Below are 576,716 nucleotides of genomic sequence, written 5' to 3' on the forward strand. Positions count from 1 at the left end.
CTGTGGTCAATGACAGTATGCACAATGACCATCTTCTCTCCAGTATGCCATGGGCCACAACTTAAAGGTGACATATCACGCTTTTTTCATCAATATATATTGGTCTAAGAGGTCCCCAAAACATGTCTTTAAAGTTTATGCTAAAAAAAACCACTTTGAAATCAGATTTTGGCATGCCTGAAAAGCCCTCTTCTTCAGTCCTCCTCAGAACACTCTGTTTTCTCTCTGACCACGCCCCCTCAGGGAGTGGATGTGCCTCGGCTGTCCAGCACGTTGATCTAATGGTGCGTTCACACCAAACGCGAACGATCGCGCTAGACGCGCGAATATGGACGCGCGAATATGGACGCGCGGATGATTCGTGTTTACTCGCGCTACTCGCGCTACTGACTCGCTCCATTCGCACGTCGAAATCGCGTGGAAACGAGTGCCAAGACGCGAATACACTCGAGAGGGAGGGGGGTGCCCACGCCACAGCTGTCTTTTGTCAACAAACAGAATACAGTGGAGGCTGGCTTGACCGCAGTAACAAGGTTGAGCTCGCGGACATTGAATGGGGAAGCCGGTTATACTAAATGGGGCAGAGATAACTTCCTACTACAACAACTGATAGCTGACAGACAAAGTTTTTCACAATTCACCACATAATCCTCCTCCCTCTCGCGAACGTTTCGCGTGTCTACACGCGTCTACACACGCCTCTGCATTGACTTTACATGTAATTCATTCGCGCGTATGAATTCGCGTGAAACCCATGCAAAAGTCAAATGCATGCATAAAGTTGGAAGAAATCGCTTCTTCTGGCCAAACCGTGAGGATACTTTGTGGTATCTCTTTGATGATGTCCTTAGAATCATCCCACAACCAATCTCAGTGACAGGACGTCATGTAGAAATAAACAAAGAAATATGGGCTGAAATCACCAATGACTGATTCACGCCTGCCTGATTCATCAGACAGACAGACAGACAGGCAGGCAGAAATATCTATAATTCAAAAGTATTTGTTTAGATTAAATGATTGTTTTTAAATTTTAAATGTGTTTTAAAAGTGTCATGGTCAGGCAGAAAATGTTGTTTTATTGGTTTTCAAACAATGTCTGGTCAACTCTGTTATTAAAGTCAACTCTGTTACCATCAATGTCAACTCTGTTTATTAACTGTTTTGCTTTTAAACTGATCGTTAAATGTTTTGTTGTTGCAAAAGTGATTAGAATTTGTGTCTTAACCAATATCTTCACTGTACATGAAATTTCAAAACATTCCATTAATTTTTAAAACGATAATCGGAGAAAATGTACTCCATCTTGGCAACTTCTTAGTTAAATGCGTTGATAATACTCAACAAAACAAAAAGTTTCATTCTTACTAGACTTAAAGTTGAATTAATTAATGCAGAGACAATAATTCTCTTAGGAAAGATTGTATTTTAAATTATATTAGATTTGTTTATTATGTAAATATGACCCAATTTGTTCCTAACAGAGTTGACAGATTTTTCTGTTACTGCAGTGATTTCGGCATTGAAAATTTTAAATCTTACAGGTTTAAGCTCAGCAAATACTGAAAATGTTAAATTTAAAGTGTGTTCTATGAGAATGAAAAAAAAAAATTGGAAAAAAACGATACCATTTCTCATTTTCTTTCTATACTCAAAATGTACCCGCAATTCTGGAATGACTCGTATGCATAAGAACTAACAGTAAAGCCAGCAAGTCTGAATCACCATTTGAGTTTTCCCCCTTTGGCATATTGTCTGAGGAAGGTGGTGACTGTCTAATAACAATGAGTATTACAGGTCAAAGTGCAGAAGACTAAACTCCCAGGGTGACTTGTTGGACTTACAATCTTAGATCACCGTAATGTGATATGTGAACAGTTTCTCTCCAAGGGTTGAATATTAATAGAAGCCAGATTTTCAGCGTCACAGACAAAATGAAAAAGTTGTACCATGTCCTGTGGAATTTTCCAGACCTGCCTGCCATGTCTCATGTGCCCTCTAATTTCCCTCTGTGAGTTTACCCTCTAAGAGACCATCTGGTCCAATCACCTGCTCACCCAGCTGTATCTCATCAGCAATCAGCCCCAGCATACAGCCCTGTACTATACATAGTGACCAGCGGAGCCATTTACAGACACACTGTCTGTGCTGCCAAGTGTCTGTGGGGTACAATCACTTCTGTGACCTGCGCCACCAAGTGACAAACGAAACCAGGAACCATTTCAAGCTGGTGTGCTGGTGTTAGTTAATTGTTCAGAAGGACCAAGTGTTTTTCTCCCCTCTTAGTGAGAGGCTATTCAAACTGAGCTAACAGTTCTCTCTCCAGCTACAGAACTTCATTATAAGGCCTGTGAGTTGTCATTTTAACACAAAGCTACATTCATTTGTTGGAAGAGGACAATATAAGCACACTTTAACCCTTTCTTTTCACACCTATCCAATTCAGCATGAAACGATAATGATGAGCATTGGTCTGGAGTTTAAGAGATTGCTACCATAGACTGTATAATAAATGGACGTAGTATCCGTGACGTCACCCATCTGTTCCTGAGTGCTGCTTTGAAGCCTATCATCGGCAGGAGCCATATTGGAAATGCTGAACTCAACCTAACTGCTAAGGTTAAGAGGTGGGCTTTTAGCCTCCTCGCTAACAGCTGCAGTGTTCCCGCCTCGTAACCTTAATGTGGCAGGCTGGGTACAGGGAGAGCATCCTGCCGGCACCCAGGGGAATTTCACCCCCAGGAATATACTTGGGTTTTTATCAATTGTTAACCTTGTTTTTAGGACACACAGGTATGACAGTGTGTGCTGATCGAGAAATGAGCTATTCAGACTTAACTCATTTTTTGAACCAGGCTGTAAACATTTTTATTTCTGCTGTAAAGATCATCTTTTTTGAATGGGTGTGTATGTGGTTTCCGGTTCTTCTGCAGCCAGCCTCAAGTGGACAATCGAGGAAGTACAGTTTTTAACACTTCCGCGTTGGCTTCAATTCCCTTAACTGGAGGTTGCCTCTTGGTTGCTACACTTTTTTTCACTGCTTAACATAAACTTGCTTTTTAGGGAGGCAAAAAAAAGATTAATAAAGAAGAAACCTTTTCAAGCTCTTGCAAAACATTTATAATATCTTGCAGAAGCTTTTAATCTTGCACTTTGATTGTGTCTTCACATTCTGTCAAAGCAGAGATCAGCTGATGAGCTATTGACCTGGGAATGCCGAATACATAAATCTCTCCAACTTTATCAAGGAGAGCTTTCCTTTGCACTCAGCATTCTCTCCAAATGTCTCAGAGCTTGCCGGCCAGCATATCTTTAATTATCTTAATGTTTGTTCTTTATATTTAAGGCCCAGTCTAAAATTAAATCCAACAAAACTCTCTATAGGGTCATTGTCCTTAATTGTTTTTGGTCTTATGTCCTTATGTTAAAAAGTAGGAACAAAATTGTTTTGAGGTCCATAAATACTTTCTGAGATAAACCTTACATTTATTTCCTCCATGCCTCCTTAGAGGCTCAGTAGCTTTTATCCAAAAAAGGCAAACCCAGGGTATTTTTGTGTTAGCCTGAAAACATGTACAAATGCAGCAATCTTACAAAGACAGGATAACATCTAATGGAAAAATATAAAACATTAAACTGCCAAAAAAGCAGAAAACAGAGTGACTTTTGGTCTTACATATACCCATCTGCTTTTATGATATCTTGCTTGACAATGAAAGGTAACTCTAGGATGATTTCTTGTCACCAAATGCAAACGCCAACTCCAACATGGTGACAGCCAGCAGACTGGCATGAACAACAAATCCAAGTGAATGCTTTCCCTGCTAATCCTGTAATTTTTCCACCAATTACCATTTTAGCCATTACAACTACTGAGTTGAATGTATGATGGTTTGCAGTTGCAGGAAGAAAACTAATTTCAGCTCAGGCACAACCATCTGTGACCCGTTAAGGACTTCAGCTGACAATAAGGAGGCACATGTTAAACCCACCTCTGATCTAATAATGTAGGCCATGAGATCTGTTGGTTTGAAGCCTGGGGGGGGGGGCTGAGATTATCCTTTACTTTGATTTTTCACTCACATCACACTCATGTGTGAAATTAAAGTTGATGTATGCGGTGCGTTAATATATACAGTATATGGTGAGGTGCTTTCATGTCTTGCTGTAGGTTCAGATATCGAGCTGCATGGTGGAGCCACGGACTGCTTTGGTTGTGTTTGGCTGTTTCGCTCTAACAGGATGTCATGGAGTGCCGACCAGAAAACAGCTGCTAAAGTAATGTCGTTCCATTCCTCCATCCATCCATCCAGTCTATGTCGCCGGGGATCAGCACGCCAAGGTCCAAAACATACAATACATAGATTGCCACCAGGCCTCCTATGCACCCGACCCCCATGCGAGTGGTTGGCCCACAGGGTGGGGGCTCAATGTTGATTTATCAGGCTGAGCCCAATCGGGCCCCATGGAGGAAAGCCCGGCCACCAGATGCACGCAACCCAAGCCATTTTTGGAACCAGGCTGTAAACATGTTTATTTATGCTAGAAAGATCGTCTTCTTTAAATTGGTGTGTATGTGGTTTCCGGTGTTTCTGCAGCTTTTGAGACCGGAGGTTGCCGCTTGATACCAAAACAGGAGAATATTGCAGGAGGTTTTGGCATATTTTTGGGGGGCGGTACACCGTACACAAGTTTAGCTGTGTTGCTCATTCCACAAATGCACAATTCTTACAAGTTATACCCATAGACTGTAAATAAAAATGGACAGCGTTGCTCCGCCTCTTCCCGTTGTACAGTTCTGAAGCCAAAAAATCCCTCTCCTGGGCGCAGCCATTGTGCAGCCAGAGCCTGTGAAGCCTTTGTAATAAGCTCCGCCCTACAGCGTAACGTCACAAGACGCTGTGTACCCTTTGAAGTTTCGTTCTACGGCGGCTGTGAATCAAAGGAAACCCGGAAGTAAAACCCCGTTTTTTAAACTCTAATAACTAACGAAAAAGAAACTTTTCAGAAAAAAGAGGCCTTGAACACAAAACACTCAGATACTATCTACATATCACCACAGCATACGGATGTGAGAGACATTCGTAAGACATGTATTTATTTTTTAAAGTTTGACTGCTCCCCCATTCAAATGAATGGGGGAGACGGATTTTTTGACCTATACTGCAGCCAGCCACCAGGGGGCAGTCACACTGCTGAAAGCCTCACCACCAGGGCCGTATCCGGCACGCTTGGTTATACCTCGCTGTAAAGGTGACTTATCAGGCTTTCCAACAACATATGAAACCATACCAATTGGTATTACTCAAGGGGCGAAATTATTGACCAAAATAACAGTTTATTTAATCTAGGTATTGCAATTTTTAAAAATTCTAATCTGAATGTATTTTCTTTAATCAGGCGTCATCTTTCTTTTGCATAACTACAACTTCTTAACTGCATTTACCTCTGTGTACACTACTTGAAACCTTGTTTGTTTTTTCCCCCTGTCTCTTACATTTAGAAAAGACTGTCTTACTTCCTGAGGTGTTCTGATCTTGATCTTACAGGAAGTAATCACTTCTACCCAGCACAATATTCTGATATGTCTCAAAGAAAGACACCTCTCTTAGTGTTGATGGATTTTTGAATACTTTTCAGAGATGTAATGTGATTTGAGCCATTTGGCTGCATGCATGAGCAAGAAAAAGGATTCTATTACTGCAACCTAACTGAAGAATACTTCTACATACTCTGCAACCTCTGTAATCATGATTTGAAGACATTATTGTATCTCAACTGGCAACAGAAGAGAGCTAAAGAGCTCTGAATGGTTGTAATCCACCCGTCCATTTCCTCCATCACTGCTTGTCAAGCAGGCTGATAAAATGTTGAGTTTCTGTGAGAAGAAAACTGACAAAAATCTGACTGGCGGGTGGCGGAACAATTTGACAAGCTGACAATCTTCATCCTCAGTCTGAATATCAGATAAAAATACAGTGTCAGAGTCCTGAGTACGAGAGTCTGACTCTGATACCTGACACTGAGCAGAATGAGACGTGAAGAGACTTCTTCTCCTGTCCATCTACCTTTTTAAGCACACATTATAAAGTCCTAGAAATATGAATCTGTGCTGTGGAAGGACAAATGTCAAAGTGAAAACACACAGGAAATCTTAAAGTAGCATGTATGAACCTTTGGAGAGACAAAGGAACTGAGCTGACCTGTAATCTCTGAGTCAATAAGCAGATACTGAAGTAAAGGATGTGCAGGGGGGCAGTGAAGTCATGGTTCACTGATCTGATTGGTTCAGAGATGGATGCTGTCCACTCTCATCTGACAATACCACGCTCACTGGTCTGAGCACAAATTACGGCTGATTGAGCCCAGACCTTTCCCTCTCCCATGGTTCCCTTCTTTCTCCTTCTCTTTCTTCCTTACTATTCACCATCTGGTTTGGGTTCTTTGAAAACTCGATGCATATTCACTAACGCTGCGTCCGATATTGGCTTGATCATATTTGCACAAACAGGTTGCAAAAGAGATGAAAATTTGTTGTGCAAGTTTTTATCCAAATCTGCCTTTCAGCAGGACAAGAATATGGATTTTCTGCAGGTTGCTTATCAAGGTTTTTGGTTTGATTCTCACTGCGGTAAATCTTAGCAGGTTGTCAGACAAACATCAAAATATCAAAACAGGTAAGAAGATGAAAGCACAGTCCGTGAAGGCTTCTTAAAAACCTGAACACTGCATGTAGTTTTACACCTCTGTTGTGCATGATTTGGGAACACTAATGCAGAACGTTTCTCCTCCACATCATCTTATTTCAGCATGCTCGGCCCTGCAGTGCACACCAGATGATAAAACATGGTATGACCTCAAATCAGTGTATACTCGTGCAATGGTTGGTATGAAATCTACTACACTTTATGGTCACATTTGCTGTGTAACATTTTCCAATAACTTCTCATTCCAAGTGGTCCCAGACTGAGACCACCTTTGGCTTGCTTTAGGCCTCAAGTCACAATAACAGGCATTGATGATAACCGTCTTTTAAAACCTAAAGAAATGTTGGCATCGTGAAAAAAATGAGCATACTATAATACTGTGTAACTAATGGGATCAAAATAGGAGGCACTGGTGGTCCCTGAGCTCCCTTTTCCTCTAGATCTCTGCCCGAGACGGCATGCTGCTGTGACTGTGACTGTGACTCCAGCTGCTACAACTACTACTATCTGCCTCATCACTATCTTCTCCCATCTCTCTCTTCATCTCCCTCTATCCCTCTCTCCAACACGGTCTCAGCAGATGTGTGTCTAACATGAGTCTGGTCCTGCTGGAGGTTTCTGCCTGTTAAAGGAAGTTTGTCCTTGCCACTGTAACTTGCTAAATGCTGCAAAGTGCTCTGCTCATGGTGGATTAAGATGAGATCAGACTGAATCCTGTCTATAAGATGGGACTGGATCTTATCCTGTCTTGATGTTGGGTCTTTGTAGAGTAGACAGAGTATGGTCTGGACCTGCTCTGTTTGGAAAAGCGCCTTATGATAAAGTTTGTTGTGATATGGCGCTATATAAATAAAGATTGATTGATTGAGAAGAAGCAGCAGGTGCAAAGGTAGAAGACTCAGTTGTTTGCAGGCTGTTAGCTAGCCATTACTGCAGTGTGTTGCCTCTGCTGCAGTGCTACTCATGTCGGAAGAGATGACAGATGAGAGCGAGGTACTCTACCCGACCTTTGGTAGTTTTTGGATTGTGTAAAAAACAACAACAGGGTGTTTGAGGACACTCCAGTCTGCAGGCAATGCAGAACAACAGGGAATGCACAGGGAGAAAATAAACGATAAAAATCATATAAAGAGCTGAAAGCATGATCAATGGGCATTATGATAAAAATGTCAAATATCAAAGCGGTCACAAACTCTGTCCCTGCAGCAGCTACTGATTTTGATTTAGTTGGCTTATTGTTGTCAGATGATTGTCCTTGTGGTTGTACTTTGTAACCAGTTTATCTGGTTGTTTTTGCACTAAAATGTTTCACTTTTCCCTATTATCATAAACATTCATTGTTGGGGTACTTGTTCTTTCGTGTAAGTTTTAAGTGAAACTATGGTAACAGAGTCTCTCCTCACCTCCCTATGCTTGTGCTCTGTATTCTGCCAAAGAAGAGATGAAGTTGAAGATTCATGCGACTGAAAACGCTCAAGCAATATTGTGATAACCTCTTTTAAATCCAAGATTAAGACTTTTTTATTTGCCACTGCCTTCCTATGTTAGATTATTTTAACCCACTTTAAATTAAAATTTTAATGTAATTTTTTATATATTTCTAATTTTCTTTTCTGTTTTATCATATTTGTCATTTTAATTGTGTTCTTTTATGCCTGTCTGAATGTCTCCAATGCTTTTAATGTTTTAATGTAAAGCACATTGAGTTGCCCTCGTGTATGAAATGAGCTATACAAATAAAGCTGCCTTGCCTTGCCTTGCCTCATATCGTCAGAGTGAATTTTTTCAGGTCAGATATCGTGACAGCCCTCGCAAACAGAGCATATTGGAACACTACCATCTTTTCTGTTTCCTTCAGCTCTAACATGTTAACGTGAAACAGTCTGTGGTTGGGTTAAAGCATGACATATATTTGCTCAATCATGAAAAAAACATCATGACATTGGTAAAAGTAAAATAATGGATGCAGACTTTTCAGTTCTCTGATTGACTGTATCACTCTTTCAGCTGTGTTACCCGTCTTCCCTCATGCTGGTTGATCTGAGCTGTTGATTTCAGCATCTTGAAATCCCTCTGATGGATCCAAAGTGGCTCAGGATCACTCAGGTTGCACACAAATTGCAGTGCATTACTTGTTGTGGGTGCAGGTACAAACTGTGGTTGAAAACAGCCTGATCAAAACTTGGAGCAGTTGCATTTTTTTGTGCTACATGTTGGCGCACTTGAGCTGTGCTGTATATGTTTTTGTCGCTATTTCACTTCAATGTCAAACTAAAGCCTCCAATCTAGTCTTATTATTTAAAATAAGTCATTCAACAGAAATATAAGACTCATAATCTGTCAATAACTCTCTTAAAATACATATTCGAGGCGGATTTCTTTCTCAAGTCAAAATCCATACATCAGTATCTATCCCTCCCTCCTGTCTCTCCTCTCATTAGGGTTTTTATTCTGCAGTTTTAAGGGCAGGACTCTCCATAGATCCGTGTGTCTGCAGGGGTTCAGCTCTGTGGGTTAATTCCCTCGCTCTGAGTCTCTCTCCTCTGCAGATTCACACTCTCCGCTCCGCTCCTCTCCTCCGCAGCCAGCAGATGTTTGCTGTTAATTAACAGGCCGATGTGGCAGATGTAGAGGTCGAGAGCTTGATGCCGTACTCCTTTGCCATCTCACTGGGCAGCGAGAGGAAAAAAATAAAGTTAGAGGGGCCTGAGGGGTTAGCACCACAGGCAGGGCATCTGTGGGTCTGCTGTCTGTACTGAAGGGGTCAGGGCAAAGCACTGCGTCCAATTAACGGCTCAGCCAGAGATGAATCTATTTGTTGGCCTTTCTGAATTCTACCTGTGGTGTGTCACTCAGTCGACTACAGAACAACATGGAGATGAGGATGGCCAACAAGTGCAGGAGAACAAGAACAAGGCGGACAAGATTCACTTCAAAAGAGCGGAGATCTGTCCAGAAATTCAGGCCACTTATTGTTCATGCTCTGTTTTAGATGAAAATGCATTAGGGGCAAATATGTCTTACATGCATTTGATATCTAGCATCACAATCCATCCATCCATCCATCTTCCACTACTTATCCGAGTCTGGATCACAGGGGCAACCATCTCAGCGTGGAAGTGCAGACCCTCCTCTCCCCGGCAACTTCCACCAGCTCCTCCAGGAGGATACTGAGGCATTCCAAGGCCAGCTGAGAGATATAATCTTGCTAGCATGTCCTGGGTCTGCCTGTGGTCTCCTTCCAGACAGACATGCCCAAGGGGAAATATCCAGGAGGAGTCCTTACTAGATGTTCAAACCACCACATCTGGTTACCGGTACAGCATCCACATCACTGCCAACGCCGCCCCGATCCACCTTTCAATCTGTGGACGTAGTATCCGTGACGTCTCCCATCTGTTTCTGAAGCGCTGTTTTGAGGCCAATCGTCGGCGGGAGCCATATTGCTGCTGTCGAGCGATTGTGACGTAAAGAGGCGGGCTTTGAGCCTCCTAGCCAACAGCTACAGTGTTCCTACCTGTCACTCAAGTCAGCTGTGCCTCTCATTGGAAGACTCATAATCTCAATATCTTTGAAATGTGTGCCGATGGAGAAATGAGCTAACCAGACTACACTTGTATTTTGTACCAGGCTGTAAACATGTTTATTTCTGCTGTAAAGATCAGCTTTTTTGAACTGGTGTGTATGTGGTTTCTGGTACTTCCAGAGCCAGCCTCAAGCGGATCCTCGATGAACTGCAGTTTTTAGCACTTCCGCATTGGCTTCATATTTTTAGACCGGAGGCTGCCGCTTGATATTTACATATTGGATCCTGTCCAGCTCCATCATGGCACCATATCTGATAGGTTTCTATTCTAGTCAATGTATTAACTTCCACTGGATCCTCTCCATTGCGTTCCGGCTGCGTCTCTGCTCCGGCAGGTAGGAGCCCTCCGGATCAGGTATGCAAGACTTCTATTTTTGCTGGATGCCGGATTACGATGCTTCAATCTCAACAGAGCAGATGGAGCGGGACAGGAAGTCAGGTTTCACCAAAACAAAATGAAAACATCCGGTTAATTTTCAGAATAAAACACTCTGTGTTATCACCAGATCGTATTTCACTTAACTACAACAACAAACCGTCATGATGAGCGGAGCCAGGCCTGGAGTCAACAGGTCAGAGGTTTTCAGAGGACCAGAAAGACAACATGGATGTGATTTTATTCATTTAAAAAATACTGGAAACTACAGTCTCTGCTCTGTTGCAGGAGAGCCTGGGTTTGAGTGGGCTTGTCTCTTTAAATGTTTTTAAATGCGGACTGAAGGCTCTTGAGGAAGATGCTTCAGTTTGTAGATGCTTTGACTGAGGACTTTTGTTCTGAAACCCATGATATGTTGAGAGGAGGATAAACCTTGATTCAGTAATTACTGCGGGAAAACCTCGGTCACATGACTCCAGCTGTCCGGCGGTCCTGCTCTGTGCTGCATACTGAAAATGCAACCGGGGGGTGTTGACGGATGAGAGAGCATGGAGCCGGACTGGACTGGACACAGATCTGGTTGAATTCCTGTGTACTTATGATATTGTTGCATGGTGTTGTGTGGTATTTTCCTCCCAAGAGAATTTCCATTATTATTGTTTGCCTTCAAGCAAATCATCCCAACCAACAGAATATCATACATAATGTGTAACTGACCTCCAACATTGGAAAATAAGACCTTACAAATACCATATCATGGACTGAATGTGTATTTATATGTGTACACGTATGAAGCGTCTTAACTAGTTTTCCCTTATATGGGCGTTTAAAACACATCAAGCTCCCAAGGGTTATTTTTCTGATTGCAACATTTCCACTCAATTGAATTCCTTTAATATGGTTTGAAAGTGTATTGTCAAATGCTAAACACATGCATGTATTAAGTGCAAGTGAGCCTGTGTTTAAACGCTTACGTAGGTGTTTGCAGACTGCAGAGGGGAAGACGCAGATTGAAAATGAAGCATGTTATTACTGCAGTGACTTTGTAGCCTCTCAAGTGGATTCACTGGACGTGTCGGTGTGTATTAGTGTGTGCCTCTTTGCATGCCTGCCTGTGCACATCAGTATGATTGAGAGCTGAGGTTATCTCTGTGTAAATCCCATCACGTAGTTTGTAATTCCAGCTAAACGGTAATTCCCAGGCCAAACGGCTCGACAGGGGAAAAAGAGGAGGACAGTTCTGGTTGGTCAGTGTCACAACATCCGAGCTGCTTTCTAATCGACAAGGAGAGGAACCCAGAGGGGCTACAGATGAGAAAAGAGGTCCCTGGGTTCGCCTTTTCTTTGGCCTCACCTCAGATTTACATGGTAATCACTCTCATAGAACGACATGATAACATTTTGCCATGCATTTCACTTCTTCCTCCAAGGACAAATGGCATGTGTGAGTTTGTGTATGCAATGTAACGCCTTGACATGCATTACACTGTTAAGATAATTTTTCAATCTAACATGCAAGCAACATCAGTGTTTGTGAACACAACAGCTCCTCTTATCTTTAGACTAGTCATTCAGTCGGAAATTACATTTCTGTGTAAACAAATAGGAAATAAGTGGCTTAGTAACATCCCTTGTTTTGGTGGTTACACCTGGAGTCTAGCTCTGACCCTACTTGGACAATAGTTCTATCAGGAGAGACACAGTTTGAAGATTAAAGATTATTTATTACAACTTAATGAATAATGAAACTTGACAGAAATCTTTGGCGTAAGGACTCTATGGGGATAATTTTGTGAGCGTAAGATGTGTGAATTTGGCAGCAGAAGAAATCCCCAAGAGTCCAGACACTTGTTGTTGTGGTGGTTGATGAATTCCAGGAATTGAAGACTTTGCAGAGACCAGGTGGAGATGGGGAGGTGGAGGGGTGCGCACCATCAATGCAAGAAGGAACTAAGTGGAAAGAGAGACACATTTAAAAAGACAGAAGAAAGTTGATAGGCTGACTTTAAGGGCGTGCCACTGAGCTATTGGATGACAGCCGCTGCGGATTAACCAATGACAGCTCTGGAGCATACAGCTGGAGCGGGTGAGCTATTCGCTAGAGCTACATTTTTTAGTTTATGATGGTAAGGGTATGTAGACCCAAGCGGCAACCTCCTGTCTTAAAATATGAGTCCAAGTGCTAAAAACTGCAGTTCCTTGAGTGTCCACTAGAGGCTGGCTCCAGAAGTACCAGAAACCACATACACACCAATTCAAAAAAGACGATCTTTACAGCAGAAATAAACATGTTTACAGCCTGTTATAAAAACGAGTGTAGTCTGGATAGCTCATTTCTCAATCGGCACACACTGTACGGGGATGAATTTTTTCATAATGCAGTAATTTCAAAGATATTGAGATTACGAGTCCTCCAATGAGAGGCACAGCTGACATGATTGACAGGCGGGAACTCTGTAGCTGTTGGCTAGGAGGCTCAAAGCCCGCCTCTTTATGTCACAATCACTCAACAGCAACAATATTGCTCCCGCCAACGATTGGCCTCAAAACAGCGCTTCAGAAACAGATGGGTGACATCACGGATACTACGTCCATTACTTATACAGTCTATGGTAAATATCCATGGCCTTTCGAATTAGCATGCTAACCAAAACTAATGTTTTAGCCACATCGTTTTGATGCTAACGGAAGCTAAAGGTTTCACCTCACCATACGGTCTATGGCAGAGGCCCTCAATAGGCGGCCTGCCAGTCGTCTATTTGTGGCCCCCGAACTGTTATTCCTTCACTCTCTGTTTTGGTCGGGTCACCGCGTGTTTAAAGGTGACATATCATGCAAAATAGAATTTTTAATGGTTCTCTACCTGAAATATCCCTGTGTACAAACCCCCCGAGAATGAAAAAAATCCATTCTGCCCCTGTTCTGATTTCTCCACCTTTCTGTAAATGTGTGCTGAAACGAGCCGTTTCAATTTTCCGTGTTTTTGTTACGTAACAACAATATCCGGTCTGTCACGGAGTCAGAGCTCGGAGCTTGTTCAGCCCATAGACTGTATGAAATACATCTCAACCCCTCCTCCGTTTTTCATTACCTGCACAAATGTGTGCTAACAAGGAGCTTAGGAGGGAGGCATACTAGTTGTAGGCTGTCTTAATAAACACAAAGGTCGGTTTTACTCCCCACGTCTGCAGATTTGAAGATCTAGTGGATGATTTTTATTTGTCATGGATAAGTGCTAGCGCTAATTAGCATAGCCACATAGCTACATGTTCGTAGCTGTGTACCAAGACACACGTCGACATACTGACAAATAAAACAACAAGAAACACAGAATCTGTGACCAATCCTTCAGAAAGGTCCTGCTACAGGCGCCTCTCCGTTAGGATCAGATTGTGGATCAGATTCAGAGGGTTGAAGTAACGCGGGTCTGTGAGCAGCCGTGTATATTCAGCCAACATGTAAACATTAGATCAACGTGCTGGACAGCCGAGGGCACATCCACTTCCTGAGGGGGCGTGGTCAGAGAGAAAACAGAGTGTTCTGAGGAGGACTGAAGTAGAGGGTTCTTCAGGCATGCCAAAATCTGATTTCAAAGTGTTTTTTTGAGCATAAACTTTAAAGACATGTTTTGGGGACCTCTTAGACCAATATATTGATGAAAAAAGCGTGATATGTCACCTTTAATAAGTGCTGTCAAGGGGTTTTGACCAATCAGTATCAAGCATCTTACACAGCTGGAAGATCAGTAAGGAAGCCAGGTGATAAATGACACCACTCAGGACCCTGACCATTTCTGGCTACATGTGAACCAGTGGAGTGGCTGAAATATGCTCTGTGGACACAATAACACATCCACCTCAGGAATAATCATCTGGCAGAATTCCTCTGTGACACTTCATGGTGTATCTGGTCCCTTATATACTGTAGGGCTGAATGCATCTGCCCACATACTGTTGGCATATGTGGTGACAAGCTGAGAACCAGATGGGAGAGGTGGAAATTATAGCCTGCATCACTCGCATCCTTTCATTCAGCTCAGGGTTAACTTGAGCAAGTTCTTATATCCTCACAACTCTGCAAGACTAAAAACAAACTCTGCTTGTTTGTGTGATCGCCCCTATATGAGCACGCATGACACATACCATATGTGCACGATGAGTCAGGGCATCTGCCTCTGCCAGCTCTGCAGCAGAGACCATAGCTCTTCCATTGTCCCCCACCCCCCCAGTCTGCTTCGGCTGCTGCTGCTGCTGCGCCAGGACCCTGCACATGCCTGGCACCTCCACACGACTCGTTTTTAAACACCTTCTCCCATTGTCTCCTTCTTGAATGTGGCATCGGTGCCTGAGCTTTAAGTGAAGCCCCGAGCCAAAGATAGGAGAATCGGGGATGGTAATTGCATGTCGTGATGTGCGGCTTCCTCTTTTTTTTTCTGCCCCTTGATGGCCTCTTATTGTGCAGCACAGAAAGGAAACACACGTGTAGCCGCTCTGTTGATTAATTGGCTATCCACAGCCCGGCAGTTCACTCTCAGTAGCCTAATTATGTTTTTAATGGGAATCAGAATTAAATTGAGAGAGCTCTTATCTTGTTATTGCACTGTAAATTCTATAAAGTGGTCACACATGGTCGGTCAAGGGTGTGTGGCGGTACGTGTTCAGTTCAATTCCACCAATAACCTAACAGTTTTAAACCTTTGCCAAAGAAACCAGAGGAGCGTCTCCATCCCTGAACCTTTTTAAATTGCCTCTTTGAAATATCAGGTGAGAAATATGACAGCACATTACATTTCTGATTACTTCCTTAGTGCTGAACTGTAAGATCAGCACGTCTCCTTTTCCAAATTGGCTGAATTTCTGGTTTTCACATTACGTTCTAATCCTCTGTTGGAGCAACAAAGTCACAGATGGTTGCATTGGAGCCGGTTTGGAGAATGAGCTTGAGGGTTGGATGCTGTATTTTTAATTATTCTTTAGAGGGAAATAATTTCAGGAGGCATCCAAGGAAATTAATTCTCATCCTGTAGCAGAAGTATTTTAACGGCTAAGCCGCGTGCTCAAGTGACCAGCTAGACTCGAGTGAATTAGACTCCAGAGGGGAGTCAGTGAAGAGTGACATTTATGTTCCTGTCTGATCACTCTCTGATATTAACATTTCGTGTCTCCATGACCTGATCGAGAATTTCGTTGCCATTTTCCCAATTAGGAGGCATTAGAAGCTCACTGCATGTGGGCGCTCTTGAAGTGACAGGTACAAAGGCTAACACAGGAACACAGAGGCACAGAGGCACAGATGCTCGGCAGTGAGGAGCAGATGTGGAGCAACAGGGACAACAAGATGAAGCTCTAAAGCAGGGAAGTACAAACTTTTTCACAAAGAGCTCCCTACTGACATTTTTTAACCATGAAAGAGTGCCCTATTTTAGAACTAATTATTTCAATGATTTCTAGAACTAATCAGTAGTTCTGATATATATGTGTCATTGCAGGCTTACAAAATAAAACTTGTCTCTTGATATCTGATGATCAATCCATCAATCTTTATTTGTATAGCACCAAATCACAACAAACGTTATCTCAAGACGCTTTTAAAAACAGAGCAGGTCTAGACCACTCTATGTTAAACTATGAACAGAGACCCAACACCAAGACTCAGTCTTACCCCACCTTAATCCACCATGAGCATTGTACCTCACAGTATTTAGCTATTTACAGCGGTGAGGGAAAACTTCCTTTAACAGGCAGAAACCTCGAGCAGAACCAGACTCATGTTTGACAGCCATCTGCCTCGACCGTGTTGGGTCTGGAAAGAGGGATAGAGGAGAATAAGAGATAGAGGGAGCGGTGATAGTGATGAGACGAGTGGTAGAAGCTGTTGCCGCTGGTGTCCAGCACGTCCGTATCAGCTGGAGTCTGGAACGTCTAAGGCAGCTCAGAGGAACCTACGAGACAAGGGAGCTCAGGGACTCCAGAAAGGTCTGTGGTTAGGAACTTTCAATGAGACAGGTAGAGTTAAAATGAGTGATACACCTGCTAATGTTTACGTGGCTCATAACACTGTAGTGCAAACTCTTGTTTCTTCTCAACTCATGTATTCACCATTAAGGCTGGGTGACATAGGGAAAAAAATGCATCACATTTTTTTAATGGCAGGATCACGATCAAAATTGTATCTAAATTATTTTTCATGTTGTTTTTACAACTATCTTGATCAGTAAATAACATGTTTCAGTACCTAATATTTATTTTCCTTCACTTTGAACACTTTTTATGCATCAATTTTTGCATTTCCTGCACCTTTTTTTTCCAGTCTTGATCTGGTCTTGTGTCCTATTGTGTGACTTTTAGTGTTCACTAAGCACATTCTCACATCATGATAAATATGCTAATTTAAAAACATGTCAACTGTGAGACTTCTTGTGTTTCTGCTCTGTAGTATTCCTAATATAAACCAGATTATCAATTCATTTCCTAGAAACAAATGTCTACTGCCCTTCTCGCCCGCTACGCTCAGCCTCTGAAAAGCGCCTAGTGCTTCCAACACATAAGGCCTCAAAATCACTAGCTCGACTCTTCTCTTCTGTTGTCCCTAAACGGTGGAATGAATTGGCCAACTCCATTCGATCTGCAGAGTCCCTCTCTATTTTCAAAAGACAGCTAAAGACCCAGCTCTTTAGGAAGCACTATGCACTTAGCTAGACTGTTCTCCTTATTTAAAAATAAATAAATAAAATCCTTATTTACTTTTGTGCATTGCCTTTACACTGCTTGGCAGTACCTGCACCCAAATTGACTTGAAGCACTTTGTTACTCTTACTGATCTTGTTTTCACTTGTCTAGATCTTTGCTTGTTGTTCTTGTTCTTGTATGTACGTCACTTTGGATAAAAGTGTCTGCTAAATGACATTGTAACATTGTAACATTGTAACATTGTATCTGTATTTGAGACAAAAAAAAAAGGTTGCATATGGTATCATGACACTATCAGAACACTATTTGGATTGTTAGTTTTTTTCCTTTCAGACTTGATATTGACCCTCTGATACCTCCGTAGTAGCTTTACATGATTTACAGCCTAAATATCTCTACTTATCTCAGATTGGCGTCTTTGAAAAGCCTACTTTTAGCCTCTGTTTGAAACGCTTAATTTTAGCTACTGTCTCACCTTCACTCCAGAAGCCTCCTCCACTGTTGCCAAGTTTTCAAAAGTGTCCTCATATGCTGACCAGTGTTTCTCTATTGGGAATGACAAATTATAAAACATGGCTGTATGTTTTCGATCCCAAATTGGACTCAGGAAGGGACAAAAAAAATCCTCAGTAACACATATCAGAGCAGTGGGTCTCTGGTCAGTTTTACACTTATCACGCTCTTTTGAGGAAATTGATCAATTGATCAAAGTGCTGTCACCATTTTAGCCAATCTCATGTTCCTTTTTGAACAAGGCGTTCAGAGCACCCTGCTTTCGATCACTCGGACACACGTTTACATCACAATCTGAAACTTTGCCCAAGTTGACCACTCTGCCTGCAGGTTTTCCTCCAATTCCTTGTCACTTTTAATGGATCAGGTTGTCGTCATAGTCGGCTAAATGAGTTAGGACACCCTTATCTGTGACTCTGCTGTTTGTTTACGTGCTGCCTTTGATTAGAGTGTGGATGTACCAGGAGGTGCCCAGGTAAGTAGGCACTGGGAGGTCTCAGGTGTGAAGGTAGTTTTATGCTAATTCAGAGCTGGAGTCATTCTGAGCTGTAAGATGACTTGGCATGGACTCATGCAATTTCCCAAAGTGTGTATGTGTGTGTGCATGTGTGTCAGAGAGAGTGTGCAGGTGTCTGCTTTTCATGCATAACAGGATTAGCGTTGCGAGCAGAATTTCTTGAGTGACCTCACTGATCCAGAGCTTTCATGTTCAACCACCAGAGAAATGTTCAGACCTCTTGCTCGTGCACGTGGTGTTTACTCTGGAGCAGGACGAATGGTACTTTTTTCAACTCCAAACACCACCACTTATGATCCACATCAAAATTATACACTACACAGCACGGATACAACTCCAATTCAGAATCATCAGCTTAAAAGAAGTCTTGGAGGAACGTCTTCCAAAATCCAATTTAATGATTAAAGCTCAGTTGAGCAATTTTTATTGTGGCTCAGAATCAAAGCTGTGCAGAGGAAGAGCAGAGGGTTAAAATGCTTCCACCATTCAGAGCTTTTGAAAGTTTTACAGAGCTTGTGCATGGATTGGTAGATTCACCATTTGTTGCCAAGTCAAGCCTCATCCGTCGAGTCAAACCAAAGTCATTGCAGATCTTATGATTGTCTCAAAATGTCTGAAGTCTCTTATAAATGTCCCTCTGTCAGCTCAAGTTCAAAACTAATTACGGTCATTTCATTCTTCAAGCATTACCAAGTACTTCTAAACTTGAGGTCACACGTGTCCCCTTTTGTTAGCAGACTAAAACCACTTGACTAGGGGAATGAAAAGATCATGTCTTAGGCTACAATATCAAATTAACATTGGGCAGCTATTTGTTGGTAAAAGAGCTCTGCAGCAGAGGTCATGAAGGTTTCACGCTACCTATAATTCATGCCACTTTCACTTGAAGTACAGTCTTACACAAAAAGCTCTCACTTTGCAGGCTGGAAATGTATTTCTTAATTTAAAACTCAGCATTCCTGCTGACCTACTGGATAAAGACACATTTGTGTTCATGTACTTAAATTAAGCCTGAAACCATAGACCGTATAATAAATAGAAGTAGTATTTGTGATGTCATCTTTTGTTTCTGAAGTGCTGTTTGAAGCCAATCGTTGGCGTGTGTCATATAAGTAATGCTGAACTTGGGGTGGTGGTGGCCTAGCGGTCTAGGCGCCCCACATATAGAGGCTACAGTCCTCGTTGCAGAGGTCGCTGGTTCAACTGGCCACGATCGTTTGCTGCATGTCTTCCCCCACTCTCTACTCCCCATGTTTCCTGTCTCTCTTCAGCTGTCCTATCCATTCAGGCAAAAAGCCCCAAAAAATATATCTTAAAAAAAAAAAATGCTGAACTCAACCTAACTTCGTCCGAGCTAGTTTGAGGTAAAGAGACAGGCCTTTAGCCTTTTTCGCTAACAGCTACAGGGTGCTTGCCTGTCAATCAAGTCAGCGACGCCCATATTTGGGCAAAACAGTCAGTCCAATGTCTTCAATAATAATGACTTATAAAAACATTCACCCCCGTACAGTGCGTGCTGATAGAGAAATGAGCTATTCAGACCTAAAACGTCTTTTGAATCAGGCTATAAACATGTTTATTTCGGCTTCAAATATCGTCTTTTTGAATGGGTGTGTATGTGGTTTCCTGTGTTTCTGCAGCCAGCCTCAAGTAGCAGCATGCTAACAGAGCTAACAACGGACACGAACGCCACCTTGGAAGGATTTCACCTGCTGTGGGCGGACAGGATGCAGGAGAGCCAGACTGAACACACTGGTGAAGAAGGCCAGCTCAGTCCTGGACCCTGTGGAGGTGGTGGCTGACAGGAGAATTATGGCCAAGCTGTCGTCTCTGAAGGACATTTTCTTTCTATATATATTCTTGTACTGTACACCTTCTTGTTTGCTGCTGTAACTCCATGAATTTCCTCGTTGTGGGACAAATAAAGGAGTATCTTATCTTAAGTGGACACGCAAAGAAATGCAGTTTTAGCACTTCTGCATGGGCTTCATATTTTATGACAGGAGGTTGCTGCTTGCATGAAACGTAATCTTTTCATGAATTGCCCTGAGACTGGGTTGTTGAAGTTAAATTAATTAAAGCAGTGCAGGAGTCAAGATCTTCGAGGCCTCAAAAAATCCCAGTGATTGATTAGATTTGCTTTAACACAGGCCACCTTTATCAGACATCTTAATTACCTACACCACACCAAGGTCACACAGGTCAGCTGAACTGTCTCTGATGATCAGATAATCATGAGCTGTATCAGTGGTAGGCAAACTTCCTCCCCTCTAGATCAGATCTGAACCAGTCAAGGGTCACCTTTTCATTTTGGCTTTAGATATCTGCCTTTTCCATCATGTGCAAGCTGTTGAATGTATTCTGGTCCAGGCTGAGATTTCTAAACAAGTGCTGGTCTGGATCAAGCAGCAAAACCTGGTGCAGGGAGTCTTCAGAGAGACAACAGATTGGTTTCTTGTCTTTGATGATAAAAGTCGTCAAACAGCCTCGTATAGACTTCTTTGAACTCGACGGAGTACATGCACAATGTATGTAGAGCTCAGAGGGAGGGGGACCAGAGCTTATTTTTACAGCATGGACTCCAACTGTTTCAATCCAGCTGCGCTTACAAATGTAAATGTGTTCCTATTCAGACCAAAGACAGAAACCGTACATGTGAGTCTGCCTCATTTACTGTTCTGATGTGGTTTTAAAGTCATCTCCATACATGTGACACATGTCTGCTGGAGGATTTATGAGAAAAAGTTTCACTGCTTTGTTATCGAGCAGCAGGAAATGAGCAGAAAATAGAGTTGTGATTAATTTCTATGGGGGGTTTATGTGATAGCAAAGCTGTGTCAAATATATTTCGCTAATGACGTTTCTCTCTTTCGCTGGCAGCTCCTCGCTGTAATGGCCCGAGCCCGGGTGAGATCAGAGAGGGATATAAGAGATGAAAGGGAGCGTGTGGCATCAGAGGGAAGAGGAGGTGCTTCATGTGGATTGGAGTGTAACCGAGGATGGAAGGAAGGATGGAGGGGTTAAATAGGAAGAGAGAAGAAGAAAGTGAAAGCGCACATTGAAGTAACACAGGAGGGAGAGCAGATGTACGGTTTTCTATAAGGCCAAGTGAGCTCTAACTCTCAGAAACATCCATCAGACAGCTCTAATATTTATATACCAGCTTCATTTACTTACTCTAAAGAAAGTTGTACCAAAAACAAAGAAATATTCCATCGGGTGTAGCATAGCTCTTTATGAATATACCTTATATTTTAAAATTTGCAGCCAAATTCTCCTGTAAAAGACATTAAAGTTGTGCTCCACAAAACACACATCAGTCTACTCAGTAAAGGACTCTCATTTAGAGTCAAGTAGTTGGAACAATGATCAGTTGTGTTAAAGGTACCAGGAGAACTCAAAGTGCTGGTAGCAGAGCTAGTAAATGGACATAGTATCCGTGACGTCACCCATCTGTTTCTGAAGCGCTGTTTTGAAACTGATCATCGGCGAGTGCCATGTTGGAAATGCTGAACTTAACCAAACTTGGTCTAAGCTAGTGTGAGGTAAAGAGGCGGGCCTTTAGCCTTTTCGCTAACAACTACAGTGTTCCTGCCTATCAATCAAGTCAGCTGTGCACTTTGTAACAAGGCTGGTGTAGGCGGACAGAGCTAGCGGCCCCAACAGGTAGCAATTGACCGAAGACAGCAAGTAGCATCAGACGAAAGAGTTGGGATCTCCGTGCGGCAGTTTATTACATAGAAAATAAACAGTCCACCTTACCACGCCAGGTCTCCGGGGCGCTAAATTCTCATATCATACATGACCCATTGAAAATAGGCAGAGGCTACACCAACTTGTCACTGTAAGAAAGACTGAGAGTCCTCTCTCGGTCTGAATGTAATAAAACACTGCTGTCTCAGAGGGTAACAACTTCTGTGTAAAATCAGATCAACAACAAGAAAGGTAGCATTACCTTGTGGCGCTACCAGATATTGCAGCAGTATTACCACACTTGGATTCTGACTGTTACAACTTATTTGGGCAAAACTCCTACGTTAAATCTCTTAAAAAATAACAAGTTAAAAAAAAATGTCGTCGTAAACTGTTTTTTTTAACCAGGCATATTTACAATATGTTTAATTCTGCTGTAAAGAACGTCTTTTTTGAATGGTTTCCTGTGTTTCTGCAGCCAGCCTCAAGTGGACGCTCAAAGAACTGCAGTTTTTAGCACTTCTGCATGGGCTTCATATGCTAAGACCAGAGGTTTCCACTTGCTAGTTGTCAGTATAGGCCTATGAATCAAGTCATCAGCCACGCAAGCTCCTCTTAAGATGCATCATAGCCCCACAGGATTTTGGGGGAACGCAAACGTCCGCATGCTAACATCCTAACATGCTGATGTTTTGCAGATATAATGTTTCTGTTTGATGTCCAGGCTGTGATTTGAAACAGAAGCTGAACTGAGTTTGAATTAACATAAAGAAATCTGCGGAGTGATGAGATACTATCTTAAACCCCCTGGTCAAGGCCTGCAGGTGGATGCTTGGGTTGAGAGTTTGAGTCCAGTACTGGTGCAGTGCAGAGGAAGGGACTGGAAATCTCATGGCTTAGATAGAAGACCATGAAATTTGGAGGACTACAGATTTGTCAGGCGATTGTGAGAATGAGTCATGTGAGGCCGCTTGCAGGTTTTGCTCCAGTTTTGAATGTCAGCATGCTACAGTTTGCTGATTAGTTGCTCATTAACCTCAAAGTGGAGCTGAGGCTGAGGAGAATTTTAGTCTTTCACATCATGCATTTATCATTTCATTGTAACCAAACAAAGCAGCTTAACACATTTAATTTAAACCAGATATATTAAACTTTCAAAAACAAACAACCTCTCCATCCTCATTGACAACTCCTCAGTCTCCCCCTCCCCCATGTTAAGAGTCTCGGTGTCATCCTCAACAGTACACTGTCATTCCAGTCCCACATCAATAATGTCACTCGGTCAGCATACTTCCATCTCCGTAACATCTCTCGCCTGCGTCCGTCTCTCTCCCCCAAACAGTCCTGCCATTCTGGTTCACATCCTGGTCGACTCCCGCCTAGACTACTGCAACTCCCTTCTTTCTGGTTTACCAGACTAATCCATCCATAAACTTCAACTGGTTCAAAATTCCACTGCCCGCATCATCACCAGAACCCCCTCCACCAGCCACATCACACATGTCTGGCAGCAACTCCATTGGCTTCCCATTAAATACCGCATCATCTTTAAGATTCTGTTTCTCACTTTCAAGGCCATCATCAACCTAGCTCCTCAGGTCCTCATTGAGCTCCTCCATAGTAAAATACCCACCCTAACGTAGTCTCAGGTCCTCCTCTTCCACCTAACTAACCCTCCCACCTGCCCGCTTGATCACCATGGGGTCGAGAGCCTTCAGCCGCTTGGCCCCCCGCCTCTGGAACTCTCTCCCCCAGGACTTAAAAATTTCCACCTCTCCCACCACCTTCAAATCCCGCCTCAAAACTCACCTTTTCCGCCAAGCCTACTCGCTTTAATTTGTCTGTATGGGACTGGAATAACTTCCCTTTCACTTTTATCATGACTTCACTTTCATTTTTTTCTGGTATTGCATTGTTATTCTGTTATATGTATGTATTTATTGACTGATGAGTGTTGTTGTTTTTTTACTGTTGGTTATGTTGTACGCTGACCTTGAGTGTCCAGAAAGGCGCCTATAAATAAAATGTATTATTATTATTATTATTATTATTATTATTAAACTCCTGGTGGTTTTGGAAGGAAAGTAGTGGTTTAACATAGATCATTGGGGTTCATCCCATAGGTAGCGTGAACATGTGCTCTTATTGCTCCAAGACCCGAAACAGAGTAAACAAATGAACACAATGCATGAACTAAAAAGACTGAATGTCTGTGATTGACACTACGGTAAACTCTGAGAGGATTCAATCCAATGAGTACTTGATAGCCGCTGCCCGACAGCCTCCTTCGTGATTAACTTTTTGCAGGGTCGGAGCTTCTCTCTGAAATGAAATGATTTCTAACATTTGTCAAAAACAGTCTTCTGTCTTTCGTCTTACAGCGCCAGCAACCAAAACAAGCTGCAGGGTTTCTTTTTTTCCAAATCTGTCTCAACCAGAGCTTTCAGGGAGCGGGGTGTATGGGCTATGGATCAAATAAAGCAGTAATAGCACAGCCCAAATGTATTGTTCACAACGTTCAAATATTTGTGTCGGAGATTATTTCACAGAATCCCCTCAGAGTACGACAGAAAAGAATCTATTTGCTGCACCGACTCACGCTGGAGGTAGACTAGAGATCTGTATTCAGAGTGAAATGTCACATCACACACTCAGAGCATGTTTATTTCAGACTGTAGCTGCACTCCCTCCTCAGACACCTCAAACATTACATTTGCATGTTAACAAGACGGCGTTTCTCTTTTGATTTAACCCCAAAATGAAATGAGCAAACATTATGAGTGTTTGAGAGCAGAGAAGGAAACAAACAGAGGAGAAGTAGTTGATCCTTTTCTGTAAAACACAGACGAGGGAAGAGATGCCAAACAGCCGGTGACTCCTGGCTGCAGTTAGCATGTCTGTGGATAAGAGAGAGGCAGAGGGGCAGAGGGAGGGCTTTTAAAGGTCCACAACAGCTGCTGCGCATTGGGGTAATTGGCTGCACAGGTGTATCTCATTCTTTAAATCAAGCCTGGAAGTATAAACCGGTCTGTTGAGGCTTGTTTTGAGCAGTTACATAACATTTATGCAAAATTTAGACTTCAAGTCATAAAAGATGTAGGCTTCTTAACACCAAATGATCACTCTGAAAGACTACAGCTTGCAGTTTCCTCTAAGTTTGAATCATCTCACTCTCATACTGATGCCTCTTCATGATCTACACAGTACATTCAGATTATTAGCTACAATTGGTTATTTCTTTATACTGAATTTTAGTGCGGGGTCGCACAAAACAGCAGAGTAGACATTAAGCGCTTAACTGGAAGTGTCTTTGTGAAGCGCTCTGCTGGTAAAGTATGGCAGGGAAAATAAGTTATCAAGCATCAGGAGAAGTTTTTCCTCTTTTGATAATTTTCTTTAAACATCATGATTAGTCCAACTGGCGCAGGATTAGCAAACAGACATTTTCTGTTGAAGAATTGTTTTTAGACGGAGAAACTCTACAACCAGGGCTTTGCTAGCTAAAGGAGCTTAAGGAGCTAAATGGCTATGAACAGGATTTAATGTTTACACTGGTGTGGAAATTGTCTGCTGTTATTTGAGGACATAAGAGTTAAACCGTGTGCATATGTACGTACGTTATTCAGACATTTATTGGGACAGCAGACCTCACATCATGACACTGAGGCTGTGACGAGTAATGTTAAACCGGTACGTCTGCTCACCCTTTGTAAGCTAGCTAATGGTTAGCTTATTGAATCAGAGGTTATACATTTTAGTTGTAACGTAACAGTGAATGATTTGACGAAGCTTCAAATCAACACATGACCTGATCACTCTGCATCCTGCTAAATGTTGACTTTAACAATTAAAAGAAGTGTTTAAAAAAAGATCTGTATTCATTCATGTGTCCACAACAAATGCACGCTTTGGCTTGAGACATATCTTAATGACAGAGGGAGATGGTGCTCATGGGAAATGCAGTCTTCATCCAGAAAGAACACAACTAATTTCGTCTAAGGGGGTCAACAGAACCTGAACATTTCCTCACAGTGCCTTTAAGACATGTTGGTCGTAAAACAGGCCAAAGAAAAACCCCTCTATGGCCATGGTATTATTACCAGCCAACTTAAAGGTCAAATTAAAATGAAACTGAACATTTTAAATCACAGTAAAGTCTAGACATTAGCGTTTTTACGTTGGCATTCCTCAAAGATGCAGCAAATATCAGTGTAACTGCAGCACTTGGGTAAGGTCCTCTTCCATAACTTTCCTGTGGCCATTTTTTGGGGGGCCGTTTTCTTCAATTTGCTTGATGTTATTTTGACTCAGTTTCTTGTGTGTTCAAACATCCCTCGCTGTGTCTTACCGTCTCTCGTCCTCTTTTCTATGTGGTGACTCAGCCATTAATTATCCACCATTCTAAAGTTTGTGCCCTACAAATAACTTGCTCACAAGTTATTCAAGAAAGTCCAGCTGCAGACCTCCACTCTCAGCCGGCTTAGCGGCTCCTCCCCTGTGAAGCGGAAGTTCACTGACACCTCCACTATTGAGGAATCAAGTTAACAAAAGTAATCAAAACGCAGAAAAACCTAGAGGGGTCCCGCTGCAGACCTCCACTCTCTTAATCCTGACGTCACTTCCTTCTGACAATGGAGGTGAGCTCAGAGTGGAGGTCTGCAAGAGAGTCAGCTGAGAGTGGAGGTCTGCAGCTGGACTGTCTTGAATAACTTGTGAGCAATTATAAAAAATATCCTCCTATATGTTTAGAAGATGCTATCAGAAAGTTATAATCATGTCTCATTGTAAACAAGAAGATGTTACATCATAAACAGTACATTTAACATTGTGTAACTCCTTCCTGTGGATTGATTTGATATGAGTGCCAAGTGATCAAGTAATCTTTAGTGCTTTTCAGAATTAATAACTGCTGTTGGGAGGTTTTAACCAATCAGAATCAAGTATTTAACACAGCTGGGTGTTGAGTAGGAAAACCTGGTTTAATAAATAGTGTTTCAAAAAATGTGACTCTAGGGTAAGTTTATTTCTTGATAAAAGGCTTGTTGTGTCCTTTCAGCTGCTTTGTTAGTTGTGTGGGTGAAGGTTTATTGAAGGTTGAACTCTGTGCTGTTTGAAGATAGACAACCAATCAGGATGGGTTAAAGATCAATCATTGAAACTTTGTCAACTGAGGAAAAACACTTACCTGCCTTTATGCAAAAACATGTTCCTTCCAACATGTTTCACAACACAAAGTTCAGATAAATTGTTCAGGTAAATCTCTTGTGCACTGAATAAAGAACAGAGTATCAACACAACCCTGCAGGGAGCAAAAGGAAAACAACAGGAGCCAGTGTTTGAAAAGCTATCTCACTTTTTATATGACACTAGAATGACATTTAAGAAAACGGGGGAGAAAAAAATAACCACATGCATTTTTTGGAGAACTGAAACGGTGTCGGGGAAGATGGAGAAAAAACAGACTCTCCAACACTCTGGAATACATGAATACATCATCATCCTTTCAGTGACCTTTGAATCTCGGTGACATTTTATTCTAATACATGAATTCATAAATATAATCTTCTCTCACCATATAGTCTATCTATACGAGTTCTCATACATCTAACTGTACATCTACTGTAGCATATTGCATATCTCAAATAGAAGGGGGGGGGTCGTCAATAGTTATGTGCTCCGGCTTCCCTGTGGAAGGGAGAGAATATAATTGAATGAGAATAAGGAAGAAATGAAGATGAAGTAGAGGAAGAGATGAAGAGAGGTTTCTTCTGTCTCATCGCAAACAGCTGCAGAAACATCCTGCAGAGTTCAGACGTTGACATCTTTGTGTGTATGACTTTGTGTTTGAATCTTTGTGCGCTAGTGTGTCGTATATGCATGTGTGTGTGTGTCTCTGTGTGTGTGTGTGCATATGGGTCCACCTGAGGTCTACCTGCTCTAGATGTCAAATATGACACAAGCATATTACACAATGGGTCATGACAAAATTGTCAAAATGTCTAACAAGTGCTCAAAGTTACAAGTTACATCAAGTTGGACCACATTGCTTTCCATACTATGGGGTCATCTCTAATATCTTGCTACACTCAAGCAGACCTGAGTCAAAGAATCGTTTGGGGTTTTAATGCAGCAAACAAAAAATGGTGGATCCCACGCTCTCTTACGTTTACGTCTAACCTTCACACTTCTAACGAATCACACCGAGGGGACCTGAAGGATACGATCAGCTGCTGAAGTTCTGGGACATCTTATGAGAGTTTAACGTCACTCAGTTCCCCCCCTGGATCTCCAGACTCACGCCACAGAGCAGCACAGGTGTAATGAACGAAGAAGCTAGCCTTCTTTGGAAGTGAGCAAGACTGTTGTACCAAATCACATATACTCACATTAAACGTATCTGATATCTGCCTCAATTTGATCTGACGTTTGATTCAAATATACGTCGACTGTGACGGCAACAAGGTGAGAGAAGAGAACAAGACGGATTCAACAGGCATGCCAGTAGGCGGCTCTTTGAGGCTGTGTTTGTGCACGTAGCTAGCATAACAACATGTTTACATTAGCAGAATACAACTCCTAACTCTCCTCGACTTTGTTTTGGGTGAAGGTGTCTCAATGTCACTTTATGCTAGCCATGCTGCTTTGCGTTAGGATGCACTATAAATGTGGTAGGGAACATAGAGCTAAGCATGCCAGCGGCTCTTTGAGGCTGAGTTTGTGCACGTAGCTAGCATAGCAACATGTTGCTATACAGGCAGGACATGCAATGATTACAGTTACTGGTGGACGTGGACGACAGACGATGATGCGTTGTGGTATGTCTGCATGATTGTTAAGTGATTATAAAGTTTGCTATCTTAAATTTTAAGTCCTGTAAATTAGCATGCAGAACTTAGAATTAAGAAAGAGTAATTGTAATACTAATTTGCTAATTAGCATGTAAACTGATGGGTATGTCACCTATTTGGTACGTTTTTAGTTATCAACAAGTTCGGTCTTATTGCAGGGTGTTCATGCTGTTGAGTTAGCTCCACCTACTGATTGACAGAATATTGCAGCAGAGAGCTAGGGAACAAGATCAGTGGATCTCAGCATTGCTGGACAATCAGTTGCAATCCTTTGAGTTAGCCCATCGCAAGCATTGCCTGTAAGTATTTTTCAGTTGTTTGAATGTGTATCTTACAGAATCGATTAATATTTGTTAAAGATGGGATGTTTTTATGTTCGTTTTAGAATCAATGGTAGTTTATGGCTGACAGGTGGTTTTATATTTAAATGGTAAATGCATCATGTCTTAGCAGCGTATATTGTGTGATTTTGGATACTGTATAGTGTTTAAGAAAAGACATTTGTGTACTTTACTGGTCTTAACTTGTAACCCAGTGTCCTCTTTTATTGTTTACAGTTTTACTCCTTTTGTTTGCCAACATGCTCATCAAGAGTCCAAATTAAAACTGGAGCTAGAACGCTGACGTCCTGACTCTCGTGTTGTATATTCAGGGAGTTTGGCTGGCTGTCTAATTTTGGTTAGGCTACACCATTAGGAGGACAGTACACAGGGCATAACAATCTTCTTGGCCCGGGACCTTCAAAATAAAAGTGCTAAACACTGGTCCCCCCCTGGTGTCTCTCAAGGTGGTTAAATGTCACCCATAACACTAAGAGGCCAATCCAAAAACAGATATTTGAACAACTCAATAGCCAAATAGCTATAAAATGATTTTATATTAACTTCAAAAAAGGTTAGCAGCAGGATAAAAGTACTCTCCATGTTTAGGCTGTTGCAGTGATAAGCAGACATATAGGTAAGTCTGTGAGCATCTGTGAGTTTCTTACTGTCATAAGCCTGAGGTACTTCATCATACTGGTCTTCAGGAAACTTGTGTGCACAAGTTACTGTGTTTCCTCTGCAGCTGTGGACTAACCTGCTGTGTCGTGATCACCTCAGGGGTCATGAGGCAACAGCAGACAACGGATGAAGCATTTTTGTTTTTTTATGCATTCATTTTAAAATGCAACTACTTTTTAATTTATATTTTTACAATAATGGATCAAATATTCAAAATGTAAATAATTTGTTCTTTATTTTTGAAGGCATAATCCAGCAGCCTGTTGCACCAGCTGTGCGTAAATTCAAACGTAGCCTAGTTTGAACGTCATTTTTTACACTCTACTAACGTTTTGGGCGTTGCACCAGCTGAGATAGTTCCAACGTAAACCTAAGTTGCAACTTAATTATTACACTTAGCTCCTAGTAGGTGTAAAGTCCTCCGTACAGTATATCGGCTGCCATGGCGCATCGTTTTGAAAAGTGGGATGATGAGGAGATACAGAGGGTCCTCCCAGCTATATGACGTCTGCAACCATAGAATGTATATACGCGATATCCGCGAGAAATTAAATCCTTTGGAAAAATATGAAGACCAAGATTTGTTCTCCTATGATTAACATATGTTGTAGTTGATAATTGTACCACTCGATGTCACTGTTATTATACACACACCGTAGATTAAGGATTTAGACTGTAGTTATCACCTTACTTCAGTTTGTTTCAGCCGTTGGTCAGTTCTGAGACGATTAGGCACGAAAGATAACGATGCATCAAAAGTGGTGCTTTCCTCTGATTGGCTGCTGGAAGTGTATACGTCATATCTGCGACAATGTTTTGGTTAGTTTGGACGTTACTGTCTACTAGTTAAGATGAACCTTACGTCTCCGTGGTGCAACCAAACTATGTCACAACTTAAGTTACAAACTAACTAGTTTCAACGTACGGTTTAGGGAGGACTTTACACCCTCACTTAGGACTCAACTTATGCACAGCTTGTGCAACAGGCTGCTGATCTCCACCTCGGGGAACCACTGTATTATTGGACAAATTTGTACACTTAACAATATTTTTAAAAAATGGTGGAGGGATAAATGAATGGGCCACAAATGAAGCTGCAATGTGAAGTGAGGGGAGCATTGATTTGTCTTTTGTTGATGCACGACACTGTGCATCACTGTGGGATATCTCAGGGGATTGATGAGGTGAAAAGGACTGGACATAAAGAATGTCTGTACAGAGTCACATGCTCCTAATGTTCGGCTGACAGAGCAACGGTAACATCTCTACACCCGCGCTGTTAGCATGTTGCTACCATGGCATGTCTGGGTTGCTTATCTGTAGACAGTAGTAACATGCTGAAATACTGAATCAAACCTGTTTTAATTTGCATCGCCGGATCACTAAGCACTCATATTTAACTCTTAGTTGCATGTTAAATGTCGCTGTCTTTGTTTCAGAGCAGAGCCGGGAGAACTCAGGGGAAGCTGGACGACATGAAACCTTCTTCTTAATTTTTTACGCCCCTTATGTACATATTAAGTTGGACTTTTATTATTTTTTATTTACCCCCTGGCAAACTTTATATTAGACCTTTAAACACTACTACTCCTGTAAAACCTGAGGAGGGGGTACGATTGCTGAGAAAGTCCTTTTTAGTGGGTTTAATTTGAAATCAAGTTATTCTCTAAATCCTCTGAAATAAAGATTCTTCCAGGGACAGTTTGTACAAGTCAGAGTTCATCTCAGTGACACATCTCTCACATATTATTAGTTTTAGGAAATTATTTGATATATTTAGAGACAGTTTGATCATCACGTTTGGTAGCGAAATCATTATTTGCTGTTCATTTTGGCCCAGGTCTGCACTCAATACATTTTAGCCCTTTCATGGGTTTCTTAGAAAGCACACAGAGTCCACTTTGAAAGTGTCCAATGCTCCCACTAAACAACCCGCATGTATTCTCAGCAGCGGAAAACCATTCTTCTATTTCAAAAGTCTCTTTGTCACTTTTTCAGACGAAGCCAGGCTCCCTTTCGCTGTCTTGGTCTACCATCTTTCTCACAAACAGAGACGGACGGATGGACGCGTCTACATTCACACAACTTCAATACGCTGAAGTTGAAAAAAGAACACAGAAAATATACATCCTTTCAATTTTCTGTTACCCAACGAATCTGCTAAACAGGCAAGGAGGTTGGGAAATGCTACTGTTAGCGATGTGTTATTACAAAAATCTGTACAAAGTTCAGCTCCTCTTCAAAAGAAGAGTCAGAGTCGGTCATCTGTCCTGTTCAGATGTTTCTTTTAGCACAAAGGTTGAGGGCACGTCGGGTCAAGCAAGCTCTGAAATAGATTTGTATCCCCTGTAAATATCATCCCCTGGATAATGTTCATCAACGTGTCATCTTCAGGTCTGTCTCTGATGGCTTCCAAAGCAGTCTTTTCTTTCAGCATGGCTCAAATGGAAAAGCCTGCGTCTGTCAAAGCTGAATCCTGGTCCACGCTAAAAGCCTTAAGCCCCTGGTATCATCGTTCAGTCCTTTCAGAAAAAAGCAGCCACATATCCTGCGGAGAAAAACAGGATGTCTGAACTCAGAAGCAGCTGTAATCTTTTGAGAAGCGACTGATCCCGAGCAGCCACATCCAAGAGAAAAAGACGACTCAAAGACGAAAGATTTTCAGAATCAGGTTCACTGGACGTGTATGAAAAGTCTCCCTGTACTGATCAAGGTCCACAGATGGAAAGTGTTACGGAGTTTAACTACAGAGAGGCAACAAGTGTTTCATCTATTCTTCCTGGAGCTTGTGTCTGTCGGCTGGCTGCTGCTTTTTATGCTAAAGGCTGTGAGATCACTGTCCTCTTTGTCCCCCCTCGCCCCGCCCTCCGTCCATGGGTTGGACAAGTACCCATGGGAGTCAATGCCGTAAAAGTTGCGTCCATCTTTACTCCGTGTGGCTAGATTCGTTGTGTCCAGTGAGCCTGTGCTGTTACACTTCTTCACCAGAGGGGGCGCCAGAGAGCCCGGGCTGAGCAGCGACGTCAACGAGAGGCTGTTCAGAGTTTCCGACAAGTGTTCACTGTTCTGCCGAAACGCGTCCCCGCCCGTCCCTGTGCCCACGTCCTCGTCTGAAGGGTCCATGGAGTCCTGTCGGGGGCAACCGGGACTGGTGCTGCCGCCACCGCAGCTGCTCTGGCTCCTCTGGTGCCCCCTGGTGGCCTGGAGGGTGAAAGTAGTGCTGCGTCTCTTGAGTAAATGGTGGCCTTGATCTCCTGTGGCTTTTCCCTGTGAGGAGGAGTGGCTGGGGAGGGGGCAGTGGAGAGGCACGGGGAGATCATGATCTCCAGGTGGAGAGACGCTAAAGCTGAGCCCTTCCTCCAGAGTGGTCTGCAGGCTGCCTTCTGAACTGCCCGTGGCCAGGGAGGAGTCACTGTGGGACGGGTGCTGCACAGAGAGGAGAAAGGTGGTGTAAGAGGGTGACAGAAAGCAGTACTGCACCAGCAGACAGTTTAACTAAAGACATATTCACATGGGACCAGTATTACCTGGGGACATTTAATAGTTTGAAACAATTATGAAGGATGTCTGTGTTTTTAATTCACTGCGAATCGACCAGGCCTGTAATTTGTAAAGTACAGACTCACTAAAGGGCAATTCATCTAACATATTTCAGCACACACAGAGGTCCTCCCATAATATTAATCCAGCCTGAATTGGAATCTCAGATATTTGAGGCTGTGTTGGACATGAACACGTGTGTTTTGACATTTTTGGGTGCAAATTCAGCTGATTCATGATGAACTCTTCATAGAAATGAAAAGAAAGTAAAATCCATAAAAAAAAAAAGAAGTTGTGTAAGAGTGATCAGATGGAAGACGTGCTTTGCAGCGTGCAGTAAGAAACATTTCCTATCTTTCAAACAGGTTCAGTGCCCTTCATATAGTAAAAGTATGTGTACATTAAGGTAAAGTTGCCTGCAAAATACAAGGTGCACCTTGTTGCCTTTTTGTATAGAGTTTTAAAAAAAGGTGCAGCGCTGTAAATCACCCACACACACACTTTCAAATACATTTATCTTACTTTAGAAAATATAGGGGGAAATGCTGAGGGTTAGGCTCAATACAAACTACCTACAAACTACCGGCAGCGCCTCGGTAGTAAAGTCAAGTGAATTACAGACTCTGCTTATCCAGTGTGAATGCACCAAACACTGACATCAGGGGAAATTCATAAATTCTCAGAGGTCCCCAGGTAACACATATCTCCTGCAAATAATGTTAAGACCAAGTGTGTCCACTTGAGGCTGGCTCCAAAAGAACCAGAAACACTGCAGTTTTGAAGATATTAAGATTATGAGTTTTCCTTAATTCAATAATTAGAGGCACAGCTGACTTGACTGACAGGCGGGAACACTGTAGCTGTTGGCTTGGAGGCTCAATGTCCGCCTCTTTACCTCACACTAGATCGACAGAAGTTAGGTAGAGTTCAACATTTCCAAGATGGCTCCCACCAATGATTGGCTTCAAAATAGGGCTACAAAAACAGATGGGTGACGTCACGTATACTACATCCACTAATTATACAGTCCATTGTGGAGACTTGATTATTTTGTTTTGTCCTACTTACTTTGAAATGACTGAACCTGTTTTAAAGTAAACCTATTTAAGGTGCATGATTTGAATTCAAGCCTTGATTTGTAACATCCAGTTAAAGCTGGGGTTGGTAGTCACCGTAAACTAGCATGAATTTGAGCGCCGCTGATTCACGACCATATGATGGTGACTGATTCAAAACCGGTCCTCAGCACATCGTTTGTGTTTTGGACTACGTGAACTCATGTCTCACTCAGCGGTAAGAAAACACCAAAACATTCTCACAGTGAAAGTTAAAAACACAAACAAACATGAAATGTACGTTCTGCAGGAGGCGGGCTGAACGGCAGGACAGGATTTGATTGGTTTCATATTTTGGCTCCTCATGGCAGGGATTGGTTGGTGTTTTCCCAGGTTTACTCCGGCTGTACTGTAGATAGCGGCTTTTTTTTCACTCTTTTTTAAGAACACATTATGTATTGATTGCCATCGGGACCTACAGATCATTTTAACCAGTATAACAAAAAGTGTATCTAAATCTGACTACCAACCCCAGCTTTAACTCTGAGATAAAGTCAGGTACTGTTCACAGCTGTGTCACAAAAGTGATCCCTCAGAGGTGGGCCTTTTTTTGTGATGGTAAGATCCCTGTTAGTCACATAAAGATGTTTTATTTCTCTCTTTAAAAGCACCAAAATGCTTTAATAAAAGCAGTAATTTTACTTCACTAAACCTGGAAGCTGCTGTTTTTTTAAGTGTTTCAGAACCATGGAGCAAAATTACTGCTGATTGTTAATTCCTGCTTGTTAAACCACCAGATGTATCTTCTACTACCTGTTTTATGGAAAACGCCACATGGACAGTTGGGTGTAAGTCATTTTTCATGCAAAGTTAATACCCTGATATCGCTGTACAAGACCTCTGGGGAAAGTCAGATATTTTGACAAAGGAGAAATGGAGGATCCACAGAAAAATGACTAAAATAAAGAGGACAAAGGCATAAAGAGAAAGACCACCAGAGAACGGCGTGCAGAGATGAAGGAAACACAAGTGACAAGAGAGACTCTGAAGAAGGAGAGCCAAGAAACACAGCGTGCACGGAGTCTGTATCAGACTCAGGGGCTGGCCGGGCTAATTAGCTGAGTGCCGCAGAGCATTACTGTAGCAGCTGAGGATCACAGAGGCTCTCAGGCACGAGCTAAACAAACCAACCAGGTAGAGGAAGAGAGAGAAAAGGAACATCCGTCTCCATGGTTACACCAGAACTAAAATAGGAACTTTTTCATTTGTGCTCGTTTCGTGCAGAAGCCAAGAGGCAGGAGGTAAGATGGAGTACAGAGGAAACCCGAGCTTAAAGTACGACCGGATCTTCTCTCAGGAGTTTTCACACCACATCAAGAGAGAGGGTGTGTGTTTACAGTTTGTGTGAGCTCAGGTCTGCATGGCTTATGAGGACAATATTAAGTCCTACCGAGGTTCCTGGTGGAACTATGCCAGCACCTTCGTATCTTAAAGAGCTCATAGTGCCCTGTTACCCCTCTAGAACACTAGCTTCAGTTATCAGGCACCTCTCCTTTGGAATCATCTACCAGTCAGGGTCCGGGAGGTAGACACCCTCTCTACTTTTAAGAGTAGGCTTCAAACTTTCCTTTTTGATAAAGCTTATAGTTAGAGCTGGATCAGGCTTGGGCCAGCTCTTAGTTATGCTGCTATAGACTTAGACTGCTGGGGGAACTGACACACTTGGATCCCCCCTGTCTGTCTGTCTGTCTCTTCATTTAACTCTTCCTGTCCTATTAAAGTTACTAACCATAGACCTTTCTGGAGTCCCTGAACTCCCTTGTCTCATATGACCCTATTACCCCTCTAGATCCGTACGATCCAAGCATGCAGGTCTGCTCGTGGTACCTAAAAGTAGAATGGGAGGTCGAGCCATAAGTTATCAGGCACCTCTCCTTTGGAATCATCTACCAGTCAGGGTCCGGGAGGAAAACCCCCTCTCTACTTTTAAGAGTAGGCTTCAAACTTTCCTTTTTGATAAAGCTTATAGTTAGAGCTGGATCAGGCTTGGACCAGCTCTTAATTATGCTGCTACAGACTTAGACTGCCAGGGGGAACTGACACACTGGGACCCCATCTCTCTCCTCTGTCTGCAAATCACTTACTTTAACTCTCTCTGTCCTTTTAAAGTCACTAACCATAGACCTTTCTGGAGTCCCTCAGCTCCCTTGTCTCGTAGGTTCCTGCTGCATCTCTGCTGTAGACGGCCTGCTGCTATCCGTCTCACGACTTTCATCTCTCTCTCTCTTCATCTCCCTCTATCCCTCTCTCCAACTCGGTCTCAGCAGATGTGTGTCTAACATGAGTCTGGTCCTGCTGGAGGTTTCTGCCTGTTAAAGGAAGTTTGTCCTTGCCACTGTAACTTGCTAAATGCTGCAAAGTTCTCTGCTCATGGTGGATTAAGATGAGATCAGACTGAGTCCTGTCTGTAAGATGGTACTGGATCTGATCCTGTCTTGATGTTGGGTCTTTGTTAATAATAGAACACAGAGTACGGTCTAGACCTGCTCTGTTTGGAAAGCGTCTTCAGATAACGTTCGTTGTGATTTGGTGCTATATAAATAAAGATTGATTGATCCCAGTATGTCACTATGATGCAGCAGGTTTTAATCTAAATAACTGCATACTTATTACCAAGCCATTTTAGGCTCAGTAACAGCAGACAGGCTGATTAGACTTGTTTAAATCTTCATTTTTGGCTCATAAATAAGCATGTTTTTACTCTGTGTTGCCACAAATCAGGATGCAGGATTATACCAGGCATCAGGATCACCGTATTCAGCCTCACAAGCTTATTTTTATACTTCATTAAGTAAATCCCATCTGACTGCCTGAAGTGTTTCTGATGCATGACAACTCTGGTTCACTGAACAAACCTACGAAATATCTATTTACACTCTTCCATCAAGTCTCTGATGTGTTGCACAGAGACGTCAGGTCCTCATTCGTCTAACCGACCACTCATCCATCTCTCCATCAAGACACACAGCGGCGATCCATTCAGCTGTCCATAATACCTGAGAGCTCAGGGGCCTGCTGTTGGCTCCGGGCGAGCGGAGGGAGGCCCACGAGGCCGGGGAGGCCAGCCTGGATGGCCCTCTGTGTCCCGGGCTGACCCCGTTCTCCGGACTGCCTGGGTGAGCCGCTGCAGCCGGGTGGAAGAAGTCTGCAGGTAGGTGGAAGACAGGTGAAGATCCGCCGACGCCACCGCTGCAACCTTTTCCTTCTCCATCTGAAAAGAGAAGTTTACAGTTAAGTGGAGCTCTGACGAAGCCATGGTTCAGGGAGCACCTCATTTCAAGATGATCATACACGAAACAATACAGGCAGATATGGACCAAGTCATGGCTCTCTAATGCATAGCAAGGAATTGCTAAGTCCAGGTAGTGAGTGTGTGTCCTACTCAAGTGTAGGAGTTCTCAGGATCTTGTTCAAAGGTGGGGGTTGACAGGTGTGTTGGTGCAGCATCAGCAGTAATGCAGGCATAGTACCAGACCGGTGCGTTCAAGAGGGAGCTGAGTCTTAAGCCAAAGGTTTCAATTTATCAGCTGATCCCCGCTCCAACCTTCATTATGAGCTGTGTGTAGTGAGCGAAAGGATGAGATTGTAGATACAAGGAGCTGAAATGAGTTTCCTCTGAAGGGTGGCAGGGCTCAAACTTAAGAGATAGGGTGGGGAGCTCAGGCATCACGAGGGAGTGAGGAGTTCGGCTGATTCTCCTTTTGAATTGAAAGGAGCCAGTTGAGGTGGTTAGGGCATGAGATCAGGCTGCCTCTTGAACCCTTCCAACAGGGAGGACACCCCCACCCACGGACCTAGAGCTCGTAAGGGAAAGGGACACCTGGGTTGACTCGCTTAGCCTACTGCCACCATGACCCGACCCAAGATATGTGGGCAATAAATCAGAGTCTGAAAAATGCAACTATTCTTGTCTTTCCTTTTCTCCCCTCTCTCTGCCTGTGACTTACTTTAACTTTTCCTGTCCCTTTAAAATCACTAACCATAGACCTTTCTGGAGTCCCTGAGCTCCCTTGTCCCGTAGGTTCCTGCTGCTGTGGACATGCCAGACTCCAGCTGCTACAACTACTACTATCCGTCTTACCACTATCATCTCTCTCTCTTCATCTCCCTCTATCCCTCTCTCCAACACGGTCTCAGCAGATGTGTGTCTAACATGAGTCTGGTCCTGCTGTTAAAGGAAGTTTGTCCTTGCCACTGTAACTTGCTAAATGCTGCAAAGTGCTCTGCTCATGGTGGATTAAGATAAGATCAGACTGAGTCCTGGCTGTAAGATGGGACTGGATCTTATCCTGTCTTGATGTTGGGTCTTTGTTAATAATATAGAACATAGAGTACGATCTAGACCTTGATTTCACCTGAGTTCAGATTTTCTCAGTTGCATCTATGCATTAGAAACCAAGTCATCCTTAGCAAGAGGTTATATATTGAAACACACATTTCCTGCCAGAGCATAAAAGCATGAGACTCTGAAACAGCCTGTCACGTGATAAAACGGAGGGAGAACCCAGGTGTAGAAGTGAAGAATGAAAAAGTTTAATAGCAAAAGCTTGAAAAGACAGAAAAAGAAACAAAATATACAAACAAAACCCCAAAACATGGAAAAGAAAACACAAGAGAACCACCGGGAATATAGGATCCAACGCAGGAGAGAAACTACTTACACACAGGCTAACGAGCAACAGGTGTGAACACAGGACACAGGTGAAACTAATCAGGGTGATCAAGAAGGAGGGAAACACAGACAGGAAGTAAAAGTGAAACGGACATAGAGGGATTGAGAACTACAAAATAAAACAGGAAACACACACACATGAATACAACACAAAATATGGATCACTAATAACAAGAGGAAGATATAATGTCAACTTATAACTAACAGAATGCACACAGGGAGGAAACAAGAGTGAAACACAAAGTAAATCTAGAGAATAAAACAGGAAATCAAAGACAGGAAAACACGATGACATGACACAGCCTCCGTGGTCATTTGAGATATTTTTCTCCACCTCAACTTGTAAAAGAAAACTTTAGACTTGTCTTTTTAAAATGCTTTCTTCTGTATTTCTTTTCAAAACTCAAGGCCACAATTTGTCTAAGACTGTTGTGTCTATTTGTCACCTTAATGTTGGGAATTTGAGTCATTTCCAACCTCTTCTTTCAATAAAATGTGAGTAAAAATGTTCTTTTTCTCATTTTTTTTCTCTGTCATTTACCTTGAATGTACTAATGGTTCGTATAATATGTGAAAAATAAAAAAAAAAACAGTGATATATCATCCCTCTAATCCCTCTTCACATCTGTCAGATAGAACATGCCATCTACATGTCTCCACCATGCCTGCAGTGCCATGTTCTGAAGTGACATTGTCTTGTCTCGCTCCATCTGTTGCAGTCATGACGGTCAAATGAGCAGAGAGACGGCAGCATACAGTAACATGTCATTCATCAACATCTCGGCGTCCTCTCTTCCCTCATCTATCACGGCTGCTAATTGCAGAGGAACTCCACAGACTGTGTGCGATGTATGTCCTTGTGTGTCTGTGTGTGATCCAGAAAAAGCCTCCTCATATTTAAATGATACGATCAATGTTACGTCAAAGTCACGGCTTAATGAAACCCTGGAGGGTAAATACCAGCGAGGGTCAGGAGGAACGCCGATAAGGATAATAAGCGCTGATGAAAGGAACCCAGAGAGGGATTATTTTAATATGATCAGATGATGTCGAGGATTCAATCCGACCTTTTTACTCTTCTTGGATTAAAACTAACCCTTGAAGAGGTTTAACTTCAAGGAGGGAACTCAGACTTTCAGCAACATTTTATCATTGATGTTATAAAAGATTAAAAAGACTGAAGGACTAAAGCTGGACTGTAAGTCAACAACAACAATTTAAAGATCCAGTCCAATCAAAATTATTTATACAGCAGAGTTTAAAAAACTATAAAGTTTACCAAAGTGCTGCACAGTGAAATAAAATATGTTAAAACTTACAGAACATAAAAAAACGCAAAATATATATCTAAAAGTATAACACACCTAAGACACTTTAAAAACAATAAAAAGCACTGTAAAAAAATACTAATAATAAAACACATAAGAGACTTTAAAAATAATTAAAAACACAAATAATTTTGAAATAATAAAACATACTTAAAATAATATGAAATAGAAACACTAAGAAATACCAAAATAATTAAACACATAAGAAACTTGAAAAAAGATTGAAAACATAAAAACACTTTTAAATTAATAAAATATTAAAACATATAATGTTCTATATAAACAATTAAAAATAAATTAAACACTGTAAAAAATATTAATACACACAAGACAATTTAAAAAATATTAAAAACACATAAAAACACCATAAAAATAATAAAATAATAATAAAACACAAGAAATTTAAAAAATCCTGAAAAACATGAAAACACTGTAAAAAATAATAATAATAAAACAAATAAAAAACTTTAAAATTAACCCCAAAGCACATAAAACACTAAAAACTATTAAAACACACAAGACAATTAAAAAAATATTAAAAACACATAAAACACCATAAAAAATAATATAACACATAAGAAACTTTAAAAATATTGAAAACATAAAAACACTAAAAATAATAAAACGAATAAGAAACTTAAAAAAATAACTCAAAACACATAAAATACTGTACAAAATAATAAAACACACAAGACAGTTTAAAAATGTTAAAAACACATAAAAACAGTGTAAAAATCATTAAATAATAAGACACTTAAAAGTAAATAATGAATAAAACATAAAAACTGTGTAAAAATAATGAAAATAAAAGCAAATAAAATAACAGACAGAGGCAGAGATCACACAACTGTCATGCTGGGTTAAAAGCCAAGGAATGAAAATATGTTTTAAGACATGAAGGATTTAAAGATTACTACAGTATCTGTTTTTGTAAATGTTATTGTGTTCATCATGGCATGTGCTGCTGCCTCTCTTGGCCAGGACACTCTTGAGAAATAGATCTTTAATCTCAATGAGTTATTTTTGTCTCCAGATTAAACAAAAATGAAAGAAAAATACAAATATATAAGAAATTTAACAGCTTTCTTTTTAAAATGTATTTGCAAGATGAATTCTACTTAAAATAGTTTCTCATACAGTGAACTTCTAATGTGTGATTCTGTACCTGTGCAATCTTCTGCACTCTCCAGCGAAGGGGTGTCCAGGCGAGGGTGGACGCCCACCTCAAACAGCTCCTGGACCCCCAGCTCGCTCCCTGAGCTGGAGGGACGGAGCCCTCTGTAGCCCCCCTGGATGGGCAACTCCTCTGAGCTGTGGGAGTCACTGCTGCCCCTCTGAGAGCATGATGGGAAAACGGTGATAAAAGAAGGAGGATAGGGGAGTGAATAGAAGAGGAGAGAGAGAATGAGCGTGTAATCCAGGTGCTCTGATGTTCACCAGAGCAGGACAGATATCAGACCGAAGCCTTTCATTCCCTCTTGTCATAATGGAAATCTGAGCACAATTTGTTACCAATTTCAAAAAGCTCCCTTTTCATGTCCTCTCTTTTATCCGCCCATACACCTCTGATTAAAACTGAGTGTGATAAAGAAGAGAATAATGGCGAGCTTTAAAGCTTCAAATCGCTCCGCTGCTGTTGTTGCTTGTAAACTGGATCGAATTAAAACGGCCTCCAATAACGCAGCAGCCATGAATCAGACCAGGTGGAGCCGCTGTGAGCTGAGAATGAAGTGTTCACGGGAAGATAGAGATATGAAAGACTCAGTCACACACTCACACACACACTGAAAAGATCCCAGCATGCTGTATCAGGAGCACATGGGAAAGCAGGTGTTTTAATCAGCCAGTAAAGCATGTAAACAGTAATTAATGATGATTAACGGGATGGAAGCGGTGAGATGACATGAGCTGTGACTCCCCAAAGCCCTAAAGACATGTACCTGTGTGAATGCTGGAGGTAATGTGGATTTTTTATTACATACATCAAAGTTTAATCTCACAAAAGTGCCTTTAATGTGCAGGAGGTTTAATTAAAACTGTGGAAAGATAGTGAATTATAATCTTTGGGTATTCTAAAGGGTACTTGAGTTTCAGGGCGGACACGTTTTACCTTTGCTACTCTGACTGTGAGGATGGACAATAAAGCTGTTACTGCTGAGTACGAAGATATACTCACACTAATAGTGCTGTTTATTTGGATTTTTTTAACTGTTTAATTTGATTTTTCACAGCTAGACACACAATTTCTACATTACTTACTATCTATATAATGAAGAAAGATAAAATATATAATAACAAAGAAATAAAGAAATAATAATAATATTTAAAAACAAATATAAATAAAATATATATACAAAAAATCTGAGAAGTTAATAATAATAATGATCATAACAAATAATAATGATTATAATAATAAATAACAATAATAAATGATAATAACAAATATAGATCAAAAATAATAATACATATACTAAAAATAATACAAAATAATAACAAACAATAATAAATAGGGATAATAATACTAATTATAATAATAGTAGCAATAATAATACTAGTAATATAATAACAAATAATAATAATACATATTAATAATTATAATAATGATAAAAGTGATAACAACGACATTATTATTATTAATAATAATGACAATAATACACAAAAAAATAAATAATAATAATAATAATAATAATAATAATAATAATAATAATAATAATAATAATAATAATAATAATAATAATACATCAAACTCTTAGAGCTTTGCTTCTATATTGTCAAACTTTAATGGACACCTGAATCCTCCAGGGACTCAGTTATTCATCTTTGTCCTCTGTGGTGGATATGAGTCTCCAATAAATATTTCCAAAACCTTGTAAACTATCCTGCTTAAACTCTTGTGCCATGAAGAGGACATCCTGGCTCTGCCAATAAGCTCACATTTGTCAGTGTGTGTCATTCACAATCAGAGTTCTGTGCATACAGTATCCTGCATATGATTATGTTCCACTGCTTGTGCATTGCAGGAGATTCTCATTGCAGTTTGTTAAGTGAAACCAGAGGAGTTTTGTCAAACAGCAACACATTACACTCACCTTTTTAGGAATGAATTCTGATTTAAGTAGGTGGTGATAGGAGTTTTTTAAATCCTTACCAGCAGTGTTAACTTAACTTATTCACACACTCATGTCACTCTATGGGAGCCATGTTGGGGTCAGTATCTTGCAGAACGATACTTCATAAGCTGGGATCAAACAACCAACACTACAACTGAGAGACGACCAACTGGACCATAGAGCCACAGTTACCCAAAAACAACATGATGCATGTCCTCACTTGGCATCAGTATATGTGTAAGATCCAGACATGTCATGTCCAGGTGTGTTTTAGTGTCTCTGTGTGTCAGTGTGTACCTGGCTGTCTCTGACCAGCAGCTGGTAGCTGCTGTGTTCGTCTAGGCTGAGGTCATCGGGCAGCGCCAGAGAAGAAGACTTGTCTGACAGCTGCTCTGACATCAGAGACGCCTGCTCCACCTCTGCCAGCTGGATCTGTGCAACAAACACACAAATAAACAGACAGGTTTCAAACCTCAGACTCAAGAAATCAAAAACACAATTCCAAAAAAGAAAAGAGGAAAAACACAAGACAATCAAAAGACAAGGAGCGATAAACAACACAGCAATATCTGAGCTAATCAATCAAATAAGTGATGATATATTGACTTCTTAAAAACCCAATAAAAGTTGATAAATGGACAGAGATGTAAACATACAAAAAAAATTAATTGCAATTAAATCAGTAAGAGGAGAGAAGGTTTCTGATATGTGTCAAAAAAAAAAAAAAGCCCTGCATCAGTGTAAGTAAATGAGGTATCCGTCAAAGTCCAATAAATTTAGAAATTGAAATGCACAACTGTACCTCTACAGAACATAAGGTCAACTCTTCATATCTCAGTGTTTGTTATTTGTCTTTGTTTATTTCTTGCCTTTACTGGTAGGACAGCTGAAGAGAGCCAGGAAACATGGGGAGTAGAGAGCGGGGGGAAGGACATGCCGCAAATGGTCGAGCAACTGGGAGTTGAACCAGTGACCGCTGCAATAAGGACTAAAGCCTCTCTATATTAGGGATGGGCAATGATTTTTGATAGTAGAATATTCTTTCATGGAAGAGTTACTTATATATAATATATGAATATTTTCTCATGTTAAAAATACAAATTTTCATCGCTTTTACCGGTGCTTGATTGTAATACAGTATTCCCGTCAGACGGTGGCGATAGAGCGTCTTAAAGCTGTTTGTTAACTGCATTAGCAAACAGAAGAAGAAGAAGAATGCTGACTGCATTAAATAGCAAAAGAAGAAGAAAACATTTGCGACAGTTTGCAGCATTGTTTTATTAAAGCTCCTGTAGGGACTTTCTGTTTGCGTTGACTTTGGCGCCCCCTGTGGACAAAGTGATACCTCTATTGTTGCTTCCATGTGCTGTTGATCACCTCGTCTGACACCTACCCCCTCACAGCTGTTTCAAGCTTCAGAAATTATAAAACTTAAACTGTTAAAATGTTTTCTAATGGTTTTGTTTGATTTTGAAGGTCATAGAGAGGCATGGTTGTTCATTTCAGCCTGTTTCATAACCACTCAAAAACTCCTCACAGGAGCTTTAATGTAGAATTGATATTAATCAATTTAGAGAACATGTTACATTTAAAGCAAAGTTAAAAGGTAAAGATTTATCATTCCTCAAAGCATCTCAGATGCAAAGCTGTTCGAAGATACATTTCTGCACATTTTCTAAATGCATGAGAAGACAATCAGATAAATATGAGATATAGCTTCAATACCGAGGTTTGAGGAGAGAGAGCAACCAAGGAGTAAATATGAGCAGGACGAGGTAATTGTGATGACTGAGCTGTATAAATATGAAGGCGTTATTACATTGCTGCATATTTGAATTCAAAGCAACCTCCATACATGTCAGTACCTTTCATGTGCACACTTACAGAGCAGTAAATATCCCACTGTAGAGATCTTCAGTGAAGCAATCATAATGTAATGTCAGAGGCTAAGAGCCGCGCTGTCACAGTCCTTCAGTAAACACATGAAAGGTATACTCTGCAGTGAATCACACACAGCTACAGACTCAGATATACAATCAGCACGCTCGTTAGGTTGAATTCACGGCATCACTGTCGCTCTGAGATGAAACTGCATTACGTTCTATTGTGTGTGACTGATGTTTTCACACATCTGCGTGCGTCATGAGCGAATGCACGTGATGAGCAGCCAGGTTCAGGGTGTTAATCATTCAGCAGTGAGGTGCAGGGTTGGACTTTTGAGAGGAGCGGTTCACAAATGCAGGGAAACATCTGAACGTTCTCACAGCTAAGCTCTCTGGTATTGGATACACCTCATTCTAGCTTTAAAAGAAATTAAATTCAGGCATTAAGTGTAACTGATTTTGTTTTGAATGAATGGAAATGTGGAAAACAGGATAATAAGATTAGAAATACTGCTGATGTGCATGTATCAGGGACTCTTTTCTTTTGTGAAAGCTTTGAGGGATAAAAACTTGATTGCATCAGTGCGACCTGAGCATCCTTCTGTCATCACGGTCATGATGGAGACATCGGTTAATAATGATCCCATCACACAGCGTCACACCGCTTTATGCTTTGGACTTTATTTCTAATGGAGTACGCATATGTTCACCTTCATTAAAAAAATGAAGAACAGCAAAAAATGTGAAGTTACACTGAGTTTGTGAACCTTCATCCTTCCATCCATGGTACCCACAGAGCCCAGAGGCTTTCAATCATCCCACTTTCTTATGACTTATACAACTATAAGTTTCTAATGCACATCATTTTAACATTTTTGAAAGCAAACTCAAGACCAACACTTTTAGTAACTTTCATTAAGTTTATATTTGAGTGTGTTTGAACTCCTCACACTTTGTCTTACTTTAATTTGTTACTTAAGTCTTTGAAATATTTTTCTATTTTTATTTAAATAGTTAATTATTTATATTTATCTTATTCTAGAAGATTTTTAGGGATTATCTCTTTGTGTTGTATAATCTTTATACCTCCATTTTTTTTGTCTTACTCTTCTATTTTAATCTTTAACATTTTATGGTACCTCCAGTGTTTCTTATAAGACCTTATGATAGGGTTTCCTCACCAACATGAGTCTGGTCCTGCTGGAGGTTTCTGCCTGTTAAAGGAAATTAGTCCTTGCCACTGTAACTTGCTAAATGCTGCAAAGCGCTCTGCTCATGGTGGATAACTCTTCCTGTCACATTAAAGTTACTAACCATATTCCTTTCTGGAGTCCCTGAGCTCCCTTGTCTCGTAGGTTCCTCTGGATCTCTGCCGTGGACGGCCTGCTGCTGTGGACGTGCCAGACTCCAGCTTCTACAACTACTACTATCCATCTCACCACTATCCTCTCTCTCTCTCTCTCTTCATCTCCTCTCTCCCTCTCTCCAACACGGTCTCAGCAGTTGGAGACTGTGGTAATGTCTAACATGAGTCTGGTCCTGCTGGAGGTTTCTGCCTGTTAAAGGAAGTTTGTCCTTGCCACTGTAAATTGCTAAATGCTGCAAAGCGCTCTGCTCATGGTGGATTAAGATGAGATTACATCCGTTGTGATTTGGCGCTATATAAATAAAGATTGATTGATTGATTAATTGATTGAACTTAGCTCTTGTTTTTAATTGAGTCTCTTCTCGTTCAAAATGTTTTTCTGTATATGCATTAGGGGGTGGGGGTGGGAGGGGATTGGGTCTTGTTTGCCTATTTTATTTGTATTATATTTTATTTTATTTCATTACTATACATTTCTTTTTATGTACAGAACTCTGACACCATGCTGTATGAAATCACTTTACAAATAAAGTCTGATTTATTTATAATGAATACTTATCATTGATTTTTACATTGTTTAATAAGTGCTTTTCAAAAACAGTAAACATGTTGCTGTGGAAAGCATCCGGTCTCATCTGTTCAGGTTCAATAGACTGTTCTATTTACTGACATCATGTTTGCCCTGGGCCACACTGACAGCAACAGGTTTCCTCCAATGTGCAAATGAACTTAAACTTTCCTTGAATAGCACACCTTTTGCTTTTATCTGACTTTAAAGGTGACATATCACGCTTTTTTCATCAATATATATTGGTCTAAGAGGTCCCCAAAACATGTCTTTAAAGTTTATGCTCAAAAAAACACTTTGAAATCAGATTTTGGCATGCCTGAAAAACCCTCTTCTTCAGTCCTCTTCAGAACACTCTGTTTTCTCTCTGACCACGCCCCCTCAGGAAGTGGATGTGCCTCGGCTGTCCAGCACGTTGATCTAATGTTTACATGTTGGCTGAATATACTCGGCTGCTCACAGATCGCGTTACTTCAACCCTCTGAATCTGATCCAGAATCTGATCCTGACGGAGAGGCGCCTGTAGCAGGACCTTTCTGAAGGATTGGTCACAGATTTAGTGTTTCTTGTTGTTTTATTTATCAGTATGTCGACGTGTGTCTTGGTACACAGCTACGAACATGTAGCTATGTGGCTATGCTAACTAGCGCTAGCACTTATCCATGATGAATAAAAATCATCCACTAGATCTTCAAATCTGCAGATGTGGGGAGTAAAACCGACCTCTACCAGAAAGGCAGCAGAAGCTTTCTGAAGGATTGGTCACAGATTTAGTGTTTCTTGTTGTTTTATTTGTCAGTATGTCGACGTGTATCTTGGTACACAGTTACAGCTACAGCTATGAACATGTAGCTATGTGGCTATGCTAATTAGCGCTAGCACTTATCCATGACAAATAAAAATCATCGACTAGATCTTCAAATCTGCAGACGTAGGGAGTAAAACCGACCTCTGCCAGAAAGGCAGCAGGACCTTTTCTGAAGGATTGGTCACAGATTCTTTGTTTCTTGTTGTTTTATTTGTCAGTATGTCGACGTGTGTCTTGCTACACAGCTACAGCTACGACATGTAGCTATGTAGCTATGCTAACTAGCGCTAGCACTTATCCATGATAAATAAAAATCATCCACTAGATCTTCAAATCTGCAGACATGGGGAGTAAAACCGACCTTTGTGTTTATTAAGACAGCCTACAACTAGCATGCCTCCATCTCCCTCCTAAGCTCCTTGTTAGCACACGTGTGCAGGTAATGAAAAACGGAGGGGGGGATTCAGTATTATTTTATACAGTCTATGGGCTGAACAAGCTCCGAGCTCTGACTCCGTGACAGACCGGATATTGTTGTTACGTAACAAAAACACGGAAGTCTGAAACGACTCGTTTCACACACATTTACAGAAAGGTGGAGAAATCAAAACAGGGGCAGAATGGATTTTTTCAATCTCGCTGGGTTTGTAGACATGCCAGGGACACATATTTCAGGTAAAGAACCATTAAAAAGTCAATTTTGCATGATATGTCACCTTTAATATATTCGTTGTTAGTAAGCCTCACATGTTGAAGAAGATGGTAGGATGAAGATTTACAAGCTACATTATTTCAGACAAACACATATTGTTTGTATGTGCATCGGCTTCAGTCAACATTGATGTGACAGTAAAGGACACAGTAGCGTTGCTTTTGTTGTAAGCTGCTCCAGCGTCAAGCTAACGTTAACATTAGCAAAGCCTTAAAAGGTGAGCCACATCCCTCCCTCTCATCAACCCTCTTTCTATTAGTTTGTATTACACTAAAAATAAAAACTAATGGACTTCAGGATGTCTGGGTGTGAAATAATGTGTCCCTTACTTCTTTAAAACGTGCTGAATTGTGAAAGAAATTGCAGTTGCTGCTTGTGAAACGTAGGACTCACATTACTTGAATGATTTGAAGAAGGGTGTAAACGTTTTGTACGGTAGGCTGTATTTTTTTTTTTTATCTCTTTCTGTTTAACAAACATCTATTTTTAGTCACGAATGGCTGAAAGAAACTCACTCTGTAAAGCTTCTCCATTGAAAAAAAACAAGGACGTTGCACACAGCTGGTGCACATTTTTCTAATTTACTTGAAAGACTCAGCAATGTCAAATATATGATAAAAGTACTATTACACTGTACACTGTCTCCATTGTAATACGTTTCTCATCTGCATATCCATTACACAGATATCAACATGACCTTCCTCTCACATTGCTGGGATTTAACTGGTGAAACTGGTTCTAATGGGTATCTCCCATACATTACAGCAGCTTATATCTTAACCTTCAGTTTTTAAACTGCACCAGAAAAACATCTTGGTAATTGTGATATATGATGAAATGATAACTGAATAACTTAAGGGTTTTTTCTCACAATCAACCTTCTCAGGGATATAGATTTTTTACATTTAGAAACATATATATATATTTTTAAATAATAATAATAATAATAACGCTTTTAATGATTCCAATCTATAGAGCACTCCTCAAAACAAGGTTAAAACTTGCTTTAAAAAATATAAATACACTTATAATAATAATAATAATAATAATAATAATAATAATAATAATAATAATAACAACAATACCAGTAATAATAATAATAATTGTATAACAATAATGTAATAATATATTTTATAATATTATTGCTCTAATAATTTTTATAATTTTAATTTCTACAGCACTTTTCAAAACAGAGTAACAAAGTGCTTCAAAAATTTGAAAGACATTTCAGAGAATAATAATAATAATAAAAATAATAAAAACACTACTACTACTACTACGAATATTATTATTATTATTATTATTATTATTATTATTATTAATAATAATAATAATAATAATAATAATAATAATAATTACAATTTTATGATAATACTTTTATAATACTTTGTACAATAATATTGTTATAATATATTTTATAATTTTAATGTATATAGCACTTTTCAAAACAGGGTTACAAAGTGTTTTTAAAATAGGATAGAAACTAAAAGACAATAAAAGAGAAATGGGAGGAAGACAAATAAAAGGACAATGAAACAAGGACAATAACATCGTGGACGAATAAAAACAACAAAAGATAATAGATTAAAAATATAAATATTAATATATATAACACTACTAAATGCTGTGCTGGCATTCCAACCCTAAAATACATGAAAATGATATTATACAACATGTTTAATAAATATAGGAAATCATTAGTAGAAGGAAAAGTATGGATATAAATGTGTTGAATCTTTTGAGCACACTGGCTTTGTACAGTGGCTCTCTCTATCTGTAGACATACAAACAAACACATAAATACATATCAGTGAACTGTAAACAAACAGCCCGTGGAGGATGATGTGGATTCAGTGAGACGTTTGATCTTATATTGATCAGAGGATACAGATGTGTACAGATGTGGGACTGACACACACACACACACACACACACACACACACACACACACACACACACACACACACACACACACACACACACACACACACACACACACACACACACACAGTCTCCTCCTCTGAATGATATTTGATGCTCAGTGTTGCTGTTTGGTTTGGCAGACATCCACACATTCAGGAGATTTAGTCATGTGAGACTTTACCTTCCATCACATACAGCGTGACTAATGTGATGTGTTAAAGCCACATACATTATGGGATAGACAGATTCTCAGTCTGTTTTTCACACATAGGGTTTGTTTGTTATGCAGACAGGGTTTCTGTGAAGGATCTGACTGCTTTGAAGCTGAACAGCAGAGCTCTGGTGTTTATCTTGGAGTCTGAAAGTTGCTTCTTTTGGAGTACAAAAGCTTGTAACTGGGGCAACGTACAGAACATCACTAGAGTACCTGTCGTCTTTCATACTACTCATCCTACCTGTTCCACAAAACACCAAGGAGGGGATCCATTAAGAATGGGTTGCAGAGGCTAATTGCACCAAGAATTGCACAAAATTGCCCCCACTATCTGCTCCATCCTAAGGTCCAATTCACAAAGTACGTTACCCAAAAATATCAAGGCACAAAGTCGCTCAGAAAGTTGTGTAGCTGCATTCAGTTTGCTCTGGTTTCGTGTCCAACCTGGTTAGATAAAGGTTACATTAAGAAAAAGAAATGAAGACCTTGTGCTGCAACTTCTGAACATATGGGAAATATGACGTTTTTATTTTGCCATAAGTTGAATTTATATTTGTATTTAAAGCTGGGGTTGGTAGTCTCGGAAAACTAGCATGAATTTGAATGTAGCATTTCCTCAGGACTCCGTCTAACCCCTCCCCTCCTCCCTCAGAGCTCCTCCAAAACGACGCCGCTGACTTGCGACCATATGATCGTGACCGATTCAAAACCGGTCCTCACCAAAACATTATCAAAGTGAAAGTTCAAAACAAAAACAAACATGGCTGCTGTTAGTACTCACAACTATCATGCTAGCATTATCCAGTTGTACTGGTGACACGATATCAGGAGAAAAGTTATAATACATATAATACTGTAACAGCTCTACTGTTAAATGTTAAACGTGTTCAGTGTAGATGTTCTTAATTCCTACAGTGTTGACGGTCAGTGAAGGCATCAGAAGAGGTGTAGAGTGTGTGAGCTGGAGAGAGGAGAGACAAGAGGAGAAGTTCTTCATTCATTCAAACATTGATTGTTGTTTTGTTGGTTGGCGTGATCACGGCCGACAGTGACCGGTTATTAAAGATCAACGTGTTCACGAATCGGCTCGTCATCCCTACAGCATCCGGACAGACGCTACAGTACATGTACATTTTCTGTAGGACTTACTAAATGTCATTCATTCTTCTGCTTGTCAGAGCCCCCGTGGTGAGAGCTTTTTAGACTCTGATCCGGACAACAGTCCTGAGCAAAGCACCTCATCGGGTCAGAGGGGACAGGCCCGAGGTCGAGCGAGAGGGGCAGTGAGTAGAGTCAGGGGAAGCAGAGGCAGGAGACGGGAACTCAGAGTGCACGCCAGGGAAATGTACGCGCAGGAGGCGGGCAGAATGGCAGGACGGGATTTGAATGGTTTAAAATTTTGGCACCCAAAAAACAGTGATTGCTTGGTGTTTTCCCAGGTTTACTCCGGCTGTAGATAGTGTCTTTTTTTCACTCTTTTTTAGGAACACATTATGTATTGATTACCATCAGGACATAAAGATCATTTTAACCAGTATAACAAAAAGTGTATCTAAATCTGATTACCAACCCCAGCTTTAAGAGCAATAGATTATGTGAAAGTTCAAATGTGGGCTTTAAACATGCTTTACCTTTGTATGTGAATGTGTGTATTAGCAAACACCAAAGAGTTACACTTGTTCTGGATATTACAGAAATCTGCAGGATTGACGACTTCACGCCTCTGCAGTTGAACTTCACTCATCATTATTTGTGAGTTACAAAGTATAGGAAGACATTTAGTACATGTAGATAAAAGCAATGACAGTTTACATGATACATATCATTCTAAACTCTTAACCACACATGTGAGTTGTTAGAAAAAAAATTCTGATGAAAGTCTTAATTATAAAGACTACATGATTAAAATCAAGAGCTGCACAGAGAGGAGGGACGTTTGCATGTAAGTGTAGATTCGACCCCACTCACCTCTTGTGGGTGGCTCTTGCAGTCCTTGCAGACGGGAGGAGAGCAGTAATGATGGAAAACTGATCCAGAGAGGTTGTCAATCATGTCCCCTTCCATGGAGTCCTTGATCAGTAGAGACACACTGTCAAGCCACTGGCTCTCCTGCATCAAACACACACACAAACACTTTGCTTTGACCTTTTGTATTCTCACATTGAACAGAATCTTTTATTAGAAAAAAGAGAGGAGGAGGGTGTGTTGATTGAGCTTCAATGCAGGCAAAGCAGTAAAGTCACACACTCTGAAACAAACTCAATAACTTATTTTTTTTTCTGTTATAAGTATTGGATGATGTCACATGCATACACACATTACATCTGGAAATTTTTCAATGAAGAGCAAAACTAAACATCGCAATTTTTCAAATCCATTGAGTCCATGGTGATACCTCAAAGGTTTTTATTGACACAATGTGTCACTGCTTCAAGTCTCTCTGCAAAAACAGGCTAACACTTTGATGCTAACACTGATGCTATTAGCAAAAGGGCCAAAAAATTGACTTTTCTTTTTGAGGAAGCTGACAGGTTTCAATGCTGAGAGTTTCCTTTGCATGATTCATATTCTATATTTACTCCATTTTAACTTTTGTTAATGATCTGTTGTTGTGGTAAACTTTAAAAAAGCACTTTAAAAAAACAGGGTTATATCATCAAACTTTGCCAAGACATTGCTTGCATGAACCTTTAAGATCTTGGCCGTGTCCATCAAGTCAGAGCTACTAAGAAGGCAAAGTCCATCCTTGAAGGCTTACAAGTCTGTTTGGAACAAAACAACTTCACAAAGATTTAGTGTATTTGAGAAAAATTGCAAAAGATAGAGATTTCATACCAGGTATGACAGACCATTTATTTAAAATATGGGCTGCAAAAGGGCTGACCAGATTTAGCCAGGTTATTACAATTAAAAGGGAGGATTCTTTTGGGCACTGGTGGCCTAGTGGTCTAAGCGCCCCACATACAGAGGCTACAGTCCTCATCACAGGGGTCGCCGGTTCAATTCCCAGCCTGCAGACCCTTTCCTACATGACTTCCCCCGCTCACTACTCCCCACATTTCCTGCCTCTCTTCAGCTGTCCTGTCAAATAAAGGCAAAAAGGAAGAAGAAAATTAGCCATTAATGAGATCTCTCATTTAAGTCTCAAATAAGACTCATGTCATGGTCTCAACTATTTCTCCAAGTGAATTTTAGGAGAAACTAATGAGGACAATTTAAAACTTGAATGAGGCTGAAATGAGAATCTCAATTTTGTCTCCAGAGACTTAGAAGAAAAAGCCTTGAGCAGTAAAATTTTCCTCTGGGACCTTCTTCATGTAGAGTTTACAGGGACGAGGTTCATTTATGCTAGGAGGCCCAGATCAAACCCATATCTGAGATCATTTATGCAATCAGCTGTTGGGTTCTTAAACAATCTGTTGGGTTGTTGCCATTGCACAAATACGAAAGGACTGTGGGACCTTGTGTCTCACATCTCACTGCACAAATCAGGATCATATCCATGGGATTTGTGTGTTAAAATGATATGCATGAAATTAACTTTGATTATTAGCTGTATTGCCTGTGTTGTGATATGATGCCTGTGGGGACTTCTGTTGCATACCAAATTGCCCCTTGGGCACAGTAAAGATTTTCCAATCCAATCCAATCCAAATATCCCAGAACCAAAAGAAACCCACTTGAATGGAATCAAATGAGAAACGACCCTACTTCTCAGTTGATTTGTTACCTCATTAAACATTTACCTGATAACTTGATCAGAAGATGTTCGTTCAGAAATTACGGTAGAAAAATTGGTACTGTAATGATCTGCAAACAGGATAGAGATCTAGCACTGAGGGATTACCCAATGCCCATATATGGTCACGTTTCCTCCTACATAAAATACAACATCACCTGTCCTACTCCTCACCCTCTATCTTACCCTTTGTTCCTTAACTACGACACCTGTAATGACAGCATCTTGTGTTGTAATTATTCACAATCTGTCGGAGCTGGTGCTCTTTAAGAGATGCTGCTGGTAAGTTGATGACTTCTGCCTGCTTAAAGTCATGCCAGAGGCAGATGAATGTCAAGGATGTGTGATTAATTGCATGATCACTTTAAATCCACCACAGGTCCACTCTTAGCGAGGTGTTAAAGACCTGATATTCCCACTGTGTGACACCGCTGAGCCTGAAGTAATTGTCTGAATCCTGTGTGAAGACTTGTTGAGGAAATGTGTTAGGGCTGATTATATATGATACATAAAGGGCAATTATTATTTTTTCTATGTGTGTATCTTTATTCATCCCAAGTTTCACCTCTGTGCTTGACCATCAGCCATCCGGGCACTCACTCTCTTTCCCTTGTATCTTGCCATTTGTGTTTGCCTGGCTTGACTCCACTGCTCTTACTTCTCTTACTCTGTCCAATATTGCATGCCCAACCATTCTTGATAGGGGACCTGCCTTCTTCTGCTTTACCAGATGTTTCTTTGGTGGAATCTTCCATCATTTTTAGAAACTTAACACAATAAATCTTGTATAAACAGAATCTGTCTGAAGTGAGCTTCAAAAGGAAACTATTACTTTTGCATCTTCTCTGTGAGCGGTTGAGAATAACCAGGCTAAGAGATCAGAAAGATTGCAATATTTTTCTCCAGCAGAAGAAATTCATGAATACTAAAGTTACAAAAATCTATTCTATTTGCAAGTGCACCAAAGTATCTGACCAATATTTCACTTTAAGTCATCCAATGGGGCGTTCACACCAAACTCAATGTATGAATTACATATATACTCAATGTAAAGACATGAACAGACAAGAGTTCTGGTCTGGCGCCGCGATACGTGCAGAAGAGGCAAATTATATGCCCAAATAATTTGCAAGTGTTGAAAAATCTGAACTCCTGCAAATAATTTGCACCACAATAGCCAATCAGCATCTAGGGATGTATGATATGACTTACAGAGCAGCAGAGATTAATTCATCTGGAATATACAGTATATGACAAATTGATTCTATCTCTGTGCAGCTTCCCCAAACTTTGTGACACTATCTACTTTTTATTGGGTCAGGAATAAACAGGAGCTCACTGTGAGGAAAGTGAGTGAGGAGGTCTGATTATCTGGTAAGTTGTGATAACCTTTGTCTGTCACTTGCATCCAGCTATCGATTGTGCAAGTTGGCATCGCCCCCTTTAGCATCAACAGCTTCCCCCTTCAATGTACGCAAGCTTCACCTTGTTTGATAACAACAGACTGGCGTCGCAACCCCCCCCCCTTGCAAAAAATTGCATCCTGGGCACTCGCATACACGTGATTTTAAAAATGCACTTTAAAAAGCACTTTAAAAATGAATGCACTGGTTTCTTTTAATCATTTTAAATCATTAGTTTTAAAACATTTAACCTCTGATTGTACCTGTTTTAACTAAGCGTGCCGGATACGGCCCTGGTGGTGAGGCTTTCAGCAGAGTGTCTGCCCCCTGGTGGCTGGCTGCAGTATAGGTAAAAAAATCCGTCTCCTCCATTCATTTGAATGGGGGAGCAGTCAAACTTTAAAAAATAAATACACGTCGTACGAATGTTTCTCACATCCGTATGCTGTGGAGATATGTAGTTAGTATTTGATTGTTTTGTGTCCAAGGCCTCTTTTTTCTGAAAAGTTTCTTTTTCATTAGTTATTAGAGGTTAAAAAACGGGGTTTTACTTCCGGGTTTCCTTTGATTCACAGCCGCCGTAGAACGAAACTTCAAAGGGCACACAGCGTCTCGTGACGTTACGCTGTAGGGAGGAGCTTATTTACAGTCTATGGTTTTAACTGACTTTGTGTAACATTATTTTTCAATGATTTTAACATTACTTTTAATTGTTGTCTGTTTTTAATTGATCATCATTCTTTTAGGGTTATATCTTTTATTTGCTTGTCATGCATTTTAATGTTTCTTTTATATGCTTGTCGTCATTGTAAATGAGGGCTTGCTCTCAATGATTTTCGAGTTTAAATAAAAATAATAATATTAATTTTGATGTGCCAATTGAGCGATAAACACAAAACATTCTCACGCTTGTATTCGTGTGAAAAGCACGATTGTTCACGTCTGGTGTGAACGCGACACAAGGTTGTGGCACCAGGTTACTGTCCTGCATGTGATGTTACTTTATTTGAGGTTGGGTTGCAAAAAATTGTGTTGCGCTGCATTGCATTGTGATGCTTTACAGTGCATTGGGTTGCACTGTGTGTTGCATTGCAAGGCTGCATAGCATTGTGCCAGTGTAGTAGTTGAGTACCCAAATCCGAGTTCGAGTCGAGTCCTCAGTCCTCTGTGTTCGAGTCCGAGTCCGAGTCCAAGTCACCAGAGAAAAATACGAGTCCGAGTCCGAGTCGAGTCCTCATGACTTGAGTCCGAGTCCGAGTCGAGTCCTCACCGATAATATTATATATTACAAGGAGGGCAGCCGTTTGAATCCAAACTATTGACTGTTAGACTGGCTGTGTGGGACCTTTTGGATGTGTAGGAAACACATTTATTTAATTAACATTAGTGTTGGAGCTATTTCCATCATTTTATGCCATAAATATAAATTATTCTAATACATTCATAATCATTTTACTTTATGTCATTTATATGTTGTTGTTTGTATTAAGGGCAATGTCATGTGCATTATCATTATTTTATTTTAGTAAGCATTTTGATAGTTTGATTGTTTTCACCTAGATGGGCAGATAAGATAGGAGGGGCGGACACAGGGAGAGGTGAATGTTGTTGGGTTTTTTTTTTACCAGAAGACGTTAGAGCACGAGGACGCTACAGACTGTTTAATGAGAATCTATCTTGTTTAATAAGACTTCAGAGAATCTGAAGTTTTTACTGGACATTTGAAATGTGTCTGATCCTGTTCGATCCGCTCTCCCCCAGCGCTGTGGCCGGTTTGATTTTTCAGTTTCGAGTTTAGTAAATTGACGAGGTCTAACTGCCACTGCAGTGAGATTCTAATGAAATCCGGCCGGTGTGTGTGGAGATTAATTTATGAATGAAGTCACAGCGTTGTGTGACGTGCGTAAATGCGCTTCAGCTGCGCTTCAGTTGATGAGGGGACACGCTCAGAGATTCTGCTGCACTGGGATCACTGCCGGTGTCCAATAAACTAACAATAAATCAAACAACTTAATAACTTTGGTTTAGTTATTTTAGTCGCTAATATTACCGTTATACTAACACAGTAAAGTGATGAACGGTCTCAAGAAACTTTAGCATCTCTCTCACTTTTCGGTTCATCCTGTACAGATGTCTGTTAAAGTTTGAGCTGGTCTCTTTCCTTGATGGGTCTCTTAAATCTCCAACATGTCGCTCTGCTCTCGCTGCATTTACTGTGAAATCTTTGAAAGAAAAATGAACGGCTGGTAGCGTCTTTTAATCCTGGCAGACGTCACGTGCACGTGCATGCAGGCGAACACTCATGCCAGCCCTCGCTCTGACCGGAATACATTTTATGAAACATAGAAAATCTAACATGAACATTAAAACAGTCTGTATCAATATATAAGCCAGAGTCCTCCTCTCTATCATCCGGGTCCTTTTGCAGTCAATGCTCGAGTCCGACCCCAAGTCCGAGTCATCAGCGCTCGAGTCCAAATCAAGTCACGAGTCCTGCAAAACGTGACTCGACTCCTGGACTCGAGTACTACAACACTGCATTGTGCTTTGTTGGCATATACAAAATTGGAATATTCTATGTTGGGAAATGTTGCTATACCTTATACAATTACACTTTTTGCAGTGATAAGCTGGTTAGGATTTGTTCTGTTGCAATACATCCTTTTGTGTTAAATTTGGTAACTTTAAGCTTGTGTTAAAACCAGAACTGGGTAAGCTATAGGGCTGTCAAAATTGCTCCAAAATGACGTTCGAATATTCGCTCTAAAAAAATCCCATAGGTTCGAACCATTCGAATATCTACATTTGCGCATTATGTCAATAACAGGTGGACAAACTAATACAAGGAGACATAACTACCATAACTAACATACCTACACATTACAAAACAAGTAAATGACCTAATGGTCTATATCTTAACACTTTTAAGACCGTAGACCTCTCACTCGCCCGCCCCCCTCCCCTCTCTGTGCGTAATGCGCTGAGTGAGTGCTGAACAAGACTTGTGCGAGCAATTAAAGGTCCCGACTCTTGTCCCTAATATAGGCAGGCTTCATTCAGTGATTGAAGCAAATATTATTAACATTAATTGAAGGTAAAAACGAAAAAGTAGTCCACTAACATTCTTGGTGCTTGTATAAAAAAAGAGGAAAAGCTGCATTTTATCCCAGTGTCACTGATGGCCGGGCTCTTTTAGTCCACTGTCAATGTAGGGTCTTAGGCCTGACAGGTTATTTGCCAAAAACACAAGACAGTCAGTGTGAAGAGGCCAGATCTCTTTTTATTCACTATGTTCCCAACGGAGGAAAAGACGCGTTCAGAGCGCACTGAGGATCCGGGGACGGAAAGATTTCTCTATGCCGTCTGCTTCACGCTGTGCATGTGTGACTCCTGTGACCTGTCCCTGACCCGTCATGCAGTGCGCCCACTCGCCGCTGATGTGTTTTTTTTCCACAGTCGAATATTAATTTTCACAATCGAATCTCCGTTTTTTTTTAATATTCGAATATATATTCAAATTTAGAATATTCGTTGACAGCCCTAGTAAGCTAAGAGCAAAAGGCTGCTGTCGTACTTAATACTTAAGTTAGATAATGTATGCATGCACATTATGTTATTAAGATAAACTCTTAACTTACTAACTTAAGGTTTCTATTGTGATACAAAGTAAAAGGTCAAAATGGATTTGTGGTCCCACGTGGTAGTTTGAACTCTCCTCTCTTTGGTCAAAGTCCAGTGGTTCTCTACCATACATTGCCCCAGTTGCCACGTAAAGACCAGACTCATACTGCACCACATCCTCAGACTTTCAAGGAACAGTGTTCCACCACAAAAAATAATCTCAAAGACTTTCTAGCATTATCTTCCTTCACACACACTGCAGGCTTTCAAGCTGTCAAAGATCATTTTCATGCATTGACATGCTATCTGGTTTCTCCAGTAGCTAATTTATCTCTTTAACTTCTCACTTAAATGTTACATCTTTCCACGTTAGCTCAGCCTTCCCATCCAAACTTTTTAACCACTGTCCCCTCCAGCTGTTCTTTCCCACCTCCCTCCCTCCCTCCCTCCCTCTGTACGAGACTTACTGCTGACGGCTGCGAGGTGAAGAGGGCAGTCACAGTCGATAGCCAGACCTTGCCGGCTCCCACTGATGTACTACACACGCACACACTCACACACATTGTTTCAAGTGTGGAGAGACGCACAGCCAGGGGTGAGGCAGCCTGATTGATTAGCTTAGCCGGGGGCCATGGTTTGCGGTAAATGGTGCCCATGACCCTGTTTGATTCACTGCACTGCTATCTGATTTTTACCCAGCTAGAGATGCTTTCATCGACTCTGAAACCTCAAGCTATGGATCGTCTCTATCTTACAAAAATCTCATCATGCTAATGACATTTGTCATGCTATGCATGAAATCTGTCCAAGAAATGTGTTTATACTGTATTTGTTCATTAAGATAATTAGCATTAAGTATTTTATTTCTTATCTCTTCACAATAATAATAGATAATAATAACAATAACTGGGATTTATATAGAGCCTTTCAAGAAACCCAAGGTCGCTTCACAGGGTCAGGTAGGGGGTCAGGGGGGTAGGTGGGGACAACACTAGCTAACGGGGAAAGGCCTTGATGAAAAGGTGTGTTTTGACTGCTCTCTTAAAACTGTCCAGGGTCAGGGCGCTGCGGATGTCAGGAGGGAGAGAGTTCCACAGAGCAGGGGCTGCCACACTGAAGGCTCTGCCTCCAAAAGTCTGCAGCTTAGTCCGGGGGATGGAGAGGAGACCCAGGTCCGAAGACCATAGACAACGGCACCTGTCAGTGGGTGGGACATTTTAAGCAGCAAGTAAACATTTTGTCTTTGTTGGTTTGTTGAAAGCTGATGATATGGGTGTTTAAGGATGTGAGAGAGTTTGATAAGGACCAAACTGCAGCTCTTGTGGGGTGTTCCCGGTCTGAAAAGGTTGGTGGCTACCAAAAGTGGTCCAAGGAAGGAGAATCTGTGAACTAGGGACAGGGTCATGGGCAGCCAAGGTTCATTGTTGCTTGTGGGGAGAGAAGGTGAGCCAGTGTGGTCTGATCCAACACAAGAGCTGCTGGAGCTGAAAGTGCTGAACAAGTTTATGCTGATTCTGAACACACAATACATCATGGATTGTTGTGCATCATGTAGCAGCGTGGCTACAGACCGGTCAGGGCGTCCATGCTGACCCCTGTCCACTGCACAAGAGAGCCTACAATGGACATGTGAGTATCAGAACTGGATCACAGAGCCATAGAAATAGAAGAAGGAGAAACATGGAGGAACAGGATGAGTTCAAGGTGTTGACTTGTTCTCCAAATTCACCAGATCACAATCCAAGTAAGTGTCCATGGGATATGCTGGACAGCCAAGTCCAATCCATGGAGGCTCCACCTCAAGACTTCCAGGAATTGAAGGATCTGCCGCCAACATCTTGATGTGAGATGTGAGACCTTTGGAGGTCTAGTGGAGTCCATGACACTTCAGGTTTGGGCTGTTTTGGCTCTGTTTTTTCTTGTGTACCATTATAACCTTTGTTTTGTTGTTGGAACAGGAAGTCAAGTTAAGTGTTTGCAGTTCCATAATTTGACGGTCACTTTTTAAATTTTTAATTTAGAATTGAAAGAGTTCTGGTGATAATTTTTATATTTTCCAACCATGTTTGAATGGGGCTTTGATTACATTTAGGGGGAAACAGTCTGAGGCAGAACACATGGGACAAAGAGCAATCCTGGAACACATCATTGTTGTTGCCCTTTGCAGAGCGGCACAGCTGACTAAACACACACTTCAGTCCGCCAGCTCACATGAAATGGATTATTATGTGGAGCGCTAGAATTGAAGGGCGGATATTTGGCTTCCAAACACTGACTTTCTCACTCGCCACAAAGAGACACCAATCCTGGCACAACAGTGTATGAAGAGAAGACAATAACATGCAAACAAATGCATTGCAATGCTCAGAGCCAGGTGTACATTCATGAGGACCAAAAGGTTGAAGAAGATCACATATATGATTCAAAATATGGGCTGAAATGTGTCCTGCAAAAAAAAAGTCTGGCTCAATCTCTGTGTTTTGAGTCTGTTACTGTGTGCCAAGTATGTTTTTTGCCATGGATGTGTCTAAGGAACCAATTTGTTGTAAGTAATCTGTCTCTTTTGGTCCAATCAAGTCCAGCACAGTCAAAAATATCAGATTGGATATTCTGAAAAGTGTTATTTTTTCCCTTTGGTGTGTTGAACTGTCATTCTTTGATGCCCTGCAGGCTTCATTCAATCTAATTTAACCACTTAGTGTCCCTTTAGAGATACTTGGTTGCCTTTTCCCACTCATGCTCTGTTCATAAATCAACATGATCATCTCCAAATGGAGTCATTAGATGAGTCTAGAGTTTCCAAGAGCATGAAAGTGCATTCTTGGTAACACAGGTCTCCCCTTTGGTAAAGACATGTGGGGAGTAAACTGGAATGATTCACTACACCTGATGATCTACAGCTGTTATCTTCAATGTGACATTGTCAGAGTGAAGACCAAAGTGAGACAAGTTTCTCTCCTTATAGTGCAGCCTAAAGGGAATCATCTGTTAACATGTATCTCTGTGTTTGTTACGGTAAAATGTGTTTTGAGGTTGACCCTTGAACTGGGTGGCGCATGCGCGGTGTGTGGTTCTAGCGCGGGGAGACAGCCGATGTGTTACGTTGTGTGTTTTTACCTGAGCGGTAATAAATGATCCGGTAACAAGAAATAAACGTCGTGTTTATTGGCATTAACATTGGTAGCAGAGGATGGCTGCTAATTATAAAATCCCGCCGAGGTTTGATGAAGCCAGGCCATATGAATGTTGGAAAAATGAAGTCAGTATATGGACGCGAGTCACGGAACTCGACAAAAAGAAACAAGCCCTCGCTGTAGCATTGGGGCTTGAAGGGAGAGCCAGAGAAACGGCAATGGAGATACCCGTAGAAGATCTGGACAGTGATAACGGTATGACTACGCTGCTAGCCAAATTGGATGGTGTGTTTCTAAAGGAGGAAAAAGACCGCGCGTACGAAGCTTATTCTCATTTTGACGGGATCAAGAAAGACGGCCCTGTTTCAATGGCGGACTACATTATTGACTTTGAACAGCGGTATAACCGGATGAAAAAGTATAATATGACTCTTCCAGATGCGGTGTTAGCATTTAAGCTGTTGGACACGGCCTGTTTAGACGAAAAAAACAGGCAACTGGCGCTGACAGCATGCACAGATTTGACGTTCTCATCAATGAAGTCAGGGTTGAAGAGAATCTTTGGAGGAAAGACGACAGGCTCTTCAAACGGCATACAAGTAAACCAGGACGTAGCCTTCTTTACAGAGCAAAGGCAGCAAGGAAGAGGTAAACGGATCGCAGCATCACAGAGTGGACAACAAAAGCAGCCATTGCAGGGTACAAATCCACTGGATAAATTCGGTAAGAGATCAAAATGCGCCATTTGTCAGAGTACTTTTCACTGGGCCAAAGACTGTCCACACAAGAGTGAACAAGTAAGACTAACTGAAAATGTGGAAGAATGCAACATCACATTGTTTACAGAAGCTTCCCCATCTCACTCAGAGATTTTCTTGACGGAATCTTTGGGATCAGCTATTATTGACACTGCTTGTACTCGAACAGTTTGTGGAGAGAAATGGTTGGAAAGCTACATTAATGACCTCAGCAAAGACCAAGTCAATCGCCTTTTGAAAACGGAAGCCCCCAGTTGTAGGCCTTTTCGTTTTGGAGATGGAAATGTTGTTCACTCAAACAGAAGAGTAAAGCTACCTGCCAAGATAGGACAGACAAAATGTCACATTGAAACTGAAGTAGTCCAAGCTGACATCCCACTGCTGCTGAGTAAAGAGTCTTTGAAAAAGGCAGGAACTGTTTTGGACATGGAGAAAGACAGGGCTGTAATGTTTAAGAAACCTGTTCCTCTTGAATTCACCAGTTCCGGGCACTACTGTGTGGACATAAGGGATAAAGAGACAGAGAGTGACGAAAGATCAAAAAAGGATCGGACAGAAGATGAGGTCCTTGCAGTGACAGAGAATCTCTCTCCAGGGGAAAAACAGAAAGCACTCCTGAAGCTCCACAAACAGTTTGGCCACGCATCTGCAGACAGACTACAAAGACTCCTCCTGAGCTCTGGGAATAAAGACAAAGAATGCAGTATTATCTTGCAAAACATAGTACAAAACTGTGACATATGTTTGAGACACAGGAAGACAAAGCCAAAACCTGCTGTAGGTTTGCCTTTAGCTTCAGAGTACAATGAAACTGTAGCAGTAGATCTGCATCAGCTGGAACCCAGTGTATGGTATCTTCATATCATCGATCATTTCACACGTTTCAGTGCAGGAAACATTGTGAAAACAAAGAAGGCCTCTGAAATCGTCAACTCCTTCATCCATTCTTGGATAAGTGTCCACGGTCCACCCAAGAGGCTATACAGCGACAATGGTGGAGAATTTAATAATGAAGAAATGAGAGACATGGCAGAAAACTTCAACATCGAGGTCAAAACAACAGCTGGATACAGCCCATGGAGCAACGGATTACTAGAAAGACACAACCACACCCTGACAGAGATCATCCAGAAGGTGAAACAAGAAAATGGTTGTGACTGGAACACTGCACTTGACTGGGCCCTTATGGCTAAGAACAGCATGCTGAATGTCAATGGCTACAGCCCACATCAACTGGTGTTTGGACAGAATCCCAACCTTCCCTCTGTACTCATTGATAGACCACCTGCTTTAGAGGGTACTACTGTAAGTACTAGGGTAGGAGAACACATATCAGCCCTGCATGCTTCTAGGAAAGCATTCACAGAAGCTGAGTGCTCAGAGAGGATAAGAAGAGCACTCCGCAAACAGCTTAGACCTACAGATGACAAGTATGAGACAGGAGAAAAAGTTTATTACAAAAGAGCAGACTGTACTGAGTGGAAGGGACCAGGGGTAGTCATTGGTCAGGATGGAGCTGTGGTATTTGTACGTCATGGTGGAATTCTTGTGAGAGTACATCATTCTCGACTTTCTAAGATTAACACACATGATGACGAAAAGCAAACTACACAAGATGATGCAAATAGAGAGACAGGTAGTGAGAAAGGCATTGTAAACAATGCAGCAGATATTGACCTGAATATAGAAGATGAACAGGGCAACACCAGTGAAGGTGAAGTTAACACAAGTGATATGACAACACCCATGATAACACAAACTGACAACACAAGTGGAGAGGAAAACAATACAGAAGTAATGTATCCTTCCACAACACAAACTGAAAGAAAACTCAAAACAGGACAGACTTTAACATTTCAGAACAGAGATGATGGGATCCTTCGAAAAGCCAAAGTTTTAGGCAGAGCTGGCAAAGCCACAGGGAAGCACAAACACTGGTATAACCTGCAATATATTGAACCTGATGGTTGTTATGGTCAGACAGAACCAGTTGACATTTCATGCGTTGACAGTCTTAGTATTGAACCAGAAGACAGAGAGGCTGATGTACTTATAACCAAAGACATCTCTTTTGACACAGCTAAACAAGAGGAAATAAATAACTGGCACAAAAATTGTGTTTTTGAAGAAGTAACAGATGCAGGTCAGAAGTGTATTTCCACTAGATGGGTCTGTAGTCTCAAAGAAACTGCTAAGGGTATTGTACCTAAAGCTCGCCTTGTTGCCAGAGGTTTTGAAGAGCTTCATATTCAAGACTTGCAGAAAGATTCCCCAACCTGTGCGTCAGAATCTCTAAGGTTGTTGTTAGCAGTAATCTGTCAAAACCACTGGCAAATACATTCAATGGACATCAAATCTGCATTCTTACAGGGGATGGAACTGTCCAGAGATATCCATATCCGCCCCCCTCCTGAGGCAAACAGTGAAGGTGTCCTATGGAAACTGAAGAAATGTGTATATGGTCTTGCTGATGCATCACTATATTGGTACAACAAAGTAAAAGACATCATGTTAAAGACAGGTGGTAGAATCTCACAGGTGGATCCAGCAGTCTTCTATTGGTTAGATGAGCAGTGTAAGGTTACTGGGGTACTTGCATGCCATGTAGATGATTTTCTTTGGGCAGGCTCGCAAGACTTCACATCTGAAGTGATTCCTCAGCTGAAGTCTGCATTTCTTGTTGGGCGTGAGGAGCATGAAAACTTCTGCTATGTGGGAATAGACTTTAATACTGCTGATGGTGTTGTACAGTTACATCAACACACCTACATTGAGAATCTTCAACAGCTCCACATGCAAGCAACTCGTGCCACACAGAGGGATGACCCCCTTAATGAAATAGAGAAAGAGCAGCTTAGATCAAAAATAGGACAGATCCTGTGGGTTGCTAGACAGACCAGACCAGATGTTATGTTTGATGCCTGTGCTCTAGCATCAAATACCAAAAATGCCACAGTGCAGTCTATTCATGAAGCGAACAAAGTAATCCGTAAACTTAAGTCTGAAAAGGTGACTCTTAAGTTTCAACATCTGGGGAACAATGATGCTCTAAACTTGGTTGTTTTCAGTGATGCTTCCCTTGGAAACCTTCCAGATGGTGGGACACAAGGAGGGGCTCTCCTTGCTCTAATGGGGGAAGGAGGGAAGTTTTCTCCCCTCTATTGGCAATCCAAAAGAATCAGACGTGTAGTACGGAGCACCCTTGCAGGTGAAACTCTTGCTATGTCAGACGGAATTGACAATGCTGTTTTCTTAGCAACTCTCTTTTCTGAGCTCACCACTGGAAATGCTGAACTGAATGCTCCTTCGTTGGTCTGTGTGACAGACAATCACTCCTTGTTCGATGCTCTCAAGTCAACGAAACAGGTCACAGAGAAAAGACTACGACTGGACATAAGCAGCATCAAAGAGCTCATGGAAAGCAAGAAAATCAAGAAAGTACTCTGGTCAGATACAAAGGCCCAACTTGCTGATTGTCTCACAAAAAAGGGAGCATCAGCCCTGGTGCTTTTGAAGGCACTAAGCGCAGGACTATGGACTCTGAGCTAAATACTGTATTTACTGAGTATCAGGGATCTACCCTTCAAAAAAAAAAAACAAACAAACAAATAACTAATATGAAAGGAAGGGATTGTTTTGTTTACAACTACTGTGTAATTGTCTGTCAGAAAACAGACATGTTAAAAAGCATATATATATATTATTTTTCTTTGTTTAAAGTACAGTGAGATTGTTAACATGTATCTCTGTGTTTGTTACGGTAAAATGTGTTTTGAGGTTGACCCTTGAACTGGGTGGCGCATGCGCGGTGTGTGGTTCTAGCGCGGGGAGACAGCCGATGTGTTACGTTGTGTGTTTTTACCTGAGCGGTAATAAATGATCCGGTAACAAGAAATAAACGTCGTGTTTATTGGCATTAACACATCTGGTTGTGTTATCTAGCTCACTTCATAAGGTGTCACTGGTGTCTGAATGGGCCAGGCTTTGAATCTGCATCAGCATGTAAAAGGTTCAATCTGCTCTCATTTTATCACTTGAGAATCACTGCAAAGCTCAGGCCAGACGTGTCAAGAGTCAAGCTTGAGATGACTGTTCATGCTTCTGCTTCCTCTGGGTTAGATTACTTCAAATCTCTAGTCACCTATCTCTGCAACTCCTCTTTCAACCACCAACTACAAGTGGTTCAAACTGCTGCAGCTACACTCAAGACGGTCTCATGTCACACCCATCCTCATATCTCTGCAGTGGCTTCCCATTAAATTCAGAATCCAGAGAGCTGCATGGTCAAGCACCTGCTTATATTCAAGAGCTGCTGAAGCGGTAGAACCCCAGCAGGACTCTGAGGTCCTCTGATCAGGGAGACTGTGTATTTGAGGTTGTCGCTCACAGACTTTGGAATCGTCTTCCACAGAAACTGAGAGCGATGGACACTGTAGACCTTTTTAAAAAGGAGTTAAAGACCCAAGACCATATTTCTCCTGTTTTAGCATCTTTACACTGGCTCTCTGTATGTTTTAGAATTGATTTTATTGATTACTTTTAAAGCTCTCCATTTATTTTCTCCCAGCTACATAGCAGACATTTTAATAGAATAGGTTTCGAACCCCTTGAAACTCTAGAACGACCCGCCAAAGGAGATCACGTCCCCTGAGTCAGTGATCTCTTAAATCACTTCTTAAAACATACTTTTATCACAATAGAACTTTATCTTATTTGAGTTGAACAGTTTAAAAATAAATATATTTTATAATAATTGTATTCCTTTAGGGCTCTTTTAGAGGAATTTCACGTCTTTTATTTCTTGATCTTGACTTGTGTGATTTTATGATCTGCCTGTTTTATTTTGCTGCCCATGCAAAGCACTTTGTAACCTGTTTATTGAAAAAAATCTATAAATACAATTATTATTATTATTATTATAAGTTAAGACTACCATTTGTTTGATTTGTCTATATCTGCTTTCAAGGTGACATATCATGCAAAATGGAATTTTTTAATGGTTCTCTACCTGAATTATGTTTCCCTGGCATGTCTACAAACCCCCCGAGAATGAAAAAAATCCATTCTGCCCCTGTTTTGATTTCTACACCTTTCTGTAAATGTGTGTGAAACGAGCCGTTTCAGACTTCCGTGTTTTTGTTACGTAACAACAATATCCAGACTGTCACGGAGTAAGAGCTCGGAGCTTGTTCAGCCCATAGACTGTATAAAATAATACTGAATCCCTCCTCCGTTTTTCATTACCTGCACAAATGTGTGGTAACAAGGAGCTTAGGAGGGAGGCATTCTAGTTGTAGGCTGTCTTAATAAACACAAAGGTCGGTTTATGCCCCACGTCTGCAGATTTGAAGATCTAGTGGATGATTTTTATTTATCATGGATAAGTGCTAGCCCTAGTTAGCATAGCTACATAGCTACATGTCGTAGCTGTAGCCCTGTACCAAGACACACGTCGACATACTGACAAATAAAACAACAAGAAACACAGAATCTGTGACCAATCCTTCAGAAAGGTCCCGCTGCCTTTCTGGTAGAGGTCGGTTTTACTCCCCAAGCCTGCAGATTTGAAGATCTAGTGGATGATTTTTATTTATCATGGATAAGTGCTAGCGCTAGTTAGCATAGCCACATAGCTGTGTACCAAGACACACGTCTACATACTGATAAATAAAACAACAAGAAACACTAAATCTGTGACCAATCCTTCAGAAAGGTCCTGCTACAGGCGCCTCCCCGTCAGGATCAGATTCTGGATCAGATTCAGAGGGTTGAAGTAACGCGATCTCTGAGCAGCCGTGTATATTCAGCCAACATGTAAACATTAGATCAACGTGCTGGAGAGCCGAGGCACATCCACTTCCTGAGGGGGCGTGGTCAGAGAGAAAACAGAGTGTTCTGAGGAGGACTGAAGAAGAGGGTTTTTCAGGCATGCCAAAACCGGATTTCAAAGTGTTTTTTTGAGCATAAACTTTAAATACATGTTTTGGGGACCTCTTAGACCAATATATATTGATGAAAAAAGCGTGATATGTCACCTTTAATGTAATAGTTTGTTACAAATGTCTGTTGCAGTCGTGCTGATTCACCTCTTAACCTTCAACTGTAAGGCACTTTGTGATGTTGGTTCTTGAAAGGCGCCTTAAAAATAAACTTTACCTACCTACCTACCTAATGATGTCTGTCATTGCTCTGTTTTGTGCTCTTGGTTGGTTGGCTCTTAACATATTTTGTACATAGACTGTATAATAAACGGACGTAGTCTCCATGACGTCACCCATCTGTTTCTGAAGCACTACTTTTAAGCCAATCGCCGGCAGAAGCCATATTGGAATTGCTGAACCCAACCTAACTCTGTCAAGCTAGTGTGAGGTAAAGAGGCTGGGTTTGAATGGGTGTGTATGTGGTTTCTGTTGTTTCTGCATCCAGCCTCAAGCGGACGCTCAATGAACTGCATTTTACAACAGTTCTGCATGGGCTTCATATTTATCAGACCAGAGGTTGCCACTTGGTTTTGTATCACGTCTCTAAAGGGAAGAGTTAAATAGGTCTGAGGTGCTCTCCTTCCTCTCACTACATCACAGCTTGGTTGTAAACTGGATCATCGTTGGTGACTACAATCCACAGTCTGTTCTGTCTACAAAGTAAAAAGCTGCTTCAGATGCAGTTCAAACTCTGGAGTACTACGTCCACTCGTATCGAGCAAAGAGTTGTGCTGCGACTTCAAAGTCAGACGGTTTTCTGTGGCAAAAAAAAGAAACGGCAAATAAAAAAGAAGAAGAAAAGAGGCATTGACGACAACTGGAAAAACGACACAGTGGGAACACTACAGGGGTCATGTTATGGGCTGTGGTGACTGGGAGTACTGGGAATACTTAGTTAAAGGTGAAATATAACAGCTCTGAAGGCTTTTTAAAGAAGGTTATATATTTAATTATTGCATACAGGTATATGCATATTGATATAGTGGAAATAAACCAGTGCAAATTAAATCAGACATGACATGCCTGACATTTATTATTTATTTAACTTTTTGACCTTTAATGAAGAACTTTGTGATATTATTCAAAATCTGTAATTACCCTTTTAACTTATCAAATCTGACTAATGAGGTCAAGTATTTTGACATTTGTTGCTCACATGCTTGATTAAAAAGTTAAACATCACTCTTAGGTGTGGAGTTAATATCAGGCTACTGTATAATCATTTTCAAAAGGCAGCATTTTTATTAATATTTAGTTTTTGTTGGATGATTTTATCCACTGAAAAAGAAACTACAGCTGGATATGAAAGCATATTACTCTGACAGTGTGCCCACATTTTGACAAAGCAATTTGCTTTTGAATCAGAGCAGAGATTAACAATACAGCTCATATAGAAAAAACACTCAGAAAGAGTTCACTCTCTTTTTTACTTCTTTGGTTAAAAATACCAAGAGGCTGACAGACAATGAGCTCCACGCACAATGAGAATGTGGCAGAGTCCGCCACCCACTCACAATCTCACTGAGTCTTCTAACCCAGAACGTCTCTCTCTCTCTCTCTCTCTCTCTCTCTCCCTCTCTCCCTCTCTCATCCATTGATTCAGTCTCATCTTTTAAGATGGATGACCGTTTTAATTTCCGTTGGTTGGAACCAAAGTACAAGAGGTTATTTGGGTTCATCAGTTTTACATCTGCAGTTATAATCCACAGCTAATTGGTACAAAGAAATCTCAAAGAAATGGGACTGAGTTCAGCTAACTCCAGCCAAAGTGAGTGCTCATCCTGAACGCTGAGGCAATTATAGTTATGACAAGTGATCAGGGTTTTTTAGTGATTGTATTTTAGCCCCAGCAAACTGTAGCTTTGGAGCTGACCCTTAGATGGATGTGTGATAAAACAACACTGCCTACATGTAGACATTAACGGGATGGACAGTCCAAAAGGCAGAAATGAAAGCAGTTTTAAATTCCTGTTAGTACCACTACCACAACCTTCATTGTTCATGTCTCTTTGGCTTCATGCATTCGTGAACACAATGTCCCGTATGTAAATACCTGTTTGGACTGAAAAACAATAGAAACACAGGAACAATTGAATAACTGTTTTTTTTAGGCTGGCCACAAAGTCAAGCTCGGCCAACAGAACATCAGCTGCTCTTATCACCAGCCTCTATCTGCTTCAGGCTGCCTCCTCTTCCCGCTTCCTCTGCAAACCCCCTTGCAACCCACATCCACCACAGCTCCTCCTTTCTGCTGTGTCTGATTTTACCAGTGTCATATGTATCATAACTGATGCTCACTCTGTTCTATACATGGGTCTTTGCTAATGCTCTCCCTGCCTTGGCTTTTCATGTAAGCACATGAAAGAGAGGGAAGGTGTGCTCTCCCAGCCTCAGGCTTTGGTATTGTTAGCACATGGAAAGGCAGGGAGCTCCCAGAACAGAGCCATACCCCCAAATATAACGTATTGCATGCAAATGATTAATTATTTTTGGGATGAGAGCGGTCCTCACTGAATTATTATTATTAAATCTTCTTGATTCAAACTCCAATTGTAATACTTAAGTCCAGATTTTCTTAGTTATTCATGTGATTTTATAGTTGTTATTGGTTGATTAGTTTCTGATATGCCTTTTAAATGGAACCTTTAGCACTTTTAGAATCTATTGATTTGATTATTTTTATTGTTATATTAGTTTAAGGATATTTTAGTATGTTTAGCACATAAAGTTAAAGTTAGTAAAACTTATTCTTATGCCTTGTACAAAGAGAGCACACTTTACCAAGTCAAATTCCTTGTGTGTTCAAGCATACCTGGCCAATAAAGCTGATTCTGATTCTGATTTTAAAGTAGTTTGTTCTGGGGCGCTGGTGGCCTAGCGGTCTAAGTGCCCCACATACAGAGGCTATCCAGTCCTCGTCGCACAGGTTGCCAGTTAGATTCCCAGCCGCGACCATATCTTGTATGTCCTCCCCCACTCTCCACTCCCCAAATTTCCTGTCTCTCTTCAGCTGTCCTATCAAATAAAGGCAAAAAAGCCCAAAAATATAACTTTAAAAAAAGTAGTTTGTTCTGTCTGACATCTGTCTTGTAATTCTGTAATGACCTAACATGTCACTTACTGCAAAACAAGTTTACCTACGGGTACAAATAAAGTAACCTGAACATGATTCTTTCACAAAAGGCTGTTTCTGACACCACATCTAAAAAAAAATCAGATATTTTAAACTTGTTGAAATTGAACATCCCAGAAGAAGAAATCAAACGCACCCTTTTGCAGGCTGTGTGTTTAGGAAGTTACGATGGATGGGCTTGCGCTCAATTGAAATTAGTTACAAAGCCATCCCCTGATTGCCACCTCACACACAGCTTGTCTGAGAATGAAACAGAACATCATAAAACCTCACAACTTATTCTGCTACACATTTGACTTGGGAGATTTTGCAACACATGTATGCCTGCCAAAACCCCACAGTACTGTTTTTCTATTTACATAAAGCTCATCAATAAGTCCTCAACCTCCTGTGAGTAAGACTTTAGGTTACTTCCCTCTATATGTTTCTATAATAGAGCTCTGTGTTCCCAGCTCCAACTACAAAGACAGAGAAATAAAACCACATTAACACCAGTGCAAATTGCTTCTTTCTTATCAAGTCTCCATACGGCTTGCCAGCCAATCAGTTGAAAGCACTCAGCCTTTTCTTCTTCTACTAATCAGTTTTTGTGTTTACGGGGTCAGTTCTAACGAGCCACCTCGCGGTTTGCTTTGCACTGCTGTCACCTGCCAAAAACACAGTCCAATACTGAGGTAAACACTCAACTCTACCCGCCACACTCCACGCAAACACAGCTTTTGTCACGGCTCACAATTAACCAGACGGACATGTAGTTCAAACGCAGTCAGTATCTCATCCACTCAGTCACTTCCTTATTCTGTGACTGTTTATATCCGTGCTCCTTTCCCCTCTCTACACTCCCTGGTTTCTGCATATCCCCACCTCTTCTTTGTTTCCGCCTTGTGTTTGTTTATTTACATGCTTCCTTTTCCTTTTTGCCTCAGCAGGAGTACCTCTAAAAATACTTGTTTCCATGTGCAGGTGCTATAATTTTATGTGAGCGTGATTATAAATGCAGCTTGCACTGACTTGCTGTTTAAGATGCAGCAATCAGGGAGCTGAAGAATGAGAGCCACTACCGTCACTGCCCCCCACTCACGGTATTTTTAGAATGCCGGAGACAGCGGCCATTTCATATCTTTCCTCGTGTGTGTGTGTGTGAGCACGTGGATCCTCTGCAGGAGTTTTTTTTCTCGTGGTGTGAGAGTGTTTTTATGCCTACGAGTAAAAATCATCGTCACCTTGTATTTGCACAAGTAGGGCAGCAGTATTTCATGAATAAAAACAACTCCAGATGCTGTTCAGAGCCACAGAGCCTGGCACCATGTGCAGAACCAACTGTTGCTGCGCATGAAGTTAATGAAGTCTTAAAATATCCCAGAAAAACATGTCAGTCATGTTTTCTTAGCAAGACAGTGAATGCAACATGTTTGTACTCTTTTCTGAGACTTGTCTGTCTGAATCCGGAGATGCTTTTGTTCCAAGTCAGAGTCAACAAACTGTCTGTAAGAGACGTTCTGAAGCCATTGAGGTTCCTGAGGTTACCTAGGTTGGAATATCTGCCAATACTCTGAGCCTGATTCACTAAAGTTTGTGCTGCTTTGCGCCTGCTTAACCTGTGCAAATGGAGACAAGACATCATCTAATTTACCAAGCATGCGCAAAAGGTTTAAGCACAATCTGCACTGCAGAGCAAATAGCATCTCTGTGCACCAGTGTTCCATCCATCCATTATCTTGACCGCTTATCCCATTAGGGGTCACGGGGGGCTAGAGCCTATCCCAGCTGGCTTCAGGCGGAAGGCAGGGTACACCCTGGACAGGTCGCCAACCCATCACAGGGCTAACACAGAGAGACAGACAACCATTCACACACACACTCACACCTACGGGCAATTTAGAGTGACCAATCAACCTGGAAAGTATGTTTTTGGACTGTGGGAGGAAGCCGGAGTACCCGGAGAGAACCCACGCATGCACAGGGATAACATGCAAACTCCACACAGAAAGGCACCTGCCCGAACCAGGAACCTTCTAGCTGTGAGGCAACAGCGCTACCCACTGCACCACCCTGCAGGCCCTAGCATACAGTATATTCAAATGAGCTATTATGCATTCATCTGTTGTAAAGTATGCCCCTTGCTATGCAACTAAGCCTTGTTGCAAAACTAACACAAGCACAAACAGTCACATACAGGGACACAGGACTTCCACCAGATCCATGTCTGGCCCGTCTCCGATCCGCTGCGGTCCGTCTCCGTGCTCTCTCGTCCATCAACACCCCCTGGATGCGTTTTCAGAATGCAGCATAGAGCAGGACCACCGGACGGCTGGAGTCATGTGACAAGGACAAACTTCCTTTAACAGGCAGACACCTCCAGCAGGACCAGACTTATGTTAGACAGATATCTGCTGAGACCGAGTTGGGATTGGAGAGAGGGATAGAGGAGACGAATATAGAGAAAGAGTGAGAGGGATAGTTGTAGTAAAGTATGGTAGGGCCTGGCCACTCCTGACATGCTGACTCAGCTTAAAACGTTTGAGTACCCTTCATTTTTAACATTAAAACTTCATGTTGGGTATTAAAATAGCATTGATTGATACATTTTTTTACTCTACATTCAAGTTAAATCTTTACTTCATCCAAAAATGTTTACTAAACAGTAAAAAAAAAAAGGAACTTTATTTGTAGCTTCAAATCCTACTTCGCCTCTCAGCGCCAAGTCTATTTTCGATGGAACCCCGCGCCAGGCACGCGTCAATCTGCACAGAAAAGACCGACCTGGACAGGAAGTCATGTCATGATCCTCATCATGGCAGCCCTCTCCCTCTTTGTGTGTGTGTTTTGTCATTTCCCTGTCTGTTACTCCTCCTCCTGTGTCTCTTCCCCTTGTTTGTTTCTTGTGGGTGAATGTGGACAGGGTTTTCAATCTACAGGCAACACCAGGTGAAGCCCATTCACTAATCAACCCTCTACTATAAAGCCTCAGTATCAGTGGTATTCTGAGTCCGTGGCTCCTCAGCATTTAACTTTTGCTTGTCTTTGTGTGTGTTTAGCTGACGTCCTTGTGTGTTTGCGTCTTGCTGCAGAGATTGCCGTGCATGCTTCCCGCTCTCGTGCTGATCGCTTCTCTGTCTGCTGCTGAACCTGCCTGCCTTTGTCTGAGCTCCTGTTTCCCTCTGTGTGAGTACGCTGGAGAGAGGGACTGCTCCGCTCTGTACCCACGGCGCCATTACATCAGGGTGGATGTCACTCCTACCTCACGCAGCGCCGTCATTGTCACGTGGCTGACTCCAAATAAAAGACTTGTATATTCCCAGTTGATCTATGCCTGATTTCTGCTTTTGGGTCCAGTTCTGGTTACAATCCATAACAAGTCAAAGAGAAGAGATGGGTCTTCAACAAAGATTTAAAACATTCAACAGTTGGGGACGATCTTAATTGGAGTGGCAAGCCATTCCAGAGCTTGGGGGCCGCTGCTGCAAAGGCTCGGTCTCCCTGGGTTTTAAGGCGACTTTTAGGCACATCCAGGAGTAGCTGGTTTGTTAACCTCAGTGCTCGGGTTGGGTTGTGAACATGGAGAAGATCAGCCAAGTAGGATGGTGCCAATCCATTTAGGGCCTTGCACATTAAAAGCAACTTTAAAATCAATCCTGTGACGGACTGGGAGCCAGTGGAGAGCACGCAGCACAGGTGTGATGTGCTCCCTCTGTTTCCTGCCAGTCAGGAGGCGAGCAGCCGCATTTTGTACAAGCTGCAGGCGCTGAATAGACGCCATGTCTAAGCCCACATACAAAGAATTACAATAATCAAGCCTAGCCGTAATAAAGGCATGTACAACTCTCTCTAGATCCTTAGGAGGGAGATATGCCTTCACCTTCGCTATGAGTCTCAGCTGGAAGAAGCTGGACTGAACCACAGAAGAGATTTGTTTTCCAAATTTGAAGGCACTGTCAAAATGAACTCCAAGGCTCTTTACAGAGGAGTGAACATTTGCTGCGAGAGGGCCAAGAGTGCTCCCATCGAACTGTTGGGGCTGTCCAAATACAATGACTTCAGTCTTTTCCTCATTAAGGTGCAGAACATTTAGGCTCAGCCATAACTTTACATCTTTCAAACAGTTGAATAAGGACTGCAGGGATCAGAAATACTCATGGATTATGGATGTAAGATACAAACAGCCACATATCTGTGGTCCAGGTCGACTACAACAGGACTTTAAGATGACAACTGTGTCAGAAGGTAACAGGACAACAGAGTAGAGCCGAATGATTCATATTAAACTCATCTAAACCTGCAATATCGAAACTCTATAGTTATGCAGCAAACTCAGTGATGATTAAAGCACAAAAGTAATGGAATACTATCCAAATGGGCAGAAATTCAACCACAGAAAGGCTCTGTAACCTGTTGTTTGTATGTTGTTCTCTCTATGCTGGACCCAGCTGATCCTGGCTGCTCTGAGCTGACGCTACTCTTCAAACACACGTCCTGTGCAAGCCGTCGGACTGAGCAAACTCGTGGTGCAGCCATATGCCAACACGGCGCATCCTGTATAAATTGGGGGTCACACTTCGAAGTAGTTTTAGAAATTAAAACGATTATAGAAAACAGAAGGTTAATTCTGAAATGAGTGTTTCATATGTGCTTCTGTTTTATCTGCTTTCTTTACTCAGGCTTTTCAAACTGCAGAGTCTTTCTGATTGAAGGTTTATAATTCATGAGTCACACAATCAGAGACAGACAGTCTGTTCGTGACTCATCCCACAGGTCCCGGTCACATCTGCAAATTGCTTGTTTTGTCCGACCAGCTGGTGAAAAATAAGGCTCGAAACAACAAATCCTTCCTTTTGAATAACACTGAATATTTGGCATTTGGCATGGTGATAAAAAAAAAAGGTGATTAATATTCTGCTGATGGCTGATCAGCCCTTCACATGCTCTGTGAGACTGCAGCGTCTGTCATTACCTTGAGAGACAAAATAACACCTCTCAGGCTGTGACTATCGCTGAAGTGGCACTACACTGTTACTCCTGACATGCATCACAGCCGTGGTGATTAGATTGGTGATCCAGTGATTATATTATTGTATGACTGAGTCATCTTCCTGCCACTGCTCTTTGAATTCAGAGGGGACTGCGGGGACTTTGTGGTCAGGACATTAGCCGTATCAGATCATCGGTCGTGATCCCACATGATCAGCTCCGACTGAGAACTGACTGTGGCAGGAAATGTGAGCGCACGTTACACTTAAGCACAAAGAGGACTAACCCTATCCTCACTATTTCATTCAAATGTTTTCTTTTTGGTCAAAGCAAAGTGTTATCAAAGCCTGAGTATTGTAACCTGTGTACAGAGGCATGTATTGAAACAAATGCAGACTCTTTGATGATTCCCAGACTAGAACACAACAACTTGGTCAGTGGCTATATGGTCGAATATGTGACAGTGTAGGTCCCTCTGACATCATGCTTATGCTAAAGTCTTTGTAACCCACAAAACTGCAAGCTAGCTGGTAGTCTTGGCTTACACATGTCATCCTGATGTATCCACTGCAGTCATCCACTCCAATGCTGTTGTAGAGTGTTAAAGAACAAACAACTGTATTCCCAATGTGTCACAAATCAAATATTGATGATGCCAGAATCCCCCCCCCAAAAAATATGACAGAACATGACACGGCAAGTCGAGCCTCCACTAACTCCACCCATTCACTGCATACAACCAAGTTGCAACCTCCTGTCTTAAAATATGAAGCCCATGCTGAGGTACTAAAAACTGCAGTTCCTTGAGTGTCCATTTGAGTCTGGCTGCAGAAACACCAGAAACCACATACACACCCATTCAAAAAAGACGATCTTTGCAGCAGAAATAAACATGTTTACAGCCTGGTACAAAAAACAGTTTAGGCTGATTAGCTCATTTCTCTCTCGGCACACACTGTGTGGTGGTGAATTTTTTTGTAACGCAGCAGTTCAGAAGATATTAAGATTACAAGTTTTGCCCAAATAAGGACTTGACTGACTTGATTGACAGGCAGGCACCCTGTAGCTGTCACTGAAAAGGAAAAAGGCCTGCCTCTTTACCTCACACTAGCTGCTGATGTTTGGTTGTGTTCAGCGTTTCCATTTATGGCACCCGCTGACGATTGGCTTCAAAACAGGGCTTCAGAAACAGATGGGTGACATCACGGATACAATGTCCATTTATCATACAGTTTATGTGTACAACACACAGCTCTATCTTAAAGTGACAGTGACTCAAAACCTCTGTCAAAAATGGAACGAAAAAGCCTATAAAACACCCGAAGCCCCAAATTCAATAACAATTTCCCTATGCTTTACAATTAGCGTTTCTTAATTAACACTAACATTTAATAAATCAATAAACAGACATAAATAAACAATAACACAACTTTGCCTCATACAGTCTTGGTAAAACTCATAGACTGTGGAAATATCTGCAGAGATGTCACCCAGTGATTTCTGAAGAGGCATTTTGCAGCCCAGTGAGGGCGGTCACCCTAATGGAAAAGTTGACTCAAGCTAACATTCAATCAGTCAAGAAACAGGCAAAGAGGTGGAGCTGATAAGCATGTCCATATGACCGGGTCACAGTCAGTCTGGCAGCAAACAAACACACACTCAGGAGGCACTGATGCTGCTGGTTTGCCAGCTTGGCTAGACTGGGAAATCTCCCTGCATTGACTTTCCAGCAGTCAGTCGGCTTTGTATCCAAAGGTTTGGGTAATGTCCCGTAAAATGCTCCCAACCTCTGTGTCCGTGTTGTTACTGGCGAGTGTTGTGTTTTGCTTCCCCCCAAAAAAGAGCTCTTGAGGAGACCTGGCGCAGGTCTGCAGCCTCCAGCTGAACATCCAAGCCAGGTGCTACACCTTTAGCCATTTGGCCACCACCCTGATAGCTGAATGTGAGAGCACACCTAGAAATTATAAACATCTCTAGCACTGACGATGCACAAATCTGACTTCAGTGGTAGACTGACTATGCTATAATAATAAAACCTTTGTCTCATGTTATGAGTGGTGTAGTTTGAACTAGGTCAGACTCACTGTTGTTGTGTGTCTTTGTCAGAAGGTGCAGTGGGGCTGTTTAAAGATGAGTGAAGTCAGGTTTTATTTCCCTTTATTAGCAGCTCTTGTTTTATCAGCCTGTTATACCTCTTTCAGGAGCATTTATTTATTGAAGGGAGCAGCACCCACAGGCCCTTTCATTCTGCAGTTTGTCTCACTCTTTTTTTTTTTGTGTCAAACATCTATTTTACTCGCTAATGATGATAAAAAAAAAAACACACACACACAGGCCTGGTTTATGTTGTTTCCCTTCCCTTAAGGAGCTTGGTCATAACAAGGGTTGCAGAGGGGTGGAAAATTTCCAGTAAATTTCCATGGGAAGTTAAGCTGGGGAATTTTGGAAATATTCCATATTGGAAACTTCCCATGGGAATTTAATGGAAATTTTTTCGGTATGAAACTTCTTCTACTTGGCTTAAAGCTGGGGTTGGTAATCAGATTTAGATACACTTTTTGTCATACTGGTTAAAATGATCTTTATGTCCTGATGGCAATCAATACATGATGTGTTCCTAAAAAAGAGTGAAAAAAAACTGCTACAGCTGGAGTAAACCTGGGAAAACACCAACCAATCACCGGTTTTTGGCTCCCCAAATTTTAAACCAATCAAATTCCGTCCAGCCGTTCTGCCCTCCTCCTGCACGTACATTTCCCCGGCGTGCACTCCTCCGAGTCCCCGTCTCCTGTCTCTACTTCCCCTGACTCTATTTACTGCCCCTCTCGCTCGTCCTCGGGCCTGTCCCCTCTGACCTGATGAGGTGCTTTGCTCAGGACTGTAGTCCGGATCAGAGTCTAAAAAGCTCTCACAAACAAGCAGAATAATTAATGACGTTCAGTAAGTCCTACAGAAAATATATATTTATTGTAGTGTCCGTCCGGACGCTGTAGGGATGACGAGTCGATTCGTGAACACGTTGATCTTTAATAACCGCTCACTGTCGGCCGTGATCACGCCAACCAACAAAACAACAATCAATGTTTGAATGAATGAAAAACTTCTCCTCTTGTCTCTCCTCTCTCCCACTCGCACACTCTACACCTCTCCTGATGCCTTCACTGACTGTCAACACTGTAGGAATTAAGAACATCTACACTGAACAGGTTTAACAAACAGTAGAGTTGTTACAGTTTTATGTGTTATAACAATGCTAGCATGATAGTTGTGAGTACTAACAGCAGCCATGTTTGTTTGTGTTTTTAACTTTCACTATGATAATGTTTTGGTGAGGACCGGTTTTGAATCAGTCACCATCATATGGTCGCAAGTCAGCGGCGATCGTGCATGTGAGCGGGGGGCGTCGTTTTGGAGGAGCTCCGAGGGAGGAGGGGAGGGGTTAGACGGAGTCATGAGGAAATGCTACATTCAAATTCATGCAGGTTTTCCGAGACTACCAACCCTAGCTTTAATTAGCGTAAACAACATATAAAATGAAAATGGCTCATTCCACACATTTGCAACCCCCCCTGCTTGTTTATATTACATAGATACTGGTGAAGGGTCAATTTGACCCTGCAGTCAAAGTGGAGGCTAAAAGGGGTCAGAGGTGTCAAATACTAAATGTTTCTTTGCAACTGTATTCATAAAAAACGAGTAAATTATCTTCATTGAACCATGATCTGTGCAAATTAAAGAACACCACTGCACTAAATATTGATTTAAATGGTTAGTAATGGAGTTAATAATGAGATTAAAAATATATTTATTGGTATTTTTTCTGGGTTCTGACACTTTTGGATCATCAAATATGACCCAGGAATATTATTGCTGTCGCTGAGAAACAACTGAGGGTTAAACATTAGTACCTTACTTCAAATTTGTTAGATATATTACCACATAATATTATCATACCTTACTTCACTTTGTGTAGTGCACAGGCTCAAAAGTGTGGTCCAGGATTCTAGAAATCATCTGTGCATGTGATGGAGGAATGCACAGTGCATGTAGGGGGCGTGGTCTCAATAGCCCTGCAGTAAGCAGTGTGCTATGTGCATGTGATTGAGGAATAGCAAAGATATTCAACTGTAATAGCATGAAATCTGTTTGTTTTGGTAAGGATAATGCTAAAACATATTTTCCCCAACTAGGGGTGGGAATTGATAAGATTTTATCAATGTCAATGTTGTCGATTCTGCTTATCAATCCAATTCCTTATCAATTCTCCTAACGATTCCTGAGTATTTTTTTGAGGGGAACAAAAGCAGTTCTACACAGTCTTCCGCACCAAAAGGAACCATCTTATTTTTTCCAAAATTATGTCTGCACAAGACTGAACATGAACATATTCAACTTGAACATACTGAACCATAGGTTGACCTCATTCTCGGCCTCGTGAGTCCGGATGTGGTCCCTGGAGCCTGGAGGAAAAGACTTTGAATTTGGAGAGGAAAAACGCTTTTCCTCCAGGGGTCATCGCAGAGGTATTTTACCCACTCTCGGTGCCTTATTTTCGTCCGTGTGAGTCAGAATGTGGCCCCTGGAGCCTGGAGGACAATACTTTTTATTTGGAGAGGAAAAACGCTTTTCCTCCAGGGGTCATCGCGGAGGTATTTTACCCGCTCTCTGTGCCTCAATTTCGGCCGCTTGAGTCCGGATGTGGCCCCTGGAGCCTGGCGGAAAACACTTTGAATTTCCTTGTGGTTGAAGGAGTTGTGCGTCGCAAAGTGTGTGATGTAATGCAACATACCGCGATGTGAAGTGACGTCGTGCTGGGAATTGAATCATTAAGAAGAACTGATAACATTTGAGGTGTATAATTCCGATGGAATCGATTAATTGGAACCGGTTCTAAGTCGGATCCGGTTTCCGATTCCCACCCCTATCCCCAACTATATTTAAGTTCCCTATTAAGAGACAACCTTCAATTTAGTAATTTCCTGGTTTATTCCCATTTATTGAATTCCCATTATTCCCATGGAAAGTTTCCAACTTTGAAAATTCCCAGAATTTTGCAACCCTAGTCATACCAGGCTAAAACTGTGTACGTCAGGTATTACAGTGACACTAGAATGCATGTTATTTCCCTGTGATCAGCAACATGTTGCTAACATGCTACAACAAACCCAAAGGTAGCTTTTATTTCTGAGTTATTATCAGCAACAGTGTGACTACATCAGCAGTAATCTTGTCTCTGACGGTCGTCTTACCTCAGCAGGAGAGAAGAGCCGACACCTCCTGTGTGCGTGTCCCTCGTGAGCTGCACTTCCTCCTCCGTCTCGTAAAGACGCCATCACCCCTCCACCTGCACCCCCGACCGTCCCCGCTGCAATGGCACCAGACGCTCCCCCGCCCACGCCGGCCCCGCTCGCAGCGCCACCTGTCGCCCCAGCGATGGCTCCTATGCCACCCATGCAGCAGAGGCCTCCCTGAGCCAGCTCCATCTCGATCTCGGCGTCCATCTCGGCGTCCTCCTGCGCCTCTTTGTTGGAGTCGTCCAGGTGCTTCATGAGCACGGCCACCACCACGTTTATCAGGACGAACTGGGCCGTGAGCACGAAGGACACGAAGTACATCGGGGAGATGAACTGCAGGCCGGCGTGGCAGCCGTAGTCGCTGCCCGGACCGTCTGGTGGGCACTCCCTCAGCGTGTCCTGGTGGGTGGATAAAATGTCATCATTGCAAGATTTCAGTGGGTAGAAAAGATGGAAGAAAGAGGAAGAAGATCTTAAAGTGGAAGAAGAGTTTATAATAAGTAAACAGCAGCGTTTCAATCATAGATTAGAGCTTCCCCGCGGATTCCTCTTGTAAATAAACAAAGTTATAGTTCCAGAAATCACTCGGGGCCCAATTTAAATCAGCAAGCAATTAAAGATCAGAGTGGTGGGTCCTGTGTGTGTATGTGTGTGTGTGTGTGTGTGTGTCAGGTAAATACTGAGTAAAAGCCTAACAGTGTGATGGAGGGGTGTGCTTGGAACAGTCTGCAGCGATGTGGACTGATTTGCATACAATTCAATTAAGGTAAACACAGTGCATGGCTGTCCTTAATGAATATATGCACTCTGGTGCTTCTCAAATAAGAGGCTGAACATTTATCAACTTCTCTCTGGAGCAGCAGAGTTTCGTTTACAGAGAGTCTAAAGAAGCTGGAGGGAACAGATAGTTGAAGAATGACCGGATGAAAAAAATAGAAGATGTTTTTTATTGATCTTGACTTTTGTTTGTTGCTGTCTTTGCTGGCTTTGGTTCGGTCTGGATCCTCTTGTGCTTTCATACAACTGATTGTAAGGTATATCTATTTCCTTTATTTCTTTGTTTTTTTTGTGTTTTTAAAAGTTCTACAGGACTAAAGCTCTCCTAGCTCACTTTATTTACTTTAAGTGAACTCACTTCCAAGAGACTGTTTGAGTAAATCAGTTCAGCATATCCTGCACATTTACTTAAGTTTGTTCTTTTCATGATAAAAAACATCAGGCAGGGAGCTGGAGCAGACTCAGTTCTGAGCCCAAAGTTTTGGACAAACTTTCCAGCCAGACACAAACAGCATATTTTTGTCAGACTTCTACTTCCTCAAGCATGACGTTTAAGTTCATTCATTCATGTTTACCAATTCCAAAATAGCAGCCTTCTAGCTTTTGAATTTGGTACAAGAGTTCTTCATAATTCACAAACTTTTCTCTCATCTTTCTCAAGATTTATCAGCAGAGCTCTGTTTCTTTGCATATTACTGCCAAGACTGGGTATTCAATCACAAGCTTGCTCACAAGCTAGCACCAGAATCATTATGTAAGTGCACTGAACGAACCAGGAGGCCATCATTAAAAAGAGTTGACTATAAAGCTGAGCGCTTAGTGGAGAAAGCCACCCCACTCTGCCCTCTACTGATAAGCTTAGTAGCCTACCCCATGGATCCTGATGTCCCCAAAAGCCTGAGGTAGAAAGGACAGATGGGCAGCGAGAGCAACTGACTAGTTTTAACTGCTTCGTCAGACATTTCCTTTACTGCCTTTCAGAATGTACTGTCCACACACTCCCAATTCTTGCAGTAATGAGAGTTGATTGTGCTACAAACCTTAAAAAAAGCTACCATCTATGTTTGTAAAGTTGTGTAGACCGAAAATAACTGCAACATTTTATAATTCCACATTTAGCTCCAAAATGTCATAAAAATGTAGAGTTAATTTCTTAAGCCACTTTTTTTTATCACATTAAGAAGAATATTTGTGATCTTCTTCACATTAAATTTTTTTGAAAAATAAATTAAGTTAAAATCACTGTTACATGCAAATGCTAAATCTAAATGTTAAATATGAATCTAAATGCTAAATCTAAATGTTAAATCTAAATCTAAATGTTTAGTATGAATCTAAATGCTAAATCTAAATGTTAAATATGAATCTAAATCTAAATCTAAATCTAAATGTTAAATATAAATCTAAATGTTAAATATGGATCTAAATCTAAATCTAAATCTAAATGTTAAATCTAAATCTAAATGTTAAATATGAATCTAAATCTAAATATAAATGTTAAGCTTGAATCTAAATGCTAAATCTAAATGTTAAATCTAAATCTAAATGTTAAATATGAATCTAAATGCTAAATCTAAATCTAAATGTTAAATCTAAATCTATATGTTAAATATGAATCTAAATCTAAATGTTAAATATGAATCTAAATGCTAAATCTAAATCTAAATGTTAAATATAAATCTAAATGTTAAATATGAATCTAAATCTAAATCTAAATCTAAATGTGAAATCTAAATCTAAATGTTAAATATGAATCTAAATCTAAATCTAAATCTAAATGTTAAATCTAAATCTAAATGTTAAATATGAATCTAAATATAAATATAAATGTTAAGCTTGAATCTAAATGCTAAATCTAAATGCTAAATCTAAATCTAAATGTTAAATCTAAATCTAAATTTTAAATATGAATCTAAATCTAAATCTAAATGTTAAGTATGAATCTAAATGCTAAATATGAATCTAAATGTTAAATATAAATCTAAATGTTAAGTATGAATCTAAATCTAAACATAAATCTAAATGTTAAATATAAATATAAATGTTAAATATAAATATAAATGTTTAATCTAAATGTTAAATGTTGCTCTGTGATCCTAAATATTTAACTGATATGCAAATTCACAATGCCGCCTAGCGGAAATACCAAAGTATTTTTAATAAAATACTATATTTTTAATAAAAATACTTAATATTTAGGATTGCAGAGCAACATTTAACATTTATATTTATATTTAATATTTATATTTATATTTAACATTTATATTTTTATCTAACATTTAAATTTATACTAAACACTTACATTCATATTTAACATTTATATTTAACATTTATATTTAACATTTAGATTTATATTTAACATTTAGATTTATATTTAACATTTGGATTTAACAATGATTTTAACTTTATATATTTTTCACAACAAAATGAAATGTGAAGAAGATCACAAATATTCCTTTACATGTGTTGAAAAGCGACATTACAAATTTCACTCTACATTTTTATGGCGTTTTGGAGCTGAATGTGGAGAAATGTTGTTGTTATTTTCAGTGTGCACAACTTTACAAACGGCCCCCCATGACCATCCTCTCTGGGGAGAAGAACTGTACCTAAGTATTTCTGGGCATGTGCAAAAAAAACACTGGTAGACAACCAGAAGCATTGTTTACATGGGACAGTTTTTATTTCCATCTGTTTTTGAAAAGGTCCAAACTAACCCTCTGAAACTAAATGATGTGGAGATGTGTAATCCCTTCTTCATTCATAGAGTTATTGCAGCAGTATGCAGCCTAAGTGTCAGGCAGTCAAACCTTCACACTCCTGCTTGTTGAAAGCTTCAGGCCAGACTCATTTCTCTGTCTGTCTCTTCCTTTCTGTCTCTTTTTGGAGAGCGTAATCAGCCATGATTAACTTCCTCTGGTTACTGGCTGAGATCATTTTAAGAGCTCAGGTACTTGGTTGTGATTAGAGAGCGAGACTTGATTGAGGTGATAGACGAGTGATTGAAGAGTGGAATCAAACATTTGGATTCGGTGAGAGTCATTCCAAACTCTGCTGAAGGTTCACGCTCATTTTTTCAACACCGAGAGACGTGTGAATACACTCCGCTTGACCAGCGTTTATATTGTCTGCTCTTTTGATCTGAACTGAAGACCTTCAATTACAAGTCTGCATCTCGGAGTCTGTCTGCGCCGAGATTGCTCCCAAATCGGTTCGGCTGACTCAAAAATAGAAAATTACATGCTTGTACATATCTCTGGACTCTCCTGCCCACTTTCTTATTGACCCCTCGTCTCAGCAAATATGTGCTGTCTCTGCTGTCGGAGATGAGGTGGCCGTCTGGAAAGTGAAAATGATCAGCTTACATTGCCCGGTCCAAATGACAAATGTCAGGTGATAAGTGAGATAAGTACTCCGCCGGTGAACTTTTAGTACCTTCATGATGCCGTTCCAGTTGTCGCCGGTGGACACCTGGAAGAGGGTGAGGAAGGCCATCCCGAAGTTTTCAAAGGTGGCGTGTCGACTCATTCCTTCGCAGGGGTAGTCGGCGTTACACACTGAGACGAGAGACAGAGGAGAGAGAGGGATAAGACACAGAACTTCCTGATGATCCACAACATGCTGTGACAGATAAGCTTCAAGAGTCTGATCATGCTTTCAAGAGATCATTCCACATCTTGTGTGCAGGGAGCAGAGATTCAAATGTTTCATCACTTGCATAGCAACAAGTTGACTCACCCAGCTCTCCAAACAGCTCCACTCCCAGAGCAGCGTAGATGAAAAACAGCAACATGAAGAGGAGGCCAAGGTTTCCCACCTGTCACACAGAATGAACATTCACATTAAATAACAACAGAAGTAACTGATGTGGTTGTTTCTGATTTTTGAAACTAGGTGTGCTGTTCAGGTGCTCAGATTCATGGACAGTTAAGGTGCATTTCAACCATGAGTTCTGGGGTCTTTTAGCCCCTAGAACTACTTCACCCTGAACTAAAAGCTTCCTGTGCCCACCGCGGGCTGAAGTCCGGGGTAGATTGTGCAAATCAGGCCAGTGACGTATGGAGAAAAAAAAGTAAATGCACTACACCACCAGACCAGTAGAGGGCAGTAAAACAAAGACGAATGCCATTCATCACAGATGACACCATGGAAGCAGACTGACAGGCAGGTATCATTATGAGCAACACAACACAACACAGTTAGCCTGTTAGCATGAAGAGACTCAGCTGGCGCTGTTTTAGATGGTGCTATATTTCATCACAGATGGATTCACTGAATCAACACGTGAGAGGAGATAAGCGCGAGTAGCAAAGACGTTTCAACACGGCTTTAAAATCCTTTTGAACTCAAAAAGCCGTGGCAGAGATCGGCCTGTGTTTTGGTTTAAACAGCGACCCTGTTAACTGGAGACTCTCAGCCGGATGCATCCCTCATAAACGTCTTTATACGATCATTAAACATCTGATGAGGATATTTTGAAATCTTAATAAAAAACTAAACTAGTTTGCATTCCCAGGAACTCCCTCTGTGTTTCAACAGCTGTGTAAACTCCACAAACACTGACACGTTCAGCTGAAGGTCTCCAGTTTACAGGGTCACTTTTAAAACCGGAACACCGCGAGAGACGCATTCACGGTGGGCTGAGAGAAGACTACTGTTACAAGCTGCTAAATCAAGAGAATCACAGCTTCTTCTTTTGAAAAGTACACACACATACAAAAAAGATAGAACAAATAAAAACTAATGAAAGAAAGAGAAATCAAGTGTATCACAGATGTGTGTGATGTTATTGTGGACGGCGGGCGGAATAAAAACACTACGGTTAATCTACCAATCAGACACGTTCAGCATTGCAGGCCCTGCCCCCCTGAAAGCCCCGGGACCCTTGACCCTAGCATGCCGATTTAGCATGCTAATCCTTGTAACCTACAAAGAAGCCTATGTAAGTGTGAGTAGTCTAATGGGCTTGCATCAAAGCAACAGCCCTGTGATTGGCCCACTGGGTAGCATTGTATTTCCTGCATTTACAACACTTCCAGTTTTGCCGCCTACACTGATTCCATACATTACATCTCCTTTCTATTCTTTGCAATAATTGCAGCATGATCACCTGCTGCAACATTCATCAGCTCCAACTTCCAACAGGATACACTCAGATTCAGTAGCCATGGTTTCCTATGCACTCCCACGCACAAGTATGTGGTGCTCACGACGGCGTAGGCCTCTACAGCGTAGACTCAGTGTTCAGAAGTGTAAACCAGGCTTTAGGCTAAGAACAGATACTCATGGAACCGTGCCTGGGCTTGATAAATGAGTATGAATAGCCTGCTCCTCCAAACAGCAGATTAAGGTGCTGAGGAACTCCTTTAGACTGTTTAAGGTATACTATTGGAGTATACCTTAAACAGTCTAAACCAGAACCTGCAGCTTAAAAACTGCCCCTCAGAGTCTTTGGGTTTCAACTGGACGAAACACTGCTGGGGAGACCGCATCCCTCTTGATGGCTGCCTGAGAAAGGACAGCCATCAAGACCGACACCCCGTGGTTTCTGAGTTTTCTGGATCAGAAGCGTAGCCAGCTACAACAGAGACACGCTGAGGAAAGGATATCATTTGGCGGAGGTTGAAAGTTATTATTTCTTCTCCAGCATGACAAGAAAGAAGAAGAAGAAGGAAACAGAATCTGACTCATCGCATGACTTCTGACATCTTCTGAATGAAACTTTGCCAATTTTAAAAAATCCCATTTCTGACACAAACAAAAACATCTCCCTCAGACTCTAATCCCTGCCTCTCCCTCCCTAATGTTTTGTTCTCTCTTCGACATGTGATGAGCATTTACTGACATTTACTGAAGCAAGAGGATGTTTTCATTAACGATGTCAAATCACAAGCGGTGAAGCTGCAAAATAATTAATGTTGTGGCGTCTGCGAAAGAAGAGGAGTCTCGCTGCCTCGCTGCATGGACTGAAAACTTTAGAGAACGTCTGAGACACTCGTCTTTTACATTTCTGAAAAGCTGCATGAGGCTTTCAGTATTTACTTTTTGGAGCTCAAAGGTCTTAAAACTGAATATTTACACCACACTGCAAAAACTCAAAATCTTACCAAGTGAAATTGTCTCATTTTTAGTCAAAATGTTTTCTCCCACTTGATTTAAGATAAATTTACTTAACAAGTTACATTTGAGTGAGATAGAGGGACATGTTTTAATACATCTTAAATATCTTGTTAAGTCAAACAATCTTGAAATGATCTTGTTTTGAGCTTTAATTTAGAAGAAAAATGGTTTATTTAACATTTCAGACATTTTTCAAGCTGAGATCTAATTTGTAGAAGATGGATAATCTTGATTTAAGACAAACCCTTTACGGGATTTAAGTAAATGACTTTTATTGGAGAATCAGAAAACAGCTCCATTGATGAAAGAAAGAAAGGAAGAACGAAATTCATACAGAAAGAAAGAAATAGAGAGAGAAAGGAGAATGAAAGAAAGAAGAAAGAAAGATTGAAAAGAATACAGAAAGAAAGAACGAAAGAAAGAAATACAGAAAGAATAAAAGGAAGAAAGAAAGAAAAAGAAAAAAGAATGAAAGAAATAAAGAATGAAAGAAATACCGAAAGAAAGAAATATCGAAAGAAATACAGAAAGAAAGAAAGAAAGAAAGAAGAAAGAATAAAAGGAAGAAGAAAGAAAGAATGAAAGGAATACCGAAAGAAAGAAAGAAAGAAAGAAAGAAAAAGACAGAAAGAAAGATTGAAAATAATACAGAAAGAAAGAAATACAGAAAGAATAAAAGGAAGAAGAAAGATAGAATGATAGAAAGAAAGAAAAAAGAATGAAAGAAATACCGAAAGAAAGAAATACCGAAAGAAATACAGAAAGAAAGATTGAAAGACAGAAAGAAAGAAGGAAGAAGAAAGAAAGAATGAAAGGAATACAGAAAGAAAGAAAGAACGAAAGAAAGAAAAAAGAATGAAAGAAATAAAGAATGAAAGAAAGAAGAAAGAAAGAAAGAAAGAAAGAAAGAAGAAAGAATGAAATAAAGAAAGAAAGAAAGAAAGAAAGAAAAAGACAGAATGAAAGGAATACAGAAAGAAAGAAAGAAAGAAAGAAAGAAAAAAGAATGAAAGAAATAAAGAATGAAAGAAGAAGAAAGAAAGAAAGAAAGAAAGAAAGAAAGAAAGAAAAAAGAATGAAAGAAATAAAGAATGAAAGAAAGAAAAAAGAATGAAAGAAATAAAGAATGAAAGAAAGAAGAAAGAAAGAAAGAAAGAAAGAAAGAAAGAAAGAAAGAAAGAAAGAAAGAAAGAAGAAAGAAAGAAAGAAAGAAAGAAAGAAAAGTTGTTGTTAAGGGTGGGTTTCAGTTTTCAGACACTGTTTCTTCTAAATCAAATACAAATAAACATCCTCAAACTACATGCACACAATGAAACATCTACTTTTGAGCATAGCTGGCTTATCCTAAAAAACAACATGACTGAATATTAGTATATCCAGCTCACTATGAGAAGACATTATATCTCAACATGAGACAATTAAACTTTGTCATCTTATTTCAAGTACAAGATGGTCTTAAACCTAGAGAAGTGCCACTATGATACAACTCAAATTAAGGTGAATATATCTCAAATGAAGAAGTTGACATGAAATTTATTAGTGCAGAAATATTTTTTGGAGTGAAAAAATACTAATTGTCAGCATTCCTGTCTTATTCTGAGACACTAAGCTTTAAAATACTGGTAAAATATTGATTAAAATAAGTTTACCCTGCTAATTGTAAGACTACAGTTTTCTAAATATTACATCTTATTTTAAGAAATGTTACCAAGCAAATTTTCACTTGTTCTATTGGCAGATTTTTTTTGTTTATTTCAAGGTAAAAGCACCTTGAAGTAAGTTTTTTTCTCCTTGTTTTTGGAGGGGAATTTTTTTTCATGTGCAAGGATGCTGCAAACATTGAATCTGACCGCAAAGGGCTACTTCTAGGGTGAAAGTTTTACATGCTGACATCTTAAAGGGATATTTCAGTTTTTTTGAAGTGTGGTCATATGAGTTACAGTACACTATTGCTTGTGTAAACTGTGAGCCCATGCCAACGAACCCAAAAAGCTTCTGCTGTCAGGAGAGGGACTTTTAGTGACAACAATACTTCAGGACCTTTCTGAATCAGAGGATACCAGCGGCTCACATACGGCTCCAGTCTGCATCACTCATCATCCAGAGTTCCCTGCCTTACAGGAGGTTTGCTTGTTTGAACAGCCGGGATAAAGACAGGTACGTCCCATCTTTTAAATATGCAGAAAAGTGACTTTTATTCACTCTAAAGCTCACCGGCACTCATTGTGGCTAGCAGGGGCAATAGTGTACTGTAACTCATATGACCCTGCTTCAAAAAAAACTGAAATATCCCTTTAATGCACATGAATCCATCCACGTAGTCCCCACAGATAGAGATATTCAATGCAAATGGGTGAAGGACCCCCTGGGGTGCAATTGCAGGCACTAAGCAGAATGCTATCAGCTAACTCACCACACGGGGAAGGCAACGAGGTGCTTTGGATGCATGACTGCAGAATAGATTACATAGGCAAATAAAGTGACAGAGAGAGTGGATCAGGAGACGTATGGTTTTATTGGAGGGAAGGAGACAGAGGAGCAAGAGAGAGGGGAAATAATGAGGAAGGCAGGAATGGGGAAAGCCTGAGGAGAGCTTTCTTTCTCTTTCTCTTTGTTGATGTTTCCTGGTGGATATTAAAAGCTTGGCCTGAGGCGGTTTGCAGCTTGTAACTTAAGCCCATCTGATGTCTTCAGATCCCGCAAGCAGAGAACCAAAGCACACCACAGGGAAGGTATAAGAAACAGATTGTGGGATACTATGGAAGCATATTACAGCTGGCAACAGAGCCGTGTGAGAACGCACACTTTCATATTTTTATACGTTTGGTTTCCATAGAGAAGCGACCTGCGCCGAGCTGCAAACTTTAAACACTGTTTACTGAGTGTGTTCTTTTCTGCACACAGAGTAATGAAAGCATGACTCACTCTGTGATCTGAGTCATGGGGGGGGGGTCCTGTTTTTTGTTACCGTTGTGTGTGTAATTTGGTACATAATGTGACACAAGTCATGCTGACACATTAGAGGGTGTTACACCCACCTCAAACTCCAGAGAAAGAACAGACTCATAGACTGAGAGGAGGAAATGTTCCTCTGGGGAAAGTGCTAGTGTGACTTTTTTTTCCATGTGAAGGACAACAGGGACACAGACGCCTTCAACAGCTTATTATGTGTGTTATTTATGAATATGATCTTGAACTTTTTAAAGACAATGAGGAAAGCTTCTCTATCCTCAGCTCAGTGGGGTAATACCATAGACTGTATAAATAATGGACGTAGTATCTGTGACGTCACCCATCTGTTCCTGAAGCGCTGTTTTGAGGCTATTCAGCAGTGGCAGCCATATTGGAAATGTTGAACTCAACATAACTGCTGTCCAGCTAGTGTGACGTAAAGAGGCGGTCTTTGAGCCTCCTCGCCAACGCCTACAGTGTTCCCGCCTGTCAATCAAGTCAGCTGAGCCTCTCATAATGGAAAACTCGTAATCTAAATATCTTCAAAATTGCCCCGATATGAAATGATTCACCCCTCGTACAGTGAGTTATCCAGACTACACTTGTTTTTAGTACCAGGCTGTAAACATGTTTATTTCTGCTGTAAAGATCGTCTTTTTTGAATTGGTGTGTATGTGGTTTCCGATAATTCAGGAGCCAGCCTCAAGTGGACACTCAATGAACTGCAGTTTCTAACACTTCTGCACTGCCTTCAATTCTTGCGGCCCGAGGTTGCTGCTTGGGTAGTACTTAAAGCTGGGGTTGGTAATCAGATTTAGATACACTTTTTGTTATACTGGTTAAAATTATCTTTATGTCCTGATGGTAATCAATACATGATGTGTTCCTAAAAAAGAGGTAAAAAAAGCTGCTATCTACAGCCGGAGTCAACCTGGGAAAATACCAACCAATCACAGTTTTTTGGGTGTCAAAATTTTAAACCATTCAAATCCCGTCCTGCCGTTCTGCCTGCCTCCTGCGCGTGCTTCCCCTGACTCTACTGACTGCCCCCTCTGGGCCTGTCCCCTCTGGGCCTGTCCCCTCTGACCCGATGAGGTGCTTTGCTCATGACTGTAGTCCGGATCAGAGTCTAAAAAGCTCTCACCATGGGGGCTCTGACAAGCAAAAGAATGAATGACATTAATCCTACAGAAAATGTAGATGTACTGTAGCGTCCTCCGTCATTTTGGAGGAGCACCGAGGGAGGAGGGGAGGGGTTAGACGGAGTCATGAGGAAATGCTACATTCAAATTCATGCTAGTTTTCCGAGACTACCAACCCTAGCTTTAACAGCTTAATAATAAATCTACTATCTGGAAACAGGAAGCTATAGGGCTGTCAGGATAACATCACTGATCACACACAACCTTAAACAGCAGCCTTGTAAACATAATACAAAAGTACCTGCTATACCTTTAATCAGCTTTTAACTCATATTATTTGATCCCTCTGAAAGAACACATTTATCTGTAATCAATTAAAAGGTCTGATCTCAGCCTCAGTCCCTCATCTAACTGTAAAGTCTGATTTATACTTCTGCGTTGAATCAACGGCGTAGCCTACGCCGGAGGTCCGTGTAGCTCCTGTGCCTACGCAGAGGCCTACGCACGTAGCTGACATGCACCTCCTCCAAAATGTAACTACCCATCGATCCAACGTGGACCGCAAGCCCCATGATTGGTCCGCTGAGCACTTCTGGGATCCCGCTAATCGTCCGTGTATTTCATCTCCTCCTCTCTATTCTTCATGTAATCATGTCTGTATGATAAACAGCAACATGTATCAGCTGTAGATTAACATAACTCGCTCTGAATCGCTGTGGAAAAGTAAACAGAGATCGTAGCGGGGCCGGAAACAGGCAACCGGACTATCAGAGAGACCGCACTGCCCTCAGGCGTTTCGGTGGAGAATTGCTGCAAGACACGGACACATCGACGCACAAGTATGTGATGCTCATGTCCGCATCAGCCCCTGCTGCGTAGGGTCAACGCTGAAGTATAAATCAGCCTTAAGGCATGCACACACTCTTCCGAGAAACGCACACATATACACATACACACACACACATATATATGAGGCCGTTTAAAATAACACTACTCTCACTGTTTCAGAAGAATAAAAAAACCACACACCTGAGTGCATTTACAGACTAACATCTGCTCTTTGTAATTTAATCAGTGAACATAAAATAACAGCTTCCAGGGCGGAACAATGTCACCATATTAACATATACAGTATAAAGCTACACCTAGCACTGATTAATGTTCTTTTCTCACACTGTTTTTTATGGCTAGTAATTTAAAGTCTGCAGTGATGTCAGAAACAAAACCATATAAAGAATCTGAATCTCTATCTGTGCTCATTGTGTCTCTATAATTGGATAAAGTCATATGTTTTGTCTCATCGATGCCTTGTGTGTGTTCACTACTGTTCACCACACAACCCTCAGTGACCTCGATCAGGTGTGTGTTTCTGCTGCAGTCCAAACTTTCACCACAGAAAACAAGCTCAACAAAACCGATGAGGTCTGTCCAAACGGGAGAGCAGGGACTGCAAAGAAAACAAGTTAAAGTGGATGAAAAGAGAGACTATTGATTGGAGGCAGCACTGAAGCGAGGGACATTTCTGCGACTGTAATTTTAACTCAGTGTGAGCCTGTGTTTATTTGAGCTAATGTGTATATCTGTGTGTCTGTGTGTGTTGATTCTCTGGACCAGGGTGAGAAATCCTCTCAGAGGGCTCCAGTCGGAGCATCGATGAGGTAGAAGAACTGAAAAATCAACTTCTGGCTGCACACTGACTCACTCTTTTTACAAATGTCTTTAATAAAGAGCAATTCTGAGGAGAGGAGCCGCTCCACATTCATATGTGTATTTTTCTCTGCTTTCTAAAGCAATAAAGAAATCTCACTTTTATATGGTAAGAAAACACAAACAGAGGGAGGACTTCTGCTGCTTCTTTTTTCAGAAGGTAAGATATATCACACACCAGAGAGGATATAGAAGATGAGTAGCGGTATGTCAGTACACTGAGTGTGTAATCAAAGCAATGTGATAGTTTTTACACATTTACGTCCTGTAATTTAGAAAATTAGTCCAGTTTATCTCCACAGGATCCTTCTTAAACATCGTCCATTAACTCTGTTTGAGGTCGCCGGTTTGGCCCAGTGGTTAAAGAGCGTGCTCCGGGTACAGAGGGTTCAGTCTATAGTCTCAGGTGTGATCTCCCTATCCACCACCCTGCTGCAGGTCATCCCCTTCTCTCTACTCCCCACGTTTCCTGTCTCTCCAGCTGTCCTCTCTAATGAAGGCAAATAACACAGAAATATCTAAACAAAAAAACAACCTGTCCATATCCCAACTTAAAGCTGGGGTTGGTAATCAGATTTAGATACACTTTTTGTCATACTGGTTAAAATGATCTTTATGTCCTGATGGTAATCATTACATGATGTGTTCTTAAAAAAGAGTGAAAAAAAGCTGCTATCTACAGCCGGAGTAAACCTGAGAAAACACCAACCAATCACCGTTTTTTGGCTCCCCAAATTTTAAACCAATCAAATCCCATCCAGCCGTTCTGCCCTCCTCCTGCGCGTACATTTCCCCGGCGTGCACTCCTCCGAGTCCCCGTCTCCTGCCTCTACTTCCCCTGACTCTACTGACTGCCCCTCTCGCTCGTCCTCGGGCCTGTCCCCTCTGACCTGATGAGGTGCTTTGCTCAGGACTGTAGTCCGGATCAGAGTCTAAAAAGCTCTCACCAACAAGCAGAATAATTAATGACGTTCAGTAAGTCCTACAGAAAATATATATTTATTGTAGCGTCCGTCCGGACGCTGTAGGGATGACGAGCCGATTCGTGAACACGTTGATCTTTAATAACCGGTCACTGTTGGCCGTGATCACGCCAACCAACAAAACAACAATCAATGTTTGAATGAATGAAGAACTTCTCCTCTTGTCTCTCCTCTCTCCCACTCGCACACTCTACACCTCTCCTGATGCCTTCACTGACCGTCAACACTGTAGGAATTAAGAACATCTACACTGAACACGTTTAACAAACAGTAGAGCTGTTACAGTGTTATATATGTGTTATAACTTTTCTCCTGATATCGTGTCACCGGTACAACTGGATAATGCTAGCATGATAGTTGTGAGTACTAACAGCAGCCATGTTTGTTTGTGTTTTTAACTTTCACTATGATAATGTTTTGGTGAGGACCGGTTTTGAATCAGTCACCATCATATGGTCGAGAATCAGCGGCGCTCGTGCATGTGAGCGGGGGGGCATCGTTTTGGAGGAGCTCCGAGGGGAGGAGGGGAGGGGTTAGACGGAGTCATGAGAAAAAGCTACATTCAAATTCATGCTGGTTTTCCGAGACTACCAACCCTAGCTTTAATGTATATAGCATCAGAACAGAGAGAAGGAAGATGGGTAAAATAATGAAATACGCTGAAAATGGTGATCATAAAAAATACATTAAAATAATATAAAATAAAATCAAAACAGCAAAAAAGCAATAAAATAAGTAAGGGTAGAAAGCAACATTTGAAATCTGTTAAAGTTAATAACACCAGATAAATGCAAGAAAATAAATAGATTACTAAATAAATAGAATAAATAAATAGACAGAAAAAAACAGAAATGGGTAAAATAATAAAAGATGAAGATGGTGATCAAACAAAATATTTAAAAATAAAATAAAATAAAAACAGTGAAATCAATAAAAAAGGAAGGGTAGAAAGCAAAATTAATAATCAGTTGAAGTTAAAAGTATCAGATAAATACAAAAAATAAATACATAAGTAAATACTAAATAATAAATAATATAAATATTATTATTAATAGTAATAGTAATCATAACCATCAGCATCATCATAACCATAATAATAATCATAATTATGATTTGAATTATAATTAAATAGACAGAAAATAACAGAAATTGATTAAATGATAAAAGATGATGAATATGGTGATCATACTAATTATTTAAAAATGAAATAAGATCCAAACTGTAAAATCAAGAAAATAAGTAAGGTTAGAAAGAAACATTAAAAACATGTTAAATTAAAAAAACATCAGGTAAATACAAGAAAAAAATAGATAACTAAATAAATACAAATAATAAATAAATTAAAAAAATTAAAAATAATAGTAATAATTGATATGACATAAAGCACTTTTCCAAGTACTTAAAGTAGCTTTATATGAAGTGCAAAAAAATAAAATAGAATACGTTAAATGCAAAAAAAACAGGTGGAGAGGGAGTAGAGGTCATGTGCTGTATAGGCTTTTTTGAACAGGTTAGTTTTGAGTTGATTTTTAAATGAGAGAATTGAGTCAGTGTTGCGGATGTTTGGAGGGAGTAAGATATAGAAATGTTGATGCAGTCCAGGGCTACAAAGAAATTACTCCAAATTAAACGTCAGATTTAAAAGAGGGTATGTCTTTAGCTTACTTTTACTTTTAACACTGAAAGAGACGAGTTGAATAAATGTTTGAAAGCATCAGCAGCTTGAGTGTTATTTGAAGCTTAAAGCTCCTGTGAGGAGTTCTTAGCAGGTCATGAAAACAGGGCACCTGGTAGTAGATAAAGTTGGTCCTGAATCATCCAATCTCAATATACAGTCATGGCCAAAAGTTTTGAGAATGACAGAAATATTACATTTTCACAAAGTCTGCTGCTTCAGGGTTTTTAGGTGGGTTTTTTTGGTCAGATGTTTCTATGGTATAATGAAATACAATTAGAAGCATTTCATAAGTTTAAAAAGCTTTTATTGAGAATTACACAGAATTCATGCAATAAGTCAATATTTGCAGTGTTGACCCTTCTTTTTCAAGACCTCTGCAATTCTCCCAGGCATGCTGTCAATCAACTTCTGGACCAAATCCTGACTGATGGCAGTCCATTATTGCATAATCAATGCTTGGAGTTTGTCAGAATTTGTGGGTTTTTGATTGTCCACCCGCCTCTTGAGGATTGACCACAAGTTCTCAATGGGATTAAGATCTGGGGAGTTTCCTGGCCAAGGGCCCAAAATCTTAATGTTTTGTTCCCCGAGCCATTTTGTTATGACTTTTGCTTTATGGCAAGGTGCTCCATCATGCTGGAAAAGGCATTCTTCATCACCAAACTGCCCTTGGATAGTTGGGAGAAGTTGCTCTCGGAGGACGTGACTGAGGTGCAATCTTACTCGCTGCTATAAACTTCCCTGTTAGGCCCTTTTTGTGCAATGCAATGATGGCTGCACGTGTTTCCTTGCAGGTAACCATGGCTAACGGATGAGGAACAATGGTGTCATGCACCATCTTCCTTTTAAAGTGTCCAGTCACTCAATCATGACAGATTGATCGCTAGCCTTGTCCTCATCAACACCCACACCTGTGTTAATGTGTGTGACACCTGTGTGTCATTGAAATTATGTTAGCTGGTCCTTTTTGTGGCAGGGCTGAAATGCAGTGGAAATGTGTTTTAGGTGATAAAGTTCATTTTCAAGGCAAAGAGGGACTTTGCATTTAATTGCAGTTGAGCTGATCACTCCTCATAACATTCTGGAGTATATGCGAATTGCCATTATAAAAACTGAAACAGCAGACTTTGTGAAAATTAATAGTTGTGTCATTCTCAAAACTTTTGGCCATGACTGTACATTCTATATGTCGTTGTGAGGGACAACAACAACAACATTTGTATGTATTGACGGAGAGAAGATGTCATCTCTTGTAGACATACCTAATGAGATGTTGTTGGTAATGATTACAGAACATTCTGATTCATGATTTCATGATTAGACGCACAGTTTGTCAAAGATACATCCACCACTAAGTGACACATGCATAATCTGTCTTTGTTATGCAATATAGCTTCTGCTTCAGCCTCTGAAAATATAAACTAATCAAGTATTAAACCTAATAATGTGACGGTATGACGTCCGGCTGCAGAGAGGAAGACTTTAAAGAATAGAAGAGAAGATAGAGGGGGAAGGAGCCTCTTGTTTATCCATGATTCCCCTGGACAGCAAGGAGTTATCTAACTCTCAGTCTGCTGCTTTGTTTTCATTTCACACAAACTCAAACAGAATAAGAAATTTATTTTCCAAACCAAGGAGGCATTTAAGTCTTCAACTTCGCTTTCTTTATAAGGAAACTGATTTGCTAAACTCTGCAATATTCACCCTGTTCACAAAACTTTTGCAATTCTATACAAATCAGTTGCATGTATTGGACTATATGTAATTTCCTAGTCTTTATATTTTGCAGTGTTCCAGAAACTTAAGAACAAGCTCAAACTTTGAGATTTATGACTCTTGGGAAAAGGCCAAAGAACAAAAAGTCTCTTTGCGTGCCAAGGGAGCAGCACTTCTTATCTGCTCTTTTCTCCTAAACAGCAGTGGGAATAAGGAACCTATATAGTGAATTAAAGCCACAAAGGTCTGTCTGTTTCCAGGATGAATGGGAGGATCAGTGGAGAGGTAATAAAGGGTCACAACATGAGGGGCAAGAAATGTAGTCACAGCTCGGATACCTGAGAGTCATAACTCTCAGGGAGCTTTCCACCAACGCTGATCGTTTATCATTCCACAAATGTTAATTAACTCTTCTGTGTCCTTGTGATAAGTGAGGAGAGTGTGTGTGTGTGTGTGCATGCATGTGTGTGTGTGTCATGGCACGTACCTGAGGCAGAGCCTGGACCACTGTGTCTAGCAGAGCTCTCATCCCGGTCGCCATTTTCAACAACTTCAACACTGGGGAGAGATCACAGGGAGAGACAGCGTTAGCATCAAGAGAATGTTTGTCTGTGTGATACTTTTGACTCGAGTGTTTGGATGATAAGAAAGTGGTAACACCTGAAGAGAGTAAGGGAGTGAAACAGCAGACAGGGAGAGACAAAAGACCGCACAGAGAGAGAGAGAGGGGAACGATCAGGAGAGATAAGAGGTAAGCGGAGAAAGAGGAGGAGAGAGATAACAGGCGATCGATAGATGGAGTGAGTTCCCGACACTCCATTAGAGACCCCACACCATTCCCAGAGGTCCAATTTCAGGAGGAACATGTCTGACGACGAGGCTGGTAGAAGAAAGAAAGGAGTGGTGTGATGGGGAACTGCTTCTTAGACAATAAAGCCTCCTGAGAGGTGGACTGGCTGATGGTGGATGTGTGTGTGTGAGAGTGAAAGATGGTTAAAGCGACTCTACATCATAATGAATCTGTGAAAAGCATCTCTAAGAAACTTCTCACCAAATTTCAAGATTAGGCTTCACTCTTTGGGGACATCTTTAGGTGCATTTCAATCAAGAGTTCCAGGGTCTTTTAGCCCCCAGAACTACTTTACCCTGAACTAAAAGGTTCCTGTGCCCCCATCGTTGTCTGAGTTTCGACCACAGTCTGAAGTCCCGGGTAGATTGTGCAAATCTGGACAGTGACGTATGGAGAAAATAAAAAGTAAATGCACTACACCACCAGACCAGTAGAGGGCAGTAAAACAAAGACGAATGCCATTCATCACAGATGACACCATAGAAGCAGATGGACAGGCAGGTATCATTATGAGCATGGATTCACTGAATCAACACGTGAGAGGAGATAAGCGCGAGTAGCAAAGACGTTTCAACACGGCTTTAAAATCCTTTTGAACTCAAAAGGCCGTGGCAGAGATCGGCCGGTGTTTTGGTTTAAACCGCGACCCTGTTAACTGGAGACTCTCAGCCGGATGCATCCCTCATAAACGTCTTTAGACGGTCATTAAACATCTGATGAGGATATTTTGAAATCTTAATAAAAACTAAACTAGTTTGCATTCCCAGGAACTCCCTCTGTGTTTCAACAGCTGTGTAAACGCCACAAACACTGACACGTTCAGCTGAAGGTCTCCAGTTTACAGGGTCACTTTTAAAACCGGAACACTGGGAGAGACGCATTCATAGTGGGCTGAGAGAAGACTACTGTTACAAGCTGCTAAATCAAGAGAATCACAGCTTCTTCTTTTGAAAAGTACACACACATACAAAAAAGATAGAACAAATAAAAACTAATGAAAGAAAGAGAAATCAAGTGAATCACAGATGTGTGTGATGTTATTGTGGACGGCGGGCCAAATAAAAACAATGCTGTTCATCTACCAATCAGACATGTTCAGCATTGCAGGCCCCGCCCCCGAAAGTCCCGGGACCTTTGAAAGTACTTCCCCCCCTAGCAGGGGCTTTTTAGGGGGGAGATTATCTACCCCTGAACTAAATTTAGACCCTGGGTCCACCGGTCGAAATGTACGTAGTTCCAGGGTAAAGTTCCTCCTGTCGAAAAACGCCTTTTGGTGCCAAGTTTGTGTCTACCAGGAACTTTGCACACCAGTTTAAATGGAGGATGTTTCTCTGCATTTGTTTTGACACGCTGAAGCTGAGGCCTTATCAGGAGTCGAGGCTTTTTCTGGAGCTTTTTCAGGGACATTTTGACCACCGAGGATGTTGTTCCATTTTTTTGTCCCTGGGCAGCCTGTTCTCATTTACTGTTCATCTCTACACCTACAAAAAGTGAGGCGCTGTATCTTATATATATAACCCATGTACTTTTCAGTCAATTCCCATCCATCTGCAGTTATATCAGACATTTGGAAAGTGAGGTGACGAAGCAGGAGGACAGATAAAGTCTGCTCTGGGAGGCAGAAAGGGGGGAAGAAAAGAGTTAAGACTTTAAAACGGAAGCTAAAGAGTACCTCAAGAAGACAAGGCACAGATGCTACCTTGTGCGCCCGTATGATGCATCTGTTTGTAATGACCAATGTGGTCAACAACTGGTTTGGACACATAAATCGTGCCTCACTTTGAAATACCATGGTGAGAGTCCTGTGTTTTATGGTCCATCCATCATGCTCCAACCTCCACCACAAGCAGATGTTCATGGACTTCCTGTCACTAGGAGTAGTAACTGTGAGTGTGTAATCTCACTGCAAATGGATCTAAATGGGAGTAAGTTGAATCCCTTTATTACCCCATGATTCTCCTGCAGACTCTACGAGGTACCTTGAAGCTCCTGAAGTCAAAAAGTCAGCATCCACTCCGGCTGATCATCCATTTAGAAGACGTAGAAATTAAGCAGCTGGATAGAGTTTTGTGTATTGTGTAGTAGATTAAGGAAGGTTTTGTATTATGGAACATGATGTGGTGTCTTTAAGAGACTGATCAGCCGTTTATGATGTCTCTAACTCCCAGGGACAGGTATCACTATGCTTCTCTTCAGCACCATGGACAGCGACATGCGTACCCATTTTATCATTCAGTCGTCAAAAAGGAAGGAACAGTGTTTTCTGAACACAACATGAAGCGTGAGCATTCTGGCCCTGCATCCCAAAGCACTTCAATAATATAACCTCTGTCCTCCATCAAACGTCTGTTCAGAAGGAAGAGGATCGCAAAGAGTGGAGGAGAATTGGAGGAGCAGGATGCAAGGAAACATTGGAGAACTTCACAACATCACCACGTCACAAAGGTGTGCTCTGAAACAGATCAAAATCATATGTTGGTTTCTAAATATTAAGTATGTGATGAAGCCCTTCCATGTGTCTACGTGGAGAGAAGGAAATGTGGGGAGCAAAGAGTGGGGGAAGACATGCAGTGGATGGTCGACCGGCCGGGAGTCGAACTGGCGACCTCTGCAACGAGGACTATAGCCTCTATATGTCGGGCGCTTAGACCGCTAGGCTACCAGCGCCCATACCCTCTCTTTTTAATGCATGAAAAGCCAAGGCAGGGAGAGCAGCAGCAAAGACCCCCAAGGTACAGAACAGAGCGGGCATCAGTGACAAGTCATACGACACTGGTAAAATCAGATACAGCAGAAAAGGAGGAGCTGGGGTGGAGGTGGAGGTGGGTTGCAGAGGGGTTTGCAGGGGAAGTTTAGAGTAGCTGATGCTCTGATGGCCTTGCTTGGCAAACACTGTGCTCAATTTGTGTTGGCATTAACTTTGCTGACTACTCAGAGGTTAGACTTATGCCAGACCAAAAAACTGTCTAACAACACTTTAAAGATGTCCTTACCTTAAAAAGTAACATCAGGTTACTGTCATGGATGCATTACGTGCATAAGTATTTATATGGATTTTTAATTTAAGCAATAACTCACTGTATTTAAATTCAAGATGATGTTTTTATTGCAGAACAAACACAAAAGTTGTTTAAAAAGTGAATAAAAATGAACCTCGTGTAGCTCATTGCTCTCCGATTATTCACTCAGTGCAGCTGAATCTCCTCTTTTGTTCAGTGTAACTTATAAATTCAGCTGTGAGAACGAGGCAGACTATTCTGAGACATTTTAATATTCAATTGCACAGCCAGAAAAGTTAGTTAAAATTCAGACAGGGCGTTCGAAATGCGAGGAGAGAAGAGTAAAGATTACAAGTCACGTAGTAGCCCCCTCGCACTCTTCATCAAATACCCCACTTGCTTGTAAATGACCACCGGCTGCTGGTAAATTAGTGCATTACCCAGGGGTCCACTCAGTACTCCCGGGGCAGTAATATGGAGGGCAGGGGGGGCGATGGTAAGAGGGTGAGGATTAAGTGAGATTGATGTAATTTGCTTTTATCCTCCTAAAGTGTGAAGTTAAGAGGAAGTGGTGCAGCCCAGAGAGCAAGTCCCACAATTTCCTCTGAATAATAAGAAGAGAGGAGACGAAGGAGAGGCAAATTAAAAAGAGAGAGACGGAGAGATAAACCGGCGCTACCTTTGATCAGGGAGAACAAAGACAAATACAGGGATGTAAGTGATACATTAGGCATGAAACTGTTCCTCTTTGTGTCTTAAGTGCAATTTAAAAAAATTATAACAGTGCCAGTGTGTTTGTGTCGTCACCTCGAGCTATCCTGAGCACCCTCATGATCCGGATGATGGTGGGGTTGATGGGAAGGGAGGCGTTGATCTCGATCTCCTCCAGGGTGATGCCCATCACTGACAGCAGCACAATGGCGAGGTCCAACTGGTTCCACCTACACACACACACCACAAACACACACTCATGAGTTTTTATTCTATCAACACAATGCTGTCAGTGAAGTGAAATAAAGCCATGACCAGGCCAGTGAGCATCCATTTGGACTCTGGGCTTCATGGCTGCACACATCAGACTCTGTGTTATGTTAATCTTCACATGAATATTAATACCCTGCATCAACTTTATGTATAATTTGCATGATTCTCCCAATTCTGACTCGGGTGAAAGAATCCGTAACAGCAATAATCATTACCTGAAGGCGCGCTCCTGTTATGAATATTCAGGTTAATACTAGAAGAACACTGTGTAATAAAATATGCAGGGTTTTTGTCAGTGATTTGTGAGCCCCACAGCACACCGGGTCCAAGCATCTGGAGTTTGAATTAAAAAAAAAAGCAGGGCTCAAAGATGATTTTTATAACCACAGGACTGATGACACAATTTAAAAACATACATGTGATGGTTGGGGAGCTCACCAGCAGCAGCAGCAGCAGCTTTTGGTTCATACATCAGGAAATTAAAAGACAGAGCTGCAGTGAATTGTTGTAGTCGAGTCACCAAACCTCAAGTCTGAGTCAAGTCAGTGTTCAAGTCTGAGTCCCAAGAGAGAAAATATAACATGTTATATGTGCTTGATATGTATGTGATGAATATACTATGTAATGAATATGGTGTGGGATTAATGTATATGAGTGTAGTGTAGTGTGTTGTGGTTATATATGTAATGTATGTGTATGAATTGATGTGCTTTGGCAATAACATGTCTTTGTTCATGCCAATAAAGCAAAATTGAATTGAATTGAGAAATCTGAGTCGAGTCCCTATCATCTCAGTCCAAGTACAAGTCGAGTCCTCATTGTTAATATTACTGATTTCAAGGAGGGCGGCTGCTTTAGTCCAAACTAATGACAGTCTGAACCTGGACTGACTGTGTGGGACTTTTCTTCCATTAATATGAATGTTGGAGCTCTTTCCAGTGGGATCACTGCCAGTGTCCAATAAACTCAGCCCAAACTCTGTTAATCACAATTTTAACCAACCAATCAACTTAGACCCAACGGGTTAGTTACTTTATACCGCTAGTATTACCCATAGACTGTAAAAATAATGGACGTAGTATCCTAGACATCACCCATCTGTTTCTGAAGCCCTGTTTTGATGCCAATCCTCGGTGGCAGCCATATTGGAAATGTTTAACTCAACATAACTTCTGTCCAGCTAGTGTGACATAAAGAGGCGGGCTTTGAGCCTCCTAGCCAACAGCTACAGAGTTCCCACCTGTCAATCAAGTCAGCTGTGCCTCTCATAATGGAAAACTCGTAATCTAAATGTAACCGGGTGAACTAAAGACTGTTACGTGGTGTTTTGATCATAGACTGTATAAAATATGGACGTAGTATCCGTGACTTCACCCATCTGTTCCTGAGAGCTGTTTTGAAGCAAATCGACGGCAGCAGCCATATTGGTAATGCGGAACTCAACTAGGCAGAGTGTGACGTAGTGTGAGTCTCTTAGCCAATGGCTGTGTGTTCCCGACCAGGAGTCACGTCAGTCATGTCCTTATTTGGGCAAAACTCATGATCTTAATATCTTCTTAACCATCACGTTAGAAAAAAATTCACCCCCGTACAGTGTGTGCCATTAGAGAGATTAGCGTTGTAGGGCCAAGCCGTTTTTTGAACCAGGCTGTAAACATGTTTATTAATGCTGCAAAGATCGCCTTTTTCCCATTCATATCTATGTGGTTTCCGGTGTTTCTGCAGCCAGCCTCAAGTGGATTTTCGATGTATTGCAGTTTATAACACTTCCACATTGGCTTCATTGTTTGAGACCGGAGTTTGCCGCTTGGTTTTGATAGCCTGATATGTTAACCTATGGCCATAATTATTATGAGAGCTGTTCCACTGTACTGAGGTAACGCTGTCCCTTTAAAAGCGGCGCAGGGTTAGACCCGCGAGAGCACGAGATCTCACGAGACTGTAGCCTCCGGGGAGAAAAAGTAAACAAAAAGACCCCGAAACGTTAGACCGCGAAGGTGTCTATCTTTCTCCATAAAGATGGAGAAAGACCTATAAACGTTAATGTAATCCAAAGAGGATCGAGAGAACGTGCTGAGTGTGTGTTTGATTTCTGCCACGCTGAGGAAAAGCTGAACAGCAGTGCAGCAGGGGAGATAGCAGAGTTGGGATCCAGGTGTGTGTCTGTATGTGTGCAGACTCAGAGTATACACATGAGTGGAAAGCCACTACTGTTGTCTTTAGTGTTTAATACATTTGTCAAACAAGCAATTTACGGATGTAGGTTTAGTTATCTGGAGTGTATGGTTTTGAACATTCTCCTGAAACAGAAGTGAGATAGGACAGCCATTAATTATTATTAAAACTTGGACTTTCTACACTTCTCATCCAAAAAGGATTAATGCTGTTCTTATGTTTTCTATAAGTCCAGTCTGGGAATAAAGACCCACATAAAACGTGTTCTGTGTCTGTTCCTGTCATTTTATGACCAGGCCACATAAATATCTTCAAAATTGCTGTGTTATGAAAAAATTCAACCCCCCGTACAGTGTGTGCCGATCGAGAAATGAGCTATCCAGACAACACTTGTTTTTTGAACCAGGCTGTAAACATGTTTATTTCTGCTGTGAAGATCGGCTTTTTTGAATTTGTGTGTATGTGGTTTCTGGTGCTTCCGGAGCCAGCCTCAAGTGGACACTCAAGGAACTGCAGTTTTTAACACTTGTGCATTGGCTTCAATTCTTGCGGCCGGAGGTTGACGCTTGGTATTGCAGTTAGCATACTAACACAGTAAAGTAATAAACATTCTCAGTTACTTTAGCATCTCTCTTACTTTTCTGGGTTCATCCTGGACAGATGTCTGTTAAAATTTGAGCTTGACTCTTTCCTTTACTTGAAGGGTCTTTTACATATCCAACATTTTGCTCTGCTCTTGATGCATTTATTGCGAAATCTTTGAAAGCAAATTGCACGGCTGGAAGAATCTCTTTATCCTGGCAGTGACCGAAGCTGGACAAGACATCACGTGAACGCACGAGGCCTTGCTATGAACGGAATAAATTATATGAAAAGAAAAAAATCTAACATAAACATTAAAACAGTATATCAATGCAAAAGCCTGAGTCCTCCTCCCAATCTTCCAAGTCCTAATGCAGTCAATGCTCGAGTCCAAGTCCAAGTCCGAGTCATCAGTGCTTGAGTACAAGTCGAGTCATGAGTCTAGAAAATTGGGACTCAAGTCCGAGTCCTAGACTCGAGTATTACAACACTTGTTGATGCAACATTAAAGTTCATGCCAAAAGGAGATTTAAGTGACGAGGTGGCTGTTAACATTATCAAGCAAATCAACAAGCAAAGGCGATTGGGATCACGCACTCATAGCAGTCAAGGGTTTGCTTTTGGTCCCATGTTTTTGGCTGTTCCCCGCTCTGATTCGATGAATCTTTCACACTCTGGATTGCTCACTAACTTGAAGGGCTCACTGGCTAAGTTAGGTAAACAGCACCCTTTGGTACAGTCAAGTGATTCCCCAATGTTGCTGCTTCACAAATTCAAACTTAACTAATTGGTGTTCCTGAAAGTCAAGAGGATGATTCACCAAGTACGCCAAGAGACACCGCGAGGACTCTAAAAGTTTAAGATTGGCAGATGTAAGTGAGCACAGCTGCAGCTAGAATATTTATGAATATTCTGCAAGTAACAGTGTTAGCTGAGGTTTTAATCAGGTTTTCAAAATGAAGTTGGATACTCAGAGGCACGCATTTATAAAAATGTGCAAAAAACATTCAACTTTAATGAATACTTTAACATTTCAGACCAATGCTTTCTTATTCGTGGCACAGAAAGGCATCCACACTCATTTAAGAAACTCTTTCAGGGATGCAGTTTGGTTTGGAGTATGTTTCTACATTTTGCACACTCTGTATGTAAGATGGTCTTCATTCAATAAAGTATCAACTACATTATTATCAACTTTCAGTATACAAAAACAGCTGATTGAGCATTGGATAACTGTTGAGCCGTCTATGTCGCTTCTGAATGACGTTAATTCAGCTGAGTAAGAACTACATTTAAAGAGAGACCCTTTAGATGCAGACAAACTGGCATGCTGCAGCTCCTGCACAGTCTGTACAACATATCCTCTTCGTCAATGCTCTATTAGAGCTTTCCAAGCATCTTTAAATTCTAGGCAGCGCAGTTCCTTAGAAAGAAAATATTCTGAAGGGCAACAAGTTGGATTCCACCTTGGCTTAAGGCTGTACTACCAGAAAAAACTAACTGAGAAAAACTTGTCTGACTGTCAAAACTACCTTTGATCAAACCTTAATATAAGATCTACTGTAGTATCCGCTCTTACAGGGGTCAAAAAACATTCTTGACCTCTGGGTTCATTTAAGTTTTCTCCCTAAAATGCTGCCCGGGGGGATGTTTCTTCACAATCACTGTGTCTTGTCCTAGATTACATCTCAGTTCCAGGGAAACAGAAGTGGCACAAACCAGACTCAAAGGTTGTAAACACACACACAGAAAAACTGGGTTGTCTAATAAAGTCAGAGCTTTCCGAAAAGCTTACAAGAGTGTGACCGCAGAGAAAGCAAAGAACAAGAGAGAGGGAAAAAAGAAAAGAGACAGGGACAGTAGTGATAACATGCTGCAAAGAGCATTAAGATACCTCTTTATACTCCTACAAAGAATGGAAACAGCATTAACTAACAGCATGCTCTGAAAACAACAACAACAACAACAACAACAACAAGGATCTGAAAGATAAAATCTACAAAGTCAGTCATCTAAAAAAAAATCCTCCAACACCATCACAGTTGCTCCACCAGCCTGCACACATGGTGGAGAGAGACAGAGAGACAGAGAGACCTCTCTCTGGATTAACTAGACGTTGGAGGGAGAGACGAATCTCCTCTATCTATTAAAATATAAACTTTCTGCTCCGTTGCAGCTCAATATTAACATGCAAGATAATCTTAAAGAACTTTTCTCTCCAGAAGCTCTACAAAAAGATCACCCATGTCACTGTTCATGATTTCCAGGTAATACAGTTACGGCCAACTTCCACCAGATCCGTTTCCGGTCCATCTCCGATCCGTCACGGCACTGAATATGATAGGTTTCTATTCTAGTCAATGTGTTAACTTCCACTGGATCCGCTCCGTTGCGTTCCGGCTGCGTCTCTGATCCGGCAGGTCGTAACGCAACGGATCCAATACACAAGACTTCTATTTTTGCCATTTAGAGCTGAGTCAGGCCTGTAGTCAACAGGTCAGAGGTTTTCAGAGGACCATAAAGACAACATGGATGAGGAGAGGAGGATCCTTGATTCAGTGATTGCTGCAGGAAAACCTTGGTCCAGCTGCCCGGCGGTCCTGCTCTGTGCTGCATTACGAGATCGCAACCGGTGGGTGTTGGTGGACGAGAGAGCACGGAGCAGGACTGCAGGGAATCAGAGAAGGACCTGACACGAATCTGGTGGAAGTCCCATGTTAAAGTGTAACCCTCAATGCTTACTGGAGCTGCCAGTATAAGACGTTGCATTGTGAAGAGTTAGACTATACCAAACTGAACCATAGTGAACTGGGTTATGCAAGAAAAACAAGAACAGTTGTGCTGAAAAGTTTACATACCCTGGCAGATTTTGTGATTTTTTCTGGCCATTTTTCAGAGAATATGAAAGATAAGAGAAAAACTTTTTTTTTCCACTCATGGTTAGTGGTTGGGTGAAGCAAATTATTATCAAACCACTGTGTGTACTCTTTTTATATCATAATGACAACAGAAACTACCCAAGAAATCATAAATTCTGCCAGGGTATGTAAACTTAGGAGTCCAAATGTATATGTTCCTTTTCTGACATGTTAAACTGAGGGACATTTTGCAGAGACGTCCTGATGTTTGTGCAAGTAGAGAAGATACTAAACTTGATAGTAACAGCCTCCTGTACCTCAAACAAACATCAACAGTATTTATACTTTAAAATCTGTGCACATCAGTGTCTGTAAAGGAAGTGTTCCCTCTGTACCTGTCCTTGAAGAAGCGCCGAAAGCCAAACGCCACCAGCTTCAGAGTCGCCTCGATCACAAAGGTGGAGGTGAAGAAGTAGTTGCAGTACTTCAGTCCGGTCTCCAGGGACTAAGACAAGAGAGGGACAAAGGTTAAAGAACAATGGAGGTAAAATAAAAAAACAATAAAAAAACAGAGAGCAAGAGTTGTTCATTCCCTCTGCTGTGTTGCACCATGGGTCAAAGTGGAACCACTTTTGGGTCTGTAGTGAGATTTATGTGACAGATTTTTTCTTTGTTTTGAAATGTCAATACAATTATTATTTGATGAACAGGGAGAGGAAGAGAGAAAAACATCAGTAGTTGTTCTTTAACCTGATCCGTCAATGTGAGAAAAGCTGCCAATATATCTCTTTGAACAGAAGACTCTTTAATGACTCAGACAACAACTGAGTTATGACAGACTCTGGGGAGGAACAGAGGACACGCAGCCATTAATGAGTCAGGCTGAAAATTATATAATGAAGTTTGGAATGATGTTATGATTGAACCCACAACTCCAACCTTGATAGGGCATCCTTGTACAGGGGTAATTATCTTTAGATAAGTCCCAGGGGAACAATATCATGCATGATGTGCATCATAAATCTTACTATATAATCAAATGGAAATTTGCACTATTATACTTCTATAGGATCCAATCAAAGCCATGCTTTTAATTTGAAAAAAAGTCAAATCTGATGAAAAAAACCAAACATTCTGCTGCGGTTCTGTCCCAATACAGTTTGTTTGATCATTTGAAAAACACATTATTTGATTTACTAGTTGAAAACAATATAGTAAGAGTATAATGAGAAGACAAAATTGACACTTTCTATGTTTGTACAATGTTAATGAAGTGATATTGTTTTTTTTAAGTTTGACTTTTGACTTGTTTTGTTTTTAAATGTAAATTGTGAGTGGATTGTACAAATTTGCATGAGTGGGCCCCAGGAAGAGTATTTGCTACCTTGGTAGTAACTAATGGGTATCCAAATAAATAAACAAATAAATAAATAAATAAAAAATAACCAATAGCAGCTGGTTTGCTTATTTCAGCTAACTGTTAGTGCACTGAGCGGTACAAGCCATTGAGACTACAACCACCTATCCTAACCAAAAATAATCCAGTACATATAGCCCCTCATGAACCATAAAAATGTGTTTGTATGATCTTTGATGCAGATTTTACCTTTAAAAAACACCAGGCTAGCTGTTTACAGTCCTTAAGATAAGATAAGATAAGATACTCCTTTATTCGTCCCACAATGGAGAAATTCGTGGAGTTACAGTTGGAGTTACTTACATAGACTAGGCTAGCTGAATACTTGAAGTTATCAATATTGTTTAATAACCAAGCGGCAACCTCCGGTCTAAAAATATGAGTCAATGCGGAAGTGTTAAAAGCTGCAGTTCATCGAGGATCCGCTTGAGGCTGGCTCCGGAAGTACCGGAAGTCACATACACATGAATGGGGAAAAGACGATCTTTACAGCAGAAATAAACATGTTTACAGCCTGGTACAAAAGATGAGTGTAGTCTGAATAGCTAATTTCTCGATGTCCTCTCACTGTGAGGGGGGTGATTTTTTTTCTAATTCGGCAATTTCGAAGATATTGAGATTACTAGTCTTCCAATGAGAGGCACAGCTGCCTGTGGGAACACTGCAGCTGTTGGCTAGGAGGCTCAAAGCCCGCCTCTTTACGTCACACTGGCTCGACAGAAGCAATATGGCTGCCGCAGCCGATTGGTCTCAAAACAGCTCTTCAGAAACAGATGGGTGACGTCACGGATACTACGTCCATATTTTATACAGTCTATGTTAATAACTCTGGAGACAATTATCATACCCTCCTACAATATAAAAAAAAAAATCAAAATTAAAAAAGTAAAGAGCAACTGAAGTCCCCAAATCATTTTTTTTCATATAGTGAACACAAAATAATTATCTTGAGGGAAAAACGTATTATTTTGTGCTCAGAAGCTGAACAAAAATGTACTTTTCGGACTTCAGCAGCTCTGTATTAAAAAAATTAAGTTAGCTTAACAAAATAGTCTGCTACTTTACTCTCCCTGTTAACCTTAAAGTAGTGCTAACCTCCTTTATACTTTTTTTTAACCAGGCAGCAACATCTGGTCTTGAAATATGAAGTAAATGAAGAAGGGCTAAAAACTGCAGTTCCTTGAGTGTCCACTTGAGGCTGGCTCAAAGAGCTCTGGAAGCCACATACACATCCATTAAAAAAAAAGACAACCTTTACAGCAGAAATAAACATGTTTACAGCCTGGTTCAAAAAACAATTCTGGTCTGAATAGCTCATTTCTCTATTCATACACACTGTAGGGATGAATATTTTTTAAATAATCATTAGTTTTGAAGATATTAAGGTTACAAGCTTTGTGTGATTAATGGCACGGCTGTCTTGACTGTAGCTGTTAGCGAGGACGCTAAGGGCCCGCCTCATCCCGCTCTCTCACAGAGACCACATCCCTTTTTAAGTCTATGATTCTAACCAGTATCCCACTCTTCAGCTCCCTCTGTGTTCCTTTAACTTAAGTCTTCTGTTATTATGTTTTTAAAACCTGCAGCGCTCCGACTGCAGCCTGTCATGTGTGGGCAGTCGCTTTGGACACCAGCGCTGCTCCGATAGCTGTTGACTTGGAGTGTCTGTGTTTGTAAGAGCTGGCGTAAACAGACCTAAAAGATAAACTGGAAATAATGAGTTGTGTAGGCTTCATATGTGCAGCCTGCTACAAAAGCTGCAAACATGCACTATCTTTAACTCGGGCATATTGCTGTTTTAGATGTTGAAGTGCAACACGGAAAGCCGGCAGCTTCAAGACAACACAAGTCTCACTTAGCAGAAACAATGAGTTCATTGTCATGTTGATAATAAGCTAATATTTCTCCTGCACCTTAATACTGGCTCATTTACAGCTTGTTTTTCCTGTAGCTGCTTATTCAAGCTATTCCATTTTCCCCCTGCAAGGAAAATACGGCGATAATAATTATGCTTGAAATACGTTATAGATTATTCCATTTCAGTCTGTGGAGACTTGGCAGATAATGTTGTCTGTAATTCAGCAGGAGGACTCTGCAGCTCTTTTGTAAAACTATCATTGCTTTGCAGGTTATTAATATGGATGTAAAGATAAAAATAAATAAATCTTTAAGACAACTTTTTATCTGCAGATCTGCAAATCCCAAGACACATTTCTCCCGCAGCACAATGAGGTAACAGAGTCAGGATAAAGTAATGTGGTTTACCACTGTCAGACTTCACACGTCTTTAAATTCACACTGACTCTTTTTCATGTCCACCTCTGAAAACATTTTAAACTCCACAATCTGCCAGACGGTTTGTATCCCAGCATGTGGATGAATGTTTGGGTTTTGGCTGTTTTTTTTGCTGCTGATTCAGAGCAGCAGGTTGGCAGCCTGCCTTCAGGAGTGCCCACTTCTAAAAAAACTCAGCCCAGATGGTGTATCACCGCCCACTCAGGAGCCCTTAAACAAGTCCGCTGGGTCCGTCTGACTCTGCAAACGCCCACACCCCTCCATCGCCATTGAGAAACACGCTCACCTGTGGCTGACTGTAGTGCTCCAGAGACATGGTGATCACATTAATGCAGATGATGAAGGTGATGACCAGGTCCAGGTAGTGGCTGGTGCACAGAGTGTGGATGGCCAGGCGGGCCGGACTGTAGGACGCGTAGTACGGCATCTTCTGGGCCTCTGGAGAGAGAGGAGGAGGGGAGAAGAAAGAGGAAGATAGATCTTTAAAACCTCTGGGAACCCAAATCAACAAAAACATTCTACCTATGATATTTCAGACCATATGTAAATACTAAAAACTATGTAAAAATATTAGAACTCAACTTTGATCCATTTTTCAAGTATATTCAAATACGTTTTTCAACACATTTTCACACTGGGTTTTAAGGGGGCTGGTTTAACCTGATATTTATTACGTAATAAATATCCAACCAATCAGAAATTAAACACTGAGTCACGTGCACACATGTTCAACAAAACTACTCCGCTCCTGCTCAAACTGTCTCCTGACGTCTCAGCCAGCTCCCCTCAGTGTTGTCTGAGCTGTTAGCTTGTTTGCTAATCACGTACTGCCTGTAATCTGTCTGTATAGCTGTCTCTCTGCTCTTTGCACCACTGTGCTCGTGTGTCCCTGTCTGCATATCAACCAGTGAAGATGACAGCTTGTTGTCATTCTTTATTTCCCTAACTGTGGTGGATTTGGGGAAACTTTGGGACATGGTTGAGTTGAATAGCGGCCGAGTGCCTAAAACAGTCCCGCATATGCTCGGCTGATTTCCCTCAGGACCGGTTCAGTTATTTTCCCCCAGGACCGGTTCACTTATTTTCCCCAGGACCGATTCACTAACTTTTACCAGGACCGGTTCACTAACTTTCCCCAGGACTGGTTCACTAACTTTCCCCAGGACAGTCTCACTAACTCTCCCCAGGACCTGTTCACTAACTTGCCCCAGGACCAGTTCACTAACTTTAACCAGGACCGGTTCACTAACTTTCCCCAGGACCGGGCCCACTAACTTTCCCCAGGACCGGTCCACTAACTTTAACCAGGACCGGTTCACTTACTTTCCCCAGGACTGGTTCACTAACTTACCCCAGGACAGTCTCACTAACTCTCCCCAGGACCAGTTCACTAACTTTAACCAGGACCGGTTCTCTAACTTTCCCCAGGACCGGTTCACTAACTTTCCCCAGGACCAGTTCACTAACTTTAACCAGGACCAGTTCACTAACTTTCCCCCGGACCGGGCCCACTAACTTTCCCCAGGACCAGTCCACTAACTTTAACCAGGACCGGTTCACTAACTTTCCCCAGGACCAGTTCAATAACTTTAACCAGGACCGGTTCACTAACTTTCCCCAGGACCGGTTCACTTACTTTCCCCAGGACTGGTTCACTAACTTTCCCCAGGACAGTCTCACTAACTCTCCCCAGGACCTGTTCACTAACTTGCCCCAGGACCAGTTCACTAACTTAAACCAGGACCGGTTCTCTAACTTTCCCCAGGACCGGTTCTCTAACTTTCCCCAGGACCGGTTCAGCAGTACACTAACTTTAACCAGGACCGGTTCACTAACTTTCCCCAGGACCGGGCCCACTAACTTTCCCCAGGACCGGTTCACTTACTTTCCCCAGGACTGGTTCACTAACTTACCCCAGGACAGTCTCACTAACTCTCCCCAGGACCTGTTCACTAACTTGCCCCAGGACCAGTTCACTAACTTAAACCAGGACCGGTTCTCTAACTTTCCCCAGGACCGATTCACTAACTTTCCCCAGGACCAGTTCACTAACTTTCCCCAGGGACCGCTTCACTAACATCCCCCAGGACCGGTCCACTAACTTTCCCCAAACAGCTCCGTCTGACACCCGGAGCCGAGCTCCTCTGCGTGCACATACTACACTTCAGCCTCCTCTGCTCTGGGCGTCCCATGGTCCTGATTCCCCGGAGACTTCAGAGTGATAAAACTAATAAATGATAGAAGTCCTGATCCTTAAGTATTTTATGACTCAGCTCTCAGAGACCATTTGAAATGAATAATTTTCAGATTCTGGAGTTTTGATGTCTTTAGATTCAGAGTAAGACGGCTCAAACATGCAGGATGTGAACTCTCTCTTGACCTTTCAATCAGAGAGTTAGGCCACGCCCACACAGTCCTGAGAAATGCTCTGACCTGTAAAATAAGCTGTTTTTGAACAAAGTTTGTTCATAGTTGTGGATGTTTATTTTCACTCAGATTTTTGCTGAAGCTTGATAACACATTACATTTTGATATTCTATCTGAATTCGAAATATTCCATTTACGTTTCCAGAGGCTTTAATGGTTGGTGCAGGAAAAGAAAAGCTGATGGATGGAATACATCTGTGAGGAAAGGAAGGAAGTGGGAGAAAATGAAAGCACCAAATGTGAAAAAAAAGGTGAGAAAACACAAAAAGATGGGAATAAATGGGAAAAATGAATCCAGCGGGGGTGAAATGAAGTACACAAGAAAAAGGTGTTCAAAGGAATATGAGATATGGAAAATAAAGAGGTGTGGGTATTCGGTGAAAGCAATGCGGGATGGAAACAGAAATGACTTCTTTTATGATTTATTTTTCTCCAGGAGGGAGGAAAACCACGAAGAAAATGCAGAATGAGATTACTGTGCATGATAATGTGAAGAGAAAAGGTTGATAAATGTGACAGAGAGGTTAAGTGGTTTTATATGAGCTGGAGAAGTGGCTTCCCTGACATCATACCGGTGAGGCTGGATAACTTCTATTAATAGGAAATTAAAGGTCTTGGCACTGAAATGGTTAAAGGGAAGTGCTTCGTCTGTCCAAAGCTCCAGATACTATCAGTCCACTTATTTATACTTCTGCTGACTAAGTTTGCAGTCTCCCCTTTCTGCTGGGAATTAATACAACCTGCTTTTGTACTTTAATCTGTTTCCTTCCATCCTTCATTTCACCTCCTCTTTGCTTCCTTACCTCCTAACTTTGAATTTTCTTCTCATTTGAACCCAATTCTCCTCCCTAATCCCTCTCCCTTTCCTCATCTATCATCCTTCCTCAGAGCCTCTGTCCCTTCCTCGACCAATTTTCTCCAAGCATCATTTCTCCATTTCTCCATTCCTCCCTCCCCTCTTACTTCTCCTCTTCTTCTCCATGCGTCGCTGCCGTTTCTCCTCTCTCCGCTTGGCCTCCTCCACCTCCTGATGCTGGCGACACTTGTGGAAGTTCTCCACCACCACGCCCACGAACATGTTGAGGACGAAGAAGCTGACGATGAGGAGGAAGGAGATGAAGTAGAGCAGCATCCAGGGGTTGTTGTTGGTTTGTGGCTGGAGGAGAAGAAGAAGAAGAAGAAGAAGAAACAGGATGAAAAGGAAGGAGAGGAGCTCAGAGAGTGAGGGATGGGCATGTCAGAAGTCATAGAAGTGAGATCAAACCATTACCATATACATTTGAAAGTGCAAATATGCTGAGCTTTTCAAATCAAAAAACACATGGTCAAAATTTCTTACACAACATTTTGTATGACATCATATGAAGAGCGATACTCAGATGCTACAAATGCCCGGTGTTCTGTCAATCCCACTCATGGTCATGTCAAGGCTTTTTAAGGTTCATAAAGAGACTCAAAGATTGTTACTCTTTAGCTTCCCTTTAAGGTAACCTTGAGTTGTTGAGTGTGTGTGTGTGTTGGCTTAATGAAGCAGAGAGTGCACTGAGTGCAGTGTAGGGGTGTTCTGGTGTGTGGGTTTATGTGCATATCTTTGTCTGTCAGCACTATCTCAAGGGGCACCAACATACAGCAAAGCAGCATGATAGAAAGGATGCATCTACACTAAAAACACTAAAAATTCAACATAGTTTTTTATTAATAACGTGACTATTTTGGTACAGATATTTACTTGTTCTGTACCTACAACACTGAAAATCTTGCATTCAATGCTTGGAGGGAGTTCTGCAGGATTCTATGTTTTAATGTATTATTCTTTTTAGTTCTTTAAGTGCCTAATAAAGGAAATTAATCTTATTTTATTGTTGCTTTTTTCTCCTCTTACTGTACCAAAAATGTACCAAACCAAACCAAAATTTGTGTGTACCATTACACTCCTAGTTTCTACATGTGATCAATGAATCGTTCTGATTGGATGGCAAAAACACAACAATTATATACTAAAGTTTAAGAAATAAAACATAGTGTGGCTTTATATAAAAACACTTTGCTGGATTTGAACAGGACATGGCCCTCTTGTATTCTCCGTCAAAGTCTAAGCTTGAAAACACGTTCATTTAAAAGTGAAAACCTCTCCAAAATTCAAGAAGAGAATCTGACAATGTAAAGAAAACAGCCAATGTCAAGTTTATTGCCCTATAAGTTTCAAACAAGGAAGTTTAACTTTGCAGAATATAAAAACATGTATTTCATTTTGAATCCCACGGTCAACAGAAATAAAAAGATTAACTGAGTTTGAAACTGCCTGCGTTAGTATATATTATGAGAGTTGATGTTTGCCCACTCATATGTTTGCCCTGTGATGACCTGTGGAGCTGGGATTGGCTCCAGCCTCCTATACCATTAAACAGGAAGAGAACATTTAAGTATGCAGACACATCGTTTTTTTTAGATTATCAGAAGTCTAATGCCAGAAGCAAAGTGTGTTTTCAAATCTGATTTGAAATCAGGCCTAGAGGTATAAGCGCCCATCCCCTATACAGAGGCTATTAGTTCTCACTAGGGCGGTCACAGGTACTCCCGGCGTCGGCCATGCATGCTCCCAACATTTCCTGTCTCTATTAAGCTGTCCTCTCGAATAAAGGCCAAAAAAAAAAGCCCAATAAAATATAGAAAAAAAAGGAAGTGTGGAGGACAGCTGAACATGTGAAGGCAGGGCGTTACACTGCTTTGGAGCTGAAAAGGCTGAGCCGCCCCTGAGCTTCAACCTGAACAAAGAGGCGGACAGAAGGAACTGCTCTGTGGATCTGATAAGGGGTTTTAAATGGTCTGCGACACCAACTGGAGCTACTTCATTTATTGATTTATATCTTAATAATGAAAAACTCAAAATCAATCTTTAAATGAGCTGGGAACCAAGAAAGGGAAGCCAGTGTAGGTGAGACATGCAATTTAAAAGACAAGCTCAAGTGTTCTGAACTGACTGCAGGTGAGATGGAGAGGTTTGGTGAACACTAATGAAGAGGGCATTGTCATGATCAAGAAAGTCAGTGATAAAAAGCATGCAGATTCTTGGGAAAATCATTAGAAGATTGGTCCTGCAAAGTATTGTTCATATGACTCCAAATGTCCTGAAATACGCTCCTAAGGACTCGCCATGTGACAGATTTTGGCCTCCACACTTGGTCTAATCTTGGGCCCTGATCGTTCTATTGCTTGGGGGTCATTTCAGCTCATATTTTGAGAACCAAAGTTCATAGAGACTTGGGAGAGTGGATGGCATCCCCACTAATTCAAGGCCGCTGAACATGCTGGTCTTGGTACCATGTCTCTACAACCATCCATTGCAGAGATCCAACCAAAAACTGGAACTGGATTTGTGGTCACTAACTTCCTAATGACCCACACAGAGGGTTCTTATATCACCTAAACCAGCTCTGGGAGACACTTTTGAACCATCTCTTCTAAGAGATTGCCTTGAATAATTATTCCAAAAAAGGACCTGAGCTATCATAACCCTCAGATTTCAACAGAGGGTTTCAGAAAATGTTCAGTAACTGGGAACAGGTCCAGGTTTGAGTCATTGCTGCCTCCGCTGGCTCTAAAAATAAGAACTTCTGTCTTACCCCCAATGAGCTTGAGAAAATGAAGCCATCCTAGCTGGGGTGTCTTTGAGACAGAAGTACAAGTTAATTCATTCCAAAAAATTTGGGTGAAGTCATAAATCTAAGAAACAGAAGTTAAGGGGACTAATTGTTCATGTTTTTGGAAACACCTGTAATATAAAGTCAAGCCTCTTGTAATATTCTAATGAACTAAGCCGCTCCAGAATCAGAGCAGTCTGAAACTCAATTTCCACAGGATGACAGGGGACCAGATGAAGATGCAGGAAGAGGAGACAATGTGAGGAAAGGCTGAGGATGATTGGATGTGCGGGTAGTTATTTCAGAGAGTCATTACAAAACAAAAATGAAGTTCAGGTGCCGTTAAGCCGAGATGAGAGTCAGATTTTTGATTTGGAGGAGAGCTGAGTGTTGAAAGCACGGGGTGGAGTGCAAATGAGATTAGTCATTCTGAGCCAAGTTGGACTGCAGCGAGGTCTCTCCCTGAGGCAGGAGACTGAATCATCCAGAATGATGCCCTCTCTCTTTAATAGATATCTTAATAGATGTTCAAATAAAAGCAATTCTAAAGGGAATCAGTTCATTTTGTCGCCACGGTGGAAGAATAATTTGCACCGCGTCATCAGGCTTTGACGTCAGGCGTGTGAATGTGTGCAGGATTTGTCCCGTTAATTGGAACTTTGCTGACATTGGAAACTTCTCTGAGTCGTTGCACCGAACATAAAGGAGGCCAGACTTAAGTAGAAGCACCAAGAAAACTCCTCCTAATCTTAAATAAATTGGTAGATCAAAAGGGACGGGTAAAAATAAACTAAGCTTCAGTCCGGCAAAGCCTTTGTCTTAACTTCTGTGCAGGGGGTGAGTGAGCCCACACACACACACACACACACACACACACACACACACACACACACACACACACACACACACTTATACACACGCAGAGGAAGCAAGTTTTCCCATTCTGTGCAGGGGAGCTCTGTCTTTTTAAGCCTCTTATATCGGTCTTCTGTGCAGATATCAAATGAGCTTAAACCCTGAAATAAAAGAGTGCATTGCATTGTTCAATAGTAATGAAGAGGCCATCAGGCAGGTTGTTGCAGCATCTTTAAGGGTTTGAAAGTTGCACAGTCAATCTCAATTCGTTCTCTATTCTTTGACGTGGAAAACTTGGAACCGTTTCTTTTGAGCTCATTTTTATCTTCGACCTCATCTGATGGATGAAACTGAGAAAAGAAGGGGCAATAATTGGATTCCTGCAACTCATACGACCACAAAACTTGTTCCTTCCTTCTTATTTAACTCAACACAGACAAATCTGAAATCATGCTCATAGGTCCACACTCATTACAGATTCTCTCCTCACTTCAGCTTGGTTCTCCTGTCACCCCCCCACTGCAAGAATCTTGGCATCACATTTGATAAAGACCTTAACTTCAACCAACATATCAAAACCACAGTCCAGTCTTGTTTCTATCAGCTACGCAAAATCTCTGCGATCAGCAATAAATGGACTGGCCCCTGAGTACCTAAGTGAATGCCTTAAAATGTATGCCCCCAACTGCTGCCTGAGATCTTCCCGCAGGTCCCTCTTGGAACTCCCAAGGGCGAAGATAAAAAAAACAGAGGCGATCGGGCCTTTGCGGTCAGGGCCCCCGTCACTCTGGAATGACCTACCGGAGGAGATCAGGCAAGCCACATCTTTGTCCTCTTTTAAATCTCTTTTAAAAACACACTTTTTTAAATGTGCTTTTACTTCTTAAAGCTAGGGTTGGTAGTCTCGGAAAACCAGCATGAATTTGAATGTAGCATTTCCTCAGGACTCCGTCTAACCCCTCCCCTCCTCCCCTCAGAGCTCCTCCAAAACGACGCCCCCCCGCTCACATGCACGAGCGCCGCTGACTTGTGACCATATGATGGTGACTGATTCAAAACCTGCCCTCATCAAAACATTATCATAGTGAAAGTTAAAAACACAAACAAACATGGCTGCTGTTAGCACTCACAACTGTCATTCTAGCATTATCCAGTTGTACTGGTGACACGATATCAGGAGGAAAGTTTTAACACATATATAATACTGTAACAGCTCTACTGTTTGTTAAACCTGTTCAGTGTAGATACTCTTAATTCCTACAGTGTTGACGGTCAGTGAAGGCATCAGGAGAGGTGTAGAGAGTGTGAGCCGGAGAGAGGAGAGACAAGAGGAGAAGTTCTTCATTCATTCAAACATTGATTGTTGTTTTGTTGGTTGGCGTGCTCAAGGCCGACAGTGACCGGTTATTAAAGCTGAACGTGTTCACGACTCGGCTCGTCATCCCTACAGCGTCCGGACGGACGCTACAATACAGATACATTTCTGTAGGACTTACTAAATGTCATTCATTCTTCTGCTTGTCAAAGCCCCGTGGTGAGAGCTTTTTAGACTCTGATCTGGACTACAGTCCTGAGCAAAGCAGTTCATCGGGTCAGAGGGGACAGGCCCGAGGTCGAGCGAGAGGGGCAGCCAGTAGAGTCAGGGGAAGTAGAGGCAGGAGACAGGGACTCGGAGTGCATGCTGGGGAAATGTACGCGCAGGAGGTGGGCAGAACGGCAGGACGGGATTTGAATGGTTTAAAATTTTGGCACCCAAAAACAGTGATTGGTTGGTGTTTTCCCAGGTTTACTCCGGCTGTAGATAGCAGCTTTTCTTCGCTCTTTTTTAAGAACACATTATGTATTGATTGCCATCAGGACATAAAGATCATTTTAACCAGAAGGACAAAAAGTGTATCTAAATCTGATTACCAACCCCAGCTTTAACTCATCACTGACTTTTAAATTTCTGCATGTTTTTTATTATTGTTTTTACTTCACTCATTTTAGCTCTCCTTACCTTTGTCATGTACTTTATTGTTTATGTCACTCTGTAAAGCACTTTGTAAACATGTTTTTAAAAGGTGCTGTATAAATAAAATGTATTATTATTATTATTATTATTATTATTTGGTTCCCTCAAGTGTTTCTTGAAATAAGCACTGTGGCAGCCAACATGTCGTTATACCTACAAGTTTCTGATGGATACAAAATTGCAAACAGGGTGCAATGGTCTTAGTTTGGCTAGGTTTAAGCACCACAACTACTAGGTATTTTTTTATAGCCTTATTTTTATTTCTTGTATTTTAAATTGCTCATTTTGTGTGTATAGAATTAATGAACTACTATTTAGTGGAATGATGCCGAGGGTTTTAGAGCCCCCCCTGGTGACTGTCAAATATACATTCAATAGTTGGGATTTAGGCATCATATTTTTCATCAGACATTTTAATATTACATCCATACAGGATCACACTAAAGCCTATGCAGCATTTATATCATTGCACTTTTTGTGTTTGTGTATTTGCCATTAGTACTTCCTAGAACGTTTATGTTCGCTTTAACAGACGTGGATAAGGGCATCATTGGTATAAAATACAGAGGGGTGTTGAGGAATAAAGGTAAGTGTTGAGGGTGTTGTAACAGCACTAATGAATACTGTTGACTGTAAGCAACCGATCAAAAACCATCAACACAATGACAATTCTTATCATGCTGGTGTATGCCCAAGTGTTCATTTCTCTGAGAAGTTTAGTTATTTGACGACAAAGGATGACTGATTGACAGCTCTGTGGACAAATGAGGCACTTCAAATGTTCTTTACTGGATCATCAGACTAGAGGAGGAACGGTGAGAGAAAACAAACACCAACACGAGAGTCATTGAACTTTCCATAACCATGAGTGTCTGCTTCAAACCAACAGAATAATCCGTGACGCTGTGGACTGTACCCACCTCTTTGATCTTTGATGTTTTATCAGTTAAGTATTACAATTAGGAGATGGAGGTGCGCTGTCCATGTTAATTTCCAGTCAATGCTTTATAACTGTAGTTTATATGGCTTCATGTCACTAAAATCGGTCATTTGGGGTAGCAGCTAAATAAAAACATGAACATGTGTGTCACGTTGCCTCACAGACAACCTATGTAGCTAAAATGATGCTGAATCCAATGAGTTCTTCATACTTGTCAGATTTTTCTCAGTTTGTTTAAGTTGTGACCTCTTCTGTCTCGCTGTTGGTTGACTTGTGGACTATTTTTCACTGTGGAATCGCCAACTTCAACTTTTAATCGCATTTCTGTTGCCCACCAACCCTGCTTTGCAGCACAACCGTGCTCAGCTGGTTGCGCTGAAGCCTGCAGGCTCATCGGCCAAACTGCTGCATATTCCTGCAGAACTTTGGAGATTTAGGACGCAAAGGAGGCTGCAGAGGAGGCATAGAGCAACAAGGTAAGAGAGCTGGTATAAGGAGACGGAGGTTTATGGAGAGGAGATAGAAGCCGTGTCTCTCCTCTCTCATCATGGGCAATGTGAGATCTCTGGCTACTAAGATGGACGGGCTAACAGCACTAACCAGGAGTCAGATGGAGTTTCTGGAATGCAGCATGCTTTATGGAAACGTTGCTGCATCAGGACATTCCTGACCACAACGTCTCCTTTACTGTGCTTTACTGTGTATAAGAGCAACTGTAGTCGAATGACACAATTTCCCTCAGGATGAATAAGGTATTTCTGATTCTGATTCTGAATCAAAGTCACAGTGTAAAGTTTTTAATAATGCAGCTTGTTTTCAGATAGTCTTTCTCTGATGGAATCTTGATCTTACATTAAGTTGTTCACTGTAAAAGAGTGGCATTGGTGTTTTTTTGTGTATTGGTTTTGTAAAGGTATCAAGTACCTCAGTCAGGTGTACAACCAGACTGATTTTAAAGGGACTGACTTGATGCAAAGGTCCTCCAGCTGGAATCTAATCCCACTTTGTCTTAGTGTTGTAGCTCAACTCTTAGATAAAGGTGATCAGTGGATACTCTTGTGCAGCTGGTTTAATTGTTTGGTGATGTGTCTACGATGTCTCCCTGTGGAGGAGTTGAGGGAACATCCAGCTGGGTGGAGATCCCAAGTGAACAGAAGGATGGATTTCTTATCCCATCTGGCCTCGCGTGGGATTCCCTAGAAAGATCTGGAGGATGCTGCTGGAGATCCAGGCATGAAGCCCACATGACTCATTGTGCAACTACGAGCCGGAACCAAACAAGTGGTGGAAAAGTGATGACTACGTGGTAACTAAGCAGCATGAGACGTTCGGTGAGTCAGCAATGTGACTGAGTGGGAAAACATGAGTGTGCACGAGTGTTTGATGGAGCATCAGTTTCAGTCTGTTGTGTTACCTGCTGGTCTATCCCCACTGCGTCCAGTCCGTGGTACATGATGTTGACCCAACCGTCTTTGGAGGCCAGCACAAACAGGGACATGAGAGCCTGGAGGACACACACAGAAACAAATCAAAGTACAAACAGCTGACTCTTATGAGTGTGAGGAAGTGTTTGCCAACCAACCAACATGACATTTTATAAAGAAATTCAACTAACTTTCACACAAAACATAATCACTTCCTTTACTCTCATGTGAAAAAACCTCCTGCTGCCATTGAGACTATCTCTGTTTTTACTTCAAGGCAATGACTAATTGCCAATCGCAGCACAACAGAGCAGAATTAAGAAGTACTCTGGAGAGATCTGGAAAGAATAGCTTTGGAATATTCTCAGATTTGACAAAACTGTCTACGACAACACAAGTCAGTGCATGTGGAATCAAATTGAGCTCTGCTGACTGTCATAATGAAACTTTAAAAAAGGAAAGTCAGGAATGTCCGCTGGGAGTTTTCAGAAATAGTCTTGAAACAGGACTAAACTGACCAATGACTGTTTCAATGTGAGGAAAAATACAGTTTAAATCAAATGTAAATTATTACATATATTGAACATAAACAAGCACCATAAAATTGGGTGCATAAGTCTGACTTTCAATACCCTCTTTTTCATCTAAGTGGGCTGCATCCTACATACTAGTGCAACCAGTATACCATGTTTATAAAATGCACAGAGAGGTATGTTATTATGGCACAGTTTTTCACCCAGAAGACAGTGTTATACTTTTTTAACTAAACCTTAAAGGGGACATATCACGCTTTTTTCATCAATATATATTGGTCTAAGAGGTCCCCAAAACATGTCTTTAAAGTTTATGCTCAAAAAAACACTTTGAAATCAGATTTTGGCATGCCTGAAAAGTCCTCTTCTTCATTCCTCATCAGAACACTCTGTTTTCTCTCTGACCACGCCCCCTCCGGAAGTGGATGTGCCTCGGCTCTCCAGCACGTTGATCTAATGTTTACATGTTGGCTGAATATACACGGCTGCTCAGAGATCGCGTTACTTCAACCCTCTGAATCTGATCCTGACGGAGAGGCGCCTGTAGCAGGACCTTTCTGAAGGATTGGTCATAGATTTAGTGTTTCTTGTTGTTTTATTTATCAGTATGTAGACGTGTGTCTTGGTACACAGCTACGAACATGTAGCTATATGGCTATGCTAACTAGCGCTAGCACTTATCCATGATAAATAAAAATCATCCACTAGATCTTCAAATCTGCAGACGTGGGGAGTAAAACCGACCTCTGCCAGAAAGGCAGCAGGACCTTTTATGAAGGATTGGTCCCAGATTCTGTGTTTCTTGTTGTTTTATTTGTCAGTATGTCGACGTGTGTCTTGGTACACAGCTACAGCTACAGCTACAGCTACAGCTATGAACATATAGCTATGTGGCTATGCTAATTAGCGCTAGCACTTATCCATGACAAATAAAAATCATCCACTAGATCTTCAAATCTGCAGACGTGGGGAGTAAAACCGACCTTTGTGTTTATTAAGACAGCCTACAACTAGCATGCCTCCCTCCTAAGCTCCTTGTTAGCACACATTTGTGCAGGTAATGAAAAACAGAGGGGGGATTCAGTATTATTTTATACAGTCTATGGGCTGAACAAGCTCCGAGCTCTGACTCCGTGACAGACCGGATATTGTTGTGACGTAACAAAAACACGGAAGTCTGAAACGGCTCGTTTCACACACATTTACAGAAAGGTGGAGAAATCAAAACAGGGGCAGAATGGATTTTTTTCATTCTCGGGGGGTTTGTAGACATGCCAGGGACACATATTTCAGGTAAAGAACCATTAAAAAGTCATTTTTGCATGATATGTCACCTTTAATTTAACCAGGAAGTCCCATCAAGATTAAAAACCTCTGTTAGAAGATTAAGGTAAAAGCCTTTCAGAGTCACAAAAATAAATTATAACACAAACAACACAACATGAGGAAATCACAACAGCCATCAGTGCTAAAAGACACTCAAATACATGCTAGCTAAAGCTTTGTAATTAATGTGTGGTGCTATGACTACAAGCACGGCTGATGCCATCATCCACTGCACTCAACCTGCAGCGACTGACGGCCAAATTCCACTAGATCCATTTCCAGTCCGTTTCTGATCCATCACGGCACCAGATCTGATAGTTTTCTATTCTAGTCAATGTGTTAACTTCCACTGGATCCACTCCGTTGCATTCTGGCTGTGTCTCTGATCCGGCAGGTCGGAGCCCTCCGGATCAGAGACACAAGACTTCTATTTTTGCCAGATGCCGGAGCACGACGCATCAATCTCAACAGAGCAGATGGAGCGGGACAGGAAGTCAGGTTTCACCAAAACAAAATGAAAACATCTGGTTAATTTTCAGAATAAAACACTCTGTGTTATCATCAGATCGTATTTCACTTAACTACAACTACAACAAACCGTCATGATGAGCGGAGCCAGGCCTGGAGTCAACAGGTCAGAGGTTTTCAGAGGACCAGAAAGACAACATGGATGAGGAGAGGAGGAGGAGGAGAATTCTTGATTCAGTAATTAATGCGGGAAAACCTGCGGGAGTCACATGACTCCAGCTGTCCGGAGTCCTGCTCTGTGCTGCGTTCTGAAAACACAACCGTGGGTGTTGACGGATGAGACAGCATGGAGCAGGACCGCAGCGTATCGGAGACGACTGGACACGGATCTAGTGGAAGTCTGATGTAAGAATTCGCCCCAATTCTCTGTACAGTAAGGAACTGCTTTGTTGCACCATACATGCTGGATTTATATAGCAATGCAGAAAAGACTGGCAGTGCAGTATATCAACCTTCAACATTGTGGGTTGCTGGTTTTCTTCCAGAAGACTCCTCAGTCTAAGACAACGAATGGCCAGCAGAGATGGGTGGCACAGTCCAGGCAGACTGGTCGCATGGACTTAGTCTGTACCTCACAACTGTCAAAGTTACAGCAGGCTGAACTCAACTCTCGTATCAGAAGCCAGGAGGTCTTTGAACTGCACATGGCAAGAACAGATGGGACCAGAGAGAACTACACTATCATGCAGGACCCCAAAGACCCCCAGAAACCTACAGTCCTACAAACCATTGCCACTTATATTCTGGATTTTAAGGGCGTAGGTTTTAAAAACAACATTTTCTTTTGAATATTTCTATTTCTTTGTTACAGCCAGCTGTTGCTCACTATCCGTCAAACCACTTATTATTCCAGTCTTCTTCACGGTATAGCAGAAACTGTGTCATATAGAGTCGGCTGAGCATTAACATTATAATCATGCCTTTGTGCAACATTGTTTGTGTTTTTAATTCAGAGTGAATATGTTCAAAGAAATCCTAGCAGGATGTGTTTTTCTTTCTCGTACCTGTCCAAGGTTGTCAAAGTTGTATTTGTGGTGAACCCAGCGATAGTTGGCAGCCACACAGTCGGATTTGTTTGTAATGTTCTTCACGTCGAAGCCCACACAGTAGAAGAACTTCCCTTTGAAGAGCTGGTGAAGACAGACACACACAGAGAGGGAAATGAGAAACGGAGCCACACAAAGATACGTTTTGATGGAGTCATGACAAGCCTTGTTTGGTGCCTCTACTTTCATGCAGCTTTTGATGGAATTTCATAATTAGCTTCTGAAACTTGTGTTTGGGTGAAGTCTGACTGAAAACTGGGAAAGCACTTGATATCAACAGTGTGGTTATTTCCTCCTGAGTGGAGATGCTTTTAATTCCCAATCGAACCGAAGACATCAAAGAGGGGGGAGATTAGAATAATGCATACGAGTGGATGCAGAGAGAATAATAACCTGAAGTGATGCTGGGACTGATGACTAGATACCAAAGAACATACAGGACTGTGGTGATGGAATAAAAAAGCATCAGGTTAGCTGTGTGTTAGCCAGTCCTTTAAACTTACCTGTATATAGGAGGACATGTATATTATAGAGGGGACTAATTGGGGGGAAATTTGAAGTTGAAAAGTTTATGTGTACATGCATTATGATAACCAAAATGTAGAAAATAACCAGCTGTTTGTACAGATATTTGCATATGGCTTCTCAAGAAACCTTTCATGTTAGAAAATAAATCAACTTCTGGGATTCAAATCCACTTTGGTCTGCAATATCAAGCTCTAAAACCCAAGTTACACCAACATGTGCCGTACATTGTTACTGTATGCTACCAGTAAGGATGTGGATCATTATATTAATAGCTGCAGAGATAATTGAACACCAAACTTCTTTTCTTTTTGGCTGAATTTTTGCACGCTGATGTGATACGTCGTTTTTGTGCTGGGAGTGCCCACGGCCTCAATTGCAGAGCGCTTCTCACCAGTGTTTACTGTTGCTAGATTATGGAAGTTGTGCCAAAGCACTCCCACTTCCCTAAGAAGTGACCATTAAGTCTGTTTTAAAATTATCTGTACACTTCATTCTTGCTTTCATTCAATTGCATTTCATCAAGAAACTGTAAAAACGATTGTTGAAATCGTGTCATTGCATTAGCAGCAGCTCTAAACTTGGAAATTGTACCATGAAAAAACAAGTGTGACTTCCGCCATTGTTGTTGACAAAATTGATATCAGAAGTCCCGCCCCTTCTTGATTCTGATTGGTTGGTGATCAAGAAGTGATATTGATGAGAGTGGTGATGTTCCAGAAGTTGAACTGAACACTCAAATTTGGTTTGGATGAGAAATCTAAGATGCCAGCTTGAAAAGCGTTATTGGACACAACACCTTACTTCTATTTTTGTTGGATTTAGCTCTTTTAGCTAACTTAGCCCTACTGTGTGAAAATAATCTAACAGTAGGAGCAAACAGGGGTGCAGCTAGAGATTTAGGCCCCATGGAAGAACATCACATTGGGTCCCACCACTTCACTACTGCAAGCGTTCCAATATTTTTAGAGCCCTGAGAATTGTCCCAACTTTTCTCCCCCATATGACGCCCCTGGGTAAGAGCAAGGCCTCAGCTCCTGTTCTCTTCAGCAATATCTTAGTTTTTTTGTTTGCAATTTTTGATCAACAGATAATGTATGAGTATAACTCTGGGTCAGGGAAAACTTTTGATCCGCTTTTATTCTCATAAGCATTAAAACATGGAGAACATGAAGAATGTATCATGGTTTTAGGACAGAGGTGATGCTGGCTTCAAATTTAAAATGAGCACACTTTTCAAAAAGTATAACATGTGTCAGTTTCAACACTTGTTGCACTGTTTTCACTTGAATATCCAACCATCCATTTTCATCCACTTTTCCAAAATCGGGTTTGGAAACTTAAATATGGGATTTAAAAGTTTTGCAAGGCATTAAATTCTGATTTTTACACAGCATCAAACTTTTATGGAATTGGAGCTGCATTTTCACAGACCTCATTGAAGGATTGATTTCCATAATTAATGCAGGAAAAAAATCAAAGACTCAGCATATCAATCAACTCTGACAGTTTACCTGAACACCAAGAATGCCAAAGATGATGAAGAAGGCACAGCAGATGAGGACGATGTTGCCGATGGGCTTGAGAGACGTGATGAGAGTCTCGACTACCAACTTCAGTCCGGGAGCCCTGCTGATCACCCTGCAGGAGAGAGAGAGGAGACATACGGAGAGAGAGAGAGAAGGGGGGCAAAGAATGGAGAGAATGAGATACAAAGACAGAGAAACAAACAGACATGATCAAGCCTTGAGTGTAACACCGGCTGTATTAAGATGTTTGAGTCAGTATGAAAAGCAACTATGAAAAAGCAGCTGTGTGGAGGATTTGTAGCAGCAGGCGGGATCAGATTCAACGACATTTCCTTTATAATAAGATGTTTCAAATGTTCTTAATATTTAGGAAACAACACAAGAAGATACATTAGTCTCTACCTGAGGAAGATTGTAGGTTCCCATGATGCATTCGTGATAACAGCTCTGTAAGTTTGTATTCATGCCTAACACCACTTCAGTTGAATCCAGCGTGAGCTCCCTGAACCAAACTTAGCCAGCTGCCACCGTCTCAGCTATGTCCCTAACTTCCCTGTCAGCTCATGTCAGGCACTGAATGGTTAGAAATAATACCTTTAAGAAGCAGTTCTCAACCTGGGGCTCAGGGGCCCCTGAGGAGGTCACCAGACAGTTCTAAAGTGTCATGAAATGATTAATGGAAAGGGAAGTGATTTTATGTGATGAATAGGGTTCAGCTTGTCATTCGACTGACTTAATGGACAATTTAACCTCCTGATGTTTTTACAAGTTATTCACATGAAACAGAAAAGATTCACTCCTTCAATGGAATTATAATGTCTTATAAATAACATGTTTGAAACCAGTCTTGATGGGTCGGGAGCCAAAATGTGACCTCTGTCTTAATGCTACATCACCTAGTCTCAGCAGATGTGTGTCTAACATGAGCCTGGTCCTGCTCGAGGTTTCTACCTGTTAAAGGAAGTTTGTCCTTGCCACTGTAACTTGCTAAATGCTGCAAAGTGCTCTGCTCATGGTGGATTAAGATGAGATCAGACTGAGTCCTGTCTGTAGGATGGGACTGGATCTTATCCTGTCTTGATGTCGGGTCTTTGTTAATAATGGAACATAGAGAACGGTCTAGACCTGCTCTGTTTGGAAAGAGTCTGAGGATGAGATTTGTTGTGATTTGGTGCTGTATAAATAAAGATTGTTCTCCTATCAAATCCAGTTACAGTGTGTGTCTCTAACGTACCTGCATTTAATGCATTCCAGTCTTATATTGCCTTCAGTAGCTGCCTGAGATTGTCAAGGAGCACTTTATTTATCTTCAAGACATATATAGCCACTTAAAGTTTCTAATTAGCTTAGCTTCAAGTCTGGAAAACAAAGAACACCTCTGGCCTAGTATCATGTGACCAACCAAAACAAGCACCTGGCTCTATTTCGTCTCTATCTGATAAGCTCAGCTACAGAGTGATGCCTGTAGCTTCACATTTAACAGTCAGCTATGAGTGTTACATCAAGAATCTATATCTAACCTGAAGTAAGGAAGCATATATCCTACAACAAGTCATCTTCATTGACTGATATGAACAAATCCCACTCGACATCACCCCTCTGGTTTTATGGATTGATGTTTGACAGTTCAGTCAATGCTGTGTTGGGTTCTTTGGAGTGAGAGATCACCACAGTTTAAAGGCTGCGTACACACTGCAACACGTCTGCTCAATCACAAGGTTGCCATGTCTGAACGCATATCCTGCTCTGACAGGTGTTTTGCTCGATATGGGAGCACGGTTTGCAGAGAAAGCATGAAGCAGTATTAGAGAGGATGTGACACTAGTGATTGAGGTGATAACATGTCAGGGAAATCTTTACCAAGGCAGCATATCAGATCCGAGTTATTTTTCTCGTTAGCTTTCATATGATCACAATTTTTGATTTTTGCAACCACTGTAGACTCCCTTCAGGCCGCCAAAGGGAATGCAGGTTCAAGACCATGAGGATCATGTACCAAAAGCTAGAACAAAGACCCACAGTGAGGCAGCTTTTTATCATCATGGCCCACGCCTGTGGCACACCCTACCTGAAGATTTGAGGGCTGCACAGAGCATCAACATTTTTAAAGCAAACTCAAGACCGACCTTTTTAGTCTCGCTTTTAACTAAGTTTTACAACAGTTTTATTTTACCTTACTTTATTTATTTATTTATTTATTTATTTATTATCTAGTTCAAATTTTAGTCACTTTTTATATATTGACTTATTTATTTATTTACTTATTTATTTATTTATTTATTGTCTTGATCAAATTTGTGTCACTTTTTTATTTATTTATTTATTTATTTATTTATTTATTTATTTATTATCTAGTTCAAATTGTAGTCACTTTTTATTTATTGTATTTTATTTTATTCATGTATTATCTTGTTCAAAGTTTAGTCACTTTTTATTTATTTTATTTATGTTTTTATTTATGTATGTATGTATTTATTTATCTATTTATTTATTATCTAGTTAGAATTTTAGTAACTTTTTATTCATTTTATTGTATCTATTTATTTATTCTAAGTATAGCATCTTATTGTCTTTTAATGGTTTAATATTTTAGTGTTTTATTATTTTAGATATGTATTTTATTTTGGTGAGTTTAATTTCCTGTGTTGAGTTTTAACATCTTATGTTACCTCCAGTGTTTCCTTATTAGGATATCATGAGAGCGTTAATTAAGTTCGTTCAGCAACTTCTTTTTTATTTTTCATTTATTTTATTTTTTTTGTTATTATTATTGTTGTTGCATATATTGTGTTCTTAACCTTAGGATTGTGGGGTGGGTTTGGAGTTGGGCTGGGGTTGGGATCAGGATAGGGTTTTTTATTTTTATATATATGTCTCTTCTTTGAATGTATTCTATTTTAAGTTGTTTTTATGTACAGCATTTTGTGTTACAATGTCATTGTATGAAAAGCGCTTTATAAATAAAGTCTGATTAATAGAAGACACTTTTCACCTGAGGGGGCGTAGCGTCCTGAGCAGCCTGAGGACCCGGAGGACCCCGAGGATCTTAGCCCCGCCCGCCATCGACACCACGATGTCGATCAGGGAGACGAACACGAGGAAACCGTCCAGGATATTCCAGCTGCTCCTCAGATAGGCTTTCTCCCCCAGGTACAGACCCATGGACACCACCTGGAGAGATGAATGGAGAGAGAGAGGAAGGATCACACACAGGTACAGCACAAGAGGCTAGATGACACATACACATACACACACACACACACACACACACACACACACACACACACACACACACACACACACACACACACACACTCTTTGATATTCAGATTCCTTATTTAGCCGCTCAAACAGCTATTTCATTTCATGTCAGCTGCTTCCAGGAGTGGAGGACAGGAGAGCAGACATTTGAAAATCACAAAGATGAAAGTGTCAAATAAATACAGGAGGAGAGAGAGAGAGGTGTGTGATTGAGCGAGAGCACGGGGAAATCCATAAGAGTTAAATTTCCTGGGATTATAATGGAAAGAAGGAGGAGAAGACAAGAAACAGCTCCTAAACCCCTGATGAGAAAGTGAATGTTCAAAGGGGAAGAGGAATAACAGACAAGGAGAGGAATAAAGGGAAGACGACAGGAGGGGGAAAGGAAAGGCGATTAAACTGAGAAGCGAGTCTTCTCCATTTTTCAGGGAGCAAGGGAAAATCTTCACGCTAAATTAAACTTCATGCTCTTTTGGAATGATGAATCCACAGTGAAATTTAAGTCCTGTGGATTTGTTTTAGCTGTTAACCAGCTTTTATTTTGGCGGTGCGTTTCGCTGACTGTGCAGGAATTGAGGGAAAAGTAGATGATTAGAATTTAAGACGAATTATTCTCAGGGAAAGCTTTACTCTGTTTAAAGGGTACAGTATTTTGGACTGCTGACTTTGCAGATTGACCTAAATCCTCTTAAATCACAAACTTCTACTGTATGCACTAAACTCACAAGCTGCTCCACCATGCATGAGAAAAGAGCGTGATGTAAGCTGCAAACAACAACCAGCTACAGCTCGATGAGAGGTCTCGCCTTCTACTGGAGCCCGAATGGGGACTGCACCAGTATCAGGGAAGGGGGAGGAGGAGATTCTGGCAAGAAAATGGTTGAATGAGGGTGAGAGAGATCAACAATTTTGTGGAAACAGAGAGACAGCTATCAGGGAGAGGAGCGAGAAATGGAAGTAAGGGGCGGAGAGGAGAGGCAGAAAAGCTAACCAAAGTGAAGACGAGAAAGTTTCAGGGAATCAAAAAGAGCCGAAAGGTTGGAGGGAAAGTGGCATGGCAGATGTTTCGATGTCATTTGTCATCTGCTGAGTGCTTTCATGGCAATAACAACCTGGTGTGGCTGTCATGTCTTGTGGAAACAGAGCTGTCAGAGCTGCAGCGTGTGCCACTAAAGAGAGGGAGAAGTCGGTGGAACAATGGAAAAAATCTGGGGATGTTGGAGAAGCGTTGGTGGTGTTGATGCATCTGTTTGGGAACATCCCACAAACATAAAGACGCCATGATGCTGCAGAACAAGCCACTTGAAATGTATCCTTTGTGTTTACTAGTAGGAATCTGCAGGCTCCAAAACATGCTCACAGTATGACTGATTTAAATTTCAAATATGTCAAATTGTACGAAACACAGATTCTGGATTTCAGTGCAATGCAATCCACTTCTGCCATTGCAATGCCACTGAAAAAATCCCTCATAAAGCTTCAACCAGAGGAGCTCCCAAAGGTTCTGATACTGTTAAAAAATGTGCTCCCATTCATAGTGTAGAGGAAGCAGCCACTCTGTGTGCAAAGCATGCTGGGATAGCTACAAGGACCAGGCTGGCAGCATCACTTTTTAACATATTCAGTAGATACACCTTGTGGAGTGCTTGTTCAATTGAAAATACTGAAATGACAAGTGGGCAGCAAAGGTAGGTGGCTTGACTCTAGGTGATTGGTTGAGGGTAGTGGTTCTGTACCTCACAACTAGAAAAGTTAATATAGGCTGAGCTTTATTACTGTACTAGGAGCTTACAAGTTTGCAAACTCCAAATGGTGAAAACCAATAGCACTAGAGAGAGCTACAACACTGAACTGAAACATGCAGGAAGACAGTTTAAACCAAGCAGCAAACTCCGGTCTTAAAATATGAAGCCGATGCCAAAGTGCCAAAAACTGCAGTTCAATGAGTGTCCACTTGAGGCTGGCTGCAGAAACGCTGGAAACCACATACACACTAATTAAAAAAAAAAAAAATCTTTACAGCAGAAATAAACATGTTTACAGCCTGGCTTAAAAAACAGTTAAGGTCTGAAGAGCTCTTTTCACATCGACACACACTGTACGGCAGGGGTTCCCAAACTTTTCAGCCCGTGAAACCCAAAACATAGGTACCAAAGACTTGCGACCCCCACTGTCCCTTGAAGTTATTTAATGTGGCTTCATTTAGCTGGTCTGTAAAAAATCAGCCTACCTATAGCATGTGTCTGTGTTTCCTGTGCCATTATGAATGAACCTGCTGCTACTGATGCTTTTGATGATTAACTGTTCACTAACCCTAAACTTAGTCATCAGGCAACAAAGAAAGGCGCATTAAATTTTCTATTTTCAAGGTTTTATTTAAAATTTTGCTAATATTTTTGTCTATATTTTTTACTATAATGGGCAAATTGTACTATTTTTAGATAACTTAAAAAAAACAAAAAACTTGGAAGACATCTCATGACCCCCTATTTGTGTCTCGCGACCCCCCAGGTAGTCCCAACCCACACTTTGGGAACCCCTGCTGTACGTGATGAATTTTTTTATAACTTGTTATTTTTTAAGATATTAAACTTAGAAGTTTTGCCCAAATAAGGGCGTGGCTCACATGATTGACAGGTGGGCACCCTGTAGCTGTTAGCAAAAAGGCTAAAGGCCCGCCTCTTTACCTCACACTAGCTCGACAGAAGTTAGTAGGTTGAGTTCAGAATTCCCAATATGGCTCCTGCCAATGGTGGGCTTCAGAAACAGGTGGTCGACATCATGGATAGCCTACTACATCCATTTATTACACAGTCTGTGGTTCAAACCTATTTCCCCTTTAGAGACCCCCCCAAAAAAGACTGCTTCTTGCGTAAAGGTGCATCTTTTATCATCAGTTATTTTTCCATGTAATTAAATTGGTTTGTTTCATGTCCATACTGCTGTAGAAAGATTTGAATTTGACTTTCAACTCAATGTAAACATTGAGAACCCACATGTAGTTGGTTTCCATCTACTGAACCCTGATGTGTTCAAGGCTTGATTTTCCTAACAGGTCACCAAACTGGGCTTTAGTCTGCATTATGTAGAAATGACAGTAAAGTGAACTCAAGACTTTGCCTCTGAGGAGGGATGTGAAAACTCTTCTTAATGGCTTTACTACTTCCTCCGTCTTCTTCTAAGATATCCTCTTTGGAAAGTGTTCACTTCCTGTGTTTGACGGTGTGATGTTGAAATGAAATATCTGCATCCAAATGGGGACCTGTACCTTTTGTTCCCTCTGTGCAAACACTAAGTGAAGGCAGCATTAAGAGCTCAGTCTGTTTTAGGAATTCTCATTTGATATTTTTATTAGATTTACTGAGTGCACCCTGTTACTTTGCACTCTCTTACTTCACCCTCTCCACTTTCACCAAAATGCCTCCATGAAACTGCTGGAAGCCCTGAACAGCCTTATCAACCTGCGAAGACGACCACGACCGTCAGCAGTTACTCAGAGTGAGTGAGTGACATTATCAGCATCAGTGGAGAGAGCGTGATTAGTGCTATGCTAACTGTTGTCAGGATATCCCAACTCTATAGAAGTAATGTAAAGTCTGGGAGTGAATCAGAGACATGAAAGGAAGAGGAATGGGGTGAAATGTGTGGAAGAAAACTAAGACTCGCGATAACGGGAGTGAATGATGAGGAAAGAGAAAGACAGCCATGCATCAGAAAACTAACAAAGTAGAAGTCTGCAGAACTCCAGATAGCTTTGTTTGGGGAACACAGTCACTCCATGTCGTTTGAGGGTTAACAAGATAAAGAACTTCATCTGTCTTCTGTGAGATCTGCACAGCAACAAGTCCCTGTCACATTCTTTAGGATTGGTCTTTTGTCATACTTCGACAGCCCGTATAGCGAATTATAATACATCTGCTCTGTTATTAATAGCAGCCAGCTATATTGAAGCACCGTCGGGACCATTGGGATGCCATGGAGCCCCCATTAGGCAGATCAAATATGGCCATGATACAACATGATGCATGGGAAATCAATAGCAGGTTGATGCCAGCGCTATCATCAAAGCCTGCTCCTCTCCACTCACACTACAAGCTGTCCTCTGGCTGACGGTGCCAGTGTGTCACATTAAATTCCAGTTTAGATTACATTCAAACCCCATTTGCAAAATCACGGTGCAAGGATATGTGGCAATTATTGTACTTGTCGCTTTAGTGGTATTTTTGCACTCTGATGTCAAAGATGGGATTTAGAGAGCTTACATTGCCAATGAAGGATTTCAAATTGTTGTCCTTTGAACCCTTTACGCCAACTGTGTTGACTTTGGAACTACCTCCCTGAGGAGATAAGGCTCGCAGAGTCAGTGACATCTTTAAAATCTCTTCTTGAAACCCATTTTTACAGACTTGCACTTTGGGTCCTCCACTTTTTGTCTTTTGCGCGCCATGACAAAGCTGAGACTGAATTTGTGCATTATACCTCGTCAAGGTGTTTTCAGGGGGAAGTAAAAGCTGGTTGTTTGGCCACAGGCAAACTGTGAGGATGTGAATAATGCAGGACCTCATCAGCTGCATTTTGGGTTTTTGCATCCTAAGATTTGAGTATATTATTTTAATTTTATTCTACCTCTATGTTACCAGGAATATTTCCATTGAGATACAAAGTACCTTTTACAAAAGAGTCCTGGCCAAGACAGCAGCATCAAAAGTTTCACAAAGAGAACAAGACAATAAAAATAACAAGTAACTATTATTTATTTTCCGTTGCTTAGCGCCGCTCAAGTGGCTGCTTGTTGCAGCAGCTCTCTCTTTGTTGTTATTTTTTCGATTTTTTTTCATATCTGTTTAGTTCCCTTTGTATTTGGAGCCTATCATGAATTTTAATGACTCATTTGTTGGCCATGGACACCAAACTGGCTACGTTTGCAGTGGTGTTTTTGCTGTTTTTGTTCCTGTGTGTGTCCGGAGATCCTGTTTAACCATGGTCGCATTGTTTACATATGAGATCAGCTGTTAGCAGCCCGTAGCTTGTCGATGCTAAACGATGCTAGGTTCAATGTTACCTGCGAGCTTAGGAGATGGAGGCAAGGACGACGTGCTGGTACTGAGGTGCAAACTAAGAAAGACGACATCGACCTGTCCTTCCACCCACCGTTATGGGGAATGTAAGATCTATCTACGATAAGGTGGACGAGCTAACCCAGCACCAGAGGGAATACTGGCAGAGTAGCATCATGCTAACAGAGCTAACACCAAACATGAACGCCACATTGGAAGGATTTCACCTGCTGTGGGCGGACAGGATACAGGAGAGCAAGACTGAACTAACTGGGGAAGAAGGCCAGTTCAGTCCTGGACCCTGTGGAGGTGGTGGCTGACAGGAGAATTATGGCCAAGCTGTCACCTCTGATGGACTTTTTTTTTTTTCCTATATATATTCTTGCTGCTGTAACTCCATGAATGTCCCAGTTGTGGGACGAATAAAGGAGTATCTTAACTTATCTTATAAAAAACTGCACATTTGTAGGCTTATGTTGTCATTTTGTTCACTTGTGCATTGTCATCTTTACAATGACATGGTTGTACGAATTGTACTAACAGAATATATTGGACAATGTACACCTGCAAAATCAGTCAAAAATGAATATAAAGTTAAAAGGAAAAAGAAGACACGGTGATGTGCAGAATCCTAAACCAGAAACAAACTGCATTGCAGCATGGTAGTCAATTACAGATATCTGGGCTGTATAAAACATTGGTTTCCTAGTTTTTAAAAGAAAAGTATATTTAAATTCTGACTAACAGACTAGTCATCAGGTAAGAGGACACTCGGAAAACAGTGCAAATTGAGTCTGTGGGTAAATGATGCCAAACTGGTTGCAGAGTGGGGCTAATGTTAGCAGAGCTAGCACCCCCAGTCTTCTGTCCTCCTTGCATGTTAACGTCCACATGCTTTATTATTCATTGCCCAGGCTGAGTGGCTGTATGCCAGTTTAACCAGACACAGCCTACACAAAACTTTAATATCATGATCTTGATCAAAATACTGCTAACCTGTGCCATGTTATGAGATCTGTCATCTGTGTTTGTTTACATATCGGTAGTAGAGCATAACAACATTATGACAGTTAACTGGAGCCCTTGGTAGTGGTTCATGTCTGTGCTACAGCTTAGACATTACATATGACTGGCATTATGGGCCTTCAGTTATAAAAAAAAAACTAATGATCTGTTTACCTTATTAACAAGTCTGGTGCCTTCTAACAAGGGCATCTATAAGTAGACTAAACATGCAAATCTCTACATCTTTTCCCAACCTCGACAAAGAGCAACGAGTGCTAAAAGTGAGACATTAAAACATGCTGAGATGATTAAAAAAAGCTTAGTCATGGCTAAAGGAGGATTCACAAATGAGCCAAGAGAGAGGGAGCGAGAGGGAGGGGGTGGAAGAATAGCCAGATCTACATTCTTCTCTTTGTTTCTAATTAGAAACTTTTGTTCAAGGTCAGACTCCCAGGTGCAGGTTACACTGTTTACACCGACCACCACCGCTCATGTTCAAGTGCATTGGTGTTTACGTGTGTGAGTTAGTGTGAGTGTGTGTGTGTGTGTTTGTGTGTGTGGGTGATGGCAGGAAATAAGGTGGAGGCCTCAGTGATTGAGTGCGTCTGGGGGAGGAAACTCTGTTTAATTAGTGCCTCCTCAGAGAGTGATCAGACTGACCAGCAGATTAAGTGCAGCAGGTGGAGGAAGAGGAGAGGGAGGGGGTGAAGAGGGACAGAGGGTGCACTAAAGTGTAAGTGATGTGGTTTAGTCATGTGTTGACAAAAATGTAAAAACAAAAAGCACTGCAGAAAATCATCACGACGAATTCAAGAATTCATGTTTTTTTGTTTGTTTTTTTACAATTACTGGCGCCACATGGTGAGATTAAAGAACAGCACATTACTTTACCCCGTAGAGCTAGGAAGGGAATATGTGCAGCTTTAAGTAAACAAGTGGTATTATGAAAATAATGTGTCAGTTATGCATTCACAAAATAATCAAATTATTCATTATTAAACTTATATTTTCTACAATAATAACCAAATCTAAAGAATATATTTTAAATAATAAAATAGATACAATAATAATAATACTAATACTAATAATTATATTAAATACATTATATATAAAAATTATATATTATATATAATATTATGCATATATAAAATAATCAAATTATTTATTATTAAATGTATTTTTTTTCAATAACCAAATCTTTCAAATAATAAAATAAATACAATGATAATATTAATACTGACCACTATAATAATAATAATAATAATAATAATGATAACACTGATACTAATGTTATTATTATTATTATTAGTAGTAGTAGTAGTAGTAGTAGTAGTAGTAGTAGTAGAAGTAGTAGTAGTAGACATATTCTAATTAGTATAATTAGAATTATATATACATAACCAACAACAACAACAACCAACACCACCTCCTTCACCACCACCACCACCACCACCACCACCATCATCATCATCATCATCATCATTTTTATAAGCTGAAAATGCAGCTAGAGACGGGCTAAGGATTATTGAAAGCTTGCACAATAGCATACATTAAACAAAGACAGCAATGAGATTACTATAGTGCCAATATTAGAGCTGGATGATTTGCAGTTTTACTTGAATGCTAAAGCACAGTGAATAAATGTAATAAAAGCAAGTGATTAATTATGAAAGTCAGGGTGCAAGCAATGAATCAAAAGAGCATTTCTCCATCATCACAGAAGTGCAATGGCTCAGCCTTGACTGGGGTTGACCATCTTCTTGATTATTGTACCTCCACTGCAAGGTTACTATAGGTCAGTCTTTACAAAGTGCACACATTCCCATGTTAGGCGCTAACAAGTGCCTTTTGAAGGTAGAATCAAGTATGTAGTCAACTTTAAATCATTAACTGTATGAGTATATGTGTGCACAACTCTTCTGAGAGTTTAGACTTGTGCTTTGTTTAGAAGTATTCATGTTCAGGGCCTGTTGGAAGTCTTAATTCCAGTTTTTCCATACACAAAAAATGTTTCTCGACTTCATATGAAAGTATCTTTTTAAATGTACCATCTATGTCAGTCGTAGTCTGTCCTCCTGAAGAACAAACATGGTCTCTCCAAGCATCATTGTAAAGTTAACATCTATGTCGTGAGTTAGGAAATAAAAACTGTCACAAGTCTATTGAGACAAATGAGAGTGTAAGTGTGTTTGTACAACCACAGCTGAGATAAATCTCCTGTCCAAACACAAGTGGGAAGATGAGTACCCTGATTTTGTGACGGTTCAGTGACAGGACAAACACTTCATTATTGAGTAATTGCCACAGTCACAGTTTTCATTCAGCAGTGTAGAGTGGAAGTTGGAGCTACAGTGGAGCGATGGAAACACTTTCTCAGATAAGAAAAGTGAGCGGAGGGAGAGAGCCGGGACCACATCTGAAGCAGGGCACTGATAACGACGGAGCTTGGCTGATTAAATTACAAATGGGGGGAACAAAAGAGCAGCGAAAAATGATAAGAGGGGGATGAATATGAATTTAATCAAATGAGCGGGACGGAGGAGATAACGCAAATGAAAATGTGAGTGATCGGAAGACTGATGGAAGGAGAGGGAGTAAATAAAGATGAGAGGGTGAGGAAGCTCCAGAGGAGAAGGAAATATCAAACTGAGGGAGGTTCAACTCAGGGCCGGATGTGTGTATATGTGCACATTGGAACGCTGGATCTACATATCCCTGTGTTACGTGTGTCTTCATTATCCCCGGTCATAAATAAATCATTATAGGATTTCCACAAACGTGGAAAAGGCCCCAAGACACACAACGCTCATGATAATAAATGATGCCCTGTTTTCTGGACATCAGATTAATGGAATAAGAGGAGTATGTCCATGTGTGTGTTTGTGTGTGTTTGTGTGTGTGTGTGTGTTTGTCAATGGGAAGTCCAGGAGTAGCTAAAGGCCAGCTGAAGAGAGGGAGCCTTCTAATTAACTGCATTATCTAGCTGCCCATCACTAATGGGACCACAGCAAGCTGATTAAACCACGAGTTAAAGAGCAGTCAGGAGCCGAGGAGGGCTGAAGACAAGGGGGGAATGATGAAGAGTATAAAGCTGAGGAAAGAAGAAGGGCAGCAAATGGGAAATGAGGGTAAATGGGAAAATGATTGGAGTAAGAGAATAAGGTAATGTAGGAGAAATAAGTAGGACTGAGCAATTAAAATCCTTATTCTGACCTACAAAGCTCTTAATGGTCAATGGTACCCTAGAGCTCATAGTGCCTTATTACCTCTCTAGAACACTACGCTCCCAACAGTCATACCTAAAGTCTCTAAAAGTAGTATGGGAGGTAGAGCCTACAGTTATTAGGCACCTCTCCTTTGGAATCATCTACCAGTCAGGGTCCGGGAGGCAGACACCCTCTCTACTTTTAAGAGTAGGCTTCAAACTTTCCTTTTTGATAAAGCTTATAGTTAGAGCTGGATCAGGCTTGGACCAGCTCTTAGTTATGCTGCTATAGGCTTAGACTGCCGGGGGAACTGACACACTTGGATCCCATCTCTCAAATCATGTCATCCTCACATTTACAATGTTACAATGTTACAATGTCATTTAGCAGACGCTTTTATCCAAAGCGACGTACATACGAGAACATTTAAAATCCAGGTCTGTAGCAGAGCATCTAAATTAAGGGTAGATCATGTTCTGTTGTTCTGGGTGCAGTTGTAGGTTTATTCTGTTTGTTTGTTTTTGTTTTGTTACTATTTTTACCTTTCGTATTAATTAATTAATTTAATCTATGTATTTATTTAATTATTTATTCATTCATATATTTATTTAAATATTAACCAATTTATTTTATTGTATTTTCATAATTATTATTTCTTTTTTTTCATCTATATTTATTTATTTAATTACATTTTTTTAATTATTATAATTATTTGTTATTATTATTATTATTATTATTCGGTTTTTTTTCATTAACTAATTTATTGACTTAACTACTTATTTTTGTTTTCTTTTATAATAAATAAATTGCTTAAGTTGATCTTCTGTATATAATGTGAACAAATTCAAATAAACAGATCTTTGAAAAAAATAAATAAAAATGAATAACCTGAAAATGTGTGATTGACAGCTTTAGCACATATTCATGGAGTATGTATTCAAGAATATCACAATGAACCTTGATTAGGGCTTCAAGAAGCTCTTCAAACTAGTCGTCAAATCATGCACACACAGACATGCAGTTAATCATCAAATTTTTTTTGCACTAGTGTCAAGGGAAGAGGAAGATGAAGAAGTGTATGTGGGACAACAACAGAAGAAGAAAGAGAGAAAGTTAAGAGTAAAAAAGGACTGGTAGAGAGAGGACAAGATATTTTACCTTCACAGTCATCTCAGCAACAAAGATGGCAGTGAAGATGTAGTTGGAAATTGTTAGAAACACCCGTTCCTGCAACAAAAGGAAAGAGAACAAAAAAGTGAGAGACACAAAAGAGCAAGAGTTCAAGAGGAACAATTAGAGAGACAAAAGAAGTTTTGGAAACACAGCTTGGGGAAAGTAAAATAATCTGCTGCACTTGGCACTTTAAAGCAGGATGTAAGAATCACTGTCAGTTCTGCTCCTTAGCTTCAGACTCCAAAAAGTTTAGTGGCATCGCTTTTCAGTGGATTTAATTAAATTTAAATCTTGTTGCCAAATTAAATGCCAAATCTGAAAGAGCTGTGGTGCTTTAATGCGAACGCTTCAGAGCTTTTGATTTAAAAAGTGCTTACAACTCAATATTTGCTCCTGCTTGACGAGAGGAAAGTTGTTTGATGCCAGGACGCAGCGAGTGCTTAAAGCAATGAAAGCGAATTAGCATTTTGAAGTAGATTAATTAATTTGAAGTAATTGCCTCCTAATAAATCATTTGGAGAAGTACGTTTTCTCAGACAAGAAACAACTTGTTTACAAGGAATTCAATATATTACTGCAACCACATTATTAACTGAGAATGTTCTCCTGTCAAATGACGGTTTCACTCTGAACATATTAAACATATTCAGAATCAAGATTAGCTTCAAAGATCACAATTTGTCACCCTTTTTTTTTATGGACAAACCATCTTAGAAGTGCTTTGTAAGAGGGGATATAAAACTGTAGCTCTCACCAGACTTCCCTGCAGTATCCTGGGCCTCTCCAGAGCCACTGTGATGCAGTTGAGGAAGATGAATGCCAGGACCACGTAGTCAAAGAGCTTATGGGCTATAATGGACTGGCAGAGCTGTCTGAACCTGTAAAGAAGAAGAAGCAGGGCTCAGGTTATAAAAGAAGATTGGATAAAATGCATGATGTGCTCAGAAATCTTTGAAGATTGTCTTTCATATAACAGGTATTTCGGATCTCATGCTGGGAGAACCTGTAATATATTCTGTGTGGTGATCTGAATATAACTGAAGACACTTAAAGCTCCTCTGAGGAATTTTTGGAGCACTTTGGCACTCCCGGTGGACAAAGTAGTACCTCTTATCACTTTGCTTATTTTGTACTGTGAATGTGTAAATAGTGTTTGTAACAAAAATCTCCACCTGTGTTTAAATGGTCTGGCACCGTCTTATTTATCAGGCCTTGTACAGCCTCACAGTACTTCCAGAGCACTTAGGTCATCAAACCAGCTGCTCCTGGCAGTACCTCGGTCCAGACTCTCTACTCGTGTGGACAGAGCCTTCTCAGTGGTGGCCCCAAAGCTGTGGAACAGCCTACCTTCCCAGGTTAGAGCTGCACAGTCTGTGGATCACTTTAAAACACTGCTGAAAACCTATCTTATCTCCTCGGCGATCAGTCTCAGCTGAACAAGAATCCTTGGCTTTTTACTTCTTTACTCTTTTTCTTTCCTAAATTGAGCTCTTACTATTCTTTTATTGTTTTTATTTGTTGTTATATTTGTGTATGATTATATTGTATTTTAATAACTGTACAGCACTTTGGTCAACTGAGGTTGTTTTAAATGTGCTTTATAAATAAAGCTTGACTTGAATTGACTTGACTATTTAAAGACATACATACATTCATTGTATAAAGTCACTTTAATGACCTAATGTTTTTATGGAAGAGAGAACCGTTGACGTATAAAAGTCCACATTAATTTAAGTGTTGATGCCTTGCATGGACTGTGAGCACAAATTAAGGACAATAACATAACTTTCTTCATGCTTTTTTTCTGTTTGTGGTGACTCTCATGAAAGTCTGCTGAAACACTACAGAACCGAAAAATGTACATTGCTTGAAAACATGGGCTTTTTTTTTACATCATTAAAGCCACGGGGGACACTTTCATTGTGTTTGGTTGTATGGAAATCTAATGTTTGAACCGCACCCATTCAAAGGTGGACATCAAAACAATGTTTTTTTTTACTCTTTTTGGCTAATACATGAATTTGACACTAAAGAAAAACTAAATACAAAGGATGCATGTTTGTTTTAGACGGGGAGTTTAAAACGTGATGGTATGAAGGAGGGACTCATGGTCCATTTGCCATATGTGATGGTGGATGGCTTCATCAATCTGCTCAACCTTAGCGGCCGCCAATGTCTTCAAATCCACAGCATGAGAATATAAAACTCTGTCATCAGTTTTCTGTTTACAAGCTGTGAAATTGTCTGCCAACATTTACTGAGAAGGTTAAATATCTCCTGACCTCTCCATCATCCAAAGAGCTTAAAAGTTTAGAGGAACAAATTACTTCACCGCACTGCTGATCAGGTGAAGATATGCTGCTTCTATCGATTAATTAAACCCACTAATGTAAGGGCTGTCTTTGAATACACCCTACATCCTCACACACCTGCAGCTGTGTTGTCAAATCATCACTTCTAGAGACGGTAAAGACTGTAAGCAGCTCCTCAGTGACTCCCACACATCTCCTCTGCCAGCTACAGCAGGAACTGGAGACACCTTCTGCTGCACCTGCTCTCTAGGTGAGAAAATCAATCACCTCATCTAGCTGCTTTTCTTCCAGACCTGGCAACCCTGTCCCTTTATCTATCGATTCAAATCTGGCAACCCTGTCCCCTCCTATCGATCTTGACCAGCGGCTTTGCTGGCGTCTGCACTTATCCTCCCAGAGACACACCTCCAGTTGTAGGCTTGTTTTTCCTTCTCATGTTTATTTGTCTTCCTCTCTCACTTTAAAGCTGCTTGAATGCACTTGTTGAAGCAAGCACACACACATGCACACACATATGCTCCCACAACCTTCAGCATGTACAGCACGCCTAGACATAAACAAGGCCTAACGATGCATATGCTCACACTTTCCCTTCGACACATATGCGAAATCATCCACAAACACATGCAGGAACATGCGATGCAACACTAGCAGAGATAAGTCCTGACGTTAGTTCACACACACCCGCCAACACACACACACACACAGCCCCCTGCTTGACAGATGGCACCTGCCAGAATGCCAAAACACAGCCCTGGGGCCCGGCTTCCCTTAAGTGGCTATCAGCACGCGGGGAATCGGGTGAGTGAGCGAGTGGATGACTGAGTGATTTTTCTTTCATGTTGCTTTCAGGGGTGTCCCTGACAGCAAAGCATCCAAGGCTGGGAGAAAACATAATAACACAGACAAACACACACACACACATACACACACACACAACTCAGAGCTCAGAGTCAATAATGCTGTCTAGAGAAGAAAAAATGGTTTGAAGGAAACACACAGTGATATCACTTTAACAAGCCCTTTGTGAAACCAGCAGACAGCAGCTTTCTCTCTGTGAACAAATGGTTTGAATGTGCGGCTCCCTGTTCGTCCACATTAACAGGAGAGAGCTGGAAATGTTAGCTAACAGTTGTTTTCAGAGATTCTGGTCTTTTGTGTCCACTCATCTCTACACACTTGTTGCATCTTCTTTTCAATGGTGAACAAAGCGGCCTGGATAAAATAAACAACTTCCATCTACTGACACAGCAAAAAAAAAAGAGCTTCTCACTTTGTTGACTTTGTTTCAGAGTTTTGTTTCAGATTAGTATTTACTGAAAATTGTAAAATCAACCAACATAGGTTAAACATGTTCCTTATTTACTTGAATTACTTTCCATTAAGCATTAACCTCCACCCGTGAGAACTGAAGCCTGTGTTGAAGTGTTAAAAACTGCAGTTCCTTGAGTGTCCACTAGAGGCTGGCTTCAGAAACCACGAAAAACCACATACACACCCATTCAAAAAAGATCTGACTTGATTGACAGGTGGGAACACTGTTGCTGTTGGCTAGGAGGCTCAAAGCCCGCCTCTTTACCTCACGCTAGCTTGACAGAAGTTAAGTTGAGTTCAACATTTCCAATATGGCAACCACTGATAATTGGCTTCAAAACAGCTCTTCAGAAACACATGGGTGACGTCACGGGTAATACGTCCATTTATTATGCAGTCTGTGGTTTCCATAAGGTTGGAGATTCACAACAAGAATGAAATAAGGACTGAGGTGTGATTCAAGAGGAGGATTTGTGAAGGTACCAAGTCAAGAGACAGCACTATGAGATTATTGCACAATAAAAGACTTTATACAATAAATGTTTTCCTGGATTTCTGCCTTCAGAGGAGAACATGGAACTCCTAAACCAAGCTTATGTTGAACCTATTTCCCTTCATAACAAACACCACCAATAACAGTCCATCTCCAAGGCCGGACATGCCTTTGTATTTCTAATATTCAGTATCGTATTTGATCTGCAGAGCTGAAGTCGTCCACTCACCTGTTCTGAGGGGAGAACATGTAGATAGACCACTGCTCTCTGGTCTCACACCAGTCTGGCTTGTAAACCTCCATCATCTTCTGGACACGGAAGCACAAACTCTGGAAGAGTCGGAGAGAGATGAAGAAACAGGAAGTGTGTTAAAACAGGGGGTCCCAAACTTTTAGGCCAACGACCTTCAAAATAAAAGTGCTGAAGACTCGTGACCAACACTGTCCCTGAAGTGATTAAATGTTGCTTCATACTTCATTTAGCTGGTCTGCAGAAAATTAAAGTTATATTTTTGGGGCCTTTTTGCCTCATTGACAGGACAGCTGTAGATAGACAGGAAATGGGGGGAGTAGAGTGGGGGAAGACATGCAGCAAATGGCCGCGGCCGGGAATGGAACTGGCGGCCTCCTCTATGAAGACTATAGCCACTGTATGTGGGGCGCTTAGACCGTTAAGCCACCAGCGCCCCTGCAGAAAATTAACCACCTACATGCACATGTGGCTGTTTCATGTTATGAATAAACCGGCTGCTATTGATGCTGTTGTTATTCCTCTGTTGAGTCCTCTGGCAACAAAGAGAGGTAGAAAATGAATGAAAAACGTGTATTTGCAAGTTTTTATTTAAAATATTATTACTATTTTATTCAAATGTTTAAGATAATGGGTAAAATATGAAATTTTAGATTACTTAAAAAAACTTTCAATAACTTATCTTCCATTAAAAAATCTTTTAAAAGTCTTGATTTAAAGCTCCTTTGAGGAACTTGTAGTTTATGTTGTTTTGGCGTCCCCTGTGGACAAAAGGGGTACGTGCATGTGTGGTGTATTCTAATAAAGAATCTCCCCCTGCTTTATTTCAACACTCTTTGAAAATGCAATGCCATGCAAAATGTAAAAATGGCTGTTTCAGCAGTTAACAGTTAGTTAATTAGTCCGATACCTACCCCCCGCCATAGGTTTTAGACATCAGAAATAACACTATAGAATAATCAATATTGTTGCAACTGGTCTGGTTTGCTTTTGTAGGTCACATAGACTCGTCAATATTAATTTCCATCATTTTTGTAACTGGCTGAAAAGTTCTCAAAGTAGCTTTAAGGTAGCTGTCCTATAGCTTGTTAGTGCTTAGCATCATCTGAGATATTGCTAAAATCGTCACATGGTTGCACATATTTGTATATTTTTCAGAGAACTCTCCAGCTTTTGTCTATGTTTCATAAAAGATAAAACTATAAATATTAATTTCACATGTTGACTCAAATAAAACAACAAGATCCCTTCCTAATAAGACTAAAGGGTGCTAGATAAATCTACGCTGTTGTCTCAAAATGACTCTGAATATGTGTTTTTCACATTTACTCAGTATTATGAAATAACAAATGGAGAATTTCCAATTTTCTACATTGCACCTGAATGCAGCCCTGAAGCTCCTCTCTCATAAAGGACGACAATAAAAAGAAGCAAACTGCCAGTTTATAAAACTAAAGTATCTACTTTACACCTTGTCCCGGCATAAACAGAGCTAAGGGGGTATTTTTATTATTTCAGAAGTGATGCTGATGTATTTCTGAAGAATTCACTCTTTATGGAGTACTCCAAGAGACTCACATAATCCACCTCTTCATCCAGGTCTGTTCTGTCCTTGCGAGGATTCACTTGAGGGTACACCTCAGCTATCAGGTGAGTGTTTGGACCTGGTGTTTTGCCGTTACAATCCCTGTGGTCGACTCCAAATCCACTACCAGCCACGGACCCCCCTGTGATGGACCCCCCTGCCCCTGATCCGCTCCTCCTCCCATGGTGTGGGTCAATGGGGGGCAGGCTGGGGGGCAGGCTGGGAGGCTGTCCTCCAGCTCGGAGCAGCTCAGGGAGCTCCAGAGAGAGAGCACGTCGATCTCTCCTCCCAGAGAAGTGCCTGGAGAGGAAGAGCGGAGGTGGAGGTGGATGATGAGGAGGGAGAGGGTGATGGGAGTGGGGAGGGTGGGAGAGAAGGGACTCCTGCTCGGCAGCGTAGGTGTAGGAGTAGGAGTGAGGGGAGCGGGTGCTTTGAACACGGAGGCTGCCTCCCACCAGAGGAGCCCCACCAAACCCATAGCTCCTCCGACCCAGGCTGTTTGAGCTGGACCTGCAGAGACCAGAAGGCCAATTACACGATATGAAATATTCATGAAAACTAATAAATTATCAATATGAAGGCAATCAATACAATATTGAGTATGAGGAGTTTAATCATGAAGCTAATAAGAGCAGAGAACAACAGCACAGGTTTGATGCTCCATGTTTGTTAATAATTCATGCTTTATGAAGGTATTAAAAATGTATAAATCTAATAAAGGTTGATGTAATAGTCTACCTGCGGCTCCACGCAGACTGTGGCTGGAAAGGGCGCCCCCAGTTGTGGTAATTGGAACTGCGGCCATGACGCTGGAACATACATTAAACAGTTATTATCATCAGTTTGAAAACATCTTAATCAAACTAAGAACCAAAGAGATGAGCAAAGCAGTGGAAATACATTACTGTTATTATTTATCTTTTATATTCTATATATTTATATATCAATCAATCAATCAAGCTTTATTTATATAGCACCTTTCATACAAATCAAATGCAATTCAAAGTGCTTTACAGCGACTGAAAACAAGAAAGAAGCAGAAATAAAATAATGGCAAGACATTAAAAACAAAAATGGATTTTAAAATAGAGACTAATGCACACCAACAACAATAAAATATGTGTAATTAAAATAAGTTAAAGCATAAAATTGATATTAAGAATATAAATAGTTACAATAAATAAATTAAAAAGGGGTAAGGATAAGAGTTGAAAATAAAATTGAGGCTAAAAATATAAATACAACTGAGTAGATACATTAAAATAGATAAATAAATGAGTAAATAAAATACAAAATATAAGCAGTAAAAATTAATAAAAAAATAAAGCAACATTTAAATTAATATAATAGTAGAGGCTGAAACCAGCGTCACCAAATGTTCTTGTTTTCCTCTGAGGAACAGCTAAAAGAGAGGAGCTGGAGGATCTGAGAGGCCTTCGTGGTTCATACACTAAAAGCATCTCTGATATGTAGTCTGGTGCGAGGTCATGCAGCGCCTTAAATACTAGTAAAATAATCTTTAAAGGCAGCCAGTGTAAAGATTTTAATATAGGCGTAATGTGTACTCTACTTCTGGTCATGTTAAAACTCTTGCTGCAGCATTTTGTATATTGTCAGTGTTACAGATATGAAGCAAATCCCACCTCTCCCAAAGAGGGGACCAGCCAACCTTTCTGTACAGAATGCAGTGGCCAATATTGAAATGATCCCCAGTAATAAACCAAAGTTTGGAATCAAAAACTGCATCGAGGGATTTAAAGGTTGCAGCTGAAGCATGCCTGCACAAAATGTCTCCATAACCTAGCACTGATTGAAAAATGGGTGCAGAGGAAAGCAGGATTTGGAACGATGATAGAATTAGATGAAGTCATTTTTAAATAATATGACCCATGTGTTTTGGTGGATAATCCTTGAGATGTGGCTATGATGCTTGAAGTTCAATAAGACACAAGGAATCATGGGCAGGTTGCAAGGAAGATGCAGAATGAACAAATTCATGTGAATAAGCAAACAAAGGCCAACAATAAAAAACAAATACCTGAACCACTGGAAACGGTTTCTGAACACATTTCTGGCTTTAACTTTTGGCCACCAGAGTTGCTGTAGTTTTCCAAACACTCTTTTATAGTACAGTCAAAAAGACTATGGCAGAATTCTCCTGCAAACAAAGTGATACTACTGTATGCTATAAGGTGCATTGAGGTGTTTCTTGCACATTCAGAATTCACTGTAGCGATGTCACAAAAGTCCCAGATCTCAGTAACTAACCAACACATACAAGGTTTTCATAACCAACAGAAATGGTGGCCATATTAGTAAACAGTACGATTAGAGCACTACCCTGCAAAAGCTGCTGTCAGTGCTCAAATGTTGAAAGCCTTTGGTTATACAAAGGGGTTGAATTAAATGACCTACTCTTGTCCTGTGCATGTGAAGATAGTGTCCTTAAAAATATGTGTCCTACTTTTTATTTAATTTTAATATTTTTTGGGACTTTTACACCTTTTATTTTATAGAGGAGAGGACAGTGTAGGAAACTTGGAGAGAGTGGGGGAATGGCATACAGGAAAGAGGCCGCAGGATGGATTCAAAGCCGGACCTACCGCTACATGGGCGCAACTTAACCATTAGGCCAAGTCTGCGCCTGTGTCCTGCTTTCTCTACAGTAAAGTAAAAGCGTATCATACAGTCTGGCTTTTATATAGGGTTTCTTATTTTGTAATTGTATTACTTAATTTTTTGGGGGGATTTTAATGTTGCTTTATTATTTCATTTATTTTTAACTATTTGCATTTTACTCAGTTTTATTCATATTTTGAATGCATTTATTTTATCTTCAACATTTGTTCTTACCATTTTTATGTATTTATTTTAACCATGTATATTCTTATTGTTATTTTGATGCTTTAACTTATTTTAACTCAATGTATTTTACTGTTATTGGTGTGCACTGGTGTCTATTTCAAAATAAATGTTTCGGTCTAAAAATATGAGGCTGGCTCCGGAAGTACCAGAAACCACATACACACCAATTCAAAAAAGCTGATCTTTACAGCATGTTTACAACCTGGTACAAAAAAACAAGTTTAGTCTGGATTGCTCATTTCTCCATCGGCACACACTGTACAGGGGGATGAATTTTTTCATATTAAAATACGAGTTTTCCATTACGAGAGGCACAGCTGACTTGATTGACAGGCGGGAACACTGTAGCTGTTAGCTAGGAGGCTCAAAGCCCGCCTCTTTACCTCACACTCACTCTACAGCAGTTATGTTGAGTTCAACATTTCCAATATGGCTGCCGCCGCCGATTGGCCTCATAACAGTGCTTCAGAAGCAGATGGGTGACGTCACGGATACTACGTCCATTATTCATACAGTCTATGACAAAAACTGCTTCAGTGACCTGCAGTTGATCGCCTCATCTGACACCAACCCCACTGTGGCGGTTTCAGGTATTTATAACCTCTGTGTGGAAAGAATCAGTCGTGTTGCTGATGGTCTTGTTAGCTTATTAAGTCATATTGAAGCTTCAGTATTCATTTCAGTCTGTTTCATAACCAACCAAGAACTTCTCACGGACGCTTTGAAGAGTTTATTCTAATAAATTTAGGATTGGGTGTACTTCAGTGCTTGTGTAAAACAAACAAAGAAGTGTGTGCAGGACATTCGCCTTATTGAAACTCATGGGAAGAAAGAACAGCATCTCCTGCTACATGCATGTTCTCAGCAGGACTCCTGTGTTAATATGAAACTGTAATGACACATGCAAAAGAGTGCCTTCGAAGCTGCAGGTCAATAATATATCTGTAGACGTGTTAAATAAGTAAATGCCTCTTCAAATGGAATATAAATTGTGCTTTAGAGATAAGACCGCCGAGCACTCAGCAAGCTGTCATCAAGTTTAATAAGCAAACCCCAGAGTGCCTGTAACACTCAGAGGAACATAACCAGTTCTGTTTGTTTCCGCATGTCTAATCCTCTCAGCATGACAGACCTAATTATATGTTTTACCCTCAGAAACGTACATGTCAGCGGGCTCAAATATACCATGCATCCGTCTCTATAGAAACTGAAATGAAGCGTGGACGCTGGCTGTTAAATAACACCTCAGTCCTCGCAGACACTGCACTGCGGATCACTCAGGAGGAACATTAAGTGTGTGTGTGTGTGTGTGTGTGTTTGTATGTGAGTGTTTTACACAGCCGATATTACTGTCAGGAGAATTTGTTCCACACTGTACAGCATAAACCACAAACAGCAGCTGGTGTTAATGGACTGTATGCCATGTAGTCAGTCTCCAAACACAATGTAACTACAGCAACTTTCCTCCCGTATGAAGTGTCACTTAAAGGGGAAGAATCAAATCAGACAATCCATGCTTTCTCCCCACGTTCCCCTGGATGTGTGTTGCTGAGCAGACAGCTTTTCTTCCAGACACTGAACGCTGCTTATTGTGTTTTAAAGTGCTATTGATTTCTGTCTGGGTGCAATTTTGCTGACACTAAACAGAGGATAACTAGAACACTGAAAACACATCTCACTGATCCTGGTAGTGTGATCAAAAGAGAAGGTGAAGAGGAGGGACTTTAGGTAGCATCAAACATAAATGTATGTAGGTATGAAGCTGTTTTCTAAAGTAGAGATTAGAAAAATGATCCATTGTTGCAGTTTTTGTGTTCACGCTGCAGGATCGCAAACACATCATCTCAGGGTTTTCCTTACATCATTACATCACAGCCTCCTTTTCCCTTTGGGGAGGTAAACAAATGCCATACAATGGTCGTGTTTATTATTGTGGGAAATTTAAAATGTTACCCTGTTAACTGGCAACTTTTTTTTAAAGTATATTTTGGGGCATTTTTGCCTTCCTCAGTCCAAAGGGACTTGGCTTGGGAATCGGAGTGTCACCAGTTCAAGTCCCATAGTGGACAAAGTTTGGCAAGTGGACTGGTGGCTGGAAAGGTGCTGGTCCACTTGCCTGGGCACTGCAGAGGGGCCCTTGAGCAAGGCACCGAACCCCCAAACTGCTCGGGTGGCGCTGGTTGATGGCAGCCTTCACACTCTAACATATGTCCATAGCATGTTTCTGCATGATTGTATGTATAACAAACTATGTGTGTGTGAAGCATGATCAAAAAAAAAAAAGAACACGAATGAAAATTTGAATTTCCCCCATGGAGATTAAGAAAGTACGTTTACCTTTACCTTTACCTTTATTAGATGGGACAGCTGAAGAGAGACAGGAAATGGGTAATGTATGTGTATGAATTGTATGTGCTATGGCAATAACATTTCTTTGTTCATGCCAATAAAGCAAATTGAATTGAACTGAAATTGACAGGAAATGTGGGGAGTAGAGAGAGGGGGAAGACATGCAGCAAATGGTAGAGAGGCCGGGAGTCAAGCCCACGACCACTGCGACGAGGACTCTGTATATAAGCTGCACGCTTAAACCGCTAGGCCAATAGACCAACGGTGCTCCATCTGGTGACTTTTAACTAAATGCATGTAAATGGTAAATGGACTTGTATATGGTCTTTCTGACCACTGAATGTGCTTGCACACTACTCGGCACATTCCCACCACATTCACTCACTGATGCTAGACGCTGCTATAGTAAGGGACCATCAGTATTAGCTAACAGCTAAGGACACTTTGCATGTGACTGCAGGAGCTGGGATCGAACCGCCAACCTTCCAATTGAGAGATTGGAAGGTTGAGAGATGAGCGACTCTACCCACTGAGCCACAGTCACCCCACAATGTGTGGTTGTATTGGACTGCCTCTTTGTTTGGTTTTCATTGGAGACGTGATGAGTACATTTTGGTATCACTAAGGACTCTTTTCTTGTTGTGAGTTAACAGTGTCACACTTTAAACCGGGACACCGGCTCCAAAATGCTTACCCTCAATTAGCCAACTCAAATAGTGATGAGTGGTGGGTTGACTTGGAGCAGAGAGGAGGTCAAATGCCTCATCCATATTTGGGGCTGATTAGCATTTTTGCCAAAGTTGGACACCATTCATAAAAATATAAAAGTTTACAAACTTGAGAGTCAGCACATGAACGAGAGGGGCTTTCACCACTCTGCAGAGCAGCGTCGTGCAAAGGCCAAGAAACAAGATAACATGTAAAGGTATGAGACTACACAGGCTAAATGAGAAGGAAAAAATTCCCCTGGTAAGACCAGCTGGACAAAATTGTCAGAATTAAACCAGCTGTTGAACCAGTAGATGTTGTGGAGTCCTGTGATGATGCTACACCTAGTACCAGCTCTTCTTCTGGTGTTGAATGGATGGAGACGAAGAGTTACATTAACAGTGATAGCTGAGATTGCCCAGCAGCTGTATTACTGCATCTATTGCTAATAGGCTAGTAGCTATTAGTAATAGTGTGATTAGTCAAGCAGCTGTTTGTTCTGTTAGTTGGGTTGATTACATTCTCACTGCAAACAAACTGCTCCAGGGTTCAATTGAAAGCGAGCAGAGATTAACTCTTCTGTAGAAGATCTTTGCTTCCTTGTTTTGTTCTATGTTAGAGAGCGATTGCTGTGTTCACAAATGTTCATCTCCCCATCCCATAGCCTTCACAGAAACATCAGACATCCTATCATCACCCAAGCTGGTCACTACCACCACCAGTGTCCAGTCTCCACGGGGGGATTCACACTGCGGCTGCTCAGGAAAGAGCTCTGTGATCACAAAGAATCTCACCGCAGGGTCCAAGCGCTGAAGGACTTCTGTCAAGTCATCATTTCAGCTTCAATAACTCTGATTTTCTTGCTTTACTTGTCTCTCTTGCATGAAATTCAACCTGCTGGTCATTTTGGAAACATTTGGAAGGAAATGGGCCACGGAGCAGGAGATGCTTTAGAGCGTGCAAGCTTTGTAAAGTGGAAATCACAGCAATGTATCAAATGAAAAAAAGGGGTGCAGCAATGTCAAACCCATTCTTTCGTTCAGATCTGGTCGCTTCTGGCTTTGCAAAAAGAACAGGACAGAGATGGAAAGGATGCAAACCTCCAGACTTTAAAATGATGCACCACTCAACAGGACTATCAATTGGACTTTTTAATAAACTTGATTCCTGATTGATAAACCCTCCCACTTCCACCTTAACTTTTCAAAATGTTAAATGAATTGTAGTTCCTAAGTTTATTCATTTCACAAGTTAAAAAATAAGAGATCTCAACTCCACACCCACTTGATTCCATTCCCAACACAGCAAGACATCCATAAAACTGATAAGGAACGTGTCATTGTGCTGCAGCACCACAGAGCGATGCATCAGTCCCCCTGACTCTTATCTGAGCCTGATCGGCAGCGCCTGATGAACTGTATAAGACAGCAGAACAAACAAACCACCCACCAGCCAGATGAAGAGATTCAGGGTTCAAGTGTGACTTCATCAAAGAGGAGGAAAAAGAAACACGAGCTGCTGATAAAACTTCAGAAAACTTCAACTTCAAATCATGAAATGTATCACGAGCTACTCGCCTGCTGCTGATTAATGTGCTGCTTTTTGCTCTGAGTGATGTAAACGCTGCCTTCTTGTACCAATTAGCTGGAAGCACTCAGAGAGCAGAGGAGGAGACTTCACAGTGAAGTGGATCTCCCACACCCACTGTGTTTAACATCATAACCTCTGAAGTGAAAGCACCGCTAGGCTAAAAGTTGATCATCTCTCCTCTTTAGTTTACATCTGTTTTCCTCTCCCTGCTGTTCTGTGATTTGATGAGAAAGGTTTCAGGCTTTAGAGGAAACCTTAAATACTTGTTTTATTTCCTCTCCCTTAAAAGTCTTCACAGATACTATCATGAGCCAAGGAGGGACCCATTAGTCCCTTGTCTAGTAACATTGGTAAGATCCTGTAACTTGATGTTGGCTGATATTTCCACATATGTTCATGTCAGAGGTTAGAACTACGTACCAGAGAGAGGGATCGTCTCTCCAGGCTGCTCTTGCCCACGCTCATCACGCTGCTCTTTCTGGACTCGAAGGTCAAGCTCCGCCTCTCTGATGAGTAGGACCCTCTGGGCCCTGTGAGAGCACCCAGCTCCAGGTGGCCATTGGGTGTCAGGGTGCAGATCCTCGGGTCTAGAGGAAAGGGAAAAAGAATAAGCTGTTTCAAAAAATGTATGCTTTGTTTATGTTTATGTTTAGCTCACACAGTTTGACATCATCAGTCAACAGGTTGAGTTCTGTCTCTATTTCACTCTGTGATTTTTATATTTTAGACACTGACATTTGACAGCATTGATGGAGCATGTCTCTGTCTGCTGTGGGGTATGTAGGCAGGTGCAGGTAGACATCCTAGCAATTCATAGTGATGGTTTTCACACTAATATCGGACCTTCCACCAGATCTGTGTCCAGTCTCTCTCTGACCAGTTGTGTTTTAAAGCTACAGCACAGAGCAGGACCGCTGAACAGCTGGAGTCATGTGACCAAGGTTTCTCCGCTGTAATCACTGAATCAAGGACTCTCCTCCTCCTCCTCTCCTCATCCATGTTGTCTTTCTGGTCCTCTGAAAACCTCTGACCTGTTGACTCCAGGCCTGGCTCCACTCATCATGATGGTTTGTTCTTGTAGTTAAGTGAAATACGATCTGGTGATAACACAGAGTGTTTTATTCTGAAAATTAACCGGATGTTTTCATTTTGTTTTGGTGAAACCTGACTTCCTGTCCCGCTCCATCTGCTCTGTTGAGATTGATGCGTCGTGCTCTTGCATCCAGCAAAAATAGAAGTCTTGTGTATCTGATCCGGAGGGCTGTCCGACCTGCCGAATCAGAGACGGAGCCGGGATGCAACAGAGCAGATCCAGTGGAAGTTAACACATTGACTAGAATAGAAACCTATCAACTCCTGTGCCTTGACAGATGGCTCCGGTGGAATTAGGCCATAAGATAGGGGTGGAATGTCAAGCTAAATGCAGATCAAATTAATTGAATCATGGTGAAAAAAAAATATGGATCAAATGCCTTTTCTTGTTGTAAAGCAGGGGTTCCCAAAGTGTGGGTCGGGACCCCATGGGGGGTCGCGAGGGGGTTGTGAGATATCTGGCAGAATAAAACCTTGAAAATAGAAAATGTAATGAGTTTTTCTGCCTTTCTTTTTGCCAGATGACTCCTAAGTTTAGGGTTAGTGAACAGTTAATTATCTAAAGCATCAGTAGCAGTACGTTAATTCATAACAGCTCAGGAAACACAGACACATGCTCATAAAGGTTGGCTAATTTTCTGCAGACCAGCTAAATGAAGCCACATTAGATCACTTTGAGGGACAGTGGGGGTCACGAGTCTTTGGCATCTATATTTTGGGGGTCGTGGGCTGAAAAGTTTGGGAACCCCTGTGGTAAAGGATGACAAATTAGGCAGTAATAAGGAGGATAAATCACAAGATTCCTCCATGCACTTTGTGATTGGGAAGTAGTTTATAGGTGTTGCATCATGCAAAAAAATAGTCCCCAAAAACCATGAGGTAATATTTATTATTGAACTGCTCTCTAGTTTATTAGAATAAACTTTACACCTTGTAATACTTATTCTCTTCTTGAGGGAAGCTGACGAAGCTAAATGACACTCAACACTCAAGCTCTTGTAATGTCACGCATTGACTACTGCAACTCTCTACTGGCAGGCCTCCCTGCATTCACAGTTAAACCTCTGCAAATGATCCAGAACGCAGCAGCAGCACGTCTGGTCTTCAACCAGCCTAAGACAGCTCATGTCACTCCCCTGCTCATCTCACTACACTGGCTTCCAGTTGCAGCTCGCATCAGATACAAAACTCTAATCATGACTTGCATAGCAGGAACCAAAACTGCTCCAGTTTACCTGGAACCCCTCATCCAGGTCTACTGCCCTTCTCGCCCGCTACGCTCAGCCTCTGAAAAGCGCCTAGTGCTTCCAGCACACAAGGCCACAAAATCACTAGCTCGACTCTTCTCTTCTGTTGCCCCTAAATGGTGGAATGAATTGGCCAACTCCATTCGATCTGCAGAGTCCCTCTCTACTTTCAAAAGACAGCTAAAGACCCAGCTCTTTAGGAAGCACTATGCACTTAGCTAGACTGTTCTCCACTGTTGTCCCCCAGTGGCAGATCATGTCTTCCAGCTACGATTGACTCGCACTGTCCTGCTCTACTCTGGGAATCTGTGTTCAGGTCTTGAGTGACCCAGCACTTGGTACTTTGGTCATTATTGTGGTGATGTTAATTGTTGATGATGATAATGGAAGGTCTTAAATTGGTTAGTTGCTTCATTGTAGATGTTCCTTATTTCAAAAAAAAAAAAAAAAAAATTCCTTACTTCTTTTTGTGCATTGCCTTTACACTGCATGGCAGTACCTGCACCCAAATTGACTTGAAGCACTTTGTTACTCTTACTGATCTTGTTTCCTCTTGTCTAGATCTTTGCTTATGTTGTTCTTGTTCTCATATGTATGTCGCTTTGGATAAAAGCGTCTGCTAAATGACATTGTAACATTGTAACATTGTAACATTGTAGTTGCGGCTACATTAAAGGTCAGCTAATATTAGCATGAGCAAGCAAATGAGCTAGTAGTAGAAGCTCAGTCTTGGATCAAGAGACCGCTGATCTCTGCCTGGCACAAACACAATGCAACACAAACTACCACATCCTCCTAACCTTTGCTGTGATGTGTTTTCTGGCTGAACTACTCCCAGACAAACCCAGAGGAGAATATTTTACCCTCGGTTCACATCTTAAGCTTCTTGAGACAAAAAGAACGATAAAGGTCAAAAATCCAGAGCGAGGTGGAGAATCAAAGCTCACTTCCCACACAAACAAGAGGTAAAGGGAAAGAAGCAAAGGCACCTCCTGTGTGCTTGTAAGTGAACAGACAAATAAAACCTTGTGTTATTTCCATGCATGAAGAAACAGACTGCAGGGTTTCATCTTTTGCTTACTCCGCACGGCAGAGATCACATCTCCTCTGCAGCAGAAGCCCACTCACACTGTATACAAGCGTCTGAACTCCTGTTTAATCCTCTCTGAACCACGCTGTGAGAGGAAGGCTGTATGGCTGGAACGGGTTCATTGTGAGCACTGGATAAAGATAGAGCTCATTCAGATTGCTTTACTGCCGTCTATTCTGTGAGTTTTAGCAAGTTTGTGAGCGTCTGGCACACGGCGCTGTCTTACTTTTGTTTTCTCAGGGCTGAGCACGCTGAATACACTCTTACACAAACAAAGACTGCTGGCTGAAATTTGAGATGCAAGCAGATTGTTGGGCATGTTGTTCCGGTTTGACATGAATGGGAAATTCTGGGATTTGAATGGAGGTTTTTAATGGAGATTCAAATGTAAGAAGGGGATTTAGCTTAAAATCTTAAAAACACTGTTTTTAAAAACGTCCAAACTGCCAGCGGCCTAAACATTATACTTCTCCATCTGTGAGTTAATGTTTCTAATGTTTGGTTGATGGATTAAACTAAAAAATATACATATATTTTTAAAACATAGATAAACAGATTTCCATTTTATTTGCATATTCATATTTAATTTTTTTCAAGTTCTTTATTATTAGCTGTATTTTAGCCTGGTTGAACTATTTTACAGTGTTACACATCAGAAGTATTACATAATAATAATAATAATAATAATAATAATAATAATGATAATAATAATAATAATAATAATAATAATAATAATAATAATAATAATAACAACAACAACAACAACAACAACAACAACAACAATAATAATAATAATAATAATAACAACAACAATAATGATAATAATAATAATAATTAAATTAATGATAATAATACTACTAATAATAATAATACTACTAATAATAATAATAACAATACTACTACTACTAATAATAATAATAATAATAATAATTAAAATAATAATAATAATAATAATAATAATTATTAAAATAATAATAATAATAATAATAATAATAATAATAATAATAATAATAATAACAATAAAAAAAGCTCTTGTAATGTCACGCATTGACTACTGCAACTCACTACTGGCAGGCCTCCCTGCATTCACAGTTAAACCTCTGCAAATGATCCAGAACGCAGCAGCAGCACGTCTGGTCTTCAACCAGCCTAAGACAGCTCATGTCACTCCCCTGCTCATCTCGCTACACTGGCTTCCAGTTGCAGCTCGCATCAGATACAAAACTCTAATCATGACTTACAAAGCAGTAACCAAAACTGCTCCAGTTTACCTGGAACCCCTCATCCAGGTCTACTGCCCTTCTCGCCCGCTACGCTCAGCCTCTGAAAAGCGCCTAGTGCTTCCAGCACACAAGGCCTCAAAATCACTAGCTCGATCTTCTCTTCTGTTGCCCCTAAATGGTGGAATGAATTGGCCAACTCCATTCGATCTGCAGAGTCCCTCTCTACTTTCAAAAGACAGCTAAAGACCCAGCTCTTTGGGAAGCACTATGCACTTAGCTAGACTGTTCTCCACTGTAGAAAAAAAAAAAAATTCCCTACTTCTTTTTGTGCATTGCCTTTACACTGCTTGGCAGTACCTGCACCCAAATTGACTTGAAGCACTTTGTTACTCTTACTGATCTTGTTTCCTCTTGTCTAGATCTTTGCTTGTGTTGTTCTTGTTCTCGTATGTACGTCGCTTTGGATAAAAGCGTCTGCTAAATGACATTGTAACATTGTAAAACTGCTCTACTGGTTTAAATCAATGGAATAAACTATTTGGGAAGAAAATACCTTTTCAAACATTTGGCCTCTCTTAAAACTTAATGATGAACACTGTTTCCAGTTTTTTCCTTAAAACCATGCGAGCATCTGGAAACAAGTTGGTGACAGATTGGCATAAAACTCCTGACATCCTGTGCCTTCAAAAGACTACTATAGGAACAATGATTTTAGGAAACTGCTGAATTCAACAGCTTTATTTAACAGCTTGAGTTAACCCGGCCTGTTTCCTCTGAAGACGGTCTGACCTCTAAGGCAGGGGTGTCCAAAGTACGGCCCGGGGGCCAATTGCGGCCCCAGGTCCATTTATTTATGGCCCCAAGTTTCCATCTTAAATTGTGTTATTTATAGCAAAGAAATTAATCACAGTTTCTTTCTACAAACAAAACTAAAGTCAATCCAGAAACATCTCAAAAAGCTTCATATGGACTACCTGTCTAAAGCCAAAGCTCTGGGAATTCTGCAAGGCGGCAATAAAGAAGAAACACAAGGACTCTTAAAGTTGACAAGTTTTCAAATTAATGTTTTTATCATGATGTGAAAATGTTCTTGATGAACACTAAAACTTCAGAAGACCCAAAAGAGGACATAAGACAAGATCAAATTATGAAATTGTGCAGAAAAGGCCAAATTTGGTGCATCAAAATTGTTCAGAACTCAGGAAAATAATTATTTTGTTCTTAAAATGTTACCTGCTTGTCAGAAAGGTCTTAAAAAACACATAAAAAAGAAGTGTGATGAAATCTAGATCATGATCCTGCCATAGGAGAATAATGAGACAATACTTTTCCCACATTGCCCGACCCTAATGAGAAACATTTTCCTCCAGAAGAAGATAACGTTTGCTCATGTGTACATGGCTTGTGGAGAACTGAGGACTACCTAGTTACTGATTTATTGAGACAAAATTTAAAATGATTGTTATTAAATGAATATTTCATATATAACTTTTGGAATTCCTAAGTCTCAGTAGGAGCCACTGGCCCTGAGGTATTCTGACAACATCATATGTGGCCCTCTTTGAAAAAAGTTTGGACACCACTGCTCTAAGGATTATGAGGCTCTCAGTAGAAAACCTAACGAAGGATGAACACTGAGGGGTCGTTCTGAGAATCGGTTTGTTAAGTTTACAGCCTGCTTCCTCCTGACTGAATCTCCTGAATCGTTGACTTTTAGAGGCACAACTGGCTTTAAATGGGTCACTTATTTCAGATAAACTCAGACTGATGGATAAACTCTGCTGAAAATAAAGCTGGATAAAAAACAAGCCATCAGCTCACCAGACAACTTTATGGAGTCGTGTTTCTCACTTTCTTCATAGTTGGAGGATGAGCGGTCGTCATCTGAACAAGAGCGATTGGCGTCACCCTGAAGGAAAAGAGAGAAATAAAGCGAGTAAGACACAGGGGATAAAACAGGACCTGTGCTATGGAGGACACACAACAGATTTAGACTTAAGGCTGAGTGTATTCTCCTGTGAGACTTTAGTCACGAAGCTTTCTCCCAACAACTACCAAACACATGTGAGGTTACCCAGATGGCTCATGTCTGCTTGTATATGGAGATTCAATCTGGGGAAAAAAAAACACTCCAAAAGTTCTGACACACTACTCTAGTAACCCCACAGGAACCGGATTCCCTCAGTCTTCACTGGAGTAAATTGGGTCAAAAATCCCAGGTGTGTAGTTGTAGTAGTGGATACAGTGTGGATGAGCGGAAGGAGGCGAGGGAGGAAAAAAGACGACAGGATGAATAAATGATGGAGATATTAAGAGAAAAGCTGATAGGTGTGTTCTGTACTACCATTTAAAAACGATCAATCACAATCCCTGTGATTTGTGTCACTGTTTCCCCTCCAACACACACATCACAGCTACATGCTACATGAATATGTTAATGCTCTGATCCGTGGATGAAATCTCAGCTGATTTACTCAACCGCTCCACGATATCCCCAACGATCCATCTGGGAGTTTGACAGCTGATGGCGGATTGACAGCTTCATTTTCCAGTGTTTTCCACTGAGATGGACGGCTTCGTGAAATGACACTGTGGTGTTTAATACACCGTCATTATCTGCTGATACAGCCTCTCATAGATATCATAGCTGTCATCCATGTTCTAATTATTATTTTAGTTGGATACGCAGAATTTTATATCCTTCAAACCTTATTTCTGTCAATCACTGGATTCCACTCCACTCACTGGATTCATGGCTTACTGCACACTTAATATTGGACATATGATACATATATAAGCTTGGCACTCTTCTATCCTCAGAGGTAGATCAAGTTCAATAAAAATGAAATAAAAATAGATAAATAACATAAGAATAAAAGTAAAGGTATACAAATGTTACTGTAACACTTTATATTAACTACACACTTTTAAGCATTAGTTAAGCATTAATTAAGCATTAATTAATACTTAACTCATCATCTGTAAAGCATTGTTCATACATTAATACTCATTTATATATCATGTACAAACACAGTTATAAATGTTTTATTATTCATGAATATGACTCTCTATAATGTGTTAACTAACTCTTTGTTCATACTTTTTAAATGATGGATTCACCAAATACAAATGAGCTATTATGGTCATTATAAACCAGTTATAAACTCATTTACAGGTTATGATTCTAACATTTGTGCTGCTGGTCTTAAATCTCATTAATGAATTATTTGTAAAGCATATAAAGTCCTCACTTTAGATCAGCTCACAAAACCATGAACAAGCATCTTATAAGTCCTTTGTGACTACCTTGATTAATCATAATTTGCTATGTAATAAGGTGTTCACTAACCCTTACTAAATGTTAGAATCATAACCTGTAAATGTGTTTATAACTGCTTTATAATGACCATAATAGTTCATTTGTATTTGGTGAATCCATCATTTGTAAAGTATGAACAAAGAGTTAGTTAACACATTATAGAGAGTCATATTCATGAATAATAAAACATTTATAACTGTGTTTGTACATGATATATAAATGAGTATTAATGTATGAACAATGCTTTACAGATGATGAGTTAAGTATTAATTAATGCTTAATTAATGCTTAAAAGTGTGTAGTTAATATAAAGTGTTACCAATGTTACACATGGTATAAATAGCTGTAAATACAGGCAGTGTGAAAATGTTATTCAGATGAGACAGGTTGACATGGTGTGGTTATGACAGATTGTATGCAATATAAATGAATAAATATATAGAGCTAGAGAATAGTAAAACTGAAATTATGGCTCTCGGAAAAACAATTATCTGATCATCTGAATGCATCAAATTAGAGACAATGAAATGTAATTTTAAATGTGTTCTTATTAGTGATGGACTGTGTTGAGTAGCCTATGTATTGTTTTAAATGCTAGTATGTTTTTTTTATCATTTGTATTGTACATTTGTTTACATCTTCCTGCCCAGGGACCACAGATGAAAATTAGCTTATAGCTAACTCTGGCTTGACAGTTTTTGTTTTGCATGGCTCCTGTCAAATAAACTAATAAATAAATAAATAAATAAATAAATAAATAAATAAATAAATAAAATAAAGTACTATATAATAGTAACATGCTCAGTTGTAATAAATACTAATATTACGTTAAATGATATTATATAATGAGTATTATAATTATTATTTATATGTATATTATATAATTATTATTTTAATAAATAACCATGTTATTTTATATATTTTACTATTATTAATTATAACATTTTATAACTAGTTATTATTCGTATTATAATATATCATATTTGGCTATACTTAATCATATTTTATTTCATTATTCATTATTATTTTTATACTTATTATTATTTACAAATTATTATGGCTTATTACGTTACTATAATATAGTACTTTTTAATATTCTCCATCCCTGTAAACAGACATATCTACATACCCATGTATATTTAATATTTATCTGTATTGCATATAATCTGTCATAACCACACCATGTCAACCTCTCACTTCTGCATAACATTTCATTCTGGATTTGATTGTAATGAGCCTTTAGCTGAAGTTATGAGAAACAGTGATAAATGGTTTCCTTAGTGTTTTCACGGTCGTTCACACAATGTAAAAGTAAGTCAGCTCATCCCAGTACAGTGTGTTCGATGTCTGACCTTTCTGTTCTGAGTCAGGTGATATTTTGAGAACAACGGGAGTGCATTTTTAAGCAAATTGCTTCGGTTGGGTTCAAAAGGTTGGCACATCCCATGGCTGTGAAACAAATCTGAGTGTGAGACTATCTGGGAATCTCATCGGTGCTAACAAATATTCCTTTGGAGCTCAAAAACTGAGGCTAAGTTTTCAAATCAGGTGGCCTGGTTCCAACCTCAACGTCATTCCCCACTCTTTCTTTCCCAGTGTTCTTCTCTATCCACTGTCCTATCCTCTCTTTAAAGCACAACAAGCCAATAAATAAACTCCTGATATCAAGATGTTTAACGATCTTGAGTTCTTTATAAGTCTCCAATAAAGAATTTGCTTTCCATCAACTCCAGCATTAACTAAAGTGGTAACTCATGGAGTCATGTGGATGTGGAGTTAGTGTAGTTGTACTCCAATCAGGGAGACACAATCAGATCAAGTGTTTACATGTCGAACATAAACCCCCCCCCCCCTCTCACTATGACATTTATTTCTGAAAAGGCCTGATCAGACCACTGTTTGCATGAAGCGTTGTTGTTCTTATCAGGCTCTTATTCTGATTATATGAGCTCCATGTAAACATAATGAATGCTAATGAACGTCATTGTTAGAAAAGTATGTACACCTCTTTAATACTGTGTACATATTACAGGGTTATTTGACACAAGCGTTTCAATCAGTGAGATTACACACTGCTGTGATATTAGCGGTCACCACCTGCTGGAGGACAGCTAACCAGGAACCCTAAAATCAAGGTCTATAGCACACAGGGGTGTGTAATTATTTGATTTGTTTACTTGTTTGTTTGACTAGTAACAATTCCGTGACACATTCCTTCATAAAGTAGATGCTAGGTGTCTAACCATGGCTACTTTGCAACCCCTATGCCTGGTTCAGGGTGATCAGGGTTGGATTAGAAGACGTGGAAGTTTAAGAACTGGAAACTGTTAGACATACAGTTACTATGCTAACTATATATATATATATAAATATGTCATATATGTGGATGTGGATGCATTTTTCTATGTATGCATGAATGTACTTGTGTACGTTTGCATGTGTATGTGTATGCACATATTGATGTGTGTGTGTATGTATATCTCTATACATATTTTCTTGGTTGATGAATCCCTCAGTGATTGTTTTGTTTTTGTTTTTATTTGTCAGTTTTACATGCCTCCTATGTTGTGGGGGGAAGTTTTGGTTGCTGATGCAGACCAAAATAAACCTAACCTATATTCCTAAAACTAGCATTACTATGATAATCTCCACAGGAGAGTTGCTGTCCAACAAAATCACTACATAATCAGATGTGTAATAATGAACGGAAGAGGATTAGGATCACAGGAATAAAAAAATAAGACACAATATTTTTTCTTTATTCTGAGATTAAAGTCAGAATTCTGTCTTTTTTCTCCCTGAATTTCAGAAAATAAATGCAGAAAAAAGAGACATAATTCTGACTTTAATTCCAGTATTAATTAAAAATATATATCTATTGCACCTTCATAATATTTTCCAGTGGCTCTGATCATCTTCCGTAGTAATGACAGAAGGTTACAAAGTACCTAAAAGGAGGAAAGAAGCCTAAAATGACCCATCATTAGCTTAAAGACACACACACACACACACACACACACACACACACACACACACACACACACACACACACACACACACACAGTTGGAAACGCTAATCTGTGGACAACAGAAGGACAACTGGTGTGTTAAAAAAACAAAACACTTAATTGTGTCATTAAGAGCATCTGAGGCCCCAAAGTGGCAGTATCATGGTTTGGGGCCTCTTTTCTGCCCTTACAAAAAAACATCAGAGTCCAATTCCCCGCCTAAACCCAAGAGATAAGGTCTTAAAAGAGTTACAGAGACCAAGAAGGCAAGGTACACTACCAACATCCCTGAGCTAGTAGTTAGTAGAGTTTTGTTGGTTTTTGGAGGGCATCCTCTAAGCAGATGTGTGTGACTGATCAGCTGTTACCGAGCATGATCAGCACACTATATATTTCTGCACACAGAGTTCGCCTCAGGTACTGGAGGCAAAGGGTTACATAACTCTGTGCTTGCCCTGTATTGAGTCCTTAGTTAACACTCAACAAGCATACAAGACCTTTTCATTTTCCTTTCATCTGTGAAGGATAATGGTCAACACTCGACTGCAAGAAATAATAAATAGCCATTCTAAAAAAACATCTGGTTATGGATGGAAAGAATTTGCTCTATCTGAGTATTTGAAGGTGGTTCCTTATTAGTACCTCAGAGCACGTCTGCGTACTAAGTTCTGTCAGCGTGAAAATCAGCAGAACACAAGTGCAGGGTTTATTTAAGCCGTGAAGGTCACTGTCAAAGGTTAAAGTCTTTAGTCTTTAGAAACACAGACAGATGGATGTCAGCTGTCCACTGAAGAGGACGTTTTGCACATAATATAAAGATGGATGGATGGACACATGCCAAACAAAGAAGAACAGTTTGAAAGAGTCCACAGTGAAAGTTGTTTGGCATCAATTTATAGGCTATGTTTAGTTGGAAAAATAATCCTCCCAGCACTTTATTAGAAGTTCATTTTTCTGTGAGCTAAGAGCTTTTCAATTTGTACTTTCTTGATTTCTAACTATGCCAGAGATGATTTGAAATGCATCATCTCTTTCAATGCAATGCAATGGAAACAACCGTTTAGCAATTCCTCTCTTACCTCTGCCTGGAATCCTTCAACCAAGATGGCCACCAGCAGGTTGAAGAGGACGTAGTTCCCAAAGGTCATGAGGGCGACAAAGTAAAGAGCGGCAACTGGGGAGGTGGCTGCCATACCGTTGTACAAAACCGCATTCCAGTCCTCCTGGGTCAAAATCTGAGGGAATAACAAAGAGAGGATAAATATTCAGACATAAGGAGTACATATACCAGATAGTTAAACTTTTGAATAACTCAAAGTTTAGATTATTACAGTTATGTGTCTCCAGAAGTTTTGTATCCTTTACAAATCTGTTAGGGATATTTGCAAGTCATCTGCATAAAAAGAAACCTATACTGTGAGAATGTCTTGGTGTGCATCAAAGATGTTTAAACATGCTCAACATGAAATCATCACAGTTAAAGTTACAATTGCAGCATACTTGTAAAAAATATCTGAAAGTCATCTGCATAAAAAGAGATCTGCATTGTAAGTTTCCTAGTGTGCTTTATCAAATCATTAATTTGCTCCAGTTTACATCCGTGCAGTTTAGGGTCAATACATTTACAAGCTTAGAAACATGCAAGTCATCTGCATAGAAATAAATCTGCACAGTAAGTAGAAGTGATATGGAGGGATGTGTGCACATGCTTATCAAACAGCCGCTTGTTGGTTACCTGGAAAACAGTGACAATGGCCCACAGCAGAGAGTCAAAGTTCTTCCTGTCTGGTACCGTGTCACCAGTCTCTGTCTTGAGACTGAACTTACAGCCGAAGATGTGCATCCCCAAAATACTGCAACACAACAACAGAGCCTCGGATTAACTAAACACATTGTACACCCTAAAGGTGTTTAAAATATGATGAATGTAAAGCAATATGATCAAGTGAACTTTGGAGAAGCCTTGATGATTCAGAGGTGGCACGTCCAGTGCCTGCGTTTTTTTTTTTCGCTGGGAGCGCCCATAACCTCAATTTCAGAGCACTTCCCAACAGCGTTTACTGTTGCTGGGTGAGGAAAAGTTGTCCCGTGACACTTCTGTGTCCTGTTAGGACTGTTTTAAAATGCTCCGTATGCTTTCATTCAATGGCATTTTAACATTGAACTGTACAAAACATTGGTAGAAATCATGTCAGAGCATCAGCAGCAGCTTTTAAACCAGGAAATTATATCTCCAAAAAATGAGTGTGATGATTGCAGAAGTCCCGCCCCTTCTTGACTCTGATTGGTCGATGGTAAAGAAGTGACATTGAGGAGTGCGGCGGTGTTCTAAAAGTTGAACTGCTTTCAACTGAGAGCGCTGCGACTAAAATCAGCTGACGCTGAGGGCGCCGGAAACACTGAATCACATTGAGTCTGCATAGAAAAAAGGTGCTGCCAGCATAAAAAACGGTGGCAGTGGACACACCCCTAATAGTCTGAATTGCTTTGGATTTTAGAGATGCTTTCTTTTGTTTATTAAGACTTGTTTTGTGGGGCACTGGTGGCTTGGCAGTCTGGGTGCCCCACGTACAGAGGCTACAGTCTTTGTCGCAGGGGTCGCCAGTTCGATTCCCAGCCACAACCGTTTCCTGCATGTCTTCCCCCACTCTCTGCTCCCCACATTTTCTGTCTCTCTTCAGCTGTCCTATCAAATAAAGGCGAAGAAGCCCCCACTTTTTTTCCTGCAGTAATACATACACAGTGAATGTCAATGGTTGGATGAGACTGAACTCTAAAGCCTGGTTACATAGGATTTACTCCAACCTTGAGGCCTTCTTGTCGCCATAACATACAGTAACCATTGGAATAAAAGTTTGAAAGGATGTCTACTCTTTTTACATCCAGTTAGTTGCACATGATTGTTGAAGGTTCAGATAAAATGTCCTTGCAGGATATCTCATAGCTGTTGTGCAGTGATTGAACTGCAAGCAATATCTAGCATCCAAAGAAGGACTGCTATGGTATCAACCTGACAATTATTATGAAGTTTTATGATACAAGTGCATTCATATCAAAATAAGGGTGTACTTGAAAGTTGATACAATATGAACATGACCTTAAAAGCAATCTGGGGCTCTCTGGAAAGAAAGGGAAGCTGAAATTGGGGAAAACATGGTGGTTGAATTGAAGTTGGTTGTTGCTGGACACATTCAAGGCCGTCAGAGTGCTCCAGCTTCAGTCCTTGAGCATCTATAAATGCCTGCTTGTTATGCTTCCCCTGTTCTTTAAGTGTGTGCTTGTTAAACTCTAACAAGATCTTCAAGTGTCTCCTCATTATTCGGCACTCAGGGTTAATAGCTGCTGCCACACACTGTGACCCTCTGGGCTTCAATGGCAGCTATAAAACAGGTGCAAAGGACTTTAAAAGAGATGAAAGGCTGAGCATACAAAGAGACATATAAGGAGAAGATAAAACAATGATACTCTTGACCTTCCTGTTAATCACCCTGAAACAAACTGTAGGAAAATATACAAAGACACGTTCCTTGGAGGAGTTGTGGGATGATGATGGGAAGACGGCCTCCAAATTTGTGAGGTATTGAACACAGTCCTGGTACTGTCCATCATCTTACCTAAAGATGAAGATGAAGAGCATGAGCAGCATGCAGAAGGTGGCCACGTTGTCCATAGTCTTCATGAGGACCACCAGCTGTCTCCTCAAAGCAGGCATGAACCTGACCAGCTTCAGCACCCTGAGCAGTCTGAAGGTCCTCAGCACAGAGAGACCCCCGTCCGACTGTCCGACGATCTCACAAACACTGAGGAGAGACAGACAGACCAGAGACACAACGAGGCACATTAACAGATAGAATGATGGATCATCACACATTCTGCAGAAGTCAAACAGAGAAAATCATCTGAATGCAAACCTTGGATTATTTAAATTACCTTTTGTTCTACATCTATTGCTAATGTTATTTTTTATTTTCACTTCACACTCAAACTGCAAACTCACATCTGCACAAGGAAAGCAGTAATCACTTTTCTCCTTCAGTGTTTGTTTTTATACTCAGAAAAAGAATAAAGTCTTACCAACCAACTAATGAGAACACTTAGAACCAGAGGACACTCTTTCAGACACTTAAAGAAGCTTCTTTGGCATTGACTGAGTGTCTTGTGGATTACAAATGTAAATTGGCTTTTTCTTTTAACTAACTCTGGCTCAGCAGTCCCTGTCAAATAAACTAAAACAAAAGTCAAAGATATTATTTTAAGCAACATCATGATGTGCTGTTCAAATTTAGCCTCAACCTAAACAAAGTCACAGCTTCCTTTAATGTACACTACCAGTCAAAAGTCTGGACACACCTTCTCATTCAATGATTTCATTTATTTTAATTATTTTCAACATTGTAGATTAATACTGAAGACATCAAAACTATGAAATAATCTGGTTTTGCCATAATCTGGATTACAGCAGTAGTCAATTGTGTGCTAACCCTACCTCTGAACAACACAACTGATGGTCTCAAACACATTAAGAAGGCGAGTCATTCTACAAATGAACTCTTGACAAGGCTCATGTTAATTAGAAACCATTCCAGGAGACCACTTCATGAAGCAGACTGAGAGAACACCAAGAGTGTGCAAAGCTGTCATGAAGGAAAAAGGGGGCTACTTTACAGAATCTAAAATATAAAACATATTCTGCTTTGTTTAACACTTTTTTGTTCATTAAAAATTCCATATGAGTTCTTTCATAGTTTTGATGTCTTCAGTATTAATCTACAGTGTTTACAATAATTAAAATAAATACAAACCCTTGAATAAGAAGGTGTTTCCAAACTTTTGACTGGTAGTGTATCTCTAAAAATGTACCTTAATACAGATACAGATCAAGTGCAATAACCTCCCCTTATCTATTTATTAATGTCCAATTCAAACTTAACCCAATCTCACTCAAAAACATGTGCAATACATCTTTACCCATCTTAAACATGTTACTCATCTGTGCACATTTCTTAATAATATAGTGTACAATTCATTTATTAGTACTGTACATATTTTTCTTAAGATACACTTACCCTTTTAGTATATTTTTTCTTTTGTATGTGTTCTTTTTTCTTTTGTAAAATGTCTTAACTGTCCATATGTTTTTTGTTGTGTACTTATGCAAGGAAAGCAGTGTAAGAAGGGAAAAAACAGAATAGAAACTATACCGACTTTGATCTCCCCCTTTCTGTATGCTATCTCCCAATAAAAAATACACTTACTTACTTTTTAATTTCTAAGAATTTTAATACTTAATATGTTTTATGCTCTTTTTTGTAATGTTTGCATTATCAAATTGGCTGCTGTAACACTTTGAATGTCCCCGTTGTGGGACTTTGAGTATTAAGAAAACCCCCACACTGCTGCCATCCTTGTCCACAGCCTTGTCACTTCCCGTCTGGACTACTGCAACTCTCTCCTCTTCGGCCTCCCTCACAAATCCCTCCATAAACTCCAACTGGTCCAGAATTCAGCTGCCCGTATCATTGCCCGAACCCCCCTCCATCCACCACATCACTCCTGTCCTCCAACAGCTCCACTGGCTCCCTGTTCAGTTCCGTTTTCAATTCAAAGTCCTTCTGTTGACATTCAAGACCATCCACAACCTCGCCCCCCCATATCTGTCTGACCTCCTCCATGTTCCCACCCCCTCCCGCTCCCTCAGATCCTCTTTCTCCATACACCTGTCTGTCCCCTCCGCCCGTCTCACCACTATGGGGAGCCGAGCATTCAGCCGCTCTGCTCCCCGTCTCTGGAACTCATTGCCACCTCAACTCAGAAACACAGATTCTTTCCCCCATTTCAAATCACAACTCAAAACATATCTGTTCAAAACCGCTTACTCCGTCTGACTCCAATTGCTCTGTCATTTTGTTATTGTTTCTATTTTTTTCTTACCCCTTGTTAGTTTATATTGTTTTCATTTCTGACTCTGATTTTGTTTCCTTTAATGTAAATTCGTGTATATATATATTTCTATCTGTGCGGTGTCCTTGAGTGCCGAGAAAGGCGCCTTTAAATAAAATGTATTATTATTATTATTATTAAAAGCGCTATATAAATTATAATCATAATAATAATAATAATTATTATTATTATTGTTATTGTTATTATTATTATTAAATAAAGAATAAATCTTATCTTATACTCAAGGATACCTTGATACAAGCTAATGTTTATACATGCAGTTCCTCCTCATCCTAACTAAAATCATCCTGATTACAGATTCAAATTTCAGTGTTTCATGGACACCAATTTAAGAGTTTTGATCGAGACCTTTGTGTACATGCATCAAGCATTTAATTGGAATAAAACATCTTGCAATAGAGAGCTGTTCTGCTGCTCTAACATGTCAAAAAACACAGACTGTTTTAAACATTATAAATCAAACTCTTGCTTAATATTAGCATGTTTCATTGTATTGCACTCATAAGAGGATAACAGAAAATGTTACTGCTCAATAACAAGAGCCAAGATATAACAGGTAAATTCAACAGTATGACTAAACACTAAAGTTAGTGACAAGAAAGGTGCAGGAGGAGCCAAAACAACCCTAACAGGCTTGTCAAGTGCCACTCCAAATTAGAACATTTAACAATTTTTATATTAGTTTTAAAAAAGATGAAATATTAGAACATGAATTGATACAGAACAATCAGAGACGCTTTGTCTTTCAGTTAGTTTGATCATGAGTGGAGAACCACTGGCTCTAAAGAAATGTGTCCTCTGATGGAGATACTTATGAAAGGCTCCACTCTGCTCATCAAACTAGCATGGAAATAGCATCAAAATAGACACGGCCCTGCACTGGCAAAGATTGAATGGGGGCACTCTTACAGAGCTGAATAGCTGAGGACATTCGGATAGATGAAGAGAGGGAAATTGGCTGCGGAGCGAGGGGGATAAGAAGACAGATGTAGATATGTTCAATCAACATGCATCTTCTGTGACGGGCTGCACATTTGATCTTGTTCAGCTATAGTTGCTTTGATGTGTATTTGATCTCAGGGTTATAATGGGGATCATAGACAAAGGCGCTCAGACACATGAATTGGGAAAAGCGCTTGCTGATCAAAGGCACGGGCACTTACCTGAAGCTCCAGGCACACACAACAAAAGACAATATCTGTTCACTGCTGTCTGACGCTCTGGCATCCAAATACATACAGGTGCTACATTTCAACCAGGTAGAACAGAGGTGACAATTTGACAAAGCATGACATGAATAATTCAACCTCTGGATGCTTTCAGAACAGTCTGGCAACCAAAAAATATCTACATATTTTTTTACTCTAAAAGCCACACCCCTTTCTGCAACAATATGGTGCGTTAAATATAATTTTAACATGCATTTACCTTATGATGACGATGACTCCATCGAAGACGTTGTAAGGGTTTCTCAGGTAGCTGAAGGAGCCGAATGCTGTGAGCTTCAGGATCATCTCCAAGGAGAACATGCTGGTGAAGACGATGTTGCAGATCTCCAGGACATTGGTGAGCTCGTCTGGCTGATGGAGCGCAGTGATAAATACAAAGAGAAGGGACAACAAAAAGAAAAGAGATAAGTGGAGGAAGACATGAGAGACATAGAGAGTTAGTTAAACAAAAGTGCATCAAAGCAAACACCCACAGGACCCTCCTGTCGCTGTGAGGCTCTTAACACAATCCAAAATGTTATTGATGGGGACTTTGCTTCTTCTGCATCCTTGCAGTATTTTAGGTCAAATACGAATCATAGAAAAAGATTCAGCTCATATTTTGGCTTCTGATCATTGACATAAAAAAATGAATCATCAATAGGATACTTTTGGTGATATTTGACTACATTTTGGCTAAATTAGCATGACACTTATCATGCTAACTTTCATGTTAACAGGCCAACATGGTGTAATGTTTTGTTAGCAGTGTTTCATGTATATCACGTTCAGCTTTTATTGCTATAGTCTACGCATTTGTTAGCTAACATTTAAAGAAAAGCTATGCCTTCTTGAGACATTGACATGTTTTGAATATTAGCAACATTACATCTTCACATAACGATCCAATATATTGTCCTTGATGAAGGCTGATTTGTACAGTTAAACACTCATACTAACAACAAATATGCTAGCTAAAGTAGATAATGCTGCTATATTAAAATGCTAATATTTTCAATGTCAAAAGTGCCAAGTAAGCTACTTTCATTTGACACAAAGTCACTCAAACATGTGTTTCTGTTGTTGGGGTTACATTTTGGAATGATGCAAGAATAAATTTAGAAAACTTGTGATTCACTTTTAATTTAAAAAAAAAATTGTTTTGCATAGAAGATTTTGAAGGCTATAAGTGTTCGTGATTTAACTGTTTTGTATAGTTTAGCTTAGTTTAGCTTAGTTGAGTTTAGCTTAGTTAAGCTTAGCTTAGCTTAGCTTAGTTTAGTTTAGTTTAGTTTCTTTAAACTTGGGAAGCTGCAAGCTTTATTTGAGAAAAAGTAGGCTAGGCTTAAATGAGCATTATGCTTCTGCCCAAGCCTTTTCAGTCATCACTAGATGCACTACTGGTGCTTTATTGAAAGTGTCTGTACTGTAAAAATATTTTGTTATTCATGATGACTGAATAAAACACTATTACTACTATTACTACATTAAACTCATAACTGATTCTTGCCTTTGGCTAATTGCTACAGTTTCCCATGTATGTTGATATAAGTATGCTAGCTTATCAGTAAAAGGCTGTTATGCTAACAGTTATAGAAGCCTACAAGTTTCCCTGCATTGAGTTCATTATTGCAACGCCATAACTTGATTAAGTATCTCTTCGGAATTGTTAAACTTCAACAGCTTTAACTAGAAACTTAATTTAATCATACTTGAGGGCTGTGAGGAAGAAAGAGCGCGGGACAACTTCTGCTGCGCGTCGTGATGCCTTCAATGACCCCTCATCAACATAGGACAACAGCACATCGAATTCATGTGACACCTTTACTTCAGCTCAAAACCATGTCACCCTGAGCAACCTTAAAGAGGCAGTGCAATATATGAAATAGAAGTCTTTTGAACTTCATTAAAGAACTCAATAATAAAAACAAAATTTGAATTAAAGTAGGACTATTTGGTGACTCTTAAAATAAATTAGACAAAAATAAATCTCATCTTACATATGTTAACTTGCTAATGCTAATCCAATAGTAGTCATAAGTTAGCATGTCAGTTTACTTACACATGAAGCATGCTGAAAGGGACTTGGTTAATATCAATGACTCATGACAAAACGAACAAATGGACGAGTAAAACAGACCGACCTGCTAACTGTTGTTGTGTTGTTGTTGACTGTTTTTGAGCACTAGTATATAGTATCTACAATTTTAGCTTTAAGCCATATCAAAAAAATAAGACAAAATAGTGAAGGAAGTTTACAGTAGAAGAAGAATTGAAAACAGATGAGAGATGGAAAGAGTTAGCTTCTAATGGGGAGGGAATAAGAAGAAATGATGTAGTGGTGGGAGGCTTTAGGAGCATCGTGTTCATGTTCATATACAAATAACCAGCAGTCAAGGTCGATCGAAAATGCCACTGCCCCTCACTCACTCGCTTAAAGTACTCATATTGTACACAAAAGCCACTTGTGATTTTTTGAGTGTATTCTTTACGTATTTTATTGTATATCCTTTCAAGAAAACCAAGGACAGTACAGAGGCTGTGTCCTCGCTTTTCCATTCATCTATTGATCTGTTTTTTTTCCCTCAGTTTACTTGTCTCTTCGTCTGGATATCAACCCTTTGACTTTTCATGGATCAAATCATCGAGAGGGTGAAGATATTACAAGACAAGAGCTTTTACTCACAGCTGCACTCTCACAGGAATGTATTGATGCCATAAAAGAGTACAGGAGAGTGAAGTGGTTAGCTTTACTTCGAGAAGATTACAGATAAATAGATAAGCAGTTACACAGCAGGTATATGTTGTTCAAATGTTGTCAGCTCTGCGTGCGCACATCCTCTACAACACAGCAGCAGGTAACAGGCAAAGGCAACATCACACGGTGTGTCATCAATTCTGGATGTTGGAAATGGTGCCAGTGAACAGGTCCAACATTTCACTCATTGTATTAGAGACAGATTGAAAGAATCAAGGTCTGCTGCCAGGAGTTGTGTATACGTATTTGGTTCTGGAAGATACTCCAGCAACTGTTACACGTGAGAGTGAAAAAACTATCCCTTTAGCACACTGCCAATATTTGAATAAAAGCACTCAGTCTTGTTAACACCTCAACGTTGGCAAGAACATTTTTAAGTATTTATTCTTAGCCTCCTAGCGTATGCTGTTTCAGATATTTCAGTTCCTTTTACTTGCTGTCAGTCTCACGTCGTTAATGTGCATCAGTGTCTTTCTTTTCGGCTTTCTCTGACACTGTTTGACTTCTTCTCCCTCTTTCTTCTTCCTTTCTGCTTCTACTTGGCTTTGCTCGATAAAAAGGGAAACACACACACACACACACACACACACACACACATGCACAAACACACACAGACATAGAGAGCTAAATTTGGCGCAATCATGATTTCCAGCACGTCACTATTCCACAGAGCTCTCCTCTGTAACTCCAGCGATGATGCTTCTGACATTTACCACCCTGGAATCAATGAGCGCCGTGTGTGTGTGTGTGTGTCTCTTGCATTTACATGTCTATGTTTGTGCGTCTGTTTGTACCACTCTATGTATTCATATGTGTGTGTGTGTGTTTGTCGGTGCTAATGAGTGTTTAGCTGTGTGAAAACACAGGCTAATGATGCGTGCCCACCAGTGTTGATAACGATGTGACGGCTGACCGCTGTTTGCAGACCAGCCAAACTGCGCTGGCAGCCCCTGGAGATCCATTACTGCCGTCTCATTACCGCAGACCTGAGAACAGATCTAAAGTGTTTCCCGTTCGGCTGATGTATGTGGAATAAGATAAGAGGAGCGGGGAATTGATATCACACTGAGGACTCAGTTGTTTTAAGAAAAGGAGTGGTATGCACTTGTGGAGTGATCCAAATTCTTCTGACAACCAACCACAACTCAAAAACAAAAGTAATGCTCAACGTGAAAAGGGTTATGTCGCACAAAATCTGCTGTCTGTATGGTTCAAGAATCTGGGAAAATCAATGTTCCCTTAAATGTTTGCATACATCAATGACACTTAATGACTATCAGGTATAATTTACAGTAGCTTGCACAAAATTGGCATCTGCACTGTTCTTAAAATGCAGAAAATTGTGCTTACTTTGAGCTTTTACAGTCTGAACAGCACATTTGATAACATTCCTTAATCAGCAGCTCTTCAAGGACAAGAGGTGGAGCGTACTTCTGCCTCTTTCAATTAATTTGGCAGCATTACAAACATGACAATCAGCTGCATTAGCCAAATAACGTTTGACCCGGAGTGTAGAGTTCAGCAGAAAAACAGCAGAGGGTTGTATTTGTTTCTTCAACTAGGAGTGTAAGTCCTTTTTTTCGTCCTCTGGATTCCTCTGATGTTGGGCGCAATGACTCACTCGCTCTACTTCTTACTGAACGCTCATCGAGCCAGAGGTCATTCTGCACAACTTGTGTGATGCATAATTGGGTGGTTGCACATCGTTTGACTTTGACCCCAGAACCCACAGTTTGCATTTATGTCCTTCCAACAGTTGACACAGATTTTCTTACACCCTGACTGTGATCTTTTCTCAGCAGTAACGAGAGCTTTGAGTGGGGAAAAAATGCTGGTTCTCCCATTATTCACTTGGTGGCATGTGTGTAGAATTGTTGGTATAACGTTCTTAAATTCTACTTAATGAAAGATACCAGAGGATAATGATGTGCCTGTGCACACAACCAAAAAACCTCTGCATTTCTGCATCACCATGCTGCTGTCTAATGTTCCACCCCACAATATAACCTATACAGTAGCTTTGGTTACTTCTGGCTGCAGTGGCTTACCCTCTCGCAGACAAGTGAGAGTCATGTGACACCTGCAAAAAGACATGAGCATCATGTAGTGTGCTATGGGTAACGTATTTTAGGTTCTATTATGAGCTGTCAAGAGGTAGAAGGAGAGGGTAAGAAGTCCTGGTATACCAAAGAAGTCACGGACAGAGGGGAAGCCAGGATGTGGATTGGTGACCCCAGTGGCCACCCTGAAACCCTATAATGGCTACTGGCTGTTAGCCTTGTCAGAGGCGGCACTTAAATTGAAATCAACTATTTGGGTTATGGCTGTGGTAGCGCTGTTGCCTCACAGCTAGAAGGTTCTTGGTTCAAAGCTCCGGCCAGACAGGTGCCTTTCTGTGTGGAGTTTGCATGTTCTCCCCGTGCATGCGTGGGTTCTCTCCGGGTACTCCGGCTTTCTCCCACAGTCCAAAAACATGCTCACCAGGTTAATTGATCACTCTAAATTACTAGGTGTGAGTGTGTGCGTGAATGGTTGTCTGTCTCTCTGTGTTAGCCCTGTGATAGGTTGGCGACCTGTCCAGGGTGTACCCTGCCTTCCGCCCAAAGCCAGCTGGGATAGGCTCCAGCCCCCTGTGACCCCTAACAAGATGAGCGGTCAAGATAACGGATGGATATTTGGGTTATGTTTCAACAGGCAGCTCATGTCTGCTTTGCATTTCAATGTGGAACATTTTATTTTGTTGGTACTTTAAATGGGGACTTTGAACGAACTTCTTATTTCTGGGTTTTTAGAGAGTTAAATTCAGCAAATTGAAATGTTGCCACTCTATTGAGTTACCCTTCAAAGTTAATAAATTATGAACATGCTACTTTTTTCTTGGCTGCATAAACATTACACAGAAATGACAGCGTGGACAAAGGAGACACCAGACAGAGTGGTGAAGCAGCAGAGGAACTTATAGCAAGTTGAAGACATGTGAATATGTTGGTAACATTTCCCTGTAATACATGCAATGAAAGCATCTAGACCTGTTAACTGCTCACAGAGATACAGTGGACGGAAAGAAGAGTGTATGAAAGATATGATTACTGTGGAGCTGTGGGAGGAGGTTACACTACCATAGTCTAAAACTGCAGCTAATCACATTATGAACAACAAATGTTTTGGATTATTTTATATTAGAAGTCAAAGTTGATAAGATTCATGGAGATAATCCCCCTTAGGTTTGGGGTAAGCCCCTCACGTTCACCCCCACAGATATCAGTGCCGCCCCAGTCAAAAAAGTCTGGCTCCACCGCTAGTCCTGGTGCACCAAAGGGTGAAACTGAGACGGGGTGTACCAGTCCACTTAACCCTCAAAGACCTAGACAGCCGGTGGCGACTACTTGTTCTTAAATGTTTGATAACTTTTGAACCACTAAAACTCAGTTACAACAGACATTCTCAGCTTTCCATTGATACCACATTTGTCTCATTCAACATATTCAAAATAAATTCAGGAGAGTCTGGCGTCCCCAAACATGGTCTAGGTCTTCAGGGGTTAAAGCACTGGAAGTTAAGTTTCCAAAACAAAAAACTCAAGACTATAGTGGCCTAGTGTGTGTTCATGCAGGCAAAACCACATCCCCACACTGCTCTGCTCCCAATAAGTCGTTCATTTATCTGATTTTCAGGGAACATTTCCATTTGCAGGTTCTCCCTTCAGGCTAAACTTTGAACCATTAACCATATTCACAACACAGCCTGTTTTTCTGTCTTTGACACACTCTGGATGAGACTCTCAAATGTTGCTGCTCATGATGTACGATTGTGTTTCACATAATAAGTCATACAAAAATAAGCGCACCTAATAAGTCTTTATTATTGACATTTACTAAGAGAAGACAGTGTGACTAAAACATTCTTAGGGGCTTCATGCCTTTTTAATGTTAACACGACATTTTGATGACCATTAACCCTTACCTAGCTGGCATTATGACACTGTTAGAATGTAATAATGTCAGCTAGGACATGGTTCAATGTTAGCTGTTGTCTACCTTCAGATAATGGGTTATGAAGTCTGTTGTTTCTCCTTGAAATATGGTCAGAATATCTCTCTCTGTTTTTACTCAGCTTGCAGCCTGAACACAGCATCATCCTTCTGATAGCAGCATTTGAGCGTCCAAAGGGAGATGGCCCCATTTGACTCTGGTCAATAGAGTTGAAATGCTCACTTTGTTATGGTCTAATGAGTTATGAGGGTAGTGACAAGTTTTAGAACTTTTTGCAACAAGTTCATTTTTCTAGCCTTTCAGCACTCCAATGCTTTTAACATCAGTCACACAGTGAGTCTGACCCCTGTTAGTGAAACACCTTTCACCTGACAGTCCTGACAGTAAACAACTCAAAGCCACTGTTATGGTGATTCGAATGAAAAGCAGTAATGTGATAATGGAAGGCATACCAAAAATCTACATTTTGCCTTTCTCTCAGTCTCATTTCTGGAGTAAACAATATGCATGGATATTTGTTTTCCTGTGCAGAGTGTATTTTATGTGAAATCATTTTCATGTTTCAACAGCAGCTTTGGTTCGCCAACTTATTAAGGATTTTCCTGCTGGCTGTTCATTCTTCAATTATCGTCTGGTGGGGTTAGAAGGTTTCAGTAACTGATTAATTCAAATCCTTGTCCCCTCTCAATTTTCCATCTCAAGGCGCACCACTGTTTTCTTAGAATTTGTTTATTGTCCTCAAAAACCCAGAAATGATTCTGTTTTAAAATCCTCTGGCCCATATTTGCTTGTGATTACAAAATATACTTGCTCTCTGCTGTGATCCCTCTTTGAATGTGACCACCATCACTTAAAAAAAACTGTAATTAAGTGCGTGGGAGTTGTTGAATATCTCAACAGCAACCATGGCTGCCCATGCAACAGAAGTCCCAAAATTTCCTTCTGTTTTAATCTTGTCTTTTTTGGCAGAGAGACACATTCATTCAACAGTGTTGTTTGATCTCTATCCATCCTTGTCAAATGTCCAAAGTACCCATCACGCTGCTGCATTATTAATCCCCCAAACAGCTGTTGAATTCTCAGAGGTGTCTTCTCACTCGGGCAATCCGTCCTGTTCAATATGGGTAGTGCCTTGTTTTTCAGACATGTAAATTATGCCATCATAGTATCTAAAGTCTCTTCTACCAGAATGACTAACATCTGATGCAACTTCATCGCTGAGTTATGATCATGTTTGTGATGTTGTAAGCTCTTAGATGTTCATAAAAACTTGGAACTTATGGTCATCCTTTGAGAGAATTTAAAACATATGCACCATTTCACACAGTCAATATGAAAATAAGGAGTCTACATTTTGAAATTAGATCATATTCTACCCATGCAATATATTCAAGCATCATTAGAGCACCTAAATGGGATGAATACAAGAACCAAGACTCAAATAATGATGTGAATGAAGACTGATTTGTCATCTGCACGCTGTTCTTCAGTTGCAGCTTTGCACTGAATCCTAAGTACTGCATGTTCTGTAACAATAACTAGATTAAGATTGAAAGGGAAAAACAGTGAAATAAATGCTAAATAAGTGAGTTGTATACAGAAAGGCTCCGCATTTGGGTCTAAAACCCCTTGATTTTGTTTCTCAAATGACAGCTTGCCAGGCATTTCCCTAGCTAAAGGTAACTGGCTAATTTAGCTAACATTAGCCTTATTATTTCTTCAGCAAAGTTCTCTGACTCACTTATTAATGTTCATAGGTCACTAATTTTCAAATTTGAATCTTTTACAAAGCTTCTGAAAAAAATATATGTACTTGATGGTTAAACCTGTGATATTTTATGTGAAGAAGAGAAATTGGAAAGCTAGCCAGCAGAACCACTAATGAGCATACATGGCTGTCCCATTTGTAATTAAAGCTCCTGTGAGAACTTTCTGTTTGTGTTGACTTTGGCGCCCCCTCTGGACAAAGTGATACCTTTTATAAGGTAACACTTTATATTAAATACACACTTTTAAGCATTAGTTAAGCATTAATCAAGCATTAATTAATACTTACCTCATCATCTGTAAAGCATTGTTCATGCATTAATACTCATTTATATATCATGCAAAAACACAGTTATAAATGTTTTATTATTCATGAATATAACTCTCTATAATGTGTTAACTAACTCTTTGTTAAAGTTAAAATGCAGCTGCAAAACTGAACAATAACTTGGATTCTGTGTTTTAAGGTGCTGCTGGTCTTAAATCTCATTAATTAATTATTTGTAAAGCGTATAAAGTCCTCACTTTAGATCTGCTCACAAAACCATGAACAAGTAGCTTATAAGTCCTTTGTGACTACCTTAATTAATCATAATTTGCTATGTAATAAGGTGTTCACTAACCCTTATTAAACGTTAGAATCATAACCTGTAAATGTGTTTATAACTGGTTTATAATGACCACAATAGTTCATTTGTATTTGGTGAATCCATCATTTATAAAGTATGAACAAAGAGTTAGTTAACACATTATAGAGAGTCATATTCACGAATAATAAAACATTTATAACTGTGTTTGTACATGATATATAAATGAGTATTATTATATGAACAATGCTTTACAGATGATGAGTTAAGTATTAATGCTTAATTAATGCTTAAAAGTGTGTAGTTAATATAAAGTGTTACCTTTTATAATTTTACTCATCTTGTTGACTCTGCTCTGTTCATGCATAAATATTATTTCCTGGGATAAAAAATATAATTCTGCTGTCTTTAAATAGTAAAAAGTATCACTCACAGTGAATAATTGTGCAGAAAAGGTAGAAAAAGGCGTTTCCTAATCGAATAGTCAAATATTCAAGTTTTTACTCTTGATGATGATGGTTTGATTTTCTCAAGGAGGCATCACTGTCAGTCTGTTTTGGAGTTGCCTATAACTCCTCACAGGACCTTTAAAATTGCATGATATCACATAAAATGTTGAGGAAAGCTGTACAGTGCTCATAAGGATACAGATGAGAGCTACACAGTGTGTTCAAATACTAATTGTACAACTTTTCTACTGACTGTAACCTTTCCAGCTTTTGTAAGAAAATGAGAGAGATACTAAATTGATCAGTAGCTCCACAGCATCCAAAACTAGCTTCCACTTAAAGAGGACATATGACACTGCATTTCCAGTGTTATTGTTGATAGCATGCTAGTTTGTAGGACATGCTAACAATGTCAATAAAGATATAAACAGACTAGAACACATAACTTGTTCTTAGAATTTAGCTTTTGTTTCTTAAAAACAAATAAAACCCACACTTTCATTGATGGTTTAAGCAAAAACCAACAATATTTTTTCATGATTTGAGGTTTTAAAAAAGTGATTCAATATGTTGTGATGATAAGATGCCTTTGAAGGTTGTCTTTAAAATCCTTTATTTTAGTGAATGAGTCTGTCTCAGGTAGTTTGATTAAAGTAAATGTGTCCTTGCTCTCATAAAAAAGCCCTCAACACTCTTTCACCAACCGCACCCACAGTGTTTTCTCATAATAAACTCTCATTATATTATGGGATATTGCCTGTAGCAGAGTCTGGATGCCTACATTATACCTGCAGCGTCACAGAAGCTTCCAGAACAACAACATTTGGCAAACAGGTGATCTACTGTTACCATACCAACAGAACCTGAACCAACAGGTGTAGTGGGACAGGTGGAAGCCCCCCTCTGCAGGATGAGGATCAGAGCCATGTGATGGATGAAGCCCCTGGTAGCACTGTTCAAACAGAGGGAGGCAGGACTCCGGTTTGCCAAACAGGTGCTGGGACCCCAGACATCCCAGCTCACTATTTCCTCCCCATTAAAGGAGCAAAGTCTCTGTCTGCCTCCCTCGCTCTGTCTCTCTCTATTTTTAGCCGCCCCCGAGATGAGAGACGACCCACCACTGCGGCGGTGGCAGGCGTGAGTGGGCGATGGTATAGCAAGAGCGAGAAATATTGATAGAAAGACTAAGAGTGAAGGCTGAGCGGCTGAGAGCGCAGAAACAGAAGATACGCTCATATTTAAAGACAGCATCCGGATCTAGTTTTTAAAAGCTTGGATGTACTGATTTGTTTTGTCTGACCCGTAAAGTGTGATCATGTTCTAGTAGCCCGACTCATATCCTGCTGCCTAATCTTAACAGAGACATGTCTCAGCTGTGGTTTTGGGATTTATATTACTTTGCTTTAAAAAGACAGAAGGAAGCAAAGTCAAGGTAGACAGTGATTTGGATGTGGAGGAGAGAGAACAGGGAGAGCTTAGCATTGCGGAGGAGTGTGGACATTGACTGACAGGAGGAACACCAAGAGACTGAACTCATGCTGATGGTAACTGGTTGTTTGTTCTCCCTGAAACAACTGTTGTAAGATTGAGAGTGTGCAGCTCAGCTTCTATGAGGAAGCATTTAGCTAACATGCACTCAGTGTGACAACTGCATACATAAAGCTAAATACAACTAATAACTAAAGGATAACAAACACATTTATTCAAATGATTCACAAACCCCAAAAGAATTCTTTAAATTCTGCATATTTTGTATTTTTACTTAACCCTCCTGTTATGTTTGTTTCTCAGGAACAGCAATAATGTTCTTGGGTAAGTTTGACCCGGGGCATATTTAATTATCCAAAAGTGTCAGAACCCCAAAAAATCCTAATAAACATTTTTTCATTATTAACTCCATTACTAACCATTTAAATCAATATTTGGTGCAATAGTGTTTTTTAATCCTCACAGGTCATGGTTTAATGAGGATAACTCACTCATTTTTAATTAAAAATCTTGTTAAAACTTTTTTTTAAAACCACATTGAAAATACCTAAATATACCAGATTTTTAAGGCTTTTTTCAGCTGATTTGGAAGGCAAATGTTGCCTAAAATGTGTAATGAACCATTTGTTTTTATATGTTGATTTCACCTATTTAGCCAAGCAAAGACGTTTCATACCGAAAATTTTTTTTTTTAAATTATTCTTTTTCTTACCTTAAAAGGGGTCAATTTGACCCACAACATAACAGGAGGGTTAAAAGTCTCAAAAGTGATCGTGAAAGCTTTTTCTTTGTTTTGAACTCTGCAGCTGGAGGTGTTGATGATGGAATGAAGACTTGCAATAGGGCTGGGCGATAATTCAATAACGATAATTAGTGTCATATAATTTTTCTCAATATAAATGTAACAAATGTTCAATTAAAATGTGATATGAGTTTGGGTTATTTTATTATTATGTCATATTTCATTTAAAAAATATGAGAAAAAAATGCAACATATTTGAAAGTGCAGTGGTCTGGAAAGTTGAAATTGTTTTCCATGTAATAAAGTAATAATAAAAAAAGAGCCATTAAAATTTGTTGCCACCAAACATTAGGCAGAAGAAGAAGACTGCATTGAACAGCCAATCATGTCGCAGGGTGAGAGGTAGGCGGGGCTTAAAGACGTTTGGAGGGGAATGTAAACACAGCTGAAATGAGCGACGGCGACACTGAAGAAAATTCAAAACCTAGGAGCTCAAACAGAGTCGTTAGTCTGACACTGTGTCAACTCTGCATTCACTATTACCTTAATGCACTTCATTAAATAAACTTTCAGGATGTGGTTAAAGGATGAGGACAGAGATAAGTTCTGCTATGCATTTCCAACACGTTCAATGTCCACCGTGATGTGTTCACTGCACTGTTGGAAACAACATCACTTTGCCTGTAACCCTTAGTAACCTTACAGGGGAGAGCACAACTCAAAACAATACTCTATAAACTGATACGCAGTACACAATTTGATTTATCTTTGTTGTGAATTTAAATCAAATCATGCAAATTACTTGAGAAAAATAATAGTCTACTAACAAAAATTTCACAAAAATCTCATCTTACAGAAAAAACCTGCTTCCTGTTAGCAGCGTCAAAAATGAAGGATTCAAGAAGTTTATCAAAGAATGAAATCGGTTTTCTTCAGCTCTTTTAGTTCTTCAACTTTCACTTGGGGGCAAAAATCAACCTTGTATAACATATTTTGCAATATCGCCCCGGTTCTACTTGCAACTACATGTTTCATAGCTACAAGCAAACAAGTCTTTAAAAAAATGTTTTCCAAAGGTAGTTTGTCCTCTTGTGTTTTAAGGGAAGTTGCAGAGACGTGATCAAACTGAAATCACTCAAAAATTGTGTCAGAATCAGCCTCTGTTTGCAGAGTGCATGCCCAGCCTAAGAGGTGTTAGATATTTGAACCAAGGCTTTCTTTTCAGCACTGTGATGTTTACAGTCCAGTCAGATAAATGAGACATTGGAATGAAGTTAGAATTGAGGGAAACATCCACAACCAATTGCTTTTCAATCTCTTTTAGTCGAGATAAATTCAAAGCTGGACGGTAGCTGATGGATTCTGTGATCCCTCTTTTTCTCTGTACAGACAATTTCAAACATAATTTATGTTCTTCTCAAAACAAACTTCAATGAGAAAGCTTCTGACTCCAAAAATCTTATCCTTGAGAACAGATTTTGCACTTTGTGTGCAGACATCTGTTTATAAAGGTTTGGGCAAAATTGACTACAGATGTGTTTTTTAAAATTGGATACTTGAGTTTGCAGTAAAGGGTTTGGGGTTAGGTGCTCCCATTGGTGCTAGCCCTGGTGAGAGCACATGTAAATGGGAGCGAAATTGGACAAATCACTCACTGGCTGCTGTGTAGTCTTGGGAACACAGGCTCTTATGATGTGTTTTGAGTACATGCCTCATACACCAGCCTGCTGCAGTCTTGTGCTTCAGCTTAAATCCAAGTCCCCAACGGATAACAACCGGCCTGTTTGACTTCAATTTTCAAAAAATGGCAGCACCCATCTGTTTGATAAGACATTATTAAGGCATTTTAAAGACTAAAAGTACCAGTTACCTGTTTATCAGGATAAAGAGCCCATCTTTACTCATGGACTCAAGGCCACAGAGGACTTGAGACATTTTATTTAACATTAATAAAGTGCAAATGTCAGAACATTCACTAAAGAGCTGCTTCATGAAAGCAGGTATTAAAATCACAACTCATGACTTTTGGATCACAAAGCTGAACTCAAGTCTAACCTCTCTCTTCTCTGTGTGTTGTTGAGGTGTATTTAAAAAGTGGCTTTTGATCTGTGTGTGATTTCATTGAGTCTGCTGAGGGAAGCCTGTGGTGTCTCACACATCTGTGATAGTGACAACTTTTAATTCAAGTGATGACTAGGCAGCTGTGGAAGAAAGACAAACTGACAGACACTGCAGAAACAAGAGAATATTAAAGTAAGAGTCCATACCTGCTCGTGGTGCTCAATGCCCATGCTGATGGTGTTGATGAGGATGGCGATCATGATGCCTCGATTGAAGTACTTGCTCTCCACGATCCCCCACAGTTTCAGCCTGGTGTCATGCCACAGCTCTCTGCAGCTCTTCTTGGGCGGACAACAGCTTCCATGTTTTCCTGCACCCGCCTGGCCATTCTTCTCTGTACTACCAGGCTGTGCACCCTCCCTGTCCGTCTCCTCCACCGCGCCCTCCTCTGCTTCCTCATTCAGCACGCTGCGAACCGGTCCCACCCCGTCAGTGAGCGACAGGGCTGCGGCGCACAGGGGGCAGCCTTCGGTGGCAGAGGTGGTGGTGAGGGCCATGGGCGAGGCGTGGTCGGGTTTGCTGTGGTGGGGACAGGGTGTACCTGCAAACAGAAGGGAGGGCATCTCTTAAAAATCAGAAGCAGTGAAGGGATTTCCCAACAGATGTGGTTCTAACCATCATGAGATCAAGATAAAACCGAGTCATGATGTAGTGGGGTCCGAGACAAGGCTGAGACCTCCATAAAGTGGACCAGTCTTAAGATACAGATTGGGACTCAAGGACAACTAATCCCACCTGTCAGTGCATATTTCTGCAAATACATACCGTGCCTCTTCACTGCTCTCCTCTCACGTCCTCCTCTTCCATTGGCCTTCCTCTCCCTCTTTTCCCCACCTCCCCTGCCTCTTCCGACGCCCCTGAAGCCACGAGGTTTCCCTCTCAGGGCATTGAACAGAGCCACGGTTTGTCTCTTGGCCTTGCGGATGACATGGCAGACTAGCTGGAAGAGCTCCTCGTAGCAGTCCCCGGGCTGGCTGTTCAGGGTGGAGGAGGAGGAACACCGTGCTCGCTGCTCCTGCATCAGCTGGTGCTCCCTCTGCTTGGTCTCTGAGAACTGGGTGGCGATGACCACGAGGCACAGGTTGATCATGAAGAAGGAGCCCACCTGGGAGGAGAAGAGTCATACATGGGACATTTTTTTTAATGAATAAACTCTTGCAAAATCTTGTGGTGTTGTGTTGCTGTAGCAAGTTAGCACACATGGCCGGTCCAAACATAACTCCCTGTGCAATGTAGCTGCAAACAAAGCTGTTGTGTTTGCAGTGAAAACATTAAAGCTACACTTTTCTTTGGTGAACATAATCGTATTTTGCTCCTACAACCAGTTAACATAACAGGGGATCCTATCTCACCCCCTTCCCCCCAACCCCCTCATCACTTTCTTTAACTCTACCTGTCCCATTAAAGTTACTAACCATAGACCTTTCTGGAGTCCCTGAGCTCCCTTGTCTTGTAGGTTCCTCTGAGCTGCCGTAGACATCCTCCTGCTGTGGACGTTCCAGACTCCAGCTGACACAGACATGCTGGACTCCAGCGGCAACAGCTACTACTACTCGTCTCATCACTATCACCACTCCCTCTATCTCTTATTCTCCTCTATCCCTCCTTCCAGACCCAACTCGGTCGAGGCAGATGGCTGTCTAACATGAGTCTGGTTCTGCTCGAGGTTTCTGCTTGTTAAAAGGAAGTTTTTCCTCGCTGCTGTAACTAGCTAAATACTGCGAGGTGCAATGCTCATTGTGGATTAACGTGGGTTGAAACTGAGTCTTACCCTACCTTGGTGTTTGGTCTTTGTTCATAATTAGACAGAGTGGTCTAGACCTGCTCTGTTTGTAAAGGCGTCTTGAGATAACGTTTGTTGTGATATGACGCTGTACAAATAAAGATTGATTTATTGATTGATAACAGCCATCATTAAATTATTAGAAAAAGAAGCTAGGTGCAGATTTAGCCTAATGGTAAAGTTGCCCGCCTTGGTTCGATTCTAGCCTGGGGCCCCTTTCCCACGTCATTCTCCTACTATCTTCTGGTTTCCTCCCCTATCCACTGTCCTCTCCGAATAAAAGTGTAAAAGCCCCAAAATGTGACTGAAAAGAAAGCTATCACAATGTTCTGATTCATCTTCATCTTCATCCTCCAACATGTTTTATCCCTTTTTTTCCAACATTAATGGTGAGGCTTCTGCAGCATAATACTATATGACCTAAGGTTGCAGACAATCTCCACTGCCAAGATGAATTAGAGGTAATTCTGCTGCCGTGCTATATCATCTCTATTGTCAGGTGTTATTAAGCTCAATCAAAGCTCTCCCAAGTGACTCCTTTTCTCATCTCTTATATGTTCTATTGTGTTGGATATCATTTTGAGGTTCAAAATCAGAGAACAGCACAAAAAGGAATGGGCTTTCTGACTGCAAATTACTACTATCTGACTCACCACTATCATCTCTCTCTCTCTCTCTCTCTTCATCTCTTCTATCCCTCTTTTCAACCCCGACACGGTCTCAGCAGATGTCTGTCTAACATAAGTCTGGTCCTGCTGGAGGTTTCTGCCTGTTAAAGGAAGTTTGTCCTTGCCACTGTAACTTGCTAAATGCTGCAAAGTGCTACAGACACCCTCTCTACTTTGAAGAGTAGACTTTAAACTTTCCTTTTTGATAAAGCTTATAGATAGGGCTGGCTCAGGCTTGGACCAGCTCTTAGTTATGCTGCTATAGGGGGAACAGAGACACTGACAGACTGGGATCCTGTCTCTCTCTCCTCTGTCTGCCTGTCTCTTACTTTAACTCTCCCTGTCCCATTAAAGTTACTAACCATAGACCTTTCTGGAGTCCCTGAGCTCCCTTGTCCCGTAAGTTCCTCTGTGGACGTCAGACTCCAGCTGCTACAACGACTGTTATACATCTCACCACTATCATCTCTCTCTCTCTTCATCTCCCTCTATCCCTCTCTCCAACACGGTCTCAGCTGATGTGTGTCTAACATGAGTCTGGTCCTGCTGCAGGTTTCTGCCTGTTAAAGGAAGTTTGTCCTTGCCACTGTAACTTGCTAAATGCTGCAAAGTGCTCTGCTCATGGTGGATTAAGATGAGATCAGACTGAGTCCTGTCTGTAAGATGGCACTGGATCTTATCCTGTCTTGATGTTGGGTCTTTGTTAGTAATAGAATATAGAGTACGGTCTAGACCTGGTTTGGTTTGCTGTGATTTGGCACTATGTGTTTGGGTTGGACTTTCTTCAGATGAGCTAAATGGCATGTTAGAGCTGGTCCAGTTGAATGCCTGGATTCTATTCCAGTTCTCCAGACGGTTTCTCAACAAAGGCGCCAAGCCGACCTGGATCCCCTGTGGCTAATACATTTATACTGACAAGAACCTCATTCAACCCCACTTCAAAAAACCTGAACTATCCCTTTAATTCCATGTTTAAAGCTGCTTCATAACTTAGATGAAGCTTGATGTCCCTTTGCAGTCTGAAGAGTTCATTGTGTAGGGAATCGGACCATCTCACACCCTTTGCAACGGTCCAGAACTGTGCTGCCAGATCCATGACATCTATATTTGTCCATCAGACTGTGTGTGCATCTGATGCCTGGCCTTGAGCCTGGTTTGTCCTTGATGAATAATGGAATGGTTGTTGGCAAGAGAACACCTTGTGAGATTCAGGAATACAAGAGAAATATTGAAACATGATCAAATTCGGATGAAATATTTAAAACGTTCAGTGGAACCTGCTTCAGTCCACATGGAAAATCAGGCCTTGTTATTTAATATCTGGCTCATCCATGTTAGCTTAATGGTTACTTTTGTTCTGCCTCACTCCTACTCATCATGTCTTTGTGTAACTTTTGGATCCAGACGAGGATCTCTTTGACAAAACCTACTTCTGTTCTCGCTTCAATCTGAATCATCTCTATTGCAACACTTTTTAAACACCTTGTAAAATTCAAATATAACATATAACTAGTGCTTTGTTGTGGTCTGTTTGAAGCTCACTTTTTTTTGCAAGAGACTGCAGGTGAAACATACAAAAGCAGAGAGAATGAAAGTTTAAGGTCAAGGTAAAAGAGAGAAAGAGAGAGGGGCCAGAGACAGAGATGAAGAATACTATCTGGGCTGTGATCAATAGTGATTGTGAAGCTTGATAACCCCCTTCTGCTCTCCATCTGAACCTCTGCATGTTACAAAGACCGAGGAAGAGCTGTGTGTAAAGTCTGTGTGAGTGGATGTGTGTGTGTGTTTTCAGTTTGAAGCTGCTCTTCATTGATCCAAGGCAGAATTTGTGGTCAGGCTGCCTGGTTTTTCATGACATCTCTCAGGACCCACAGCCTGAAAGGAAGGCGGCGGGTCCCAACACCCGTTCAGCACCCTGGCTGATCCCATAAAATATTTATGCTCACACTCTGCTGGAGCTACTGAAATACAATTAGATTAGTGTGAGGCTCTGGATGTGTGTGCATGTGTGTGTGTGTGGTTTTAGTGTTTGCAATAGATCCCAGTGAAAGGATGCTGGTGACGTGCGAGGGAGGGGAAGAGAAACCAGCCCACTATTTTCTATTGAGAGTTAATTTGACAAATATTCAAGCTACACTAATCCATCTGAGGTGTGATTTATAAGTCCTAGAGGGGGTTACAGCAGATCTACAGAGCTTTACAGCCACCATGTTTCAGGTTTTAGAGCACATTTCACTTACTTAGGCACACATCAACCCAGTCTCCTTCTCCAACAGGTAGTCAAATCAAATCAACCAAAATAATCCAACTTAATCTGAACCAAGTGTCAAAACTAAGCATTCGACATCTATTATTCAGATGAACATAAACGCACCCCATTGGCGTTAATGTTGCAGCTCTTTTCTTTAAACACACACACATAAACCAACGTTAGCAGGAGGTATGTCCTCATGAGGAATACTAACGTCAATAAAGTAACTATTAAGCTGCTCAAGGAGTTTTGTATGCACAGTGAGAATACTTTTCAAACAGGGGAACAACTAATGTGATCATTTGCTGTCAAATTAGATTGAGTAAAACCTTTTTCAATGCAACAGCTGCACACGAAGAATACCCGTCATAGAGAACAGTGACAGTAGACTGCATCAGTGCATATTTAGATTCAGAGACTTTGACACAAAGAGGACATAAATAAAAACACAATTAATCTTAACACAGTGACTAAAAAGTCAGTTGCATACACTACCAGTCAAAGTTTTGGAAACACCTTCTCATTCAAGGGTTTGTATTTATTTTAATTATTTGAAACACTGTAGATTAATACTGAAGGCATCACAACTATGAAAGAACATATATGGAATTATTTAATTAAGAAACAACAAAGCAGAATATGTTTTATATTTTAGATTCTGTTAAGTAGCCCCCTTTTTCCTTCATGACAGCTTTGCACGCTCTTGGTATTCTCTCAGTCTGCTTCATGAAGTGGTCTCCTGGACTGGTTTCTAATGAACATGAGCCTTGTCAAGAGTTCATTTGCACAATGACTTGCCTTCTTAATGTGTTTGAGACCATCAGTTGTGTTGTTCAGAGGTAGGGTTAGTACACAATGGATAGCCCTATTTGACTACTGTTGTAATCAAGATTATGGTGAAACCAGATTATTTCATAGTTTTGATGTCTTCAGTATTAAACTACAATGTTGAAAATAGTTAAGATAATTAAAAACCATTGAGTGAGAAGTGTATTTGTGAAAGTTGAGTTTTTATTTAATTTATGGCCTTTTTGCATCAAATTGATGTGTGCATCCTAAACTTCACCATACTTTATGTCTGCAAACATCACAACACTGCCAAAAAGCTGCTGTGTGCTGTGATCATGGACTGTATATTCAAATGGATGCCAGTCACTGACTGTAAAGCCAAAAGATTTAGAGCTCCCCCTACTGACTAGCTGCAGTGCAGGTCATAAGCCCCGCTTTCTTTATGTCAACAGATGGAACAAGAGTCGAACTATAAAATTTAAATACACACTAGCGATGTAAATTTTTCAAAATCTAAACAAAATATGTGTTTGAGTAAATTCTTAATCAATTAATGGATACTCGTTTAATTGTTGTCATCCCTAGTCTACACGTTATTAAAGCAAGTGGTGAATGCTAACTAGAAGTCTGTAAACTATATTACTCAGATATTAAAGGGATATTTCAAAGTGTTGTGTATCCAGTAGAAAAGGTTTACATTTAATCCTATTATTATATTTGTAGCTGAAGTCCCTTTCACACCTGCACTGCACTCCTGAAAGCCCCCGGGGGGTTGCACTTTGAATAGAAGTTGTACTGTTTTCAAGAAGTCTTTGTCTTGGACGTAACACTGACTTCCATTCCCAGCCCTCCGGTGAGAGGTTCACACTATAGGGTTAGCCGATGTGTAAAAACAGCAGGTCTTAGTCTGGAAAATTCTATGTGAGGAAGTGGCTTAAAAAGAACAGAGTATTTCAATTTGTGAGAGTGTGATGAGCACTGAAAATATCCTGCTGTGAGGTACATATGTGAAAGGAAAAACTGGTGGGGCCTCAAATTGGCTGGACTTCGTGTTTCAAAGGGAGTAATCCATACAGACTAAACTGGGTCCCCCAGTTTCCCAGTTCTTACTGCCACATTCCTAGCATTGTCACCTGTTTCTCCATTTCTGGCTTCTTAGTGTCTCAGCAGATGTGTGTCTAACATGAGTCTGGTCCTGCTGGAGGTTTCTGCCTGTTAAAGGAAGTTTGTCCTTACCACTGTAACTTGCTAAATGCTGCAAAGTGCTCTGCTCATGGTGGATTAAACTCAGACTGAGTCCTGTCTTTTCAATTGTTTGTTTGTTGTGTGCATTGAGCAGCGTTTAAAAGGTGACAGAGTTCACAGATGTACCCTATTAAACCCTATTAGTGGTTTTACCATCTAATACATGGACACAGCAACAGGTGGAGGACTGAAATGAGATCGATGATCAGCTGTCTGCATCCTCCTTGACATATCGGCTGCATGCTAATTCCAGGTCTAAATGAGGACAGGGACTGTTGTTGGGAGGCTTACACTGAGTCAGATCAGAAGGCTCATTACATTGTTTACCTTCGCATCAACACGGGTTGAGTTTGGCATTTCCGCATGACAATGTTAATTCCACAGGGCTGCGATATTTTCCACGGAAAGCCTTTAATTCCTCCGAGTCCTTTCCTCTAAACTGATCTACATGATGCTAATCAGTATACAACATCTCTCAAACTCCCTCCATCCTTATCTCCCTTTTATCATCTGTCTCTCCATCTGTCACACTCTCTCCGTCTCTCTCATCATCATCCACTCCTCTTCCATGCACTCTCTTCATCCCACTCCACCTCAATCTCTCTCAATTCAATTCAACACACTTAATGTGTGTGAGTGTTATGTGTGAGAAATTGCCAAAGCATCTAACCTAAACCTCTCCTTTTCCCTCCCTCTCTCCTTCCTTCCTTCTCTCTCTCTCTCTCTCTGTCTGTCTCTGTCACTCGCTCTCTTCTGTGTCTCTCCATGCTCAGTGTCGTGCGGTATTAAAGCAAACATAATTAAAAGTCTACTCATCCGTCTGCTGTTGAGACGCTGACAAGCATGGGGTTTGAACAGAACTTCCACATGTGAATAAAAATCACTTTGCTCTTCTAAGTCTGTTTGTGAGACAAGCCTTGAAACGTGTCGTAACAAAGCCGACAAGAGCCTGGCTGTCAAATCTCGTCTCTGTGGGGAGAGACGACAGATATGCAACGACTGCAGGGGAAGGAAATCCTGCTATGATACTTTAAGCTTGATGAAAAACACATTCATCTTGAGATTCATTATGAGGGAGAGATTCGCTCCCTCATTTAGATAATGTTTCACAAATTCCTGCTTTAGTAGAGAGACATAAGAGGGCATCGCTGTTTAAATTCTAGCAATTTAATTAATTTGAATCCAAATCTGAGAGTTAGTTCAAGCTGATGGTTTGATTAGGGGAAGATTTATACCATGAAGGCAAGCATTAGCAAACAGATGTAGTATATCAACCCTTAAGTCTTATAACACCAGTGGTAATGAGAGACTTCACCAAGCACGGTGCACACTTTCTTCTCCTGCAAAACCGACCCGCCTCAGGCTAATCTGGGGTTTCAGATTAATGCTAACACAACATTCCGACATCAACATCTCACAAAGCCAAATGTTCAACTCTAAGGAAGCGTACGGAGGATTTGTCAGTTGCTGTTTGTAGAATTGGCGTTCAAAGTAAGGCCCTCCTCCTGTCTTCAATGAGTGTGAGAGAACTCTGAAGGAGAGAGAGCGGTGGTAACTCAGCAAAGTAGGAGGAAATGAAGGGAGGAGGGGAAGCAGAAAGAAAGCTATTTTAAAGTTTTTGTCTAATACTCTATATTATTATTATAAATTGTAGTTGCAGTAGTAGCAGTATAACTTAGTAGTATTTATTACCAGTACTACTACTACTACTACTACTACTACTAATAATAATACTCTTCTTCTTCTTCTTCTTCTTCTTCTTCTTCTTCTTCTTCTTCTTCTTCTTCTTCTTCTTCTTCTTCTTCTTCTTCTTCTTCTTCTTCTTCTTCTTCTTCTTCTTCTTCTAAGTAGTAGGAGTAGTGGTAGATTAATATTATTAATAATAAAAAAAAAATTAATAATAATAAAAAATAATAATAACAATAATAATAATAATAATAATAATAATAATCATAATAATAATAATAATTATTATTATTATTATCATTATTAGTAGTATTAGTGGTAGTAGTAGTAGTTATATTATTATTATTATTATTATAATATTTTTTTGTTCAGTGTAGATACCTGTACTGTGTTAAATACTTGATTCTGATTGGTCAAAACATCATAACAATGGTTATTAATTCTAAACTCAAGAGCAACACTGAGGACAACCATATTTGACCCCTCATATCAAATCAACCTGCAGAAAGAAGTCCAGTACATTTATTGAGTTCATGATTTCACCTTGTCCTGTTGGCTATGTGACATAAAGTTCAGTGTGTTTCTGAGATGTGAATGTACAGTATGTATAAAGTAGCATGTAACTGTAGGAGATGTATAACTCTACTGGTTAACCTGCTGCTGTGTCACTGACTGCTCCTTTCATGTGAGCCTGCAGGGCCTGCTGGGATTCACCCTAATTAATAATATTTCATTTAGGATCAAAGAGAGGGAGCGACATGTGGTCATGTTCCTTTCCCCCCATCCTCCTCCAATCCGCTCTCTGATTTCATGCCCGCGCTCCAGTCCATCATCATCACTTTCTGAATCTTCTCCTCATCGATGCATCCTACCATTCCTTCCTCTACTTCTTCCCTTTCCTCCACCCTCACTCTGAAGCTCACACACCATCCTTCCCTAAAATTTCTCTCCCTCACATTTTCCCTCTCATTTCATCATCCTTACTCCATCTCTTACTGTCCACCATGCAGCAGTAATTTCCTCCCTCCCTGTCCTTCTCTCTCCACCTCTCCTCAGTGATGTCTCACATCAAAGGAATCCATTATATCCCAGAGCATCTGTAGTGGGGGCAATATTATAAACTTTATGCAGGGGATAATGTGTTTGAATGCACAAGATGTTGTCACATAAACAAGAAAGTTTTACAACGACTGGAGGATAAGTAGAATGGCAGCTATGATTTTGAGGCACTGCTGCTCAGTCTAGTCAGAAATAGATTCAAAGTCTTTGTTCTCTTCCTGGGTAAAATTGGAAGTAAAAGAGGGCTTATATATGAGTTCAGTCAGGGATAAGGAATGATTTCACCTGTCATTAGACTCTGTAGATTATGACGGCGTAGCCTGATATCGCTGCAGCTCCATTATGTGTCAAAGTATTATTTAAAAGGGAAAGCTTCAGACGTTCTTTAAAAGCCTGGCTCAGAAAGTAAAATGTCATGTAAGGATAAACGTTAACAGCCTCATGAAGCATCTGGAACATCTGACTAAAAATAAACAGACACGGAAACCCTGGATTGAAAAATACTGAACATTCTTCTTGTGGACATTTTTCTAAGACTGGACAGGAGTTTATGATCTCATGTGGATTGACACCTCCCAGTGATTGCACAAACATGCAAATGTAGCCTAGCCCTACATTAGCATCCAGACTTTTTCAACTGGGGTACTGACTACTGTAGGGTAGCATTTAGTGTGTGTGCAAACAGACAAACCATTACCAATTATTTATTATTTCAGTCTCCACTTGTCATACGTAACACCTCTTTGCATCGGCTTTCAATACCTGTTGAGAGACACATCTCAACATTTTATTTTGCTTTTATTTCTTGTGGCTATTTTGTTGTGTTATCTATTGTGTTTTTAAAATGTATTCTTTATAACTAGTATTTGTTTTTATTGATATTGTGTTTTAAGCTTGTACGGCACAGCAGTTAGTTTAAAATGTGCTAAATAAACTTTGACCTTGACTTGCACAACATGCTCATGTAAAACATTGCATAATCCTGTGTTTGTTTTTAATTTAACTAAGTAACATTACAGAATATCAACAAGTCAAACCTTAGCTTAACTCTTTAAGGACTCAAAATGAAGTGTATGTAACCAGTCACAGTAGTCTGAGCACAAACAAACAAAATGTGCTCCATTTAAATGCAGAGAAAGTCACTAAAACACCTCCATCACTGTCTAGTTTTGATCTGCAACCAAACTAGACAAACACAGACTGCAACGGACTATAAGGACTGCAGAAAAAATCATCGGTGTCGACCTGCCCCCCATCCAGGACTTGTACTGGTCCCGGGCCAGGAAACGGGCAGGTAGCATCACCGTTGACCCCTCACACCCTGGACACAAATTCTTCAAACTCCTCCCCTCTGGCAGGCGCTACAGATCACTGTGCGCCAAAACTACCCGCCATAAGAACAGTTTCTTCCCCCAGGCTGTCACTCTGATGAACACTAAACCATAACAGTGTCATACCTGTTGGACCAATACTCTCTGTAAATATACATGTAGATATACAATGCAACAATTCTACAAGCAGAATTCCATATTTCTATTTTTTGTATTATTTAACTACTATTTTCATAATGTAAAAACTACCTCTGCAACTCACCACTGCACTTTATCATATTATTTTAGCCTGTACATATTAGTCATGCCTACTTGTTGTTGTTGTTCTTTTGTATTTATAGCTAATGTTATTGTTATTATATTTTTATTTTATTTTTTATTGTAGGTCTTATTCTTATTCTTATGCCTTGCCACAAAGAGAGCACAGTTTACTAAAGTCAAATTCCTTGTGTGTTCAAGCATACCTGGCCAATAAAGCTGATTCTGATTCTGATTCTAAAACTAAGTAATAGGGATGGGCATTTCAAGCCAAAATACTATTCCATAATCACTGGTATCTACTCAGCAATTATTCATAACCGAGCCCCCCCCCCAAAATAAAAATCAACACCAAATACCGGGAACTTATGTGGTGTGATTTTATGTATATCAAATGAGAATTCAATCATAGAATCATAATGTTATTGATGTGGGTCTTTGACTCTGTTTTTGTTGGGTCCAGCCCTCTGACAGTAGGTTTGAAAAGTTAAACTGATGCAACGGCAACTCGCACAACAATAATTATTATTGTCCTGTTAACGTTGCACCTGTCTCGACCTTCATGCTGTCGTTTCTGATGCAGCACCATGCCGTGTACGTTTACATTTTTACAATGATCTCTGTTTCTGATTCTCGCACCATGGTGAGCATTTCCAGTGACTGTCACGAATGTTTTCTTCTTCTTTTGCTATTTAATGCAGTCAGCATTCGTCTTCTCTTGTCACTTAACGCGGTTAGCAAACAGCTTTAAGACGCTCTTTAGTCACCCTCTGGTGTGAATACCATATTACAACCAGGCACTTGTGAATGGGGTTGGAAATTGTACTCTTAAAATGAGATAATATTCAAATTAACTCTTTGATTTTTAAGAAATGAATGAATATTTGAGCATTTGAAAATCATGACCCAACCCTCCTACTGTAAATAAGTATTTTTAAAACAAGTCCCGCCTCTGACATGGCAGATAGCCAATCACAGGTGGGCAATCACATTTCAAGGCGGACCCTGGCCACCTCTCTGGGTCCGCGCCTGACAACATGTTAGCAAAATTATTCAGAATCAGAAGAAGAGGCTGAAGCTCTGCTCTGGTTAGAACTGGTTGCATATTATTCAAAGTGAATATTTGAGCATAAAACTACCCAAACAGGCCTCACACTTTCAGATGTGTTAGCAATAACTTCACTGAGAGTAGTTTGAGTTCTGATAGAAACCACCCTCTGATAATTAAGACCCTTATTACTGTCAGTCTGTAAGTTTATGAGAGACTGAGAATAATGAATAGAGTGACAGATGCATGAGTGATGCTCAGTATAGAGCTCAGCACGAGATAGAGAGAGATGAATGAACGCATGGAGAGAAGGGATGAAGGGAGATAGGAGGAGGTGGAGATTATAGGATAGAGAGAGAGGAAGAAAGGAAGGAGACACAGAGGGTTTGAAGGAGGGATGAGGGAGGGAAGCATTATCCGGGTCAAGGATTGATAGAGGGCAGATTGACAGATTTAAGGAAATGGACAGATGTCATGGAAGAAAAGAAGAAAAGAAGGGAGGAATAGAGAGGGAGAGCTGGTGTCTGGACCTGAAGGCGGGCAATTACAAGTGTCATAAAAGCACAAGCAGCCTCTGGGTTGAGGTTGGAACTGGCACCGCATCATGATAAAACTTTCACTCTCACACGCATGCTCTCAAGGGGCAGAAAATAAACTGAGGGGAACGTGTGTGTGTGTGTGTGTGTGTGTGTGTGTGTGTGTGTGTGTGTGTGTGTGTGTGTGTGTGTGTCAATACTCATAAGAGCCTACACACACATTTATGATTCCAAGCATGTTTGAAATCTTAAAGGTGCAGTGTGCAAAAAAGGGAACATTTAGAGATATGTAGTGGTCAGATTCTACATTGAAACGCTCCCCTGCTCACCCCTCCTGTTTGTAAAACTACGGTGGCCTTCAAGGACAAAAATGCATGATCAGTACAATCTATGGTTTGTCAATTTTCTACCATCAAAACATCTGTCAACATATAGTATTTAGCCCACAATAACAACCACTCTCATAACATATACTCTCGTGTATGTCACTAGTTTGTCCATCCTGTGCCACTGTACAAACATTACGGTGCAAGATGGCAGCATCTGTAGCAGGGGACCTGCTCCTATGTAGATATCAAAGTCTCATTCTTAGCTTACAAAAACAACATGATTGTTATATTCAGGTGATTTTACACTAATTTAAACATCTTTATAATTATTATATTCCATTTTTACCAAGTCAGTTCTGCTAAATGTCACTAAACATCACACACTGCACCTTTAAGAGACCAAAAGAGGTTTTTCTTGCAGGTCAACGTACATGTATTCTTATAAACACTGCATTAGGGTGATACTGACATGCATTTGGACTTACAATAATAAGCAGAATGAAGTAGATGAAGTTGTAGAAGGAATGAGCATCCATCACATAGTACATGATCTCCACCCAGCCCTCCAGAGTGATCACCTGCAGGCAGAGAGAGAAGGTTACAGGAGTCTTTTCTGAGCATTGAAACAGTCCTGGTGAAGGAATGCATGCAACATTTCAGTAAATATGAGTGTATGCATCCTGGCAGGAAATATAGATGAGAAGAAAGAGATGGTTCACAGCTTCAGCCTGCAATCATTAAACCTAACTGAGCATAAAGATGAGCGACAAAGGGAAACATTGAGTCCTTTCTGTCTGAGTGCAGTAAAGTGCCTCAAAAGCTGTGATGTAATATTACACTTCAGACTTTTAAAATATGTATACAAAAAACCTGGAGTGGATATATCTTTCTAGTCTGCTCCTTTGTTCCTGAGTTTATCGCTGTGCCCACCTGGAAGATGACGATCCAGGCGTAAGCGATGTTGTCAAAGTTGATGGCTCCTTTGTGTGGGTTGCGTAGTCCCGTGTGACACCTGGTGTAGTACCGGTTCCAGTTGACACACAGTCCTGTGACGCTCACGCTGCCGTTGGCCAGAGGCTCGGGGCTCAGGCCCAAAGACTGGCGGTACAGCACGTCGTCTTTGTCCAGGCAGCATGTCCTGCCTCCCTCACGGCGGGCGGGGACGTCGGTGCAGGACATGATACCATTGTCCACTGGAAGGGAGCAGATGAAGGGTCGTTCATCGTCCTCGTCAGCCATGTAGTACGGCCGAGGCAGACTGATGCCCGTGGTGCTGTGAGAGAAAGAGAAGATAGTGAGTCCAGACCAAAGACTCATTTTACAGCCCTGTTAAAAGTCCTTTATGTCCACACTTTGATCACAACACACACACCAGCTTTAAGAACAGCCATCAAAAACAGGAGTGTAAGTCATGCTTGTCTTGCTGGTTTATCATTGATATTTTAGATAGAGCACAGCCCTTTCTCCTTCACCTTCATGGCTGTTTCCAACACTTGTGTGGTGTGACATCAGGATTGAAAGTATATCGCCAAAGACAGAGAGGTGAAAGGATGAAAGGATAGAGAGAAAGAGAGAGCATGAGACTGTCAGAGAGAGATAACTGATTGTGTTAGTAATGGTAAAGTTAAGAGAAAATGGCACTGGGGACGCACAGGTAAGGCAGCGATGGAGACAAGGTAACCTCAAAGGTTTGGCCTTGTGAATAAAGGATTTCAAACATTTCTGTGGCATTTACTTATTTTTCTAATATTCTTATTTCACAGAAAGAGACACTCAGATTGTTTTCACACTTCTTCTTAAATTGGATTTACAAATAAAGAAGATAAACTGGTTGCTTAGTTTGTCCTCTTTGTCTATCTTCAATAGGTGTTTTTCCCAGGGCTGAGACATGCCAAGCAGCAACCTCTGGTCTAAAAGTTTAAGTCCAATGTGGAAGTGTTAAAAACTGCAGTTCAACGAGGATCCGCTTGAGGCTGGCTCAGGAAGTACCGGAAACCACATACACACCAATTCAAAGAAGACGATCTTTACAGCAGAAATAAACATGTTTACATCCTGGTACAAAAAACTAGTGTAGTCTGGATAGCTCATTTCTCTATCTGCACACACTGTACGGGGAGGGAATTTTTTTCCTAACGTGGATGAAGATATTTACTTCATTACGAGTTTTCCATTATGAGAGGCACAGCTGACTTGATTGTGAGGCGGGGCTAGGAGGCTCAAAGTCCGCCTCTTTACTTCACACTCACTCGACAGCAGTTAGGTTGATGGCCGATGATTGGCCTCAAAACAGCGCTTCAGAAATGGTTACTACATCCATTATTTATTCAATCTATGGGCGAAACCAGTTAGGTCACTGGACTTGAAGCATACCTTGAATTTATAGAGACCTGGATGACCAGCAAAGACAAGACCAGACACAGCTGAAGTCCAAAACACCTAAGAGACATGATTTTGATATTTATACTTCACTGATTGATTCATATATTAATTGATCGAAGGCGGATGTGCTGTGGTATCCCTCTCTCTCTCATGCACAAAAAGGCTGCTCATTCCAGAAAACTCTAGATAAAAAACCAAGGAACTACCACCACTGTAAAATCATTACAAAATATAACTTAACGACCCTTGATAGTTTTCTTTGTTATGCAGATATGTGTCTGATGTATATATTAATTCATGATCAGGCCCCACCACCACTTAAACAATGTGTGTTACTCTGCAGGAACAATCTTAGGGAGACCAAGGCATCAGCAAGAGGAGACTGTTCAGCTAAACTTAGGAAGACTGCATTTGGACAGTCTGCAGCAGGAATATGGAACTCAATCCCGACTCATATTAGAGACTGTACAAGCCTCAGTGTTTTTAAAAATACACTGAAATTATGGCTCAAGGAAAAACAATTATGTGATCACTGAGTTAATCCTCTGAATGCATCAAACTAGAGACAATAAAATGCAATTTTAAATGTGTTGTTATTAGTGATGGACTGTGTTGAGTAGCCTATGTATTGTTTTAAATGCTAGTATGTTTTTTTTTTAATCATTTTTATTGTACATTTGTTTACATCTTCCTGCCCAGGGACCACAGATGAAAATTAGCTTAAAGCTAACTCTGGCTTGACAGTTTTTGCTTTGCATGGCCCCTGTCAAATAAACTAATAAATACAAATACATTTCTCTCCTCAAAGTCAACAAGTGATGCTGTGTCAATGACTAGAAGTCATTGGCATGAAGTTCAGTGATTTAATTCAGGGAGTATTAAGATGTTGGTGGAGTTTTTGAGAGAGACACTAACTGTGGGGTTATTGCTCCTCTTGGGTGCAAAGACACGCTAAAATCCTCTGCCCTACGAGGCAGTAGCAGCTATTCAAATCGGGTGATGCAACTGAGGACATTTTGGCCAAGAAAAAACAGGTATAATGGACATGAGAAAGGGCATGAGAAAAAAAAAAACTGGTCGGAAATATCTACAGCAAACCTGCTAACTTAAAAGGTCCTGGTTTTTCTCAGGTAATAGCTTCTTTTCAGTTCCGCACAATGCAGAGAGTCAGAGTCAGCGAGAGAGCTGCAAAGAGCAGGCAGCGAGGACTAAAAGTGGAGTGAGAATCAGGGGAAGTACTCACAATGCTGCCTCTATAGTGCCTTCTCAAATATCAGGTCACATGTAATTGCAAACCAGCGTCTGTGCTCATCTGTATCTTCTCCTCCAGACTGCCCTTTAAATAGCAACCTGTCCTCAGATTAAACTTAGATCACACACAGCTCTGCTGCTCCCTGTCCTCACTGACTACCTCGCTCTCCCTGTAATGACAAGACAAACACCACCTCCAATCCCTCTTTTTCTCTCTGTCTTCTTTTGTCTCACACTTTTTTCTTGCTGACTTTTCTTCCCGTCATCCGTCTCACCGTTATTGATTCAGCTCTTAAGTGTCTACCTCGTCCTCCTCCCCCTTTTTTTGTTTCTTTTCTTTCTTCTAACTCATCCATGGATTTATTTTTTACCTCCTTTGTTTGTTTTTTAAAGTATTATCTCATTTTTCTTACAATCAGGTCACTCTCTCCTCCCACGGCTTGTATTTTACTGTCTTCCTCTACTCACCCCCCTTTGTCTGCCCTTTTGTTTAGATCTCTGCTCTTAAACTTTGATGGATCCAAAACACCTCTAACTTGACTTTTTATGAAGACAAGCCCTTTATCTCTGAGCTTGTATCCCTGTATGAGCCAGGACGCAGTCTAAGACTCTCTGGCAGTGCTCTACTGGCTGTTCCCAGGTCCCGACCAGACCTGCAGAGTCAGTTGTTTTAGTTCATTACTCAAGACGCATTTTTGCAGAAGAGCTTTTATTCTGTGAATACAAAGTCCGCCTACTATCACATTAAGAATATATCAAGGATTAAAGGACTTATGTCTCAGCAGGATGCAGAAAAACTCGTCCATGCATTTATCTTTAGCAGACTAGACTACTGTAACGGGGTCTTTACAGGACTCTTTAAAAATATCCATCAGACGGCTGCAGCTCATACAGAATGCTGCTGCTCGAGTCCTAACAAGGACCAAAAAGTAGACCACATCACTCCAGTTCTTAGATCTCTACACTGGCTTCCTGTCTGTCAGAGAATAGACTTTAAAATCCTGCTGATGGTTTATAAAGCACTGAATGGTTTAGGCCCAAAATACATTGCTGATCTGCTACTACTGTATGAACCACCTCAACCTCTGAGGTCATCAGGTACTGGTCTGCTTTCAGTCCCTAGAGTCAGAATGAAACATGGTGAAGCAGCGTTTAGTCATTATGCACCACATATCTGGAACACACTCCCTGAAAGCTGCAGGTCTGCTCCAACTCTCACCTCTTTTAAATCAAAGACTAAGACTTTTTTTATTTGCCACTGCCTTCCTATCTTAGCTCATTTTAACTCACTTTAAATTAAAATTTCAATGTAATTTTTAACATATTTCTAATTTTCCTTTTCTTTTCTGTTTAATTATATTTTTCATTTTTATTATGTTCTTTTATGCCTGTCTGAATGTTTCCAATGTTTTAATGTTTTAATGTAAAGCACATTGAGTTGCCCTTGTGTATGAAATGCGCTATACAAATAAAGCTGCCTTGCCTTGCCTTGAATTTATTTAATTTTGATTTTATTGGTCACTGCACCATTTTATATACAATAAATCTGAACCTGTTGGTGCCAAGCATGCCGGATACGGCCCTGGTGGTGAGGCTTTCAGCAGTGTGACTGCCCCCTGGTGGCTGGCTGCAGCATAGGTAAAAAAATCCGTCTCCCCCATTCATTTGAATGGGGGAGCAGTCAAACTTTAAAAAATAAATACACGTTGTACGAATGTTTCTCACATCCGTATGCTGTGGTTATATGTAGATAGTATTTGACTGTTTTGTGTCCAAGGCCTCTTTTTTCTGAAAAGTTTCTTTTTCGTTAGTTATTAGAGTTTAAAAAACGGGGTTCTACTTCCTGGTTTCCTTTGATTCACAGTCGCCGTAGAACGAAACTTCAAAGGGCCCACAGCGTCTTGTGACGTTACGCTGTAGGGCGGAGCTTATTACAAAGGCTTCACAGGCTCTGGCTGCACAATGGCGGCACCCAGGAGCGGGATTTTTTGGCTTCAGAACTGTACAACGGGAAGAGGCGGAGCAACGCTGTCCATTTTTATTTACAGCCTATGGTTGGTGCATTGGCTTGTGCCTCTCAAAGTCTTCTTCATGTTTGCTGTATTTCCCCTTTGTTGCTCCTTGTTTGGTGCTGGAGAGCTCCCCTGTCGGTAGCTGACAATGTTCATGTGCACGACTCATAGATTGTATAAATAATGAACCTAGTATCTGTGGCGTCACCCATCTGTTTCTGAAGCGCTATTTCAGGAGCCATATTGCTGCTGTCGAGCGATTGTGATGTAAAGAGGCGGGCTTTGAGCCTCCTAGCCAACAGCTACAGTGTTCCCGCCTGTCAATCAAGTCAGCTGTGCCTCTCATTGGAAGACTCTTATTTTAGTATCTTTCAAATTACAGCGGCTACGCTGTCGATTCGACACAGAAGTATAAATCAGGCTGAGGAGAAAAGATTTGGTTCCAGCACTAAACCTTGAGGAACTTAGAGTAGGATTTAAACCAACATGCAGCTCTTTTAATGTGAGAGTTGTGTTGTTCTAGTCTCTGTAGTAGGATGGTCTCCTGTCGTTAGGGGTCACTGAACTCATCATAGCTTGTTTCCACTAGAATAGATTCCCAGAAAACAGCCATCCCTGTGCAGCAGTTACAGAAACACAGTGACATCTGTTCTGACTATAAATGTCAGATATCTATGTTTTAAATGAGAACACCAGAGACAGATACAATAAACCTGTCCCTTTGTCTTGTCCATGATGCTGTTCTCTTCCTGGAACTGATGTCCTGTTTTTCCCTCTCATTAACTCTGTGAAATGTGTGAACAGAGCTGAAGTCTGATCCTTGTGTCTCATTAGTTGAGTCCTTAATTAAACAAAGCTGTCTTTGGCTGGATCACTTTAGTTTTTCGGTTCTACCTCGCGGAGGGTGCAATTAGGTGACAAACACTTTTTGTTCTGGCCAGGCACAGCTTGCTACCTCAACCAAATTAGATACAGCAGCATCAAGAGATTTTGGGTGGCTTTATTCAAAAACTAAATTGGCATTGTACCACTAATTAAAAATTGACTTTGGTGGAAGATGGCACCTGAGCAAGAGGTGCACATCAACTGCTAGAAGCTTTTGAGTTTCCTGTTGTGTCGAGTGAATCTCTGATAGCTGATTTGTTGCATTTTCCCAACAATTAAAATGTGTTGATCATTAGACTTTGATGATGTCTGCAAACAAGGTACCTTATCTCATTTATGTTGAATTCTCTACACTCTCTCCAATCGATAACCAACAAGGGATAACATAAGAATGTGGATTATCAAATCAGGGGTGGCAGTGACTCAGTTCATAGGGACTTTGCTTGGGTACCAGAGGGTCGCCGGTTCAAATCCCGGCATGGACAGAGTTTGGCAATTTGACCAGTGGATGGAGAGGTGCTGGTTCATTTGCCTGGACCCTGAGCAAGGCACTGCACCCCAAATTGCTCTGTTGGCGCTGGTTGATGGCAGCCTCCTCACTCTGACATCTCTCCATAATTGTGCATGAGTGTATCTATAAAAAATCTATGTGTGGAGCATGATCATGTAACCCCAGAGTGTAAAACTTGAATTTCTCTCATGGGGATTAATAAAGTTCTTCTTCTTCTTCTTCTTCTTCTTCTTCTTCTTCTTCTTCTTCTTCTTCTTCTTCTTCTTCTTCTTCTTCTTCTTCTTCTTCTTCTTCTTCTTCTTCTTCTTCTTCTTCTTCTTCTTCTTCTTCTTCTTCTAAATGTCCAACAAATTCTCAGCTCCCATGGAGCCAAAGCTTTGTCCTGGCCCCTATCTGACCAATGCATAAACAACAGTCTGTTATAAGGTTTCAGTTTCATATTTTTTCTGTCTCACATGGACTGCTTGGTTACGTTGATGCCCGATAAGTACACATTTAGAAAACATGCCATAGTGTGAGCTAAGATAGTTCCTCTACCTCTAGCTCTGTCTCTCTATCTGTTCCTCATAACTCTCAAATCAAGGCTGCCAGGCAAAAAAAAAAAGTAGTCCTGTGTTGTGTGACCCATCCATCGCCCCCTAACCAACATATCAAGCAGAAGTTATTGCTCTTTCTTCCACATCACTGGACTCCCAACATGTCTGAAGGAGGAAAAAGATGCTTTGGATGTCTTAACAGTGGACAATGTAAGCCTGATACTTGGAAGTTTATAGTGGGTCATACAAATGATATTGATTTACTTTTGTTGGACAGAAAAGGGAGTGTATGAATAGGGATGTAAGGCTATATCACAAGACTGTAAAAAATGGATACAAATAAGGGTAGATTAAAATCGATTCAACAACATTTGTATTGCAATATTATTTTTAAACAGTAGAAGGCCCTATCTGCATTTCACTTGATGCTTGTTGAACATCATTGAGTCTCTTGCGCTGCTCTCTCGTCACTCGCTGAGTTGAGCGTAACAGACATGGCGGCAGAAGGTGAAGACTTAAGGCTGATTTATACTTCTGCGTCGAATCGACGGCGTAGCCTACGCCGTAGGTCCGCGTAGCTCCCGTACCTACGCAGATGCCTACGCACGTAGCTGACGTGCACCTCCTCCAAAATGTAACTACGCATAGAGCCGACGCGGACCGCAAGCTCTGTGATTGGTCCCCTTGACGGCTTTGTCTTTCCCGCATTCACAGCACTTTCGGGATCCCGGACATCGGCCACACATCGGCCACACATCGGCCACACATCGGCCACACATCGGCCACACATCGGCCACACATCGGCCACACATCGGCCACACATCGGCCACACATCGGCCACACATCGGCCACACATCGGCCACACATCGGCCGTGTATTTCATCTCCTCCTCTCTATTCTTCATGTAATCATGTCTGTATGATAAACAGCAACATGTATCAGCTGTAGATTAACATAACACGCTCTGAATCTCTGTGGAAAAGTAAACAGAGATCGTAGCGGGACCGGAAGCAGGCGACCGGCTATCAGAGAGACCGCACTGCCCTCAGGCGTATCGGAGGAGAATTGCTGCGCGACACGGACACATCGACGCACAAGTATGTGGGGCTCATGTCCGTGTCAGCCCCTGCTGCGTAGGGGCGACGCAGAAGTATAAATCAGCCTTTAGAAGTTCAGGACGCACCTTTGTGTTTCAAGATCATTATTCAAAAACTTGCCTCTTAGGTGTTTTGGACTTCAGCTTTGTCTGGTCTTGTCTGTGCTGGTCATCCAGGTCTCTATAAACTCAAGGTATGCTTCAAGTTGAGTGACCTAACTGGTTTCATCATTCTTCATTGAGAAGTATAACTGCATATCGTCTGCATAATGAAGAAAGAGCTAAAGGAAACACTTAAGGCTATGTTTCCATTATTTTATAACTGTTCTGAAATTTTCCAACAAGGTATTTTTGTACGGTCATTTTTGTTTTTTTTTGCAAGGTGCTGAAAAACAGTGTGTGGTGGTTTTATTTGAGTTACAACACACCTTAAAAATGAAAAAGGATTACTTTGTTTAAAAAGAAATATAAGAGAAAAATATATATATTGCAACTGTCCATATTTGAGAATTTAAATAAAATAATAGTTATTGAAATTTTGAGTTCAATCCAATTTTCTTGAAAAACGTTAGAGAATTGTGAGTGAATCGTATCGTGAACCAAAAGTTGGGATTCGAATCGTGGGTTGAGTGTATCCTTACATCCTTATGTGTAAACTGGGTTTTAACCTGCTGTTGGTTTGCAGCCAGTACTTGTGTTTGGTATCTCTACCTTTGCTCAGTGCATTTGTGAAGGTTTGGGCCTTTTTTTTTGGTAGACGGAGTGCATTTGTATCAGCTTTGAAGAGTTTTGTGTATTGTTTTTGTTCATTGAATGAGCAAAGGATAGTTTTGGGAGGCCTCGTATAGTCCGTATGGTGTCTTTTGGTTGTAAGTTAGATTCCTTTGGCTGTGTTTTCACAGGTTTGGTAGGTTTTGAGTGAATTTTACTTATTTGCTTTTGTTTGGTCAGTTTTGCATGCAGGGATTGAGCATTAGTGCTGTGTGATGAGGGACTGAAGACAGTTTGGGTTAACTTGAACCATTTGGACAGTGTTGGTTGTTGAATGTGCACACGCTTGAGTCAAAGCTGTCCCTGGTGGGCTGAAGGAGTGTTTCCCCTTTGGGATTTGTTCATGATTCTTGGTAGTGTTGCAATGAAAGCGTTTGAGCAGTTGTCTCGGGGGCACCTCCTTTGAATTGAAGGGATCAATGTTTTACAGTTGCCTTTTTGGTTCTAGTGGTTTTGAGTACCCACTGTTTGAGTTTGAGTTGTTTCAATATTATTCATTTGAATTAATAAAACACTGTTTCTTCCTTATAGAGTATGCATGGTCTCCCTTTTGTCACACTCCTTTGAGCCAGGTTGTGACAGTGAACAGCAAAAATCCCTGATTCAGTGTGGTGACGTTGTTGTATTTATGAGGCTTATTGGTTCTGGTGAGTGAACTTCATAAAAAACCTGACAGTCCACCCACTTCTTCTCCTCTTCCCACATCCCACAGCCGGCCCACTAATCTCCACCTCTGCTCGGGGCTGGAGCCAACATCAAGTGACAGCGGATCTCACAGCTGAGCTCATTATCAGATTGGACGTCGGCTCTGTGCCTCTGTATGCTGAGGTGATTACGTTCGCCAGCAGACGGTGTCAGACAGACAGCATTCATTTCACACCTGAGGAGACGTTGGACTCCTGACAGCGGAGGCACCAGCCAAAGGTTCATGTTTGATACCTCATGCTTCTGTTCCTGGAAACACTCTGCACTCTGCTTTACAACTGTTGCACACGGCTTGTAACAGCGTCGTGTTAGAATCACACACAAATCTGCCCGGTTTACCAACATTGGATGACATTACTCAAATTAACTCAGGTGGGTCAGGACATCTCATAATTGCATCCCTTTTCCATTTCATCTTGTGTATGGTTACCATGGAGATGATCGACCACAAAGCCTGTCATCAGATCATTATTTTCTCCCTGGGCTTGGCAGAATGAACCGCCACCCAGCCCACTCCTCTGTGCAGCCAAACTGGCCTAATCAAACGCTTGGCTGCAGATCTGGTCTCCCCAGGCTTACCACCACTGAGTCCCAGCCATTGTCTGAGCTCTGGGCTCTCACAGTGGTATTAGCTGTACTCTTAATCATAAAGATATTATGGGACAAACAGCACCTGTTAAGCTTCTGGTTCCTGATTTGGACTGACCATTTATTTTGGCTTTTCCAAAGGGGACATGAAGAGAGCCTTCATGATTCATCACTGACTGGTGATCTATGTTTAGAAAAGTGTATATATGTACACATGAATTAAATAGAACTGAAAAAAACAAGTCCTGCAAAATAAATGTATTCCTAGGCAAACTTAAATGGGGTTAAAGCCTGCGAGGGGGGTAGTACTTTTCAAAGGTCCCAGGACTTCCAGGGGGCAGGGCCTGCAATGCTGAATGTGTCTGATTGGTAGATTAACCGCAGTGTTTTTATTCCGCCTGCCGTCCACAATAACATCACACACATCTGTGATTCACTTAATTTCTCTTTCTTTCAATAGTATTTATTTGTTCTATCTTTTTTGTATGTGTGTGTACTTTTCAAAAGAAGAAGCTGTGATTCTCTTGATTTAGCAGCTTGTAACAGTAGTCTTCTCTCAGCCCACCACAAATGCATCTCTCTAGGTGTTACAGTTTTAAAAGTGACCCTGTAAACTGGAGACCTTCAGCTGAACGTGTCAGTCTTTGTGGAGTTTACACAGCTGTTGAAACACAAAGGGAGTTCCTGGGAATGCATACTAAGGTGCATTTCAACCAAGAGTTCCAGGGTCTTTTAGCCCCCAGAACTACTTAGGACTAAAAGGTTCCTGTGCCCCCATTTTTGTCTGCGTTTCGACCGCGGGCTGAAGTCACGGGTAGATTGTGCAAATCAGGCCAGTGACTATAGAGAAAAAAAATTATATTCAATAATGTTTTGAAATCTTAATAAAAAACTAAACTAGTATGCATTCCCAGGAACTCCCTCTGTGTTTCAACAACTGTGTTAACTCCACAAACACCGTAACGGTTAACCGAAAGTCCCAGGACCTCTGAAAAGTACTACCCCCCGAGCAGGGGCTTTTCATTGGGGAGATTATCTACCCCTGAACTAAATTTAGACCCTGGTTCCTCCAGTCGAAATGCACGTAGTTCAGGGATAAAGTCCCTAGTTCCGGGGTAAAGTTCCTGCGGTGGAAAAACGCCTCTAGTTTAGTTTTTTAGAACGATTGCTTCGGAGACTAGAGAAAGCGCTGAATAAACACTGATCATTTACCATTTACTTCACAAAGTTTATTTACTTAATACTTAATAGTGTACCAGCATTAACTTTAAATGCATGATTGCATGATGCAAGAGGAAAGCTGTCAAAAAACTGCATCCCTAGTCTAGTCCGGCTTGCTTTGTATCAAGCATGGTTTGCACAGTGAAGCAAAGGCTCAATTCTTCAAACCCCATCTCCATAACACATTAAAATACTTCTCTCTGCATTATACCTATACTGGTGTATTGGTTGCATCTGAAACTGCCCAATTTTAGACAACAGAAAAGGTATTAAATCTGCACTTTTTATAGTTTGACTTTAATTTACAGCAAATTACAAATCTGTTACCAGGGTGTTTAATCAAATGTTAGGGTGCAATCCCCCAAGAATACATAAACATGGTGGACATTACAACAAGGATAACTGGTATTGCACTGCAGTGCATTGTGTAAAGCTGAACAATTAGAATACAATATCTTATTTCAATTTATCAAACCAGTTGAAGCTTTCCCATTACGTTTAACTCCACTATGTTTATTTAGGCACTGCTCAGGTCAGGATTCCTGGATTCTGTAGTTATCTGCTCACTATTTCATTAATCATGACATTTAAACAGCCATTTATTTACTGACAGCAGCTAAATCTACCAATTATGGTGCTCACAAACTGCTGGTGCAGAAAGTCACCTCTGACTATTTAATTGATTATTTATATTCTAACCATTCTTTGGCTAAGACACAGAGGAAAGATCAATCATTTGCACCACTGTAAAATTGAGCAGTTAGGGCGATGGTGTTGCAGTCAGCGTACTGTTATAGATGTGAAAAAGCTGAAGAAAAATGGAATCAATAGGTGATAACAGCCAAGTGCACATTCATTACACTATCATTGATAAGTTCCATTGTACAGAGGTTGTACTTTTAAAGGTCGAAGGGAGGAATGGATAAAACCCACTTCAGCTTATAGAAAAAGGCACAGGAATAGTGAACGATCCATCTCAATCCTTTACTTTATGAGCCTTAGGCCTCACCCTGAGGTGGCTCTATATGCATCCAACAACAATCCATAGCATGACTCGCTGAAATACAGAGAAACACGCCAACACACAAAACCATGGGACTTATCATTAACACACAAACACATAAACAAAACACTAAACAAACAACAGCTTATGACTGGATTAACAAACAACACAAGTACAAAGTTCCTGACTGAGAGGCTGAAACCAGTGTGGAATGAGCTGTTTCATTAGGATTCAGAAGAAGACTGATTCACGGTTATATCAGTCCTAACATGCTCATAATGTTACCTGTCTACTCAACTCTCAAATCAACTCAACTTTATTTATATAGCAAATTTCATACATGCTTCACAAAAGGACAGAGAGACAGAAAACAACAGGAAAGGGTAAAATAATAAAAGATATAATCATAAAAAAACCCAACTTTAAAATACAATTAAATCAACACAGTTAAATTAATAAACTAAGTATGGGTAGAAAGCACAATTAAAAACCAGTTAAAGTTAAAAAGATCAGATTAATACAATAAATAAATAGAGAACAATAAAAAATAAGATTTATAATAGTAATAATAATAATAATAATAATAATAATTATAAATATAAACATTAAATTATTTAATTTTATTATTATTATTATTATTATTATTATTATTATTATTATTATTATTATTATTATTATTATTATTATTATTATTATTATCATAAAGCAGTCTAGGGCTGAAAATAACTTATTCCAAATTAAAAGCAAGACAAAAAAGACAAGTCTTAAGTTAAATTTTTAAAAACACCCAGAGAGTTCCACAGTCTCTGTGCATAAAAACAGAAAGTTCTCTGATCGGTGCCTGTGTGAGACACATGAGGAACATTTTAACATCTAGTTTATTTGAGTCAAGTAACTTATCTAGTTCCCATAACTGACATACATTTGTTTGTTGCATGATTTAAAAGGAAGTCAATATTGATCATAAGTTTTACACTGTAGTTGAGTCCTGGTCTTTTGGATGGAAGTGCTGTGCTTGTCTGAATTATGCAACGCCCCTGATTGCCATGCCAAGCTGATTCCTTCACTGCAACATCCAAACACTGAGACAGAGGTCCCAACAACAAATAATACAATGACTTTGGTTTGGTGCAGTGTGTGACACTGCAGTATTTCACTTGCATTGCTTGTGTTGTCTTTTTTGTTGGCTTCATTTTTTATTGCAAAATATATTTAAATTGGCTGTCTTTTTTATATATATTTCTTCAGCATGAATCAATATAATAATGCAGCTGAATATGTCTGGGGAATGAATGCTGTGTAGTGGAAAAAAGCTGCAGCAGGAGAAAAGTTCTCCCAAGGAAACAGTAAAGTCCAGATTAAATATCACCTTCAAAGAACGTCCATTTAAAGTTTGGGGAGCTATTCTAAAAGTCATTGTTTATAGTTCAATTGAGATTACTCCTGTGATGATGTGCATGCAGCCAAAACAGGCTATGTAAATGCTTCTGTTAACCAACAGTATTAAGTCTCATGCACAAAAACCCATAAACAAATGTGATCCTCTCTCCACTGACGAACACAAGCACAGTGTTTCAGCATCCGCCCCTGAATCAACAGCAGCCTTTTCACTCCTCTGATTTTAAAGCAACATGACAGAAGAGTAATTGAATTTCTGACACCTCCACCAAAATAAACAGCCCACAGCCATTGAGATACAGAACATTAGCCTGGGAAATATCACTCAACACTCCTGCAACAATAACACTCTCACAGCTGCACCAAAATACCGACACCCCAAACAAAAGGAAAGGGGACAAGTCAGAGAGGTGAAGAAGTGAAGTGCAGAAGTGCATCCAGTTGTCAATCTGTAAAGGTTAGAAGCTGCACGTTCCCACCAGCATTCGAAGTTTAGACCTTTCATAAAACTTTGGATAACCTGCTGTGTGTACCTGTGTGTGTGCAAATCCTCACAAGAGTTCATTTCAGGAAAAAGAGCATATGCTTCACAGGATGTGCACACAGCACGGGGGGGGCATCTGCTACACGCGCTGTAAATGACTAATGTGTATGATGAAGAGGGATGATAGAGTTTGGAACATTGTGACAAAATGTTTCTTCGAAAGGAAACAGATGAGCAGCTCAGCAGGTCCAACTTGACTTTCAAATGAGACACTGGGGTGGAATCAGTGCATCAGAGCGTGATCACTATCCTCCATAGCACAGTTTGGGGTCTGGCCCCTTTAGAGAGACCTGGAAACTCACAAGTGATGCTGCAGCTGTGGGGACATGGATGCAGGGGGGGTATCAGAATGAAAAGTGACTTAAATATAAACAGAAATGTGCAATATCAAACACATGATGGTCGAAGGCAACTCGAGCTGCACTGACTTCCAACCTAATCACATAACAAACCTTCCAATTTAGCGGTCTAATTGAGCTGCAAGGTTTCTCGTCTCTGCCTCTGGTTTGCTATTACCATCACTGCCATGCATAAGTGCTGCGTTCAAGTTTGCCCCATCACCACCCCAGCATCCACCTCCAGGCTCCCACCAGGGGGTTCAAGCCATTGTCTCATCACTCTTCAGCTCTGCATGTAAAAAGTAAAACAGCGAGGAGGGATGAGGTTGGAAACACAAACACTGTTCTGCTGCAATGAACAGCTCACAGCATTAAAAAGTGTGTTGTCAGAGTAAAATACTAGTCATACATCTAATGCATGAGATTTTGATAATGGTGGCATAATTACAGCAAGGCCATGAGCAAATGTAGAGTAAAGAGGCCCTTCTATATGCAACATTACTCAATCAACAGCTAAATGGATAAAATCTACAGAATCGTCTCTCAAGGATATTTATGCTTCAATTAACAGTTTAACATTCAGTGTTTAGTTTTTGGATGTTGTATCAAACTGGTTGTATTGAATGCAGCTCTTGTGCTACAGCCTGACTTAAATGTTTACATTCTGCAACAAATTGTGCGCAGTTTACAACAGCTGACGTAAAAGATCAGGTGAGAGGATCAGGTCAAAGTGGGATCAGTCAAAAGATGCCCATCACCATGATCATGGCATGTGGGAGGGGGTGGTGGCACTTCCCCTGACTTTGATGATGATTATATGGCAAATAAATGTAATAATGATTTAGAGGGGAATTATTAATTAATATTTATTTTTGTTATTATTATTATTATTATTATTATTATTATTAATTATTATTATTATTATTATTATTATTATTATTATTAACAATAATAATATTACAATTGTATTATTATTAATAATCATCATATTTATTATCATTATTGTTAAATTAATTGATATAATTTTAATTGTATAATAACAAGAAGAAGAAGAAGAAGAAGAAAAGAAGAAGAAGAAGAAGAAGAAGAAGGAGAAGAAGAAGAGGAATAAGAAGAAGAAGAAGAAGAAGAAGAAGAAGAAGAAGAAGAAGAAGAAGAAGAAGAAGAAGAAGAAGAAGAAGAAGAAGAAGAAGAAGAAGACGACGAATTCCTTTATTATTATTATTATCATTATTATTATTGTTATTTTTATTTCTAAGTTATATTTTTGGGCTATTTTTCCTTTATTTTATAGGACAGCTGAAGAGAGACAGGAAATGTGGGGAGTAGAGAGCGGAGGAAGACGTGCAGGAAATGGGAATCAAACCGGCAATCCCTGCGACGAGGACTGTAGCCTCTGTATGTAGGGCGTTTAGACCGCTAGTCCACCAGCGCCCCTATTATTGTTATTTTCTTATGGAATTATGGTGATGATTACAGTAACTGATTTGATGTATTTTCTTTATTCATTTTAATTTTACTTGAGTTTATTTTTTATGTTTTCTGTAACCTTTAAACTCCACCGCCTGAGAACCATCCAGAAGTCTTTCTCTGCTTCACAGACACACACCAGACATCATCAAACATGCAAACACACACACGCGTCCCCCTTCGTAATTTTGTTTTTGTCTATGTTCATCTTTTGTCTAGCAAATTAAATAATCATACAAAAATAAATAAAATGCCCGGATCGGCTCTGATGTGGTACTTGAGCAAATAATTGGGACATCCCAACAACTAAGATGTAATATACATGAAAATGTAGATTATCTAAATATTTAAACTTCTAACTTCTAACTAAAAGTTACAGTCCTTGACAGAGCGGTCCTTGGTTTGGCTCCTGGCTTTTCGACCCTTCGCCCTCCTGTCTCTTTTACGCTGTCCTGACGAACATCTACAAAACACCAAAAATGCAGAAGAAAAAGTGGAAAGTAGTCGTGCCTCGCTCTCAGTTCTGGACTACATATGTGATCTCTCAAACTGAGAAGAGTTTATTGCATTCAGTCCGACCCACTCTCTGTGACTCTTTCTGAAACTTGGGGCCACGATGCTTTTATGAGCAATTTAACTACAATCATAGCGCCTAACCTTCCAAACACAGCGATATTAAACCAGTCTAATACATCACTCATGGGCAGTGTTGACTGGCCTTTCTTTTGTTTTCCCTCATATTGCTCTCTCTCTTTACTCTTCTGATTTTCTCTTTTACTTTGTAGAACTTCAAAAACTACATTATTACACGGACGTGTCTCAAACTGGCTGCCTGTAAGCTGAACTTATTTTAGTGATGTGCCACAGTGTAGCAGAGGGGGGCTGGACAGGATAGGGGAGGGGAGGGGAGGGAGGGAGGGAGGGAAGGGGGGGAGAGTGTCGGTTTTTAATTAAGTGGCAGAATTGACTTGGAGATAATGATATTTGCTTTGTGCAGATTTTGGTTTGCAATCAGCCTCATTATATTAACACTTGAGTAAGAGAGAGAGAGAGAGAGAGAGAGAGAGAGAGAGAGAGAGAGAGAGAGAGAGAGGGCCTTCATCTCTGTGGTACTGTCAGTAAATTGAGTAGATGGTGTAATTAATCTTCTCGAGTCACATTGAGGAAGGGCAGGTAATGAGATGAGGGGTGACAGACCCGTGTCCACACTCACACATACACAATGTGACACACATGCGCCTACTTCAAATCACATTTTGCACCAACGCATAAACAGAGTGGTACAAACAGAGTGATGGAAACCTAGACTAAACAATAGAGTGTAGACTTCAGCTGCTAGTGATGGTTAATTTTGAACCACAACTGAAATTGAGCACAGCATTCGTTCAGGCAGGACATGAAGTCAAGCTCCGCCCAGAAAACATCAGCTGCTCTTTACGCCAGCCGCCATCGGCTGATTACATCTCTGCATCCAATTGGCAAGTAGCAAAATGGGCCTTCTATTTAAACTGCCTTAGCCTGTCTTCTCTTGCTGCTACCTCTTTACAACCCACCTCCACCCTAGCTCCTCCTTTATGCTGTGTCTGATTTTACCACTGTCATAAGTATTCTCACTCTTGCTTGCTCTGTTCTGGTCTGCACCCATCTGTGTCTTTGCTGCTGCTCTCCCTGCCTTGGCTTTTCATGTATGCACCAAGTGGCAACCATGGTTGCGAGTATTGAAGCCGATGCGGTGTTAAAAACTGCAGTTCCTTGATTGTCTACTGGAGGCTGGCTCTGGATGTACCAGGAAACCACATACACACCCATTCAAAAAAAGACAATCTTTACAGCAGAAATAAACATGTTTACAGCCTGGTACAGAAAACAAGTGCAGTCTGGATAGCTAATTTCTCTAACAGCACACACTATGCTGCTATAGGCACACACAGCTGACTTGATTGACAGGCAGAAACACTGTAGCTGTCGGCTAGGAGGCTCAAAGCCCGCCTCTTTACCTCACACTAGCTTGACAGATGTTAGGTTGAGTTCAGCATTTCCAATATGGCACCTACTGACGATTGGCTTCAAAACAGCGCTTCAGCAACAGATAGGTGACGTCACGGATACTATATCTATTATTTATACAGTCTATGGTATGCACATTTAAGAGAGGGGAGGTGTGCTCTCCTCGCCTCAAGCTTTGGCATTCCACATAGGCTCCCAGAACAGAGCCCTACTGCCAAATATAACGTACTGCATGCAAATAATACATTATTTTAATGAGTGCGGTCTTGACTGAACTGAAAGTCGTTGGAAAATTGGAAAATGCAACAATGAAATAATGGTGTGGAATACTAATTTGTGCAACAAACATTTTAGAGCTTAAAAATGCAAACACTTGTGTACAAATAATATCCAGCAGCTCTCCTTTGATTGCATTTTGCACCAGCTGTTTCATTCCTTTACCTTATCCCGGTCTTTAGGCCCCATGTCTTCATTACCATACAGCTCAGAAAGCTGAATACCAAATGGCAATTTCCAGAATCCAATTTACAAATGGAAATACCTGATCCCCAGAGCAAAAAGGCAAAGTGCAATTGCAAAAGAAAATCTATTTAAATGTTTGCATTGGAATCTCCAATTTATGTATATCATATATATCGTCGTTCAACATTTTGCTTCTCCTTTCCTTTTAAGAACCGAAAAGCAAAAAATCTTTCAGAACTATAAAAACCGATGAAGTAAAGCAAGAAATCCCTACATCCAAGAAGTAAAATCCAGCATATTCTCTGAAAGACTAGTAGTCTAATCTAGTACTTGCAGTCCTAGCGTTGCTATAACACACACTCCCAACGGCAGATAAACTATGAAGCTGACAGAGCAACAGGTCCCAGAGCCCGGAGCATCACAATGTCTCACACTTGACTTCTCTAACACTTTCTTTTTCACACGCTGACAGACAGAGCAGGCGCTGACTCACAGTGTGAAGTTCTCCTCTGGGTAACAGCGGTTTCTCAGCAGCCCCGCCCACAGCTGCACTCCGATGATGCCGAAGATGAAGAAGACAAAGAAGCAGAGGAGGAGGACGTTACCCAGCATGGGCAGAGTGTCCAGCAGCAGGTTCACCAGGATACGCATGCCTGCAGAGAAAACACAGAGATGGCTTTATTGTGACACATGGCATAATATACAGTAGTGGTGCTGTTCTCACCCCCTGGTCACATATACTGCAACACACCCCATACTGCTGCTGTTTTTATCATACAACTCTGTTCTCTGACTTCACTTTGTTCAAGCTGTCATTGTGCATGACCCTCATCCTCCCCATCATCGCACTGTGTCGTCATCTCATCCCCCTCAGACGACTTCATCAGCCAACACCTCTGAGCTCCACAGGAGGAGAGAATTTGCTGCCGCTCAGGGCAGACATCTTTCAGTCAGTCTAGCTCCCTGTAGAGCTCAAGCTCCAGAGACTTTCTGAAAATGTTTCAGCTCCACATCATTCATGAAAAATAGATCTTTACTACGTTTACTCGGCTCTCCGGATTGAGGAGTTATTGCTGAACTATGCAGCTGCATTGTCCGGGGAATTCCAAGACAAAGAGCAGAAGCTGCACTACCAGTCAAAAGTTTGGACACACCTTCTCATTCAATGGTTTTTATTTATTTGAATTATTTCCAACATTGTAGATTAATACTGAAGACATCAAAACTATGAAATAATCTGGTTTGGCCATAATCTGGATTACAACAGTAGTCAAATAGGACCATCCATTGTGTACTAACCCTACCTCTGAACAACACAGCTGATGGTCTCAAACACATTAAGAAGGCAAGTCATTCTACAAATGAACTCTTGACAAGGCTCATGTTAATTAGAAACCATTCCAGGAGACCACTTCATGAAGCAGACTGAGAGAATACCAAGAGTGTGCAAAGCTGTCATGAAGGAAAAAGGGGGCTACTTTACAGAATCTGAAATATAAAACATATTCTGCTTTGTTTAACACTTTTTTTTTAAATCAAATAATTCCATATATGTTCTTTCATAGTTCTGATGTCTTCAGTATTAATCTACAGTGTTTACAATAATTAAGATAAATACAAACCTTGAATGAGAAGGTGTGTCCAAACTTTTGACTGGTAGTGTACAGGTTGCGAAGTGTAAAGTGTGCACAACCATGTAAGCCGAGCAAAAACAGTATACCACTGTGTTTGAAATCTTGTATAACAGCAGCACTGTGATTTCTCATGTGAAATGGGTTTTTTAAAGATGTGACTTCGCCTCCCAATTGAAATAATGGTGTCATGAGCAGCTAGTAGAGGCTCAAATCAGACAAATTAGATCATCACCATGGGAACTCTAAAGTATGACTCATGCCAGACTTGGACTCAGTGGTGTTAATTGGGGTAATTTACATAGAATAAGGTAACTAGACATGATGTAACCAAGGGTGAGGTAATCCTGAGCAAAGGTTGAAGTAACGACTAAAACTTTGAAGGACAGGAAAGTTTTGATTGTTTCCAGGTCCAAAATGAGTTGTAAGTCCAACAGGAGGTGAGCTGAGCTAGAGAGTGATTCTGTGTGTATTGCTGTATTTTCTTGCCTGTATGTTATAAATGCTCTTTTCAGGGTTGAAGGTTCAAGGTTTCTTTATAGCATAAAACAACATAAAAACAATAGTGTTATGTGGCATCATTAAGCAGGCCATTTGCAACCGGGACTAAAGAGTTTCTCTTTCGATTTGTCCTGCTTTTTGGCAGTGTGTATCTGTAGCCTGAGGGAAGCCGGTGAAACTCACTAAAGAGAGGATGGCACGGGTCAGCCATGATGGACCAGGCTTTGCTGAGGGTCCTGACTCGATGAAGGCTTGACATGTCAGGCAGGGATGTGCCCGCAACCCTATTTATTTTTCAAACTTGTCCACCCATACTAGCAAACCATTGAAAAAGTTAAAAGAGATTCAATAAAACATGTTGTCGACATTAAAACCCCTGAGCTTACGATAAAAATACATTCTTTGATGAGCCTTTGCAAACAGCGTCAACCTGATCTTTGCAAAAGTCTCAACCAGTCTTCAGAGTGTTTTAATTTAAGTTTTTTTACAAGTCCATGGAAGAACGCTTTGACTTAAGTGGCCTCCCTTGGCCAACTGTGTCACTACCTTGACAGGGTCAAAGTTCAGAATCAGCTGGCATGGTTTTGAGATATAAAACTGACATAATAAAGATACAGAGTCTTTAAGAACTAGACAATGAAAGAAATCACTGTCATGGTTCTATATTTGTTGTGTGATCATCTACCAGTCAGGGTCTGGGAGGCAGACACCCTCTCTACTTTTAAGAGTAGGCTTCAAACTTTCCTTTCTGATGAAGCTTATAGTTAGAGCTGGCTCAGGCTTGGACCAGCTCTTAGTTATGCTGCTATAAGCTTAGACTACTGGGGGAACTGACACACTAGGATCCCCACTCTCTCCTCTCTCTGCCTATCACTAACTTTAAGTCTCCCTGTCCCATTAAAGTTACTAACCATAGACCTTTCTGGCATCCCTGAGCTCCCTTGTCTCGTAGGTTCCTCTGGATCTCTGGGGAGGTATTTAGATCAGAGGATTAGGCACTTGTTGCATGTTCTTCTAAGATTGTTGTGTGTTTGAGTTTCTGCCCTCTGCCTCATTAAATATAAAATGAAGTGTACAAAAAGTTTTGGACGGTTTTCTTCATTGCCTCTCTGTAGTTAATGGGATACACACACACAAACACACACTAAGATATATCAGTGTAATTTGTGCACTCTCTCTCCACACACACACACACACACACACACACACACACACACACACACACACACACACACACACACACACACACACACACACACACACACACACACACACACCACACACACACAAACACAACCCCTCTCATCTCACCCACTCTTGTGCTGCTGCAGAATTAACACATTGCTCTGGCATTTCCATATAAGCCTTCGTATTATCATAATTAGCTAATCAATCCCTAATCTGCACACTAATGTGATCCCACGGCCCATTACTCTGACTCTGATCTGTGTGAGGGAACTACAGCAGGGGTTAAATTCTGTCTGTAAAATAGACAGAGGATTGATACAGCGTTTAGCTGACTAATCAGGGGTAAGTGGGCAGGCACTCCTCAGACCTTCTCCCATGGGTGCTGCAAAATGACTTCATGATTGAAAATGATTCAGTATTAAGACAAGGGAGCCTTGAACAGCTTAGAGGCTATCTCGATATCTGACGTGTGTAATGTATATTTTAAAAACAGCATTAAATAAGTGACAATATTTGTACATTTACTCTATATGTTCTGTTTAAACATCGAGATTGAACATACACTACCAGTCTAAAGTTTGGAAACACCTTCTCATTCAAAGGTTTGTATTTATTTTAATTATTTGAAACACTGTAGGTTAATACTGAAGGCATCATAAGGCAGAGACTTAAAAGTAACATTAGTTTCATTTAGAACAAAGCCTCAAGTTATATAATACTCAGAAACAGACAAACTCTGTTTTCTTCAGCTTTATTTAAACTAAGAGATGTAAGCAATAAGTAAACAAACAAGTGTTGTTTCACACCAAGGGCCAAGTGTGAGATTTCATACAAACCACAACTGGAATGACACATTCCTCATGAGGATATAAATCCCTGCTAAAGGCTGAGATTTCAGAAATGTTGAGGAAAATGTAAGATCTGTTCCCTGACTCATCCTGTCGAATGGAAATGCAGACAAACATGACCCTGGGAGGACAGAGTGCCGAGCCTAGTTTGGATTTTGGATGTAAATATTTTATGATCCATGGGTATGCTATTCCACAAATCTCAGACAGTTTCCTCAGACCATGACAGAAAGAGTTTATAAGTTCACTGAAACTTTGTCACCTTTGCTTCATCTGGAAACTTTTTCCAACTTCTGATCATTTGTGATCCAACACAACAACTCTCGTGTACTGATCACTTTAGTTTTACACTGTTAGAGATCCTCCATCTGTCTTTTGTCTGTGTTAGTTTACAGTGATGTTGACCGGCATTGCATTAAATTGAGAGTTGGTTCTTATATTTGGCAGAATTTTTTGGAAACAGTAGACATAAATGCCTCTTTTCGCCCGAAAAGTAAGTAGTGGTAGCACACCCAGATCTCTGAGTATTGGGATATGAAAATACAATTTCGGGGGCTATAAGCATCGTTTGACGCATGCATCATGATGCATTTAAGGTCTGAAGATAACATGTTACTATTTAAAGGCATGCTATTGTCCCTTTCTGCACACCGTAGTGAAGCTGCTGCAGCATTTCCCTGCTTACTGTTGCTGCCGTAATGGAAATAGCGACACCACAGTTCTTTGGAATGACACATTATTAAACTAACTCCCAGACAATTCAGTTGACAAGTCAAAAGTAATATGCACTTTGTGTCAAATGGAATTAAAATATCACCAAAGTACTTCAAGTTTAAGCTAGAACCTATGAGCTAAGCATGCAGGTGTGGACAATGGGACTGATGCCAGCGAGCAACCGTATCACAAAAGCCGGCAGAGCATTAATTCAGAGTGAGGGAATCACCTGACCAGTGAATGAAACTAACAGAAGAAGTTATCTACAGCTAAGGGACAGCAACTAACTACAAGCCAGTGCAGATAACTATTTAAATTCAACGATTAAAGCTGGAGTAGGTTTCCATTCCCATTGCAAGTGGTACCAACAATGCTCTGACAGTAAAGGGAAGATTATCAGGTGTCTGTGGCAACTCCATGGCAGTGACAAGTTTGCCCAATCATTTCATGCGGGCCAAGTGAAATGATTGGACGATGTACCTTCCATTCAAGCTGCCTACCTGCATGTATTCTATTTTTGCACGTTCTGCATGCAACCAAAATCTATCAGCTGTTTCTACTGAAGGTTTCTGTTAGTTTTCTATGAGACAATAATGACAGAAAAAGAGCAAGAAAAGGAAGACAGTAGTTGAAAGAAAAAGATCAACAACTTAAAAATGGTTAAGTAAAGCAAGAGGACAAACTAGGGTGAACATTGGGTCAGCCTTTCAGTGGTGGTGACAGCTGAGGGAGGTTAAGGTGCTTGAAAGGGACTCCATGGTTGCTGTGTTTCTTTTGGACAGGTATTAAGGTAATAGTTTCATTTAATGTGTTTGTTTACATGTGAATTTGTATCAATGTTTAAACATGCAAGCTTGAAAACTGTGTATGAACAAAAGCCATGTTTGTTGCAATAAGGAGGTTTCTCACCTGAGAATGAGGCACGAGTTCTTTGGAAACAAATCACATGAGCAATGCAGCACAGCCCTCTTTCCACATCTTACTCCCTTAACTCGACCACCAGTATGCAGGTTTATGTATTTTGGAGGCGTGGCTTTGTAACGATGCCAGAGAAGAGGGAGTGACCTTTGTTCTGAGGTATCATTTCAAAATCTAGCTCACTCATGCTGCGTTCTCCAAATATCCTGCTCCAACTTTAACCACTATGAATAATACTCGTTTGAAAGCCCTAACATTTATGCAGCAGTTTTCAAGATGCAGAATCATACAAATATAGCAGACATGAGCGTCAACAAGAAACACTTACATTAAAAAATGAAGATGACAAATCAAAGCAGAACATTAAAAGCACAGTTTAATGCCTCCTGATGAATTCATGATGAGGTCCAAAATTGTTTCCTCTAAGACGTAAAATTGAAGGCGATTTATTTGAATGAAAGTATAACCCTGCCTGTTTAATCATGGGATATTAAAGTTGACTGGATGGAACAACAAGTGTTTGCCTCATATAAAAAGCATCTTTAATCATTTTAATCTCTGAGAGCAGACTGGCGGAGCAGCTGCAGATGGGAGGGGAGGGAGGGGGGATGCTCGGAGTGCAGAAAGAGGAAATGAGCAAAGTGCAAACTAGATTAGAAGTGAGAATAAACAGAATGTAAATGAAAAGAAAGAGGAGGAGGAGGACAAAAAAGGATGCTGATAACCGTTTCCGTGGCTGCTAATACGTCCTTCCCCCTGGGTGTTGTGGGTAATGTAGTAAGCAGGCCCAGTCTTTTAAGCTGTGGCCAGTGGGAACTGGGTCTGTGTGGTTTCCATTAAGCGACCCATTAAGTGACTCCTGTGTTAACTTCACATATCATCTGTGAGTGTGTGTGCACAGTTAGTGTGTGTGTGTGTGTGTGTGGAAGTGCTCGTGGCTTTGTGTTGGCTGTGGTTTTTGCTGTGTGTGTCTGTATGAGTGTGTTGGTGGAGATTGAATTACCCCTGAGACGAGCTCTGAGGTAAATCGTCTTTAATAACGGAGAGAATTGCTTCTTTATTCACCCAGCAAATAAAGATGAGTAAAATCACTGGCTCCTGGCGGCTGGTGCTTCTGTACCGCACAATCCTGATTGTTATGAACTGACCTCTTTGTCCTGTGGCCACTGAGCCCAGTGGTTTACAAAATTACTCAACTATCTCATATCAGTGTGGGTAATTTTCCTGTCCGGAGTCGATCAATAACCGGCTCCACCTTGGACCAATTTAGCAACTGACAAACACTGAAGCCGAACTGGTTCAGATGACTTAATGAGTTGACTCTCAATGACCCCAAACACTGCCTGACATTTTGACATTCAATGGTAATTATTTCAAATTACCCATGCATGGTACCTAAAACGTTTAAGACATTCAGTAGAGCATGTTTCTGGAGACTTACAGTCTGAAAAGAGTGGGTTTAGATATTAAAACTAATGTTTGATGAATTTCAATGAGCCTGGTTTTATGTTCCTGTTATTGCTCATGCTGGCTCACGGTTTACTGGGACATCTGAATATAAAGTAGCCATCATTAGTGCTACTAAAACTAAATGTGCTTTTCCTGCAATCACAAATGTCTTAGTGTGGAAAAAAAGTTGGGGAGCTGATAAATAAGGTAAAAATTTAAGCACATTTGTGGATATAATTCAACATTTTTTAACCTACAGTCATGTCATGATGTTTAAAATTGGCTTGAGTATGCTAACTCTAAAATGAAGTGAGTTAAGATACTCTACATCAAGTTTCTCCAAAGCTAGCCCCATAAAAAGATAGCAAAGCTAAGCAAGAGCAACAAGGCAAAGTAGTTGGATACATCAGTTTTTCCCCCTTTTATCAGGCTTCCCTAACAAGTCTCTAAAGACCCTTCAGCTAGTCCAAATCATGGAGCTAGAGTACTCACTAAAACTAGGACAAGTGAGCATATCTCTCCAGTGTTAGCTTCTCTACACTGACTCCACATAAAATCTAGAATATAATTTAATTCCCCGCACCTTGGGGGGACAGAGCCTTTGCCATTGCTACCCCGACTCTCTGGAACTCTCTCCCTCCACACATCCGCAACTGACTCACTCCAATCATTCAAAAACCACCTCAAGACCTACCTGTTCAAAAAAACATACAACACATGACCCCACCTCTGTCCTTGTTTTGTTTTATTTACCTGTTTTATTTTTACTTTTATTCTATGTAAAGCAACTTTGAGTATTCAGAAAAGCGCTATATGAATTATTGTTACTTAAAATCCGTCTTCTGACCTACAAAGCTCTTAATGGTCAGACACCTTTGTATCTTAAAGAGCTCATAGTGCCCTATTACCCCACTAGAACACTACGCTCCCAACATGCAGGCTTGCTCATCGTACCTAAAGTCTCTAAAAGTAGTATGGGAGGTAGAGCCTTCAGCTATCAGGCACGCCTCCTTTGGAATCATCTACCAGTCAGGATCCGGGAGGCAGACACCCTCTTTACTTTTAAGAGTAGGCTTCAAACTTTCCTTTTTGATAAAGCTTATAGTTAGAGCTGGATCAGGCTTGGACCAGCTCTTAATTATGCTATAGGCTTAGACTGCCGGGGGAACTTAGACACTGACAACACTGGGATCCTATGTTTGTAAAAGCATCTTTAGATAAAGTTTGTTGTGATTTGATACTATACAAATGAAGATAGATAGATACATTGATTGATTGAGTGAGTGAGTGAGTGAGTGAGTGAGTGAGTGAGTGAGTGATTGATTGATTGATTGATTGATTGATTGATTGATTGATTGATTGATTGATTGATTGATTGATTGATTGATTGATTGATTGATTGATTGATTGATTGATTGATTGATTGGACATTGACAATGTTCTTTGATACTGAACCAGTTTAAGTCAGTCTTTTTGTTGGGTAATTTTATTTGGACTACTCCATTTACAGACTGGGATAAATTAAGTCAGAAGTTTAACTCACAATATCATAAGGAATCAATGTTAGTATAAGTTTATGTAATGGGCTAAAGTTCATTGGTTGAAGTGTTTGTAGTTATAGCATCTGAATTTAGTCCAGTGGTCCAAAGTGAAATACCAAAATAGCGCTGACTCTGACTTAAATTCCTTCACTATAAAAGAGAAGAGCTTTCATGTGGCGGGCTACCTTTGCCCTGTGGTTGTAGCGTAGGTTGTTCCATGTCTCTGGGGCACACTGAGATTAAGGAGAAGGTCATGTCTGAAGTTATCATATTAAATAAACACAAATTAACACCAGAATTTGGTCTCACTGGAACAAACCAGGTCACAAAGGTCTGATCCTCCAGTGTTTCAACTTTTGGCCTCCAAAACCAATTATTCCATTAATTTAATCTAACAGAGTTTCAAGATTGCATCAGATTTTTATGCAATCAGGTTGGTTTGATGTGACTACTGCAACCAAATACTGGAACTACTGAGGAGGTACAGAACATAGGGCCAAGACGGCTTCTAGGGATGTGTTTTGTGGTTTGTCTTCCTAGACCTGAAGGATGTTACATTAGGTCTTATGCTTTGAATAGCAGTAGGCTGAATATTTAATTGTTATGAGGATGAGCATTTCGGTGGAACTGAATCACTTTTGTATCATCAGTAAAGACAAAAGGCCAAAACTCAATGTCTGCAAGTCCACTTCTTCTTCTCTCTAAGATCAAATCATCCACTCTCCAGTTCTCTTTCTCTCATTTTATCTCCATTCATGTGACGACTCCCTCCGTCCTTTGCTCTTGTCTCCTCGGCTCTATCTATCATCGTAATAGCCTTCTCATCTGGGTCCCCCTGCATCTCTCCCCTCATCATCCCTCTCTTCCTCTCGTCCATCTTCTCCTGTCCTTCATGGAGCTGGATAATCCCCTTTTCCCCTCCCTCGTTTGTCTCTCTTTGTGTCTCTTTTCTTCTCCCCTCTCACCTACTTCTTCCTCTCTTCCATCCTTCCTTTACTCAAATTGCTGCGTCCTTATTGAAATGTTTCTGGAGACTCCACTAAGGAAAAGCATCAATCTAGTTACGGGGGATCTAAACTCTGAGATTTATACCTTTCTAATACTTCCCTTTCTTTTTGTTTCCTACAGACGGATGTCAAACATTTGCCTTTTAAACGTCCAAAAGAGGAGCTTAGTAAAAGAAAAATAACTTGTGCTCATTGAATGGGCAGATTAAAGCTTTAAACATGGTTCAGACGCTAATGATTTATCATTGTTTGTGTTTCCTCCCACCAGAGAGCTGCACAAAACAACCCATTCAATAACAAATTAAGTCCACCTTGCACACATAAACATTACAGGCCATTAAGATTGTAATGAAAGTTTGGACAGCTGTCTCTGTAATGCATTGCTTACAAAGAGGAACACTTTGTGTAATGTTGGCTATTGTTAATTTAAAAAGTTGTTGTTTTTTCTCTCTGATACAGACAAGGTGCTTCTTTCCAATTTGATTCCTCTATTGGGCATCACACATTGTTTGTGCACCAATATCTACAAAAACAAACACAATATAATTAGCTGATAACGCCGCTCATTGGGAGCCGGTATGGAGGTTCAACATGAGGTGAAGGGAGGCTGAAATACAGGGACATGGTCACTCAAATGCCAATTAAATCACCATCTTTAAACATCTGAAATTCATATTTGTATTCAGAAAATGATCCAAGGATACGAAGAGTGGAACCTTAGATTTCAAGTAGTAGATAGCCTGCTCAACCTCAGCTGTGAACTATTTGACGTTAAGCTTGTGTTATAAAGGAAGAACAGTGGTGCCAAAGGTAACCTTAACCCATAAGAATGAACGTTGACACAGGTGTAACGAACACTTTGAATGCCTTTGAGTCTTCCTCATACAACTTTATGCTTCACCTTAACTCATTAAGTCCCAAAGTGACATATAAGGTGCATTTCGACCAAGAGTTCCGGGGTCTTTCAGCTCCCAGAACTACTTTACCCTGAACTAAAAGGTTCCTGTGCCCCCATTGTTGTCTGCGTTTCGACTGCGAGGCCGAAGCCCCAGGTAGATTGTGCAAATCAGGCAAGTGACATATGGAGGAAATAAAAAGTAAAGGCAGTACACCACCAGACCAGTAGAGGGCAGTAAGTCAAAGACGAATGCCATTTATCACAAATGACACCATAGAAGAAGACGGGCCGGCAGGTTTCACAACAGTTAGCCCGTTAGCATGGAAGAGACTCAGGCCGTGCCCCCCAAAAGCCGCGGGGCTTTTTGAAAAGTACTACCCCCCTAGCAGGGTCTACCCCCTTAGCAGGGTCTTTTTAGGGGGGAGATTATCTACCCCTGAACTAAATTTAGACCCTAGTTCCACCGGTCAAAATGCACGTAGTTCAAGGGTAAAGTCCCTAGTTCCTGGGTAAAGTTCCTCCAGTCCAAAAATGCCTATACTAAACATCCTTGTATGGTTGTCATGGGATAGTCATGTGACTGGGACAGGATGTGACTTCCCCAAAATGGTGGTGTGACTTGTAAACAATAGTTAAGGTGCTAGCTAATTTTGAAAAACTTGTTTTTTGATACTATAGGTAAGTTTAAACCCATTTAACAATTGTAATGCTTTAGCAGCTAGTCCTGTATTACAGTTAACCAGTTCTTACCATATTTCTTCAGCAAATTAATATCAAACAAGTTAGGAAAAAATCGTTGTGACATATACAGTGGCGGTTCTAGACCAATTTTACTGGGGGGGGCCAGGCTGGGGCCAAGGGTGTTGTCAGAGGCACATATTCAACCCTGACAAAAGAGACTGAGAACGGCGAGGACCGGCTGAGAACAAACTTGCAAAACATCAGTGCATCCCTATATACCAGACATATATACTACTGTGTACTATATCAACATGCAGACTGACAGCAGCTGTTTGACTGTTTACACTCAACATGAGTCCCTTAGCGCTCTAAGGGACTGGAACCAAGTGCCACACACATGTGTTCCGCCTGTAAAATTGGCGCAATACCGAAGCTTTTTTTATTGTATAATACTATTTTGGTGAGGAGCAGGGGCCACAGGGGGGTCCAGGTTCAGTTTTACAGGGGCACTGGACCCTGTTGGACCCTCCCCAGAACCGCCACTGGACATATACCTAAAGAGCTGACGAAACAGATGCTAGCCACAAGCTATCTTGTGCATCTGTATAAGACACTGTGAAATGTGTACATGAAGCTTTATATAATCATTGCCATGTGCTGAATCAAAACCACTGCAAGGAGTTTTTGACTGATTTTCAAATAGCGTCACTCTTACTGATGCCTCTCCATCACCTTTATGCAGAGTTGACAACTCTCACGCTTTCACCGTCAGTCTCACACTCTCACCCTGCCCAGACAAATCTCTCGCCAGAACACTACACCAAAAAACCATTGGTATGCAATGTACAGTATATCTGTGTTGATCGGTGAGCGGCTCATAGGATTTCGATCTGCTACTTTGACTCTTCAGTACATTACCTCATCACTCTGTATCCTGCAAAAAATGTCTTGAAAAAAGAGAAGCAGTATTTAAAAAAAATCTATATTTCTTTAATTTACTTCAACAACAAACGCACGCTTTGACAAGAGTCATGTCTTAATGATGACAATGGTGCTCAAGAGTCCACATTGCTTGTGTTTTATCTTTCTGCACCAGGTTCACTTTGTCTATTTTTTATTTTTTCCTCACAGGAAGACTTCAGTTCTCAGTCACTAATAATTAATGAAACAGCCTTGAAGAATTTCTTGGGCAGTGAAACAGAAACGTCTTAATCCTTCCTCATACCTATGAGATTACAAACTACACCTGGCACAACAATGAGCTCTCAGATCCTGTACTGTATTCATATTCTATAACCTTTGCTACCCTGGGAGTCAGACACTGTCAGACAGATATTATGGAGTAAGTTCACAGGGACAAACTTCTGTAGTCTTAGTCTTGAATTGAATTTTGCATCCACAACACCAAAGAGGAGGCTGCAAAAAACTGTATTTGAGGACCTGGAGACAAAAACACACTAGTCATTCTTGGAGACGTGGATGGACATTTTCTTGATTGTCATCATGCATTCCAATTTTTGATGATCAAATATAGTTAAGAAAAAAAATAAACTGTGATGGGTAAAAACTGGATTTAGATACAAAAGCAACTTTGGCTTTGGCATGATTGTTGTGAGGTTTGAAGGAATGAAAAGTAGGACACTTCTCAGAACAAGGTAGAGTAAACAATTCCAGTAATTGATCAAACAGAAGGAAAACAGTGACAGAGAAAGGGGCAACTTAGAGATTGCAGCAGGATAGAAATAATTCAAATGTATCAGGAGATCTAAAAGTCTTTCTCACTTTAAATCAAAAGGTATCAAACAATGAGACGGATGGAGTGAATGGACAAACAAACAACAAAGCAGATAGCATCATTGTGAAAAAAGCAGCCTTGATTCTATCATCAATGTTCTTCCTGTGGCAACATGCACATATAGAGGTTCTCCACGTGTTCATCACATGCTCAGAGTGTTCTGTATAAAGTAAGTGCCAAATATAGAACACCAACCCACGTCTCTGTGGCCAATCACATTCCCTGCACCTGTTTCAAGAAAAACCTCGCTCGTCTATGTTACAAATTTATGTGCAGTGGGAGGTTCTGCAATTATACTTATAAAGGAAGCAAAACAACATTAACGTCAAGCACCAACATATCTGATTTAGAGAGCACTCGTGGCTTCTTAAAAAGCTTGCCTGCTGGGTACAATTGAGACACATGGAGCACAAAGCAATGAGGACCCAGCACTGATTGTTCTCATGGAGAAGGACAGGGACTGAGCGGCACTCTGGGAGCAGCAGTGACAGGTTTGGGTGATGAGTGTCAAAATTAGGACGGCTCAGGGTGGGTGAAATTACTTTTTAGGAATTTAAATAGGCCCTGTGAACTTTGTGTCGCCCTGAATTCTGTACCTGACACAGAATGAAGCTGCAGGTACAGCTAGACAGAGATGTAACGTGACCTCCCTGTAAGGACAGCCTCCTTAACTCTGTTCTCTCAGATTTTATTCCTGCGCAGATGTCAGTCGCTGTTTGAGACGCAGGAGATGGAATCAAACTGCACCTGTAAATCACCAGGCCAGCTCATTGAGAGCAACAGGTACACAATCAGATTACATGATCACAGGGGGGCATCAGGGCTGCTGCAGGAAGGCGCGTTAGCGTTGTCATGTATGGCACATCAGACACAATGGGGCTGTTTTCATGTGGGCCATTCACTCCAACATGAGTAATGCTTTTGTTGTGGCACTTTCAATACCAGGAGGCATCAGAATGTAATAGAAGGAGTTGCCTTGGGTCCATTGAGCACAGATTTTCTATTGAAACAATGCATAGAATGATCTTAAAAGGAGGGACCATGCAATGAGAACTAATGATTTACCTAATTAGCAGTAAGAGGAAGGACTAACAGAGGCCTATCGATATTAACTTCCTGACACAATTAATAACCTTTAAAGGAGAGTTTAGATGATTCCACTGATTTTTAATCTGTTGATCACAGTATTTAAAATGGGTCGTTGGAAAATGGTGATTTAATTCTGTTTGTTTCATCTAATTATCATATAGTTCCCAACCCGGCCAGGGTTCGAATCGAAGTGAACTACAGCGCTTGCTAAATGGGTGGCAACTGACTATAGGCCTGACTACATTGTGGAAGACTTGGGTCTAGGGGTAGTCCTCAGGATGGCATGCTGATATATCATCATGGGGAACTATTGTTTCTCTCATACATCACCTGTATGATTCAGAAAGAGCAACCAAACTGGAACTCCTAATGAGACTTGCTTTACATTGTTCATATGGACTCAACAACTCCTCTGCAAGGCAAAATTATGAATTTTAAACATGCATTTAAAATGGGATTAAAGGTGATTAACTATTGAAATACAGTGACTAATCTGGATTTGAAAAAGGAATCCAATGACACTTATAGTTATGTTATGTTATGCTATGTTATGTTGTGTTATGGCCTGTTATTTCATATTATGGTATATTTTGCTGTATAATAAAAAGATGGCTTGGCTGTTGTCAGCTGAAATACAAATCCCTGCAGCAAATCATAAGCATAGGTTGTTGCCATATTTGTTGAACAGGCTCACAGTTGAGGTATTCCTGGCTCAATGACTCATATTCAGCACCCTGGACAGCGACCGAGCCTCCAGTCTCTGGCTGCTCTTTCAGGCAGCTGTCCATGGTGCTGAATGAGTGCCACAGACGACCTTACATGAATGAACCTCCTGAATAGTTTTGTTCAATTCAGCATAAAAAGAACAGTTCTTTTATAAACTGTGAAACATTTAATGATGTATCTGGTGTTGGCATCGACCTCAGAGATTATCAACACAGCTCGGTTCACTTCTGTCTTTTGACTTTTGAGGTGTAATATAACACATTTTATCAATAACTGTAACCCAGATTGAATCGGTGTTGTGACTTACTTGGCACCCTGTTAATTGCTTTGAGAGGCCGCAGTACCCTCACGGTCCTGATGGCGGTGAAGTTGACGTTCTGCAGGTCCAGTGAGTATTCAATCATCCTGGAATACACACACAAAACACAGAAAAGCTTGTCAGTAACACAAATAGGATGATGCTTACAGTTTATCATAGCATGAAACTCAAGATGAAGCAATACAACCTTTTTACCACAAAGTTTGAGTTCTTATGAATTAATATACACCTCCTTCCATGTTTGCTTTTATTAAAAAAGCCAGCAGAGAAGTGCTCTCACTCTCCCACAGTCAAGATCCTGCTGTGCCGGATGTAATATGAATTAATAAGCTGAAAGTGAAGTACCTGCTAATAAAACAAGGCTCTGTAACATGACCTTACTGTGCTTACAAAGATAAACTAAGAGCACAGCCACTGATTTGTTTGCTGCTGAATACAAATATGTGCGTGTAGGTGAAATGTTTTTTTTTACGAGTATTAAAAACAGATGTTACAGTCGATCTCCTGCATCCCTGAAACTGAATACACCTTACAGCTCATGAAGGGAAGGCATCAAAGTGTTTCCCGTCAGTTCACAGGCGTTCATAAGCATGAGGAGTCTGAGATTAAACCTGCAACCACACAAGATGAAAGCAGAGCCTCGTGGAGGAGCAGCATTTGGAGGTGGAGGAAGTAAACAAGCTTGAAGTTTAACTAGGTGTGGAATAATTGAGAAAGAGACAGAAAATAAAAAGGGAGTATTTTGCTATTTGACCTATTTTGACAAATTACTAGAAGGGGGAAACATGGTTTTCCTAAAGGATAGGCAAAAAGAGAAAAGATGGAGAGAAGGAAGTAATACAATACACAGGGAGAAACTCTTACCAATAAAGAGACAAACAAATACTTGAATATCTTTTAATACAACTGAATGTTTAACAAGAACTTTTTGGAGGTCCCTGTGGTAATTACTTCAAGGTAGCCATACCCTAATCATGCCCTGCTTTATCATCTCTTATCTAAATTAAACTATGATTTAAAGAATAAACATCAAGCTGTTATACAGAAGAGTTGAAACCAGTGATTGAGACTCTGGCTGTCCCAAAATACCATTACAACCAGCTTTTAAAAAAATGAAACATTAATAATATGCAAAAAATCTGATGACAATATTCAAGTAAGTTAAGTGTGTTTATTATTAAAGTGTATTTACTCGCCCCTCGATACATATCTGAGCTCTAATCCCCCCATGAATCAGGACGCAGTCTGAGATCCTTTGGCAGTGCTCTGCTTGCTGTTCCACGGTCTACACTAAAAACTAAGGGCGACAGGGCCTTTGCTATCAAAGCCCCCCGACTGTGGAACGGCCTGCCAGATGGAATCAGACTTGCAGAGTCAGTCCCTCATTTTATTTCACTACTCAAGACACACTTTTATCGTAAAGCTTTTATTTTGTGAATTTATTTTAATCTTTAACGTTTTATCTCTGCTTTTACTTTCTGTTTGCTTGCATTGCTTCTCTGCTTTCATTTGGTTTTTATTATTTTTGTGAAGCACTTTGTTACTTGTATTGAAAAGTGCTATACAAATAAAGGTATTATTAAAGGTATTACTATATGTATCATGCCAATTCATGACAAATCTTATCTCAAGACGCTTTCCAAATGGGGCAGGTCTAGACCGTACTATATGTTCTATTATTAACAAAGACCCAACATCAAGACAGGATAAGATCCAGTCCCATCTTATAGACAGGACTCAGTCTGATCTCATCTTAATCCACCATGAGCAGAGCACTTTGCAGCATTTAGCAAGTTACAGTGGCAAGGACAAACTTCCTTTAACAGGCAGAGTTCCCAAGTTTTCCATAATTATTGCAATCATTTCCTTTTCAAAAATGATAAGGTGATGATAAACACGAAGTGAAAATATGATGCCCTAACTGAGACAGTTACTGGTTAACACAATGTTTTCTGAAGGAGTAAAGAAAGAGAGTTTTCTTGCTTGCTTTGAAACAAATGGACTTTTAACAACTTGTGGAGTTTCCTCCTGTTGGTCATTAGAAAGAAGGCACATTGTATCGGCTTCGTTTCTAAGACCCTTCTTAAAGTACTGCAGTAATCAGGGTCTTATGTCTTTTTAAATATTTTTTCCAATTGTATGGAAACATACACAAAACACACAAAAAGGTTTTTTGTGATAAAAACTGAAAAGGTGGACCTGTGTTATTTTCAAATTGATCTAAAATGATGTTTCACACTTCATAGGTACGGGGAAATGCTTCAGGACGATTGTTGCATAAGACAGATGTGTATATGTGTGTTTGCAGGCGTGCACATGCCATGTGCTCATAGTTTGATTACCAGCCATAGGGGAGGTATGAAATGATCGGAAATAGAGAAGTAGAAGTAGAAGGACAGGAGATGTAGAGAGAAGATCAGAAACCAATGCGAGTGAAAGCACCAAGGGATGATTAAATGCAATATAATGATGACAATAAAGTGAGATTGAGAGAAGGAGACTGGGAGAGCCTGAGGGTTTTATCAAGTGTTGGAGATAATTACAATGTTAGGAACAGAGAGACAGAGAGACGAGAGCAATATGCATATACCTGTCTGAGCCCAGGAAAGAGGCTCTCAGGCTGAGAGAAGAAGAGGCAGAGAGTTGACAAGAGTGGGATAAAAAAGTGAAAGAAGCTGAGTTAAGTTCCAAGTATTTCACACCAATATACCCCGAGATATTCAAGCTCTTAATAATAACAAGCTCATTTCAACGAGAGGTGTGAGTAGAAGGCGTGATTTTTCAAGAGTCTAAAAAGCTCTAGCCAATTATTCGCTTTCAAAAGTTCGACCTTTCGACCCGCACACCTTGAGAGGAGTCTTCACAATTTCTTTGACAGCAAAATATCAGTAAAGAAGACAGAAACATAGAAATTCTTCCATTCCCTGCTGTTCCAGAGGGAGTCTCACAGCTTGGAATGGAGTCCTGTGAGGTTTCAAAGTTGGAAAACACGAAGAAGTTACGTAAGGATAGAAGTCAGGAGGCTGAGAGGAGAAAAAAACTTGACCATGTTGAAGTTCTGCCGAGACTCAAGAAAATGTAGCCACTGCCAACTTCAATTAAATTTCAAGTAGGAAGAGCACGTGTTCCCAGACGTCCCCTCGGTCGTATCTTAAAATGAAGCTGGGAAAACTTCACCAGTGAAAAGTTTCAGAGCTGCACTGTATCGCCACATTATCTCAAAGGTCTCCTCAACAAAACAGGTTGCTGTATTCTCCACAGTCCAGCAACCAAACCTCAGTCCAGTGACCAAGCCTCGGCTCATGCTTCAAAGCATCCGTAAGGTGTGGATCTAACTCAGTGAACCATGAAATATGAATCTCCCCTCTCGCCTGTGTACCACCGTAACCTTGGTGCCGACAGGAGCCCGCTGAGCCATGATTCTGCCACAGCTCCGCCACAAATCAGACAAAAGCATGCTAATAAAACACACCGAGCATGAAAAAGGAAGGTCAGAGTTTGCAGAGCACCTGTGTGCTACCATATCTGTGAGAGATCACAGAGGTTGGTTCCTCAGTGATCGGCCGTGATCTAATTTGACAGGCAATGTTCTTAGGTGGAGGAGAGAACAGGGTGTACACACCGTCCACTTCCACCAAAAGATGAGGGGAGTATAATGTTTGGGGGAGTTTAGGAGGAAGAACAGGATGATAAGAAAAAGGGTGCAGTTATAGAGAAAAATGTGAGAACAATGATGGAGAATGAAGTGTTAGTGCAGTGATTGAAAGTAAGGGATAATGTATGGTTAGCAGGTTGTTATGGGGAAAAAGAACCCCGACAGGGTGAGACAAGACCCCAACACAAAGTGGAGTTCTTGACCCCCCTTATAACCTGGATACTAACTTAAAATACAAACACTTTGTCAAAAAACATTGATTAAAATATTATTTTATTGATTTAAATGATTTATGTTTACAGTTTTTAAAGATAGTCCCTGTGATTCCTCGTCAGTCAGCGTTCCATGGTGATGGATTCTTATCTGCCTGTTACGGTGGATTGAACATGAAACTGTCTTCATTCAGCTCTCCTTCTTCTCTGAGCTCTGCTGTTCACACACCTTTAAAAACAAACAAATGTCACAACTTTGAACCCTGCTGCTATCATCACCACCGCTCATGGTTTAAGTTTCTCTGTAGAGATCGCTAACCTAAAGTTTCTCTCACCTGCTCCACTGTCATTGCCAATATTGCTGGACAGGATCCAATATGCAAACATCCTTAGCCTGCCAATTTAGCATGCTAACTAAAGCTAGCGTTTTAGCCAAGCGGCAACCTCCAGTCTCAAAATACGAAGCCCAAGCGGAAGTGTTATAAACTGCAATTCATAGAGAATCCACTTGAGGCTGGCTGCAGAAACACCGAAAACCACATACACACCAATTCAAAAGAGACAATCTTTGCAGCATTAATAAACATGTTTACAGCCTGGTTCAAAAAACGGCTTGGGTCTACGCCGCTAATTTCTGTATCGGCACACACTGTACCGGGGGTGAATTTTTTTCTAATGCAACGGTTCAGAAGATATTAAGATTACGAGTTTCCGCCCAAATAAGGACATGACTGACTTGATGGACAGCTGGGAACACATGGCTGTTGGCTAGGAGGCTCAAACCCCGCCTCTTTACCTCACACTAAGTTTGGTTGAGTTCAGCATTTCCAATATGGCTCCCGCAGACGATTGGCTTCAAAACAGCGCCCAGGAACAGGATGGGTGACGTCACGGACACTGCATCCATTATTTATACAGTCTATGGTTTTACTGCAGCTTACGGTCTATGGAGTCAACAAGCAGATGCTAAATGTGCTGGAACTCTTTTTTTGATTTGACATGATGTGTGATCAGTTTGCCTCTGGTGTTGCTCATGTTGGTGAAAGTTATTAATAGGATTCAAGGGGTTTGGACCAATCAGAAACAAGCATCTTACACAACCGGAAGATCAGTAAGACAGGAAGACCGCGTAATAAGGAAACATATCGAATTTAAAAACATATCAGATTATACATTTGACAAGAAAGAAGGGAGAAGAGGGTTGAAAGGAGTACCTAAGATGCAGCTAGCTGTGATAATTATTAAGATGCTCATTTTGGAGAGCAGAAACTGGCTTAAAACTAACATTTTCTTATTGTTGGCTTATTCTATTCTTCTATTTTACTCAATGTACACAAAAACACATACACACAGCCCGTCATTATGAGACACAAACAGACCTTTAAAATCCCACACACTCAAACCAAACTGAGCGTCTGCCTCTGTTTAAATCAGGACAGCTCTCCAATCAGACAGCTTCATGAATATTTGAAAACGAGAACTAGATTACTTTTGCTCCTCAGTGGTGTTAGAGGAGGAGGGGGGGGGGGGGGAGCGGTGTGGATTTCCAACTAATTCTCAAACATTCTCACTTCTCCTTTTCTTTAGGTTTTCTCTCTATGGTGTCTTCACTTGAGGGAGCTGCGTTTACTTTATTTCTAAGAAGCACTTTCCAATGTTGGCATCATGAAATATTCTCTCAGGAGCCACCCGAGTGGAACAGTGGGAGAGTTTTTCTCCAGGGTTGACCTGCTGGTTTGGAGAGGGAAGCTTTGAATGTTGGGAGATAATTGGTGGTGGGGCAGGCTTTGAAAAGCTACACAGAATTCAGGGGCACCTCTGAACTGTTGAGTGGAAAATCTGGTATTGAAAGCGAAAGAAGAATTTTATTTATTTATTGATGATTTTTTTCTCTTTTTATTTATATATTTTATGTCAGTAGAGGTCAGTCTGTCTGTCCTCACTTGCCCTCAAACTCTCCTTACTTTCTCATCTACTCTCCAAACTGTTCCCTCTTATAAACAATCCTGCAAATTCCTAGACAACATTAAACCTGAATGTGATGTCTCAATTGTGCACCAGTTTAAAACTATGCTCCCCTGCCTTTCAAGTGTTAAGAGTTTGCTGCTTCAGAGTACTATTTTGCACAATAAATCAAAAATGACACATGACTACCTGTTCCTGTTGAAATTTGGGTTATCCCTTACTTCCAGCATTGAACTTATGGTTGAATAGCCCAGATTGACAGCTCTGTTTCATAGCAGGCATTGAATTGTTGGTGCAGGATGATCCTGTATGTAAAGACAACACATTGAAAACAGTTAAGGCTCTGCTTGGATCCTGCTCCAGACTTCTTGTTTCTTCATGTTTTGTTCCCTCATTTAAAACCTGTTTTTAGTCATTTGACTCATTACATCAACTCAGCCCCAAAGATGTAGTGGTCCTTGGCTCAGCATGCTTTCATAACTACTCTTACATGAAGATGTTTAGCAGGTAAGAATGATCATGTTTACCTTTGCTTTAATGACATTTTATTGTGCAACACTGTTACACTTCCACCTCACAACTATTAATGCAAAGCAGTGCACTGTTTGCATAGAGGCATGAAGAAATGGAATGGTCTTCCATCTGCTATTACCAGTTCAACCAGTAAAACTGCTTTTAAAAAGACTCTAAAGCAATATCATGTGTCATGGAGTCGCTCTTAACCATCATTGTCACTATCTTCCTCAAGGTTCTACTGCTTATATCTGTGAATGACCTTCAGGTAAATGGTGACAATGATGCTGGTGATAGAAATAATAGTTATTTTTGTGGTTATTGTTATTATTGATATTATCAATAGTAACAGTAGTATTTAATTATTTTGGTCACAGTTTGAAGTATTGTGAAGAAGCATTGCATTTTTAAGTGTTGTCATATATTGTATTTTATTGATTGGATGATTGTGCTGTAGGCTATGTGAGATTACTTGTATGCTTTATAATACATTTAGTGCGATCTTCTTCGTGTTGTATCTTTCTTGGTTTTGTATCTTACTTTTTATCATGTTATTGTTGTGATTATTGTGTTTATCATTTTTGCCTTGGATTTGTAATTATGTAAATGTTGTATGCATTGTACACATTTGGTGGGATGCTACCATCATACTTATCTTCAATGCTAGTTTGGTCCTCTGGAGCAAAACACACCAGATCAACTGATTGTCTCACTCTCCAGGTTCCCAGAGTTAAATCTGAGCTGGGTAGATCTGCCTTTTGCGTTTTTGCACCATCTGCATGGAACTAACTTCAAAGCACTTTCAAAATGAATGCACTTGTTTCTTTTAATCAAATTTAAATCATTAGTTTTAACATTTTTAACCTCTGATTGAACCTGTTTTAACTGACTTTGTGTAACATTATTTTTCAATGGTTCCTTAATGGATCCTCATTCTTTTAGGGTTATATCTTTTATTTGCTTGTCATGCATTTTAATGTTTATTTTATATGCTTGTCGTCATTGTAAATGAGGGCTTGCTCTAAATGATTTTCGAGTTTAAATAAAGATAATACAAATTTGCATGAATGGACCCCAAGTAAAGTATGCCAATATGTAGACATTGTGAGACAATAGAGTCTGGCGTTTGGGGAGACAACACCCAGCTTTGAAAACATGAACAGATTTGCAGTTGTCAGATACTTAGCTTTGCAAATATTTGGTAATTAATTTAGAATTGGACAAAACTGCCCGGATTAAGGCACACACATAACGGCAACAAAAATAATGTTTGTCATCAGCATGTACAAATAACCATTTATTTCTTCTGCTTGTGCTACAGTTCAAGAAAGTATGTAGATTTTACTCAGGAGGACCATATGGCGTCTGCCCAATTAGCTCTTTCAGTCCCAAGCCAAAAGTAGCAGACTGGCCAATCAACAGATTGACATGCACAGATAACAAATATGCTCGACACAATGCTGAGACACTCTGGGGTTTGGTCTTTAAAGGTTTAAAGAGAGAGAGAATAATTTTCTTTGCAGCCAAAGTGGTCAATAACGGTAGATCCTGTAAAAACTGCAGCTACCTCTCAGTATTTAAGGCCCATATTTATTCAAAAGCATCAAGTTAAATATGTTTATCTGCAGCAATGCATACACATACATCAGTCCACTAGCTGGGCACAAGTTCCTCTGTTATTTTACAGCTTTATGAAGCAAACTAATGCAACTAAATAGACACTGTACATTATGTCCATTCTGCCAGCTCTACGCTGGGCTATTAGGCAAGAATGAACTAATGTGGCAATTACCAGACAGCAGTAAATGTCTCATTTTATGCCAACAGTCCAGGCCAAACTCCTTCTGGAGGAGCTGTCATTAATTATTAAAATGAGATTAATGGATGCAGTAGATCTTCTGCCCCAGAAGAGGTTTGCAAGTCAGAGAAGATACCCACATGCACACACTAATTTACAATCTAAGAACGCACTCCACCACCTCTTCTTCTCATGAATCCTCTTCTCTCCGTTCTACCTGATTTACAAATTCAACAAATCTCACTGAACTTTCTCTTAAATGCTTTCCTTCTTAAAATTCAATAATTATCTCACCTTCCTCTTCTTTTTTCTCTCCATCTGTTTTATTTTGTAATCAGTGTGTGTGTGTGTGTGTGTGTGTGTGTGTGTGTGTGTGTGTGTGTGTGTGTGTGTGTGTGTGTGTCTGTTTGTGTTGTCTCTCTGAGTGCATTATTTCAATTCTCACATCCCCACAGTGTGTTGTGTGGTGTCAGAGCTCTAATGAGCTACTGTTACACCTCCAGCTGGGTACAGATGCTCATACACATGGCCCTGTGTGTGCGTATGTGTGTGCATGAGCGTGTACATGTGTGTGTGTGTGTGTGTGTGTGGGGTGATATATGCACAGACATGTGGGCATCTTGTCAAAGATGAGGCCAGCTGTCTGCTGAAGCTGTTCACTGGGGTCACATTACACATCATTCCCCCCCACATGTCCTTCCATACCTCTTCCTGTTAGACTCTGCGAACATTATATTCAAGCCTCTGACTTTAGGACATGGAACTTAAAAAAAGAGGGTTTTGGTGGTGGAAGGACACTCAGGAAAACGTAGGAGACTGGGACATCAACAGGTTTGATATGGATACATAAAATGTGCAATTAAAAGCAAAGCAAAATGGCAACCCAAGCTCAATCCAAGTTTCACAACATTCCCAAACACACTCACCAACCATTTTATAGATACTTTTGTTCACCTGATTGCCAACTCAAATATCTAATCAGCCAATTACATTGCAGCAACTCATTACACTTAGGTCAAGAGGACATGATGAAGCTGAAACTGAGCACCATATTGAGGAAGTAAGGGGATTTAAGTGGCTTTGAACATGGCATGGTTGTTGGAGCCAGGCAAGGCTGGTCTGAGGTATCAGAAACTGGTGATGCACTGGGATTTTCAAGCACAACCATCTCAAGGGTTTTTAGAGAAAGGTCAGACAAAAGGAAACCTCCAGTGAGAGGCAGTTTTCTGGATGAAAATGCCTCGTAGATGGCAGGGATAGAATGGTCAGACTGGTTCAAGCTGATAGAAAAGTACCAGTGACTCAAATCACCACTTGTTACAACCTGTGAGGTTTGCCTATCAGCATCTCTGAACGTGCATTGAGTTGAACCTTGAAGCATATGGGATGCAGCTGCAGAAGACCACACCGGGTGCCACCTTTGTCAGCTAAGCACAAGACACTGAGGCTACAATTCACACATGCTCATTCAAATTGGGCAAAAGAAGGTTGGAAAATTGTCGCCAGAAGCGAGGAGTCTCAATTTATGATGCAAAATTTGGACTGTCGGGTTAGAATTTGGCGTAAACACCATAAAAGCATGGATCCATCTTGCCTTTTATCAAATGTACAGGCTGGTGGAGGTGGTGTATTTTTTCTTGGCACACTATGGGCCCCTTATCACCAATTGTGCATCTTTTAAATGCCACAGTCTACCTGAGACTTGTTGCTGGTCCATGCCCATCAATTTAAAGGCTGCCTCCAGCAGGATAACTAACACACCATGTCACAAAACTCAAACCATCTCAGTCTGGTTTCTTGAAAATGACCATGAGTTCACTCTACTCACATGGCCTCCACAGCCACCAGATCTCAATCCAATGGAGCACCTTTGGGATGTGGTGGAACTGGAGGTTGGCATTGTGGATGTGCAGCCAACAAACCTGCAGCAACTGCGTGATGCTATCATGTCTTATATCTTATTCAACTCTGTCCCTCTTTCAAGACCCAACTCGGTTAAGGCATGATGGCTGTCTAACATGAGTCTGGTTCTGCTCGAGGTTTCTGCCTGTTAAAGGAAGTTTTTCCTTGCCACTGTAACTAGCTAAATATTGTGAGGTGCAATGCTCATGGTGGATTAAGGTGGGGTAAGACTGAGTCTTATCCTGTCTTGATGTTGGGTCTCTGTTCATTATTTGACATAGAGTGGTCTAGACCGCCTATGTTTGTAAAAGCGTCTTGGGATAACGTTTGTTGTGATTTGGGGCTATACAGATTGATTGATTGATTGATTGATTGATTGATTGATTGGTTGATTGATGTATCATGTCAATATGGGCCGACATTTTTGAGGAATGTTTGCAACACCTTGCTGAATCTATGCCACAGAGAATGAAGGCAGCTCTGAGAGTGAAATGGGGTCCAATCTGTTACTAGCAAGGTGTAGCTAATGAAGTTGCTGTTTAGTGTAAATGCAATGCCTGCTGAAAAAATGCCAGACTTTGCTGGAAAACATTATTTGTATTTGCACATTTCTTCTATGCAAATATCAAAACTGGCTCTAGCTTGATAATCAGACTGTGGTTGTTTGAGGCTATCACTGTGTAACTCAAGTGACCTTTAATTTTCAAGCTTTTTGTGATGGTCATAAAAAATGGATCAAACTTGCATAAACAAATATAAATAGTGAAGTTTTGCCATTCGAAACAACTTCACAGAGTTTCCCTGGCAGACCATGTGGATTTGTGATTAGTCATTTACACCGGGGTACACTTTCACAGCTTTCTCAAGTTCCCCCCTCAAGACTGCTGTGAGGTTGAGTGAACATGTTGCTGCTCTGTCCCACTCGCTGAACACGGTCCACAAAGCTGCAGCCACAGGGAGGAAGGATGAGTGAAGAATCACTCACTGAAAAATACTCTCTCCTCAGGGGAGAGGTACTTATGTCTGCACCAGAAAGTTGCAAGATCTGCTGCTAAGGTTCTTGAAAAAAAGCATCGGATGAGTCCTAAAGTTATCGCAGAGAGGTATTTAGAAGCCTGCAGGGCTGGAGATCCCTTCTGCTACACTTCAGGCTACATGCTGGGTGGAAAACTGGAGCTGGAATTATGACTGAATAAGTGAACTTACAGCCTGTACAGGAGCTATCACTAACCCTTCACATGGTATCACATGATCCTCAGACTTTCCTTGAGTTTCCAATGTTATTGCTACATTCAAGATGTAAAGTCAGCCTCTATTTGCAGCACATTAAAACAACTCTCACACTGCAAAAACTCAAAATCTTACCAAGTGAAATTGTCTCATTTTTAGTCAGAATGTCTTCTCCCACTTGATTTAAGATACATTTACTTAACAAGAAACATTCGAGCAAGAAAGAGGGACTTGTTTTAAGACATCTTAAATATCTTAAGTCAAACAATCTTGAAATGATCTTGTTTTGATTTGTAATTTAGAAGAAAAAAGGTTTATTTAACATTTCAGACATTTTTCAAGCTGAGATCTTATTTGTAGAAGATGGATAATCTTGATTTAAGACAAACACTTTACTTGATTTAAGTAAATGCATTTTATTGGAGAATCTATCAGAAAACAGCTCCATTGATGAAAGAAAGAAAGAAAGAAAGAAAGAAAGAAAGAAAGAAAGAAAGAAAGAAAGAAAGAAGAAAGAAAGAAAGAAAGAAAGAAAGAAAGAAAGAAAGAAGAAAGAAAGAAAGAACGAAAGAAAGAAAGAAAGAAAGAAGAAAGAAAGAACGAAAGAAAGAAAGAAAGAAAGAAAGAAAGAAAGAAAAGTTGTTGTTTTTAAGGGTGGGTTTCAGTTTTCAGACACTGTTTCTTCTAAATCAGATAAAAATATACATCCTCAAACTACATGCACACAATGAAACACCTCCTTTAGAGCAAAGCTGGCTTATCCTAAAAAACTACATGACTGAATATTAGTATATCCAGCTCACTATGAGAAGACATTATATCTCAAAATGCACAAATTCAACTTTGTAATCTTATTTCAAGTACAAGATGGTCTTAAACCTAGAGAAGTGCCGCTGTAATACAACTCAAATGAAGGTGAATATATCTCAAATGAAGAAGTTGACATGAAATATATCAGTGCAAAAATCTTTCTTTGAGTGAAAAAATACTAGTTGTTATCATTCCTGTCTGATTCTGAAATACTAAGCTTTAAAATACTGGGAAAATATTGCTTAAAATAAGTTTTCCATGTCAATTTTAAGATCACAGTTTTCTAAATATTACGTCTTTTTTTAAGAAATCTCACCAAGCAACTTTTCACTTGTTCTATTGGCAGATTCTTTTGTTTATTTCAAGGTAAAAGCACCTTGAAATACGTTTTTTTTTCTTGTTTTTGGAGGGGCATTTTTTCCAGTGCAGTGTTGTTACAGGAGTATTTACTGTCTTGGGATGACTTTGCAGTACCGTGGAGGAACAAATGACATTTCTTTTACATTTTCCTTTTCATTTTTTGTTCTGCTACATCATGTGAACCACATGTTCCTGAGGATGCAAACATTTTACACATGTGGCCTAAATTCTTCCAGCTACACGCATTCAAAGTGCATTTATCATCAAAGTGAACGTATGGCACCCGGGGGGCATTTTTACAGATGTAAGGGAAATATTCATTGCTCAGTGGGGGGCAGCCTGAAAGCAGTAATCCACATCAATTTCTACAACTCGTTCCTCATGAACTTGAAAACACCAGGTCAGACGAGCCATGCATACTTGTAATGTTTTCATCACTGAGTCAGATTGTTTTTTTTTTTTTTCTGTGCTCTGCATGTACTGACAGTACAACTTCATCACATGATAATCAGCCATGAGTGCACACAGATGTTTAGACATTTGGTGCAATATCGTATCACTCTGATTCCGATGCATCAATTATGATATGCTAAGTGTCAAAAACCACCATGGATCATTCACTTCCTAACTCCATGCAAAAGCTTACAATTAAATTGATAACAATGTGTACATATGTGAACATCTGCACACAAACACAGCTTGCACAAACTCATGCACGCAAGACTGAGCCTGAATATGATAACACGTCATAAATTGTAAGACAAATACGAACTCATAATAATCGGCCCCAAGTCACTCATAAATCTCATTCCAAATTTCAGTCTCACTTTGAATTACTCGACTCTATCTCCTGCACCTCACATCCGTAACCTTGGAATGACTTTTGACAGCAACCTTTCTTTTCAACACCACGTCACCCAGCTCACTAAAACGGCCTTCCTCCACCTCCGAAACATAGTCCACCTCTGTCCATTCCTCTCTTTCTCTGCTGCCGAAACACTCATCCATGCATTCATCACATCCCGTTTAGATTACTGCAACAGCATCCTTTACGGCACATCATCCAAAATCCTCCATAAAGTGCAATACATTCAGAACTCTGCTGCACGCCTCCTCACCTGCACCCGATCCCGTGACCACATCACCCCCGTCCTCCAACATCTTCATTGGCTCCCTGTCCCCTACCTACCCCATACAGTTTAAAATCCTCCTCCTATATAAATAAAATGTATTATTATTATTATTACTAAGTCATTATTCACTGCGTTAGATATGCAGTGCAAATCACTGTTTACTAGTGCTTGCATGCAGTACAAAAACAAACACGTTAGTCTAAAGAATGGTAACACAGTAATCAGCTATTTAACATTGATTGCTTAACAAAAAGCTACTTTTTAAATGATGACCAGGCTTGCATCGTATTTCACTACAACTGTTGACAACACACTGTTGGAAGCCATATTGCAGTATAACGCTTTGTAAACAAATGACATCACACAGTGTTGATCCAAGATGGTGTCATCTTTTGGCAGAGTCATTCTGTTGGACTCCGTTTCACAGTTTGGGTTTTTGCTGGTGTTCTGGCTGTGATTAATATAAACTGTCAAAGGGGCTGGAGATGAGTTTCATGGAGAGCAAACATCAGACGCTAACTTGTCCTGTGTGGTACTTCTCTGTTGCTCATTTATCAAGTGCAACTTGGTAGAAAAGTATCAAAACTTATCCCATGCAATAAATGTGGAGTGTTCTGTTATGATGAAATGTGCAAACATGGATCTTTGCAGTGTATTACAATTCTATGTACATACTGTAGCTAATAGGTACATCCATGTTTTACACATTTTTCTTTTGTTTTCAGGCTTTAGTTCCTTCCTTTTTTGCATACTTTCAAGCTCTTGGTTTTACCCCAACAATATCTGGATTTAAAACTGGATCTGGATCCAAACCGTTTACCCAGATAATGAACTATTGGATAATGTTTTTGCAGTTACACTAAGTACTTTTAATGTGTGGTTATTCTCATTGTCATTGAGGTAATACTTCTGTTGTCCAAAGTAAAACCTGCCTGTGAATAATTTGACATGGCAGCTATCAGCTCTAGGTATTCAGAGTGACTACCAAAAAATGATGGGAAAAGCAAACTTTTCATATTTTATTTTCCATTGAAATAGCAGATATAATGCATATTACATTATATTATATACTTATCTTGTTATATTCTATTATGTTATATTACATTATTATTGTTAACTACAACTTACAGTCATATTATATAACCATTTGTATTATATTGCTTAATCTGTCATAACCAAACCATAATCACACCACATCAACCTGTCACTACTGAACCATTTTTAACACTGCCTGTAATCACCACTATTTAAACCATCTGTTACATTGGTACATATCTTAAATTTGTAAATTTGAATTCCATCTTTATTTATCTATCCTATTTTAACTATTTTATTTTGCTTATGTCTGGGTTGCTGCAACAACCGAATTTCCCTCCAGGGATCAAAAAAGTAATATCTTATCTTATCTTATCTTAGGTCCATGACATACCTTGGTGTGCCTTTGTTAAACTGCATATTATGCTAACATGCTATGCAGACTGTGTCTACACTTACAAACTCGATGCAAACTACAAAATGTCTTGCATTATTGTCTTCTTGCATCTCAAGTAATGATTTTCTTTCATTTAGCTGACAAGTTCCCAGTAATCTATCTGCAGCAACAACATCACCCAATTCACTTATACAGCAAATACCCAAAGAAACAAGGGAATGATGGATTTGATTGGACATTGACGAAAGACTCCAAAGCACCTTCATGATAGTGAAACCCTCTGTTGTCCATGGAGGATTTGCTGGCAGTTGTCCCTCTTGATGAACTCGCAGACTGTTCTGATATACTGAGTAATGAGCAGATAATAGAGTGCCTGATTCAGCACTACAGCGGCACAGAGTTTTTTTTCTGTGCAGAGCTTTTACAGGATGGTAGAATCACTCAAAACAATTAGGTCGGACACTGTTCAATGTGAATCAAAAGTCCTGACTCAAAGGTTTGATCTAGGTGAGAGTCTCACAGTAAGATACAAACGCTTTTATCCTCTGAGATAATTCACCGCTATAACATCAGAGGCAATCTGGGTCCTGACACTGGAGAATTCATTGATTACAATGATGGGAAATTCATCCTTACTGGATTAGAAATGATAGCACTGAAGTAGAAACAGCCAACACAGGTTAAAACCAGAGAAAACAGAAATAAAGTTGCCACACATCAATACCACTTTCAGACCACACATTAGCAAGAGTCCCTTTTTGGGTGGTGAGGTCACGGGATGATGGTTCCCATTACCAGAGACACAACTGATTTTTAACATTTGGTTTGGTTTTTGACTTTGAGTAATAGGCAGGAGGACACCAGCTCAACACAGCAATGCATTTTCACATGCAATAATAAACTTATTCAGATTATAACAACATGTTTAACCTGTCTTTATTATCTTGTAGCCTCTTTCTCTACCTGATGTTACTTATGAAAACACCAATTGAATGGTTGAAACTGGTGCTGTATTGTATTAAATAACATTCAAATATGTGCTGTCAAACCCTTTGCAGATGACACTGTGGTGTAGATGTAATTGGGATCTCTTTTGCATTAACAAATGATTCAATTTACCTGGTTAATCGTGAAGTAAGACAACAAAAGAGACATGTTTGGCTATTTTTAACTCAATTAATCAAAGAACATTATGTTTCTGTCCAATATTTGAGAAAAATATAGGGGTGGGCAGAACTTATTTCCATCAAAAGAGAGGAGGAACAATTAACGTATGAGTGGGAATATATCGTTGTTGTTATGGAAATTGGGATCAATTATGATCTCCCATCTGCTCTTCTTACTGGAACAAGGTTTGGCAGCTTGGAATGTAAGGAGGGGGGAGTTAAGATATATACTGAAACCATATGTTTGATATACTGTATGATGGGTATAGTGTAAGAAAGGCAGCACAACTAAACACTTACACACAACATGAGGACCCGTGCAGAACAGAAACACATGGCACGAGAAAACAACAACTACTGTTAATGATTTAAACAGTCAACAGTTTCTCTTTTTCATGTTTGTGATGTTTGCATTTAATCTAAGGATGAGCGTGTTTAGTCAACAACACGATTAAATGTATCACCCTTGTTGATTGGCTCCAAAATTACTAGGTAAAAATGGTTATTCATATTTTAATAACCCAGGCCCAAAGTAACGGTCAAATGTTATGTCCAAGCTTCGTCACAGTGACCTGCCCCCAGCAAAGGCTGTGCTCTACTACCCTGATGTAAACAAGCATATATATGGATGGCATCTTGTTGCTCGGACTGGGAGTATTTGATTCAGTGAAAGGAGATTAAGTTGTTTGTAGGTATTATGTACGGCTCCTAAGGTTTCTCTCTCTCCTGTCCCTCTGGCCCCGCCTCCTCTGCCGGCTTTGCACAGGTAGGAGGAACGAGTGGCAGAGGGAGCTGGTTGCTCTCTGACACAGGACGGCACACGTGTGAGGAAGGGTTTGGGTTGTTTCCCCTTTGTCTTTTTTGTTGTCCCAAACATGGTTAGTTTGTTGGGGTTCATGTTTGTTCGTTGTGTTAGTTTGGGCTCCAGATTTCCCATAGTTGGTTATCGGTTTTCTTTTTCCCTATGGTTTAGATTTTGTTATTCTCAGTTGAGTTTAGGGTTAGGTGCTGGGAGCGACGGTCCGTTGCACGGCTGGCCCAGCACCTTTCTTATGTTCTTTTTGGCCGAGGTCTCCAGTCCCTTATTATTTCCCTTATTTATTTTGAATTCATTGGTTCTTAAATTTGGGAGGGGTTTCTATTTCAAATAAAGCTTGGGGTTTTGATCAGCAACTTTGTGTGGCGTCCCTTCTGTTTTTGTATGTGTATGTCTCCACTTTGAGCCTGTGTACCATTGTTGCTTGGGCGACTTTAACAGTAGGCAGTGCCTGGTTTAACTGATATAATAATGTGTAACCAGCAAAGGCATAATGGAAGTTAAGTTATGGAAGCTAAGGAGCTATGGAAGCAAGAATGACTTAAAGCTGGTGGTGCTAGCTCTGCTAGCCTTCACTATATTCTGCAAACCAATTTGACATAATTAACCTGCAGACTGTGTGATACCGTGGTTCGTCATGTTGAATACATTGGGCTTATTGTGGGCTTTTATCCTGAGTGTCTTCTTACATTTGGACTATTCAGTTTGTCAGAATAAGAATTTACCTTCAACAATTAGAATTCAATCACTCGGGATAATCCCCAATTCAATCCAAAATAAATTAAAACTACTTTGCTCACATTTATTTAGTTAGCATTTTGACTTTCAGATACAATACATGATGCAGGGCACATCAAATATATATATATATATATATATATATATATATATTTGATGTGCCCTGCATCATGTATTGTATCTGAAAGTCAAAATGCTAACTAAATAAATGTGAGCAAAGTAGTTTTAATTTATTTTGGATTGAATTGGGGATTATCCCGAGTGATTGAATTCTAATTGTATATATATATATATATATATATATATATATAAAAGTAAAACTAAAATCAGCTGTTAAGCAGTCACTAAAGAAGAAGAAAAATGCAAATATGCACCCCAACTCCTTTCAGTTTGATTTTCTGAACATGAACATGGAAAGGTGGCTGGTAAAGCTGTCTCTTGAACCAACAAACTCAAACAGCTCTGCTGAAATTGCTCTCCATTTGTAGAAAAAAAAGCCTTTTTCTAGCCTGGCAAGCATAAAATGATCCATGGAACAGAGGACCATTTGCCTCTGTGGTGAATCTGTCAGCAGCTGAACTTCTGCACAGCATCGCCCATCAGGAGCCAATCAAGCTACCAGCATCTAATGCTGCAACAATAGTGGCACTGAAGCAAGCAATATGCTGGGTCCAATTGCTCATTGAACAGTAGTGTTTCTGCTTAGAGGCTCAGAGCAACAGATGAGTAAATGATCAACAGCCCGAGCAACAAAAGGCACGGTGCTGGTTGTCATTTCTCCCACAGTTTGATAAGTGTTTACCTTTATGAGCTCTAACACGTCTCCATTCGCACACTTTGATGTTTCCTTTCTCTCTCATATTGCTAGTACTTTCTTCTCGCTCTCTCCACACATCAGCATGTCTTTACCTCCTCTCCTGCTCCCTCGGCTGAGTGTTTGAGACAGATAGAGGCCATGAAGGCAGAGAGAGAGGAGGAGCTGACAGAATGAATGGATCCTGGGAGAGGAGGTGTAAAGCTGTGTCTGCGCTCACAGATAGCCTCTCCAACGCTGCCCCACATGACAGATATTTACAAAGAAACGTGCGATCACAGGTTTGAATGTTGAGAATGCAAACACACACGGACATGTCAAATATGCATGAGGATCACGAGGGGGTTGATCCTGTTTCAGCATTAAAGAGCATATAATCCCTGAATCCAAGGGTAAGAAACAGTCGGAGAGTGGAGCTCTGACTTTTAAGAAAAACAAATGTTACACATAAGGCAATCCAACCTAATATTTCATTTATTTTTAGATTTTTAAGATCTCAATCAAATGGTGTAGACCAAACTACCTTTTGACACCACAACCAATGAAGCGTGTGATAAGAGCAGACTAGGAAAGGTAGCTAACTCTAATAACATAACTGATTACATAAAACGTTATGCAGCACTAGCAATCATTTACTTTTTGCTATGCTGTAGTGGTTTCAATGACTGTTTGTCTCTACACGTCAGCCCTGTGATAGGATGGCGACCTCTCCAGTGTGTCTTCGCTTCTGGCCTAATGACAGCTGGGATAGGCTCCAGCCCCTCCATGCGACCCCAAATGGGCAAAGCAGTATTGTTAATGGATGGATGTGGTGGTTGGACCATGTGTTTTGCCACAACTTGAACTACTGACCAGCTTAAACATGAATTTCAAGCCCCCCCCCCATGTCATAAGTTAGGTGTAATTGTGCAAGTTACACAGAGCTGTGAAGGGGGCTGATTATTTATAATAATCCCTCCTAATAAATAATAAGACCAAACACTATTCACTATGTTCATTAAGTTACATAAATACAGAGAGAGAGAGAGAGAGAGAGAGAGAGAGAGAGAGAGAGAGAGAGAGAGAGAGAGAGAGAGAGAGAGAGAGAGAGAGAGAGAGAGAGAGAGAGAGAGAATAGATAAAACATAACTGGCTGCATATAAAATGTAAATATTCTGGTTTTTGTTTTTAACTCTGTAAAGCACTTTGAATTACTCTTTGTATGAATGGTGCTTTAAAAATAAACTTGCTTTAAAAATAAACTTGCCTTGCCTTGCCTTGCCTTGCCTTGCCTTGCCTTGCCTTGCCTTGCCTTGCCTTGCCTTGCCTTGCCTTGCCTTGCCTTGCCTTGCCTTGCCTTGCCTTGCCTTGCCTTGCCTAAGTTATAATCCATGCCCACAGGATCATACTCTGTGCCAAATAATTTTCAATTTGGAGGTATAGTTTCATACATTTCGGGAACAAATTCTAAATTGGTCCCCCAGAAACCAAGAGTACAGATTGTCTTTTTCTCTTGAGCTGACACAAGGGGGTCTCCGTAAAACTATTTGTGATTGCAACTCCAGAAGAAGCCTATTGAGTAAAACCAGATAAGAACATTGATCTATTTCTTACTTGATTTATAATGCCTGTAAACATTTTCACAATGAGTTTATGCTCCCATTCTGTAGTTTTAAGTCTTCTGATGCTCATTTTGATATCAATGTCACATTTTTAGAGACAAACAGTAGAGCAGGGTATGCTTTGGGGAGTAGCCTGGAATTGACAAGCTGCTTGCACAGAAGCCTGTCAACCTTGAAGACATGAAGACAGCTGGTATTAATGGCCTAACAGGCTAAGCCCTCCTTCAGTATTGAATAAAGATGACAAAATAAACTTAAACAGATTGTTTTGATTATTTGGTGAAACCTAGACGAGCAATTGAGCCTGATAATTACTAGAAAAACATAGGGTGTCTCTAGATTTAGCGTCCTCTTGATTCACGTCCTGAGTGTAAATGAGTGACAGGTGTCATGGTGCACCCCTTTGATTTGCTGATCATTTGGGTTTAATTAAACCAGCAAATTTGTACCAACAATTAACATATTTTAAAAACTTGCTCCTGCTCCATTTGACCAGAATCCAATCAAAGCCAATAATTCCACTGCTTCTGTTGTGGTTCAACATCGTAAATCAAACCTCCAACCTCCCAATGCAAGCAAGGCATTAGTCCTAATGCTGAGCAATGGCAGCTTCCAACAGTATAAAGACTGAAGGCAGGGCAAACAAACCCCATGCACTTTAATGCCTTCCCTCTCTTTCTTCACCATCCTTTTTTCTCTTCTCTCCATCACTTCATGTCCAGTGTGATGTAGGCGAGCACGGTGCCGCAGCGCTCCAACAAATCAGGATCAGCGTCACTCATTGGAAGTAATGTTATTACTGCGACTAAGAGCCAAGAGCAGCTGTATATATTATCAGCACACAAGATGTGAATAGGAAGAGACACATATCCTATGGCGCTGGTGGTGTTGTGCAGAGTGGAGCTGCCTTCGTTATCTCAGCTGAAAGTGATCTCAGAGAATGAGAACCCATGTGAATAAGAATGTATGTACTTATTCTTCATCAAAGAATACTAACAACGGCTTCAGAGGTATAATGGTCTGCATAATGTATGTTGAAGTGGGGTCAAAGAAGATGTTTTACAGCAATGCATCATGTATGTGCACAGACACAGACTCTGAAGATGGATATCCTGTCCTTCAACCACTCCATGATGGTCTCACATTATGTTTTCTTTAGAAAGAGTTTACACTCCAGACTTAAAGCCTGCAAGAAATGGATTTCTTTTTTTTAAAGAGGCACTTCTATGCTTTTATCATACAGCAGTCTTTTCTTCCAGACATTCTTAGCTGGATCCTTGACACCAAAATAACCTGGTATGGAGTGAAGTGGGAGGAAAAGCAGGTATGTAAACCACATTCAAGAATATTTACTTTCATTTATTTTTTTCCCCTCACAGTGTTGATGGGTTTGGGTTAAAGGGGACATATCACGCTTTTTTCATCAATATATATTGGTCTAAGAGGTCCCCAAAACATGTCTTTAAAGTTTATGCTCAAAAAAACACTTTGAAATCAGATTTTGACATGCCTGAAAAGTCCTCTTCTTCATTCCTCCTCAGAACACTCTGTTTTCCCTCTGACCACGCCCCCTCCGGAAGTGGATGTGCCTCGGCTCTCCAGCACGTTGATCTAATGTTTACATGTTGGCTGAATATACACGGCTGCTCAGAGATCACGTTACTTCAACCCTCTGAATCTGATCCTGACGGAGAGGCGCCTGTAGCAGGACCTTTCTGAAGGATTGGTCACAGATTTAGTGTTTCTTGTTGTTTTATTTATCAGTATGTCGACGTGTGTCTTGGTACACAGCTACGAACATGTAGCTATGTGGCAATGCTAACTAGCGCTAGCACTTATCCATGATAAATAAAAATCATCCACTAGATCTTCAAATCTGCAGACGTGGGGAGTAAAACCGACCTCTGCCAGAAAGGCAGCAGAACCTTTTATGAAGGATTGGCCACAGATTCTGTGTTTCTTGTTGTTTTATTTGTCAGTATGTCGACGTGTGTCTTGGTACACAGCTACAGCTACGACATGTAGCTATGTAGCTATGCTAACTAGCGCTAGCACTTATCCATGATAAATAAAAATCATCCACTAGATCTTCAAATCTGCAGACGTGGGGAGTAAAACCGACCTTTGTGTTTATTAAGACAGCCTACAACTAGCATGCCTCCCTCCTAAGCTCCTTGTTAGCACACATGTGTGCAGGTAATGAAAAACGGAGGGGGGATTCAGTATTATTTTATACAGTCTATGGGCTGAACAAGCTCCGAGCTCTGACTCCGTGACAGACAGGATATTGTTGTTACGTAACAAAAACATGGAAGTCTGAAACAGCTCGTTTCACACACATTTACAGAAAGGTGGAGAAATCAAAACAGGGGCAGAATGGATTTTTTTCATTCTCGGGGGGTTTGTAGACATGCCAGGGACACATATTTCAGGTAGAGAACCATTAAAAATTCAATTTTGCATGATATGTCACCTTTAATAACTTGGCTTCCATTGTAATCTCCGTTTGCAGAGTTCACATACCAATGCTGAATTTGTACTGTCTGGGTTTTCAGCATGGGAAGTGTTCTGGATTTTGATTACATTTGTTGTACATCTGAGTCATCTTTAAATATTTATGTTTCTGTCACCAGCATGCTATGATAGCAGTTTACAAGTGAGATTAAAATAGCAGACTGAATGATAAAAGGAATGATACAGGTAGAAGATGAGTGATCTAAGCTTTTCTTGTATTGTAAACTTGAAGTTAAATTATTTTCTAACAATCTTATTATTGGGCTATTGCTGTTAAGAGAGGGCTGAGTCAACATGAATGTAGAGAAATAAAAGTATATGTATAAAAAAAAACAGCCCCCTGCTCACCCCAACCCACCCTGTTCAGGTCCAAACCTTAGGTCCTTTAACTAGAGTGCCTGATCCGGTACAATTAATAAGACATTTGGAAAATAATGAACAAATAAGTAAATAAATAAAAATGAATTCTAAAAAAAAAAAAAAATAAATACATGGGAGTCAGTTGAAGCATTGCAGATTATCAAAAGCAATAAAAACACAAATGCAAAAATAAATACAAAATATTCAGCTAGATTGTTCACAGTCCCATAAAACAGGGGTTCCCAAAGTGGGGGTCGGGACCCCCTGGGAGGTCACAAGAAACAAGTTATCTAAAAATTGTTCATTTTATCCATTATAGTTAAAAAATAGACAAAAATAGCAGCTAACCTTGAAATAAAACCTTGAAAATAGAAAATGTAATGAGTTTTCAGCCTTTCTTTTTGCCAGATGACTCCTAAGTTTAGTGTTAGTGAACAGTTAATTATCAAAAGCATCAGTAGCAGTAGGTTAATTCATAATGGCACAGGAAACACAGACACATGTTCATATAGGTAGGCTAATTTTCTGCAGACCAGCTAAATAAAGCCACATTAAAACACTTTTAAGGACAGTGGGGGTCACGAGTCTTTGGCATCTATATTTTGGGGGAAAAGTTTGGGAACCCCTGCCATAAAAGGACAGTCCATAGCAGCATAGCGGTGATACATTTAAGTTAAATTATTATGTAGCAGGAAAACTATTAACACCTTCAAGACTGCAAAGGCCTTTGTTGCATAGAAAGTGAGTACTTTATTACTCCATGGCAGGCCTGGCTAAAATCCCACATGTGGACACATTGGAACCGGGGCCAAACTTCGGCAAAGCGACCTCTGGAACATGGGCTCTGACTAATTTCTGGAAATTATAAATGTTTTATATCATGTGTAACAAAACAGTCTGTGACTCTGCTACCTAATGGCAAGTGCAAGAACACATAATTAAACAATGTGATTCAGTGTCATAGTATAATGTTTACCAGATTAGTGAGTAAAGTTGACAACGTGCACTTTGTATTTTGATAATCTGAGTATGCCCAGAACTTCCAGAATAACATGACGGTGATAATTGCATCAGCACTTCTTGTTTCTTCAGTATAAAGGTTTACAAAACTTAATTATTGGAAACAATAGATAATAAATCACCTGAATAACTTGAATATTGTATATAACATGGATTAAATTTCACACAGGGCTGTAGAATAAGACTGACAGCTCTACTCTGCATGTGCACAGATGAAAAAACGAAAAGAAATGATGCTATCAATCAAAAAAAATGTGAGACTTAAACATTATCGGATGTACTATAATATCACTTAAAAATGAGTACCTTCAATAAATGTGTGAAATGTTTAGTTATATATAAACTACAGCTATGTAGTGGTTTCTGAAAACACACTGCATCAAGACTGGCAGGTTTTTTAAGACTCAGCCTCTAATTCAAATACATTCAAGTTGTTTGTCTGTTCTTCCATTTACATCTCTGAAGCAAAGGTTTAAAGACATAAATCTAGTACAAGAGAAAAAGGCAAGGCCATTTTTTAAACCACAAACAAAAGCTGTAGTAGAGACTAAGAGGAGGCAAAAACTGATTGAGCATAATGTTGCTTATTAGTGGACGTGGAAACTATCAAGCTAATTAATAAATACAAACATTGGTCTGAGTCATGAAGCATGAGAGTATTACGGGAGGCTTTTAGTCAGAGTTTTGTTTGTTAGAATTTAAAATGCTCTGACAAAAAGCTCTCAGCGGGGGGTTTGTGCCTCGAGGGGGAATTTGCTCAAAAAGCAAACTTTTTGTTTGATGTTAGACACCTGCTTCTCCACACGCACAAACAACGCACACCACGCCGCACAATCTGCCTGCGTGCAGAGGTCTGGTTCAGCTTTTACAGGCAGGCTAAGCAGAGCCTGGTGTGGAACCCATGCTGCTCCTAATCCCTTTCCTGCAGAGCGCATACTGTTTGTGTTTGCAGCACACTAGTTCCCAGGGGTGTAGCATTTTATCACGCCGCCCCCCTCCTTCTTGCAGCTCCACACCCTGCATGTGGTGGATGTAAGACTGGGGAGTAATTGCTGGTGGTGGTGGAGGAGTCTCTCTTCACAATATGTGCACTGAGCGCTTGTGTTTTGGTGCACAGACACATCTCTGTGGTCACTGTGGCTTAAAGGATGGTGAGGGGAGGAAAGATGAGAAGAGCGAGGGCAAGGAAAGACATGCGAGCTGTGACTGCGGGATCAGGGAGGAGAGAAAAGACCAGATAAAAGATTATGAGGGAGCAAGATGTTGGAACCGCTAGCTTCTCTGGCCTCAGGGATGGAACAGTTCACTGGTGACTTTTAACATTTATGGAAAATCAGGATAAATCAGGGCAGTAAAAGTGAATGAAACATGTTCACCTTCCCGTGGGGTGAAAAATGATGACAGGATGAGGGCGAAGGGGGCGGGGATGAAAAGGCAGGTTGAGGTAAAAGTGGTGAGAAACAACAGGGGGTCAATAATAATTGATCTGAAAGGATATGAAGTAATACATGTATGAGACGTATGTCTAAAAGTTTCTTTTGAAACAAAAGCAATTATTTAACTTTCCATTAAAAATGAATATTCTGCTTTCATGTTCTCATCAGGAGTTCCTGAGACGTTGCAGAGGACACAGTGGTGGGAGAGGAGGTTAGAGAAGAAAGGATGTGTGTTTTTATCAGGCAGGGTGGTTTTGAATTAATATCATGATGTGGGTTTATTCCAAGCAGATCTTTTTTAGCTACTTTTTTTAGTAAAATGAGTCATAGGAAGAGAGCATCATGTCAGAACAAACATGTTAAAAGTGTTTGCCTGGGCGCTTACTTGACCTAATGGTTAGGGTTCAAATCCAGCCTGCAGCTCCTTTCCTGCATGTCATTCTCCAAGTTTCCAACACTATCCACTGTCCTCTCTCTCTGTCAATAAAGGTGTAAAAGCCCAGGTATATTTACACCTGCCAGAATACATTTGCCATCTCTCTTAATCTGAGATTGTGACTTACATCTTCTGATAGGCTCCTCCTAAAATTGTACAACATATTCATTTGGGAGTGATGCATCATTACATTTTGGACTTTCTGATGTACTTTAATTGAACAGTTCCAAGCAGCTGGTTGGCACTGATTTTCTGCACTGCACTCCCTTTGATTTTGATTGGTTCAATGCAGTATTAATGCCTCATGAGCATCTAGCCTCATCCACAAGCAGCTCACCTGCAGTTACGACAGAATTGCAAGAGAAAGCGGCGATGAACGGGCCCTCACACACCCTGTCAATGTGTTTACTACAGAATGTGCTTGGTTTGGACTTGATCGGAGAAAAAGCCTCGGGCAGGTTCTCTTAAAGATGTACTCTTGCGAATTCAGGTGTCAGAATTTCAAAAAAAGATGGCCAACTTCCTGTTGAGATTTCACCACAGCGTTAAGAGGCTTTTTTGTAGGTCTTGGCCTGACAGATATGGGGGAAAAACTTAATGCATGTAGGTTGAACCGTATTGAGGCGCTGGCCTTTTGAAATGTGAAAGATTAAAGGGGGCGCTATTGAGCCATTTTTTGGACTTTGTGCACGGGACTGAAAGAATATCAATTTTTTCACCAGGCCTGATGAGTGTGTCAAGTTTGGTGAGTTTTGGGGTGTGTTGATTGATTGATTGATTGATTGATTGATTGATTGATTGATTGATTGATTGATTGATTCTTCAAATGACCACACAGCCAAGCTAGTGGAATTCCTTTTCAGCACAGCTGCAGGTTCCAACATTACATTTAACAATAGACATAGAAACATAATTGTACATGTAGACGTAACATTTCAAGAACAATAAATACAAGGGCCATCCCTAATCCTTGGTGTTTAGAGTTCAGAGTTAATCAAGTTGATTGCAAGGGGAATAAAACTGTTTTTAAAACAGGTTGTTTTGGAGGCAATTGTCCTGTGGACACATGTGAAGGCTTCATAAAGGCAATCCATTGTGGAGGTAGAAAGAGAGAAAGAAAGAAAGAAAGAAAGAAAGAAAGAAAGAAAGAAAGAAAGAAAGAAAGAAAGAAAGAAAGAAAGAAAGAAAGAAAGTCAACATGGTTTCCATAGGGCTTGGGCCCTAAATTAGAAACATGTGCATTGTCATTTTTGGTGACTTTAGATAAATGTACAACCAATGAACACACTAAACAAAGCAGACACACAGAGGTGGGGCAGGACAAGCCGCTGTGTGTATTAAGAAAGAAGAAGAGTGTGTGTGTTTGGAAAGAGATCAAAGGAAAGCAATGTAAGAAGATTAAAGTTGTTTATGAGTAAACAGTAAAAAGGCAATTGGAGAATAAAGCCCAATAAAAATGGTGCAATAATTAATAACCTAATAAAATGTGTTAGATTATGGTCTAGCCCTGCTGCCTCACAGTAATAAGGTTCCTGGATGAACCCCTGGGCCACACAGGGACCTCTCTATGTGGAGTTTGCATGTTCTCCCGGAGCATGCAAACTCCAGCTTCCTCCCGTAGTCCAAAGACACACTAGCTGGATTAATCTGAGACTCTGTCAGTTGTGAAACTTAACACAGACACTTCATCATGGTGTCTGTTTCCATTGGTCGTCTTTGTACAGAGTGTCAAAGCCAATTTAAATGATTGGAAACTCTCCAAAACATCTCTTTAAGAAGCCTCAGCAATCAGGGCGCTAAGATCTGAGACCCAAATGAACTGATGCTGCAGTCTTTTTTAAGTGCCTCTGTTTACTGATCACAGTAGGTTCTGCTTCACATGCTAATAATCACCTCAGGAAGAACTCCAGAGTATCACAATGATAGGACACAACTTGATTATTTTGAGTTGTCAAATCATGTTAATTACTCCTAATTCGTATGTGCCAAGAGATAATTTAGCACCACAGCGGAGGGGGTGTCTGCTTCATGCCTGAGCTTTCTCTGTGGTGTGCCTCATTCTGTCACCAACTCAGCTTTCTTAATTTAGTGTCTCACTAGTTCAGATCTTGTTTAAAGTATCAAAGCTATAATGTTTGTAAGTATTCAGAGCACAACAAATCTGTCTTTCATAATGTTCTGCAGCAGCTCTGCCACAGCTACAATGATCACCTTCCCTGCCATGGACGGTCGGAGTTTTAGTTCCATTAATGCGTACTGATGACTTATTTTCCCTCTGTAGTAATATACTGTATATGTAAAACTATCTATGAAAAAAAGCAGCGACACAACATTGAGTCTAAATCTTGAAAACGCACTGAGTAACTCATACACTCAAAAACTTGGTGAAAGAATTGTATCATGAACCCAGCATCGTGAATCATATGGTGTTATGAGCTGAGTGTGTAGGGGTGTAATTACACCCCTGGCCATTTTAATGGAGGGGGGCGCTAATGAGCCTTAAACGCTAGTTGCCGCCCAACATTTGACAGAAGAAGAAGACGGCATTGAACAGCCAATCATGTTGAGAGGGGTGAGAGGGGTGCAGGGCTTAAAGACGTTCAGAGCTGAATGTAAACACAGCTGAGACGACAACTTCTGCTGTGAACACGTTTAATGCCCGTAGCCTGAGCACCGAACGAGCGTGATGCATTCACTGTACTGTGGGAAACAGTATTACTCTGCCTGTTGTGTGGGGGTATAGCTCAGTGGTAGAGTATTTGACTGCAGATCTTAGGGACTTGGCTTGGGAACCGAATGGTCGCCTGTGCGGGTCCCAGTATGGACGAAGTTTGGCAAGTGGACTGGTGGCTGGAGAGGTGCTGGTTCACTTGCCTGGGCACTGCCGGGGTGCCCTTGAGCAAGGCACCGAAACCCCAACTGCTCTGGGTGCGCTGGTTGATGGCAGTATCCTCACTCTGACATCTCTCCCAAAGTGCACGTCCACTGCATGTGTGTGTGCATGATTGTATGTATACATACCAAAAAACTGTGTGTGTAGCATGACCGAAAAACAACACGAGTGAAAAAAAATTGAATTTCCCCCCTGGGGATTAATAAAGTACGTTTCTTTCTTTCTTTCTTTCTAACCCGTAGTAATCTTAAAGGGGAGAGCACAACTCAAAACAATACTCAATAAACTGATACCCCAACCCGGAACTCACGCACTCCACATCAGAACCTCCTCCACCCTCCCAGAACCAAGCTCCGAACCATGGGAGATCGGGCCTTTTGTGCTGCTGCACCACGTCTGTGGAATTCCCTGCCCAGCCACCTCAGAACCCCACAGACTGTGGATGCTTTTAAAAAACATTTAAAGACCTTCCTCTTTAAAGAGGCTTTTAACTGATTTTAAGTACTGCTTTTAAAAGTTTGTTTTTACTGTGTGCCTGTAGCACTTTGAGATTTCTGGAAATGAAAAGTGCGTTATAAATAAAATGTATTATTATTATTATTATTATTTGATACACAGAATACAATTTGATATATCTTTGTTTTAAATTTAAATCAAATTATGGACATAACCTCAACCTGAGAAAAATAAGAAACATCTACAAACTAAAACTTCACAAAAATCTAATTTTACACAAAAGACCTGCTTCCTGTTAGCACCATCAGAAATGATGGATTCAAGAAGTTTATCAGAAAACTAAATTCAGATACAAACTTTCAAACTGTCTGGTTTCTTCAACTTTCACTCAGGACCAAAAATCTGCATTTAAATTTAAATGAAATGATGATTAAAAATGTTATCGTGAGAACATAATTTCCCATATATCGCCCAGCCCTAGTTGTGACATTTATTCCATACAACTTCAATACTCAGAACTAGGGATGACCACAATTAATCGATTATCGATTAATTGATTGTTAAGAAATTACACGAAACACACATTTCTGTTATCAATTTTCCGTCACGTGGAACAAACATCATGTGGTCTCATATTACACTCATCTATCAGGGAGGTGTTTTAAGTTTAAAGCATGTTTGGATGTGAATCAGCTGTTAAAGGTGTTGCGCACAGCGGAGATGCTCAGCTGGCGGCTGCGGCTGTACGTCAGGTCTCCACGTGCGCTTTTTAAAAGAGGATCAATACAAAACTGCTGCCAACAACAACACGGACACGAAGGTTGACAACTTTAAACAGGACATTTCCCACCTTTGGATACGAAGGCAACAGACAGGTGGGAAATTCTGGTACGCTACGTTTACAGACCAGCAACATCAGATCCGTCTGGGCTTTTCTCCAGCTGGACTGATAGTGACCCGGTTGCGCTCCCGGCTGACACCTGACCGAATACACATGTTTATTTTTCTCAATAAGAATGAGTAGACAGAAAACTGGACACTGTGAGTCTGAAGTACTTTTCTGTTAGTATTATGAGCCTTCACTTTATAAGATTATGTCCGCTGAGAATATTTTAATGAGCCTGATTGTTGATATTCTGCGTGTCAAACGTGTGCCTGTATTCAGTCCCGTCAGTTATATGCATTTTGTTGCTGTAGAAAATAAAATTTAGGGGGAAAACAACGTATTTGGCATCGTTTTTGACGTAAGAATAATAATGTTTTTTTTATCAATTAATCGATAATTAATCGTTAACATTTCCAAAAATCAATCACGGAAAATACTTAAAATTTACATCCCTACTCAGAACACACTTTTAAGACCACATTTTAATAAACAATGACAGAAAGTCTTGAAGAAATGTTATTTATTGCTAAATCAATCAATTAAAGTGATTTATCACCCGCCAAACATGTTGGCTTGTATTGCTTGTGTCAGTAATCACGCTACGATCATATGCAACATTTATAAAGGGTTAATTTCAGTCAATTCATTAAGCCTCATTGCAGGAATTAACTGGTCTGAATTACATTATCGTTGTGTTTTCATCCGTGTCCCAGGTGAGCGCATGTCACTGTCGACATGTTAATATTTAATGTCATGTTGCATATTTAACACTGATATGAGTGGCCGTGCATTACAGCACAATTAACCAGAGCTGTCAGGTAAACAAGGATGATCTGATACATCATACATCAAAGCATGTGATGTTCATACATCTCCCATCATGCTGTATGTAGAAATTGTAAGAGTAATAAGAGTATTATGAGGAATGAATACACCTCTGTTTCTGTTCAATCCTGCATGAGTTCTGTAAACATGTTTACTCATTAAGCTCACATTTGAAAGACAGAATTGTTCTCATTGTGAGCCAGGCTTGGCAATACAATATGCATGTTTGGAACAAGACCTTTCACACTTCCCACCTCCATGTTTCCCTGACGCACGTAAAGCAATGAAACAAAGAGAACACAAGGTACTCACCCTGCCATGACGATAAAGAAATCCAGCCTGTTCCACGTGTCCCCCAGGTAACAGCGCCGACCAAAGATCCCCAGAGCGACCATCTTTATAACCATCTCCATAGCGAAGAAGATGTAGATGAATGCATCAAAAGCCTGACAAAAAGACACGAGGGGTCACAGAGACAATGTGTCAGGAATGTAAAAGACAGAGGGGGTCATTCTCTGTGCTGTGGACAAAGACATGCATTCATCTGTATTGGAGTCACTGACACAAATGCACCTGATGGACATTGGAAAGTCTTAGAATGTAAGTGAAGAAGGTGAAAATATTTGTTTTTGTCATTCTGGTAACCTGGCTCCAGTCACTAGTTGATTAGGACTTGTTGACACTTCTGCTTACAACAAAGATCAAAAAGAGGTTGCATGATTATGTTGCAACAATAAAGGAAAGGTCCCTTCTCATTGCTCTTTTCTCCTCCTCACTGTTCACTGCCTCTTTGGGTTCATTTAGACCAAACGTTCATTAGATGTTACATAATATGATGCCTCTGGAAAATCCCTGAACACGACTCATGCACAAATAAGCTATTCTGAAGTGTTACATAACGAGTAAATCATGATGCAATTATGGTCCAAAGTTACATCTTTTAAATTGTACTTTTCTATTTTTGATAGCATGCTATTTTGTCCCTTTTGGCACACCGTAGTAAAGGCACTGCAGTGTCTCCCTGCTTGCTGCTGCCGACACAAAACTGATTTTTCAAAATCATAGAAAACTGTCAGAGACATAAAAGTAAGACTAATTCAGTTTAACATATTGAATCGCTTTTATTGGACACCCTTAAGGTTACATCACCTCGGTCTTGCTGGAAATATCAGGATTCAGAAGGGACACTACTGCATGCTCTCTGGCAATGCCCAAAGATTAAACACTGCAGAAATGCACAATTGATTCAAACAGCCATAATGGTGGGCAGACAGACTATCGGGAGTGGTTCCTCAAACTAGGTAGGGTGACATCATATGAACGACTTTTCTATAGCCTTTAGTTACTGTGGTCCATCTTTTTGGAACAAACTGCCTGCTGATCTCAGGTCCATCACAACTGTCTCCACTTTAACAAAAAAGAATGAAAACATATTTATTTTCTCAAGCGTATGAATGACATGATGCCTGATGTGACTGGATGCATGTGCAGCAACACTTGCTGTTACTCTGATTGCTGTGTTTGATGTATGTTGGGTGTATCTAATTTTTTTCTGTTTTTATTTATTCTATTTGGAAAATGTTTTCATGTTTTTAATTCTCCATGTAAAGCACATTGAACTTACGTGTAATGAAATGTGCATTATAAATAAAATTGCTATTGCTATAGACAGACTAACCGGTGGAAGAGGTACCAGATCTTTATTATCAACTAACAAGCACACAGTATGTGATTGTATTTTCATGTTTTTTTAATTAATTAATTAAAATCTATTTGTGTTTTTGTTTATTTTCACTATCATTATTTTGTTGCAATTTTTGTGATGGGGTTTATTCATTTTCCTTTCTTTCCTGTGTGTTGATTGAAGCAAATACACAATCTTGTCTTCTGTTTTGTGTGTTTATGAAATTCTGTAAATGTCTGTAAATGTATGAATGTTGCAAAAAGATGAAAAAAACAATAAAACTGTAAATCATATGATCATGAGGTCAAATCAAGACACTGGTATGAATCACTTTACAATGTTCATATGGACTAAATAATGCTTTCAGACCTCACAGCTGCATATACTTGAATAATGAATTCAATTTTCAAATCAAGAGACTGGTAGGAAAGCAAGCAACATCGTTAATAAGGTTGTTTTGAAATGCAACATAATGGAATTTTGAACATGCCAACAAACGTGATTAATCACAATCAACTATTGTTATATGGTGATTAATCTGGATTAAATATAATTGTTTGACAGCCGTAGTTTATTTATAATAGCTCTGTTGTAGGTCACCACAGCCCTGGATCCCTTCTGTCATGGTGACTGGAATTGCAGTATCTTTCTTTTGCATGCATTTTCTAACTTTGTGTTTTGGAGTTGCATTAATTATGTATTCGTACCATTTCTGATGTAAATGAACTTGTGTCAGCTTTTTGCAGCATGTATTTGCGTTTGCAGCACTTATTTGTATTTGTTCAGGATGCCTCCCCTGTATTCCTGAATTCGATGCTTGTTTTCTCAAATGGAAATCATTTGGGGAGTTGCAGTGTGTTTGCGCTCGTGGGCGGTTTTACTATACGCATTTAAATCCTCCTGTTTTTTTAAGCAGTCTGTATTGTAGTGTAGCTGCACAGCCTCACCCTGTTAGTTTAAAACACAATATAATGTGTTTATTCTGGGTTTACACAGCTTGCAGTAATCCAGATTCAGCCACCGTTTGACTGAATAGATAAGCCGACATGTGGACAGGCGCTCTTCAGCTGTAATCATTCCTGTCAGTGAACTGAACATCTTTTGCTTTTGGATGGTTGGTGGGATTTTTAAGACACTGCCTTGAGCTGTGGAACATTATCATGCACATCTATCTTTATTTCCAGACAACTTTATGGGCCATTCAGTAAAATGTTATGGTGCTGATGACTTTTCAGAGATATCAATCCAGTGGCACCTTGAGGATGTACGTGGGTGATTGCCCTCCAGTGTTTTTTAGCACAAATGAAGGTCTGAGTGAAGGAAAAATGTGATCCCATCGAGCTCCAGGATACTGAGCTAAGCCAGCTTCCACTTAACCCTCTCTTTCCTCCTTTTTCCCATCACTCTCTTGGGGTTTTCTCAATTTTCCTCCCCCTCTTTCCTTCCTCACAATCCCACCAATCTTCCATCCCTCTTCTCACAACAGTTTTATTTATCTCCCCTTTTCTCACTCCCTGATGATTTATCCCTCCTCCTTTTCTCTCTAATAAACCTGTATTCTTCTTCCCCCCAGTACTCACCCTTCCCCCACTCCACAGTTGATCAGTTTTTCCTAAACAGTGTGTAATGGAAAATAATTTGTTTGAGCAGTAATCAAAGATAAGCCCCACATCAACACACACCTCCTCCCCTTGCAGCTTTAATCAAGCATCTAATTAAAAGAAGAGAGGGAAAAAATTCAAATAAATCAAAGATCTCAGCTTGCTAATGCGTGTTATTGCTGTTGCAAGCAAAAAGCCTAGATTAGCTGCTGTTCTTTTCTGTGTATACAGGGGGGGATTAGAGATTAACTGACGCGCTTGGTGTTGCTTGTAATTTGATTTTCAGAGGGAAGCACTGTAGGCAGCATGATCTGAATCGGAATCATCGATGTGAATCTTTGTTTCTTTAGATGCTGGAAGATCGTACTCAGCAGCTCTAGTGGACAGTGGAGATGCCAGACCGGCCCTGCTGATGCGGCGGACCAGTCAAAGTGTGCAACCTTGACCTTTGTGAAACTGGAAAGACGGACGAGGTGCCACCTTTTGCAAAGTCTACTGAACCAAGAAGCATTGATCCTGTGACATTTCCACTCCTTGATGTTTTTACACTTCTCACTCTTTTACAGTCGTTATGTCCGTCTTCATGTCTCTGCTGTTTTTCATTTTGTCATAATCCACCTGCTCTGCTTTTTCCTTCTCTGACACTTCCCTTCCATCTTCTGCCTTTCATACCTTGACTGGTGATGGAAAATTGTTAGTGTTTATGGATGCGTCTCAATGCGTCTGTGTTTTAAAAGTAGCCTGATCAATGGTTCTAGTTCTGGTTCTGTTTGCTCGAGATTGGTTCTTGTTTCTGTTTACTTGAGTTTGGTTCTGGTTCTGTTTGTTTCAGTTGGTTCTGGTTCTGTTTGCTTGAGTTTGGTTCTGGTTCTGTTTGCTTGATTTTGGTTCGGTTCTGGTTCGGTTCTGGTTCGGTTCTGGTTCGGTTCTGGTTCTGTTCTGGTTCTGTTCTGGTTCTGGTTCGGTTTGGTTCGGTTCTGGTTCTGTTTGGTTCGGTACTGGTTCTGTTTGGTTCGGTTCGGTTCTGGTTCTGTTTGGTTCGGTTCTGGTTCTGTTTGGTTCGGTTCTGTTCTGGTTCTGTTTGGTTCAGTTCTGGTTCGGTTCTGGATCGGTTCTGTATCGGTTTTGGATCGGTTCTGGTTCGGTTCTGAGTCTGTTTGGTTCGGTTCTGGTTCTGTTCTGGTTCTGGCTCTGGTTCTGGTTCTGGTTCTGTTTGGTTCGGTTCTGGTTCTGGTTCCAGTTCTGTTTGGTTCGGTTCAGTTCTGGTTCTGTTTGGTTCGGTTCTGGTTCTGGTTCTGGTTCTGTTTGGTTTGGTTCTGGTTCTGTTTCGTTCGGTTCTGTTCTGGTTCTGGTTCTGTTTGGTTCTGTTTTGGATCGGTTCTGGTTCGGTTCTGCTTCGGTTCTGTTTGCTTATGTTTGGTTCTGGTTCTGGTTCTGTTTGCTTGATTTTGGTTAGGTTCTGTTTGTTTCAGTTGGTTCTGGTTCTGTTTGTTTGAGTTCGGTTCTGGTTCTGTTTGCTTGAGTTTGGTTCTGGTTCGGTTCTGGTTCTGGTTCTGTTTGCTTGAGTTTGGTTCTGGTTCTGTTTGCTTTAGATTGGTTCTGTTTGCTTAAGTTTAGTTCTGGTCCTAACCCTAACCCAATCCTAACCCTAATCATAACCCTAACCCTAATCCTAATCCTAACCCTAACCCTAACCCTAACCCTAATCCTAACCCTAACCCTAACCCTAACCCTAACCCTAACCCTAATCCTAACCCTAACCCGCTTTAGTTTGGTTCTGTTTGCTTAAGTTTAGTTCTGGTCCTAACCCTAACCCAATCCTAACCCTAATCATAACCCTAACCCTAATCCTAATCCTAACCCTAACCCTAACCCTAACCCTAATCCTAACCCTAACCCTAACCCTAACCCTAACCCTAATCCTAACCCTAACCCTAATCCTAACCCTAACCCTAATCAATCCTAACCCTAACCCTAACCCAATCCTAACCCTAATCCTAACCCTAACCCTAATCCTAACCCTAACCCAATCCTAACCCTAATCATAACCCTAATCCTAACCCTAACCCAATCCTAACCCTAATCCTAACCCTAACCCTAATCCTTACCCTAACCCTAATCATAACCCTAACCCTAATCCTAACCCTAATCCTAACCCTAACCCAATCCTAACCCTAACCCTAATCCTGATCATAACCCTAACCCTAATCCTAACCCTAATCATAACCCTAACCCTAACCCTAATCCTAACCCTAATCCTAACCCTAACCCAATCCTAACCCTAATCCTAACCCTAATCATAACCCTAACCCTAATCCTAACCCTAATCATAACCCTAACCCTAATCCTAACCCTAATCCTAACCCTAATCCTAACCCTAACCCAAACCCTAATCCTAACCCTAATCATAACCCTAACCCTAATCTTAACCCTAACCCTAATCATAACCTAACCCTAATTCTAACCTTTACCCTAACCCTAACCCATCCTAACCCTAATCCTAACCCTAATCCTAACCCTAATCCTAACCCTAATCCTAACCCAATCCTAACCCTAATCCTAACCCTAATGCTAACCCTAACCCAATCCTAACCCTAATCCTAACCCTAACTCTAATCATAACCCTAATCCTATCCCTAATCATAACCCTAACTCTAATCATAACCCTAATCCTAACCCTAATCATAACCCTAATCATAACCCTAATCCTAACCCTAACCCAATCCTAACCCTAATCATTACCCTAACCCAACCCTAACCCTAATCCAATCCTAACCCAATCCTAATCCTAACCCCAACCCTAACCCTAATCCTAACCCTGAACATAACCCTAACCCCTCACTCAAACCCTAACCCTAATCCTAACCCTAATCATAACCCCAACCCTAATCCTAACCCCTCACCCAAACCCTTACCCTAATCATAACCCAACACTTTTTCTCACAATTACTTTTGGTTTATCCACAGACACAGGTCAATATTGATGCATCTTTTGGAGGTTAAATACTGACCAATAGATCAATTGAAATATTGGTCAGGCTCTTGTTAGCACAGTATATTGATCTAAAATCACGGGAGAAATGCCCGTAACCATTACTTCCTTGAAGGTGTTGGTTATTAATTATTTGCACAAAAGACAAAAAAGTAGCTGCATGTATATATAGTCTGTTTCCTGCTTCTCTCTTCCTTTTATTTTAACAGTAGAGGTTTAACTACATGATTTAACAAGCCACAAATTGAGCAGTTGTAACGAAAGCAGTGTGGTGTCAAAATACATATTTTCAGAAAACCAGCTGTATCTTGTTCCTCACATAAAAGGGTATTTATGGATCTTGAATCCTGGCCTGTGCTCGCTTTGAAAACCATTCAAACTACATTAAATAGTTTCCAGTAATGCCTTTATGTCTCTGTAAGGGTTGCGTTCAATGGTACACTAGTTCGGTGGTGTTCTGGTACAACAAGTGTGTAATCAGATGAGAGAATATTTCCATTCAATAAGACACTTAAGGACACAAGGGTTTCAGCCTTGAAACATTTGTGTCCAAGCTCAAGCGCTCGTTTATTCTCCCACTGTGCGATGAAGTTTAGTATTTGCATGCACTTTCTATTTGTGAGGGCTCGTTATTGATTCTTTTATATTCTCTTTTCAGTAAGATAAAAAAAAAAAAAAACCTCTTCTCTCTCTCCCTGCATAGCTCTGTGTGATCTCTGTGAAGATTCTCCGCCATTCAGGTCATGGTATAGCTGCGAGGAAATCAAATGCAAATTAATTTTCTGTTTTGTCTTGAAACTGTTTCATCACACATTCAAGCGGCAGTAGATCTGGGAAGAGCTTCCACATTGAAGCTTGAAGCATCTTCAGGCAAAACATTTTTTTTTTTTCTGTTGCATTTGAGTCTCACTCGACAAACTCAGATGCAAAAAGTGTGGAAAATCTTCAGAGTTTGGATGTTAGTTTCAATATCAATGCCTCTGTACAACTTTGCGCCGATGACACCATTATATATTGTTGTGTAAGCTGTGATGGTGTCTGCTTTTTATGCTTTTCAGTCCCACTTGTTCCTCCTCAGAGAAGTCTTAAACAGGTGAAATCAAAGCCTACAAAGAGATGGGGCCTGCTGTTCTGTTCTGTCCTTTCCTGCATTGGGTCCAAAAGAACAATCCTTTCCTCTTTCAGGCGAATCTACATATGACACCCGAGCAATTACAACTTTCCTTTTAATCTTTTTATTTTCCAAGATCCACATCAGATGGGATCACACTGAGTCGACACTAAAACTGTATAGCTGCATCGTTGGAACACCACCAACCTGCATGGCTCAGCTATCACCTCTCTCTCTTACTATCCTCTATCCCTCTGTCAAGACCTAACTCAGTTGAGGCATGATGGCTGTCTAACATGAATCTGGTTCTGCCTGAGGTTTCTGCCTGTTAAAGGAAGTTTTTCCTCGCCACTGTAACTAGCTAAATACTGCGATGTGCAATGCTCATGATGGATTAAGGTGGGGTCAGACTGAGTCTTACCCTGTCTTGTTGTTGGGTCTCTGTTCATAATTGGACATAAAGTGGTCTAGACCTCCTATGTTTGTAAAAGCATCCTGAGATAAAGTTTGTTGTGATTTGGAGCTATACAAATAAATAAAGATTGATTGATTGATTAGTTGAGCTAATAAATAAAAGGTGTTGTAGTCACTTGTCTATCAAGGGGACATGGGTGTTAATGTGCACTGTCCTCCCACTGAAAACCAGTGAGCATTCATTATTAACCATTGAAATTCTTACTGAAAGGTAATCAAAATAACTGTTTTTGGACAGAATGAAAAGACTGCATATAAGCAATTATTGATGCAATTTTTTGGCTCCAGCACCATTAAAACAACAATATTTGGGGCGCCGTTTGCCAAGCTGTCTTAGCGCATACCCCATACACAGAGGCAATAGTCCTCGTCGCAGAGGTTGCTGGTTGGACTCCTGTAAAGGTAATTTCGGTCATCTGTGTTCAACTACTTGAGCTGCCCCATCTCCTGCTTTCGCACCAAGATACCAAGTCCTTTTGTGTTTTAAATTGTAATGTCTAGACCTCCCGCCTGGCATTTCCTCAGGTATAAATGTTTAGATCTCCCCATGCTTGGGGTCTTTCTTTATTCTGACTGCTCGTGTGTTGATTGACCTTCTCTTTGCAAAGAAAATAAAACCTTGTCGGCCGGCAGAAGTCTCTATTTCATTATTATATTATTATTATTTCATCAAAGACTAAGACTTTTTTATTTGCTACTGCCTTCCTATCTTAGCTTATCTTAACTCACTTTAGCCTAATTTTATTTTTTCCTTTTCTTTTCTGTTTTATTATATTTATCATTTTATTTGTGTTCTTTTATGCCTGTCTGAATGTCTCCAATGCTTTTAGTGTTTTAATGTAAAGCACATTGAGTTGCTGTTGTGTATGAAATGTGCTATACATATAAAGTTGCCTTGCCTTGCCTATTCACCAGTAACAGGGAAAACTTCCACAACACTCCCGGCCACAACTATTTCCTGCATGTCGTCCCCCACTCTCTCCTCCCCACGTTTCCTGTCTCTCTTCAGCTGTCCTATCTAATGAAGGCGAAAAAGTAAAAAAAAAAAAAAAAAACTAAATTTGAGAAGAGTGAGGTGAAGTTGAAGACCATGGTAGTTTAAAGAGGATGATGGATGGTGGTATTAAGGTTTATTAGGACTATTTCATCTCAGATGTACATTGTTTGGACAACAGTGTCCGCTCAATGCAATCGTATACATTTATAATATAAATACAAATGGACCTTGATTGGTTTTTTTCCTTTGAAGGCAGAAATTACATTCTGTCTTTGGGCATGGATACAGTTTGTTTCAGCACATTCTTCCCTCATTTGGACTACGGGGACATTAAATGAGTGTTGCCGTACGAGCTCCAATATAGGATGTCTTTTAAAATGAATGTCTTCGGATATTACACTCTGAACAACTGTCAAAAAGAAAAGGAATATGGTGTCATGATGTTCCAACTGTTTTCATTAAAAAGGCATCATAACTCTGCCTCAGTTGTTGGTCAACTTGCTGTACTTTTCAGCAACTTTGTTCATCGTCTCTCTCTATCTTTCAGCCCCTGGTGCTGTAGCGGTGAGTTATGGCTAGCCTCAGTCATGACTGGGTTTACAAATAAGTGGAGCCATTTGTTGAGATGAATATTTGCAAAAATCAAACCTGGATTATAAGATGATTCCACTTTCTTCAGATCTAATACGTGAAAAAAAAAGCCGGGTCAAGTGTCTATCATTGAACTCTGAGATTTATAACCAGTTGTCAACACCGTCCACAGCAAAGTGTTGTGTTTTCCTTGGTCTAATGCTTCTCATTAACCATGCAGAACTTTTTACTGGTGTAACTTCATTTATAAATCCATCCCCAGACTGCAGCCTACCTATCTATCCACTAACATGTCACATACGCAGTGCTGCCAAGGCCTTTATTCTGTCCTTGCCCTTCACATAATCATTCTCTTATGTTAGCCATTCAGCCATGACCAGCCTATAACACGAGCTGAAGCTTAGAAGCTTGATTCCTCTAGTAGATTTGTATGCAGTTGTACAAAAGCTGAATGGAAAATCAGTTCAGGTTTGATATACATAGAATTTTAAAATCCAACCACTTGCCACTTTTGCACTCCCAGTTTTCACTGTTTAAAATCTTCTTTGTAAGTGAATCCATTATCCTGCCTGTCTAACACTGTGTAACCCTGAGTCTCAATGAGGTTACCTGACGTAGTGAAGGTTAAAAATAAAAGAAACCCTTTTTTTTTTACCATTCCATCCATCTTGAAGCAAAGACTAGCTGACTTAACAACCAGCTAAGCTTCCAAAGGATCTGTGGGTCCACATCTGTTGGAGCTTATAGATCGTGCTGGTGAGGCACCATTGAAATCAGGGTATTGAACAACGGATTTTCTAAGAGGACTGTATTGACTGTGGCACTGTAGCCCTCCAAATCCATGCTGATATTGAATGGGGTCTATAGATACTTGGAGGAGAAATTCTATTAGGTCCAACTCACCAGCCACCTCCCTCTGAGAGCCGAATCAATCTGCTGTGTGTGTTGGCTGTTACATGATGCTGAGTGTGCTGCCTTGTGTGTGTGTGTGTGTGTGTGTGTGTGTGTGTATGTGTGTGTGTGTTCGTGTGAGAATGTGAAGAAAAAAAAAAAAACAAGACGGCAAGGTGATTCAACAAGCGCTTCACACTGACAGACTGGAGACATACGTGCACACACTCGTGCACAGATGCTACACCCACTCAGTCCACCTTTGGCATGAGCGGGGAAGGATTCTGTGGCTTTTTGCGAGTTGACGGGGGAACGCTGCTGAAGTGCTGTATGTGAGAAAGTCATGCTCGCAGCTCCATAAAGACCTCATGCTAGCAGTGAGTCACTGAGAGTTACAGGCCCCAGCATGGAGGGAGCCAGAAGGGAGGGCGAGACGGGGAAAGATTGACAGGAACAGGGTGGGTATGTGTGCGTGTAAAAACAGTGTTTTTCTTCTACATCAACATGAATATGCAGCAATAAATCAATGCATGTGTGCACTTTCTGGCTGTAGAAACACTCTTCTTCTAGGAATGCTCAGGCTTCCTATGTGTGTATTGAACTGTGTTGTTGCCTGCACCGTCTTTGCAGGATTGTGTGAACTTTGTCTTCTTTAGACAGGCTGTTGATAACGTATGCATGATTGACTTTAAGTGTGCATTTGCTCAGATTTGTTAGCACATGTCTTTAAGTGCACAACACTTATGTAAGTATGTAGAGCCCCCTGATCAAATATACATGTTCCTGTGTTACTTGGTAAACCATATATAGAGCACACATGAAAGCAATAGTGGAGAAGAGAGGGAAAACAAGACCGCACTGTCACGCTACAGTCCTGTGAAGCTGGATTGTAGTAAAGGTTCAAATTCATGAAGATTCACTTCTAGCCCTGTAAAGTCTGAAGCATCAAATAATTGCTAGAAAATTATAATTATTTTAAAATTGAGTGTTTATTGGACCTTCTGACAAATTCAAACAAAAAAATAAATAGCAACTTTCATGTATGAGTTTTAATTTGCATCATATTTGATACATCAGGCATTTTGGTGCAAATTTTTGGCTTAAAGTTTCTTCTTTTTTTTCTTCTGACAAATAAAAATTAAATCCTATGATCTGTCAATCATAGTTGTATGAAATGTCGTACATTATGCATTCCATAATGCAACATACAGTCTTTTTATGATTTAAGAACATGTTTTAAATGACATAATGAGGTATATTTAGAGTAGAAATATAGATATTTATACCATATATTGTATTTTTATATATGTAACCTGCTGTATAATGATGATTGATGACTAGTTGAATGTTTCCCTTGTAAATAATTGTCTTTTGTTCATTGATTTCCACAAAAAATAGAACATTTCAGAGAAGAAATATACAATAAATTAGTTCCTTTTTTGTTGTGTAGCAGGAAAAATAATAATTTCTAGGTTTGAAATTACTTTGGGAAAAATTTGAAGAAAACTCAAAGTTTAAGAGGCTAAAAACTTAGTTTTTTTATGTTTTAGTTTGTTTAAAAAAGAAGAAACTGTGCAAAAAAATTGCACCAAAATGCCTGATGTATCCAATATGATACAAATTAAATAGCAATTTTCATATATGAATTTTAATTTGCATCATATTTGATGCATCAGGCATTTTGGTGCAAATTTACTGCACACATTTTCTTCTTTTTAAACAAACTAAAACATTTAAAAACATTATTTTTAGCCTATTAAACTTTGAGTTTCCTTCAAATTTTTCCCAAAGTAATTTCAAACCTAGAAATTCTTTTTTTTCCATATTGCACGACAACGTCATACATATTTTGGAGCAAAAAAAAATAAATTTATTGTATATTTCTTCTCTGAATTGTTAAATTTTTAGTGGAAATCAATGAGCAAAAGACAATTATTTACTAGGGAGCCATTTAAACATTCAACTAGTCATCAATCATCATGATACAGCAGGTTGCATATATAAAAATACAATATATGTTACAAATATCTCAATTTTTACTCTAAATATACCTCATTATGTCATGTAAACATGTTCTTAAATAATAAAAATGACTGTATGTTGCTTTATGGAATGTATAATGAAAATTTAATAAAATTATGATTGACAGATCTCCTGCTGTATCAATTTTGATAAACACATTTTCAACATGATTTGACTATAAATTAAGTTATGAAATATTCATTAGTTTTACATTGCATCAATCCAGTAACTATTCCTCTTGAAGTTTCAGTAACAATTTGAAAGTTCTAAAACTTTTTCAAAATTGTTAAAAATATCCCTGAAAAACCTCGAGTGGGTCTCTGATCCACAGCTGACATCTTGGATGTCTCAAGTGACATCCTGCTGGTGCATGAATTACTCACACCTGGTGGATTATCTGTGCACTGCATGTATCTGATTGTACATATCAGTTTTTTTTTTTGTAAAACATCACGCTGATGATGTAGAGGTCTCAAAAACTGATGTATCAAATATGATACGCTTGGCGTTATAGGGCTAGAGCTTGTTTGGAAACCTTCAAAGTTTCATCCAAACTGTGGTTTGTATCATTACAACAATGATGGTGCCAGCTGTGGTTAACTGGTCAGTGTCCCTCTTCATCATAGATCATATTAATACCCTAAAATAACACCTTGAGACGGAAGAGATTGCACAGAGCAGATTCGAGTCTATGAAGAGGTGATCCAGCTGTGGGGCTGTCATCAGTAATTGAGATAACACCACTGAGGGCAGGAAATCTCATTTCCCAGAACGTTTGATTTCTCTGTTCCTGCTTTTTTCGGCACCTGTTACTTGAGCCTTAAATAAAAGGGAAGAAGGCACAAGGAGGAACAAAAGAAGAGGGAAAAGGGTGGACATTTACATCCTAAGAAAATGAATAGAAAGCTAACAACAAAAGCTTCTCTTCAACTGTATGGTACATGGACAATGGCCATTTTGACATCCAACCAAAACCCATCTCCAAAAAAGATTGGATGCTGTGTAATAGGTATGTTGTTTTGAGCTACTTAAAGGTGACATATCACGCTTTTTTCATCAATATATATTGGTCCAAGAGGTCCCCAAAACATGTCTTTAAAGTTTATGCTCAAAAAAACACTTTGAAATCAGATTTTGACATGCCTGAAAAATCCTCTTCTTCAGTCCTCCTCAGAACAGTCTGTTTTCTCTCTGACCACGCCCCCTCAGGAAGTGGATGTGCCTCGGCTGTCCAGCACGTTGATCTAATGTTTACATGTTGGCTGAATATACACGGCTGCTCACAGATAGCGTTACTTCAACCCTCTGAATCTGATCCAGAATCTGATCCTGATGGAGAGACGCCTGTAGCAGGACCTTTCTGAAGGATTGGTCACAGATTTAGTGTTTCTTGTTGTTTTATTTATCAGTATGTCGACGTGTGTCTTGGTACACAGCTACAGCTATGAACATGTAGCTATGTGGCTATGCTAACTAGCGCTAGCACTTATCCATGATAAATAAAAATCATCCACTAGATCTTCAAATCTGCAGACGTGGGGAGTAAAACCGACCTCTGCCAGAAAGGCAGCAGGATCTTTCTGAAGGATTGGTCACAGATTCTGTGTTTCTTGTTGTTTTATTTGTCAGTATGTCGAGGTGTGTCTTGGTGCACAGCTTCAGCTACAGCTATGAACATGTAGCTATGTGGCTATGCTAATTAGCGCTAGCACTTATCCATGACAAATAAAAATCCTCCACTAGATCTTCAAATCTGCAGACGTGGGGAGTAAAACCGACCTCTGCCAGAAAGGCAGCGGGACCTTTTCTGAAGGATTGGTCACAGATTCTGTGTTTCTTGTTGTTTTATTTGTCAGTATGTTGACGTGTGTCTTGCTACACAGCTACAGCTACGACTTGTAGCTATGTAGCTATGCTAACTAGCGCTAGCACTTATCCATGATAAATACAAATCATCCACTAGATCTTCAAATCTGCAGACGTGGGGAGTAAAACCGACCTTTGTGTTTATTAAGACAGCCTACAACTAGCATGCCTCCCTCCTAAGCTCCTTGTTAGCACACATTTGTGCAGGTAATGAAAAACGGAGGGGGGATTCAGTATTATTTTATACAGTCTATGGGCTGAACAAGTTCCGAGCTCTGACTCCGTGACAGACCGGATATTGTTGTTACGTAACAAAAACAAGGAAGTCTGAAACGGCTCGTTTCACACACATTTACAGAAAGGTGGAGAAATCAGAACAGGAGCAGAATGGATTTTTTTCATTCTCGGGGGGTTTGTAGACAGGGACACATATTTCAGGTAGAGAACCATTAAAAAGTCCATTTTGCATGATATGTCACCTTTAAATTGTTTGTGTTTTATTTGTTAACTGAAAGCAGCTGAAAGTTTATACATTTTGCAAATAAACCTTTTTTGGGGGTTGAATCATTTTGATTGCAACTGTAGATATTACGTACTGTAGATGATGAAATCCCAAATTTTCTTTCAACCTCTTTCTATCTTTACTTGAAGAGACTCAGCCTCTCTGGGATGCACTTTTAATACCCGCCATGTTACTAACCTGTTTAAAATAACTTGATTAGTTGGCAGATGTTCCACAAGTTGTTGTTTTTTTAACCTTATACAACTTCATTTTTTTTTTTCAGTGTTTTGTTATGTGTCCATACTTTTTTTTGAAAGTAAGGACATTGAGATATGCTGTATGGGTGACACAGTTGTTTTAAAATAATTAAAATAATATGTAATGAATATATATGTAATGTATCTGTATCAATTTGATGTGCTTTGGCAACAACATGTATTTGTTCATGCCAATAAAGCAAACTGAATTGAAAATTGAAATTGGTGCCGCCATCAAACTTAAAATGAGCTAACATTTCCCATAAGACAATATCGGTTTTCAATGTATTTGCACAATATTCAATCACAGATGGGGTTTGAATGATTTGCAAATCATCAAAAGTAGTTTTTATCAAAATTTGACATTGTGTCTAAACTTTATTGGACTTTTAAGTGTAACAGCTGAATAAATAGTGCTGGATCAACAGACATGAATTAATAATATCAGTGAAGTAAATCCCAAAACTAATGTTTAAGAAGCTTTCTTTAGAAAAATGTACCAATTTGGCTTCTTTGACATTCTTCGGCACATTGTTTGAATATTCAGTAGTTCCAAAAGCAACAGTATAATCACAAAACCATGTATCTACACTACCAGTCAAAAGTTTGGACACACCTTCTCATGCAATGGTTGTAATTTATTTTAATTATTTTCAACATTGTAGATTAATACTGAAGACATCAAAACTATGAAATAATCTGGTTTTGCCATAATCTGGATTACAACAGTAGTCAAATAGGGCTATCCATTGTGTACTAACCCTACCTCTGAACAACACAACTGATGGTCTCAAACACATTAAGAAGGCAAGTCATTCTACAAATGAACTCTTGACAAGGCTCATGTTAATTAGAAACCATTCCAGGAGACCACTTCATGAAGCAGACTGAGAGAATACCAAGAGTGTGCACAAAGCTGTCATGAAGGAAAAAGGGGGCTACTTTACAGAATCTAAAATATAAAACTTTAGGGTTTTTTTTAACACTTTTTTGATAATTAAATAATTCCATATATGTTCTTTCATAGTTTTGATGTCTTCAGTATTAATCTACAGTGTTTCAAATAATTATAATAAATACAAACCCTTGAATGAGAAGGTGTGTCCAAACTTTTGACTGGTAGTGCATGTGCATGCACGAGTGTGTTTGTGTGTACCTGCAGTATTTGGCATCGGTCCGAGGAGCAGTCAATGTTCTCACAGGGCTGGTACATTCCCAGGGTCACGCAGTTCAACAGGATCACCATCATGCTCACACGCTCGAACCATGTGGAAACAAGGACTGTTAAGGAGAACAGCTGAGGGAGTGACACAGAACATTACACACAGACAGAAAATAAGAACAGCGACTGCTCATTCAGGGAGCTCATGGTTGTGGCCTCCAAGCCACTGCTCTGGAAGGTTGGAGATCTCCTCCTCCATGTGGATGGCTGTTCCATCTCCCCATCTCCTGAAGTCCGCAACCTGGGTGTCATTCTTGACTCAACCCTCTCTTTCTGGTCACACATCAAATCTGTGACCAAGTCTGCCTTCTATCACCTCAAGAACAACTCCCAGCTGCGTCCATCTCTCTCCGATTCAGTTGCCCAGACCCTCATCCACGCTTTCATTACCTCCCAGCTGGATTACTGCAATGGAGTCCTGTTCGGGGTACCCAGCAATGCCCTGGACAGACTCCAATATGTGCAGAACTCAGCTGCTAGGGTTCTCACGCACACCAAGCCCTGGCAGCACATCACCCCCACTCTCATTCACCTCCACTGGTTCCCTGTAAGCTCCTCCTCCTCACCTACAAATCCCTGCATGCCCTTGCCCCCCCAAAACCTGGCTGACCTCCTCCACCAACACACTCCTTCCCGGAACCTAAGGTCTTCGGATCTGGGTCTCCTCTTCATCCCCCGGACTAAGCTGCGGACCTTCGGGGACAGAGCAGTCAGTGTGGCAGCCCCTACTCTGTGGAACTCTCTCCCTCCCAACATCTGCAGCGCCCCAACCCTGGACGGTTTTAAGAAAGCAATCAAAATGCACCTTTTGCTCAAGGCCTTTCCCCATTAGATATCCCCACCTACCCCCCAGACCCCCCTACCTGACCCTGTGAAGCCACCTTGGGTTTCTTGAAAGGCGTTATACAAATATCAGTTATATCTATTTTCTTAGATCACTGGAAAAGTTGCTGTTGAAGTGTAGATCTAAGGAGCAGATATAAGACAGGGTTTAGTGTCTGCAGCAGCAATGACTGTGAGTTTACAATGTGTACATATCAAACAAGCAGTTACACATTTTACTCTAATACTCTCCAGACACTTGATCCCTAAAGCAATCCAAATATAAACCTGAGCAACACCTGACGGATTCTTTGTGCATTATACAAAATGTAATTTCACCATCATCTGCTAAAACCTCATTTGGTTGTTTCCACGATCACTCTGACAACTGCGAAGCAGAGAGGAGCTGCAGAACCAGTGCCAGACAATAACTTGTGTCATTGCCAAATGTTTGTAGAGTGCCGCGGCTTGAACAACGCTTGTTTTGAGGGAAGGTTAACAGAGCGAGCAGAACATGCAGAACTGAGCTGCATGCCAGAGAGGAAGGAACAGAATCAAAGCAGCAGAGTGTGACGGAGAGATTCCGTATGCATTTTCTAGTGTGTTGAGGGAGCGGGCGCACTGCTTGGCTAACAAGCGTGTGAAGGAGGATGTGCTGTAATAGCCCAGGAGGTCCAATTCCTCCCCGAGGCTGTACACCACAGGATGCTGAAATGTTCCCCAGTGGACTAGAACAGGAGCAGCTTCAGCTAAAAAAGAAATGTAGCCTGTCCTTTTCTTTGGAAGCAGACTACAGCGCAGGTTCGAGCAGACAGAAATCCCATAAAGGCTTAAATTCTCAGCTTGTTTCTTCTGGCCCGGGCTGAACCCTCCTAGAAAGACGTGCTCGACTGGAGATATCACAGCACACGGATAAAGATAGGCTGTGAGTGGGCAAAACACATGCATGCACGTAAACACGCAGACAGAGCATTTTGCACACGTACACATAAACACCCACTCATTAACACACTGAGTACACATATACCAAAAATTGCACGTGCAACATGTTCAAAAACATAAAACGCTCACACTCCTCCACCTACACATTCGGAGCACACATTCGGATGCACGCCTTTGATTCGGCGTAATGAGACTCACAATAAATCCAAGATTGAATCAGAGTGTGTCAGCTGGTGGGGATCATTTAAAGAGGGAAACATGCAGCTCTGCAGAGGCATGCCTAACACTGATAGCTGAGCTTGTGAGACCAGGTAAAGAGATTAGATTTGTCATCTGACAAATGTTCATCCAACCATAAAGACTTTACGTTTGGTTGGACCTTCTAAATACAACCTATTAGCTCTAGCTGCAGGGGTTCTGACACAGTTGGGGGTAAATGCACACAGCGACACATGCACACTAACACGCACACACATCTCTAACTTCAGTAATTAGGTGAGAAGCCTAACATCAGACTTCAGACTTCCACCAGATCAGATTCTGGTCTGTCTCTGATCAGCTGCTGTCTGGCTCTGTGCTCTCTTGTCCGTCGGCACCCACCAGTTGCATTTTCAGAATGCAGCACGGAGCATTACATTACATTTGGTTTCTTGATTAACTGAAACAGATATCAAAGCACAGAGGTAGCTCATGCGCTTAGCTGAATCTGGGATTGTTTCTTCTTCTGCAAAGTTCTCACCAAGTTTAGTTCAGGAGTAGTGAATCTCCCCCCTAAAAAGCCCCTGCTAGGGGGTAGTACTTTTCAAAGGTCCCAGGACTTTTAGGGGTCAGGGCCTGCAATGCTGAACGTGTCTGATTGGTAGATTAACCTCAGTGTTTTTATTCCGCCCGCCGTCCACAATAACATCACACACATCTGTGATTCACTTGATTTCTCTTTCTTTCATTAGTTTTTATTTGTTCTATCTTTTTTGTATGTGTGTGTACTTTTCAAAAGAAGAAGCTGTGATTCTCTTGATTTAGCAGCTTGTAACAGTAGTCTTCTCTCAGCCCACCATGAATGCATCTCTCCAGGTGTTATGGTTTTAAGAGTGACCCTGTAAACTGGAGACCTACAGCTGAATGTGTCAGTGTTTGTGGAGTTCACACAGCTGTTGAAACACAGAGGGAGTTCCTGGGAATGCAAACTAGTTTAGTTTTTATTACAAAATATCTAAAGACGTTCATGAGGGATGCATCCAGCTGAGAGTCTACAGTTAACAGGGTCGCTGTTTAAACCAAAACACCGGCCTATCTCTGCCACGGCTTTTTGAGTTAGAACGTCTTTGCTACTCGCGCTTATCTCCTCTCACGTGTTGATTCAGTGAATCCATCTGTGATGAAATATAGCACCATCTAAAACAGCGCCAGCTGAGTCTCTTCATGCTAACAGGCTAACTGTTGTGTTGCTCATAATGATACCTGCCTGTCCATCTGCTTCTATGGTGTCATCTGTGATGAATGGCATTCGTCTTTGTTTTACTGGTGGTGTAGTGCATTTACTCTTTTGATTTTCTCCATTCATAACTGGCCTGATTTGCACAATCTACCCGGGACTTCAGCCCGCGGTCGAAACGCAAACAACAATGGGGGAACAGGAACCTTTTAGTTCCGGGTAAATAAGTTCTGGGGGCTAAAAGACCCCGGAACTCTTGGTGGAAATGCACCTTTATACTCTTTTTTAACTGTGCACCTCTTGTCTGCCCTTGTTATAATTAATTGTAGTTACAAATGTAATATTTAAATATTTCACTCCCAATCTATTGGTTGTATTCCAGTATCTTTTTTGTGTTGCTGCTCTGTAAAGCACTCTGAATTGGCTACAGCTGCTTTGCCTTGCCTTGCCTTGTGTTGCTCACCCAACAGCATCCGTTTGAAGGCCTCTTTCTTCCTTTACAACTCATGTTTTATGTGATCAAGCCTGCTACAGACCAACCACAAACCACCTTCTCCAGTACTTCAAGGAGAGGTCCAAATTGTCTCACACTTCATAGATGTATAAGAGTTATAGTTCATTACATGTGGGTATGAACAGTGACTGAGAACAAACCGAGAAATGAATTACAGGTCCACTTACAAATGATACAAATATTCCAATAATGTCATCATTCCACAGGCAGGAGCATACTGCAGGCTAACTAGCTCACGCATTGCACTTGTGCAGCTTCAGCTCTTCCCCAGTAGCTGGCCCTTCCTAATGAGGACAGAGATATCATCCCCAGGTGTCATTGAGCTGGTGCTGAGACCCTGCAGGCAGCGCCTGTGAAACACACGAGCTAGAAAGCGCAGCCTTTCCAGGCTGATACACACTTTAATGTGAAAAGAATGGCTGCATGGCTCAAACTGCAGGTCAGCAGCTTTTTTATTTCCTCCAGTGTAAGTAATGATGACAGCCCACGGCTAATGCTAGGAGGATTATCTCAGGGTTATTCCCACTACCAAATGCATTCTTTATAAAACAGCCTCTTTGAGTCGCCCAGCTTTCCTGTTTAGCTTATACATGAGCTGCCTTTAACAATGTGCAAGAGTCTGTCTGTCTCAACTTCTGAAAAATGAGTCAATTAGTGGAGGTGCCTTCCAGGAAGCTCCATCATTTTTTTTTACCTCCCTCAAAGAGACACATCCACACATACAGCACATCAACACTGCAGACGGACGACGGATGAGGTGGAATTCAAAGCGCAAAGCTCAATTACAGACAGCATGTTCGGAGGAGATTAACTCAGAAATGGTTTCACCTCCAGAAATTTGTAACCCTGTTTTATTCTGCTGGTTGCTGTTTTTTTTCCAGCTCCTCTGCTTCTCATTCATCCATAAGCCGTCACTTATTACTGGAAGCTTCAGGGAGCACCTACAGTATTTTAATGCTGGCCACTGAGCAGCTCCATTAAAGTATTTAGAAGGACAACTTGACTGATAGCACTTTCTAATAGCTTTCTGATGAACCGGAGCAGTTCTTTGTCAAGTGTTGTGCGTTTTATCTTATTGTAATAGTTTATTTTTCATCAGTGGCAAAGTGAAAAGCTTCTAAAAAGCATTAAAGCAATGTTAGGGCACATAAACCTGCCATTAAAATCTACATTTATGCAAACCTATGAGTGAGGGCAGCAATTTGGGTTTCACCTCAGTGACATATGATATAGTTACTCACACTATACGTCATTTAATATACACATTCAGTCCCCAGCTCCATTTAAACGGCCTTCAGGACCACAGATCTTTGAATTGCTGATGATATCCCTCGGTTTAACCAGCCTTAGAAGTAGTAACAGGGTCAAATCAAGCTCAGCGTTAGAGCAGACAGACAGCAGGACCAGACAGTTCTGTGTTTCACCTTCTCTGTTGTTTACACATCATGCCTCTTTGGCTCCTGTTGTGCCCGCACACTGTGTAAAACACACACCGGGACAGCGGTATGATGGCTTTGTTTAGCTCAGGGTATAAAAACAGAGCAAGATAAAGTGTGTAGGATCCATAAAGGCTACATACTGAGGCCAAATGCCTGACTTGAAGACACTTTAGCTCCTTTTACACATCATGTTAAAGGCGAGGACAAAGAACCACTATTCTTGTCAGCTGTTCTGTATGAAATATATAGAGATGTAAAGGTGGGGTGAGTTGTTCAGTGTCAATTTGGGAGTTTGAGATACAGGATAGGTGTGGGACATTATCTAGAAACTTTCAGCAGGTTACTCCAAACAGAACAAAATAATTTCAAGGCTTACTTCTGTGAAAATGTCAGGACTGGGAAGACAATGAGAACACTCTCTCGTCCATACAGCAAGAGTGTAAGATCAACCAACATCTAACAGGGACAGTGAATAAACAACATCATTGTATAACCCAATGTCCCTTCTTTACAGCCACAGAAGAAGAGACCACTGAAAAAATATAATTTTTAAAGGTTGTGTTTGAATACAATTAACATTTTTGTTTCATTGTATGGAACATTTCTCCTTCCTTCCAAGTAAAATATTCTCAATTACGGCATTTCTTTTGCAGAAAATGCCAACTAGTGAAGACAACAAAAAGATGCAGTAGTTTTCAGACCCCAAAACTTTTGGGAAGAGTTCTGAAATAGGTATTTTGTAGAAGAACAAATAATGTTCTCTTTCTGTATCTCATTGGTAAGGTGACATTAAGCCACTCCCTGCACAATAAAAACTTAGGTATTATTAATAAGTCCAAGCAGCTCTGCTTTATTTTGAAGGCTTGTTAGGTCCATCCATGCATTATCTTGACCGCTTATCCCATTCGGGGTCACGGGGGGCCGGAGCCAATCCCAGCTGACTTCGGACGGAAGCCAGGGTACACCGTGGACAGGTCACCAACCTATCACAGGGCAACCATTTACACACACACTCACACCTACGGGCAATTTAGAGTGATCAATCAACCTGGTGAGCACGTTTAGGAAGGAGAAAGCCGGACTACCTAGAGAGAACCTGCGGGGAGAACATGCAAACTCCACGCAAAAAGGCACCGGCCAAACCGGGGACTCGAACCAAGAACCTTCTGAGGCAACAGCGCTACCCACTGCACCACTGTGCAGCCGGCTATCACCAAATAACTATCTCATTAAATAGAATGTGGTGTACCTGTGTTGAAATTCAGCAGTCCCTGTAAAAGAATTTCTTCCATACATGTAGAGATGCTGATTTAAGGAAAAACTTGGAGTGGTCTCTTAATTTTTTCCTGGAACTGTATGTGCAAGTTAAAAGTCAAACTCAATGCAGACGACACTGAATTCTACATCAGGGTTCCCAAACTTTTCAGTGTGCGACCCCCAAATTATAAGTGCCAAAGACTTGTGACCCCCACTGTCCCTCAAAGTGATTTAATGTGGCTTCATTTAGCCGGTCTGCAGAAAATTACTCTACCTATAGGAGCATGTGTCTGTGTTTCCTGTGCCGTTATTAATTAATCTGCTGCTACTGATGCTTTTGATAATTAACTGGCAAAAAGAAAGGCAGGAAATAAATTCTATTTTCTATTTTCAAGGTTTTATTTCAAGGTTACTACTATTTTTAGATAACTTATATAAAAAAAAAAACATTCTGGAAGACATCCTGACCCACACTTTGGGAACCCCTGTTCTACATCACAGGTTTTCTTTCAGTGCAGGGAGAAAAAAAAGACACCATCATGACCAGCTGAATGTCAGATATGGGTATTTTAACACTCACTTATTTAGACATCTATAAATTAAGCTCCAAAAGCCTCAGGGTGCTTAAATGTCTCACATCTCTTAAGAAGCCAATGAGTGACATCTATGATTCTGATATGCCGTGACTTTTTGGCATCCAATGGTCCACACCTGCAGACCACAGGTACCCCTTTCAAAACCCAGGAGCAGATCCAGTTACAACCATGCAGCTGGCAGGAATCAAATCCAAGATTTTAAAAGGCCAGATAGAATTCAGAGGCAGCGGAGACTGCTACCAAAAAGATGTGCATGTGCTCAAAGCGTCAGCGTGACCGAGCTGGAAAGAGCTGGGAGGCTGAAAGTGTGTGACGGCGGGGGCTAAATGAATTCTTAATACCTCGCTGCGTGGCGTCACTCTCTCCAACTCTTTCTCAGTGTCTCTCTAGGTTTTCTCTCTCTCGCCCTCACTTGCTCGTTTTTATTGTATCCAAAGAGACACGCGGGAGGCAAACGACCTCTGGTTTCCACAGCAACCAATCGACTATCAAATGAAGTAAATAGTCCCAAAGAGAAAGAAACAGAGAGATAAAGAGAGGAGAAGAGAGAAGTGTGTATGAGCATTTGTTTTGATTAGGGGCTTTGGTGTCTTAAATATAAGACCCCCATCATGTCATGGACCCTCCTCTTCTCTGACTGGACTATTTTGCCATCAGTGTTAATGCTACAGGAGCTTTGAGATGCTGCTCTTTGAAAACAAGTTAAAACAGAAGCCTCTGTGCTTCAGATATCTTTTGAATTCAAGTGGTAAACAAGTTAAAAAATGCCAGATATTTTATTCAACAGAACAGCTGGAAGTGAAGTTAGCAGTTCATCAACTTCCCTGCTCTCCCTTTGACATATTATCTGGTATTTCCCTTGAACACAGGCACCAAAACAAGACCCACCTGTTACTTCTCATGAAATCTAATGTTTCTACTTCTTTGACAACAATCAGAGGACAGAAATGTCAATCTTGTAACCCAATGGTTTATTCCTGAAGGTTATACAACATCTGGAAGGGACTTTTCAGAGCCAGCATTCAGGGATAGTGTACCAGCCAAGCAACTTCTGAATCAAAAATGAGTTGTTGTTGAAATACTTCAACTAAAAATAGATCATTAGCTGCACTTGCAAGCAGTCATCTGTTCAAAGACGTCAATGATGCTAGGTTTAATAGATGACTGCTGATTGTTTCTGGGATTGCATGTCATCCCTTTTGCACTCCACATGAAGACCCTCTTCTGCAGTCTCACTTGCACCTTCCCCTGAAATGTAACTGAGTGGGAAGCCAATGTGGATCATATCAACCATGTTTGAGCTCAACAATAGACCGTGACCCACTTATCAAAGGCATGGTGTACAGGATTGGGAATTGAGCGATATCTAGTGGTCAGATTTTAAGTTGAAACACTGCCTTGCTCACGCTTCCCGTCTGTGAAGCGACAGCGGCCTTCATAGAAAAAAAGCTTCTGTGACTCATGAGAAGTCTGATCCTCTATTTGCTAACTTTTTACTGTCAAAAACTTCTATTTGTACAAAAAAATCTTTAGCACAGTATAATTCTCTTACAAGACAGTTTTCAAATCAAAGGATTACAATTGTTGCAGCAGAACAGCAGTCTGTCTCTCTTTGGACCTTCATTACCTTCAAAGCAACCACAGCTACAACAATTAAATCAGTAACTCAGATGTCATATTGTTCGATTTTGCAAGTTTGTTCCATCACAGTTTAAATGAGCAGGATGAACTAAAGGCAGCTTAAAACGCCAGGCTACTTGTTTTGTCCTTTACTACAACTTTTGCCTAACACACAAGCATGAAAGTCTCACTTTCATGCTTCATCACTTTAAAAACATCAATTCTTATGTGGATTAATTTCCTTCACTTGTTTAATTTGATGATGAAGAAGTTAAAGGTTTGAAAATGGTTATGAAAAAGTTTAACTCTACCATACACTGGCATAAGTATGAGATTTCTTAACTAAAATGTATTTATTCATTTTTTATTGTTATTTTTTTTTATAAAAATAAATTTTTTTAAATTTTTTTTTAGTAGTAATATGTGTCGTACATTGTATGCATTTACATATATATATATAAATATTATAGTGACTTTATGTATCTAAATTATTTTTGACTCCCATTTGTGTTTATTCTGGTTATTTTATTGTATTTTATTATTTTTTAAATTATTTTTAAAATTATTTTTAATGTATATAAATTATTTTTTAAAGTGTCTTACATTTGTGTTTATTCTGATTCTTTTATTGTATTTTATTATTTTTTAAATTATTTTTAAATTATTTTTAATGTATTTAAATTATTTTTTAAAGTGTCTTTCATTTGTGTTTATTCTGATTCTTTTATTGTATTTTATTATTTTTTAAATTATTTTTAATGTATTTAAATTATTTTTTAAAGTGTCTTACATTTGTGTTTATTCTGATTCTTTTATTGTATTTTGTTATTTTTACAGTGTTTTTAATGTATTTAAATTATTTTTTAAAGTGTCTTATATTTTATGATTTTTATAAGGATTATTTTACAGTTTTTAATGTTCTGTATATTTTTTAAATTATTTTTCCCCACTGTACAGCTCTATGGTAAACTATTGTTCTTTAAAATATGCTGTATAAATACTGTAAATTGGATTGTATTTGTTTTTCCCTTTGTTCTGCAGAAATTAATATAATCACCTTTGCTCTGCTGACTGAGCAGTAAACTTTTCTCAGTAAGTCGTTCACTTTGTTTTAAAAGAACAAAGCTTTCCTGAAACTTCACCGTCGTCCGTTCTGCTGCTCTCGGCACAATCGACAAACAGCCATTTACTCTCACTTCATGGATTGCCTTTGTCATCCGTTTCTTGTCCTTTTGTCCATACTTTACTCATTTATCTCACCTCTAACCGTTCTACCAATTACATCAATCTTTCAGTCACTCTCATTCTCTCCATCCCTCCTCCTCTCCTCCTCCATCACTGCGCACTGCCCACAGAGGCTGTCTTCTCCTTTCCTGGAATTTTCCATCAGGGGTCCTTCGATCCCGTACAGCTGACTGCTTAAAAGGTGGATGGAGTGTGTGTTGGTGTGATGGTGAACGTATGTATGTGTGTGTGTGTGTATTAAAAATGTCATGGGATATCACACGGTAATGCTTCATGTCTCCTGTCAGCTCCTCTTCCCTGTGAGCTGTCAGGTCAGAACACACGCAGACACACTCAGGCGTGTGGATGGTAGAGGTTATGTGGATCATTGTCAGGATGAGGTTAACAACAGAAGCTATTATTCCTTCTATGAGTCTGTCATTTCTCATCAGCCTGCTACTTTCTCAACCTTAAAGCAGTTCTGACTTTGCACTCGTCGATACATTGGCACTAAAGTCGTGTCAAGGTGTGTTGTGGAGCTTCAAAACACTGACTCATACCACATTAACGCTGCTACAGTGCTGTAATTGCCTTTAATAAATGAGACTGTTATTCACAAGGCTGTCTGGATCCACCTGGTCTGGTTAGTGCTGACTGTGTGCTACAGGAACCTGCATCCTCTGACTGTGAGTGAAGTCTCACATCAACTATCACCGGTTGATCTATCAGATCACACACCTATACAATCAACAAACAAGATAGCAAGAGGCTAAATGGTTGTATGTGTGATACAAAAGCTTCGTCTTGTTTGTTTCCCTTCTTCTGTTGAGGTTCTGCTCACTGCCCAGCTTCCCACTACACATTTATAGTGTTCCACTTCCAGGTCAAAGCCTGCAGTGTAAACTTTGGAGCATGCACAGAACACCTAGTCCAGTTTGGGGCCTACTGCAGTATGAACATGCAAGAGAAGATCGATCCACAGCCACATTATCAATGTATGTAAGTCTAACGGCCAAATTCCAACAGATCCATGTCCGGTCCCTCTCAAATCCATCACTGCACCGGATCTGATAGGTTTCTATTCTAGTCAATGTTTTAACTTCCACTGGATCCACTCCGTTATATTCTGTCTCTGATATGCAAGACTTCTGCTTTTGCCGGATGCCGGAGCACGACGCATCAATCTCAACAGAGCAGGTGGAGCGGGACAGGAAGTCAGGCACCAGAACAAAATGAAAACATCCAGAATAAAGAACTAATAATATAAATATAAATAAAGTGTTATCACCAGATCGTATTTCACTTAACCACAACAACAAACCGTCATGATGAGTGGAGCCAGGCCTGGAGTCAACAGGTCAGAGGTTTTCAGAGGACCAGAAAGACAACATGGATGAGGAGAGGAGGAGGAGGATCCTTGATTCAGTAATTGCTGTGGGAAAACCTCGGTCACATGACTCCAGTTGTCCAGTGGTCCTCCTCTGTGCTACGTTCTGAAAACGCAGCCATTGGGTGTTAACAGAGCCAGACAAATCTGGTGTAAGTCCAATGTAACTTGGAGAAATTCGACAAGACGTTAGTGCGATTTCAGTTGGACAAACATTTCCATCCATCCATTTTTATCCACTTATGCAAGATCGGTTAGCAGGGGCAGTGGTCTAAGCAAGTGGCCCTTGACATCCCTCTCCTCAGCAATGTTTTCCAGCTCCTTCTGGGGCATCCCAAAACTTTCCCAGGCCAGATAGGATACAGAATCCCTCCAGCGAGCTCTGGGTCAACCCTGAGGACTCCTCCTAGGTGGATGCACTTGGAACAACTCCATAGAGAAGCATCCAGAAGGCATCCTTATCAAATACCTGAACCACCTCATCTGACTCCTTGTGAAGGAGCAACGGCTCTACTACTACTCTACTATTACAGTTGTGCTCATAAGTTTACATACCCTGGCAGAATTTGTGATTTTTGTGGCAATTTTTCAGAGAATATGAATGATAAGAGAAAACCTTTTTTTCAGTCATGGTTAGTGGTTGGGTGAAGCAAAATTTTTATCAAACAACTGTGTTTACTCTTTTTATATCATAATGACAACAGAAACTACCCAAGCAACCATAAATTCTGCCAGGGTATGTAAACTTATGAGCACAACTATACTTCCTCTCAATGTCCAAGACCCTATCTCTAAGGTAAGGCCTGGCTGACCTTCGGATGAAACAAGGTTTTGTCTGAAACATTCATGCATGTGTTTTAAAAGTCCAGTTTTCGTCAGACTACCAGATTTTTTTTTAGCTCCATATAAATACACTGACTCAGGGTTCCCACTCTTTTCCAGAGATCATTTTCCAGGACATTTTCAGTGATGATCAAGCTGGTTTGACAGTCTAAATTTAGTTCCTAATTTAGTTCCTAAATAGTCTAATATGTTCCTCTCAGTGGAAGTCTATATTGAAAGACGTGCAGTCTATGGCTATCCATGAAATCATCTCTTACATGCTTAAAAATGATGGCAAATTGATTATAGGATAATGCAACCACAGATGTACAGCACTTGACTTTATTAGTGCAACCAAGCAACAATGATGGACAACATCTCATCTCAGCTTTCTCTTTTCTCAAAAAATATAAAATGAGCTAAGTAAAAAACAAAAGAGCCAGCAAAGGAATCAGGAAGCTGCCTTACTGAAATAAATAAATAAATAAATAATAATAATAATAATGATCAGAGGATCAGTGCATAAACTGACTTAAATAGATCTGAATGACAAAAATGGCCACAAATGTTGAATGGGGATGTGTTTTTTTTTAACCTTGTTAGATCGCACACAGTCATGTTGGAATAATTTTCCAGGGCATTTGACTTTTTCTCCCATTTTCCAGGTGTTTTCCAGGTGTAAAACTGGTTAACTGTTTTCCAGGTTTTCCAGGATGTGTGGGAACCCTGCTGACTGATTTTTAAAGAACAAAGATTAAAGAACCATGTTTTTTTATTATTCCTATAATTTCTTATGCAGTGGTGGACAGTCACAAAGTAAATCTACTTGAGTACTGTACTTAAGTACATATTTTGAGTATCTGTACTTTACTTGAGTATTATTTTTTGGGGAACTTATTACTCTTACTCCACTACATTTCTATCAATGCTCTAGTTACTCACTACTTTTGCTTTGAAGTCAGCTCATGTATTTCCTTCTCTTTTCTCAAATCTGATCCCTAAGACAGTAACATGTGTTAGTGTAGTTGTGTTTGTCTCAGTGGTTTAGCCGTGTACTTTATCAAGCACTGTCCTTATGTAATAAACTCATTATGATGATCTCTTCAACACTTTGTGGCCATGTTACTGAAACTTATTTTAATGAGTTCCAGTTACCAGATCTTTTATAAGAAGCGAAACTGTGTCAAGTCCAAACTGCTGCTACATGACAAACACTATTACTCAACTTAATCTCCCTCTCTGTGTCTGTGTCTCTCCCTCTCTCTCTCATCCAGATGGTCTGTGCAGAGCCGCCATAGGTTTCTTTAAGATAAGCTCTACTCTGTTGCTGTGGAAACTAGCGCAACTAGCCCCCCCCTAAAAAAAGAAAAAGAAAGATAAAATATGCAGTTAGCTTCATATGTGCATGCAGTGTTTGCATTCATGTGTCCTTTTGTGTTGTGAACAACACATTCAGTCAAATCAGCAGATTATTGTCGGGTAGCTTGATTGTGGATCCATCCGCTGTGATTACTGATAAGCATCAGTTAGCTTAATAAGCCTCCACTAGAGTACAACTCCATTAATAACATGTTATAAATATTTTCATTTTGTAAGAAGCCAGAAAAGATTGATGCTTCCAGCCCAAAAACTGCATTCTCCCACATGGCTGCACACACAACAGAGGGATCCATGGTTTGGGTGAGATAATCAGCGCACCGTGAGCAGTCGATCAGCTACTGGAAATAGACTGAGGCAGATAAAGTGCAACAACAGGGGAGGACTGAAGGCATGAAAAGGATTGAGTTTTACTGCTTTAATACGAGCAGCCGGCTATGGTGTCTTTTAGCAGTGATGGGATGATAGGAGAAATGGAAGAAGGAGGGAGAAATGGAAGAAGGAGGGAGATACTGAGTGTGCAATTACAGATTCTGTCCTTGTAAAACAGGAAAATACACAAACATGCTCTCAGTCATCCTTTAGACCATCTGGTGGGATTTTCTGCTCAGTCTGTCTCTCTGGTTTTCTCTCTCTTTCTGTGATGTAGTGTGGTGGTAAAATGATGCTGATATTTAAGCGTGTAGGTTTCCTCTCCTGCCCACGACCACTGTTAAACACTATATTCGTCCCTCCAGGCCTGCCAGGCATGGCGTGAAACACCAGAGGAACACACTGACCACCAATTACGCAACGCAACTGCTGACAGAGCTAAAAATACTGAACCAGTGGGAGCAGAAAACATTAATAATGTTTGGTTTTTCAGATACAAGAGAATACAACAAAGTCTCTCTGAAGTTTACAACATGTGGGATCTGCAACCGACATGTTTCTTACTTCATCAATCTACACCGTTATTAATACATCTTCAGCTCATAGTTCAAAGCTTATTCTAAAATGTTTATGAGATGCTTTTATTCCAGAGTGCAGAAGACATGGCTTCTTAAAACAGAGAAAGTAATGAGAGGAAATGATGAATTTGAACGCTAATAAAAACATGATAAAGGAGAGAAAGAGAGAGAGGGAGAGGGTAGAAATGTAAGTAAGAGATCATACTGTCATGAGTAAAAAGAAGACGTATGTCATCAGCAGAGGTGACAAACACAGGGTCTGTAGTCAGAGCATGGTGTCTGCTTTTCAGTTTGCACTGGTTGATGTGTTACAAATATTCACCAAGCTTTGATGGCTGATGTAACACCTTGCACACCAGTACTGTTACTACTTTTGTATATCTTATATATGCTCTTGTGATGTGTTGTGTTTTCATTGTCATGCTATCATGATGTATTATTTCCATCTATAATTTATCTTTATCATTTGCTATGAGCTCTGTTTTGACCTACAGATGAAAAGTAGCCTCATGGCCAACTCTGGCATATTTACATGGATGCTATGCGAAAGTGTTCCTTAATATGCACTGTCCCTTTAAATAAATACACAAATAAACAAACAAACTACACAGCTACTCTATCTTTGAAAGTCATGATTTCACACCAATATCCAACATCCAGTGCTCTCATATGAACTCAGTAAAGTGTCATGATGGATCCAGTTTAGGGCTGACCATTTCACTCACATTATCCAAGTTGGACTGTATGAAACACGGACATAGTCTGAGTGAGGCCCATAGACTGTTTACATAATGGACGTAGTATCCGTGACGTCACGCATCTGTTTCTGAAGCGCTGTTTTGAAGCCAATCGGCGGTGGCGGCCATATTGGAAATGCTGAACTCAACCTAAAGTCTGTGGAGCGAGTGTGAGGTAAAGAGGCGGGCCTTAACCCTATTTGCTAACAGCTACAGGGTGCCCGCCTGCCAATCAAGTCAGCCATGCCCTTATTTGGGCAAAACTCGTAAGTTTAATATCTTCAAAAAAAACAAGTTATAAAAAAATTCACCCCCGTACAATGTGTTTTGATAGAGAAATGAGCTATTCAGACCCAAACTGTTTTGTGAACCAGGCTGTAAACATGTTTATTACTGCTGTAAATATCATCTTCTTTAAATGGGTGTGTATGTGGTTTATGGTGTTTCTGCAGCCTGCCTCAAGTGGACACTCCTTGAATTGCAGTTTTTAGCACTTCCATAAGGGCTTCATATTTTAAGACCGGAGGTAGCCGTTGGGTGAGGACACCCAATGGTTTCTACAGAGTCGTCACATTATAAACGCTGACTCATACTAGAAACTTAACCACAGGTAAAGAGGTGAAGTTAAGAGAGGGTTATGGCCTCGTTGCAAACAGCTACATGTTCCCTGCCTGTCAGTCAACTCAGCCACACCCAATGCATACCTCTGAAGTGTAACATCTTCAGAACAGATGAGGTATAAATAACATGTATGCAAATATGATTAAATAAAGGAGCTCAAGAGGCCCACATATATTCCGATGGGCTAACAGCATAGCACAAGAACAAAGCAACTTCAGTCAAGAACATTCGACTGAACGAATGAAGACATAGGCTCAGACGGCTTTATCAAAAGTTGATAAATACTTTGTCTTTTTATGGCTTTAAAGGCGATCAATTGGTGTTTGGTCTGGCCTGTCTTCTGTCCCTCGTTGCTGCACTTGTCCTTACTCATGCTAGCTGACAGATTAGAGGCAGTAACACTGGAGGAAAATGGAACATCCCACTATGTTTTTTAATTTTTAATCACAGATTCGTCCATTCAGTTACTCTCAGACTTTGTGAAGGTGAACTAGTTGTTATCTCGTGTTTTTGGTGGTTAACCTGATATTGCTATGCCGTGTATACGCATGCTGGAAGGATGGGGAGGGCAATTTGTTAGCCAATCAGGGACTTTTTGTGCTAGGCCCTGAAAGCACCTCTACTCATGAAAGACATTTTGCATAATCATGACAAATTTCATGTTTAAGATTTCTCTGGACATTAACTGGGATTGGATAAAGACTTGAAATCCCCAACTTTACCATGACTGTGTGTCTCATTGGAATTCTGTCAGCAGCTGTGGATGAAAACGTGCTCAGCTCAAGGTGAAAAATCCTCTGGATCGAATTGAAGATTTACAGGTAGTGTTGTTGTGTGTCTGGTCCGGTTATCAGCGGCTGAGAACCTTTTCAGTCACACATCGGGAGACTTTCACCGTCTTCAACAAGGTCACATTGGTGTGAAACTCATATCGACCACTTGTCTCAAACCTGCTTCTTTTTGTAGCGGCCTCCTCTCACGTCAAAATAAATGAGGTCTCTGGTGATCATACTTTTTCATCTCTCAGAAGTTGCTAAGGAAACTAATCTCTGCTCAGGTGAATGGAAGAACAATGTTAAAGGCCACTTGTTTCAATTTATGTTGTAACTTGAACATAAAGTTGTCAGAGACAGAGCTCTCTTTCTGCTTAGCTTTGAATTGTTCTTGAAAACCTTGAGAGAAAAATATCCTGAACTCATGCAGACCTCTCATGTTTTCTTCTTCCTCTTCGTCTTCTGTCTTTCAGCTCTCTATATCTATGCACACAGGTTAATTAGCCCTGACTTGTTAAAATGAGTGTTGCCCTGTGTCATCTTTTATTGTCTGGCATCCTCATAATTTGGCTGAGACATAACAAGTGGAAACATAAATATTCATGATCCTAACAGCAGAAGCAGAGAGTGCTATCTGTCGGGACGAGTGTCTCTTTCAGCGGGGGGACTAGACACCTTCTAAATTGAGACGCCAGTTTCGGTTCACAGAACAAAAAGGTACACAAACGAGCACTTGTACACGCAAACACATTAGCGCACGCCAGTCAACACTTCCCAGGATAACACCATGCAGATAGCAATCATGGAGGCGAGTGTTAATGACTGACTAATGACTGTCATTTAGCAAACTTAGAGAATGGCTTCATTTGGATTCGACTCAATTTTTCACTCTTTGTCTGTCTGTAAGTTTATAACCAAATCCCTCCTGAAAACATCGTTTTAACATGAAATTCATCACAAAATAAAACACGTTTCCTTTTCTTTAGAAAGCTATTAATCACTTGTGCAGTTTAAGACATTTCTCTCATCATAAAGAGTTAATTATCGGTGATGTGGTGTGACTTTACTGCAGGAAAAGTTCCTCTTTTAAGCTGTTGTGCACTACCTTTGCACATTTCTCATTGTAAAAAGTTAAATTGAGAAAAGTTAAGACTGTGTGATATCCTTGAGATTCTCACAGTGGAAATGTGTTTGGCTTTTAAAGGGTTTTGAACATTTCTTCACTTTTTGCTTTTACTGTCTGTAAAGCAAAAAACAATTCAGAGTTATTAGTAGAGTTTCTAAATAATATTTAAGCATGGAAAGTATATAATAGTATGAAAGGTTTTTCTTTAGTACAGAAATAAGTCAAGTCATATTTAAGAATAACTTAAATATGATATAGGAATTTCATTTTGCCGTGCATTCGAACACTGCTAGCAGTAGCAGATCATCTCACATCTGTCTAATAATAATAATACATTTTATTTATAAAGCGCTTTTCTAAAAACTCAAAGACGCTGCACAAAGGATAAAACATCATATAAAACAACAGAATAATAAAAACATGAATAAAATACATTGAAAAGCAATCATACGTTAAAAGCAGTTCTAAATAGGAGGGTTTTAGTGAGTGATTTGAAGGTTGGGACAGTTTAAGGCTTTCCAGAAGTTGGGGGCGGCGACAGAGAAAGCTCTGTCCCCCCAGGCTCGGTGCTTGGGGTCAGGTGGTAGGGAGAGGAGGTGGGTGTTGGAGGATTGGAGGTTACGGGAAGGGGTGTGGTGAGGGCTCACCTTTTTTCCATGGCCAAGACGAAAAATGAAATGATAAGTGGAGGGCTGTATTGACTTTTTATCCTCCTTTTTTTTTTTTGCCATTAGTCTAAAAAATGAAGTACAGTAAGACTTCCAGTGTGCTTTTCAAAGTGCAATCTGTTTCATCTGTGCGGAGACCATGCAGGGAAGTTTCTTTGTGAATAAAGTCGCTTGCAAAGCATTTAATTCAAATGTCTGCTGAAGTTTATTTGGAAAAATAATAGAAGAGAGTGGGTATTTTTATGCTTGAAAGTAAATTGAGGACCCTCTTTGATGTAGATGTGACAGTTTTCAAAAGGACTTATCCCCAAAACTATCCTGGGTATGTACAGCAAACAGCCTCCTAAGGGAACAGTGGTTAATACATATATTCATACATGTATCTACGGTGGCCCTGAGAGCTCACAGCACTGCAACTTAAGAAAACACATGCAAAAAGACAAAACACAAGCAAATTCAGAAAACATCTTCATCAATTTGACAACACATGCGCAACTTTTAGAAAAACACGCTGCAAAGACCACAACACAACACATTAGAAAAATGCACTGCAAATAGACCGCAACACAAAGGAAGTGTTTCCAGAGGACACTTAGAAGTGGTGCACAAGTCCGGACAATGTTAAAATGAATAAAAAACACTTACTATTTTCTCTCATTTTCCCTCATTTTCCAACACCACTGACAGTAAGAGAACCTTAATACCGCTGTGACTTAAAATCTGCGTCAACAACAAGCGTGTCGGGACGTGTGCGTCACTTTAAAGTGTCCTCTGGAAACACCGTTGTGTTGCGGTCTATTTGCAGCTTGTTTTTCTAAATGCTGCGCATGTGTTGTCAAATTGATGAAGACGTTTTCTTAATTTGCTTGTGTTTTGTCTTTTTGCACGTGTTTTCTTAATTTGCAGTGCTGTGAGCTCTCAGGGCCACCGTACATCTCACTTATAATTTAAAGTTGAACACACGCCACTTTGCCCTTTCCTGTAGAGAATCGATCCAAATTACATTTTCTAAAGACCAAACTTTGTAGTTTTGTAAAAGTTAGGGCCTTCGTTTGGGTTAAACTGAAATAAAGACAGGTCTGAAAGCAGCAAACATGTAGCTGACCCTGGTTTGGGAGTGCTGACTTCAGGCACTAACTATTATATATAATTCAGTCTCCCAATACTGTGAATCATTTGTTTCAACCATGCATTGTTTTTTGATGTTCTAGGATGACAGATGGTTGGACAGTTGGGTGTTTAAATCTCTACATCTAGTGCACTTAAAGATAAATGGATTTATCTGCTAAAAATCAGAGACAGTTAGTTACTTACTGAACTGAATATTTGGAATGGACTGAAAATCTAATGCAAAGAGTTATTTCTCTGCATAGATATTAATTTTGTTTTTGAGTATATAGTATGATATGTTTTGGAAAATTAACTTACTAATATCTTTGACATGAAATAGACATAAAAATGTCTTATAACTACAAACAGTAGTCTAGTAAAGGCTCTCTGAGGAAACCCAAACAGACAGTTATAGATCACACACACACACACACACACACACACACACACACACACACACACACACACACACACATATTTTGGTCTGAAGGAACTCATCAGCACAGCTAGGTCAGACCACCTGAATTCTATACATCACCATGGCGACACAGACGTCTGTTAGATGCAGGGAAGCAGAAGAGGGGGATGAAAGAATTGACAGGAGGAAGGAAACAGAGGAGGAGAACAAAAGAAGTGATGCTCGTGATGCTGATGAACACACACACACACACACACACACACACGCGCACACACACAATCACAGGGACCTGCTGGGCTAATTATTGGGTCTGCAGTTCTTTGAAGGCTGCTGCTCACCCTGGATGACCCCTTACCTATTCACACACACACACACACACACGAACAAACACACTCACACACACACACACACGCGCGCACACAGGTGTTGTTCACCCTGTAGCTGTCTCTACAGGAGCCATTGTGTTAGCCAGCAGCTGCAGGCTCAGTGGGCGATGCCAGGCTGACAATAATATGTATTGGCAGCAAACAGCGTGAGAGCAGAGTGGTGATACATGACATCATGGCAGTCAATGCAGAAACGCAGAGAGGAGATGACACACAGGGAGGAACACCTCCTGTGTGAGCTGAGTACTCATCATAGTTTAATAAAAAGTTGTTAAAACTAAAGTATGAAGACAAACTTAAAGACTGGAGTCAAACTGTGATTTATGAAACGAGGCGCTGAGCCAGTCTTCTACAATCTGAGATAAAGAACGAGAAAGGTGTGTTTTTTTTTTGTCAATGTGTCTCCAGCTTCTGATCTACAGTGATCTCTAACTAGGCCATGAACTGTAGGCTAGAATAGGAGCGTGAACAGGAGTGAGTGGCTGTTTTCGAAACCGCCTGCTACATACTACCTACAAATGTAGCATAAGGTACGTACTGCATACTATGTTTGAAGCATAGACTGTATAAATAATGGACGTAGTATCCCTGACATTACCCATCTGTTTCTGAAGCGCTGTTTTGAGGTCAATCGGCGGCTGCAGCCATATTGGAAAAGTCGAACTCAACATAACTGCTGTCGAGCGAGTGTGACGTAAAGAGGCAGGCTTTGAGCCTCCTAGCCAACAGCTACAGTGTTCCCGCCTGTCAATCAAGTAATGGAAAACTTGTAATCTCAATATCTTTGGAATTGCCACGTTGTGAAAAAAATTCATCCCCCCTGTACAGTGTGTGTCGATGGAGAAATGAGCTGTCCAGACTACACTTGTTTTTTGTACCAGGCTGTAAACATGTTTATTTCTGCTGTAAAGATCGGCTTTTTTTAATTTGTGTGTATGTGGTTTCTGGTACTTCCGGAGCCAGCCTCAAGTGGACACTCGATGAACTGCAGTTTTTAACACTTCTGCATTGGCCTCATAATTTTAGACAGGAGGTTGCTGCTTGGTTTGAATGTAGTATGTAGTATGACTGTTCTGTTGGATCTATTTTGCAGTAGGTTGGCAAAACTGCTTCTTTAGCATCCACTTACGATTTTAGAAGTTAAGAAGTGGTTTATATGTTGTCACAGACATGAACAGTTACCCTGTGGGATGGGTAACAACTCTGTTATTACTGGAAGTTACAAGATTCACCAGCATTTATTTTGCATTACTTCACTGTGAATGTAACGAACTGTTAATTGTCTGGTACAACTCCGACACAGCATGTGGCGGTAATGCACCGAAAAACTGAGTGCCAGCTATCATAAAAGGAAAAAGAAGGAGAACGTTAGCGCTGTGCATTGTGGGAAACAATATGTAAGGGAGACTGGTCTGCTGCATACTCATTCGACAAATTGGTAGTTTTGGAATACTGCAGATTTCACTCTTGTTCACATACTACATAGTGAATTTTGGCCAAATCAGTACATACGAGTATTTCAGGTGATTTCGAAAACAGCTTTTGAGTGTGTGCATGTATATACTTTATTCTGTAAGGCTCCAGTTCGGGGTTTTCAAAATATGCTAACTCTATTGGATGATGTAGTTGCAGAAACAAGATATCAAGATGAGTGCAAATGAGATTTAAGGAGATTTAATATGTTTGTATTAGTTAAAGTAAAAAAGTCAAGAAGGTTGATTACATAATATCTTTATAAAAGAAATATTGTTCACTCAAAGCCGTCCTCCATGAGTCTAGTATAATCCACCAAATACAGTTCCCCCAGTTAATATGGTCCAGCTTGAGAGACAGCTCATTACACCAGAGAGTAACTCTCAGGGGAACACGACAAACTCCAGCAGAACCACCTCTCTCAGTCATCCATCATTACCGTATAACTGACTCCTTAGAGAAACACTGATGTCACCGCTGAATTATTGATTACTTCCTCTTCTGTATTGACCTAATATCATGAATGACATTCAGTACAATAGAGATGGCTGTGACGTGGTGAGAGGCCAAAGCAGGAACAAGGTAAGATTGATCTATGAGATTGTAACGTGGTCGTGGTATTTAAAAAAAAAACTAGAACAAATGTTGTAAAGTAGATTCAGTCATGTAGAGAAATCCACCTGCAGGCACAGGGGGGGTCAGAGGTCACAGAGGACATATAGAAAATGATGTCACATTGAGATTCAAAAATATCAACATGCACAATACAGTATATCAGTGCACCGTGCAAAGGTCAAGTTGACTAATACATCATAGACAGCTTATAAATGTGTGTTGAAAGTGTTGAAAAATGTCTAAATGGATCTAAATGCCAGTCTCGTCGAGAAAGAGAAAGAGAAAGAGAAAGAGAAAGAAAACGTTCAATCATCTGCATACAACACACCATAAGCTTATAATTACGAGTCTGTAAGAGCTTAAAAAGACCAGGAACAGGACTGGGTCAGGGTCAGGGGAAATAACAGCCAGAGGAGAGGAGTTAAGAGACAATCCAGATCTCAACAAGTGCAGAGCCAACCGGCATCCTAGGTGGGTAATATGCTAACTATTGGGAAGTACCTCATTTGACCCCACTTTGAAAAACGCTCTATTTCTTTTCGTCTAAATTATATGGCAAACCACAAAGCTGAACTTTAGCAAGGACTTAAAATTGGCCATGTAAGCTCATGCCACTTGTATTTTTGCTTCACTTGGATCCAATCTAGACTTGCTGTTCTTGAAATGTCAGACTTGCTCTAAACTTAACTATACATCCATTATCTTGACCACTTATCCCGTTAGGGGTCACAGGGGGCTGGAGCCTATCCCAGGCTGGCTTCGGGCAGAAGGCAGGGTACACCCTGGACAGGTTGCCAACCCATCACAGGGCTAACACAGAGAGACAGACAACCATTCACACTCACACCTACGGGCAATTTAGAGTGATCAATCAACCTGGTGAGCATGTTTTTGGATTGTGGGAGGAAGCCAGAGTACCCGGAGAGAACATGCAAACTCCACACAGAAAGGCACCTGCCCGGGCCAGGGATTTGAACCAGGAACCTTCTAGCTGTGAACAGGGCTACCCACTGCACCACTGTGCAGCTTAAACTTAGTTAAATCTTCAGTGTCCAAATTTAAACATGAACCAAACACAAAAAAAATCGATTGCAGCTTTCTTAAGTTTCTGCACCAAAATTACTTGGTTGTGTTTAGAGAGAGATTCTTGTTTCAGATCACACATGGTGCCTAAAAACAAGAGAAAGTTGAGTAATCTAATAAAGGTGAAGTAATTAAATATGACAAAATAATCCAGCATGTGCTTTTTGTCCTTGTGCAGGGTGTCGTGGAATTTTCAGTCTTATATATATGTATGCAAGAATGTTTAACTCTTGTATTCTTCCAGTCTAAGTGTCAGGGGCAGAGTAACTTCTCCTATGTCAGCTGTGGCTACAGGGGGATAGATGAGACAGGGTCAGTGTAGTAATCAAGGTCTCTCCCCCTGCTCCTGTCTTTATCTGTGTGTTGTGACCAACTTACTGTCTCCAGACTAGAGCATCGCTCTTCTTCCCAATTGTTTTATTTCCTATTGTCCAAATATGGTTAACCAACTTTAGTGTCGTCTTTGGGGGAATAAAGGTACATGCCTGAGGATTTGTCTGGCAGAACTGACTTGGCATTGCACTGCACTCCCCTGCCGGTGTATTGTTATGTTATTTCTTCTTGGTCAAGTTCTACATAAACTATTTCAACGTAAGCCATCAGAGTCTCCTGTGTCTTCTGTGTCCAGGGTCCAGTTTATTTATGAATTCCATCACAGACACCACTTTGAAAAGAGTTCTATTCCTTTGGGTCTAAATTATACGGCAAACCACAAAGCTGAACTTTAGCAAGGACTTAAAATTGGCCACAGTCCTACCTGTAAGCTCATGCCGCTTGTATCGTTGCTTCACTTGGAAAAGGTTCCAATCTAGACTTGCTGGTCTTGAATGTCAGACTTGATCTGAACTTAGCTAAAGCTTCAGTACAAATTTAAACATGAACCAAAAACAAGGAAATCAATTGCAGCTTTCTTAAGTTTCTGCACCAAAATTACTTGGTTGTGTTTAGAGAGAGATTCTTGTTTTAGATTCAGATTCAGATTCAGAATACTTTATTAGTCCCCGAAGGGCAATTCAGTTTTACAGTCAACCTGTCCATAGTACAATATATACAGTAAAGGAAATGATAATGCACAGTACCTTTAAAGCTAGGGTTGGTAGTCTCGGAAAACCAGCATGAATTTGAATGTAGCATTCCCTCATGACTCCGTCTAACCCCTCCCCTCCTCCCTCGGAGCTCCTCCAAAACGACCCCCCCCCTGCTCACATGCACGAGCACCACTGATTCTCGACCATATGATCGTGACTGATTCAAAACCGGTCCTCAACAAAATATTATCATAGTGAAAGTTAAAAACACAAACAAATATGGCTGCTGTTAGTTCTCACAACTAGCATGCTAGCATTATCCAGTTGTACTGGTGACACAAGATCAGGAGAAAAGTTATAACACATATATAATACTGTAACAACTCTACTGTTTGTTAAACGTGTTCAGTGTAGATGTTCTTAATTCCTACAGTGTTGACGGTCAGTGAAGGCATCAGGAGAGGTGTAGAGTGTGTGAGTGGGAGAGAGGAGAGACAAGAGGAGAAGTTCTTCATTCATTCAAACATTGATTGTTGCTTTGTTGGTTGTCGTGATCACGGCCGACAGTGACCGGTTATTAAAGATCAACGTGTTCACGAAAAGACTCGTCATCCCTACAGCGTCCGGACGGACGCTACAATAAATATATATTTTCTGTAGGACTTACTGAACGTCATTAATTATTCTGCTTGTTGGTGAGAGCTTCTTAGACTCTGATCCGGACTACAGTCCTGAGCAAAGCACCTCATCAGGTCAGAGGGGACAGGCCCGAGGACGAGTGAGAGGGGCAGTGAGTAGAGGCAGGGGAAGTAGAGGCAGGAGACGGGGACTCGGAGGAGTGCATACCGGGGAAATGTACGCGCAGGAGGAGGGCAGAACGGCTGGACGGGATTTGATTGGTTTAAAATTTGGGGAGCCAAAAAACGGTGATTGGTTGGTGTTTTCCCAGGTTTACTCCGGCTGTAGATAGCAGTTTTTTTTCACTCTTTTTTAGGAACACATTATGTATTGATTAGCATCAGGACATAAAGATCATTTTAACCAGTATGACAAAAAGTGTATCTAAATCTGATTACCAACCCCAGCTTTAACAGGAAACAGTTAAGTAATCTAATAAAGGTGACATCATTCAATATGACAGAATAATCCAGCATGTACTTTTGTCCTCATGCAGGACTCTAACTCTCATCTTCAGGTTTAAAGTTTTGTGTCTTTGACTCATTCGTCTCTCTGGGCCTGCTAACTCCTGCAAACTTTGTGTTGATTCTCAGTCTTTAAGGTCATGGATCGAATCCTCAGTTCAGAACATCGATCAAGTCAAAATCAGCTTTTGGATCAAACTTTGAGTAAACTCCACAAAGGTTACTCAAAGTTTGCCGCTGCAGTGCTGTGGTAACTCTTAAACATGGTGCCCTTTTACTTTCTCTGGTTTGACCATCTGCTAATGAAGAAGAGGAAACTTCAGCCTCATTAAGGCTGAAGAACAGAGGCCTGAGTACGGTGCCGAAAAGCAATCACAGATTTCTCAACAAATCCGACTGACTGACTTTTATTTTAAAATGTAGAGGGCGGAAGGCTGCCTTTAAAATAACCGTGATAATTGAATAAGTCAGACAGAAGTTAGAAACTACTCTGGGTAACCAATTTCACTTTTCTGTCTCTTTATCTCTGTCTGCTGTCTCTCTCTCTGGCCCACTCCTACATATGTTGCCCTCCTCTCACACCAAATGAGAATCATCAAATTAAACCGAAAGTACTCACGCTCTCTTCCACGGCCCTCTGAAATGTTATTAAGCTATCTCGTTTGTCCGTTCAAACAGCAGTGCTGCCTCCAACTGCTGCCAGAAGTGAGACTTTAAGCTCCACCGCGGCGGCTAACAGTGGAAAGGTTGACCATTAAATTGAATTTAATCTTCTGCCAAGGAACAAAATGTCTTTTCAGTGAAACTGGATCAGACAAATGTTGAGGGTTAAAGAGGGTGTAGGGCCTGCAGAACATAATGTTTGAGCGTGTTCACTCACAGAGAACGTATCTCCAATTTGGAAGGAATTGGCTGCTTGTGATTCAGAAAGTTTCCTTATTGAAGCTGGATTATTTCTTCTACCAATACAGAACTACTGTGCAGGGAAATTATAATGACACAAAACTTTTCTCATAGCAAATATGAACACTGAGGATTTCCATACACACTCTAATCCCACTTATTGAATAATTTAACTGATAACTAGAATATAAGCTTGAATGTGTTCATTTTTAAACTTTATTATATGCTTTTGCAAATCAAAAAATTCAGGAATGTTCAAAGTAAAAGGTTTAGAGGTAATCTTTCAGCAAATTACTAGCTTGAATCAAGCTTAAAGGTCACATATTATGCAAAATCAACTTTTTAATGGTTCTCTACCTGAAATATGTGTCCCTGGCATGTCTACAAACCCCTCGAAAATCAAAAAAATCCATTCTGCTCCTGTTCTGATTTCCCAGTCCTCAACTCCTCCTGCATTTTTCATTCCCTGCACACGTGTGTTAACTCCCCACGTCTGCAGATTTGAAGATCTAGTGGATGATTTTTATTTTTCATTGAAAAGTGCTAGCGCTAGTTAGCATAGCCACATAGCTACATGTTCGTAGCTGTGTACCAAGACACACGTTGACATGCTGACAAATAAAACGACAATAAACACTAAATCTGTGACCAATGGTTCAGAAAGGTCCTGCTACAGGCGCCTCTCCGTCAGGATCAGATTCTGGATCAGATTCAGAGGGTTGAAGTAACGCTGGTCTGTGAGCAGCCATGTCTATGCAGCCAACATGTAAACATTAGATCAACGTGCTGGACAGCCGAGGCCACATCCACTTCCTGAGGGGGCGTGGTCAGAGAGCTCATTCTCATTTAAAGGCACAGACACAGAAAACAGCCTGTTCTGAGCAGGGCTGAAAAAGAGGGGTTTACAGGCAGACCAAAATCTGATTTCAAAGGATTTTTTTGTTTGTGTTTCAATAAACTTTAAAGACATGTTTTGGGGACCTCTTAGACCAATATATCTTGATGAAAAAGAGCATAATATGTCACCTTTAAGGCAGCAGTAGAGGTTTTATATTGATGGCAGTAAAGGGTCACAGTGTCGGGTTAGTGGAATAATTAATTCCTGAAGCAGTGCATGTAAATATATCCTGCATGAATTAATCAAACATTACATCTCAGATTAAACTGATCTATTGCAAAAGTAGGAGTGTTAACCTTTCATTGCTTTAATAACACTTAGTATAATTCCTGTGTATCATGACTGAGTAATGATCGGGGGAGTGATGGCAGCCAAACAAATACCAGTGTGGTTTGATTGCTTTAATGCCTAATAACAGGCCTTTATCTAAAGAGGAAAACACTGGCTACTGACATTCACAGCACTTAGTGGAAGACAGATAAAGGAGGAAGGAGGGGTCTAAGGATGAGAGGAGGATGTGCTGATACCAGGGTATTCATGTAATACATCAGAGGTAAATTAAAATGAAAAAGGAAGCAATGTAGACATAGTGTTTCCACTGAGATCTAAAAACAAGCAGAGCTGTGTAAATCAAACAGAAAGTACAGTGTTGACTGAAAAATCTCCAACGTCATCAATATTTGCAATAAAAAGATGTTTCAGCAGAATTACAACAGAACGATCTCTGAAAATAGCATTCAGGAATTAAACAGATGGATAGTTTGTCTGCGGCTGAATCAATAAGATTAGTAACTTAAATCTAATGCAGTAAAGATGGGGGTTTTAAATTGGGTCTTGCTTCCGGGGCTTCTGCAGCCAGACTCAAGCAGAAACTGGAAGAACTGTAGTTTCTTAGCACCGCTTCATTTATCAAGACCGGAGGTTGCCACTTGATCTGGACCGACACAAACTTACACACACATTCAACTCTGCATACACACAGTCTTAAAGGGATATATCAGTTTTTTTGAAGTGGGGTTGTATTAGTTGTATGTCACTAGTAATTGTCCTAGCCACAATGCCGCTCAGCTCCCTGTAATAAGTACATAAGTAAGTAAGTAAGTAAGTAAGATTCATTTACAGAGCACCTCTCAAGAACAGAGGTCCCAAGGTGCTTTACAACAACAACAATAGAAAAACATTAAAAGGCAAAACAGCGATTGCAAATACGTACAAAAACATGACATAAAAAACAGACAGATTAAACAAAGGCAAGTCTAAACAGATAGGTCTCTGACTGCTTTTTGAACCTGTCAACAGTGTCCACAGTTCTCAGTTCCAGAGGGAGACTGTTCCAGAGTTTAGGACCAACAACCTGGCAAGCGCAGTCTCCTTTAGTTTTTAACCTGGTACGAGGCACAACCAATAAATCCTGATCAGAGGACCTCAGAGTCCTGCTGGAGTTATAAGGCTTCAGCAGCTCCCTAATAAGAAACTGCAGGGAGAAACCGCACATAAGTGAGGTTACAGTTTTCTGCAGATGGGGTCAGTTCTTATGACTTACGTTATTTAGCCAATTTTGAAAGACTCCGACCCCCCCCACAGACGGGAGAGCACATCTGTGTTGTGTCCACGAATAATGCAAAAACAATCAGACTTTCTGGTGGCAAAGTAAAGAGCCTAAAAAAGTCCCAAGTAAAGAGGATATCTAAACTGAGATGAGTGCTTTGGTTGGAGTATTTCAAAATCAGCTGACTTAAGTGGTAGAACTAACTCTGTCTGCTGAAAACTGTAACCATAGCTGTTTCTCCCTGGAGTTTCTCATTAGAGTAAAGTAAAGGCTTTACAATTAATAATGACGTCCACTTCAAAAAAACTGAAATATCCCTTTAATCACATATTCTCTCTTAAGTTTATCAAAACAAGTGTCCTAACTTTGCAGACAATGTGTGCTCCCTCTTTTGTCACATGCTCAGTTTTCTGTTGGTGTACAGTTCATTGTTATTTAAGCTTTAGTACCTAGATGCACAGTCAGCAGCTCATTTGATTTTTCCCTCCATACTTATCTTTTGATCTAAACTTTGTTAAAGCTGTGAGTAGCTTTATAAAGAGTGCTTATCACTTTTAGGAGGCAATAACAACTCAGTGAGAAAAATGGGATTTGGGGAAAAAAGAAACCCTGGGCTTGCAAGTTCCACATATACACAAACAGACAGGAAGTGGTTGTGCCTGGTTTTGATGACTTCTGTCACTAGCATAATGTATAACACACACACACATATGCACACACTCTTTTAATATATGCTCTTATTCCATATTTCCCTAATACATAAGTAATTATAAAAGCATAAATATCCTGCACAATGGGATTCTAATTTGTTGTCAGTGTGTTGCAGCAAAAGTGTAAGAGACAGCGGAGAAAGAACAGGAACAGGGAGGTGAAAGTAAAGAATACAAGCTTTAAAAAGTAAGGTATAGATAAGTGAATTAAACTACTGAAGCAGAACCGTGCAGGAAGGTGGTTCAATTATTTCAATTTTGCCTTTAATGAAACAATTAAGTGATTTTAGCTGTGATGTAGCTCCGCACTGTTGTTTGTGTTCAGTCATGCTGAAACAAGCTGAGATAAAAAGTTTAAAAGGAGGAACAGTGCCAAGAAACAGTCCAGTGGGAGGAAGGAAATGAAGCAGTAGAAAGAAGAACGTATGAAATATATACAGTGGATTAAAAAAAATAATTTAACATTTTAATTATAAATGGAATCAATGAAAGGGAAGAGAGAGCAGAGAGGAGGACAGGGCAGGTCCTCGTGTGCAGCCTCTCCACCAGCCTGACAGCTAGGTACAGTGACATTAGCATAGTGATTAACACCTGCATTAGCATAATGATTAATACTGCTATTAGCATAAGCACAGCAGCTGGGAGAGGATTGGAGACAGCTAAAGAAAGACAAGACAAGACGATGATAAAAAAGGGACGTATAAGAATACATGATATAGAGCCAGAGAAAAAAGAAACAAAATGATGTTGAGAAAAGAAAGACAGAAGACGACAGAACAAATCTTGTTTCTCATCACAACTGCTGACAGCGACAGCACTGTTCACTCCAACATGTCTGAATGAATAAGATGATATTTATTCATGCTGCACGTCCGCTCATAAGAAAGGGGAGTCCCAGAGAGGGAGACAAGCTGTCAGGTTTATTCCCCCCAGGCGTCACAGCCACAAGCAATAACCATCTCCATAGTAAGAAACAATGACCACCGTATAGACTCACTCTGACGAAGGCTAACATATAGAGCAACATTTCAGAGTGTTATTCTGAAGAGAAGATTCAAGTCTAAAAAATGTCAATATGCTACACTCACCAAGTCAAGTCACAGCTTACACACATCAGTATTCCTCACAGAGTAACAGTGACTACCCGAGAAATACTGAAAGCGTGACTGTTAGCTAGTTAGCTTAGAGTTGTAAGCCCTCCAATAAGCACAAGACTGACTTTTCTTGATATTCATTGAAGAGCAAGTGAAACCAAGCAGAACCTGGATACTGAATTAGAAAATACAGTCAAAAAGGAACAATTTAAGACATCAATTTGAAACATGCTGAGTCACAGTGCTAGCAGCTAGCCGCTAGCTTAAAGTTCTGCCAGCTAGAGAGTAGAGTAGAGTTGCCACCTGTCCCGTTTTTCCCAGAATTGCTCCCTTTTTTCACCAGCTGTCCCGGGAAAATAAAAATCTCTCTCGGGAAACAATTTGTCCTACCCGTAGACTGTAAATGAAAATGGACAGCGTTGCTCCGCCTCTTCCCGTTGTACGGTTCTGAAGCCAAAAAATCCTGCTCCTGGGCGCCGCCATTGTGCAGCCAGAGTCTGTGAAGCCACTGTAACGAGCCCTGCCCTACAGCGTAGCGTCACAAGATGCTGTGTGTCCTTGGAAGTTTCCCTCTACGGCGGCTGTGAATCAAAGGAAACCTGGAAGTAAAACCCCGTTTTTTAAACTCTAATAACTAACGAAAAAGAAACTTTTCAGAACAAAGAGGCCTTGAACACAAAACACTCAAATACTAACTACATATCACCACAGCATACGGATGTGAGAAACATTCGTACGACGTGTATTTATTTTTTAAAGTTTGACTGAGACAGATTTTTTGACCGACACTGCAGCCAGCCACCAGGGGGCAGACACACTGCTGAAAGCTTCACCACCTGGGAAGGATCCGGCTCGCTTGGTCCTACCTCATTTGATTTCATTTGTTTTGTAGTCTAGAAAGGTCCCCCCATGCTTCTGCGGCTATTTCAAATTGTCTCTGTTGTCTTACAGTCAATGCATATGTCACATGGCACGCCCTAGCGCTCAAAGCGGCTCAAGCAGGGAGGGACACTTGACCGAAGAGTGACAGTAAACTGAATTGACCAATGTACTCCGTGCTGAGGGTCTTCTTTTCACCAACTCTAGGCGTCTCCATTTGAAACAGGAGGACAGACGACTTACAAGGACGGAGATGGAGAAAATACATGCAAGCCACAAGCATGAAGAGAGATGGCAAGCTGAATTGACCGACGGACTCCGCGCTGAGGTCTTCTTTTCACCAACTTTTGCCGTCTCCATTTGAAATGGGAGGAGAGACGACTGACGAGGAAGGAGATGGAGCAAATACATGCAAGCTACCAGCACGAAAAAAAACATATACTAGTTACAATCTGACAGGGCGACACTGTCAGAGTGTGAATGGGTATGGTCGACCCATGGAGACAATTTTTCTGCCACATGCGTTTTGTGTCCGGCGGAAATCTCCATAAAATATGAAGCATTGGAAATCCTTGCCAAAACAAAAAAGCATCAAGCTGTGGTATCAAACAAACAAAAACAGGCAGCGATTGCAACTTTTATGACCAAAAAAGGCTCACCAGAAGAAGACAAGATTGCAGCAGCAGAGCTTACCAGTGTCCTATGTCTGAATTTATGTTAATGTGGTCAGTCTGAACTGGTAATAGTGGCCCAAGCCCTCAGCCACAAACAATTGGTCGAGTGTCCCTTTTTTTCACAAATCTAAAGTGGCAACCCTAGCTACAAGTTGACCAATTTAAAATTAGTGTAAAACTGCTGTAACTCCATGAATTTCCCCGCTGTGGGATGAATAAAGGAGTATCTTATCTTATCTTAATGTTCTATAGCAAACAAACCTAAGTAACTATATTCTGTTTGCCTCACACACCCAAAGTCAAAGTGGATGTTAGCTTCAGATTTCACAATATATTCAGGCACACCCGAGTTATCATATTCACAAGAACTAGGCAGGAGACACAAACAACCCACAAACAGCTGCACTGAAGTGGTAAAATGCATTAGTATATCAGTATAATGTAGTCTTTGATGTACAAAACATTCTCATATGCACTTGAATCTGGCTTTCATATCAGAAAAATAATCAGTGTCAATGAAAGACAACAAATAATAATAATAACAATAATAGAAATTAAGTTATGATTGCTTTCAGATTAGAAGGAGCTCAGCTGGGAATCAATTTTGCACGACTCAGGCACAATGGAAATTGAAACACCAGTAAACATGTCATCTCCTCTGACTGATGAGCTCCCCACCTGGATCAATCGGAGCAAAATACAATATTTTGGGGGGCCAACAATTGGAGTTCACCCTTTGGGAGTTCAAACAGTGTAATTTTAAATGGCAGTCTGCAGGAGAAAAGGGAAGCCTCATTCCTCAAAGTTTCAGTAAAATATTAAAGCAAAAGTTTGTCATCCCCTAACCTCCGCCATTAAAAGTCTATGACTGGAGGTTAGTTGTAATTGAAAATGCCAGAGTGAAGTAATGACACATGACTTCACTAAATCAGAAAAAGTTTGGATGGCCTGAATCTGATCCATAATTTAAAGTGTGAAGTTATTTATTTGTAAACACACAATAGTTGTTGTCAGGTCCTTATCAACAATGTGAAGATAAACTCACGATCACAGGTCCTTTGTGAGGATTTAATTTACAGTTCAAGCAAATAGAGATAAGACAAGTGCCCATGTTGAAGTTATTCAGTAAAAGCTTAAAGGAAACTAAAAGGCACCCACCATATATGAAGCGTGGGTTACAGCTGAGGCTCAACTATAGACTGTATGATAAATGGATGTAGTATCCGTCTGAAGCCATGTTTTGAAGCCGATCGTCGGTGGGTGCCATATTGAAAATGCTGAACTCAACCTAACGTGTTGAGCTAGTGGGAGGTAAAGAGGTGGGCCTTTTTTTATAAATAAAAAAAATGTATTATTATTGTTTAGCCTTTTTGCTAACAGCTACAGGGTGCCCGCTTGTCAATCAAGTCAGCCATGCCCTTATTTGGACAAAACCCGTAAGTATATTATCTTCAAAAATACCTAGTTTTAAAAAATTCAGGCTGTAAATATGTTTACTATTGCTGCAAAGATCTTTTCGGAATGGATGTGTATGTGGTTTCCTGTGTTTCTGCAGCCAGCCCAAAGTGGACACTTGATGAACTTAGGCATCATATTTTAGGACTGGAGGTTGCCGCTTGGGCTCAAATAGCTGCTTATGAGAGGCTGACATTTTATTTTGCACAAACAGATCAACATGTGTTTATGTCAGGCTTTATACAGCTTGGTAAATGTATTCAAAATTTAAAATGCTGATATGTGACTGTCTTCCTTTTCGTTTTTTTCCTTGTGTTTGGTTTGGTTTTCCTATTCTCTCTTGCCTACACCTTTGTATGTGGAAACCATAGACTGTATAAATAATGGACGTAGTATCCGTGACGTCACCCATCTGTTTCTGTAGCGCTGTTTTGAGGCCAACCGTCAGCGGCTGCCATATTGGAAATGTTGAAATCAACATAACTGCTGTTGAGCTAGTGTGACGTAAAGAGGCGGGCTTTGAGTCTCCTAGCCAACAGCTACAGTGTTCCCGCCTGTCAATCCAATCAGCCATGTCCTAATTTGGGCAAAACTCTGAAGTATATTATCTTCAAAAATACCAATTTATAAAAAAGTCATGCTGTAAATATGTTTATTTTTGTTGTAAAGATCATCCTTTTTGAATGGATGTGTATGTGGTTTCCTGTGTTTCTGCAGCCAGCCTCAAGTGGACGATCAATGAACTGCACTTTTGGCACTTCTGCATAGGCTTCATATTTAAAGACTGGAGGTTGCCGCTTGGTCTCAACTAGCTACTTATGAGAGGGTGACATTTTCTCTTGCACAAACAGATCATCATGTGTTCATGTCCAGCTTTATACAGCTCGGTCATTTGTAGCTGTAAATGTATTCAAAATTTAAAATGCTGATGTGTGACGGTCTTTTTTTTGTTATTTTCTCTTTTGTTTGGTTTGGTTTTCGTATTTTCTCTTGCCTGCACCTTGGTATGTGGAAACCATAGGCTGTATAAATAATTGAAGTAGTATCCATGATGTCACCCATCTGGAGGCAGCCATATTGGAAATTGTTTAACTCAACATATATGCTGTCGAGCGAGTGTGACGTAAAGAGGCGGGCTTTGAGCCTCCTAGCCAACAGCTACAGTGTTCCCGCCTGTCAATCAAGTCAGCTTTGCCTCTCATAATGGAAAACTCTTAATCTGAAATTGCCGCGTTATGAAGTGTGTGCAGATCGAGAAATTAGCTATCCAGACTACACTCGTTTTTTGTACCAGGCTGTAAACATGTTTATTTCTGCTGTAAAGATCGGCTTTTTGAATTTGTGTGAATGTGGTTTCCAATACTTCCGGAGCCAGCCTCAAGTGGATTCTCAACTGCAGTTTTTAACACTTTCGCATTGGCTCCATTCTCGCGGCCGGAGGTTGCCGCTTGGTGGAAACCAATCAGAGCCCTGGTTATGTATAAAAGGACTGGACAGTGAAGCAAACAGATGGTTTTGGCTGTGAATAGTGTATTAGTGGTGTTTCATTTTCACTCATGATTTGTGGGTTTTATTGTTCTGTGCTAGTCTGTGTACACCAGGATTGTTGATGTTTTTTACTGTGGAGGCGGGTAAATGTATACAACACTTATAATGTTCTCTATCATGTTGCATCATATCTTATTACAAGTCTTGACGTGGGGACACAAATTACCCTGGAGTTGCTAATGTCACCTCCAGCAGCATGAGGTCTCTGCAGCCTCTGTTGCACACACAACTCGTTGCCCCTGCATTCAGAGTTTCTGACGGTTCAACTTTTTCCATCTTGCTCCCTGTGTGTGTGACCATGGCAACCACAGGAAACTACAGCTATGGAGAAGATACAGGAGCTGGTTTTACAGGTACCTGAGTTCCATGAATAATACACCTTGTCACCTGCAGAGAACAGAGATCAATGAGGAGAAACAGCATGAGAGCAACATCAGCCTCAGAGACCAATTATCCTCTCTGGGGAATTAAACAATCGTTATTTACTAGATGGCTAAACTTGACAATAACTTCCTCCAAGTTAAGCTTCAAACTGCTCTCAAGCTGCATGAGTGGATCACATAAGAGTAAAGCAGCATCTTGTAGAACAAACACCGTGTGAAAGCCAGTTTATTGTTCTCCAAGAAAGCATTTGAAACAGGGCTGAAAAATAACCTGTCCCCTGAGAGAAGTCGTAATTTGGAATTGGAGCCACGTATAGAAATAAGACTTGAGGTACTGTCCATGCTCCAGACGAGTACAACAGCCATAAAAACATCTCAAATGAAACCCTGGACTTGTAGGGTTTGCCTCAGCACGGCCAAGAGAAGCTGGTTACATCCTTATCTTTCCTTCATCCCAGTGTGAGTTAAAAACCTCGGGATATAACAGAAAACAAACCATCAAACCAGAGCAGATGGAGGCGTCATAAGTGAATGCCAAGAGCTGCAGCATTGCAGATGTCATCCTATAGCTTCCTGCCAGAAGAAGTCAGATCATGTCGAGTCAAGTTTGACTACAATTACAGTTTAAAAGGAGTTCAATGTGAGGCAAGGCAACATTATCAACACGATTTATCTTTTCATGTTGATTTGTGTGTTTGCATAGCTGTGGGCACTGAAATTGCAAACTCTGATCAGTGCACATGCACACACTCTCTATTTATAGAGTTCTATTTGCCTTTATAATACTGTGTTTACTCTAATAACAGGCTGCTGTAACACCTAAACTGCCCAGTATGGGGTTAGTACAGCACATCTATATGTGTACACTACCAGTCAAAAGTTTGGACACACCTTCTCATTCATTGATTTTCATCATTTTCAATATTGTAGATTAATACTGAAGACATCAAAACTATGAAATAATCTGGTTTTGCCATAATCTGGATTACAACAGTAGTCAAATAGGGCTATCCATTGTGTACTAACCCTACCTCTGAACAACACAACTGATGGTCTCAAACACATTAAGAAGGCAAGTCATTCTACAAATGAACTCTTGACAAGGCTCATGTTAATTAGAAACCATTCCAGGAGACCACTTCATGAAGCAGACTGAGAGAATACCAAGAGTGTGCAAAGCTGTCATGAAGAGAAAAAGGGGGCTACTTTACAGAATCTAAAATATAAAACATTCTGCTTTGTTTAACACTTTTTTGTTAATTCTATAATTCCATATATTTGGTATTAATCTACAGTGTTTCAAATAATTAAAATAAATACTGAGAAACTACAGTAGACTGATTGATTGTCAAATTTCCCCTTTACATAGACATAGATATACACTACCAGTCGAAAGTTTGGAAACACCCTCTCATTAGTCGACTACTTTTTCGTTTTTAACTTTAACTTAAATTAATGTTAATAATATTTTCTTCAATCACTGAATGAAGCCTGCCTATATTAGGGACAAGAGTCAGGACCTTTAATTGCTCAGCACTCACTCAGCGCATTGAGCACAGGGGGGAGCGAGTGAGCGAGAGGTCTACAGTCTTAAAGGTGTTACGGTATAGACCATTAGGTCATTTACTTGTTTTGTAATGTGTAGGTATGTTTTAGGCATGTTAACTCTGAAATAAAAATACCTATACAAGTAGTGATGTCTCCTTGTATTAGTTTGTCCATCTGTTATTGACATAATGCGCAAATATAGATATTTGAATGGTCCGAACCTATGTTGGTTTTTTTTTAGAGGGAATATTCAAACGTCATCTTGGAGCAATTTCACAGCCCTACAGGACACTTTGTCGTCTGAGCACTGCTCCCTAAAAACATAACATTCAGACGTTATATTGGGCAAAACATTCACCTATCGCCACAGACCAAATGTACTAACTATAACATGCTCAGTAGACATCTGGGTAGACAAATTAAGAGCTATATTCTAATCACCACTCCCAAAAGTAAGCTTTAAAGAAATGATCTCATCATTAGCCAGTCACATAACCCAAAAGGTATTTCACAGCCATCCTCATGTGTCTTATTATATCTGCAAATTGGTCAATTTCCATTAAATTAGGCTTAATGTCATTAGCTTGATACAACACAATCACCTCACTGTGGATATCCTGCTAATCAAAATGGATCTACCTTGTCCCCATCCATCCTACACGTGTAACTCAAATAATGTAAGCAGTAAGACTCTTTGCAAATGGTCCACTTATTCATCAGAATAACATTTCCTTCATGTCATTAAACTGAGCTGAGTGCCGAGCCAGATGCGGTGGGATCAGTATAAGATCAGTGGGCTTAACAAAGGGGGCTGATAATGCTCCATGTGGGATCCGGAGAGACCTATAAGACAGATTTAAGACTACGAGCGAGATATCAAACAGGTACTGTGAGCTGCTGGCGATGGAGCATCCTGTCACATTCTAAAATACACACTGAATAAGGCTGTGTGTGAGAGAGTGTGTGTTAATGTGTGTGTGCAATAAGCCTCTGGCACACAGGGCCACATGTGTTGGTCCACAGGAGATTGAAAGTGAATTGGAAGCTATTAATCTGACCTTTCCCTGCTATCAGATTTGGTTTGGAGCAGAATATATTCACTCCACATGTTTTCTTTGCACAGCCTGCTGCCCTCATCTCTCCATCTTTATCTCCCTCCCTTCCTGTCCCTCCTTCTTTGTAAATCCACAGGTAAGGGTTTAGATGTGGAGAGCAGCATTTTACACATCAGCCTCTGAAATGATCTCCATTATTCCCTGCCCCCATGCTGCTCTGATTATCCCCTCTCCGTATGAAGGAACGTGGCTTTGTCTCTGCCTGGTTAACGTTGGTATTTGCAGCACTTCACTCTCCTTTCACTTTCAGCACGGCTTCAGTGGAATCCCACAGATGTGGATACCTTGTCAGAACTCCCTGCTGGATACAGCTTTGTTGTAGAAAGTAAGGGAGGAGAAAACCGCAGACCGTGACAGGTTTGCCTTGACGTTTCATTTCTTGTGCAACTTTGGAGCCGATTCAGCATGGGAAATGTAAAATTTAACAAAAACAAACAGCAATTTCTCAGAGATGGAACGGCTGGTGGCAGCACCTCAATTTAAATATGTTTTTCTGTGCGGGGAGCAGAAAAGTCTGTTCCAACTAAAGTGTTTCTCTGAGCCACTTTTGTCTTTGACTTTTAAATCAGTGCACTGAGTTTATAGCAGACAAGTGCTCTCCAGTAACCCATTTCAGCAGAACACAACACAGAGGGATGCTTTAGAGGAGCAATATGTTTAAGATTTTATGGGATAAAGTTACCACACAAACCATACTGCTGTGAAGTGAGGGAACAATTGCAACATTTTCCTCCAACAGCAGTTTCATTAATGCTGCTATTCCACAGGTGTGACCATTCTCCACAAAGGCTGGAAAAGAAACAAGCACAAAGCTCCTTCAATCACAAGTTTGATATTACGGTTACATAAAATGACTCCCTGCAGCATTAAAAGACCGGCAATTTTACCCCCTGAGATTCAAGTCCCCAACTCGAAGCACAACACATTGTCAGCTCCAATTGGTTGCTTTGATTTTTCCACAGACAGTCACGACGACAACAACAACAATGGAAAGTTACAGTGATGGAAACCACAAACAATTTGATGGACAAACTGCCAAAGCCAAGGACTGAACCGACTGACCCCTGATGAGTGGACGACCATCCATCTGAGCCACATCACTCCAAGTTGAGTTTTCCTCTCTTCTACTTTAAGTCCCTTTCCAAGATGGTATTAAAGGACATGTGTATACTAGCAAGCAGTGATTTTGCAACTTGCGTGAAACTGAAAATGACATCCTCAGCATCCTTTCCAATAATCCTGTCTTAAAAACAAGGTATACTAATAATAATAATTTGTATTTGTATTTATATAGCACTTTTCAAAACAGGGTTACAGAGCGCTTTAGAATGAGGAAGAAACTAAAGAACAATATTCATTCATTTATTCTTTTTTAAAATTTTATTTATTATTATTGCAGATTTTTAAAAATAACCAAAAAATTAGAAATATAAAATATGAAAATTGGAAATTATAAAATTATAAAATAAAATGATAAAATCCACATTAGGGATGTACATTTTAAGTAATTTCCGTGATCGATTTTTGGAAACGTTAACGATCAATTATCGATTAATTGATAAAAAAAACATTATTATTCTTACGTCAAAAACAATGCAAATAGGTTGTTTTCCCCCTAAATTTTATTTTTTACAGCAACAAAATGCAAATAACTGACGGGATTGAATACGGGCACACGTTTGACACGCAGAATATCAACGATCAGGCTCATTAAAATATTCTCCTAGGATATAATCTTATAAAGTGAAGGCTCATAATACTAACAGAAAAGTACTTCAGACTCTCAGAGTCCAGTTTTCTGTCTACTCGTTCTTATTGAGAAAAATAAACATGTGTATTCGGTCAGGTGTCAGCCGGTTGAGCAACCGGGTCAGAATCAGTCCCGCTGGAGAAAAGCCCAGACGGCTCTAATGTTGCTGGTCTGTAGACGTAGCGTACCTTAATTTCCCACCTGTCTGTTACCTTTGTATCCAAAGGTGGGAAATGTCCTTTTTAAAGTTGTCAACCTTTTGTGTGCGTGTTGTTGTTGGCAGCAGTTTTGTATTGATCCTCTTTTAAAAAGCGCACGTGGAGACCTGACGTACAGCCGCAGCCGCCAGCTGAGCGTCTCCGCTGTGCGCAGTACCTTTAACAGCTGATTCACATCCAAACATGCTTTAAACTTAAAACACCTCCCTGATAGCTGAGTGTAATATGAGACCACATGATGTTTGTTCCACGTGACGGAAAATTGATAACAAAAATGTGTGTTTTGAGTAATTTCTTAACAATCAATTAATCGATAATCGATTAATTGTGGTCATCCCTAATCCACATGTATGTAAGTAAGGGCCTCTTTACAACTCTCAATGCAGAAGCCATGTTGTGGATTGTCTGTTACAGCTTCAATGCATTCATCTTTATCTCACATTAATAACAAATAAGTGTGTTTTGTGTGTTTTAAGTAACTGCAATGTGTTAGTTTGTTTGAATCTTATTTTTCATGATCTCAAAGAAACCATTTTTATGATGCATTAGATGAAGATATAAAGTAAATGGTGTATTAAGCTGTGACATGTGTGACATTAAAAAGTCATTTTTATTCCAAATTCTAAAAGCTTGTTTTTTTGTGCTCTGACTAACAGGAGAGATTAAAGGCAGCAACATTTTTTTCTTTGAGGTCTGACCTTTTTATCAGAAACCTGACTTTTGTTAATCAGGACTCTGAGATTAAACACACTGATCTGTTTCACTGGGGATCCTTTTTCTCTGTGATGTTCAGAAAACTTAGAGCAACAGGGTGCCGGTATGGCTTAGTGGTTAACTTATGGGCCACATGTACAGAGAGGCTTGAGACCGAAAGGGGGGCAGCTTAGGTTAGGTTCCAGCCTGTGATACTTAGCTGCTAGTCATTCCCACTATCTGTTTTCCCAGTAAATACAAAAATGAATGAAAAAATAAATAAATAATAACATAAAAATAAATAAATAATACAAAAAAATTAAATAAAATGAATTTAAATTAAATTAAATCAAATTAAATTAAATCAAATTAAATTACATTAAATTAAATTAAAATTCAACATATATTAATATATCAATAAATAAATATATAGATCAATAAACAAATACATAAATAAATAAATATCTGAGCTGCTCAGTGGCAATACCAAGATTTTTTGGGGTTGAAATTTGTATTTGATTGCACATTACACATTTATATCAAAATCTATAAATTCAAGGTTATTATTAGAAAATAATTATTATCAGGTTATCGCTATATAATAGCCCGAAAAGTGAAATAAAATTGCTATTTAGCTTTTTTTTTGGCTGAATCATAGCTAAGAAAAATGTGAGAACAGCCAAAAGGTTAATTTAACACTGATTAGAAGAACTTAATGCAACAAATTGTGTAAGAAGTCAAATTATAATCTCAAAATTAAAAGAAAAGTGTCAGAATTCTGACCTTCATCTCAGATATCAGAAAAAAAAGTCATAATATTGTAAAAAAAAAAAAAAGAAGATTTATATATGAATCTATACATTCCTATATCCAGTTAGTTAGTGGCCCTTATCATCTTCTGTAGATAACATCAGTCTTGTAATACCTAATGACATGTTCAAAGACTCAAACATGTCTATAATGAACGCAGCATCACAGCAGTACTGCTATAAACTTACTCAAACCATATTGTCATGTTCAGATTTTTCTGGATCTACCATGACAACATCTCAACTCTGATCCACTGGCATCCAAGACGGGGTTATTAAGAAGTCTTCCCAATGTTAAGTCTCCCAGTATCCATATAAATGGTCATTCAATCAGCAATATTCACATTATGCACAACAGTTTTGTTGATTCTGTTATTTGGTCAACTCTAAAAAGACAGATTGAAACAGCTTTGAAATGGATGTTTGGGGTTAGTGAGAATGAGAGAGCTTAAAATCATCCCTGTCAGTCATATGATAATGAAAGCATGACTGAGTCAAAGAGGCAACATGAGCAACAAAGTGAAGCACAAATAAAAGACAGCAGTTAAAGTCAAACATTAAAACAGACAGCAAACTGGCTGAAGTGTAAAGAAACTAAAGTTTGATCAGTCTTTTACTGCAGACTGCCAGAAGCGCTTTTTTATGATGACTGCCAACTTCCCCGCTCTGCCTCACTGACAGTCTCTGTGTGCTGCTGCAAATATTTAACTCACTGAAAACTACAAATGAGTTTCTGTGTTGAAGAGGTGAAGAGGAGTGATAGAGACAGAGAGAGAAGGAAAGAGAGGAGGAAGCTGAGCCAGCAGCTACCAAGGAACAGAAACTTTCAAACAACTGATTCTCTATTTCTTACATCTCTCCAGAGACATTTTTCCAAAAAACCCTTTCAGTCTTTTTATGAGCTGACCAACTTGAATCCTGCTTGAGGGTATGACCAATTACCACCTCCTGTTTCAAGTTAAACTCTTTGATTTGGTTCCACTGCCCTCAAATTTTCTTCCAGGTCACCTCGGTTCACTCAACTGTAAAGTTTCAATTTCAATTTCCTCCCTTACGTCTGCTGGAAAATGGACCTTTCTCAACCTGGCCCGTCGGATTTTCAGCAGCTAAAGACTTGAGACAGAATTGAAGCTCTGACACAGAACAGAGGGTACACACTATGTTTAAATATGAGACACCTTTTGAATTTTAATCTGATATAATGAACTGTTTTTGAGAGCTTACATTTTGTAGGAATTACTATTCTTTTTGTCTCTTTATCATGGCTCTATCATGGTTTTTTAAGATCAATGTAGTCACAGATGTCAATATTGTCTGCCTGATTCATCGATTGTTTATATAAGGTGACTGAAAGTTAAGTTATTTGACCCTGACTCTGCTGATCCATGGCTGCCCATGCTGCTGCAGAAGAAGATATATCTTCTGGTGCGTCATTGTTTTACTGTCACCTTTTTTTGGATCTCTTATCCTTTTAAACTATGTTCTATATAAAATAAATTACATACCATATACAAGCCAAACTGTGTTCCATATAAAACAATATGAAGGCGTTTTTCAACCAGAGGAACTTTACCCCAAAACTAGGGACTTTAACAAGGAACTACATGCATTTCGACCGGTGGACCCAGGGTCTAAATTTAGTTCAGGGGTGGATAATCTTGCCCCTGAATTTAGTTCAGGGGTAGATAATCTTGCCCCTAAAAAGCCCCTGCATCTGGCTGAAAATCAGCAGTCAACAAATGGTAAATAGTAAATGGACTTGTACTTATAAAGCGCTTTTCTAGTCTTTCTGACCACTCAAAGCGCTTTTACACCCCTTGTCACTATCACCCATTCATACCCATTCACTCACTGATGGTAGATAGATAGATAGATAGATAGATAGATAGATAGATAGATAGATAGATAGATAGATAGATAGATAGATAGATAGATAGATAGATAGATAGATAGATAGATAGATATTTGTCCTTCATAAGGAGATTTGTTGCCACCGTCTGTACAGGAATACATGTATAACCACAATAAACAATAAACATCCACCCAGCCTCACAACAATGGTGCACCTCATCCCACATATGAACACACCAAACACATATGAACACACAGGACACATATATGCACACAGGACACATATAAACACACCGGACACATTACAATGGCATTCTATTTAGCAGTGCAATGGCCGATGGGACGAAGCTTCTGCCAAACCGGGCTCGTCTACAGTATGGGGATCTGTATCTGCGACCGGAGGGGAGTAGTGAGTAGAGGGGGTGTTGGGGGTCCAGTGTTATAGTCCATGCTCTGCGTATGATGGCTCCGTTGTTGAGGTCAGACCGGTTGGGTGTGGGGAGGCGGATGATTTTGGTGGCAGTGTTTGTGGTGCGTAGAGGGATCAGAGCTATGTAGTGAGGGACCATCAGTGTTAGCTGATCTCATTCGTTCACATTCACACACCGCTGAACAACAGAGGGAGCAATTCAGGGTTCAGTGTCTTGCTCAAGGACGCTTCGGCATGTAACTGCTGGAGCTGGGATCGAACCGCCAACCTTCTGATTGATAGACAATCGACTCTACCCACTGAGCCACAGCCGGCCCTTAACAGCATCGCTGTTTGTGGTATCTCATCTCATCCTACTGATTACTGATCCTACTACAATGTAAAATTGCAAAGTTTAACCAACCATTGCAAGATACATTAAAAAATGGGCACTTTGATGCTGAATAACCTGTTTGTCTGACATTAAATTGATTGAAACTTCATGATAATCAATAAAGTTGATGGTCAAAACTCCTAAACATCAGATTTAAAAAGTATGCTTTCTTAAAAGTATTCCCTTCTAGAAAATAGTTTGGTGTGATTTAAGCCCCTGCTCACTCAGTATCTTCCTCCCTTCGTCTTTCTCTTTCTTATCAGTTCTTTCATTCATAATTCACATGCTCAGTATGTGGCCAAAAGGCAAGGTAGATTTAAGGATTTATATCTCTCCAATTTACTTTTACAACTGCACTCTGTCTTCACCCAAAGTGAGCCAATATCCCTCCACAGTAAAATTAAGCATACACACACACACACACACACACACACACACTCATACACACACAAACACAAATGCAGACAAGTTCCGGTAGTGGGCCAAATGTATTCATTCACACAAAGAGGATTTCACTTGTGGATCAATCCACTGCACCACTCAATCTGAACTCACAATGTGAGAAAGTGGGCCGGGTCAATATCAGCCTTTTCATTTTCAGAAAGGAACAAGGACACACACACACACACACACACACACACACACACACACACACACACACACACACACACACACACACACACACACACACACACACACACACACACACACACACACACACACACACACACACACACACACACACACACATGCACGCACGCCTGCACACACTCCTATAGTCAGCCATATTTCCTCTCAGTCGGTCACGGTGATTAAATTGAATGCTGAGTGCTGGTGAGGTGTAAACTCAGTAGCTGTGGGAGAGAAGGAGGGTATCCATACTCTGTATGAGAACACTATTCACACCTTGACTGAAAGAGTCCCGCTGAAACCCGCTCAGAGCACAGCAGGCTACAGAGACTGAAGTGTTAGGTGGATGGAGAACTTCATGATTGTATCAGCCATATTTGGTTTAACTTTAAGCTACTCATTCTAATATGAGCAGCCTGTTCTTCAGCAAGCACAGAGAGTGTTTCCTGACCCATTGTATGCTCTCCACTCTGAGTATGAGCTCTTACCATCAGGCAGGTGATACAAAGTCCTAACATGCAAACTGATCCACTTTAAAATCTCCTTTCTGCCAACACAGATCCAAATGTTGAATAACACTTCTTGAGGTTAGGGCTTGTGCAATAGAGTCATGATGTTCTACTCTTATCATTTGTGTTGTAGTTGTTCTTTTTATCGTCGGCTTTCAGGTTATGCTACAATACAATTATATTTATTGTTTAGGCAGCTGGAGCTGGGTACCAATTTTCTTTCCATGTTTTTAACATGTTTGAATGACAATCCACTGAACCTTGAACCATGCTTTCTCTTATTTATGTTATTTTGTGAAGATTTTGTGCAATACAAGTCCTGTGCATATTAAAGAAATGCAGTGTTACGTAACAAAAAGTAACATAACATATTGCAATGTATCATATCTTAACGTAATGTAGCGTATCGTATCGTGATGTAACATATCTTAAGATACAATATGTTACGTTACGACATGTTACATAACGATACGTTACGTTACGCTACAATACGATAAGATACAATATGTTACATTAGGATATGTTAAATTATGATCCGTAACGCTACAATGCGTTAAGATACATAACACCATAATACGTTACGAAACGATATGTTGCGTTATGATATGTAAAATTATGATACGCTATGCTACAATACATTAAGACACTATATGTTACGTTATGATATGTTATGCTACTATACGTTAAGATACAATATGTTACGTTACAATATGTTACATTGTGATCCGTAACGCTACAATGCGTTAAGATACATAACAGCATAATACGTTAAGATACGATATGTTACGTTACAATATGTTACATTGAGATATGATATGTTACGTTATGATACGTTACATTAACATACGATATGTTACGTTATCATACATTATGTTAACGCATTGTTGCGTTACGGATCATAATGTAACATATCGTAACGTAACATATTGTATCTTAACGTATTGTAGTGTAACGTATCGTAACGTAACATTTCGTAACAAAACATTTCGTAACAAAACATATCGTAACGTTACGGCTCACAACGTAAAGGATCACAACGTATCATAACAACGTTTCTTAATGTAATGTAGCTTATCATAACATACCATATCCTAACATATCTAAACGTATCTTAATGTAACTTAGTGTAACATATAACGTATAGTACCATAACGAAACTGGTGTAACGAAACGTAATGTAAGGTTTCGTAATGCATGGCATATTAACGGATCATATTGCATAATATTGTGTCGTATTGCTACAGTATCCTATCTTAAAAGTGTAAGTGAATGTCAGGGGTTGGGTTTTTTGGCATGCTTTAGCTGACAAGCAAAGCTAAAGAAAATCTATCTTTTACATGGATCCTGTCATAATCTAGTCTTTAAATAAACAAGACTCATATATAGCTTTTCTAGTCTTGAGATCATGAACTGCTTTTACACCACGTCACATTCACTTATTCACATGCTCATTTATAGCAGAGGTTACTGTGCAAAGTGTCCATCCCTATCTATTCTTCCATTCATAATCACTCACAAACTGTTGGCTAACTCTAGCTATGGTTTGCATTAGGTGAAAAATATTGTTAGATTTCATACTTTGGCATCAAAGCTGAAAAACTAACCAACAAACAAACAGGAATCAGCATTCCTACTGCCAGGCTTTGCATTAAGAACATTACAAGTTTTAGAAAATCGACAAACTAGCACAACAGTAGAACTTTTAAGGCTGATACCAATTTTTAGAAGGGACATTTTACCAATAACAAATATGGCTGAACACAATCTACTCAGTTAAAGCCCACTGGGATGAAGGCAAAATGGTGTTTTTGAGTTAACACTTTTTTTGGCACTATTTGTTCTGAAAAGTTTTCATTTCCAGTAATATTGGAAAACAAAAATGCAGATTCATCCAGAGACGCTGAAAAATATACCAGACTCTATTTTCCCACTAGAGCTTGCATAACACCCCACATTTCCTGAATCAGCAGTAGAGCAGCAAAAGGCCGGTGACTCCTCAAACACTATTCTATATGCGACTTTGGTGATTTGTTATAAGAATACAGAGCTGTAAAGCTTGACAGCCTCAATATTTCGCAGTAAGTGCTGCCTTTATATCAACGACGGGAGTCCAGATGGTCAACCCTCTGTTCGGTCTTATTCGTCTGTCTGACATAAATCTCAGATTGAAGTGTCATCAAAACAATCGCACTGCAGAGCTGTAATTTCACCTGTCTTAGTTTCTGACAGTCAGTCTACACACAACACAGGGGCTTAGTGTAATGGAGAAAATTATACTTAATCCACTTAAGAGCTTTTCGAGGAAATACAGTGGGGCTGGAATACTTGTAACAGAGGCTTAGAGAGATACAGCAGGAAGCAGCAGAGACGGGACGAGACACAATTAAAGACAGACGATCAAAACACAGACAGAGCCAGGAGTTACTTCTACTTGACTTGACATATTTCTACTTGGACGAAATTTATGTTAGACCTAAATGGATGGCTTGCTTACTGAGCAACCCAACCCTCCAACTCTTTATTTTCTCCCTGTGTGTTTCTTTTCTGTCGATTTCTTGGTAGCTGCTCATAAATTTGTGTCAGGCTCCACTTAAAGCTAATGTGATGCACGCTTAATGATAGGTAAAAAGGCAGACTGTCTATAAAACAGACTCAATACAAATGGCATATGGAGTGTACTTATGTAGCACTTCCTGGTCTTCAAAAAAACTCAGTGCTTTTACACTACATGTCACATTCACCCATTCATTTATACACTGATGGCAGAGGCTGCTCTGTAAAGTGCCCATGAATATACACTAATCCCAGTCATTTGCTGCTGGCTTTAAAGCTCAGGAGCACTTTGGGGTTCAGTGTCTTGCCTATAAGGACATTCAGGCATGTAGACTACAGGAGATGGGACTGAACCACCAACCTTTTGATTGAGAGACAACCAACTCTACCACTGAGCCAGAGACATGGGCATGGCTCCATAATGTCACCAATATGTTTCTGGACTTAGCTTGTGGCTTGGACCAGCTCTTAGTTATGCTGCTATAGGCTTAGACTGCCAGGAGAAGTGACACACTGGGATCCCCTCTCTCTCCCGATCACTTACTTGAACTCTTCCTGTCCCATTAAAGTTACTAACCATAGACCTTTCTGGAGTCCCTGATCTCCCTTGTCCCATAGGTTCCTCTGGATCTCTGACATAGACGGCCTGCTGCTGTGAACATACCAGACTCCAGCTACTACAACCATGGACATAATAAAGAGTAGACGCTGCATTGACCGCTACTACCTATTTGCGCTGATGAAACGTGGGGCCGCCATCTTGGTCTGGTCACCCGCTCCACTCAGCGTAATCTGTTTGGCAGGCGCAATTAAGTGTCAGTGCATTTAATCAATCATAACTTGCTGAATACTAAACTGATTTTCATGCAGGTTTTTTTTTTCTGCAAACGTCATACATGTAGGTATGATACAGGACACATGGTTGGGCGTATTTTAACATTCATAGTGGGCTTAACAGTAATAGAATGTTCTGATATGTGATATATGTGATGTATGATGAGGTATTTTGCCGCACAGTGCTCTGGCATCTTGAAGTCTCTGCTGCTTCAGTTTACGTTTACAGGTAGGATCATGGGTAGGATGACCGGACCAAGATTGCGGCCGTATTTCTTGCGCCCCAGCAGCCAATGCAGCGTCTACTCTTTATATGTCTATGGCTACAACTACTACTTTCCGTCTCGTCACTTACATCTCTCTCTATCCCTCTTTCCAACCCCAACTCAGCCTCAGCTGATGTGTGTCTAACATGAGTCTGGTCCTGCTGGAGGTTTCTGCCTGTTTAAGGAAGTTTGTCCTTGCCACTATAACTTGCTAAATGCTGCAAAGTGCTCTGCTCATGGTGGATTAAGATGAGATCAGACTGAGTCCTGTCTGTAAGATGGGACTGGATCTTATCCTGTCTTGATGTTGGGTCTTTGTTAATAATAGAACATAGAGTACGGTCTAGACCTGCTCTGTTTGGAAAGAGTCTTCAGATAACATGTTGTGATCTGGCGCTATATGAATAAAGATTGATTGATTGACATTCTGATTGTGTAAGGTTTGTCAGATCCAGATTTGGATGAGAGGATGGATGTGATGTTGCTGTGTTAGTCACTCAGTGTTTAAAACATGGACAAAGCCTCCCTGACCTCACCAAATGGGTGAATATGTCAAACTGAAAATGTGTTGCAATATCTCTTCTTCCCTTTCACTGGAACCATTTGTGTCACCTGGTTTGTCCTTGAGAAGAAAACGCTCTTATCAATCATGCAGCAAAAGCCCAGAACACAGCTGTTCAGCACACATGTGCATGAAAAGTGAACGTAAACACATACATCAACGTATACTGTACTTTCACTTTAGCCTCCCACCTACATCTCTCTTAGTCCACAATAAGTTTTTACCTTCTTCAGCCCACACTAATCTTCATTGCAGTTTTCTTCCTGTGTTCTTTGTTTTCATCCACCCTTTCTTTCTCTGCTTGTATCCCTCATCATCTTCTCTCTCCATCTCTTATTCAGTAAATCTCCACAGTCAGTCAGATCTCTACTTTTCCACACTCTCACTCCTCACACTCCACCGTGTTACTACTCACAGATATGACCTCTTTGTAAGGAGAGTTTGTAAGTGTGTGAGTCACACATGACTTCACTAGGACTATTGCTCTTAAGAAGCTTGATAAGAAGTGTCTGCTGAACCTGGAGGCAGCTAACGCAGGGCACCGCTACAACTGTAATCTAGTGCTCCTGTCATTTCTTGTACAGGCAGAGTTACAATTGGTGTGTCAGTGTGTGTGCATGCACTGGTGTTCAAGAATGCAAACACTGCAGAAGACTGTTAAGGTAGCAGGACTACAGATTAGGGAAGACAAGTATTTCATGACCCAGCCATCACCCTGGAGTAGGACACACACTCTGTAGTGTACAAAATGAAGCTATAACACCTGCAGAAAGTACACATAACTTCTTATGAGAGTATATTGAAAACTACCATTCAAAGCTGAACTAATCTACCATACCTGCACTGTATTTTAGGCCCGGGTGGAATGTTGTCCAATCCAGGTCTTGACAGTCCAAACTTTGATCCAAAAATAATTTCTCACACATATAGTGCTCAGCATAAATGAGTACACCCCTAACAGGTTTGTTAGAAAACCTTTAGTTTCCTTTCAGGATCAGTATTTTTTTGGGATACAATACTATGCAATACGCCCACACATGTGGGCCATTGATTGCCAACAAGATTTGTTAATTTGTGCACAGAAAAAAGTAGTTTTTCTAACAAATTCAACCAAGCCCATGTTGCAAAAATGAGTACACCCCAATGAAAGTCTTGGGAGCAAGGCTAAATCGTGGACTACAAAATTCTAATTGACAAGAAGTCATTCAAGTATTCATTTTTGCTACAATTAATTTGAGCAAAACTGAAGATTTTGTTATCAAAGTTATATTATTAACCTTACTTTCATGATATGAGTTAAACACATTTTCTATGACACTCAGTTTTGCCAACATTTTTGAAATTGTTCTTGTGTTAATTGAGAAATGTATTAAAATCTTAGTTTTCAAAGAGGGTGTACTCATTTATGCTGAGCACTGTACAATGCACATGTGACGTAATGCATGACTCTCATCCAATTTCTTGGTCACCAGGGCGACAAGTCTTGCGGGGTATTACTGCTTGTCTTGAAAGAGCAACAATGATGACGCCAGCGCCTCTCTGAACAGCTCAAAGATTATCAGCAGGAAGCACTTGGAAAAAGGTCAGAGTGCGACAAAAACAGACATTGACTGATGTGCGGCACTCTGGACTGAATGGAGACGACTGGAAATGATGATGGCGCACCAGTATGTAAATAAAGCGTACCATGCAATTCGAAGATTCCAACATTTCAACATTAAATCATAACCTCAGACCAACAATTACATCTTAAATGTTAGGAGAGGAATCAAATTCACTTGTTGCTGTGAGGGATAGTTCAAGATTTTGTTGTAGGACTGTACAAGACAATTTATCCATGGTTACTTTATCATCTTTAGCAGATGAGTCAACACTTGGAAGTCTGACTCTCATTGTTACAGCCATGACACACTGTAATCTGGAGTCTTCTATCCCTTCCTGTGTATCCACCCTGCCTTCTAACCCTGGTTCTGTTAAAGCCTGCCATGCATTTCATCATAGCTCTATGTGTCCTAGCCATTTTCTGTAAATTAGCATTCTTAAACATTGCCCTTTCTCTTGGCTGCTGCATTTGGGTCCACCTTGCAACACTGACACAGAATCTAAGCAATGCATAGCTCTGGGTAGGGACAGCTGTGAAACCAATGTTTGCTAATTCAAAAGGGCTCATCCACAGAACAATATCAATATCATATTAAAAGCGTACTCCATATTGAGAATTCCCACTCTTTCCTTTGTCATTGCCTCTCTCAATCCCAGCACTTGTGTATTTTAAGCATGCTTCTTTCATGCACTCTCTGAACACAGCATGTTTGTCTGATCTATTCAAAAAGAGCAGGTGCAGAAAGGGCCCTTGATGTTATCCATACCTGTCAATATCTGGCCTTGGGTCCAGCTTCCAATGCACCACACACATCACATATCAAATAACCAAAGAACAGTGCTGGCCTCACCACGGGAGGCAAATTCAATAATATGAAACCACACAGAAACTCAGCTTGGAACTTGGGCTGCTGTGAACTTGAAAACCAAAAGTTTGAGTCAGCTCAGAGCCGAACCACAACCAAAAGAGAAATTTCACTTTGAAAACAAGCCTTGAAATGGTAACAGATTCAACCATGGTGTATTATGCATTTTAAAAACAGAGCTCTGGTTACCATTCCCAGTTTAAAAAAGGATATGGGCTGCAAACCATGCGGATGCACCAGCTGCGAGGACAGGTCGTCTGCTTGAGACAGAAGAAGACCACAGGAACCAGCTCGGGGTAGGGCACTACTAACACACTGGTGTCACTGCTGTCATCGTCGTCTTCATCGTCCCCCTCGCACTCCACCACTTCCTCCTCCTCTTCTTCCTCCCTCTCAATCCTCTCTTCCTGTATTATCTCCACCTGCTCCTCTATTTCCTCCTCTTTCTCCTCCTTTTCCTTGGGACATGGGAGTTGGTATGAGGAGGGCCTGCAGGGGGAGGAGGATGTGATGGCGTCATTGCTATCACTCGCCCTGGTTATGGTTGTTGTTACTCTGGAGACTGTTGTTGCTAATGGTGTGGTTGCTGTTGATGTTGCAACGTTGGGGCCCTCCTCCTCCTCGCTCGTCATGGCAAGGCAACAGTCTAAGGTAAGAGAAAGAGAGAAGACACAAACAGAGTTTAGATAACAGCCACCTAATAAAAAGAAACAGGTTACAAATTAGCCGATAAACCAGCAGCTCAATAACACACTGAGCTCAGCTCACATTAGAGCTTTTGTGCAGAAACAACACCAACCAAAAAGCTTGAATTTCATATGGCTGGCACAATAATTTTATTACCTATCCTCACTGGAAAGAAAAGTTAAATCTAAGCAATATGAATACTTTTCTATGGTGTGCAAGGACACTGACATTATCTGAGCATGGGTAAAACCAAAGTCTTGATTATACATTGCTTGAATATTTGTTGTGGAAGACTAATGATGGTTGGCTTAGTGATAAAATCATGCACATCAATACACCATCACCAAAAATGTGTCTGTAACTGAGGAAACAACAGAGAAGGGGTTTGTTTCTTGATTTGTTTGGTGCAAAAACCAAAGAAGGAACTGGATTTGACATGTTTAAACCCGCAAGAAGAGAACTGACTCGAAATCAGGTCTGAATGCTGTCTAAATATGGAGAGGTTAGCAGGTCTAGTCTTACTCTGAAGCGTTGAGGCTAGCCAGTCAATGCTCTGTTTTTAAACTACAGTTAGCATGAGCTAGTTGAGACCACAGACTGTATAATAAATGGCAGTAGTATCCCTGACGTCACTCATCTGTGCCTGAAGCACTGTTTTGAAGCCAATCATCAACGGGTGCCATATTGGAAATGCTGAACTCAACTTTACTTTGAGCTAGTGTGAGGTAAAGAGGCGGGCCTTTAGCCTCTTCGCTAACAGCTACAGGGTGCCTGCCTGTCAATCAAGTCAGGCATGCCCTTATTAAGGCAAAACTTGTAAGTTTATTATCTTCAAAATTAAGGAGTTTTAGGTCAATTCAACCCTGAGAAATGAGCTATTCAGGCCGTAACTGTTTTTTGAAGCAGGCTGTAAACTTGTTTATAATTGCTGTAAAGACTGTCATTGTTGAATGGGTGTGTATGTGGTTTCCAGTGTTTCTGCAGCCAGCCTCATGTGGACGCTCGATGAACTGCAGTTTTTTAGCACTTCTGCTTGGGCTTCATATTCTAGGTATGGATGTTGCAGCTTGGTTGAGACAAACACACTAGTATGCTTTAAAAGACAGCTAATCAGTTACTTAGTTTAGTTAATATTTGCTCTTTAAAGCTGCAGATTGGGTTACATCAGTCTGACATGCAGTATGATATCCCTGTTTGGTATGTCAGAGATGCTAGCAAATTAGCATACAGCAAGGCACAGAAAAAAGCAGGTAGCTTTGACTGTTGTGCACACATACCCTGGCTCCCCTGCCTTTGTTGGTGCCCCATTTGGGCCACAAGTCTGGACACACCGCTTTTAAATTCAGTCTGTTTTTATGCAGCTACATTCATAAGATAGTTTCTATCATTCAAACATTTTTTTTCCGGTCTCTGTTGTCAGAAAATAAAAGAAAGCATGGCGACCATTCCACCGTCTGTCCTGTGATAATGACTACCTGTCAAAACAAAATGGAAAAACCTCAGCAGTACTGGAGGTTATGGACAGCAGCTCTGCAGTAGGTTGTTAAACTTTGATGTTTTAATTTGTGATCACATTTAGCAAAAGTTCAGCTTTTTCCAAGCCAGTGGTTTGAGATTTTAAATGTTTCAGACTTATCCAGCCAGAATAATAGTGATGAATGAGTGTGTATGCAAAGCTGAAACATGATTACAGGTGTGTTTGCAAATGTATTCTGCTTAATGTGGACATAATGCATGTTTTGATTAAACATTGCACCAGATGACATGTATTATTTGCAATCCGTTGCAGAATTAAGGGACAAAAGGGAGCACACATGAGAGGTTGCGATAGAGAGAAAGGTGGTAAATTGATAGAAGATTAGAGATAGAAATAAAGGAAAGTGTGTCAGGAGGGAGAGTTCAGTGCTTTAGTCAGAGGCTTAGTGTTGAGAAGAATCAATAATGTGTATCCAGACAGAGAATAGAAGGAGAACGAATCCTGATATGACTGAGTGGCACCTGGCTATGGATTCCCAATGAGTGAGCACAGAGGCGACTGACAGTCCAACGCAGTCATAAACCAGAGCCTCAGGAGAACCTAAAAGAAGACTGTGTACATCTGAGTTAACAGTTTGTTTTTGTGCTAAATTCAACAAATACAGAAGCAATGTAAATGTGTGTTCTCTCTTTGCACAGGCAATATGGAGCCAATTTGTCAGCCGAAAAAAGAACTGCAGCAGCAACTCCAGCAGAAGCCTGAAGAAACGACTTCACAACAAAAGAAAGGAAAGCCAAGTAATTACAGCCGAGATACATGGGAAGAATCTTTCAAAGACAAATACTCCACTCTAACAACGCAGATCCTGTCCCTAAATCACAGCATGGGGCTGAAAAAGAAGCTCTCAGCGCAAGAATCATGAGCATCTGGCAGAGTGATCATCGAGTCGTTGGTGAGATAGCATAAAACTTTATGGAACCCTGCGGGGAAATTAGGTAGCTGCTGCTGCAGCAGAGAGAGAAAGAATTCCTGACAGGGAGGGAAAAATATGAGCACAACTAGAATGTAAAAACAAGCGATGTGTGGAGAGAAGATTAAAACAAATAAATACATATAAAAATGAAGTGTTTACAATTGCGTAGTTGTGTAGCCAGATGTTACTGACAGTTGCAGTCATGATGCTTTTGTGCATGTTGTCTTTATTTAAGGAATAGGTACATGTTTCAGGGGAATACACTCATGTGTTTTTACACCTAGTTTGATGATAGAATTGTTGCTGTTAGAACAAAACTCACCTGGATAAAGAAAATTAAAGTGACAGTTTATTACTCATCTTCTTTTTTTTATTAGACAAAACTTTTGACTCTACAAATATATTTTGCTATTGGTACATGGTATATATATATATATATATATATATATATATATATATATATATATATATATATATATATATATATATATTTTTTGGGGGGGGTATTCAATATTCAATTTTCATTATTGCAGTTTGATTTGCATCCATTAAGCTGATTATCTTGCGTTATTATTATTATTATTATTATTATTATTATTATTATTATTATTATTATTATTATTATTATCATTATTATATTTTTTGTTCAATCTTTCTATTCATTATTTTTTATTGTAGTATTATTATTATTATTATTATTATTATTACATTTTTGTTTAATCTTTCTATTCATTATTTTTTAATTTTTTAATTTTATTATTATTATTATTATTATTATTATTATTATTATTATTTAGAAACACTGACATGAAATGATCTTGGAAAAATGATTAACTTTAGCAGGAACATTTTGATACTCTGGTAACAGGCTGACATTCGCACAGGTCCTAATTGGCTGGAAATCCACAGGAGACCCTGGCTGTCTCATGTAGACTGATAAGTGACTTATATCTCAACAAGGATGACATAAATAAAGATAACATGTTTGAGTTGACGTTTTCTGCCAAGCCCCTTTTACATCTTCAACCATACATGACGTTTATCATCAGGATGTATTACCCAGCGTTCCTACTAATCACCTGGCTGTGTCAAATACTTGATTCTGATTGGTCAAAACCTCATAACAGTAAATAATTCTGACAAGCAAGAGCCAGGGACGATCTGATTACACACATCATATTAAATCAATCCACAGAAAAGAGTCAGGCACATTTATAGAGTTTGATTTTACCTCTTCCTGTTGACAATGTGTCAAAAACGCCTTGATAAACAATATGCAGGATATTTTTTATATTAGTCTCAATTTACTAAGAGAGCAGTAAACTTTAGGTTCATGGTTAATGGCTGACCAGTCTGGAGCAGAGAAAAGAAGAAGAGAGGAGGAGAACAGTGCAGACACTAACAAGGGGTATTAAACAAACAAGGAGCTCAGTGAAAGAGATGGAGACCAAATTAAAGACAACAGACATGAAGCAAGGACAAACCACAACACAGTGTGGGCTTTGGCAAAGTTAGAAGAATGGTTCAGAGAGAAGAAAATGCCAACAGACTTTAAAAGTCATGAGGAAGAGGACATTAGATTCTGAAGTTTTCTATAACTGTGCAGAATGCCAATGGAAAAACCCTAATGTGAGACTATACAGATAATGAAAATGTTCAGTTTAGCATGATTCATAACAGTTAAGCAGGCTAAAACTGAGACTCAAACATTAACTCAATTGTTTTTTTAAAGTTATATTTTCAGGCACTGTGGCCATTGAATCCAACTACCAACCATTGAATCTGAGGGACTATATTTAAGCTTAATCTTTAAACCAACATTGAGATTTAAGCAGTGTTGTTATTCTGGGCTTTTATTTTGGCCAGTTAAAGATACAATACAATCACAAAGTTAAAGAAGAAACACTTGCATTTCTCAAATTTGATATTTATGGTCATGGGAAACCACTGCAAACATTTGAATGCAGGACCAGTGGCCCCTTTTGTGAAGCACTGGTTTGTAAATTATGGTGCTCAGAAATTTGGATTAACTGGACTGATCTCAGAGGAAGATACAGCCACAGTTTGTGAATTTCAAATTGTTAGTATGTGTTTAAAAATAATTCCAAAACACATTTGACACAGTTACAGGATTAATTAAAGTGTATGTGATCTAAAAAGCTAAGATGAGTTTTAATATATTTCTCATTTGACTGGCAGTAGGGCTCAACTGCAGGTCTTAATCCTGAGGGCCCTTAGACAAACACCATGAGAGACAGTGTAGTAAGAAAAAGAGAAAGTTTTGGTGCCAAAATACAGAACTCTTGGTGGGAGGAACAGGCCAGAAAATACTCTGAGGGACCCAATGTCTTTGGGTCCTATAATTTCCCCACTGGCTCACAATGAGTCCCCATGAGTGAGGTATTCAGCTGCAGTCGTGCTAATAAGCTACAGTGCTTGGTTCTGCCACTGGTAGTCATGAGCTAGATAACAGATAAAAACATTAACTTGGCTCTAAAGCATAATCCCTGAGCGTTAGTTTTTGTTTTCTTTGTTTTCAGCGAGGCCCCTCAAAAACAATGACTTCTTCCAAACAAACCCAAACTGCAAGATGATAGTACAGCACACCACACAACTTCTGTACACATACAGTGCATCTGTGCTGCCTTCACCCATTAAAAGTTCCTCTCCTATTAAAATGCAAAGTGCAGGAGTTGAGGACACATTACAGCTCATTAGGGCGAGTGGAACAAGCTAGCTGCTGTTCACTGTCTGCAGCGACACACTGTTTTTGGCTTCACCGCTGTGTTTGCAGCTGGGCTGAATTGTCCTCTACAGCAAATAACAAGTGATGTGCTTTGTTTTGTGAATGTGTCCAAAAGTTATAAACTTCTGTACCTTAGTTGAGAGTTTAATGTGTGCCACTTTTTTAAAGTCCAGAGAGGCTTTCAAAACGTGGCTGCTCTGTGTATTCTTAGTCTCTGAACCATCAGTGCACTGCATTAGGCAGCCTTTTAAAGTCTTGTTGTTGTCTGCATATTCCTGCCAGCTTTCTGCAGTCTGGCTGGAGCAAAATAGACTTCTTTTGAAATAACTCCCATGTTACTGATAGTTAGTGTTGTGCAAGTTCACAGAAGCTACATCAACGTTCAATTCATACTGATTAAAATTTGAACATAGTTCATCGTCCAACAAAGGAACTAGGTCACCTTCATTTATTTTTAAAGCTGCACCTAGCTTTTCTTTGACAGCACAGCTTTCTATGCTTCAATCTCTAACCCTCCATCATTGTCATATCCTAAACTAAATGAATTACAGTATGCTACCATAGAATCATAGACAGATATTAAGTTTAAAAGCCAAGAGAATCCCATTGAGGGTAGTTTTTACTGATTAAACAATGACCCATAAAGTAGTACAACTCACAACACATCAATTTACAATTGTTTTTACTCATTATGAGTAATTATGTGGAAAAAATAAAGACAGACTTTAGCCAAAACTACGCAATGCAAAATTAAGCCTGCATAATTGCATCCTGTCAAACAGTTTAATTATAAAACAAATGAATAAAGAGTAAGTTTAGTATTTTTATTCAGGTTGATTTTCTGTCTCCCTCACCTGTCAGCCGCCCAGAGGACAAAAATTGCAGCTCTGGAAACTTGGAAACATATAACTATAATTTGTTGGCTGATTATAATATTTGTCTGAGGGCTCCGACTCTAACATTCAAATACACAAGACAATCTGCTTTGTAAATGACAATGTGGGGAGATATTTTACCATCCCCTACAATGAAAGAGCCAAAAGTAAAGAAACGCTGAACACACAAACACAAAAAGTGAATTATTGTCTGTTTTCAAAAAGCTACATTTCTGAAAAACCATACATGTTTTAAGCCCGTTGAGATCAGTTTAAAATAAGCACTGCAGCCTGTTGCTGTTTTTGTATATGGATGCTTGTCTTTAGTATGCGTTTCAACTATATGTTTTTGTTTCTGTTTTTGTCTTTACTGTGAAGTGTATGCACCTGTTTGAGCCCTGTCAAAGAAGAATTTCTGCCGCCATCTGGGGCAGACAATAAAGCTTTATCTTATCTTATCTGTCCTGATTTGCTCATGAAACTCCTTCAAATGTTCACAAGAGCTAACTCCATGATCACCACAACTACATCTTAATTGTAAGCAGCATACGCCATGCTGAATGTCCGCTGGGTGTGGTAAATCTGACTCTGTCTGCAGTAAAACACAGAGCTCTGTAACGGCCAAATTCCACCAGATCCGAGTCCGGTCCGCCTCCGATCCGTCACAGCCCCGGATCTGATAGGTTACTATTCTAGTCAATGTGTTAACTTCCACTGGATCCGCTCCGTTGCATTCCGGCTGCGTCTCTGATCCGGCAGGTTGGAGCCCTCTGGATCAGTTACGCAAGACTTCTGTTTTTGCCGGATGCCGGAGCACGACGCATCAATCTCAACAGAGCAGATGGGGTGGGACAGGAAGTCAGGTTTCACCAAAACAAAATGAAAACATCCGGTTAATTTTCAGAATAAAACACTGTGTTATCACCAGATCGTATTTCACTTAAAGCTGCTGTGAGGAACTTCTGGTTTATATTGATTCTGGCGCCCCCTTGTGGACAAAGTGATACCTCTTATCTCTTGTCCTGTAAATGCAAAATGAGTGTCTTCAGACAATAACCTCATCCTGTTGTCTTTTAACATGTAGATTTATCACACGGTGTGATTATTTGCCATGAAAACAGCCAAAAAGGGTGTTTCTAGAGTGAGATGTCAATCATCTGTTCTGACACCTACCCCCTCAGAGCAGTTTCAGGCATTAAAAATGACAACAGAGAAGGTATTGGTGTTGTTGTTGATGGTCTTGTTTGCTTTTGAGGGTCATAAAGAGGCATCAGTATCAGTTTCAGTCAGTTTGTCAGCCAGTTAAAAACTCCTCACAGTGCCTTTAACTATGACAACAAAATGTAATATTGAGTGGTGGCAGGCCTGGAGTCAACGAGTCAGAGGATTTCAGAGGCTGATCAAGACAACATGGATGAGGAGAGGAGGAGGAGAATCCTTGATTCAGTGATTGCCATGGGAAAACCTCGGTCACATGACTCCAGCTGTTCAGTGGTCCTGCTCCGTGCTGTGGTGGGTGTTGACGGATTAGAGAGCACAGAGCCGGACCGCAGCGGATCGGAGAAGGATCGGACTCGGATCTGGTGGAAGTCTTGTGTAACTCTGTGCAACCCTCAGATCCTCCAGTGAGCGGCATTTCATTGTCTCTAGCTTAAAATACACTCACATGCTAGTTCATGAGTTTTGCATTGAGCCGTTCATCAAAATATGTGTGCGTTCATAGAACTGACAAGTCATTGAAAGTCATTGACACTGTATGCCTTCCAGGTTGTGAGTGTTTGGTGATGTATTAAGTCTCAGCCAGAGAGCGGCTCATATCCATCAAGAAGGTAATTCAATGCAATCTGGATGTTTTCCTGAATGTCTTCTACTCTTATCTGATCGACAAACAGGAACAAAGAAATGGTACTTAAAGGAAAAAAAGGAAATACAAAGTGAGAAATTCAAGTGGCAGTCCTATCCAGGAGATAATCCAAAAGTGAGTAACTCAGAGAGAATGGGATAAAAAAAAAGACACATAGGTCAAGTGGGATTCAGTTACAATCCAATTTTCTCACATAACTCTGTGTTGTATTACAAGAGGTGTTTGAATCAACTGAGCTTGTATCTCCTGGTGCCAAAAAACGAAGACTTTTAAAGGAGCAGTGAAATTAAACGGTCTGTGACGGCCATAGGCCTGGGTCTGTGTTTTCCTGCCTCTGCTTTCCCCTTTCAGGTCCTCCTGGAGTGCCTGCCCCTCCCAGCTCGTTTAGGGATTGGCTACACCTGCTTGGTGCCCTTAAAAGCTGGAGGAATCAAAGATGGCTCTCTCTCTCTCCCTCCTGAAGGCTGGTGCCTGCCAGGCACCCTCTTTTGTTTTCCTTTTGTGATTATGTTGAGTTTAGCTTTTGGTTACCTTTCACACATAGGTTAGGCGTTAGGTTAGCACACGGATACTGACAATGATTGTTAACGGTTAGCATTAAGCTAACACTTGGTGTTCACTCCGAAAGATGGCTGGGGACTTGAAAGATTTCATGCTTGAGAAAGCCGAGCTGCTTTCCACTCGTTTGAAAGAGGCCTTGTCTTTGGGAAATGAATACGTTCTGGCCCAGTTCGGAATCTATTTGGATCTGAAGCCTGAGCTGTACCCGACATGGGTAATCCTGTCCACGGCTGCGTTTGGAGTCCTGCTGTTACTCAGCTTGTCCTGGGCCGCTGTCTGTGGCGGTCTGCTGGCCGGGAAAAAGCGGGGATCCCCGATCACCCAAGGCAGCAGCGAGCCCGACAAGGCCACTGTGGCTACACCTGCCAAACCAGAGGATCAGAAGAAGAAAAACAAAAAGAAAACGCGTGATAAGAAGGCTCAATCTCATGGACAACCAGTGACTGGAGCTCAAGAGGAAGTTAAAGCGACTGAGGGAGTTCCCAAGCTTGCCCCTCTGGAGAAGGTGCATGAGGTACTGGCCCCAGTGCAGGTGAAAAAGAACAAGAAAAAAAACAAGGCAGATGTGAAACAAGCCCATAAGGTGTCCACAGCTGATGGGAAGGAACATGATGAAGGTGCATGGGAGACCAAAGTTAGTAACCGAGAGAAGAAGCTGCAGCGAAGGAAGGCCCTGTTAGTGGGGGGTCTTTGTTTTATGGGGGGGGGGGGGGGGGGGGGGGGGGGGGGGATTGGCTACACCTGCTTGGTGCCCTTAAAAGCTGGAGGAATCAAAGATGGCTCTCTCTCTCTCCCTCCTGAAGGCTGGTGCCTGCCAGGCACCCTCTTTTGTTTTCCTTTTGTGATTATGTTGAGTTTAGCTTTTGGTTACCTTTCACACATAGCGTTAGGTTAGCACACGGATACTGACAATGATTGTTAACGGTTAGCATTAAGCTAACACTTGGTGTTCACTCCGAAAGATGGCTGGGGACTTGAAAGATTTCATGCTTGAGAAAGCCGAGCTGCTTTCCACTCGTTTGAAAGAGGCCTTGTCTTTGGGAAATGAATACGTTCTGGCCCAGTTCGGAATCTATTTGGATCTGAAGCCTGAGCTGTACCCGACATGGGTAATCCTGTCCACGGCTGCGTTTGGAGTCCTGCTGTTACTCAGCTTGTCCTGGGCTGCTGTCTGTGGCGGTCTGCTGGCCGGGAAAAAGCGGGGATCCCCGATCACCCAAGTCAGCAGCGAGCCCGACAAGGCCACTGTGGCTACACCTGCCAAACCAGAGGATAAGAAGAAGAAAAACAAAAAGAAAACGCGTGATAAGAAGGCTCAATCTAATGGACAACCAGTGACTGGAGCTCAAGAGGAAGTTAAAGCGACTGAGGGAGTTCCCAAGCTTGCCCCTCTGGAGAAGGTGCATGAGGTACTGGCCCCAGTGCAGGTGAAAAAGAACAAGAAAAAAAACAAGGCAGATGTGAAACAAGCCCATAAGGTGTCCACAGCTGATGGGAAGGAACATGATGAAGGTGCATGGGAGACCAAAGTTAGTAACCGAGAGAAGAAGCTGCAGCGAAGGAAGGCCCTGTTAGTGGGGGGTCTTTGTTTTATGGGGGGGGGGGGGGGATTGGCTACACCTGCTTGGTGCCCTTAAAAGCTGGAGGAATCAAAGATGGCTCTCTCTCTCTCCCTCCTGAAGGCTGGTGCCTGCCAGGCACCCTCTTTTGTTTTCCTTTTGTGATTATGTTGAGTTTAGCTTTTGGTTACCTTTCACACATAGCGTTAGTTAGCACACATAGTCGCACAGCCCCCAACACCCTCACCACACTACTGATAGCTGACTTCACCATTAGTTTTCCGTTGTTAATTACTATTAATAAAATGATTTACTAATTTAAAAGCTGTCGCTGTGGGGACCTCCCTTCTTTGGTGAGCTCTTAAACGAGCTTGGCGTAACAGGTCAGTCAAACGTTAATGATCACATTTCCAAATCATTAACCCTGAGGTGAGGTTCACAAAAGACATCAAATATGACGGGGCATGGCTCCTATTAAGCTGTCAGAGGCCCGGCTTGAACGCAGCGTCTAATGAAATGATGAAATGATAATGGAAAACACAGAACAGAGAAGTCTGACAAAGATCAGAGGAGGTACAGTGCTGCTTTGGTAAAAAGGTGTTTTTAATGTGGAAGAAAAAGTGTCTCTTTGCTTTTCATCCCATCTCAGTGCTCTGTCACTTTTATATTCAAGATATCAAAATATTAACAAAAGCCTGAAGCGAAAGGAAGATGACACGTTCGTCAACAGAGCTGCTACCGCCAGTGACCTGAAAAACTCGTGATTGATTCTGAGGAACATCGTAGTCCTGACGAACGTCTGCCGCCCTGTTAGATCTGAGCTAATGAGCCATGTCTGTGTGGAATAATAGCTGTGATTTCACAGGAAAAAACAGACAGATGCTTTTTGAATAATGTTCTGTTCCATTCCTCAATCAATAGATAGATGGACCTTCACTGTCCTCTCACAAGGAAATGTGTCGCCACAGCCTGCACAGAGCAGAAAACATCACATCAACACTACCTGACAGACATACAGCACACATCTACACACACACACACCCCACATTAACCCACATTTATACACACACAGCAGATACAGGGGTGCTTTGTTTAGGAGTGCAATGGCAGAGGGGACAGCTCCAGTCACACTGAGCTTGTTTCCAAACCGAGGGATCTTTATCCGTGGTCAGATGGGAGCAGTTTGAAAAACGGGGTTGAGCTCTGGTGGCTTGATGCCGTCGAGGTCAGACAGGTTGGGCGTGGGGAGGCCGGTAATTTTGGAGGCACTGTTTGTGATGCATGTGAGTTTGAATCAACAATATACCACCACTGTAACTGAATTGGGTGATATTCTTTATATGCATGCTCCCTCAGCCATACATGCACACACACACCCATGCTGACAGGCCATACATGCTGACAGGCCATACATGGTTGTTGTTGCTGAAAATGCTTTAGGATAAGAAGTAAAAATGAGTCTCCAAACACTCCAAATATGTAGTCCTCCTCTTCAGCTGTTTTTGGTATAAGTGCTTTTAATGTTTGTTCTCCCTCATCCTGGTTCAAGGCACAACAACAATGGCGGTGAAATATAGCAGCCAACGTGGAAGGGGACCTGTTTCCGATGTAAAAAGCTCATTCTAAGTGAACAAAAACAAAACCATTTTTACATACAGATGATTATACACTGATTTTTAAAAAATATGAACTGTACCTTTAAGAAACAAAATGTTAATATTTGATTTTTTTTGTACATACTACTTAAGGTTTTAAGCTCACCTAAAACTGGATTGTTTAATTAGATTGGAAGAATTTTAAAACTAGGATAAAGGATCATCTGATCTGCTTCTGCACACGTTTTACTGCTTAACACAGCTAATTTATTAACCCTCCAGTTGTGTTGCGGGTCAAATTGACCCATTTTAAAGTTAAAAAAAAAGGAAAAGGTTAAAAGTACTTTTTCTTATTTCTAATGTCACAGTGGATGAAAGGCCACTGGTATTCAGAGGTTCATTCCAACTTAGGCAATATATGCCTTCCAAACCAGTTAAATACAGCATCAAAATCTGGGAAGCATATGACAGAAGAGGTGTCATGAGAAGTTTTCAACATCACTACATTAAAAAAACAAAAAAACAAAATGTAAAATAAAATAAGCAAAAATTGTATTTATCTTTAGGTATTTTCAATGTACATTAAAAAAGTTTTAACATGAATTTTCATAAAAAAAGAGTGAGTTATCCTCATTGAACCATGATCTGTGAGAATTAAAGAACACTATAGCACTATATATTGATTTAAATGGTTAGTAATGGAGTTAATGATGAGATTTAAAACATGTTTATTGGGATTTTTTGGGGTTCTGACACTTTTGGATTTGGATGAAATATGCTCCGGGTCAATTTGACCCAGGAACATTATTGCTGTTCCAGAGAAACGAACATAACAGGAGGGTTAATCGACATAATAGTTCCGCATTATTGTTTGTTGTTTTGTCTTGTTCTCTATGTGAAACTTTGTATGCTGCTGTCTTGGCCACGACTCTCTTGTAAAAGAGACTTTATATATTTCAATGGGAATATTCCTGGTAGAATAAAATATGAAAAATAAACCGCCAAGCTAGTTGCACATCACAAAGATTTTATTTGATCATTTAATCAGAATTTTTACAAAATCTCAAGCTGTTTTTGTCTTATTTCCTTTTATCAGGGCTGCTTTGAACATTAACAAACTACAAGTGGCATGCAATGAAAACTGAAGGATGGTCACAGTGTTAATGCTGAACATAATTCAAGTGGTGCACTTGCAGGTTTCTTGTAGGATGTTTGAAATGGTAGAGCTGGTTAAGGAGTTGATGATTTGTACATTGTGTTATTTTTTGCAAAAAGATGTATGTTGGGGGGCAACGTTGGCCTTGCGGTCTAAGTGCATGCCCCATACACTCTACCATTGGCTGCATGTCCTCCCCCGCCTGTCTCTCTCTCCAGTTTTCCTATCCAATAAAAGGCAAAAATGCCTCAAAACATAACTTAGAAAAAATAAATGTATGTTGATAAAATAGAAATTAAAAAAAGCTTTTGAAATACCTTCCTCGAAGAAAAACAAGTGAATGATAAATTATTTTCCCAAAGTTGTTTTGTGTGATATCGAAGCTTCCCAACTCCTCCTTTGAAGCCTTTCAAACCTTTTACAGAGCAATGAAACATTTATTTTGTCCTTTTCAAAACATTCAGCTTATTTATGAGGACGTTTTGTCTGGCTTCACCAGTCTGAGCTGTGCAGACAGCAAGGCTAATTTTCTGCCTCCAATGTGTTGGGCTGGCACTCAGCTAAAAGGCAATAAAACAACACAGCCATCCTCTGGATGTGTTGCTTGCTTTGAGCGGCTAGTGTATGTGTGTGATTAACGACATGCGTCAGCCACAGATTGAACTTTACTGATCACATGTCAGCGGCCGGCTCGTATTTCACAGACCTGTGCGGCGCTAAGGGTCACAACGGGCGCTACAGCTCGTAAACTGCATTAATAGAACGACACGGCAGGGAAATTTCAAATGTAAACACACACACACAAACCCCATACACACACACACACACACACACACAAAGAATCACCTGCTGTGAGTTTTTTATTCACTGAAAAATAAAAGACGGATAAGTTTTCTTCTGCATAATTTTGATTTATGGCTTTATAAGCACCAATCAGACTAATGCATGAGACGCACAGTATGTTCTGTTCACTTCACACTCAAACACACACACTGATACACACACATTCACACAGAGCTTACTGGAAATGCTCTGAAGACTCCAGTTAATTTGCTTAGTGGGTTTATATTTTATACATATACAGTATAATCACAGTAATAAATATCCAAGGGCCAAATCAAGGCTGGCAAACATACAGGATTCCCTTTATGATGGAATGTGTCAGTGTGTTTGTGTTCAGCTTCAGGGGTAAATGCCTGTAATACGATTACTATATTTTAGGGGTGGTGAAAAAAAATGGATTATTGATTAATCGCGATTATGTTATGGACGAGTATGAATCGATCATTACATTTTCAAAAATCGATTATTTTTTGCATTATTTTATTTTGTAAAAATGTTATCCCGCGGTCAACGGAAGTTAAACATCATACGTCCGGCATACGCCTGCCATAATTTGTAGGTAAGTTATGCAGACGTTGACACACGTTCACACACGGAGAGCTTTGTGTCTGCATGTGTGTGTGTGTGTGTGTGTGTGTGTGTGTGTGTGTGTGTGAAGCCTTGGAGCCAGAGGTACGCTAGACTTTTTCGTTGTGTCTTTTGCCTGACAGGGTCATAAAAGTCCCGTCATAATCTATTTTTACCTGTCACTTTAATCTTTAAAATGATGATTAATGACATGTTCAATAGCATTTCATTTTCATTCATTTGTAATTAATATTCAGTCCGAACAAGCTGAACAGAGAATCCACACCGTGCCATCACACATCACACATGTAACCTTTTCTCCGCTGACTGTGGCCCCAGTAGCTACATATGAACAATGAAATTAAACGATTGCACTTAAAATAGGAACAGTTCACCTGCTGTGGCCTGAACGCACACTCTCACACCTTCCTCATGGTCCGTGTGGACTTGAATTGCGTGCCCGCTTGTGCATAATCAAACGTTTCAGGTGGTATGGCTGCAGGGGGTACTGTCATGAGGTTTTGGACTTTTGCCTCAGACAGACAACTTCTCATGGCTTGATGTTGTTTTAGAGGCTGAATCTGCGCTCTGCTGGCACACTGGAGATTGGAATTACAAGCGCCACTTTAGCCAAAGTTTTGAAATCAGGGAACATTTCTCCACGTTAGTGATCAGAAGTCGGCAAGACTCTCTGACCATAGACTGTAAAAAATATAGACGTAGGATCCGTGACGTCACCCATCTGTTTCTGAAGAGCTGTTCTGAGACCAATCGGCTGCGGCAGCCATATTGCTTCTGTCGAGCCAGTGTGACGTAAAGAGGCGGGCTTTGAGCCTCCTAGCCAACAGCTGCAGTGTTCCTGCAGGCAGCTGTGCCTCTCATTGGAAGACTAGTAATCTCAATATCTTCTAAATTACCGAATTAGAAAAAAAATCACCCCCCTCACAGTGAGAGGACATCGAGAAATTAGCTATTCAGACTACACTCATCTTTTGTACCAGGCTGTAAACATGTTTATTAACGCTGCAAAGATCGTCTTTTCCCCATTCATGTGTATGTTCCGGTACTTCCGGAGCCAGCCTCAAGCGGATCCTCGATGAACTGCAGCTTTTAACACTTCCGCATTGGACTCATATTTTTAGACCGGAGGTTGCCGCTTGTCTCTGACCGAGGGTTTTTCTGATCCCGCAAGCACTCGCTTCAGCGGGAGGAAATCCCGCAGCATGCGCTCCTTCTGCACCAGTGGTTCAGCTGCACCGGTCACAGACGCGCTCCCACGCCTCCTTTCCGTAACTCTTCAAAGTGCTGTCAGCACCCCGGATTGCGAGATGCATTGAGTATGGTGTCCAAGTCAGAGATGATGCTCAGATGGGAATCTTTTTTTGATTGATTTGGTTACCTCCGCGATGTATACTCTGTGCGTAAAGTTGAAAATGTCTGCACGTTTGCATGTGTGAGTGTGACGCCGCAGAACCTGCCGTCTTGTGAGGCCTCGTTGAATGTGTCATTTCTGTGTTCTACAGTATATAAGCTACAGTAAGTTGGTTCTACCTCTAAAGGAAATAAGCCTTCCATTTAATTGTTGTTGTAATGAGAGTGCAAAGAATCTGGTCATTCTAGACCACTGATTGTTGTTTAGTAAAGTTTGATCAGTCACAACACAATGTGTTGTGTCATTTCTGTGTTCTACAGTATATAAAAGGTGCAAGGTGTTACACAGCTGTGAACACACACAGTTCCAAAGCTGTATTTTTGTTCTACAGAAAAAAACTCCAAGTGTGGACATTTGTTTCAAGTTAGAAACAAATAATTCTGAAGTTACAACTACACTACACATAAAGTGCTTTAAGTTGTTACTCAATAAAAGAGAAGTAATTCAGCAACTGACTGTTATTTCTTAATGGTGCAATAATTTTGGGTTACTGTCAAACAGAAAATCAATAATCGCTGATCGAGAAACGTTAATAATCGAAAATCGGTTGGTAATCGAATCGGGAGCTCAATAATCAGAATCGAATCGAATCGGGAAATCGGACCGATTAACCACCCCTAATGTGTATGCATACGTATGCATGTGTGTGCATATGTGTGTTTGTGTATATATGTATTTCTATTTATTTTATTACTTATCTTTGTTTATTTTGTTATTTAAAATCATTTCTCAACTAACATTTTCTTCACGTGTTTTCTATTAATTAATTTTTCTGTTTTTTATTTTTCATATCAATTTTATTTTATTTCATTTCAAATGTCTGAGCCCCTGTTTGATTACATTTGTTTTGTCTTGTTACATTATAAAAGTTACAAATAAAATATTTTTAAAAAATAATAATAATTATGTATTGGTCTTTTGTCCCACCACTTTATTCTTTTTAACCTCACGTTCTATTCTGTTTTGCGTTGTTAATATTCCTCCTCCTTGTCAAAACACTTTGTAAACACTTGTTTTTAAAGGTGCTATATAAATACGGTTATTATAATTATAATAACAATAATAATAATAATTTTTATTATCATTATTATTATTATCATTATTACAACTGAAAGCCAAAGTTAGCATTTAGGAGCCATGGTGTCCACGAGATTTAGGGATCTGGAGCAATGAACCAGGTGCCGGTACATTCCATCATACATCTTCTTCTTTAGATTTTTAATCTTTAAGCCACGTCCTTTTATATCTCTAGCCGAAATTATCAGGATCCTATTCAGTACATCGAGTTCAGCATCATATCTCCTGATGTATTCTTCAGTCTGTTTTCTCCATTTCTGCTCCCAGGGTTGGCTCTCCCTTCTATTAGTCTTAACCTTGCGCTGCTTCTTCACCTTGCGCTGCTTCTTCACCTTGCGCTGTTTATTGTATTCATCCTCTTCCATCATAACTCGGGCAGATGGGAGGAGGTTTCCCTCAGTTGTAGTCAGGTACTGGAGCTGATTAGAGCCCCCAGCTTCTGGTACGGACTCCTCCTTACTAGTAAAGGAACATACACTGACACTGATCTCATGTCTTGGTTTGACTGTCTCTGTAGTGGGACTGATTGGTTCCCTCCTTTGAAGCTGTTCTCTGAGGTCCTCCACCTCCTTCTGCAGCGCCTGACTATTGTCCTCCTGAGCTCTAAGTTTGGAGGCACTTTCCTCCAACTGAGCCTCTAATGTCTTCAACTCATCCTCATCTTCCGACAAGGTGTCCACAAGGTCCAGGGATATGGAGGCATGACGCAGGTGGTGGTTACCTGCTTCATTCAGCTTGTTCTTTAGATCTTGAATCATTATGTCATTTTTTTTTAAATGTCTAAATGAAAGTGGAACTGAATGTATCGGGGTGTTATTCAGTTCTTCGAGCTCTGCCTCAGATATCCTGATGTAATCTTTAGTCTGTTTTCTCCATCTCTGCTCCCAGAGCGGCCTCTTCCTTCTATTAGTCTCAACAGGCTGCTTCTTCACCTTGCGCTGTTTATCATATTCCTCCTCTTCCATCATAACTCGGGCAGATGGGAGGAGGTTTCGCTCAGTTGTAGTCGGGTACTGGAGCTGATTAGAGCCCCCAACTTCTGGTACAGACTCCTTCTCCTTTCTAGTAAAGTAACATATTTCGACCATCGAATTAAATTTCACTTTCTTCTTTGGGATTCCCTCAGAATCTTTCCATGGGCTCTTTAAACAGCTCTTGAGCTTTGGTGCTGTTAGTTTAGTCCACATTTCTGAAAAAGTCGTTGCTAATGCTGATGACATTGTTAGGTTTAAAAGAATTAAAAGCGATTCGCAAAGTCTTTTTCCACACGGTTGTGTCTCAGGTCTGGATCTGTGAGCTGCTTGTTGGCTTTTGTGGTTTACAGCCTACCCTGACCAAGCGGCAAACTCCGGTCTCAAACGATGAAGCCAATGCGGAAGTGATATAAACTGCAATACATCGAAAATCCGCTTGAGGCTGGCTGCAGAAACACCGGAAACCACATAGATATGAATGGGAAAAAGACGATCTTTGCAGCATTAATAAACATGTTTACAGCCTGGTTCAAAAAACGGCTTGGCCCTACAACGCTAATCTCTCTAATGGCATACACTGTACGGGGGTGAATTTTTTTCTAACGTGACGGTTAAGAAGATATTAAGATTATGAGTTTTGCCCAAATAAGGACATAACTGACGTGAATCCCGGTCGGGAACACACAGCCATTGGCTAAGAGACTCACACTACGTCACACTCTGCCTAGTTGAGTTCCGCATTACCAATATGGCTGCCGCCGTCGATTTGCTTCAAAACAGCTCTCAGGAACAGATGGGTGACGTCACGGATACTACGTCCATATTTTTTACAGTCTATGACCCTGACTCAACACTCTAAACTACTTTGTGATGTCATAGTCAAAAAAAAAATTGCCAGTGATCTTTCATCACATTCAGTTATGGTAATTTCATCAAAGAGAACAGTGGTCAGTGGTGTTGTCTGTTGTTGGAGAGCTACATGTGTCTGCTTTGCAATCTACCTGTTCAGCTTTAACATGGCCGTTACCGAGGAGCAGGAGGAGGACACAGTTGCTGTGTTATGTAACATAAAAACGTTTTTGTTCTCAATGCTTTTATTTTGAAACACAGGCTTTTATTTATTAAAATAAGAAACATACTTAATACATAAAACTGCATATTTATTTATGTCAATTGCTTTCATACAAAAAGATACATCCTACTTATAACTTTGATGATGCTCTCCCTGAGACAATCATAACAAAACCCACAACCAGGGCAAATTTGGCCAATTTCACATTTGACATAGTGAGTAAACCTAACCTCTGTTCACAGGGAACATGTGAACTGTGCACTGTACAGCAATTAAACCCAAATTAAATAAAATGGTTTACTCTTTGATGGTAAATGTGCCTAAATCAGTCAGCTACATTTACCTACATGTAGCTAATTGTAAAACATTAACCTGTTGCTGAACTTGTTGGCTAGAAGTTATCTCTTCCTTAGAAAGACTTTTGCAACATGTAAAAGTCAGCATGCAAACACACCCCCTGGACTTGAAGAACAATGCTGCTAAAAACTTTGTCCTGATCAGCTGAAATCCTAAAAGGCACTAATATCACCTCAACGACTGAGCTGGCTTGAGGAGATGAGATACTGTGCACTGTGAAAAGCTGATGATCGACTGACATTATGAAAACGTGGACTGGGAACAAACACCTGCATATTTAGACTCAGTTTGCAGTCGTCAGCATACAGACTAACAAGCTAGCCAACTAGGGTGGCAATTATGTGACACGCAATTATGAGGAAATGAAAATAGACTGCCATAGACACGCGCTCCTTTGACGAGCAGGTGAACGCTAACAGTTAGCTAACTAGGTCTAGTGTGGATGTGTTTTGACGTGACACAGACCCTCATTAGCGAGCTTGAGACCGTGCTGAAGGCTTAATAGACTGTAGGCTCACTTAGACAGAGTCTTATTACAAAACACAAACTCATCTCGACGGAAGTGAGGAGACACTCAGGCTTCCAACCAGCACACAAATCCATGCAGGCACCAAAAAGCAAACATGGTGTTGGCTAACTCAAATGGGAGGCTTCAGGTAGAGCCCAACACTGCGCCCACCGTCCCTCATTGACGTTTCCCTGAGTTAACTACACAAGCCGTTTGCTCATTGACTATCCCATAGAGAAACAAACACTGACAAACGAGCGCTTATCCCCATTCGCGCCAAACATGCACACTCACTTACTTCAGACATTGATTTTCAAGCAACTAAAGATGGAGTACCGGCAGGGAGGAGCACATAAGGTTAAGGGTTCAATTCCCCAGGGAGTTCTGCTGGTGGAGCAAGGCACTTCCAACCCAATGAGCAGAACAGAGCAGAATAAGTCAGATGGTTTTTCTGCAACATGTTCCTCTGCTTTGTATTTAACAGTTGTCAGAGGACATCACATCAGACCATATGAGCTTGACTTTTTATTTCTTCTTTCATTTTTTCTCCCAGCTGTGTGAAGAATCACACATTTCTAGTGTCACTTATAGCTGATTGATCAGTCTTGTCGAGACCTGTATGTGAAACCATTAATTACCCAAATCACATAAATGTTTTAGCACAACACAAACAGCGTTGCACGAGTAGTCTAATATATATTTGTCATGCTCCAAGGAAATCATTATCAAATTTACACTGAAGTCCCATTTCACTTCTCACAAGCTGTGTGGATAAATACTCATTTTTTGGGCAACTCCAAGCCTAATTAGAGTCTATTTTGAGTGCCACTGAGAGTGATTACTGGAGATTGCTTGTTAATGCATTGTTTTCAGACAGTGGGAGGCCTTGTAAACGTTTGGCAAATATATTTGAAAAGTTTTATCTTTCAATCTTAATTGAAAAACACAAAACAAATTAGTCATTAGGGTCCTCAAGAAATCAAAACAAGTATTTTACCATCAAATTTCCCTTCTACATGTCATCTTTACCACTTTATCTTGTCAATCATTACCAATAAAGCTTTTGTAATCATTCCAGTAGTATTTAGAGTCTGTCATTTCCTGAGAGATACAACAAATCCTTTATTGACCCATGAAGCACTTAGCCATGTACTCATTTGTTGTCCAATGTCATGTTTACTTTCATTCTAAGTGTACAGTATGAAACATAGACATAGTCTCTGAGACATCAGCCATTGGTTTCAGAAGAGGAGTTATGGGGCCAAACAATGGCAGGTGCCATGTTGTAGGTGCTGACTCAACCTTACTTTGGGTCAACTAGCTACAGGCAGCGCCCAAGCATTATACAAAATGGATGAACTATTAGAAATATAATCCCCTGTAGACTGTGTTGGAATAGAGAAATGGGCAATAAAGACCAAATCCACTTTTTGTACTAGGCTTTAAATGTCTGAAGGTTCTCAGTTATCCAGGTCATAGTAATTCAAAGCTTAATCCGAAGAGGCTACTGGAGTCTAATTGCCTTTTATTCTTCCTGACAGTCTGGGATTGTAACATGGGTGTTTATGGGGTCTCCTTGGCTTTTGGAGCAAGCCTCAAACTGACACTTGAGGAAGTGCAATTTTTAGCACCTCTGCAATGGCTTCAGTTCTAAAGATCGAAGGTCACTGCTTGCACGAGACATGGTATACCTACAAGCTATGACACAGATATTTGCTGTCACTGTGTTTTAGTCTAAATTTTCACTCATCCATGCCAAACAATGTCAGCTGCAACAAGCCTATCGTTGTCCTTAATGTTTTGTAATGGAAACAGAATGTAAATGTAAATATATACAACCAAATAGCATTCTTATAGCTATTACACAAACTTTAAATCCAACCATGCAGCTGTCCCAGAGACCCACAAAACCTGTGGTTGAAATCTATTCTAAGATACCAAACCCAATAGGTGAAGAATTCCTGTGAAACACAACTTTAAACATGACTGGGAATTGTAAAAACAGAGATGCAAGAGGCCGGATCGATGTTTGGCTGGAGATACAAGGTGGGAACAATGCTGTAGGCGAACAGAGGATATCTGAGCAAACAAGAGTTTGGTTTAAGGCAGACAAACGGTGTATTGTTGGTTTTTACTTTTGGGCTGAAGTGATCTTGGTCTTATATTGACTTCCTTTCCTTGAACATAAATATACATGAATAGAGGCTTGTTTAAACCAGACTTGTTAGGGATAAAATAGTGACCACTGTTACACCATAGTGCAGTGAGGCAGACAATATACAGGTCACAACTAGCCTCCCTTAAACAGTAGTGATTGTTTAATGTTGCAGATTAGCTACAAAGGACATAGAAGTGACGCCTCTAAGTAAGGATGAGCATATCAAGCAAAAATACTATTTGATAATCATTGGCATCTACCCGAGGATTATTTGAATAATCAATGAATATTGGAATATTTGAAAATCATTGCCCATCTCTATATCTAAGAGTGACAGCTGAACTAGTTACAGTGTGGACGCACTGCAAGCAGGAAATTGACCAAGAGATCTTCACCATTGGTCCTTTGTTGTCCAGAATGTAGGAGTCTTTTCTTTCAATCGGGCATTCAATATCTATTTTCTAACAGGATGGATCACTGTTTAAAAGAGCTCATAGTGCCCTATTACCCCTCTAGAACTCTACGCTCCCAACATGCAGGCTTGCTAGTTGTACCTCAAATCTCTAAAAGTAGTATGGGAGGTAGAACCTTCAGTTATCAGGCCCCTCCCCTTTGGAATCATCTACCAGTCAGGGTCCGGGAGGCAGACACCCTCTCCACTTTTAAGAGTAGGCTTCAAACTTTCCTTTTTGATAAAGCTTATAGTTAGAGCTGGACCAGGCTCTGACCAGCTTTTTTTATGCTGCTATAAGCTCAGACAGCCTGGGGAACTGGCGCACTGACACACTGGGATCCTATCCCACCCCCTTCCCCCTAACCCCCCATCACTTACTTTCACTCTGCTGTCCCATTGAAAGTTACTAACCATAGACCTTTCTGGAGTCCCTGAGCTCCCTTGTCTCGTGGGTTCCTCTGAGCTGCCGTAGACGTCCTCCTGCTGTGGACGTTCTGGACTCCAGCTGATACGGACGTGCTGGACTCCAGCGGCAACAGCTTCTACTACTCGTCTCATCGATATCACCTCTCTCTCTTACTCCCCTCTATCTCTCTTTCAAGACCCAACTCGGTCGAGGCATGATGGCTGTCTAACATGAATCTGGTTCTGCTCGAGGTTTCTGCCTGTTAAAGGAAGTTTTTCCTCGCCACTGTAACTAGCTAAATACTGCGATGTTGCAGTATACTTGCTCATGATGGATTAAGGTGGGGTCAGACTGAGTCTTACCCTGTCTTGGTGTTGGGTCTCTGTTCATAATTTGACATAGAGTGGTCTAGACCTCATCTGTTTGTAAAAGCGTCTTGAGGTAACGTTTGTTGTGATTTGGCGCTATACAAATAAAGATTGATTGATTGATTGATTGATTGACTGTTTCATTGTATTGATGGTTTTGAAATAATGAGGGGGAAAAAAAGTGGAACCTCCAGCTTTGTAGTGCCTGGTATCATGCATTGCTGCTTGCTCTTCCAAGCTAAGCAGGAACTGTAAAACACAGCGATGGAGACAAATGTTCAGTTGCAAGTTGCTTTCAGTGAGCCCACACAGTTAGTCATAAAGCAGGATTCATGGGCTCATTCCAATCACACAGCAATCACTTCTCTAATGAAGACAATAAGCTTGAGATCACATTCAAATCAGATAAAATGTCCTTGGCCCTGAGTTCTGAGGTATACAGGAAACACCTGGTTCCTCTTCATTGTAGGTGCTGATAGAAGCCAGCTTTTAAATACACTGTGACGCCTCTGTTCAGCATGGAACATATTAAGTCTGAATCACACAACATATAAATCATCTTCCCCCAACAGATGTTTTAATAACCACCTGTGGATGAAAGTAACTGTTCAGGGTCATTCCTCTCGTCAGCTACCTACAGTGCATCTCTTTCCTGGATTCCACAGGAGCCAGCTGGCTTCAGTCCATAAACTGCATCACTTCATCTCCCCATCGTTCCACTAAGAGAATAAAAGCTGCTGAGCACTTAGCGCTTGGCTGCATTGTTTTAGTGCGAGGACACAAACACCTCTGTGCCATCTCTGCCTCAGCAGGAGTTCTTTCTCAGATGTGAAGCACATGTGATGGCCTCTGGGTCTGTGGTTTTCCGTGAGTAACTATAAACAGAGCTTCAGTGATTTGCTTGAAGCGTTTTGACAGAGCTGCTGAGATAACAGGTTCTTGTGCTGATGTTTGCAAATGTGTGCAGGTATTACAGACAGTTGGAAGGAATAAATATGGTTGCAAGTAGTTCATTTGCTTTGTAAATACTTTGTCCTTATTCTTTATGGAATCAACGACATGGAAGATTAACTTTGTTTGCTCCACACCCAAACCACACCCACTGAAGGTGCTGTATGTACTTGGCAGAGCTGGACACACGTCTATTGGTCCGTTAATCATTAGTTATTGGTGTTTATTAGCTTTGACCTTTTATAGCTTTTATTCATCTTGCCTTATTTATTTATTTTACTGCTTTTATCTGCATATCCCTCAATGTTTCACCTATGATTCTATCTCTGTTTTGCCTTTATTTCACCATATTGCTTTACCCCGCTTTCTTCCTTTTTACTGCTTGTATCCCCTTTTTATTGTTTCTCTCCTTTTATATTTTTAATTGTCTTACTTTCTTGGTCCCTTGGTCTCAATTCTTATTGTTGGGTTCTTGGGTTGCCTGTGTTGAATCACTGTTTGGGTCTTTTGTGTTTGTTTTCCTAATGTCTGATTTTAATTCTGTTTAAACTCTGTCTGCTATAGAGTACTCTTTGTGTTCTTCTTCATGTGCCCTGCCATTTGTGCACTTTGCACACCATGGATTTTAAAAGGTGCTATATAAATAAAGGTTTTATTACGACTACAGAAACATTCAAATTCCCATATAGCAGATAGGTCTGGGCCAGATCTGGTGTCAAGCCGGCACTGCTGGCTGACTGCTGGCATGTCAACCAGATGTGGGCCAGGGCTGGCAATGATGGCATTGTATATATGATGGCGTGCCACATCTGGCCCGATTGTGGCTTGGTTTATATGGCCTACTGGGCCACTTAAGGGCCATCATTCTTTGTGGTATGTTGGCCGAGTCTAAGTGTATTGTGGGTCAGAACCGGGCCAGACATATTTTGCTATGTGGGTTGATGTTAAATTCAGTGTTCTTGAACATTGTCATGTTGGGAGACCACACACATACAAACAGTTCTGACAGATTTTTTTTTTTTTGTTACATTAAAATCCTCTGAACACTCACACTAGATGTTTCCAAAGACTACTGAATCACACATTTAACGTTGGTGGTGATTCCCCATGAGATCTCACAGAAACTTGCGTGATCAAACGTGACTTCAGGGGATAAACAAAACATGGAAGACAATCTATGTCAGCTAGTTACCCTCAGGTGAGTTCTGTTTTGCAGTGATAAACAAAGAATGTGATTGGATACTTCATCAAGCTAGTTTAATTTTCAATATCCCACTTGACACGGGGTACAGTTGTGTTTGTGAACTGTAAAAGTATGCAACATCCGGTTGATGGCGCTTTCCAGTTTGTTCCTCTAATTAGTTATTGCAGGTATTCCCTCTGAGGCAGTCTGACCTGGAATTGTAAATATTAAACATGCTTGATATTTACAATCCTGGGTCAGAAGGCTCAGACCTGATCGGGAGCAGTACAATAGTCATTTTGACACCACACATTGGAGAAATCATTTGGACAAATAATCAGTTACAAGAAGCCCTGAATCAGGTTTGTAATCATGCATAAATTAGATATAAAAATGGGCACTTTAACATGGCTGTTAATGAGACTTCATGGTCATGTGGACTCTTAAGGAACTGTGTTTTTTTCTTTCTTCTGCATTAGCTTCAATTTTCAACAACTGAGGTTGCCACTGAGTCAAAACCCTCTCAAAAAACAACTTTGGAAAAATTCAAGGGCAGGCTGTCCTGACAATTTGCAGCACATTATTATTGATACTGAATAAAATGCACTTGACTGTAATATGTGCACCCAATCGTTTCCACCTCCTTAATCTTCTTAATATTTGTTATTCCTCAGAAGTGATCCTGCCCTTCCTCACAATATGCAGGTTGTATTAGAAATGACACACTGCTTAAAACGAGCTGGCATTTTCATAAGCTGCGGAAATACCCTGGTGCTCCATACATGACAGCTAACGGAATTAGCCTTTAATTGATAGGGGAGTTATCCCATAAACCTGGTCGAGAGACGATGAGGAAGGCCAACGAGGGTTGAGGGGGTATTAATTTGTGGAAGCGATGTTATTTACTGCCGGTGTATGAAGAGGAGGATGGCCAGAGGGAGGGAGAGATGGGAGGATGAGGAAGAAAGAGCAGTGAAACACAAGGACAGAGATTCATTTACAATTTTCATTATGGCTGCTCAGGAAGCATCAAAGTGTCCAACCAAGATTTATTTTACTTGTGGACAAAGCAGAATTAAGTGCAGACTCAAAATGTAAATATAATGCAGATGATGTTGTGTTGTCATTAAACACAAACACTGCTACTGAGCAGAGAAAGCAGGTTTTACAATGTGCAACAGTACATCTTCTGCTCGTCACATATCTGTAAGTCAGGCGTACTTTTCCTCCTCACAGAGACTGTGCAGTTTAAAAAGGAGGTGTCCAGAAGTGAAAGAAAGTAAAGCTGATAATTAGCGATTAACAGATTAATGTATGTGAGCCCAGCTATGGTTTTTAGGTTATTTACTTGTTCAAATAAAGTTGAGGTTAGAGCATTCTCTACCAAAAAGACACTAAAACGTTCTAAACACATTTCATCACTTGTGACTGCAAGACTGTAGAGAAAATCTGAAACTCTAAAGTTAGCTTTAGTTGGTTAAAGCTTTTCTACTTTAGAAGTATATGTCATATAATAGCATGTGTTAGCAACTTGGTATTATTTTTCAATGTTGTAGATGGTACTCATGCTATTTTTTGGACATGCTACACATACATTTATTGATTTTTGGTATATATACATACAATCATGCACATGTACATGCAGTGAACATGCTTAGGGAGAGATGTCAGAGTGAGGATACTGCCATCAACCAGCGCACCCAGAGCAGTTGGGGATTCGGTGCCTTGCTCAAGGGCACCTTGGCGGTACCCAGGCAAGTGAACCAGCACCTCTCCAGCCACCAGTCCACTTGCCAAGCTTCGTCCATACTGGGACTCGAACCGGCGACCCTTCGGTTCCCAAGCCAAGTCCCTATGGATTGAGCTACTGCCGCCCCCAATATATACCAGTATTACAATGAAATCAAATATAAATATTGATATTGTGCTAAAAGATGCATCCAGTAATACTGGGTCAAAATACACCTTTTTGACTGAGGCAGTTTCAGTGCCAGGATCGGAGCTGGCATTCAATTTTTTCGTGTTTTGACTGCAAGTGAACCGGCTCCCGGCCGGGAAAACCGGTTCCAGAGCGGCTCCATCTCTTTCCTGGTCTAGAAACGCGAACCGCCTACATCAGGGGTGAGGGGCGGTGTTGCCGTGATCAAAAACAAACCAAACGTGTTTCCGCCATTGTCATGCAAATAAAAAAGACTAATTGATTCCAAGGCAAAGCAGTGGTCGGCCAAGGAGACAAGCTGCTATTGTCCGCCATTGTTGTTGTTTTGAGGGAAAGTTCACACTAGCACTGCTGGAAAAGCATTGACGTAAATCTGACGTCATGACGTGCCTCTTCCATGGGCTCGGGCGGGTGGGAAAACAAACAAGTGCAATGTTGGTTCACGAGTTCAACCAACTCCAAACCAGCGTGAGCACCAGCCTGGAAATACAACCCAGTTCGTGTTGGTCGAAAAGATGTATAATTGGCTCATAGAAGAGGGGTGGTACTGGTTCTTTACGCTAGCTGACACCTGTCCAGGAGGAAATATGAAGAAGATACAGCAGCAGCAGAAGAAGAAGAAGACTCAGTAACCAGCTAGCTAGCCAGTCTTTACTCGTGTAAGGTTATTACTTCAGCACAAATCATGCTGAAGGAGATGACAGGTTAAAACAAGGTGATCTACCTGCACTCAAAAAAACTCTTCACCAGTTTGGGAGTTTTTACATTTTTTTTTTTCAGTGTGTTTTTTGGAAGAATTACACGCAGAAGAAGACAGTGAGTATTATTTCAGCAGTTTCTGTCATGGGGTTGGTGACGCGGATAAAGCACAACTCTGAACATCACTAGAAATCAATCAATCATTATTTATATGGGACCAAATCACAACAAATGTAATCTCAGGACACAAGAAACAATTTTAGTTTCTTGGAATAAGTGTTACATCTTGACACATACACATGGTAAGTTTGAGTTCATTTTTTTTATGCCATTAAAAAGAGGACTGCTTCAGCATACGAAGCTAAACACTGAACTTAAAATTACATTTCAGACCATTTAATAGTTTCCTGAAAAGCTACTAGATAATTGTTGCTTTTACCCTGTCCTTATTTACAGAGTTGAACTCCCTGGGATCATGGACATGAGTTTGCAAACAAATGGAGACAACTTAAAAACAAAAAAAACACCATTAAAGTTGGTCTTGTTGAGGATGCTACATCACCACTGAATGTTCCTCATCAGTGTGCAACATTAGAGCAAGAAAATGAGTTTTACAGAAGAAATCATTTAAAGTTAAATGTACTGTCAAAGTCATTTACACTCAAAGCATTTATTTGAATATAGTTTAGCCTCAAGCAACTTTTAATAGACGGATACAAAGTGAGTAGGAACCAGTGCTGAATGTCAGTTAATTGTAAGTGCATGTGCATCCCTCCCAAACAACCAAACAAAGAGGGAATTCAAAGCCACAGTAAACAATAAGAACATTTTAATGGTCCGAAAGTCCAGCTGACAAAGTCAATTACAGACCAGACCGAGGATATTGTACAATTTTATATGACAAATTAACCCAAAGACAACAAAGGCACTTATTCATAAAGCAAGAAAGAGAACTTTAATTCAATCACCTTCCCTCCTGTTTATAATGAATGAGCATTTTCAGCAGATAATGTGGATTTTCCAAGACAGATATCTCTCTGGTTTCACCATATTTAATTTGCAGTATGTTATCCTCCATCCACTTTCTAATAATCTCCACAGTCGTCACCACCCTCCTGCTATCTTTAATTAACTTCCACAGCTTCCCATGTGTGTCACAACCTTCACCAACATGAACCCTTCTGAGCTGAGTGAATCAGTGTGATGCCAAGTTTCCATGAAAACTCAAAGTCAACACTTTGCTGCCTATTATGGTATAGCACACACTCACATATACGTGAAAACGTACAAATTAAGACTGCATACTCGGATCACTGAGCTCAAGCTATCATTAGCCCACACTGTCAAGCTTAAATAAATAGATAAACACAAATGGCCATTAAAAATGTCAGTGTATTGATATTTTTTCTTCTATCTAGGGATATCATTAGAGCACCAGTTTGGCCGCCCCAGTCAACAAAAGTCTGCACACCCCCCTGACAACATGATTTCTCAATTTTTGGTGGCTCTACATCATACTTTCTCTTACTCTATTAGAACCAATAAGCTAAGAGACTTTTTGGCACCCTCCAATCTCTCACACAGTATATTTGGGGGCAAAGTGAGCAGCAGGTGAATGGAATGATATCTCAAAATCAGTGCTTCTTTGTTGCAGCAGCCTGTAGAGTAGACCAGCCTGCCAACAGCAGCCCTGACTCTATGCCGACTCAATCAATGCATGACAAACGCAAAATGAGCTAACAAGCAAGATATAGTAATCCCACTGATGCCGGCTGGCCTGATTATAATACTACAATCACACTCAGTCACAAAATAGAAAATGCACATACTTCTTGGATGTCCCTAAGGTTCAAACGGCACAAAAAGCTGTGCTATTTGTCAGATGTTTGCATTGAAATTTCCAAAAGGCACCAACACTAGAGACTAGAGCTTGAGTTCAGTGATTAACTGACACCTTGCAAACAATTAATCACATCCATTTGTCCCTTAACCCTAATTTGCATACTTTTTAGCCTTGATTCAATAAAAAAAAAAATCAGTTTAACCCTCCTGTTATGTTCGTTTCTCTGGAATAGCAATAATGTTTTTTGGGTCAACTTGACTCAGGGCATTTTCAATTATCCAAAACCGTTGGAACCCCCAAAAATCCCAATACACATTTTTTTAAATCTAATGTTTAACTCCATTACTAACTGTAGAAATCAAGATTTGGTCCATTGGTGTTCTTTAATTCTCACAGTTCATGGTTTAAAGAGGATAACTCGCTCATTTTTCATTATAATTAATGTTGAATCTTTTTTTAATGTACTTTTTTTTAATGTGTAATTGGAAAGTCAACATACAAATACAATAGTTTTACATGACATAGATGAAGTGATGTTGATGAATTAACAAGACTCCTCTGGTTTGGAAGGGATATATTGCCTAAAATAGACTTTAAAAAGGGTCAATTTGACCCGCAACATAACAGGAGGGTTAAAAAATCTTCATTCAAAGTAAACAAAGTTATCAGCTTTCAAGCCAATAACCCTTCTGCTGGAAGGTTAACAACGGCAGCATTGTATTTCCCGCATTTACAGCACTTCCAGGATCCCCGCTCATCGGCCGCACATCGGCCGTGTATTTCATCTCCTCCTCTCTATTCTTCATGTATATTCTTCTGTATGGTAAACAGCAACATGTATCAGCTGTAGATTAACATAACACGCTCTGAATCACTGTTGAAAAGTAAACAGAGATCATAGCGGGGCCGGAAGCAGGTGACCGACTATCACAGAGACCACACTGCCCTCAGGCGTTTCGGCGGAGAATTGCTTCGTGACACGGACACATCGACGCAGAAGTATGTGGAGCTCATGTGCGCGTCAGCCCCCGCTGCGTAGGGGAGACGCAGAAGTGTAAATCAGCCTTTAGAGGAATGGCTTCTTGAGGAGCCAGCCTCAAGTGGCCACTTAAGGAACTACAGCTTTGATACTCCTGGGTTGGCTTCATGTCTTTCCCCCAGAGGTCGCTGCTTGCTTTCCTCAAACTTTAACCTAACGAGGTGCTTCTGACACATCACCAAAGATAGACACCAGGAGAATAAACTATACCTTAAATGCATTATATATTAAAGGCTATCACTGAGCTTTTTTGATCCCCCCCTGCTTGACTGTTACAGTATTGTTGTGTTGCTCTTCTCAACTTTTCCAAAGCTGTGCATTTTTTGTCTGCAAAGCTGTCTTCCTGCTGTTTCTTCAAACTGCTGTTACTGGCAAGCGTCTCAAACACAGCATCAAACAGACTCTTGATGTCTGTCTGGACTAAAGTTGAAGCACCTAGAACACATTTGCAGCATGAAATAGTGACTAAAAAGCAAAAAGTAAACGTCCATGTAAAACATTCAGAGGTCATTGCATTAAATTAGTTTCCCCAATTGGCTTAGCCCACTGTCTGCTTCTCTCTTTCAGCTCAGATAATTAACAGAGCCATTCAGCTGCAGCGGGTAGCTTTCATTCAGTTAGCCAGATATTATACAACACAGTGGTGCACGTTGATATCCCTGCAGAGAGGAAGAGACGGATTCAAAAGCAAATGTGTGAAAGAGTGCAGAGGTAATGAAAATGAAGATGAAAAAAGAAAGGAAAAAACAGGGGGTAAATAGAAGCTAGTAAGAGGTGAGTGTGAACAGGGAGAGAAAAATATGTCCTGTCAAATCTGGGTGTAGTGACTGAATAAAAACACACCAGGAAACTGACATGAGCAGCTGCCGGCTCGGGGTGTAGCAGGGGGCAAACAGTGGGACTTCCACGGTAACAGAGAGCTGCAGTGTGCCGGGTGACTGGCTGAGAGCCTGTTGAATAATTCAGCTCCTTGTTCAACTTTTCAACAGCCTTGTCTGCAGCCTGTCTGTGTCCTCTCTTAGCTAGGACTGATACCTGATGTGTGTAGGTGTGGGTTTTGCACTTTCATTCACTTAGAAGAAGACTACGCTTTTTTGAGAAACAAATGTCCAGACAAACATGTCCAGTACAGACACAAAAGTTTTAGTAGTAACCAGAGCAGCTCGTCTGGGACATGCTGAGTGTTCGGTGCCTCTCTCAAGGGCAAAACCTGCTAACTTCCATTTCCATTTAGCAGTTCTTGAAACAGCCTTGTGGTTGCTGTGTGCAGTCCAATGCCAGTGGCTGTCCTGTAGGTCCTCTCTGTTCTGACTGACAATTTTTCACAGATTCATTCAACTTTTAACAACAGATCCCTGACAAGTCGGACAATTGATCCTCTGGATGAACTGAGTCTTTGAACAATGCAGGGACAAGGGATGGGCTATTGACAGGAGAGATGAAAAAGGATCAAATTTGAGTAAATAAAATAATCTGCAGAGCTAAAACAGCATACAGGGAGAAATAAAAAAAGTTGGGAAAGGAGTTTCAGGAATCCTTGACTTCTCAAAAGTCCAATTCTGTAATTCTGCTCTGAAAAGTTTGCACCCTTATTTCATAGCCTGAGCTTTAAGCCTCAGTTTCCAAGTGTTATCTGCTGTTTTCCCTTCCTTGTGTATCTGTCCTCCCTTGTTTGCCTCTGTTTTGTGTCAAGGTGCAGGCGTGGCATCCTCCCTCTTGATTGCTGCCTCATCTGTTTCAGGCTACACATCTGCAGTCCATCCAGCGATCAACCCTGCAATATAAAACTCCTGGCTTTTCACACACTCATCACCAGAGTAACAACCCTCTTGGTAGATACTTGGCTGTATCACTGTTTCTGTGCTAATGTTTTTGCTCTCCGTGTTTCTGGACTGTTTTCCTGATTCATGTTATCTCTGTGTGCGCAACATCATCTTCCATCGTGAATGACCAGCTCTTCAGCCTGCCTGCACTTCCTCATCTCCATTTGGACCAGCAGAGCCCGTCTCACCATACCTCTTTAACTGCCAACACTGCAATCCTAAATAACCATCTTCCTGCCCAGGGACCACAGATGAAAATCAGCTTATAGCTAACTCTGGCTTGAAAGTTTTTGTTTTGCATGGCCCCTGTCAAATAAACTAATAATAAAAAAATAAAAAAACTGTCAAAAACGTCCATGTCACTTGTGCCTATGATTGGCTCTTTGATCACATTGTGACCTCTAATGCTGATACTGCAAACAATCTTGCAAGAGTACAAAAATAATGTTCATTGCCAATACGTGCTGATGTAAAGGCAAAATATTTGCTTTTCTTCTACAGTGTTTTAGCATGCTAGCATTTAGCACTAACCAGGAAGCATAATCAGAGAGAATGGGAATTCGACACTTTCGTACTTTGAAGTCTCAAACATGCATAAAAAGCATTTGTCTCAATATTGCCCCTCAACAATAACAATTCATCCTCACAGAGGCATAGCTGTTTGTACAATATTGAATGTAAATCTGTACAATACACAACTCACCAACTTCACGAGGGCACTGGAAGAAAACTCAATGGATCGTTTAAGTAAAGTGGTTAAAATTGCGTGCCAATCAATACCTTATATTTAGATATTTAGATGCTGCATTGAATGGGATAAAATATGAACTTCCTGTTGGCACTTAAAACCAATGGCATCTGTCTCAGTTCAGGCTTAAATTAGCCACCAAAGTAGTCGACTAATTAACTAATAAGGGAACAAACTGTATTGACCGTAAGCCTTTTGATCAGCTCCAACAATTAATAGTGTTCAGCCTTCATTTTGTTCCCCCTCTTCTTAAAGCTGATGAAAGGGGAACACATAATCTTCTTGGCTTGTGTGTACAAGAATTGTATTGAAGTTTCACAGAAAGCAGCACTTCCTACAAAGGTCTGCAAAGCAGAAGTATTTCTTGGACGATTTGGAGTTCTGTGGGCGTATGTGAAGTTAGATATAAATAGTCTTTTAGAACTTTAATGTGTTGGATTAAAAATCTACACTAGGCCAAAATGAACAAAAGGATGGAACAATCAGTTAAAATATACAAAGCCAAGTCAAGGCAAGCACCATACATGGCTGAATACAGAGCTTGATTGAACACTGATTGGTAAAAGCATGTCCCCTATCCAATCTTGGTAAAACACCAATAAGAATCCTTCGTACCAGATTGTGCCAACTAGCAGAAAACCACAGGCCATTTAAGCAGATTTCAACAACTCCTGTGAGTTTCACCGGTGTGAATGACATAACAATGCCCCGAGGGTGGGCCCAAGTGTGATCTGATAATAGTTCTGGAGTTAAGTTCACAAAGGTCATGAAGGAATCAATAGTTTTGTTTCTGCTGGGAGTATGATGTGTGTATCATTAGGAGGCAGAGTCTTTGGAACTTCAGGGGGGTTGGATTGATGGTGGTGTCAGAGCAAAGGTCATGGGAGGCAAGTTAATCAATGGACTTCCTCTTTTAAGGGTGGCAATGTTTACGGCATGTTTGATATTACGCAATGAGGCTGGTAATTTCAGATATGTGGGTTAGACACAAAAAAAATATTGATGGGATGAGTAAGCTGTGACATATCCAATTATTTATGACCGTCTCTTTATGACCAACATGAAAGATTAACATTTAAGTGAGCTGTGGCTTGCTGTTAGTCTTCCAAGGTGTCTATTTTTAGAACAATTATGTCTGTATCTGATGTCACTCAGATCCAGTATGGTATTGCATTGTATTGTAGTGTAGGCCAATGACATGTTAATTAAAACAAGCTGAGAATGGACACTTTAGGGACTGCTGCATCTCGTAAGTGCTCGTATTTTTGTTTGTGCAAATTCAGCTGATATGCCTTTGTTGTCATGTTTACATTCATATAAATGCACTGTTAGCTCAATTCATGCTTTTTACTGTGTGCATAATATCATCAGTGCGGTTCTCAGTCTGCTTCCATTAGTCTAGATGTGGGGGTGTGACAGTACCAGACCACTAGGATCTATGGTTGGTAAAAATAGACTGTGAAGCAGCTGTAGCACTCTGAAGGCTGGTACTAACACAATCTGTCTGTGGTCATACTCTGGGTCTGCAGTGCTGAGGGACTCAGGGAGCCGTGTCCATAAATCACCTTTTACTTCCTGGGTTAAAGGATCCACAGACAGAGAGCGGCTAGGTGTAGTGTAAATATACGCAACCTAGTTAGTATGAGTAATATGTCACTGTCGCTGCATGGGAGAACTGGAAGATGAGCTGTGTGGTGGCGCTACAATTTAGAGGGTTCGTTTTAGGCTGAGTCGTCCATTTATTCTAAAGCAGTTGAGCTTGTCAAAATATCGTCTGCTGTAACCAAAGATAAAATGACTAATGGTATTATGATTATATATTTGTGCAGAAACAATTTCCCTAATACACACTTAAAAAATAACATCTGCCATTGATTGGGGAAAGGCCAAATAGACAATAAAATTAGTGATATTGCATAATTGCTAGGTACAGAAGGCTTTTTATTTCCCTTTGCATTATTTTAACTACCCTCTGATGTAATAATTACACAGTTATACAATTATCATGCCTTAAAATTAAGCAGGGCCCACATTACATGATAATAGTAATCCACCCCCTTTAAACTAAAGTCACCTAGGGCTTGATTTTTTGATGGTTCAATAGATTTTCTGGTTAGGTTTTCCTGTGGTGTGAGATGTGTAAAGAGTGGTTATACTTCCCCTGATGTGCTTGCAAGAATGGGGGTTTTGCATTGATTCGAAATAGAAAATATTAAAAACAGGCGTAAGAAATGGAGGACCAACTTATTGAATTGAGGCAACACAAGTGTCTATACAACATGTCCTGTAGAACAGGGGTATCCAAACCTTTCAGCCCGTGACCCCCAAAATATAGGTGCAGAAGACTCACAACCCCCACTGTCCCTCCAAGTGATTAAATGTTCCTTATACTTCATTTAGCATCATGCTAACAGAGCTAACACCGGACACGAACGCCACATTGGAAGGATTTCACCTGCTGTGGGCGGACAGGATACAGGAGAGCAAGACTGAACTAACTGGGGAAGAAGGCCAGCTCAGTCCTGGACCCTGTGGAGGTGGTGGCTGACAGGAGAATTATGGCCAAGCTGTCGTCTCTGATGGACATTTTTTTTCTATTTATATTCTTTGTTGAAATTCTTGTACTGTACATCTTCTTGTTTGCTGCTGTAACTCCATGAATTTCCCCGTTGTGGGACGAATAAAGGAGTATCTTATCTTACCTTATTTAGCCGGTCTGCAGACAATTAGCCTAGCTAAATGCACATGTGGCTGTGTTTCCTGTGCTATATGAATGAACCTGCTGCTACAGATGCTAACTGTTCAATAACCCTAACCTCAGGAGTCATCTGGCAACAAAGAAAGGCAGAAAATTATGGAAACTTTTTTTTTTATTTGCAAGGTTTTATTTCAAATTTAAATAGTATTTTTGTCTATATTTTACAATAATGGGTAAAATATGCAATTTTAGACTACTTAAAAAAAATAAAACATTCTGTAGCCCATGCTGTAGAACGTGCCACGCTTTAATTGCCAAAGAGAGATGTTGAACAGGGATTGCAACTGCATTAGATGTAATATTTAGCTAAGCATCCCAACGTCCACCATGTTTGTTCACTCCAAAATCACATTTGACCATGAAAGAATTTGAGAGGTTTCCACTTTTAACACTCTTGACTCTGGCTGCAGGTGAATGGAATCTGTGAGTGAGCTTGTTTGTTGCTCTCCACACACTATAAGAACAAAACTGTCATATCTGCAATTATTTTCATTATGTGTGGGGTGTTTTGCATTTTCAGAATCTGCTAAGGCTTTACAAATCATTTTAGTTTGTGCCTGCCTTTATTTGATAATTTGAAAAATGTTAAATCATTAGGATATTGGTGAACAACATGTGTTGTAGCTAGTTTGATAAGATGAAATAGGGTGGTAGCGGGGTTAACAAGATAGTTAGATGCATTCTGACAGATGTGATTTAATAACACTTTGGACAATTTTGGATTCCATATAACTTTATACTTTGATTTTTATGAATTTTGTTGTTCATCCATTTTATTTTTGTGTCTGGGGCCGATATCATGAACTTTATATCACTACAAATGAAAGGATCTCTGATTTCATGTATGCATGAATGCAATGTCACCTTCATACATTGGTCGGCATATTACTGAGGATCCAAGGGGAGTGAAGCTGCATAAACTGCTCATGAGAACCCTTCAAACAGACCCAACCCAGTTCTTGAAGAGACTACAAGCAGCTCTTCTGGAGGTCAAGAATCCACCCTGCTCTCAGCATGCACATGTTCTGAACAGACTGGTATCCTCTTGTAACCTCACCGGCAGCAAATTTACAATGTATATGATTTAACTGACCCTTTGACAGTAACTATAGCAACACAGTTAGGCCAAACTTGCAGGTTTTCCTGATGCATGAGTCATGCTGATGAACAAATTATGCACATTTATTCCTCCAACTAGACATAGAAAAGAATCCTTTGCAACAACAGAATAAAAGTGCTCACTACATCTACAGTTTTATAGCTACAGACACTAGCTAAACGTGTGAATGGGTGAATACATCATGGAGTATAAAAGTGCTTTGAGTGGTCAGAAGGCTGAAGCTCCATCTATCATATGAATTAAATAAAACATAATCCTGACTTGTTTTAGCAGCATTTGTGGGGAAATAACCGATCCATTGATTGCTAAAACCTTTAATATGATGTTAATGTATTCAACATAAAGACCTAATTAATTTCCCATAATTTGGCTTGGTTTTTTGGGTCATTGCACACATTTAACACATGCCACATATCTTCATCTGGTAATTACAAGTATGAACAACGTTAATGAGGTGACATATGGCTCGTAAATGACATGACAGTCTTCATTTGCATCTTTATCTGCATGGAGAAAAAAACATTCTATTCATTTACCTTTGAGAAATTACACAGGAGCATTGGTGTTGCATTTCTATTTGTATGGTTCATTAATATTTTGCAACATCCTGGTAATGTATTAATCAATTACTGTAATTACAGCAAAAGAACGAAGAATGAACACCTGCAAGAGGACTCAATATTTGTAATCCATGGATCTATTAATTTCCTCAAATAGGGCCAAATAAAAGTCAATCATTTATTAAGAAAATGCACGTGAGCCTGGGATATAATTTGAACTGTTAATTATTGTACAGAAAAACAAAAGATTGTATTCACCAGCATTATGAATCAACAAGTGTGGAATTTCAAGTTTTGTATGATTATAGTTGAGATGGATTAAACTTAATGTTCTAGGATTAAGATATAGTCCTGAAATATAACATCTATGGAACTGTTCACATATTGAAATGCAAGTGAACGTTCATTATGCAACTTTAGCTGATGGCGGCCAATATGGGACAGTGTCATTTTACACTAAAACAGACACGGCTGAAATCCTTAAAGTGTCATCAAAAACATCTGACATCTGAAGTTGAAGAAAACTTTGTGATATGTAAGACTGAAAAGTTCACAGGTTAGTTGTAGAACATTTAATATATTTCATATATCCATACATTTAAAGGTAAACTCATTAATAGTGCTGAGGTCACAGGTTTGACAAAGGGATGCATTTGTCTTTGTTGGAAAAGAGAGAGTAATGGGACCTGAATGTGTTTCATTCATTTGAATTCATCCAATGGATGTTGAAACACTTCCTTTACAACCAGCAATGCAAGGCCGATGACGAAAAGTCAGAATGTGATTCAAGCCTCATCCTCTTGAAACTGTGAATCTCTGAAACAACTCCATCATATTAAACTGCAGGAAAACATTCCGAAAATATAAAGTCTGCTTGGTCATAAAAATATGTATATTGTGTTGGCTAATAAGAAAAGGAGAAGATTAAAAACAGCACAGACAAATCAAGAGAGATTTGAGGATACCAAAGCTGGGGCACTAGTTGGGCTTAATGGCACCCAAGGGTTGATTCCAACCCACAGCCATTTTCCCCATTCTCGCCACTTGGTTTCCTAATCCATCAACGTGCCTATCTCTCTCTATAAATCTTAGGTATAAAATCCTCAGATTAAACTAAATGGTAAGCTTCTATGCAAGAAACTAAGTTGTAAACATGACTGAACCAGGAAGGGAATGTCTGCAGTGTCACAAGTTGATTCTGCGAAGTTTTGAATCTTCCTTGTTTTGCATGTTGGTCTTTAATTCCTGGTTTCTTTTGTAGTCTTTTGCTTTGTATGCCATGTCTCTCCTTTGGAGTCCTCTACCAGTCAGGGTCCGGGAGGCAGACACCCTCTCTACTTTTAAGAGTAGGCTTAAAACTTTCCTTTTTGATAACGCTTATAATTAGCTGGCTCAGATTTGGACCAGCTCTTTGCAACTACAGGCTTAGACTACCGGGGGAACTGACACACTGGGATCCTATCTCACCCATCACTTACTTTTCCTCTCATCACTATCATCTCTCTCTTTCTCTTCATCTCCTCTATCCCTCTATCAAACCCTGACTCAGTCTCAGCAGATGTGTGTCTAACATGAGTCTGGTTATACTCAAGGTTTCTACCTGTTAAAGGAAGTCTTGTAGGTTCCTCTGGATCTCTGTAGTAGACAGCCTGCTACTGTGGACATGCCAGACTCCAGCTGCTACAACTGCTACTATCCATCTCACCACTATCATCTCTCTCTCTCTCTCTCTCTCTCTCTCTTCATCTCCTCTATCCCTCTCTCCAACTCAGTCTCAGCAGATGTGTGTCTAACATGAGTCTGGTCCTGCTGGAGGTTTCTGCCTGATAAAGGAAGTTTGTCCTTGCCACTGTAACTTGAAGCTGCAAAGTGCTCTGCTCATGGTGGATTAAGATGAGATCAGACTGAGTCCTGTCTGTAAGATGGGACTGGATCTTATCCTGTCTTGATGTTGGGTCTTTGTTAATAATTTAATATAGAGTACGGTCTAGACCTGCTCTGTTTGGAAATAATCTGCAGATAACGGTTGTTGTGATTTGGGGCTATACAAACAAAGATTGACTGATTGGGTGATGTCTAGTGTAATTGTATTCCTTCCGTGTATTTGCAGTCATGTCTCTAAGTTAAGTCTAGTCTAAGTTAAGTACTTCCTGTTTTATTTTGTAGTTAAATATGCTAATTTGCTATGGATGCAGCTCCAACTGCTGCAGCTGCATCGACGGTGGTAAAAACGTGTTGAATATTTTTAGTCTTCAGGGTTTATATCTGCTATAACAAACCGCTCTCTGAATAATATCTCATATCTTATAACAGCATTGGTGGACCGTCCATACTGAATAACTGAGCAGCATGAACACTGCAATCTTACTGTAGTCAGATAAATAAGTAATTATTGGTTTCTTCTTCTCGTTCTGAAATACCAGCCTTCCATTGTGTAAACTCGCCAAGCGGCCCAGCCTCCGCTTCAACACATGACAGCTCATCACATCAGTGAGTCAGCAACCCCAGCAGAGCTAATGGCTGGGAGTCGGTCCCTATAGTACACACGAACACACACACACATGTATATGTAACGGTGACATCCACTCTTTCTGATTTCACATGGGTCACAGAGAACAAAGCGTGGTGACACACCTTTCAGCCTACAGGGCGGCTAAATATCAACAGGAGGACGAACACATAAACATGTGAAATGACAGGAAAGAATATGAAGGTGTGGGAGGTCAGGGATTCAGGGATTAGAGATGGAGGTAAGGTACAACGCAAGATAAGTTGAAGGGGATGAGATTGAGGATTTGTGTGTGAAAAAGAAGAGAGAGAAAAAGATGGAAAGAGTGTGAGGGAGGGAGAGAGAGGAGAGAAAAAAGCGGGGGTGTGAGATGATGGATAGGTAGACAGAGGCGGATGCGTGGGGGTGATATGACAGATACCTCGTGAGTAACGGCGGGCCGGGGGCAAAATAACTCATCGCTAGAATTACACAGGAGGGCTCTAAATGTGTGAGTGTGTGAGAGTGGAAGTATGCACTTCTGAAGCACTAGAATACACTATATATACATGTATGTGAAACCTGTGTGAGTGTGTGAGAGGGGGGTTCTATATGTGGGATTTGTGACAGTGCGAAGAAGCATGCATGAGGGGAACGGCAGCAGCTACCGGTGGGAAAATGAGAGGATGACAAGAATACTCCAGAGAGAGAGAGACGCAGGGAATCAGTCAGAATGAGAGAGAAGGGGGGAAAAGAGAAGAGAGGAGAGGAGATGGCTGAGAAAAAAAAGACAGAGGAAGTAGAAGATAAGGAAGGCAAAGAGGGGAGGCTAAAACAACTGCGGAGAGATAACGAGGTATCCCAAGGTGCGCTATAAAGAGAGGAACCAATAAGAATAGAGACACAAACACACATGCACACACACACACCGAGTTAAGCTCTTGCTGACAGATAATGATGTATTGACACAACCGGCCTGTAGGTGAGATTCTCAGCACCTTTGCTGCAGCGACTAATCCTTCAACACAGTCGGACACAAAGGGTCATCATACTACATCACCGGACTAAAGAGGGAGAGGCGGGAGGGAGGAGAGGGACGGAGAACAGCAGGGGGGATTACAAAAGGTGGAGGGGAAAGAAGGTGGGCGTGGCAGGGATGTGGTTAAGCTAAATGAATGAGAAGAGGGTGTGAAGACGGTGAAGCAGAGAGGGGTACAGAAGAGAAAGAGAGAGGGCTGGAAGAGTGTAAATCATGCAACTCTCTTTTGTGCAACAAAGATTTTTGTGAATTAGCGACAATCATCCCTCACGATAAAAAACAACAGCACATTTTGAGATGTAACAATAACAACGTTTATTACCCAGCTGTCTGACTAATCACCCAGCTGGAGTAAATACTCGACTCTGATTGGTTCAAACCTCAAACAAAGGTGATAAATTCTGAATAGCAAGAGTGGTGACAGGGACAACTAGATCACACACATCAAATCAATCTGAGGACAGAAGTCTGACACATTTATGAATCAGATGATGGAGAGATTATCTCACTCTCACTCTCAGGGTCAGTGGTGCTCGTCTGTGTCTATACATTAGACTGTATAAATAATGGACGTAGTATCCGAGAGTGACGTAAAGAGGTGGGCTTTGAGCCTCCTAGCCAACAGCTAGAGTGTTCCCGCCTGTCAATCAGGCAGACACCCTCTCCAATTTTGAGAGTAGGCTTAAAACTTTCCTTTTTGATAAAGATTATAGTTAGAGCTGGATCAGGCTTGGACCAGCTTTTGTTATGCCGCTATAGGCCTAGACTGCCGGGGGAACTAGTGCACTGACACACTGGGATCCTAGCTCACCCCCTTCCCCCCAACCCCCTCATCACTTACTTTAACTCTGCCTGTCCCATTTAAGTTACTAACCATAGACCTTTCTGGAGTCCCTGAGCTCCATTGTCTCGTAGGTCCCTCTGAGCTGCCATAGGCATCCTCCTGCTGCGGACGTTCTGGACTCCAGCGGCAACAGCTTCTACTACTCATCTCATCACTATCACCTCTCTCTCTTGCTCCCCTCTATCCCTCTTTCAAGACCCAACTCGGTTGATGCATGATGGCTGTCTAACATGAGTCTGGTTCTGCCTGAGGTTTCTGCCTGTTGTCATCTCCGCAACATTGCACGGCTCAGATTCTCTCTCTCCTCTGCTGCAGAAACCCTCATCCACGCCTTCATAACCTCCAGACTGGACTATTGCAACAGCATTCTTTACGGCCTCCCCTCCACCGACCTCAAAAAACTTCAATATGTCCAAAATTCAGCTGCCCGTTTACTCACCCACGCCTGCTCCAGAGCCCACATCACACCCATCCTTCAGCACCTCCACTGGCTCCCCATTCAGCACCGAATCCACTTCAAGATCCTGCTCATCACCTACAAAGCCCTCAATAACCTCGCCCCCTCTTACCTGACCCTCAGATGCCAACCTCCTGTCCCGTATCACCAAGTCCAAGCACCGCACCTTGGGGGACAGAGCCTTTTATTTTCTTTCTTTAGTTTTCATCTTATGTGAAGCGACTTTGAGTACTAAGAAAAGCGCTATATGAATTCTATGAATTATTCTATGAATCATTAAAAGGAAGTTTTTCCTCGCCACTGTAACTAGCTAAATACTGCGATGTGCAATGCTCATGGTGGATTAAGGTGGGGTCAGACTGAGTCTTACCCTGTCTCTGTGTTGGGTCTCTGTTCATAATTTGACATAGAATGGTCTAGACCTCCTATGTTTGTAAAAGCGTCTTGAGATAACGTTTGTTGTGATTTGGCGCTATACAAATAAAGATTGATTGATTGATTGATCTCGTATTGGAAAACTCATAATCTTAATATCTTTGACATTGACGCGTTATGAAATAATTCACCCCCCCGTACAGTGTGTGCTGATTAAGAAATGAGCTATCCAGACTACACTCGTCTTTTGTACCAGGCTGTAAACATGTTTATTTCTGCTGTAAAGATCGACTTTTTTGAATTTGTGTGTAGGAGGTTTCTGGTGCTTCCGGAGCCAGCCTCAAGTGGACACTCGATGAACTGCAGTTTTTAACACTTGGCTTCAATTCTCACGGTCAGAAGTTGCTGCTTGGTCTATACCAGCTGAGAACAGGTTTGTAGCTGTGTGATTGTCATAACTTTTGATATCATTTTAATTTAGTTACAATTTAGTTACCATTGTACGGCAGAAAATACATCAATTTATCTACAGAACACAGCCTGCCAGTAAAAGTGCAGGATGCCATGCTGTGTGACTATCATGAAGTGCTGTATTGAAAATAATCAAAACACTTCTGAGAGTGTGTGGTGAATGAAACAAGCCATGGTGCACAAATGATTGGTTTTGGTATTAGAAAAATCCCCAGAAAATTGCAATTTTGAGTAAATTCACACATTCAAAGAATCCTGAAAACATGAAGATATCAGCAATACTTGATGATGACAAGAAGGGCAAGAGAGAAGAAAGTTGTGAAAGTAAACAAAGAAAAGTATACACTGATACTTTGGTACCAAAAAGAAAGATGAAAAAGATAGAGTTATGAGTACAGCAGATGAAAGCAGCAGGGGAAGTGAGACATTGAGGACAGTGTTGGTCTGAGTAAAAGGAGGTTCAGTCAGGACAGCAGGACCTTCGTTAGGAGGCGAGACATCTTCAAAGGCCGAAAGAAAGGAGGCCAGGAAGCCAGACAGGTGAGGGGAAAGGGAGGGATGGAAGCAAAAGGGCAAGAAAGAAACAAGAAGTGAGGAAGGAGGACGAGAGGTGATAGATAAGTCATTCTTAGAGGAAAATGTAGTTTACAAAGGACACGAGAGCATCAGTACAGATGAGAAGACGAAGGACTGAACTGCATGAAGTATGGTATGACAGTTTACTTCTTTAGCCCTTTCAGACCACCAACTATAGATGAAGATGGACAATGCATTAGCACCTCCTCCCTCTGTACAAAAGTAAAGCCAAAATACCCCCACTTAAGCGGGCACTGACATGTTGCACATGTCTGCACGGTAGTAATTGGCTGATGGAGCCTTGTATTCTATATGTTAGTGATGTGTCATGGTCAAAAGCTGCGGCTCTGAGAGCCGATGCTTTATAGTGAATCAGAAGAGCCGGCTCGCATTGAGAGAGAGCCGGCTCCCAGTTTTTTCCTTTCCCTGCTTAGCTCTCTCAGTGCTCAGCCTCAGCTCTGCTCACAGCAGAACTTTGTTTTGATTGGTCAGCATGGCGGCCATGCGGCCAATCACATGTGAGGATATAGGATACAGGTGATGGAGGGGAGGCTGTGTATCCTGGCTACATCTTTTCCTTCTAAGAGTCTTCTCGAAGACCGGACAAATACTCACTGAGAGGAGAAATCGGATCAGCCCATCCAAGCTGAGGCATCTGATTTCTCTCAATGCCAACCTGAGGACATTAATTATGTTTGCTTGAGTTGGTTCTGGTTCTGTTTGCTTGAGTTCGGTTCTGTTTCTGTTTGCCTGAGTTTGGTTCTGTTTGCATGAGTTTGGTTCTGGTTCTGTTTGCTTGAGTTTGGTTCTGGTTCTGTTTGCTTGAGTTGGTTCTGGTTCTGTTTGCTTGAGTTGGTTCTGGTTATTTTTGCTTGAGTTGGTTCTGGTTCTGTTTGCATGAGTTTGGTTCTGGTTCTGTTTGCTTGAGTTCGGTTCTGTTTCTGTTTGCCTGAGTTTGGTTCTGTTTGCATGAGTTTGGTTCTGGTTCTGTTTGCTTGAGTTGGTTCTGGTTATTTTTGCTTGAGTTGGTTCTGTTTCTGTTTACATGAGTTTGGTTCTGGTTCTGTTTGCTTGAGTTTGGTTCTGGTTCTGTTTGCTTGAGTTCGGTTCTGTTTCTGTTTGCCTGAGTTTGGTTCTGTTTGCATGAGTTTGGTTCTGGTTCTGTTTGCTTGAGTTGGTTCTGGTTATTTTTGCTTGAGTTGGTTCTGGTTCTGTTTACATGAGTTTGGTTCTGGTTCTGTTTGCTTGAGTTGGTTCTTGTTTCTGTTTGCCTGAGTTTAGTTCTGGTTCTGTTTACATGAGTTTGGTTCTGGTTATGTTTGCTTGAGTTGGTTCTGGTTCTGTTTGCTTGAGTTGGTTCTGGTTCTGTTTGCTTGAGTTGGTTCTTGTTTCTGTTTGCCTGAGTTTGGTTCTGTTTGCTTGAGTTGGTTCTGTTTGCTTGAGTTGGTTCTGGTTCTGTTTGTTTGAGTTTGGTTCTGGTTCTGTGGATATGTTTGCAGTTTTTTGTTAAATTGTGCAATACAAAAGTTTGATTAAAAACTAAAAAAACTGAATAATTTTGGACATGCCACTTTTTGTTCAAATGTGGATAAAAGCTGAGAATGATTTTTTTTCCACAATGTTGTCTCTTGTACATCGTCTTATTACCTTCTGGGAGACGCCTGTATCATTTCCAATCAAGAAAAAATGTACTGGTTTTATAAAAGTAACTTTAAGTCAAAATTTGCCAGGGGTATGAATAATTTCAGGCTTAGCTGTAGTTGGCAGCAGAGTCCGGTCATTTCCCCAGAGACCATACCAGTAACAAGCCTTTTTTTGAAAACTATGAATAAGAAATTATTTAAATAAAAAGTTTGTTGGACATGTGCACTGGATTTAAAGTTTGACCTCTGTCCCTTCTGAGGTTTTATGAACCAAACTGCAGCCTGTCAGTAGGGGGAGCTCTAAATAATTTAGCTTCAATTTTGGGGGGGCCTTACTTTGCCCATATTTTCAAACAATCCATTTAGTACAAGATATCTAAATACAAAAACAGAAGAGAAACAAATGACCCTCTGCTGTTCACAGTTAAATATCAGGATTGTTGTGTAACAGTACAAAACGTATGTGTTCTGCTTCCTGAGTGCTCTGTCTTGTACGTGCGTGCTCTGTCTTTCATTCCATCTTTTCTTCATAATCCAGCATACACAAACACTAACTTATTCTGACTTATTCCAGAGAGGGATGTGAATGTGAGAGGAAGATATAACTGGACTTTTTATTGGCTGCCTGCCATGGAAACACTAACACAGACCTGCCATGGGAGTTTCTACATGTCTGAAAGATGATCATATGGATGTTGCCAGTTCATATAGAATAGATGATCATTGAATCAGTATGATGATCACTGGTAGTGGACTGTTCTGTCCGATATATTCAAATATATTTATCTCTTCTTCCCTCTGTTGTGTCTCCGTCTTGTTCCCGTCAGTGCAGGACCAAGTTTTATTCAGCTCAGAAGGAATCTGTTCAGCTCTGTATCAACAGTGTTCATTAAAAAACAGCCTGTTTGATATGAGGATTAGCATTCATGCTTTACACACAGTTTAATAGGCTCCACAGTGCTTAGGCGCAAAGTAAAGAGAGCAGAGTGCAGATAAATACACACTGCGCTGCACATGAACACAATCCCACACACTCACACATGCTGCTATAAACGGGTGTTTCCTTTTATATTAGGCTCTGTGAAGACATTTAGCCCCACAGCCCACATGTTAGCAACATGCAAGCATACACACATACACAGAGCATTTCCAATTGTGTAACATGCCAGTTTTATGTAAGTGTGTCACACACCCACTCCCTGGGAGATGACAGTTAGCAGAGTACTGAGGTAGAGAGAGAGAGGGGAAGAGAGAGAGAGGGGGAGGAATTAAGGGAAACCATGAGAGAAGGAGGTACAAAGAAGGGAAGATGAAGAAGTGAAGTGAAGCAGAACAAATTCATCAAGGCTGTTTACCTTGTTTCCAGTCTCTGACTACAGTATGTAAAAACGTGTTAATACTTATTCTTCTTCTCTAATCTACAAGCTGTTATGCTGGCTTACTGACACAAAGCAATCATTTCACTCATTTATTGAATATAAAGCCAGACATTTGCTGGTCTCCATTTATTTTGGTGCAAATCATGATCACTGTTTTTTTCTTTTTTTTATCAGACTACTGTTTAGACCTCAGAAATAATGTTAATGTCCCAAAGAAACATTAGAGCATCATTATCTTCTGTAATGGGGTTTGGCTGATACAAGAAGTCATTGTCTATTACGGATGGCTGACAGTTATTGACTACTGTACAGTCTTCTACCATCGTACTGTTGAGATTAAGATTCCCCCTCTAATACAATTCAAGGTGTTATTTAGGATTCATTTCTCCAAAGCCCCCACAAATTTATCCTTCAGTTACTGACAGCTGTGATAAATGTCACGCTTCCTCTTGTACCCTTACTCATATGTTTAATTCTTGCTCACTATTATCTAGCTTTTGGCAGAGCTACTTTACCACTATATCCAATATACTCTCAGTGAATATAAATAATTCTCCCTATATTGACATATTTGGATGTCCTGAAGACTACCATCGATTCACCTCGAAGCAGTTAGATGTTATAGCATTCACTTCTTTGTTAGCGAGACGCTGTCTTCTTCTTCACTGGAAGTCCACCGAAGCTCCTTCCAGTACTCAATGGCTCAAGGATGTCATGTCTTTTCTAAAACTGGAGAAGATAAGATACTCACTAAGAGGCAACTCTGGAAAGTTTTATGATAGGTGGCAATCCTTTTTATCCTTCTTCAAAACTCTGAAGTTTTTGCCTCCTGATTAACGACCCCCCACCTCTCCTTGTCTGTCTGTTTGTCTCCTTCTTACCTTGTTGTATTTACTTTGTTTATTAATTCATTTTATTATATTTAGTCTTATTGATATATTACCATTATAACTGTTATTAACATTATTACTATAATGATATTGTTTGGGAGATATGTCATGTTTTGTTTTCTTTTATTTTTCTCTATGCTCACTGAAAAATTAAAAAAAAAAGAAATTATGGCTTGTTGTATTATTATTTTTGTTCTTCAAAACTTGGGATGCACAGAATGTTGTTGTAAAAGTCCCTCACTATATATATCTTTTCTTTTGTGACTTCCGGTGTTGATCTGTCATTGTATACTTGCCATATTTCTCAATAAAAATATTTCTAAAAAAAAAAAAAAGATTTAGATTCCCCACATATGCGAACAACTTATGTTTTTACATCATCTCAGTGCCACACTTCTAAAAGAGCCTAACACATTTTATCAGTGATTTCAATCTTTCTTCATCTGTATTTTGAAACCAAAGATTTCCATGAACACTCTTTAACACATGCACTGCTCTCCCTGAGAAGTCCCCAAAAAAAAGTCTAGGTTGGGTGCATGACAGAATACGTTAATCCTGACTTTAAGGGGAATCAACAACAGCTTCAGGCCGACTCTGTCCTTTGCCAGTTCCTTGGTGGTTAAAAGTCTGGGCAATGTGAGCAGATGTGTGAAGGGTAATAGTTAGTTTGAGTCTTTGCCTCAAGATAAGGAGTGTCTAAAGGTCTTGTTCACAAGTGAGAGTAAAATGGTTTGGGAGATTGGTAGGTGGGTTTGGTGCTGTGGCAGCAGTATTGTGAGCACCCATGTGGTGAAGAGGGAGTAGAGCTCCACGTTCCAGCCCTCACCTGTGGTCATGAGCTTCGAGTGGTAGACTGAGAATTTGGATGCAAGCGCCTGAAATGAATTTCCTCAGATAAGTGGTTTGGCTCAGCCGAAAGCCTGATTTGTACTTCCACGTCAAATTGCCGCCATAGCCTACACATGCATTTCTGTGTAGACCTATGCAGAGACCTACGCAGAGACCTACGCATGTAGTCAACATGGGGCTGGAAACAGGCAACCCGACTGTCAGAGAGACCACACTGCCCTCAAGTTTTTCGGCGTATTGCTGCGAGACATGGACACATCAATGCATAAGTATGTAGTGCTCACTTCTACGTCAGCCACTGCTGTGTAAGAGTCGACCAAGAAGTATAAACCAGCCTTAAGAGACAGGGTCAAGGGGCGCTGGTGGCCTAGCGGTCTAAGCGCCCTACATACAGAGGCTACAGTCCTCGTCGCAGGGGTCGCCAGTTCGATTCCCGGCCGGTCAACCATTTCCTGCATATCTTCCCCCGCTCTCTACTCCCCACATTTCCTGTCTCTCTACAGCCGTCCTATCAAATAAAGACAAAAAGGCCAAAAATATAACTTGAAAAAAAAGAGACAGAGTCAGTAGCTTGGACATCCAGAGGGAGGAAAGGATCCAGTTGAGGTGGTTAAGGATGCATCTGGACGCCTCCCTCCAGAGGTTTTCAAGAAACGTCCAACTGGGAGGAGACCCCGAGGTAGAACCAGAACTTGCTTGAGGGATTATATATCCCACCTGGCAAGGGAACACTTTGGAATCCCCCAGGTGGAGTTAGAAAACGCTGCTGGGGAGAGGAACATCTGGATGGACTTGCTTTGGATGCTGCTACTATGACCATACACCGGATAAGTGGAAGAAAATGGACTGATGGATGAATGGGCAGGCGGACCTACCACTTTCTGTGGGTTGTTCACAGACTGCTTCCCTTAATAGCCGATGCATCTTCATGCACGCTGCAGTACTTTCAACCCGTCAACCTCAACACAAACTCCACCTCCTACAACCACAGCTCCTTGCAAGGTGGATTTGTATTGCCTTAAAGCAAGAAGGTTGTCTGTTGCATTGAGACTCTCTCTTCACCCAGCTACATAGACCATAAGGGTGATGTCCCCCCCTTGCCTTCCACCCACTGCAATGAGAATGCATCAGGCTATGAGTGATCCGTCTAACACCAACAGGCATATTTAAATGCTCTCCTCCAGTTTGATGGAGCAGAAAATGTGCAGCAATTGCATCATCCATTCTCCACCAAGCAGGGTGTTTCGTTTCCTTCCATCTGCTGCGAGTGAAATATGCGATGTTCCACCATCCATCACCACAGATTCTCATTTAGTCGGGAAGCCTCTGCTCAAGCTGTGCGACAATGTTCCCAGAAAAGACGTTTAAGATAACACAACATGTGTAAACAATTACCAAGCATGCTCGGTGCCGGAGTCTTATCTCCTTGACTGAGCGGGAATTCAGAAAGGGCTTTTCACATCACAGTTAAAACATCGTGTTGTGGCGCTTCATCTCCGGGCTCAAGCTGTATCTGACAGAGAGGGGGTCAGGAGTCAGGAGCTGTATGAGGGGAATTATAGAAGCAGGGCCAACAGCTTACCAGAACATCAGGCAGAGAGGGAAACATTTCGGGGGCGATGATTCAACTTTTAATCTTCCAGAAAACAAGATAGTTCCTCTGACATCTTTCTTTAAACATGTGGCTGTCAAGATTATCTCACAACACTTTGAGGCCTAGACATGCTTCAAACATACTCTTTGTAAATGTATTGAAAGAAACCAACATGAATCCACCATGGACAAGCACTTGGCAACAATGGAAAAGAAACCCTTTTTATAACGGGCAGAAACCTCGAACAGAACCAGACTCATCTGCCACAATGTTCTTAATTCCTACAGTGTTGACGGTCAGTGAAGGCATCAGGAGAGGTGTAGAGTGTGCTAGTGGGAGAGAGGAGAGGAGAAGTTTTTCATTAATTCAAACATTGATTGTTGCTTTGTTGGTTGTCGTGATCACGGCCGACAGTGACCGGTTATTAAAGCTCAACGTGTTCACGAATCAGCTCGTCATCACTACAGCGTCCGGACTGACGCTACAATAAATATATATTTTCTGTAGGACTTACTGAACGTCATTAATTATTCTGCTTGTTGGTGAGAGCTTTTTAGACTCTGATCCGGACTACAGTCCTGAGCAAAGCACCTCATCAGGTCAGAGGGGACAGGCCCGAGGACGAGCGAGAGGGGCAGTCAGTAGAGTCAGGGGAAGCAGAGGCAGGAGACGGGGACTCGGAGGAGTGCACGCCGGGGAAATGTTCGCGCAGGAGGAGGGCAGAACGGCAGGACGGGATTTGATTGGTTTTAAATTTGGGGAGCCAAAAAACAATGATTGGTTGGTGTTTTCCCAGGTTTACTCCGGCTGTAGATGGTGTCTTTTTTCACTCTTTTTTAAGAACACATCATGTATTGATTACCATCAGGACATAAAGATCATTTTAACCAGTATGACAAAAAGTGTATCTAAATCTGATTTCCAGCCCTCTGATTACTTTAATTATCAAATGTATTATTGTGTGAGAAAGGTTGCATGGTGTCCAAAATAATCTGTAACAAGGTCAACATTTCACTTCAGAAAGAAAATTACATTTTGTATGTGCTTAGGAAGTTAAAAAAAATATATTTATCAAGATATTATCCTTGCTTTCTGATGATTCATGCTTGCTTGGGTTAAACGTTTAATGTACTGGAAGGAAACAGATCCAATTTACATCCATAGAAAACATCATTTTAACTGTGGAGGCCAAATTCAAACCTTTTGAGTAAAATATACGGTTCCTTTTTTCATTTGGCTTTGGTTCAGTGGAGGGGCCAAAATTTGGGACTTGCAAAACAGCAAAGATTTGCTGACATGGCTAAAATGTGTATATATAATTTCATTTCATCTAGTACAGTACTTGGCAATCAAATACAGAAATCTGGCAGATTGAGTGTGTGATTCTCAAAAGTGAAGTTTATGTACAGGATGTTAAAGCTGGGGTTGGTAGCCAAGGAAAACTAGCATGAATTTGAATGTAGCATTTCCTCAGCACTCCATCTTTTTTTGCTCTTTTTTAAGAACACATTACGTTTTGATTGCCATCGGGACATTAAGATCTTTTTAACCAGTATAACTAAAAGTGTATCTAAATCTGACTACCAACCCCAGCTTTAAGCCTTGAAATATCCATATCATGCCATGCAAGATCCCTGTTCTGTTAAGTTTGAAAGTTACACCCTGAGTTTCTTCACGCTGTAAACAGGATCCTGATGTATTTCTTACAGTTCTTTACAATCGCAACACAAATAATTTGGTACTGTATGATGGAGGCAGAGAAAGCTGAAACCTAAGCTGCTTCACAGTTTGGATTTGAACTGATTGTGAAGCAGCTTAGAACAGGAACACAACAAACAAAAGGAAGACATGCATTGTCTTCAGTTCATAATCAGAATTATTTTGGTCAATATTGAGATGACGATTATGTAACACCATAACTGAGCTATATCTTGGCTTGAGCTGAACAAAACATGCCCCTGCCTGGTTCAGAGTGATGCTGTATTCATTTCAACTGAGGCGGCAAACCAGATATTATTCTGGAGGATGAAAGCCTGACAAGAAAATCTGGTGATGCTGGCAGAGAATAGTCACTGTGGGTTGTAATGCTGAACATAAAGTCAAAAGATTATCCCTTTTTGCCATCACCCTCAATGGATTTGGCATTAAGATGTAAAGTAGCATCCCCTGTGAAGGAAAGGAAGCTAATATTGTTGCTGAAATACTGTAGAATTCAGTAATAAGACCAGCTCCTGCAGATATATTCTCTATATACTACAAAGTTTGGCTTTAAATGCGACTTTATAACACATCATAAGACAAGTAGCTAATAGAAGAATTGCTGCTTTTTGTTAAAAACAGGTAGATAAAAATGTAGGCCTTTGTGTTTGCATGCATGTTGCTCAGACCCGCTGTGAAACGCTAATGAGAAAACAAAGTGACAAAAGAACATGCGTACAGTTACAAAGAGGAGTGACATTAAAGACATCAAACATCTTTGATATTGTCCGTGTGAGAGCTCGTCTGTTTCCAGCTAAATGAAAATGCTGCACCGTCATTAAAGAGCGCGGCATGTTCACCTGCCCTCCTTCAAAGCCCTCCTCTCTCCTCCCATCACTTCTCTTATTCCGGCATTTTCCCCATTTCTCTCTTTGCTTTTCATTTTCTCTGTTCCTTTTCACCTTTATTGCTCTGTGAAGCTGCAGCACAATGGCTCCTCACTCTGCTTTCAATTTTGTTCCCCTGCCTTTCATTTCATTTACTGTCTTTCCTGTGTTTTTATTTTCCTTCTTTTATTTGGAAGTGTTTATCCTTTATCTTTTTTTTTTTTTTTTGCCTCTTTTCTTCTGCTTTCAATGACGACCTCCCTGTAATTTTCACATGTTTAAGTGTTATTTTTTTTCTTCTCTTTTGAGGCCTGTTCAGTGTTTAGTGCCTCACAGCTTTTCAATGCTTTACCGAAGAGCTTCAAACCTGGATTTGTGACCCCAACAATTGAGAGTACATTTGGGGTCATGTAATATAAACAGCACGTACAACAACAAAAACTCTTTCCAGATTTCTTGTATGAAGCTTTCTTTTCCAATCCCTGACATTAACCGAATACTGTGCAATGAATGCCAACATTGGAAAATGATATATGTTATATGTTATATTATTTAATCAAAATAATGTGAAGGAAAAATGTCATCATGACCAAGTAATCTGTGGCTCAGTCATGTTTTTGAAACACCTTCTGCTTGGATTATTATCTGAGTTCAGTTCAAAACTTGTGCAATATTTGAATCAACCATCAACAATATACAAGCCATTTCTACATTAACTGTCAGGCCATCCATCCAAGGGCATCCTTAGCTTCTGCTCTGCTGTGGCGTTGATTATACAAAGGTTTTGTTTCCCTTCAGTTTTATTAGTTTTTTTGCTTTATGTATTTTCTCTTAAGTGCTTAAGTTTATTCAGTTGTATACAGCTACAGTAGCTTGTTGAGAAGACCCCCAATGGGGCAGTGTTAATATTTTTGATTTAATTTGCCCATTTTTGTGACGTAAAGCCATTATGAAAATATAATTTGTTGTTAAACTGCACTTACAGAGTCACAACTTTATATATGTTATGGAAATGCAAATAAAAAGGCACATTTGTGTTATTAAGCTGTTATTAAGCAAAAAAAACAACAATTTTTACTTATTTTCAAATGCAAAATAAATGTACCATAAATGCCCAATGTGACATATAGGTCACATTACAGATCGTGGACATTAAGAGGTAGTATTAACAAAAACCATCAGAAATGTCATCTATGTGGTCCACTTGGTCTGTGGTATATTTCCTATATTTTTCCTTTGAGGAGAAATGGGTCCAGGTTCTTATGGGTTAAAAGCAGTGGTTAAAAGATGAAACCCCAGTTTATTGAATTACTGTATAACTTTATAATTGTAATGCACTCATTCTTTACTTATGTTATATCCATATTATGCTATTAGATCAGAGATAAACCATCTCATCCTGGTATTGGATATCGGTGCAATACTGGCTCTTATAGCTACATCTATCTGTGACAATGGGCCCATCCAATCTATGATACTCTTTGTGCATGGGCAGGCCTGTGTGTTTTTGTAGGTGGGGCCCATCTAGTATGAGGGGATCCAACAACAGAGGCTAAGCAGATTGGAGGTGTCTCACACCTATTACGCTAACAGCTTGTAGGCCAACTGCTATGCTGTGATGGTAGCCCTGCATGTGTAACACAACAAACTGATCAAGCATCTCAAGAAGCATCATTCCAAAGAAAATGTTACACCAAACAAGAAAGGGAGCTGAAACAAAGGAGATAATGTCATCGGCAAAGAGGAGCTTGTGTATCACTTGTTTATCACTTCTGAGCGTGTGCAAATAATTAACAACAGAGTCCAAAGATAAGATCCACCAGTTATCATGAGCTCTTGGGTTTCTCCGTTGTCATATGAAGCAGTACACTGGCTGAACAGACGTGGCACGCCACACAGTGCAGAGCTACATCAACAACCTTCCATGGAATCACACATCAGTGACTTGATTTCAACTTCCATGAAAGAAATGCATGACTAGGGGTATACTCTGTTGAGCAGAGTGCAAGTCACTTAAAGAGACAATTCTAACAACATGGAAAGAAGCCATGAACAACTTGGTCTTTTTAAGAGAGGGTCTACCATCAAAGCAGCGAGCGAGTAATGCCGTTGCAATACAGTTACAGACTGTGAGCCATACAGTGATATAAGATATTACTTTATTGATCGATTGATAGATGATTATTGATCTTTATTGATATGAGTCAATTCAGCGTATGAGTGTTTATTGGTTTAATTTGTTCTAAGAATTTAGGGAATTCTGATGTTGCCTAACACAAATGATCCCCAGTCTCATCCTCACAAAGACTTATAGGTTATTTACTTCACTGGTGTCTGCTGGTACTCTATCAGCAGATACCCAAAGTCCAGGTATCAGCACTTAACAAGTTGGATGGGTGCATCCCTACTCTTGATACCACAGAGGACTTCATCCCAGCCATCAATAGAGCTGAAAATAGTCTGCAAGGCTAAAGTGAGAGACCTGAAGGAGAAGTTCTTGGAGAGGTTTTTGGACAGCCCATCATAAAGGGCCCTGACAATGTATTCTACTTGTATTTGGAAAAGACAAAATTGACAAACCCACAGCAAAGAGAATTCCCTCAAAACCAGCATAAGAAGAAGAGAGTCTGGAAAGTAGTCCATGAACAACTTCAGTTCTATCAGCATATTTGAGAATCTTTGTGATTTATGTTACTGACCACATGCTGAAATAAAAGTCCTGTTTTCACTTTCAGCTCCATTTTGGTCTCCACCAACTCCCGGGGGAATATTTAGCCATTAAATGTAAAGCAGCTGTGAGACTTGGCTCAACAAGTTTCTACCAAACAGCCACATAACAAGTTAAAGCTAAATATGAAGCTTGGTAAAGTCAAGGGGGGTCAACGGATTTTTCTCTGAGGGTTTACCAATAGAAGCGACTTCTTTCATTCAGCCACATTGGATTTTCTCTATCTCCAAGTCTTGACCTGTCATTTTCAATTTGATACCTGCTTTTAGTAACCAGGAAACACCTGTGCACAACACAACCTCACACATCTTCCATCCCTCTTTGTGTCAAGGGGAACCTGATGGGACTTGATTTTCGCTGGCACTGAAGAGGCCCTTCCCACTTAACATCCATCCACTTGAAAGAGTGAAAGAGCCAATGTCTGTCTTTTGCTCTTGTTCTTCGTCCACAGTAAAACATACTCTTGTATGCTTTTCCTTTTGGTCCTGAACCACAATACATTCAAGGCAGATATGTGAAAGTTAAACTCCAGAACAATAAACCATCTGACTTTTGTGACTGCTGTGTCCAGATGTCATTAACCACCACCTTTAATGTAGCCGCATATCCATGGATCTACAGTAGGAAAAGGTGTCCGAATAAACCCTTATTTTGAAGTTTCTATCATAAGAAATCTTTGACCAACTTTGTCAAATGATCAGCTTGATTAATGTATTTGCTGAGCACATTGCTGCCCTCTGAGATCGCCCTTTACAAAGGCTTTTACCCTGTCTTCCAAACACTGTGTTTGCATGATTAATGCTGTATCATCCACAACAAGTGCTGATGATTTGATTGCTGCACATGCCATTATTGCTAATCCGTCACCTCTCACATGTCTCCAGAAAATCAAGTTTACTTGTATTTTTCAAGCAAAGGCCGTCAGGGAATCATAACTATCAGTTGATGAAACCGCTACAATCACAAACAATCATTAACACGGAACAAGTAAACCTTATTGCAGTCAATGAGCATTGATTAGTGTTGGAACATTTTGTTGTTTCCAAAACAGAGAAGTGATGCTTATGCAAATGATTTGGAGGAGAATGAGTCATGTAATTGGTTGTCTCAGGTATTCATTTCCATTCTTCTTTTTAAATCAGATTCACCTGTTTCTCTTTAATTGTTGGGTTCTTTTTCTCTCTTTATACCAATCTGGGAAATCTCCATCTGTTTGTACCCCTCAAATCTACCTCCTCTCCTCTCCACTTCTCTCTGTTCTCCTCTGGCAAATCTCTCAGTTTCTTATTGGCAGTGCACTCCAAAATGACTAAACACCGCCACGCTTGTTTGGAACGAATTACAAAGCTCAACAGCCGTGTAAAATCAGCACAATGATGATTCAGGTTATAGTTTTGGAGAAGCAAGGGAAATCTGAAGTTGAATGAACACTGAGTGGTTATACTATTAGAGACATTTCATCCCAGTAAAACAATTATTTTTTCTCTTCTCTTCACACGTTGCCATGGCTTTCTGTGTGGAGTTTGGATGCTCTCCTAGTGCATGCATGCGTTACCTCAAGGTGCCTCTTCTGCACCCACAGTCCAAACACATGCTCATTAGGTTAATTGGTCTCTCTAAAATTGTTGTTAGCTGTGAGTTGGAGTGTGTCTAGTTGTCTGTTTCTATGTTAACCCAGTGATTGGACAGCGACCTGTTCAGGGTGCACCCTGCCTCTCGCCTAATGACTGCTGGGGTAGTCTCCAGCCCACCTACAACCCCTAAATGGAAGAAGTGGTTTAAGAAATGGAGCTAATGTCAATCTAAAAGTCTAAAACTCAAGTTGTAGTTTTGGAACTCAGACAGTAAACGATACGAACGAAAAGATGAAGAATTAAGCAAGCGGCATCTTCATGTCTCAAAATATGAAGCCCATGCAGAAGTGTTGTAAACTGCAGTTCATGAAGCGTCCACTTGAGGCTGGCTGCAGAAACACTGGAAACCACATACACACCAATTCAATAAAGAAGATCTTTGCAGCAGAAATAAACATGTTTACATGGGGGGGGGGGGGGGGATTTTTTTCTAACACAACTGTTCAGAAGATATTAAGATTATGAGTTTTGCCCATTTAAGGACATGACTGACTTGATTGACAGGCAGGAACACAGCTGTTGGCTGGGAGGCTCAAACCCCGCCTCTTTACCTCACACTATGTTAGGTTGAGTTCAGCATTTCCAATATGGCTCCCGCCAACGATTGGCTTCAAAACAGCGCTTCAGGAACAGATGGGTGACGTCACGGATATTACGTCCATTATTTATACAGTCTATGGAATTAAGTCATAACAACCTCTTTAACTCTTTCACAGATCATGGTTGCAGCAATTGAAAGCCGTTTTTGTAAAACAGTTTCACATCAGCCACTTCAGTAGATGTAAGGACTCCCGTTCACTGCCACCATATGGCCACCTGTTGTCAAAGTACAAGAATTCTTAAAAACAAGGTAGCAGACACAAGGTCAGACTGATTTAGAGATGTTGATGTTCTTGAAACTACTTGATCTGAAGGCATTTTAATTAATGCTATTTAGATATAATTTGCAGAGTTTCGTCCACAAAAAACACGTTACCAATTATTACATCCGTTTCATTCAGTGTCTCTATAGAGCTCAAATCCTAATTCAAATCCATGCTATCTAATAAAAAAAAAAAAAAAGAGCATTTGTACATTTCTGTCAGACAAAAACTAATTGGTTTGTTTTCCTCAAGTTTTGAAGGTTTCCCATCTTTTACTGAAAAACAAGCCTGAGGACAGAAACCTTCATAACTCAAATTCAAAAGGAAAATGTACCAACCTCTAATTTTGGATGTCACTGTTTTTCTCTGTGAAAATCAATAAACAAAGGTTAAAAATAAATAAATAATAATAACTCAAATTCACAATCTCTAACCAGAAACCATGTGATGAACTGAAAATGTTTTACTTAAAATAAAATAAAAATATTATTTGGTTTATGCGTTAGAAAATACAAGTAAATGTACCTTACAGTTTTCACATGTTGTCTAGTGGACACTTGTGTTACTTGCTAAAAAATATGATTATTTAAAAAGAAAAATATATATCACTTTGAATGTCCTTAAAGCTGGGGTTGGTAATCAGATTTAGATACACTTTTTGTCATACTGGTTAAAATGATCTTTATGTCCTGATGGCAATCATTACATGATGTGTTCCTAAAAAAGAGTGAAAAAAAGCTGCTATCTACAGCCGGAGTAAACCTGGGAAAACACCAACCAATCACCGTTTTTTGGCTCCCCAAATTTTAAACCAATCAAATCCCGTCCAGCCGTTCTGCCCTCCTCCTGCGCGTACATTTCCCCGGCGTGTACTCCTCCGAGTCCCCGTCTCCTGCCTCTACTTCCCCTGACTCTATTTACTGCTCCTCGCGCTCGTCCTCGGGCCTGTCCCCTCTGACCTGATGAGGTGCTTTGCTCAGGACTGTAGTCCGGATCAGAGTCTAAAAAGCTCTCACCAACAAGCAGAATAATTAATGACGTTCAGTAAGTCTAGAAAATATATATTTATTGTAGCGTCCGTCCGGACGCTGTAGTGATGACGAGCCGATTCGTGAACACGTTGAGCTTTAATAACCTGTCACTGTCGGCCGTGATCACGCCAACCAACAAAACAACAATCAATGTTTGAATGAATGAAGAACTTCTCCTCTCCTCTCTCCCACTCGCACACTCTACACCTCTCCTGATGCCTTCACTAACCGTCAACACTGTAGGAATTAAGAACATCTACACTGAACAGGTTTAACAAACAGTAGAGCTGTTACAGTATTATATGTGTTATAACTTTTCTCCTGATATCGTGTCACCAGTACAACTGGATAATGCTAGCATGATAGTTGTGAGTACTAACAGCAGCCATGTTTGTTTGTGTTTTTAACTTTCACTATGATAATGTTTTGGTGAGGACCGGTTTTGAATCAGTCACGATCGTATGGTCGAGAATCAGCGGCGCTCGTGCATGTGAGTGGGGGGGGCGTCGTTTCGGAGGAGCTCCGATGGAGGAGGGGAGGGGTTAGACGGAGTCATGAGGAAAAGCTACATTCAAATTCATGCTGGTTTTCCGAGACTGCCAACCCTAGCTTTAAAGGTAGAATAAATAAAAACCTTCCACTGTAGTCTATTTTTTCATACAAAAAAGTGTTAAAAAGTGTTAATATATGTGGGTATCCTGGTACACCTTGGTTCTTATGGAAACCCAAACATCAATTCACAATGACAACATTTAATTTATACCGTGTTTGTTCTGATTTTGTGAAGGATTATGAACCACAACCACAGCACAGTCTAATTCATCATGAAAAGGACATTGTACAAATACACTGATGATAACCAGGACATCATGACACGACTAAAAAATGTACATGAGCTATCTGCTGTACAGCTTCAGCCCAGAGTAATGCCACAGATAAATTTCAATACTTGTCTCAGGTCCAAAGATGCTTTAGCGCCTCTATAAAATCACCTAGCTGCAAATAAGGAATGATTTCCTTAAGTAGACTACTGAGTAATTTAGACACCAATTACTTATTTTAGTGATCTACAATTCAACCTCCAGTTTTGATCTATACAGTCTAAAGTTGGAGCGTCATCTATCCATCAATATCCAACATCTGTGTAACTGGCAGCGGAAGAGTTATCTCATCTGTTCTGGTCAAAGTGGACAAATAGTTTCAATAATGGTGAGAAGCATTTAACCTTTCAACAGATCTGAAGCCACTGATGAGCCATCAGCAGGCGAGTCCCTCCTCTGGATCATGCTGGATCATATCTGACATTCAAACGCCTCTGCTGGAGCTTGATGCAACAGTCTGTGGGAGTAAAACTATGCAGCAGCCATTGATTACCTCGTGGGTGTGCTAACAAGCATTTTTTTTTTTTTTTGCTGTATGAAATAAAAATAATAATAATAAGCCTTTTGGTCTACTCTAGCACATTTCATCATTTAGTATTGAGTGAAACATTTAGAGGTAAAGGGGAACCAGCAAAATGTAACCATTAGAGACAGAACAGAGAAAGTATTCTCAGGGCCAGTGTGAATAATGCGCCTCTTACCAGCTCATAAAACGTCCTGTTGGCAGCGTTTAGAAACAAATGAAGTGAAGCTGAAGCTCAAGATATGCTCCAATTATATTTTGTGGACTTTTCCTGTTTCATACATCAAGCTGAGGAAAAATAAATATGAGATGCACTCTGTCATTTCTGTCAACATATCAAGCTTCAGCACCTATAGATGCTGTGTATATCACATTTAATTAAAGCAGCCATGCAAACACCTGCCAGTCGTTTGGGAACCACACAACTAGTACCCTAATAAACAGAGTCAGTGTTGGTATTTTTACATTTCTAAGGGTAGCTGACAACATGCTAGTAGTAATAAACTAGCAAGCACTGTTGTTTTAATGAGGGGGGCTTGTGAGTGTGACAGTGGGCATTGGAAATGGTCCCGTGAGACCAATTAGATATGAGTGTATTTCTTGTCCTCAAAATTGCTTGGCTTAAGGAACCAAATGGCATGAGTTTAGCCAAAGTGGTCTTTTGCTTGAGGTCATATGTTTTTTTTATTATTTAGCTCAACTTGTAGCTAGTTAAAAGTGGTAAATCTGCAAATAGATGCAAGGCAGAGGAGCACAACAGGCCCATTTTGAGGCAGTAGTCTTGTGCCCTTATTGGAATTCACTGGGGACGTGGTATTTCCAGAGGCTCCTCAACTTTTTGCTTGGTTTGTCTCAACCAGTCTTGAAACCCATGGGCTACTGTCAATGTTTCAGTGTTGCTAGTATTTCAGGATAAAGGATGTTCAATAATGACTTCTTTCACATTCATTGGACCTCGTTTACAAATCCAACCAACAACCTGAGAAGCGAACATGGAGTTTGTTTTTCTGCTCACAGAGATTGATGAAAGTTGAATTGGCATCAGGTGACTGCAGCTAGAAGGAGTAGGCATTGCACTACCAGGGATACGGTCTGCCTCAAAATATCTGCATACAGCCTGCTTAAATTCTATTGGCTTACATACCAACACCAGAACATAACAAAAAAACACTAAAAGATGTGTTTCCACCAACACATTCTGCAATCTTAAAGGGATATTTCAGTTTTTTTGAAGTAGGGTTGTCTGAGTTTTATGTCACTAGTAATTGTACAAGCGTCTCTACTCGGCCCCTTTAATGAGAAACTCCAGGGAGCAACAGCATGCAAGCTAGGCTACAGATTTCTGCAGACGAGGCTGGTTCTTCCATGTAATTTAGCTAATTTTTAAAGACTCTGACCCAAGCACTCATCTTGGGTTAGGTGCACGTGCTTCTGCGGAATTTTTTCAGCATTTACCTTTGCCACCAGAAAGCCCATTTCTTTTCTATTTGCAGATGCAACACAGATACAACCCCCCCCCCCTCCCCCCTGAAATATCCCTTTAATAATTGTAATAGCACTTTGAAAGTAAAGGAACGATCCCCATTAGAAAGTCAGACAGCTGTCTTGAATTCTGAGTGTTATTTTACAATTTTACATTATCTAAAATTGGAGCAAATTACCTCCCTGTTCTTGACTTCTTGGCACCACAAGATCATAGTAGTACAAGTCCATTTACAAATAACTTTGGGCAGAGCTTTTGGTCAACCTTTTTGAATGCAAAGAGGTGGAGCTGAGGTGGGCCTTTAGCCTCCTTAAGGCTGATTTATACTTCTGCGTCTCCCCTACGCAGCAGGGGCTGACGCGGACATGAGCCCCACATACTTGTGCGTCAGTGAGTCCGTGTCACGCAGCGATTCTCCGCTGAAACGCCTGAGGGCAGTGCGGTCTCTCTGATAGCCGGCCGCCTGCTTCCGGTCCCGCTACGATCTCTGTTTACTTTTCCACAGAGATTCAGAGCGTGTTATGTTAATCTACAGCTGATACATGTTGCTGTTTATCATACAGACATGATTACATGAAGAATAGAGAGGAGGAGATGAAATACACGGCCGATGTGCGGCCGATGTCCAGGATCCCCGAAGTGTTGTAAATGCGGGAAAGACAAAGCCGCTGAGTGGACCAATCACAGAGCTTGCGGTCCGCGTCGGCTCTACGGGGAGTTACATTTTGGAGGAGGTGCACGTCAGCTACGTGCGTAGGCCACGGCGTAGGTACGGGAGCTACACGGACCCCCGGCGTAGGGTACGCCGTTGATTCAACGCAGAAGTATAAATCAGCCTTTACTAACAGCTGGATAGAGAGAGAGAGATGAGCTCTTCATACCACAATTGCTTTTTGTACCATTATGTAAACTTACTTATTTTTGCTGTAAAGATGGGCTTTTTAGACTGGGTGTATATGTGGCTTCCAGGACTCTTGGAGCCAGCCTCAAGTGGTCATTCATTGAACTGCAGTTTTATATATTAACACCAGAGGTTGCCTCTTGGTCAGAACCAAACTCAACTTCTTCCCACTGGTTAGCATGCTCATTATGCTCCACTAAAAGCCACAACACCTCCCAGGAAGAATCAAATTTAATGAACAAGAGTAACAAACACTGAGAACAATAACGAGATAAACAAACTGAATTACTGTGAGAGGACTGCATTTGCAAACAGGAGCACTTGCAGCAGAAAAAAGTGTCAGAGTAGTTTCACTAATTATAATCACCCATTCTGTCCAGCTTTGAATAGGCAAAAAAAGGGGGGGGGGTCACCTCTTCTCATTCCTCAGGCCAAATCCATTATGTCAGCTGGATCCTGTGAGCCACTACCAGCCAAACTCTGACACCCATTTGGCTCCCAGTAAATATGTGTCTGTGTGTGTATCCTCCTGACCTGGCTGCTGGACTCCCTATGGCCAGTTTTCTTGTAATGTTCCCTCTTCCAACCAATGCTTATTAGGCCGGCTGCCAGCCATTATAGCTGCAATGCAGTTAACAAAAAGCAACAATAACAAAGCTTTAGAATAGTGGTGTACTGGCCCGGGGCACAAAGAGGAACAAGAGGGAAAGCAGATATGACTTTGGCTGTTAGATTACCTGGGTTGAGTCAGACTGCTGATGGTATACTTGAAGACTTTGAAGAGACCTTTGACTGTCTGACACATCCTCATATCAAATTATATTTGGTCACAGAGTTTGAGATTATTTAAAAATTTTGTGTTTTGGGTCTAAATTTGCAAAACTGCAACAAAAACAGCAGAAACAGACGCTGTTGCCTTGACTTTAATCTGAGCTAGCTGCTGCAAAGATAACAGTATCCTTTAGCATCCATTTATCAAGTCAAGTTCAGTACGGCCACAGTCATAGCTGTGAGTGGTCTGCATTATCTGGGGTGATTAAAGCCATATGTTTTATATGTTAGAATTCAAAATAAGCAGGCTACCTAGCAAAGCATTCCCTTCATCACCTTTACATCAAACTTTTACAGTCCACTACAGTTTACTGCCAGCTGCAGAGCTAATCGGTCTCCTGTAATGCCAACTATCTTCTAACATTAAAGCTAGGGTTGGTAGTCTCGGAAAACTAGCATGAATTTGAATGTAGCATTTCCTCAGGACTCCTTCTAACCCCTCCCCCCCTCCCCTCGGAGCTCCTCCAAAACGATTCCCCCACTCACATGCACTCATGTCTCACTCAGTGGTAAGAAAACATCAAAACATTATCATAGTGAAAGATAAAAACACAAACAAACATGGCTAATGTTAGAACTCACAACTGTCATGCTAGCATTATCCAGGTGTACTGGTGACACGGTATCAGGAGAAAAGTTACAATACATATATAATTTCTGTAGGACTTAATAAATGTCATTCACTCTTTTGCTTGTCAGAGCCCCCGTGGTGAGAGCTTTTTAGACTCTGATCCGGACTACAGTCCTGAGCAAAGCACCTCATCGGGTCAGAGGGGACAGGCCTGAGGTTGAGCAAGAGGGGCAGTAAATAGAGTCAGGGGAAGCAGAGGCAGGGGACGGGGAGTGAACGCCGGGGAAATGTACGGGCAGGAGGCGGGCAGAACGGCAGGACGGGATTTGATTGGTTTCATAATTTGGCTCCTGATGGCAGGGATTGGTTGGTGTTTTCCCAGGTTTACTCCGGCTGTAGGCAGCTTTTTTTCACTCTTTTTTAAGAACACATTATGTATTGATTACCATCAGGACATTAAGATCATTTTAACCAATATAACAAAAAGTGTATCTAAATCTGACTACCAACCCCAGCTTTAAGTTAGGACATAGCTCTTAGCACAACAGCCCATCTTGTATTATGATCCTTCCTAGATTCTATATGTTAACCATCTACCTGCTTTGCTGCTTCATTTTAGAGCAGGAGTGCACCGACTAGCTGTTGACATTACAAGTGTCATCAAACGTGAGTATATGCATGAACTAAGACTAAAAAGTGACAAGAATGTTAAATGTGTTTTTATTGTATTGAATGTCAAAGATGATATAAAGACTAACTTAAGACAGCTTGGACTAAGTTTAACAAAGACCTCACACTGATCAATGGAGATAAAAGGCGCAAGCCAAAAGTCCTGCAAAACTCTGAGGGTTGTATTCTGACAACAGAAAACTTTGCAACACTGTCGCATGGGGGTCTTCTAAAGTGAGGCCAGCTTTAGAAGACAAAGACCACAAAGTGAGCGGTGGAATTCGACTCTGCATTAACTCAAATCAGACGTTGTGTGTGTTTAAGTTGATGTGTCGGCCCGCGTCTCTGTATTCTGTATACTTTATGTCAAGAAAGAATGAGTTAAAGCGAGCCTCAAAGCAAGCAGCTGGCGCCACTCTTACTGATGTGTGTGTACAGAACATACGTGTGAGTACATGCTGAGGTAAACCTCCTCCATCTCCAGTGTGACATCCCTGCTCATCCAAGTCTCCTTTCTCTTCTTTTGAACATTTACAGAGCCGGCTTTCTCCCTCCTTTGCTCTCACTGCCAGTCAGACGATGTGTCGTTATGAATCCAGTTTCTGAAGCGACTTTTCTCTCTCAGGAGCTTTGATATTTCCCTTACTACACTATTTCTGTCATTAAATACCAGAGAGGCTACAGTGAAGCATACATCAAATATTTTAACAGTGTTCTTTTTCTACCCGAGCTGAAAGAACTTTTTACGACCACATTTCTACCTCCCAAATTTTAGCTCCTTATTTTGGCAACAGTGAGGTTTAAAATAGCAATAGGCAGTTCTGCGCTCTGACTTATTAAGAAGTAAGAGTAGATTGCAGAATGTAATGACACCATCTACATTTAAATTGGTTTTGTACAAGCCTGACTTTCATTACACAACTCTATCTGCGGCTGGTTTCAATCTTCTTAGAAAATGAGCGGATGAAGGAATTAAAGAATGAACAACCTTGTTACATCCTGGGCAGCAACAAAGTGCCTCTTGTTTTCATCTGTTTTTCTTGTCTCTACCTCTCCTGTTTTCTCTCCATGTGTGAACTGCATGACCGGTTTCCAACTGTGTAGTCTGCTGAGGTTGTCTATTGGTTCATTTGGACTTCTGTCCAGCTCTGAATAAATAGAGGATCTTTAAAGTTAACCAACTCATGGTCTACTTCTACCTGCCTAAAATCACCGGCAAACTCATGGATACAATTTTAAAACGTATAAATGAAACATTTTCACGCATGCATATGACTTTAGTCTGACTAATATTTACATGACAAGCTTTCTTTTTATTGCATTTGAGGGGGATCTGTTTCTGATAAGCATTTAGGTCTTTAATTGTGATTTTTTTTGTATTCAGAGGCCTGTTTTTTTAATCAGGCCCAGGTTTCATTGAATTTTTAATCTATTTCTATCATGAATTGAGACACTTATTGTTGTTTCTTACTTGAAAATGCCAAGATGAACAGATAGTGAGAACAACAGCAGGATTAATACTACAAATACATGTTTGGGAGCAAAAGTGACTCATACTACAAGATAACTGAGTTGATTTTTGAGCCCCATTCCCCTCTTTGTCTTTCTGGCGCCCTGAGCTTCCTTGTCTCGTAGGTTCCTCTGAGCTGCCGTAGACATACTCCTTCTGTGGACGTTCCAGACTCCAGCTGATACGGACGTGCTGGACTCTCGACGGCAACAGCTACTACTACTCTAGTGATGTGTCGGTCGCGAACGATCCGGTTCTAAGCGCCGGCTCTTTGAAGTGAACGACGGGAGCCGGATCCTGACTGGGAGCAGTTTTTTTTTTTTTCTCGTCTTTTTCTGTTAAAGCCTCACGTGATTGGTCAAGACATGGTGGCGTCTTAACCAATCACGTGTCTACATTGAGCAGAACGGGGAGGGGAGAGGTTACAGACACACACAGCACAGTGAGCGCACTAACAGGAGGGAGACGAGAGGGAGAACATGCGCAACAGAGAAAACGCACTGGAAAGGTGAGAAAACAAGTGACTGCAGGAAACACAGTAAACTTTAGACACAGTCCAATGGCAGAGATAGTTCAAAGGCAGAGTGGAGACTGTGCAAGGTGAAAGTGTCATCAATCAGGCTCCACAAAAAACCTGCAAAGGCACATTAGATCTGTCTGTGAAGGTTCTCAGTCATCCAGGTCAAGGACATTAGAACTGTTTATCCATCAGTGCAATATGAAGAATAAAGACAGTGAAGGGAACCTGCTGTTAATGAAGGGGTTTAAAAGTTTATAAATAATATACAGACAACCAGAGATTGGACCTTTTTGTGTAATTGTTTTTGCACTTTACAATTATTTTTTTTAGAACACTGATCCGTGTTGAGTATATAAATAAAGCCTTATAAATAATAAACATTTGATATAATGTATGTTTTTTACATTAGTTACTCATTTTAAATATAATATTACATTATTTTAGGTCATACATTTATTTAAACAAGGAAAAATCTGAGGAGCCACTTAGGAGCCGAAAGAGCCGGCTCTTTGTAGTGAGCCGAGCCAAAAGAATCGGCTCTCTAAAAAGAGCCGGAATTCCCATCACTATACTACTCGTCTCATCACTATCACCGCTCCCGCTGTCTCTTATTCTCCTCTATCCCTCTTTTCAGACCCAACTCAGTCGAGGCAGATGGCTGTCTAACATGAGTCCGGTTCTGCTCGAGGTTTCTGCCTGTTAAAGGAAGTTTTTCCTCGCCTCTGTAACTAGCTAGATACTACAAGGTGCAATGCTCATGGTGGATTAAGGTGGGGTAAGACTGAGTCTTACCCTGCCTTGGTGTTGGGTCTCTGTTCATAATTTGACAGTGTTTGTAAAAGCATCTTGAGATAACGTTTGTTGTGATTTGGTGCTATACAAATAAAGATTGATTGATTGATTCTGACAAAAGTCAGCAAAGTCCTGATTCTCTGATGGTTCAAAAGATTATAATGCCAGATTTCCTTGAGGTGTGAGGTATGTTAAGAGTGATAGTACTAACAATGATCTGTGGTGGAATTCATAATACACTTCACTCAGGAGACTTGGATGCTTACATAGAAATGGTTTGTGTAGACTTGATCGAGGAGAAATGACAATACACAGGCAGGAGAGTGTAGTGCAATGCCAAGTCAGTTCTCTCAGACCATCCCTCTGAAGTGGTATTCATCCCCAAAGATGACACTAAAATTAGACACTCATACCTAGACAATGACTAACACAACAATCCGTAGAAGGACAGTGTTCTAGCCTGAAGACACTAAGTCTGTCAAAACATACAGATATGAACAGAAGCTGGAAGACAGACCATGAGAACCAAAGCCAGGGTTACTTTGGTGATCATATTCTGTGGATTTGGAACAGAGCCTTAGCCAATGGGGAAGTAAGTTGACCAAAGAGGGAAGCACAATGAATGCCTCAATGGCAACAGGAGTAAACACAAAGCTCAAAGATGGACGTCAGAATGTGGGACCAACTTGTTGATTTGTGGCAACAGCACAAGACAGAAGAACTGAACACAAATTGCTACAATGGATGCACCAGGTAGATAAGCATTTGAGCATCTTTTAGCTTGACAACCATCCCATCATCCACCATGTTTGTTTTGAGTCTTGTTTAACGGTGAGAGATATGACAGAACTTCCAGTTTTGAGAGTGGGGACTCTGGTTTCTGGTGATAGTGTGTGGTGTGCTGTGTTGGACAAATTGTTGCTCTCCACACATTATAAGAACAAAATCATTAAATGTTGCCATATGTCACATGTCTCACATTTTCAAAACCTGCTGAGATTTTTAAAAATATTTTATTGTGGACCAGGCATTATCCATTTTCTTCAAGCCATACAACTGATTCCCTCAAGTCCACTTGTTCACTTCACGGCTTCACAGGCGTGGGCTCTTGCCAGTGTGTGGTCAGTCAACAAGTGCATCAGCCAAGAAAAGTTGGCCGCAGTCATCTGCCAACTTTGTGGTCATCAGCCACAAACAGACAGTTTTGTCCTTATGATTCAGCTTCAAACTGGGAATAAGACCGCGCAATGCTTCAGAGGGTTTGCAGGACTGAGTATGACACATCTTATATTAATACTTAATTCAGTGTGACTTGATTTGAGTTATCTTTGTCTTGACATAGCTGCCATAGGCCTCAGCTGGTCTCACTACTCTTGTTTTAGTACTCTTTGTTTTGCAGATCCCAAGACTCTTTGCAAGTGAGGCCCTTGTGTACCCCTGTGATATATCAAATAGAAGGCAACTGTACTCCTGATCTCAGTCAATGCTCTTATTGTGTACTCTGATGTACCTCTGGGATTGCCCCATATCTCAAACAATAGACGGCAATTTTCTTGACTTGAAACATCTCCTTTCCCCGTTCTGTGTCATTCAGCTTCTGACCGTAAATCACAAGCCACAGTATCACCCCATCACTCTACCTGGAAGCTAGATCCATTTAAGCAGTAAAAAGAGATAAGAGAGAGATCCATAATCGCTGACTGACACAGGTTATCGCAGAGGCACAGAGGCAGAGGGTAAAAGGTCAATAAAAAGAGGAGAGAGTGAAACCATGAAACAGGTGAGGAATGGGAGAAGTGAAAACACAGAGGGGGAAGAAAAGAATAGCAGGGGAACAGAGGAGAGGTTAGTATAGTAATGGACTCCGTTTAGGAATGAAAAGGTCTGCTTTTCCGCTCAGATGTAATGTAACAGGAAGTAAATACTTTTATCTCTGCTGCTGTCGGCTTGACCTTTCTCAGAAAACAACCGGTGTCCTTTAATAAGTGGTGTCAAAACCTGGGCAGCAAAGAATCACCGTAAACATGCCACCTGAAGAGGCTCAAACTGGAAAAACGCCAAGTGATGCTTCTCTATGACGACTGGTTTCACAGAATCCAATGGAGAACACTACACACTACATCAATAAATGCACAACACCAAAGATGACATTTAAGGACATAGAAACTGAAACATGGGCTTGCAAATCACCTCAATATCCATCCCTGTCATCCAGATATTGGTGCATTTGTGTCTTCTTGGTTAAAGACATCACAATACCATTGACCAGGCTGACATTGAGGCAATGAATCAAGTCAAAAAGGGGCAATCAGGTTAAGGAAAGAAGAAAAACACAGCACATGAATCTACTCTGCAGTAACCTGGTTACTGTTAAAACCTGCATTTGTAAGCAGCCGTTCAGTAATCACATTATCTCACTACAGCCAGCCTGAGTGAGGAACCAAGGTTGGTTTATTGTGCAAGTGTTCTTAAAGGAAAAAGCCAACTGTGAGGATTTCAATGGACTGCTTTGATTTGGCTACCATTAATCACCCCAAAGTGCTGCTGGGAAGCCATTTCTCCTCTTTCACCCAAAAGACCAATCACAGAGCCAGAAACCAGACGTTAATGTTGGAATATCATCAAAGACTGTGTAAAACATGGATGAAGTCTTTGCGGGGCGCCAGTTTGGCCTAATGGTCAGTGGCGCGGTATGGGGGGGGGGGGGGGGGAGTTAGGATGATTGATGTTGAAAATAATAATAATAAAAAAATCATAAGTAGCCTAATATTTTATTCAGAATGAAGTAATTAAAAAAACGGTCCATTGTCTCCATAAAATGCACATCAGAGATATACCTGTATCGGCATGAAATGGTACTGCCCAGCCTGAGTCGCACTAATCAGCTGTGCTACGCATTCAGACAAGTTGCATAATGCAAAGAGTGCGCTAAAGGCAGCTAAAATGTCTGGAAAGACAAAGTCTGGGTCCCAGAAAAGGAGGGAAAGAAAGAAGAGAGAGGAAAGAAAGAAGAAAGGTCGACAGTATGCCACCCAGTTCTTCTCCAGGAAAGGTTGGTATAGTCTTTGAGTGGTTAAAATCAACCTGTTTGCTAGCTTGATGTCCACAATGAGATGAACTACGTTGTAGCTAATTATACTAAATGGGTTTCCCCGCCCTCCCTCCCAGACTCAGCAGCTGATATGTCAGCAGGTGCACTGTCTCTCCAAGAGGCAAGACAGCTGAAAAGGTAGAGTTATGTAAAGCTTTGACTGGGTCGATTGGATCCTGGAGATGTGGTTACAGCACTTGTACAGGGTTCTTGTGGCCTTTGGTGATGGGGCCCAATGTGATATCTTTTCATGGGGCCCACAATCCCTGGTGGCGCCCCTGCTAATGGTTAAATTACCCCATGTACAGAGGCCTTAGTCCTCGTAGCAGCTGGCCTGAGTTCGATACCAATCTGTAGCCCTTTGCCACATGCCATTCCCCACTCTCGCCCCTTGGTTTCCGTCTCTATCCACTGCCCTGTCCTCTCAATAAAGGCATACAAACAAAGGGAACAAAATTGGGGTCCATGTTTTTGATTCTATGAACAGTGTTTGAAGCTATTTCATAGACGACCTGAGGCCTGATTAGAGGCTAGATGGACGGTTCTACATCTAACTTCCACCAGATCCTTTTCCAGTCTGTCTCCAATCTGCTGTGGTCCGGCTCCATGCTCTCTCGTCCCTCAACACCCACCGGTTGCATTTTCAGAACCCAGCACAGAGCAGGGCCGCCGGATAGCTGGAGTTATGTGACCAAGGTTTTATTCTGAAAATGAACCTGATGCCTGACTTCCTGTCCCGCTCTATCTCCTCTGTTGAGATTTAAGTGTCATGCTCCAGCATCCGGCAAAAATAGAAGTCTTGCGGATCTGATCTGGAGGGCTCCGACCTGCCGGATCAGAGACAGAGTGGATCCTGAGGGAATGGACACATTGACTAGAATAGAAACCCATCGGATCTGGTGCTGTAACAGATCGGAGGCGGACCGGATACAGATCTGGTGAATTGGGCCGTTACCGTTTGCCCCTTTGCTTCTAAATTTTCTCCCTGGGATTATTTTAAACCCTCAAAATGTTTGACTCAAGCGACCATAAAAGAGGCAGAGTTGTTTCTTCCTGTGGGTAGAAAGCCTTCATTTGATCCCACACTGCAACAAGAAGAACCTGGTGTGTGTTTTTTCCCTTCCAATAGATGGAATTACAACTTGAATCATAGACAACAAGGTTGTGTACAGTGAGCAGGTGAAGTGATGCAACAGCCACACAGATGGTTCTGAAGCAGAAGCAGAAATAACAGGATACAGCGTGCCAGTACAGTGGGTGGATTTGGTCTGGTTGCAAAGAATGGGAGAGATAGACCAAGGAAGGAAGGAAGGGGGGGAGAGTGAGAAGAGCAGAACAGAGAGAGAATAAAAAAGGGTTTCAGAGGACACAAATTACACGGTTCAAATACAAATCACTAAATAAATTAAAACCTAAGGCGTTGAAACTCAAACATGAGCAAACACTCATTCCCACTGTCGGTCTCGGGAGGCCGTGTGTCGTTTTTGCTTCATGCCTCCCTTGTTTCCTGGCGTTGCTCATCCCTCTCTTCTGTCTATCTCTCTGCGCTCAGCTTTGCTTTAATTATCATCTGGCTGCCACCGACACTGAGTAACCACTCCTGACAACCAGGTGTGGAATGACAGTGACATAAACACACACACATGGACACACACAGACACACACTTTGACAGCATGCATGCAATCATGAGCCTCTATAAACATTAACAATAGGAGACAACAGCATATATTACCAATAAGACTCTCACTGTCACACACACACACACACGGTGAGCGGTCTCTCAAATAGAAGTGGTGGGAGCAGCAAACAATGATGGCGATATTGCAGGTTGGTCGGGAATTAGAGTGGGGGCGATTGAGGATTAATTACAGGTACGAAGGAAATAAAGAGGAGAGAGAGAGAGAAGAGAGGACAGCAAGAAATAGGAGGGCAAGAGGAGGTAGATGAGAGCCGCAGGGAAGAGATGTTGAGCATGAGACAGCGAAGAGGGGGAAAAGTGAAGACCTGTTGCTTGACAGCCGAAGTCTGAGAACATTGGAATTAGCCATGTTTTAAATTGTACATAGTTCATTGCTGTCAATACAAGATTAAATGATTCAGGAACACATGCAAGCAGCTAGACCTAGACCCTGTCCTCCCCTGTGTTTCCCTTTCTGTTATATATATCACTATGAGTGGTAATAATAGGGTCCCAAGTTGTTAATTTGAGTTGGTACTGTGACACAAATGACAAGGCTGATCTGTTCACTGATCACTTTCTCTGATCAAGTTTTTTCAAGATTCTTTATTTCTTTCTTTTCTTTTCTCAATATGTGATGATTTAAATCTGCAAGCCTGGATACAAGTTTACAAGAGAATTTATTAAAGGTGACATATCACGCTTTTTTTATCAATATATATATATGTCTAAGAGGTCCCCAAAACATGTCTTTAAAGTGTATTGCTCAAAAAAACCCTATGAAATCAGATTTTGGTCTGCCTGAAAAGCCCTCTTCTTCAGCCCTCCTCAGAACACTCTGTTTTCCCTCTGACCACGCCCCCTCAGGAAGTGGATGTGCCTCGGCTCTCCAGCACGTTGATCTAATGTTTACATGTTGGCTGAATATACACGGCTGCTCAAAGACCCGTGTTACTTCAATCCTCTGAATCTGATCCAGAATCTGATCCTGACAGAGAGGCGCCTGTAGCAGGACCTTTCTGAACCATTGGTCATAGATTTAGTGTTTCTTGTTGTTTTATTTGTCAGTATGTCGACATGTGTCCTGGTACACAGCTACGACATGTAGCTATGTTGCTATGCTAATTAGCGCTAGCACTTCCATGATAAATAAAAATCATCCACTAGATCTTCAAATCTGCAGACGTGGGGAGTAAAACCGACCTCTACCAGAAAGGCAGCAGGATCTTTCTGAAGGATTGATCACAGATTCTGTGTTTCTTGTTGTTTTATTTGTTAGTATGTAGACGTTTGTCTTGGTACAGGGCTACAGCTACGACCTTTTTATTTACAGCCTATGGCTACGACATGTGGCTATGCTAACTAGCGCTAGCACTTATCCATGATAAATAAAAATCATCCACTAGATATTCAAATCTGCAGACATGGGGAGTCAAACCGACCTTTGTGTTTATTAAGACAGCCTACAACTAGCATGCCTCCCTCCTAAGCTCCTTGTTAGCACACATTTGTGCAGGTAATGAAAAACAGAGGGGGGATTCAGTATTATTTTATACAGTCTATGGGCTGAACAAGCTCCGAACTCTGACTCCGTGACAGACCGGATATTGTTGTTACGTAACAAAAACACGGAAGTCTGAAACGGCTCGTTTCACACACATTTACAGAAAGGTGTAGAAATCAAAACAGGGGCAGAATGGATTTTTTTCATTCTCGGGGGGTTTGTAGACATGCCAGGGAAACATATTTCAGGTAGAGAACCATTAAAAATTTCATTTTGCATGATATGTCACCTTTAAATTTGAGTTCATTTACATTCCTTCACTGATTTATCGTTACCCTGAACAGGTACGTGGGTATGTGCGTTTGCAGATATATGTCTCTAAATGTTTTCTTGTAAGCAAGGGTGTATAAATGTATATAGATGTATACAACAACAGTCCTATTTGTTTACCAATCCTAGCACACTACCAAGATTTGAAGTTTCTTTTACAAAATATTTATTTCTCTCACCACTATTACCTCCTCATCCAATAAGAATGTTTAGACAAATGTCTTATACCTGTTTTATGCACCTCTTTACTTTAAAAAAAAAAATGTTTATACTCTATTGTGTCAATATTATACATACATGAGATACATTTCTTACAGGTTCAAACCGTTTTATCCCATGTTTGAAATTTTGTGACCCTCTACCCATATAATATCAGAAAGTACATTTTTTAAAAAGAGATAGAAAGAAAAGGGAAAAAAGACGGGTATATAATAATAATCAAAACTAAGTTAAGACCTTTTATATTTGCCACTGCCTTCCAATTTTAGCTTATTTTAACTCACTTTAAATGCACATTTAAAACCTGAGGAATTCTTTTTATTATTCTTCCGCCTAGGAGATTGCATTTTTTGGAGCCTTCAACATGCACGAAAGCGTGCAAAATTTTGCACACTCATCAGGCCTGGTGCAAAAATTTGAGATTATTTGGGTCTTGCAAAAGAAATCTCAAAAATGTGCTCAGGAGCGCCACCTAGAATTGTCCAAAACCACTCCCCATAGAGTTTATTTTGAGCTACATGCATGAAAATGAATACACATATTCATGGCATCAGGACGCACAAAAAAGCCTCTTACACCCATATCCGAAACTCAACAGGAAGAGCGCCACCTAGCTTTGAAAATTCAAAATGGCGCCCAAATAAGGGTGCATACTTTTGAGATCTCGTCCTAGGGTTTTTCTCTATTTCAATCCAAACAAGGCATTTTAGTAGACACATTGACGATTCAAAACTTTTAGAGGCATACCGATCAGACTACAATTGTGGGCGTGGCAGGCTTTCAGGCGGTGCATCAAACGCACATGTCTCGCCATGAACAGGAAATGGATTTTTGGGGGATTTAAAATGCCCGAAATCTCACCGGCGATGGCTGCAGGTGTGCAAGGGCCCGATCATCGCCGCTTGCGGCTTTAATTTTTAATATATTTCTAATTTTCCTTTTCTTTTCTGTTTTATTATATTTGTCATTTTAATTGTGCTCTTTTATGCTTGTCTAAATGTTTCCAATGCTTTTAATGTTTTAATGTAAATTGTAAATGTAGATTTGCTTTAGTGCTGTTAATCTCAATATCCAGAAGAGGTATAACTCACTTTAGTCCTCTAGGGCGTGCTCCCAGGAGTATTTTGTTTTCCTACATTGCTTATTTTACCCAGCATCTGTTCGATTTCACTTAGTACATCGGACCAATAAGTTTGAATTTGTCTGCATGTAAAAAATATGTGTGATAATACATGTTTGATTTTTAAGACTCCAAATGCTATCAGGTTAAAGTAAAAGAGAGACTGCCATCAAAAACAGCAACTGTTGCTCATCCATAAACAACATGAAACTATCTGTATATAGGTTAATGGAAGGGGACCCTTTCCAGCATGTTGTCATTTCCAAGTCATCAAATATTGACACCATGTTGTGACCTTGAGTGTCAAATAGATGTAAAATGCATGAGACCCAGCAGAGGAACTCCTCTCTTAATGTGTTTGAGTGATGTTGGCAAGTAAACACAAGCCACAGTGATGTAATCCAGGCTTCAAATTCAACATACATCTGCAAGCAAGTGTAGCTAACCATCAGCTCTTGATGTCACCTCTCAACTCCATTCTTGGTAGTTGGAGTGTAAACAATGGCATAGCATGTAAGAAGGTCTGTGGGGGATACTGCCCAAGTGTTGGCAGTATTAGATACTGAGGACTCTAAAAGGTTCAAAGGGGTTAAAAACACATGTTACTGCTTGGGAAGCTTAAGGGAGATGGGACAAGGTGTTGGTGTTATATAAGCTGGGAGTTGTACGGATGCTTGGTTTTTGCAGTCTTGCAGTGTAGGTCATAAACCCCGTCTCCTTCATGTTAACAGATGGACCAGAGGTCAACTATACAATTTAAATACACATCAAATACGTTTTTCTCATCCATCATTATACTTATTTCTACGGAAGCCCTAAAAGGACATGGTTAAATACTTGTTATTTTCTTTGTTATCTTGAGATCTCGACTTATTTATCTTTAGATGATGGGATAATTTAATCGTTAGAGAAAAATAAGCATTGTTTTATCGAGATAATGAGAAAATTAAGTTGAGATCTTGAGAAAACAACTGAAATTAACTTGTTATTTTGAGAAAACAGAGAAAATAAAATGTATTTAACCATGTCCTTTAGGGCTTCCCTTCTTTTGTTATCGTGCTCATTAATGTGAAAGTGTTAATTTTTCCTAGAACTTCAAATCAACACATGCATCTGTTCTGCTGTGGACTGCACCAACCTGAGGGATCTTTCATCCGTAAGTGAAATGCATGACTTGATTTGCAGAAACTGTGCAGGTATACCAGCCAGGTTGCTTCTGCACATGCCTGGGCTGCAAAAGCGCAATAAGTCAGGTCCTATGGAGCTGGTCTCTTGGCTTCACATTTCATAAAGTAAGAGGGGAAATGAAGACATGTTGTCCCGTCTATATAGAGGCAATGTTCAGTTTTCCAGTTATATTTCAGCTGCCAACATTTTAGCATTAGTCCTTTTTTTTTTCTTCATCTGTATAAGATCCTCAGGCCCCACTTACCCCCTGTGCTTGTCCCTGCACTACCTGCAGGTAATAAGAAGGGAGAGAGATTTCCTCTTGCATCTCCCTCTTCTGAATGTCTTGATTGAAATGCAACATCTCATTAAAAAATATAGATGCTTTGATCATTATGATAAAAGTTTTGCACAGCTGGCTTGGTATTTTTTGGTTTGTTAGTTTTATTAATACCATGTCTTGTCCACATGCAGCCAGCTTGCAGTGGTAATGGGATTGTGGAGCTTTTCAAAAGGCTTGTGTTGTGTTGTTTGGGGAACGACATGGATGTACTGCTGATGAAGAAGTCAAATCACAACAAACGTTATTGGAAAACGCCTTCACAAACAGAGCAGGTCTAGACCGTACTCTATGTTATATCATTAATAACAAAGACCCAACATCAAGACAGGATAAGATCCAGTCCCATCTTACAGACAGGACTCAGTCTGATCTCATCTTAATCCACCATGAGCAGAGCACTTTGCAGCATTTAGCAAGTGACAGTGGCAAGGAAAACTTCCTTTAACAGGCAGAAACCTCCAGCAGGACCAGACTCATGTTAGACACACATCTGCTGAGACCGAGTCAGGTTGGAGAGAGGGGTAGAGGGAGATGACGAGAGAGAGAGAGATGATAGTAGTGAGACAGAGAGAGGCTGAACATGCCACTTAATGTACAAGAGAGGAGAGTTTGCAGATGGGTGTGAACAAAGAGTTAAATAACAGGGAGAATGAAGCTGAATGAAGATGGTAAAACAACATAAAACCTACTACAAACTAAGTATAGATGGAGTAATCATTGTTTAAAGTTTTGGTGCAAATAATGGACTGAATTAAAACATATGCAGACTTATCTATAATTCTTTAACTGTGGTTTTTGGTACTCTGAGCCCAACGTTGTCCCTTTGTCTTTTTTTTCGCTCCGTGGTTTCGTTTCATTTGTCTTGCATCGTGTCCTCATTGCATTGTGTTCTCATTGTGTTGCGTCAGATGGAAGTGCCAAACTTCAAAGATAATCTTTGAGCAACTACTTTGTCAAACAGCACATTGAAATAATGAGAAGGAAACTTCATGCACACTCGTGTTAGAATTAGACAAAAAGAGAAGGAGACGACATGTGCTGCGATCTTTCAAACCCCCAAAAACCTGAACATACACAATCTTTGAATGGGAACATATGATTCAAGACAGCAGCTCACTGGAAATGTGTGTGTGTGTGTGTGTGTGTGTGTGTGGCTGCTATGCTACACGTGGGCGTACTGTAGGTTGTATCAGGTCAGCTTTTGTTTACAGTTTACATATTGGAGCTTCATGCATACTGATGACGGATGAACAGATGCTGCTCTCAAATAATCCACTTTCACAATAAGCACGCTCCATGGGGGGGACAACAACCCGAGAAACAATTTAGACAAAGTCACTTCAAAACTCATTGTTATGATGGCAGATTGAACAATGAATAACAAAGGAGGGAGGAAGAGCGAGGGGATGTAGAAATTATGTAGGAAGTGTAGATAAAGAAATGTAGATATTTGAAAGAGCAGATGCAGTCATCCTTCTCTCGTTGTATCCTCTGACTCGCTCTGATATTTTCTACCAATTAGTCCACAAATCCCTCAGAGACACACACCACACACACACACAGATCTAATCAATCCTGTTGATTAAGGTTCTGGTCTGAGACAACTAGTCAATTGTGTGTATGTGTGTGTGCACCTTTGCATGTATGTGTGTGAGAAAATCTGCAGCCAAGGATGGGAAATGTCAGGGTTTCTCTTCCTTTAATCACTTTTACACGACAACTTTTTTTCCCTGTTCCATGCACAAAATCAAATATTCACCTCCATGCACGTACACATTAGCTCGATTTCTAACAGTGAAGCAGAAGGCTGAAGTTTTCTCTATATAGAATATACACTGTAAAAATGAAAACTTAAAATTGTTGACCTGAAAATGTTTTTCCATTTTGTCTCAAACTACATCAAAGTAGTTATCTCAACTACCTGTATTAAGTTTGTTTTGTAAAGTTGGTCTCATTTCATAAGTCAGGTCGGCAAAACTTGAAATTCTGGGTTTGAGGCTCGGCAAAATTATGTGAGTATGCTTCAGGCAAAGAACGGGGTCTCCAACTCAAATCTACAGGGGACTTCCACACTTTCAATTCCCCACATGTGGCGCCATCTCTCCTGTCCTGTGTGGATTGTATCACCCTAAAGGTGAGTATTTAGTTTGAGTATTGTATTGAAAGTCTAGCTCTACAGTTGGTCAGTTGATGGTGAGTTGATTACCGGTTAATGTAACTTTAATTTCTTTAGTTAGTTTAATAAGGCGTGGTCATTACCAATAGTTAGCCGCCTTGAACATTAGCTAGCTACCTTGCAAGTGGGAAAACGGTGCAGTAATGTGCAGTAACAAAGGGACATTTTCTGAACAAACAATAATAAGTTGGCACAACTTTCACTTCTTAGTATGTAGAACTCAAAACCTTAAGTTACACTACATACCAATCAGTTGGCTCAAATGTAAGATTTCTAGTTAGTCTCAAAACTCAAAAATCTAGCAGTTGTCTTGAAATTTTGAGTTTTCACAGCTTTTTCGTTTTAACAGTGTACTTACACCGACACTGTTGTCGCATCACCTATAAGCTCCTCCTCCTCACCTACAAATCCCTGCATGCCCTCGCCCCCCAATACCTGGCTGACCTCCTCCATCAACACACTCCATCCTGGAACCTAAGGTCTTCGGACCTGGGTCTTCTCTCCATCCCCTAAACTAAGCTGCGGACCTTCAGGGACAGAGCATTCAGTGTGGAAGCCCCCACTCTGTGGAACTCTCTCCCTCCCGACATCCGCAGCGCCCCAACCCTGGACACTTTTAAGAAAGCAGTGAAAACACACCTTTTCCTCAAGGCCTTTCCCCATTAGATATCCCCACCTACCCCCCAGACCCCCTACCTGACCCTGTGAAGCCACCTTGGGTTTCTTGAAAGGTGCTATATAAATATCAGTTATTACTATTGTTGTTGTTGGGGAGTTACTTACTTAAAATTGGCTAAATCATGTGCTACAAGCTGGTTGGCAGCCTTGCCTCTGTCCTGGTACAACAGACAGTTTCCTCAAGGAAGGTGCTGAGCTGACCAACATCCACACTCCTTCAGCACCTCATTCAACCCCACTCCAAAAAAATATGAACCATCCCTTCTAAAAGGAATTCCTGATATAACAAAGCACTGCTGCTGAACAATCATCAACCTACCTACAACATTCAAACTTGACACACTGTCATAAATCACTGTAGGAGGAGTGTTCTTGGAATCGCATTAAACAGTTAAAAAATGTGCATCCACTTTGGCTGCATCAGACACTTCAGACGCAATACTCAGCATAATCCAGGAAAGAGAAAAAACCCGGCTCTCTTGACTCTGCATTGTGACTGTAAATGACCAGCAAACCCAGAGCAGTTAGCCGGTTGAGTAAGCGCTCTCCTGGTGTCACCTCGTCGAGATGATTTGTGTGTCTGAGGAGCACAGCCTCCATAAATAAGGAAGACAGAGGCCTAAATATAGATATGATGGAGGGAGACACACAAACACTCCACGACAAACACTATTAAGACTGGGTCACAGACAGGACAGGAATAGCACACACACACACACACACACACACACACACACACACACACACACACACACACACACACACACACACACACACACACACACACACACACACACACACACACACACACACACACACACACACAGTGATACACACAACGAGAACCAATCCATCTTTACACAACAAGACAGCAGGAGGGACTGTACAGCAAGCACTTACAGCAAACAAAGGTGACTGGAAAGTTTGTTAAAAATCATTAAGTGTCATTGATTAGTCAATAAACCTATAGCTAGCTATCTTTAATTAATCATTAAATGTGATAAACAAGCAAAACTAAATCTTCTCCGGTTGCTGATTTTCTTCTTGTGCCTCATGCACACCACTGGAAACAAACAGTTTCAAGAAGAGAGAGCACATCTCTCCTGTGTTAGCTTCTCTACACTGACTCCACATAAAAATCATCAATCTGACCTAAAAACCCCTAATGGTCAGGCACCTTTGTATCTTAAAGAGCTCATAGTGCCCTATTACCCCTCTAGAACGCTACACTCCAAGCATGCAGGCCTGCTTGTTGCACCTAAAGTCTCTAAAAGTAGTATGGGAGGTAGAGCCTTCAGTTATCAAGCACCTCTCCTTTGGAATCATCTACAAGTCAGGGTCCAGGAGGCCCTATCCGTCTCATCACTATCATCCCTCTCTCCCTCACGGTCTCAGCAGATGTGTGTCTAACATGAGTCTGGTCCTGCTGGAGGTTTCTGCCTGTTAATGGAAGTTTGTCTTTGCCACTGTAACTTGCTAAATGCTGCAAAGTGCTCTGCTCATGGTGGATTAAGATGAGATCAAACTGAGTCCTGTCTGTAAGATGGGACTGGATCTTATCCTGTCTTGATGTTGGGTCTTTGTAATTTGGCCCTATACAAATAAAGGATTGATTGATTGACTGACTGACTTCCCTCTGGTCTGTCAAAAATGATAACGGCATATTTGAACCATTTTGGAATATTTTGAAAAGTTGACCCTCTCATTTTGACATTAAATTTCCTTAACCCTGCAGCTGAAAATGTCCTGTTAATTGTTTATCAAACCAAAGTTTTGGAATTCATCCTATAACTGTGGAGACATTCAAATCTACCACTGGAACGTCCAGGGATCACACATCTACTGCTGTTAGAAGCATTAACCGGACACAAATCATTTCAAAGATGAGAAAGAGAAAAGAGAGAAGAGACATAAATGAAACAGTACATAGGTAAAGGTGCAAGGTGTTGACTTCTCTTCAGATTTCTGTTGTCCATAAATAAATGTGTCTTTTTGCCTTCAGTCTGGATTCAACATGTTTCTACATTCCTCTCATTAAACGTCTCATAATGTTGGTATTGGCAAAATAAACCAACAAAAGGAAAAAATCGATCACATTTAGGGAGTCCCTCGTCTCCTTGTCGTTTGCTCTGTTCCTCAGCTGTATTCCCTGAGTGCATCTCCTCCACCTGTCAGCCCCCCGGCACTCCATTCTCCCTGCACCACATGTGTGTGTTTAAATGTGTGTGTGTGGCCTCAGTCAGTTCCCTGTGAGGGTATTCAAAAGCCTTTTGGGATGGTTGGCAAAATAGCAGAGACAACACCTGTGTATGTATGTGTGTGAGCCTTGTCTCCAGAGGGCTATAATGAGGCATAGTCCGGGTCAGAGGCCCTGAGTTATGAGAACGTATCGATCCCAGCAGGCCTTGCAGTGATTGAGGGTTGTTGGTGTGGACAGTGGCACGCCTCACTGAGTGTTGCAGCGTGTACGAAAGAAAAAAAAAAACCTTGGAATCAGTCTTCAGTAACTCATGTGGAACACAGTCTCATCCCTAAGTGCACAGTTAGAGAACATGGTCTTGGTAGGCAGCCACACGGCCAACCTGGACAACCTGCTTTCCCCAGAGGCCTACCACCTCTGGTTAGTAAAGACAGGGAGTGATGCTTTTCTTTTAACAATTACTGAAAAGGAAAAAGGCAATATAGGTGACCCATCATCACCCACTGTTGCACCTCACCTTGTGGTCAAAGTATTTACAGGATTAGGATGTAATCCTGTGAAAATAGACTTCTTGTGATGGCCATAAACCGGCTCAGGGAGATGTTCTTTGCATGATCATGTCTAAATTGCTAATAAAAATATGTTAGCTGGAGCAAAAAAACTCCATTACTCTTTGCTTGATTTAAGATTTTAAAGAGCCTCCAATAAATGGCCTCATAAGGTAAAACAATACCGACTCACACTGGAAGTACTGCAGAAACCAAAAACATGAAACCAATTCAAAGTCCTTTAACTCTGCTCATATAAATGAGCATATCTGGAAAAGTATGTGTCAATCCACTGATAGAGCGTTGTATCAACCATCCACTCACCCACCCACTCATCACAGTAGAAATACCAATGAAGGGATTGCTGAATATTTTCTATTACATCACGGACATAATGGAATGTCCCTTCCAGAGTAATGTAGTGCTATTGCTCACTTTAAGCCTTTAAAAATCAGTTATCAGGCCCCTCTCCTTTGGAATCATCTACCAGTCAGGGTCCGGGAGGCAGACACCCTCTCTACTTTTAATAGTAGGCTTCAAACTTTCCTTTTTGATAAAGCTTATAGACTGCCAGGAGAACTGGCGCACTGACACACTGGGATCTTATCCCCCCCCCATCACTCATTTTAACTACCTATCTACCTGTCCCATTGAAAGTTACTAACCATAGACCTGTCTGAAGTCCCTGAGCTTCCTTGTCTCGTAGGTTCCTCTGAGCCGCCGTAGGCATCCCGCTGCTTCGGACATTCCAGACTCCAGCAGCAGCAACAGCTACTACTACTCGTCTCATCACTATCACTGTTCCCTATGTCTCTTATTCTCCTCTATCCCTCTTTCCAGACCCAACTCGGTCTCAGCAGATGGCTGTCTAACATGAGTCTGGTTCTGCTCGAGGTTTCTGCCTGTTAAAAGGAAGTTTTTCCTGAGTCATACCCTGTCTTTGTGTTGGGTCCGTGTTCATAATTTGACAGAGTGGTCTAGACCTTCTATGTTTGTAAAAACGTCTTGAGATAACGTTTGTTGTGATTTGGTGCTATACAAATAAAGATTGATTGATTGATTGAAAACAAACTGCCTAAAAAAGACATGTGATGTGCTGTTTAGGGCCTGTGTCCACTGACAGTGTTGTTTGCACTAGCAGCGTCTATTTCATTACAAACCCAGTGCAGTTCAGCAGGGCTCAACAACCTAAGCGCAAAAACACCCTGAATGTTGTCTGTTTTGTTGCTGAACTCGTAGATCCCTCATTTGAAAAGATCTGGAACCATCGCCAAGCTCACTTGTGTCACTTTTAGAACATGGACCAATCAAATCCAGCACAAAAATGCTTTGAGTGGATACAGACCATAATTTCACGAAATGCTAATTTTGCAGGAGAAGAGAATTCCTTGTTGTAAAACACTTACAACCTTGTTTATTCATTGTATATCTTCATCAGATGACCACTGTAATTTTAAATAAGCCTTTTGCATGAATCAAGTTACAAAACAATTTCTATGTGCAGCATTTTTTCAGTGTTTTGATCTTGCAGCATGCCAGCTGGATGAGAGAGCTGTAATCATCCTCTGCCCTTCAACTTTGCACAACCATGTTGCCACCAATAACACTTACATAAATAAGACTTATTTATGGTATTTGCAGGAGAAGCAGTTTAACTTTCAGCTTCAGCTGTGTAGTCACTAAATTGCGAGAGGACTGGTACACAGGTGAGTTATTCGGTGGCATATCAACAAGTACGCGTCAGCCTTGGATGAGGCCCGACAACCTTTCTGCAAGAGCTTTCAAAACACCTTGAGTCAACAGTTGAAAGCCCAACAGCTGATACTCTCAGTGAAGGTGAATCTGTCACAAAAACACTTCAATTATTTAACAGAGGTAAGAAGTCTCTGGCAAGGAGAAAAGGGGAATCGAAGGTTATAGCTTGCCGACAGGGACAGATTTCACAGGAAAGTTGCTGAAAGCATAAAATTACAGGCTGTGGTGCCGGGTTGAAGGACTACATCAAAAAACACTCAACATAAAACTCCACCTCAAGAAATTCCCAGAAACCTGCCTGTTCAGAGCAGGGCTGTCATTAAAAAATTCAAGGCCGGGGCAAAATGACACATAACCTGCTATCAGGAATACAAAAGCTGGAGCCTTCAGACAGGGAGAGATCATGTGAAATTCTCTTTGATCCTTTCCTCTACTTCAACAGGTTTCTGTTTAGAAAAAGGCGAGGGTACGACTCAAGCCACAGTGAGCTGTTGCTCCATGTTTCAAAATGTGCTGTATCTGTAATGGTACAGGCAGCTGCCTCATGGGAGTCAGAGTGTCCAAACACTTCTGCAGCATCATATATTATACAACACATAAAGGGCCGACGATGTTTCCTGATGCGGTATTCCAAGATCATGCCCCCTGCACACACAGCTGAATACTCAGCCCTGTTTCTGTGACCACCACAATAAAGTTAAACGGCGTTCTAGGTCTCCACAATCACCAGATCTTAAAATTATTAGATTTTCACGGAATTTCTCAGGCTCAGAAAGCCAGGTAGATTTATACCTCCTTCAATCCTCAGGGGAGCTGGCAGCAGTCCTTCTTAAGAGATGATCTGATGTGTTCTGACAGAGTTCAGGACAGGTATGACAGCCTCTCAAGGAGGACTGACAATGTTCTGGAGAGTCTCACCCGTCCCCTGAGACCAGTTTCTGGCACATTGAGCCTTTGCATTGTGTGTTTGAGGATGGAAATCTTTATTGTTCCTGAACACTGAGTATAGAAGGCTTTCTATTACACTGTTTGTTCTGTATTTTTCCATTTGTCAGCATTTAGTTACAGTATGAAAACTATTCAAACGCTTGTACGCTGGAATTCTAATGAACTTTATTGAAATCCCTTAACACTCTAAAGTTTCATTTGTATCATATGCATGTTTGTTTAGATATGCATACTTGTGAAACTGAAAAATGCCAGGAAAGGGGTTCTAATAAAAATAGAATAACAGTTCCAGTTACACCTACAGTTCACAGGTCCGTCTCTGCTCCACCACAGCAGCTCCGGCAAACTGGAGCCCTCTGCAGCAGATATGCAAGACTTCAATTTCTGTCTGAAGCTAGAGCATGGAGTATGAATTCAGCACAACAAGTGAGACAGGGATTAAAACCTCTGTGTCGACACCAGGTCGTATTTCACTGAGCAACATCAACAAAACATCATAATGAGCGAAACCGTGCCAGGAGTCATCAGGTCAGAGGTTTTCAGAGGTTAATGACGACAACGTGGATGAGGAGAAGCTCATGAAGGAGGCAGAAAACCACAGAGTCTGCAAGTACCATAGGAAATCCCCAGTGTGGCGACTCAAGCAGTCCGGCTGTGCTACTGAAAACACAACCATTGACGGACGATGGAACACAGAGCAGAACCGCAGAGCAGTGAACTTAACGCTCAACCAGTGGAAGTCCAGCTTTAGGCAATGTACTCTATTAACAGTGGTCGTTATCATTCAAAGGAGAGACAGACTGTCCTGTTTGTGGTGTAAAGAACAATAAAGCGTATTCAAAACAGTGGTTGTGGGGCTCCAAGTTAAGAGCAATGGATGGTCCAAACAAACGCAGGACATTCACTCTGTAGGCCAAACTTAAACCAACACATTGACATCATACTGACAAGGTTATGTGCATTATTGCATGGCAGGGCTTGTTTTTTTTTTTTTTACCACAGCAGTGTAGTTATTTTGGACCTCAAAACAATCTGTTTCATTGCATTATTCAAGGCTACATGAACACGTGGGAATGATAACGTGTGTCTGACTCGTCTGGAACTACTCAGAAACAGTCAAAATGGAGCACAATTTATTGATCATCAAGGGATCACAGAGTCAAACAACATCCAACAGGTTTGCTGCGAGGGGCTAACAATAGCAGAGCTAGCACCACCTGCTTTTAGTCTTCCCTGCAGGTGAATGTCTATGGCTGTTTTTGAAACGGCCCGCTACATACTACCTACAAGTATTAGGCCCCAAAATGACTAGTCACATGCCGAAGTGTCCTTGAGCAAGACACTGAACCACTGAATCACTGAATTCAGAGGTGTGTGAATGTGTATGAATGAGATTAGCTAACACTGATAGTCCCTTACTGTAGCAGCCTCTACTATCAGTGAGTGAATGGGTATGAATAGGTGAATGAGACGAGCAGTGTAAAAGCGCTTTGAGTGGTCAGAAAGACTAGAAAAGTGCCTTATAAGTGCAAGTCCATTTACCATTTACTGTGAAATTTGCGTGAATCAGTACAACATCCGGGTAGTTTTGGCATACTGTAGATTTTTGCATTCACAAATTGCTCCAGATGAGTGGTTATATACCAGTTTAACACAGGCTAAATACAACTTTATCTCCATTTCCAGATCAACTAGCGAAGGTATTGATATTAAATATTTAAGTCGACTAAACACGCACATCTCTAGATTAAAAAACTTGTGGTTACTGGAGGATTTGTTGGTTTAACTACAATGTGCAAGGAACAGGGGACTTGTTTACAAGAATAACTGTTCTAAAAGTGGTGAATAACTCCCATGGACTGTAAAAAATATGGACGTAGGATCCGTGACGTCACCCATCTGTTTCTGAAGAGCTGTTTTGAGACCAATCGGCTGCGGCAGCCATATTGCTTCTGTCGAGCCAGTGTGACGTAAAGAGGCGGGCTTTGAGCCTCCTAGCCAACAGCTGCAGTGTTCCTGCAGGCAGCTGTGCCTCTCATTGGAAGACTAGTAATCTCAATATCTTCTAAATTACCGAATTAGAAAAAAATTCACCCCCCTCACAGTGAGAGGACATCGAGAAATTAGCTATTCAGACTACACTCATCTTTTGTACCAGGCTGTAAACATGTTTATTAATGATGCAAAGATCGTCTTTTCCCCATTCATGTGTATGTGACTTCCGGTACTTCCGGAGCCAGCCTCAAGCGGATCCTCGATGAACTGCAGCTTCTAACACTTCCGCATTGGACTCATATTTTTAGACCGGAGGTTGCCGCTTGATAACTCCACATGGTTTGACACAAAGTAAGCAATGGCTTTACAAATACCAGCCGCAATATACAGCAAACTGGCTCAACAAGCAAGAGTTGCAGCAAGAGGGACCACTGAAAAGCAATAAAAGGGTAAAACCACATTTTCACAGATGCACAAGCATGTACACAAGCGCCAACAATCCCCAGGCAACCCTGTTTACCTTTCCTCCAGGACAATCTAGAGCTCTGCACTGTAGGTCACCCACACTAACTGTGATTGGCTCACGGTCATTGGCATGAGACCCCTATCCCTCCCCTCCTCCACCACCACTGGGACCAGAGAGATGGTTTCTGACCAGGTTGATTCCCTGGATAAATGATTAAATGTGGAGGACTGAGGGATCGCTGACCTTGGGTAAATTTCAGTTTGAGAGTGCCGCAGCGAGAAAGAGAGCACAAGAAGAAATGCTTATTCCATATTTGTGTAGTGATATTATAGCCAACCTCCCTCCGCTCATTGTACTCATCCCCCCAGCAGCATATGGGAGGTCCAATTGTTCCTCCTGCAAGACGGTCACAGTGTCAGAATGCAATGTGCTTTCTGGTCTCCACAACAAAACCGCCAACTGTTTCCATCACATTCCCTTCTGCTTTTCCAAAAAATGATTAATATTTCTCTCACATGCTTAAACACACTAGCACAATGTCAGCTTGTTTAAGGATCCCCAGCCAGCAAGTAAAACACATGATAAACAGCACCTTTCTCTCTGCTTTTCAAATGTAACCAGGCAGTGTTTGCAGCAACAGAGAAACGGAGAACATCCAGCGACATCGAACAGTTGTTTCCTGGCAACATCGTTTTTCTAAGTGATCTTTGAATTTATTCTCAAGGAATTCAAACTAGTGCCAAAAAGTTGTCGTCTTGTTCATAGGCGTTAAAAAGCAGTGGATGTACTGGAATGCAGAGCAAGCGATACAACTGCTGCGGCAAGTGTACATTGCTTGTGTCTCGCTCCCTCGCACACAAAGCTTCACCTCCTCTATCTCTCCCGCAGAATCAAGGCCACCCAGTCATCCAAAGAAGATCCACTTTAAGAGACTGCAGCAAGTGTTAAGCCACAGTGAAACCACACAATCCCCATGACACACTCAATGCAGCTGTCTTTGTGTTGAACTTATGTTACCTTACACATCAGCAAGCCAAGATTTCTTTTTTTTCCTCAAACTGAGATGTTGATTTTTCATATGAGATGTGCAAAATCCCTCTGCATCTTAGCTTGTAGTATGAGCACAGACACAAGGATTTAAAACAAGTAGGGGAGAACGGGGTTGGTTGTCACACTTTTTACTGTTTTGAAGATTGCTCATCATCCAAACATCTTTCAATAGTCAGTCCTACATTAAATTGAAGCTTAAGGTGTTGGCTTGAAATGTGTATCACTCTCATTTTCCAACTCATTGTAACAAAAAGGCAATTAACTATCACAGACACTCTGACACATTGCGACAACCAACCAAGGGGATGGTTGTCACACACTATGGGGTTGGTTGTCACACACTATGGGGTAGGTTGTCACACACTATGGGGTTGGTTGTCACACACTATGGGGTTGGTTGTCACACACTATGGGGTTGGTTGTCACAATGGTATTTCAATGGGAAAAATCTTTTTAAAAAGGCAAGAAGACAGAACTAAATTTGAAAGTTTAATTGCACTGACAAGTGATAAGCCTACATAACTTAATGCATTTTAATATAAAATGAGTAAAGAAACATGAACAGGAAACACTTCTTAGGCCAGCCTATATAACAACATGAAGAACTAAACAAATAGTCCGTACAATAACGGCCGACTCAACTAGTTGTTACATGTGACAACCAACCCCACAGAGAATGTGACGACCAACCCCAACTGGAATTTTTTGCTAGCATCAAGGCTAACAACCATCTAACAAGTAGTTAGCTAGCTAATAAGAATCTAAACTCTAGCTTTCCCCTCACACTTTGTAAGGGTAACACTTGTTTTGTTATAAACCCATCGTTTAAAAGCCTAGAAGAAAAATACTGAGGAGCTGAATATTTACAATTTGACAAAAAGTCCTCTCACCTCAAGTTCAGCTGTCTTACTCCAGAGAAGACTATGTAGGTGAGCTCTGATCCTAATTCTGGAAATGTCCATACCCCAATTTGAGAGAGAGCGCCCTCTGGTGGCGAGATATAACGAGTGTGCCGACCAACCCGTGTGACAACCAACCCCGTTCTCCCCTAATGTTGGAGCAATAATGCACAGTACTTTGGGTTCTCAATACATAAAAACATAACCAACAAAGCCTCAAGGGTCCCATATAATGAAAAACAAAATTTGCCTTGCATGTGCGTATATACTTAAGTCATCATCCAGCCTTGGAACCCTGATGATGTGGAGGCAAAAAATAATTTGCTGATCTTTGGAAAACAAAGCTCCTGTGGTGACATCAGGACAGGAGTGATTTGCAAAGGCACACAATGCAAAACCACTCCTAATACTCGAGCACTGCTCCCTCCTAAGCTATTATGGTTTTGCTTCACTGTTGCAGAGTCAAGATGTCAAAGGTTAAAGCCACACATGCCAATTGATCTGCTGCTGGTTGCAAAAATCAACACAAATGTCAATATTCTGTCCCAGCACCAGAGGACCAAAGAAAACAGTGGTTGCTTTTTTATTTTTAATAACGACGTGCCGGCTACAAGTCAGTGCTAATTTGTTTGTTTGTGCAAACCAATTCACCTCAGACTGCTTCAACAACGAGGGCCAACCACATGAAGTTACAAATGTTGGGTAATAAAAGAAGCACACACTCCAATTTTAAAATAGCCCTCAGAGACATGGTGTAACTAAAGCTGCAACACAGCACATGGATGGAGTGGTGTAAGTAACATTTGATCAATCACAAACATGAACAAGTCTGCATTATTGACATGTTTTACAAACTCAGAGGGAACTATGCTATTAGAAAAATATAACCTATGTCTTGATTTGTGCATTTAATTTAGCTTTTTTTTATTATATCACTTTGCAACCATTACTGACTGAAATAACTCAGTTATTCCCTGAAACTGACATTTTGAACTGATTTATTCTTGTGTGTATGACGGTTTTAAACATTTATATTTCACGAAAGACTCATGTCACCCAGCTCACGGCCTGTTTACCCTCCTAGCCTCAGAATCAAAACCTCCAGGTTCAGGAACAGCTTCTTCCCCACAGCCATCTCTTTGTTGAACTCTGTCCCCCAACGTCCCACCCCCCCCTTCACTCACATAAACATGCTAAGCAACCACCTCAGGACTGAACCACCACTGCACCATTAACTGCACTTTCCATACTGTACATTCATTCAGTCATTAATTCCACACAAACTGTAAAATGCAAAAACTGTAAAATGTAAATCTCTTTTAATCCCTATTGCACTACTGTACATATATTGTCTAGTCATTCATGTTATGTCACATATTATATCATATTTATTCATCAGTCATATTTGCATATTCTGTAATATTCATGTTGTTTAACTTACTGCTAAGCACTTCTGGTTAGATGCTATCTATATTTCATTGCTTGTTTGTTCCTGTTACATGCTCAATGACAATAAATTGAATGTAATCTAATATTTCAGCTGCAGTCCAAATGGAATCAAACAGACCGATATAGCGAATGCAGCTTCACCCCTTGACGCAGTCGCCATGTTTGTTTTGATGTTTTTCCGCCTCTGTATGCATTATGCAAACAGCCAATCTGCGCAGTGCCTCATTATCCTAGCATCTTCGCCCACTAACATCACTGCAAAAGTTAGAAACTGAGTGGCTGCAGATCTTCAACAGAGGCTGACTTTCTGATTTTTGTTTCCCCAAAACTTGCTTAAATGAGAACCTAGGCATGTTGTAAACAACTTTAAGTATCATGATATTAGGGATGGGCAATGATTTACAAATATCCGTTCACTTTGTAAAAATAGAAATGTTACTTTGAATATTTTCTCATTTTAAAGTTACATTTTTCATCATTTTTTACCAGTACCTGGTTGTAATACAGTGTTACCGCCGGACGGTGGCTTTAGAGCATCTTAAAGCTGTTTGATAACCGCATTAGCAAACAGAAGAAGAAGAATGCTAACTGCATTAAATAGTAAAAGAAGATATATACTTCACTACTTTACTCTGATTCTTCAGGCTATGACCCTCTGAAGTCGTTATGGGAGCGCGACCTGGAGGTGACATTTAATCATGTGGACTGGGGTAAAATTTGTAGCAGTTTTTTTCCTAAATGTACCTCAATCTCTATTCATGAACAGAACTTTGAATTTTTTCACCGAACCTATTACACAACGGTTTGCCTCCAGAGAATGTTCCCTGACACTTCAAATCTTTGTTCTAAATGTTATATACATAAAGGTACAGTTATTCATTTGTTTTGGTCTTGTGAGCGCATTCAAACTTTCTGGAGGGCAGTTCACTCCGTGATCCAGAAGGCGATTGGTAAACAGCTTTCGCTGTCTATTTAACCACGCTCCAGACAATTCCTTTGACTCGGACACTACGTCTTTGTTGACAATTCTTTTGTTTCTGGCCAAAAAATGTATCTTACTGCGGTGGTCTACTCCCCAGGCCCCTTCTGTTGACATGTGGATATCACAGATCTCTGCTCTTATTCCTCTCGAGAAGTTGACTCATGACCTTAATCAAAAACCAGACAAGTTCTGGAGGATCTGGAAACCACTGCATTCCTTCTTGCTGAAGACATAACCTATCATATGTGCCTGGAGGATAAGGAATGTTTGCCCTTTCATTTATTTCTTATATGTGCTCTATGTTTACCTGTCTCCTGTCGTCTTTTCATTTACTTATTTGTCTTGTGTATATGTACAGCGCAGCGCTCTTTGTTAGTTTGGGGTGGGACTTTTTATGTTTTCTATGTGTTTTGTTTTATTTTGTTACAATGTTTGTGTTTAGAAAATTGAAAAATCAATAAAAAAGAGTATTAAAAAAAAAAAAATAGTAAAAGAAGAAGAAAACATTAGCGACAGTCGCAGCGATCATTATTTGAATAATCATCGAATAATCATCGAATAGATGCCAATGTTTATCAAATAGTATTTTGGCTTGAAATGCCCATCCCTACATTATATGAGACCATTAAAACTAGTACCTAGTTAGAAAAACTAGTACAGTAGTACCCAAAAAATGGTGCAATGTCATGGGTTTTGCAAACAAAACTAAAAAGCACTGCATGTTGGTATACCTGAGGTGCTTGTAGTAAGGCCACACATAGGTTTAATGGAGTTTAAACTACTCTAAAAATGTTCATACAAATGAAAATAGCAATGCAAGTCTTCAAACTGTCGCTATACTACAAACTGCATCAAAGAACTTTGCCTATCCTTGCAGGAAACTCTGTTGTTTTACAAACTTGCAAAAGTACTGCCTGTATATAAAGCAGAGAGACAAGAATTTCAAGATCACAGGAAATGAAATGGCACTGCAATCTTCAATTTTTTACACCAACAAATATACAGCCAGTACAGCACTGAAGCTGACAGAAAATTATGGATTAAATATGAAACTTGGCGCATTCTCAAAGACAACTTAGCAGTTCTTTGAAATGTAAAACAACATTGGCCTCGGCTGAAAAGAGGAATTCTTTTTCATACCCCCAGCACCATCATCCCACATCGTCTTCTTCTTCATCACAGCTCGTGAAAAAATCCACCCTCACATGCAGGGCAGGAGTTTCAGTTGCAATGAGTGTGTTGGCTGTTGCATGTAGAGCTGTATTTCAATATCCTTGGAGAATAAACACTGAATCTAATTTTAAATGTTGTGTATTGTAGCTGCTTTTACTTCAATGTCTTGAAGGAATATTTCCCTTCAAAAACATTTAGGCCCACAGCTCTGTGAAAGCACCAGACCTTCCCTTCCTATCAATGTTTGATTCATGAGTCTGATAAACCGTCCCCTGCTTGCTGTGCTCCTGGAAAGACCACTAATAGAAATAAAAATCGTGAAACAGAAATCAAGGAACCCCACCGGAACAAACATGTATTTTGTCCTTGCTCAATTCATGTCTGACAATTCTTTATATGTCAAAACAGCCAAATAAATCATCTAAATCTTGTGGCCTTTGTGAGGTTCAGGGAATTTTGTTGGCAGTGGTTTTGGTCCACTGGTCCCCTCAGTGTGGAGGGTCACTGCAAATCATGACAAAGATGTTGTGAGTGATCACCTTCCTGCAATGATGAAATATCAACAAGGGTTACTGCCACGACAAAACCCAATTTAAAGCCTTGGTGGTTTACTCAACCTGATATAAGCAACACATCAGACACATCAAAACAACAACTAACATTTTATCTTCTCTATCAAAGAGAGAATCAGAGGTTTCATTTCCACCACTTTAATACAAGAAATGAGACCAGTGCTTTGATGATTTAATGATGATGATGAATAATGTGTGAATCCTACCTACATTCATCACCTGTGGGGAGTTAGCAGTGGCGTGCTTGTGCTATTTGTTTCCCACTTAATGCACTGAAGACAACAGCAAGGAAACATTCAAAAATGAGCTCTATTTATTAAACACAGCTGAACTCAGGATCAAAGAGTCTGCAGGTAAACAATGTGCGTACTGACACACTGGGATCCTATCTCACCCCCTGATCACTTACTTTAAATCTACCTGTCCCATTGAAAGTTACTAACCATAGACCTTACTGGAGTCCCTGAGCTTCCATGTCTCGTAGGTTCCTCTGAGCTGCCATAGACGTCCTCCTGATATGGACGTGCTGGACTCCAGCGACAACAGCTACTACCACTCGTCTCATCACCACTCCCTCTCTCTCTTACTCCCCTCTATCCCTCTTTCCAGACCCAACTCAGTCGAGGCAGATGGCTGTCTAACATGAGTCTGGTCCTGCTCGAGGAAGTTTTTCCTCACCACTGTAACTAAGTACATACTGCAAGGTGCATTTCTCATGATGGATTAAGGTGGGGTAAGACTGAGTCTTACCCTGTCTTGGAGTTGGGTCTCTGTTCATAATTTGACATAGAGTCAGACTAGACTTGCTCTGTTTGTAAAAGCGTCTTGAGATAACATTTGTTGTGATTCGGTGCTATACAAATAAAGATTGATTGATTGATTGATTGATTGATTGATTGATTGATCCTCCTTGCAAGTTGATGTCCACATGTCTGTGTTAGTTATGCATTGCTTTGATCAAGTGGTTATTTGACAGACTAACCAGACAGCCTACATACAACTTGAAATATGCTATGAGGCAAAGTAATGTTACAGGTTATAAATGACAGTTTATGGTTTTATTTAGCATTAGTTTAGTTAAGAAATTGTTTTGGTAAAGCATATAAAAGTTTTTTTTTGATAAGAAGACACTGTCTCTTTAATATAGGATTGTGTGTGGCACAGACAGTGGGAGGAGTCAGTGGAAGCTGGTTTGGAGTCGCACGCTTTTTTTTTTACTGTGTCTGTCTGGAATTGTGTTTATTAAATTAGAATCCAGCATCATCTGTTACATTTTTGGTGTTGTGACACAAAAGGAACACCAGAATAAAGTTGCTTTTGTTTGTACATCATACAACCGCTCACGAGTGGATGATTGCTCTGGATGCAACAAGTAGACACGAGTAAGCCAAGACTTCCAGCTAGCAATGCAGTTTTGTCAGCTACATATGCCACACTATGAGATGCCGTATGTCACCTGTGCCTGTTTACATCTGGGTAGCAGAGCAATATAGGATTATGGTAGTAACAATCAACCGGAGCCATGGCTTGGGATTGGTTGCTGCACTTCAGACTAGCTACAACATATCAGTCATTTTGAAGCCTTAAATAACAAAAATACTGATCATTTGTTGAACCAACTTGTAATTTTGGCAAGGGTTACAATGTTTAATCTTTTAGCACATCCCTAATTCAAAATCTGTTGAGTCATGTCCAAGATGAATTGTCCGAACTTGCAAGCAAATAGTCAAACAACAAACAAACGAGCAGTTGCACTGTTCTGGGTAATATAAATACTGGGAGAGTTGAAGTATCACTAAAATAAAAAGATTTCAACATATTTTGGGGCTTAGATTACAGTGGGTCAGCTCATGACTCGGGCCACTGATTGAAATCCATGCAGTGGTTGAGATGAAGACGAATGGGTAACACCTGTTCAGTAAGTGATTGTCCTTTGTGTTTGATTGGTACATCCAGGCTTGTGTTCAGTGGTCATACAGCAGTTTTACTGGAAATATCCCATGCATAAATCATATATAGTGTTTTTCTCCAATGAATTTCTTGTTTTCTTTTTCCTGATGTCTACTCTTCTTCCTCTAATACTCTGCGTTACTGCTGAGCTGCTCCACTGAGGCTTTGGGGAATTTAGTGCCTTGCTTGAGGCCACCACAACAATGGGGAGATGAGAGCATTAGTCCTTCTTCCACCAATCACAAATCTCTCTAGGGGTTTGCGGCACAGGCAGCATTACAGTCACAAGCTAAATCCTCCAACCTGCAAGCTTACAACACCATGCACGAGAACGTGAAACCAGATCACTACAAAAAAACTCACAACCTGGACAATGGAAATAAAAGCCAATGAAAGATATTAGTGACATTAAGGGCTTTGCTGCCACAAATATTGTCCTTGTTTGATAAGCTAAGCATGCACAGGGGAACAAGTAATGAGTCAATTACACCACTCCTACTGATCATTCTTAATGAAGGGATGAAACGCCGTCCTCTGGGATTTTAATTGCCTTCTTCCTCTTGCATCTTTACTCTTTAATCGCTTTTTCCCCAGAGGTAATGACGTATAAAGTGTTGAGTTTACCAGGAAGCAAACTGCATACAGTATCTATGCATCTCTGTACAAGTCACTGCAAAAAACACGCTCAATTTACATACAAGGTATAGGAAGTGTGATGAGAATTTAACAGCTATGCAGTAATGCATTTTCATCACCAGTGCATCTACTTCCTCTTGCATTCACAGTGTTCTAAAAACACAATTTTCTGAAGTGATCTAACCTGCAGCAATAAATCCTCATGGGTTTTAAAAAAAAAAGGCTATGGGTTGCAGGAAATCAGTTGAAACAGCGTCCCCTGTTGCCTGTTTGGCTGTCCTACCACTGAAGATTTATAGGGATGGGAGAGCAAACATTCACCCTAAAGAAGTATGGCAGTATTGCTCTAATCTGAGGAAATCAAGATCAATACTTTGATGGGGAGAAAAGAAAAGAAATGAAGATTAACCAGAGTGAATGCATGTGCACACACACGCACGGAGAGAGAGGAAGAGAGAGAGAGAGAGAGAGAGAGAGAGAGAGAGAGAGAGAGAGAGAGAGAGAGAGAGAGAGAGAGAGAGAGAGACGCGCCCCCGGACCTGTTGACCCAGAGCCTTATAAGAAAATAGAAATTCATTATCCACCGCGCGGTTGGATCGACCTGCATGGGCGTCACTTAATTGAAACGCGCCTTTGATTCCTTTTTTTAATTTTTTTTTTTATTTCAGACAAATTATCTTCAATAACCAGGGGAGGCTTGAAATTCCAGAAAAGCCACGTGACAAGCACTATACATTCTGTGCAATGAATAATTAACTATATCTCAATTACATATACAGTCTCACATTAAATGGAATACTGTTGATGGGCGTATGGATGTCTTTTAATGTCATGCGTAAAGATGTTTTTTTCTAGTCATCTCTTCAAGTCACATAAAAGAGGATTTTCTTCATAGCTGCTATAAATGAAAAGGTGTCGTGGATATAAAAAAACTGGTGAAAAATAAACCCCTAGGTTACAAAAACCTCACTGTTAACATCATCTTGAGATCATTTCCAACCACTTTATCAGTGCTTGTTTAGAGAGCATGATGCAGAAGCAACAGGATACATGGATACAAAAAAAATAAAAAATCCTTTTACCTTTTCAGACATCAAAGAAGAGTGCGTGTACAGCTGTTCAAGTGAAGAAAAGCCCAGTAATCCGTAAATATGTCCTGTAGTTTCAAAAAAATCCTCTCTCCTGCTCTCTGTTACTCCAGAGCTTCCGCTGGAGCGGTTTGATATCCGAGTGATTCCACCTTAAACCCAAAGCAAATATCCAACCAGGAGCATTCCTGTGTTCAAAGCACTCCAGCTGAACGTGTTGATCATGAAAATGTTCTCAGGTTTCCGCAGATAACTGTAGGACTGTGACACTCCATGCAAAAGAAAGGAGAGACAAGAAAAAACTAAGCTGATGAACTGGACACCTTGCGCGCATCAAAACACGATCCAACCGTGCGCCTCGGGAATCCACGTGTCCATTGTGTCTCTCCTCCTCTCCAGTCTTTTCCTTCCACTGTGCCTCTCACCGAAACAGGGGGGTTGATAATGCTGACGGACCCAGAAACGGTATCCAACTTGACCAGGGAAGTAACCACTCCATTAGCGCAGACTGGTGCGCTGCGCTTCGGAGGCTGAGGAGGTTAGAAGCGTCTCTTGGATGGATTTGTTTTCACAGGGAAATATCAGAACTCGTCAGAGAGAGGAAGGGAAATAATCTCAGATGATTTGAAGGAGTGTCTCCTGGCGAGCACCTCTGCGCACTCCTCTCTCAATCGTTGCCCCCCCGCGAGGTCCTCCGAAATGATGTTCTCTGATTTTTTTGGGGAAAAGGCATTAACTGATATTTTCCACGCGCTTGCACAAGGTTTGAAACGGCGCTCTCCTTGCGCGTGTCGTTCCTCTAAAGTGAGGGAATCCCTAAACTGGTGCGCATATGCCTATTGTTGCATTACATACTGGCGGTTCCGAAAAACCAGGCTGTGGAGACTACAAACCTCCTGTGGAGGATGTTTGGTGGGTCCCCCGGCGTATTCCAGAGCGATGGGGGGGGGGATCAACAGTTTGCTTAGTCGCCACCGGAGCCTCCACATGAAACATCGACAGACTTCGCGGGTGACTTCATCTCAGCATAGAGAGAGAAGCTCTGACTGACTGACTGACTGACTGACTGATCGCTTCTCTGTGATGCATGTAGGATTGCATACATAATATACATGTCTTTTTTAAACGACAGTGCAATGTTGAGTTAATCATAAGATTTAGTTGTAAAGTCTGAAAAGATATTAGGAGGTATTCTTGTTATGAGGCGTTTATGTATTTGCAGAGCCACTGGCCCCGTGGCTCTGCTGGGGGATGCAGGTGGGAGGCAAAAATGGGCCTTTGAGGTGTCGGAGATAAATATTTTAACGGAGGTGTGTGCGCTCGTGTGTGCCAGAAAGGGTCAGAGAGAGATAGAGAGAGAGATGGAGAGAGATGTAAAGAGAGAGAGAGAGAGAGAGAGAGAGAGAGAGAGAGAGAGAGAGAGAGAGAGAGAGATGTAAAGAGAGAGAGAGATGGAGAGAGATGTAAAGAGAGAGAGAGAGAGAGAGAGAGATGTAAAGAGAGAGAGAGAGAGAGAGAGAGAGATGTAAAGAGAGAGAGAGAGAGAGAGAGATGTAAAGAGAGAGAGAGAGAGAGAGAGAGAGAGAGAGAGAGAGAGAGAGAGAGAGAGAGAGAAATGTAAAGAGAGAGAGAGAGAGATGTAAAGAGAGAGAGATGGAGAGAGAGAGAAAGAGAGAGAGAGAGTTAGAGAGATGTAAAGAGAGAGATGAAGAGAGATGGAGAGAGAGAGAGATGTAAAGAGAGAGAGAGAGAGAGAGAGAGATGTAAAGAGAGAGAGAGATGTAAAGAGAGAGAGATGTAAAGAGAGAGAGATGGAGAGAGAGAGAAAGAGAGAGAGAGAGAGAGAGAGAGAGATGTAAAGAGAGAGAGAGAGAGATGGAGAGAGATGTAAAGAGAGAGAGAGAGAGAGAGAGAGATGTAAAGAGAGAGAGAGAGGGAGAGAGAGAGAGATGTAAAGAGAGAGGGAGAGAGAGAGAGATGTAAAGAGAGAGAGAGAGAGAGAGGGAGAGAGAGAGAAAGAGAGATGTAAAGAGAGAGAGATGGAGAGAGAGAAAGAGAGAGAGAGAGAGAGAGAGAGAGAGAGAGAGAGAGTTAGAGAGATGTAAAGAGAGAGATGAAGAGAGATGGAGAGAGATGTAAAGAGAGAGAGAGACAGAGAGAGAGATGTAAAGAGAGAGATAGAGAGAGATGTATGAAGAGAGATGTAAAGAGAGAGAGAGAGAGAGAGAGAGAGATGTAAGGAGAGAGATGTAAAGAGAGAGAGATGGAGAGAGATGTAAGGAGAGAGATGTAAAGAGATAGAGAGAGAGAGATGTAAAGAGAGAGAGAGAGAGAGAGAGAGAGAGAGAGAGAGAGAGGATAAATGGTGAGTTGGGGAGACCGTGTGTGAACAGTAAAAATAAGAAGAAAGGAAACAGCAAGTGTTCGGATTACAACAACAGGCACAGAGAGGTGGATCTATTGCCCAAACAGATCCTCTGATCAGCACATTGGACAGCAACCAGGCAGAACACACTGCTCAGGCTTTACTGGTTCACTTTTTAAAGGTTTCTATTCCTTAAAAAACTTCACAAGCTCTCACTTAAATGTGTCCAGTATGTGTGACTCAGGCTTTTCCCGTGGGATTAAATAGGTTTATGGTCTGGATTCTGTACTGCTGGTCATTGCTGGATCTGGCAACGACCAGCAGTATTGCTTTGACTTTGCATTACTTCAGAATTTACAGCTTGTTCCTCCTAGTGGAGTCATCCAGACAGTTGCAGTGGTTTTGCAAGTCTTGGCATTTGTAATTACAGTTAACTTCACCCTTTACTCCTTCAGGGACCTGCCTCTAATGTAGTTCAAGTGAAATTGCAGTATGTGGAATTTAGCAGCATGACAGACTTTGAAGAAATGGAATATAATGTTCAAGTATGTTTAAATTAATATGTAATCACCACCACTTGGAACTCTTTGACCCACAGCCACAGATGACCTATGCTTACAGGGATCTTACAGTCAAACTACAGAGCGGTATGTATGCATGATTGGAAGATACAGAAAAATCAAGAAGCATTAACTTTCATAATTACATTCCAGAAAGCAGAAACCTGTCAGGAAAGTATAACAAATATTGCTAATTAGATAAATGCAACAGCTCACCATCAAATTATGTCTGAACACAGAACACAGAGCCGTCTGGACTGCTTTAACAGATGCACTGGGGACAGAACCATCACATACAGCATCACAGTGTGGTTTGCCAGCTGCACCAAAAAGGACCAGAGAGCACTGCAGAGGATCACCAGGGACATCACTGGGACCCAGTTGACAACAATTGAAGTCATCTATCAGGGCCACTGACAGAGCAGAGCCTTAAACATTGTCTGTGGCCCAAGCCACCCTGGCTACCACCGCTTTCAACTCTTCCTCTCAGTGGACATCACCTGTTGGTTTCTGAAGCAGTGTTTTAAAGCCCAACGATGGCGGTCACCATATTGAAAATGCTGAGTAAACCTTACTTTCGGTGCATCTAACTACAGGAAAAGAGGCGGAGTTAAGGCAAGCCTCTAGCCTCCTCACCAGTTCCAGTATGCCCACCTTTCAGTCAAGTCAGCTATGCCTCTAATCATGCAAAACTTGTATCTTAATATCTTCAAAACGAAAGAAATAGTTAAAAATAGTGTGTGCTAATAGAGAAATGAGCTATTCAGACCTAAATTATTTTTGTACCAGGTGGTACACACGTTTATTTTTGCTGTAAAGAGGGGCTTTTTAGAATGCATGCATCTATCTTCCAGGAGCTTGCCTCAAGTGGACACCCAAGGAACTGCAGTTTATAGCTTTTCTGCAATGGCTTCATTTTGCAAGACTAGAAGTTGCCACTTATGGAACCCCTGGTATAGAGTGTATTGTCAAAGTGTGGGTTGGGATCCCCTAGGGGGTCGCGAGATGTCTTCCAGATTGTTTCTCTTTTTTAAAGTTTTCTAAAGATAGTAGATTTTACCCATTATAGTAAAAAATATCAACAAAAATAGTAGCTAATCCTGAAATAAAACCTTGAAAATAGAAAGTGTAATGAGTTTTCTGCCTTTCTTTGTTGCCAGATGACTCCTAAGTTTAGGGTCAGAGAACAGTTAATTATCAAAAGCATCAGTAGCAGCAGGTTAATTCATAACAGCACAGGAAACACAGCTACATGCTCATATAGGCAACCCAGTCACTGGGTTGATATAGGAGTAGGCTAACTTTCTGCAGAACAGCTAAATGAAGCCACATTAAAATCACTTTGAGGGACAGTGGGTGTCACGTGTCTTTGGCATCTATATTTTGGGGGTTGCGGGCTGAAAAGTTTGGGATCCACAGCTCTATACCACAAGACTGAAAAGCTGCTTTTCCCCCAAGCTGGGAAACACCTGAACATGGACGGTTACTGCAGTCTGGTGCTGTTTTGCACATCACCTTGCATTAGCCATTTTTAATATTTAAAGTGCTTGAGTTGTTCATTTTGAATATCATTTCTTAAGGGAGTGCACCTTGGTGTAATGTCGATAAAAGCAGAACCTTGAATCTCAGAGATAACCATGCCACTGTGTTTGTTTCAACCTAATGTGTGTGGGGTGGACCTAAAAGTTCATTCTTAATCTTAGCTCCAACACAAATAGTGACACAGCCCTGTCGCTTTAATTTGAAAATGTTCCCATCACCAGACTTCTCCTGCTCTCAGCCTCGTATAGGAGTAAGTATAAAAAGACACTTTTTTTTTAGATTCTCATTTGTGCGAATAGCTTTCTGTGTGTCCCAGCCGTGCTGTTTATGTATGTAAATGGCCGACACATTAAATCCACTGAGGCAAATCCTTTTACAACCAAGAACAAAACACTCGAAGGACAGCCAAGAGGATGTGCCAAGTTGTTAGCTGGGACTGCAAAGTTAGAGGAGGAATATATTTACTGTTAAAATGCTTGGACCACAGCAAACAGCAACAGTGTTATACTTTATGAGTCAGGTCAGTTGCCTTTTAAAGGACTATTAGTGAGTCATTTGTGTTTGATTGATTTCACCAACGCCAAATATGCATCAGAGTACATTCAAGGCTTTTTTAAAGATATGAGCTGCTGCTTTTAAACATGATCAGTTTAAGATTATCCATAAATCATCAAGCAGTCCTAGTGAGAACCATTAACTTTACAGATGTGATGCTCTCCTGTATGTTTGCAGTGTACACTGAAGACACCATTTTTAAATAATCCAAATGTATCCCACTTAAATGTCATCACATCAGATGTCAAATGTTCCAGTCCAAACATATAAGCATGTAAAGATTTAAATGAAGCTCAGAGTAAGATCAGGAGGAAGACAGTCTGATATCTTTCTGTTGAGTCTTTAATTCATATTTCATTCATATTATTCCATCTCCTTCTGCTCTTGCTTAAGTGTTTATCCAAACATGGAAATATCCTCCTTGAAGTTTGAAACCAACCAGATTTTGCCATGACCTTCACCAGCTAATCATCCCACTGCTGCCAAACTTCAAATTTCTTCCCCTCTTTCCTGCTGGCAGTTTATAAATTCAGAGTGGATCATTGCAGGCTCTACCCCCATCATCCTCAGTCAATGCACATCTCATCCTGCTTCTTTCCTTCACCACTACCACCAGTGTGTCAATTCCATCAGGGTGGATATCCCACTCTGCACTTGGCCGTCACAACTCAGTTTGAAGACGTCATAATGGGTTTTGACATCGCACAATTCCCATACTTTTTCCTAAAGAGGTGGTATTATGCTTTTTCATATTTTACAACTGAATATTAAAGCTGCTGTGAGGAACTTTTAGCTTGTATCGATTCTGGCGCCCCCTTGTGGACAAAGTGATACCTCTTATCTCTTGTCCTGTACATGCAAAATAAGTGTCTTCAGACAATAACCTCATCCTGTTGTCTTTTAACATTTAGACTCATCTTACAATGTCATTATTTGCAATGAAAACAGCCAAAAAAGGGTGTTTCTAAAGCGAGATGTCAATCATCTGTTCTGACACCTACCCCCTCAGAGCAGTCTCAGACATTAAAATGACAACAGAGAAGGTATCAGTGTTGTTGTAGATGGTCTTGTTTGCTTTTGAGGGTCATAAAGAGGCATCAGTATCAGTTACAGTCTGTTTCTCAGCCAGTTAAAAACTCCTCATAGTGCCTTTAAGTTAAAGTTTTGGGGGTTGATGTGCTCACAGGTTTGACTCCCAGTCTGGACCATTTGTTGCAAGTCCTCCCCCATTCTGTACTCCCCACATGTCCTGTCTCTCTCCCCAGCTTCCCTATCCACTAAAAGGAAAAAACGCCCAAAAATATATAACTTAAAGGCCCTGTGAGGAGTTTTGAACTGGCTGAGAAACAGACTGAAAATGATACTGGTGCCTCTTTATGACCTTCAATAGCAAACAAGTCCATCAGCAGCAACATTGACACCTTCTCTGTTGTAATTTTTAATGCCTGAAACCACCCTGAGGGGGTAGGTGTCAGACCACATGATGGACATCTTGCTTCAGAAACGGCCTTTATTTGACTGTTTTCATGGAAAATAATCACATTGCCTGATAAAATTGACTGTGGAAGACAATAGGATAAGGCTTTTGTTGAAAACACTACTTTTGCATGTATAGGACAAGAAATAAGAGGTATCACTTTGTCCACCATGGGGGCGCCAGAATCGATACAAAACAAAAGTTCCTCACAGCAGCTTTAAAGGACATGTTATTTTCATCTAAGAAACATCAGCCAATTAAGACACTTTGTTTCAACCCCCGGACCTGGAGATGTTAAAGCTAGGGTTGGTAGTCTCGGAAAACCAGCATGAATTTGAATGTAGCTTTTCCTCATGACTCCGTCTAACCCCTCCCCTCCTCCCTCGGAGCTCCTCCAAAACGCCCCCCAAACTTTCCTTTCCCAAACTTTCCAGGTAAGATCTGGCATCCACTAAATGTGGCAATATTTCATAACTTGTCATTTTAAATAGAGAAACACTGGTTAAATCAAGCTGCATGGTGATGCAATGGGTAGGGCTGTTGCCTCACAGCTAGAAGGTTCCTGGTTCGAATCCCCAGCTGGGATTTCTGTGTGCATGCATGGCTTCCTCCCACAGTCCAAAACATGCTCACCAGGTTGATTGATCACTCTAAATTGCCTGTAGGTGTGAGTGTGTGAGTGAATGGTTGTCTGTCTCTCTGTGTTAGCCCTGTCCAGGGTGTACCCTGCCTTCCGCCCGAAGCCTGGGATAGGCTCCAGCCCCCCGTGACCCCCAACAGTCCAGATAATGGATGGATGGTTAAATCAGTGAGACAACTTTGTATGATGGCATCAGTGGAGAAGGCTTCCAGAGAAAGAAAATGTGCTTGTAGAAGAGGTAGCGGTGGTGGTGTGGAGTGGTTTCTTCATGTCAGAGGTGAACTCTGCACACAGTGCGCCAGCAGTGACAGAGCCTGCAAGCTAAGTTCAAAATCAATTCATTTACGTTATGACTGATAATAAATGTCAGCCGCTACATTGTTCCATTACTGACTAATTCACTTCATTTAAATGATCACATCGATCTCACCAGAGACTGAGAGTCCTCTGGGTCTTGACTTGGCATATTAAAATGAAACTAAAGACATGAAATCAATCCAAATTGACCCGAGGGACAGATTGCGCCCACCCAGAACTCAGATGGTCCAAAAAAAAGAAAATGAACAGAGATGCAAATTTGAAACAGTCATTTCGGTGTTGATGGATTAGTGAGCGGTGAACGATATGATAATACCCACTCTGACTTTCACTGACTTTTTAGCTCATACCTTGTTGAGGAAAAAGTTTGTGATTGATTCGTTCTTTCCTCACATTTCAAATGTTCAAGCTGAGCCAGAGACGCAAGACATGAGTGATGGGAAACACACTTGTGCAGGAACAAGACACTCCCGTGGTGTTTAGATGCTGGTCATCATCATCTTAATCTCCATCATCATAACAACCATTTCCCTCCCCTTGGCTTTGCACATCAGTGAGCCCAGCAGCCCTTTCATTGCTCCTGTATTTGCCTATGAAGCAACCGTCTGCTTCACCAGAGGTTGTTGAGCTCTGAGGCACTGGGAATAGAGCTAGGAGCGAGCAAACCAGAGCGGTGTTTGATATTTGATGAAAATATTACATTTCTGAGACTTCTCCCCTGTTATTCTTTCTATCTGACTATCTGACCTGAGTTCATTTGGCTCTTTTAGGTTCAGTTCATCTCCTTCTCTGCAGCAATGGCACCAAAGTAATCCAAGTCATTTTCCTCTATTGAGAATTCCATTTCTTTCTATTCTGCTGTTTTTGGGCTTTCTTTCTGCTGGCAGTTATGAACCAAATTGCTTAACCACCTCTGAAAATGACTGCAGTTAAATCTTGTCTTTTTGTCAGAGACCCAATACCCACTCTGATGTCTAATCATGTTTTATGTTTGAGCCAGAAGCCATTGTAACCAGTTAGATAATCTTTCCTCACACCACAGTTCCTGTAAAACTGTTACAGGGGTGAGGGTGAACCCAAAAGCAGCACACTGGAGCCCCAGAGGAAACAGCAGGTAACAGTCTTGACTAACCAGGTAACACAAAAAGTCTTTTTAGATGCTGGATCTCCGCAGCAGGAATGCTGTGCAGCTTCTCAGGTGGCGAGGTGGCGAAGGCGCGCCGATGCCGCTGTGTGGAGGAACAGGCTGGAAACAGACGAGGAGCAGGCGAATCTCTTGGTCGGGGGACAGAAGGCTGAGGTAGTTACCAGGGCAGAAACAAGGATGGGAGGTCGAGGATAGGCAGAGCGTCCTGTGCTCCTGCATCACTGTGTGGCATGGCAGCTGCTCTGCTGGAGAGAAGAAGACTCTGCAGAGGGTGGTGAAGGCCGCACAGAGGATTGTAGGGAACAGCTTACCACCAACCACTGACATTTACTCCAGCAGATGCAGAAATAGGGCCTCTGGCATCATGAAGGACACCTCCCACCCTGCACACAAACTGTTTGCTCCTCTCCCCTCAGGCAGGAGGCTGCGGAGCATCAAGAGCAGAACCACCAGAATGAGGAACAGCTTCATTCCTGAGGCTGTAAGACTGCTGAACTCTGGTGGTGCTCTGTAGTCTCGGCCACTCCCAGCCATACAGACTCTGACATGAACAGTACAATAAAACGGACTACCTCAAAACATGCACACTGTACATTTGCACATTCAATTGCACTATGCACAATATTTATATTTGTATTTATATTTTTACATTTATTACTATGTCTTCCCTTTAATTGTATGTTCTTTTTTTGGCTTAATACGGGACCTGAGAAACGAAATTTCGTTCCATATCATGCAACAGCTTGTATTGGTATGACAATAAAAAAAACTTAAATCCTTGAAACTTGAAAACCTTGAAGGCAGGGATGAAACCGGGAGATCAATCCGAGGAAGAGTGCTGGAGAGTCTTGCATCGCAGAGAACAATCTGGCACTGAGTGAGCTGAGACCAGGGCTTAAATACTGGCAGCAGGTAATGAGGAAGAGGTGATTTGTGTTGGCCTAATGAGGAGAGTATGGTTCAGGTAAAAGAAGGGAAACTGAAGGGGAGTGGGGCTGAGAGGCTGAGCAGGTGTGGCAGGGGATACTTGTGACAAAAACCATATCTGTGTCTGCTTCAGAATTGTTTTGCCCCACCCTAATGCGACCCCTTGGAGCCAACAGCAATCCACAATATGACCTAATAAAAATCAAAGACAACTTCAGCAACTAAAACCATTAGATGTATTAAGACCCAGAGAGTCATAAACACAGAGGAACCAAAGACTAAATTGACAAAAGCACACAATCCCTGTGAGAGGCAGCAATGCAGCAGTCCCCTCTCCGAATGCCTCCCCTTCCTTCTTCTTCTCTGATGTTTTACTGCAGCTGACCTCCACGGTGTTGCATTACTGCCATCTCCTGGTCCCATTCTCCTTTACCACATCATCATCATCCTTCATCCATTTATCATGCCCAGTCATAGTTATTCCTTTTCTCCCTCGTGCATACTCTCCATATTCTTAACTTCTCACAGAGCCTCCACCCGGCCTATTTTCTACTCCATCATGACCTGCTTCTCCTGCCTGACTCTCCTGCATGAAACCAGGATACGTTCCACTGTCTCTGCCTCCTCAAAATAGTTGCACAATCCTGTTGGATGTTTTCCCATGATGCATCATGCACTGTTTGGGTAACTGTGCCCAATCTTCAGCCTGCTCCTTATTTCTGTCTCTTTCCTTTTATTTCCCCTGTTTCTCATCATATTCACTCTGTTCTGGATTAGGTACCAGGGCTGCCCTCTGCTTGTGGTAACTTAATCTCCTCTCTTGCTGCTTCTTTCACCAGCATGTCCGCCCTCTGTTGTGCCGGTGCCCACATGAGCATTATCTCTCTTCCTTGTTTTGCCATTCTTGTAAACATAAACAGGATTTAAATTAACAGTTCTTGGTGTTATGCGACATCCAATTTAATACTTGAGAAGGCAGATACAGAGTCGCTATATAACTATTTTTGCAACTACTCTGCTTTGCCCACTCTAATGACATCACCAAACAGTTCAACCACATACACACACTCAGGTCAGCTGATGCTCGCTAACTGCTTCCATAATCCCAGCTGAGTAAAAGAGCTGCAGCTCCAGCTGAGTCTGTGTGCCGATCCTTTGACCCATCTGTAAATATCTGAACCCAAACCTTGTGTCTATGCTCCATACAAAAATAGAACCCATTAATTAGATCTGTATGTTTATGTCTGAGCTTTATCTGCAGTAACTCTGACACTGTGTCTCCAAACTCTTTTTCTTTTAGCTACTTTGTTTCTTTTCCAACCCAAACTCTCTCTTTCTGTACCCTCTCTTTCTCCCACCACGTCTGCAGCACTGTTTTTGTAGGGTGGCCATCCCCATGCCCTCTCAGGCTAAGTCGATAATGGGCTACCAGCTGGCATTTCTCCTGCCTCCAAACTCTGGATAAAGTTGGGGTGAGAAAACCAGCTGTTTTGCAGAAGTCTCAGGAGCGTGCATGAACACAACTTGACTTATACATTTAGTTTCATGAAACCCTAAAACTCCATTCACCACCAGAACAGGCTTAGCCTCAAGGACGAGGTCTTTCTGGGTAACGTGTGGCAGTAATGTAGTCTGGCATGGATTTGTTATGGTAGTAAAAGTAAAAGACAGGATGAGGATGAACTGCAAGTTGCTTTCCAGACAGATGTCAGTCCACAGGATGTTGGTTGTTCTAGGGACGGTGTGTTAATTAGTGGATAGAGGAACTGTTTTATTTAACTTTACCATTTTGTACAAAATGTTTTTCAAAAATAAATTCGTTACTAGACTGAACCTCATTGAATCAACATTTAAGATAATCAGGTAACATTAGGCTTTACTGTTATCAGGCACCTCTCCTTTGGAATCATCTACCAGCCAGGGTCAGGGAGGCAGACACCCTCTCTACTTTTAGGAGTAGGCTTCAAACTTTCCTTTTTGATAAAGCTTTTATAGTTAGAGGTGGCTCAAGCTTGGACCAGCTCTTAGTTATGCTGCTATAGGCTTAGACTGACACACTGGGATCCTGTCTCACCCTCTATCTCTTACTTTAACTCTTCCTGTCCCATTAAAGTGACGAACCATAGACCTCTCTGGAGTCCCTGAGCTCCCTTGTCTTGTAGGTTCCTCTGGATCTCTGCAGCAGACGGCCTGCTGCTGTGGACGTGCCAGACTCCAGAGGCTTCAACTACTACTATCCATCTCACCACCATCATCTCTCTGTCTCCCTCTGTCCTTCTTTACAACGCCAACTCGGTTGAGGCAGACATGAGTCTGGTCCTGCTGGAGGTTTCTGCCTGTTAAAGGAAGTTTGTCCTTGCCACTGTAACTTGCTAAATGCTGCCAAGTGCTCTGCTCATGGTGGATTAAGATGAGATCAGACTGAGTCCTGTCTGTAAGATGGGACTGGATCTTATCCTGTCTTGATGTTGGGTCTTTGTTAATAATAGAACATAGAGTACGGTCTAGACCTGCTCTGTTTGAAAAGAGTCTTGGAGTAACTGTTATAATTTGGCACTGTATAAATAAAGATTGATCAATTGATTAACTTTTAGCATTCAACTCATTGTTCTGTGTTTCTGTATATTCTTTGGAAATCTGAGTAGAGCGCTGTATTGTTCAATTAAAAAAATCATTATTAAGCCCCTGCAGATCAATAGTCATATCAAACGGGTCAGGAATACAATATCATGCAATACTGATATTGTGTCTCACCCCTTCTTGAAATACATTTATGAAATATTGCCCTTTCTAGTTGTTTGGACACTCAAAATCACCTGGACCGTCCCCTCGTCATCCCTACAGGAAATACAGGCAACATTTTTGGTTTACACAGATTCTTAAATGATGAATTAAAGCAACACTTTGGGCTTTCCTGACTGCAGCAGTAAAAACATTTCTGACACATCTTTTACGGTGTGAAATAAAACCTTGGAGTTTAAATGATATCCCAGAACACTGGACTGATCTAGAATTTAAAGCCGTTCTGTAGGGACCACAAACAATGCAAACAGAGGTGATGAAACCACAGGAGCCCCAGCACACTCTGACACAACTCTCCTTCTTTATCTCGCACACAGCCGCTCACAGCAGAGGTGACAGCATACTTTATCAAAATCTTATTGGATTTCACCTCGTCCCCTCCCGCCACTGCAAACAGAACAAGGAAGGTCAAGCGGCCTCCGAGACGCTGGTGAGCAATCCCACCCCGGAGGCAGAGTGGTCGTTGTGCACCGCGGTCACGTTCCCGCTGTCCGTTCAATGCCCACTTGTCTCTTTTCACATCAGCTCCTCATACATACCAGTGATGGAGCACGGGGACTCGAAGAAGGTGCACCACTGAAATATGGCATGGCAGAGCACACCCTGATTGATTTTTTTAAACTCTAAGCATTCAGTCTGCATGCTCGTCCAGGACAAACTAACAAGGAGAGAATAAGGTAGGAGCGAGGGATTCGAAGGACTGTGAAGGTCTGAGCCACGACATCCGGAGGAACGATTTAACAGAACATCTCAGTGCCTTTAAAACAACAATAAGAAGTGTTTATGTTGAGGATGGAATTGCTTAGAAATTGGAGTTTACAAGCCAAGGTGAGGTTTATTGTTGATTACTAACATGTGGGAGCAGAAAGTGGCTCGACTAAATAAGCTCCCTGTTTTGTTTGTCAGTCTTCTGTTCATTGTCTTTTCTGCCTTCAGTTCTTTGTGAAGGGATAGATTACTTTTTACAACCAAGAGGGAACTCCTAAGGTGAAAAAATGGAGCCAATGCAGAGGTACAAATGACTGCAGTTTCTCTAATGGCTGCTTGAAGCTGGCCCCACAGGAGGAGTCGATCTCCAGGGACCTCTGCGCTGAAATGGCAGATTTTTGTACAGCCAAATTAAACATGTCTACAGTCTGGTTGTACAAATGGTTATACTTTCTAGCTAGTTTCCTAGTTAATGAAAGCTTTACAGGGATTGAACGTCTATATAATAAATCCTTTCAATATATTTAATTCTTTAAAATGAGTCATTATGAGGTGGATGGAGGACAGGAGTGACAGGTTGGTGCTGTTGGATGTCTCTTGGATGTTACCTCAGCCAGGCTGTGAGGTTTTTCTTTGCTTTGACCCAAAGTAAACAAGGTGGGCTAGATGATAAATACCAGCTTTTGAAGAAACCATGTACCTTTATTTTACCAAGCAATGTCTCCAACCCAAGCTGTATACAATTTTTAATTCCAGGTTCCTAGCTTCTGATCAGCTACCAAGAAAAAGGAACTCACTGTCTAGGAATCGATGGTGATACCTATCTTAGTGACAATAGTATCTTTAAACTCCAAGTTCCTGTCCTTTTGTCCAGATATGGTGCCTTCTAGTTCTAGAAAAACACGCCACAATGGCAAGCTTGAGGCTTCAAAGCTGAAGTCCAAAAACCAATGACAAAGCAGGACAATGTCCAAAGTTTATAGTTATATCTGTCTTACTGACACACTCATAGACTATATGGCAAGATGAACCATAGGACAGCTACCAAAATGTGAAGTCAAAACATTCAGAGCTCTACCTACTGATGGCTGCAGTATACACTGCGTGCACAATTATTAGGTAAGTTGAATTTTTGTGAATATTTTAAAAACTATGTTAACAGTGGTTTTCAAATTTGTCAAGAAGTCAGATAGTGAATATATTTCTTCAACTGTGTGGTTAAAATGATGCTTTTCAAAGTACGTCGGCTGTATTTTTAAATAAATGCAGAATCTGCAGAAATGAGCGTGCCAAATTATTATGCAAGTTGGTGATAAGAGCATATAACTTGTAAAAATTAAAAACCAGGCACCATTTTAAACATTCTATTAATTGAAAATTATAATATTTACTACAACTGTATTCAAACTTCAACAAAAACAACAGTTTTCTTTACATTTGTGTACAAAATAAAACTGTTAATGTCTTTAAAACATTTAAAATCTAAAGTGTTTCTCAAATGTCCAATATATCCTCCTTTTCTTTCAGTGAGGGTCAGAGGTCACTGGTAAACTGATTTAGTGAGGTTTCTGATGACTTCTCTGCTGACACTGTGAGCTGTACCTTGTATGGCTTTCCAAATATGCTCTTTGAGCTGTATTTCTTGCCATTATTGTAAATTATCTTCTTCAGTATTGACCACAAGTTCTCAGTCGGGTTGAGATTAGGTGAGCAGGCAGGCCAGTTCAGGAGGCGATCCTCTTTAAAGCCCTGATATGCCATCCTGTCCTGGGAATAACGTGAGGCATGTGACGGTGCATTGTGCTCATGCATGAACACTAGCATCTTTTTCACTTTAGCTGAATGTCTTTTCCTCCATGGAGGAAAATACAAAAGAGGATCGCCTCATGAACTGGCCTGCCTGCTCACCTGATCTCAACCCGACTGAGAACTTGTGGTCAATAATAAAGAAGATAATTTACAGTAATGGCAAGAAATACAGCTTAGAAGAGCCTCTTTGGAAAGCCATACAAGGTACAGCTCACAGTGTCAGCAGAGAAGTCATCAGAAACCTCACTAAATCAGTTTACAGTGACCTCTGACCCTCACTGAAAGAAAAGGAGGTTATATTGGACATTTGAGAAACACTTTAGATTTGAAATGTTTCAAAGACATTAACAGTTTTATTTTGTATACAAATGTAAAGAAAACTGTTGTTTTTGTTGAAGTTTGAATACAGTTGTAGTAAATATTATTATTTTCAATCAACAGAACGTTTAAAATGGTGCCTAGTTTTTAATTTTCACAAGTTATATGCTCTTATCACCAACTTGCATAACAATTTGGCACGCTCATTTCTGCAGATTCTGCATTTATTTAAAAATACAGCCAACGCATTTGGAAAAGCATCATTTTAACCACACAGTTGAAGAAATATATTCACTATCTGACTTCTCGACAAATTTGAAAACGACTGTTGATATAGTTTTTGAAATATTCACAAAAATGCAACTTACCTAATAATTGTGCACGCAGTGTAGATCATGAGACAGAAACAGCTGGGACACGGTCAGACGAGAAAATCAAAAACAAATTAAAACAAGAAAAGGTTGTACTGGAACTTCCCATAAACCATGGGTGTCTGGTTCAGGAAGCTGTTCTGATGTGACGTCAATATCCTGGCTCCACCAATCCACAGACCTCGGCCATGTGTTGGCTTTAACATGTGTCAACAGGTCAAGATGTCGGTACAAGTCGCTTCAGTGTTTTGGCTTCATTTTATTTTTTGCATTAAGAGGACCGTGGAGGTGCGTCTACCATTTTTATTTCTATCACCACTATCAAAATTATCACCATTAGTGTCATGTTTTTGTGATATCTAGTCTTGTTAAAATTGTGAGGGTGTAGTCTTGGAATAATGAGTGGGTGGGTTGGTGCATGGGAGCCTTTGTATGCATTGTTGAATGCGTTGTGTCACTTGTTTTGTGTTGGACCCCTTTGGAATGGGATGATTCATCTCAAGGAGCTATCCACTAATTAAAATGGACTTATACTCTTATTATGAACCGTCAGTGCACATACCTTTCAGTGACCAAGAGAGATTCATGCTAACCAAAGAGTCACACTACTGCAGAGCTGGTGTTTCTGCACTACAACCTGGATGGACTGATCTCATTAGCATTACATTGGAAAAAAATGCCCCTCCAAAAATATGATTAAAAAAAAAACTTACTTCAAGGTACTTTTACCTTGAAATAAGCAAAATAAATCTGCCAATAGAACAAGTGAAAATTAGCTTGGTAAGATTTCTTAAAATAAGATGTAATATTTAGAAAACTGTGCTCTTAAAATTAGCAGGGAAAACTTATTCTAATCAATATTTTCCCAGTATTTTAAATCTTAGTGTCTCAGAATGCTCACAATTAATATTTTTTCATAAAAAAAAGATTTCTGCACTGATACATTTCATGTCAACTTCTTCATTTGAGTTGTATTATAGCTGCACTTCTCTAGGTTTAAGACCATCTTGTACTTGAAATAAGATTACAAAGTTTAATTTGTGCATTTTGAGATATAATGTCTTCTCATAGTGAGCTGGATATACTAATATTCAGTCATGTTGTTTTTTAGGATAAGACAGCTATGCTCTAAAGGAGGTGTTTCATTGTGTGCATGTAGTTTAAGGATGTATATTTTTATCTGATTTAGAATAAACAGTGCCTGAAAACTGAAACCCACCCTTAAAAACAACAACTTCTCTTTCTTTCTTTCTTTCTTTCTTTCTTTCTTTCTTTCTTTCTTTCTTTCTTTCTTTCTTTCTTTCTTTCTTTCTTTCTTTCTTTCCTTTTTCCTTCGATTCTTTCTTTCATTCTTTATTTCTTTCCTTCTTTCCTTTCATTCATTCTTTCTTTTATTCCTTCTTTTTTTCCTTTTTCCTTTGATTCTCTCTTTCTTTCTTTTATTCCTTTTTTCTTTCCTTCTTTCCTTTCATTAATTCTTTCTTTCTTTTATTCATTCTTTCTTTCCTTTTTTCCTTTCTTTCCTTTTTCCATTCATTCCTTCTTTCTTTCTTCTTCCTTCCTTTCTTTCTTTCTTTCTTTCTTTCTTTCCTTCTTTCTTTGGCTTTCTTTCCTTCTTTTAATCCTTCTTTCTTTGTTTTCTTTTTCCTTCTTTCCCTTTTCCATTGATTCTTTCTTTCTTTCCTTTTTCCTTTCATTCCTTCTTTCTTTCTTTATTTCCTTCTTTCCTTTTTCCTTTCCTTCTTTCTTTCTTTCTTTCTTTTATCAATGGAGCTGTCTGAAATGTAAAATAAACCTTGTTTCTTCTGAATTACCACTCAAAACAAGATCGTTTCAAGATTGTTTGACTTAACAAGATATTTAAGATGTCTTAAAACAAGTCCCTCTTTCTTGCTCAAATGTTACTTGTTAAGTAAATGTATCTTAAATCAAGTGGGAGAAGACATTTAGACTAAAAATGAGACAATTTCACTTGGTAAGATTTTGAGTTTTTGCAGTGTAGTTGCTTGAAGTCAGGCCCTGCAAAAGCTGCCACAGGCATTGTTGTTCTATAACCACTAAAATACTCCTAATCATACAAGACTGCAACCACTCGGAAAGATATTAAACATTTATGTAATATGGGCAGCAATAAGATGAGGCAAATTGTGCAGAGATACACATACGTCTCTGAATGGGCTGTAACTCATATTGTTAATAACACTCGTTATGAATGACAAGACAGACAGTAAATCTAACGGATGGTGTCTTAACATGGCATTTAGAGGTAGTCGTGTATCATGTTCACTATCCTCGTATAATTCACGTCTTAGGTACAGTTTCTATCCCCCTGACATTCACCAGCTCTCGTGGTGCAGCAGGTTGTTGCTTGGTAATAAAAAGGAAGATAACAGCTTGTTTAATTGAGGGGAATAATAAAAGCAAGCCTGTTTAATTGAACCATGATATAAAAGCTTGAGGTAATAAGCATAAAATGAATTAAGGTCAAATCTAAAGAAAGCCATCTGGTTCAAACAAAAATGTTACATAACACTAATCCCTTCCTCATTTTACAACTGTGAATTAAATTGTACATCCATGATACCCGTTATCTGAACAGAAATTTGCTCTGCACACACACCAACAGCATTCCAGTCACGAACAGTGAAGTGCTGATCACACATGAAGAAAGGCCCCCCCTGAGGAGAAGTCTCATCACTGTATGTCCTCCACTCCATCACCCTTTCACCCTGCCACTATGTGGCTGCTGCAGTCTGACAGTCTGAGGCTTTAACTAGACGTGGCTTTTATCACTGGAGCCACTTTGAGACAGCGCCTTGACTCAACCAAGCATCCACTGAAGGCAAGTGTCTCCAACTATGACAAACTGTTAAGATATATTCTGTATGTCTTAAAGAACAGCCTGCAGAAAAGAAGGGGGGTATTTTTTCTACCTTGGAGGGTACAGCATGCTCCATGTCGACAGAAGTTGGATGTGGCTGGCCTGATGATGGGCCATTGAGCAGCCTCAGCAGGAGGGGTCTTTGCAGATGAGCCTGTCCCTGCTCCATTACAGCTCACTAGTGGCTCTGCAGAGTTTCAGAGGGACCTTGATGTAGTAGTGAAGTGTCCTCTACAAATGGGCCCATTCATTCCTGGACAAAAGAAAGGAAAGAGGAACTTGAAGGAAGCTATATCGACATGAGTTAAAGATAGATGGAAGGATGTAACTCACTGAGAGTCAGGATGTATGAGAATATCTCTGGGCGGATAAAGGCTTTAAATTAAATACAGCAGCTGCTCCAGATTACATTTCTGCCCATATGATGATACTACTTATATTTCAGATGATCTAACCCTGTTTACAACATCTTCCCTCATACATCAGCTAAGTCTGGCACCTATTAGCTAAGAAACTCACAACCATGTCTCCAATGACCCTAAGAGACACAGCCAGCTTTTGCACTTGCTAGTTAAAATACAAACTTCATGGTGTTTATTTTTAACCTGCTCACTGCTGACAAAAAATATAAATATACCATCCTGCTTTCTTCAAACACTCCAAAAAGGCAACATGGGTGTCTGTTTTATCAACATAAGAATAACATGTAGCATCTATTACATTAATTCATGTGTAGTGGTTAAACATTTTTAAATAATGTAGTTTTAACATGACATGCAAAATCCTTAAAACTACAAGATTGCTCTATGTCAACACAACCTAATGTGTTTAGGCAGGAATCCCATCTGCAATACCTCTCCAGAGCAGAAGGTAGCAGTAACGAGCAACAGGCCCTATTCATCAGCCAAGGTAGCGTGCTTCTGGCAAAGAAGAGCCATTACAGGGAGTTGGGAGAGATCGCCTGACTGACTGCAATTGGGGCACTGGTAGCCTAGCAGTCTAAGTACCCCACGTATCGAGGCTATAGTCCTTGTTGCTGAGGTCGCCGGTTAGACTCCTGGCTGGTCGACCATTTGCTGCATGTCTTCCCCCCACTCTCTACTCCCCACGTTTCCTGTCTCTTTTCAGCTGTCCTGTCAATAAAGGCGGAAAAGCCCCCCACAAAAATGAAAAAAAATAGGCTATCCATAATAATAATAATAATAATAATAATAATAATGAATAGAATTTATATAGCGCTTTTTTTAGTACTCAAAGTCGCTTTACATAAGATGAAAACTAAAGAAAGAAAATAAAACACATAAATAAAAACAAACAAAACACGGACAGAGGTGGGGCGGGGGGAGAGGTCATGTGTGGTATGCTTTTTGGAACAGGTAGGTCTTGAGGTGGTTTTTGAAAGAGAGGAGAGAGTCAGAGTTACGGATGTGTGGAGGGAGAGAGTTCCAGAGAGTGGGGGCAGCGATGGTAAAGGCTCTGTCCCCCCAAGGTGCGGTGCTTCGAATTGGTGATAGGGGACAGGAGGTTGGCATCTGAGGATCTGAGGCGGCGAGATGGGGAGTGGCGTTTGAGGAGGTTGGTCAAGTAAGAGGGGGCGAGGTTGTTGAGGGCTTTCTAGGTGATGGGCAGGATCTTGAAGTGGATTCGGTGCTGAATGGGGAGCCAGTGGAGGTGCTGAAGGATGGGTGTGATGTGGGCTCTGGAGCGGGAGTGGGTGAGTAAACGGGCAGCTGGATTTTGGACATATTGAAGTTTTTTGAGGTCGGTGGAGGGGAGGCCGTAAAGAATGCTGTTGCAATAGGTTATGAAGGCGTGGATGAGGGTTTCCATAATCACATTATACAAGTTATTGTGACCCAAGACAATTAATTCAGATCCTACCTTAGTAAATAGGTTGAAACAACCTTTAAAAACTAAGTTGGACCCAAACATTGCAAATAAGTAATGGTAACGTCAATAGATAGATCTTTATTTGTCCTTAATAAGGAGATTTGTTATCACCGTCTGTACAAGAATACATGTATATAACACAAATAAGCAATAAACATCCACTCAGCCTCACAACAATGGTGCACATCATCCCACATATATACACACAGGACACATATATGCACACAGGACACATTGGAGTAGTGTGAAGACTGAGTAGAGGGGGTGTTGGGGGTCCAGTGTTATAGTCCGTGCTCTGCGTATGATGGCTCTGTTGTTGAGGTCAGACAGGTTGGGTGTGGGGAGGCGGATGATTTTGGTGGCAGTGTTTGTGGTGGGTGTGAGTTTGTTTATGTTGGAGACAGTTAGCATGTTGGAGTAGCAGGGGGAGCAGTAGAGGAGAATGGGTTGGATGATGCTTTGATACAGGAACAGTAGAGGGTGGGGGGCGACAGAAAGTGCTTTAAGTTTGCGGATGGCAGAGAGTCTTTGTTGGCAGCGTTTGTGAATGTCAGTGGTGTGTTGAAATACTTCATGTTCACTCAACATATTTACAATTAGTTGGTTCAACAAAATTGTGTCTCGCTAAATGAAAGCATTTTAATTAGGTGGAAATTATTGTATTACGTTCACCCAACAAATTATGTCTTTGAGTGAACAGCCAAATCAATTTCAATATTTACAATAGAAACATTTTCATGCATTTTAAATACATATCCAACGGGTGCATTCGCTTCCAAAATAAAGACACATTTCTGGCACGGTTGAATAATTCAGTAAATCCACACCACACTGTGAACTTTTTTTTTAGCTTGACATGGCACGAATGAGATTCAGCAATCAGTCAGAAATCAAACCTTTACCAATGCAGCCCGGACTGAAAATCAAAGACCACCGCCGCCGCCGCCGAGAGGATATTAAGTCCTCCCCCCCAAAAAACCACACGTCAGAATCAGTGCTTTAAAGGTTAGCTGCTATTCTCTTTCAAAACTCAGCATAGAGTGTCATTAGGAGATATTCTTGGCACAGAAAGTGAGGCAGATCTTTAGTCTAAACTTTTACCTGTGATGGTTAAGGAGTCAGATATGAAAGAGGAGGAAAAGAGGGACAGGAACTCAAGATAAAGAGAGAAATGGTATCCAAAAACTAGCTTGAAGTTGTATTTATTTGATATGTGTGTAAGATTATTTCTAACCCAGATGGATCAGGCTGACATTTTGCCATTCAGCGTGGTCCTTAAAGATGATACTTTACTCAGTATGCTAATTCATTATCATGATTTTAATTTTGCTTCAGCTTTATCTTCCCTTAAAGGCCTTTAGCTCTTATACCTATTCTTCATCTTCCTTCTTTTTAATCATTCTCTACTTCTATTTCCCTTCATCGCAGTCCGTCCCCTCTCTAATCTCTAATTCCCTCATCAACATGCTGAAGAGAGAAAATGTGATAGTTTGTTTAAAGTGACTCAGATAAGCAGGTCTAAAGAGAAAGACATGAATGATTTCGTCTTGAGGGCACCACAGTGATGACAGACAGGACGAGCATACAACCCAATGCATCATTTGTGCAAATAAAAACAAATAAGAAACAAACTTTTCTCTGAAGAATATGCATGAAAGGGATTATTTGTCAATGTGATGTTGACACAAACGTATCAAGTATTTGCCTCAGTGCATGCTAAGTGTGTTTGATGGAAATGAAACAGGCGGGCTGGATCATAAATGAGCCTTTGGCATCAAACACAAAAGCAAAACTGTAAGGAATGTGAAATCTGTTAGTTATGTGAAGCATTGAAATGAGGGTGGACAGAATGTGGAAGGCAAGTTGTACTGCAGCTAGCTGGTCAATGCTTTTACAACATCCACGCTGAATCAGTTAACATGGACTTGCTTATCTTGGTTTTGAGCCTTATTTGGATCATATTAATGAAGTGAATGCGCTGTCCCCCAACACATTCACTTCAAACTCCTCCTCCTGACCTACAAAGCCCTCCATCACCTGGCCCTCTCCTATATCACTGACCTGCTTCACCCTCCCAACCCCTCCCGTGGTCTCCGCTCCTCCAATGAAAACCTCCTCTCCACACCCTGTAGGACCAAGCACCGAAACCTGGGGCGACCGAGCTTACTCCATTGCTGCCCCCAGCTCTCTGGACTTCCCTCCCCAAACATATACGCAACTCCACTGACCTCCAAACATTCAAATCCCACCTCAAAACTCACCTCTTCAGAACTGCTTTTAACTCTTAATGTTTTTATAGCCACTGTGTTTTTTTTTTTTTTTGTGAAGTGTCTTTGAGTTTTCTGAAAAGCGCTATATGAATTAGAATGTATTATTATATTCATTACATGGGGTTTGCATGTTTAACCTGGTGTTGCTGTACTCTGTGTGTCTTGCACATGGGCCCTCTTTTGTTGTATCATGTAACAGAGGAGGAAACATTTATTCAACAAAGACCAAATAGCAAAACAAAGAACACTTACTTCCAAACAGTCCACACAAATCACAAAAGTCACAGAGGAAACCAAAAGGCTGCAGGGGAGAGGTTGAAGACACTCAAACTGACACAGAAGGGAGGAAACACAGAGACTAAATACACACTGGGTAACGAGACACAGGTGAGACAACAAGGTGAGGGCAATCAGACCTGAGGGAAAACACAGGAAGTCAAAGTAGAGTTAACACACTGGGGAGAAAATACTACAAAATAAACTCCACCACATGATTTCACACAGGGAGCAGAGACATGAGGTTATTGACAAAATGGATCAAGAAGAAGTTAACTGAGGAAAGAGAGCATGAACAGGAGGATAATATCACTCACAGTGGATCATACTTCTAATGCATCACAGGAGCTTCTTTGCGCCCTGTTGCTTCACCAACAAGAGGGTGAGCAGAGCAGCATTTCAACCTACAATCTGGCTGCTTGATTTCACTAAATTGTTCCATTTCTACACTGAACCTTCAAGGTAAGAGCGCTCACTCTGTTACTGTGTGATATGTCTGTTTTGTTTTCTCTTTTTCACTTTGCCAGTCTCTGCTGTGGTGTCCATGAGTGTCAGTGAGTGACATGGTGACTGCAGTGACAGATTTAATGTGCAGCTTCAGGGCTTGTATGGAAAATACATCAATCCATCATTTTCAGTGATAACTATTTGTAGTAGTGTTCCCTTTTAGTGGTTTACAATTTAAATTGAATAGTCAGTGTGGTATTGATTTTGTCCATAAACACACTGCAGGGATTTAATGCTGTATTCTAATGCATGTGCATATATATATGGCATGTTTAAGTCAGGACATGCCTTTTTATTTAGTAGAATCAGGACAAATGTCTCTCCGATGAAATCTGGATCACGGGTTTTCCCATTTTTAAAGACTTTCCATTTGGATAAAAAAACAACTTTTATTTGAGTGAAAAAGCCCAATATGTGAATAAAAAGAGAATTTATAATAATAATAATAATGATAATAATAATAATAATAATAATAATAATAATAATAATAATAATAATAATAATAATTATATTATTATTATTATTATTTTAATAATAATTATAATGATGAAGATGAAAATACAAAAAATAAAATAACAATAATAAATAAATAATAATAATAATAATAATAATAATAATAATAATAATAATAATACATTTTATTTATAGGCTTCTTTCTGGGCACTAAAGGTCACCTTACAACATAACCAACAGTAAAAAAAAAAAACACTCAACAGTCAAAAAATACATAAATAAGATAGAATAACAATACAATACCAGAAAAAATTAAAGTGTAGTCATGATGAAAGTGAAAGGGGAGTCATTCCAGTCCCATAAAGACCGATTAGACTGAGTATGCCTGGCGGTAAAGGTGAGTTTTGAGGCGGGATTTCAAGGTGGTGGGAGAGGTGGAATTTTGTAAGTCCTGGGGGAGAGCTCCAGAGGCAGGGGGGCCGAGCAGCTGAAGGCTCTTGACCCCATGGTGATCAAGCAAGCATGTAGGAGGGTGAGTTGGGTGGAAGAGGAGGACTTGAAACTACGGTAGGGTGGGTATTTTGGTATGGAGGAGCTCAATGAGGTACTGAGGAGCTCGGTTGTTGATAGCCTTGAAGGTGAGAAACAGAATCTTAAAGATGATGCAGTATTTGATGGGAAGCCAGTGGAGCTGCTGCAGGACAAGTGTGATGTGGCTGGTGGAGGGGGTTCTGGTGATGATGTGGGCAGCGGAGTTTTGAACCAGTTGAAGTTTATGGATGGATTTGTCAGGTAACCCAGAAAGAAGGGAGTTGCAGTAATCTAGGCGGGAGGTGGCCAGGGTGTGAACCAAAATGGCAGGACTGTTCAGGCGAGCGATGGAAGTATGCTGACCAGGTGACATTACTGATGTGAGACTGGAATGACAGAGTACTGTCAGGATGTCTGAAGTTGTCCCTTATTTATATTTAAGATTTTTTTTATTTTACATTTTTTATGTTTTCAAAAGGACGATTTATGTCAGGCTGTGTATCGTCTTCAAACTGCTTCATACTGAGTTTGTGATTTTAAAGCAGCTTTGCAATCCCAATCTGAAGACTGACAACTGAAGATTACTTTGCAAATTAGTCCTACTGACTTTGTGCTCCCAAGACAGTGTAATGTAGGCTTGGATGCTGTTAACAGTTTTCACTGGAATAAAGTATGCAACAAGAATCAGACTCAGCTGTGGGCTAATGTGTTATTTTCCACAGAATCTGCAGATATTCTCAGTCACTGCATCTCTAGTCAGATGGCATACCTCTTCATCAGCCCTGATGCATATTAACTTAGTAAATAGCCACCTTTCCTGGAGTTGAACTCTTAATTTATCCACATAAACACATCATCCATAATTGACTCTGTTGGAGACGCCACTTGAATTCTCTAACTACTCTTTCTCCTCTCTTTCCTCTGTCTGCACGGCATACCTTCTATCGTGAAAAGACATCTCTCCCTCCTCATCCCTTCCTTTTCTCCTCCTCCGTCTCTCTTCTCTGCTTGCTAATGACACTGCACTGAGACCATTAGGTAGATAATTAAATGTGAGACTCATGCAGCTCCCTGGTGCTCTGCAGGCCCTGATGGTAGGCTACATGTTTGTTTGTCTGTGTGTGTGTGTGTGCTTGTCTGTTCTTTATCCATCTGTCATTTGTGTGTTCCTCCTGAGCCCAGTGGCTCTTCCTTGCAGCATTGGAGGACTTTTGGCTGCAGAGAGGACGGGGTACTGACACATAAGAAATAAGGGAGGAAATGCAATGTTTCAGACTTTTGCAATAATCACTACATGGGGTCTTGGTGATATTCTGTCAGATACCATTCAGAGGAAGTTTTATGTGTTTCTTTATTCATCTATTTATTTTAGTTCATGGATAACTCCAGGAGGAATGTGTATAACTGTTAGAATTTAGTAGAGAGGGGCTTATTGGCAGCTCTTCTTCTTTTGTTGATAGCTCTCATGAACAAGACTTTGGACCATATTTGCAGATAATAATTAAAACACAACTCTTCTTTAATATCTATTAAAAATGAAAAATAATCTTAAAAGTTGGGTCCTTACAGATAAACACTTGGTGGCACTTCTTCCCCTGCTACAGAACTTTTGCATTAAACTGGTAAGAAACAGCTTGATCACATCAGTCCTGTCCTTGCATCTTTGCACTGGTTGCCTGTGAACTTTAGGATCCAGTTCAAGGTTTTAGTGTTTAAATGGTCTGGCATTGCTTATTTAGCAGACCTTGTACAGCCTCACAGTACTTCCAGAGCACTTAGGTCATCTAACCAGCTGCTCCTGGCAGTACCTCGGTCCAGACTCCCCACTCGTGGGGACAGAGCCTTCTCAGTGGCGGCCCCAAATCTGTGGAAAAGCCTACCTTCCCAGGTTAGAGCTGCACAGTCTGTTGAGCACTTTAAAACACTACTAAAAACCCATCTTTTCTCCTTGGCGTTCAGTCCCAGCTGAACAAGAATCCTTGGCTTTTTACTTCTTTACTCTTTTTATTTCCTAAATTGAGCTCTTACTATTATTTTATTGTTTTTATTTATTGTTATATTTGTGTATGATTATATTGTATTTTAATAACTGCACAGCACTTTGGTCAACTGAGGTTGTTTTTAAATGTGCTTTATAAATAAAGCTTGACTTGACTTGACTTAAGTATGCATGATAAAGACGATTTCCAGTCAAATCTTAGGATGGAGACGTGGCGTTTATGTTTGTCTGATATACAGTATTGTTTTGAAGAAGGTTACAGTCTCCTCAGGGCTCCACAAATCTGCTCTTTTCATCTGCCGCCATTTCTCATCTCCCTGCAGTGAGAGCTCAGGTGTTGTTTGAGTTGAATACATAATTCTGTCACGTCATGATTTATTTGGATACATCATGTTTTTATTAATGCATATATATCTTAGTGATGCTATACCCAATATCTGGTCTAAGGTGGATGGAATTACGATTGCTGATAAATGATTAAAAGATTGTAAAGCATTAGTTTTAAGGCGCTGGTGGCCTAGCGGTCTGAGCGTCCCACGTATAGAGGCTATAGTCCTCGTTGCTGAGGTTGCCGGTTCGATTCCCGGCTGGTTGACCATTTACTGCATGTTTTCCCTCACTCTCTACTCCCCACATTTCCTGTCTCTCTTCAGCTGTCCTGTCCATTAAAGGCCAAAATGCAAATTTAATAAACAGATAAATAAGTAAGCTCTTTGTGAACATGCATGTCTGAGTGTGTGTGTATGTTCTGTTTACAAGCCATGCCCCTTGTGCTTCTGTGAGGCAGTAAAGCAATGTGGAATCAGACACTGGGACACCAATCTTACCCCGTCTCAGGGTGCAATGTGTCCGTATGAAGGTGTGGTGATGACTGAACTTAGTTCCAGCTCTGTGAGGTATATCACTCCCCAGATGCTAAGACTTAAAGTGTTTCTTTGCGTGCATTTATGGCTTAGATTTATTTATGGATAGATGGATGGCTGGATTGAAGGGCGGATGGATAGAAGACCCACTCAACTCACTCATGCATTAATGGATGCTTGTAGGAAATGTTGCCCACACAGATCCATCACATGCAGCTTCACAAAGTCCTGCCAACTGCAGACTCACCAACACCTACAGGCCTGACCTACCTGGACACTTCCACACACACACACACTCAAACACATGCACACACAGCTAAACGATGCTTTGCTGTAATATTCACAGGCCAAGTGCTGAGGTTGTGCTGCACAAAGCAGCACTGCAACTTTACTGACTGCCAGCCAATACATCAGCGTGTGTGTGTGTGTGTGTGTGTGTGTGTGTGTGTGTGTGTGTGTGTGTGTGTGTGTGTGTGTGTGTGTGTGTGTGTGTGTGTCCTCGTGCATGCGTATATCATTGAACATCTGTCAGCAAACACATTATGCAGTACACAGGTGAGCTGTCAGCTTAACATCTGTGTGTTAGCACATGCATTATTCATTGTGTCACGTGTACAGTATATTATATTGACATCCACACAGTGAGTGTGTAAGTGGCTGTTTTAGCATGCACACATTATACTTCTTTTTGTCCAAATTTTGGAGGAACTGGACCTCCTCCAAGGCCTGCTCCCTGGCTGCGCAGCCCAGATTAGTGGCCCCTGACTGGGCCTGTGATGGCAGAGCGAGCTGCCTCATCATCCCGAAGCTCCAGGGAAGCTCCAGGCCTCTGAGCTCTCTGGAAAAAATAAAACTCACATTCTAACAGCAAAGTGTCCGTCTCTCTATCAGCAAGCAAGAGCCTTGTGTTCTTTGTGCTTGTCATGATACTTTAATGGCCAATTATTTTGGGTGCAGTGGGCCCCGGCCTGATTTTCTGAGACATTTCGACAGCTGACAGTGTGTACGCACAAGGCCACAGACCCTCTTGTTTGCAGTGTGTGAGTGTATCTTTCTGCATTTCTGTTGTAGCCAGAGTAAGGTCTACTGGGTGTGCAGAGGCTGAAGCAGTGCACATCCTAAACACTTTTTGTTAAATGAAAAATTTGACTTTTCTACACAAAGTCAAAGTTTTAAATGTTGTTGATAACAAAAAAGAATGGTGGCCTGAAACAAGAACGCCTCAATAGAAAATAAACAGAATGATCCTTTAAAGATTCATCAGTCTGGAACTCTTAATGTTGAGACCAGATACCTCCCAAAAGAAAATCCCTTCTGACAGAAGTCTGCAAGGAGACTGTGAGGCAACTTGGGCGTAACACCACCCAAGATCTCTGTGATGTGTTCAAAGCATAGACTGTATAAATAATGGATGTAGTATCCGTGACGTCACCCATCTGTTCCTGAGCGCTGTTTTGAAGCCGATCGACGGCGGCAGCCATATTGGTAATGCTGAACTCAACCAGGCAGAGTGTGAGGTAAAGAGGCAGGGTTTGAGCCTCCTAGCCAACAGCTATGTGTTCCTGCCTGTCAGTCAAGTCAGTCATGTCCCTATTTGAGCAAAAACTCCTAATCTTAATATCTTCTGAACCGTTGCGTTAGAAAAAAAATCACCCTCCCATACAGTGTGTGCCGATAGAGAAATTAGCTATGTAGATCCAAGCCGTTTTTTGAACCAGGCGGTAAACATGTTTATTAATGCTGCAAAGATCATCTCTTTTGAATTGGTGTGTATGTGGTTTCCATTGTTTCTGCAGCCAGCCTCAAGTGGACACTTGATGAATTGCAGTTTATTATTCCCTGCACACACGTGTGCTAACAAGGAGCTTAGGAGGGAGGCATGCTAGTTGTAGGCTGTCTTAATAAACACAAAGGTCGGTTTTACTCCCTACGTCTGCAGATTTGAAGATCTAGTGGATGATTTGTATTTTTCATGGAAAAGTGCTAGCGCTAGTTAGCATAGCCACATAGCTACATGTTCATAGCTGTGTACCAAGACACGTCGACATACTGACAAATAAAACAACAAGAAACACTAAATCTGTGACCAATGGTTCAGAAAGGTCCTGCTGCAGGCGCCTCTCCGTCAGGATCAGATTCTTGATCGAATTCAGAGGGTTGAAGTGACGCGGGTCTGTGAGCAGCCGTGTATATTCAGCCAATATGTAAACATTAGATCCAGAGGGGGCGTGGTCAGAGAGCTTATTCTCATTTAAAGGCACAGACACAGAAAACAGCCTGTTCTGAGCAGGGCTGCAAAAAAGAGGGGTTTACAGGCAGACCAAAATCTGATTTTAAAGTGTTTTTTTGAGCAATAAACTTTAAAGAGATGTTTTGGGGACCTCTTATATATAATATAATAATAATATATTTTGATGAAAAAGAGCATAATATGTCACCTTTAAGACCGGGGGTTTCCGCTTGGTTTAAAGACACTCAAACAACACAGACAAGATGCAACTGTTCCTCCCGCTGCACATTTACACAATACACATGCAGCTTGTGATGAATATGGTCTCTGACAGGTGAGAATTCACAGGAAACACAATGGCTTTGCTGCAGAGTTAAACCTGATTTGCACTTCTGTGTTGAATCTACACTGCAGCATACACCGTGGGTTGACATATCCATGTACCTACGCAGAAGCCTACCTACTGTACATAACTGAGTGCAATAAGACTTTTGAACTCCCACCAACACACCCTCCCCTCAGCCCACACTGCCTGATTAAGTACTGCACTATACTTTTCAGACTGTACATTTTGCACGGAATGTTCCTTTAAAATTGCACCATTGCAAATGTATGAGTGCATGGTTTGTGGAGCTAAACCACATATAGTCTTGTTGACATAACCAGGGCAGAAGTCTTCAGACTATAACTTTAAAACTGTTTAATCTTCCAGACAGTGCTTGCATTTACTTTTCAGTGTTTTGACATTTAGCCTATCCAAACAGTTTCATCGTGTTTGGCATAAATTAAACGGTAATTTGGCCGAAGTGATCACTGAACAGCTGGATGAAGTTGAGCATGCTGTGGGCCATTTGCTGTTTGCACAACAGTGGATTCAAGGCGATGAAGTCCAGAGAGTTGATGCCTCTCTCTTTGCCATTTAGGAGCAACAGCATGTGAAGTCTGTGTCATGCATCTCTCTCATTTTAATACTTCTGCAAAGGCCAGAGGTGTCTTTTGTTGCAGTAAAACACATTAGTTCAAAGACAGTCTGTTGGCTTCATCCTAAAGCCTGTTGGCCAATTTAAGAATTGGATTGTGCAAAGATTGTTGTTTATGTAGGAGAGTACATCTGGTGTACATCATGTTTCTTTTATTAATCATTCTCCCCTTTTATTATTATTTCTACATCTTTCTTTCTCATGTCTGTTTTCAAAGTAAGGACCTAGAGTTAGCAAATATTTTTCATTGTCCCTGTCCTCTTATGTATTTTGTCCCTCTGTACATATTTTAAATGAACTGTAACCTGCAGTGAATGGACTAAGGCCTTTAGCAGATAAAATATCAATAACTACAACACACAAACACAACAACTTTTCCTCTACCCCTTGTTCTCTGCTTACATTTTACATTGATATTTATATTAAATAATTGTGGTTAACATTTTAAATTTATATTTAACATTTTGATTTACATTTAACATTAAGACTTAACATTTGTTTTTAACAATTTTAAATTTATATTTAACATTTATATTTAACACTTTAAATGTATACGTATATTTAACATTTATGTTTAACATGTATATTTTATTTAACAATTACATTTAACATTTTTAATTACATTTAACATTTGGACGTAACATTTGTATTAACATTTTAAATTAATATTTATTTTCAACATTTATATTTAACATTTGTACATAGATTTAACATTTAGATTTAACATTTGTATTTATATTTAACATTTAACATTAATATATAACATTTAACATTTTGATTTAACATTTTAATTATCTAAAATTTGATTTAACATTTAGATTTATATCTATCATTTAGATTTAATATTTAACATGTATATTTATATTTAACAATTATATTTAAAAAAATGAATTACATTTAATATTTAGACTTAACATTTGTATTTAACATTTTAAATTAATATTTATATTTAGCATTTATATTTAACATGTGTTTTTAACATGTATACTTCACATGTATATTTAACATGTATATTTACATTCAACATTTATATTTAACATTTTAAATTAATATTTAGATTTAACATTTATATTTAACATGTATATTTGCATTTAACATTTTTTCTTAACATTTTTATTTACATTAACTATTTTGATTTAACATTTGTATTTAGATTTAACATTTAAAATTAATGTATAACATTTAACATTTCTATTTAAAAGCTTGCCTCATCTCTCTCTCTCTCTCTCTCTCTCTCTCTCTCTCTCTCTCTCTCTCTCTCTCTCTCTCTCTCTCTCTCTCTCTCTCTCTGATGATGCGTTCACTGCTGCTGGAGCGGTCGTAAATGGAGCCGATCATTTGTTGAAGCTCAGCGATCATTTTGGGACTTTGCTGTGAGAGCAGGACAGCTGTGAACAGATCACCTCTGCATGATGCTGTCACTGCTCAGTACTACTACAGTGAACACAGCGTGATCATCATCATCATCATCATCATCATCATCATCATCATCATCATCATCATCATCACTATAATGATTAACAGTGTGGTTTATTATTGTGGGATTAGTATCAATAGTCATCATTCTCTGATCAGCTTACAAATATAAAGAGCAGGTGTAGTACACATTTTCATTTAAAATTTGGGAAAATAAAAATAAAAAATGTATCATTTTGTTGTATTAAATTATCATTCAATTACTTCTACTTTTTGCTTGGCCAAATGTTGTTTTTTAAAAGCTTGTTTCACTTGGTGTAATGTGTGGCCTTTACATTAATGCTAAAATTGAGGTGCATTTTGGAGCACCCTTGCTTTTATGAATATATTGAATATCAAATAATAGTCAGTTTACTTAAAAATCTGTTTTCTAATTGCTCAAAAACACTGAAGTACTGAGCAGAGGTCAAGAATCCCAGCTGTGGCTCCAAAATAAAATGCTGCTGAAGTGGAGATTTGGACAGCTGAGAGGCATTTAATGTGCTCAAAACAGTGACCTCGGTGACATAACACATTTAACACATTTAACAGGACATCATTTGAGGAAAATAAACAGAGACAAAAACAGATAGACAAACTAACTGTTTTATTTGTATTCAGGGAGTATTGATGCCACTCGGTTTAAAAATCCATGTGCTAATCTACAGGTAAAGGCAGTTTTATCCTTTGAGGACCTGCCCTGTGCAAAGTGCATTGGCTTGATGACTTGGTGGAGCAGGGTAGGTCTCGGGGTCTGTATGATGGGGGGATGGAGGCCCCCTGTGGGCAAGCACACTCCTGTGGATGTACCATCTGGTGCCCCTGGCACACAAGGGCAACGGTATGACCTGGACCGTACAGACAACATACAAAACACGGCGGGCTGAACGCAAAGAGAGGGAAATTGTGGGTCCAGAAAGCACCTCAGAGTGGGGAGAGAAGTGATAAATGTTTATTTAAAAACACCAAAAAAGGAAATATGCACCAGAAAAAAATTTATGTGTAAAATGTAATGTATTTATCTATTATTATAATTATTTAATTTTGGGTATCTGTAATAATTTACCCCCCTCCCCCAGAATTGCCTTCACTACCTTCTCCCACCCAGTTTATCTCAAACTACTGTCCTATTTGATACAATTATACATGCAAAGAGACAAACGCCCACACACCCACACACTCGCACAAACCCACACCCACACACACACACGCACGCTTCATTCTCTGTAATGTTCACTTGCTGTCTTGTCTTTCACTTTTTGCATATTGTGTATGGTATTGTCATGTCTCTCACCCGTCTTGTATCGTTAAGCAACACTTTAATAAAAATATATATATATTAAAAAGTGAAGGGAAACACAAGGACAGGAAGTAAAACTAAACCAGATGCAGAAGGAACAAGTGATCCAAATAAAACAGGAAACACTGAGACTGAACTAAGAAGCAGAAGAGAAAATACAAACACAAGGAGTAAAGATCACAACACATGAAACACAGTCAGAAAAGACTACAAATAACAGGAAGAATTATAAACATTTTATAACAAAAGTGACACATGACACAAATACTGCAATCATAAGAGGTAAATGTTTAAATGTGTGCAGTGGTGTTTTCCAAAATATCAAAATCCAGGAAGACTGTGAGAGAAATTTAAAGAGAAAACTGTGTCTTAGTCTGAGAGGAAGATAGAGGGAGTGCAGGAGGGAATAAAAGACCTGCCCTAGTGTGTGCAAGATAGTGTATTTTGTGTGTTTGGCAGAGCAGCACACCATCAAGGCTGGTGGCTGTCAGCATCAGAGCAGCGTGTCCGCAGTGTGACATCATTACTCTGCCATGTTTGATGGACAGGCTTTTGTGTCTGTGTGTGAGTGTATATCTGTGACTCTCCACTCTACTCCACTGCAGGTTTTAAGTCTAAATATCTAATAACACAGCAACGCTTCACTGACCCCTGTTGGTCAGTGTAGGTAGTGTCACAAACCCCCACAGTATTTACCACATGTACAAAACTTCTCTTTTTAGTACACGAGCCCTTACACCGCCTTACACCCCTTTTTCATCTTTTTGGGGTAATCGTCCTGGACTTCATGGCTTTTGTCCTGCTCCTCCATTCCTCCACTTCCACACCACCTGCCATGTTTGATTCCTTCCTCACCCTTGTACTGACCCTGCCTCAACCTTCAACATTCCCTACACTAGACTTGACTCTACGTCAGCTTCCTATCAATCACCCTACCGAGCTGCCTGGCAAGGATTGCTTTTTTCTGTCTTTTCCTTTCACCCCTTGCTTGTAGTTTTTCAAAATCACAGCACAACCAGATTGTGAGCAAACTGTTCATTTCCATCTCCCATTTGAAGTCCTTACAGGGACTTGAACCGCGAACCTTCAGACTCAGAGGCAGCTTCCTATTAATTTACACATTAACAAAAAACTGCAAACATATCCACAGAACAGAACCAAACTCAAGCAAACAGAACCAAAACCAACTCAAGCAAACAGAACCAGAACCAAACTCAAGCAAACAGAGCCAGAACCAACTCAAGCAAACAGAACCAGAACCAAACTCAAGCAAACAGAGCCAGAACCAACTCAAGCAAACAGAACCAGAACCAAACTCAAGCAAACAGAACCAGAACCAAACTCAGGGAAACAGAACCAGAACCAACTCAAGCAAACAGAACCAGAACCAACTCAATCAAACAGAACCAGAACCAAACTCAAGCAAACAGAACCAGAACCAAACTCAGGGAAACAGAACCAGAACCAAACTCAGGGAAACAGAACCAGAACCAACTCAAGCAAGCAGAACCAACTCAATCAAACAGAACCAGAACCAAACTAAAGCAAACAGAACCAGAACCAGAACCAAACTCAAGCAAACAAAACCAGAACCAACTCAAGCAAACAGAACCAGAACCAACTCAATCAAACAGAACCAGAACCAACTCAAGCAAACAAAACCAGAACCAACTCAATCAAACAAAACCAGAACCAACTCAATCAAACAGAACCAGAACCAACTCAAGCAAACAGAACCAGAACCAACTCAATCAAACAGAACCAGAACCAACTCAAGCAAACAGAACCAGAACCAACTCAAGCAAACAGAACCAGAACCAACTCAATCAAACAGAACCAGAACCAACTCAAGCAAACAGAACCAGAACCAAACTCAAGCAAACAGAACCAGAACCAAACTCAAGCCAACAGAACCGGGAGTATTTGCCCTGTCTTTGAGCTCAAACAGTGTTTACCTTCATCAGTGTGTGTGTTAATGAGGATACTGAATCCTTCTCTTCCCTTCTTCTTAGCTGAAAACATGTGGCTGTATTTGGTAGTGAGAACCTGTTAGTTGGTGTTTCATCTGCCTGATGCTTTTGCAACAAATGCTGAATGAGATGAGCAGTCCAAACCAACCTTAAGAAGTGCTCGTCTGTCAAGTGCGTGTTATGAATATCATCGATTACAAATGTTGTTTCAGCACTCGAGAGCCAGAAACTCATTAGTCGTCCTCTCTCATCCTCCTTTATCCCCCGTCCTCCTCCTGTCACTCCAATTTTCTGCTCCCATTTACTGGATTTCTCGATCTCAGTTTGCTTTTTGTAATTTTCTCTCTGTGTATCCCTGAAAGTGTAATTTAACAGCAACTCCAACAAGTGTTAGAGTCATGTACCACAGCGTTGACATCCTGAAACTACTTCTGATTTATACTCTGTCTTCGTTGATACAAAATGAAGCTGACAGAACAGAGATGAGACGCTGATTAGATTTCAGACAGAGTAAAGCATATACTGTTAGACTTGGGATGAATAGGGATGATAAACCTCTAATAGATATACTATGATTCAGGGTCATTCTAGTTCAAAGTCAGACAGACTTATATGTAAAGCATGAGGCTGGTGATATTCTTTATTTTCTTGTTGACAGATCCCTCATGCATTTGAAGCCTCATCTCATCCTCTATATGCCTGACACTTTCCTTTAATTCCGGGAACAGAGGAACTGCTGACATAAAAACTCACTTCTGTTCCAAATGTCTGGATCTGTCCCAGACAGACACACGTTATAGACAGTGGTATACTCTGGCTGCATAAGGGGAACCTCCTTTAAACGTAACGTGGACATTAAACGTGTTCACAGCAGAAGTTGTCTCTGTGCTCTTCCTTTACCCACATCCTGAAAGTATATTTAATGAAGTGTATTAAGTTAATAGTTAAAGCAGAGTCAGCACAGTGTCAGACTAACCACTCGCTGTCCCTCGTCTCAGCTGTGTTTACATTCAGCTCCGAACTAGTGATGTGTCATGAAGCTGCGGCTCTGAGAGCCGATGCTTTATAGTGAATCAGAAGAGCCGGCTCACATTGAGAGAGAGCCGGCTCCCAGTTTTTTCCTTTCCCTGCTTAGCTCTCACAGTGCTCAGCCCCAGCTCTGCTCACAGCAGAACTTTGTTTTGATTGGTCAGCATGGGGGCCATGCGGCCAATCACATGTGAAGATATAGGATACAGGTGATGGAGGGGAGGCTGTGTATCGTGGCTTCATCTGTTCCTTCTGAGAGGGTTAGGGTTCTTCTCAAAGACCGGGCAAATACTTACTGAGAGGAGGAATCGGATCAGCCCATCCAAGCTGAGGCATCTGATTTTTCACAATGCCAACCTGAGGACATTAATAATGTTTGCTTGAGTTGGTTCTGGTTCTGTTTGCTTGAGTTCGGTTCTGTTTCTGTTTGCCTGAGTTTGGTTCTGTTTGCATGAGTTTGGTTCTGGTTCTGTTTGCTTGAGTTTGGTTCTGGTTCTGTTTGCTTGAGTTGGTTCTGGTTATGTTTGCTTGAGTTGGTTCTTGTTTCTGTTTTCCTGAGTTTGGTTCTGTTTGCATGAGTTTGGTTCTGTTTGCATGAGTTTGGTTCTGGTTCTGTTAGCTTGAGTTGGTTCTGGTTCTGTTTGCTTGAGTTGGTTCTTGTTTATGTTTGCCTGAGTTTGGTTCTGTTTGCATGAGTTTGGTTCTGGTTCTGTTTGCTTGAGTTGGTTCTGGTTCTTTTTGCTTGAGTTGGTTCTGGTTCTGTTTGCTTGAGTTGGTTCGCTTTGCTTGAGTTGGTTCTGGTTATGTTTGCTTGACTTGGTTCTGGTTCTGTTTGCATGAGTTTGGTTCTGGTTCTGTTTGCTTGAGTTTGGTTCTGTTTCTGTTTGCTTGAGTTTGGTTCTGTTTCTGTTTGCCTGAGTTTGGTTCCGTTTGCTTGAGTTGGTTCTGGTTCTTTTTGCTTGAGTTGGTTCTGGTTCTGTTTGCTTGAGTTGGTTCTGGTTCTGTTTGCTTGAGTTGGTTCGCTTTGCTTGAGTTGGTTCTGTTTCTGTTTGCTCGAGTTTGGTTCTGGTTTTGTTTGCTTGAGTTCGGTTCTGGTTCTGTTTGCTTGAGTTTGGTTCTGGTTCTGTTTGCTTGAGTTGGTTCTGGTTATGTTTGCTTGAGTTGGTTCTTGTTTCTGTTTTCCTGAGTTTGGTTCTGTTTCTGTTTGCCTGAGTTTGGTTCCGTTTGCTTGAGTTGGTTCTGGTTCTTTTTGCTTGAGTTGGTTCTGGTTCTGTTTGCTTGAGTTGGTTCTGGTTCTGTTTGCTTGAGTTGGTTCTTTTTGCTTGAGTTGGTTCTGGTTCTGTTTGCTTGAGTTGGTTCGCTTTGCTTGAGTTGGTTCTGGTTATGTTTGCTTGACTTGGTTCTGGTTCTGTTTGCATGAGTTTGGTTCTGGTTCTGTTTGCTTGAGTTTGGTTCTGTTTCTGTTTGCTTGAGTTTGGTTCTGTTTCTGTTTGCCTGAGTTTGGTTCCGTTTGCTTGAGTTGGTTCTGGTTCTTTTTGCTTGAGTTGGTTCTGGTTCTGTTTGCTTGAGTTGGTTCTGGTTCTGTTTGCTTGAGTTGGTTCGCTTTGCTTGAGTTAGTTCTGGTTCTGTTTGCTTGAGTTTGGTTCTGGTCCTGTTTGCTTGAGTTCGGTTCTGGTTCTGTTTGCTTGAGTTTGGTTCTGGTTCTGTTTGCTTGAGTTAAGTTCTGGTTCGGTTTGGTTCTGGTTCGGTTCGGTTCTAGTTCGGTTCTGTTTCTGGTTCGGTTCTGGTTCGGTTCTGGTTCGGTTCAGGGTTGGTTCTGGTTTGGTTCTGGTTTGGTTCTGGTTCGGTTCCGACTCGGTTCCGGTTCGGTTCTGGTACGGTTCGGTTCTGGTTCGGTTCTTGTTTGGTTCTGGTTCTGTTTGCTTGACTTAAGTTCTGGTTCGGTTTGGTTCTGTTCGGTTCTGGTTCGGTTCCGGTTCGGTTCTGGTTCGGTTCTGGTATGGTTCGGTTCTGGTATGGTTCGGTTCTGGTATGGTTCAGTTCTGGTATGGTTCGGTTCTGGTTCGGTTTGCTTGAGTTAAGTTCTGGTTCGGTTTGGTTCTGTTCGGTTCGGGTTCGGTTCTGGTTCGGTTCTAGTTTGGTTCTGGTTGGGTTCTGGTTGGGTTATGGTTCAGTTCTGGTTCGGTTTGGTTCAGTTTGGTTCAGTTTGGTTCTGTTTGGTTCTGGTTCTAACCCTAATTGTAACCCTAACCTTAATCGTAACCCTGACCCTAATCGTAACCCTAACCCTAACCCTAATCCTAACCCGAACCCTAACCCTAACCCTAATCGTAACCCTAACCCTAACCCTAACCCTAACCCTCCTAACCCGAACCCTAATCCTAACCCTAACCCTAACCCTAACCCTAACCCTAATCCGAACCCGAACCCTAACCCTAACCCTAACCCTAACCCTAATCCTAACCCTAACCCTAATCCTAACCCTAATCCTAACCCTAAACCTAACCCTAACCCTAATCCTAACCCTAATCCTAACCCTAACCCTAACCCTAATCCTAACCCTAATCCTAACCCTAACCCTAACCCTAATCCTAACCCTAATCCTAACCCTAACCCTAACCCTAATCCTAACCCGAACCCTAACCCTAACCCTAACCCTAACCCTAATCCTAACCCTAACCCTAACCCTAATCCTAACCCTAACCCTAACCCTAATCGTAACCCTAATCCTAACCCTAACCCTAACCCTTATCCTAACCCTAACCCTAATCCTAACCCTAACCCTAACCCTAATCCTAATCCTAACCCTAATCCAACCCTAACCCTTACCCTAACCCTAATCCTAACCCTAACCCTAACCCTAATCCTAATCCTAACCCTAATTTTAACCCTAACCCTAACCCTAACCCTAATCCTAACCCAACCCTAATCCTAATCCTAACCCTAACCCTAACCCTAATCCTAACCCTAATCCTAATCCTAACCCTAACCCTAACCCTAACCCTAATCCTAACACTAACCCTAACCCTAACCCTAATCCTAACCCTAACCCTAATCCTAACCCTAACCCTAACCCTAACCCTAATCGTAACCCTAACCCTAATCCTAACCCTAATCCTAACCCTAACCCCAACCCTAATCCTAACCCGAACCCTAACCCTAATCGTAACCCTTACCCTAATCGTAACCCTAACCCTAATCCTTACCCGAACCCTAAACCTAACCCTAATCCTAACCCTAACCCTAATCGTAACCCTAACCCTAACCCTAACCCTAATCGTAACCCTAACCCTAATCCTAACCCTAATCCTAACCCTAACCCTAATCCTAACCCTTACCTCAACCCTAATCCTAACCCTAACCCTAACCCTAACCCTAACCCTAATCCGAACCCGAACCCTAACCCTAACCCTAATCCTAACCCTAATCCTAACCCTAAACCTAACCCTAACCCTAACCCTAATCCTAACCCTAATCCTAACCCTAACCCTAACCCTAATCCTAACCCTAATCCTAACCCTAACCCTAACCCTAATCCTAACCCTAATCCTAACCCTAACCCTAACCCTAATCCTAACCCGAACCCTAACCCTAACCCTAACCCTAATCCTAACCCGAACCCTAACCCTAACCCTAACCCTAACCCTAATCCTAATCCTAACCCTAATTTTAACCCTAACCCTAACCCTAACCCTAACCCTAATCCTAACCCAAACCCCGAGTTTGGTTCTGGTTCTGTTTGGTTGAGTTGGTTCTGGTTCTGTTTGCTTGAGTTTGGTTCTGGTTCTGGTCCTGTTTGCTTGAGTTCGGTTCTGGTTCTGTTTGCTTGAGTTTGGTTCTGGTTCTGTTTGCTTGAGTTAAGTTCTGGTTCGGTTCGGTTCTGGTTCGGTTCGGTTCTAGTTCGGTTCTGTTTCTGGTTCGGTTCCGGTTCGGTTCTGGTTCGGTTCTGGTTCGGTTCAGGTTCGGTTCTGGTATGGTTCGGTTCTGGTATGGTTCGGTTCTGGTTCGGTTCTGGTTCGGTTTGCTTGAGTTAAGTTCTGGTTCGGTTTGGTTCTGTTCGGTTCTGGTTCGGTTCTGGTTCGGTTCTAGTTTGGTTCTGGTTGGGTTCTGGTTGGGTTATGGTTCAGTTCTGGTTCGGTTTGGTTCAGTTTGGTTCAGTTTGGTTCTGGTTCTAACCCTAATTGTAACCCTAACCCTAATCGTAACCCTGACCCTAATCGTAACCCTAACCCTAACCCTAATCCTAACCCGAACCCTAACCCTAACCCTAATCGTAACCCTAACCCTAACCCTAACCCTCCTAACCCGAACCCTAATCCTAACCCTAACCCTAACCCTAACCCTAATCCGAACCCGAACCCGAACCCTAACCCTAACCCTAACCCTAATCCTAACCCTAACCCTAATCCTAACCCTAAACCTAACCCTAACCCTAACCCTAATCCTAACCCTAACCCTAACCCTAATCCTAACCCTAACCCTAACCCTAATCCTAACCCTAATCCTAACCCTAACCCTAACCCTAATCCTAACCTGAACCCCAACCCTAACCCTAACCCTAACCCTAATCCTAACCCTAACCCTAACCCTAATCGTAACCCTAATCCTAACCCTAACCCTAACCCTTATCCTAACCCTAACCCTAATCCTAACCCTAACCCTAACCCTAATCCTAATCCTAACCCTAATCCAACCCTAACCCTTACCCTAACCCTAATCCTAACCCTAACCCTAACCCTAATCCTAATCCTAACCCTAATTTTAACCCTAACCCTAACCCTAACCCTAACCCTAATCCTAACCCAACCCTAATCCTAATCCTAACCCTAACCCTAACCCTAATCCTAACCCTAATCCTAATCCTAACCCTAACCCTAACCCTAACCCTAATCCTAACACTAACCCTAACCCTAACCCTAATCCTAACCCTAACCCTAATCCTAACCCTAACCCTAACCCTAACCCTTATCGTAACCCTAACCCTAATCGTAACCCTAACCCTAATCCTAACCCTAACCCCAACCCTAATCCTAACCCGAACCCTAACCCTAATCGTAACCCTTACCCTAATCCTAACCCTAATCCTTACCCGAACCCTAAACCTAACCCTAATCCTAACCCTAACCCTAATCGTAACCCTAACCCTAACCCTAACCCTAATCGTAACCCTAACCCTAATCCTAACCCTAATCCTAACCCTAACCCTAATCCTAACCCTTACCTCAACCCTAATCCTAACCCTAATCCTAACCCTAACCCTAACCCTAATCCGAACCCGAACCCTAACCCTAACCCTAACCCTAACCCTAATCCGAACCCGAACCCTAACCCTAACCCTAACCCTAATCCTAACCCTAACCCTAATCCTAACCCTAATCCTAACCCTAAACCTAACCCTAACCCTAATCCTAACCCTAATCCTAACCCTAACCCTAACCCTAATCCTAACCCTAATCCTAACCCTAATCCTAACCCTAACCCTAACCCTAATCCTAACCCGAACCCTAACCCTAACCCTAACCCTAACCCTAACCCTAATCCTAACCCTAACCCTAACCCTAACCCTAATCCTAATCCTAACCCTAATTTTAACCCTAACCCTAACCCTAACCCTAATCCTAACCCAAACCCCGAGTTTGGTTCTGGTTCTGTTTGCTTGAGTTGGTTCTGGTTCTGTTTGCTTGAGTTTGGTTCTGGTTCTGGTCCTGTTTGCTTGAGTTTGGTTCTGGTTCTGTTTGCTTGAGTTTGGTTCTGGTTCTGTTTGCTTGAGTTAAGTTCTGGTTCGGTTCGGTTCTGGTTCGGTTCTAGTTCGGTTCTGTTTCTGGTTCGGTTCTGGTTCGGTTCTGGTTCGGTTCAGGGTCGGTTCTGGTTTGGTTCTGGTTTGGTTCTGGTTCGGTTCCGGTTCGGTTCCGGTTCGGTTCTGGTACGGTTCGGTTCTGGTTCGGTTCTTGTTTGGTTCTGGTTCTGTTTGCTTGACTTAAGTTCTGGTTCGGTTTGGTTCTGTTCGGTTCTGGTTCGGTTCGGTTCTGGTTCGGTTCTGGTTCGGTTCTGGTATGGTTCGGTTCTGGTATGGTTCGGTTCTGGTTCGGTTCTGGTTCGGTTCTGGTTCGGTTCTGGTTCGGTTTGCTTGAGTTAAGTTCTGGTTCGGTTTGGTTCTGTGCGGTTCTGGTTCGGTTCTGGTTCGGTTCTAGTTTGGTTCTGGTTGGGTTCTGGTTGGGTTATGGTTCAGTTCTGGTTCGGTTTGGTTCAGTTTGGTTCAGTTTGGTTCTGTTTGGTTCTGGTTCTAACCCTAATTGTAACCCTTACCCTAATCGTAACCCTGACCCTAATCGTAACCCTAACCCTAACCCTAACCCTCCTAACCCGAACCCTAACCCTAATCGTAACCCTAACCCTAATCCTAACCCTAACCCTAATCCTAACCCTAACCCTAACCCTAATCCTAACCCTAACCCTAATCCTAACCCGAACCCTAACCCTAATCGTAACCCTAACCCTAATCCTAACCCTAACCCTAATCCTAACCCTAACCCTAACCCTAATCCTAACCCTAACCCTAACCCTAACCCTAACCCTAACCCTAACCCCTAACCCTAACCCTCCTAACCCTAACCCCTAACCCTAACCCTAACCCTAATCCTAACCCGAACCCTAACCCTAACCCTAATCGTAACCCTAACCCTAACCCTCCTAACCCGAACCCTAACCCTAATCGTAACCCTAACCCTAACCCTAACCCTAACCCTAGTGTTAGAGTAAGAATGGTTTTGCAACAGAATAAATGCACAAAATTGGGCAATTATAAGGCTTCTCATAAAAACAATTTACGTAAAAGGGTTTTCAACACACAAACCAAGATCCTAAATTAAGAGCTCTTCGAGTCGAAAGAGCCGGCTCTTCTTTTGGAGGCGAATCAAAAGAGTCGGCTTTCTGAAAAGAGCTGAACTTCCCATCACGCCTTTATGCCTCACACTCCTCTCACCCTGCGACATGATTGGCTGTTTAGTGCTTCTTCTTCTTCTGTCAAATGTTGGGCGGCAACTAAGATTTAAGGCTCTTTAGCGCCCCCCCTCCATTTTACTGGCCGGGGGGTGCAATTACATGTTTATTTATATCAAATTTTTTAAATTAAGCGATTAAGCACTTCAATAAAAAAAGAGACACTGGGTACCGCCTTGCATGGTGCACTTGACTCTTGTTACGATCTGTAACAGATTCAAATCAGTAAACCTTTCACCCCCAGCAGCTAGGATATCAGATCAACTATATCTACAGTGAAGACAGACTGATGAAGGGAACATTTCTGTGTTTGTTTTTGTATGATTGACAGACAGACCACAATCCACACATCACTGCCCTCAGAAACATCCCTGCTCTGCTGAATTATTCAACTCCCACGCCTGACAGGGGGTCATGTATACGTGTGTGTGTTAATGTGTGTGTGTTGCTCCTGTGCAACTCTTTTTCTTTGAAGTACTTTCCTCTCTACATCCCTCCATAGTCCCACATCATCACCCCACCACCCACTCTGACCCGTCCTCTGTGTGTGGGTCATGCAGAGATGAATATGCATGGTATTGAGATGAGGGTCATTTCAGCACTCTGTTGTTATAATGAGGTGCATTTCCTGCTGACTGTCACAACAAGACAACAGACACACATATTCAACATCACTTTTAGTAACAGCAAATGATGGCATCATAGAGACACATGATTGCTGGAGTTTTGAGGATGAAGTTGTCTCACCCTCCTCATGTACTCGAGGATTTTAACGCCTGTTTCACCTGATTGACTTTTTTTGCAGAAGAGATACGTCCCTGGATTCCACAGCTGTTCAAACCTGAAGGCAGCATCAGCGTTCTGCAGAGTGATGCATGAGTACAAGCTGGTGATGTATGAGTCCACTGGATGAAGGTGAAATATAGACTCCCACTGACACAACCGACAGGCTCTCGTATGTCATTATAAGCAAAGCAAGGACAGAGCAGTGGATGGCCGGCGTGGCCTACTAATACATGATGTTTTATTGATTTCATGAGGTAAGATTATCATTTCATTTGTGCCCGTTACGCAGGAAGGTCAGGGTCAAACACCAGGGGAGGTGAAGTTCATCCAGTCTTTTGTTTGAGGAGACTTCAACAGAGACCGGGCTTAACTCACCTGCTCAATTTTTAAAACTGTGTGGATGGAGGGAGAATTAATACCAATACTTAGATACAGAGCAGAGGGCAGAACAGAAAAAGGAGCAGGTTTAGGCGAGCAGAACGCAGGATTAAGTGAGAACACGACCACAAAAATTCAATACCTTTACATAACCAGTAGGGGGAAACAAAAAAATACAGATTTCTTGCAACACATTACACAGAAAATAGAAAAGAGAATAATAAGACAAAGGCAATGAAATAAATACCATAAATAAGTATCCCATGCAGGCTGATGGCAGTCTGGACAGAGGAGGTTGTCAGTCTGTTTGTCCTGCATGTATCTGCAACATGAACTCTTTAAACAGCAGCTGATTCAGAACACTTACAACTGACTGAGCCTTTTTGAGACTCCTGAGTTTGAATATTTTATTCTGAAAATTAACCGGATGTCTTCATTTTGTTTTGGTTCCTGACTTTCTGGCCCGCTCGATCTTCTCTGTTGAGATTGATGTGTCGTGCTCCAGCATCCTGCAAAAATAGAAGTCTTGCGTATCTGATCCAGAGGGCCCAGACCTGCAGGATCAGAGGCGGAGACTGAACGCATGGAGCAGATCCAGTGGAAGTTAGCACATCGACGAGTATAGCAATCTATCAACTTTTTTTGCGATCTGACATGGATTTGGTGGAATCTAGCTGTTAGATTAAGTGTCTGACAAAAGTTGAATGGAGTTTAGTGCTGCACACGAAGAGTTCATCTGTGATTATTGTTGCATCACATCAGAATTTGTGAAGTCTGATGTATTTTTCTATTTTTCAAACCTGTCCATGAAGATTTCATAATTCTGTGGAGTGAAGTTTTTTTGTGAGGTGGAAGTTAGTGTTGCATCGCTGCATTTTCTCTTTTTAAATCTTATCATTCTAGGACTGCAGCAGCGAGCTCTTCTACAGAAAAACAACATTTGAAAGCTTCACTTTCTTCCCCCCCTGCCTCTTCTGACTTGGACGGAGGTTTCGTGAGGAGAGGAGCAGAGTTAAGAATGTGATGTTTCTCTTTTTATATATATCTCACTTTTTTAGGCTCCTCTGTTGAGAAATAGATCCATCTTGCTTTCAGTCTCTCCTCTTTTGAATTCATACTTGCTCACTCTCCGGAGTTCAAAGGCAGACACGCACCACACAGCGTTAACGGGCCTGTTAAAGCTGAATGGGGGCTCTGCATGGAGCCACAAAGCGGTCCTCTCCACCTGTTTGAACAGAGTTTTATGAGCTCTGTCATGGATGTGAATGGGATATCTCATGAGCTCAGAGCATTAAACGCAGGCAATATATCACACGCACACAAACACACAAACACACAAACACACTAACACAATAAACATAGTTACATCAGTACCTGCTTTGTTTTTTGTGATGCTGCATAACAATCAATGCACATACTTCTGTAGGTCACCTTGGCAGCAGACATCAAGAGGCGAAAGATTTTTGTGGCATTGTAGAAATGAAGTGGTAACACACACACACACACACACACACACACACACACACACACACACACACACACACACACACACACACACACACACACACACACACACACATACATAAACATCTCTGAGGCAACATGGAGTCCATTCATCAGCCCTCACATGGTGGGAAGGCTGATTGCTTGGAGCTGCTTCACATTCTCTTTTCAGCCCCGTCGTATAGGACTCAGTCCCCGCTCAACACCACACGGGGATCTGAGCATTCAGGGCAGGCGGCTGCTGACACTCACTATGAATGTGAGATGCAGAGACAGAGAGGTAGTGTGGCAGTTGTTCTTTGCATTGCCATGCACTGCACATCTCAACATTTTCTCACCTACAACATGAGTTTTTGTCTCGTTCACCCTCTCTTAAATCCTCTCCATAGCTCACATCTTTGTGCCCACCTTGTTTTGAGGAGTTACTTTTTTACAGAACACTTCACTGTTGATCCTTCTATGATGAATTTCTTCTCCTTACCTTCATTCCTACCATGCATATTGAATATTTCATCCTCTGATGACCCAACTGACACAACAGGTCTCATTTGATGTTTCCCAGCGCATCCCTCACATTAAAAGTATTTATAAAGCACCAAATCACAACAAACGTTAACTGAAGACTCTTTCAAAACAGAGCAGGTCTAGACAGTAATCTATGTTCTATTATTAACAAAGACCCAACATCAAGACAGGATCCAGTCCCATCTTACAGACAGGACTCAGTCTGATCTCATCTTAATCCACCATGAGCAGAGCACTTTGCAGAATTTAGCAAGTTACAGTGGCAAGGACAAACTTCCTTTAACAGGCAGAAACCTCCAACAGGACCTGACTCATGTTAGACACACATCTGCTGAGACCCAGCTGGGGTTTTTAACCTCAAATGAGCAATCAACTTGAATGTCTGACTCTTTCCTAACAGTATTCACCAACACTATCTTAAATCCCATACATCATTCAAAAAAACCTGCATTATATATGTTTCTTCTTTCAAACAAAAACCAGCAGTGGAGGTTTCCTTTGTGCACTAGCTCTTAGTACATGTTTGGTGATGCCTTCGGTTAGTCCCCAAGACAGGATATATCTGTCTCTGATGAACATACTTGTTGGAGAAGACAGGACATTTTTCCTGTTCTACGCTGCCATCATGTGGATGAAATATTCACTGACATTATTATACAGCTTTTTCCCTGTAGGAGTCACAGGGGGGCTGAAGCCAATCAGCTGTCATTGGGCGAGAGGGAGGGTACACACCAGGCTATCACAGGGCTAAGTAGAGACAAACAACCATTCACACACACACACAGATCAATTCACCTGACGGGAGCGTGCCTATATTCCCACAGTCCTATGTTCCCACATTCTGCTGCTGATCAAAATGAGATTACTCATTCATTCATTTACTATAAAGTGCTTCCAAAAAATGTTGTGGGAGGATAAGGCTTAAATTGAAGGGAAATGTAGGAACACAAGACCTAATTTTGAAAAAGTCCTAGAAATGTGGGACCATAGGGCTGAGGGAACATAGGGCTGTGGGACCATTGGGCTGTGGGACCATTGGGCTGTGGGAACATAGGGCTGTGGGAACATAGGGCTGTGGGAACATGGGGCTGTGGGACCATAGGGCTGTGGGACCATAGGGCTGTGGGAACAAAGTGTGGGACTGTTGGACTGTGGGATCATTGGGGTGTGGGAACATAGGGCTGTGGGAACATGGGGTTGTGGGACCATTGGGCTGTGGGAACATAAGGCTGTGGGAACATGGGGCTGTGGGACCATTGGGCTGTGGGACCATTGGGCTGTGGGAACATAGGACTGTGGGACCATTGGGCTGTTGGATCATTGGGCTGTGGGACCATTGGGCTGTGGGAACATAGGACTGTGGGACCATTGGGCTGTGGGAACATGGGGCTGTGGGACCATTGGGCTGTTGGATCATTGGGCTGTGGGACCATTGGGCTGTGGGAACATAAGGCTGTGGTAACATGGGGCTGTTGGACTTTTGGGCTGTGGGAACATAGGGCTGTGGGAACATGGGGCTGTGGGACCATTGGGCTGTGAGAACATAGGGCCGTGGGACCATTGGGCTGTGGGACCATTGGGCTGTGGGACCATTAGGCTGTGGGAACATACGGCTGTGGGAACATAGGGCTGTGGGACCATAGGGCTGTGGGAACAAAGTGTGGGACTGTTGGACTGTGGGAACATAGGGCTGTGGGACCATTGGGCAGTGGGAACATTGGGCTGTGGGACCATTGGACTGTGGAAACACAGGGCTGTGGGAACATAGGGCTGTGGGACCATTAGACTGTGGAAACACAGGGCTGTGGGAACATAGAGCTGTGGGACCATTAGGCTGTGGGAGCATACGGCTGTGGGAACATAGGGCTGTGGGAACAAAGGGCTGTGGGACTGTTGGACTGTGGGAACATAGGGCTGTGGGACCATTGGGCTGTGGGAACATTGGGATGTTGGACCATTGGGCTGTGGGAACATAGGGCTGTGGGAACATAAGGCTGTGGGACCATTGGACTGTGAAAACACAGGGCTGTGGGAACATAGGGCTGTGGGACCATTGGACTGTGGAAACACAGGGCTGTGGGAACATAGGGCTGTGGGAACATAGGGCTGTTGGACTTTTGAGCTGTGGGAACATAGGGCTGTGGGACCATTGGGCTGTGGGAACATAGAGATGACCCCCACCTGACAAGCATGTTTTTGGACTGTGTTGGACCGTGTTTAGGTGCATGGGCATGCAAACACCTGCCTGCCAGGGGATTCGAACCAGGAACCTTTTTGCTGGCAAACCAAGCAGAAAGATTAAACATGCAAATTGGACATTCAAACCTCCTACCCCTGTAATCATTGACTCCACAGTTTCCTCAGTGGGCCTTTACCCTATAAGTGCAACTGTGTCACATTTCAGTGCAGTGAGGGCATGGTTAGGAGGACTGCATGGACCATTTTGAGATTTGAAAATACGTTTGTCAGAGCTTCTTCATTCCTGACTGTTACAAATTAAAGAGTTTTTTTTTGTAGGACAGAGTAGGGGACTGAAGTCATTCTGTGTTTTGCTGTCACCTTAGTAAGTGGTCAAAGACTGACAGGTCAATGTTTTTCATGTGCACACAAAGTGAAAGAAAGCATTCTAACCACATCATCCATTTGCAGACAGGACTCTGACTTCCTGCTTTGAAGTGAAACTGCTTTGTAAAATGTCTGTTATGTGGGTTATTGATTTCACATTGCATCTGTTTGTTTTTTTAAATTAGGTATTAAAAGTCTACAACCTGTGTGACCAAAGAGTAGCTCATAACTTCAGACTTAATTTTCTATCTGGTAGTATTTGTGAGAAGCAGGTTCTTTGTTTGTGCCAGAGGTGTCAGAAGTATTCACATGCATTACTCAAGTAGAAGTATAGATACTAGGGTTTAAGGATACTTCTGTAGAAGTTGAAGTATCAACTCAAGCTTTTTACTCAAGTAAAAGTGTAAAAGTACTGGTTTCAAACTAATTAAAGTATAAAAGTAAAAGTAATGTAAGGGGGGAAAAATACCAATGGGGACAAAAGCTTAGGCTGCACCACTGGGGCCTTTAGTGCACTACCCCACCTCCCAAAAAACACAAGTTTCTGAAGGCCATAATGACTATAATGTTATATTAAAATGTTAATGTTGAAATATTTGGGTTGCACTTGTTTCAGCCGCATTTATGCCCATTGAAAATGAAGGCATTTTCGTAAAATGCAAATACATTAAAGAACTATATATGTGTACTACTGAGCATTAACATGTTTCATGGAGCAGAAGACATGATGACTAGTTGCCTATAAGTATAACGGTGCAAAAAGTCAATCTTCAAGGGCATGTTATCAACAGCCTTTATTGGAATGTCAATGTAGATACATTGGCTAGTTTTAAAATGTAAGGAGTAGGGGTGCTGGTGGACTAGCGGTCTTAGCATCCCACGTATAGAGGCTATAGTCCTCGTCGCAGTGGTCGCCGGTTCGTCTCCCAGCCAGTCGACCATTTACTGCATGTCTTCCCCCACTCTCTACTCCCCACATTTCCTGTCTCTCTTCAGCTGTCTTGTCCAATAAAGGTGAAAAAAAAAAGGAGTAGAAGTAAAAAGTCAGCTTGAAAATATTTACTCCACTAAAGTATAGATACCCAAAATTTCTACTAAAGTAAGGTAACAAAGTATTTGTACTTCGTTACTTGACACCTCTGGTTGTGCCCCAGTTTTTTAAAACTTTATTACCTAAAGCCTGATAACTTAATAATAGCTATAAAACAGAACATCAGCATCAATATTGACAATTTCTATATAGTTATTTTCAATGTTTAATACTATTGTAGCTTTGTTGTAGTGATTATGGCAGAAACAGGCTTTTATTTTTACATTTATTATAGCATGGAGGGAAATAAGAACAACTTATGCATGTGCAAGATCAGCAGAGAGATAGCAGGTACTGTTTTGTCCACTGGGGGCAGCAGAATCAACACAAACCTAACCTTCCTCACAGAAGCTGTAATTTATATGATAAATATATGTATGTGAGTTTATTCAGATTGTTTTCAACAGTTCGTTTTGACCTCTGAAACAATAGTTTGACAACAACACCAAAAAGTGGAGATCTTCCTTCCTGCTGTTTGGGAATGTCTCTTTTTTTCCTGCTTTCATTTTGAGGTTTTGGGAAAAGAAAGCTTGTGGAAATAGTCCTTTATTTTCAGATGTTTCATTTTTATTTTTGCCCTTTTGTCTTTAAATGACAGCACAACTAAAAAGTGACAGGAGATTTGTGGAGAAGAGGAAGCCTTACATGCAGGAGTTAAACCTGCAGCTGATACGTCATGGACTGTAGCCTCTGTGTACTGGGAGCCTGCTCTACCAAGTAAGCCATACTGGAATTCAGGATTTTTGCGAGTGTTATTTCCTCTGACAGGTGGGACATTTAGATGCATTCAATAACAGTATAAGGCTCAAGATTAACTGTTTTACTTGGTAGCACTGGTGCTTTCAACTTAAACTTTAGCCTTTGTAAACAACAATTCAGACTTAACCTCTTCGTGATAACTGGGGATTCACCATATTGATCAAAAGCAGCCTTCCTTATTCAGGCTAACCTTCCCTTTGGCAGCAGGCCGTCTAATTTCCATCATATTCCTTGTTATGAGTCAGCCATTAAACTCCTTTTCCTGCAAATTTGCTTCATTGAAATTCCGGGGGCGGGGCCTCTGAGGAGCTGTGAAGGGAGGGGAGGATGTATTTGGTTGTTTAGTTCAAATATTACAAAACTCAATAAGAACCACACACCACACCTGAGGTTGGTTGGATGTATCTTTTAACCTTTTTACACCTACAGTACTGAATCATGCTGTTACTGCAGACCTCAAACATGTGATTCATGCATGTAAGTACTAATCTTCTTCCTTTCCACCTGTGACTCTTTTAGAGTGAGCTCCTGTGACTGTGTGCAAGTAGTCTGCAGTTACAGTCTAACTGAGCTTCCTGTTGGCTGACAGCAGGAGTTACTTGCTTCTCTCTGTGCATTTGTGTCACCGTAGACTCTGCAGGAGAAACACATGGTGAGTAATGAAACGTTTGCATCTCTTTCATGAGGACCATAGTGCAACAGTTTGTTATTTGGAGTCCTGCTAATGCACCAAAGCTTCATCGATGCGTATGCACTTTCCATGAAATATACAGAGTTGAGATCAATCTTAAGATAGCTTCATTGATTGCTGTTTGAAATCCTATTTTTAGGTGCATAGAGGAAAATGAAAATCTATCTATCCCTCTAGGAATATATATGTACACGCATTCTGCCTGGAAATATCTTGGATTTCTTGTTGGAATGACAGATTAAGTGTATTTTTTAAAGGTTCAGCTTTCTTCACATCTATCATGTCTGTGTATAAATAGCAAAATAGCTGTGTCCTTTTTTCTTATATTTCAAAAAAGAAGTATGAGCTAATTTGTTACAATACAAGGCCAATACATTTGTATAATATGGGAGTGATAGGGTTTAAAAAAACAAACATAGCAACACTTTGTCATAAGCAGTGGTGGACAAAGTACACAGCTTCATTACTTAAGTCAAAATATGGATACTCCAAGTCAAATATTACTCCAATACAAATGAAAGTTGCTGTCAAATTATTACTTGAGTTAAACTACTGAAGTACTTGCTTTTAAAAATACTTAAGTATTAAAAGTACTTCTTAAAATATCTAAAAACTTTGTATTTTCATTACATTCTGTTACATCATGTTTATCTAGAAACCATTACTTTAAATCTCTAAAAACTATACCATGGATTATAAACAGAAACTAAGTAACTCCAAGCACAGACAACTTAGTTTGAAATGTTCACCTGGAATTAAGTAAATTATACTTTTGGGCTTTTGTGCCTTCATGATAGGACAGCTGAATAGAGACAGGAAATTTGGGGAGGAGAGAGTGGGGGAAGACATTCTGGAAATGGTAGAAGTCAGGAGTTGGTCCTGCGACCACTGCGACGAGGACCAGTGGTGGACAAAGTACGCAGCTTCATTACCTTAAGTCAAAGTAAAGATACTCCATGTCAAATTTTACTCCAATACAAGTGAAAGTTGCTCTGTCAAATTATTACTTGAGTTAAAGTACTGAAGTACTTGCTTTTAAAAATACTTAAGTATTCAAAGTACTTCTTAAAAAATATCTAAACTTTGTATTTTCACAAAGCATAAATGCAGTCAAGAATACATAGTGCGTACATTTGGCTACATTATGTTTATCTAGAAAACATTATCTCTAAAAACTATACCATGGAATGAAAACAGACACTAAGTTATTACAAGCACAGACAACTTAGTTTGAAATGTTCATATGGAATTAAACAAATGTTATAGCTCAACACGCTCTCTCAGGTTGGACAGTGAATGTTTGTTTGTTTGGGCAGAGTGGGAAACAGGGAGAACATTTCAAACAATACGTATCATTCTTCATTTCAAAAACCTCCAACACGGGCTGAAGATATGACCATGTTTGCTCAGGTGGAGAATTATAGACATCATTACCACCTCTACATGAACTGTCTGATGTGAGTGAAACATGCTCTGTGTTTGCTCCACGTTCAACCGTGGAGACGCACGATATACAGGTACGACTAAACCACTGAGACAAACAGAACTACACAAACACATGTTACTGTCTTTAAGATCAGATTTCAGAAAAGAGGAGGGAATTCATGAGCTAACTTCAAAGCAAAAATAGTGAGTAACTAGAGCATTGATAGAAATGTAGTGAAGTAAAAAGTACAATAACTGTCTTTCAATGTTGTGGAGTAAAAGTAATAAGAAAGAAAGGTACTTTATTGATCCCCAGGGGGGAAATTCAATTTTTTCACTCATGCTACTTTGGACATGCTACACATACAGTTTTTTTGGTATATACATACAAATGCACACACATGCAGTGAACATGCTTAGGGAGAGATGTCAGAGTGAGAATACTGCCGTCAACCAGCGCACCCCGAGCAGTTAGGGGTTCGGTGCCTTGCTCAGGGGCACCTCGGCAGTGCCCAGGCAGGTGAACCAGCACCTCTCCAGCCACCAGTCCACTTGCCAAACTTCGTCCATGCTGGGACTTGAACCGGCGACCCTTCGGTTCCCAAGCCAAGTCCCTATGGACTGTAAAGTACAGATACTCAAAAAAATGTACTTAAGTACTGTACTCAAGTAAATTTACTTTGTTACTGTCCACTACTGGTCATAAGATGTTTCAGTTTGAACATTTTTAATTAAATAGTATTGTATTATATGTTTTTTGTCTTTCTTGAAGCTCCTTTAATATGGAGGCTATGGCCAAGTACGACTATGAAGCTACAGCCTCTGATGAACTCGGCTTCGCAAAAGGAGAGCGATTGAAGGTTAAGGAAACACACACACACACACACACACACATACACACGCACATCGATGTACGACATACTCCTACAAAACACTCCTGTACTTTTCAGCCACTGGGTACAACACAGCAGCTAGAAATATCTCCAACCTGTAAAAAATTCAAATTGTGGTGTGATGAGAGGGTGCTGGTGGCATGCATATTAAAATGCATGTAACATAGATGACTAGGTATTGAAAAGACCCACGCAGCAGGGATAATGACACTATTTGCATCTTTGAGCCACGATTCCCTGCAGCACTTTTTTTTTAGAAGTTTGGGAATGTATGGAACAGTGTGATTCATTTGCATCATCCTGCACAAACACAAGCGTCTTCATTTTTTTGATCAGTCACTATAATGTTTTTTTTTTTTTTTACCATGAGCTGCAACAGAAATAGTACAGGAAAAAAAAAATTAATGCATGATCAGTAACTTCAGTGTGGAAACCACAAAGTGTCGATTAATGATTGTTTTCACAAACAGATAAAGATTGTAGCTGTCGGAGTGTCGCCCTTCAAACTGAATACAGCAATAAGTAACCTGCACAAAAACATGATAAAACACACAAACAAACCATTCAGCCATTGAGAGACTTTTAGCAAACCCTAAAGATAGAAAACCACAACCACAGAACCACACAGGCATGTGCACAATCATGAATACATGTCGGTGAGAGCACTTTCAGGTTATGCTGACAAGCTGATTCAAAGAATAGGAGAATTTTTGTGATTATATTGTGTTAAAAAAGTGATAAAAACCTGACTTTGGCTTATTTTGATGAAGAATAAAAGGTTATTTAGAACAAGATGTTTCTATAACTTTTAAAAGGGAAAAGAGAATATTTGAATGAAGTGTAATTTGCCTCAGTTTACAGAGAACAACTCTTTATTTTGTTACACATACAGTATCTCAAAAAAATGAGTAAACCCCTCACATTTCTGCACATATTTAATTATATCTTTTCATGGGGCAACACTGAAGAAATGACACTTTGATACAATGTAAAGTAGTCAGTGTACAGCTTGTATAACAGTGTAAATTTACTGTCCCCTCAAAATAACTCAACACACAGCCATTAATGTCTAAACAACCAGCAACAAAAGTGAGTACACCCCTAAGTAAAAATGTCCAAATTGGGCCCAAAGTGTCAATTTTGTGTGGCCACCATTAGAACCCTCTTGGGCATGGAGTTCACCAGAGCTTCAAAGGTTGCCACTGGAATCCTCTTCCATTCCTCTATGATGACATCATGGAGCTGGTGGATGTTAGAGACCTTGAGCTCCTCCACCTTCCATTTGAGGATGCCCCACAGATGCTCAATAGGGTTCAGGTCTGGAGACATGCTTGGCCACTCCATCACCTTCACCCTCAGCTTCTTTGGCAAGGCAGTGGCCGTCTTGGAGGTGTGTTTGGGGTCGTTATCATGTTGGAATACTGCCCTGCGGCCCAGTTTATGAAGAGAGGGGATCATGCTCTGCTTCAGTATGACACAGTACATGTTGGCATGCATGGTTCCCTCAATGAACTGTAGCTCCCCAGTGTCAGCAGCACTCATGCAGCCCCAGACCATGACACTCCCACCACCATGCTTGACTGTAGGCAACACACACTTGTCTTTGTACTCCTCACCTGGTTGCCACCACACACGCTTGACACCATCTGAGCCAAATAAGTTTATTTTGGTTTTATCAGATCACAAGACATGGTTCCAGTAATCCATGTTCTTAGTCTGCTGTCTTTAGCAGATTGTTTGCAGACTTTCTTGTGCATCAGCTTTAGAAGAAATGTGAGGGGTGTATTACATGTTCTGATTTGTTGCTAAAAGAGCTTTGTATGATTCTGACCCGACTGTTTCAGGTTCTGAAGACCTCTGGGAACTGGTTCAAAGCAGAACTCGATGGAACCAGAGGGTTTGTACCCAAAAACTTCATCGACATTCATCTGCCGAGGTAAACTCCCATTAAAACCACGACTAATGTCCCATGGAGGGAAGTCTAAGTAGAGTAGATGATGACATTTTTTTTTAGAGGTTATTAAACAGACTGATGATGCTAACCACTGCTGCTGTAAGGTGTCACAAATAGTGAGTCAAAGCAGGAGCAGCTGTTGTATTTAAAGACGGCAGGATGAGATTATTTGTAAGAGTGTACAGGGGGCGCTAAATATAACACAAATCAAGAGTTCCTCACAGGAGCTTTAAGGAAAAACAGAGTTTAAAATATTGTTTCTTATTTTTAAATTTGAACACCTAAAATGATAATCATCAAAATACAAATTATCTAGAACAGGCATCACACAGGGAATTTTCTGTCTGTGATTTTTCACCTCCAGCTGGTATCAGGAGGACTGCAGTCGCAGCGACGCCGAGGATGTGCTGATGTCACAGCCTGTGGGGTCGTTCGTCATACGAGGAAGCCAGAGCTCCGCCATGAGTGATTTTTCCATCTCTGTGAGGTGTGTTCAGTGTGGGTCTGTCAGTCAGAAGTGCTTTAAACTGCAATTCATTGAGCACCCGCTTGAGGCTGGCTGCAGAAAAACCGAAAACCACATACACACCCATTCAAAAAAGACGATCTTTACAGCAATAATACACGTTTACAGCCTGGTTCAAAAAACGGCTTGGGTCTACCTAACTAATTTCTCTATCGGCACACACTGTACGGCGGGTGAATTTTTTTCTAATGCGCCAGTTCAGAAGATATTAAGATTGCGAGTTTTGCCCAAATAAGGACATGACTAACTTGACTGACAGGCGGGAACACATAGCTGTTGGCTAGGAGGCTCAAACCCCGCCTCTTTACCTCACACTAAGTTTGGTTGAGTTCAGCATTAACAATATGACTCCCGCTGACGATTGGCTTCAAAACAGCGCCCAACAGATGGATGACATCATGGATACTACATCCATTATTTATACAGTCTATGGTCTGTATGTAGTTTACAAGAGCTAATATTAGAGTTGTCACTGCTTACAGGAGCTCTAAGGAGGAACTGATTGGATTATGGCAATAAACGTCAATCAAAGGTCACTGTTGTTCAGTTTCAAAAGGTTTTTGTCCATAACTGAAGAATTCAGACGTTAGTTATGACCATAGACTGTATAATAAATGGACATAGTATCCATGACGTCACCCATCGGTTTCTGAAGGTCTGTTTTGAAGCCAATTGTCGGCAAGTGCCATATTGGAAATGCTGAACCCAACCTAACTTTGTCCAAGCTAGTGTGAGGTAAAGAGGCGGGCCTCTCGCTAACAGCTACAGTGTTCCCGCCTGTCAATCAAGTCAGCCATGCCCTTATTCGGGCAAAACTTGTAAATTTAATATGTTCAAAAATAATATGTTAGAAAAAAATCACCTGAGAGAAATAAGCTACTCAGACATAAACCATTCTTTGAACCAGGCTGTAAACATGTTTATTTCTGCTGTAAAGATCGTCTTTTTTGAAGGTGGTTGTATGTGGTTTCAGTTCAATCAGGAGAGACACAATTTGAATATTAAAGGTTATTTATTACAACAGAATGAATGATGGAACTTGACAGAAATATTTGGCGTAAGGACTCTATGGGGATAATGTTGTGAGCGCAGGATGCGTGAATTTGGCAGCTGAAGAAATCCCCCTAGAGTCCAGACTCTGGTGGTGGTGGTTGACGACCCAAGGAAATGAAGACTTGCAGAGACCAGGTGGAGATGGGGAGGTGGAGGGGTGCGCACCATCAATGCAAGAAGGAACTAGCAGGAGAGAGAGAGACATTTAAAAAGACCGCAGAGAGTTGATAGGCTGACGATAAGGGCGTGCCACTGAGCTATTGGATGACGCTGCTGCTGATTAGCCAATGACAGCTCTGGAGCATGCAGCTGGAAGCGGGTGAGCTATTGAACGAGGGAGAGAGAGTTAAACAACTGATGTGATTGCTTTTATAGTCTTCCTGTCTGAACTTTCGCTAGAGCTACATGTGTTTCTGCAGCCAGCCTCAAGTGGACGCTCAATGAACTGCAGTTTTTAACACTTCTGCATGGGCTTCATATTTTAAGACTGGAGGTTGCCACTTGGTTATGACACAATTTACAGTTTGATGACAACCTGAACTGAGGCCCATTTTTCTCCTGAAAGATCAAAGGTCAACCTAACCATTATATTGCATCTGTCTGAGGAAAGGACGCCATCTTTGAACTGTCAGCGGACATGTTCCTCATGTTTTCTTTCCGCTGCCATGAGATGGGTCTGTTGACGATCACATGCACTGATGAAAATCTCATACAGTGAGAACGTTTGTAACATAATGATTTTCACATGTTTCATGTTTGAAGCCTGTGATCATCATGTCTATCTGTCTATCATTCCTCTCTATCAACCTCCATCGCTCTCTCTAATTCTCAGATATATAACATCACTGTGGGCTAGAATGAGACAACATTTGTTCTGCTGTTTGCGCTTTGAGGCTACGTATTTTATAAATACAACTATTTGACCACATAGCTTCCTGCAGCAGACACACTTTCTTTCTGAGAAACGTTTAGTGCATGCAGCAGAGGAACATTGCACAATCTATGCACATTAAGATGCAGCAGCAGCTCTTTTCCTCACAGTCACAATGCATTGAGTAGGTCTCTAACACTGCTCCATGGGTTTATTGAATTGTATATGCATCTCTGTTTCACTCACAAAGAAACATTTACCAGGACTTGGAAGAATAAAGCTTCTCCTGTGTGTTACTCCTCTGTAGACATGCAGCAGATGTGCAGCACTTTAAGGTGTTGGGGAACAGCAGGGGGCAGTATTACCTCTGGTCAGAAAAGTTCCCTTCCATCAACCAGCTGGTGGAACATTACAAACACAACTCTGTCTCCAGACAGACTCAGATATTTCTTCAAGAGACGCAACAACAACAGTTAAGAAAACACATGCAAGATGGAGAAACAAACATTGATGATTAATAAAAAAGTTGAAGTTGTATTATTTTAATTAGGAACTCTTTGTGCTCTAACAGAAAAAAAGAGGCTGTAGGTGATAGACCATCAGTGCCTGCTCCTCCACTGCCTGACCGCTCATCTATACCTGTTACTGCACCTGCACTACGAGAGGTTTGTAATTACATGCTCATCTTAAAACCAAGTTTCCATGATGTCTGTCAGTCCCAGTCTGATCACAGTGCTGCCTGCTCCAAACTTATCAATCAGACAAAATCAATCAAAATCATCAATCAATCAATAAATCAGACTTTATTCATAAAGCGCTTTTCATACAATGACATTGTGACACAAAGTGCTGTACACAAAAAAAAATTAAAATAGAATAAATAAATAAAAGAAAGATAAATATTTATATAAATAAAAATAAACCCCCATCCTAATCCCAACCCCAGCCCCGAATCCAAACCCACCCCACAATCATAAAGTTAAGAACACAGTATATGCAACAATAATAATAATAATAATAATAATAATAATAATAATAATAATAACGATGAAAATAAAATAAATAAATAAATGAAAAATGAAAAAAAAAAGTTTATGAACGAACGAACTGAGGAAACACTCTCATGATATCTCAATGAGGAAACATAAGATGTTAAAACTCAACACAGGAAATGAAACTCACCAAAATAAAATACATTTCTAAGTTAATAAAACACTAAAATATTAAACCATTAAAAGAAAATAAGATGCTATACTTGAAATAAAAAAATAAAAAAATAATAAAATAATAAATAAAATAAATAAATAAATAAAATAAGGTGAAATAAAACTGTTATAGCAATAAGACTCGGACTCAATCAATAATGTATACGGTACAATATTTTATCTATTTTATTTTATTCCTTAAATTATTTTAGTGTGCCTTGTTCTTATTTCTATTGTCATATTGGTTTTTTTTTTAGATGTTAAATTCTGTGCTGCAATTTTGAAGAAGTGCTAAACTGCTTTTCTTTTTTCACAACAATGACAATAAAGATCTATTATATTCTATTCTAAACATGTACCCCTCAGATCTTCAGGTAGGGTGTTCCACAGGCGTGGGCTGTGATGATAAAAAGCTGCCTCACTATGGGTCAGAAAACACAGAGATCTGGCAGAATAAAAGCACATGACATACAAAACCCCAGAATATTTCTTAGAAATATGTGCAGTTTCAACAAAATCAACAAATAAAGGTGTTAAGTTGTGTTTGTGTACAGTAAACAATGATTGCATGGCCTCCAGATAAACTTCAAAGGTCTTGTCGCATCATGACGCTGCACCACTGAATGCTCGGAGGATGATGCATGAGTTATATCTTTGATTGTAGTCTTTATGCATGATCATTGGGTGAAATAAGCTTCATAATGTGCAAAAACAGTAAGTATTCCAAACATATGAAGCACATTTGTCGTGTAAACATTGTCGAGCTATCACTCAGAAATATATGAGCCACAAAATGACAAACTCTGCAGGAGTAGGACAGAAATGCAAAATTCAACATCACTTTGTTTATGCACCGAGTTAGATCATCCGTCTGTGGGTCTGTGTCTCATCATGAATGCTCCCCTCCTCTGTACCCAGCACATACCCTCCCCCACCATGCAGGTCAGAGCTCTGTACGGTTTCTACGCTGAAGAGAAAGACGAGCTAGATTTTGATGCCGGGGATGTCATCACCGTCCTGGATCACTCCGACTACTCCTGGTGGAGAGGAGAGCTGAGGGGCAAAACAGGCCTGTTTCCCTCCAACTACACCACATCTCTCTGAGAGGAGCTAATGCTAACAACATGCATGTTTTTATTACAGGACATTTTACAACTCTACCCCTTCTAACAATAAGTCATAATCATAAACTAAAGGCAAGGGTCAGGTGTTTTATAAGAGGCGGTGTCGGGTGTCAGGGTGTTGGTTTTGGCACACACATTGCACACTAGATTCTTATCACAGATCAGGGCAGATGAGCTGTTGTTGTCCTGTAAATCAGATAGAGAAGAACCTTTAAAATCAACAAGTGTCAGTGAATATTAGAGGATTTAATTTAGACGACAGTGATACTAAACAAGAGGGTAGTGTAAGAACTTTCACTATGATAATGTTTTGGTGTTTTCTTACCGCTGAGGGAGACATGAGTTCACGTAGTGCAAAACACAAACGATGTGCTGAGGACCGGTTTTGAATCAGTCACGATTAGGGATGCACCGATCCTGCTATAGATACCTGGGCTTTGCCGATACCGATTCTAGCCGATCCGATCCTGGTATTGATTTAACAATCTCTATTCCTTAATGTGAGGACAGAATCATGTTTTGGCAACTTCAGGCTTTTCTGACTTGGTGAACTGTACCTGGGTTCCAAGTGCTAAACCAGAGAGAGAGTAACAAAAGCTAAGAAAAGCTAACAACACAATTCAAACTGCACTAAACATTAACTAGGATGCAGTCGGGTGGCAGAAGCTCAGTCCATAGGGACTTGGCTTGGGAACCGAAGGGTCGCCGGTTCAAGTCCCAGCATGGACGAAGTTTGGCAAGTGGACTGGTGGCTGGAGAGGTGCTGGTTCACTGCCGACGTGCCCTTGAGCAAGGCACCGAACCCACAATTGCTCGGGGTGCGCTGGTTGATGGCAGTATCCTCACTCTGACATCTCTCCCTAAGCATGTTCACTGCATGTGTGTGCATTTGTATGTATATACCAAAAAACTGTATGTGTCGCATGTCCAAAAATAGCATGAGTGAAAAAATTTAATTTCCCCCCTGGGGATCAATAAAGTACCTTTCTTCTTCTTAGTCTTGGAGCAGGATATTCATCTTGGTGGGCGGTGATGAGCAACCAACACCTGTCCTTGGATGGCCTGTGCATTACATCCCTTAATTTCAAGGATCCGGAACAATTAAATCCAATAACCTGTCCGTTTTTTCCCACTTTGAATCCATTAATAGAAGGTTTCTTGCTTCTTTGCAGTAGGCTACAGCTGACGTAAACTTCCTCCTTTGGGCTTCCATCATATTTTTCAGCGCGACTGCCATCCGTTGAAACATTACCGCTGCAAATGTTGCAAGTTTCCTGCGGAGTTGTTAGCAAAAGAAGTATGAAATGCACCGAAACTGCAGAGCCTCTGTAGTTATCCTCCATCATGCTCCACCGTGCAGAAATGCCGGCCAGTGCTGATAACGTGGGAGATGCACATGGCTGTTATAAACACAGAAACGCATAGAACTGAAATGAATAGATCTGCCATATGGATCGGCGCTATATATCAGCCCTTTGTCACCAATATCCGATCTAGCTTTTTGAGTCCGATCTATCCGATATCCGATACCAGGATTGGATCGGTGCATCCCTAGTCACGATCATATGGTTGCGAATCAGCGGCGCTCGTGCATGTGAGCGGGGGCGTCGTTGTTTGCTACATTCAAATTCATGCTAGTTTTCCGTGACTTCCAACCTTAGCTTTAAGTTACATCCACAACAGTTGTCTCATGAAGTCTTAAGACTGCTATTTTAAAAGTGACAAGCAATGTTTTCACAAGTACACGTTACATTTTTTAAAAAGAAAAACAATCTGTACATATTAGTGATCACTCCTGTCCAATAAATACATACAAATGCAACTTCTAACTCAAGATTTAGATTGAAATTTGCACAATTGACGTTTAATTTCTTCCAAAAATGTGTTTAAACTACTCCACAGTGTCTTAAGTTTTTACAGTTTAACTCCATTTTCAATATTAGATTATCAATTTAGAACCTTTTGAAGTTGTAGCATTATTTTTTGTATTCATTTTTTAAAAAAGGATTTTGTCTTTTTTCTAACTGAAAAGAGAAAATTGGAAATAAAATGTTTTTGTATAAAATGTGACATTAAAAAGTCTTTCTTTGTCTATACAGCGTCAACATATTTATTATTCATCCTAGTTATGATTCACTTAATCTAGTCCAGAGTGAATCATGTGCAGAAATAAATTATATTCAAGAGTGGTTGTAAGCTTTGATGGAATGAAACCTTGAGTTTGTGGTTCACTGTGTGAAGGAATGTGACACAGACGCCATCTCAAATGACGTTCATGTTTAATTTCCCTTTCTCTCACTTTATTACCTTGGCTGGTCTCTCTTTGTTTGATGAATGAGCTGTAGCCTCCCTCAGAGGGGAAACAGAAACTCTTTACAGCCCCTCATCCACTGAAACAGTCTGATGCATTCAGGGTCCTTCTGCAAGCTTGTAATTTCCAAACTTCAAAATCCTAACTGCCTTCACTTTTTTATTGAGTATTTTGACTCAATTCCTAGTATATTACAATCTAGGATTTATTTCTACTTTGATTCATAGGAATGATTCATTTTATAAAATTACTCAAGTTATGTGTGTCTAACTACCACTTGATGATGTGTCATTATTCAGCTGTAAAACTGTTATTAGTTTAACACTGACAAATTACTCTTTTGTTGTAGGTAACCATACAAAACTATTCTCTTTAAATATAATGCATTTATTCAATTGAAAAAAAAAATCATTTATTTAATAAAGTGTGATTATTGAGGCAAAAATCTACATTTATTTGTGAAATTAAGTGCATCTGCATTGTAGAGTTTGGGCTATAGTTGCAACATCTGACTCCTGCCAAACTTGAAGATATGAATATTGCACAGGCTGTGTACAGTTTTAGGTGGTATGGGTAATAATAAGCAGACATATGTAAGTTGAATTATTCTTCTTTGCTTGTTTCCAAAATGTTAAACAACATGATCAAAATAGTGTATATCGTCCCCAGTCTCCCCTACCTTGTGGCACTTTGACAGCCTCTTCGTCAGCATGCACGGCTATACTTTTTCCATTACTCAACTCAACTCAGTATTCTACTGCAGCGTATTGCGTTCACATGAGAAAAAAAAACAACAGTTTTTCTGAATTAACAAGTTAATTATCTCAGAATTATGAGAAAAGTTTTTGTAAATAAAAATATCTGCTCTGTTTTTCTGATTAAAAAAAAATTGCTCTGTTTTTCTGAATTAACGAGTTAATTATCTTGGAATTTCTGATTTATTTATCTCAGAATCATGAGAAAAGTTTTTGTAAATAAAAAAAAAATCTGCTGCCAACCAAGTAAGTAAACATGTTCAGTTTAGGCAAGGCAAGGCAAGGCAGCTTTATTTGTATAGCGCATTTCATACACGAGGGCAACTCAATGTGCTTTACATTAAAACATTAAAAGCATTGGAGACATTCAGACAGGCATAAAAGAACACAATTAAAATGATAAAACAGAAAAGAAAAGGAAAATTAGAAATATATTAAAAATTACATTACATTTTTAATTTAAAGGGAGTTAAAATGAGCTAAGATAGGAAGGCAGTGGCAAATAAAAAAGTCTTAATCTTTGATTTAAAAGAGGTGAGAGTTGGAGCAGACCTGCAGCTTTCAGGGAGTGTGTTCCAGATATGTGGTGCATAATGACTAAAAGCTGCTTCACCATGTTTCGTTCTGACTCTAGGGACTGAAGGCAGACCAGTACCTGATGACCTCAGAGGTCGAGGTGGTTCATAAAGTAGTAGCAGATCAGCAATGTATTTTGGGCCTAAACCATTCAGTGCTTTATAAACCATCAGCAGGATTTTAAAGTCTATTCTCTGGCCAGTGTAGGGATCTAAGAACTGGAGTGATGTGGTCTACTTTTTTGGTCCTTGTTAGGACTCGAGCAGCAGCATTCTGTATGAGCTGCAGTCGTCTGATGGACTTTTTAGGGAGTCCTGTAAAGACCCCGTTACAGTAGTCTAGTCTGCTAAAGATAAATGCATGGAGGAGTTTTCCTGCATCCTGCTGAGACATAAGTCCTTTAATCCTTGATATATTCTTAAGGTGATAGTAGGCGGACTTTGTAATTGTCTTAATGTGGCTGCTGAAATTAAGGTCTGAGTCTATGATTACACCAAGGTTTCTAGCTTAGTTTGAACATTTTATCTGTGCAGATTGGAACTGAGCAGTAACCTTTAACCTTTCTTCCTTGGCTCCAAAAACAATCATTTCAGTTTTTTCTTTGTTTAACTGAAGAAAGTTCCGGCTTGTCCAGTCATTGATTTGTTCAATGCATTTACTCAGTGTTTGTATGGGACTATAATCCCCCTGGTGATATGGTGATGTAAATGTGTGTGTCATCTACATAGCTATGGTATTTTATTTGGTTGTTTCTTATTATCTGACCTAAGGGGTTTAATCCAGTATTATTTTGCTCTGGGTGATACTAGTGTCTCTAAGTAACATAGATGGTATTGTGATTAGCTTGTCATCTTTGCGCAGGCACCTGAAGACTCTGCAGTAGTTGAAAAACAGAACACTTTTCTCATAATTCCGGGATAATTAACTCATTAATTCAGAAATCCAGAGATAATTAAATTGTTGATTCAGAAAAACAGAGCAATTTTTCTATTTAATTGAGAAAAACCGCAGATTTTTTTATCTACAAAAACTTTTCTCATAATTCCAAGATAATTAACTCATTAATTCAGAAAAACACAGCAGAATTTTTTTTCCCATGTGAACGCAATACGCTTCAGTATTATTTATATAGCACCTTTCATACATTCAAGCATGCAGCCCAAAGTACTTCACAAAAGAACAGAGAGACAGAAAACAACAGCAATATATACAATGATACAAGACTACAACAAGATAGAGGATTCAGATGTGAAATATAAATGTAATAAACTAAAATAAATAAATTAAATAAAATCCAATAAATACCAGAAGAATAAAATAATTAAAACATTTTAAACTAGAATTAAAAATAAATAATTGATTTAATAAAGTGTGATTATTGAGGCAAAAATCAATATTTATTTTGTAAATTTAAGTATATCTTATTGTAGAGTTCATAGTTGCAACATCTGACTCCTGCCATACTTGAAGATATAAATATTGCACAGGCTGTGTACACAGTTTTAGGTGGTATGGGTAATAACAAGCAGATGTAAGTTTAATTATTATTTTCTAGTCTCAAAACTTTGAACAACCTAATCAAAATAGTGTTGTTATTGTCCCCAGTCTCCCCTACTTTGTGGCATTTTAACAGCCTCTTCCTCTACGTGCATGGTTCTCCTTTTTCCGATAGTACTTGAAGGCAGCACCAGTGTTTTACCCCGAGCCCCACCTTCTGCCTCGCGGCCAGGTAAGCAAACTTTCCCAGAGTTATTCACACCTGTCCGGCGTCACTCAACAAACTCACCCCACAGACTGTGAGGACACTTCCCGAGCTCCAGGAAGGAGGGGGGGTTAGTCTCCGTCACAACCATGGCCGATTCCCAGCTCATGTGCATGGAGGACGGCCACATCGGTGTCAAGATCCCCGAGACCAAACCCGAGTTCTACTACAGCGAGGAGCAGCGCGCGGCCATCGAGGAGCTGCTCAAGAATGGCGACGGTGCCTTTAAGATGCGCCTCAGTGAAGACAACATGAAGGACTTTCTGTCAGCCAGAGAGGTCAAACATCTACTGAGCACTTTCAAGAAGTACGACGTGGGGGATGGAGACAGTAAGGGCAGTAACAACCAGGCAGGGGCTGACGCAGACTCAGGGATCCAGTCCACCTACTGGCCCCAGATGTCAGACACTGAGGTCCCACAGCTGGACAATGGCTGGCCCAATGGGAGCATGTTCAGAGGGGTGACCCGGGTGGCCGTGCACACACACCCGCCTAAAGAAAACGGACCTCACATCAAGGAGGTGGTGAGGAGGCTCATCCAGGAGGCCAGCAAGGTGAGGGGGGAGCAGGGGACCTAACAGCTGTTTATTCACCATCATGTGACTTTGAATACTTGTGCTATGAATGCATTAATGCAGATCATTTAGAAGGTAAAGGTGTGAGTCAATGCAACTTTTTAAACTTCTAAAACTTCCATTATAACACTTTTTTTTTTTAGTTTTTGTGAATGGATGAATCACAGAAAATTACAGACACAAGTGTGAGATTATTGTCTTAGAATAAACCTTTAAAGTAGGAAAGTAATATCAATAAACGTGATAGAAGCACTTTTATTCACTGTGCCAGTCTATTCATCACCATTTACAGGAAGTTGCAATCATTTCATCACCTCCTTGAGTCCTATAAACCCCTGTGTCCTAGTTCTCTAAGTCAGGGGTTCCCAAAGTGTGGGTCGGGACCCCCCTAGGGTTGTGAGATGTCTTCCAGTAAAAAATTTATCTAAAATTAGTACATTTTATGCTACCCATTACAGTAAAAAATATAGACAAAAATAGTAGCTAAACTTGAAATAAAACCTTAAAAATAGAAAATGTAATGAGTTTTCTGCCTTTCTTTGTTGCCAGATGACTCCTAAGTTTAGGGTTAGTGAACAGTTCATTATCAAAAGCATCAGTAGCAGTAGGTTAATTCATAACGGCACAGGAAACACAGACACATGCTCATATAGGTAAGGTAAATTTCTGCAGACCAGCTAAATGAAGCCACATTAAATCACTTTGAGGGAGAGTGGGGGTCACGAGTCATTGGCACCTATATTTTGGGGGTCGTGGGGTGAAAAGTTTGGGAACCCCTGCGCTAAGTCCCCTACATCCATTACACACCTACACTATCAGTATTATTGTGCACATGGATACACTGGATGTTACATCTCTGTCTTTAAATATTAAGATGCTGGTCTTGGGGCAGAGATAAACAGACCGGTTTAGGTAAACCTACAAAGTAAGCAAATCTGAGTACATGACAACAATAGAGATTAGTCACCTAAAAGCTATCACAACAAGGGGAAAAAACACAATTATGTTTATGATGTTTGTTTGAAAACCTGTCAGGTGAACTATTAAGGAACAATGTTGTTATGGTGGATTGGAACCATAGACTGTATAAATAATGGACGTAGTCTACATAAATTAGTAGGCCTTGATGAATCTCATGCACGGCAAAGAGATCAAATATTTAAAACCATACAAATCCATACTCATTTCAAAAACCTCAAACATAAGGTTCAGATATGACCATGGGTGCTGAGGGGGAGAATCATCAGAATAAGCACCTTAAATGAACCGCCTGACCTGAGTGACCTTTGCTCTGTGTTTGCTGTTGAGTGGAAGTACAGCACTCAAGCACCTTTAATTTATGACTATACAGGACTGTCTTGTGGATTTATGGTACTCATATTAATGCCAGAGTCTGTAGAGTCTGTTCCCGAGCAGTTTCTTCTTGGTAACAATGGTTGGCTATCAATAAATAACAGACAGCTACTATGAACTGTTGTTAAGCTATAAACAATAGCATGTAATAAATATTGATAAAGTAGTATGTAAGGTCACTTTAACAGGACCCAAGTTAACTAACAAGGGTTGGGCATAATGACAATAAAAAATAAAATAAAATAAATAATAATAAAAATAATAATAATAAAATTGATAATGCTAATACAATTGATAATAATAATAACAGTGATAATAACAACAACATATTAATAATGATCATAATACAATAAAAAATATGATAATACAAATATTAATAGTAACAAAAAATATATTCTGATGATAATAATAAAAATAATACTAAAAATAATAATACAATTAAACTAATAATAAAACTGATAATAACAACAACAACAAAATAATAATTATAATAATACAATAAAAAATATGATGATAATAATAATAATAATAATAATAATAATAATAATAATAATGTAATGATAATATAACTAATACTGATAATAAAATTGGTAATAACAACAACAGAATAATAATAATAATAATAATAATAATAATAATAATAATAATAATAATAAAATATTATGATGATAATAATGATAATAATGATAATAATAAGAATAATAAGAATAATAATACCATAAATAATTATAATAAAATTGATAATTACAAAAACAAGAACAACAAAGAATGATAATATAATAAAAAATATAATAATAATAATAATAATAATAATAATAATAAGAAGAAGAAGAAGAAGAAGAAGAAGAGTAATAAAATAAATAATTATAATAAAATTGATAATCACAAAAACAACAACACAAAATTATAATATAATAAAAAAAAATAATAATGATAATTATACATTATTTTGCATTACTTTTCCTAATAAAGTCCTTTTAAATGTATTAAGACAGATATTCGTCATCTGCTTCAGTTTATGGTTGCCAACCAACCCAAACTCTCTCCCTGGCTCTCACATTGTTTGCACCACTCTTGAGTTCACCCAACCTCCTTCAGCATTATCCTCCGTTGCACAAGTCCCAGACGGGTTGAATGAACGCTGGAGTGATTAATACCTCCTCACACAGTCTTTTAGAGCCTGGAGTGGGCTCATGTATTTGAGTTGCTCATCCAAATGTTTACTCATGGACTGCCAGAGCTCTGCTGAGTCATGTTTTCCGCACACTCAGTGTAACGCAGAGAGACAGGGGTCCGGGGCTGCTGGGCTCACCCTGTGTTCACTCTGAAACTGGGTCAGGGAGGAACGAAACACATGTCTGTCAGATAGTTAGTCAGGTTTTTTTAATTGGCTTTATTATGTAAGTAATCTGTTGATTTCCCAAGAGAAATCCCCTGTCTTTTGCTGTCACTCCCTATTCTACCTATTTTCTTTTTCACTTTATTTAAAAGATCTCTTTGCAATGAATACACCTGAATCATTGCCTGTGTGGAAATCCCATCACCAGCCTCTGAATGCTGCTTCAAAGAAAGATGAGAATCAGTCTTAGCTTCCTTGTTCTGCCTTTCAGTGATGACATTACATTAAAGAGCGTCCAGCATCTGTACACGTCAGCTCAGTGTTTAGTTAACCAGTTCAACTCCTTTTATGATTTCCAGATAAACCACAGATTGGAACTAAACGCATGATTGTAGGCGTTTCCTTAACTTGTCAGAGAGAGTAGTTAGTTAATTACACAGCGGGTTGTTGAGCCCGGTGTGCTTGTGAGGAATGCATCAAACATACCAGCTCTGTGTTTGTCTTTATCAGAAAGGCAAGAAGCTCTTCCTAAAAAAACACGCCAAAGATAACACACGCTGAGCAAACCAGTTCTCCTGAAAGCAGCGAGCACAGATATCAAACATGTTCTTCTCAGTGATTGTCTTTGTTTACAGCTGGAATACTTCACAGCACAGTCAGCTGTTCACAAGTGTCAGCTTGTATCGCTGTGGTTTACCCACACAGGTCAGCTCTGTGGTTCTCCTCACAGAGAGACCCGATGGAAAGGTCAGGCCTTTTTTCTTCCTGACAAAGAAACACTTGTTGCAAATTCAAAGAGACAGTTTTCCATGACTTTGTCTTTTTCAGGGATGGTGGAACAGTCGCATAATAGACATTTCCCAAAAAACTCCCTCCTCTTCCTCTGCTGGACATGTCCCAACATGCTTGAAAAGACAAAGTCTCTCTCTCTCTCTCTCTCTTTGTCTTTCTGTTTAACCTCTTATCTTCCTTCCTGTACTTCTATCAAATATGATTATTGAATGGACCAAGCTTGCAAAATCTGTCTAAGCAGACTTGGCTTTTGATCTTAATTGTTCACTTCAAATGTCATCCTTCTGGCTCCACCATCCAATCCTGAACTCCATCATATGATCATGAGCATAATCCTCCTGTCAGGGCACGACTGCCTTTTTTTTGACCAGTGTATCAGCACAATCCAGTCTCTTCACCTGCACAAACAAAGCTAGGCACACCAGCTAGTGGTTCCTTTTCCTGTCAGGAGAGCCTGATGTCCTGTTAAAACTGAATTAGCACAACCGCTACACGCAACAATTTACCATGATAACAACAGATAAAAAGCAAAGCTACACCAATGAAAAAATATCAACACAATCAAACATGACCAATTAGACTTAATACCACCTACTCAAGCGCCAACCTCCAGCCACTGCGGAGGTGTTAAAACCTGCAGTTCATCGAGTTTCCACTTGAGACTGGCTCCAGAAGTTTTGGAAACCAAATACACACACATTCAAAAAATCCGATGTTAACATCAGAAATAAACATGTTTACAGCCTGGTACAAAAAACGAGTGTAGTCTGGATAGCTCATTTCTCTATCGGCACACACTGTATGAGGGGTGAATTTTTTCATAATGCGGCAATCAATCAATCAACCTTTATTTGTATAGCGCCAAATCACAACAAATGTTATCTCAAGACGCTTTAACAAACAGAGCAGGTCTAGACCACTCTATGTCAAATTATGAACAGAGACCCAACTTCAAGACTGGGTAAGACTCAGTCTGACCCCACCTTAATCCACCATGAGCATTGCACCTCACAGTATTTAGCTAGTTACAAGCGAGGAAAAACTTCCTTTTAACAGGCAGAAACCTTGAGCAGAACCAGACTCAGGTTAGACAGCCATCTACCTCGACCGAGTTGGGTCTTTAAAGAATGATAGAGGAGAATAAGAGATAGAGGGAGAGGTGATAGTGATGAGACAAGTAGCAGAAGCTGTTGCCGCTGGAGTCCAGCACGCCTGTATCAGCTAGAGTCTTGAAGGTCTGCAGCAGGAGGATGCCTACGGCAGCTCAGAGGAACCTACGAGACAAGGGAGCTCAGGGACTCCAGAAAGGTCTATGGTTAGTAACTTTCAATGAGACAGGCAGAGTTAAAGCAAGTGATGAAGGGGTTGGGGGGAAGGGGGTGAGATAGGATCCCAGTAGTAGTAGGATTGAGTAGCTCACATCTCTCTGTCCATCTCAGACTTCAATCTAAATATGTGTTGTGTGAGAAACCAGATTAATGTACTCTCTGACATTAGTAACCCTGGTCTTTGTGTAGTGCTGCAAATATGTCAATATTTAATTTACAGTACTTAAAGCTGTTTAAGACATGCAGCATTTTGATTGACAGTCTGGCAGTAAGTGCAATAAGGACTGTGCATGCTTATTTTTTAAACTGGGCCTCATGTAAGGACACTTTAGATTTCTGTTTTGAAAATTAAATTCATCTGGAACATATTAACCAGCTGAACACATTCATGCTGTGAAGACAATAAAGCCTTGTTTTAATGACCAAGTGGCCTCTCCTCTATTGTATCCCCTTCAGAGCACATGTGTATCTTTTATCTTGGGTTAAAAAAAAATCTTATGCCTGATTATTCTTTATATTTGGGAATCATGAAGTCACAGAGTCTTCATGAAACCTAACAGCTATGCAGTATGCAGGCGTGTGTGCCACATACCCACTAAGACAGCTGGATTTCTGTACATCCGCTACACAGAACATCCTGGAGTACTTAAGAAGTGATATTTTATGACAGGGCTTTCCCTTTAATCCAAGGAGTGTGGCTGAACAGATGTAATGCAGGTGTACGCCTCTCAAAAGAACAGCATCAAAGAGACATGATGTAATAATTACAAGGTACTCCAGGTTCTTTCTCTGAGTGAGAATGTTGGAGACAATGAAAACACACCCTTGTTTACATTCATGAGCACGTCATCAGTCTGCAGAGCTCTGGGCTGACAGGTGTGCTCGACAATCCAGACGGCTCAGTTTAATAAGTGTTAAAAAATAAGCAATTAGTGATCGATTCAAATATTTAAAACTTAGGAAGATGCATGAGAAACAAAAGTTTTACAGATTAAAACATTTCCCCTCCAAACGATCACTTCAGCAGTTTAATTTCAGGTCATACAGTAAGATGTAGCAGCAAACTGAAAATGCCAACTCAGCAGAGAGTGTTAGGTTTCCCAGCAGCCACCCAAAACCTGGGAACAGACACATTTAGCACGACACTAATTACACGACTGTCAAAGCTGTGAGTGACGATCACAAGCCATGGAAACCTCAAACATGCAGCAGATGAACTGAAAGGACTGTGAACACTCTGAGAGTCTGAGGTGATCACATCTCGCTGCTTAAATCTCATTGGCTGTATCGTTTTAGTTTCTTAGGATGAACTTTTTCAGAAGGTTTCATACCCAGCCTGTTAGCATGCCCCTCAGATATGTGTGAATACATACACTACACTATATGTGTTGTGGGTGTGGTGGTGCTTATCACTCCAGGACTGCTGGTTGAAAGAGAACTTTGCTACCTCTCTCTGTAGGATGGTGGGGTTTTCTTTTCCTTGTTAGGAGGTAGGGACAGGGGGAGTGTGTGTGCAAAGAACTATGGTGTGCTCTTTCTTTATGGACTCCTTTTTGGTCCACTGAGCTTAGAGCAAGGCTTAGGAATGCACATTAATTCTTTGTTATCATTGAAATGTTCACATTTGGACTGTGAGATGGAGCCCCAATATAGCTTTTTGCAACAAGTAGATTAGTTTGTACTGATTTAAGTGCAAGATCAGCGAGCATGAAGGAGGTAAAAGAAAAATCCCTTAGGTGAATATAGAAGAGTACATCTGCTCCTTGGTCTGTGTTGGACTTGGAGCATTCAGAGGCCGGGCTTGTTGAGCTGTTGGGTTTAGTGTGGTCTGAAATCAGAGTTAGCTACACCACTGGTTATGACGGTCATAAGAAATGGATTTTGTTGCACCAAATGTGTTAAAATTATTGTATTGAATTCACATTTTCACAAGAACCATGGTGTGCTCTTTCTTTATTAACTCATTTTTGGTCCAGTGAGCTTAGAGCAAGGCTTAGGAATGCACATTGACACTGCCATCATAGAAATGTTCACATTTTGGCTATGAGATGGAGCCCCAACTAGCTTTTTGCAACAAGCAGATTAGTTTGTACTGATTTAAGTGCAAGATCAGCGAGCATGAAGGAGGTAAAAGAAAACCCCCTTAGGTGAATACAGAAGAGTGCATCTGCTGCTTGGTCTGTGTTGGACTTGGAGCATTCAGAGGCCGGGCTTGTTGAGCTGTTGGGTTTAGTGTGGTCTGAAATCAGAGTTAGCTACACCACTGGTTATGACGGTCATAAGAAATGGATTTTGTTGCACCAAATGTGTTTAAATTATTGTATTTAATTCACATTTTCACAAGAACTATGGTGTGCTCTATCTTTATGGACTCCTTTTTGGTCCACTGAGCTTAGAGCAAGGCTTAGGAATGCACATTAATTCTTTGTTATCATTGAAATGTTCACATTTGGACTGTGAGATGGAGCCCCAACTTGCTTTTAGCTACAAGTAGATTAATTTGTACTGATTTAAGTGCAAGATCAGCGAGCATGAAGGAGGTAAGTAAAAGGAAAATCCCTTAGGTGAATAAAGGAAAGCACATCTGCTCCTTGGTCTGTGATGGACTTACACAGGACTTCTACCAGATCCGTGTCCGGTCCGTCTCCGATCCGCTGCAGTCCGGTTCTGTGCTCTCTCGTCCATAAACACCCACTGGTTGCGTTTTCAGTACGCAGCGTGGATCAGGACTGCCAGACAGCTGGAGTCATGTGACCAAGGTTTTCCCACGGTAATCCCTGAATCAAGGATTCCCCTCCTCCTCTTCTCATCCATGTTGTCTCCATGGTCCTCTGAAAACCTCTGACCTGTTGGCTCCCCGCTGGACACGGATCTGGTGGAATTTGTCCGTTAGCTACACCACTGGTTATCACGGTCCTAACAAATGGATTTTATTGCACCTGATGTGTTTAAATGTGTGTGTGTGTAATTCACATTTCAGCCACTAGGAGTCACAAATGGAATCTAGATTTTCTGATCTGTTAAAGCCCTCTGTAGTTGATCATTTCCATCAATGTTTGCTGCACGACCTAAGTTTGAACTCAGCCGTGTCGTCCTCACCACTTCTTGCATCACTTGCATTTTTCACAAGTTGCAGTGAAGGATACTCGACTGCCGGCCCTGATGAATCCCCTTTTTTGGTCAAAGTGAAGTGCAAACCTCAGCTTACCCCGGACTCTGGCAAAGGAGAGAGCAGGAGCTGAAACCTTCCTGAAGACAGAGACAGATTGAAGTCTTTAAGTCCTCCACCTCTCTCCTTTTGTTGTTACTACACTGTGTCTGTGATCTGTCAGCCTGACTGGAACTCAGCAGCAGGAAATATGGTGTTTTCCAGCAGCTTGCACTCTTTAATGTGGCCTCACTGTGCCCTCTGGGTGAGTGCATCAGTGGGAGATAAAGTACTTAAGTTAGACAGACCGGCTTCACCTGCTGGGTTCTTTTTTATCCGTCGAAGAAGACATTCTTCCTTAATGCATTTTATAGATTTGTTTTTCTTGGCTACAGAAAGGTAACATAGTTCTGAGTCTGAGCTCACACTTTGTTTTTTACTTCCTTTTTACTGCCTTCATTATCAACACTCACCCAGCGGGGGATTCCCAACCTCTTCACAAATATGAAATCATAATTATGAAGGCTTGACAATATATTCTTCAGATTGTTAATCCTAAAACTTTTTTTTTGCTGCTAGCTTTTCAGCATGTGTTTAGCTTTTGTCTTGTGTAACCCACAGTGCCACAGATTTTCTCCCACAGGGCTGCAGCTCTCTGTTTGAGATTCTGGAATAAATTAGTCATAGAGCCGCTCTGACTGCCACAGACTCCAGAGACACACTCCAGAGGGGGCAGGGGTTTGTTGAAGATCGAATGCTGGAGAATCAAAACACTCTAAACCCAATGAGGAATGTTTTAAGAAGACATGTTTGCCTTTAAATGTAATTAGCAAAAGAGAACTCTTGTGTCTCTTTGAGCTAAGGGAGCACAATGAATCAGTGGTGATGCAGTGCCATAATTACCCTACAGTTAAAGATGAGTCTCATTTTTAAATGTAGCTCTGATTCCTCAACTTCAGTATTTGTTTAATCCCCCAGCTTTTCATCAAAATGTTGTAAAATCAAGGTTTTACCCCTAAAAAGATGCTCTCTTGGTCCTGATACAATCCAGCAGTCCCTATGTAGCGTCCACTGATACCATTCTTGCCTCAGTTCCTCGCTTAAGCAATTCCCAATTCTCTTTTCCCAAACATTTCCTGACCCTCCCTATAACGCCAAGCATATCAAATTTGATACATCAGTTTTTGAGACCTCTATATCAGGGGTTCCCAAAGTGTGGGTCGGGGCCCCCTGGGGGGTCGAGAGACACCAATGGGGGGTCGCGAGATGTCTTCCAGATTTTATTTTATTTTTTTAAGCAATCTGAATTTGCTTATTTTACCCATTATAGTAAAAATATAGACAGAAATAGTAGTTACATTTGAAATAAAACCCTGCAAATAAGTTTCTTTGTCTCTAGATGACTCTTAAAGTTAGGGTTAGCTAACAGTTAATTAACAAAAGGATTAATAGTAGCAGGTCAATTCTGCACAGCCACATCTGCATGTAGGTCAATTCATTTTGAAGTATAACGCAACATTTAACCACTTCGAGGGACTGATGGGGTCACAAGTCTTTGGCACCTATATTCTGGGGGTTGTGGCCTGAAAAGTTTGGGAACCCCTGCTCTACATCATCAGTGTGATATATTTTTTCCGAAAAAAAAAAGATGTATAGAATCAGATACATGCAGTGCACGGATAATCCACCAGGTGTGAGTAATTCATGCACCAGAAGAAAGTCACTTGAGACTTCCAAAATGTCAGCTGTGGATCAGAGACCCACTCAAGGTTTTTCAGGGATATTTTTGCCAATTTTGAAAAAGGTTTGGATGAAAGAAACTTTCAAATTGTTTCTGAAACTTCAAGAGGAATAGTTACAGGATTGATGCAATGTGAAACGAATTAATATTTCATAACTTAATTTATCGTCAAATCATGTTGAAAATGTGTTTCAAAATTGATACAGCAGGTATTTTTTTGCAGACCTGTCAATCATAATTTAATTAAATTTCATACATGATGCATTCCATAAAGCAATAGAGCCTTTTTAATATTTAAGAACATGTTTAAAATGACATAATGAGATATATTTAGAGTAGAAATTGAGATATTAGTAAACTATGTTGTATTTTTATAAATGCAACCTGCTGTATCATGATGATTGATGACTAGTTGAATGTTTAAATGGCTCCCTAGTCCCTAATTCTCTTTTTCTCATTGATTTCCACTAAAAATTGAACAATTCAGAGAATAAATATACAATAAATACACAATAAATTACTTTTTTTTTGTTGCGTAGCAGATACAGAATATGTTTGACGTTGTCGTGCAATATGAAAAAAAAATATTTCTAGGTTTGAAATTACTTTGGGAAAAAGTTGAAGAAAACTCAAAGTTTAACAGGTTAAAAAGGTTGTTTTTATATGTTTTAGTTTGTTTAAAAAAATAGGAACTTTGAGCAAAAAAATTGCAACAAGATGCCTGATGTATCAAATATGATACAAAAAAATATATATATATTTTCATTTTTCAGAAGGTCCAATAAACACTCCATTGTCAAAGAATTCGAATTTTCTGTCAATTATTTGATGGTTCAGGCTTTACAGGGTTAACTGTCCTATCAAATTAAAGCAAAATGTCTCAAAACTGTCTCTAAGAAGTAAAACCCTTCTTATCTCTTGATCTTGCTTTGAGTTGTAATCTTGAGCAGTGCTGTTCATTTACTTCCAGTGTGCAGGAAAAAGTGTGGCCAAAGCAAAAGAAGTGAACAAATCAGCGCTAATGCAAACCAGCAACAACAATGTAGCTTTTTAATCAACTCTAAACAGACATGTGCACATGTGATCAGTTAAGATTTGAGTTGCATCAGAGGTTGAGTGAGTCACTGAGTCATAAATCATTGAAGATTAAATTGTTTTGTTTTGGCTTCTGTCCAATAAAATCATTATTGTTGTCCTCACCAAGCTGGCTTTCTCTCGTCTTCCTCTTGTACCTGTGCCAAAGGTGTTGTTGGAATAAAATGGAGCTCCTTGCATTAAGCAAAAATCTGTCTCTTAAAAACCTAAACCGTTAAACTTCCCCTCTCTCTCTTTCTCTCTTTCAGGTGATAGCGATAGTGATGGACATCCTCACAGACGTCCACATCCTGCAGGACCTGATGGATGCAGCCTGGCGTCGCTCTGTGCCCGTTTACATCTTGTTGGACATCCAAGCCGTGCCTCATTTTCTGGATATGTGCTCCAGGCTGCAGATTGGCTCTCAGCATCTTCGGGTATGGTGACATTACATAAGAGTTAAATGTTTCATAATATGTCACAAGGGAAGGGAATGATGTTGGACACATTGAACAGATATTAATTGAAATATTCAGAAATCTCTCACCTGTGTGATCTTAAGGCTTAAAAAGACCAAAGGCTTGGCATAGAGCTGAATCTATGACTGTTAAAACGTACTAATCCCGGGTTAATTAAAATGTCTTTGGTATATGTCACAACATGCTCATAAGTCTCAACCATGCCTAAACTGTTGGGGCCATCATGTGATACAAACTACCTTGAATGTCCTCAGAGGCAATTTGTGTTACCGCCCAGCTCACAAACCTTTAAAGCCCCTCAGACAAACGACCAAGATCCAAATAATCCATTGCAGCTGTTATCAGTACTGCATTAAAAAAGCACATCAAACAAACAATAGAACTATTCATAATAATCTATACTAGCTTTTGTCAGTCTGTAAATAATTGCACACCAACGGAAAGGTAGAAGGCATATCATATCCCCCATAAATCTCTCCTGGGCTGAAATCTAAATCAGTTTGAGGTCAGATCTATGCCGTGTGCACTGCGCTACAAAAAATATTCAGACTAGTAGACAAAGAAATGGAATTGTACAACATAAGAGGGTGGTATTTTAAAAGAGAGCAGATATAAATTTGGTGCTATTTATGGCAACAACAAAAAAAGAAGCTGTGTTCAGGAAGCAAATCAAAAAAAGCTCAACATTTTGGTTACCTCCATCTTTTCTGGGTTCAATTCTTAGAGAAGGGAGTGCAATTCTAACTGCAGAAGAGAAACTATGTCTCTTCTCTTAATCTCCTCTATCCCACTTTCCAACTCAGTCTCAGCAGATGTGTGTCTAACATGAGTCTGGTCCTGCTGGAGGTTTCTGCCTGTTAAAGGAAGTTTGTCCTTGCCACTGTAACTTGCTAAATGCTGCAAAGTGCTCTGCTCATGGTGGATTAAGATGAGATCAGACTGAGTCCTGTCTGTAAGATGGGACTGGATCTTATCACATCTTGATGTTGGGTCTTTGTTCATAATAGAACATAGAGTACGGTCTAGACCTGCTCTGTTTGGAAAGAGTCTTGAGATAACGTTTGTTGTGATTTGGTGCCATGATTGATTGATTGAAATGTCTTGAAATATTTAATTTTGAGTTTTTCAAACACCGCCAGGGTGCTTTGAAATGTTTAACTAATAGGGTGCTGGTGGCCCAGCGGTCTAAGCCCATAGTCCTTGTCGCAGAGGTCGCTGGTTTGACTCCCGGCCGTGACCATTTACTGCATGTCCTCCCCCACTCTCCACTCCCCACATTTCCGGTCTCTCTTCAGGTGTCATATTCAGAATGGCAAAAATGTCCCAAAAATATAACTTTAAGTAATAACAGTGTTTTAGTTGAGTTGATGTTGAAATATGCTCTGTTTCTCTTTTCTTTAAACTTCAAGTAGACATTAAAGCCTGACTTAAATTTAAAGACACTAGGCCTCCACTCTATTTGAGAGTTTCAGATTAAGGAATCCAAACTCCTTCCTGTGTCCATCATCACTTTGTTGAAATTCCCTGTTGAATGATTTTCTGTTCACTGATTGTGATCTTTCTGCAGAAAATACAAGCCAGATCACTTCAAGGAATCGGCTTCAATATGTCCTTCGGCAGATTTCCTGGTTCCCTGTGTAACAAGTACATGCTGGTGGACGGAGACAAAGTCATGTTTGGCTCTTACAGGTGAGTTCTGTGCTCAGTCTGGTGCTGCTCTGAGCTTTAGCATATTAAACCAGTATAAGGCCCATTTTGTGTTATTTTCCTTGTGTTGGGGTTATTTGTGTGCTGATAATTCGGCTTTTAGTATTGAATTAAAGGTCATGTATTATGCAAAATCAACTTTTTAATGGTTTTCTAACAGAAATGTGTGTCCCTGGCATGTCTACAATCCCCCCCCCCCCTAAAATGAAAAAAATCCATTCAGCCCCTGTTTTGCTTCCTCCATCTTTCAGTAAATGTGTGCTGAAACCAGCTGCATTTATTTACCAAAATAGCTCCCAGGAAATAAGCTCAGACAGCTACAGTTAGCCTAGCCACATAGCTACATGTCCGTAACTGTGTACAAAGACACACGTGGGCATACTGACAAATAAAATAACCAGATACTCAAAATCTGTGACCATTGCTTCAGAAAGGTCCTGCTGCAGGCGCCTCTCCGTCAGGATCAGATTCTGGATCAGATTCAGAGGGTTGAAGTAACGCGGGTCTGTGAGCGGCCGTGTCTATGCAGCCAACATGTAAACATTAGATCAATGTGCTGTACAGCCGAGGCCACATCCACTTCCTGAGGGGGCGCGGTCAGAGAGCTCATTCTCATTTAAAGGCACAGACACAGAAAACAGCCAGTTCTGAGCAGGGCTGGAACAGATGGGTTTACAGGCAGACCAAAATCTGAAATCAAAGTGTTCTTTTGAGCAATAAAATTCAAAGACATGTTTTGGGGACCTCTGAGACCAATATAACTTGATGGAAAGGAGCATAATATGTCACCTTTAACAGTAATTAAGAGTTGAAGCTTCTTGGCGTAAGGTTTGCTTTTTTTAATAAGGATGCAGAGGTGATTCTACACAATGCATGTGGTGCAAAAGTGAGGACATCTCCAGCCTGCTCTGCTTTTCATAGTTCATGACGCTCAGATAAATCATGATGTCATTATCTCATGAAAAGAAACACCTTGGTGTTGGTGGTGATAGAGGAAAAGTTAGAGGTCGACCAGAGTCCTCAAAGTTATTCGTGTCCTTGGAAATATGGATGCCAAATTTCTCATCGTACAAAAGCTTCATATTTAACCCTCCTGTTATGTCGGGGGTCAAATTGACCCTTTTTAAGGTCTATTTTAGGCAATATGTGCCTTCCAAACCAGCTAAATGCAGCATGAAAATCTGGGCAGCATGCATAATTTATCAACATCACTTCATAAAAAGAAATAAATTCAAAATTTAAAATAAAATAAACAAAAATATAGGTCATGTCAAACTGATTTATTTATATTTAGGACTTTACAATGTACATTAAAAAAGTTTTAACATGAATTTTAATGAAAAATGAGTGAGTTATCCTCATTGAACCATGATCTGTGAGGATTAAAGAACACCAATGGACTAAATCTTGATTTAAATGGTTAGTAATGGAGTTAAACATTATATTTAAAAAAAATGTGCATTAGGATTTTTTGGTGTTCTGACACTTTTGGATAATTGAATATTCCCCGGGTCAAATTGACCCAGGAAGATTATTGCTGTTCCAGAGAAACTAACATAACAGGAGGGTTAAAGGAATGCCAATCACATGGCTGAAAACATGTGTTTAAAATGCTGCAGTTAACAACCAAAGCAATGCTGAAAGCTATTCTATTAAATTCACATGTGAAGTTGGAACCTCTTGATCAAGCTGATCATTAACTAACCAATGAGGACGCACTAAAGTTGCTAACTGTTGTCAACCCTCACCCTTGTCCCAGTTTCGCCTGGTGTACGTCTCGTATGGACCGGAACATGATCACCGTGATGAGCGGACAGGTGGTCGACTTCTTTGACCGAGACTTCCGGGAGCTTTACGCCATGTCTGATAAAATGAACCTCTACAAGGAGTTCCACGTCAGTCCACCTGCTGCCAACAAGACCGCAACACTATCTTCCAAAGTGGGACCCAAACGCCCACCTTTACCTGCCACCACCTCACGCTTCCAGGTCACCTTAGGGGACTCAAGGAAACCTGACATCCAGGTGCCTGCGCACAAATTCTACAACCCTAAATACTCACTGGTGTTTGACAACCCTCCACGTCCGACAGGGTCTCTGCAGGAGCCGGGACCTAAAAGAAAGCCCACTCTGGCTGAAGTTCTTGAGGAGACGGAGGAGGAAAAGCCACGAGTGGCGCGTAGTGATAAGACGGAGCGGATGAGTCCGATGGCCAAAATGGCGCCGAGTGACGTCTTCAAGAAGCCAAACGGGGTCACGTCAGAAAAGAAGGGACGGCGGACACTGAAGGTCAACTGGAATAAATTGACCAGTAAGGATCCGGCTCAGGGCCTTCCGGACAGTCAGAGCACTCCACCCAAAGACGCCAAAAAGAACTCTTCACCCGCAAAAACCCGTAAGAGCCCCCAGACCGCAGAAGCCAATAAGACTGAAGAGAGCGAAGACAGCTTTGATGTTGTCTTGAAAACTCCAGGCAAAAGGAAGAGTAAGAAGCAGTCCAAGCTGGGTCGGAGGTCGGTTTCTGAACAGGCAGTCAACGCTGGAGAAGACAACGAGAGTAAGTCAGAAATATCTTTGAATCCAGAGTGAACATGCATGAACAAATCCAGGTTTTTACAAACCATACTTGATCTGAAACAGGATGTGAAAGAATTAACTCCCTGCATCAAGCCACCTTTCTAATTACATTCCTGTTGTGTTTTTCTCACAGGTATTTCGAGTCATCGTCAAAGTAAGTCACCCTGCAAAGTCTCCTGAGGTGAACCTGTCGGTCTAACCACAGAGCACATTACGTTCTTGGAACGGTTCAAGGAAGGACTTCTTTAACACTCCCATCACCTTTGATCGAGCAGGAGTGTTAACATTTTATAAACAGCACCTTTAAAGGAAGACCAAATGAATGTACAGTCCTTCAGGTACTGAAACCGTGTGGTGCCAAATTTAAAATACTGAGGCGAAAGCCAACATGCTCGGGTGAAACTGTTACCCTCGAGGGGGATGCAGAGAGTTTTAATAAGATGTTCTTTTTTTGATTTACTGCATCTTGATTTCTCTGGAGTTTCTGGGTCAGAGCACATACATGTTGATACTGGAACAACTCTACTACAAACACTACTACTACTACTTTTTTAGAGGTTTTCAGGGAAACAAGAATTTAAGGGGAGCAGGTTTCTAATGTTACAAGTTCCTACACATTATCCAATATCTAAAAGTTAAACCATGTCCTTTAAAAAATAGAATTCATACCAGTAAGACTTCTATCAATCAATCAGACTTTATTTATAAAGCGCTTTTCATACAATGACATTGTAGCACAAAGTTATGTACATAAAAACAACTTAAAATAGAATAAATAAATAAAACAAATATATATATAAAAATAAAAAGACCCCCCATCCTGATCCAAACCCCAGCTCTGACCCCAAACTCACCCCACAATCCTAAGCTTAAGAACACAATATATGCAACACTGATAATAATAACAATAAAAAATAAAATAAATAAATAAATGAAAAAATAAACACTCATGATATCTTAATGAGGAAACATTGGAGGAAACATAAGATGTTAAAACTCAACACAGGAAATTAAACTCACCAAAATAAAATGAAATGCTAAGATAATAAAATGCTAAAATATTAAACCTTTAAAAAAAATGAATACATAAATACAATAAAAAGTGACAAAAATGTGAACTAGATAATCAATAAATAAATAAATAAATAAATAAAGTAGGGTGAAGTAAAAATATCCAAGGATGCATAAGACCCTTTCAGATAAAGGGAACCCAGTGTTGGAATGCATGTTTTAGCCTCAGCCAGTATTTTAGAGTTTACAGTGGATCCAGTGGATCTTTAAGTAAGTCATGTGATTAGCAGGCCAAGGCCCATTTACAGCGCCCTACAGTTCGACCAATCCTTCCCTCTCTTTTGCTCCCCATACAGATGTTTTACATAAGAATTTTTATCAAGCTCAATCAATAAAGATTTATTCAATGAGCGCCTTTCATACAAATCAAATGAATATGTATTTTTTTTTTTTAAGTTTAAGGCTTTTTTGCCTTTTATTGTCAGGACAGCTGAAGAGTGACAGGAAATGTGGGGAGTAGAGAGTGGGGGGAGGACATGCAGTGAATGGTCGACCGGCCGGGAGTCGAGCTGGCGACCGTTGTGACGAGGACTGTAGCCTCTATATGTGGGACGCTTAGACCGCTAGTCAACCAGTGCCCCAAATCAAATGCAATTTAAAGTGCTTCACAGCGCTTGATTTAGAAGTAGAGACTAATGCACACCGATTCCAATAAAATGTATATAAATGGACACCAAAGGGAAATTGCTGAGAAATAGTAAATACAAGATAAAACATGACTTGTTAAGACAATAAAAAAAGGTAAAAATAAAAGTCTTAAGATAAAAAAAAAAACACTCAAATAGAAATAAAAAAAATAGTAATTAGATAATAAAAATTTAAGTGTGAAAATAGAATATTTAAGTAAATATAAAATTAATTAAATAACATTAAAATAATAAATTAAAATGTGTTTAAAAAAACGTACATAAAAGCTGGACTAGATACATGGGTCTTTGATTTATTCAATTTTCAAAAGTTTCAATATTCCTGGCTCCTCTCAGATCCTCAAGAATCCTAAAATAGGATATAATCTTTCCTGTAATAACTTCTCAGTCAGACATTCTAACCAAATCAAACCAAAACAAGGTTTACAAATACTCACCCATGTCTCTGCTGCAGTGTCAAGATATCATTGTCCTGTTATATGTTTACTGTACTGTTCTACAATCCTTGTTTTCTGTGGTGTGTGTTTTATTTGTGAAAAAAAAATGATGCTGTGTTTATTTTTATGTCCACCAAGGTAATATGTGGGACCTTTGTGTTCAGTTTACAATAAAAGGTTTCACAAAATGAACTGCTTTTTGAATTAATATGGCTTTTTATGTGCAGATGCTGTTGGACAAAGTGATCAAACGTTGCTGATTCTATCTTCTACATGCTTGTCTCTTAACCTCCAAAGAAAAGTTTAATCTGGCACCAGTTGGCTATTTCATTTGACTACAAATATTACAAACAGTCTGTCTTGATTGTCTTGTTTTTTTCTTCTGTAGGTAATTTTTGTTTTTAAAGACAACTTAAAAAAAAAACCTTACAATATGTTTAAGATTGTCCATACATTTTAGCATGAACAATGCTCAACAATCCTGCACTTCTAAAATTGATTAAAAAAAATCTGTCTGTGGTTTTAGATTGGCCCAATCTCAATGTCCACCCTCACACACTCACTGACTTTGAGGGCTTAGGTCTGTCCTACTGTCAAATCATCAAGTGTGTGAGGGATCCCTCTCAGACTTTTTGAGCCCTTTATGCCCCCTTTTCCATAAGTGGGCATTTTTGCAGACTTAGCGTAAAGGAATTACCCAGAGTTCATAGCATTGTGACGTGAAACACAGGATTCCCAGGGGAAGCCCAGAAGCTTGGAAGGGTAAACAAGCGCTGAACATGAAATTAAAAAAGTGTGACAATAAAAAAGAAGCATGAAAGTTGTAATTAAATTTACGGGCAAGAAAAGTTTGCCTGTAAGTATAAATATGGAAAACAGCCTTAATCTATTTATCTTCACACAGATGTGTATATTTTAAATTGTGTGGTTAAGCAGTCTGTATCGTAAGAGCCTGGATCACATGGCAGTCAGTCAGTCCCTTAAGCGCCTTGAATTTGAGGAGAGTAAAAATTGTGCAATAAAAATTCCTGTTATTGCTAAGGTGAGCTGGTGATGTCATGCAGGTTATGTGAGAAGTCTCAAAGTGCTCTCCCATTCCCAGTTCTACAGTTTGAGCCCTTACAGCCTCTTGCCCTCCATCACTTTCCAGGTGACACCAGTTAAGTCAAGAAGGGCTCAGGGCTCAGGGCTCAGGGTTCAGGGCTCAGGGCTCAGGGCTCAGGGCTCAGGGCTCAGGGCTCAGGGCTCAGGGCTCAGGGCTCAGGGCTCAGGGCTCAGGGCTCAGGGCTCAGGGCTCAGGGCTCAGGGCTCAGGGTACAGGGCTCAGGGCTCAGGGTTCAGGGTTCAGGGTTCAGGGTTCAGGGTTCAGGGTTCAGGGTTCAGGGAGGATATTGAGAATGGGCTTTTGTTTTCCATCCTTGTCATTTCAAGCTTCTGGCATCACTTTGATGAGAGCTCCCTCTAGTGTCAAGGCACTGTAGTCCTCCAATATTACAGGTTGCACTGCACAAACCCTCCACTAGCTGCCTCCCTCGTCCTCTCTTCTTCGGCTTGTTTTCTCTGAGTGTTTGTGACCACAGGTCTGCAGGGAACCAGGGCCGAGTTGTGGGGGAAGGTTGAGGGGGGGATGTGGTGCAACACTGAAACAGGAAGTTGGAGATGCAGCAGGAAGAGGCGTTCTCGCTTGAATTTATAGACAGGGTTTACTGAAAGACTGCAAGCAAGAAATTAGGTCAAGTTATTTTTACTGAGTATCTTTTTTATTTAAATGTAGTCATTGACTTTATTAACACCTTTATTAAAAGGCACATTCTGCCTGTGTCTCCAGGGAGAAGCACACAGGCAGTTTGTTTACTTCCTGATATTATAGATCCTCTCTTTCCAAGCTATCTGTGTTATGTTTGTTATATTTTCTTTCTTGGTTCCTCCTCAACTCTTCTTTTTAAAATCATTCATGTTGTAAAATGTTCAATCAAATGTCCTCATTGGAGCTAACTGCTGTATACCAGTATATATCAAATGAAGTAGGTCAAAGGAAACTGCAAACATTTTGCTTGTTTGACAAAGTCCGACAGCTTCTTAGGCGTCTTTTTGTCACTGTGCATCAAACCACAACATTGGCCACCCTTAAAGTACCTCAACAAGGATGTGAAGTGAGCATCTCAACAAGCTCACACTTACACACTTAGAGGCAGTAAATAAGGAAGTGAGGTGTGGTCTCTTGGTTTCAGGGAGCGTTCAGCTAAAAACACAGCTGTCAAAACCCCAAAAAACAGGATCCGGTACGCATGTCAACAAACTTCTGAAAACGTTTTTTTATTAAATAATAAATTCATCAAAATTACATCTTATTTACAGAGTACATTTTGGAGTTGAATCAAAATGGTTAGTATGCATATTGCACTTATCACAGTAGATTAGCAGACAGAAATAAAGCAGGCTTGGTCTGAGAACAACAGGTTTTCTAGGTCATCTCTAGAAACTTTGCAACAACAAAATATCTCCCAGAAATGTCTGAAATACATCAGTATGTACAAAAATGAAGCCATGCAAGAAATGAGGGTCCACTGGACAGAACATTTTTTTTTCTTTTTCTTCCGTATCTCAGCCTAATGAGAACTTTAAGAGGGAGCAGAGAAATATCCAGTGCTCATTAGTTTGTCTTCTTGACCCTGCAAATCAAACCTTATAGGATAGACAAAAGGGAATGCATCATAGTCAAAGGTTTTAGAGCTGCAATAACTACATGGCAAGATTCTGCAACCTGAAATATAGACATATACTTTGTAGAGAGAGCTTCCTGTTTTGAGGCTCCAAAACTCTGGATCTCACCAACTTCTGACGTCAAAACAAAAAGCTCTCTCTGTGTTTTTAACATTAAATTAAAGACTTATCTTTTTAATATTGCTTCTAATTTGGAGTAACATGTCTACAGTTTAATTATTGTTTCAATCAATATATTTAATTGTATTATTTCTTTTTATTTAGTCCATTATTTGTTTGTTTATTTACTTATTTTTGGCAGGTATTTTTATTACATTTTTTCAATTTAAATTTGACTTTAGGCCCTACATTTTTTTCCATCATTTTTCCTGTCTTTATTTCACTTTTTTGTTTCAAAGCATTTTATTACCACCTGTCTTGCCTTAGTCTTTTACAGATTATGAATCAGTGTAATTTTCCGTCTGTTTCTTCGGGCTGCGTCCTTTTATGCATGAAAGGTCCAAAAACAAATAAAGCTGAGCTGGATTGGATATGTCCTTACACGTGCAGACAAAACATTCAGTCATCTCAACAGCATTCTAGCCGACAGTCTTTGCTGACACACAGAGCATCAAAAAATGAGTCACTGTTTTCCACCTCTGACACGGTTAAGTTCAGTCTGTAAAAAGAGAAGTGGAAAGAGAAGTTCTTCTTTTAGACTTAAACGTTCAGCTTCAGTCTAGCCTCCAGAGTCCTCGCACAGTCAGGTGTTAACTGCAGCTTTTAAAGGAGCACCACGTCCCACAGTGGTGAAGCACTACAAATGTCCACGAAGGGGGCAGCGGGCTGCTCAGTCCTGGGGGGCTTGGTTTATCACCTTCTTCTTTCGGACTGAGACCAGGTCATAGAAAGGATCCTTGGTGATGCTCGCTCTGTTTGAAGGGGAAAAGATCAAAGTTATTAAGTGACCTACGCAAGCATTAATATTTGTTAATGTATGTGTGTGTTTGTGTAAATTCAGTTTTTATGAGGACCAAATGTGCTGAGATGGACTGTTAAAAACTATGGTCCTTCACATGAAAATTCTCAGTGAGTTACTTTGTTACTGAGTTTGTTTTTTCATTACTTTGTTACTTAGCTAGTTCGTTAGTTTGTTGTTTTTTGTAAGTTATTTTGTTACTTACTTAGTTTGTTACTTTGTGACAGTTTGCTTTTCCATTAATTAGTTACTTAGCTAGTTCATTAGTTAGTTTGTTCCTTAGTTTATTAGTTTGTTATTTAGTTAGTGCGTTACTTAGTTGTTTCATTTCGTTTGTTAATTAATGAGTTAGAATTTTCTTCCTTAGTTATTTCATTACTTTGTGGTTAAGTTAGTTTTTAGTTAGTTAGTTTGTTACTTTGTGACTAAGTTTGTGTGTTTATTAGTTAGCTTGTTCGTTGGTCCGTTAATTAGTTATTTCCTTAGTTTGTTAGTTTATTAGTTTGTTCTTTTTTGTTAGTTAGTTCATTAATTATTTAGTTTGTTACTTTGTGACTAAGTTTGTTTGTTCATTAGTTTGTTTGTTCCTTAGTTTGTTACTTAGCTAGTTCATTAGTTAGTTTGTTCCTTAGTTTATTAGTTTGTTTGTTAGTTAGTTAGTTAGTGCATTACTTAGTTGTTTCATTTAGTTAGTTAATTAATGAGTTGGAATTTTGTTCCTTAGTTATTTCGTGACCTCGTAAGTTATTTTTTCTTTAGTTAGTTAGTTTGTTAGTTAGTTAGTTCATTACTTTGTGACTAAGTTTGTGTGTTTATTAGTTAGCTTGTTTGTTGGTCCGCTAATTAGTTATTCCCTTAGTTTGTTAGTTCATTAGTTTGTTCTTTTTTGTTAGTTAGTTCATTAATTATTTAGTTTGTTACTTTGTGACTAAGTTTGTTTGTTCATTAGTTTGTTTGTTCCTTAGTTTGTTACTTAGCTAGTTCATTAGTTAGTTTGTTCCTTAGTTTATTAGTTTGTTTGTTAGTTAGTTAGTGCATTACTTAGTTGTTTCATTTAGTTAGTTAATTAATGAGTTGGAATTTTGTTCCTTAGTTATTTCGTGACCTTGTAAGTTATTTTTTTCTTTAGTTAGTTAGTTTGTTACTTAGTAAGTTCATTACTTTGTGACTGAGTTTGTGTGTTTATTAGTTAGCTTGCTCGTTGGTCCGTTAATAAGTTATTTCCTTAGTTTGTTAGTTCTTTGGTTTGTTCTTTTTTGTTAGTTATTATGTAACTTAGTTAGTTTGTTAGTTAGTTAGTTAGTTAGTTAGTTAGTTAGTGTGTTACTTAGTTTCATTTAGTTAGTTAATTAATGAGTTAGAATTTTGTTCCTCAGTTATTTTGTTACTTTGTAAGTTAGTTTGTTTCTTAGTTAGTTTGTTATTTTGTGATTAAGTTTGTTTGTTCATTAGTTAGCTAACTCGTTGGCCCGTTGATTAGTTTGTTAGTTCGTTAGGTACTTTGTTACATAGCTAGTTTCTTGGTTAGTTTGTTTATCAGTTAGTTAGTCCGTTAGTTAGTTGTTTTGTTTAGTTTGTTAATTAGTGAGTTTTTTTTTTTTCTTAGTTATTTTGTTAGTTCCTTAGTTCCCTACATTGTCAGTTACTTTGTTACTTAACTAGTTCATTACTTAGTTTTTTCCTTAGTTAGTTAGTTGTTCCCTCGCTCACTCACATAATGGCATCACGTCTAGACACAGCAGTCAGGCTTATTCAGATGAAAGCTCTGTAGAAGTTTTTGTATTTTACCAATTCAGCATCAAATGACAGACAGAAGTTAGCAACTAGGGCCACAAACATTAAGCATTCAGTAAGTGAAATGCCAAAGAAAACCAGAGCTAGAGAGTGAATGATGCACTTCATCGCTGAATGTAAAACCCATTCCTTTTTTTGTTTGTTTTAGAAAATAAAATCTTTAAATTTGACTGAATGCCTGAATACTTCATGCTGCTTCCCTTAAAGGTACAGTGCATAGAAATTGGAATATTAAGCAGTCAGGGTCAAGATTTAAACGCCCCCCTGCTCACCCGTCTCGTAGGGGAAATTGCTGAAACTACTGTGGCCTTTGACAACAAGAAGCTGCAGTGATGCATGACAAGTATGATTCTTTAATTGTCAATTTTTTACCATCAAAACATCTATTAATATGAGTTATTTTGTGCACAACAACAACCACTCTCTTCCTCTTTGTCTTCCGACTAGGGAATTTTTGACGTCCATCCACTTATTCTACATTTACAAAAACAAGACAATTTTTATACTCCGGTGATTCTAAACTACTTTAAATCTACTTATGAATATTATTTACCATCTGTACCGAGTCTATTCCGCTCAGGGCTAAAATACACACTGTGCCTTTAAAAGAAAGTGGATGCTTTCATTGATTTAAAGTAACCAAATCAACGTCATTTATATCACTCTGTGAAGATGAAATAACAGCCATACATTAAAGGGTAGGAGTTGTTATTACTTTAAACACTTTATAATAATAATAATAATTTAAAGGGTTTACATACTCAAAGTCGCTTAAGCTTTAGTATTTAGAAGAGAATAATGACTGTCCTACTTGTGCTGCAAAATAGTGTTACAAAATGCTCCTGTGTGTCTCAGCGCTCCAAAGTTAAATACCAGATCTGATCAACTGTGAGTGTGTGGTTTCAAACGGAAGAGACACACCTGACTTCACCCAGCTGTGATGCTGGGTGTGGATGTTTTCAAGACAGATTTGTACCTTGAAACCTGCAGAGGTAAGTGCTGCAGTGGTTTTACATTAGCCTATAGACGAGGTAGTGCAGACTTATTTCTTGGGGATAAGGAATTTTGAAAAAAGCTGGAAGGAGAGGGTGTGTGTGTGTGGATTGTTATGGAATGCATTTGATGTCTGGTTATGTATATATTTCTGTTTGTGTTCATTTCCACACATTTGGGAACATAAATCTATATCTGAAAATACAAATATGTTTGCGTGTTTGGTCTGACCTGATTGCCTCGATCCAGGAGTCTCTCTCCTCTGCGCTGGCGGCACAGATGGTGTAAGACTGGTGCTTCCCCTCCACCACTCTGCCGTCTGTCTCTGTTTTGCACGCTTTGATCTTCTGCCCACGACTGTTTGGGTTGTACAGCTCCAGACAGTACTAGACGACATCAGAGCAACATGTTGATCAAATTTTAAGTCCTTGTTTCCTCCTAAAATTAGCTTTACATTCACAGACTAACAAGAGAATGCAGCATTGGGTATCTCTGGGTACAGCAACAGATACCTGAATTTAAAAGCTCCCCTCAAAACATCAACTTGTCTTTTCTGCTCACAAACACTGACATGGCATTACTAGCAACCACTGTTTTACATTAGCAAAAAATAATTCATTTTAAGGGATGTGCAAAGACAAAATTAGCAAAGAACAGCAGTGCATCGTCAGCAAAGAGTATAACATTGGTCATCTCAGCGATTTGTGTTTTTCCATCACCTATTTCAAAACCACAAACAGAGTTGCTACAAATGTTTTCAGCTTTGGATTCCTGTGATAACAATCAAGTCATACATTCAAGCTGTTCAAAAAAAAGGTGTTTGTTTTTTTTAAACACAGGATAATGCATGAGTGATATACACGCAGTCTAGGTATCAGTGCTTAGGAAGAACAAGTGTATTGGATTTTTTTTATGAAATGATGCAGAGCAGACGGTGTCTTACCGGCTTGCGGGGATATGGCACTTCTCTCACACACAGGTTCTCCAGAGGGATGATGCCTCTGGGCTCTTTATCCTGCAGAGATGAATCAGAAGGGCAAGAGATGAGGGTCAAAAAAGTCATCACTCTTATTAAGACAGGACGCAGAGAACCATATAAACACAGTTGTGTGTGTGTGTGTGTTTACAGTTAAAACACTTTTATTGCACTAGAGAGAACTCCACACGGATGATAAAGAAACAGATGACAGACATGGGGTTATCATCACTTACTGCCATCTTTATACACCTGATAAAACTTCCTCTAAATCATCTTATATTGAAACTGCTTTTAATCTTTTTCAATATTTTGTGGTAACTGTGAGGTTTGCCATCAATTTCAAAGAAACTAATGCTTCCAGAGTTAAAGTTGCATGCTCTGTAGGTCCTTCACATACACCTTGACCGCCTCGATGACTGAGTATAGGAGGATTTAGAAGCATAATCAGAACAAGTGACAACAAGAGGTCCTTCAGGTTTAGAAAGGAACCTGTGGTGTTGACTTTTGACAGTACCAGAAGCCAACTATACTACCAGTCAAAAGTTTGGACACACCTTCTCATTCAATGGGTTTCATTTATTTTAGTTATTTCAACATTGTAGTTTAATACTGAAAACATCAAAACTATGAAATAATCTGGATTACAACAGTAGTCAAATAGGGCTATCCATTGTGTACTAACCCTACCTCTGAACAACACAACTGATGGTCTCAAACACATTAAGAAGGCAAGTCATTCTACAAATGAACTCTTGACAAGGCTCATGTTAATAATGAACCATTCCAGGAGACCACTTCATGAAGCAGACTGAGAGAATACCAAGAGTGTGCAAAGCTGTCATGAAGGAAAAAGGGGGCTACTTTACAGAATCTAAAATATAAAACATATTCTGCTTTGTTTAACACTTTTATGTTAATTAAATAATTCCATATATGTTCTTTCATAGCTTTGAAATAAATACAAACCCTTGAATGAGAAGGTGTTTCCAAACTTTTGACAGGTAGTGTAAATCAGATATATGTGATAGTAAGGGATTAGAACAGAAAAAAACATCTGATAAGTCACTTTCACGCCGGAGATTACAGAGGAGTGTCTGTGAGCTGAGCTGTCACTGGCTTATCTCTAGGTGCTTTTCTTGTGTAGAGGTGGGGATTTATTCAAGGTTAAATGTTAATAAAGCTTTAACTAGGTGCTGATTTATCCACAAAAGTCCCCTCCTCTAGAAAACCAAGCAACCTGGTCGTTATAACAACAGAAAAATACAGAAAAACTGCAATTTTTTAGTTAAAATCTGTGTCAAGCTGACTAAAATCCTTCAATCTATGTTTAAAATCAGCACTAGAATTACTGAAAAGTGACTGGAATTATTTTCCATGTGGAAAACTTGGATACATATTCATCTAATATGTAGAAAGGAGACTCATGTAGGCTGGTAGGCTAATTTCTGTAGCACTGAAATTAAAAAGAAAAATGTTGGATTTAAATATCTTAATAGTCAAATATATTATTTCACCTGCTATGGGTGGACAGGATACAGGAGAGCAAGACTGAACTAACTGGTGAAGAAGGCCAGCTCAGCCCTGGACCCTGTGGATGTGGTGGCTGACAGGGGAATTATGGCCAAGCTGTCGTCTCTGATGGACATTTCTTTTCTATATATATTCTTGTTGGAATTCTTGTACTGTACACCTTTTTGTATCTCCTTGAATTTCCCCATTGAGGGACGAATAAAGGAGTATCTTATCTTATCTTATCTTATTAAAGGTCCTGATATTATTTGACCAACAAAGCTCTGAGTTGAATACAGCCTTGAAATTGATAAACCGAGCAGAGACACATCAGAAGACATTGGGAGCCTTACAGTGGTGAACTCGAAGTAGTAGAGGCAGTTGTCGGTCAGGATGAACCATCTCCTTTTCCACGTCTTCACCCGACCTCCTGAGAAACAGATGAAGAGGTATTTCCAGGTGTTACCAACAAGCATTGAAAAGTTGCGCAAGTACAACCAGCTGACCGTAATATGAATCTTAGTGGTTATGTTTTTTTTGCAGCTAAACTTCTTCATAACCTCGTGTGGTCTGGTTTGCATGCAAACACGAGGGTATACTCCACTGTTGGGTCATCCTCTGACTGCTTCCTCTCTACTTTCCTGTTTTCAGCCTAATGTTACAGCTTAAAGTAGCACAGAGTATTTTTAATATCTCTAATCTCATATTTAACATTTTCTCAGCTGCGTTCAAGACACACAACACATCCTTTCTATACATTAAATCAAAGGGACTCATTTGTAGAGGTGTGTTACCGAGTTTAAGGAGCCAGCCTTCTCTGTCAGGGTTGAAGAAGGTGTGCGTCAGATCATTCCCATCATCCTCTGGGATTTTGAAAGGCTCGTTGCGGATGCTCTCGTACAATTTCTGATTGGAGTAGAAATGGTTTTAAAAAATGAAATACTACTGGTATTGTTGCACCTCTGTGCGACACTGAGTCATCTTTTTTCTGCTCGAGTGGGCCCCTGCTGTGTTCAGCCCACAGCCTGCAACGCTGTAACTACCCTCCACAGACCACTCATAGCTGTGACTGACCTGTGTGTGGTAACTGAGCCTGAGAACAAACTGCTTGTGGTTTTGTGTATGTGTTAGTTTCTGTTCTGTTCTATGTGATGTGAGGGTTGTGAGTTAATGTCATTGTTTTCTCAAGCAGTAAGAATGACAGAGCCTGCACTGATGGACAGCTGAAACAGAGGACTGATCACCTCCTCTAATAAAGCAGTCACAAATGTACTGTTGCCATTATTCCAAGTAAGCAAATAGACAGTTTCCCCCCCAGTTTATTATCATATGTTTGATGACTTCCTGTTTCTTGTTACGGTGCTGTGATTGGCTGATAGGTCTCACCGAGAGCAGATCATCAGGTAGATTCCCTCCGTTGTTGATGCCTCTGTTCATGGAGATGAAACGCTCCAGAGTTGTCTTGTCCTTCACATTGGGGTTGTGCAGGCTGGTGTTCAGCATGATGATGGCAAATGACAGGATGTAGCACGTGTCTGGTGTTGCAGAGGAAATGAACACACACAAAAATAAGAGGAAGCAACAACATCATCAAGTTCTCAGAATTATTGCTCACATAAATTCAGTGAGTAAAGAAATATGTGGACGAAAATGGAGGAAATGAAAGAGAGATAATGTGGTCATTTAAACATATCTGCCTCTTGAACACACACACACACACACACACACACACACACACACACACACACACACACACACACACACACACACTTCTGATCAGGCCTGCATGATCAAGAGGACAGATGTATTGTTGCTAAAGCTCACCGGTGGACTGGAACACTTGAGTGTTGCAGTCACAGTAGCGCGTAGCAAAGGCCTCCATCATGCGGTCGATCTTCTGGGCCTCACCTGGCAGACGGAAACTCCACAGGAACTGTCTGTCATGCACAACAAAGTTAGCCTCAGTGAGTGATCTACACATTTTTATGGTCAGCCACAGTGTGTTGGCAGCAGGTGAGTATTTTTCCAACTGATGAGCTAACACTTCCACAATGCACTGGGAGTACTGTGGGAGTACTTGTCTAGCAGAGTTGTGATTACTCTTTCATTTGTGTAATACATGCTCCTAAGATATAATAGTACTTACAATTTTGAAACGCACGTTTTTAACATAGACAGTATAAATAATGGACGTAGTATCCGTGATGTCACCCATCTGTTTATAAAGCGCTGTTTTGAGGCCGATCGTCAGCGGCAGCCATATTGGAAATGTTGAACTCAACAAAACTGCTGTCGAGCGAGTGTGAGGTAAAGAGGTGGGCTTTGAGCCTCCTCGCTAACAGCTAGTGTTCCCACCTGTCAGTCAAGTCAGCTGTGTCTCTCGTAATGCAAAACTCGTAATCTTAATGTCTTCAAAATTGCTGATCAAGAAATGTGCTATCCAGACTACACTCGTTTTTTGTACCAGGCTGTAAACATGTTTTTTTTCTGCTGTAATGATCGGGTTTCTTTAATTTGTGTGTATGTGGTTTCCGGTCCTTTCAGAGCCAGCCTCATGTGGACACTTAATGAACTGCAGTTTGTAACACTTCCGCATTGGCTTCAATTCCTGCAGCCGGAGGTTGCCGCTTGGTTTTTAAAGGTGACATATCATGCAAAATTGACTTTTTAATGGTTCTTTACCTGAAAAATGTGTCCCTGTCTACAAACCACCCGAGAATGAAAAAAATCCATTCTGCCCCTGTTTTGATTTCTCCACCTTTCTGTAAATGTGTGTGAAACGAGCCGTTTCAGACTTCCGTGTTTTTGTTACGTAACAACAATATCCGGTCTGTCACGGAGTCAGAGCTCGGAGCTTGTTCAGCCCATAGACTGTATAAAATAATACTGAATCCCCTCCTCCGTTTTTCATTACCTGCACAAATGTGTGCTAACAAGGAGCTTAGGAGGGAGGCATGCTAGTTGTAGGCTGTCTTAATAAACACAAAGGTCGGTTTTACTCCCCACGTCTGCAGATTTGAAGATCTAGTGGATGATTTTTATTTATCATGGATAAGTGCTAGCGCTAATTAGCATAGCCACATTGCTACATGTTCATAGCTGTAGCTGTAGCTGTGTACCAAGACACGCGTCGACATACTGACAAATAAAACAACAAGAAACACAGAATCTGTGACCAATCCTTCAGAAAGGTCCTGCTGCCTTTCTGGCAGAGGTTGGTTTTACTCCCCACGTCTGCAGATTTGAAGATCTAGTGGATGATTTTTATTTATCATGGATAAGTGCTAGCACTAGTTAGCATAGCCACATAGCTACATGTTCGTAGCTGTGTACCAAGACACACGTCTACATACTGATAAATAAAACAACAAGAAACACTAAATCTGTGACCAATCCTTCAGAAAGGTCCTGCTGCAGGCGCCTCTCCGTCAGGATCAGATTCAGAGGGTTGAAGTAACGCGATCTCTGAGCAGCCGTGTATATTCAGCCAACATGTAAACATTAGATCAACGTGCTGGAGAGCCGAGGCCACATCCACTTCCTGAGGGGGCGTGGTCAGAGAGAAAACAGAGTGTTCTGAGGAGGACTGAAGAAAAGGACTTTACAGGCAGACCAAAATCTGATTTCAAAGTGTTTTTTTGAGCATAAACTTTAAAGACATGTTTTGGGGACCTCTTAGACCAATATATATTGATGAAAAAAGCGTGATATGTCACCTTTAACTGAGCATGTTAGCAAAAACTAGCATTGCACAGCATTTGCGCCTGCTAAACATGTATGAATTGTTATTTATTGTTTGCATACAGTTGAATGAGCCATTGTGCATTAATTTGGGGCAAAACATGCCCCTCTATGTGAACAAGCAACATGCAAACAAGATGGTTAGAGGGATTATTTTACTGTCTGCTGAGAGCTAGTAGTATTTGCGCAGGAATACTTAAGCATTAATGCTTTAACTCTCCAGTGATCAAAAGGGTATAATATATCTGCACATATAGTCTTTTAAAATAAATGTATTTTATTATAATAATTAGGGTTTAAATCAGTGTGAGGTGAGTGCTCGTGCTAGCTTGCTCCATTTCTTTAATTTTTTTATTTCCTGCTGCAGGAAGTATGAGGGAGATGTGACACAAATTGTGAAATGCCTATCACATCTGTCATGACTAGATTCCTCAATCAAATAATAAGGACTTCCTTCTCCATCCGGCTCATCATGTAGGCTATGTGGAAAGGATTTAGCTTCGTCACAATGAGAGTGCACAGCGCAGCTCTGGAGGTGCTCACAGCTCATCTCAGTCACGATATAAAACACAAAACAGGAGCAAACTGCACAGAGCTGCAGAACTTTTGGGGCGTTTTTGTGCATGAATATCATGAGAGTAAATGCTTTGAGAATTAGACCTTTAGACAGAGCAGATAGCAGAGGCAAATTATGTACAATTCTTGCGTCCGAAATCCATTCTTAGTGAATACCATCCCCCCGTCTAGACTGTTTTGACTGGGTTATCCTTACTGAAGCCTTGTGAAATGCTGCCTTTTGTTACAAGCAAGCGGCAACCATCGGTCTCAAAATATGAAGCCCATGCAGAAGTGTTATAAACTGCAATTCATGGAGTATCCACTTGAGACTGGCTGCAGAAACACAGGAAACCACATAGACACCAATTCAAAAAAGACGATCTTTGCAGGAATAATAAACGTGTTTACATCCTGGTTAAAAAAAACACTAACACTACGGTTCAGAAGATATTAAGATTACGGGTTTTTGCCCAAATAAGGACATGACTGACTTGACTGTCAGGCGGGAACACATTGCTGTTGGTTAGGATGCTCAAACCCCGCCTCTTTACGTCACACTCTGGTTGAGTTCAGCATTTCCAATATGGCTGCCGATTTCTATTGGCTTCAGAACAGCGCTTCAGAAACAGATGTGTGACATCACGGATACTACGTCCATTATCTATACAGTCTATGGTTATAAGAGAGATAACCCTGATGACATCACTGTGACATCAACCAGGTCAGTCTCTTATTTCTGAAGAAGCCTCTCCACAGCCGCAAACTTTATAAACAACTCTCTATTTCATTCCAATGATACCCCCCTTGGTAGGAAACTGAGAAGTTTTTCTTGTCAGACTTAGACGGTAGAGTTTTTTCTTTCTACTGATGTGGCTGCTGGTGTTTCTATGTCAGGAACAGCCCCTCTCTATGTCTGAAAACATACAAGTTTGTGGCGACTCTGTGGCAAAGAGGAGGTACCTGACTGTAATCTGGATCATGTAGTGTTATGTAACACTGATCATGATGGTAAATCCGATAATGAGGATTTTGCTTGATTAAATGTTTTTGTTATTTTATTGATTTTTTAAACTTTATTCATGTGAACAAACAAATACACACAACATAAGACCTGAATCGGGAATGTAAAGTTGCAAAAAGATGCAGCAGGACATGCTTTGTTAAAGATTGTGTTTCCAGTGTGACTCTTTGCTGCATTAAGTGTGTGTTAAGATGTCAAATGAACAGACTAATTTAGGAATTTGGAAATTATGCTTTTTCCAGCTTGTCATTGGTTTAACTTGCTATCTTACCTACTCAATCAGCGCTACAGTAACATATGACATGACACTCTGGACCCAGTTGTTCAAAAATATCCTGGTCAAATCAATTGGTTGAATTCAGTCTGAACTTCAGATACTGAACTTCAGACATATTGTGACCATCACCCTTATGTTTGTGTATTTATTTGATGTGTTGGCCTCTGTGGCTTCATTGGGTCTGCTGTACTGTTGTGCTGTACAAGGAGAATATTCACTAAACGGTTAAAGCTCCCTCCTGTCTCCTGTCCAGTGTGTTCTGACTATAGACTGTAAAAAATATGGACGTAGGATCCGTGACGTCACCCATCTGTTTCTGAAGAGCTGTTTTGAGACCAATCGGCTGCGGCAGCCATATTGCTTCTGTCGAGCCAGTGTGACGTAAAGAGGCGGGCTTTGAGCCTCCTAGCCAACAGCTGCAGTGTTCCTGCAGGCAGCTGTGCCTCTCATTGGAAGACTAGTAATCTCAATATCTTCGAAATTACCGAATTAGAAAAAAATTCACCCCCCTCACAGTGAGAGGACATCGAGAAATTAGCTATTCAGACTACACTCATCTTTTGTACCAGGCTGTAAACATGTTTATTAATGCTGCAAAGATCGTCTTTTCCCCATTCATGTGTATGTGACTTCCGGTACTTCCGGAGCCAGCCTCAAGCGGATCCTCGATGAACTGCAGCTTTTTACACATCCGCATTGACTCATATTTTTAGACCAGAGGTTGCCGCTTGGTTCTGACCGACACCCCAGGGAGAGTACTATCCTTCAGAGTATCTACCAGTATTCCCTATTTTTTAGGATATGAATTTTTTGTTTGTTTTCTGCCAGTTTCACTTAATTTGGCTCATTCGCACAAGCAGGCACGCGTCCACACTTTGCCTGCAGAGCGTTAATGGCAGCGAAAGTCAGGAGAAAGCGGCAGAGCCCCATTTGGGATTACTTTGAATATGACTGTCTCTGATAGGAGTAAGTGCCTTGCAATGGAAGGTGATAAAATATGTGGACCATTTCTCAAGGGGGGAAAATCCCACTAATCTTAAAGGTGACATATCATGCAAAATGGACTTTTTAATGGTTCTCTACCTGAAAGATGTTTCCCTGGCATGTCTACAAACCCCCCGAGAATGAAAAAAATCTATTTTGTCCCTGTTTTGATTTCTCCACCTTTCTGTAAATGTGTGTGAAACGAGCCGTTTCAGACTTCCGTGTTTTTGTTACGTAACAACAATATCCGGTCTGTCACAGAGTCAGAGCTCGGAGCTTGTTCAGCCCATAGACTGTATAAAATAATACTGAACCCCTCCTCCGTTTTTCATTACCTGCACAAATGTGTGCTAACAAGGAGCTTAGGAGGGAGGCATGCTAATTGTAGGCTGTCTTAATAAACACAAAGGTCGGTTTTACTCCCGACGTCTGCTGATTTGAAGATCTCGTGGATGATTTTTATTTGTCATGGATAAGTGCTAGCGCTAATTAGCATAGCTACATAGCTACATGTCGTAGTTGTAGCTGTGAACCAAGACACACGTCGACATACGGACAAATAAAACAACAAGAAACACTAAATCTGTGACCAGTCCTGCAGAAAGGTCCTGCTGCAGGCGCCTCTCCGTCAGGATCAGATTCTGGATCAGATTCAGAGGGTTGAAGTAACACGATCTGTGAGCAGCCGTGTATATTCAGCCAACATGTAAACATTAGATCAACGTGCTGGAGAGCCGAGGGCACATTCACTTCCTGAGGGGGCGTGGTCAGAGAGAAAACAGAGTGTTCTGAGGAGGGTTGAAGAAGAGGGTTCTTCAGGCATGCCAAAATCTGATTTCAAAGTGTTTTTTTGAGCATAAACTTTAAAGACTTGTTTTGGGGACCTCTTAGACCAATATATATTGATGAAAAAAGCGTAATATGTCACCTTTAAAGTCCATTTGAAAAGCTCACACAAGACGGCTAACCTAGCATACCTTGTCAAGGCAAGAGAGAGCGCCCAGCCCCCTTACCCTGAAACAGAAGCTAACCCCCGGCCAGGCACACAGGCAAAAAAGACTAAAACTAATACTGAAACTAATAAAAACTAAACCAAAACTAAGCATTTTCAAAAAATAGAAACTAAACTAAACTAGCAAACCCGCTTCAAAAACTAATTAAAACTAAACTGAAATTGAAAACAAAAAGTCAAAACGAAATAAAAAATAAAAACTAATGAAAAATGCAAAACTATAATAACCTTGGTCTGAAGCTTTAATCTTTTTCTGCTTTAGAAATCAGGTTAAAAAAAAAATACAGCGTTGAATTTCATCCTTGTAAATCCGTTAGTTTGTTTTTTTAAAACTTTTGAGTAAATAGAATAACTTTGATTTAAAAATCGGGATTATCTTGTCCAAGCAGTGGGTTGGATAACAGGAGCAATAATGTTGGTATTGGAGAGACTTATGGCAGCTTATTTGCTCTCATATAGATTAGTTAGACATCAGGGTTGTGAAAAAATGAAGGATTTTTTACCCATGCAATATTTAGCCAATTAACTGTTAATATCAATCATAAAATATTTAATTTATTTAATGCAATGATTGAGTTGTGAGAAGCTGAGGAATATTGTTTGTGGATTTAAACACTCTCTGTAAAATTAAATATGTTATGAAGTCACGTTTAGAGCACTAGTAATCCAGATTTGGAAATCTTTCAAATTCTGCATTCGGATAAAGCTGATCCTTGTGAAACCACAAGAAAAGTAACCTGGACTATGTGATCCTGGACAGTGAACAAAGTGGATATCATAATCTGAATCCTTCTCATCCAGATTGAATTTTCGAACAGTCAGGCTTGGATGATAAAGCTGTGAACGAGTGTCCATGAGGATGATGATGGGGATAAATAAGAAACCTTGTTAAAGAGACAGGAGATGAAAGGAGCCTACCTGAGGGCCTGGACGAGGTTGAGGTCTGAGAACTCGTGCAGCTCCACAAAGGCCTTCAGGGTCTGCAGGTGGAGCTCCTCCCTGTGGGATGGTAAAGAAAAGAAGACACCTGAGTCCAGAGCTTAAAGTTCACTTTTCCTGTCACATTTGTCTAAATTCTTCTTTTTCACTCTCATCCTTTCGTTCCTTCACCTCATCATTATCCCAAGTCTCTTTCTTCATCTTCCCCCTTTTGTGTCTCCTTCACCTTACTTCTCCCCATCTCTCTTTCTAGTCTTTTCCTGTCCATTTAATTGCCCTCCTTTAAATCATCTTCCTCAGTATTATCCTCCCTGTCCGTTCTCCTCTCTCATCTTCCTCGTCCTTCCTCCACCTTTCTTCTTTCTTGCTCATTAATTTGACATTTGCTATGCCACCCTCCTAATATCACTCCCTTTCTCCTCCTGGTCTTGTCTCTCTTGACCTCATTATCCTCATCATTTTCACACCTTCCTCTTCTATTTCCTCCTCTCTTCCTCTTCCTCACCTTTCTCCAAGAAATTCTCCGATAGCTGTCTTGTTCAGTCCGTCCTCCTTGTAGAGGAACTCAGCAATGGATCGAGCGCTTCCATCCAGCCACTTGTTCTCCACCAGGAAAGTGATCCCCTGCAGACACACACACACACACACACACACACACACACACACACACACACACAAACACAAAGATTGTTTTTGTGAGTATTTTCATACTTGCAAATTCTTCGTTTATGCAGCTTCTTTTTTCTTGCACGTGTACTTGACACATGCACTTAAACACACACACACACACACACACACACACACACACCTACACATACTGTGCTGTGGTTTAGTGCAATTTGTTTCACAGTGATCTCATCACCGGTTGGTCTGATTGAACAAACTCGCAACTTCTCAAATCCCTATTCCTTAAAACAAACTTCTGTTCCTCTTTCTCCTCCATCACAGCCTTTGGAGAAAAAGACTGGTTATAAATAAATTTGCTGTGGGCACAAAACATCAAACCTCCTCTGAAAGAAGTCATTGGCAGCAGCATTTTGACCTATTTGTATTTAGAAAGCAGGACTCTCACTTCTTCATAGCTGCAGATGTGTCACTTTACCCCTAAAATGAGAAAAATGTGTCTGCATTTATAAAGAAACGAGAGTGTTGAGTGTACTTTGATAAAGATTTACTGTGAAATACCAGATCACATCTCTTTTCCTTATCATACCCACTTTCACACTGGTTTGGCTGATGCTATTATTATAGTTTGCTATTATAATTTGGATATAACTGGACATTTCCCTGCAGTTTTGGTTATATTTAAAGTTTATTCAGTATATCACACCCATGGATAAAGATTTTAATATGCTATGAAACACATATTGATGAAGTTTTTGTGAATTTTAAGATGTAAGAACGAATGAACTTAACATCTGCTTTCTTCTCTTCCCAGTCATGAAGCCATCATGTAAAAGTTTTGGGACAGATGAGAACACTTCTGGAGTTTGGAAAGTGAATTGTCGCCTCATTCTTGCCTGGTGTAGAATTTCAGCTGCTCAACATATCAGGGTATTCTTTGTCGTATTTTGTCTTTCATGTTGTCAGGACATTCAAGTCAGGACTGCAGACAGCCCAGTATAGCATCTGGACTCTTCTACTGCAGAGCGATCCTGTTGTAATGTGCACAGAATGTGGTTTGGCATTGTCGGCCTGAAAAAAGTCATTGTCTGGTTGGAAGCATTATGTTGCATGAGCATATCAGACCCGTTCTCGCATCCCTCCACTGGCTCCTTGTCCATTTCAGAATTAATTTTAAGATTTGAATGTTTGTTTTTAAATCACTACATGGTCTGGCACCTCAGTACATCTTTGACCTCATAAACATCTACGCCCCCTCCAGAGCACTGAGGTCAGCTGATCAGATGCGACTCGTCGTGCCAAAAAGCCAACAAAAGACCAGAGGGGTGACTGAGCTTTTTCAGTGGTAGCTCCTAAACTGTGGAATGAGCTACAGTTGGATGTTGCTCCAAAACTTGTAAAGTGTTCAGCATTAAGCCTTCTCAGATGTGTAAGCTACCCATGCTATGAGCACTTATGCATCCCCACACCATCAGTGATGCTGGCTTTTGAACTGTGTGCTGTCACCTAGCCGGGTGCGGCGTCCATGATTTCCAAAAAGAATGTCAAATTTTGATTCATCAGATCACTGACAGTTTTCTACTTCACTTCAGTCACAGCATGAACTTGTTTCAGTTCTTTAAAGAAAGAGGTAGTTATGATCTCAGAGTTCTGGTGCAATAAGGCTTTGCTTGTTAAATTAACCCATGAAATATCATTCATTAGAATAGATTTGTTATGTCCTGGTGTGTGATATATTCCCTTCTGGTGCTTTGAATTACCTATCTTTAACCCTCCTGTTATGTTTGTTTCTCAGGAACAGCATTAATGTTCCTGGGTCAATTTGACCCGATGCATATTTAATTAACCAAAAGTGCCAGAACCCCAAAAATCCCATTAAACATTATTTTAATCTCATTATTAACTCCATTACTAACCACTTAAATCCATATTTAGTGCATTGGTGTTCTTTAATTCTAACAGATCATGGTTTAATGAGGATAACTCACTTTAAAAAAAAATGAAAATTCATGTTAAAAGGGTGTGTGTGTATTAGTGGGGAGAAATATGTCACACAGTTGCAAAGAAACAACTAGTATTTGACACTTCTGACCCCTTTTAGCCTCCACTTTGACTGCCGGGTCAAATTGACCCACTTACAGTATATCTATAAACATGCAGGGGGGGTTGCAAATAAGTGAAATCAACCATTTTCATTGTGTATTAGTTTCGCCTATTAAGCCAAGAAGAAGAATTTTCATACCGAAAAAATACTTTTAACATTTTTTTTTTTTTTACTTGAAAAAGGGTCAATTTGACCCGCAACATAACAGGAGGGTTAAATTTCAGACACATGTACTGTTGGATTCCATTTGATTATGACAATCATAATGCTAATAATTGTCAAAAAAAGTTATGGTACTTTACATTTCACAGAATATGCAGGAAAAATTCAACTTAAAGGTACAGTGTGTAGAAATGGGAATATTTATCCAGCGGTCAGTTTCTAGATTGAAACGCTCCCCTGCTCACCCCTCCTGTCATGTGAGGCAACAGTGGCCTTCAAGGACCAAAAGCTTCCATCTCTTTCGCTTTCATCATCACAAATTTCTATCACTACAAATTATTTTGTGCACAACAACCACTATCCTCTTCTTCTACCTCCAACTGATGCATTTTGCACGGTTAATCTCTAAATACAAAAACACATATGACACTAGTTTGTCCATTTTGTGCTACTGTAGAAACATGACGGTGCAAGACAAAACAACTATTAAACTCTGGTGATTATACACTAATTTACACGTGATGCTAAATTCTACACACTGCTCCTTTAACTGGACAGAGACGATAGCCTCTGAAGTCCAAGTTTAACATTCAGTGAACCTAAAACCCAAACCACAGTTCAGACTTGTTCCAGTAAAGAAAAGTAGTGACACTTTTACATTGTATTTATGTTGCAAACATTTGTATCTTTAACAGCAACACACATGACGTGCCACCGAAACCACAGAAACTGCTCTGTGAAACTGCGACAGCATCACAGCCCTGACTCACAGCTTCTGATGCGGTTAAGAGAGAGGAAGTCGATGAGCAAGAGCTGCTGGCTGATGGAGTCCAGGTAACAAAAAGACAAGCTGAGAGACACTCAGTGAGAGGTTCAGGGTATTTCTCAAACTCTATTCTGATGGCAAGACGTAACTTCTCATGAAGAACCATGCCAACATATGCAGTGTGTTTATAAATAGTGTGTCTAACACATGTTGACATTGTGTGTGTTTAGTTTGAAGTATCAAGCACACACACACATGCACACTCTCCTGAACTCACCTTTTTGGGGTCCATGTTGAATTTCTTCTTCCCGTTTGAGAACTGTTTGCTCTTCTCTATGGTCTTACTGCAGGAAAAATGAAGACATTAAAATAATAATTAATTAAAGTGAAATACTTTTAATTCCCTGGGTTCAATCAGGTAGATGTTCTGAGGCAGACTTCTCCCTCCAACCAAATTCTTATAAATGAAAGTATTCATATAACTTCAGCTCTGATCAATACTTTGCAAAACACTTAATATTTTGTGACTGAAGGTTCTTTTATCTCTTTTTGAGGGGCTGCAACCTGACTGATGTTTGCTCCTCATATTGAAGGTACAAAAAATACAAATATGTCTCATTAGCTTGCAGGAACTTCGCCTCTCATGATGCTTTGATACACTGTAAACCCAAACAAGTTGAAATTACTCAAAATGTTTGTGGTAACTGGTTACATAGGAGTTTTTAAGCAGCAGAAATACAATTTTTGAGTGTAACTGAAATGATAAAATATGATTTCCGTTTACTCAATTGTTTTCTTTATTTTGTTTTAATTTTCAAGTTTCCCCAACTCAAATGTATTAGTTACATTTTTGATATATCTAATTCATACATACTAGATGAATCTGAGTCCATGTCATGGTTTGGTTAGTTTAGTTTGTTCCTTGTGTTTCATGCCTTGGTTCCTCCCTGTGTTTACTCTGTATTAGTTAATAATAATAATAATGCATTTTATTCATAGGGCCTTTCTTGGCACTCAAGGTCACCTTACAACATTAAAACAAACAGAGTTTAAATAGCAAACAGTAAATAAAACACAGTTTAAAAAGTTTTAAGTGAATGGACAGAGGTGTTGTGGTCAGATGGAGTAAGCCAGTTTAAACAGATGAGTTTTGAGTTTGGATTTAAAATGTGGGAGTGAGTCAGTGTTGCGGAGGTCAGGTGGGAGAGAGTTCCAGAGCTGGTAACAGTGAGGTGGATGGAGGAGGAGGATCTGAGGGTGCGGACGGGTGTGGCAGTATGGAGGAGGTCAGAGAGATATGGAGGGGCGAGGTTGTGTATGGATTTGAAGGTGAGGAGAAGTATTTTGTAGTTGATCCGGTGTGTGATGGGGAGCCAGTGGAGCTGTTGCAGGATGGGTGTGATGTGGTGGAAGGAGGCGGCGCATGTGATGATACGGGCGGCTGAGTTTTGAACCAGTTGAAGTTTATGGAGGGTTTTGTGGGGGAGACCAAACAGAAGGGAGTTGCAATAGTCCAAACGGGAGGTGACGAGGCTGTGAACAAGAATGGCGGTGGAGTGGGGAGTGAGTGAAGGACGGAGACGGTTAATATTGCGGAGGTGAAAGTAGGCGGACCGGGTGACGTGGTTGATATGGGAGGTGAAGGAGAGGGTGCTGTCGTGGATGACACCCAGACTCTTAACCTGAGGGGAGGGGAAGAGGGGCGAGTTGTCGATGGGAATAGAGAAATTATGGAGTTTGTTTAATGTAGATTTTGTGCCAATTAGAAGAAGTTCAGTTTTATCCTCTGTCTCCCTTGAGTGTTTAGTGATCCATGTATCTTGTTGTGTTTTCTCAGTCTAGTCATGTGTTTACTTTTTTATTTTGGAGTTCTGCATCCTTGAGTTTAGTTTTACGTCATGCCCTTGTGTGTTTCCCTTACCTCTGTGATTCCCCTCATTAGTTTCACCTGTGTCTTGTGTCCACACCAAGGTTATTACAGTTCTGCATTTTTCATTAGTTTTTGCTTTGTTTCGGTTTTTATTAGTTTCAGTATTAGTTTTAGTCTTTTTTTGTAATATGGGTTAGTTTTCAGGGTCAGAAAAGGCATTGTGTAAGCTTCCTCCCACTTGTGATGTTCCTGCGTATGTACTGACCAGCAGCTATCGGGTCGCCGGTGGAAGAAATGCATCAGTGTTTTCTGCACCAGGGGGATTATAGTCCCATACAAACACTGAGTAAATGCATTGAACAAATCAATGACTGGACAAGCCGGAACTTTCTTCAGTTAAACAAAGAAAAAACTGAAATGATTGTTTTTGGAGCCAAGGAAGAAAGGTTAAAGGTTACTGCTCAGCTCAAATCTGCACAGATAAAATGTTCAAACCAAGCCAGAAACCTTGGTGTAGTCTTAGACTCAGACCTTAATTTCAGCAGCCACATTAAGACAATCACAAAGTCCGCCTACTATCACCTTAAGAATATATCAAGGATTAAAGGACTTATGTCTCAGCAGGATGCAGAAAAACTCCTCCATGCATTTATCTTTAGCAGACTAGACTACTGTAACGGGGTCTTTACAGGACTCCCTAAAAAGTCCATCAGACGGCTGCAGCTCATACAGAATGCTGCTGCTCGAGTCCTAACAAGGACCAAGAAAGTAGACCACATCACTCCAGTTCTTAGATCCCTACACTGGCTTCCTGTCTGTCAGAGAATAGACTTTAAAATCCTGCTGATGGTTTATAAAGCACTGAATGGTTTAGGCCAAAAATACATTGCTGATCTGCTGCTACTGTATGAACCATCTGGACCTCTGAGGTCATCAGGTACTGGTCTGCTTTCAGTTCCTAGAGTCAGAACGAAACATGGTGAAGCAGCGTTTAGTCATTATGCACCACATATCTGGAACACACTCCCTGAAAGCTGCAGGTCTGCTCCAACTCTCACCTCTTTTAAATCAAAGATTAAGACTTTTTTATTTGACACTGCCTTCCTATCTTAGCTCATCTTAACTCACTTTAAATTAAAATTGTAATGTAATTTTTAATATATTTCTAATATTCCTTTTCTTTTCTGTTTTATCATATTTGTCATTTTAATATGTTCTTTTATGCCTGTCTGAATGTCTCCAATGCTTTTAATGTTTTAATGTAAAGCACATTGAGTTGCCCTCGTGTATGAAATGCACTATACAAATAAAGCTGCCTTGCCTTGCCTTGCCTTGCCCTATTGTCTGGGGCTCCATCATGCTGCCTGGCTGGGGGTTAGCTTCTGTTTCAGGGGAAGCGGCCGCTGGGCGCTCTCTCTTGCCTTGACAAGGTAAGCTAGGTGAGCCATCTTGTGTGAACTTTTCAAATGGACTTTAAGGTAGCAAGTGTGTACAAAAAAAACCCAGCGCTTCTCCTTTAAGTCCTCAGGTAATGGGGACTCAACTCGGACTCAACATCAATTCTTCTTTTGTGACTCAGGCTCAATTGTCCTCCCTCTATAACTGTCTGGCTGCCGTTCAAGACTGGATGTCTCTGAACTTCCTCCATCTAAACCCAAATAAAACCGAAATACTGTTAATCGGACCCGACACCTTCACCACTGCAGTTCAACAGTCAATTGGCCCATTAAAACAAAATATCAAACCCACTGCAATAAATCTAGAAATCACTTTTGACCACTACAACTTTTGACCATCATATCACCAAACTCATCCAATCCTGTTTCCTGCAGCTCAGAAATATAGCCAAATGACATTATAGATGCACTAGACGGCCGAAAATATTGTGCAGCTCTCTTTATAGACTTGTCAAAAGCCTTTGACACAGTCGATCAAGGCATCCTGGCAGACAGACTCCACAAGATTGGATTATCCAACCAGGCTGTTAATTGGTTCTCTAATTATTTATCAGGTGTGTCCAAGCCGCCGGGTTTTCTTCCTCTTTCCTCCCTGTTCTAAAGGGCGTCCCTCAAGGTTCTATATTAGGGCCACTGTTGTTCACAATTTATGTGAATAACCTATGTGATAGTTTGTCTAATGCTGTGTCCCATTTATATGCTGATGACACAGTGATTTATTGTTCATCTTCTTCAGTTTTAAAATCCCTTGAGTTTTTGCAATCAGCCTTTGATACTGTTCAGTCCCACTTGACTCAGTTCAAGTTAGTGCTGAATGCTGACAAATCAAAGACCATGGTATAAATTGAAATGGTCACATCTTATAAATACTTAGGAATTCTTCTTGATGAGAATCTGTCTTTTAAACTACACATTGATAAACTTGTTACAAAGTTGAAGCTGAAATTGGGCTTCTTTTTTTAGAAATAAATCATGTTTTTCACTGAAAGTCAGAAAACATTTGATAACCACAACTTTTTTACCCTTGTTGGATTATGGAGATCTACTTTTTCTGAATGCTCCTGCTCAGTTTTTAAAGAAATTAGATCCTGTGTTTCACTGTGCTTTGTGTTTTATTACTGGTTGCTGCGATCATGTACATCACTGTTCCTTATACGCTGCCGCACACTGTCCGTCTTTGTCCGGTCGTAGACTCTCTCACTGGCTGATCTTTATTTATAAATGTATTCTTGGACTTCCCCCTACTTATTTGTGTGTACACATGTGTAGAAACTTCAGCCGATATGGCCTGCGCTCTCAGGACATCGTACAGTTGCAGGTCCAGAGAGTCAGAACTGAACTGGGCAAAAAGGCTTTTACATTTTCAGCCCTGTTTACCTGGAATGATGTGCAGAAGGATTTGAAACTGACACATCTTGTAACTCTGGGGGAATTCAAGTCACTCATAGACAGACACAAGCTCCATTGGATCCTGTGATTGCACTGTGTAATCATGTAACCATGTGAAACTGTGACCGTATTCTATTTGTGTTGTTTTGTGTGCTTGTGTGTTGTAACCTATTATGTGCTGCCGTCTTGGCCAGGTCATTCTTGAAAAAGAGGTTTTAAATCTCAATGAGTCTCTTACCTGGTTAAATAAATAAAGAAGAAGAAGAAGAAAATCTGACCAATGCTTTCTCTGTCTGACCTTGACACATGAATTCATACTTTCATTTTCTCCCATTTAGATTATTGCAATTTCCCTTTACACCTGCCTAAATCAATCATCTCTACACCGTTTACAGTTAATCCAAAATTCAGCCGCCAGATTACTAACTCATAGCAGCCGTCAGTCCCATATCACCCCTGTTCTTGCATCACTCACACTGGCTTCCAGTTAAATTCAGAATCAATTTCAAGATCCTTCTAACCACATACAAAGCTCTGCATGGTCTCGCCCCCAGTTCCATCTCCGAACTCCTCATCCCTTATTCCAACCCTCGTCCACTCAGATCAGATAATCTCGGCCTTCTATCCATCCTCCACTCTTACTATAAAACAAAAGGTGACCGTGCTTTTTCCCTTTTCCATCTATGCCCCCCCTCCCTCTGGTATTTGCTCCCTCAAGCCTGCCGAGTCTGTTGACAGCTTTAAGAAGCTACTCAAAACATATCAGTATACACAAGCCTTCACAGAACCTCCCATCTAATCTCTACGGTTGTCTGTCTATTGCTTTGTTTGTCTGATTATTTCTGCACATGTGTTTTGTTTCTATCGTGCTTCTTTTTATTCTTTTGAGCCTGTGTGAAATGCACCAAGTGTTTTTAAAGTGCCATATAAATACATTTTGACTTACTTACTTACTTTAAATAATCTGTCCTAGACCTGTATATAAAAAGGGACTAACCAAAAGCTGAGTGGTAGTGTTGCAAACTACTGTAATAGTGAAACTGTATTGCATGCCACAGAAACAATAAGTGGAAGCTTTTTGTGGGAGTTCTGTCAAACCGAGGTTCTGTAAAAAAAAGAATGCGTGGTTTGTCAGAGAGGCATGGGGCTTTTCAAGATGAAGACTCACTTTTCCTCCGCAGACTCAAAGTTGAGGATGTCCGCCATGACGTTGTCTATCTCCATCTTTAACTTCTAGACAGGGTAAAGAATGTAAGACAAGTCTTTAACATGAGATCCAACACTGTTTGAATAACACATTGAGGCTGACACATACACTACAAGTCAAGAGTTTGGAAACACCTTCTCATTCAAGGGTTTGTATTTATTTTAATTATTGTAAACACGGTAGATTAATACTGAAGACATCAAAACTATGAAAGAACATATATGGAATTATTTAATTCACAAAAAAGTGTTAAACAAAGCAGAATATGTTTTATATTTTAGATTCTGTAAAGTAACCCCCTTTTGCCTTCATGACAGCTTTGCACACTCTTGGTATTCTCTCAGTCTGCTTCATGAAGTGGTCTCCTGGAATGGTTTCTAATTAACATGAGCCTTATCAAGAGTTAATTTGTAGAATGACTTGCCTTCTTAATGTGTTTGAGACCATCAGTTGTGTTGTTCAGAGGTAGGGTTAGTATACAATGGATAGCCTTATTTGACTACTGTTGTAATCCAGATTATTTCATAGTTTTGATGTCTTCAGTATTAATCTACAATGTTTTTTATGATTTGAAACGTATTTGGTTCTACAAACATTCAAATAAAGACACAAATAATGACAATACACTCAAATTAAAAAAAAAAAATACAAATAGAATAAAACAAAAGACAAAGCAGAACAAAAAAACAAAACAAAAAAACAGACAGAACAAATTCTGCCAAAAAACATAAATTTGATGGATTATTTACAGCAAAAAGCAGTGAACATAACAACTCTACTTAATCTACAATGTTGAAAGTAATTCAAATAAATAAAAACCATTGAATGAGAAGGTGTGTTCAAACTTTTGACTGGTAGTGTATATTTTTAGAGTGACAATGGAAATGTGTGTTTGTACCTGGATATCATCCAGAAGGTCTTTCTTATGCGTCTTGATGCTCTCAATCTCCATCCTCTCATCTGCTGTGAAATCCGGGGCAACTGTGAAATAAGATCACAGTATTCAGACTGTGTTAAAAAGTCAGACTCACTTCTCAGGAAATGTGAAAAGCATTCTCTCTAGCTTGAGCTGTGTGATGATGATTTAAACCTCTAACCACTTTCATAGTCAAATATAACCCGAGCACAGGGACAAGCTTTCTCTAGAAGATAAGTGAAAGAGAGGTGTTGCGGTTTTCACTGGAAAGATTTCTGTAGCCACTAAATATAACCTCAAATGCTACTTTAAAAATCAGAAGATAAAATGAGCATCTGAACAGTCAACTGGCTCAGTGGAGGTGCATCCCCACTCATCAACCACCATCCACTCCCTCATCAAAAATCCCTTTGAGGAATAATACCTTATGAATCATTCAATCCGACAGTCACACAAGCTTTCCACAGCAGGCGGAGTCTCACATGTTTCTTTCACTCTGCTTCAAAGTTGCTGGGTAACAAAAACTGTATCAAATCAACAAAACATGCATGCTTGATCATGTGTCACAAATTACACCTTCAGATTCTTGATCATCAATCCAACATTGTCAGTGCATCCAATGATTTGTCACTGTGTTGCAAATATTCCCCATTTGTACAAGGTGTTAGTCAACTTGCTTGACTTAACTAGTAGAACGTAATTAGCTGACTTGCACTGACTCAGAGATTTATCGGGAAAATGTTGAATCAGTTGCATCATTATTTTCCAGTTCAACAAAGAAGACTGAATGCCATTACTTTTGCAGAATGAAATATTGAAATGTTTTGATCTAATTAAGGCATTTTATGAAAAGTAAAGGGATCAACAGTTTTCCTAATGGGCACCTAAAACCTCTTGATAGCAATCAGCCTGACTTCAATTGAGGTGATCTACACAAAAACCACTCAGCCACATGTTGGTGTTGACAGGCTAAATCAGTAATGACCAATATCATGTGGGGGGTGCTGTGGTTCAGCGGTAGAGTTGGTCGCCTCTGAATCCGAGGGTCAGGGGTTCAACCCACATGCCGAAAGTGTCGTTGGGCAAGACATTGGAACCCGAACCGCCCCCAGGGGAACAACCCCTGGTGACTAGCAGCCTTGGCTATCAGTGTGTGAATACTAGGTTAATGTGACATGCAACTAGACTAGATAAACCGCTATATAATCACAGTCCATTTACCATTAAGGAGAAATTAATCATCTTGGGAGCATGAGTGTCTGCACTGATGCTAATGGAAGTTAGCACCCACTTATTTTCACAATGTGCCACTGGAGGCGTAAAGTGTCAAACTGCTATAGCGGCTACAGCAGAAGCAAGATCACCAAAGGAAGTGGGATGTATCTCCATGAATGTCTTAACAAAAAAAAATGTTCAACTACATATTTTGTGTCGTTTCAAAGTTCCCGAATTTGATCTCTTATTTTGAACATCTGCCTTTTTAAATGTTTGTTTTCTTACAGAATTACAGGTCTAAATAATCATTACAAATATACTGATTTTGTTTCTTTATCTCTATAAAGTAGCTGTAAAGAAATTAATGCATGCATTGTTTTTTTCATCTCCTCTGCTAAAATATGATCTTACATATCTCGTGCAGTCGTATCTTTCAAACATGATTCTATGAGCTTTTGTACAAGTTAGGTTATCATTGCAATCGATTGTACAGTTAAGTTTAAATATTGCTTTTCTAGTGTGTCTCAAGTACAAGATTGCTTGGATGAAAGCATTCATCTACTGGTATCGTATCAGAGTGATGTCCAAGTTTGTTTTTTTGTTGTTTTTTTATATAAAATAATTAATTGCAGTCTAACTAACTGATGTTAATTTGTCTCTAAGTTTTAGTTTTTATCAGATGCTAACTTTCAGTCAATTCTTTTTCACCAGCACGTACGATTGTTTGTGTTTCTCTTGATTTGCTAAAACAAATCATGCATTAAGAGAAAAATAACCTCAAGGTTTCCACAGCTGATGCATTAAAAGAAAAAGCTAACGGATATGTGTAAGGGCTGATTTGAACAGAAGCTAGCTGAGAGCGGGTTCTTTAATTCAACTTCCGGTTCATTTAACGTTTAGAGCCTCGCTTATGTAGCTAAAAAATGTCCAACCTCCTGCAAAGATACACTCCTGCAAGCTCTTTGAGGTTTACTGGTCAGCAACCTCTTGTGGTCCCTAAGACCAGGCTGAAAACCAGGGGTGGCTCTGTGCCTTCTCGGCAGTGGCCCCAAAACTGTGGAAGGAACTACCGCCCTCATGTTAGATTGTCCCCAACATTAACAGCTTTTAAATCCTGCCTTAAAACATAGTTTTACTCCTTGCTTTTTTGGGGTTTTGTGTGTTCTCTGTCTCTGTCTGATCTTTTATTTTATCTTTATTTGCTCTTACGGTGTCTTTTTTATTTTATTTTTATTTTCATTTTCTGTGCATTTTTTAAAACTATTTCAAAGTGTTTTATGTGTGTTATTATGGTTATTTCATTTAAATTTGCAACCCCCCTTGCATTTATAGATATGGATACTGTTTGTGGCTCAATTTGACCCGGCAGTCAAGGTGGAGGCTAAAAGGGGTCAGAAGTGTCAAATACTAATTATTCCTTTGCAACTGTGTGACATATTTAACCCCCATCCCACACACACGCACACACATACCATTTTATTTTACTGAGTTTCCCCCGGGGATAAATCAAGTATTTCTGATTATGATTCTAATTTTAACATTAATTTTCATTCAAAACGAGTGAGATATCCTCAATAAACCATTAAGATTAAAGAACACTATGCACTGAATATTGACTTAAATGGTTAGTAATGGAGTTAATAATGTGATTAAATAAATGTTTATTGGGATTTTTGGGGGTTTCTGACTCTTTTTGCTAATCAAATATGACCAAATTATTGCTGTTCCTGAGAAACTAACATAACAGGAGGGTTAAACAGTAAGAGTGTAACAATCTAATTGTTGCTAAAGCTTATTTTTGTAGAAATTGACTGGCTAGTTTGAAGCTCAGCAAAAAGAGAACAATTTCCCCAAACCAAAACAGAAGTAATCTAAATAAATCAACATCATAATAAAAGATTTCATAGACAAAGTAAGCTTGGTAATGTGCACTCTTATTTCACTCAGCCTTCATTTCACATCTCATTCTCAATCAGCTGTGGATGCTAATCTGGTAAACACAGCTTTTGAATACACAAAAAGAGCTGAAGGCAAAATGCAAGGGCCAGTTTTAACCCCAGCGAGCAGAGAGCGGTTCTCACCAGGCAAAAACAGAAGTGATATAAATAACTCTGTCATCAGCGTAGGTGATTTGGTTCTGAACACAGCTGAGCCTTTGTGTTTTTCTGCCAGTGAGACAACACCTACCGAGTATGAGCTCTCTAGTGCCTCCTGCAGAGGAGTGGAGGATCCTTTCACCCAATGATATATGACAACATTTCAGTACAGAGGTTTCATCCTCTGTGACTTCGACCCTTACAGTGTGAAACTGACAAATTGTGAGCTGCAACTTCCCCACCCTTCCTTTTTACACATCTTGTGCAATGAAGCTGACAAGCAGAAATCATCTAACTCTACATTTACATTGTTTTTAGATTTGAATCTGATAAATCACAATAAACACACAGGAAAAAGCTCGACAGCATGACTCTAAAGGTGGGATATTTTAGCATCAAATTAAATTTAGCCACTTCTGTTTTTGCATTATTGTCGGTAGCGTGTGGTCCTGAGTTCTCAGTATGACTGCCTCTTCCCTGTTTCAGCTGAGGCTCACACTGTGTAACCCTTGCACAAAATATTCAAACAGTCACAAGCGATATTTCTAGAGGTGTGCAGCATAAAAATAAATAAGAAAAGCACCTGCTTTCAAATGCAGCCCAGAGAGATACTCACTGTTTATGGACTTTCATGTCACTTAGACTGTTTCTAAAACTAGAAAACAAAATATGTGAGGGGATAAAGGATGTTATTGAAGATACTCTTTGTTTCTCATTTATTTTTCTCATGAACCCAAGTGTGTATACCACCTCTAATTTGGGCCCAATTCAAATGCAAAAATTGACATTTTGTGGCTAGAAATAGCATGTAATATAACATGATACATACTTCATTGCACATACATAAAAGGAACACACTTGCAGGTTAATAGCATAACACAGTTAAGAACAACATGAGAATGTGTGTTATTCCTCAGTTTAAGAAACATTTGTGAGTCTTCAAACAGAATATAAAAACCACTGAATATCTTAAACTCTACATGGATATCTGCAATGAAATCCTAAGTATGAGAGCCATCAAGGTAAGCAAATGAAATCTTACCCATTTGGCAATCAGTCATTTATATCCAAGAAAGAAGCAAAAGTGATCAGTCCTTGAAGAGTAACATAGAGTCGAGTCAGGCTGTGAAGACAATGCAGACAGCATCAGCTCAAAGTGCAGTAACACTTGAATGAAGTAGGTGTTTGTTTTTTTTAACTCCACCTCTTCCCCATCTGCCAGATGACTGACGCTTACATGTGACAACATACAGACAGGGGAAGAGCAGTGGGACATCCTTCAAAATAAAAGCCTGTTGAGTGGATGTGTCTTGAAGTGTGAATATTAAGAAGGGTTAGAAGGTAGTTTTAAAAAATAGTGTATTCTATGGGGCTCTGTTTGTAAAGTTGTGCACACCCAAAAATAACATCAACATTTCTCCACATTTAGCTAAAAAAAAAAGTCTTAAAAATGTAGAGTGAATTTTAAAAAGTCACTTTTTTTTTATCACATTTATTTGTGATCTTCTTCACATTTAATTTTGTTGTGAAAAATATATTAAGTTAATATAATTGTTAAATCCAAATGCTAAATATAAATATAATGTTAAATATAAATCTAAGTGCTAAACATATATATAAATGTTAAATGTAAATATAAATGTTAAATATAAATCTAAATGTTTTTATATTAGATTAGATTTATATTTAGCATTTAGATTTAAATTTAACATTTAGATTTATATTTAACTTTTAGATTTACATTTAACATTTAGATTTATTTTTAACATTTATATTTATATTTAATATTTAGATGTATATTTAGCATTTAGATTTAAATGTAACATTTAGATTTATATTTAACTTTTAGATTTACATTTAACATTTTGATTTATATTTAACATTTAGATTTACATTTAGCATTTATATTTAACATTTATATTTATATTTAACATTTAGATTTACATTTAGCATTTATATTTATATTTAACTTTTAGATTTACATTTAACATTCAGATTTAACATTTAGATTTACATTTAACATTTAGATTTATATTTAACATTTAGATTTATATTTAGCATTTGGATTTAACAATTATTTTAACTTAATATATTTTTCACAACAAAATTAAATGTGAAGAAGATCACAAATATTCTTCTTAATGTGATAAAAAAAAAGTGACTTTTAAAAAAGCACTCTACATTTTTATGACGTTTTGGAGCTGAATGTGGAAAAATGTTGATGTTGAAACATTTAAAAACAGAGGAGACAGCAGCCCAACACATACAAACAGAAACAGCTTGTATATGTTTTTAAAGATTAACATTTAAAGATTAATTTTTATTTTTATTTTTATTTTTTTGTAGACTTCAGATTTCTTGCAACACCAGTAGAACCTCCGTCATCCGTGGGAGGTTTTGAAATTTGGTTGGACAATGAATCTTGCAACAAAGAGTGCAAGCCAGGAAGTGTATTTTGAAATCCAGGAAGCTTGAGATATTGACGTGACAGACCCCCTGAAACTCATCAGCACACTGTAAAACATTATAGCCTCAATTAGTTATATCCATTAACGCTTTTTCTTTAACTCAAAGAGCCTGAAGAAGTTTTAGGCTTTGAACTATAGGCCAGTGGCGTCAAACTCATTTCAGTTCTGGGGCCACATACAGCCCAAGTTGATCTGAAGTGGGCCAGACCAGCAAAATCATAACATAATAACCTATAAATAACAACAACTCTACATGTTTCCCTTTGTTTTAGTGCAAAAAAGTTCAAGTACATTCTGAAAATGTTCACATTTAATGAACTCTCTTTCTACAAAAACAGCTGTTGTATTTTTTGCCATGATGAGTCTCACAGTGGGCTGAATATTTTTCTATTTAAGCCTTGCAACCTGCTGCAAACACACCAAACACATGTTACCCATTCACCAAATACACAGAGTGTAATGTTTACTGCAGAAGAACAGAGATTATAATAATGAAGAAGGTAAAGTTGATTATTTTGGACCCCTCAGCTCCAGCATGAACAGTTTGCTTGCTGTACAGTGTTGTATGCAGGGGTGTAGTGCTAGTGTAAGTAGTTAGTGGATCATCTTATAGTGCTCTAAAAAGTCTTCATGAATCTCAACCGGATTATGCAAACAGCAAGTTATCTATTTTCTCACTTTGAGAACAAATGTCCTGGAAAAAGAGCACTGTACAGGTTCTGGTTTGCTCCGTCAGCGCTATGATTGTATGCGACCCCCAGAGGACAAATCTGAAATAGTAGTTACTTTTGTTGAAAAATTGCAGTTAATGTCTTCTCTGTAATCTTTTCACTTTGCAAAGTCTTCTGCGGTCCGGATTGGAACCTCTGGCGGGCCGGTTTTGGCCCGCGGGCCGCATGTTTGACACCCCTGAACTAGGCTATATGAGTTTTGGAATGTAAAAACTGCAAGAATGAATTGTTTGGACGATTTAGATATTTTGTCATACCTGAACATGTTCAATGAACTAGCTTTTTCAAGTTCTAAGTTTAAAAAATAAAAGAACAAAAGAAGCGGGACTAGGGGATTTTGATATAAGTTTATATCTATTCATTAAAGCTGCTGTGAGGAACTTCTGGTTTATATTGATTCTGGCGCCCCCTTGTGGACAAAGTGATACCTCTTATCTCTTGTCCTGTAAATGCAAAGTGAGTGTCTTCAGACAATAACCTCATCCTGTTGTCTTTTAACATGTAGATTTATCACACGGTGTGATTATTTGCCATGAAAACAGCCAAAAAGGGTGTTTCTAGAGTGAGATGTCAATCATCTGTTCTGACATCTACCCCCTCAGAGCAGTTTCAGGCATTAAAAATGACAACAGAGAAGGTATTGGTGTTGTTGTTGATGGTCTTGTTTGCTTTTGAGGGTCATAAAGAGGCATCAGTATCAGTTTCAGTCAGTTTGTCAGCCAGTTAAAAACTCCTCACAGTGCCTTTAAGGCTAATTTATTTCCTCTCTATTATGTTCTTTCACACTTTTCCTTTGGCTGTAGGAGGATGCATGTAGTGCTGTTGATAGTTTAGTGAATGGAAAGGTTGGAGGCTTTTAAGTTAAGCCAATTCTTCTTCGCCCACCATCCTGCCCACAACCTTTTTGGTTTGGTTCCTTTAACATTTGTATCATATGAAAAAAAAAATGTAAAAGAGTGCACAATGTTATTTTCTTTGTGAAGCTATCTCTGTTTTACCTGATACTAGCTAGTTTGCACGGTCAATAATGCTAGCTTGAAAACCACGATGTTGGTGGTTCGTGGATTTTAACATACTGGTATGCACACTTACAATCATTTGTTAAAATAACTGATGCAGCTTAGTTAAAATAAATTAGAAACAGAAATTATCCTAGCTTATAAAGACAAGTAAAAACAAATTAGTGAAGTTATTTTACCTTAAGAAAAACTCAAAATTTACATTGAAACAACAGAGAAATGTGTGTTTGTTCAACTTGGTAAGACACGTTTTATAACTACAATATTGTGACAACTAGTCAATTATAGTTAAATCAACTTTTTGAACTTTAATTTTGGATATAAGACAAAGCTAGTTTTGAAGTTGAATGAACTTACATTTTCAAGGCAGCAGGGGAACTTACACTTCCAAGATAAGCCAGCTTGAAATGTCTTACAGTGCAGGGCTGCTGATCAGGGATCATTTGATGCTTTGGGATAGAAGATTCAGTTACTTCTAGTTTATTGTTTTTTAACGGCAAATCAGACTCTTCTATTCTGAAGATTACTTTAGTGTTTACCTGTTTTATTGCTTTGCTGTAAGTTTGGTTGAAGCTCTTTATTTATATGATCACAACTTTTGTAGATTAAGTAAAGCACAATAATCGCACATCAGAAATCTCCTTTACACACTGAGACACACATTAATAAAACTATAAATAGATAGATTACCATGTTAATAATAAAAGTCTCATTAACCCTCCTGTTATGTTGTGGGTCAATTTGCCCCATTTTAAAGTTAATTAAAAAAATAAAATGTTAAAAGTATTATTTTGCTATGGAGCTTCTTCTGTTTGGCTTAATTTGCGTACACAACATATACAATGAAAATCTATTTCCCACATTTGTAATATGTACATTTGCACTACATAAAAAAAAAATTCAAAATGTAAAATAAAATAAACAAAAATCTATGTCATGTTAAACTATTTAATTAATATTTAGGACTTTTCAATGTACATTAAAACAAGATTTAACATTAATTTTCATTAAAAAAAACAAGTGAGTTATCCTCATTGAACCATGATCTGTGAGAGTTAAAGAACACCATAGCACTTAATATTGATTTAAATGGTTAGTAATGGAGTTGATAATGAGATTGAAACATTTTTTATTGGGATTTGTTTGGGTTTGGACACTTGGATAATTGAATATGCCCTGGGTCAAGTTTACACAGGAACATTATTGCTGTCCCCAAGAAATGAACATAACAGGAGGGTTAAGCTTTGAGTAAAAAACGAATTAAAAACAACAACTGGGAAATTATTTTTGTGAAAATCATCATCTCATCATGAGAAAACTCTTGAGTCAGACTTTTTAAAGCTCACTCAGGGACAAAAAATTAAAAAGAACTAACTAACAAAATGAGTACCTGACCAACTAATGAATTACTATCTGGCACATCAAATTGTCCTTAGGCTGGACTGGTAACGTGACATACTGAGTTATGTCACCGCTTGTCAAACGCTCTTTAATATAATACTTTTTTCTTTTATTAGCTTATCTATATATTCAAAAATAAACAGCAGAGGCAGACACCACCTTGTGCATTTCTAAATTGCGGCTGATCTAATCATGTCTTATTATGTCTGACTCTCTGTCCTCTCCTCTATGCAAAGTTCTGCTACAATGTGCAACTAAGTTTGAGACTGCAGAGTGTGAGAGCCACATCATATCTAATGCTGGGCCTGCTGTGTCTTCAATATAATGTGTTGCAGCATGAGGGAGGAGAGAGGACAGGTGTGCAGTACTGCTAGGAGGAGCAGGTGTGTGTTGGTAAAGCAGAGGAACAGAGTGAGCATGAGATGAGGCTGTAGCAGTAATCATCAAATGGTTGCATGGCTAAATACTGATACTTGATAATCATAATACATATCAATGTGAAATGATTGGCCTCATTCTTCCTGTTATAAAGATGATGATATTATAAGGCCAGATAAAGGTTCCTCAGATCCTTCACTTTGTGATACCACACTGTAAATATCCTCCACCCACTCTTACTGCTATTTATATAACTAAATTCCACCATTTCTACACACTGTACCTTTAAATAAATAACTGTTCTGACAAAAATATATATTTTAAACCCACTTAAAAGGAAAACCAAAAAGTAAATACAATCTATAAAATGTTATATAAGCAAATAAATACAACCCAGACTCAAGGTCAGACTTACGGTGTAATACAAACAAATAATTAAATAGTTCCCAATTTAGTCTTAAAATAAAGGTAGATTATTTTAAATAAAGCATGTCAACAACTATTTGACCTCTGAGGTCATCAGGTACTGGTCTGCTTCCAGTCCCTAGAGTCAGAATGAAACATGGTGAAGCAGCGTTTAGTCATTATGCACCACATATCTGGAACACACTCCCTGAAAGCTGCAGGTCTGCTCCAACTCTCACCTCTTTTAAATCAAAGACTAAGACTTTCTTATTTGACACTGCCTTCCTATCTTAGCTCATTTTAACTCACTTTAAATTAAAATTTTAATGTAATTTTTAGTGTAATTTCCCTTTTCTTTTCTGTTTTATTATATTTGTCATTTTAATTGTGTTCTTTTATGCTTGTCTGAATGTTTCCAATGCTTTTAATGTTTTGATGTAAAGCACATTTAGTTGCCCTCGTGTATGAAATGTGCAATACAAATAAAGCTGCCTTGCCTTGTCAATTTCAAATTATCAAATAATGTAGATGTCTGCTGCATTTCTTTATTTTTTGGACTGCTTCACAAAATGTGTTCTTATAATTTGTATTAGACCCAGTGAGGAAAAATATAATAAATAATAATAATAATAATAATAATAATAATAATAATAATAATAATAATAATAATAATAATAATAATAATAATAATAATAATAATAATAAACAAAAAAAAATAAAAATAATAATAATAATAATAATAATAATAACAATTTAAAAAATAATGATAGTAGTAATATCAACAACAAAAACAACAATAATAATAATCATAATAATCATAATAATCATAATAATCATAATAATCATAATAATCATAATAATCATAATGATTAAATAAATTAACAATAATAACAGTAATAACAATAATAAAAATGAATATTTTATTATTACATTTTATTTTACATTTTATTTACAACACACTTAAGAGCAAATCTCAAAGTACTGCAAGACAAGGCAGACTTATAAAACAAGATGTTAAATACAATAACAATTGCAAACCCATTATCCTAATATGTTATTAACATGTCATAATACAGATGAATTAAGGATGAAAACAGAAAAAAAATCCTATAAAGAGTCAGTCACTGTTAAAATAAACATGTTTGAAGAGTTTCAGACATTATTCCTGTGATTAAAGTATGATCCAAATGTAATGTATTTAACAAACAGCTCCTCTGTTGGACTTGTGGTTGTGTGTTGGTCATGGTAATGGTTACCAAATTATTCTAAAGCACCATCTAGTGGTTATAGTGACACATTACAAGGACTGTAAGTTTATGAGTGTGGTGATGAGTGTGTGGAGATCATGGGGCGGTTTATTGCTGTATTCCTTTATGTCATGTATTGTCCACATTATCATTTCATGTAAATATATACATTAAAAATGCGGGTTTGTGTGTGTCGTAGTAGTTGTATCAGAAGTAGCAGTAGACTTATTAATATGAATATTGTAGTTTTGTGTTTGTTAGTTACCATTTATACATTTAGCTTCCAGAAAAGTCTAGATACTTATCTGAATTCTGAATTCAAATCATGTTTTTGGGGGAAGAAAGTCAATTTAGGGGATATAATGTGAGTCCCTTTGATACAAATTATAGAGTTTCAGAGTTTAACTTCAGGTAAGAGTGTGGGTAAAGGTGTCTCAAGGAAATGAGTGTTCTCTAAAGGGTTCTGTGCAAACACATGCATGATTGAAAATGTGCAAGCAAACAAAAGAGGAAGTTTCAAACAGGCCCCCGTGTTTTTTCTTCTGCATCTTCCTCTTTTCAAAATGTCATTTCACAGCCCTTATCTGTTGCAGCTGTTTCCACACTAGTTACCTCGTGTACTATTTACCTCACACACCTTTTTTTATTCAAACTATTTTACAGCATGTTTGCATAAGTTCTGCAATTTAGAGGAAGCAAAAAAAACACAACAAAACCGGAAGGAGAGATTTGTGCAAAAATGAAGGAAGAGAGACTGAGAAGAAAAAAAAAGAGGCAGTGAAGGGTGGGGAGTGAGGGAGGTGTAAGGGTTTCCTGTAGATGCACGCTGATCTTCCTCTCTGAGTCTGTTTCTGTCAGAGCGAGGAGCACAGACGAAGCTGAGCGGAACAGGATGCAGGCTATCAAATGTGTGGTCGTGGGAGATGGGTATGCAATATTTTATTTTACCTTCTTTCTACTAAGAATTAAATCTGCCTTCAGCTTTAGAACCAAGAGGTGTTCAGCCAGTTATGCGTGACGAGGACATTTGGCCCCAGGCTAAGAGTTTAGAGTTGTTTAAGTGAAATGTCAAAGGCTTTCACAAGGCCCGAGCAGCTCTGAGTAACAGTTTGTCACTTTTTCCTTAACTGTGTGATGTTTTTTTTTCTTTTCATTTTGAAAAACTCAAGGTTTCTGTACTCTGAAACATGCTGAAGAAAACAGTTTCCCCTGTGTTACGCGTTGGCTTTTTAGGCGTGTGTTTGACAGTGCTGATTCAGAGTGAGACTGCTGGATGGTGCAGGCTCCAACATGCAGGGAAATGCTGCAGCAGGCTCAGAGCACACACACTTTGCTGTGGGTGAAAACACAAAAAAATGCAACTAAAAAGAAAAGAAGTGGCTCATGAGACAAAAGAAAGAAAACGGTAGCAACTTCAAAACTGTGTTGGTTTAGGTTGCGCAAAGTTTAATCTGAAAACAAGTTTAGACAGTGTGACATCTACCACGTCAGATAAACTCACTTCTGCACACTTTTTTTTTTCTCTGAAGGTGGGGCAAAGAGGGCCAGGTTGTCATGAAGGGGGAAATAAAGAAGCGGAAGTGCTGTAGTTGTTGCTGTCAGAAATCAGTCAGCATTTAAAGTAAAGTTAAACATCTACAGGTAGAAGTTCCTTGTGTGTTTTCAGACTTCCTGGTGTTTAAAATTGTAAAATAAAAAAGCTTGAGTTTGCAGAAACCTGGAAAAAAAAGTTATATATTTTTCATATTTTAAATTCCAATAAATACCAAGAGACGTTGCATTTCCTTTATCAGCTATTTTGCAGCAGAATTGCTAACAAAGAGATGTATTCTAGGTGTCCTGAGTGATATTTTGGGGGTTTTGATTCCTCAAAAGTTAGATGTTGATGACTCATGCTTCTCTCGGGGTGCTAATTCTGTCCAATGAAATGCATGCATGATGTTTCGTCACTCCACCTTGACAGTACATTTTGATAGTTACTCTCTGGAACGCAGAACTCACAAGCTAGCTAGCTGGTTAGCATGCTTGCATACCTTATTTTTTTTATTTCCCTGCCCTCCTCACTGCTGTTTTCATTGGGGTTCAATTATCCATACTTCTTCCCCCAATGAGGAAATTTCAAAATCTACTTAAAACCATTAATATGGTGAATTTTAAGATCTCTATTTGTTCTAAAAGAAAAAAGAACAGAAGGACCAACAAGCTTGTTGGATGACACATTTCTTTGTCTGTCACCTCATTTCTACTTCCTAGTGGTGCAGAGGATTTTGGTGAATTACCAGAAGTTAACAAGCTGCCATTTCTCTGTTTGCGTCTCCCCACAACACCTTTGCGTTCAAATGCAAGCTGTCCGAAGAAGTGAACACTTAAGAGGTTGCACCAGCTGAGATAGTTCCAATGCAAACGTCAGTGACGACTTGAATCTTACACCTAGCTAAGAGTAGGTGTAAAGCCCTCTACAAAACACCGCTAGCATGGAGCTTCAAATATGTGGCACTTCTGATGTTTAATGCTCTGCTTTGCTGACATACAGTATGTTGTAGCATGTTGCTGGTGTTCCACCCAATCATAGAGTCGCTGATATTGCATTGTTAGCATAATTCTGCGTATAGTTAAGCCACACTTTGGACCACTTCTGTCCGCCAGTCGTTCGCAATGCATGAGGTCATTGTTTTGGAAGGCAAGCAGAACTGAGTGGATGGCGTTAATGCTCGAACTAGTTGGAACCAGTTCTCGTCTGGAACTGGTTCTTGATTCCCATCCCTTGAAAACGTGCTTCCCATGACAGATATCATCCCTTAGAAATGTTGAGATGACTCTGATCTGTACCCCTGCTTTCATTTTTCATAAGCAGAGATAATTTAATCTGTGCAACAACAGATTACTGTTACATTAATATATGTTGCATTTGATGACTTCACTACTCAGTCACTGACTTGCAGTAGCTCTGGATTAATTATTACCCTATTTTAATGCTTTGTAACCTTTCACCTTTTTGCTGCTGTGAGTCAGTTAGCTGTGAATAGCTGAAGGTATTATCAGCAGTCTGCCTGTTCAGAGACAATCAAACTGAAGAGTCAGCACAGAAGCAAACTGCATCAAGTAAAGAGCGTTTCACTGATTGGCGAGATCGTTCATGGCCAGGTGAAACATGAGATAGTAGTATAATTAGGGATGTAAATTTCAAGTATTTTCTGCAATCGATCCTTGGAAATGTTAATAATCAATAATCGGTTAATCATTAAAAAACCTGTTAAAGTTTTCCGTCAAAAACGATGCCAAATGCGTTTTTTCCCCTGAATCACATTTTCCTTCTCGACACAATGTATAAAGCCGACAGTATTGAATAGCTACGGATCATATTGAGGTGTTGAAAATGTTAAACACGCTGAATATCAACGTGTGGAGCAGGCTCATAATCTCTGCCGACATACAGTCATAAAAGTGAAGGCTCAGACTTCAACAAAGGAACTGAACAGAAACATATTTCAGACTCACAGTGTCCAGTTCTCTGTCGACTCGTTCTGAGTAAAATAAGCGTGAACGCGGTCAGGTGTCAGCCGGGAGTGAAACTGGGTCATTATTAGTCCGGCGGCAGAGTAAAAAAAGCTCTCATGGAGACCTGTCACTCAGCCGCAGCCCCCAGCTGAGCATCTCGGCTGTATGCAACACCTTCAGTCAGCTTATTCACATCGAAACATGCTTTAAACTTAAAACACCTCCCTGATAGCTGAACCAAATATAACACCACATGATGTTTGTTCCACGTAATATAATCAAGTAAGAGTGGCATGTAACCTTTACAGACTAGCTGCATTAGCAAATGAATAAAGAATATGTTCTAAATAAATATCTATAAAAACAATTATTTGCCAATGCATCTAGGCTTTGATGATTCAGGGTTAACTGATGAAAGTAACCAGCATAGTTTAGTGCTGTTGAATGGTAGATAATCAAGTTTTTATTATCTATTATTTAGTAATTCAAACTCTTGCTGTCTACTATGTAAAATCTAAATAAGATCCCTCCATCAGCTGCTGTCTAACATTCTTAATCCAACTTGGGATACCACTATCAACATCAGCAGGCAGCAGATGACATCTCAGTATTTGCAGCTATGCCAGAATTTGGAACACTCACAAATTGCTTGCAGGATTCCTCTATAGTACTTGTACTAGTCGTAACTTTAATATCTTCAAAACTAATCAAAATTCACCCATCTACAGTGTGTGGGGAAAGATTAACAAGCTATTCAGACCAAAATCACCTTCTATACCAGGCTGTTAACATGTTTAGTTCTGCTGTGAAGAAGGGCTTTTTTGAATGGGTGTGTATGTGACTTCCAGTGCTTTTTGGAGCCTGCCTCAAGTGGACATTTGGGGAACTGCAGTTTTTTTGTAGTCGCAATTCTGCACTGGCTACAGTTCTCACGACTGGAGGTTGCCGCTTGGTTGTAATCATAGACTGTATAAATGGACGAAGTATCCATGACGTCACCCATCTATTCCTGAGCGCTGTTTTGAAGCCGATCGTCCGTGGGAGCCATTTTTGAAAAGCTGAACCTAACTTGGTGTGAGGTAAAGAGGCAGAGTTTGAGCCTCCAACATTGTGTGCCGATAGAGAAATTAGCGATGTAGACCCAAGCCGTTTTTTGAACCAGGCTGTAAGTATGTTTATTATTGCTGCAAATATCGTCTTTACTGAATTGGTGTGTATGTGGTTTCCGGTCTTTCTTCATCCAGCCTCAAGTGGCTTCTCGCTGAATTGCAGTTTATAACACTTCTGCATGGGCTTCATTGGTTGTAATGCTCCGCTATTGGCTCTTGCAAACATTATTACATGTCTGTAAAGATTATCTCCTTCAATGTTTCCTGAAAATCTGCATTAACAGGAAATAAAATGAGGAATGAAATAGCTTTCTGCTATCTGTGTCATGCGAACTTGGAAGGCAAAACAGTGTAACAAGAAAACATCCTCCTCATATTCAGCTGTGTGTTGGAGAGAGAAACTCTATAAAACAAGTCAGACCAACGTCCGTCCAAAAGAGGGAGTATCAAAGGGAACTTGAACCTGAAAGACAGCTGTTCCTCTCCAGTGACCCACCCTTCATTTTGTCATCAAGACAAAGGTACACTGATCTAAACCGAGTCATAACTGTGTGGACCCCCGACCTAATCTTAACCTGAAGCCAAACCAAGTCCTTCAAACCTATATCAGAGTGGTATGCTCTTTTTTGTAACTTACTTGTAGTGACACTTAAAGAAATGTGTCAGTCTCCAAATGGACGGCTCTGGGTCTGTCAACTGTGACATACCCTGAAGTTGTTTTTTAAAGCTACTGCTGAAGGGTAATGCATTGTCAATACAAATGCCAGCAGAGCACACGAGCAGCAGAGGAAGTAATGTGAGGAATGTGAACGAGAGCATTTACAGAAAGCTTGGAGCTCTGCCAGGTTTGAAACCTGTGAACACCTGGTCAATCAGTGCAGAAAGTATGGGTTTACTGGTTTGAGAGACTCTCCTTGAACTGGGTTAATAACACCCAAAACATCCCAGCTGAGATGCTCCACAGGCGGTCAAAACAGTGGGTGAAACATCCTTTGGTGTTTGAGTTTGGGGCTCCACCACTTTCACAGTATAGATGAACTCTGTAGAGGTGATCAAACACAGCTGGACATTGTCTTTGTGATGCGTGACCACGTGCATGTTGGTCTGAGACTAAACTTAGACGTCTAAAGTGGGATATAAAGCTTCCAGTAACAGAGAGAGAAGAGGAAGTGTGTCTAAGGTTGTAAGGAAGTCAGCTGTCACTATTGTCACTGTGTACATACAGGTTAGCATGTTTCTGTCATATACTGTTTGATGTGTTTATATTACCATACTGCATGGTGTGTATCCTTGTGGTCTAAGATTCGAGGTCCAGTGTATTTCCTTGTGAAGCCTCCAGAACTAAAAAGTAAGGCAAATGCATGAAATGCTTTTAAACTGCGTTATTTCTATCAGCCAGTAGGGGGCAGTTCAATAGGTCTTTATTTCCAGTGTCAGTATCTGTTGATACAGCACAAAAGCTGTTCAATAAGCTGGGGTCCCATTTTTTGCAAACTTATTTTGTAATGGCTATCATGTGATTGACAAAACTCTTACAAAAGCAACAGAAAAATGAATTTTTCATTCTTCTGTTGCCCTAAACAGTTCCTCAGAACGGGCTGCTCAGTTCTTCTGTTGTATTTTGGTAGACAGCTGTTGTGGTTGTGGTCTTTATGCAAGCCAAGATTAGCATTCCAGTTAACAGGGCAGATGCAACTTGTCAACCGAGCTTGCACTTGCATTAGCTCGGAATATGTGGTATTTCTCTTAGGCTCCACCCCCTTGTTCAAATATAATTAGATAAGATTTCAACTGGTGCCCCTTGTATTGTAACCAACTCCACTAACAATCACATCACATATGCACTGAAAGAAAACTGACATAAAGCTTTATGTTTTACAGATTGTCATCCTTTAAAAATGAACATGACCTCTAATAGAACATTTATAAAATGGTAATAACACTGATATTTATCAGTAAAAAAATATACAATTTCAAAAAACATATTGTAGTAGTAGTAGTATTTATTCAGTCATCATATAACAATCATTTTCACAGTGCAGACACTTTCAAACAAAGCAACAGTAATGTATTAAGTGATGACTGAAAAGGCATAGCAGACGCAAGATGCATATTTAAGCCTAGCTTACATTTTCTATCTAATTACTAGCTTCCAAAGTGTCAATCAATCAATCAATCAATCAATCTTTATTTGTATAGCGCCAAATCACAACAAACGTTATCTCAAGACGCTTTTACAAACATAGGAGGTCTAGACCACTCTATGTCAAATTATGAACAGAGACCCAACACCAAGACAGGGTAAGACTCAGTCTGACCCCACCTTAATCCATCATGAGCATTGCACGTCGCAGTATTTAGCTAGTTACAGTGGTGAGGAAAAACTTCCTTTTAGCAGGCAGAAACCTCAGGCAGAACCAGACTCATGTTAGACAGCCATCATGCCTCGACCGGGTTGGGTCTGGAAAGACAGATAGAGGGGAGTAAGAGAGAGAAGTGATAGTGAAGTGTCAAGAAAACAACAAAAACAAACACAAACAAGTAAATCATGAACAATTATAGACTTCAAAAACTGCTTTAAAACCATTTTTTTTAAAACAAAAGGGGAATCACAAGCTTTTAAATGTTAACTGGCCTCACTCTGCAATTTAACTCCAGATTATATCAGATAAAACAATATTATTTTTCCTATTATGTTCAAATTTTCTTCCTCACTCATTAAGGGTGCAAGTGGCGCCCCCTATGGACGGTCGGTGCACCTAGCATTTGCCTATATTGCCTATGCCACGGGCCAGCCCTGACTGCAAGTGCCCTCACAAAAATTTGAGGCTTCAAAATTGTTTTCCTGAAGTAAATAGGTGAGTTCATAAATATTCAAAGATTGCAAGATTCCAAATTATGATTGACATACAAAATTGTAAATAAGGCAAGATGTATAGAGCAAAATTCTTGGATTCAAAGGGTCGTACGAAGCCTATCATACAACTTCATGTAGTTTATACGAACCTAATCTCAAATATACTGCTACTGAAGGATAAGGAACTCCCTTAAGATTTTTTCACCTCACCTAAGAGGAAGAGAAATAACTGCTGCTCAAATAAAGAATGGTTTGCAGCCAGTCATAAGAGTTCATTGTTTACCCACACAGTTTTTTACCTTTACTTACTGGCTCTCTTACTGGATTTGAAATCCATTGTGTCTGGTGTGAATAAGCTAGCTTGTTGGCAGTTAGCTTGCAGGTGTAGTTGTTCAACAACAGGCCGTTTCATTATGACTCATTCAAATCACTGATTGAGAAACTGGTTTGAGCGGGCCTTAGATACTTAAAATTCAGTGTTTAAGGGGGAAAAAGATAAATAGTCAATGCATTAAACACGACACGTAAAAAAAATATGGAATCACCCATTTGTTACATTTTTTTATAATAATTCTTGCCACTACCTCAACTTTAAAACTTTTTGTTTCCTTTATGTTATATAAAGCCTCTGAGTATTTAGACTAGGGCGACATAAATCGTATTTATTATTATCATTATTATTATTATACAAATAATTATGATTTTTATTACCAATGGCATGATATGTTGACCTAACAGCAACCTCCAGTGTTGAAAATAAACCTATTGCAGAAGTGCAAAACCAGTGCTGTTCCTTGAGTGTTCACTTGAGGCTGGCTGCCAAAGCTAAGACCTCCCCTGCCCTTAGACAGACAGGTTGAGTCAGCACATCCAATATGGCGACCACCATCGTTGAGCTTCATAACCGCTCGTTAGAAACCAAGATGGGTGATGTTACTGAGACTCTATCTTTGTTTTTTACAGTCGATGATTTGGACTGTACCACTTGAAGGAAGACAGGGGTGCCATCAACATACTGTAGATGACATACATATTGGGGAATAAGTTGTTATAGTTAAAAGGTTCCCATCAAGAGTAGAATTAAAATATGATTTTAACAAGGAGAAGAAGAAGAAAGAAAGACACAGTGGATTTCAAGAGAAAGAGGAGAAAGACAGAAACAGAAGCAGGCAGAAATCAAACGTCTCTCTACAAATTTCACCAAGTTTACACCAGATAGCGTAGGATGATGTTAGCAGGAGACAGACAAAGTGACAGAGCGAGGCTGTAGTCTTTTTTTCCTCTCAGTAAGACAGGTTCCTGTTTTCAATGGTTGTGAAACAGATCAGTTCCTATTTGACTCACAGTCGACCACAGAAGACACAAGTGCTTGCACTTGCAGATCAACACCCTCATTAACCCATAATCCGAAACATAACCATTACAGGTACATGTAATCCCAGCATTTACTTTACCTGAACTTACCAAACTGAACTTTAAGGAACTAGATGGATCCTACACAGTCTTCTGAAGAGGTCACGACCACAAATAACATGTCCTTACAAAGATAAGAGTACTCACACAGAGAGACAGAGAGAAAGAGAGCTCTTCTTAGCTGACAATTGGGCCTCTCATATCACTACTGAGTTATTCAGATACCATGCTAGCCTTAAAGACGAGAGTTGTTTTCATGACTTGCCTTCTTTTGTTAGTTTTTACTAAGAAAAATGTACATCTAAAAATATTTATATCATTGACATCTAGTTTTAGCTTTGTATCCTTTGTCATGTCGTTGGTAAACGTCATGTTCAGTGAGTTTTCTCTGATGATGCCAGCTTGTTAGCTTCTCCTCTGCTGTCCGGAATCCCTCTCTGGTGCATTTGTTGGTTTATTTTTCCTCTAATTATTTTTTGTTTTGCTTTGATATATCTTTAATTGATGATATGCACTGATTTACACTACCAGTCAAAAGTTTGGACACACCTTCTCATTCAACGGTTTGTATTTATTATAATTATTTGAAACACTGTAGATTAATACTGAAGGCATCAAAACTATGAAAGAACATATATGGAATTATTTAATTTACAAAAAAGTGTTAAACAAAGCAGAATATGTTTTATATTTTAGATTCTGTAAAGTAGCCCCCTTTTTCCTTCATGACAGCTTTGCACACTCTTGGTATTCTCTCAGTCTGCTTCATGAAGTGGTCTCCTGGAATGGTTTCTAATTAACATGAGCCTTGTCAAGAGTTCATTTGTAGAATGACTTGCCTTCTTAATGTGTTTGAGACCATCAGCTGTGTTGTTCAGAGGTAGGGTGAGTACACAATGGATAGCCCTATTTGACTACTGTTGTAATCCAGATTATGGGAAAACCAGATTATTTCATAGTTTTGATGTCTTTAGTATTAAACTACAATGTTGGAAATAATTAAAATAAATAAAAAACATTGAATGATTGATATATGATTATTATTATTATAATTATTTACTTTTTTATTTTTTATTTTATTCATTTTACTTAATTTTATTATTATTTTTATTTATTTTTTTATTATTTTTTTATACTATGAAAAAATATAAAGTTAATCTTTAATTTACCTCAAAGGATTTAATCTACTGAGCCTGTTGGAAGTAGTAGAAAGCAAATAAAAAAATGCATTAAAAGTTAGTAATTAAATGGAAAAGCCAAAAAGTGAACTTCTCAGTGAAGAACAGATCCCTTAAAAGCCTCTTTTCTTATATTTTTAATGTAACTTCAAATCAACAAATTCGTCTTATAAGCCTGGATCACAACATCTTGTGTGGACAGTGTCTGATAAATACTTTAGCAACAAAAGCATCATGTTTTTAGTACCAGACTTAAACTCACATAGCTTTCATTTATATATATATCTATGTGAGTGAAAGCAATGCTTATTATTATGGTTATTAACTTTATGGGGACTGTGTGTTTTAAGTTCAAACTGAAAGATGTCTTTGAAGAAGTCAAAGCAGCTAAAAGACATTCATCTTTTCACTTAAAATCGACTGTTGCATTATTTCTCTAAAACAAACTCCTGGATAATTCAGCTACCTCTATGTACTCATTTGGTTCTATATTTTACGACCTTTCAATGTTGCATTGACACAATTTCTACCACTTCCACAGCCCGTTACAAATGCATGAAACTGAAACCGTCTGCATGGCCAGATATCCGTGGGTGTATATGGCTTTGTCTGTGGTGTGTTAACTCATATTTGATGAAAGCATGTGTGTGTGTCTCAGACCCAAACTCTTTTACTATGTCAAATAATACACTACATTCTTTTTGGTGCCAATTAAAGAAACATACTCTTTTAATTCAGTTTAGAATATGTACTGTCTTGTTGTTTTTTCATTTATAACCCTCTGGAAATAACTTTATGTGATACATGCTAGATTTATGGCACATGTAGCCTAGAATCCACCAGAACGTGTCTCCAAATAATCTATGTCTGGATCTTTTTGGTGAGCTGAACATTCAGATATCTCTATCATCAACCCTGTAGTTCCAGACAAACAGCTGCAAGAGTTCTAATCCGTTCATGCAGTTCGTCCTTGTATCTCCCACGGTGTATAAGTTGATTTTTTGATCTGATGTGATCAAACTTAAACTTTCTAAAAACGGCTTCAACGATGGAAAACCCCTTTGTTTCACTGCTTGGCACATACCTAAGATGATGATGATGAGTCACGCATCAATAATAGCTGTTTTGCAGAATTGACTCCAAACCAAAAACTGTCACAGACAGTAGGGTATGAACTGAAGCACATCAAACATTTAATTTAAAACCTTCTGTATTTAACTGACAGATCTCACAGATATCAAACATGCTGAAGTTAAAACTGAAGCCTCTTTATGAGAGATTGATTATTTTATATGCTGCTTTATGTTTGTCAATCTTGCTGCGGGACAGGTGTGGGACGTTTTTAGATACTCTGATGCCAAAGATTTAGAGTGAGGATGAGTCTTTTGTCAGCTTTGTCCACAGGGGGCGCCACAATCAACACAACCCAAAAGTTCCTTACTGAGGCTTTAAATCCGAATCCCTCTACTTGCCTATCTCAGAGGTTTCCACTCCTCTAGGAGTCTTTATTTGTGGGTTGGAGACTAAGAAGAGGCTGTTTGCTCAGTGACAACAACAATAAAACTGTCTCTTTATGTTGTTTCCACTATATGTTTTCTTTGTCATTTTCTGTTTCAACATCTATCGGTGTGTGAACTCATTTTAAAGCCTCAGGTTTGGCATTTTGGCTGCAACCTTCTTGGTTGTTTCACACCAGACGTGATGAAATTTTGGAATTTTTTTAGATGTCCTGTCTGACAGGCCACCGTGGTAGCGTCTTGACTATTCCAAGATAGTCAAGTCTTGGAATAAAACATATTTTAGTACCAAGTTTACTCTAAATTTGATCATAATTAGAAAAATAATGTCTTGCTTCTCTAATCAAGACTTGAAACAAGCTACTGAGACGATATACTTTTTATGAAACTGTTCAAGATAATAAATCAGCTCAGACAGTTCACTTCTGCCTTTTTTTGTGCATCATCATGATTATTTTTTACAGTTCATTTTGTGCTATTTTAAACCTTTGTTCAGAGAGGATAGGACAGTGGATGACTGGGAGGGACAGTTTGCCTGGGCCCTGGCCTCTGTACATGGGGTGCACGATTTAACCACTAGTCCAAACCAGTACCCTTACCAAAAAACACACGTTTACTATAATCCTACTTCAATGCAGGTTTAAGTCACTACAATATCAGCTTCACACTCAAAGACATAATTTGTTGGGTGAATGTAATAAAATTAAGGATAGAATTTCCACTTAATTAAAATGCTTTCATTTAGTGAACCAACTAATTGCAAATATGTTGAGTGAACATAAAGTATTGATGCTAATTGTTTGAAATGTTTGGGTCCAACTTAATTTGTAAAAGTTGTTTCAGCATATTTACTGAGGTAGAATCTGACTGAATTGTCTTGGGTCACAATAACTTGTATAATATGATTATGGATAGTTATTTTTTTTGTAAGTTATATTTTTGGGCTTTTTCGCCTTTATTGAAGAGAGACAGGAACCGGCGACTTCAGCTATGAGGACTATAGCCTCAATACGTGGGGCGCTAAGATTGCTAGGCCACCAGCGCCCCAATTGCAGTCAGTCACAGGCGATCTCTCCCAACTCCCTGGCTGTTTCCGAAACGGCCTGCTACATACTACTTACTAATGTAGTAGGCAGTAGGTATTGCCTACTACATACTGCGTTTGAATTTAGTATGTAGTATGACTGTTATGTTCGATCTGTGTTGCAGTATGCTGAGCCAGACTTCTATTTTTTTTAATTTTACCTTTATTTTACCAGGAATAGTCCCATTGAGATACAAAGTCTCTTTTTCAAGGGAGTCCTGGCCAAGACAGCAGCATAAAAAGTTTCACAAATAGAACAGGACAAAACATACAGTGGCAAGTAACTATTACATTGATTTATAAATTAGCAGTGTTTAGCTTTAAAACATGTGCACAAGCTGATCAGATCATCCTTTATCCTAGTTTTGAAATCCTCCAATCGAATTAAACAGTCCAGTTTCAGGCGACCCTGAAGCTCAAACCAAGAAGACGGAGCAAAGACATTAAAAGCACTTTTACCAAAGACAGAGCGAGTCCGAGGAATGCCAAAAAGAATTTGTCCATGGGACCGAAGATGACAGCCACTGACAACTTTAGGAGTCAATAAGGAGCATAAATAAGACGGCAGCTCCTGGAGTGCGGCCTTATAAAGAAAGACATACCAATGCTCGATGGATTTCCGGTTTCGGAAAGCGGAAGTAAACAACGGCGAAGCCGATAAATAAAATGCTTATTTAGCATCCATTTATGATTTAAAAAGTTAGGAAGTAGTTTATATGTAATTTGATAACTTTCACAGCACCCAAAAACAGATTTCCTCCCGTCAAAAATGAGGAAAAAGAAAAAGCAGAACGAGCGCTGTGCATTATGGGAAACAGTACGCGAGGCAGACTGGTCCGATGCATACTGAGATATTTTCCCGAATCAGTAGACATCCGGGGAGTTTTGGCTTACTGCAGATTTTGCTCTTGTTCACATACTACTTACTACATACTGAATTTTGGACATATCAGTACGTACTGCTAGTATAGTAGGCGATTTCGGAAACAGCCCCGTAATGGCTTTTCTTTGCCAGAAGCACGCTACCTTGGCTGATGAATAGGGCCTGCCGCACGTTACTGCCACCTTCTGCTCTGGAGAGGTATTGCAGATGGGATTCCTACCTAAACCCATTGGGTTGTGTTGACATAAAGCAATCTTGTAGTTTTAAGGATGTTGCATGTCATGTTAAAACTACATGATTTTAAAATGTTTAACCACTAAACATGAATTAATATAATAGAACTACATGTTATACTTATGTTAATAAAAAAGACACCCATGTTGCTTTTTTTGAGTGCACTTTTAAACCCCTTTCCCATGCTTTTTCTCTTTGTGTGTTCTATTCTTCTACAGTCTGTGGTTCGATTAGTTAGTTACAGAAAAGCTTTCTTCTCTGTCCAGAAGGATTTAGGCCTAAATGTCTTCGTTACACGCAGACCTACAGAGACCATTTGTGCCTCTACCTGCAGATCACCTGATTGCATAACGAGCTCTGTCCCTGTGTATGCATGATCTGTCCAGTCAAAGCAACAAAGCTGAAACTTCTCCTCGTAGCATCTCTCCAATTAGAAGCGTGCGTACCTCTTATCCGCTCTGTAAATCAGTGCCTCTGTGAAAGACCGAGCACAAGTTCTGTTATTGTTGAACTGCTGAAGGCGAAGCTCTGGAACAAAATCAGAACAGGACCCGTTGATACTTGTTTGATCATCTCCTGCATGCAGCCGTGTGGTTTCATCACTGCTGATGTTCAGATAAACTGCTCACTTGCGCTCCTGTGATGAACGTTTCTTTGGCCCCATGCCTTCACTTAAAAATGTGATTCTGAAATGAGTGACTTGTGATTGGTGGAATGAGGAGTTTTTGAAAAAGTGATGAAAGTTAAACCATGGATACGTTTTTTTTGTAATCCACATTGACCTTCAAGAGTGGAGGTGATGTGATTTTAAGGAGAGGTAAGTTTGAACCAGGGGATGGTCATAATGGATGTGATGTGTGATGTGTCTTAACTAACAAACGATAACAATGTCTTGAATGAAGCACCCAATCAATCATTGTCTAGGTTTTTGAAGTGGCCACCCATTGGACATGCGGCTGGTCTTGTTAAGCTTAATCTAGCAGCAAGCTCTGGTGTGGAAAATTGAGGCCCTTGCAATTTCTTGAGTGTCCACTAGAGGCGACCTACAAAAGCCAAGAAAGCCCTGTTTGGACCCATGTTAGAGTCCAACTTCACAGCAAAAAGAAACATGTTCACATGTCCTGTTTGGGCTTTAAAACACTTCTCCAGAGACAAATAGGTGGAAAGACAAACGATGAAATGCTACTGCCATTAAATTCAGTGTAAACTGTCATGACAAAAAATTAAACCACATTCAAGTAAAGGCTGGTTTATAATTCTGTGCCGCCCCTTGGCAGCAGGGGCTGACATGGACAAGAGCACTACATACTTGTGCGTCGATGTGTCCGTGACGGGCAGTGTGGTCTCTCTGATAGGCGGTTCGTCTGTTTCCGGCCCAGCTACGTTTTCTGTTTGTTTTTTCACAGCGATTCAGAGCGTGTTGTGTTAATTTAAAGCTGATACATGCTGCTGTTTATCATAAAGACATGATTACATGAAGAATAGAGAGGACATGTCTGGGGAGATGAAATACATGGCCGATGAGGAAGTGCTGTAAATGCAGGAAATATAACGCTGCAGAGCGGACCAATCACAGGGCTTGTGGTCCATGTTGTTTCGATGCGTAGTTATATTTTAGAGGAGGTGCACTTCAGCTAAGTGCGTAGGCCTGGTACGGGAGCTACTCAGACCGACGGCGTAGCCTAGGCAGACTACGCCGTCGATTAAGAAAGGCTTGAAGCATTTAAGATTTTATTTCAAGACACTTTCATAAAATGCAACTCACTCCTTAATCTTCCTTCTCTTTTTGTGTAAATGTTCCACCTTACAAAGTTTGAGTCTACAGGGAAATAATCACTCAAAATGTGAGCATTACGTTTGTGACGGGGAAAGACAAAAGTAGCAGAAACGTGCATTCACAAAGAGAAACACGCGGAGCCGCGATTGAGTGGAAAATGTACAATATGCACTTTGAAGAGGAATGAAGGTTTAGTGTGTCTGGTTTCTTGTCATGTTTTGTTTCTGTTTCAAGCTTTCCCATTTTTTATGGGATATCAATCAGCGTTCTGAAATTGAATTGTGTTGTCGGTATCAGAAGCTTGAAACATTATTTGTGTGTCTTCATTTTGTCTCACTCTGTCTTCTTTTCTTGTGTAATCCAGAGCTGTGGGTAAAACATGCCTGCTCATCAGCTACACAACCAATGCTTTCCCCGGGGAGTACATTCCTACTGTGTGAGTAAAATGTGCACATACACACACATCACACCACACACACATGATTCTTGAATCTGTCATAATGCACATCAAAAACCATAATTGAAGGAAGGATCATGTTTTTGCACGTCTGCTTGAACCCTTGCTCATTTTTAAAGGCAATTGTGTCAATGTAAAGACACACTGACACTGAAAACACAGCTTCCACACACAAACATTAAACATGATATAACAGTAGATCTGCAAAGTGTGTGATGATGTTAGTACTGAGAGGTATAGGCTGGATTTATTTGGGCCATCATTGTAAGAAGACTAAAAGATGACACAAAATGAAACAGAAATAAGAAAATAGAAAACTTTTAATAAAACTCAAAGACCTAGACAGCTGGCGGCGGCTACTTGTTCTTAAATGTTTGATAACTTTTGAACCGCTAATCCTATCAACAAGCTTTAAAAACTCAGTTACAGCGGACATTCTCACCTTTCCATTGATACCACATTTGTCTCATTCAGCATATTCAAAATAAATTCAGGAGAGACTGGTGCACCCAAAAAATGGTCTAGGTCTTTAAGGGTTAAGAAGTAAAGTCAGAAAATACAGGGATACAAAAATATTTATTTAAAGAGGACTTACTAGGATGAAATAGAAGACAATGAGGTGATCAAAACAGCATATCTTAGAAATGGGAGAATAAAATGTAATTTCTGTGAGAGTTCAATCGCTGCTTCAGTCTTTGACAAATCTTAAGAAAGGAACTCCTCAGCACAGCTCAGGTTTATTACTCAAATCCAGAATAATAATAAAAGAACAAATCATAAAATGTAACATGTTTTAATTTGTTTATAAAATTGACCTCCCTTCCATGTAGCTTTTTCACAAACTGGTGGTTTGATGTGACTGTGAAGAGCAGAAGCATGAAAGCAGGATATTGCAGTAACAGATAGAGTTGAGTTTCTCTGTCAAGATTTCACAAGATTTACTAAACTTATCAAGTGACAGATTGGTACTTGTACTTGTACTTGCACTCTTCCTGTTTAGTGTCTGTTACTTTAAGAAGAGAGAAGCTTGCAGATGAGAATGCAGTTCTTAAGAATGACCACAAGAGGGCAGTGCTGCTTCAACATTTGTATTCAAAACATGCAGCATAGACATCCAAAAGTGAATGAAGTTTCCTATTTTATATGAATAGTATTAATACTTTGAGAAAAAAATAACTATTTAAGCAAAAAATAACTATTTTAAAAACAAGTGTCACTGTACTAATATTTACATGAATGCATGACCAACCCTGAACACTTTGAAGAAAGCAGTCAAAACACACCTTTTCCTCAAGGCGTTTTCCCATTAGATATCCCCACCTACCCCCCAGACCCCTTACCTGACCCTGTGAAGTGACCTTGTGTTTCTTGAAAGGCGCTATATAAATATCAGTTATTATAATATAAAGCAGCTATTCATAATCACAGAAGGTTATGGTGGAGGTAATTGTTAGTTCATTTTAAAACAACTTTATACACACATATTCTATTTTCTAAAAATCCCAGTCTGCATTAAGTATAGTATTAAAACAGACTTCCATAGTACAAGACAGGGGGGGACAGAGAAACTCATTAAACAGACAGAGTAATTAACACAGGTGTGGACACAGGTGACACTAATCAGGGTAATCAAAAAAGGAGGGAAACACACAAAGACAGGAAGTAAAACTAAACGGTAAACTACAAAATAAAACAGG

The 576,716-nt window shown here is 40.3% G+C and overlaps 7 protein-coding genes and 1 long non-coding RNA gene across 8 annotated transcripts in view; 5 read left to right on the forward strand and 3 right to left on the reverse strand.

Moving 5' to 3' along the window:
• Positions 1-31,560: 31,560 nt before the first annotated feature.
• Positions 31,561-458,782, reverse strand: cacna1ia (calcium voltage-gated channel subunit alpha1 Ia). Its single transcript, XM_034687815.1, has 40 exons — positions 458,710-458,782; positions 454,350-454,550; positions 337,574-338,006; positions 285,028-285,139; positions 269,196-269,329; positions 237,900-237,997; positions 223,100-223,259; positions 204,357-204,699; positions 203,912-204,004; positions 191,209-191,548; positions 190,590-190,984; positions 176,760-176,911; positions 172,985-173,170; positions 171,106-171,223; positions 170,450-170,605; positions 164,865-164,952; positions 158,812-158,978; positions 151,618-151,688; positions 150,873-151,389; positions 149,274-149,374; positions 145,680-145,803; positions 144,911-144,979; positions 134,216-134,394; positions 131,209-131,335; positions 129,128-129,253; positions 125,727-125,816; positions 117,826-118,018; positions 114,722-114,873; positions 111,119-111,228; positions 104,932-105,065; positions 100,763-100,833; positions 87,716-87,794; positions 87,413-87,534; positions 83,284-83,599; positions 83,156-83,217; positions 53,138-53,278; positions 43,993-44,127; positions 41,751-41,919; positions 37,582-37,796; positions 31,561-33,356 (listed from the first exon to the last, which is right to left on the reverse strand). The coding sequence occupies exons 3-40, from the start codon at positions 337,990-337,992 to the stop codon at positions 32,697-32,699; spliced, it is 6,924 nt and encodes a 2,307-aa protein (XP_034543706.1). The 5' UTR covers positions 337,993-338,006; positions 454,350-454,550; positions 458,710-458,782; the 3' UTR covers positions 31,561-32,696.
• Positions 346,611-347,452, forward strand: LOC117815589 (protein LYRIC-like). The gene is made up of 2 exons (XM_034687393.1): positions 346,611-347,218; positions 347,428-347,452. Exons 1-2 carry the CDS (start codon positions 346,611-346,613, stop codon positions 347,450-347,452), a joined length of 633 nt encoding a protein of 210 aa, XP_034543284.1.
• On the forward strand, positions 347,506-348,866 carry LOC117815590 (protein LYRIC-like). Its single transcript, XM_034687394.1, has 2 exons — positions 347,506-348,113; positions 348,776-348,866. The coding sequence occupies exons 1-2, from the start codon at positions 347,506-347,508 to the stop codon at positions 348,864-348,866; spliced, it is 699 nt and encodes a 232-aa protein (XP_034543285.1).
• Positions 458,783-489,553: 30,771 nt separating the features above from the next.
• grap2b (GRB2 related adaptor protein 2b) lies at positions 489,554-497,101 on the forward strand. Its single transcript, XM_034688507.1, has 6 exons — positions 489,554-489,631; positions 491,509-491,600; positions 491,983-492,105; positions 494,376-494,540; positions 494,640-494,733; positions 496,192-497,101. Exons 1-6 carry the CDS (start codon positions 489,554-489,556, stop codon positions 496,375-496,377), a joined length of 738 nt encoding a protein of 245 aa, XP_034544398.1. The 3' UTR covers positions 496,378-497,101.
• Positions 497,102-501,719: 4,618 nt separating this feature from the next.
• On the forward strand, positions 501,720-518,679 carry fam83fb (family with sequence similarity 83 member Fb). The gene is made up of 5 exons (XM_034686938.1): positions 501,720-502,355; positions 513,421-513,588; positions 515,198-515,319; positions 517,097-517,893; positions 518,047-518,679. Exons 1-5 carry the CDS (start codon positions 501,891-501,893, stop codon positions 518,091-518,093), a joined length of 1,599 nt encoding a protein of 532 aa, XP_034542829.1. The 5' UTR covers positions 501,720-501,890; the 3' UTR covers positions 518,094-518,679.
• On the reverse strand, positions 513,114-513,951 carry LOC117815306. Its single transcript, XR_004631791.1, has 2 exons — positions 513,699-513,951; positions 513,114-513,582 (listed from the first exon to the last, which is right to left on the reverse strand). It is a non-coding gene; the product is annotated as an uncharacterized LOC117815306 (long non-coding RNA).
• A 3,686-nt stretch (positions 518,680-522,365) lies between the features above and the next one.
• cyth4b (cytohesin 4b) lies at positions 522,366-552,570 on the reverse strand. Its single transcript, XM_034686890.1, has 13 exons — positions 552,406-552,570; positions 548,035-548,117; positions 547,098-547,162; positions 541,491-541,557; positions 538,063-538,181; positions 537,537-537,617; positions 530,850-530,962; positions 530,412-530,560; positions 529,820-529,931; positions 529,379-529,455; positions 527,481-527,552; positions 526,769-526,923; positions 522,366-523,703 (listed from the first exon to the last, which is right to left on the reverse strand). The coding sequence occupies exons 1-13, from the start codon at positions 552,422-552,424 to the stop codon at positions 523,622-523,624; spliced, it is 1,194 nt and encodes a 397-aa protein (XP_034542781.1). The 5' UTR covers positions 552,425-552,570; the 3' UTR covers positions 522,366-523,621.
• Positions 552,571-559,810: 7,240 nt separating this feature from the next.
• The window catches only part of rac2 (Rac family small GTPase 2), a 28,312-nt gene continuing 11,406 nt past the window's right edge, over positions 559,811-576,716 (forward strand). The window contains exons 1-2 of the mRNA XM_034688779.1: positions 559,811-559,939; positions 574,927-574,998. Coding sequence (XP_034544670.1) covers positions 559,905-559,939; positions 574,927-574,998 — 107 coding nt within the window. The 5' untranslated portion in view covers positions 559,811-559,904. The remainder of the gene's footprint in view (positions 559,940-574,926; positions 574,999-576,716) is intronic.

The sequence above is a fragment of the Notolabrus celidotus genome, chromosome 7 (genome assembly GCF_009762535.1).
Source record: "Notolabrus celidotus isolate fNotCel1 chromosome 7, fNotCel1.pri, whole genome shotgun sequence".
NCBI lineage: Eukaryota > Metazoa > Chordata > Actinopteri > Labriformes > Labridae > Notolabrus > Notolabrus celidotus.

Excerpts from the sequence above, each read along its gene's own strand:
- cacna1ia (XM_034687815.1), bottom strand. The coding sequence starts at position 337,992 with ATGACGAGCGAGGAGGAGGAGGGCCCCAACGTTGCAACATCAACAGCA. Across the intron at positions 134,395-144,910 it reads TTGCTGAGATGACTGTGAAG|GTGGTGTCCATGGGTCTGTA; the intron begins GTAAAATATCTT and ends TCATCTCTCCAG. Across the intron at positions 100,834-104,931 it reads GGTGCTCAGGATAGCTCGAG|TGTTGAAGTTGTTGAAAATG; the intron begins GTGACGACACAA and ends ATCTCTCCCCAG.
- LOC117815589 (XM_034687393.1), top strand. The coding sequence starts at position 346,611 with ATGGCTGGGGACTTGAAAGATTTCATGCTTGAGAAAGCCGAGCTGCTT. Across the intron at positions 347,219-347,427 it reads CTGCAGCGAAGGAAGGCCCT|CGTTAGGTTAGCACACGGAT; the intron begins GTTAGTGGGGGG and ends TTTCACACATAG.
- LOC117815590 (XM_034687394.1), top strand. The coding sequence starts at position 347,506 with ATGGCTGGGGACTTGAAAGATTTCATGCTTGAGAAAGCCGAGCTGCTT. Across the intron at positions 348,114-348,775 it reads CTGCAGCGAAGGAAGGCCCT|ATATCAAAATATTAACAAAA; the intron begins GTTAGTGGGGGG and ends TTTATATTCAAG.
- grap2b (XM_034688507.1), top strand. The coding sequence starts at position 489,554 with ATGGAGGCTATGGCCAAGTACGACTATGAAGCTACAGCCTCTGATGAA. Across the intron at positions 489,632-491,508 it reads CAAAAGGAGAGCGATTGAAG|GTTCTGAAGACCTCTGGGAA; the intron begins GTTAAGGAAACA and ends CGACTGTTTCAG. Across the intron at positions 494,541-494,639 it reads CAAGAGACGCAACAACAACA|AAAAAAAGAGGCTGTAGGTG; the intron begins GTTAAGAAAACA and ends GTGCTCTAACAG.
- fam83fb (XM_034686938.1), top strand. The coding sequence starts at position 501,891 with ATGGCCGATTCCCAGCTCATGTGCATGGAGGACGGCCACATCGGTGTC. Across the intron at positions 502,356-513,420 it reads TCATCCAGGAGGCCAGCAAG|GTGATAGCGATAGTGATGGA; the intron begins GTGAGGGGGGAG and ends TCTCTCTTTCAG. Across the intron at positions 517,894-518,046 it reads CGCTGGAGAAGACAACGAGA|GTATTTCGAGTCATCGTCAA; the intron begins GTAAGTCAGAAA and ends TTTTTCTCACAG.
- cyth4b (XM_034686890.1), bottom strand. Across the intron at positions 529,932-530,411 it reads TACCTGATGATCTGCTCTCG|AAATTGTACGAGAGCATCCG; the intron begins GTGAGACCTATC and ends TACTCCAATCAG. Across the intron at positions 523,704-526,768 it reads TCCTGGATCGAGGCAATCAG|AGCGAGCATCACCAAGGATC; the intron begins GTCAGACCAAAC and ends CCCTTCAAACAG.